This window comes from Schistocerca gregaria, unplaced genomic scaffold, assembly GCF_023897955.1.
Source record: "Schistocerca gregaria isolate iqSchGreg1 unplaced genomic scaffold, iqSchGreg1.2 ptg000520l, whole genome shotgun sequence".
Classification (NCBI taxonomy): Eukaryota; Metazoa; Arthropoda; class Insecta; order Orthoptera; family Acrididae; genus Schistocerca; species Schistocerca gregaria.
In genome coordinates, this window is record NW_026061920.1 from 174,772 (window position 1) to 751,487 (window position 576,716).

Consider the following 576,716-nt stretch of genomic DNA (forward strand, 5'->3'; position numbering starts at 1 on the left):
TGGTGGTTTTAGTGTCTCCGCTTACCGCAGCACACGTCATAGTATTGCAGACGATAAGTATAACCATTTCAGAGAGAAGAGCGACCAATGTGACGATCTGGCTTTAAGTCGATTCGATAACAAATGACGAATACGGACGGATTTCTCAGGTTTTTACTACATATGAACACTTTTCACATTCTCCCGTGCAACTCGGCTGCCAGTAATCCTTACATGCAGATTCTTAAGGTCCTAGCTCATGTCCAAGGCGCCAAAGCCAGCTAAAAAGTCCATAATCGATACCTAAAACTTGAATTGTACTACTTCTTACAGGCTATGACATTTAATTAGATGCTTCATCTGTGTTTTACTATGGTGGTTTTAGTGTCGCCACATACCGCAGCACACGTCTTAGCTTTGCAGACGATAAGTACAACCGTTTCAGAGAGAAGAGCGGCCAATGTGACGATCTGGCTTTAAGTCGATTCGGTAACAAATGTCGAAAACGGACGGATTTCTAGGATTTTACTACATATGAACACATTCCACAATCTCCCATGCAACTCGGCTGCTAGTCCTCCTTTCATGCAGAATCTTAAGGTCCTAGCTCATGTCCAAGGCACCAAAGCCAGTTAAAAAGTCAATAATCGAAACCTAAAACTTGCATTGTACTATATCTTACTGGCTATTACATCAACTTAGAAGCTTCATCTGTTTTCTACTATGGTGCTTTTAGTGTCTCCGCATACCGGAGCACGAGACATAGCTTTGCAGACGATAATTAGGACCGTTTCAGAGAGAAGAGCGGCCAATGTGAAGATCTGGCTTTAAGTCGAGTCGATAACAAATGACGGAAACGGACGGATTTCTCAGGTTTTTACTACATATGAACACTTTTCACATTCTCCCGTGCAACTCGGCAGCTAGTCCTCCTTTCATGCAGAATCTTAAGGTCCTAGCTCATGTCCAAGGAACCAAAGCCAGCTAAAAAGTCAATAATCGATACCTAAAACTTGAATTGGACTACTTCTTACTGGCTATTACATCAACTTAGAAGCTTCATCTGTGTTCTATTATGGTGCTTTTAGTGTCTCCACATACCGCAGCACGCTACATAGCTTTGCAGACGATAAGTACAACCGTTTCAGAGAGAAGAGCGGCCAGTGTAACGATCTGGCTTTAAGTCGATTCGGTAACAAATGACGAAAACGGACGGATTTCTAGGTTTTTACTACATATGAACACATTCCACATTCTCCCAGGCAACTCGGCTGCTAGTCCTCCTTTCATGCAGAATCTTAAGGTCCTAGCTCATATCCAAGGCACAAAAGCAAGCTAAAAAGTCAATTATCGATACCTAAAACTTGAGTTGTAATACTTCTTACTGGCTATTACATCAACTTAGAAGCTTCATCTGTTTTCTACTATGGTGCTTTTAGTGTCTGCGCATACCGCAGCACGCGACATAGCTTTGCAGACGATAAGTACAACCGTTTTAGACATAAATGCGGCCAATATGACGATCTGGCTTTAAGTCGATTCGATAACAAATGACGAAAACGGAAGGATTTCTAGTTTTTTACTACATATGAACACATTCCACATTCTCCCGTGCAACTCGGCTGCTAGTCCTCTTTTCATGCAGAATCTTAAGGTCCTAGCTCATGTCCAAGGCACCAAAGCCAGCTAAAAAGTCAATAATCTATACCTAAAACTTAAATTGTACTACTTCTTACTGGCTATTACATCAACTTAGAAGCTTCAGCTGTGTTCTGCTATAGTGCTTTTAGAGTCTCCGCATACCGCACCACGCGACATAGATTTGCAGACGATAAGTACAACCGTTTCAGAGAGAAGAGCGGCCAATGTGACGATCAGGCTTTTAAGTCGATTCGATAACTATTGACGAAAACGGACGGATTACTCAGGTTTTTACTACATATGAACCCTTTTCAAATTCTCCCGTGCAACTCGGCTGCTAGTTCTCCTTTCATGCAGAATCTTAACGTCCTAGCTCATGTCCAAGGCACCAAAGCCAGCTAAAAAGTCAATAATCAGTAACTAAAACTTGAATTGTACTACTTATTACTGGCAATTACATCATCTTAGAAGCTTCATCTGTGTTCTACTATGGTCCTTTTAGTGTCTCCGCATACCGCAGCACGCGACATAGCTTTGCAGACGATAAGTACAACCGTTTCAGAGAGAAGTGCGGCCAATGTGACGATCTGGCTTTAAGTCGATTCGGTAACAAATGACGAAAACGGACGGATTTCTAGGTTTTTACTACATATGTACACATTCCACATTCTCCCATGCAACTCGGCTGCTAGTCCTCTTTTCATGCAGAATCTTAAGGTCCCAGCTCATGTCCAAGTCACCAAAGCCAGCTAAAAAGTCAATAATCGAAACGTAAAACTTGAATTGTACGAGGGTCAGTCAAAAAGTAATGCCTCCTATTTTTTTTTCTACGTTTAATTGTCAGGAAATTTAAATGCAATTGCATAGGTTGAAAACCACAACATTGAGGATCATTTTGTCATTTTTCAATGTAATCTCCGCCCATCTCTACAGTTTTGGTCCATCTTTGAACAAGGGCATGTATCCCAGCACGGTAAAAATCACAGCTCTGCTTCCTAAGCCATTGACGCACGGATGTTTTGACGGCCTCCTCATCTTCAAAATGAATCCCACGATGAGCTTCTTTTAGTGGCCCGAACAGATGGAAGTCTGTTGCCGCCAGGTCAGGGCTGTATGGGGGATGAGGCAAAACTTCCCATCCAATTTTGACAATCTCGTCAGAGGTGTGACGACTGTTGTGTGGTCTTGCATTGTCATGCAAAAGAAGAACATCTGCCATTGATTTTGTTGGGCGAACTCGCTGAAGACGTGCTTTAAGTTTTTTGAGGGTTGTGACGTATTGAACAGAATTTATTGTGCATCCCTGCTCCAAAAAATCAACCAGAATCACACCCTCTGTATCCCAGAAAACTGTTGCCATATGGCCGATCGCACAGTTTTGAATTTTTTCTTCCTCGGCGAGCTTGTGTGACGCCACTCCATTGACTGCCTCTTTGATTCGGGTTCAAAAACATGCACCCATGTTTCGTCCCCGGTCACAATTTTTTTCAGAAACTCATCTCCCTCCAAACGGAAGCGCTGCAAGTGTTGGGAGGCTATTGTGATCGGTTAACATTCTTGGAACCCACCGTGCACAAACTTTTGAGTACCCCAATTGTTTAATAATCGTGATCACACTGCCTTTACTAAGAGAAATAATGCGACACACTTCATCTGCAGTCACCCGACGGTCACCACGAATGATGTCATCAACTTGCTGAATGTTGCGTGGAGTCACTGCACTCACCGGCCTGCCGCTCCGCTTTTCGTCAGTCAACGGTGTTTGCCCTTCAGCTTCCTTACAACGAACCCATCGTCTAACAGTGCTGACATCCACTGTCACAACACCATACACCTTCTTCAGTCTTTCATGAATGCGTATGGGCGTTTCACCTTCTGCATTCAAGAATTCAATCACACAACGCTGTCTCAAACGAACATCGATGTCGGCCATCTTACAAACTTCTGTTGTGCTGCCACCTGTTGACACAGAAAGTTACTACTGCAGTGGATTGCAGAAGAAGGTTTGAGGAATGGCGCCAAATTCAAATTTTTCACTTAACTTAATTTTTTTAAGTAGGAAAAAATGGGAGGCATTACTTTTTGACCGACCCTCGTACTATATCTTACTCGCTATTACATCAACTTAGAAGCTTCATCTGTTTTCTACTATGGTGCTTTTAGTGTCTCCGCATACCGGAGCACGAGACATAGCTTTGCAGACGATAATTAGGACCGTTTCAGAGAGAAGAGCGGCCAATGTGAAGATCTGGCTTTAAGTCGAGTCGATAACAAATGACGAAAACGGACTGATTTCTCAGGTTTTTACTACATATGAACACTTTTCACATTCTCCCGTGCAACTCGGCAGCTAGTCCTCCTTTCATGCAGAATCTTAAGGTCGTAGCTCATGTCCAAGGAACCAAAGCCAGCTAAAAAGTCAATAATCGATACCTAAAACTTGAATTGGTCTACTTCTTACTGGCTATTACATCAACTTAGAACCTTCATCTGTGTTCTACCTTGGTGCTTTTAGTGTCTCCGCATACCGCAGCACGCGACATAGCTTTGCAGACGATAAGTACAATCGTTTCAGAGAGAGGAGCGACCAATGTAACGATCTGGCTTTAAGTCGATTCGATAACAAATGACGAAAACGGACGGATTTCTAGGTTTTTACTACATATGAACACTTTTCACATTGTCCCGTGCAACTCTGCTGCTAGTCCTCCTTTCATGCAGAATCTTAAGGTCCTAGCTCATGTCCAAGACACCAAAGCCAGCTAAAAAGTCAATAATCGATACCTAAAACTTGAATTGGACTACTTCTTACTAGCTATTACATCAACTTAGAACCTTCATCTGTGTTCTACTATGGTGCTTTTAGTGCTCCGGATACCGCAGCACGCGACAGAGCTTTGCAGTCGATAAGTACAATCGTTTCAGAGAGAAGAGCGACCAATGTGACGATCTGGCTTTAAGTCGATTCGGTAACAAATGGCGAAAACGGACGGATTTCTAGGTTTTTACTACATATGAACACATTCCACATACTCCTGTGCAACTCGGCTGCTAGTCCTCCTTTCATGCAGAATCTTAAGGTCCTAGCTCATGTCCAAGGCACCAAAGATAGCTATAAAGTCAAAGATCGATACCTAAAACTTGAATTGTACTACTTCTCACTTGCTATTACATCAACTTAGAAGCTTCATCTGTGTTCTACTGTGGTGGTTTCCGTGTCTCCGCCTACCGCAGCATACGACATAGCTTTGCAGACGATAAGTACAACCGATTCAGAGAAAAGAGCGGACAATGTGACGATCTGGCTTTAAGTCGATTCGATAACAAATGACGAAAACGGACGGATTTCTAGGTTTTTACTACATATGAACACATTCTACATTCTTCCGTGCAACTCGGCTGCTAGTCCTCCTTTCATGCAGAATCTTAAGGTCCTAGCTCATGTCCAAGGCACCAAAGCCAGCTAAGAAGTCAATAATCGATACCTAAAACTTGAATTGTACTATATCTTACTGGCTATTACATCAACTTAGAAGCTTCATCTGTTTTCTACTATGGTGCTTTTAGTGTCTCCGCATACCGGAGCACGAGACATAGCTTTGCAGACGATAATTAGGACCGTTTCAGAGAGAAGAGCGGCCAATGTGAAGATCTGGCTTTAAGTCGAGTCGATAACAAATGACGAAAACGGACGGATTTCTCAGGTTTTTACTACATATGAACACTTTTCACATTCTCCCGTGCAAATTGGCAGCTAGTCCTCCTATCATGCAGAATCTTAAGTTCCTAGCTCATGTCCACGGAACCAAAGCCAGCTAAAAAGTCAATAATCGATACCTAAAACTTGAATTGTACTATTTCTTACTGGCTATTACATCAACTTAGAAGCTTCATCTGTGTTCTACTATGGTGCTTTTAGTGTCTCCGCATACCGCAGCACGCGACATAGCTTTGCAGACGATACGTACAATCGTTTCAGAGAGAAGAGCGACCAATGTGACGATCTGGCTTTAAGTCGATTCGATAACAAATGACAAAAACGGACGGATTTCTAGGTTTTTAATTCAACTGAACACTTTTCACATTCTCCCCTGCAACTCGGCTGCTAGTCCTCCTTTCATGCAGAATCATAAGGTCCTAGCTCTTGTCCAAGGCACCAAAGCCAGCTAAAAAGTCAATAATCGATAAATAAAACTTGAATTGGACTACTTCTTACTGGCTATTACATCAACTTAGAAGCTTCATCTGTGTTCTACTATGGATCTTTTAGTGTCTCCGCATACCGCAGCACGCGACGTAGCTTTGCAGACGATAAGTACAACCGTTTCAGAGAGAAGAGCGGCCAAAGTGATAATCTGGCTTTAAGTTGAGTCGATAACAAATGACGAAAACGGACGAATTTCTCAGGTTTTTACTACATATGAACACTTTTCACATTCTCCCGTGCAAATCAGCTGCTAGTCCTCCTTTCATGCAGAATCTTAAGGTCCTAGCTCATGTCCAAGGCACCAAAGATAGCTATAAAGTCAATAATCGATACCCAAAACTTGAATTGTACTACTTCTTACTGTCTATTACATCAACTTAGAAGCTTCATCTGTGTTCTACTATGGATCTTTTAGTGTCTCCGTATACCGCAGCACGCGACGTAGCTTTGCAGACGATAAGTACAACCGTTTCAGAGAGAAGAGCGGCCAATGTGACGATCTGGCTTTAAGTCGATTCGATAACAAATGACGAAAACGGACGGATTTCTAGGTTTTTACTACATATGAACACATTCCACATTCTTCCGTGCAACTCGGCTGCTAGTCCTCCTTTCATGCTGAATCTTAAGGTCCTAGCCCATGTCCAAGGCACCAATGCCAGCTAGAAAGTCAATAATCGATACCTAAAACTTGAATTGTACTATATCTTACTGGCTATTACATCAACTTAGAAGCTTCATCTGTTTTCTACTATGGTGCTTTTAGTGTCTCCGCATACCGGAGCACGAGACATAGCTTTGCAGACGATAATTAGGACCGTTTCAGAGAGAAGAGCGGCCAATGTGAAGATCTGGCTTTAAGTCGAGTCGATAACAAATGACGAAAACGGACGGATTTCTCAGGTTTTTACTACATATGAACACTTTTCACATTCTCCCGTGCAACTCGGCAGCTAGTCCTCCTTTCATGCAGAATCTTAAGTTCCTAGCTCATGTCCACGGAACCAAAGCCAGCTAAAAAGTCAATAATCGATACCTAAAACTTGAAATGGTCTACTTCTTACTGGCTATTACATCAACTTAGAACCTTCATCTGTGTTCTACTATGGTGCTTTTAGTGTCTCCGCATACCGCAGCACGCGACATAGCTTTGCAGACGATAAGTACAACCGTTTCAGAGAGAAGAGCGACCAATGTGACGATCTGGCTTTAAGTCGATTCGATAACAAATGGAAAAACGGACGGATTTCTAGGTTTTTACTACGAATGAACACTTTTCACATTCTCCCGTGCAACTCGGCTGCTAGTCCTCCTTTCATGCAGAATCTTAAGGTCCTAGCTCATGTCCAAGGCACCAAAGCCAGCTAAAAAGTCAATAATCGTTAAATAAAACTTGAATTGAACTACTTCTTACTGGCTATTACATCAACTTAGAACCTTCATCTGTGTTCTACTATGGTGCTTTTAGTGTCTCCACATACCGCAGCACGCGACATAGCTTTGCAGACGATAAGTACAACCGTTTTAGACTTAAATGCGGCCAATATGACGATCTTGCTTTAAGTGCATTCGATAACAAATGACGAAAACGGACGGATTTCTCAGGTTTTTACTACATATGAACACTTTTCACATTCTCCCGTGCAACTCTGCAGCTAGGCCTCCTTTCATGCAGAAACTTAAGGTCTTAGCTCATGTCCAAGGAACCAAAGCCAGCCAAAAAGTCAATAATCGATACATAAAACTTGAATTGTACTACTTCTTACTGGCTATTACATCAACTTAGAACCTTCATCTGTGTTCTACTATGGTGCTTTTAGTGTCTCCGCATACCGCAGCACGCGACATAGCTTTGCAGACGATAAGTACAACCGTTTCAGAGAGAAGAGCGGCCAGTGTGACATTCTGGCTTTAAGTCGATTCGATAACAAATGACGAAAACGGACGGATTTCTCAGGTTTTTACTACATATGAACACTTCTCACTTTCTCCCGTGCAACTCGGCTGCTAGTCCTCCTTTCATGCAGAATCTTAAGGTCCTAGCTCATGTCCAAGGCACCGAAGATAGCTAATAAGTCAATAATCGATACCTAAAACTAGAATTGTACTATATCTTACTGGGTATTACATCAACTTAGAAGCTTCATCTGTGTTCTACTATGGTGCTTTTAGTGTCTCCGCATACCGCAGCACACGTCATATCTTTGCAGACGATAAGTACAACCATTTCAAAGAGAAGAGCGGCCAATGTGACGATCTGGCCTTATGTCGATTCGATAAAAAAATGACGATAACGAAAGGATTTTTCGGGTTTTTACTGCATATGAACACTTTTCACATTCTCCCATGCAACTCAGCTGCTAGTCCTCCTTTCATGCAGAATCTTAAGGTCCTAGCTCAAGTCCAAGGCACCAAAGCCACCTAAAAAGTCAATAATCGATACCTAAAACTTGAATTGTACTACTTCTTACTGGCTATTACATCAACTCAGAAGCTTCATCTGTGTTCTACTATGGTACTTTTAGTGTCTCCGCATACCGCAGCACGCGACATAGCTTTGCAGACGATAAGTACAACCGTTTCAGAGAGAAGAGCGGCCAATGTGATGATCTGGCTTTAAGTCGAGTCGATAACAAATGACGAAAACGGACGGATTTCTCAGGTTTTTACTACTTATGAACACTTTTCATATACTCCCGTGCAACTCGGCTGCTAGTCCTCCTTTCGTGCAGAATCTTAAGGTGCTAGCTCATGTCCAAGGCACCAAAGCCCGCTAAAAAGTCAATAATCGATACCTAAAACTTGGATTGGACTACTTCTTACTGGCTATTACATCAACTTAGAACCTTCATCTGTGTTCTACTGTGGTGCTTTTTTGTGTCCCCGCATACCGCAGCACGCGACATAGATTAGTAGACGATAAGTACAATCGTTTCAGAGAGTAGAGCGGCCAATGTGAAGATCTGGCTTTAAGTCGAGTCGATAACAAATGACGAAAACGGACGTATTTCTCAGGTTTTTACTACATATGAACACTTTTCACATTCTCCCGTGCTAATCAGCTGCTAGTCCTCTTTTCATGCAGAAACTTAAGGTCCTAGCTCATGTCCAAGGCACCAAAGGTAGCTATAAAGTCAATAATCGATACCTAAAACTTGAATTGTACTACTTCTTACTGTCTATTACATCAACTTAGAAGCTTCATCTGTGTTCTACTATGATGCTTTTAGTGTCCCCGCATACCGCAGCACGCGACATAGCTTTGCAGTCGATAAGTACAACCGTTTTAGACATAAATGCGGCCAATATGACGATCTAGCTTTAGGTGGACTCGATAACAAATGACGAAAACGGACGGATTTCTAGGTTTTTACTACATAGGAACACATTCCACATTCTTCCGTGCAACTCGGCTGCTAGTCCTCCTTTCATGCAGAATCTTAAGGTCCTAGCTCATGTCCAAGGCACCAAAGCCAGCTAAAAAGTCAATAATCGATACCTAAAACTTGAATTGTACAATATCTTACTGGCTATTACATCAACTTTGAAGCTTCATCTGTTTTCTACTATGGTGCTTTTAGTGTCTCCGCATACCGCAGCACGCGACATAGCTTTGCAGTCGATAAGTACAATTGTTTCAGAGCGAAGAGCGACCAATGTGACGATCTGGCTTTAAGCCGATTCGGTAACAAATGACGAATACGGACGTATCTCTCAGGTTTTTACTACACATGAACACTTTTCACATTCTCCCGTGCAACACGGCTGCTAGTCCTACTTTCATGCAGATTCTTAAGGTCCTAGCTCATGTCCAAGTCACCAAAGCCAGCTAAGAAGTCCATAATCGATACCTAAAACTTTAATTGTACTACTTCTTACTGGCTATTACATTAAATTACATGCTTCATCTGTCTTTTACTATGGTGTTTTTAGTGTCTCCGCATACCTCAGCACGCGACATAGCTTTGCAGACGATAAGTCCAACCGTTTTAGACATAAATGCGGCCAATATGACGATCTGGCTTTAAGTGGATTCGATAACAAATGACGAAAACGGACGGATTTCTAGGTTTTTACTACATATGAACACTTTTCACATTCTCCCGTACAACTCGGCTGATTGTCCTCCTTTCATGCAGAATCTTAAGGTCCTAGCTCATGTCCAAGGCACCAAAGCCAGCTAAAAAGTCAATAATCGATACCTAAAACTTGAATTGTGCTACTTCTTACTGGCTATTACATCAACTTAGAAGCTTCATCTGTGTTCTACTATGGATCTTTTAGTGTCTCCGCATACCGCAGCACGCGACATAGCTTTGAAGACGATAAGTACAACTGTTTCAGAGAGAAGAGCGGCCAATGTGACGATCTGGCTTTAAGTCGATTCGATAACAAATGACGAAAACGGACGGATTTCTCAGGTTTTTACTACATATGAACACTTTTCACATTCTCCCGTGCAACTCGGCAGCTAGTCCTCCTTTCATGCAGAATCTTAAGTTCCTAGCTCATGTCCAAAGAACCAAAGCCAGCTAAAAAGTCAATAATCTATACCTAAAACTTGAATTGGTCTACTTCTTACTGGCTATTACATCAACTTAGAACCTTCATCTGTGTTCTACTATGGTGCTTTTAGTGTCTCCGCATACCGCAGCACGCGACATAGCTTTGCAGACGATAAGTACAATCGTTTCAGAGAGAAGAGCGACAAATGTGACGATCTGGCTTTAAGTCGATTCGATAACAAATGACGAAAACGGTCGGATTTCTAGGTTTTTACTACATATGAACACTTTTCACATTCTCCCGTGCAACTCGGCTGCTAGTCCTCCTTTCATGCAGAATCTTAAGGTCCTAGCTCATGGCCAAGGCACCAAAGCCAGCTAAAAAGTCCATAATCGATACCTAAAACTTGAATTGTACTACTTCTTACTGGCTATTACATTAAATTAGATGCTTCATCTGTGTTTTACTATGGTGGTTTTAGTGTCTCCGCATACCGCAGCACACGTCATAGCTTTGAAGACGATAAGTACAACCATTTCAGAGAGAAGAGCGGCCAATGTGACGATCTGGCTTTATGTCGATTCGATAAAAAAATGACGATAACGAACGGATTTTTCGGGTTTTTACTGCATATGAACACTTTTCACATTCTCCCGTGCAACTCAGCTGCTAGTCCTCCTTTCATGCAGAATCTTAAGGTCCTAGCTCATGTCCAAGGCACCAAAGCCCGCTAAAAAGTCAATTATCGATACCTAAAACTTGAATTGGACTACTTCTTACTGGCTATTACATCAACTTAGAACCTTCATCTGTGTTCTACTATGGAGCTTTTAGTGTCTCCGCATACCGCAGCACGCGACATAGCTTTGCAGACGATAAGTACAACCGTTTCAGAGAGAAGAGCGGCCAATATGACGATCTGGCTTTAAGTCGATTCTGTAACAAATGACGAAAACGGACGTATTTCTAGGTTTTTACAACATATGAACACATTCCACATTCTCCCGTGCAACTCGGCTGCTAGTCCTCCTTTCATGCAGAATCTTAAGGTCCTAGCTCATGTCCAAGGCTCCAGAGCCAGCTATAAAGTCAATAATCGATACTTGAAACTTGAATTGTACTATATATTACTGGCTATTACATCAACTTAGAAGCTTCATCTGTTTTCTACTATGGTGCTTTTAGTGTCTCAGCATTCCGGAGCACGAGACATAGCTTTGCAGACGATAATTACGACGATTTCAGAGAGAAGAGCGGCCAATGTGATGATCTGGCTTTAAGTCGAGTCGATAACAAATGACGAAAACGGACGGATTTCTCAAGTTTTTACTACATATGAACACTTTTCACATTCTCCCGTGCAACTCGGCTGCTAGTCCTCCTTTCATGCAGAATCTTAAGGTCCTAGCTCATGTCCAAGGCACCAAAGCCCGCTAAAAAGTCAATTATCGATACCTAAAACTTGAATTGGTCTACTTCTTACTGGCTATTACATTAACTTAGGACCTTCATCTGTGTTCTGCTATGGTGCTTTTAGTGTCTCCGCAGACCGCAGCACGCGACGTAGCTTTGCAGACGATAAGTACAACTGTTTCAGAGAGAAGAGCGGCCAATGTGACGATCTGGCTTTAAGTCGATTCGATAACAAATGACGAAAACGGACGGATTTCTAGGTTTTTACTACATATGAACACATTCCAAATTCTTCCGTGCAACTCGGCTGCTAGTCCTCCTTTCATGCAGAATCTTAAGGTCCTAGCTCATGTCCAAGGCACCAAAGCCAGCTAAAAAGTCAATAATCGATACCTTAAACTTGAATTGTACTATATTTTACTGGCTATTACATCAACTTAGAAGCTTCATCTGTTTTCTACTATGTGCTTTTAGTGTCTCCGCATACCGGAGCACGAGACATAGCTTTGCAGACGGTAATTAGGACCGTTTCAGAGAGAAGAGCGGCCAGTGTGACATTCTGGCTTTAAGTCAATTCGATAACAAATGACGAAAACAGACGGATTTCTCAGGTTTTTACTACATATGAACACTTTTCACATTCTCCCGTGCAACGCGGCTGCTAGTCCTCCTTTCATGCAGAATCTTAAGGTCCTAGCTCATGTCCAAGGAACCAAAGCCAGCTAAAAAGTCAATAATCGATACCTAAACTAGAATTGTACTATATCTTACTGGCTATTACATCAACTTAGAAGCTTCATCTGTGTTTTACTATCGTGGTTTTAGTGTCTCCGCATACCGCAGCACACGTCATAGCTTTGCAGACGATAAGTACAACCGTTTCAGAGAGAAGAGCGGCCAATGTGAAGATCTGGCTTTAAGTCGAGTCGATAACAAATGACGAAAACGGACGGATTTCTCAGGTTTTTACTACATATGAACACTTTTCACATTCTCCCGTGCTAATCAGCTGCTAGTCCTCTTTTCATGCAGAAACTTAAGGTCCTAGCTCATGTCCAAGGCACCAAAGGTAGATATAAAGTCAATAATCGATACCTAAAACTTGAATTGTACTATATCTTACTCGCTATTACGTCAACTTAGAAGCTTCATCTGTGTTTTACTATGGTGGTTTTAGTGTCTCCGCATACCGCAGCACGCGACGTAGCTTTGCAGACGATAAGTACAACTGTTTCAGAGAGAAGAGCGGCCAATGTGTCGATCTGGCTTTAAGTCGATTCTATAACAAATGACGAAAACGGACGGATTTCTAGGTTTTTACTACATATGAACACATTCCACATTCTTCCGTGCAAGTCGGCAGCTAGTCCTCCTTTCATGCAGAATATTAAGGTCCTAGCTCATGTCCAAGGCACCAAAGCCAGCTAAAAAGTCAATAATCGATACCTAAAAGTTGAATTGTACTATATCTTACTGGCTATTACATCAACTTAGAAGCTTCATCTGTTTTCTACTATGGTGCTTTTAGTGTCTCCGCATACCGGAGCACTTGACATAGCTTTGCAGACGATAATTAGGACCGTTTCAGAGAGAAGAGCGGCCAATGTGGAGATCTGGCTTTAAGTCGAGTCGATAACAAATGACGAAAACGGACGGATTTATCAGGTTTTTACTACATATGAACACTTTTCACATTCTCCCGTGCAACTCGGCTGCTAGTCCTCCTTTCATGCAGAATCTTAAGGTCCTAGCTCATGGCCAAGGCACCAAAGCCAGCTAAAAAGTCCATAATCGATACCTAAAACTTGAATTGTACTACTTCTTACTGGCTATTACATTAAATTAGATGCTTCATCTGTGTTTTACTATGGTGGTTTTAGTGTCTCCGCATACCGCAGCACACGTCATAGCTTTGAAGACGATAAGTACAACCATTTCAGAGAGAAGAGCGGCCAATGTGACGATCTGGCTTTATGTCGATTCGATAAAAAAATGACGATAACGGACGGATTTTTCGGGTTTTTTCTGCGTATGAACACTTTTCACATTCTCCCGTGCAACTCAGCTGCTAGTCCTCCTTTCATGCAGAATCTTAAGGTCCTAGCTCATGTCCAAGGCACCAAAGCCCGCTAAAAAGTCAATTATCGATACCTAAAACTTGAATTGGACTACTTCTTACTGGCTATTACATCAACTTAGAACCTTCATCTGTGTTCTACTATGGTGCTTTTAGTGTCTCCGCATACCGCAGCACGCGACATAGCTTTGCAGACGATAAGTACAACCGTTTCAGAGAGAAGAGCGGCCAATGTGACGATCTGGCTTTAAGTCGATTCTGTAACAAATGACGAAAACGGACGGATTTCTAGGTTTTTACTACATATGAACACATTCCACATTCTCCCGTGCAACTCGGCTGCTAGTCCTCCTTTCATGCAGAATCTTAAGGTCCTAGCTCATGTCCAAGGCTCCAGAGCCAGCTATAAAGTCAATAATCGATACCTGAAACTTGAATTGTACTATATATTACTGGCTATTACATCAACTTAGAAGCTTCATCTGTTTTCTACTATGGTGCTTTTAGTGTCTCCGCATTCCGGAGCACGAGACATAGCTTTGCAGACGATAAGTACAACCGTTCCAGAGAGAAGAGCGGCCAAGTGACGATCTGGCTTTAAGTCGATTCGATAACAAATGACGAAAACGGACGGATTTCTCAGGTTTTTACTCCATGTGAACACTTTTCACACTCTCTCGTGCAACTCGGCTGCTAGTCCTCCTTTCATGCAAAATCTTAAGGTCCTAGCTCATGTCCAAGGCACCAAAGCCAGCTAAAAATTCAATAATCGATACCTAAAACTTGAATTCTACTACTTCTTACTGGCAATTACATCATCTTAGAGGCTTCATCTGTGTTCTACTATGGTCCTTTTAGTGTCTCCGCATACCGCAGCACGCGACATAGCTTTGCAGACGATAAGTACAACCGTTTCAGAGAGAAGAACGGCCAATGTGACGATCTATCTTTAAGTCGATTCGATAACAAATGACGAAAACGGACGGATATCTCAGGTTTTTACTACATATGAACACTTTTCACATTGTCCCGTGCAACTCTGCTGCTAGTCCTCCTTTCATGCAGAATCTTAAGGTCGTAGCTCATGTCCAAGGCACCAAAGCCAGCTAAAAAGTCAATAATCAGTACCAAAACAAAGAATTGTACTACTTCTTACTTGCATTTACATCAACTTAGAAGCTTCATCTGTGTTCTACTATGGTGCTTTTTGTGTCTCCGCATACCGCAGCACGCGACATAGCTTTGCAGACGATAAGTACAACCGTTTCAGAGAGAAGAGCGGCCAATGTGACGATCTGGCTTTAAGTCGATTCGATAACAAATGACGAAAACGGACGGATTTCTCAGGTTTTTACTACATATGAACACTTTTCACATTCTGCCGTGGAACTCGGCTGCTAGTCCTCCTTTCATGCAGAATCTTAAGGTCCTAGCTCATGTCCAAGGCACCAAAGCCAGCTAAAAAGTCAATAATGGATACCTAAAACTTGATTTGGACTACTTCTTACTGGCTATTACATCAACTTAGAACCTTCATCTGTGTTCTACTATGGTACTTTTAGTGTCTCCGCATACCGCAGCATGCGACATAGCTTTGCAGACGATAAGTACAATCGTTTCAGAGAAAAGAGCGACCAATGTGACGATCTGGTTTTAAGTCGATTCGATAACAAATGACGAAAACAGACTAATTTCTCAGGTTTTTACTACATATGAACACTTTTCACTTTCTCCCGTGCAACTCGGCAACTAGTCCTCCTTTCATGCAGAATCTTAAGGTCCTAGCTCATGTCCAAGGCACCAAAGCCAGCTAAAAAATCAATAATCGATACCTAAAATTTGAATTCTACTACTTCTAACTGGCTATTACATCAACTTAGAAGCTTCATCTGTGTTCTACTATGGTGTTTTTAGTGTCTCCGCATACCGCAGCACGCAACATAGCTTCACAGACGATAAGTATAACCGTTTCAGAGAGAAGAATGGCCAATGTTACGATCTGGCTTTAAGTCGATTCGATAACAAATGACGAAAACGGGCGGATTTCTCAGGTTTTTACTACATAAGAACACTTTTTTCATTCTCCCGTGCAACTCGGCTGCTAGTCCTCCTTTCATGCAGATTCTTCAGGTCCTAGCTCATGTCCAAGTCACCAAAGCCAGCTAAAAAGTCAATAATCAATACCTAAAACTTGAATTGTACTACTTCTTACTGGCTATTACATCAACTTAGAAGCTTCATCTGTGTTCTACTGTGGTGGTTTTAGTGTCTCCGCATACCGCAGCATACGACATAGCTTTGCAAACGATAAGTACAAACGTTTCAGAGAGAAGAGCGGCCAATGTGACGATCGGGCTTTAAGTCGATTCGATAACAATTGACGAAAACGAACGGATTTCTCAGGTTTCTACTACATATGAACACATTTCACATTCTCCCGTGCAACGAGGCTGCTAGTCCTCCTTCTATGCAGAATCTTAAGGTCCTAGCTCATGTCCAAGGCACCAAAGCCAGCTAAACAGTCAATAATCGATACCTAAAACTTGAATTCTACTATTTCTTACTGGCTATTACATCAACTTAGAAGCTTCATCTGTGTTCTACTATGGTGCTTTTAGAGTCTCCGCGTACCGCAGCACGCGAAATAGCTTTGCAGACGATAAGTACAACCGTTTCAGAGAGAAGAGCGGCCAATGTAACCATCTGGCTTTAAGTCGATTCGATAACAAATGATGAAAACGGACGGATTTCTCAGGTTTTTACTACATATGAACACTTTTCACATTCTCCCGTGCAACTCGGCTGCTAGTCCTCCTTTCATGCAGAATCTTAAGGTCCTAGCTCATGTCCAAGGCACCAAAGCCAGCTAAAAAGTCAATAATCGATACCTAAAACTTGAATTGTACTACTTCTTACTGGCTATTACATCAACTTAGAAGCTTCATCTGTGTTCTACTATGGTGCTTTTAGTGTCTCCGCATACCGCAGCACGCGACATAGCTTTGAAGACGATAAGTACAACCGTTTCAGAGAGAAGAGCGGCCAATGTGACGATCTGGCTTTAAGTCGATTCGATAACAAATGACGAAAACGGACGGATTTCTCAGGTTTTTACTACATATGAACACTTTTCACATTCTCCCGTGCAACTCGGCTGCTAGTCCTCCTTTCATGCAGAACCTTATGGTCATAGCTCATGTCCAAGGCACCAAAGCCAGCTAAAAAGTCAATAATCGATACCTAAAACTTGAATTGTACTACTTCTTACTGGCTATTACATCGACTTAAAACTACATCTGTGTTCTACTATGGTGATTTTATTGTCTCCACATACCGCAGCACGCGACATAGCTTTGCAGACGATAAGTACAACCGTTTCAGAGAGAAGAGCGGCCAATGTGACGATCTATGTTTAAGTCGATTCGATAACAAATGACGAAAACGGACGGATATCTCAGGTTTTTACTACATATGAACACTTTTCACATTGTCCCGTGCAACTCTGCTGCTAGTCCTCCTTTCATGCAGAATCTTAAGGTCCTAGCTCATGTCCAAGGCACCAAAGCCAGCTAAAAAGTCAATAATCAGTACCAAAACAAAGAATTGTACTACTTCTTACTTGCTATTACATCAACTTAGAAGCTTCATCTGTGTTCTACTATGGTGCTTTTTGTGTCTCCGCATACCGCAGCACGCGACATAGCTTTGCAGACGATAAGTACAACCGTTTCAGAGAGAAGAGCGGCCAATGTGACGATCTGGCTTTAAGTCGATTCGATAACAAATGACGAAAACGGACGGATTTCTCAGGTTTTTACTACATATGAACACTTTCACATTCTCCCGTGCAACTCGGCTGCTAGTCCTCCTTTCATGCAGAATCTTAAGGTCCTAGCTCATGTCCAAGGCACCAAATCCAGCTAAAAAGTCAATAATCACTAATTAAAACTTGAGTTGTACTACTTCTTACTGGCTATTACATCAACTTAGAAGCTTCATCTGTGTTCTACTATGGTGCATTTAGTGCCTCCGCATACCGCAGCACGCGACATAGCTTTGCAGACGATAAGTACAACCGTACCAGAGAGAAGAGCGGCCAATGTGACGATCTGGCCTTAAGTCGATTCGATAACAAATGACGAAAACGGACGGATTTCTCAGGTTTTTACTACATATGAACACTTTTCACATTCTGCCGTGGAACTAGGCTGCTAGTCCTCCTTTCATGCAGAATCTTAAGGTCCTAGCTCATGTCCAAGGCACCAAAGCCAGCTAAAAAGTCAATAATGGATACCTAAAACTTGATTTGGACTACTTCTTACTGGCTATTACATCAACTTAGAACCTTCATCTGTGTTCTACTATGGTGCTTTTAGTGTCTCCGCATACCGCAGCATGCGACATAGCTTTGCAGACGATAAGTACAATCGTTTCAGAGAAAAGAGCGACCAATGTGACGATCTGGTTTTAAGTCGATTCGATAACAAATGACGAAAACAGACTAATTTCTCAGGTTTTTACTACATATGAACACTTTTCACTTTCTCCCGTGCAACTCGGCAACTAGTCCTCCTTTCATGCAGAATCTGAAGGTCCTAGCTCATGTCCAAGGCACCAAAGCCAGCTAAAAAGTCAATAATCGATAGCTAAAACTTGAATTGTACTACTTCTTACTGGCTATTACATCAACTTAGAAGCTTCATCTGTGTTCTACTATGGTGCTTTTAGTGTCTCCGCACACCGCAGCACGCGACATAGCTTTGCAGACGATAAGTACAACCGTTTCAGGGATAAGAGCGGCCAAGTGACGATCTGGCTTTAAGTCGATTCGATAACAAATGACGAAAACTGACGGATTTCTCAGGTTTTTACTACATATGAACACGTTTCACATTCTCGCGTGCAACTCGGCAGATAGTCCTCCTTTCATGGAGAATCTTAGGGTCCTTGATTATGTCCAAGGCACCAAAGCCAGCTAAACAGTCAATAATCGATACCTAAAACTTGAATTGTACTATTTCTTACTGGCTATTACATCAACTTAGAAGCTTCATCTGTGTTCTACTATGGTGCTTTTAGAGTCTCCGCGTACCGCAGCACGCGAAATAGCTTTGCAGACGATAAGTACAACCGTTTCAGAGAGAAGAGCGGCCAATGTAACGATCTGGCTTTAAGTCGATTCGATAACAAATGATGAAAACGGACGGATTTCTCAGGTTTTTACTACATATGAACACTTTTCACATTCTCCCGTGCAACTCGGCTGCTAGTCCTCCTTTCATGCAGAATCTTAAGGTCCTAGCTCATGTCCAAGGCACCAAAGCCAGCTAAAAAGTCAATAATCGATACCTAAAACTTGAATTGTACTACTTCTTACTGGCTATTACATCAACTTAGAAGCTTCATCTGTGTTCTACTATGGTGCTTTTAGTGTCTCCGCATACCGCAGCACGCGACATAGCTTTGAAGACGATAAGTACAACCGTTTCAGAGAGAAGGGCGGCCAATGTGACGATCTGGCTTTAAGTCGATTCGATAACAAATGACGAAAACGGACGGATTTCACAGGTTTTTACTACATATGAACACTTTTCACATTCTCCCGTGCAACTCGGCTGCTAGTCCTCCTTTCATGCAGAACCTTATGGTCATAGCTCATGTCCAAGGCACCAAAGACAGCTAAAAAGTCAATAATCGATACCTAAAACTTGAATTGTACTACTTCTTACTGGCTATTACATCGACTTAAAACTACATCTGTGTTCTACTATGGTGATTTTATTGTCTCCACATACCGCAGCACGCGACATAGCTTTGCAGACGATAAGTACAACCGTTTCAGAGAGAAGAGCTTCCAATGTGACGATCGGGCTTTAAGTCGATTCGATAACAAATGACGAAAACGGACGGATTTCTCAGGTTTCTACTACATATGAACACATTTCACATTCTCCCGTGCAACGCGGCTACTAGTCATCCTTTCATGCAGAATCTTAAGGTCCTAGCTCATGTCTATGGCACCAAAGCCAGCTAAAAAGTCAATAATCGATAACTAAAACTTGAATTGTACTACTTCTTACTGGCTATTACATCAACTTAGAAGCTTCATCTGTGTTCTACTATGGTAGTTTTAGTGCCTCCGCACACCGCAGCACGCGACATAGCTTTGCAGACGAAAAGTACTACCGTTTCAGAGAAAAGAGGGGCCAATGTGACGATCTGGCTTTAAGTCGATTCGATAACAAATGACGAAAACGGACGGATTTCTCAGGTTTTTACTACATATGAACACTTTTCACATTCTCCCGTGCAACTCGGCTGCTAGTCCTCCTTTTGATGCAGAATCTTAAGGTCCTAGCTCATGTCCAAGGCACCAAAGCCAGCTAAAAAATCAATAATCGATACCTAAAACTTGAATTGTACTACTTCTTACTGGCTATTACATCAACTTAGAAGCTTCATCTGTGTTCTACTATGGTGCTTTTAGTGTCTCCGCATACCGCAGCACGCGACATAGCTTTGAAGACTATACGTACTACCGTTTCAGAGAGAAGAGCGGCCAATGTGACGATCTGGCTTTAAGTCGATTCGATAACAAATGACGAAAACGGACGGATTTCTCAGGTTTTTACTACATATGAACACTTTTCACATTCTCCCGTGCAAGTCGGCTGCTAGTCCTCCTTTCATCTAGTATCTTAAGGTCCTAGCTCATGTCCAAGGCACGAAAGCCAGCTAAAAAGTCAATAATCGATACCTAAAACTTGTATTGTACTACTTCTTACTGGCTATTACATCAACTTAGAAGCTTCATCCGTGTTCTACTATGGTGCTTTTAGTGTCTCCGCATACCGCAGCACGCGACATAGCTTTGCAGACGATAAGTACAACCTTCCAGAGAGAAGAGCGGCCAATGTGACGATCTGGCTTTAAGTCGATACAATCACAAATGACGAAAACGGACGGATTTCTCAGGTTTTTACTACATATGAACACATTTCACATTCTCCCGTGCAACTCGGCTGCTAGTCCTCCTTTCATGCTGAATCTTAAGGTCATAGCTCATGTCCACCGCACCAAAGCCAGCTAAAAGGTCAATAATCGATACCTAAAACTTGAATTGTACTACTTCTTACTGGCTATTACATCGACTTAAAACTTCATCTGTGTTCCACTATGGTGATTTTATTGTCTCCACATACCGCAGCACGCGACATAGCTTTGCAGACGATAAGTACAACCGTTTCAGAGAAAAGAGGGACCAATGTGACGATCGGGCTTTAAGTCGATTCGATAACAAATGACGAAAACGTACGGATTTCTCAGGTTTCTACTACATATGAACACATTTCACATTCTCCCGTGCAACTCGGCTACTAGTCCTCCTTTCATGCAGAATCTTAAGGTCCTAGCTCATGTCCAAGGCACCAAAGCCAGCTAAAAAGTCAATAATCGATACCTAAAACTTGAATTGTACTACTTCTTACTGGCTATTACATCAACTTAGAAGCTTCATCTGTGTTCTACTATGGTGCTTTTAGAGTCTCCGCATACCGCAGCACGCGACATAGCTTTGCAGGCGATAAGTACAACCGTTTCAGAGAGAAGAGCGGCCAATGTGACGATCTGGCTTTAAGTCGATCCGATAACAAATGGCAAAAACGGACGGATTTCTCAGGTTTTTACTACATATGAACACTTTTCACATTCTTCCCTGCAACTCGGCTGCTAGTCCTCCTTTCATGCAGATTCTTAAGGTCCTAGCTCATGTCCAAGGCATCAAAGCCAGCTATAAAGTCAATAATCGATACCTAAAACTTGAATTGTACTGCTTCTTACTGGCTATTACATCAAATTAGAAGCTTCATCTGTGTTCTACTGTGGTGGTTTCAGTGTCTCCTCCTACCGCAGCATACGACATAGCTTTGCAGACGATAAGTACAACCGTTTCAGAGAGAAGAGCGGCCAATGTGACGATCTGGCCATAAGTCGATTCAATAACAGATGACGAAAACGGATGGATTTCTCAGGTTTTTGCTACTTATGAACACTTTTCACATTCTCCCGTGCAACTCGGCTGCTAGTCCTCCTTTCATGCAGAATCTTAAGGTCCTAGCTCATGTCCAAGGCACCAAAGCCAGCTAAAAAGTCAATAATCGATACCTAAAACTTGAATTGTACTACTTCTTACTGGCTATTTCATCAACTTAGAAGCTTCATCTGTGTTCTACTATGGTGCTTTTAGTGTCTCCGCATACCGCAGCACGCGACATAGCTTTGCAGACGATAAGTACAACCGTTTCAGAGAGAAGAGCGGCCAATGTGACGATCGGGCTTTAAGTCAATTCGATAACAAATGACGAAAACGGACGGATTTCTCAGGTTTCTACTACATATGAACACATTTCACATTCTCCCGTGCAACGCGGCTGCTAGTCCTCCTATCATGCAGAATCTTAAGGTCCTAGCTCATGTCCAAGGAACCAAAGCCAGCTAAAATTCAATAATCGATACCTAAAACTTCAGTTGTACTACTTCTTACTGGCTATTACATCAACTTAGAAGCTTCATCTGTTTTATACTATGGTGCTTTTAGTGTCTGCGCATACCGCAGCAATCGACATAGCTTTGCAGACGATAAGTACAACCGTTTCAGAGAGAAGAGCGGCCAATGTGACGATCTGGCTTTAAGTCAATTCGATAACAAATGACGAAAACGGACGGATTTCTCAGGTTTTTACTACATATGAACACTTTTCAGATTCTCCCGTGCAACTCGGCTGCTAGTCCTCCTTTCATGCAGAATCTTAAGGTCCTAGCTCATGCCCAAGGCACCAAAGCCAGCTAAAAAGTCAATAATCCATACCTAAAACTTGAATTGTACTACTTCATATTGTCTATTACATCATCTTAGAAGCTTCATCTGTGTTCTACTATGGTGATTTTAGTGTCTCCGCATACCGCAGCACGCGACATAGCTTTGAAGACGATAAGTACAACCGTTTCAGAGAGAAGAGCGGCCAATGTGACGATCGGGCTTTAAGTCGATTCGATAACAAATGACGAAAACGGACGGATTTCTCAGGTTTTTACTACATATGAACACATTTCACTTTCTCCCGTGCAACGCGGCTGCTAGTCCTACTTTCATGCAGAATCTTAATGTCCTAGCTCATGTCCAAGGCACCAAAGCCAGCTAAAAAGTAAATAATCAGTACCTAAATCTTGAATTGTACTACTTCTTACTGGCTATTACATCAACTTAGAAGCTTCATCTGTGTTCTACTATGGTGCTTTTAGAGTCTCCGCATACCGCAGCACGCGACATAGCTTTGCAGACGATAAGTACAACCGTTTCAGAGAGAAGAGCGGCCATGTGACGATCTGGCTTTAAGTCGATTCGATAACAAATGACGAAAACGGACGGATTTCTCAGGTTTTTACTACATATGAACACTTTTCACATTCTTCCCTGCAACTCGGCTGCTAGTCCTCCTTTCATGCAGATTCTTAAGGTCCTAGCTCATGTCCAAGGCATGAAAGCCAGCTAAAAAGTCAATAATCGATACCTAAAACTTGAATTGTACTATTTCTTACTGGCTATTACATCAACTTAGAAGCTTCATCTGTGTTCTACTGTGGTGGTTTCAGTGTCTCCGCCTACCGCGGCATACGACATAGCTTTGCAGACGATAAGTACAACCGTTTCAGAGAGAAGAGCGGCCAATGTGACGATCTGGCTTTAAGGCGATTCGATAACAAATGACGAAAACGGACGGATTTCTCAGGTTTAGACTACATATGAACACTTTTCATATTGTCCCGTGCAACTCGGCTGCTAGTCCTCCTTTCATGCAGAATCTTAAGGTCCTAGCTCATGTCCACGGCACCAAATCCATCTAAGAAGTCAATAATCGATACCTAAAACTTGAATTGTACTACTTCTTACTGGCTATTACATCGACTTAGAAGCTTCATCTGTGTTCTACTATGGTGATTTTATTGTCTCCGCATACCGCAGCACGCGACTTAGCTTTGCAGACGATAAGTACAACCGTTTCAGAGAGAAGAGCGGCCAATGTGACGATCGGGCTTTAAGTCGATTCGATAACAAATGACGAAAACGGACGGATTTCGCAGGTTTCTACTACATATGAACACATTTCACTCTCTCCCGTGCAACGCGGCTGCTAGTCCTCCTTTCATGCAGAATCTTAAGGTCCTAGCTCATGTCCAAGGCACCAAAGCCAGCTAAAAAGTCAATAATCGATACCTAAAACTTGAATTGTACTACTTCTTACTGGCTATTACATCAACTTAGAAGCTTCATCTGTGTTCTACTGTGGTGCTTTTAGTGTCTCCGCATACCGCAGCACGCGACATAGCTTTGCAGACGATAAGTACAACCGTTTCAGAGAGAAGAGCGGCCAATGTGACGATCGGGCTTTAAGTCGATTCGATAACAAATGACGAAAACGGACGGATTTCTCAGGTTTCTACTACATATGAACACATTTCACATTCTCCCGTGCAACGCGGCTGCTATTCCTCCTATCATGCAGAATCTTAAGGTCCTAGCTCATGTCCAAGGCACCAAAGCCAGCTAAAAAGTCAATAATCGATACCTAAAACTTGAATTGTACTACTTCTTACTGGCTATTACATCGACTTAGAAGCTTCATCTGTGTTCTACTATGGTGATTTTATTGTCTCCGCATACCGCAGCACGCGACATAGCTTTGCAGACGATAAGTACAACCGTTTCAGAGAGAAGAGCGGCCAATGTGACGATCTGGCTTTAAGTCGATTCGATAACAAATGACGAAAACGGACGGATTTCTCAGGTTTTTACTACATATGAACACTTTTCATATTGTCCCGTGCAACTCGGCTGCTAGGCCTCCTTTCATGCAGAATCTTAAGGTCCTAGCTCATGTCCAAGGCACCAAATCCATCTAAGAAGTCAATAATCGATACCTAAAACTTGAGTTGTACTACTTCTTACTGGCTATTACATCAACTTAGAAGCTTCATCTGTTTTATACTATGGTGCTTTTAGTGTCTGCGCATACCGCAGCACGCGACATAGCTTTGCAGACGATAAGTACAACCGTTTCAGAGAGAAGAGCGGCCAATGTGACGATCTGGCTTTAAGTCGATTCGATAACAAATGACGAAAACGGACGGATTTCTCAGGTTTTTACTACATATGAACACTTTTCACATTCTCCCGTGCAACTCGGCTGCTAGTCCTCCTTTCATGCAGAATCTTAAGGTCCTAGCTCATGCCCAAGGCACCAAAGCCAGCTAAAAAGTAAATAATCAGTACCTAATACTTGAATTGTACTACTTCTTACTGGCTATTACATCAACTTAGAAGTTTCATCTGTGTTCTACTATGGTGCTTTTAGTGTCTCCGCATACCGCAGCACGCGACACAGCTTTGCAGACGATAAGTAGAACCGTTTCAGAGAGAAGAGCGGCCAATGTGACGATCTGCCTTTAAGTCGATTCGATAACAATTGACGAAAACGGACGGATTTCTCAGGTTTTTACTACATATGAACACTTTTCACATTCTCCCGTGCAACTCGGCTGCTAGTCCTCCTTTCATGCAGAATCTTAAGGTCCTAGCTCATGTCCAAGGCACCAAAGCCAGCTAAAAAGTCAATAATCGATACCTAAAACTTGAATTGTACTACTTCTTACTGGCTATTACATCCACTTAGAAGCTTCATCTGTGTTCTACTATGGTGCTTTTAGTGTCTCCACATACCGCAGCACGCGACATAGCTTTGCAGACGATAAGTACAACCGTTTCAGAGAGAAGAGCGGCCAATGTGACGATCGGGCTTTAAGTCGATTCGAAAACAAATGACGAAAACGGACGGATTTCTCAGGTTTTTACTACATATGAACACATTTCACATTCTCCCGTGCAACGCGGCTGCTAGTCCTCCTTTCATGCAGAATCTTAATGTCCTAGCTCATGTCCAAGGTACCAAAGCCAGCTAAAAAGTAAATAATCAGTACCTAAAACTTGAATTGTACTACTTCTTACTGGCTATTACATCAACTTAGAAGCTTCATCTGTGTTCTACTATGGTGCTTTTAGAGTCTCCGCATACCGCAGCACGCGACATAGCTTTGCAGACGATAAGTTCAACCGTTTCAGAGAGAAGAGCGGCCAATGTGACGATCGGGCTTTAAGTCGATTCGATAACAAATGACGAAAACGGACGGATTTCTCAGGTTTTTACTACATATGAACACATTTCACTTTCTCCCGTGCAACGCGGCTGCTAGTCCTCCTTTCATGCAGAATCTTAATGTCCTAGCTCATGTCCAAGGCACCAAAGCCAGCTAAAAAGTAAATAATCAGTACCTAAATCTTGAATTGTACTACTTCTTACTGGCTATTACATCAACTTAGAAGCTTCATCTGTGTTCTACTATGGTGGTTTTAGAGTCTCCGCATACCGCTGCACGCGACATAGCTTTGCAGACGATAAGTACAACCGTTTCAGAGAGAAGAGCGGCCAATGTGACGATCGGGCTTTAAGTCGATTCGATAACAAATGACGAAAACGGACGGATTTCTCAGGTTTCTACTACATATGAACACATTTCACTCTCTCCCGTGCAACGCGGCTGCTAGTCCTCCTTTCATGCAGAATCTTAAGGTCCTAGCTCATGTCCAAGGCACCAAAGCCAGCTAAAAAGTCAATAATCGATACCTAAAACTTGAATTGTACTACTTCTTACTGGCTATTACATCAACTTAGAAGCTTCATCTGTGTTCTACTATGGTGCTTTTAGTGTCTCCGCATACCGCAGCACGCGACATAGCTTTGCAGACGATAAGTACAACCGTTTCAGAGAGAAGAGCGGCCAATGTGACGATCGGGCTTTAAGTCGATTCGATAACAAATGACGAAAACGGACGGATTTCTCAGGTTTTTACTACATATGAACACTTTTCACATTCTCCCGTGCAACTCGGCTGCTAGTCCTCCTTTCATGCAGAATCTTAAGGTCCTAGCTCATGCCCAAGGCACCAAAGCCAGCTAAAAAGTAAATAATCAGTACCTAATACTTGAATTGTACTACTTCTTACTGGCTATTACATCAACTTAGAAGTTTCATCTGTGTTCTACTATGGTGCTTTTAGTGTCTCCGCATACCGCAGCACGCGACACAGCTTTGCAGACGATAAGTAGAACCGTTTCAGAGAGAAGAGCGGCCAATGTGACGATCTGCCTTTAAGTCGATTCGATAACAATTGACGAAAACGGACGGATTTCTCAGGTTTTTACTACATATGAACACATTTCACATTCTCCCGTGCAACTCGGCTGCTAGTCCTCCTTTCATGCAGAATCTTAAGGTCCTAGCTCATGTCCAAGGCACCAAAGCCAGCTAAAAAGTCAATAATCGATACCTAAAACTTGAATTGTACTACTTCTTACTGGCTATTACATCCACTTAGAAGCTTCATCTGTGTTCTACTATGGTGCTTTTAGTGTCTCCACGTACCGCAGCACGCGACATAGCTTTGCAGACGATAAGTACAACCGTTTCAGAGAGAAGAGCGGCCAATGTGACGATCGGGCTTTAAGTCGATTCGAAAACAAATGACGAAAACGGACGGATTTCTCAGGTTTTTACTACATATGAACACATTTCACATTCTCCCGTGCAACGCGGCTGCTAGTCCTCCTTTCATGCAGAATCTTAATGTCCTAGCTCATGTCCAAGGTACCAAAGCCAGCTAAAAAGTAAATAATCAGTACCTAAAACTTGAATTGTACTACTTCTTACTGGCTATTACATCAACTTAGAAGCTTCATCTGTGTTCTACTATGGTGCTTTTAGAGTCTCCGCATACCGCAGCACGCGACATAGCTTTGCAGACGATAAGTTCAACCGTTTCAGAGAGAAGAGCGGCCAATGTGACGATCGGGCTTTAAGTCGATTCGATAACAAATGACGAAAACGGACGGATTTCTCAGGTTTTTACTACATATGAACACATTTCACTTTCTCCCGTGCAACGCGGCTGCTAGTCCTCCTTTCATGCAGAATCTTAATGTCCTAGCTCATGTCCAAGGCACCAAAGCCAGCTAAAAAGTAAATAATCAGTACCTAAATCTTGAATTGTACTACTTCTTACTGGCTATTACATCAACTTAGAAGCTTCATCTGTGTTCTACTATGGTGGTTTTAGAGTCTCCGCATACCGCTGCACGCGACATAGCTTTGCAGACGATAAGTACAACCGTTTCAGAGAGAAGAGCGGCCAATGTGACGATCGGGCTTTAAGTCGATTCGATAACAAATGACGAAAACGGACGGATTTCTCAGGTTTCTACTACATATGAACACATTTCACTCTCTCCCGTGCAACGCGGCTGCTAGTCCTCCTTTCATGCAGAATCTTAAGGTCCTAGCTCATGTCCAAGGCACCAAAGCCAGCTAAAAAGTCAATAATCGATACCTAAAACTTGAATTGTACTACTTCTTACTGGCTATTACATCAACTTAGAAGCTTCATCTGTGTTCTACTATGGTGCTTTTAGTGTCTCCGCATACCGCAGCACGCGACATAGCTTTGCAGACGATAAGTACAACCGTTTCAGAGAGAAGAGCGGCCAATGTGACGATCGGGCTTTAAGTCGATTCGATAACAAATGACGAAAACGGACGGATTTCTCAGGTTTCTACTACATATGAACACATTTCACATTCTCCCCTGCAACGCGGCTGCTATTCCTCCTATCATGCAGAATCTTAAGGTCCTAGCTCATGTCCAAGGCACCAAAGCCAGCTAAAAAGTCAATAATCGATACCTAAAACTTGAATTGTACTATTTCTTACTGGCTATTACATCAAATTAGAAGCTTCATCTGTGTTCTACTGTGGTGGTTTCAGTGTCTCCGCCTACCGCAGCACGCGACATAGCTTTGCAGACGATAAGTACAACCGTTTCAGAGAGAAGAGCGGCCAATGTGACGATCTGGCTTTAAGCCGATTCGATAACAAATGACGAAAACCGACGGATTTCTCAGGTTTTTACTACATATGAACACTTTTCACATTCTCCCGTGCAACCCGGCTGCTAGTCCTCCTTTCATGCAGAATCTTAAGGTCCTAGCTCATGTCCAAGGTACCAAAGCCAGCTAAAAAGTCAATAATCGATACCTAAAACTTGAATTGTACTACTTCTTACTGGCTATTACATCAACTTAGAAGCTTCATCTGTGTTCTACTATGGTGCTTTTAGTGTCTCCGCATACCGCATCACGCGACATAGCTTTGCAGGCGATAAGTACAACCGTTTCAGAGAGAAGAGCGGCCAATGTGACGATCTGGCTTTAAGTCGATTCGATAACAAATGACGAAAACGGACGGATGTCTCAGGTTTTTACTACATATGAACACTTTTCACATACTCCCCTGCAACTCGGCTGCTAGTCCTCCTTTCATGCAGAATCTTAAGGTCCTAGGTCATGTCCAAGGCACCAAAGCCAGCTAAAAAGTCAATAATCGATACCTAAAACTTTAATTGTACTACTTCTTACTGGCTATTACATCATCATAGAAGCTTCATCTGTGTTCTACTATGGTGCTTTTAGTGTCTCCGCATACCGCAGCACGCGACATAGCTTTGCAGACGATAAGTACAACCGTTTCAGAGAGAAGAGCGGCCAATGTGACGATCTGGCTTTAAGTCGATTCGATAACAAATGACGAAAACGGACGGATTTCTCAGGTTTTTACTACATATGAACACTTTTCACATTCTCCCGTGCAACTCGACTGCTAGTCCTCCTTTCATGCAGAATCTTAAGGTCCTAGCTCATGCCCAAGGCTCCAAAGCCAGCTAAAAAGTAAATAATCAGTACCTAATACTTGAATTGTACTACTTCTTACTGGCTATTACATCAACTTAGAAGCTTCATCTGTGTTCTACTATGGTGCTTTTAGTGTCTCCGCATACCGCAGCACGCGACACAGCTTTGCAGACGATAAGTAGAACCGTTTCAGAGAGAAGAGCGGCCAATGTGACGATCTGCCTTTAAGTCGATTCGATAACAATTGACGAAAACGGACGGATTTCTCAGGTTTTTACTACATATGAACACTTTTCACATTCTCCCGTGCAACTCGGCTGCTAGTCCTCCTTTCATGCAGAATCTTAAGGTCCTAGCTCATGTCCAAGGCACCAAAGCCAGCTAAAAATTCAATAATCGATACCTAAAACTTGAATTGTACTACTTCTTACTGGCTATTACATCCACTTGGAAGCTTCATCTGTGTTCTACTATGGTGCTTTTAGTGTCTCCACATACCGCAGCACGCGACATAGCTTTGCAGACGATAAGTACAACCGTTTCAGAGAGAAGAGCGGCCAATGTGACGATCGGGCTTTAAGTCGATTCGAAAACAAATGACGAAAACGGACGGATTTCTCAGGTTTTTACTACATATGAACACATTTCACATTCTCCCGTGCAACGCGGCTGCTAGTCCTCCTTTCATGCAGAATCTTAATGTCCTAGCTCATGTCCAAGGCACCAAAGCCAGCTAAAAAGTAAATAATCAGTACCTAAAACTTGAATTGTACTACTTCTTACTGGCTATTACATCAACTTAGAAGCTTCATCTGTGTTCTACTATGGTGCTTTTAGAGTCTCCGCATACCGCAGCACGCGACATAGCTTTGCAGACGATAAGTTCAACCGTTTCAGAGAGAAGAGCGGCCAATGTGACGATCGGGCTTTAAGTCGATTCGATAACAAATGACGAAAACGGACGGATTTCTCAGGTTTTTACTACATATGAACACATTTCACTTTCTCCCGTGCAACGCGGCTGCTAGTCCTCCTTTCATGCAGAATCTTAATGTCCTAGCTCATGTCCAAGGCACCAAAGCCAGCTAAAAAGTAAATAATCAGTACCTAAATCTTGAATTGTACTACTTCTTACTGGCTATTACATCAACTTAGAAGCTTCATCTGTGTTCTACTATGGTGTTTTTAGAGTCTCCGCATACCGCTGCACGCGACATAGCTTTGCAGACGATAAGTACAACCGTTTCAGAGAGAAGAGCGGCCAATGTGACGATCGGGCTTTAAGTCGATTCGATAACAAATGACGAAAACGGACGGATTTCTCAGGTTTCTACTACATATGAACACATTTCACTCTCTCCCGTGCAACGCGGCTGCTAGTCCTCCTTTCATGCAGAATCTTAAGGTCCTAGCTCATGTCCAAGGCACCAAAGCCAGCTAAAAAGTCAATAATCGATACCTAAAACTTGAATTGTACTACTTCTTACTGGCTATTACATCAACTTAGAAGCTTCATCTGTGTTCTACTATGGTGCTTTTAGTGTCTCCGCATACCGCAGCACGCGACATAGCTTTGCAGACGATAAGTACAACCGTTTCAGAGAGAAGAGCGGCCAATGTGACGATCGGGCTTTAAGTCGATTCGATAACAAATGACGAAAACGGACGGATTTCTCAGGTTTCTACTACATATGAACACATTTCACATTCTCCCGTGCAACGCGGCTGCTATTCCTCCTATCATGCAGAATCTTAAGGTCCTAGCTCATGTCCAAGGCACCAAATCCATCTAAGAAGTCAATAATCGATTCCTAAAACTTGAGTTGTACTACTTCTTACTGGCTATTACATCAACTTAGAAGCTTCATCTGTTTTATACTATGGTGCTTTTAGTGTCTGCGCATACCGCAGCACGCGACATAGCTTTGCAGACGATAAGTACAACCGTTTCAGAGAGAAGAGCGGCCAATGTGACGATCTGGCTTTAAGTCGATTCGATAACAAATGACGAAAACGGACGGATTTCTCAGGTTTTTACTACATATGAACACTTTTCACATTCTCCCGTGCAACTCGACTGCTAGTCCTCCTTTCATGCAGAATCTTAAGGTCCTAGCTCATGCCCAAGGCTCCAAAGCCAGCTAAAAAGTAAATAATCAGTACCTAATACTTGAATTGTACTACTTCTTACTGGCTATTACATCAACTTAGAAGCTTCATCTGTGTTCTACTATGGTGCTTTTAGTGTCTCCGCATACCGCAGCACGCGACACAGCATTGCAGACGATAAGTAGAACCGTTTCAGAGAGAAGAGCGGCCAATGTGACGATCTGCCTTTAAGTCGATTCGATAACAATTGACGAAAACGGACGGATTTCTCAGGTTTTTACTACATATGAACACTTTTCACATTCTCCCGTGCAACTCGGCTGCTAGTCCTCCTTTCATGCAGAATCTTAAGGTCCTAGCTCATGTCCAAGGCACCAAAGCCAGCTAAAAAGTCAATAATCGATACCTAAAACTTGAATTGTACTACTTCTTACTGGCTATTACATCCACTTAGAAGCTTCATCTGTGTTCTACTATGGTGCTTTTAGTGTCTCCACATACCGCAGCACGCGACATAGCTTTGCAGACGATAAGTACAACCGTTTCAGAGAGAAGAGCGGCCAATGTGACGATCGGGCTTTAAGTCGATTCGAAAACAAATGACGAAAACGGACGGATTTCTCAGGTTTTTACTACATATGAACACATTTCACATTCTCCCGTGCAACGCGGCTGCTAGTCCTCCTTTCATGCAGAATCTTAATGTCCTAGCTCATGTCCAAGGCACCAAAGCCAGCTAAAAAGTAAATAATCAGTACCTAAAACTTGAATTGTACTACTTCTTACTGGCTATTACATCAACTTAGAAGCTTCATCTGTGTTCTACTATGGTGCTTTTAGTGTCTCCGCATACCGCATCACGCGACATAGCTTTGCAGGCGATAAGTACAACCGTTTCAGAGAGAAGAGCGGCCAATGTGACGATCTGGCTTTAAGTCGATTCGATAACAAATGACGAAAACGGACGGATGTCTCAGGTTTTTACTACATATGAACACTTTTCACATTCTCCCCTGCAACTCGGCTGCTAGTCCTCCTTTCATGCAGAATCTTAAGGTCCTAGGTCATGTCCAAGGCACCAAAGCCAGCTAAAAAGTCAATAATCGATACCTAAAACTTTAATTGTACTACTTCTTACTGGCTATTACATCATCATAGAAGCTTCATCTGTGTTCTACTATGGTGCTTTTAGTGTCTCCGCATACCGCAGCACGCGACATAGCTTTGCAGACGATAAGTACAACCGTTTCAGAGAGAAGAGCGGCCAATGTGACGATCTGGCTTTAAGTCGATTCGATAACAAATGACGAAAACGGACGGATTTCTCAGGTTTTTACTACATATGAACACTTTTCATATTGTCCCGTGCAACTCGGCTGCTAGGCCTCCTTTCATGCAGAATCTTAAGGTCCTAGCTCATGTCCAAGGCACCAAATCCATCTAAGAAGTCAATAATCGATACCTAAAACTTGAGTTGTACTACTTCTTACTGGCTATTACATCAACTTAGAAGCTTCATCTGTGTTCTACTATGGTGCTTTTAGAGTCTCCGCATACCGCAGCACGCGACATAGCTTTGCAGACGATAAGTTCAACCGTTTCAGAGAGAAGAGCGGCCAATGTGACGATCGGGCTTTAAGTCGATTCGATAACAAATGACGAAAACGGACGGATTTCTCAGGTTTTTACTACATATGAACACATTTCACTTTCTCCCGTGCAACGCGGCTGCTAGTCCTCCTTTCATGCAGAATCTTAATGTCCTAGCTCATGTCCAAGGCACCAAAGCCAGCTAAAAAGTAAATAATCAGTACCTAAATCTTGAATTGTACTGCTTCTTACTGGCTATTACATCAACTTAGAAGCTTCATCTGTGTTCTACTATGGTGTTTTATAGAGTCTCCGCATACCGCTGCACGCGACATAGCTTTGCAGACGATAAGTACAACCGTTTCAGAGAGAAGAGCGGCCAATGTGACGATCGGGCTTTAAGTCGATTCGATAACAAATGACGAAAACGGACGGATTTCTCAGGTTTCTACTACATATGAACACATTTCACTCTCTCCCGTGCAACGCGGCTGCTAGTCCTCCTTTCATGCAGAATCTTAAGGTCCTAGCTCATGTCCAAGGCACCAAAGCCAGCTAAAAAGTCAATAATCGATACCTAAAACTTGAATTGTACTACTTCTTACTGGCTATTACATCAACTTAGAAGCTTCATCTGTGTTCTACTATGGTGCTTTTAGTGTCTCCGCATACCGCAGCACGCGACATAGCTTTGCAGACGATAAGTACAACCGTTTCAGAGAGAAGAGCGGCCAATGTGACGATCGGGCTTTAAGTCGATTCGATAACAAATGACGAAAACGGACGGATTTCTCAGGTTTCTACTACATATGAACACATTTCACATTCTCCCGTGCAACGCGGCTGCTATTCCTCCTATCATGCAGAATCTTAAGGTCCTAGCACATGTCCAAGGCACCAAATCCATCTAAGAAGTCAATAATCGATACCTAAAACTTGAGTTGTACTACTTCTTACTGGCTATTACATCAACTTAGAAGCTTCATCTGTTTTATACTATGGTGCTTTTAGTGTCTGCGCATACCGCAGCACGCGACATAGCTTTGCAGACGATAAGTACAACCGTTTCAGAGAGAAGAGCGGCCAATGTGACGATCTGGCTTTAAGTCGATTCGATAACAAATGACGAAAACGGACGGATGTCTCAGGTTTTTACTACATATGAACACTTTTCACATTCTCCCGTGCAACTCGACTGCTAGTCCTCCTTTCATGCAGAATCTTAAGGTCCTAGCTCATGCCCAAGGCTCCAAAGCCAGCTAAAAAGTAAATAATCAGTACCTAATACTTGAATTGTACTACTTCTTACTGGCTATTACATCAACTTAGAAGCTTCATCTGTGTTCTACTATGGTGCTTTTAGTGTCTCCGCATACCGCAGCACGCGACACAGCTTTGCAGACGATAAGTAGAACCGTTTCAGAGAGAAGAGCGGCCAATGTGACGATCTGCCTTTAAGTCGATTCGATAACAATTGACGAAAACGGACGGATTTCTCAGGTTTTTACTACATATGAACACTTTTCACATTCTCCCGTGCAACTCGGCTGCTAGTCCTCCTTTCATGCAGAATCTTAAGGTCCTAGCTCATGTCCAAGGCACCAAAGCCAGCTAAAAAGTCAATAATCGATACCTAAAACTTGAATTGTACTGCTTCTTACTGGCTATTACATCCACTTAGAAGCTTCATCTGTGTTCTACTATGGTGCTTTTAGTGTCTCCACATACCGCAGCACGCGACATAGCTTTGCAGACGATAAGTACAACCGTTTCAGAGAGAAGAGCGGCCAATGTGACGATCGGGCTTTAAGTCGATTCGAAAACAAATGACGAAAACGGACGGATTTCTCAGGTTTTTACTACATATGAACACATTTCACATTCTCCCGTGCAACGCGGCTGCTAGTCCTCCTTTCATGCAGAATCTTAATGTCCTAGCTCATGTCCAAGGCACCAAAGCCAGCTAAAAAGTAAATAATCAGTACCTAAAACTTGAATTGTACTACTTCTTACTGGCTATTACATCAACTTAGAAGCTTCATCTGTGTTCTACTATGGTGCTTTTAGAGTCTCCGCATACCGCAGCACGCGACATAGCTTTGCAGACGATAAGTTCAACCGTTTCAGAGAGAAGAGCGGCCAATGTGACGATCGGGCTTTAAGTCGATTCGATAACAAATGACGAAAACGGACGGATTTCTCAGGTTTTTACTACATATGAACACATTTCACTTTCTCCCGTGCAACGCGGCTGCTAGTCCTCCTTTCATGCAGAATCTTAATGTCCTAGCTCATGTCCAAGGCACCAAAGCCAGCTAAAAAGTAAATAATCAGTACCTAAATCTTGAATTGTACTACTTCTTACTGGCTATTACATCAACTTAGAAGCTTCATCTGTGTTCTACTATGGTGCTTTTAGAGTCTCCGCATACCGCTGCACGCGACATAGCTTTGCAGACGATAAGTACAACCGTTTCAGAGAGAAGAGCGGCCAATGTGACGATCGGGCTTTAAGTCGATTCGATAACAAATGACGAAAACGGACGGATTTCTCAGGTTTCTACTACATATGAACACATTTCACATTCTCCCGTGCAACGCGGCTGCTATTCCTCCTATCATGCAGAATCTTAAGGTCCTAGCTCATGTCCAAGGCACCAAAGCCAGCTAAAAAGTCAATAATCGATACCTAAAACTTGAATTGTACTATTTCTTACTGGCTATTACATCAAATTAGGAGCTTCATCTGTGTTCTACTGTGGTGGTTTCAGTGTCTCCGCCTACCGCAGCACGCGACATAGCTTTGCAGACGATAAGTACAACCGTTTCAGAGAGAAGAGCGGCCAATGTGACGATCTGGCTTTAAGCCGATTCGATAACAAATGACGAAAACCGACGGATTTCTCAGGTTTTTACTACATATGAACACTTTTCACATTCTCCCGTGCAACTCGGCTGCTAGTCCTCCTTTCATGCAGAATCTTAAGGTCCTAGCTCATGTCCAAGGTACCAAAGCCAGCTAAAAAGTCAATAATCGATACCTAAAACTTGAATTGTACTACTTCTTACTGGCTATTACATCAACTTAGAAGCTTCATCTGTGTTCTACTATGGTGCTTTTAGTGTCTCCGCATACCGCATCACGCGACATAGCTTTGCAGGCGATAAGTACAACCGTTTCAGAGAGAAGAGCGGCCAATGTGACGATCTGGCTTTAAGTCGATTCGATAACAAATGACGAAAACGGACGGATTTCTCAGGTTTTTACTACATATGAACACTTTTCACATTCTCCCCTGCAACTCGGCTGCTAGTCCTCCTTTCATGCAGAATCTTAAGGTCCTAGGTCATGTCCAAGGCACCAAAGCCAGCTAAAAAGTCAATAATCGATACCTAAAACTTTAATTGTACTACATCTTACTGGCTATTACATCATCATAGAAGCTTCATCTGTGTTGTACTATGGTGTTTTTAGTGTCTCCGCATACCGCAGCACGCGACATAGCTTTACAGACGATAAGTACAACCGTTTCAGAGAGAAGAGCGGCCAATGTGACGATCTGGCTTTAAGTCGATTCGATAACAAATGACGAAAACGGACGGATTTCTCAGGTTTTTACTACATATGAACACTTTTCATATTGTCCCGTGCAACTCGGCTGCTAGTCCTCCTTTCATGCAGAATCTTAAGGTCCTAGCTCATGTCCAAGGTACCAAAGCCAGCTAAAAAGTCAATAATCGATACCTAAAACTTGAATTGTACTACTTCTTACTGGCTATTACATCAACTTAGAAGCTTCATCTGTGTTCTACTATGGTGCTTTTAGTGTCTCCGCATACCGCATCACGCGACATAGCTTTGCAGGCGATAAGTACAACCGTTTCAGAGAGAAGAGCGGCCACTGTGACGATCTGGCTTTAAGTCGATTCGATAACAAATGACGTAAACGGACGGATTTCTCAGGTTTTTACTACATATGAACACTTTTCACATTCTCCCGTGCAACTCGGCTGCTAGTCCTCCTTTCATGCAGAATCTTAAGTTCCTAGCTCATGCCCAAGGCACCAAAGCCAGCTAAAAAGTAAATAATCAGTACCTAATACTTGAATTGTACTACTTCTTACTGGCTATTACATCAACTTAGAAGCTTCATCTGTGTTCTACTATGGTGCTTTTAGTGTCTCCGCATACCGCAGCACGCGACATAGCTTTGCAGACGATAAGTAGAACCGTTTCAGAGAGAAGAGCGGCCAATGTGACGATCTGCCTTTAAGTCGATTCGATAACAATTGACGAAAACGGACGGATTTCTCAGGTTTTTACTACATATGAACACTTTTCACATTCTCCCGTGCAACTCGGCTGCTAGTCCTCCTTTCATGCAGAATCTTAAGGTCCTAGCTCATGTCCAAGGCACCAAAGCCAGCTAAAAAGTCAATAGTCGATACCTAAAACTTGAATTGTACTACTTCTTACTGGCTATTACATCCACTTAGAAGCTTCATCTGTGTTCTACTATGGTGCTTTTAGTGTCTCCACATACCGCAGCACGCGACATAGCTTTGCAGACGATAAGTACAACCGTTTCAGAGAGAAGAGCGGCCAATGTGACGATCGGGCTTTAAGTCGATTCGATAACAAATGACGAAAACGGACGGATTTCTCAGGTTTCTACTACATATGAACACATTTCACGTTCTCCCGTGCAACGCGGCTGCTAGTCCTCCTATCATGCAGAATCTTAAGGTCCTAGCTCATGTCCAAGGCACCAAAGCCTGCTAAAAAGTCAATAATCGATACCTAAAACTTCAGTTGTACAACTTCTTACTGGCTATTACATCAACTTAGAAGCTTCATCTGTTTTATACTATGGTGCTTTTAGTGTCTGCGCATACCGCAGCACGCGACATAGCTTTGCAGACGATAAGTACAACCGTTTCAGAGAGAAGAGCGGCCAATGTGACGATTTGGCTTTAAGTCGATTCGATAACAAATGACGAAAACGGACGGATTTCTCAGGTTTTTACTACATATGAACACTTTTCAGATTCTCCCGTGCAACTCGGCTGCTAGTCCTCCTTTCATGCAGAATCTTAAGGTCCTAGCTCATGCCCAAGGCACCAAAGCCAGCTAAAAAGTCAGTAATCCATACCTAAAACTTGAATTGTACTACTTCTTATTGTCTATTACATCATCTTAGAAGCTTCATCTGTGTTCTACTATGGTGATTTTAGTGTCTCCGCATACCGCAGCACGCGACATAGCTTTGCAGACGATAAGTACAACCGTTTCAGAGAGAAGAGCGGCCAATGTGACGATCGGGCTTTAAGTCGATTCGAAAACAAATGACGAAAACGGACGGATTTCTCAGGTTTTTACTACATATGAACACATTTCACATTCTCCCGTGCAACGCGGCTGCTAGTCCTCCTTTCATGCAGAATCTTAATGTCCTAGCTCATGTCCAAGGCACCAAAGCCAGGTAAAAAGTAAATAATCAGTACCTAAAACTTGAATTGTACTACTTCTTACTGGCTATTACATCAACTTAGAAGCTTCATCTGTGTTCTACTATGGTGCTTTTAGAGTCTCCGCATACCGCAGCACGCGACATAGCTTTGCAGACGAAAGTACAACCGTTTCAGAGAGAAGAGCGTCCAATGTGACGATCTGGCTTTAAGTCGATTCGATAACAAATGACGAAAACGGACGGATTTCTCAGGTTTTTACTACATATGAACACTTTTCACACTCTTCCCTGCAACACGGCTGCTAGTCCTCATTTCATGCAGATTCTTAAGGTCCTAGCTCATGTCCAAGGCACCAAAGCCAGCTAAAAAGTCAATAATAGATACCTAAAACTTGAATTGTACTATTTCTTACTGGCTATTACATCAAATTAGAAGCTTCATCTGTGTTCTACTGTGGTGGTTTCAGTGTCTCCGCCTACCGCAGCATACGACATAGCTTTGCAGACGATAAGTACAACCGTTTCAGAGAGAAGAGCGGCCAATGTGACGATCTGGCTTTAAGTCGATTCGATAACAAATGACGAAAACGGACGGATTTCTCAGGTTTAGACTACATATGAACACTTTTCACATTCTCCCGTGCAACTCGGCTGCTCGTCCTCCTTTCATGCAGAATCTTAAGGTCCTAGCTCATGTCCAAGGCGCCAAAGCCGGCTAAAAAGTCAATAATCGATACCTAAAACTTGAATTGTACTACTTCTTACTGGCTATTACATCAACTTAGAAGCTTCTTCTGTGTTCTACTATGGTGCTTTTAGTGTCTCCGCATACCGCAGCACGCGACATAGCCTTGAAGACGATAAGTACAACCGTTTCAGAGAGAAGAGCGGCCAATGTGACGATCTGGCTTTAAGTCGATTCGATAACAAATGACGAAAACGGACGGATTTCTCAGGTTTTTACTACATATGAACACTTTTCACATTCTCCCCTGCAACTTGGCTGCTAGTCCTCCTTTCTTGCAGAATATTATGGTCCTAGCTCATGTCCAAGGCAACAAAGCCAGCTAAAAAATCAATAATCGATACCTTAAATTTGAATTGTACTACTTCTTACTGGCTATTACATCAACTTAGAAGCTTCATCTGTGTTCCACTATGGTGCTTTTAGTGTCTCCGCATATCGCAGCACGCGACATAGCTTTGAAGACGATAAGTACAACCGTTTCAGAGAGAAGAGCGGCCAATGTGACGATCTGGCTTTAAGTCGATTCGATAACAAATGACGAAAACGGACGGATTTCTCAGGTTTTTACTACATATGAACACTTTTCATATTGTCCCGTGCAACTCGGCTGCTAGTCCTCCTTTCATGCAGAATCTTAAGGTCCTAGCTCATGTCCAAGGCACCAAATCCATCTAAAAAGTCAATAATCGATACCTAAAACTTGAGTTGTACTACTTCTTACTGGCTATTACATCAACTTAGAAGCTTCATCTGTTTTATACTATGGTGCTTTTAGCGTCTGCGCATACCGCAGCACGCGACATAGCTTTGCAGACGATAAGTACAACCGTTTCAGAGAGAAGAGCGGCCAATGTGACGATCTGGCTTTAAGCCGATTCGATAACAAATGACGAAAACGGACGGATTTCTCAGGTTTAGACTACATATGAACACTTTTCATATTGTCCCGTGCAACTCGGCTGCTAGTCCTCCTTTCATGCAGAATCTTAAGGTCCTAGCTCATGTCCAAGGCACGAAATCCATCTAAGAAGTCAATAATCGATACCTAAAACTTGAATTGTACTACTTCTTACTGGCTATTACATCGACTTAGAAGCTTCATCTGTGTTCTACTATGGTGATTTTATTGTCTCGGCATACCGCAGCACGCGACTTAGCTTTGTAGACGATAAGTACAACCGTTTCAGAGAGAAGAGCGGCCAATGTGACGATCGGGCTTTAAGTCGATTCGATAACAAATGACGAAAACGGACGGATTTCTCAGGTTTCTACTACATATGAACACATTTCACTCTCTCCCGTGCAGCGCGGCTGCTAGTCCTCCTTTCATGCAGAATCTTAAGGTCCTAGCTCATGTCCAAGGCACCAAAGCCAGCTAAAAAGTCAATAATCGATACCTAAAACTTGAATTGTACTATTTCTTACTGGCTATTACATCAAATTAGAAGCTTCATCTGTGTTCTACTGTGGTGGTTTCAGTGTCTCCGCCTACCGCAGCACGCGACATAGCTTTGCAGACGATAAGTACAACCGTTTCAGAGAGAAGAGCGGCCAATGTGACGATCTGGCTTTAAGCCGATTCGATAACAAATGACGAAAACGGACGGATTTCTCAGGTTTTTACTACATATGAACACTTTTCACATTCTCCCGTGCAACTCGGCTGCTAGTCCTCCTTTCATGCAGAATCTTAAGGTCCTAGCTCATGCCCAAGGCACCAAAGCCAGCTAAAAAGTAAATAATCAGTACCTAATACTTGAATTGTACTACTTCTTACTGGCTATTACATCAACTTAGAAGCTTCATCTGTGTTCTACTATGGTGCTTTTAGTGTCTCCGCATACCGCAGCACGCGACATAGCTTTGCAGACGATAAGTAGAACCGTTTCAGAGAGAAGAGCGGCCAATGTGACGACCTGCCTTTAAGTCGATTCGATAACAATTGACGAAAACGAACGGATTTCTCAGGTTTTTACTACATATGAACACTTTTCACATTCTCCCGTGCAACTCGGCTGCTAGTCCTCCTTTCATGCAGAATCTTAAGGTCCTAGCTCATGTCCAAGGCACCAAAGCCAGCTAAAAAGTCAATAATCGATACCTAAAACTTGAATTGTACTACTTCTTACTGGCTATTACATCCACTTAGAAGCTTCATCTGTGTTCTACTATGGTGCTTTTAGTGTCTGCGCATACCGCAGCACGCGACATAGCTTTGCAGACGATAAGTACAACCGTTTCAGAGAGAAGAGCGGCCAATGTGACGATCTGGCTTTAAGTCGATTCGATAACAAATGACGAAAACGGACGGATTTCTCAGGTTTTTACTACATATGAACACTTTTCAGATTCTCCCGTGCAACTCGGCTGCTAGTCCTCCTTTCATGCAGAATCTTAAGGTTCTAGCTCATGCCCAAGGCACCAAAGCCAGCTAAAAAGTCAGTAATCCATACCTAAAACTTGAATTGTACTACTTCTTACTGGCTATTACATCAACTTAGAAGCTTCATCTGTTTTATACTATGGTGCTTTTAGTGTCTGCGCATACCGCAGCACGCGACATAGCTTTGCAGACGATAAGTACAACCGTTTCAGAGAGAAGAGCGGCCAATGTGACGATCTGGCTTTAAGTCGATTCGATAACAAATGACGAAAACGGACGGATTTCTCAGGTTTTTACTACATATGAACACTTTTCAGATTCTCCCGTGCAACTCGGCTGCTAGTCCTCCTTTCATGCAGAATCTTAAGGTTCTAGCTCATGCCCAAGGCACCAAAGCCAGCTAAAAAGTCAGTAATCCATACCTAAAACTTGAATTGTACTACTTCTTATTGTCTATTACATCATCTTAGAAGCTTCATCTGTGTTCTACTATGGTGATTTTAGTGTCTCCGCATACCGCAGCACGCGACATAGCTTTGCAGACGATAAGTACAACCGTTTCAGAGAGAAGAGCGGCCAATGTGACGATCGGGCTTTAAGTCGATTCGAAAACAAATGACGAAAACGGACGGATTTCTCAGGTTTTTACTACATATGAACACATTTCACATTCTCCCGTGCAACGCGGCTGCTAGTTCTCCTATCATGCAGAATCCTAATGTCCTAGCTCATGTCCAAGGCACCAAAGCCAGCTAAAAAGTAAATAATCAGTACCTAAAACTTGAATTGTACTACTTCTTACTGCCTATTACATCAACTTAGAAGCTTCATCTGTGTTCTACTATGGTGCTTTTAGAGTCTCCGCATACCGCAGCACGCGACATAGCTTTGCAGACGATAAGTACAACCGTTTCAGAGAGAAGAGCGGCCAATGTGACAATCTGGCTTTAAGTCGATTCGATAACAAATGACGAAAACGGACGGATTTCTCAGGTTTTTACTACATATGAACACTTTTCACACTCTTCCCTGCAACACGGCTGCTAGTCCTCCTTTCATGCAGATTCTTAAGGTCCTAGCTCATGTCCAAGGCATCAAAGCCAGCTAAAAAGTCAATAATCGATACCTAAAACTTGAATTGTACAATTTCTTACTGGCTATTACATCAAATTAGAAGCTTCATCTGTGTTCTACTGTGGTGGTTTCAGTGTCTCCGCCTACCGCAGCATACGACATAGCTTAGCAGACGATAAGTACAACCGTTTCAGAGAGAAGAGCGGCCAATGTGACGATCTGGCTTTAAGTCGATTCGATAACAAATGACGAAAACGGACGGATTTCTCAGGTTTTTACTACATATGAACACTTTTCACATTCTCCCGTGCAACTCGGCTGCTAGTCCTCCTTTCATGCAGAATGTTAAGGTCCTAGCTCATGTCCAAGGCACCAAAGCCAGCTAAAAAGTCAATAATCGATACGTAAAACTTGAATTGTACTACTTCTTACTGGCTATTACATCAACTTAGAAGCTTCATCTGTGTTCTACTATGGTGCTTTTAGTGTCTCCGCATACCGCAGCACGTGACATAGCTTTGAAGACGATAAGTACAACCGTTTCAGAGAGAAGAGCGGCCAATGTGACGATCTGGCTTTAAGTCGATTCGATAACAAATGACGAAAACGGACGGATTTCTCAGGTTTTTACTACATTTGAATACTTTTCATATTCTCCCGTGCAACTCGGTTGCTAGTCCTCCTTTCATGCAGAATCTTAAGGTCCTAGCTCATGTCCAAGGCACCAAAGCGAGCTAAAAAGTCAATAATCGATACCTAAAACTTGAATTGTAATACTTCTTACTGGCTATTACATCAACTTAGAAGCTTCATCTGTGTTCTACTATGGTGCTTTTAGTGTCTCCGCATACCGCATCACGCGACATAGCTTTGCAGGCGATAAGTACAACCGTTTCAGAGAGAAGAGCGGCTAATGTGACGATCTGGCTTTAAGTCGATTCGATAACAAATGACGAAAACGGACGGATTTCTCAGGTTCTTACTACATATGAACACGTTTCACATTCTCCCGTGCAACTCAAGTGCTAGTCCTCCTTTCATTCAGAATCTTAAGGTCCTAGCTCATGTCCAAGGCACCAAAGCCAGCTAAGAAGTCAATAATCGATACATAAAACTTGAATTGTACTACTTCTTACTGGCTATTACATCAACTTAGAAGCTTCATCTGTGATCTACTATGGTGCTTTTAGTGTCTCCGCATACCGCAGCACGCGACATAGCTTTGAAGACGATAAGTACAACCGTTTCAGAGAGAAGAGCGGCCAATGTGACGATCGGGCTTTAAGTCGATTCGAAAACAAATGACGAAAACGGACGGATTTCTCAGGTTTTTACTACATATGAACACATTTCACATTCTCCCGTGCAACGCGGCTGCTAGTCCTCCTTTCATGCAGAATCTTAATGTCCTAGCTCATGTCCAAGGCACCAAAGCCAGCTAAAAAGTCAATAATCCATACCTAAAACTTGAATTGTACTACTTCTTACTGGCTATTACATCAACTTAGAAGCTTCATCTGTGTTCTACTATGGTGCTTTTAGAGTCTCCGCATACCGCAGCACGCGACATAGCTTTGCAGACGATAAGTACAACCGTTTCAGAGAGAAGAGCGACCAATGTGACGATCTGGCTTTAAGTCGATTCGATAACAAATGACGAAAACGGACGGATTTCTCAGGTTTTTACTACATATGAACACTTTTCACACTCTTCCCTGCAACTCGGCTGCTAGTCCTCCTTTCATGCAGATTCTTAAAGTCCTAGCTCATGTCCAAGGCATCAAAGCCAGCTAAAAAGTCAATAATCGATACCTAAAACTTGAATTGTACTATTTCTTACTGGCTATTACATCAAATTAGAAGCTTCATCTGTGTTCTACTGTGGTGGTTTCAGTGTCTCCGCCTACCGCAGCATACGACATAGCTTTGCAGACGATAAATACAACCGTTTCAGAGAGAAGAGCGGCCAATGTGACGATCTGGCTTTAAGCCGATTCGATAAAAAATGACGAAAACGGACGGATTTCTCAGGTTTTTACCACATATGAACACTTTTCATATTGTCCCGTGCAACTCGGCTGCTAGTCCTCCTTTCATGCAGAATCTTAAGGTCCTAGCTCATGTCCAAGGCACCAAATCCATCTAAGAAGTCAATAATCGATAATTAAAACTTGAGTTGTACTACTTCTTACTGGCTATTACATCAACTTAGAAGCTTCATCTGTTTTATACTATGGTGCTTTAAGTGTCTGCGCATACCGCAGCACGCGACATAGCTTTGCAGACGATAAGTACAACCGTTTCAGAGAGAAGAGCGGCCAATGTGACGATCTCTCTTTAAGTCGATTCGATAACAAATGACGAAAACGGACGGATTTCAAGGTTTTTACTACATATGAACACTTTTCACATTCTCCCGTGCAACTCGGCTGCTAGTCCTCCTTTCATGCAGAATCTTAAGGTCCTAGCTCATGCCCAAGGCACCAAAGCCAGCTAAAAAGTAAATAATCAGTACCTAATACTTGAATTGTACTACTTCTTACTGGCTATTACATCAACTTAGAAGCTTCATCTGTGTTCTACTATGGTGCTTTTAGTGTCTCCGCATACCGCAGCACGCGACATAGCTTTCCAGACGATAAGTAGAACCGTTTCAGAGAGAAGAGCGGCCAATGTGACGATCTGCCTTTAAGTCGATTCGATAACAATTGACGAAAACGAACGGATTTCTCAGGTTTTTACTACATATGAACACTTTTCACATTCTCCCGTGCAACTCGGCTGCTAGTCCTCCTTTCATGCAGAATCTTAAGGTCCTAGCTCATGTCCAAGGCACCAAAGCCAGCTAAAAAGTCAATAATCGATACCTAAAACTTGAATTGTACTACTTCTTACTGGCTATTATATCAACTTAGAAGAACACTTTTCACATTCTCCCATCCAACGCGGCTGCTAGTCCTCCTTTCATGCAGAATCTTAAGGTCCTAGCCCATGTCCAAGGCACCAAAGCCAGCTAAAAAGTCAATAATCGATACCTAAAACTTGAATTCTACTACTTCTTACTGGCTATTACATCATAATAGAAGCTTCATCTGTGTTCTACTATGGTGCTTTTAGTGTCTCCGCATACCGCAGCACGCGACATAGCTTTGCAGACGATAAGTACAACCGTTTCAGAGAGAAGAGCGGCCAATGTGACGATCTGGCTTTAAGTCGATTCGATAACAAATGACGAAAACGGACGGATTTCTCAGGTTTTTACTACATATGAACACTTTTCAGATTCTCCCGTGCAACTCGGCTGCTAGTCCTCCTTTCATGCAGAATCTTAAGGTTCTAGCTCATGCCCAAGGCACCAAAGCCAGCTAAAAAGTCAGTAATCCATACCTAAAACTTGAATTGTACTACTTCTTATTGTCTATTACATCATCTTAGAAGCTTCATCTGTGTTCTACTATGGTGATTTTAGTGTCTCCGCATACCGCAGCACGCGACATAGCTTTGCAGACGATAAGTACAACCGTTTCAGAGAGAAGAGCGGCCAATGTGACGATCGGGCTTTAAGTCGATTCGAAAACAAATGACGAAAACGGACGGATTTCTCAGGTTTTTACTACATATGAACACATTTCACATTCCCCCGTGCAACGCGGCTGCTAGTCCTCCTTTCATGCAGAATCTTAATGTCCTAGCTCATGTCCAAGGCACCAAAGCCAGCTAAAAAGTAAATAATCAGTACCTAAAACTTGAATTGTACTACTTCTTACTGGCTATTACATCAACTTAGAAGCTTCATCTGTGTTCTACTATGGTGCTTTTAGAGTCTCCGCATACCGCAGCACGCGACATAGCTTTGCAGACGATAAGTACAACCGTTTCAGAGAGAAGAGCGGCCAATGTGACAATCTGGCTTTAAGTCGATTCGATAACAAATGACGAAAACGGACGGATTTCTGAGGTTTTTACTACATATGAACACTTTTCACACTCTTCCCTGCAACACGGCTGCTAGTCCTCCTTTCATGCAGATTCTTAAGGTCCTAGCTCATGTCCAAGGCATCAAAGCCAGCTAAAAAGTCAATAATCGATACCTAAAACTTGAATTGTACAATTTCTTACTGGCTATTACATCAAATTAGAAGCTTCATCTGTGTTCTACTGTGGTGGTTTCAGTGTCTCCGCCTACCGCAGCATACGACATAGCTTTGCAGACGATAAGTACAACCGTTTCAGAGAGAAGAGCGGCCAATGTGACGATCTGGCTTTAAGTCGATTCGATAACAAATGACGAAAACGGACGGATTTCTCAGGTTTTTACTACATATGAACACTTTTCACATTCTCCCGTGCAACTCGGCTGCTAGTCCTCCTTTCATGCAGAATGTTAAGGTCCTAGCTCATGTCCAAGGCACCAAAGCCAGCTAAAAAGTCAATAATCGATACCTAAAACTTGAATTGTACTACTTCTTACTGGCTATTACATCAACTTAGAAGCTTCATCTGTGTTCTACTATGGTGCTTTTAGTGTCTCCGCATACCGCAGCACGCGACATAGCTTTGAAGACGATAAGTACAACCGTTTCAGAGAGAAGAGCGGCCAATGTGACGATCTGGCTTTAAGTCGATTCGATAACAAATGACGAAAACGGACGGAATTCTCAGGTTTTTACTACATATGAACACTTTTCACATTCTCCCCTGCAACGTGGCTGCTAGTCTTCCTTTCTTGCAGAATCTTAAGGTCCTAGCTCATGTCCAAGGCAACAAAGCCAGCTAAAAAATCAATAATTGATACCTACAACTTGAATTGTACTACTTCTTACTGGCTATTACATCAACTTAGAAGCTTCATCTGTGTTCTACTATGGTGCTTTTAGTGTCTCCGCATACCGCAGCACGTGACATAGCTTTGAAGACGATAAGTACAACCGTTTCAGAGAGAAGAGCGGCCAATGTCACGATCTGGCTTTAAGTCGATTCGATAACAAATGACGAAAACGGACGGATTTCTCAGGTTTTTACTACATTTGAATACTTTTCATATTCTCCCGTGCAACTCGGCTGCTAGTCCTCCTTTCATGCAGAATCTTAAGGTCCTAGCTCATGTCCAAGGCACCAAAGCGAGCTAAAAAGTCAATAATCGATACCTAAAACTTGATTTGTAATACTTCTTACTGGCTATTACATCAACTTAGAAGCTTCATCTGTGTTCTACTATGGTGCTTTTAGTGTCTCCGCATACCGCATCACGCGACATAGCTTTGCAGGCGATAAGTACAACCGTTTCAGAGAGAAGAGCGGCTAATGTGACGATCTGGCTTTAAGTCGATTCGATAACAAATGACGAAAACGGACGGATTTCTCAGGTTCTTACTACATATGAACACGTTTCACATTCTCCCGTGCAACTCAAGTGCTAGTCCTCCTTTCATGCAGAATCTTAAGGTCCTAGCTCATGTCCAAGGCACCAAAGCCAGCTAAGAAGTCAATAATCGATACATAAAACTTGAATTGTACTACTTCTTACTGGCTATTACATCAACTTAGAAGCTTCATCTGTGATCTACTATGGTGCTTTTAGTGTCTCCGCATACCGCAGCACGCGACATAGCTTTGAAGACGATAAGTACAACTGTTTCAGAGAGAAGAGCGGCCAATGTGACGATCTGGCTTTAAGTCGATTCGATAACAAATGACGAAAACGGACGGATTTCTCAGGTTTTTACTACATATGAACACTTTTCACATTCTCCCGTGCAACTCGGCTGCTAGTCCTCCTTTCATGCAGAATCTTAAGGTCCTAGCTCATGTTCAAGGCACCAAAGCCAGCTAAAAAGTCAATAATCGATACCTAAAACTTGAATTGTACTACTTCTTACTGGCTATTACATCATCTTAGAAGCTTCATCTGTGTTCTACTATGGTGCTTTTAGAGTCTCCGCATACCGCAGCACGCGACATAGCTTTGCAGACGAAAGTACAACCGTTTCAGAGAGAAGAGCGTCCAATGTGACGATCTGGCTTTAAGTCGATTCGATAACAAATGACGAAAACGGACGGATTTCTCAGGTTTTTACTACATATGAACACTTTTCAGATTCTCCCGTGCAACTCGGCTGCTAGTCCTCATTTCATGCAGATTCTTAAGGTCCTAGCTCATGTCCAAGGCACCAAAGCCAGCTAAAAAGTCAATAATAGATACCTAAAACTTGAATTGTACTACTTCTTATTTTCTATTACATCATCTTAGAAGCTTCATCTGTGTTCTACTATGGTGATTTTAGTGTCTCCGCATACCGCAGCACGCGACATAGCTTTGCAGACGGTAAGTACAACCGTTTCAGAGAGAAGAGCGGCCAATGTGACGATCGGGCTTTAAGTCGATTCGAAAACAAATGACGAAAACGGACGGATTTCTCAGGTTTTTACTACATATGAACACATTTCACATTCTCCCGTGCAACTCGGCTGCTAGTCCTCCTTTCATGCAGAATTTTAAGGTCCTAGCTCATGTCCAAGGCACCAAATCCATCTAAGAAGTCAATAATCGATACCTAAAACTTGAGTTGTACTACTTCTTACTGGCTATTACATCAACTTAGAAGCTTCATCTGTTTTATACTATGGTGCTTTAAGTGTCTGCGCATACCGCAGCACGCGACATAGCTTTGCAGACGATAAGTACAACCGTTTCAGAGAGAAGAGCGGCCAATGTGACGATCTGGCTTTAAGTCGATTCGATAACAAATGACGAAAACGGACGGATTTCTCAGGTTTTTACTACATATGAACACTTTTCACACTCTTCCCTGCAACACGGCTGCTAGTCCTCCTTTCATGCAGATTCTTAAGGTCCTAGCTCATGTCCAAGGCATCAAAGCCAGCTAAAAAGTCAATAATCGATACCTAAAACTTGAATTGTACAATTTCTTACTGGCTATTACATCAAATTAGAAGCTTCATCTGTGTTCTACTGTGGTGGTTTCAGTGTCTCCGCCTACCGCAGCATACGACATAGCTTTGCAGACGATAAGTACAACCGTTTCAGAGAGAAGAGCGGCCAATGTGACGATCTGGCTTTAAGTCGATTCGATAACAAATGACGAAAACGGACGGATTTCTCAGGTTTTTACTACATATGAACACTTTTCACACTCTTCCCTGCAACACGGCTGCTAGTCCTCCTTTCATGCAGATTCTTAAGGTCCTAGCTCATGTCCAAGGCATCAAAGCCAGCTAAAAAGTCAATAATCGATACCTATAACTTGAATTGTACAATTTCTTACTGGCTATTACATCAAATTAGAAGCTTCATCTGTGTTCTACTGTGGTGGTTTCAGTGTCTCCGCCTACCGCAGCATACGACATAGCTTTGCAGACGATAAGTACAACCGTTTCAGAGAGAAGAGCGGCCAATGTGACGATCTGGCTTTAAGTCGATTCGATAACAAATGACGAAAACGGACGGATTTCTCAGGTTTTTACTACATATGAACACTTTTCACATTCTCCCGTGCAACTCGGCTGCTAGTCCTCCTTTCATGCAGAATGTTAAGGTCCTAGCTCATGTCCAAGGCACCAAAGCCAGCTAAAAAGTCAATAATCGATACCTAAAACTTGAATTGTACTACTTCTTACTGGCTATTACATCAACTTAGAAGCTTCATCTGTGTTCTACTATGGTGCTTTTAGTGTCTCCGCATACCGCAGCACGCGACATAGCTTTGAAGACGATAAGTACAACCGTTTCAGAGAGAAGAGCGGCCAATGTGACGATCTGGCTTTAAGTCGATTCGATAACAAATGACGAAAACGGACGGATTTCTCAGGTTTTTACTACATTTGAATACTTTTCATATTCTCCCGTGCAACTCGGCTGCTAGTCCTCCTTTCATGCAGAATCTTAAGGTCCTAGCTCATGTCCAAGGCACCAAAGCGAGCTAAAAAGTCAATAATCGATACCTAAAACTTGAATTGTAATACTTCTTACTGGCTATTACATCAACTTAGAAGCTTCATCTGTGTTCTACTATGGTGCTTTTAGTGTCCCCGCATACCGCATCACGCGACATAGCTTTGCAGGCGATAACTACAACCGTTTCAGAGAGAAGAGCGGCTAATGTGACGATCTGGCTTTAAGTCGATTCGATAACAAATGACGAAAACGGACGGATTTCTCAGGTTCTTACTACATATGAACACGTTTCACATTCTCCCGTGCAACTCAAGTGCTAGTCCTCCTTTCATGCAGAATCTTAAGGTCCTAGCTCATGTCCAAGGCACCATAGCCAGCTAAGAAGTCAATAATCGATACATAAAACTTGAATTGTACTACATCTTACTGGCTATTACATCAACTTAGAAGCTTCATCTGTGATCTACTATGGTGCTTTTAGTGTCTCCGCATACCGCAGCACGCGACATAGCTTTGAAGACGATAAGTACAACTGTTTCAGAGAGAAGAGCGGCCAATGTGACGATCTGGCTTTAAGTCGATTCGATAACAAATGACGAAAACGGACGGATTTCTCAGGTTTTTACTACATATGAACACTTTTCACATTCTCCCGTGCAACTCGGCTGCTAGTCCTCCTTTCATGCAGAATCTTAAGGTCCTAGCTCATGTTCAAGGCACCAAAGCCAGCTAAAAAGTCAATAATCGATACCTAAAACTTGAATTGTACTACTTCTTACTGGCTATTACATCATCTTAGAAGCTTCATCTGTGTTCTACTATGGTGCTTTTAGTGTCTGCGCATACCGCAGCACGCGACATAGCTTTGCAGACGATAAGTACAACCGTTTCAGAGAGAAGAGCGGCCAATGTGACGATCTGGCTTTAAGTCGATTCGATAACAAATGACGAAAAAGGACGGATTTGTCAGGTTTTTACTACATATGAACACTTTTCAGATTCTCCCGTGCAACTCGGCTGCTAGTCCTCCTTTCATGCAGAATCTTAAGGTCCTAGCTCATGCCCAATGCACCAAACCCAGCTAAAAAGACAATAATCCATACCTAAAACTTGAATTGTACTACTTCTTATTGTCTATTACATCATCTTAGAAGCTTCATCTGTGTTCTACTATGGTGATTTTAGTGTCTCCGCATACCGCAGCACGCGACATAGCTTTGCAGACGGTAAGTACAACCGTTTCAGAGAGAAGAGCGGCCAATGTGACGATCGGGCTTTAAGTCGATTCGAAAACAAATGACGAAAACGGACGGATTTCTCAGGTTTTTACTACATATGAACACATTTCACATTCTCCCGTGCAACTCGGCTGCTAGTCCTCCTTTCATGCAGAATCTTAAGGTCCTAGCTCATGTCCAAGGCACCAAATCCATCTAAGAAGTCAATAATCGATACCTAAAACTTGAGTTGTACTACTTCTTACTGGCTATTACATCAACTTGGAAGCTTCATCTGTTTTATACTATGGTGCTTTAAGTGTCTGCGCATACCGCAGCACGCGACATAGCTTTGCAGACGATAAGTACAACCGTTTCAGAGAGAAGAGCGGACGAATTTGACGACCTCTCTTTAAGTCGATTCGATAACAAATGACGAAAACGGACGGATTTCTCAGGTTTTTACTACATATGAACACTTTTCACATTCTCCCGTGCAACTCGGCTGCTAGTCCTCCTTTCATGCAGAATCTTAAGGTCCTAGCTCATGCCCAAGGCACCAAAGCCAGCTAAAAAGTAAATAATCAGTACCTAATACTTGAATTGTACTACTTCTTACTGGCTATTACACCAACTTAGAAGCTTCATCTGTGTTCTACTATGGTGCTTTTAGTGTCTCCGCATACCGCAGCACGCGACATAGCTTTCCAGACGATAAGTAGAACCGTTTCAGAGAGAAGAGCGGCCAATGTGACGATCTGCCTTTAAGTCGATTCGATAACAATTGACGAAAACGAACGGATTTCTCAGGTTTTTACTACATATGAACACTTTTCACATTCTCCCGTGCAACTCGGCTGCTAGTCCTCCTTTCATGCAGAATCTTAAGGTCCTAGCTCATGTCCAAGGCACCAAAGCCAGCTAAAAAGTCAATAATCGATACCTAAAACTTGAATTGTACTACTTCTTACTGGCTATTACATCAACTTAGAAGAACACTTTTCACATTCTCCCATCCAACGCGGCTGCTAGTCCTCCTTTCGTGCAGAATCTTAAGGTCCTAGCTCATGTCCAAGGCACCAAAGCCAGCTAAAAAGTCAATAATCGATACCTAAAACTTGAATTCTACTACTTCTTACTGGCTATTACATCATCATAGAAGCTTCATCTGTGTTCTACTATGGTGCTTTTAGTGTCTCCGCATACTGCAGCACGCGACATAGCTTTGCAGACGATAAGTACAACCGTTTCAGAGAGAAGAGCGGCCAATGTGACGATCTGGCTTTAAGTCGATTCGATATCAAATGACGAAAACGGACGGATTTCTCAGGTTTTTACTACATATGAACACTTTTCACATTCTCCCGTGCAACTCGGCTGCTAGTCCTCCTTTCATGCGGAATCTTAAGGTCCTAGCTCATGTCCAAGGCACCAAAGCCAGCTAAAAAGTCAATAATCGATACCTAAAACTTGAATTGTACTACTTCTTACTGGCTATTACATCAACTTAGAAGCTTCATCTGTGTTCTACTATGGTGCTTTTAGTGTCTCCGCATACCGCAGCACGCGACATAGCTTTGCAGACGATAAGTACAACCGTTTCAGAGAGAAGAGCGGCCAATGTGACGATCTGGCTTTAAGTCGATTCGATAACAAATGACGAAAACGGACGGATTTCTCAGGTTTTTACTACATATGATCACTTTTCACATTCTCCCCTGCAACTTGGCTGCTAGTCCTCCTTTCTTGCAGAATCTTAAGGTCCTAGCTCATGTCCAAGGCAACAAAGCCAGCTAAAAAATCAATAATCGATACCTAAAACTTGAATTGTACTACTTCTTACTGGCTATTACATCAACTTAGAAGCTTCATCTGTGTTCTACTATGGTGCTTTTAGTGTCTCCGCATACCACAGCACGCGACATAGCTTTGAAGACGATAAGTACAACCGTTTCAGAGAGAAGAGCGGCCAATGTGACGATCTGGCTTTAAGTCGATTCGATAACAAATGACGAAAACGGACGGATTTCTCACGTTTTTACTACATTTGAATACTTTTCATATTCTCCCGTGCAACTCGGCTGCTAGTCCTTCTTTCATGCAGAATCTTAAGGTCCTAGCTCATGTCCAAGGCACCAAAGCCAGCTAAAAAGTCAATAATCGATACCTAAAACTTGAATTGTAATACTTCTTACTGGATATTACATCAACTTAGAAGCTTCATCTGTGTTCTACTATGGTGCTTTTAGTGTCTCTGCATACCGCATCACGCGACATAGCTTTGCAGGCGATAAGTACAAACGTTTCAGAGAGAACAGCGGCCAATGTGACGATCTGGCTTTAAGTCGATTCGATAACAAATGACGAAAACGGACGGATTTCTCAGGTTTTTACTACATATGAACACTTTTAACATTCTCCCCTGCAACTCGGCTGCTAGTCCTCCTTTCATACAGAATCTTAAGGTCCTAGGTCATGTCCAAGGCACCAAAGCCAGCTAAAAAGTCAATAATCGATACCTAAAACTTTAATTGTACTACTTCTTACTGGCTATTACATCATCATAGAAGCTTCATCTGTGTTCTACTATGGTGCTTTTAGTGTCTCCGCATACCGCAGCACGCGACATAGCTTTGCAGACGATAAGTCGACCGTTTCAGAGAGAAGAGCGGCCAATGTGACGATCTGGCTTTAAGTCGATTCGATAACAAATGACGAAAACGGACGGATTTCCCAGGTTTTTACTACATATGAACACTTTTCATATTGTCCCGTGCAACTCGCCTGCTAGTCCTCAGTTCATGCAGAATCTTAAGGTCCTAGCTCATGTCCAAGGCACCAAATCCATCTAAGAAATCAATAATCGATACCTAAAACTTGAGTTGTACTACTTCTTACTGGCTATTACATCAACTTAGAAGCTTCATCTGTTTTATACTATGGTGCTTTAAGTGTCTGCGCATACCGCAGCACGCGACATAGCTTTGCAGACGACAAGTACAACCGTTTCAGAGAGAAGAGCGGCCAATGTGACGATCTCTCTTTAAGTCGATTCGATAACAAATGACGAAAACGGACGGATTTCTCAGGTTTTTACTACATATGAACACTTTTCACATTCTCCCGTGCAACTCGGCTGCTAGTCCTCCTTTCATGCAGAATCTTAAGGTCCTAGCTCATGCCCAAGGCACCAAAGCCAGCTAAAAAGTAAATAATCAGTACCTAATACTTGAATTGTACTACTTCTTACTGGCTATTACACCAACTTAGAAGCTTCATCTGTGTTCTACTATGGTGCTTTTAGTGTCTCCGCATACCGCAGCACGCGTCATAGCTTTGCAGACGATAAGTAGAACCGTTTCAGAGAGAAGAGCGGCCAATGTGACGATCTGCCTTTAAGTCGATTCGATAACAATTGACGAAAACGAACGGATTTCTCAGGTTTTTACTACATATGAACACTTTTCACATTCTCCCGTGCAACTCGGCTGCTAGTCCTCCTTTCATGCAGAATCTTAAGGTCCTAGCTCATGTCCAAGGCACCAAAGCCAGCTAAAAAGTCAATAATCGATACCTAAAACTTGATTTGTACTACTTCTTACTGGCTATTACATCCACTTAGAAGCTTCATCTGTGTTCTACTATGGTGCTTTTAGTGTCTCCACATACCGCAGCACGCGACATAGCTTTGCAGACGATAAGTACAATCGTTTCAGAGAGAAGAGCGGCCAATGTGACGATCGGGCTTTAAGTCGATTCGATAACAAATGACGAAAACGGACGGATTTCTCAGGTTTCTACTACATATGAACACATTTCACATTCTCCCGTGCAACGCGGCTGCTAGTCCTCCTATCATGCAGAATCTTAAGGTCCTAGCTCATGTCCAAGGCACCAAAGCCAGCTAAAAATCAATAATCGATACCTAAAACTTCAGTTGTACTACTTCTTACTGGCTATTACATCGACTTAGAAGCTTCATCTGTTTTATTATATGGTGCTTTTAGTGTCTGCGCATACCGCAGCACGCGACATAGCTTTGCAGACGATAAATGTAACCGTCTCAGAGAGAAATTCGGCCAATGTGACGATCTGGCTTTAAGTCGAATCGATAACAAATGACGAAAATGGACGGATTTCTCAGGTGTATACTGCATATGAACACTTTTCACATTCTCCCGTTCAACGCGGCTGCTAGACCTCCTTTCATGCAATATCTTAAGGTTCCACCTAATGTCAAAGCAACCAAAGCCGGCTAAAAAGTGAATAATCGACAAATAAAACTTGAATTGTACTACTTCCTACTGGCTATTACTTCAACTTAGAAGCTTCTTCTGTGTTCTACTATGGTGCTTTTATTGTTTCCGCATACCGCAGCACGCGACATAGATTTGCAGACGATAAATGTAACCGTTTCAGAGACAAGAGCGGCCAATGTGACGATCTGGCTTAAAGTCGATTCGATAACAAATGACGAAAGCGGACGAATTTCTCAGGTTTTTACTACATATGAACACTTTTCACATTCTCCCATGCAACGCGGCTGCTAGTCCTCCTTTCATGCAAAATCTTAAGGTCCTATGTCATGTCCAAGCCACCAAAGACGGCAAAAAAGTGAATAATCGATAACTAAAACTGGAATTGTACTACTTCTTAATGGCTATTACTTCAACTTAGGAACTTCTTCTGTGTTCTACTATGGTGCTTTTAGTGTCTCCGCATACCGCAGCACGCGACATAGCTTTGCAGACGATAAATGTAACCGTCTCAGAGAGAAAAGTGGCCAATGTGACGATCTGGCTTTAAGTCGATTCGATAAAAAATGACAAAAACAGACGGATTTCACAGGTTTTTACTACATTTGAACACTTTTCACATTATCCCATGCAACGCGGCTGCTAGTCCTCCTTTCATGCAAAATCTTAAGGTCCTAGGTCATGTCCAAGCCACCAAAGCCGGCTAAAAAGTGAATAATCGACAACTAAAACTTGAATTGTACTACTTCCTACTGGCTATTACTTCAACTTAGAAGCTTCTTCTGTGTTCTACTATGGTGCTTTTAGTGTCTCCGCATACCGCAGCACGCGACATAGCTTTGTAGACGATAAATGTAACCGTCTCAGAGAGAAATTCGGCCAATGTGACGATCTGGCTTTAAGTCGAATCGATAACAAATGACGAAAATGGACGGATTTCTCAGGTTTATACTGCATATGAACACTTTTCACATTCTCCCGTGCAACGCGGCTGCTAGTCCTCCTTTCATGCAAAATCTTAAGGTTCCATCTAATGTCAAAGCAACCAAAGCCGGCTAAAAAGTGTATAACCGACAACTAAAACTTGAGTTGTACTACTTCTTACTGGCTATTACTTCAAATTAGAAGCTTCTTCTGTGTTCTACTATGGTGCTTTTAGTGTTTCGGCATACCGCAGCACGCGACATAGCTTTGCAGACGATAAATGTAACCGTCTCAGAGAGAAATTCGGCCAATGTGACGAACTGGCTTTAAGTCGAATCGATAACAAATGACGAAAATCGACGGATTTCTCAGGTTTATACTGCATAAGAACACTTTTCACATTCTCCCGTGCAACGCGGCTGCTAGTCCTCCTTTCACGCAAAATCTTAAGGTTTCACCTAATGTCAAAGCAACCAAAGCCGGCTAAAAAGAGAATAACCGACAACTAAAACTTGAGTTGTACTACTTCTTACTGGCTATTACTTCAAATTAGAAGCTTCTTCTGTGTTCTACTATGGTGCTTTTAGTGTCTCCGCATACCGCAGCACGCGACATAGCTTTTCAGACGATAAATGTAACCGTCTCAGAGACAAAAGCGGCCAATGTGACGATCTGGCTTTAAGTCGATTCGATAACAAAGACGAAACCGGACGGATTTCTCAGGTTTTTACTACATATGAACACTTTTCACATACTCCCATGCAACGCGGCTGGTAGTCCTCCTTTCATGCAAAATCTTAAGGTCCTAGGTCATGTCCAAGCCACCAAAGCCGGCTAAAAAGTGAATAATCGACAACTAAAACTTGAATTGTACTACTTCTTATTGGCTATTACTTCAACTTAGAACCTTCTTCTGTGTTGTACTATGGTGCTTTTAGTGTTTCCGCTTACCGCAGCACGCGACATAGCTTTGCAGACGATAAATGTAACCGTCTCAGAGAGAAAAGCGGCCAATGTGACGATCTGGCTTTATGTCGATTCGATAAAAAATGACGAAAACGGATGGATTTCTCAGGTTTTTACTACATATGAACACATTTCACATTCTCCCGTGCAACGCGGCTGCAAATCCTCCTTCCATGGAAAATCTTAAGGTGCTAGGTCATGTCCAAGCCACCAAAGAAGGCTAAAAAGTTAATAATCGGCAACTAAAACTTGAATTGTACTACCTCTTACTGGGTATTACTTCAACTTAGAAGCTTCTTCTGTGTTCTACTATGGTGCTTTTAGTGTTTCAACATACCGCAGCACGCGACATAGCTTTGCAGACGATAAAGGTAAACGTCTCAGAGAGAAAAGCGGCCAAAGTGACGATGTGGCTTTAAGTCGATTCGATAACAAATGACGAAAACGGACGGATTTCTCAGGTTTTTACTACATATAAACACTTTTCACATTCTCCCATGCAACGCGGCTGCTAGTCCTCCTTTCATGCAAAATCTTAAGGTCCTAGGTCATGTCCAAGCCACCAAAGCCGGCTAAAAAGTGAATAATCGACAACTAAAACTTGAATTGTACTACTTCTTACTGGCTATTACTTCAACTTAGAACCTTCTTCTGTGTTGTACTATGGTGCTTTTAGTGTCTCCGCATACCGCAGTTCGCGACATAGCTTTGCAGACGACTAATGTAACCGTCTCAGAGAGAAAAGCGGCCAATATGACGATCTGGCTTTAAGTCGATTAGATAACAAATGACGAAAACGGACCGATTTCTCAGGTTTTTACTACATATGAACACATTTCACATTCTCCCATACAACGCGGCTGCTAGTCCTACTTTCATGCAAAATCTTAAGGTCCTAGTTCATGTCATAGCCACCAAAGCCGTCTAAAAGGTGAACAATCGACAACTAAATCTTGAATTGTACTACTTCTTACTGGCTATTACTTCAACTTAGAAGCTTCTTCTGTGTTCTACTATGGTGCTTTTAGTGTTTCCGCTTACCGCAGTACGCGACATAGCTTTGCAGACGATAAATGTAACCGTTTCAGAGAGAAGAGCGGCCAATGTGACGATCTGGCTTCAAATCGATTCGATAACAAATGACGAAAACGGACGGATTTCTCAGGTTTCTACTACATATGAACACTTTTCACATTCCCCCATGCAACGCGGCTGGTAGTCTTCCTTTCATGCAAAATCTTAAGGTCCTAGGTCATGTCCAAGCTACCAAAACCAGGTAAAAAGTGAATAATCGACAACTAAAACTTCAATTGTACTACTTCTTACTGGCTATTACTTCAGCTTAGAAGCTTCTTCTGTGTTCTAATATGGTGCTTTTAGTGTCTCCGCATACCGCAGCACGCGACATAGCTTTGCAGACGATAAATGTAACCGTCTCAGAGAGAAAAGCGGCCAATGTGACGATCTGGCTTTAAGTCGATTCGATAACAAATGACGAAAACGGACGGATTTCTCAGGTTTTTACTACATATGAACACCTTTCACATTCTCCCATGCAACGCGGCTGCTAGTCCTCCTTTCATGCAAAATCTTAAGGTCCTAGGTCATGTCCAAGCCACGAAAGCCGGCTACAAAGTGAATAATCGACAACTAAAACATGAATTGTACTACTTCCTACTGGCTATTACTTCAATATAGAAGCTTCTTCTGTGTTCTACTATGGTGCTTTTAGTGTCTCCGCATACCGCAGCACGCGACATAGCTTTGCAGACGATAAATGTAACCGTCTCAGAGAGAAAAGCGGCCAATGTGACGATCTGGCTTTAAGTCGATTCGATAACAAATGACGAAAACGGACGGATGTCTCAGGATTTACTACATATGAACACCATTCACATTCTCCCATGCAACGCGGCTGCTAGTCCTCCTTTCATGCAAAATCTTAAGGTCCTAGGTCATGTCCAAGCCACCAAAGACGGCTAAAAAGTGAATAATCGATAACTAAAACTTGAATTGTACTACATCTTACTGGGTACTACTTCAACTTAGAAGCTTCTTCTGTGTTCTAATATGGTGCTTTTAGTGTCTCCGCATACCGCAGCACGCGACATAGCTTTGCAGACGATAAATGTAACCGTCTCTGAGAGAAAAGCGGCCAATGTGACGATCTGGCTTTAAGTCGATTCGATAAAAAAATGACGAAAACGGACGGATTTCTCAGGTTTTTATTACATATGAACACTTTTCACATTCTCCCATGCAACGCGGCTGCTAGTCCTCCTTTCATGCAAAATCTTAAGGTCCTAGGTCATGTCCAAGCCACCAAAGCCGGCTAAAAAGTGAATAATCGACAACTAAAACTTGAATTGTACAACTTCCTACTGGCTATTACTTCAACATAGAAGCTTCTTCTGTGTTCTACTATGGTGCTTTTAGTGTCTCCGCATACCGCAGCACGCGACATAGCTTTGCAGACGATAAATGTAACCGTCTCAGAGAGAAATTCGGCCAATGTGACGATCTGGCTTTAAGTCGAATCGATAACAAATGACGAAAATGGACGGATTTCTCAGGTGTATACTGCATATGAACACTTTTCACATTCTCCCGTTCAACGCGGCTGCTAGACCTCCTTTCATGCAATATCTTAAGGTTCCACCTAATGTCAAAGCAACCAAAGCCGGCTAAAAAGTGAATAATCGACAAATAAAACTTGAATTGTACTACTTCCTACTGGCTATTACTTCAACTTAGAAGCTTCTTCTGTGTTCTACTATGGTGCTTTTATTGTTTCCGCATACCGCAGCACGCGACATAGATTTGCAGACGATAAATGTAACCGTTTCAGAGACAAGAGCGGCCAATGTGACGATCTGGCTTAAAGTCGATTCGATAACAAATGACGAAAGCGGACGAATTTCTCAGGTTTTTACTACATATGAACACTTTTCACATTCTCCCATGCAACGCGGCTGCTAGTCCTCCTTTCATGCAAAATCTTAAGGTCCTATGTCATGTCCAAGCCACCAAAGACGGCAAAAAAGTGAATAATCGATAACTAAAACTGGAATTGTACTACTTCTTACTGGCTATTACTTCAACTTAGGAACTTCTTCTGTGTTCTACTATGGTGATTTTAGTGTCTCCGCATACCGCAGCACGCGACATAGCTTTGCAGACGATAAATGTAACCGTCTCAGAGAGAAAAGCGGCCAATGTGACGATCTGGCTTTAAGTCGATTCGATAAAAAATGACAAAAACAGACGGATTTCACAGGTTTTTACTACATTTGAACACTTTTCACATTATCCCATGCAACGCGGCTGCTAGTCCTCCTTTCATGCAAAATCTTAAGGTCCTAGGTCATGTCCAAGCCACCAAAGCCGGCTAAAAAGTGAATAATCGACAACTAAAACTTGAATTGTACTACTTCCTACTGGCTATTACTTCAACTTAGAAGCTTCTTCTGTGTTCTACTATGGTGCTTTTAGTGTCTCCGCATACCGCAGCACGCGACATAGCTTTGCAGACGATAAATGTAACCGTCTCAGAGAGAAATTCGGCCAATGTGACGATCTGGCTTTAAGTCGAATCGATAACAAATGACGAAAATGGACGGATTTCTCAGGTTTATACTGCATATGAACACTTTTCACATTCTCCCGTGCAACGCGGCTGCTAGTCCTCCTTTCATGCAAAATCTTAAGGTTCCATCTAATGTCAAAGCAACCAAAGCCGGCTAAAAAGTGTATAAGCGACAACTAAAACTTGAGTTGTACTACTTCTTACTGGCTATTACTTCAAATTAGAAGCTTCTTCTGTGTTCTACTATGGTGCTTTTAGTGTTTCGGCATACCGCAGCACGCGACATAGCTTTGCAGACGATAAATGTAACCGTCTCAGAGAGAAATTCGGCCAATGTGACGAACTGGCTTTAAGTCGAATCGATAACAAATGACGAAAATCGACGGATTACTCAGGTTTATACTGCATAAGAACACTTTTCACATTCTCCCGTGCAACGCGGCTGCTAGTCCTCCTTTCACGCAAAATCTTAAGGTTTCACCTAATGTCAAAGCAACCAAAGCCGGCTAAAAAGTGAATAACCGACAACTAAAACTTGAGTTGTACTACTTCTTACTGGCTATTACTTCAAATTAGAAGCTTCTTCTGTGTTCTACTATGGTGCTTTTAGTGTCTCCGCATACCGCAGCACGCGACATAGCTTTTCAGACGATAAATGTAACCGTCTCAGAGACAAAAGCGGCCAATGTGACGATCTGGCTTTAAGTCGATTCGATAACAAAGACGAAACCGGACGGATTTCTCAGGTTTTTACTACATATGAACACTTTTCACATACTCCCATGCAACGCGGCTGGTAGTCCTCCTTTCATGCAAAATCTTAAGGTCCTAGGTCATGTCCAAGCCACCAAAGCCGGCTAAAAAGTGAATAATCGACAACTAAAACTTGAATTGTACTACTTCTTATTGGCTATTACTTCAACTTAGAACCTTCTTCTGTGTTGTACTATGGTGCTTTTAGTGTTTCCGCTTACCGCAGCACGCGACATAGCTTTGCAGACGATAAATGTAACCGTCTCAGAGAGAAAAGCGGCCAATGTGACGATCTGGCTTTAAGCCGATTCGATAACAAAGACGAAACCGGACGGATTTCTCAGGTTTTTACTACATATGAACACTTTTCACATACTCCCATGCAACGCGGCTGCTAGTCCTCCTTTCATGCAAAATCTTAAGGTCCTAGGTCATGTACAAGCCACCAAAGCCGGCTAAAAAGTGAATAATCGACAACTAAAACTTGAATTGTACTACTTCCTACTGGCTATTACTTCAACTTAGAAGCTTCTTCTGTGTTCTACTATGGTGCTTTTAGTGTCTCCGCATACCGCAGCACGCGACATAGCTTTGCAGACGATAAATGTAACCGTCTCAGAGAGAAATTCGGCCAATGTGACGATCTGGCTTTAAGTCGAATCGATAACAAATGACGAAAATGGACGGATTTCTCAGGTTTATACTGCATATGAACACTTTTCACATTCTCCCGTGCAACGCGGCTGCTAGTCCTCCTTTCATGCAAAATCTTAAGGTTCCATCTAATGTCAAAGCAACCAAAGCCGGCTAAAAAGTGTATAACCGACAACTAAAACTTGAGTTGTACTACTTCTTACTGGCTATTACTTCAAATTAGAAGCTTCTTCTGTGTTCTACTATGGTGCTTTTAGTGTTTCGGCATACCGCAGCACGCGACATAGCTTTGCAGACGATAAATGTAACCGTCTCAGAGAGAAATTCGGCCAATGTGACGAACTGGCTTTAAGTCGAATCGATAACAAATGACGAAAATCGACGGATTTCTCAGGCTTATACTGCATAAGAACACTTTTCACATTCTCCCGTGCAACGCGGCTGCTAGTCCTCCTTTCACGCAAAATCTTAAGGTTTCACCTAATGTCAAAGCAACCAAAGCCGGCTAAAAAGTGAATAACCGACAACTAAAACTTGAGTTGTACTACTTCTTACTGGCTATTACTTCAAATTAGAAGCTTCTTCTGTGTTCTACTATGGTGCTTTTAGTGTCTCCGCATACCGCAGCACGCGACATAGCTTTTCAGACGATAAATGTAACCGTCTCAGAGACAAAAGCGGCCAATGTGACGATCTGGCTTTAAGTCGATTCGATAACAAAGACGAAACCGGACGGATTTCTCAGGTTTTTACTACATATGAACACTTTTCACATACTCCCATGCAACGCGGCTGGTAGTCCTCCTTTCATGCAAAATCTTAAGGTCCTAGGTCATGTCCAAGCCACCAAAGCCGGCTAAAAAGTGAATAATCGACAACTAAAACTTGAATTGTACTACTTCTTATTGGCTATTACTTCAACTTAGAACCTTCTTCTGTGTTGTACTATGGTGCTTTTAGTGTTTCCGCTTACCGCAGCACGCGACATAGCTTTGCAGACGATAAATGTAACCGTCTCAGAGAGAAAAGCGGCCAATGTGACGATCTGGCTTTATGTCGATTCGATAAAAAATGACGAAAACGGATGGATTTCTCAGGTTTTTACTACATATGAACACATTTCACATTCTCCCGTGCAACGCGGCTGCAAATCCTCCTTCCATGGAAAATCTTAAGGTGCTAGGTCATGTCCAAGCCACCAAAGAAGGCTAAAAAGTTAATAATCGACAACTAAAACTTGAATTGTACTACCTCTTACTGGCTATTACTTCAACTTAGAAGCTTCTTCTGTGTTCTACTATGGTGCTTTTAGTGTTTCAACATACCGCAGCACGCGACATAGCTTTGCAGACGATAAAGGTAAACGTCTCAGAGAGAAAAGCGGCCAATGTGACGATGTGGCTTTAAGTCGATTCGATAACAAATGACGAAAACGGACGGATTTCTCAGGTTTTTACTACATATAAACACTTTTCACATTCTCCCATGCAACGCGGCTGCTAGTCCTCCTTTCATGCAAAATCTTAAGGTCCTAGGTCATGTCCAAGCCACCAAAGCCGGCTAAAAAGTGAATAATCGACAACTAAAACTTGAATTGTACTACTTCTTACTGGCTATTACTTCAACTTAGAATCTTCTTCTGTGTTGTACTATGGTGCTTTTAGTGTCTCCGCATACCGCAGTTCGCGACATAGCTTTGCAGACGACTAATGTAACCGTCTCAGAGAGAAAAGCGGCCAATATGACGATCTGGCTTTAAGTCGATTAGATAACAAATGACGAAAACGGACGGATTTCTCAGGTTTTTACTACATATGAACACATTTCACATTCTCCCATACAACGCGGCTGCTAGTCCTACTTTCATGCAAAATCTTAAGGTCCTAGTTCATGTCATAGCCACCAAAGCCGTCTAAAAGGTGAACAATCGACAACTAAATCTGGAATTGTACTACTTCTTACTGGCTATTACTTCAACTTAGAAGCTTCTTCTGTGTTCTACTATGGTGCTTTTAGTGTTTCCGCTTACCGCAGCACGCGACATAGCTTTGCAGACGATAAATGTAACCGTTTCAGAGAGAAGAGCGGCCAATGTGACGATCTGGCTTCAAATCGATTCGATAACAAATGACGAAAACGGACGGATTTCTCAGGTTTCTACTACATATGAACACTTTTCACATTCCCCCATGCAACGCGGCTGCTAGTCTTCCTTTCATGCAAAATCTTAAGGTCCTAGGTCATGTCCAAGCTACCAAAACCAGGTAAATAGTGAATAATCGACAACTAAAACTTCAATTGTACTACTTCTTACTGGCTATTACTTCAGCTTAGAAGCTTCTTCTGTGTTCTAATATGGTGCTTTTAGTGTCTCCGCATACCGCAGCACGCGACATAGCTTTGCAGACGATAAATGTAACCGTCTCAGAGAGAAAAGCGGCCAATGTGACGATCTGGCTTTAAGTCGATTCGATAACAAATGACGAAAACGGACGGATGTCTCAGGTTTTTACTACATATGAACACCTTTCACATTCGCCCATGCAACGCGGCTGCTAGTCCTCCTTTCATGCAAAATCTTAAGGTCCTAGGTCATGTCCAAGCCACGAAAGCCGGCTACAAAGTGAATAATCGACAACTAAAACATGAATTGTACTACTTCCTACTGGCTATTACTTCAATATAGAAGCTTCTTCTGTGTTCTACTATGGTGCTTTTAGTGTCTCCGCATACCGCAGCACGCGACATAGCTTTGCAGACGATAAATGTGACCGTCTCAGAGAGAAATTCGGCCAATGTGACGATCTGGCTTTAACTCGAATCGATAACAAATGACGAAAATGGACGGATTTCTCAGGTTTATACTGCATATGAACACTTTTCACATTCTCCCGTGCAACGCCGCTGCTATTCCTCCTTTCATGCAAAATCTTAAGGTTCCACCTCATGTCCAAGCCTCCAAAGCCGGCTAAAAAGTGAATAATCGATATCTAAAACTTGAATTGTACTACTTCTTACTGGCTATTACTTCAACTTAGAACCTTCTTCTGTGTTGTACTATGGTGCTTTTAGTGTCTCCGCATACCGCAGCACGCGACATAGCTTTGCAGACGATAAATGTAACCGTCTCAGAGAGAAAAGCGGCCAATGTGACGATCTGGCTTTAAGTCGATTCGATAACAAATGACGAAAATGGACGGATTTCTCAGGTTTTTACTACATATGAACACATTTCACATTCTCCCATGCAACGGGGCTGCTAGTCCTCCTTTCATGCAAAATCTTAAGGTCCTAGTTCATGTCATAGCAACCAAAGCCGGCTAAAAGGTGAACAATCGACAACTAAATCTTGAATTGTACTACTTCTTACTGGCTATTCCTTCAACTTAGAAGCTTCTTCTGTGTTCTACTATGGTGCTTTTAGTGTCTCCGCATACCGCAGCACGCGACATAGCTTTGCAGACGATAAATGTAACCGTCTCAGAGAGAAAAGCGGCCAATGTGACGATCTGGCTTTAAGCCGATTCGATAACAAAGACGAAACCGGACGGATTTCTCAGGTTTTTACTACATATGAACACTTTTCACATACTCCCATGCAACGCGGCTGCTAGTCCTCCTTTCATGCAAAATCTTAAGGTCCTAGGTCATGTACAAGCCACCAAAGCCGGCTAAAAAGTGAATAATCGACAACTAAAACTTGAATTGTACTACTTCCTACTGGCTATTACTTCAACTTAGAAGCTTCTTCTGTGTTCTACTATGGTGCTTTTAGTGTCTCCGCATACCGCAGCACGCGACATAGCTTTGCAGACGATAAATGTAACCGTCTCAGAGAGAAATTCGGCCAATGTGACGATCTGGCTTTAAGTCGAATCGATAACAAATGACGAAAATGGACGGATTTCTCAGGTTTATACTGCATATGAACACTTTTCACATTCTCCCGTGCAACGCGGCTGCTAGTCCTCCTTTCATGCAAAATCTTATGGTTCCATCTAATGTCAAAGCAACCAAAGCCGGCTAAAAAGTGTATAAGCGACAACTAAAACTTGAGTTGTACTACTTCTTACTGGCTATTACTTCAAATTAGAAGCTTCTTCTGTGTTCTACTATGGTGCTTTTAGTGTTTCGGCATACCGCAGCACGCGACATAGCTTTGCAGACGATAAATGTAACCGTCTCAGAGAGAAATTCGGCCAATGTGACGAACTGGCTTTAAGTCGAATCGATAACAAATGACGAAAATCGACGGATTTCTCAGGCTTATACTGCATAAGAACACTTTTCACATTCTCCCGTGCAACGCGGCTGCTAGTCCTCCTTTCACGCAAAATCTTAAGGTTTCACCTAATGTCAAAGCAACCAAAGCCGGCTAAAAAGTGAATAACCGACAACTAAAACTTGAGTTGTACTACTTCTTACTGGCTATTACTTCAAATTAGAAGCTTCTTCTGTGTTCTACTATGGTGCTTTTAGTGTCTCCGCATACCGCAGCACGCGACATAGCTTTTCAGACGATAAATGTAACCGTCTCAGAGACAAAAGCGGCCAATGTGACGATCTGGCTTTAAGTCGATTCGATAACAAAGACGAAACCGGACGGATTTCTCAGGTTTTTACTACATATGAACACTTTTCACATACTCCCATGCAACGCGGCTGGTAGTCCTCCTTTCATGCAAAATCTTAAGGTCCTAGGTCATGTCCAAGCCACCAAAGCCGGCTAAAAAGTGAATAATCGACAACTAAAACTTGAATTGTACTACTTCTTATTGGCTATTACTTCAACTTAGAACCTTCTTCTGTGTTGTACTATGGTGCTTTTAGTGTTTCCGCTTACCGCAGCACGCGACATAGCTTTGCAGACGATAAATGTAACCGTCTCAGAGAGAAAAGCGGCCAATGTGACGATCTGGCTTTATGTCGATTCGATAAAAAATGACGAAAACGGATGGATTTCTCAGGTTTTTACTACATATGAACACATTTCACATTCTCCCGTGCAACGCGGCTGCAAATCCTCCTTCCATGGAAAATCTTAAGGTGCTAGGTCATGTCCAAGCCACCAAAGAAGGCTAAAAAGTTAATAATCGACAACTAAAACTTGAATTGTACTACCTCTTACTGGCTATTACTTCAACTTAGAAGCTTCTTCTGTGTTCTACTATGGTGCTTTTAGTGTTTCAACATACCGCAGCACGCGACATAGCTTTGCAGACGATAAAGGTAAACGTCTCAGAGAGAAAAGCGGCCAATGTGACGATGTGGCTTTAAGTCGATTCGATAACAAATGACGAAAACGGACGGATTTCTCAGGTTTTTACTACATATAGACACTTTTCACATTCTCCCATGCAACGCGGCTGCTAGTCCTTCTTTCATGCAAAATCTTAAGGTCCTAGGTCATGTCCAAGCCACCAAAGCCGGCTAAAAAGTGAATAATCGACAACTAAAACTTGAATTGTACTACTTCTTACTGGCTATTACTTCAACTTAGAACCTTCTTCTGTGTTGTACTATGGTGCTTTTAGTGTCTCCGCATACCGCAGTTCGCGACATAGCTTTGCAGACGACTAATGTAACCGTCTCAGAGAGAAAAGCGGCCAATATGACGATCTGGCTTTAAGTCGATTAGATAACAAATGACGAAAACGGACGGATTTCTCAGGTTTTTACTACATATGAACACATTTCACATTCTCCCATACAACGCGGCTGCTAGTCCTACTTTCATGCAAAATCTTAAGGTCCTAGTTCATGTCATAGCCACCAAAGCCGTCTAAAAGGTGAACAATCGACAACTAAATCTTGAATTGTACTACTTCTTACTGGCTATTACTTCAACTTAGAAGCTTCTTCTGTGTTCTACTATGGTGCTTTTAGTGTTTCCGCTTACCGCAGCACGCGACATAGCTTTGCAGACGATAAATGTAACCGTTTCAGAGAGAAGAGCGGCCAATGTGACGATCTGGCTTCAAATCGATTCGATAACAAATGACGAAAACGGACGGATTTCTCAGGTTTCTACTACATATGAACACTTTTCACATTCCCCCATGCAACGCGGCTGCTAGTCTTCCTTTCATGCAAAATCTTAAGGTCCTAGGTCATGTCCAAGCTACCAAAACCAGGTAAAAAGTGAATAATCGACAACTAAAACTTCAATTGTACTACTTCTTACTGGCTATTACTTCAGCTTAGAAGCTTCTTCTGTGTTCTAATATGGTGCGTTTAGTGTCTCCGCATACCGCAGCACGCGACATAGCTTTGCAGACGATAAATGTAACCGTCTCAGAGAGAAAGGCGGCCAATGTGACGATCTGGCTTTAAGTCGATTCGATAACAAATGACGAAAACGGACGGATGTCTCAGGTTTTTACTACATGTGAACACCTTTCACATTCGCCCATGCAACGCGGCTGCTAGTCCTCCTTTCATGCAAAATCTTAAGGTCCTAGGTCATGTCCAAGCCACGAAAGCCGGCTACAAAGTGAATAATCGACAACTAAAACATGAATTGTACTACTTCCTACTGGCTATTACTTCAATATAGAAGCTTCTTCTGTGTTCTACTATGGTGCTTTTAGTGTTTCCGCTTACCGCAGCACGCGACATAGCTTTGCAGACGATAAATGTAACCGTCTCAGAGAGAAAAGCGGCCAATATGACGATCTGGCTTTAAGTCGATTAGATAACAAATGACGAAAACGGACGGATTTCTCAGGTTTTTACTACATATGAACACATTTCACATTCTCCCAAACAACGCGGCTGCTAGTCCTACTTTCATGCAAAATCTTAAGGTCCTAGTTCATGTCATAGCCACCAAAGCCGTCTAAAAGGTAAACAATCGACAACTAAATCTTGAATTGTACTACTTCTTACTGGCTATTACTTCAACTTAGAAGCTTCTTCTGTGTTCTACTATGGTGCTTTTAGTGTTTCCGCTTACCGCAGCACGCGACATAGCTTTGCAGACGATAAATGTAACCGTTTCAGAGAGAAGAGCGGCCAATGTGACGATCTGGCTTTAAGTCGATTCGATAACAAAGACGAAACAGGACGGATTTCTCAGGTTTTTACTACATATGAACACTTTTCACATACTCCCATGCAACGCGGCTGGTAGTCCTCCTTTCATGCAAAATCTTAAGGTCCTAGGTCATGTCCAAGCCACCAAAGACGGCTAAAAAGTGAATAATCGATAACTAAAACTTGAATTGTACTACATCTTACTGGCTATTACTTCAACTTAGAAGCTTCTTCTGTGTTCTACTATGGTGCTTTTAGTGTCTCCGCATACCGCAGCACGCGACATAGCTTTGCAGACGATAAATGTAACCGTCTCAGAGAGAAAAGCGGCCAATGTGACGATCTGGCTTTATGTCGATTCGATAAAAAATGACGAAAACGGACGGATTTCTCAGGTTTTTACTACATATGATCACATTTCACATTCTCCCGTGCAACGCGGCTGCAAATCCTCCTTCCATGGAAAATCTTAAGGTGCTAGGTCATGTCCAAGCCACCAAAGAAGGCTAAAAAGTTAATAATCGACAACTAAAACTTGAATTGTACTACCTCTTACTGGGTATTACTTCAACTTAGAAGCTTCTTCTGTGTTCTACTATGGTGCTTTTAGTGTTTCAACATACCGCAGCACGCGACATAGCTTTGCAGACGATAAAGGTAAACGTCTCAGAGAGGAAAGCGGCCAATGTGACGATGTGGCTTTAAGTCGATTCGATAACAAATGACGAAAACGGACGGATTTCTCAGGTTTTTACTACATATAAACACTTTTCACATTCTCCCATGCAACGCGGCTGCTAGTCCTCCTTTCATGCAAAATCTTAAGGACCTAGGTCATGTCCAAGCCACCAAAGCCGGCTAAAAAGTGAATAATCGACAACTAAAACTTGAATTGTACTACTTCTTACTGGCTATTACTTCAACTTGGAACCTTCTTCTGTGTTGTACTATGGTGCTTTTAGTGTCTCCGCATACCGCAGTGCGCGACATAGCTTTGCAGACGACTAATGTAACCGTCTCAGAGAGAAAAGCGGCCAATATGACGATCTGGCTTTAAGTCGATTAGATAACAAATGACGAAATGGACGGATTTCTCAGGTTTTTACTACATATGAACACATTTCACATTCTCCCATACAACGCGACTGCTAGTCCTACTTTCATGCAAAATCTTAAGGTCCTAGTTCATGTCATAGCCACCAAAGCCGTCTAAAAGGTGAACAATCGACAACTAAATCTTGAATTGTACTACTTCTTACTGGCTATTACTTCAACTTAGAAGCTTCTTCTGTGTTCTACTATGGTGCTTTTAGTGTTTCCGCTTACCGCAGCACGCGACATAGCTTTCCAGACGATAAATGTAACCGTTTCAGAGAGAAGAGCGGCCAATGTGACGATCTGGCTTTAAATCGATTCGATAACAAATGACGAAAACGGACGGATTTCTCAGGTTTCTACTACATATGAACACTTTTCACATTCCCCCATGCAACGCGGCAGCTAGTCTTCCTTTCATGCAAAATATTAAGGTCCTAGGTCATGTCCAAGCTACCAAAACCGGGTAAAAAGTGAATAATCGACAACTAAAACTTCAATTGTACTACTTCTTACTGGCTATTACTTCAGCTTAGAAGCTTCTTCTGTGTTCTAATATGGTGCTTTTAGTGTCTCCGCATATCGCAGCACGCGACATAGCTTTGCAGACGATAAATGTAACCGTCTCAGAGAGAAAAGCGGCCAATGTGACGATCTGGCTTTAAGTCGATTCGATAACAAATGACGAAAACGGACGGATGTCTCAGGTTTTTACTACATATGAACACCTTTCACATTCTCCCATGCAACGCGGCTGCTAGTCCTCCTTTCATGCAAAATCTTAAGGTCCTAGGTCATGTCCAAGCCACGAAAGCCGGCTACAAAGTGAATAATCGACAACTAAAACATGAATTGTACTACTTCCTACTGGCTATTACTTCAATATAGAAGCTTCTTCTGTGTTCTACTATGGTGCTTTTAGTGTCTCCGCATACCGCAGCACGCGACATAGCTTTGCAGACGATAAATGTAACGGTCTCAGAGAGAAAGGCGGCCAATGTGACGATCTGACTTTAAGTCGAATCGATAACAAATGATGAAAATGGACGGCTTTCTCAGGTTTATACTGCATATGAACACTTTTCACATTCTCCCGTGCAACGCCGCTGCTAATCCTCCTTTCATGCAAAATCTTAAGGTTCCACCTCATGTCCAAGCCTCCAAAGCCGGCTAAAAAGTGAATAATCGATAACTAAAACTTGAATTGTACTACTTCTTACTGGCTATTACTTCAACTTAGAAGCTTCTTCTGTGTTGTACTTTGGTGCTTTTAGTGTCTCCGCATACCACAGTTGGCGACATAGCTTTGCAGACGATTAAAGTAACAGTCTCAGAGAGAAAAGCGGCCAATGTGACGATCTGGCTTTAAGTCGATTCGATAACAAAGACGAAACCGGACGGATTTCTCAGGTTTTTACTACATATGAACACATTTCACATACTCCCATGCAACGCGGCTGGTAGTCCTCCTTTCATGCAAAATCTTAAGGTCCTAGGTCATGTCCAAGCCACCAAAGCCGGCTAAAAAGTGAATAATCGACAACTAAAACTTAAATTGTACTACTTCTTATTGGCTATTACTTCAACTTAGAACCTTCTTCTGTGTTGTACTATGGTGCTTTTAGTGTTTCCGCTTACCGCAGCACGCGACATAGCTTTGCAGACGATAAATGTAACCGTCTCAGAGAGAAAAGCGGCCAATGTGACGATCTGGCTTTATGTCGATTCGATAAAAAATGACGAAAACGGATGGATTTCTCAGGTTTTTACTACATATGAACACATTTCACATTCTCCCGTGCAACGCGGCTGCAAATCCTCCTTCCATGGAAAATCTTAAGGTGCTAGGTCATGTCCAAGCCACCAAAGAAGGCTAAAAAGTTAATAATCGACAACTAAAACTTGAATTGTACTACCTCTTACTGGGTATTACTTCAACTTAGAAGCTTCTTCTGTGTTCTACTATGGTGCTTTTAGTGTTTCAACATACCGCAGCACGCGACATAGCTTTGCAGACGATAAAGGTAAACGTCTCAGAGAGAAAAGCGGCCAATGTGACGATGTGGCTTTAAGTCGATTCGATAACAAATGACGAAAACGGACGGATTTCTCAGGTTTTTACTACATATAAACACTTTTCACATTCTCCCATGCAACGCGGCTGCTAGTCCTCCTTTCATGCAAAATCTTAAGGTCCTAGGTCATGTCCAAGCCACCAAAGCCGGCTAAAAAGTGAATAATCGACAACTAAAACTTGAATTGTACTACTTCTTACTGGCTATTACTTCAACTTAGAACCTTCTTCTGTGTTGTACTATGGTGCTTTTAGTGTCTCCGCATACCGCAGTTCGCGACATAGCTTTGCAGACGACTAATGTAACCGTCTCAGAGAGAAAAGCGGCCAATATGACGATCTGGCTTTAAGTCGATTAGATAACAAATGACGAAAACGGACGGATGTCTCAGGTTTTTACTACATATGAACACCTTTCACATTCGCCCATGCAACGCGGCTGCTAGTCCTCCTTTCATGCAAAATCTTAAGGTCCTAGGTCATGTCCAAGCCACGAAAGCCGGCTACAAAGTGAATAATCGACAACTAAAACATGAATTGTACTACTTCCTACTGGCTATTACTTCAATATAGAAGCTTCTTCTGTGTTCTACTATGGTGCTTTTAGTGTCTCCGCATACCGCAGCACGCGACATAGCTTTGCAGACGATAAATGTGACCGTCTCAGAGAGAAATTCGGCCAATGTGACGATCTGGCTTTAACTCGAATCGATAACAAATGACGAAAATGGACGGATTTCTCAGGTTTATACTGCATATGAACACTTTTCACATTCTCCCGTGCAACGCCGCTGCTATTCCTCCTTTCATGCAAAATCTTAAGGTTCCACCTCATGTCCAAGCCTCCAAAGCCGGCTAAAAAGTGAATAATCGATATCTAAAACTTGAATTGTACTACTTCTTACTGGCTTTTACTTCAACTTAGAACCTTCTTCTGTGTTGTACTATGCTGCTTTTAGTGTCTCCGCATACCGCAGTTCGCGACATAGCTTTGCAGACGACTAATGTAACCGTCTCAGAGAGAAAAGCGGCCAATATGACGATCTGGCTTTAAGTCGATTAGATAACAAATGACGAAAACGGACGGATTTCTCAGGTTTTTACTACATATGAACACATTTCACATTCTCCCATACAACTCGGCTGCTAGTCCTACTTTCATGCAAAATCTTAAGGTCCTAGTTCATGTCATAGCCACCAAAGCCGTCTAAAAGGTAAACAATCGACAACTAAATCTTGAATTGTACTACTTCTTACTGGCTATTACTTCAACTTAGAAGCTTCTTCTGTGTTCTACTATGGTGCTTTTAGTGTTTCCGCTTACCGCAGCACACGACATAGCTTTGCAGACGATAAATGTAACCGTTTCAGAGAGAAGAGCGGCCAATGTGACGATCTGGCTTTAAGTCGATTCGATAACAAAGACGAAACAGGACGGATTTCTCAGGTTTTTACTACATATGAACACTTTTCACATACTCCCATGCAACGCGGCTGGTAGTCCTCCTTTCATGCAAAATCTTAAGGTCCTAGGTCATGTCCAAGCCACCAAAGACGGCTAAAAAGTGAATAATCGATAACTAAAACTTGAATTGTACTACATCTTACTGGCTATTACTTCAACTTAGAAGCTTCTTCTGTGTTCTACTATGGTGCTTTTAGTGTCTCCGCATACCGCAGCACGCGACATAGCTTTGCAGACGATAAATGTAACCGTCTCAGAGAGAAAAGCGGCCAATGTGACGATCTGGCTTTATGTCGATTCGATAAAAAATGACGAAAACGGACGGATTTCTCAGGTTTTTACTACATATGAACACATTTCACATTCTCCCGTGCAACGCGGCTGCAAATCCTCCTTCCATGGAAAATCTTAAGGTGCTAGGTCATTTCCAAGCCACCAAAGAAGGCTAAAAAGTTAATAATCGACAACTAAAACTTGAATTGTACTACCTCTTACTGGGTATTACTTCAACTTAGAAGCTTCTTCTGTGTTCTACTATGGTGCTTTTAGTGTTTCAACATACCGCAGCACGCGACATAGCTTTGCAGACGATAAAGGTAAACGTCTCAGAGAGGAAAGCGGCCAATGTGACGATGTGGCTTTAAGTCGATTCGATAACAAATGACGAAAACGGACGGATTTCTCAGGTTTTTACTACATATAAACACTTTTCACATTCTCCCATGCAACGCGGCTGCTAGTCCTCCTTTCATGCAAAATCTTAAGGACCTAGGTCATGTCCAAGCCACCAAAGCCGGCTAAAAAGTGAATAATCGACAACTAAAACTTGAATTGTACTACTTCTTACTGGCTATTACTTCAACTTGGAACCTTCTTCTGTGTTGTACCATGGTGCTTTTAGTGTCTCCGCATACCGCAGTTCGCGACATAGCTTTGCAGACGACTAATGTAACCGTCTCAGAGAGAAAAGCGGCCAATATGACGATCTGGCCTTAAGTCGATTAGATAACAAATGACGAAATGGACGGATTTCTCAGGTTTTTACTACATATGAACACATTTCACATTCTCCCATACAACGCGGCTGCTAGTCCTACTTTCATGCAAAATCTTAAGGTCCTAGTTCATGTCATAGCCACCAAAGCCGTCTAAAAGGTGAACAATCGACAACTAAATCTTGAATTGTACTACTTCTTACTGGCTATTACTTCAACTTAGAAGCTTCTTCTGTGTTCTACTATGGTGCTTTTAGTGTTTCCGCTTACCGCAGCACGCGACATAGCTTTCCAGACGATAAATGTAACCGTTTCAGAGAGAAGAGCGGCCAATGTGACGATCTGGCTTCAAATCGATTCGATAACAAATGACGAAAACGGACGGATTTCTCAGGTTTCTACTACATATGAACACTTTTCACATTCCCCCATGCAACGCGGCAGCTAGTCTTCCTTTCATGCAAAATATTAAGGTCCTAGGTCATGTCCAAGCTACCAAAACCGGGTAAAAAGTGAATAATCGACAACTAAAACTTCAATTGTACTACTTCTTACTGGCTATTACTTCAGCTTAGAAGCTTCTTCTGTGTTCTAATATGGTGCTTTTAGTGTCTCCGCATACCGCAGCACGCGACATAGCTTTGCAGACGATAAATGTAACCGTCTCAGAGAGAAAAGCGGCCAATGTGACGATCTGGCTTTAAGTCGATTCGATAACAAATGACGAAAACGGACGGATGTCTCAGGTTTTTACTACATATGAACACCTTTCACATTCTCCCATGCAACGCGGCTGCTAGTCCTCCTTTCATGCAAAATCTTAAGGTCCTAGGTCATGTCCAAGCCACGAAAGCCGGCTACAAAGTGAATAATCGACAACTAAAACATGAATTGTACTACTTCCTACTGGCTATTACTTCAATATAGAAGCTTCTTCTGTGTTCTACTATGGTGCTTTTAGTGTCTCCGCATACCGCAGCACGCGACATAGCTTTGCAGACGATAAATGTAACGGTCTCAGAGAGAAAGGCGGCCAATGTGACGATCTGACTTTAAGTCGAATCGATAACAAATGATGAAAATGGACGGCTTTCTCAGGTTTATACTGCATATGAACACTTTTCACATTCTCCCGTGCAACGCCGCTGCTAATCCTCCTTTCATGCAAAATCTTAAGGTTCCACCTCATGTCCAAGCCTCCAAAGCCGGCTAAAAAGTGAATAATCGATAACTAAAACTTGAATTGTACTACTTCTTACTGGCTATTACTTCAACTTAGAAGCTTCTTCTGTGTTGTACTTTGGTGCTTTTAGTTTCTCCGCATACCACAGTTGGCGACATAGCTTTGCAGACGATTAAAGTAACAGTCTCAGAGAGAAAAGCGGCCAATGTGACGATCTGGCTTTAAGTCGATTCGATAACAAAGACGAAACCGGACGGATTTCTCAGGTTTTTACCACATATGAACACTTTTCACATACTCTCATGCAACGCGGCTGCTAGTCCTCCTTTCATGCAAAATCTTAAGGTCCTAGGCCATGTCCAAACCACCAAAGCCGGCTAAAAAGTGAATAATCGACAACTAAAACTTGAATTGTACTACTTCTTACTGGCTATTACTTCAACTTAGAAGCTCCTTCTGTGTTCTACTATGGTGCTTTTAGTGTCTCCGCATACCGCAGCACGCGACATAGCTTTGCAGACGATAAATGTAACCGTCTCAGAGAGAAAAGCGGCCAATGTGACGATCTGGCTTTAAGTCGAATCGATAACAAATGACGAAAATGGACGGATTTCTCAGGTTTTTACTACATATGAACACATTTCACATTCTCCCATGCAACGTGGCTGCTAGTCCTCCTTTCATGCAAAATCTTAAGGTCCTAGTTCATGTCATAGCCACCAAAGCTGGCTAAAAGGTGAACAATCGACAACTAAATCTTGAATTGTACTACTTCTTACTGGCTATTACTTCAACTTAGAAGTTTCTTCTGTGTTCTACTATGGTGCTTTTAGTGTCTCCGCATACCGCAGCACGCGACATAGCTTTGCAGACGATAAATGTAACCGTCTCAGAGAGAAAAGCGGCCAATGTGACGATCTGGCTTTAAGTCGATTCGATAACAAATGACGAAAACGGACGGATTTCTCAGGTTTCTACTACATATGAACACTTTTCACATTTCCCCATGCAACGCGGCTGCTAGTCTTCCTTTCATGCAAAATCTTAAGGTCCTAGGTCATGTCCAAGCTACCAAAACCGGGTAAAAAGTGAATAATCGGCAACTAAAACTTCAATTGTACTACTTCTTACTGGCTATTACTTCAGCTTAGAAGCTTCTTCTGTGTTCTAATATGGTGCTTTTAGTGTCTCCGCATACCGCAGCACGCGACATAGCTTTGCAGACGATAAATGTAACCGTCTCAGAGAGAAAAGCGGCCAATGTGACGATCTGGCTTTAAGTCGATTCGATAACAAATGACGAAAACGGACGGATGTCTCAGGTTTTTACTACATATGAACACTTTTCACATTCTCCCGTGCAACGCCGCTGCTAATCCTCCTTTCATGCAAAATCTTAAGGTTCCACCTCATGTCCAAGCCTCCAAAGCCGGCTAAAAAGTGAATAATCGATAACTAAAACTTGAATTGTACTACTTCTTACTGGCTATTACTTCAACTTAGAAACTTCTTCTGTGTTGTACTATGGTGCTTTTAGTGTCTCCGCATTCCACAGTTGGCGACATAGCTTTGCAGACGATTAATGTAACCGTCTCAGAGAGAAAAGCGGCCAATGTGATGATCTGGCTTTAAGTCGATTCGATAACAAAGACGAAACCGGACGGATTTCTCAGGTTTTTACTACATATGAACACTTTTCACATACTCCCATGCAACGCGGCTGCTAGTCCTCCTTTCATGCAAAATCTTAAGGTCCTAGGTCATGTCCAAGCCACCAAAGCCGGCTAAAAAGTGAATAATCGACAACTAAAACTTCAATTGTACTACTTCTTACTGGCTATTACTTCAACTTAGAAGCTCCTTCTGTGTTCTACTATGGTGCTTTTAGTGTCTCCGCATACCGCAGCACGCGACATAGCTTCGCAGACGATAAATGTAACGGTCTCAGAGAGAAAGGCGGATAATGTGACGATCTGACTTTAAGTCGAATCGATAACAAATGACGAAAATGGACGGCTTTCTCAGGTTTATACTGCATATGAACACTTCTCACATTCTCCCGTGCAACGCCGCTGCTAATCCTCCTTTCATGCAAAATCTTAAGGTTCCACCTCATGTCCAAGCCTCCAAAGCCGGCTAAAAAGTGAATAATCGATAACTAAAACTTGAATTGTACTACTTCTTACTGGCTATTACTTCAACTTAGAAACTTCTTCTGTGTTGTACTATGGTGCTTTTAGTGTCTCCGCATACCACTGTTGGCGACATAGCTTTGCAGACGATAAATGTAACCGTCTCAGAGAGAAAAGCGGCCAATGTGACGATCTGGCTTTAAGTCGATTCGATAACAAAGACGAAACCGGACGGATTTCTCAGGTTTTTGCTACATATGAACACTTTTCACATTCTCCCATGCAACGCGGCTGCTAGTTCTCCTTTCATGCAAAATCTTAAGGTCCTAGGTCATGTCCAAGCCACCAAAGACGGCTAAAAAGTGAATAATCGATAACTAAAACTTGAATTGTACTACATCTTATTGGCTATTACTTCAACTTAGAAGCTTCTTCTGTGTTATACTATAGTGCTTTTAGTGTCTCCGCATACCGCAGCACGCGACATAGCTTTGCAGACGATAAATGTAACCGTCTCAGAGAGAAAAGCGGCCAATGTGACGATCTGGCTTTAAGTCGATTCGATAAAAAATGACGAAAACTGACGGATTTCTCAGGTTTTTACTACATATGAACACATTTCACATTCTCCCGTGCAACGTGGCTGCAAGTCCTCCTTCCATGGAAAATCTTAAGGTGCTAGGTCATGTCCAAGACACCAAAGAAGGCTAAAAAGTTAATAATCGACAACTAAAACTTGAATTGTACTACCTCTTACTGGCTATTACTTCAACTTAGAAGTTTCTTCTGTGTTCTACTATGGTGCTTTTAGTGTCTCCGCATACCGCAGCACGCGACATAGCTTTGCAGACGATAAATGCAACGGTCTCAGAGAGAAAGGCGGCCAATGTGACGATCTGGCTTTAAGTCGAATCGATAACAAATGACGAAAATGGACGGATTTCTCAGGTTTATACTGCATATGAACACTTTTCACATTCTCCCGTGCAACGCGGCTGCTAGTCCTCCTTTCATTCAAAATCTTAAGGTCCTAGGTCATGTCCAAGCCACCAAAGCCGGCTAAAAAAGAATAATCGATAACTAAAACTTGAATTGTACTACTTCTTACTGGCTATTACTTCAAATTAGAAGCTCCTTCTGTGTTCTACTATGGTGCTTTTAGTGTCTCCGCATACCGCAGCACGCGACATAGCTTTGCAGACGATAAATGTAACCGTCTCAGAGAGAAAAGCGGCCAATGTGACGATCTGGCTTTAAGTCGATTCGATAACAAATGACGAAAATGGACAGATTTCGCAGGTTTTTACTACATATGAACACATTTCACATTCTTCCATGCAACGTGGCTGCTAGTCCTTCTTTCATGCAAAATCTTAAGGTCCTAGTTCATGTCATAGCCACCAAAGCAGGCTAAAAGGTGAACAATCGACAACTGAAACTTGAATTGTACTACTTCCTAATGGCTATTACTTCAACATAGAAGCTTCTTCTGTGTTCTACTATATTGCTTTTAGTGTCTCCGCATACCGCAGCACGCGACAGAGCTCTGCAGACGATAAATGTAACCGTCTCAGAGAGAAAAGCGGCCAATGTGACGATCTGGCTTTAAGTCTATTCGATAACAAATGACGAAAACGGACGGATTTCTCAGGTTTTTACTACATATGAACACTTTTCACATTCCCCCGTGCAACGCGGCTGCTAGTCTTCCTTTCATGCAAAATCTTAAGGTCCTAGGTCATGTCCAAGCCACCAAAGCCGGCAAAAAAGTGAATAATCGACAACTAAAACTTGAATTGTACTACTTCCTACTGGCTATTACTTCAACATAGAAGCTTCTTCTGTGTTCTACTATGGTGCTTTTAGTGTCTCCGCATACCGCAGCACGCGACATAGCTTTGCAGACGATAAATGTAACGGTCTCAGAGAGAAAGGCGGCCAATGTGACGATCTGGCCTTAAGTCGAATCGATAACAAATGACGAAAATGGACGGATTTCTCAGGTTTATACTGCATATGAACACTTTTCACATTCTCCCGTGCAACGCCACTGCTAATCCTCCTTTCATGCAAAATCTTAAGGTTCCACCTCATGTCCAAGCCTCCAAAGCCGGCAAAAAAGTGAATAATCGATAACTAAAACTTGAATTGTACTACTTCTTACTGGCTATTACTTCAACTTAGAAGCTTCTTCTGTGTTCTACTATGGTGCTTTTAGTGTCTCCGCATACCGCAGCACGCGACATAGCTTTGCAGACGATAAATGTAACCGTCTCAGAGAGAAAAGCGTCCAATGTGACGATCTGGCTTTAAGGCGATTCGATAACAAAGACGAAACCGGACGGATTTCTCAGGTTTTTACTACATATGAACACTTTTCACATTCTCCCGTGCAACGCGGCTGCTAGTCCTCCTTTCATGCAAAATCTTAAGGTCCTAGGTCATGTCCAACCCACCAAAGCCGGCTAAAAAGTGAATAATCGACAACTAAAACTTGAATTGTACAACTTCTTACTGGCTATTACTTCAACTTAGAAGCTTCTACTGTGTTCTACTATGGTGCTTTTAGTGTTTCCGCATACCGCAGCACGCGACATAGCTTTGCAGACGATAAATGTAACCGTTTCAGAGAGAAGAGCGGCCAATGTGACGATCTGGCTTTAAATCGATTCGATAACAAATGACGAAAACGGACGGATTTCTCAGGTTTTTCCTACATATGAACACTTTTCACATTCCCCCGTGCAACGCGGCTGCTAGTCTTCCTTTCATGCAAAATCTTAAGGTCCTAGGTCATGTCCAAGCCACCAAAGCCGGCTAAAAAGTGATTAATGGACAACTAAAACTTCAATTGTACTACTTCTTACTGGCTATTACTTCAGCTTAGAAGCTTCTTCTGTGTTCTAATATGGTGCTTTTGGTGTCTCCGCATACCGCAGCACGCGACATAGCTTTGCAGACGATAAATGTAACCGTCTCAGAGAGAAAAGCGGCCAATGTGACGATCAGGCTTTAAGTCGATTGGATAACAAATGACGAAAACGGACTGATTTCTCAGGTTTTTACTACATATGAACACTTTTCACATTCTCCCGTGCAACGCGGCTGCTAGTCCTCCTTTCATGCAAAATCTTTAGGTGCTAGGTCATGTCCAAGCCACCAAAGCCACCTAAAAAGTGAATAATCGACAACTAAAACTTGAATTGTACTACTTCTTACTGGCTATTACTTCAACTTAGAAGCTTCTTCTGTGTTATACTATAGTGCTTTTAGTGTCTCCGCATACCGCAGCACGCGACATAGCTTTGCAGACGATAAATGTAACCGTCTCAGAGAGAAAAGCGGCCAATGTGACGATCTGGCTTTAAGTCGATTCGATAAAAAATGACGAAAACTGACGGATTTCTCAGGTTTTTACTACATATGAACACATTTCACATTCTCCCGTGCAACGCGGCTGCAAGTCCTCCTTCCATGGAAAATCTTAAGGTGCTAGGTCATGTCCAAGACACCAAAGAAGGCTAAAAAGTTAATAATCGACAACTAAAACTTGAATTGTACTACCTCTTACTGGCTATTACTTCAACTTAGAAGTTTCTTCTGTGTTCTACTATGGTGCTTTTAGTGTCTCCGCATACCGCAGCACGCGACATAGCTTTGCAGACGATAAATGCAACGGTCTCAGAGAGAAAGGCGGCCAATGTGACGATCTGGCTTTAAGTCGAATCGATAACAAATGACGAAAATGGACGGATTTCTCAGGTTTATACTGCATATGAACACTTTTCACATTCTCCCGTGCAACGCGGCTGCTAGTCCTCCTTTCATGCAAAATCTTAAGGTCCTAGGTCATGTCCAAGCCACCAAAGCCGGCTAAAAAAGAATAATCGATAACTAAAACTTGAATTGTACTACTTCTTACTGGCTATTACTTCAAATTAGAAGCTCCTTCTGTGTTCTACTATGGTGCTTTTAGTGTCTCCGCATACCGCAGCACGCGACATAGCTTTGCAGACGATAAATGTAACCGTCTCAGAGAGAAAAGCGGCCAATGTGACGATCTGGCTTTAAGTCGATTCGATAACAAATGACGAAAATGGACAGATTTCGCAGGTTTTTACTACATATGAACACATTTCACATTCTTCCATGCAACGTGGCTGCTAGTCCTTCTTTCATGCAAAATCTTAAGGTCCTAGTTCATGTCATAGCCACCAAAGCAGGCTAAAAGGTGAACAATCGACAACTGAAACTTGAATTGTACTACTTCCTAATGGCTATTACTTCAACATAGAAGCTTCTTCTGTGTTCTACTATATTGCTTTTAGTGTCTCCGCATACCGCAGCACGCGACAGAGCTCTGCAGACGATAAATGTAACCGTCTCAGAGAGAAAAGCTGCCAATGTGACGATCTGGCTTTAAGTCTATTCGATAACAAAGACGAAACCGGACGGATTTCTCAGGTTTTTACTACATATGATCACTTTTCACATACTCCCATGCAACGCGGCTGCTAGTCCTCCTTTCATGCAAAATCTTAAGGTCCTAGGTCATGTCCAAGCCACCAAAGACGGCTAAAAAGTGAATAATCGATAACTAAAACTTGAATTGTACTACATCTTACTGGCTATTACTTCAACTTAGAAGCTTCTTCTGTGTTCTACTATGGTGCTTTTAGTGTCTCCGCATACCGCAGCACGCGACATAGCTTTGCAGACGATAAATGTAACCGTCTCAGAGAGAAAAGCGGCCAATGTGACGATCTGGCTTTAAGTCGATTCGATAAAAAATGACGAAAACAGACGGATGTCTCAGGTTTTTACTACATATGAACACTTTTCACATTCTCCCATGCATCGCGGCTGCTAGTCCCCCTTTCATGCAAAATCGTAAGGTCCTAGGTCATGTCCAAGCCACCAAAGCCGGCTAAAAAGTGAATAATCGACAACTAAAACTTCAATTGTACTACTTCCTGCTGGCTATTACTTCAACATAGAAGCTTCTTCTGTGTTCTACTATGGTGCTTTTAGTGTCTCCGCATACCGCAGCACGCGACATAGCTTTGCAGACAATAAATGTAACGGTCTCAGAGAGAAAGGCGGCCAATGTGACGATCTGACTTTAAGTCGAATCGATAACAAATGACGAAAATGGACGGCTTTCTCAGGTTTATACTGCATATGAACACTTTTCACATTCTCCCGTGCAACGCCGCAGCTAATCCTCCTTTCATGCAAAATCTTAAGGTTCCACCTCATGTCCAAGCCTCCAAAGCCGGCTAAAAAGTGAATGATCGATAACTAAAACTTGAATTGTACTACTTCTTACTGGCTATTACTTCAACTTAGAAGCTTCTTCTGTGTTGTACTATGGTGCTTTTAGTGTCTCCGCATACCACAGTTGGCGACATTGCTTTGCAGACGATTAATGTAACCGTCTCAGAGAGAAAAGCGGCCAATGTGACGATCTGGCTTTAAGTCCATTCGATAACAAAGACGAAACCGGACGGATTTCTCAGGTTTTTACTACATATGAACACTTTTCACATACTCCCATGCAACGCGGCTGCTAGTCCTCCTTTCATGCAAAATCTTAAGGTCCTAGGTCATGTCCAAGCCACCAAAGCCGGCTAAAAAGTGAATAATCGACAACTAAAACTTGAATTGTACTACTTCCTAATGGCTATTACTTCAACATAGAAGCTTTATCTGTGTTCTACTATATTGCTTTTAGTGTCTCCGCATACCGCAGCACGCGACATAGCTTTGCAGACGATAAATGTAACCGTCTCAGAGAGAAAAGCGGCCAATATGACGATCTGGCTTTAAGTCTATTCGATAACAAAGACGACACCGGACGGATTTCTTAGGTTTTTACTACATATGAACACTTTTCACATACTCCCATGCAACGCGGCTGCTAGTCCTCCTTTCATGCAAAATCTTAAGGTCCTAGGTCATGTCCAAGCCACCAAAGACGGCTAAAAAGTGAATAATCGATAACTAAAACTTGAATTGTACTACATCTTACTGGCTATTACTTCAACTTAGAAGCTTCTTCTGTGTTCTACTATGGTGCTTTTAGTGTCTCCGCATACCGCAGCACGCGACATAGCTTTGCAGACGATAAATGTAACGGTCTCAGAGAGAAAGGCGGCCAATGTGACGATCTGGCCTTAAGTCGAATCGATAACAAATGACGAAAATGGACGGATTTCTCAGGTTTATACTGCATATGAACACTTTTCACATTCTCCCGTGCAACGCCGCTGCTAATCCTCCTTTCATGCAAATTCTTAAGGTTCCACCTCTTGTCCAAGCCTCCAAAGCCGGCAAAAAAGTGAATAATCGATAACTAAAACTTGAATTGTACTACTTCTTACTGGCTATTACTTCAACTTAGAAGCTTCTACTGTGTTCTACTATGGTGCTTTTAGTGTTTCCAGATACCGCAGCACGCGACATAGCTTTGCAGACGATAAATGTAACCGTTTCAGAGAGAAGAGCGGCCAATGTGACGATCTGGCTTTAAATCGATTCGATAACAAATGACGAAAACGGACGGATTTCTCAGGTTTTTACTACATATGAACACTTTTCACATTCCCCCGTGCAACGCGGCTGCTAGTCTTCCTTTCATGCAAAATCTTAAGGTCCTAGGTCATGTCCAAGCCACCAAAGCCGGCAAAAAAGTGAATAATCGACAACTAAAACTTGAATTGTACTACTTCCTACTGGCTATTACTTCAACATAGAAGCTTCTTCTGTGTTCTACTATGGTGCTTTTAGTGTCTCCGCATACCGCAGCACGCGACATAGCTTTGCAGACGATAAATGTAACGGTCTCAGAGAGAAAGGCGGCCAATGTGACGATCTGGCCTTAAGTCGAATCGATAACAAATGACGAAAATGGACGGATTTCTCAGGTTTATACTGCATATGAACACTTTTCACATTCTCCCGTGCAACGCCACTGCTAATCCTCCTTTCATGCAAAATCTTAAGGTTCCACCTCATGTCCAAGCCTCCAAAGCCGGCAAAAAAGTGAATAATCGATAACTAAAACTTGAATTGTACTACTTCTTACTGGCTATTACTTCAACTTAGAAGCTTCTTCTGTGTTCTACTATGGTGCTTTTAGTGTCTCCGCATACCGCAGCACGCGACATAGCTTTGCAGACGATAAATGTAACCGTCTCAGAGAGAAAAGCGTCCAATGTGACGATCTGGCTTTAAGGCGATTCGATAACAAAGACGAAACCGGACGGATTTCTCAGGTTTTTACTACATATGAACACTTTTCACATTCTCCCGTGCAACGCGGCTGCTAGTCCTCCTTTCATGCAAAATCTTAAGGTCCTAGGTCATGTCCAACCCACCAAAGCCGGCTAAAAAGTGAATAATCGACAACTAAAACTTGAATTGTACAACTTCTTACTGGCTATTACTTCAACTTAGAAGCTTCTACTCTGTTCTACTATGGTGCTTTTAGTGTTTCCGCATACCGCAGCACGCGACATAGCTTTGCAGACGATAAATGTAACCGTTTCAGAGAGAAGAGCGGCCAATGTGACGATCTGGCTTTAAATCGATTCGATAACAAATGACGAAAACGGACGGATTTCTCAGGTTTTTCCTACATATGAACACTTTTCACATTCCCCCGTGCAACGCGGCTGCTAGTCTTCCTTTCATGCAAAATCTTAAGGTCCTAGGTCATGTCCAAGCCACCAAAGCCACCTAAAAAGTGAATAATCGACAACTAAAACTTGAATTGTACTACTTCTTACTGGCTATTACTTCAACTTAGAAGCTTCTTCTGTGTTCTACTATGGTGCTTTTAGTGTTTCCGCATACCGCAGCACGCGACATAGCTTTGCAGACGATAAATGTAACCGTTTCAGAGAGAAGAGCGGCCAATGTGACGATCTGGCTTTAACTCGATTCGATAACAAATGACGAAAACGGACGGATTTCTCAGGTTTTTACTACATATGAACACTTTTCACATTCCCCCGTGCAACGCGGCTGCTAGTCCTCCTTTCATGCAAAATCTTAAGGTCCTAGGTCATGTCCAAGCCACCACAGCCGGATAAAAAGTGATTAATCGACAACTAAAACTTCAATTGTACTACTTCTTACTGGCTATTACTTCAGCTTAGAAGCTTCTTCTGTGTTCTAATGTGGTGCTTTTAGTGTCTCCGCATACCGCAACACGCGACATAGCTTTGCAGACGATAAATGTAACCGTCTCAGAGAGAAAAGCGGCCAATGTGACGATCTGGCTTTAAGTCGATTCGATAACAAATGAAGAAAACGGACGGATGTCTCAGGTTTTTACTACAAATAAACACTTTTCACATTCTCCCATGCAACGCGGCTGCTAGTCCTCCTTTCATGCAAAATCTTAAGGTCCTATGTCATGTCCAAGCCACCAAAGACGGCTAAAAAGTGAATAATCGATAACTAAAACTTGAATTGTACTATTTCTTACTGGCTATTACTTCAACTTAGAAGCTTCTTCTGTGTTCTACTATGGTGCTTTTAGTGTCTCCGCATACCGCAGCACGCGACATAGCTTTGCAGACGATAAATGTAACCGTCTTAGAGAGAAAAGCGGTCAATGTGACGATCTGGCTTTAAGTCGATTCGATAACAAAGACGAATCCGGACGGATTTCTCAGGTTTTTACTACATATGAACACTTTTCACATTCTCCCGTGCAACGCGGCAGCTAGTCCTCCTTTCATGCAAAATCTTAAGGTCCTAGGTCATGTCCAAGCCACCAAAGCCGGCTAAAAAGTGAATAATCGACAACTAAAACTTGATTGTACTACTTCTTACTGGCTATTACTTCAACTTAGAAGCTCCTTCTGTGTTCTACTATGGTGCTTTTAGTGTCTCCGCATACCGCAGCACGCGACATAGCTTTGCAGACGATAAGTGTAACCGTCTCAGAGAGAAAAGCGGAGAATGTGACGATCTGGTTTTAAGTCGATTCGATAACAAATGACGAAAACGGACGGTTGTCTAAGGTTTTTACTACATATGAACACTTTTCACATTCTCCCATGCAACGCGGCTGCTAGTCCTCCTTTCATGTCCAAGCCACCAAAGACGGCTAAAAAGTGAATAATCGACAACTAAAACTTGAATTGTACTACTTCCTAATGGCTATTACTTCAACATAGAAGCTTCTTCTGTGTTCTACTATATTGCTTTTAGTGTCTCCGCATACCGCAGCACGCGACATAGCTTTGCAGACGATAAATGTAACCATCTCAGAGAGAAAAGCGGCCAATGTGACGATCTGGCTTTAAGTCGATTCGATAACAAAGACGAAACCGGACGGATTTCTCAGGTTTTTACTACATATGAACACTTTGTACATTCTCCCATGCAACGCGGCTGCTAGTCCTCCTTTCATGCAAAATCTTAAGGTCCTAGGTCATGTCCTAGCCACCGAAGCCGGGTAAAAGTGAATAATCGGCAACTGAAACTTCAATTGTACTACTTCTTACTTCCTATTACTTCAACGTAGAAGCTTCTTCTGTGTTCTACTATGTTGCTTTTAGTGTTTCCGCATACCGCAGCACATGACATACCTTTGTAGACGATAAATGTAACCGTTTCAGAGAGAAGAGCGGCCAATGTGACGAACTGGCTTTAAGTCGATTCGATAACAAATGACGAAAACGGACTGATTTCTCAGGTTTTTACTACATATGAACACTTTTCACATTCTCCCATGCAACGCGGCTGCTAGTCCTGCTTTCATGCAAAATCTTAAGGTCCTAGGTCATGTCCAAGCCACCAAAGCCGGCTAAAAAGTGAATAATCGACAACTACATCTTGAATTGTACTACTTCTTACTGGCTATTACTTCAACTTAGAAGCTTCTTCTGTGTTGTACTATGGTGCTTTTAGTGTCTCCGCACACCGCAGTTCGCGACATAGCTTTTTAGACGTTTAATGTAACCGTCTCAGAGAGAAAAGCGGCCAATATGACGATCTGGCTTTAAGTCGATTCGATAACAAATGACGAAAACGGACGGATTTCTCAGGTTTATACTGTATATGAACACTTTTCACATTCTCCCGTGCAACGCGGCTGCTAGTCCTCCTTTCATGCAAAATCTTAAGGTCCTAGGACATGTCCAAGCCACCGAAGCCGGCTAAGAAAAGAATAATCGATAAATAAAACTTGAATTGTACTACTTCTTACTGGCTATTACTTCAACTTAGAAGCTCCTTCTGTGTTCTACTATGGTGCTTTTAGTGTCTCCGCATACCGCAGCACGCGACATAGCTTTGCAGACGATAAATGTAACCGTCTCAGAGAGAAAAGCGGCCAATGTGACGATCTGGCTTTAAGTCGATTCGATAACAAATGACGAAAATGGACGGATTTCTCAGGTTTTTACTACATATGAACACATTTCACATTCTCCCATGCAACGCGGCTGCTAGTCCTCCTTTCATGCAAAATCTTAAGGTGCTATTTCATGTCATAGCCACCAAAGCCGGCTAAAAGGTGATCAATCGACAACTAAAACTTGAATTGTACTACTTCTTACTAGCTATTACTTCAACTTAGAAGCTTCTTCTGTGTTCTACTATGGTGCTTTTAGTGTTTCCGCATACCGCAGCACGCGACATAGCTTTGCAGACGATAAATGTAACCGTTTCAGAGAGAAGAGCGGCCAATGTGACGATCTGGCTTTAAATCGATTCGATAACAAATGACGAAAACGGACGGATTTCTCAGGTTTTTACTACATATGAGCACATTTCACATTCTCCCGTGCAACGCGGCTGCATGTACTCCTTGCATGCAAAATCTTAAGGTCGTAGGTCATGCACAAGCCACCAAAGCCGGCTAAAAAGTGAATAATCGACAGCTAAAACTCGAATAGTACTACTTCTTACTGGCTATTACTTCAACTTAGAAGCTTCTTCTGTGTTCTACTATGGTGTTTTTAGTGTCTCCGCATACCGCAGCACGCGACATAGCTTTGCAGACGACAAATGTAACCGTATCAGAGAGAAAAGCGGCCAATGTGACGATCTGGCTTTAAGTCGATTCGATAACAAATGACGAAAACGGACGGATTTCTCAGGTTTTTACTACATATGAACACTTTTCACATTCCCCCGTGCAACGCGTCTGCTAGTCCTCCTTTCATGCAAAATTTTATGGTCCTAGGTCATGTTATAGCCACCAAAGCCGGCTAAAAAGTGAACAATCGACAACTAAAACTTGAGTTGTACTACTTCTTACTAGCTTTTACTTCAACTTAGAAGCTTCTTCTGTGTTCTACTATGGTGCTTTTAGTGTCTCCGCATACCGCAGCACGCGACATAGCTTTGCAGACGACAAGTGTAACCGTATCAGAGAGAAAAGCGGCCAATGTGACGATCTGGCTTAAAGTCGATTCGATAACAAATGACGAAAATGGACGGATTTCTCAGGTTTTTACTACATATGAACACATTTCACATTCTCGCATGCAACGCGGCTGCTAGTCCTCCTTTCATGCAAAATCTTAAGGTGCTATTTCATGTCATAGCCACCAAAGCCGGCTAAAAGGTGAACAATCGACAACTAAAACTTGAATTGTACTACTTCTTACTAGCTATTACTTCAACTTAGAAGCTTCTTCTGTGTTCTACTATGGTGCTTTTAGTGTTTCCGCATACCGCAGCATCGACATAGCTTTGCAGACGATAAATGTAACCGTTTCAGAGAGAAGAGCGGCCAATGTGACGATCTGGCTTTAAATCGATTCGATAACAAATGACGAAAACGGACGGATTTCTCAGGTTTTTACTACATATGAACACATTTCACATTCCCCCGTGCAACGCGGCTGCTAGTCTTCCTTTCATGCAAAATCTTAAGGTCCTAGGTCATGTCCAAGCCACCAAAGCCGGCTAAAAAGTGATTAATCGCAACTAAACCTTCAATTGTACTACTTCTTACTGGCTATTACTTCAGCTTAGAAGCTTCTTCTGTGTTCTAATATGGTGCTTTTTGTGTCTCCGCATACCGCAGCACGCGACATAGCTTTGCAGACGATAAATGTAACCGTCTCAGAGAGAAAAGCGGCAAATGTGACGACCTGGCTTTAAGTCGATTCGATAACAAATGACGAAAACGGACGGATGTCTCAGGTTTTTACTACATATGAACTCTTTTCACATTCTCCCATGCAACGCGGGTCCTAGACCTCCTTTCATGCAAAATCTTAAGGTCCTAGGTCATGTCCAAGCCACCAAAGACGGCTAAAAAGTGAATATTCGATAACTAAAACTTGAATTGTACTACTTCTTACTGGCTATTACTTCAACTTAGAAGCTTCTTCTGTGTTCTACTATGGTGCTTTTAGTGTCTCCGCATACCGCAGCACGCGACATAGCTTTGCAGACGATAAATGTAACCGTCTCAGAGAGAAAAGCGGCCAATGTGACGATCTGGCTTTAAGTCGATTCGATAACAAATGACGAAAACGGACGGATGTCTCAGGTTTTTACTACATATGAACACTTTTCACATTCTCCCATGCAACGCGGCTGCTAGTCCTCCTTTCATGCTAAATCTTAAGGTCCTAGGTCATGTCCAAGCCAACAAAGACGGCTAAAAAGTGAATAATCGATAACTAAAACTTGAATTGTACTACTTCTTACTGGCTATTACTTCAACTTAGAAGCTCCTTCTGTGTTCTACTATGGTGCTTTTAGTGTCTGTGCAAACCGCAGCACGCGACATTGCTTTGCAGACGATAAATGTAACCGTCTCAGAGAGAAAAGCGGCCAATGTGACGATCTGGCTTAAAGTCGATTCGATAACAAATGACGAAAAAGGACGGATTTCTCAGGTTTTTACTACATATGAACACATTTCACATACTCCCATGCAACGCGGCTGCTAGTCCTCCTTTCATGCAAAATCTTAAGGTGCTATTTCATGTCATAGCCACCAAAGCCGGCTAAAAGGTGAACAATCGACAACTAAAACTTGAATTGTACTACTTCTTACTAGCTATTACTTCAACTTAGAAGCTTCTTCTGTGTTCTACTATGGTGCTTTTAGTGTTTCCGCATACCGCAGCACGCGACATAGCTTTGCAGACGATAAATGTAACCGTTTCAGAGAGAAAAGCGGCCAATGTGACGATCTGGCTTTAAGTCGATTCGATAACAAAGACGAATCCGTACGGATTTCTCAGGTTTTTACTACATTGAACACTTTTCACATTCTCCCGTGCAACGCGGCTGCTAGTCCTCCTTTCATGCAAAATCTTAAGGTCCTAGGTCATGTCCAAGCCACCAAAGCCGGCTAAAAAGTGAATAATCGACAACTAAAACTTGATTGTACTACTTCTTACTGGCTATTACTTCAACTTAGAAGCTCCTTCTGTGTTCTACTATGGTGCTTTTAGTGTCTCCGCATACCGCAGCACGCGACATAGCTTTGCAGACGATAAGTGTAACCGTCTCAGAGAGAAAAGCGGAGAATGTGACGATCTGGTTTTAAGTCGATTCGATAACAAATGACGAAAACGGACGGTTGTCTAAGGTTTTTACTACATATGAACACTTATCACATTCTCCCATGCAACGCGGCTGCTAGTCCTCCTTTCATGCAAAATCTTAAAGTCCTAGGTCATGTCCAAGCCACCAAAGACGGCTAAAAAGTGAATAATCGTCAACTAAAACTTGAATTGTACTACTTCCTAATGGCTATTACTTCAACATAGAAGCTTCTTCTGTGTTCTACTATATTGCTTTTAGTGTCTCCGCATACCGCAGCACGCGACATAGCTTTGCAGACGATAAATGTAACCATCTCAGAGAGAAAAGCGGCCAATGTGACGATCTGGCTTTAAGTCGATTCGATAACAAAGACGAAACCGGACGGATTTCTCAGGTTTTTACTACATATGAACACTTTTCACATTCTCCCATGCAACGCGGCTGCTAGTCCTCCTTTCATGCAAAATCTTAAGGTCCTAGGTCATGTCCTAGCCACCGAAGCCGGGTAAAAGTGAATAATCGGCAACTGAAACTTCAATTGTACTACTTCTTACTTCCTATTACTTCAACATAGAAGCTTCTTCTGTGTTCTACTGTGTTGCTTTTAGTGTTTCCGCATACCGCAGCACATGACATACCTTTGTAGACGATAAATGTAACCGTTTCAGAGAGAAGAGCGGCCAATGTGACGAACTGGCTTTAAGTCGATTCGATAACAAATGACGAAAACGGACGGCTTTCTCAGGTTTTTACTACATATGAACACTTTTCACATTCTCCCATGCAACGCGGCTGCTAGTCCTGCTTTCATGCAAAATCTTAAGGTCCTAGGTCATGTCCAAGCCACCAAAGCCGGCTAAAAAGTGAATAATCGACAACTACATCTTGAATTGTACTACTTCCTACTGGCTATTACTTCAACATAGAAGCTTCTTCTGTGTTCTACTATGGTGCTTTTAGTGTCTCCGCATACCGCAGCACGCGACATAGCTTTGCAGACGATAAATGTAACGGTCTCAGAGAGAAAGGCGGCCAATGTGACGATCTGGCTTTAAGTCGAATCGATAACAAATGACGAAAATGGACGGATTTCTCAGGATTATACTGCATATGAACACTTTTCACATTCTCCCGTGCAACGCCGCTGCTAATCCTCCTTTCATGCAAAATCTTAAGGTTCCACCTCATGTCCAAGCCTCCAAAGCCGGCTAAAAAGTGAATAATCGATAACTAAAACTTGAATTGTACTACTTCTTACTGGCTATTACTTCAACTTAGAAGCTTCTTCTGTGTTGTACTATGGTGCTTTTAGTGTCTCCGCACACCGCAGTTCGCGACATAGCTTTTTAGACGTTTAATGTAACCGTCTCAGAGAGAAAAGCGGCCAATATGACGATCTGGCTTTAAGTCGATTCGATAACAAATGACGAAAACGGACGGATTTCTCAGGTTTATACTGTATATGAACACTTTTCACATTCTCCCGTGCAACGCGGCTGCTAGTCCTCCTTTCATGCAAAATCTTAAGGTCCTAGGACATGTCCAAGCCACCGAAGCCGGCTAAAAAAAGAATAATCGATAAATAAAACTTGAATTGTACTACTTCTTACTGGCTATTACTTCAACTTAGAAACTCCTTCTGTGTTCTACTATGGTGCTTTTAGTGTCTCCGCATACCGCAGCACGCGACATAGCTTTGCAGACGATAAATGTAACCGTCTCAGAGAGAAAAGCGGCCAATGTGACGATCTGGCTTTAAGTCGATTCGATAACAAATGACGAAAATGGACGGATTTCTCAGGTTTTTACTACATATGAACACATTTCACATTCTCCCATGCAACGCGGCTGCTAGTCCTCCTTTCATGCAAAATCTTAAGTCCTAGTTCATGTCATAGCCACCAAAGCCGGCTAAAAGGTGAACAATCGACAAATAAACTTGAATTGTACTACTTCTTACTGGCTATTACTTCAACTTAGAAGCTTCTTCTGTGTTCTACTATGGTGCTTTTAGTGTCTCCGCATACCGCAGCACGCGACATAGCTTTGCAGACGATAAATGTAACCGTCTCAGAGAAAAAAGCGGCCAATGTGACGATCTGGCTTTAAGTCGATTCGATAACAAAGTCGAAACCGGACGGATTTCTCAGGTTTTTACTACATATGAACACTTTTCACATTCTCCCGTGCAACGCGGCTGCTAGTCCTCCTTTCATGAAAAATCTTAAGGTCCTAGGTCATGACCAAGCCACCAAAGCCGGCTAAAAAGTGATAATCGACAACTAAAGCTTGAATTGTACTACTTCTTACTAGCTATTACTTCAACTTAGAAGCTTCTGTGTTCTACTATGGTGCTTTTAGTGTTTCCGCATGCCGCAGCACGCGACATAGCTTTGCAGACGATAAATGTAACCGTCTGAGACAGAAAAGCCGAAAAAGTGACGATCTGGCTTTAAGTCGATTCGATAACAAATGACGAAAACGGACGGATTTCTCAGTTTTTTACTACATATGAACACCTTTCACATTCCCCCGTGCAACGCGGCTGCTAGTCTTCCTTTCATGCAAAATCTTAAGGTCCTAGGTCATGTCCAAGCCACCAAAGCCGGCTAAAAAGTGATTAATCGCAACTAAACCTTCAATTGTACTACTTCTTACTGGCTATTACTTCAGCTTAGAAGCTTCTTCTGTGTTCTAATATGGTGCTTTTAGTGTCTCCGCATACCGCAGCACGCGACATAGCTTTGCAGACGATAAATGTAACCGTCTCAGAGAGAAAAGCGGCCAATGTGACGATCTGGCTTTAAGTCGATTCGATAACAAATGACGAAAACGGACGGATGTGTCAGGTTTTTACTACATATGAACACTTTTCACATTCTCCCATGCAACGCGGCTCCTAGACCTCCTTTCATGCAAAATCTTAAGGTCCTAGGTCATGTCCAAGCCACCAAAGACGGCTAAAAAGTGAATAATCGATAACTAAAACTTGAATTGTACTACTTCTTACTGGCTATTACATCAACTTAGAAGCTCCTTCTGTGTTCTACTATGGTGCTTTTAGTGTCTCTGCATACCGCAGCACGCGACATTGCTTTGCAGACGATAAATGTAACCGTCTCAGAGAGAAAAGCGGCCAATGTGACGATCTGGCTTAAAGTCGATTCGATAGCAAATGACGAAAAAGGACGGATTTCTCAGGTTTTTACTACATATGAACACATTTCACATTCTCCCATGCAACGCGGCTGCTAGTCCTCCTTTCATGCAAAATCTTAAGGTGCTATTTCATGTCATAGCCACCAAAGCCGGCTAAAAGGTGAACAATCGACAACTAAAACTTGAATTGTACTACTTCTTACTAGCTATTACTTCAACTTAGAAGCTTCTTCTGTGTTCTACTATGGTGCTTTTAGTGTTTCCGCATACCGCAGCACGCGACATAGCTTTGCAGACGATAAATGTAACCGTTTCAGAGAGAAGAGCGGCCAATGTGACGATCTGGCTTTAAATCGATTCGATAACAAATGACGAAAACGGACGGATTTCTCAGGTTTTTACTACATATGAGCACATTTCACATTCTCCCGTGCAACGCGGCTGCATGTACTCCTTGCATGCAAAATCTTAAGGTCGTAGGTCATGCACAAGCCACCAAAGCCGGCTAAAAAGTGAATAATCGACAGCTAAAACTCGAATAGTACTACTTCTTACTGGCTATTACTTCAACTTAGAAGCTTCTTCTGTGATCTACTATGTTGTTTTTAGTGTCTCCGCATACCGCAGCACGCGACATAGCTTTGCAGACGACAAATGTAACCGTATCAGAGAGAAAAGCGGCCAATGTGACGATCTGGCTTTAAGTCGATTCGATAACAAATGACGAAAACGGACGGATTTCTCAGGTTTTTACTACATATGAACACTTTTCACATTCCCCCGTGCAACGCGTCTGCTAGTCCTCCTTTCATGCAAAATTTTATGGTCCTAGGTCATGTTATAGCCACCAAAGCCGGCTAAAAAGTGAACAATCGACAACTAAAACTTGAGTTGTACTACTTCTTACTAGCTTTTACTTCAACTTAGAAGCTTCTTCTGTGTTCTACTATGGTGCTTTTAGTGTCTCCGCATACCGCAGCACGCGACATAGCTTTGCAGACGACAAGTGTAACCGTATCAGAGAGAAAAGCGGCCAATGTGACGATCTGGCTTAAAGTCGATTAGATAACAAATGACGAGATGGACGGATTTCTCAGGTTTTTACTACATATGAACACATTTCACATTCTCGCATGCAACGCGGCTGCTAGTCCTCCTTTCATGCAAAATCTTAAGGTGCTATTTCATGTCATAGCCACCAAAGCCGGCTAAAAGGTGAACAATCGACAACTAAAACTTGAATTGTACTACTTCTTACTAGCTATTACTTCAACTTAGAAGCTTCTTCTGTGTTCTACTATGGTGCTTTTAGTGTTTCCGCATACCGCAGCACGCGACATAGCTTTGCAGACGATAAATGTAACCGTTTCAGAGAGAAGAGCGGCCAATGTGACGATCTGGCTTTAAATCGATTCGATAACAAATGACGAAAACGGACGGATTTCTCAGGTTTTTACTACATATGAACACATTTCACATTCCCCCGTGCAACGCGGCTGCTAGTCTTCCTTTCATGCAAAATCTTAAGGTCCTAGGTCATGTCCAAGCCACCAAAGCCGGCTAAAAAGTGATTAATCGCAACTAAACCTTCAATTGTACTACTTCTTACTGGCTATTACTTCAGCTTAGAAGCTTCTTCTGTGTTCTAATATGGTGCTTTTTGTGTCTCCGCATACCGCAGCACGCGACATAGCTTTGCAGACGATAAATGTAACCGTCTCAGAGAGAAAAGCGGCCAATGTGACGATCTGGCTTTAAGTCGATTCGATAACAAATGACGAAAACGGACGGATGTCTCAGGTTTTTACTACATATGAACACTTTTCACATTGTCCCATGCTACGCGGGTCCTAGACCTCCTTTCATGCAAAATCTTAAGGTCCTAGGTCATGTCCAAGCCACCAAAGACGGCTAAAAAGTGAATAATCGATAACTAAAACTTAAATTGTACTACTTCTTACTGGCTATTACTTCAACTTAGAAGCTTCTTCTGTGTTCTACTATGGTGCTTTTAGTGTCTCCGCATACCGCAGCACGCGACATAGCTTTGCAGACGATAAATGTAACCGTCTCAGAGAGAAAAGCGGCCAATGTGACGATCTGGCTTTAAGTCGATTCGATAACAAATGACGAAAACGGACGGATGTCTCAGGTTTTTACTACATATGAACACTTTTCACATTCTCCCATGCAACGCGGCTGCTAGTCCTCCTTTCATGCTAAATCTTAAGGTCCTAGGTCATGTCCAAGCCAACAAAGACGGCTAAAAAGTGAATAATCGATAACTAAAACTTGAATTGTACTACTTCTTACTGGCTATTACTTCAACTTAGAAGCTCCTTCTGTGTTCTACTATGGTGCTTTTAGTGTCTCTGCAAACCGCAGCACGCGACATTGCTTTGCAGACGATAAATGTAACCGTCTCAGAGAGAAAAGCGGCCAATGTGACGATCTGGCTTAAAGTCGATTCGATAACAAATGACGAAAAAGGACGGATTTCTCAGGTTTTTACTACATATGAACACATTTCACATTCTCCCATGCAACGCGGCTGCTAGTCCTCCTTTCATGCAAAATCTTAAGGTGCTATTTCATGTCATAGCCACCAAAGCCGGCTAAAAGGTGAACAATCGACAACTAAAACTTGAATTGTACTACTTCTTACTAGCTATTACTTCAACTTAGAAGCTTCTTCTGTGTTCTACTATGGTGCTTTTAGTGTTTCCGGATACCGCAGCACGCGACATAGCTTTGCAGACGATAAATGTAACCGTTTCAGAGAGAAGAGCGGCCAATGTGACGATCTGGCTTTAAATCGATTCGATAACAAATGACGAAAACGGACGGATTTCTCAGGTTTTTACTACATATGAACACATTTCACATTCTCCCGTGCAACGCGGCTGCATGTACTCCTTGCATGCAAAATCTTAAGGTCGTAGGTCATGCACAAGCCACCAAAGCCGGCTAAAAAGTGAATAATCGACAGCTAAAACTCGAATAGTACTACTTCTTAATGGCTATTACTTCAACTTAGAAGCTTCTTCTGTGTTCTACTATGGTGTTTTTAGTGTCTCCGCATACCGCAGCACGCGACATAGCTTTGCAGACGACAAATGTAACCGTATCAGAGAGAAAAGCGGCCAATGTGACGATCTGGCTTTAAGTCGATTCGATAACAAATGACGAAAACGGACGGATTTCTCAGGTTTATACTGTATATGAACACTTTTCACATTCTCCCGTGCAACGCGGCTGCTAGTCCTCCTTTCATGCAAAATCTTAAGGTCCTAGGACATGTCCAAGCCACCGAAGCCGGCTAAAAAAAGAATAATCGATAAATAAAACTTGAATTGTACTACTTCTTACTGGCTATTACTTCAACTTAGAAACTCCTTCTGTGTTCTACTATGGTGCTTTTAGTGTCTCCGCATACCGCAGCACGCGACATAGCTTTGCAGACGATAAATGTAACCGTCTCAGAGAGAAAAGCGGCCAATGTGACGATCTGGCTTTAAGTCGATTCGATAACAAATGACGAAAATGGACGGATTTCTCAGGTTTTTACTACATATGAACACATTTCACATTCTCCCATGCAACGCGGCTGCTAGTCCTCCTTTCATGCAAAATCTTAAGTCCTAGTTCATGTCATAGCCACCAAAGCCGGCTAAAAGGTGAACAATCGACAAATAAACTTGAATTGTACTACTTCTTACTGGCTATTACTTCAACTTAGAAGCTTCTTCTGTGTTCTACTATGGTGCTTTTAGTGTCTCCGCATACCGCAGCACGCGACATAGCTTTGCAGACGATAAATGTAACCGTCTCAGAGAAAAAAGCGGCCAATGTGACGATCTGGCTTTAAGTCGATTCGATAACAAAGTCGAAACCGGACGGATTTCTCAGGTTTTTACTACATATGAACACTTTTCACATTCTCCCGTGCAACGCGGCTGCTAGTCCTCCTTTCATGAAAAATCTTAAGGTCCTAGGTCATGACCAAGCCACCAAAGCCGGCTAAAAAGTGATAATCGACAACTAAAGCTTGAATTGTACTACTTCTTACTAGCTATTACTTCAACTTAGAAGCTTCTGTGTTCTACTATGGTGCTTTTAGTGTTTCCGCATGCCGCAGCACGCGACATAGCTTTGCAGACGATAAATGTAACCGTCTGAGACAGAAAAGCGGAAAAAGTGACGATCTGGCTTTAAGTCGATTCGATAACAAATGACGAAAACGGACGGATTTCTCAGTTTTTTACTACATATGAACACCTTTCACATTCCCCCGTGCAACGCGGCTGCTAGTCTTCCTTTCATGCAAAATCTTAAGGTCCTAGGTCATGTCCAAGCCACCAAAGCCGGCTAAAAAGTGATTAATCGCAACTAAACCTTCAATTGTACTACTTCTTACTGGCTATTACTTCAGCTTAGAAGCTTCTTCTGTGTTCTAATATGGTGCTTTTAGTGTCTCCGCATACCGCAGCACGCGACATAGCTTTGCAGACGATAAATGTAACCGTCTCAGAGAGAAAAGCGGCCAATGTGACGATCTGGCTTTAAGTCGATTCGATAACAAATGACGAAAACGGACGGATGTGTCAGGTTTTTACTACATATGAACACTTTTCACATTCTCCCATGCAACGCGGCTCCTAGACCTCCTTTCATGCAAAATCTTAAGGTCCTAGGTCATGTCCAAGCCACCAAAGACGGCTAAAAAGTGAATAATCGATAACTAAAACTTGAATTGTACTACTTCTTACTGGCTATTACATCAACTTAGAAGCTCCTTCTGTGTTCTACTATGGTGCTTTTAGTGTCTCTGCATACCGCAGCACGCGACATTGCTTTGCAGACGATAAATGTAACCGTCTCAGAGAGAAAAGCGGCCAATGTGACGATCTGGCTTAAAGTCGATTCGATAGCAAATGACGAAAAAGGACGGATTTCTCAGGTTTTTACTACATATGAACACATTTCACATTCTCCCATGCAACGCGGCTGCTAGTCCTCCTTTCATGCAAAATCTTAAGGTGCTATTTCATGTCATAGCCACCAAAGCCGGCTAAAAGGTGAACAATCGACAACTAAAACTTGAATTGTACTACTTCTTACTAGCTATTACTTCAACTTAGAAGCTTCTTCTGTGTTCTACTATGGTGCTTTTAGTGTTTCCGCATACCGCAGCACGCGACATAGCTTTGCAGACGATAAATGTAACCGTTTCAGAGAGAAGAGCGGCCAATGTGACGATCTGGCTTTAAATCGATTCGATAACAAATGACGAAAACGGACGGATTTCTCAGGTTTTTACTACATATGAGCACATTTCACATTCTCCCGTGCAACGCGGCTGCATGTACTCCTTGCATGCAAAATCTTAAGGTCGTAGGTCATGCACAAGCCACCAAAGCCGGCTAAAAAGTGAATAATCGACAGCTAAAACTCGAATAGTACTACTTCTTACTGGCTATTACTTCAACTTAGAAGCTTCTTCTGTGATCTACTATGTTGTTTTTAGTGTCTCCGCATACCGCAGCACGCGACATAGCTTTGCAGACGACAAATGTAACCGTATCAGAGAGAAAAGCGGCCAATGTGACGATCTGGCTTTAAGTCGATTCGATAACAAATGACGAAAACGGACGGATTTCTCAGGTTTTTACTACATATGAACACTTTTCACATTCCCCCGTGCAACGCGTCTGCTAGTCCTCCTTTCATGCAAAATTTTATGGTCCTAGGTCATGTTATAGCCACCAAAGCCGGCTAAAAAGTGAACAATCGACAACTAAAACTTGAGTTGTACTACTTCTTACTAGCTTTTACTTCAACTTAGAAGCTTCTTCTGTGTTCTACTATGGTGCTTTTAGTGTCTCCGCATACCGCAGCACGCGACATAGCTTTGCAGACGACAAGTGTAACCGTATCAGAGAGAAAAGCGGCCAATGTGACGATCTGGCTTAAAGTCGATTCGATAACAAATGACGAAAATGGACGGATTTCTCAGGTTTTTACTACATATGAACACATTTCACATTCTCGCATGCAACGCGGCTGCTAGTCCTCCTTTCATGCAAAATCTTAAGGTGCTATTTCATGTCATAGCCACCAAAGCCGGCTAAAAGGTGAACAATCGACAACTAAAACTTGAATTGTACTACTTCTTACTAGCTATTACTTCAACTTAGAAGCTTCTTCTGTGTTCTACTATGGTGCTTTTAGTGTTTCCGCATACCGCAGCACGCGACATAGCTTTGCAGACGATAAATGTAACCGTTTCAGAGAGAAGAGCGGCCAATGTGACGATCTGGCTTTAAATCGATTCGATAACAAATGACGAAAACGGACGGATTTCTCAGGTTTTTACTACATATGAACACATTTCACATTCCCCCGTGCAACGCGGCTGCTAGTCTTCCTTTCATGCAAAATCTTAAGGTCCTAGGTCATGTCCAAGCCACCAAAGCCGGCTAAAAAGTGATTAATCGCAACTAAACCTTCAATTGTACTACTTCTTACTGGCTATTACTTCAGCTTAGAAGCTTCTTCTGTGTTCTAATATGGTGCTTTTTGTGTCTCCGCATACCGCAGCACGCGACATAGCTTTGCAGACGATAAATGTAACCGTCTCAGAGAGAAAAGCGGCCAATGTGACGATCTGGCTTTAAGTCGATTCGATAACAAATGACGAAAACGGACGGATGTCTCAGGTTTTTACTACATATGAACACTTTTCACATTGTCCCATGCTACGCGGGTCCTAGACCTCCTTTCATGCAAAATCTTAAGGTCCTAGGTCATGTCCAAGCCACCAAAGACGGCTAAAAAGTGAATAATCGATAACTAAAACTTAAATTGTACTACTTGTTACTGGCTATTACTTCAACTTAGAAGCTTCTTCTGTGTTCTACTATGGTGCTTTTAGTGTCTCCGCATACCGCAGCACGCGACATAGCTTTGCAGACGATAAATGTAACCGTCTCAGAGAGAAAAGCGGCCAATGTGACGATCTGGCTTTAAGTCGATTCGATAACAAATGACGAAAACGGACGGATGTCTCAGGTTTTTACTACATATGAACACTTTTCACATTCTCCCATGCAACGCGGCTGCTAGTCCTCCTTTCATGCTAAATCTTAAGGTCCTAGGTCATGTCCAAGCCAACAAAGACGGCTAAAAAGTGAATAATCGATAACTAAAACTTGAATTGTACTACTTCTTACTGGCTATTACTTCAACTTAGAAGCTCCTTCTGTGTTCTACTATGGTGCTTTTAGTGTCTCTGCAAACCGCAGCACGCGACATTGCTTTGCAGACGATAAATGTAACCGTCTCAGAGAGAAAAGCGGCCAATGTGACGATCTGGCTTAAAGTCGATTCGATAACAAATGACGAAAAAGGACGGATTTCTCAGGTTTTTACTACATATGAACACATTTCACATTCTCCCATGCAACGCGGCTGCTAGTCCTCCTTTCATGCAAAATCTTAAGGTGCTATTTCATGTCATAGCCACCAAAGCCGGCTAAAAGGTGAACAATCGACAACTAAAACTTGAATTGTACTACTTCTTACTAGCTATTACTTCAACTTAGAAGCTTCTTCTGTGTTCTACTATGGTGCTTTTAGTGTTTCCGGATACCGCAGCACGCGACATAGCTTTGCAGACGATAAATGTAACCGTTTCAGAGAGAAGAGCGGCCAATGTGACGATCTGGCTTTAAATCGATTCGATAACAAATGACGAAAACGGACGGATTTCTCAGGTTTTTACTACATATGAACACATTTCACATTCTCCCGTGCAACGCGGCTGCATGTACTCCTTGCATGCAAAATCTTAAGGTCGTAGGTCATGCACAAGCCACCAAAGCCGGCTAAAAAGTGAATAATCGACAGCTAAAACTCGAATAGTACTACTTCTTAATGGCTATTACTTCAACTTAGAAGCTTCTTCTGTGTTCTACTATGGTGTTTTTAGTGTCTCCGCATACCGCAGCACGCGACATAGCTTTGCAGACGACAAATGTAACCGTATCAGAGAGAAAAGCGGCCAATGTGACGATCTGGCTTTAAGTCGATTCGATAACAAATGACGAAAACGGACGGATTTCTCAGGTTTTTACTACATATGAACACTTTTCACATTCTCCCGTGCAACGCGTCTGCTAGTCCTCCTTTCATGCAAAATTTTATGGTCCTAGGTCATGCTATAGCCACCAAAGCCGGCTAAAAAGTAAACAATCGACAACTAAAACTTGAGTTGTACTACTTCTTACTGGCTATTACTTCAACATAGAAGCTTTATCTGTGTTCTACTATATTGCTTTTAGTGTCTCCGCATACCGCAGCACGCGACATAGCTTTGCAGACGATAAATGTAACCGTCTCAGAGAGAAAAGCGGCCAATATGACGATCTGGCTTTAAGTCTATTCGATAACAAAGACGACACCGGACGGATTTCTTAGGTTTTTACTACATATGAACACTTTTCACATACTCCCATGCAACGCGGCTGCTAGTCCTCCTTTCATGCAAAATCTTAAGGTCCTAGGTCATGTCCAAGCCACCAAAGACGGCTAAAAAGTGAATAATCGATAACTAAAACTTGAATTGTACTACATCTTACTGGCTATTACTTCAACTTAGAAGCTTCTTCTGTGTTCTACTATGGTGCTTTTAGTGTCTCCGCATACCGCAGCACGCGACATAGCTTTGCAGACGATAAATGTAACGGTCTCAGAGAGAAAGGCGGCCAATGTGACGATCTGGCCTTAAGTCGAATCGATAACAAATGACGAAAATGGACGGATTTCTCAGGTTTATACTGCATATGAACACTTTTCACATTCTCCCGTGCAACGCGGCTGCTAGTCCTCCTTTCATGCAAAATCTTAAGGTTCCACCTCATGTCCAAGCCTCCAAAGCCGGCAAAAAAGTGAATAATCGATAACTAAAACTTGAATTGTACTACTTCTTACTGGCTATTACTTCAACTTAGAAGCTTCTACTGTGTTCTACTATGGTGCTTTTAGTGTTTCCGCATACCGCAGCACGCGACATAGCTTTGCAGACGATAAATGTAACCGTTTCAGAGAGAAGAGCGGCCAATGTGACGATCTGGCTTTAAATCGATTCGATAACAAATGACGAAAACGGACGGATTTCTCAGGTTTTTACTACATATGAACACTTTTCACATTCCCCCGTGCAACGCGGCTGCTAGTCTTCCTTTCATGCAAAATCTTAAGGTCCTAGGTCATGTCCAAGCCACCAAAGCCGGCAAAAAAGTGAATAATCGACAACTAAAACTTGAATTGTACTACTTCCTACTGGCTATTACTTCAACATAGAAGCTTCTTCTGTGTTCTACTATGGTGCTTTTAGTGTCTCCGCATACCGCAGCACGCGACATAGCTTTGCAGACGATAAATGTAACGGTCTCAGAGAGAAAGGCGGCCAATGTGACGATCTGGCCTTAAGTCGAATCGATAACAAATGACGAAAATGGACGGATTTCTCAGGTTTATACTGCATATGAACACTTTTCACATTCTCCCGTGCAACGCCGCTGCTAATCCTCCTTTCATGCAAAATCTTAAGGTTCCACCTCATGTCCAAGCCTCCAAAGCCGGCAAAAAAGTGAATAATCGATAACTAAAACTTGAATTGTACTACTTCTTACTGGCTATTACTTCAACTTAGAAGCTTCTTCTGTGTTCTACTATGGTGCGTTTAGTGTCTCCGCATACCGCAGCACGCGACATAGCTTTGCAGACGATAAATGTAACCGTCTCAGAGAGAAAAGCGTCCAATGTGACGATCTGGCTTTAAGGCGATTCGATAACAAAGACGAAACCGGACGGATTTCTCAGGTTTTTACTACATATGAACACTTTTCACATTCTCCCGTGCAACGCGGCTGCTAGTCCTCCTTTCATGCAAAATCTTAAGGTCCTAGGTCATGTCCAAGCCACCAAAGCCGGCTAAAAAGTGAATAATCGACAACTAAAACTTGAATTGTACAACTTCTTACTGGCTATTACTTCAACTTAGAAGCTTCTACTGTGTTCTACTATGGTGCGTTTAGTGTTTCCGCATACCGCAGCACGCGACATAGCTTTGCAGACGATAAATGTAACCGTTTCAGAGAGAAGAGCGGCCAATGTGACGATCTGGCTTTAAATCGATTCGATAACAAATGACGAAAACGGACGGATTTCTCAGGTTTTTCCTACATATGAACACTTTTCACATTCCCCCGTGCAACGCGGCTGCTAGTCTTCCTTTCATGCAAAATCTTAAGGTCCTAGGTCATGTCCAAGCCACCAAAGCCGGCTAAAAAGTGATTAATGGACAACTAAAACTTCAATTGTACTACTTCTTACTGGCTATTACTTCAGCTTAGAAGCTTCTTCTCTGTTCTAATATGGTGCTTTTAGTGTCTCCGCATACCGCAGCACGCGACATAGCTTTGCAGACGATAAATGTAACCGTCTCAGAGAGAAAAGCGGCCAATGTGACGATCAGGCTTTAAGTCGATTGGATAACAAATGACGAAAACGGACTGATTTCTCAGGTTTTTACTACATATGAACACTTTTCACATTCTCCCGTGCAACGCGTCTGCTAGTCCTCCTTTCATGCAAAATCTTTAGGTGCTAGGTCATGTCCAAGCCACCAAAGCCACCTAAATAGTGAATGATCGACAACTAAAACTTGAATTGTACTACTTCTTACTGGCTATTACTTCAACTTTGAAGCTTCTTCTGTGTTCTACTATGGTGCTTTTAGTGTTTCCGCATACCGCAGCACGCGACATAGCTTTGCAGACGATAAATGTAACCGTTTCAGAGAGAAGAGCGGCCAATGTGACGATCTGGCTTTAACTCGATTCGATAACAAATGACGAAAACGGACGGATTTCTCAGGTTTTTACTACATATGAACACTTTTCACATTCCCCCGTGCAACGCGGCTGCTAGTCTTCCTTTCATGCAAAATCTTAAGGTCCTAGGTCATGTCCAAGCCACCACAGCCGGCTAAAAAGTGATTAATCGACAACTAAAACTTCAATTGTACTACTTCTTACTGGCTATTACTTTAGCTTAGAAGCTTCTTCTGTGTTCTAATGTGGTGCTTTTAGTGTCTCCGCATACCGCAACACGCGACATAGCTTTGCAGACGATAAATGTAACCGTCTCAGAGAGAAAAGCGGCCAATGTGACGATCTGGCTTGAAGTCGATTCGATAACAAATGAAGAAAATGGACGGATGTCTCAGGTTTTTACTACAAATAAACACTTTTCACATTCTCCCATGCAACGCGGCTGCTAGTCCTCCTTTCATGCAAAATCTTAAGGTCCTATGTCATGTCCAAGCCACCAAAGACGGCTAAAAAGTGAATAATCGATAACTAAAACTTGAATTGTACTATTTCTTACTGGCTATTACTTCAACTTAGAAGCTTCTTCTGTGTTCTACTATGGTGCTTTTAGTGTCTCCGCATACCGCAGCACGCGACATAGCTTTGCAGACGATAAATGTAACCGTCTTAGAGAGAAAAGCGGTCAATGTGACGATCAGGCTTTAAGTCGATTCGATAACAAAGACGAATCCGGACGGATTTCTCAGGTTTTTACTACATATGAACACTTTTCACATTCTCCCGTGCAACGCGGCTGCTAGTCCTCCTTTCATGCAAAATCTTAAGGTCCTAGGTCATGTCCAAGCCACCAAAGCCGGCTAAAAAGTGAATAATCGACAACTAAAACTTGATTGTACTACTTCTTACTGGCTATTACTTCAACTTAGAAGCTCCTTCTGTGTTCTACTATGGTGCTTTTAGTGTCTCCGCATACCGCAGCACGCGACATAGCTTTGCAGACGATAAGTGTAACCGTCTCAGAGAGAAAAGCGGAGAATGTGACGATCTGGTTTTAAGTCGATTCGATAACAAATGACGAAAACGGACGGTTGTCTAAGGTTTTTACTACATATGAACACTTTTCACATTCTCCCATGCAACGCGGCTGCTAGTCCTCCTTTCATGCAAAATCTTAAAGTCCTAGGTCATGTCCAAGCCACCAAAGACGGCTAAAAAGTGAATAATCGACAACTAAAACTTGAATTGTACTACTTCCTAATGGCTATTACTTCAACATAGAAGCTTCTTCTGTGTTCTACTATATTGCGTTTAGTGTCTCCGCATACCTCAGCACGCGACATAGCTTTGCAGACGATAAATGTAACCATTTCAGAGAGAAAAGCGGCCAATGTGACGATCTGGCTCTAAGTCGATTCTATAACAAAGACGAAACCGGACGGATTTCTCAGGTTTTTACTACATATGAACACTTTTCACATTCTCCCATGCAACGCGGCTGCTAGTCCTCCTTTCATGCAAAATCTTAAGGTCCTAGGTCATGTCCTAGCCACCGAAGCCGGGTAAAAGTGAATAATCGGCAACTGAAACTTCAATTGTACTACTTCTTACTTCCTATTACTTCAACATAGAAGCTTCTTCTGTGTTCTACTATGTTGCTTTTAGTGTTTCCGCATACCGCAGCACATGACATACCTCTGTAGACGATAAATGTAACCGTTTCAGAGAGAAGAGCGGCCAATGTGACGAACTGGCTTTAAGTCGATTCGATAACAAATGACGAAAACGGACGGCTTTCTCAGGTTTTTACTACATATGAACACTTTTCACATTCTCCCATGCAACGCGGCTGCTAGTCCTGCTTTCATGCAAAATCTTAAGGTCCTAGGTCATGTCCAAGCCACCAAAGCCGGCTAAAAAGTGAATAATCGACAACTAAATCTTGAATTGTACTACTTCCTACTGGCTATTACTTCAACATAGAAGCTTCTTCTGTGTTCTACTATGGTGCTTTTAGTGTCTCCGCATACCGCAGCACGCGACATAGCTTTGCAGACGATAAATGTAATGGTCTCAGAGAGAAAGGCGGCCAATGTGACGATCTGGCTTTAAGTCGAATCGATAACAAATGACGAAACCGGACGGATTTCTCAGGTTTTTACTACATATGAACACTTTTCACATTCTCCCGTGCAACGCGGCTGCTAGTCCTCCTTTCATGCAAAATCTTAAGGTCCTAGGTCATGTCCAAGCCACCAAAGCCGGCTAAAAAGTGAATAATCGACAACTAAAACTTGAATTGTACAACTTCTTACTGGCTATTACTTCAACTTAGAAGCTTCTACTGTGTTCTACTATGGTGCGTTTAGTGTTTCCGCATACCGCAGCACGCGACATAGCTTTGCAGACGATAAATGTAACCGTTTCAGAGAGAAGAGCGGCCAATGTGACGATCTGGCTTTAAATCGATTCGATAACAAATGACGAAAACGGACGGATTTCTCAGGTTTTTCCTACATATGAACACTTTTCACATTCCCCCGTGCAACGCGGCTGCTAGTCTTCCTTTCATGCAAAATCTTAAGGTCCTAGGTCATGTCCAAGCCACCAAAGCCGGCTAAAAAGTGATTAATGGACAACTAAAACTTCAATTGTACTACTTCTTACTGGCTATTACTTCAGCTTAGAAGCTTCTTCTCTGTTCTAATATGGTGCTTTTAGTGTCTCCGCATACCGCAGCACGCGACATAGCTTTGCAGACGATAAATGTAACCGTCTCAGAGAGAAAAGCGGCCAATGTGACGATCAGGCTTTAAGTCGATTGGATAACAAATGACGAAAACGGACTGATTTCTCAGGTTTTTACTACATATGAACACTTTTCACATTCTCCCGTGCAACGCGTCTGCTAGTCCTCCTTTCATGCAAAATCTTTAGGTGCTAGGTCATGTCCAAGCCACCAAAGCCACCTAAATAGTGAATAATCGACAACTAAAACTTGAATTGTACTACTTCTTACTGGCTATTACTTCAACTTTGAAGCTTCTTCTGTGTTCTACTATGGTGCTTTTAGTGTTTCCGCATACCGCAGCACGCGACATAGCTTTGCAGACGATAAATGTAACCGTTTCAGAGAGAAGAGCGGCCAATGTGACGATCTGGCTTTAACTCGATTCGATAACAAATGACGAAAACGGACGGATTTCTCAGGTTTTTACTACATATGAACACTTTTCACATTCCCCCGTGCAACGCGGCTGCTAGTCTTCCTTTCATGCAAAATCTTAAGGTCCTAGGTCATGTCCAAGCCACCACAGCCGGCTAAAAAGTGATTAATCGACAACTAAAACTTCAATTGTACTACTTCTTACTGGCTATTACTTTAGCTTAGAAGCTTCTTCTGTGTTCTAATGTGGTGCTTTTAGTGTCTCCGCATACCGCAACACGCGACATAGCTTTGCAGACGATAAATGTAACCGTCTCAGAGAGAAAAGCGGCCAATGTGACGATCTGGCTTGAAGTCGATTCGATAACAAATGAAGAAAATGGACGGATGTCTCAGGTTTTTACTACAAATAAACACTTTTCACATTCTCCCATGCAACGCGGCTGCTAGTCCTCCTTTCATGCAAAATCTTAAGGTCCTATGTCATGTCCAAGCCACCAAAGACGGCTAAAAAGTGAATAATCGATAACTAAAACTTGAATTGTACTATTTCTTACTGGCTATTACTTCAACTTAGAAGCTTCTTCTGTGTTCTACTATGGTGCTTTTAGTGTCTCCGCATACCGCAGCACGCGACATAGCTTTGCAGACGATAAATGTAACCGTCTTAGAGAGAAAAGCGGTCAATGTGACGATCAGGCTTTAAGTCGATTCGATAACAAAGACGAATCCGGACGGATTTCTCAGGTTTTTACTACATATGAACACTTTTCACATTCTCCCGTGCAACGCGGCTGCTAGTCCTCCTTTCATGCAAAATCTTAAGGTCCTAGGTCATGTCCAAGCCACCAAAGCCGGCTAAAAAGTGAATAATCGACAACTAAAACTTGATTGTACTACTTCTTACTGGCTATTACTTCAACTTAGAAGCTCCTTCTGTGTTCTACTATGGTGCTTTTAGTCTCTCCGCATACCGCAGCACGCGACATAGCTTTGCAGACGATAAGTGTAACCGTCTCAGAGAGAAAAGCGGAGAATGTGACGATCTGGTTTTAAGTCGATTCGATAACAAATGACGAAAACGGACGGTTGTCTAAGGTTTTTACTACATATGAACACTTTTCACATTCTCCCATGCAACGCGGCTGCTAGTAATCCTTTCATGCAAAATCTTAAAGTCCTAGGTCATGTCCAAGCCACCAAAGACGGCTAAAAAGTGAATAATCGACAACTAAAACTTGAATTGTACTACTTCCTAATGGCTATTACTTCAACATAGAAGCTTCTTCTGTGTTCTACTATATTGCTTTTAGTGTCTCCGCATACCTCAGCACGCGACATAGCTTTGCAGACGATAAATGTAACCATTTCAGAGAGAAAAGCGGCCAATGTGACGATCTGGCTCTAAGTCGATTCTATAACAAAGACGAAACCGGACGGATTTCTCAGGTTTTTACTACATATGAACACTTTTCACATTCTCCCATGCAACGCGGCTGCTAGTCCTCCTTTCATGCAAAATCTTAAGGTCCTAGGTCATGTCCTAGCCACCGAAGCCGGGTAAAAGTGAATAATCGGCAACTGAAACTTCAATTGTACTACTTCTTACTTCCTATTACTTCAACATAGAAGCTTCTTCTGTGTTCTACTATGTTGCTTTTAGTGTTTCCGCATACCGCAGCACATGACATACCTCTGTAGACGATAAATGTAACCGTTTCAGAGAGAAGAGCGGCCAATGTGACGAACTGGCTTTAAGTCGATTCGATAACAAATGACGAAAACGGACGGCTTTCTCAGGTTTTTACTACATATGAACACTTTTCACATTCTCCCATGCAACGCGGCTGCTAGTCCTGCTTTCATGCAAAATCTTAAGGTCCTAGGTCATGTCCAAGCCACCAAAGCCGGCTAAAAAGTGAATAATCGACAACTAAATCTTGAATTGTACTACTTCCTACTGGCTATTACTTCAACATAGAAGCTTCTTCTGTGTTCTACTATGGTGCTTTTAGTGTCTCCGCATACCGCAGCACGCGACATAGCTTTGCAGACGATAAATGTAATGGTCTCAGAGAGAAAGGCGGCCAATGTGACGATCTGGCTTTAAGTCGAATCGATAACAAATGACGAAAATGGACGGATTTCTCAGGATTATACTGCATATGAACACTTTTCACATTCTCCCGTGCAACGCCGCTGCTAATCCTCCTTTCATGCAAAATCTTAAGGTTCCACCTCATGTCCAAGCCTCCAAAGCCGGCTAAAAAGTGAATAATCGATAACTAAAACTTGAATTGTACTACTTCTTACTGGCTATTACTTCAACTTAGAAGCTTCTTCTGTGTTGTACTATGGTGCTTTTAGTGTCTCCGCACACCGCAGTTCGCGACATAGCTTTTTAGACGTTTAATGTAACCGTCTCAGAGAGAAAAGCGGCCAATATGACGATCTGGCTTTAAGTCGATTCGATAACAAATGACGAAAACGGACGGATTTCTCAGGTTTATACTGTATATGAACACTTTTCACATTCTCCCGTGCAACGCGGCTGCTAGTCCTCCTTTCATGCAAAATCTTAAGGTCCTAGGACATGTCCAAGCCACCGAAGCCGGCTAAAAAAAGAATAATCGATAAATAAAACTTGAATTGTACTACTTCTTACTGGCTATTACTTCAACTTAGAAGCTCCTTCTGTGTTCTACTATGGTGCTTTTAGTGTCTCCGCATACCGCAGCACGCGACATATCTTTGCAGACGATAAATGTAACCGTCTCAGAGAGAAAAGCGGCCAATGTGACGATCTGGCTTTAAGTCGATTCGATAACAAATGACGAAAATGGACGGATTTCTCAGGTTTTTACTACATATGAACACATTTCACATTCTCCCATGCAACGCGGCTGCTAGTCCTCCTTTCATGCAAAATCTTAAGTCCTAGTTCATGTCATAGCCACCAAAGCCGGCTAAAAGGTGAACAATCGACAAATAAACTTGAATTGTACTACTTCTTACTGGCTATTACTTCAACTTAGAAGCTTCTTCTGTGTTCTACTATGGTGCTTTTAGTGTCTCCGCATACCGCAGCACGCGACATAGCTTTGCAGACGATAAATGTAACCGTCTCAGAGAGAAAAGCGGCCAATGTGACGATCTGGCTTTAAGTCGATTCGATAACAAAGTCGAAACCGGACAGATTTCTCAGGTTTTTACTACATATGAACACTTTTCACATTCTCCCGTGCAACGCGGCTGCTAGTCCTCCTTTCATGAAAAATCTTAAGGTCCTAGGTCATGTCCAAGCCACCAAAGCCGGCTAAAAAGTGATAATCGACAACTAATGCTTGAATTGTACTACTTCTTACTGGCTATTACTTCAACTTAGAAGCTTCTGTGTTCTACTATGGTGCTTTTAGTGTTTCCGCATGCCGCAGCACGCGACATAGCTTTGCAGACGATAAATGTAACCGTCTGAGACAGAAAAGCGGAAAAAGTGACGATCTGGCTTTAAGTCGATTCGATAACAAATGACGAAAACGGACGGATGTCTCAGGTTTTTACTACATATGAACTCTTTTCACATTCTCCCATGCAACGCGGGTCCTAGACCTCCTTTCATGCAAAATCTTAAGGTCCTAGGTCATGTCCAAGCCACCAAAGACGGCTAAAAAGTGAATAATCGATAACTAAAACTTGAATTGTACTACTTCTTACTGGCTATTACTTCAGCTTAGAAGCTTCTTCTGTGTTCTAATATGGTGCTTTTAGTGTCTCCGCATACCGCAGCACGCGACATAGCTTTGCAGACGATAAATGTAACCGTCTCAGAGAGAAAAGCGGCCAATGTGACGATCTGGCTTTAAGTCGATTCGATAACAAATGACGAAAACGGACGGATGTGTCAGGTTTTTACTACATATGAACACTTTTCACATTCTCCCATGCAACGCGGCTCCTAGACCTCCTTTCATGCAAAATCTTAAGGTCCTAGGTCATGTCCAAGCCACCAAAGACGGCTAAAAAGTGAATAATCGATAACTAAAACTTGAATTGTACTACTTCTTACTGGCTATTACTTCAACTTAGAAGCTCCTTCTGTGTTCTACTATGGTGCTTTTAGTGTCTCTGCATACCGCAGCACGCGACATTGCTTTGCAGACGATAAATGTAACCGTCTCAGAGAGAAAAGCGGCCAATGTGACAATCTGGCTTAAAGTCGATTCGATAGCAAATGACGAAAAAGGACGGATTTCTCAGGTTTTTACTACATATGAACACATTTCACATTCTCCCATGCAACGCGGCTGCTAGTCCTCCTTTCATGCAAAATCTTAAGGTGCTATTTCATGTCATAGCCACCAAAGCCGGCTAAAAGGTGAACAATCGACAACTAAAACTTGAATTGTACTACTTCTTACTAGCTATTACTTCAACTTAGAAGCTTCTTCTGTGTTCTACTATGGTGCTTTTAGTGTTTCCGCATACCGCAGCACGCGACATAGCTTTGCAGACGATAAATGTAACCGTTTCAGAGAGAAGAGCGGCCAATGTGACGATCTGGCTTTAAATCGATTCGATAACAAATGACGAAAACGGACGGATTTCTCAGGTTTTTACTACATATGAGCACATTTCACATTCTCCCGTGCAACGCGGCTGCATGTACTCCTTGCATGCAAAATCTTAAGGTCGTAGGTCATGCACAAGCCACCAAAGCCGGCTAAAAAGTGAATAATCGACAGCTAAAACTCGAATAGTACTACTTCTTACTGGCTATTACTTCAACTTAGAAGCTTCTTCTGTGTTCTACTATGGTGTTTTTAGTGTCTCCGCATACCGCAGCACGCGACATAGCTTTGCAGACGACAAATGTAACCGTATCAGAGAGAAAAGCGGCCAATGTGACGATCTGGCTTTAAGTCGATTCGATAACAAATGACGAAAACGGACGGATTTCTCAGGTTTTTACTACATATGAACACTTTTCACATTCCCCCGTGCAACGCGTCTGCTAGTCCTCCTTTCATGCAAAATTTTATGGTCCTAGGTCATGTTATAGCCACCAAAGCCGGCTAAAAAGTGAACAATCGACAACTAAAACTTGAGTTGTACTACTTCTTACTAGCTTTTACTTCAACTTAGAAGCTTCTTCTGTGTTCTACTATGGTGCTTTTAGTGTCTCCGCATACCGCAGCACGCGACATAGCTTTGCAGACGACAAGTGTAACCGTATCAGAGAGAAAAGCGGCCAATGTGACGATCTGGCTTAAAGTCGATTCGATAACAAATGACGAAAATGGACGGATTTCTCAGGTTTTTACTACATATGAACACATTTCACATTCTCGCATGCAACGCGTCTGCTAGTCCTCCTTTCATGCAAAATCTTAAGGTGCTATTTCATGTCATAGCCACCAAAGCCGGCTAAAAGGTGAACAATCGACAACTAAAACTTGAATTGTACTACTTCTTACTAGCTATTACTTCAACTTAGAAGCTTCTTCTGTGTTCTACTATGGTGCTTTTAGTGTTTCCGCATACCGCAGCACGCGACATAGCTTTGCAGACGATAAATGTAACCGTTTCAGAGAGAAGAGCGGCCAATGTGACGATCTGGCTTTAAATCGATTCGATAACAAATGACGAAAACGGACGGATTTCTCAGGTTTTTACTACATATGAACACATTTCACATTCCCCCGTGCAACGCGGCTGCTAGTCTTCCTTTCATGCAAAATCTTAAGGTCCTAGGTCATGTCCAAGCCACCAAAGCCGGCTAAAAAGTGATTAATCGCAACTAAACCTTCAATTGTACTACTTCTTACTGGCTATTACTTCAGCTTAGAAGCTTCTTCTGTGTTCTAATATGGTGCTTTTTGAGTCTCCGCATACCGCAGCACGCGACATAGCTTTGCAGACGATAAATGTAACCGTCTCAGAGAGAAAAGCGGCCAATGTGACGATCTGGCTTTAAGTCGATTCGATAACAAATGACGAAAACGGACGGATGTCTCAGGTTTTTACTACATATGAACACTTTTCACATTCTCCCATGCAACGCGGGTCCTAGACCTCCTTTCATGCAAAATCTTAAGGTCCTAGGTCATGTCCAAGCCACCAAAGACGGCTAAAAAGTGAATAATCGATAACTAAAACTTGAATTGTACTACTTCTTACTGGCTATTACTTCAACTTAGAAGCTTCTTCTGTGTTCTACTATGGTGCTTTTAGTGTCTCCGCATACCGCAGCACGCGACATAGCTTTGCAGACGATAAATGTAACCGTCTCAGAGAGAAAAGCGGCCAATGTGACGATCTGGCTTTAAGTCGATTCGATAACAAATGACGAAAACGGACGGATGTCTCAGGTTTTTACTACATATGAACACTTTTCACATTCTCCCATGCAACGCGGCTGCTAGTCCTCCTTTCATGCTAAATCTTAAGGTCCTAGGTCATGTCCAACCCAACAAAGACGGCTAAAAAGTGAATAATCGATAACTAAAACTTGAATTGTACTACTTCTTACTGGCTATTACTTCAACTTAGAAGCTCCTTCTGTGTTCTACTATGGTGCTTTTAGTGTCTCTGCATACCGCAGCACGCGACATTGCTTTGCAGACGATAAATGTAACCGTCTCAGAGAGAAAAGCGGCCAATGTGACGATCTGGCTTAAAGTCGATTCGATAACAAATGACGAAAAAGGACGGATTTCTCAGGTTTTTACTACATATGAACACATTTCACATACTCCCATGCAACGCGGCTGCTAGTCCTCCTTTCATGCAAAATCTTAAGGTGCTATTTCATGTCATAGCCACCAAAGCCGGCTAAAAGGTGAACAATCGACAACTAAAACTTGAATTGTACTACTTCTTACTAGCTATTACTTCAACTTAGAAGCTTCTTCTGTGTTCTACTATGGTGCTTTTAGTGTTTCCGCATACCGCAGCACGCGACATAGCTTTGCAGACGATAAATGTAACCGTTTCAGAGAGAAGAGCGGCCAATGTGACGATCTGGCTTTAAATCGATTCGATAACAAATGACGAAAACGGACGGATTTCTCAGGTTTTTACTACATATGAACACATTTCACATTCTCCCGTGCAACGCGGCTGCATGTACTCCTTGCATGCAAAATCTTAAGGTCGTAGGTCATGCACAAGCCACCAAAGCCGGCTAAAAAGTGAATAATCGACAGCTAAAACTCGAATAGTACTACTTCTTACTGGCTATTACTTCAACTTAGAAGCTTCTTCTGTGTTCTACTATGGTGTTTTTAGTGTGTCCGCATACCGCAGCACGCGACATAGCTTTGCAGACGACAAATGTAACCGTATCAGAGAGAAAAGCGGCCAATGTGACGATCTGGCTTTAAGTCGATTCGATAACAAATGACGAAAACGGACGGATTTCTCAGGTTTTTACTACATATGAACACTTTTCACATTCTCCCGTGCAACGCGTCTGCTAGTCCTCCTTTCATGCAAAATTTTATGGTCCCAGGTCATGCTATAGCCACCAAAGCCGGCTAAAAAGTGAACAATCGACAACTAAAACTTGAGTTGTACTACTTCTTACTGGCTTTTACTTCAACTTAGAAGCTTCTTCTGTATTCTACTATGGTGCTTTTAGTGTCTCCGCATACCGCAGCACGCGACATAGCTTTGCAGACGATAAATGTAACCGTTTCAGAGGGAAGAGCGGCCAATGTGACGAAATGGTTTTAAATCGATTCGATAACAAATGACGAAAACGGACGGATTTCTCAGGTTTTTACTACATATGAACACTTTTCACATTCTCCCGTGCAACGCGGCGGCTAGTCCTCCTTTCATGCAAAATCTTAAGGACCTAGGTCATGTCCAAGCCACCAAAGCCGACTAAAAAGTGAATAATCAAAAACTAAAACTTGAATTGTACTACTTCTTACTTCCTATTACTTACACTTAGAAGCTTCTTCTGTGTTCTACTATGGTGCTTTTAGTCTCTCCGCATACCGCAGCACGTGTCATAGCTTTGCAGACGATAAATGTAACTGTTTCTGAGAGAAAAGCGGCCAATGTGACGATCTGGCTTTAAGTCGATTCGATAACAAATGACGAAAACGGACGTATTTCTCAGTTTTTTACTACATATGAACACATTTCACATTCTCCCGTGCAACGCGCCTACAAGTACTCCTTTCATGCAAAATCTTAAGGTCCTAGGTCATGTCCAAGCCACCAAAGCCGGCTAAAAAGTGAACAATCGACAACTAAAACTTGAATTGTACTACTTCTCACTGGCATTTACTTCAACTTAGAAGCTTCTTCTGTGTTCTACTTCGGTGCTTTTAGTGTTTCCGCATACCGCAGAACGCGACATAGCTTTGCAGACGATAAATGTAACCGGTTCAGAGAGAAAAGCGGCCAATGTGACGATCTGGCTTTAAATCGATTCGATAACAAATGACGAAAACGGACGGATTGCTCAGGTTTTTACTACATATGAACACGTTTCACATTCTCCCGTGCAACGCGGCGGCTAGTCTTCCTTTCATGCAAAATCTTAAGGACCTAGGTTATGTCCAAGCCACCAAAGCCGGCAAAAAAGTGATTAATCGACAACTAAAACTTGAATAGTACTACTTCTTACTGGCTAATACTTCAACTTAGAAGCTTCTTCTGTGTTCTACTATGGTGCTCTTAGTGTCTCCGCATACCGCAGCACGCGACATAGCTTTGTAGACGATAAATGTAACCGTCTCAGAGAGAAAAGCGGCCAATGTGACGATCTGGCTTTAAGTCGATTCGATAACAGATGACGAAAACGGACAGATTTCTCAGGTTTTTACTACATATGAACACTTTTCACATACTCCTGTGCAACGCGGCTGCTAGTCCTCCTTTCATGCAAAATCTTATGGTCCTTAGTCATGTCATAGCCACCAAAGCCGGCTAAAAAGTGAATAATCGACAACTGAAACTTGAATTGTACTACTTCTTACTGGCTATTACTTCAACTTAGAAGCTTCTTCTGTGTTCTACTATGGTGCTTTTAGTGTCTCCGCATACCGCAGCACGCGACATAGCTTTGCAGACGATAAATGTAACCGTTTCAGAGAGAAGAACGGCCAATGTGACGATCTGGCTTTAAGTCGATTCGATAACAAATGACGAAAGCGGACGGATTTCTCAGGTTTTTACTACATATGAACACTTTTCACATTCTCGCGTGCAACGCGGCTGCTAGTCCTCCTTTCATGCAAAATCTTAAGGTTCCACCTCATGTCAAAGCCACCAAAGCCGGCTAAAAAGTGAATAATCGACAACTAAAACTTGAATTGTACTACTTCTTACTGGCTATTACTTCAACTTAGAAGCTTTTTCTGTGTTGTACTATGGTGCTTTTAGTGTCTCCGCATACCGCAGCACGCGACATAGCTTTGCAGACGATAAATGTAACCGTTTCAGAGGGAAGAGCGGCCAATGTGACGAAATGGTTTTAAATCGATTCGATAACAAATGACGAAAACGGACGGATTTCTCAGGTTTTTACTACATATGAACACTTTTCACATTCTCCCGTGCAACGCGGCGGCTAGTCCTCCTTTCATGCAAAATCTTAAGGACCTAGGTCATGTCCAAGCCACCAAAGCCGACTAAAAAGTGAATAATCAAAAACTAAAACTTGAATTGTACTACTTCTTACTTCCTATTACTTACACTTAGAAGCTTCTTCTGTGTTCCACTATGGTGCTTTTAGTCTCTCCGCATACCGCAGCACGTGTCATAGCTTTGCAGACGATAAATGTAACTGTTTCTGAGAGAAAAGCGGCCAATGTGACGATCTGGCTTTAAGTCGATTCGATAACAAATGACGAAAACGGACGTATTTCTCAGTTTTTTACTACATATGAACACATTTCACATTCTCCCGTGCAACGCGCCTACAAGTACTCCTTTCATGCAAAATCTTAAGGTCCTAGGTCATGTCCAAGCCACCAAAGCCGGCTAAAAAGTGAACAATCGACAACTAAAACTTGAATTGTACTACTTCCCACTGGCATTTACTTCAACTTAGAAGCTTCTTCTGTGTTCTACTTCGGTGCTTTTAGTGTTTCCGCATACCGCAGAACGCGACATAGCTTTGCAGACGATAAATGTAACCGGTTCAGAGAGAAAAGCGGCCAATGTGACGATCTGGCTTTAAATCGATTCGATAACAAATGACGAAAACGGACGGATTGCTCAGGTTTTTACTACATATGAACACGTTTCACATTCTCCCGTGCAACGCGGCGGCTAGTCTTCCTTTCATGCAAAATCTTAAGGACCTAGGTTATGTCCAAGCCACCAAAGCCGGCAAAAAAGTGATTAATCGACAACTAAAACTTGAATAGTACTACTTCTTACTGGCTAATACTTCAACTTAGAAGCTTCTTCTGTGTTCTACTATGGTGCTCTTAGTGTCTCCGCATACCGCAGCACGCGACATAGCTTTGTAGACGATAAATGTAACCGTCTCAGAGAGAAAAGCGGCCAATGTGACGATCTGGCTTTAAGTCGATTCGATAACAGATGACGAAAACGGACAGATTTCTCAGGTTTTTACTACATATGAACACTTTTCACATACTCCTGTGCAACGCGGCTGCTAGTCCTCCTTTCATGCAAAATCTTATGGTCCTTAGTTATGTCATAGCCACCAAAGCCGGCTAAAAAGTGAATAATCGACAACTGAAACTTGAATTGTACTACTTCTTACTGGCTATTACTTCAACTTAGAAGCTTCTTCTGTGTTCTACTATGGTGCTTTTAGTGTCTCCGCATACCGCAGCACGCGACATAGCTTTGCAGACGATAAATGTAACCGTTTCAGAGAGAAGAACGGCCAATGTGACGATCTGGCTTTAAGTCGATTCGATAACAAATGACGAAAGCGGACGGATTTCTCAGGTTTTTACTACATATGAACACTTTTCACATTCTCGCGTGCAACGCGGCTGCTAGTCCTCCTTTCATGCAAAATCTTAAGGTTCCACCTCATGTCAAAGCCACCAAAGCCGGCTAAAAAGTGAATAATCGACAACTAAAACTTGAATTGTACTACTTCTTACTGGCTATTACTTCAACTTAGAAGCTTTTTCTGTGTTGTACTATGGTGCTTTTAGTGTCTCCGCATACCGCAGCACGCGACATAGCTTTGCAGACGATAAATGTAACCGTCTCAGAGAGAAGAGCGGCCAATGTGACGATCAGGCTTTAAGTCGATTCGATAACAAATGACGAAAACGGACGGATTTCTCAGGTTTTTAGTACATATGAAGACTTTTCACATACTCCCATGCAACGCGGCTGCTATTCCTCCTTTCATGCAAAATCTTATGGTCCTAGGTCATGTCATAGACACCAAAGCCGGCTAAAAAGTGAATAATCGACAAATAAAACTTGAATTGTACCACTTCTTACTGGCTAGTACTTCAACTTAGAAGCTCCTTCTGTGTTCTACTATGGTGCTTTTAGTGTCTCCGCATACCGCAGCACGCGACATAGCTTTGCAGACGATAAATGTAACCGTTTCAGAGAGAAGAACGGCCAATGTGACGATCTGGCTTTAAGTCGATTCGATAACAAATGACGAAAGCGGACGGATTTCTCAGGTTTTTACTACATATGAACACTTTTCACATTCTCGCGTGCAACGCGGCTGCTAGTCCTCCTTTCATGCAAAATCTTAAGGTTCCACCTCATGTCAAAGCCACCAAAGCCGGCTAAAAAGTGAATAATAGACAACTAAAACTTGAATTGTACTACTTCTTACTTTCTATTACTTAGAAGCATTTTCTGTGTTGTACTATGGTGCTTTTAGTGTCTCCGCATACCGCAGCACGCGACATAGCTTTGCAGACGATAAATGTAACCGTTTCAGAGAGAAAAGCGACCAATGTGACGATCAGGCTTTAAGTCGATTCGATAACAAATGACGAAAACGGACGGATTTCTCAGGTTTTTAGTACATATGAAGACCTTTCACATACTCCCATGCAACGCGGCTGCTATTCCTCCTTTCATGCAAAATCTTATGGTCCTAGGTCATGTCATAGCCACCAAAGCCGGCTAAAAAGTGAATAATCGACAATTAAAACTTGAATTGTACCACTTCTTACTGGCTAGTACTTCAACTTAGAAGCTCCTTCTGTGTTCTACTATGGTGCTTTTAGTGTCTCCGCATACCGCAGCACGCGACATAGCTTTGCAGACGATAAATGTAACCGTTTCAGAGAGAAGAACGGCCAATGTGACGATCTGGCTTTAAGTCGATTCGATAAGAAATGACGAAAGCGGACGGATTTCTCAGGTTTTTACTACATATGAACACTTTTCACATTCTCGCGTGCAACGCGGCTGCTAGTCCTCCTTTCATGCAAAATCTTAAGGTTCCACCTCATGTCAAAGCCACCAAAGCCGGCTAAAAAGTGAATAACCGACAACTAAAACTTGAATTGTACTACTTCTTACTGGCTATTACTTCAACTTAGAAGCTTTTTCTGTGTTGTACTATGGTGCTTTTAGTGTCTCCGCATACCGCAGCACGCGACATAGCTTTGCAGACGATAAATGTAACCGTCTCAGAGAGAAAAGCGGCCAATGTGACGATCAGGCTTTAAGTCGATTCGATAACAAATGACGAAAACGGACGGATTTCTCAGGTTTTTAGTACATATGAAGACTTTTCACATACTCCCATGCAACTCGGCTGCTATTCCTCCTTTCATGCAAAATCTTATGGTCCTAGGTCATGTCATAGCCACCAAAGCCGGCTAAAAAGTGAATAATCGACAACTAAAACTTGAATTGTACCACTTCTTACTGGCTAGTACTTCAACTTAGAAGCTCCTTCTGTGTTCTACTATGGTGCTTTTAGTGTCTCCGCATACCGCAGCACGCGACATAGCTTTGCAGACGATAAATGTAACCGTTTCAGAGAGAAGAACGGCCAATGTGACGATCTGGCTTTAAGTCGATTCGATAACAAAAGAAGAAAACGGACGGATTTCTCAGGTTTTTACTACATATGAACACTTTTCACATTCTCGCGTGCAACGCGGCTGCTAGTCCTCCTTTCATGCAAAATCTTAAGGTTCCACCTCATGTCAAAGCCACCAAAGCCGGCTAAAAAGTGAATAATCGACAACTAAAACTTGAATTGTACTACTTCTTACTGGCTATTACTTCAACTTAGAAGCTTTTTCTGTGTTGTACTATGGTGCTTTTAGTGTCTCCGCATACCGCAGCACGCGACATAGCTTTGCAGACGATAAATGTAACCGTCTCAGAGAGAAAAGCGGCCAATGTGACGATCAGGCTTTAAGTCGATTCGATAACAAATGACGAAAACGGACGGATTTCTAATGTTTTTACTACATATGAACACTTTTCACATTCTCCCGTGCAACGCGGCTGCAATTGCTCCTTTCATCCAAAATCTTAAGGTCCTAGGTCATGTCCAAGCCACCAAAGCCGGCTATAAAGTGAATAATCGACAACTAAAACTTGAATTGTACTACTTCTTACTAGCTGTTTCTGCAACTTAGAAGCTTCTTCTGTGTTCTACTGTGGTGCTTTTAGTGCTTCCGCATACCACAGTTCGCACATAGCTTTGCAGACGATAAATGTAACCGTTTTAGAGAGAAGAGCGGCCAATGTGACGATGTGGCTTTAAGTCGATTCGTTAACAAATGACGAAAACGGTCGGATTTCTCAGGTTTTTACTGCATATGAACACATTTCACATTCTCCCGTGCAACGCGGCTGCTAGTCCTCCTTTCATGCAAAATCTTAATTTCCTAGGTCATGTCCAAGCCACCAAAGCCGGCTAAAAAGTGAATAATCGACAACTATAACTTGAATTGTACTACTTCTTACTGGCTATTACTTCAACTTAGAAGCTTCTTCTGTGTTCTACTATGGTGCTTGTAGTGTCTCCGCATACCGCAGCACGCGACATAGCTTTGCAGACGATAAATGTAACCCTCTCAGAGAGAAAAGCAGCCAATGTGACGATCTGGCTTTAAGTCGATTCGATAACAAATGACGAAAACGTAAGGATTTCTCAGGTTTTTACTAGATATGAACACTTTTCACATTCTCCCGTGCAACGCGGCTGCTAGTCCTCCTTTCATGCAAAATCTTAAGGTCCTAGGTCATGTCCAAGCCACCAAAGCCGGCCAAAAACTGAATAATCGACAACAAAACTTTAATTGTTCTACTTCTTACTGGATATTGCTTCAACTTTGAAGCTTCTTATGTGTTCTACTATGTTGCTTTTAGTGTTTCCGCATACCGCAGCACGCGACATAGCTTTGCAGACGATAAATGTAACCGTTTCAGAGAGAAGAGCGGCCAATGTGACGATCTGGCTTTAAGTCGATTCGTTAACAAATGACGAAAACGGACGGATTTTTCAGGTTTTTAGTGCATATGAACACTTTTCAAATTCTCCCGTGCAAAGCGGCTGCTAGTCCTCCTTTCATGTAAAACCTTAAGGTCCTAGGTCATGTCCAAGCCACCAAAGATGGCTAAAAAGTGAATAATCGACAACTAAAACTTCAATTGTACTACTTCTCACTGGCTATTACTTCAACTTAGAAGCTTCTTCTGCGTTCTACTATGGTGCTTTTAGTGTCTCCGCATACCGCAGCACGCGACATAGCTTTGCAGACGATAAATATAACCCTCTCAGAGAGAAAAGCAGCCAATGTGACGATCTGGCTTTAAGTCGATTCGATAACAAATGACGAAAACGGACGGATTTCTCAGGTTTTTAATACATATGAACACATTTCACATTCTCCCGTGCAACGCGGCTGCTAGTCCTCCTTTCCTGCAAAATCTAAAGGTCCTAGGCCATGTCCAAGCCACCAAAGCCGGCCAAAAACGGAATAATCGACAACTAAAACTTGAATTGTTCTACATCTTACTGGCTATTCCTTCAACTTAGAAGCTTCTTCTGTGTTCTACTATGGTGCTTTTAGTGTCTCCGCATCTCGCAGCACGCGACATAGCTTTGCAGACGATAAATGTAACCGTCTCAGAGAGAAAAGCTTCCAATGTGACGATCTGGCTTTAAGTCGATTCGATAACAAATGACGAAAACGGACGGATTTCTCAGGTTTTTACTACATATGAACACTTTTCACATTCTCCCGTGCCACGCGGCTGCTAGTCCTCCTTTCATGCAAAATCTTAGCGTCCTAGGTGATGTCCAAGCCCGCAAAGTCGGCGAAAAAGTGAATAATCGACAACTAAAACTTGAATTCTACTACCTCCTACTGGCTATTACTTCAGCTTAGAAGCTTCTTCTGTGTTCTTCTATGGTGCTTTTAGTGTCTCCGCATACCGCAGCACGCGACATAGCTTTGCAGACGATAAATGTAACCGTCTCAGAGAGAAGAGCGGCCAATGTGACGATCAGGCTTTAAGTCGATTCGATAACAAATGACGAAAACGGACAGATTTCTCAGGTTTTTAGTACATATGAAGACTTTTCACATACTCCCATGCAACGCGGCTGCTATTCCTCCTTTCATGCAAAATCTTATGGTCCTAGGTCATGTCATAGCCACCAAAGCCGGCTAAAAAGTGAATAATCGACAAATAAAACTTGAATTGTACCACTTCTTACTGGCTAGTACTTCAACTTAAAAGCTCCTTCTGTGTTCTACTATGGTGCTTTTAGTGTCTCCGCATACCGCAGCACGCGACATAGCTTTGCAGACGATAAATGTAACCGTTTCAGAGAGAAGAACGGCCAATGTGACGATCTGGCTTTAAGTCGATTCGATAACAAATGACGAAAGCGGACGGATTTCTCAGGTTTTTACTACATATGAACACTTTTCACATTCTCGCGTGCAACGCGGCTGCTAGTCCTCCTTTCATGCAAAATCTTAAGGTTCCACCTCATGTCAAAGCCACCAAAGCCGGCTAAAAAGTGAATAATAGACAACTAAAACTTGAATTGTACTACTTCTTACTTTCTATTACTTAGAAGCTTTTTCTGTGTTGTACTATGGTGCTTTTAGTGTCTCCGCATACCGCAGCACGCGACATAGCTTTGCAGACGATAAATGTAACCGTTTCAGAGAGAAAAGCGACCAATGTGACGATCAGGCTTTAAGTCGATTCGATAACAAATGACGAATACGGACGGATTTCTCAGGTTTTTAGTACATATGAAGACCTTTCACATACTCCCATGCAACGCGGCTGCTATTCCTCCTTTCATGCAAAATCTTATGGTCCTAGGTCATGTCATAGCCACCAAAGCCGGCTAAAAAGTGAATAATCGACAATTAAAACTTGAATTGTACCACTTCTTACTGGCTAGTACTTCAACTTAGAAGCTCCTTCTGTGTTCTACTATGGTGCTTGTAGTGTCTCCGCATACCGCAGCACGCGACATAGCTTTGCAGACGATAAATGTAACCGTTTCAGAGAGAAGAACGGCCAATGTGACGATCTGGCTTTAAGTCGATTCGATAACAAATGACGAAAGCGGACGGATTTCTCAGGTTTTTACTACATATGAACACTTTTCACATTCTCGCGTGCAACGCGGCTGCTAGTCCTCCTTTCATGCAAAATCTTAAGGTTCCACCTCATGTCAAAGCCACCAAAGCCGGCTAAAAAGTGAATAACCGACAACTAAAACTTGAATTGTACTACTTCTTACTGGCTATTACTTCAACTTAGAAGCTTTTTGGGTGTTGTACTATGGTGCTTTTAGTGTCTCCGCATACCGCAGCACGCGACATAGCTTTGCAGACGATAAATGTAACCGTCTCAGAGAGAAAAGCGGCCAATGTGACGATCAGGCTTTAAGTCGATTTGATAACAAATGACGAAAACGGACGGATTTCTCAGGTTTTTAGTACATATGAAGACTTTTCACATACTCCCATGCAACGCGGCTGCTATTCCTCCTTTCATGCAAAATCTTATGGTCCTAGGTCATGTCATAGCCACCAAAGCCGGCTAAAAAGTGAATAATCGACAACTAAAACTTGAATTGTACCACTTCTTACTGGCTAGTACTTCAACTTAGAAGCTCCTTCTGTGTTCTACTATGGTGCTTTTAGTGTCTCCGCATACCGCAGCACGCGACATAGCTTTGCAGACGATAAATGTAACCGTTTCAGAGAGAAGAACGGCCAATGTGACGATCTGGCTTTAAGTCGATTCGATAACAAAAGAAGAAAACGGACGGATTTCTCAGGTTTTTACTACATATGAACACTTTTCACATTCTCGCGTGCAACGCGGCTGCTAGTCCTCCTTTCATGCAAAATCTTAAGGTTCCACCTCATGTCAAAGCCACCAAAGCCGGCTAAAAAGTGAATAATCGACAACTAAAACTTGAATTGTACTACTTCTTACTGGCTATTACTTCAACTTAGAAGCTTTTTCTGTGTTGTACTATGGTGCTTTTAGTGTCTCCGCATACCGCAGCACGCGACATAGCTTTGCAGACGATAAATGTAACCGTCTCAGAGAGAAAAGCGGCCAATGTGACGATCAGGCTTTAAGTCGATTCGATAACAAATGACGAAAACGGACGGATTTCTAATGTTTTTACTACATATGAACACTTTTCACATTCTCCCGTGCAACGCGGCTGCAAATGCTCCTTTCATCCAAAATCTTAAGGTCCTAGGTCATGTCCAAGCCACCAAAGCCGGCTATAAAGTGAATAATCGACAACTAAAACTTGAATTGTACTGCTTCTTACTAGCTGTTTCTTCAACTTAGAAGCTTCTTCTGTGTTCTACTGTGGTGCTTTTAGTGCTTCCGCATACCACAGTTCGCACATAGCTTTGCAGACGATAAATGTAACCGTTTTAGAGAGAAGAGCGGCCAATGTGACGATGTGGCTTTAAGTCGATTCGTTAACAAATGACGAAAACGGTCGGATTTCTCAGGTTTTTACTGCATATGAACACTTTTCACATTCTCCCGTGCAACGCGGCTGCTAGTCCTCCTTTCATGCAAAATCTTAATTTCCTAGGTCATGTCCAAGCCACCAAAGCCGGCTAAAAAGTGAATAATCGACAACTATAACTTGAATTGTACTACTTCTTACTGGCTATTACTTCAACTTAGAAGCTTCTTCTGTGTTCTACTATGGTGCTTGTAGTGTCTCCGCATACCGCAGCACGCGACATAGCTTTGCAGACGATAAATGTAACCCTCTCAGAGAGAAAAGCAGCCAATGTGACGATCTGGCTTTAAGTCGATTCGATAACAAATGACGAAAACGTAAGGATTTCTCAGGTTTTTACTAGATATGAACACTTTTCACATTCTCCCGTGCAACGCGGCTGCTAGTCCTCCTTTCATGCAAAATCTTAAGGTCCTAGGTCATGTCCAAGCCACCAAAGCCGGCCAAAAACTGAATAATCGACAACAAAACATTAATTGTTCTACTTCTTACTGGATATTGCTTCAACTTTGAAGCTTCTTATGTGTTCTACTATGTTGCTTTTAGTGTTTCCGCATACCGCAGCACGCGACATAGCTTTGCAGACGATAAATGTAACCGTTTCAGAGAGAAGAGCGGCCAATGTGACGATCTGGCTTTAAGTCGATTCGTTAACAAATGACGAAAACGGACGGATTTTTCAGGTTTTTAGTGCATATGAACACTTTTCAAATTCTCCCGTGCAAAGCGGCTGCTAGTCCTCCTTTCATGTAAAATCTTAAGGTCCTAGGTCATGTCCAAGCCACCAAAGATGGCTAAAAAGTGAATAATCGACAACTAAAACTTCAATTGTACTACTTCTCACTGGCTATTACTTCAACTTAGAAGCTTCTTCTGCGTTCTACTATGGTGCTTTTAGTGTCTCCGCATACCGCAGCACGCGACATAGCTTTGCAGACGATAAATATAACCCTCTCAGAGAGAAAAGCAGCCAATGTGACGATCTGGCTTTAAGTCGATTCGATAACAAATGACGAAAACGGACGGATTTCTCAGGTTTTTAATACATATGAACACATTTCACATTCTCCCGTGCAACGCGGCTGCTAGTCCTCCTTTCCTGCAAAATCTAAAGGTCCTAGGCCATGTCCAAGCCACCAAAGCCGGCCAAAAACGGAATAATCGACAACTAAAACTTGAATTGTTCTACATCTTACTGGCTATTCCTTCAACTTAGAAGCTTCTTCTGTGTTCTACTATGGTGCTTTTAGTGTCTCCGCATCTCGCAGCACGCGACATAGCTTTGCAGACGATAAATGTAACCGTCTCAGAGAGAAAAGCTTCCAATGTGACGATCTGGCTTTAAGTCGATTCGATAACAAATGACGAAAACGGACGGATTTCTCAGGTTTTTACTACATATGAACACTTTTCACATTCTCCCGTGCCACGCGGCTGCTAGTCCTCCTTTCATGCAAAATCTTAGCGTCCTAGGTGATGTCCAAGCCACCAAAGCCGGCTAAAAAGTGAATAGTCGACAACTAAAACTTGAATTGTACTACTTCTTACTGGCTATTACTTCAACATAGAAGCTTCTTCTGTGTTCTACTATGGTGAATTTAGTGTTTCGGCATACCGCAGCACGCGACATAGCTTTGCAGACGAAAAATGTAACCGTTTCAGAAAAAAGAACGGCCAATGAGACGATCTGGCTTTAAGTCGATTCGATAACAAAAGTCGAAAACGGACGGATTTCTCAGGTTTTTACTACATATGAACACTTTTCACATTCTCCCGTGCAACGCGGCTGCAAGTCCTAATTTCATGCAAAATCTTAGGGTCCTAGGTCATGTCATAGCCACCAAAGCCGGCTAAAAAGTGAATAATCGACAACTAAAACTTGAATTGTACCACTTCTTACTGGCTAGTACTTCAACTTAGAAGCTCCTTCTGTGTTCTACTATGGTGCTTTTAGTGTCTCCGCATACCGCAGCACGCGACATAGCTTTGCAGACGATAAATGTGACCGTTTCAGAGAGAAGAACGGCCAATGTGACGATCTGGCTTTAAGTCGATTTGATAACAAAAGAAGAAAACGGACGGATTTCTCAGGTTTTTACTACATATGAACACTTTTCACATTCTCGCGTGCAACGCGGCTGCTAGTCCTCCTTTCATGCAAAATCTTAAGGTTCCACCTCATGTCAAAGCCACCAAAGCTTCTAAAAAGTGAATAATCGACAACTAAAATTTGAATTGTACTACTTCTTACTGGCTATTACTTCAACTTAGAAGCTTTTTCTGTGTTGTACTATGGTGCTTTTAGTGTCTCCGCATACCGCAGCACGCGACATAGCTTTGCAGACGATAAATGTAACCGTCTCAGAGAGAAAAGCGGCCAATGTGACGATCAGGCTTTAAGTCGATTCGATAACAAATGACGAAAACGGACGGATTTCTAATGTTTTTACTACATATGAACACTTTTCACATTCTCCCGTGCAACGCGGCTGCAATTGCTCCTTTCATCCAAAATCTTAAGGTCCTAGGTCATGTCCAAGCCACCAAAGCCGGCTATAAAGTGAATAATCGACAACTAAAACTTGAATTGTACTACTTCTTACTAGCTGTTTCTTCAACTTAGAAGCTTCTTCTGTGTTCTACTGTGGTGCTTTTAGTGCTTCCGCATACCGCAGTTCGCACATAGCTTTGCAGACGATAAATATAACCGTTTTAGAGAGAAGAGCGGCCAATGTGACGATGTGGCTTTAAGTCGATTCGTTAACAAATGACGAAAACGGTCGGATTTCTCAGGTTTTTACTGCATATGAACACTTTTCACATTCTCCCGTGCAACGCGGCTGCTAGTCCTCCTTTCATGCAAAATCTTAATTTCCTAGGTCATGTCCAAGCCACCAAAGCCGGCTAAAAAGTGAATAATCGACAACTATAACTTGAATTGTACTACTTCTTACTGGCTATTACTTCAACTTAGAAGCTTCTTCTGTGTTCTACTATGGTGCTTGTAGTGTCTCCGCATACCGCAGCACGCGACATAGCTTTGCAGACGATAAATGTAACCGTCTCAGAGAGAAAAGCGGCCAATGTGACGATCAGGCTTTAAGTCGATTCGATAACAAATGACGAAAACGGACGGATTTCTAATGTTTTTACTACATATGAACACTTATCACATTCTCCCGTGCAACGCGGCTGCAATTGCTCCTTTCATCCAAAATCTTAAGGTCCTAGGTCATGTCCAAGCCACCAAAGCCGGCTATAAAGTGAATAATCGACAACTAAAACTTGAATTGTACTACTTCTTACTAGCTGTTTCTTCAACTTAGAAGCTTCTTCTGTGTTCTACTGTGGTGCTTTTAGTGCTTCCGCATACCGCAGTTCGCACATAGCTTTGCAGACGATAAATATAACCGTTTTAGAGAGAAGAGCGGCCAATGTGACGATGTGGCTTTAAGTCGATTCGTTAACAAATGACGAAAACGGTCGGATTTCTCAGGTTTTTACTGCATATGAACACTTTTCACATTCTCCCGTGCAACGCGGCTGCTAGTCCTCCTTTCATGCAAAATCTTAATTTCCTAGGTCATGTCCAAGCCACCAAAGCCGGCCAAAAACTGAATAATCGACAACAAAACTTTAATTGTTCTACTTCTTACTGGATATTGCTTCAACTTTGAAGCTTCTTATGTGTTCTACTATGTTGCTTTTAGTGTTTCCGCATACCGCAGCACGCGACATAGCTTTGCAGACGATAAATGTAACCGTTTCAGAGAGAAGAGCGGCCAATGTGACGATCTGGCTTTAAGTCGATTCGTTAACAAATGACGAAAACGGACGGATTTTTCAGGTTTTTAGTGCATATGAACACTTTTCAAATTCTCCCGTGCAAAGCGGCTGCTAGTCCTCCTTTCATGTAAAATCTTAAGGTCCTAGGTCATGTCCAAGCCACCAAAGATGGCTAAAAAGTGAATAATCGACAACTAAAACTTCAATTGTACTACTTCTCACTGGCTATTACTTCAACTTAGAAGCTTCTTCTGCGTTCTACTATGGTGCTTTTAGTGTCTCCGCATACCGCAGCACGCGACATAGCTTTGCAGACGATAAATATAACCCTCTCAGAGAGAAAAGCAGCCAATGTGACGATCTGGCTTTAAGTCGATTCGATAACAAATGACGAAAACGGACGGATTTCTCAGGTTTTTAATACATATGAACACATTTCACATTCTCCCGTGCAACGCGGCTGCTAGTCCTCCTTTCCTGCAAAATCTAAAGGTCCTAGGCCATGTCCAAGCCACCAAAGACGGCCAAAAACTGAATAATCGACAAGTAAAACTTGAATTGTTCTACATCTTACTGGCTATTCCTTCAACTTAGAAGCTTCTTCTGTGTTCTACTATGGTGCTTTTAGTGTTTCGGCATACCGCAGCACGCGACATAGCTTTGCAGACGATAAGTGTAACCGTTTCAGAGAGAAGGGCGGCCAATGTGACGATCTGGCTATAAGTCGATTCGATAACAAATGACGACAGCGGACGGATTTCTCAGGTTTTTACTACATATGAACACTTTTCACATTCTCGCGTGCAACGCGGCTGCTAGTCCTCCTTTCATACAAAATCTTAAGGTCCTAGGTCATGTCCAAGCCAGCAAAGCCGGCATAAAGTGAATAATCGACAACCAAAACTTGAATTGTACTACTTCTTACTTGCTGTTTCTTCAACTTAGAAGCTTCTTCTGTGTTCTACTATGGTGCCTTTAGTGTTTCGGCATACCGCAGCACGCGACATAGCTTTGCAAACGACAAGTGTAACCGTTGCAGAGAGAAGAGCGGCCAATGTGACGATCTGGCTTTAAGTCGATTCGACAACAAATGACGAAAACGGACGGATTTCTCAGGTTTTTACTACATATGAACACTTTTCACATTCTCCATTGCAACGCGGCTGCCAGTCCTCCTTTCATGCAAAATCTTAGCGTCCTAGGTGATGTCCAAGCCCCCAAAGTCGGCGAAAAAGTGAATAATCGACAACTAAAACTTGAATTGTACTACCTCCTACTGGCTATTACTTCAGCTTAGAAGCTTCTTCTGTGTTCTTCTATGGTGCTTTTAGTGTCTCCGCATACCGCAGCACGCGACATAGCTTTGAAGACGATAAATGTAACCGTTTCAGAGAGAAGAACGGCCAATGTGACGATCTGGCTTTAAGTCGATTCGATAACAAAAGACGAAAACGGACGGATTTCTCAGGGTTTTACTACATATGAACACTTTTCACATTCTCCCGTGCAACGCCGCTACTAGGCCACCTTTCATGCAGAATCTTAAGGTCCTAGGGCATGTCCAAGCCACCAATGCCGGCTAAAAAGTGAATAAACGACAACAAAAACTTGAATTGTACTACTTCTTACTGGCTATTACTTCAACTTAGAAACTTCTTCTGTGTTCTACTTTGGTGCATTTAGTGTTTCGGCATACCGCAGCACGCGACATAGCTTTGCAGACGAAAAATGTAACCGTTTCAGTAAGAAGAACGGCCAATGAGACGATCTGGCATTAAGTCGATTCGATAACAAATGACGAAAACGGACGGATTTCTCAGGTTTTTACTACATATGAACACATTTCAGATTCTCCCGTGCAACGCGGCTGAAAGTCCTAATTTCATGCAAAATCTTAAGGTCCTAGGTCATGTCCAAGCCACCAAAGCCGGCTAAAAAGTGAATAATCGACAACTAAAACTTGAATTGTACTACTTCTTACTGGCTATTACTTCAACATAGAAGCTTCTTCTGTGTTCTACTATGGTGAATTTAGTGTCTCCGCATACCGCAGCACGCGACATAGCTTTGAAGACGATAAATGTAACCGTTTCAGAGAGAAGAACGGCCAATGTGACGATCTGGCTTTAAGTCGATTCGATAACAAAAGACGAAAACGGACGGATTTCTCAGGGTTTTACTACATATGAACACTTTTCACATTCTCCCGTGCAACGCCGCTACTAGGCCATCTTTCATGCAGAATCTTATGGTCCTAGGGCATGTCCAAGCCACCAATGCCGGCTAAAAAGTGAATAAACGACAACAAAAACTTGAATTGTACTACTTCTTACTGGCTATTACTTCAACTTAGAAACTTCTTCTGTGTTCTACTTTGGTGCATTTAGTGTTTCGGCATACCGCAGCACGCGACATAGCTTTGCAGACGAAAAATGTAACCGTTTCAGTAAGAAGAACGGTCAATGAGACGATCTGGCTTTAAGTCGATTCGATAACAAATGACGAAAACGGACGGGTTTCTCAGGTTTTTACTACATATGAACACTTTTCACATTCTCCCGTGCAACGCGGCTGCAAGTCCTAATTTCATGCAAAATCTTAAGGTCCTAGGTCATGTCCAAGCCACCAAAGCCGGCTAAAAAGTGAATAATCGACAACTAAAACTTGAATTGTACTACTTCTTACTGGCTATTACTTCAACATAGAAGCTTCTTCTGTGTTCTACTATGGTGAATTTAGTGTTTCGGCATACCGCAGCACGCGACATAGCTTTGCAGACGAAAAATGTAACCGTTTCAGAAAGAAGAACGGCCAATGAGACGATATGGCTTTAAGTCGATTCGATAACAAAAGTCGAAAACGGACGGATTTCTCAGGTTTTTACTACATATGAACACTTTTCACATTCTCCCGTGCAACGCGGCTGCAAGTCCTAATTTCATGCAAAATCTTAGGGTCCTAGGTCATGTCCAAGCCACCAAAGCCGGCTAAAAAGTGAATAATCGACAACTAAAACTTGAATTGTACTACTTCTTACTGGCTATTACCTCAACTTAGAAGCTTCTTCTGTGTTTTACTATGGTGCTTTTAGTGTTTCGGCATACCGCAGCACGCGACATAGCTTTGCAGACGATAAGTGTAACCGTTTCAGAGAGAAGGGCGGCCAATGAGACGATCTGGCTATAAGTCGATTCGATAACAAATGACGAAAGCGGACAGATTTCTCAGGTTTTTACTACATATGAACACTTTTCACATTCACGCGTGCAACGCGGCTGCTAGTCCTCCTTTCATACAAAATCTTAAGGTCCTAGGTCATGTCCCAGCCACCAAAGCCGGCATAAAGTGAATAATCGACAACCAAAACTTGAATTGTACTACTTCTTACTTGCTGTTTCTTCAACTTAGAAGCTTCTTCTGTTTTCTACTATGGTGCTTTTAGTGTCTCCGCATACCGCAGCACGCGACATAGCTTTGCAGACGATAAATGTAACCGTTTCAGAGAGAAGAGCGGCCAATGTGACGATCTGGCTTTAAGTCGATTCGATAACAAATGACGAAAGCGGACGGATTTCTCAGGTTTTTACTACATATGAACACTTTTCACATTCTCGCGTGCAACGCAACTGCTAGTCCTCCTTTCATGCAAAATCTTTGGGTTCCATATCATGTCAAAGCCACCAAAGCCGGCTAAAAAGTGAATAATCGATAACTAAAACTTGAATTGTACTACTTCTTACTGGCTACTACTTCAACTTAGAAGCTTCTTCTGTGTTCTACTATGGTGCTTTTAGTGTTTCGGCATAGCGCAGCACGCGACATAGCTTTGCAGACGATAAATGTAACCGTTTCAGAGAGAAGAACGGCCAATGTGACGATCTGGCTTTAAGTCGATCCGATAACAAATGACGAAAACGGACGGATTTCTCAGGTTTTTACTACATATGAACACTTTTCACATTCTCGCGTGCAACGCGGCTGCTAGTCCTCCTTTCATGCAAAATCTTAAGGTCCTAGGTCATGTCCAAGCCACCAAAGCCGGCTAAAAGGTGAAGAATCGACAACTAAAACTTGAATTGTACTACTTCCTACTGGCTATTACTTCAACATAGAAGCTTCTTCTGTGTTCTGCTATGGTGCTTTTAGTGTCTCCGCATACCGCAGCACGCGACATAGCTTTGCAGACGATAAATGTAACGGTCTCAGAGAGAAAGGCGGCCAATGTGACGATCTGGCTTTAAGTCGAATCGATAACAAATGACGAAAATGCACGGATTTCTCAGGTTTATACTGCATATGAACACTTTTCACATTCTCCCGTGCAACGCCGCCGCTAATCCTCCTTTCATGCAAAATCTTAAGGTTCAACCTCATGTCCAAGCCTCCAAAGCCGGCTAAAAAGTGAATAATCGATAACTAAATCTTGAATTGTACTACTTCTTACTGGCTATTACTTCAACTTAGAAGCTTCTTCTGTGTTGTACTATGGTGCATTTAGTGTCTCCGCATACCGCAGTTCGCGACATAGCTTTGCAGACGATTAATGTAACCGTCTCAGAGAGAAAAGCGGCCAATATGAGGATCTGGCTTTAAGTCGATTCGATAACAAATGACGAAAACGGACGGATTTCTCAGGTTTTTACTACATATGAACACTTTTCACATTCTCCCGTGCAACGCGGCTGCAAGTCCTCCTTTCTTGGAAAATCTTAAGGTCCTAGGTGATGTCCAAGCCACCAAAGCCGGCTAATAAGTGAATAATCGACAACTAAAACTTGAATTGTACTACTTCTTACTGGCTATTACTTCAACTTAGAAGCTTCTTCTGTGTTCCACTATGGTGCTTTTAGTGTTTCCGCATACCGCAGCACGCGACATAGCTTTGCAGACGATAAATGTAACCGTCTCAGAGAGAAAAGCGGCCAATGTGACGATCTGGCTTTAAGTCAATTCGATAACAAATGACGAAAACGGACGGATTTCTCAGGTTTTTACTACATATGAACACTTTTCACATTCTCCCATGCAACGCGGCTGCTAGTCCTCCTTTCATGCAAAATCTTAAGGTCCTAGGTCATGACCAAGCCACCAAAGACGGCTAAAAAGTGAATAATCGATAACTAAAACTTGAATTGTACTACTTCTTACTGGCTATTACTTCTACATAGAAGCTTCTTCTGTGTTCTATTATGGTGCTTTTAGTGTCTCCGCAAACCGCAGCACACGACATAGCTTTGCAGACGATAAATGTAACCGTCTCAGAGAGAAAAGCGGCCAATGTGACGATCTGTCTTTAAGTCGATTCGATAACAGATTTCTCAGGTTTTTACTACATATGAACACTTTTCACATTCTCCTATGCAACGCGGCTGCTAGTCCTCCTTTCATGCAAAATCTTAAGGTCCTAGGTCAAGTCCAAGCCACCAAAGCCGGCTAAAAAGTGAATAATCGACAACCAAAAACTTGAATTGTAATACTTCTTACTGGCTATTACTTCAACATAGAAGCTTCTTCTGTGTTCTACTATGGTGCTTTTAGTGTTTCCGCATACCGCAGCACGTGACATAGCTTTGCAGACGATAAATGTAACCGTTTCAGAGAGAAGAGCGGCCAATGTGACGATCTGGCTTTAAATCGATTCGATAACAAATGACGAAAACGGACGGATTTCACCGGTTTTTACTGCATATGAACACTTTTTACATTCTCCCGTGCAACGCGGCTGCTAGTCCTCCTTTCATGCAAAATCTTAAGGTCCTAGGTCATGTCCAAGCAACCAAAGCCAGCTAATAAGTGAATAATCGACAACTAAAACTTGAATTGTACTACTTCTTACTGGCTATTGCTTCAACTAAGAAGCTTCTTCTGTGTTCTACTATAGTGCTTTTAGTGTCTCCGCATACCGCAGCACAAGACATAGCTTTGCAGACGATAAATGTAACCGTCTCGGAGAGAAAAGCGGCCAATGTGACGATCTGGCTTTAAGTCGATTCGATAACAAATGACGAAAACGGACGGATTTCTCAGGTTTTTACTACATATGGACACTTTTCACATTCTCCCATGCAACGCGGCTGCTAGTCCTCCTTTCATGCAAAATCTTATGGTCCTAGGTCAAGTCCAAGCCACCAAAGCCGGCTTAAAAGTGAATAATCGATAACTAAAACTTGAATTGTAATACTTCTTACTGGCTATTACTTCAACATAGAAGCTTCTTCGGTGTTCTACTATGGTTCTTTTAGTGTTTCCGCACACCGCAGCACGCGACATAGCTTTGCAGACGATAAGTGTAACCGTTTCAGAGAGAAGAGCGGCCAATGTGACGATCTGGCTTTAAGTCGATTCGATAACAAATGACGAAAACGAACGCATTTCTCAGGTTTTTACTGCATATGAACACTTTTCACATTCTCCCGTGCAACGCGGCTGCTAGTCCTCCTTTCCTGCAAAATATTAAGGTCCTAGGTCATGTCCAAGCCACCAAAGCCGGCTAAAAAGTGAATAATCGACAACTAAAACTTGAATTGTACTACATCTTACTGGCTATTGCTTCAACTTAGAAGCTTCTTCTGTGTTCTACTATGGTGCTTTTAGTGTTTCGGCATACCGCAGCACGCGACATAGCTTTGCAGACGATTAATGTAACCGTTTCAGAGAGATGAACGGCCAATGTGACGATGTGGCTTTAAGTCGATTCGATAACAAATGACGAAAACGTACGGATTTCTCAGGTTTTTACTACATATGAACACATTTCACATTCTCCCGTGCAACGCGGCTCCAAGTCCTCCATTCATGGAATATCTTAAGGTCCTAGGTCATGTTCAAGCCACCAAAGCCGGCTAAAAAGTGAATAATCGACAACTAAAACTTGAATTGTTCTACTTCTTACTGGCTATTACTTCAACTTAGAAGCTTCTTCTGTGTTCTACTATGGTGCTTTTAGTGTTTCCGCATACCGCAGCACACGACATAGCTTTGCAGACGATAAATGTAACCGATTCAGAGAGAAGAGCGGCCAATGTGACGATCTGGCTTTAAGTCGATTCGTTAACAAATGAAGAAAACGGACGGATTACTCAGGTTTTTACTGCATATGAACACTTTTCACATTCTCCCGTGCAACGCGGCTGCTAGTCCTCCTTTCATGCAAAATCTTTAGGTCCTAGGTCATGTCCAAGCAACCAAAGCCGGCTAAAAAGTGAATAATCGACAACTAAAACTTGAATTGTACTACTTCTTACTGGCTATTGCTTCAACTTAGAAGCTTCTTCTGTGTTCTACTATAGTGCTTTTAGTGTCTCCGCATACCGCAGCACGCGACATAGCTTTGCAGACGATAAATGTAACCGTCTCAGAGAAAAAAGTGGCCAATGTGACGATCTGGCTTTAAGTCGATTAGATAACAAATGACGAAAATGGACGGATTTCTCAGGTTTTTACTACATATGAACACTTTTCACATTCTCCCATGCAACGCGGCTGCTAGTCCCCCTTTCATGCAAAATCTTAAGGTCCTAGGTCATGTCCAAGCCACCAAAGACGGCCAAACAGTGAATAATCGATAACTAAAACTTGAATTGTACTACTTCTTACTGGCTATTACTTCTACTTAGATGCTTCTTCTGTGTTCTACTATGGTGCTTTTAGTGTCTCCGCAAACCGCAGCACGCGACATGGCTTTGCAGACGATAAATGTAACCGTCTCAGAGAGAAAAGCGGCCAATGTGACGATCTGCCTTTAAGTCGGTTCGATAACAAATGACGAAAACGGACTGATTTCTCAGGTTTTTACTACATATGAACACTTTTCACATTCTCCCATGCAACGCGGCTGCTAGTCCTCCTTTCATGCAAAATCTTAAGGTCCTAGGTCAAGTCCAAGCCACCAAAGCCGGCTAAAAAGTGAATAATCGACAACTAAAACTTGAATTGTAATACTTCTTACTGGTTATTACTTCAACATAGAAGCTTCTTCTGTGTTCTACTATGGTGCTTTTAGTGTTTCCGCATACCGCAGCACGCGACATAGCTTTGCAGACAATAAATGTAACCGTTTCAGAGACAAGAGCGGCCCATGTGACGATCTGGCTTTAAGTCGATTCGATAACAAATGACGAAAACGGACGGATTTCTCAGGTTTTTACTGCATATGAACACTTTTCACATTCTCCCGTGCAACGCGGCTGCTAGTCCTCCTTTCCTGCAAAATATTAAGGTCCTAGGTCATGTCCAAGCCACCAAAGCCGGCTAAAAAGTGAATAATCGACAACTAAAACTTGAATTGTACTACTTCTTACTGGCTATTGCTTCAACTTAGAAGCTTCTTCTGTGTTCTACTATGGTGCTTTTAGTGTCTCCGCATACCGCAGCACGCGACATAGCTTTGCAGAAGATAAATGTAACCGTTTCAGAGAGAAGAACGGCCAATGTGACGATGTGGCTTTAAGTCGATTGGATAACAAATTACGAAAACGTACGGATTTCTCAGGTTTTTACTACATATGAACACATTTCACATTCTCCCGTGCAACGCGGCTGCAAGTCCTCCTTTCATGGAAAATCTTAAGCTCCTAGGTCATGTTCAAGCCACCAAAGCCGGCTAAAAAGTGAATAATCGACAACTAAAACTTGAATTGTACTACTTCTTACTGGCTATTAATTCAACTTAGAAGATTCTTCTGTGTTCTACTATGATGCTTTTAGTGTTTCCGCATACCGCAGCACGCGACATAGCTTTGCAGACGATAAATGTACCCGTTTCAGTAAGAAGAACGGCCAATGTGACGATCTGGCTTTAAGTCGCTTCGATAACAAATGAAGAAAACGGACGGATTTTTCAGGTTTTTACTACATATGAGCACTATTCATATTCTGCCGTGCAACGCGGCTGCAAGTCCTCCTTTCATTCAAAATCTTAAGGTCCTAGGTGATGTCAAAGCCACCAAATCCGGCTAAAAAGTGAATAATCGACAACTAAAACTTCCGTTGTACTACTTCTTACTGGCTATTACTTCAACTTAGAACCTTCTTCTTGTTGTACTATGGTGCTTTTAGTGTTTCCGCATACCGCAGCACGCTACATAGCTTTGCAGACGATAAATGTAACCCTTTCAGAGAGAAAAGCAGCCAATGTGACAATCTGGCTTTAAGTCGATTCGATAACAAATGACGAAAACGGACGGATTTCTCAGGTTTTTACTACCTATGAACACATTTCACATTCTCCCGTGCAACGCGGCTGCAAGTCCTCCTTTCATGGAAAATCTTAAGGTCCTAGGTCATGTCCAAGCCACCAAAGCCGGCTAAAAAGTGAATAATCGACAACTAAAGTTGAATTGTACTACTTCTCACTGGCTATTACTTCAACATAGAAGCTTCTTCTGTGTTCTACTATGGTGCTTTTAGTGTTTCCGCATACCGCAGCACGCGACATAGCTTTGCAGACGATAAGTGTAACCGTTTCAGAGACAAGAGCGGCCAATGTGACGATCTGGCTTTAAGTCGATTCGATAACAAATGACGAAAACGTACGGATTTCTCAGGTTTTTACTACATATGAACACATTTCACATTCTCCCGTGCAACGCGGCTGCTAGTCCTCCTTCCGTGCAAAATCTTATGATCGAAGGTCATGTCCAAGCCACCAAAGCCGGCTAAAAAGTGAATAATCGACAACTAAAACTTGAATTGTACTACTTCTTACTGGCTATTACTTCAACTTAGAAGCTTCTTCTGTGTTCTACTATGGTGCTTTTAGTGTTTCCGCATACCGCAGCACGCGACATAGCTTTGCAGACGATAAATGTAACAGTCTCAGAGAGAAAAGCGGCCAATGTGACGATCTGGCATTAAGTCGATTCGATAACAAATGACGAAAACAGACGTATTTCTCAGGTTTTTACTACATATGAACACTTTTCACATTCTCCCATGCACCGCGGCTGCTAGTCCTCCTTTCATGCAAGATCTTAAGGTCCTAGGTCATGTCTAAGCCACCAAAGCCGGCAAAAAAGTGAATAATCGACAACTAAAACTTGAATTGTACTACTTCTTACTGGCTATTACTTCAACATAGAAGCTTCTTCTGTGTTCTACTATGGTGCTTTTAGTGTTTCCGCATACCGCAGCACGCGAGATAGCTTTGCAGACGATAAATGTAACCCTTTCAGAGGGAAAAGCAGCCAATGTGACGATCTGGCTTTATGTCGATTCGATAACAAATGACGAAAAGGGACGGATTTCTCAGGTTTGTACTACATATGAACAATTTTCACATTCTCCCGTGCAACGGGGATGCTTGTCCTTCTTTCATGCAAAATCGTAAGGTCCTAGGTCATGTCCAAGCATTCAAAGCCAGCTAAAAAGTAAATAATCGACAACTAAAACTTCAATTGTACTACTTCTTACTGGCTATTACTTCAAATTAGAAGCTTCTTCTGTGTTCTACTATGGTGCTTTTAGTGTTTCCGCATACCGCAGCACGCGACATAGCTTTGCAGACGATAAATGCAACCGTTTCAGAGAGAGGAGCGGCCAATGTGACGATCAGGCATAAAGTCGATTCGATAACAAATGACGAAAACGGACGGATTTCTCAGGTGTTTACTACATATGAACACTTTTCACATTCTCCCATGCAACGCGGCTGCTAGTCCTCCTTTCATGCAAAATCTTAAGGTCCTAGGTCATGACCAAGCCACCAAAGACGGCTAAAAAGTGAGTAATCGATAACTAAAACTTGAATTGTACTACTTCTTACTGGCTATTACTTCTACATAGAAGCTTCTTCTGTGTTCTACTATGGTGCTTTTAGTGTTTCCCCATACCGCAGCACGTGACATAGCTTTGCAGACGATAAATGTAACCGTTTCAGAGAGAAGAGCGGCCAATGTGACGATCTGGCTTTAAGTCGATTCGATAACAAATGACAAAAACGGATGGATTTCTCCGGTTTTTACTGCATATGAACATTGTTCACATTCTCCCGTGCAACGCGGCTGCTAGTCCTCCTTTCATGCAAAATCTTTAGGTCCTAGGTCATGTCCAAGCAACCAAAGCCGGCTAAAAAGTGAATAATCGACAACTAAAACTTGAATTGTACTACTTCTTACTGGCTATTGCTTCAACTTAGAAGCTTCTTCTGTGTTCTACTATAGTGCTTTTAGTGTCTCCGCATACCGCAGCACGCGACATAGCTTTGCAGACGATAAATGTAACCGTCTCAGAGAAAAAAGTGGCCAATGTGACGATCTGGCTTTAAGTCGATTCGATAACAAATGACGAAAATGGACGGATTTCTCAGGTTTTTACTACATATGAACACTTTTCACATTCTCCCATGCAACGCGGCTGCTAGTCCCCCTTTCATGCAAAATCTTAAGGTCCTAGGTCATGTCCAAGCCACCAAAGACGGCCAAAAAGTGAATAATCGATAACTAAAACTTGAATTGTACTACTTCTTACCGGCTATTACTTCTACTTAGAAGCTTCTTCTGTGTTCTACTATGGTGCTTTTAGTGTCTCCGCAAACCGCAGCACGCGACATGGCTTTGCAGACGATAAATGTAACCGTCTCAGAGAGAAAAGCGGCCAATGTGACGATCTGCCTTTAAGTCGGTTCGATAACAAATGACGAAAACGGACTGATTTCTCAGGTTTTTACTACATATGAACACTTTTCACATTCCCCCATGCAACGCGGCTGCTAGTCCTCCTTTCATGCAAAATCTTAAGGTCCTAGGTCAAGTCCAAGCCACCAAAGCCGGCTAAAAAGTGAATAATCGACAACTAAAACTTGAATTGTAATACTTCTTACTGGTTATTACTTCAACATAGAAGCTTCTTCTGTGTTCTACTATGGTGCTTTTAGTGTTTCCGCATACCGAAGCACGCGACATAGCTTTGCAGACGATAAATGTAACCGTTTCAGAGAGAAGAGCGGCCCATGTGACGATCTGGCTTTAAGTCGATTCGATAACAAATGACGAAAACGGACGGATTTCTCAGGTTTTTACTGCATATGAACACTTTTCACATTCTCCCGTGCAACGCGGCTGCTAGTCCTCCTTTCCTGCAAAATATTAAGGTCCTAGGTCATGTCCAAGCCACCAAAGCCGGCTAAAAAGTGAATAATCGACAACTAAAACTTGAATTGTACTACTTCTTACTGGCTATTGCTTCAACTTAGAAGCTTCTGCTGTGTTCTACTATGGTGCTTTTAGTGTCTCCGCATACCGCAGCACGCGACATAGCTTTGCAGAAGATAAATGTAACCGTTTCAGAGAGAAGAACGGCCAATGTGACGATGTGGCTTTAAGTCGATTCGATAACAAATTACGAAAACGTACGGATTTCTCAGGTTTTTACTACATATGAACACATTTCACATTCTCCCGTGCAACGCGGCTGCAAGTCCTCCTTTCATGGAAAATCTTAAGCTCCTAGGTCATGTTCAAGCCACCAAAGCCGGCTAAAAAGTGAATAATCGACAACTAAAACTTGAATTGTACTACTTCTTACTGGCTATTAATTCAACTTAGAAGATTCTTCTGTGTTCTACTATGATGCTTTTAGTGTTTCCGCATACCGCAGCACGCGACATAGCTTTGCAGACGATAAATGTAACCGTTTCAGTAAGAAGAACGGCCAATGTGACGATCTGGCTTTAAGTCGCTTCGATAACAAATGAAGAAAACGGACGGATTCCTCAGGTTTTTACTACATATGAGCACTATTCATATTCTGCCGTGCAACGCGGCTGCAAGTCCTCCTTTCATTCAAAATCTTAAGGTCCTAGGTGATGTCAAAGCCACCAAATCCGGCTAAAAAGTGAATAATCGACAACTAAAACTTCCGTTGTACTACTTCTTACTGGCTATTACTTCAACTTAGAACCTTCTTCTTGTTGTACTATGGTGCTTTTAGTGTTTCCGCATACCGCAGCACGCGACATAGCTTTGCAGACGATAAGTGTAACCGTTTCAGAGACAAGAGCGGCCAATGTGACGATCTGGCTTTAAGTCGATTCGATAACAAATGACGAAAACGTACGGATTTCTCAGGTTTTTACTACATATGAACACATTTCACATTCTCCCGTGCAACGCGGCTGCTAGTCCTCCTTCCATGCAAAATCTTATGATCCAAGGTCATGTCCAAGCCACCAAAGCCGGCTAAAAAGTGAATAATCGACAACTAAAACTTGAATTGTACTACTTCTTACTGGCTATTACTTCAACTTAGAAGCTTCTTCTGTGTTCTACTATGGTGCTTTTAGTGTTTCCGCATACCGCAGCACGCGACATAGCTTTGCAGACGATAAATGTAACAGTCTCAGAGAGAAAAGCGGCCAATGTGACGATCTGGCATTAAGTCGATTCGATAACAAATGACGAAAACGGACGTATTTCTCAGGTTTTTACTACATATGAACACTTTTCACATTCTCCCATGCAACGCGGCTGCTAGTCCTCCTTTCATGCAAGATCTTAAGGTCCTAGGTCATGTCTAAGCCACCAAAGCCGGCAAAAAAGTGAATAATCGACAACTAAAACTTGAATTGTACTACTTCTTACTGGCTATTACTTCAACATAGAAGCTTCTTCTGTGTTCTACTATGGTGCTTTTAGTGTTTCCGCATACCGCAGCACGCGAGATAGCTTTGCAGACGATAAATGTAACCCTTTCAGAGGGAAAAGCAGCCAATGTGACGATCTGGCTTTAAGTCGATTCGATAACAAATGACGAAAAGGGACGGATTTCTCAGGTTTGTACTACATATGAACAATTTTCACATTCTCCCGTGCAACGGGGATGCTTGTCCTTCTTTCATGCAAAATCGTAAGGTCCTAGGTCATGTCCAAGCATTCAAAGCCAGCTAAAAAGTAAATAATCGACAACTAAAACTTCAATTGTACTACTTCTTACTGGCTATTACTTCAACTTAGAAGTTTCTTCTTGTTGTAAAATGGTGTTTTTAGTGTCCGCATACCGCAGCACGTGACATAGCTTTGCAGACGATAAGTGTAACCGTCTCAGAGACAAGAGCGGCCAATGTGACGATCTGGCTTTAAGTCGATTCGTTAACAAATGACGAAAACGGACGGATTTCTCAGGTTTTTACTGCATATGAACACTTTTCACATTCTCCCGTGCAACGCGGCTGCTAGTCCTCCTTTCATGCAAAATCTTAAGGTCCTAGGTCGTGTCCAAGCCACCAAAGCCGGCTAAAAAGTGAATAATCGTCAACTAAAATTGAATTGTACTACTTCTTACTGGCTATTGCTTCAACTTGGAAGCTTCTTCTGTGTTCTACTATGATGCTTTTAGTGTCTCCGCATACCGCAGCACGCGACATAGCTTTGCAGACGATAAATGTAACCGTCTCAGAGAGAAAAGCGGCCAATGTGACGATCTGGCTTTAAGTCGATTCGATAACAAATGACAAAAACGGACGGATTTCTCAGGTTTTTACTACATATGAACACTTTTCACATTCTCCCATGCAACGTGGCTGCTAGTCCTCCTTTCATGCTAAATCTTAAGGTCCTAGGTCAAGACCAAGCCACCAAAGCCGGCTAAAAAGTGAATAATCGATAACTAAAACTTGAATTGTACTACTACTTACTGGTTATTACTTCTACTTAGAAGCTTCTTCTGTGTTCTACTATGGTGCTTTTAGTGTCTCCGCAAACCGCAGCACGTGACACAGCTTTGCAGACGATAAATGTAACCGTTTCAGAGAGAAGAGCGGCCAATGTGACGATCTGGCTTTAAGTCGATTCGATAACAAATGACGAAAACGGACGGATTTCTCAGGTTTTTACTGCATATGAACACTTTTCACATTCTCCTGTGCAACGCGGCTGCTAATCCTCCTTTCATGCAAAATCTTAAGGTTCTAGCTCATGTACAAGCCACCAAAGCCGGCTAAAAAGTGAATAATCGACAACTAAAACTTGAATTGTACTACTTCTTAATGGCTATTGCTTCAACTTGGAAGCTTCTTCTGTGTTCTACTATGATGCTTTTAGTGTCTCCGCATACCGCAGCACGCGACATAGCTTTGCAGACGATAAATGTAACCGTCTCAGAGAGAAACGCGGCCAATGTGACGATCTGGCTTTAAGTCGATTCGATAACAAATGACGCAAACGGACTGATTTCTAAGGTTTTTACTACATATGAACACTTTTCACATTCTCCCATGCAACGCGGCTGCTAGTCCTCCTTTCATGCAAAATCTTAAGGTCCTAGGTCATGTCCAAGCCACCAAAGCCGGCAAAAAAGTGAATAATCGACAACTAAAACTTGAATTGTACTACTTCTTACTGGCTATTACTTCAACATAGAAGCTTCTTCTGTGTTCTACTATGGTGCTTTTAGTGTTTCCGCATACCGCAGCACGCGACATAGCTTTGCAGACGATAAATGTAAACGTTTCAGAGAGAAGAGCGGCCAATGTGACGTTCTGTCTTTAAGTCGATTCGATAACAAATGACGAAAACGGACGGATTTCTAAGGTTTTTACTGCATATGAACACTTTTCACATTCTCCGGTTCAACGCGGCTGCTAGTCCTCCTTTCATGCAAAATCTTAAGGTCCTAGGTCATGTCCAAGCCACCAAAGACGGCTAAAAAGTGAATAATCGATAACTAAAACTTGAATTGTACTACTTCTTACTGGCTATTACTTCTACTTAGAAGCTTCTTCTGTGTTCTACTATGGTGCTTTTAGTGTCTCCGCAAACCGCAGCACGCGACATAGCTTTGCAGACGATAAAAGTAACCGTCTCAGAGAGAAAAGCGGCCAATGTGACGATCTGGCTTTAAGTCGATTCGATAACAAATGACGAAAACGGACGGATTTCTCAGGTTTTTACTACATATGAACACTTTACACATTCTCGCGTGCAACGTGGCTGCTAGTCCTCCTTTCATGCAAAATCTTAAGGTTCCATCTCATGTCAAAGCCACCAAAGCCGGCTAAAAAATGAAAAATCGACAACTAAAACTTAAATTGTACTACTTCTTACTGGCTATTACTTCAAATTAGAAGCTTCTTCTGTGTTCTACTATGGTGCTTTTAGTGTCACCGCATACCGCAGCACGCGACATAGCTTTGCAGACGATAAATGCAACCGTCTCAGAGAGAAAAGCGGCCAATGTGACGATCTGGCTTTAAGTCGATTCGATAACAAATGACGAAAACGGACGGATTTCTCAGGTTTTTACTACATATGAACACTTTTCACATTCTCCCATGCAACGCGGCTGCTAGTCCTCCTTTCATGCAAAATCTTAAGGTCCTAGGTCATGTCGAAGCCACCAAAGCCGGCTAAAACGTGAATAATCGACAACTAAAACTTGAATTGTACTACTTCTTACTGGCTATTACTTCAACTTAGAAGCTTCTTCTGTGTTCTACTATGGTGCTTTTAGTGTCTCCGCATACCGCAGCACGCGACATAGCTTTGCAGACGATAAATGCAACCGTCTCAGAGAGAACAGCGGCCAATGTGACGATCTGGCTTGAAGTCGATTCGATAACAAATGACGAAAACGGACGGATTTCTCAGGTTTTTACTACATATGAACACTTTTCACATTCTCCCGTGCAACGCGGCTGCTAGTCCTCCTTTCATGCGAAATCGTAAGGTGCTAGGGCATGTCCAAGCCACCAAAGCCGGCGAAAAAGTAAATAATCGACAACTAAAACACAGTTGTACTACTTCTTACTGGCTATTACTTCAACTTAGAAGCTTCTTCTGTGTTGTACTATGGTGCTTTTAGTGTTTCCGCATACCGCAGCACACGACATAGCTTTGCAGACGGTAAGTGTAACCGTTTCAGAGAGACGAGCGGCCAATGTGACGATCTGGCTTTAAGTCGATTCGATAACAAATGACGAAAACGGACGGATTTCTCAGGTTTTTACTACATATGAACACTTTTCACATTCTCCCGTGCAACGCGGCTGCTAGTCCTCCTTTCATGTAAAATCTTAAGGTCCTAGGTCATGTCCAAGCCACCAAAGCCGGCTAAAACGTGAATAATCGACAACTAAAACTTGAATTGTACTACTTCTTACTGGCCATTACTTCAACTTAGAAGCTTCTTCTGTGTTCTACTATGGTGCTTTTAGTGTCTCCGCATACCGCAGCACGCGACATGGCTTTGCAGACGATAAATGTAACCGTCTCAGAGAGAAAAGCGGCCAATGTGACGATCTGGCTTTAAGTCGATTCGATAACAAAAGACGAAAACTGACAGATTTCTCAGGTTTGTACTACATATGAACACTTTTCACATTCTCCCGTGCAACACGGCTGCTAGTCCTCCTTTCATGCAAAATCTTATGGTCCTAGGTCATGTCCAAGCCACCAAAGCCGGCTAAAAAGTGCATAATCGACAACTAAAACTTGAATTGTACTACTTCTTACTGGCTATTACTTCAACGTAGAGGCTTCTTCTGTGTTCTACTATGGTGCTTTTAGTATCTCCGCATACCGCAGCACGCGACATAGCTTTGCAGACAATAAATGTAACCGTCTCAGAGAAAAGCGGCCAATGTGACGATCTGGCTTTAAGTCGATTCGATAACAAATGACGCAAACGGACTGATTTCTAAGGTTTTTACTACATATGAACACTTTTCACATTCTCCCATGCAACGCGGCTGCTAGTCCTCCTTTCATGCAAAATCTTAAGGTCCTAGGTCATGTCCAAGCCACCAAAGCCGGCAAAAAAGTGAATAATCGACAACTAAAACTTGAATTGTACTACTTCTTACTGGCTATTACTTCAACATAGAAGCTTCTTCTGTGTTCTACTATGGTGCTTTTAGTGTTTCCGCATACCGCAGCACGCGACATAGCTTTGCAGACGATAAATGTAAACGTTTCAGAGAGAAGAGCGGCCAATGTGACGTTCTGTCTTTAAGTCGATTCGATAACAAATGACGAAAACGGACGGATTTCTAAGGTTTTTACTGCATATGAACACTTTTCACATTCTCCGGTTCAACGCGGCTGCTAGTCCTCCTTTCATGCAAAATCTTAAGGTCCTAGGTCATGTCCAAGCCACCAAAGCCGGCAATAAAGTGAATAATCGACAACTAAAACTTGAATTGTACTACTTCTTACAGTCTGTTTCTTCAACTTAGAAGCTTCTTCTGTGTTCTACTATGGTGCTTTTAGTGTCTCCGCATACCGCAGCACGCGGCATACCTTTGCAGACGATAAATGTAACCGTTTCAGAGAGAAGAGCGGCCAATGTGACGATCGGGCTTTAAGTCGATTCGATAACAAATGACGAAAACGGACGGATTTCTCAGGTTTTTACTACATATGAACACTTTTCACATTCTCCCGTGCAACGCGGCTGCTAGTCCTCCTTTCATGCGAAAACGTAAGGTGCTAGGGCATGTCCAAGCCACCAAAGCCGGCGAAAAAATAAATAATCGACAACTAAAACTCAGTTGTACTACTTCTTACTGGCTATTACTTCAACTTAGAAGCTTCTTCTGTGTTGTACTATGGTGCTTTTAGTGTTTCCGCATACCGCATCACGCGACATAGCTTTGCAGACGATAAGTGTAACCGTTTCAGAGAGACGAGCGGCCAATGTGACGATCTGGCTTTAAGTCGATTCGATAACAAATGACGAAAACGGACGGATTTCTCAGGTTTTTACTACATATGAACACTTTTCACATTCTCCCGTGCAACGCGGCTGCTAGTCCTCCTTTCATGTAAAATCTTAAGGTCCTAGGTCATGTCCAAGCCACCAAAGCCGGCTAAAACGTGAATAATCGACAACTAAAACTTGAATTGTACTACTTCTTACTGGCCATTACTTCAACTTAGAAGCTTCTTCTGTGTTCTACTATGGTGCTTTTAGTGTCTCCGCATACCGCAGCACGCGACATGGCTTTGCAGACGATAAATGCAACCGTCTCAGAGAGAAAAGCGGCCAATGTGACGATCTGGCTTTAAGTCGATTCGATAACAAAAGACGAAAACTGACAGATTTCTCAGGTTTGTACTACATATGAACACTTTTCACATTCTCCCGTGCAACACGGCTGCTAGTCCTCCTTTCATGCAAAATCTTATTGTCCTAGGTCATGTCCAAGCCACCAAAGCCGGCTAAAAAGTGCATAATCGACAACTAAAACTTGAATTGTACTACTTCTTACTGGCTATTACTTCAACGTAGAGGCTTCTTCTGTGTTCTACTATGGTGCTTTTAGTATCTCCGCATACCGCAGCACGCGACATAGCTTTGCAGACAATAAATGTAACCGTCTCAGAGAAAAGCGGGCAATGTGACGATCTGGCTTTAAGTCGATTCGATAACAAATGACGCAAACGGACTGATTTCTAAGGTTTTTACTACATATGAACACTTTTCACATTCTCCCATGCAACGCGGCTGCTAGTCTTCCTTTCATGCAAAATCTTAAGGTCCTAGGTCATGTCCAAGCCGCCAAAGCCGTCAAAAAAGTGAATAATCGACAACTAAAACTTGAATTGTACTACTTCTTACTGGCTATTACTTCAACATAGAAGCTTCTTCTGTGTTCTACTATGGTGCTTTTAGTGTTTCCGCATACCGCAGCACGCGACATAGCTTTGCAGACGATAAATGTAAACGTTTCAGAGAGAAGAGCGGCCAATGTGACGTTCTGTCTTTAAGTCGATTCGATTACAAATGACGAAAACGGACGGATTTCTAAGGTTTTTACTGCATATGAACACTTTTCACATTCTCCGGTTCAACGCGGCTGCTAGTCCTCCTTTCATGCAAAATTTTAAGGTCCTAGGTCATGTCCAAGCCACCAAAGCCGGTAATAAAGTGAATAATCGACAACTAAAACTTGAATTGTACTACTTCTTACAGTCTGTTTCTTCAACTTAGAAGCTTCTTCTGTGTTCTACTATGGTGCTTTTAGTGTCTCCGCATACCGCAGCACGCGGCATACCTTTTCAGACGATAAATGTAACCGTTTCAGAGAGAAGAGCGGCCAATGTGACGATCGGGCTTTAAGTCGATTCGATAACAAATGACGAAAGCGGACGGATTTCTCAGGTTTTTACTACATATGAACACTTTTCACATTCTCCCGTGCAACGCGGCTGCTAGTCCTCCTTTCATGCAAAATCTTAAGGTCCTAGGTCATGTCCAAGCCACCAAAGCAGGCTAAAAAGTGAATAATCGACAACAAAAACTTGAATTGTACTACTTCTTACTGGCTATTACTTCAACTTAGAAGCTTCTTCTGTGTTCTACTATGGTGCTTTTAGTGTCTCCGCATACCGCAGCGCGCGACATAGCTTTCCAGACGATAAATGCAACCGTTTCAGAGAGAAGAGCGACCAATGTGACGATCTGGCTTTAAGTCGATTCGATAACAAATGACGGAAACGGACGGATTCCTCAAGTTTTTACTACATATGAACACTTTTCACATTCTCCCGTGCAACGCGGCTGCTAGTCCTCCTTTCATGCAACACCTTAAGTTCCTAGCTCATGTCCAAGGCACCAAAGAAGCGTAAAAAGTAAATAATCGATACCTAAAACTTGAATTGTACTACTTCTTACTGGCTATTACATCAACTTACAACCTTCATCTGTGTTCTACTATGGTGCTTTTAGTGTCTCTGCATACCGCAGCACGCGACATAGCTTTGCATGCGATAAATGTAATCGTTTCAGACAGAACTGCGGCCAATGTGACGATCTGGCTTTAAGTCGATTCGATAACAAATGACGAAAACGGACGGATTTCTCAGGTTTTTACTCCATATGAACACTTTTCACATTCTCGCGTGCAACGTGGCTGCTAGTCCTCCTTTCATGCAAAATCTTAAGGTTCCATCTCATGTCAAATCCACCAAAGCCGGCTAAAAAGTGGAAAATCGACAACTAAAACTTGAATTCTACTACTTCTTACTGGCTATTACTTCAACTTAGAAGCTTCTTCTGTGTTCTACTATGGTGCTTTTAGTGTCTCCGCATACCGCAGCACGCGACATAGCTTTGCAGACGATAAATGTAACCGTTTCAGAGAGAAGAACTGCCAATGTGACGATCTGGCTTTAAGTCGATTCGATAACAAATGACGAAAACGGACGGATTTCTTAGGTTTTTACTACATATGAACACTTTTCACATTCTCCCGTGCAACGCGGCTGCAAGTCCTCCTTTCATGGAAAATCTTAAGGTCCTAGGTCATGTCCAAGCTACCAAAGCCGGCTAAAAAGTGAATAATCGACAACTAAAACTTGAATTGTACTACTTCTTACTGGCTATTACTTCAACATAGAAGTTTCTTCTGTGTTCTACTATGGTGCTTTTAGTGTCTCCGCAAACCGCAGCATGCGACATAGCTTTGCAGACGATAAATGTAACCGTCTCAGAGAGAAAAGCGGCCAATGTGACGATCTGGCTTTAAGATGATTCGATAACAAATGACGAAAACTGACGGATTTCTCAGGTTTTTACTACATATGAACACTTTTCACATTCTCGCGTGCAACGTGGCTGCTAGTCCTCCTTTCATGCAAAATCTTAAGGTTCCATCTCATGTCAAAGCCACCAAAGCCGGCTAAAAAGTGAAAAATCGATAACTAAAACTTGAATTGTACTACTTCTTACTGGCTATTACTTCAAATTAGAAGCTTCTTCTGTGTTCTACTATGGTGCTTTTAGTGTTTCCGCATACCGCAGCACGCGACATAGCTTTGCAGACGATAAATGCAACCGTTTCAGAGAGAGGAGCGGCCAATGTGACGATCAGGCATAAAGTCGATTCGATAACAAATGACGAAAACGGACGGATTTCTCAGGTGTTTACTACATATGAACACTTTTCACATTCTCCCATGCAACGCGGCTGCTAGTCCTCCTTTCATGCAAAATCTTAAGGTCGTAGGTCATGTCCAAGCCACCAAAGACGGCTAAAAAGTGAATAATCGATAACTAAAACTTGAATTGTACTACTTCTTACTGGCTATTACTTCTACTTAGAAGCTTCTTCTGTGTTCTACTATGGTGCTTTTAGTGTCTCCGCAAACCGCAGCACGCGACATAGCTTTGCAGACGATAAAAGTAACCGTCTCAGAGAGAAAAGCGGCCAATGTGACGATCTGGCTTTAAGTCGATTCGATAACAAATGACGAAAACGGACGGATTTCTCAGGTTTTTACTACATATGAACACTTTACACATTGTCGCGTGCAACGTGGCTGCTAGTCCTCCTTTCATGCAAAATCTTAAGGTTCCATCTCATGTCAAAGCCACCAAAGCCGGCTAAAAAATGAAAAATCGACAACTAAAACTTAAATTGTACTACTTCTTACTGGCTATTACTTCAAATTAGAAGCTTCTTCTGTGTTCTACTATGGTGCTTTTAGTGTCACCGCATACCGCAGCACGCGACATAGCTTTGCAGACGATAAATGCAACCGTCTCAGAGAGAGAAGGGGCCAATGTGACGATCTGGCTTTAAGTCGATTCGATAACAAATGACGAAAACGGACGGATTCCTCAGGTTTTTACTACATATGAACACTTTTCACATTCTCCCGTGCAACGCGGCTGCTAGTCCTCCTTTCATGCATCATCTTAAGTTCCTAGCTCATGTCCAAGGCACCAAACAAGCGTAAAAAGTAAATAATCGATACCTAAAACTACAATTGTACTACTTCTTACTGGCTATTACATCAACTTACAACCTTCATCTGTGTTCTACTATGGTGCTTTTAGTGTCTCTGCATACCGCAGCACGCTACATAGCTTTGCATACGATAAATGTAATCGTTTCAGACAGAACTGCGGCCAATGTGACGATCTGGCTTTAAGTCGATTCGATAACAAATGACGAAAACGGACGGATTTCTCAGTTTTTTACTACATATGAACACTTTTCACATTCTCCCATGCAACGCGGCTGCTAGTCATCCTTTCATGCGAATTGTTAAGGTCCTAGGTCATGTCCAAGCCACCAAAGACGGCTAAAAAGTGAATAATCGATAACTAAAACTTGAATTGTACTACTTCTTACATGCTATTACTTCTACTTAGAAGCTTCTTCTGTGTTCTACTATGGTGCTTTTAGTGTCTCCGCAAACCGCAGCACGCGACATAGCTTTGCAGACTATAAATGTAACCGTCTCAGAGTGAAAAGTTTCCAATGTGACGATCTGGCTTTAAGTCGATTCGATAACAAATGACGAAAACGGACTGATTTCTCAGGTTTTTACTACATATGAACACTTTTCACATTCTCCCATGCAACGCGGCTGCTAGTCCTCCTTTCATGCAAAATCTTAAGGTCCTAGGTCATGTCGAAGCCACCAAAGCCGGCTAAAACGTGAATAATCGACAACTAAAACTTGAATTGTACTACTTCTTACTGGCTATTACTTCAACTTAGAAGCTTCTTCTGTGTTCTACTATGGTGCTTTTAGTGTCTCCGCATACCGCAGCACGCGACATAGCTTTGCAGACGATAAATGCAACCGTCTCAGAGAGAACAGCGGCCAATGTGACGATCTGGCTTTAAGTCGATTCGATAACAAATGACGAAAACGGACGGATTTCTCAGGTTTTTACTACATATGAACACTTTTCACATTCTCCCGTGCAACGCGGCTGCTAGTCCTCCTTTCATGCGAAAACGTAAGGTGCTAGGGCATGTCCAAGCCACCAAAGCCGGCTAAAAAGTGCATAATCGACAACTAAAACTTGAATTGTACTACTTCTTACTGGCTATTACTTCAACGTAGAGGCTTCTTCTGTGTTCTACTATGGTGCTTTTAGTGTTTCCGCATACCGCAGCACACGACATAGCTTTGCAGACGATAAGTGTAACCGTTTCAGAGAGACGAGCGGCCAATGTGACGATCTGGCTTTAAGTCGATTCGATAACAAATGACGAAAACGGACGGATTTCTCAGGTTTTTACTACATATGAACACTTTTCACATTCTCCCGTGCAACGCGGCTGCTAGTCCTCCTTTCATGTAAAATCTTAAGGTCCTAGGTCATGTCCAAGCCACCAAAGCCGGCTAAAACGTGAATAATCGACAACTAAAACTTGAATTGTACTACTTCTTACTGGCCATTACTACAACTTAGAAGCTTCTTCTGTGTTCTACTATGGTGCTTTTAGTGTCTCCGCATACCGCAGCACGCGACATGGCTTTGCAGACGATAAATGCAACCGTCTCAGAGAGAAAAGCGGCCAATGTGACGATCTGGCTTTAAGTCGATTCGATAACAAAAGACGAAAACTGACAGATTTCTCAGGTTTGTACTACATATGAACACTTTTCACATTCTCCCGTGCAACACGGCTGCTAGTCCTCCTTTCATGCAAAATCTTATGGTCCTAGGTCATGTCCAAGCCACCAAAGCCGGCTATAAAGTGCATAATCGTCAACTAAAACTTGAATTGTACTACTTCTTACTGGCTATTACTTCAACGTAGAGGCTTCTTCTGTGTTCTACTATGGTGCTTTTAGTATCTCCGCATACCGCAGCACGCGACATGGCTTTGCAGACGATAAATGCAACCGTCTCAGAGAGAAAAGCGGCCAATGTGACGATCTGGCTTTAAGTCGATTCGATAACAAATGACGAAAACGGACGGATTTCTCAGGTTTTTACTACATATGAACACTTTACACATTGTCGCGTGCAACGTGGCTGCTAGTCCTCCTTTCATGCAAAATCTTAAGGTTCCATCTCATGTCAAAGCCACCAAAGCCGGCTAAAAAATGAAAAATCGACAACTAAAACTTAAATTGTACTACTTCTTACTGGCTATTACTTCAAATTAGAAGCTTCTTCTGTGTTCTACTATGGTGCTTTTAGTGTCACCGCATACCGCAGCACGCGACATAGCTTTGCAGACGATAAATGCAACCGTCTCAGAGAGAGAAGGGGCCAATGTGACGATCTGGCTTTAAGTCGATTCGATAACAAATGACGAAAACGGACGGATTCCTCAGGTTTTTACTACATATGAACACTTTTCACATTCTCCCGTGCAACGCGGCTGCTAGTCCTCCTTTCATGCATCATCTTAAGTTCCTAGCTCATGTCCAAGGCACCAAACAAGCGTAAAAAGTAAATAATCGATACCTAAAACTACAATTGTACTACTTCTTACTGGCTATTACATCAACTTACAACCTTCATCTGTGTTCTACTATGGTGCTTTTAGTGTCTCTGCATACCGCAGCACGCTACATAGCTTTGCATACGATAAATGTAATCGTTTCAGACAGAACTGCGGCCAATGTGACGATCTGGCTTTAAGTCGATTCGATAACAAATGACGAAAACGGACGGATTTCTCAGTTTTTTACTACATATGAACACTTTTCACATTCTCCCATGCAACGCGGCTGCTAGTCATCCTTTCATGCGAATTGTTAAGGTCCTAGGTCATGTCCAAGCCACCAAAGACGGCTAAAAAGTGAATAATCGATAACTAAAACTTGAATTGTACTACTTCTTACATGCTATTACTTCTACTTAGAAGCTTCTTCTGTGTTCTACTATGGTGCTTTTAGTGTCTCCGCAAACCGCAGCACGCGACATAGCTTTGCAGACTATAAATGTAACCGTCTCAGAGTGAAAAGTTTCCAATGTGACGATCTGGCTTTAAGTCGATTCGATAACAAATGACGAAAACGGACTGATTTCTCAGGTTTTTACTACATATGAACACTTTTCACATTCTCCCATGCAACGCGGCTGCTAGTCCTCCTTTCATGCAAAATCTTAAGGTCCTAGGTCATGTCGAAGCCACCAAAGCCGGCTAAAACGTGAATAATCGACAACTAAAACTTGAATTGTACTACTTCTTACTGGCTATTACTTCAACTTAGAAGCTTCTTCTGTGTTCTACTATGGTGCTTTTAGTGTCTCCGCATACCGCAGCACGCGACATAGCTTTGCAGACGATAAATGCAACCGTCTCAGAGAGAACAGCGGCCAATGTGACGATCTGGCTTTAAGTCGATTCGATAACAAATGACGAAAACGGACGGATTTCTCAGGTTTTTACTACATATGAACACTTTTCACATTCTCCCGTGCAACGCGGCTGCTAGTCCTCCTTTCATGCGAAAACGTAAGGTGCTAGGGCATGTCCAAGCCACCAAAGCCGGCTAAAAAGTGCATAATCGACAACTAAAACTTGAATTGTACTACTTCTTACTGGCTATTACTTCAACGTAGAGGCTTCTTCTGTGTTCTACTATGGTGCTTTTAGTGTTTCCGCATACCGCAGCACACGACATAGCTTTGCAGACGATAAGTGTAACCGTTTCAGAGAGACGAGCGGCCAATGTGACGATCTGGCTTTAAGTCGATTCGATAACAAATGACGAAAACGGACGGATTTCTCAGGTTTTTACTACATATGAACACTTTTCACATTCTCCCGTGCAACGCGGCTGCTAGTCCTCCTTTCATGTAAAATCTTAAGGTCCTAGGTCATGTCCAAGCCACCAAAGCCGGCTAAAACGTGAATAATCGACAACTAAAACTTGAATTGTACTACTTCTTACTGGCCATTACTACAACTTAGAAGCTTCTTCTGTGTTCTACTATGGTGCTTTTAGTGTCTCCGCATACCGCAGCACGCGACATGGCTTTGCAGACGATAAATGCAACCGTCTCAGAGAGAAAAGCGGCCAATGTGACGATCTGGCTTTAAGTCGATTCGATAACAAAAGACGAAAACTGACAGATTTCTCAGGTTTGTACTACATATGAACACTTTTCACATTCTCCCGTGCAACACGGCTGCTAGTCCTCCTTTCATGCAAAATCTTATGGTCCTAGGTCATGTCCAAGCCACCAAAGCCGGCTATAAAGTGCATAATCGTCAACTAAAACTTGAATTGTACTACTTCTTACTGGCTATTACTTCAACGTAGAGGCTTCTTCTGTGTTCTACTATGGTGCTTTTAGTATCTCCGCATACCGCAGCACGCGACATAGCTTTGCAGACAATAAATGTAACCGTCTCAGAGAAAAGCGGCCAATGTGACGATCTGGCTTTAAGTCGATTCGATAACAAATGACGCAAACGGACTGATTTCTAAGGTTTTTACTACATATGAACACTTTTCACATTCTCCCATGCAACGCGGCTGCTAGTCCTCCTTTCATGCAAAATCTTAAGGTCCTAGGTCATGTCCAAGCCACCAAAGCCGGCAAAAAAGTGAATAATCGACAACTAAAACTTGAATTGTACTACTTCTTACTGGCTATTACTTCAACATAGAAGCTTCTTCTGTGTTCTACTATGGTGCTTTTAGTGTTTCCGCATACCGCAGCACGCGACATAGCTTTGCAGACGATAAATGTAAACGTTTCAGAGAGAAGAGCGGCCAATGTGGCGTTCTGTCTTTAAGTCGATTCGATAACAAATGACGAAAACGGACGGATTTCTAAGGTTTTTACTGCATATGAACACTTTTCACATTCTCCGGTTCAACGCGGCTGCTAGTCCTCCTTTCATGCAAAATTTTAAGGTCCTAGGTCATGTCCAAGGCACCAAAGCCGGCAATAAAGTGAATAATCGACAACTAAAACTTGAATTGTACTACTTCTTACAGTCTGTTTCTTCAACTTAGAAGCTTCTTCTGTGTTCTACTATGGTGCTTTTAGTGTCTCCGCATACCGCAGCACGCGGCATACCTTTGCAGACGATAAATGTAACCGTTTCAGAGAGAAGAGCGGCCAATGTGACGATCGGGCTTTAAGTCGATTCGATAACAAATGACGAAAACGGACGGATTTCTCAGGTTTTTACTACATATGAACACTTTTCACATTCTCCCGTGCAACGCGGCTGCTAGTCCTCCTTTCATGCGAAAACGTAAGGTGCTAGGGCATGTCCAAGCCACCAAAGCCGGCGAAAAAATAAATAATCGACAACTAAAACTCAGTTGTACTACTTCTTACTGGCTATTACTTCAACTTAGAAGCTTCTTCTGTGTTGTACTATGGTGCTTTTAGTGTTTCCGCATACCGCATCACGCGATATAGCTTTGCAGACGATAAGTGTAACCGTTTCAGAGAGACGAGCGGCCAATGTGACGATCTGGCTTTAAGTCGATTCGATAACAAATGACGAAAACGGACGGATTTCTCAGGTTTTTACTACATATGAACACTTTTCACATTCTCCCGTGCAACGCGGCTGCTAGTCCTCCTTTCATGTAAAATCTTAAGGTCCTAGGTCATGTCCAAGCCACCAAAGCCGGCTAAAACGTGAATAATCGACAACTAAAACTTGAATTGTACTACTTCTTACTGGCCATTACTTCAACTTAGAAGCTTCTTCTGTGTTCTACTATGGTGCTTTTAGTGTCTCCGCATACCGCAGCACGCGACATGGCTTTGCAGACGATAAATGCAACCGTCTCAGAGAGAAAAGCGGCCAATGTGACGATCTGGCTTTAAGTCGATTCGATAACAAAAGACGAAAACTGACAGATTTCTCAGGTTTGTACTACATATGAACACTTTTCACATTCTCCCGTGCAACACGGCTGCTAGTCCTCCTTTCATGCAAAATCTTATGGTCCTAGGTCATGTCCAAGCCACCAAAGCCGGCTAAAAAGTGCATAATCGACAACTAAAACTTGAATTGTACTACTTCTTACTGGCTATTACTTCAACGTAGAGGCTTCTTCTGTGTTCTACTATGGTGCTTTTAGTATCTCCGCATACCGCAGCACGCGACATAGCTTTGCAGACAATAAATGTAACCGTCTCAGAGAAAAGCGGGCAATGTGACGATCTGGCTTTAAGTCGATTCGATAACAAATGACGCAAACGGACTGATTTCTAAGGTTTTTACTACATATGAACTCTTTTCACATTCTCCCATGCAACGCGGCTGCTAGTCCTCCTTTCATGCAAAATCTTAAGGTCCTAGGTCATGTCCAAGCCGCCAAAGCCGTCAAAAAAGTGAATAATCGAGAACTAAAACTTGAATTGTACTACTTCTTACTGGCTATTACTTCAACATAGAAGCTTCTTCTGTGTTCTACTATGGTGCTTTTAGTGTCTCCGCATACCGCAGCACCCGACATAGCTTTGCAGACGATAAATGTAACAGTCTCAGAGAGAAAAGCGGCCAATGGGACGATCTGGCTTTAAGTCGATTCGATAACAAATGACGAAAACGGACGGATTTCTAAGGTTTTTACTGCATATGAACACTTTTCACATTCTCCGGTTCAACGCGGCTGCTAGTCCTCCTTTCATGCAAAATTTTAAGGTCCTAGGTCATGTCCAAGCCACCAAAGCCGGCAATAAAGTGAATAATCGACAACTAAAACTTGAATTGTACTACTTCTTACAGTCTGTTTCTTCAACTTAGAAGCTTCTTCTGTGTTCTACTATGGTGCTTTTAGTGTCTCCGCATACCGCAGCACGCGGCATACATTTTCAGACGATAAATGTAACCGTTTCAGAGAGAAGAGCGGCCAATGTGACGATCGGGCTTTAAGTCGATTCGATAACAAATGACGAAAGCGGACGGATTTCTCAGGTTTTTACTACATATGAACACTTTTCACATTCTCCCGTGCAACGCGGCTGCTAGTCCTCCTTTCATGCAAAATCTTAAGGTCCTAGGTCATGTCCAAGCCACCAAAGCAGGCTAAAAAGTGAATAATCGACAACAAAAACTTGAATTGTACTACTTCTTACTGGCTATTACTTCAACTTAGAAGCTTCTTCTGTGTTCTACTATGGTGCTTTTAGTGTCTCCGCATACCGCAGCGCGCGACATAGCTTTCCAGACGATAAATGCAACCGTTTCAGAGAGAAGAGCGACCAATGTGACGATCTGGCTTTAAGTCGATTCGATAACAAATGACGGAAACGGACGGATTCCTCAGGTTTTTACTACATATGAACACTTTTCACATTCTCCCGTGCAACGCGGCTGCTAGTCCCTCCTTTCATGCAACACCTTAAGTTCCTAGCTCATGTCCAAGGCACCAAAGAAGCGTAAAAAGTAAATAATCGATACCTAAAACTTGAATTGTACTACTTCTTACTGGCTATTCCATCAACTTACAACCTTCATCTGTGTTCTACTATGGTGCTTTTAGTGTCTCTGCATACCGCAGCACGCGACATAGCTTTGCATGCGATAAATGTAATCGTTTCAGACAGAACTGCGGCCAATGTGACGATCTGGCTTTAAGTCGATTTGATAACAAATGACGAAAACGGACGGATTTCTCAGGTTTTTACTACATATGAACACTTTTCACATTCTCCCATGCAACGCGGCTGCTAGTCCTCCTTTCATGCAAAATCTTAAGGTCCTAGGTCATGACCAAGCCACCAAAGACGGCTAAAAAGTGAAAAATCGACAACTAAAACTTGATTTGTACTACTTCTTACTGGCTATTACTTCAACATAGAAGCTTCTTCTGTGTTCTACTATGGTGCTTTTAGTGTTTCCCCATACCGCAGCACGCGACATAGCTTTGCAGACGATAAATGTAGCCGTCTCAGAGAGAAAAGCGCCCAATGTGACGATCTGGCTTTAAGTCGATTCGATAACAAATGACGAAAACGGACGGATTTCTCATGTTTTTACTACATATGAACCCTTTTCACATTCTCCCATGCAACGCGGCTGCTAGTCCTCCTTTCATGCAAAATCGTAAGGTCCTAGGTCATGACCAAGTCACCAAAGACGGCTAAGAAGTGAATAATCGATAACTAAAACTTGAATTGTACTACTTCTTACTGGGTATTACTTCTACTTAGAAGCTTCTTCTGTGTTCTACTATGGCGCTTTTAGTGTCTTCGCAAACCGCAGCACTCGACATAGCTTTGCAGACGATAAATGTAACCGTCTCAGAGAGAAAAGCGGCCAATGTGACGATCCGGCTTTAAGTCGATTCGATAACAAATGACGAAAACGGACGGATTTCTCATGTTTTTACTACATATGAACACTTTTCACATTCTCCCATGCAACGCGGCTGCTAGTCCTCCTTTCATGCAAAATCGTAAGGTCCTAGGTCATGACCAAGCCACCAAAGACGGCTAAGAAGTGAATAATCGATAAATAAAACTTGAATTGTACTACTTCTTACTGGGTATTACTTCTACTTAGAAGCTTCTTCTGTGTTCTACTATGGCGCTTTTAGTGTCTTCGCAAACCGCAGCACGCGACATAGCTTTGCAGACGATAAATGTAAACGTTTCAGAGAGAAGAGCGGCCAATGTGACGTTCTGTCTTTAAGTCGATTCGATAACAAATGACGAAAACGGACGGATTTCTAAGGTTTTTACTGCATATGAACACTTTTCACATTCTCCGGTTCAACGCGGCTGCTAGTCCTCCTTTCATGCAAAATCTTAAGGTCCTAGGTCATGTCCAAGCCACCAAAGCCGGCAATAAAGTGAATAATCGACAACTAAAACTTGAATTGTACTACTTCTTACAGTCTGTTTCTTCAACTTAGAAGCTTCTTCTGTGTTCTACTATGGTGCTTTTAGTGTCTCCGCATACCGCAGCACGCGGCATACCTTTTCAGACGATAAATGTAACCGTTTCAGAGAGAAGAGCGGCCAATGTGACGATCGGGCTTTAAGTCGATTCGATAACAAATGACGAAAGCGGACGGATTTCTCAAGTTTTTACTACATATGAACACTTTTCACATTCTCCCGTGCAACGCGGCTGCTAGTCCTCCTTTCATGCAACACCTTAAGTTCCTAGCTCATGTCCAAGGCACCAAAGAAGCGTAAAAAGTAAATAATCGATACCTAAAACTTGAATTGTACTACTTCTTACTGGCTATTACATCAACTTACAACCTTCATCTGTGTTCTACTATGGTGCTTTTAGTGTCTCTGCATACCGCAGCACGCGACATAGCTTTGCATGCGATAAATGTAATCGTTTCAGACAGAACTGCGGCCAATGTGACGATCTGGCTTTAAGTCGATTTGATAACAAATGACGAAAACGGACGGATTTCTCAGGTTTTTACTACATATGAACACTTTTCACATTCTCCGGTGCAACGCGGCTGCAAGTCCTCCTTTTCATGGAAAATCTTAAGGTCCTAGGTCATGTCCAATCCACCAAAGCCGGCTAAAAATTGAATAATCGACAACTAAAACTTGAATTGTACTACTTCTTACTGGCTATTGCTTCAACTTAGAAGCTTCTTCTGTGTTCTACTATGGTGCTTTTAGTGTCTCCGCATACCGCAGCACGCGACATAGCTTTGCAGACGATAAATGTAACCGTCTCAGAGAGAAAAGCGGCCAATGTGACGATCTGGCTTTAAGTCGATTCGATAACAAATGACGAAAACGGACGGATTTCTCAGGTTTTTACTACATATGAACACTTTTCACATTCTCGCGTGCAACGTGGCTGCTAGTCCTCCTTTCATGCAAAATCTTAGGGTTCCATCTCATGTCAGAGCCACCAAAGCCGGCTAAAAAGTGAAAAATCGACAACTAAAACTTGAATTGTACTACTTCTTACTGGCTATTACTTCAACTTAGAAGCTTCTTCTGTGTTCTACTATGGTGCTTTTAGTGTTTCCGCATACCGCAGCACGCGACATAGCTTTGCAGACGATAAATGTAACAGTCTCAGAGAGAAAAGCGGCCAATGTGACGATCTGGCTTTAAGTCGATTCGATAACAAATGACGAAAACGGACGTATTTCTCAGGTTTTTACTACATATGAACACTTTTCACATTCTCCCATGCAACGCGGCTGCTAGTCCTCCTTTCATGCAAAATCTTAAGGTCCTAGGTCATGTCTAAGCCACCAAAGCCGGCAAAAAAGTGAATAATCGACAACTAAAACTTGAATTGTACTACTTCTTACTGGCTATTACTTCAACATAGAAGCTTCTTCTGTGTTCTACTATGGTGCTTTTAGTGTTTCCGCATACCGCAGCACGCGACATAGCTTTGCAGACGATAAATGTAAACGTTTCAGACAGAAGAGCGGCCAATGTGACGTTCTGTCTTTAAGTCGATTCGATAACAAATGACGAAAACGGACGGATTTCTAAGGTTTTTACTGCATATGAACACTTTTCACATTCTCCCGTGCAACGCGGCTGCTAGTCCTCCTTTCATGCAAAATTTTAAGGTCCTAGGTCATGTCCAAGGCACCAAACAAGCGTAAAAAGTAAATAATCGATACCTAAAACTTCAATTGTACTACTTCTTACTATCTATTACATCAACTTACAACCTTCATCTGTGTTCTACTATGGTACTTTTAGTGTCTCCGCATACCGCAGCACGTGACATAGCTTTGCAGACGATAAATGTAACCGTCTCAGAGAGAAAAGCGGCCAATGTGACGATCTGGCCTTAAGTCGATTCGATAACAAATGACAAAAACGGACGGATTTCTCAGGTTTTTACTACATATGAACACTTTTCACATTCTCCCATGCAACGCGGCTGCTAGTCCTCCTTTCATGCAAAATCTTAAAGTCCTAGGTCATGACCAAGCCACCAAAGTCGGCTAAAAAGTGAATAATCGATAACTAAAACTTGAATTGTACTACTTCTTACTGGCTATTACTTCTACTTAGAAGCTTCTTCTGTGTTCTACTATGGTGCTTTTAGTGTCTCCGCAAACCGCAGCACGCGACATAGCATTGCAGACGATAAATGTAACCGTCTCAGAGAGAAAAGCGGCCAATGTGACGATCTGGCTTTAAGTCGATTCGATAACAAATGACGAAAACGGACTGATTTCTCAGGTTTTTACTACATATGATCACTTTTCACATTCTCCCATGCAACGCGGCTGCTAGTCCTCCTTTCATGAAAAATCTTAAGGTCCTAGGTCATGTCCAAGCCACCAAACACGGTTATAAAGTGAATAATCGATCACTAAAACGTGAATTGTACTACTTCTTACTGGCTATTACTTCAACATAGAAGCTTCTTCTGTGTTCTACTATGGTGCTTTTAGTGTCTCCGCAAACCGCAGCACGCGACATAGCTTTGCAGACGATAAATGTAACCGTCTCAGAGAGAAAAGTTGCCAATGTGACGATATGACTTTAAGTCGATTCGATAACAAATGACGAAAACGGACTGATTTCTCAGGTTTTTACAACATATGAACACTTTTCACATTCTCCCATGCAACGCGGCTGCTAGTCCTCCTTTCATGCGAAATCTTAAGGTCCTAGGTCATGTCCAAGCCACCAAAGCCGGCTAAAAAGTAAATAATCGATAATTAAAACTTGAATTGTACTACTTCTTACTGGCTATTACTTCAACTTAGAAGCTTCTTCTGTGTTCTACTATGGTGCTTTTAATGTTTCCGCATACCGCAGCACGCGACATAGCTTTGCAGACGATAAGTGTAACCGATTCAGAGAGAAGAGCGGCCAATGTGAGGATCTGGCTTTAAGTCGATTCGATAACAAATTACGAAAACGGTCGGATTTTTCAGGTTTTTACTACAAATGAACACTTTTCACATTCTCTCGTGCAACGCGGCTGCTAATCCTTTTTTAATGGAGAATCTTAAGGTCCTAGGTCATGTCCAAGCCACCAAAGCCGGCTAAAAAGTGAATAATCGACAACTAAAACTTGAATTGTACTACATCTTACTGGCTATTGCTTCCACTTAGAAGCTTCTTCTGTGTTCTACATTGGTGCTTTTAGTATCTCCGCATACCGCAGCACGCGACATAGCTTTGCAGACGATAAATGTAACCGTCTCAGAGAGAAAAGCGCCCAATGTGACGATCTGGCTTTAAGTCGAATCGATAACAAATGACGAAAACGGACGGATTTCTCAAGTTTGTACTACATATGAAAACTTTTCACATTCTCCCGTGCAACGCGGCTGCTAGTCCTCCTTTCATGCAAAATCTTAAGGTCCTAGGTCATGTCCAAGCCACCAAACCCGGCAAAAAAGTGAATAATCGACAACTAAAACTTGAATTGTATTACTTCTTACTGGCTATTACTTCAACTTAGAAGCTTCTTCTGTGCTCTACTATGGTGCTTTTAGTGTCTCCGCATACCGCAGCACGCGACATAACTTTGCAGACGATAATTGTAACCGTTTCAGAGAGAAGAGCGGCCAATGTGACGATCTGGCTTTAAGTCGAATCGATAACAAATGACGAAAACGGACGGATTTCTCAAGTTTGTACTACATATGAAAACTTTTCACATTCTCCCGTGCAACGCGGCTGCTAGTCCTCCTTTCATGCATAATCGTAAGGTCCTAGGTCATGTCTAAGCCACCAAAGCCGGCTAAAAAGTGAATAATCGGAAACTAAAACTTGAATTATACTACTTCTTACTGGCTATTACTTTAACTTAGAAGTTTCTTCTGTGTTCTACTACGGTACTTTTAGTGTCTACGCGTACCGCAGCACGCGACATAGTTTTGCAGACGATAAATGTAACCGTCTCAGAGAAAAGCGGCCAATGTGACGATCTGGCTTTAAGTCGATTCGATATCAAATGACGAAAACGGACGGATTTCTCAGGTTTTTACTACATATTAACACTTTTCACATTCTCCCGTGCAAAGCGGCTGCTAGTCCTCCTTTCACGCAAAATCTTGTGGTCCTAGGTGATGTCCAAGCCACCAAAGCCGGCTAAAAAGTGCATAATCGACAACTACAACTTGAATTGTACTACTTCTTACTGGCTATTACTTCAACGTAGAAGCTTCTTCTGTGTTCTACTATGGTGCTTTTGTATCTCCGCGTACCGCAGCACGCGACATAGCTTTGCAGACAATAAATGTAACCGTCTCAGAGAAAAGCGGCCAATGTGACGATCTGGCTTTAAGTCGATTCGATAACAAATGACGAAAACGGACTGATTTCTAAGGTTTTTATTACATATGAACATTTTTCACATTCTCCCATGCAACGCGGCTGCTAGTCCTCCTTTCATGCAAAATCTTAGGGTCCTACGTCATGTCCAAGCCACCAAAGCCGGCTAAAAAGTGCATAATCGACAACTAAAACTTGAATTGTACTACTTCTTACTGGCTATTACTTCAACATAGAAGCTTCTTCTGTGTTCTACTATGGTGCTTTTAGTGTTTCCGCATACCGCCGCACGCGACATAGCTTTGCAGACGATAAATGTAACCGTTTCAGAGAGATGAGCGGCCAATGTGACGATCTGTCTTTAAGTCGATTCGATAACAAATGACGAAAACGGACGGATTTCTCAGGTTTTTACTGCATATGAACACTTTTCACATTCTCCCGTGCAACGCGGCTGCTAGTCCTCCTTTCATGCATCATCTTAAGTTCCTAGCTCATGTCCAAGGCACCTTAACAAGCGTAAAAAGTAAGTAATCGATACCTAAAACTTCAATTGTACTACTTCTTACTGGCTATTACATCAACTTACAACATTCTTCTGTGTTCTACTATGGTGCTTTTAGTGTCTCTGCATACCGCAGCACGCGACATAGCTTTGCATACGATAAATGTAATCGTTTCAGACAGAACTGCGGCCAATGTGACGATCTGGCTTTAAGTCGATTTGATAACAAATGACGAAAACGGACGGATTTCTCAGGTTTTTACTACATATAAACACTTTTCACATTCTCCCGTGCAACGCGGCTGCTAGTCCTCCTTTCATGCAAAATCTTAAGGTCCTAGGACATGTCCAAGCCACCAAAGCCGGCTAAAACGTGAATAATCGACAACTAAAACTTGAATTGTACTACTTTTTACTGGCTATTACTTCAACTTAGAAGCTTTTTCTGTGTTCTACTATGTTGCTTTTAGTGTCTCCGCATACTGCAGCACGCGACATAGCTTTCCAGACGATAAATGCAACCGTTTCAGAGAGAAGAGCGGCCAATGTGACGATCTGGCTTTAAGTCGATTCGATAACAAATGACGAAAACGGACGGATTCCCCAGGTTTTTACTACATATAAACACTTTTCACATTCTCCCGTGCAACGCGGCTGCTAGTCGACCTTTCATACGTCATCTTAAGTTCCTAGCTCATGTCCAAGGCACCAAACAAGCGTAAAAAATAAGTAATCGATACCTAAAACTTCAATTGTACTACTTCTTACTATCTATTACATCAACTTACAACCTTCATCTGTGTTCTACTATGGTGCTTCTAGTGTCTCCGCATACCGCAGCATGCGACATAGCTTTGTAGACGATAAGTACAAGCGTTTCAGAGAGAAGAGCGGCCAATGTAACGATCTGGCTTTAAGTCGATTCGATAACAAATGACGAAAACGGACGGATTCCTAGGTTTTTACTACATATGAACACTTTTCACATTCTCCCGTGCAACGCGGCTGCTAGTCCTCCTTTCATGCAACATCTTAAGTTCCTAGCTCATGTCCAAGGCACCAAAGAAGCGTAAAAAGTAAATAATCGATAACAAAAACTTGAATTGTACTACTTCTTACTGGCTATTACATCAACTTACAACCTTCATCTGTGTTCTACTATGGTGCTTTTAGTGTCTCTGCATTCCGCAGCACGCGACATAGCTTTGCATACGATAAATGTAATCGTTTCAGACAGAACTGCGGCCAATGTGACGATCTGGCTTTAAGTCGATTTGATAACAAATGACGAAAACGGACGGATTTCTCAGGTTTTTACTACATATGAACACTTTTCACATTCTCCCGTGCAACGCGGCTGCAAGTCCTCCTTACATGCAAAATCGTAAGGTCCTAGGTCATGTCTAAGCCACCAAAGCCGGCTAAAAAGTGAATAATCGGAAACTAAAACTTGAATTATACTACTTCTTACTGGCTATTACTTCAACTTAGAAGTTTCTTCTGTGTTCTACTACGGTACTTTTAGTGTCTACGCGTACCGCAGCACGCGACATAGTTTTGCAGACGATAAATGTAACCGTCTCAGAGAAAAGCGGCCAATGTGACGATCTGGCTTTAAGTCGATTCGATATCAAATGACGAAAACGGACGGATTTCTCAGGTTTTTACTACATATTAACACTTTTCACATTCTCCCGTGCAAAGCGGCTGCTAGTCCTCCTTTCACGCAAAATCTTGTGGTCCTAGGTGATGTCCAAGCCACCAAAGCCGGCTAAAAAGTGCATAATCGACAACTACAACTTGAATTGTACTACTTCTTACTGGCTATTACTTCAACGTAGAAGCTTCTTCTGTGTTCTACTATGGTGCTTTTAGTATCTCCGCGTACCGCAGCACGCGACATAGCTTTGCAGACAATAAATGTAACCGTCTCAGAGAAAAGCGGCCAATGTGACGATCTGGCTTTATGTCGATTCGATAACAAATGACGAAAACGAACTGATTTCTAAGGTTTTTATTACATATGAACATTTTTCACATTCTCCCATGCAACGCGGCTGCTAGTCCTCCTTTCATGCAAAATCTTAGGGTCCTACGTCATGTCCAAGCCACCAAAGCCGGCTAAAAAGTGCATAATCGACAACTAAAACTTGAATTGTACTACTTCTTACTGGCTATTACTTCAACATAGAAGCTTCTTCTGTGTTCTACTATGGTGCTTTTAGTGTTTCCGCATACCGCCGCACGCGACATAGCTTTGCAGACGATAAATGTAACCGTTTCAGAGAGATGAGCGGCCAATGTGACGATCTGTCTTTAAGTCGATTCGATAACAAATGACGAAAACGGACGGATTTCTCAGGTTTTTACTGCATATGAACACTTTTCACATTCTCCCGTGCAACGCGGCTGCTAGTCCTCCTTTCATGCATCATCTTAAGTTCCTAGCTCATGTCCAAGGCACCTTAACAAGCGTAAAAAGTAAGTAATCGATACCTAAAACTTCAATTGTACTACTTCTTACTGGCTATTACATCAACTTACAACATTCTTCTGTGTTCTACTATGGTGCTTTTAGTGTCTCTGCATACCGCAGCACGCGACATAGCTTTGCATACGATAAATGTAATCGTTTCAGACAGAACTGCGGCCAATGTGACGATCTGGCTTTAAGTCGATTTGATAACAAATGACGAAAACGGACGGATTTCTCAGGTTTTTACTACATATAAACACTTTTCACATTCTCCCGTGCAACGCGGCTGCTAGTCCTCCTTTCATGCAAAATCTTAAGGTCCTAGGTCATGTCCAAGCCACCAAAGCCGGCTAAAACGTGAATAATCGACAACTAAAACTTGAATTGTACTACTTTTTACTGGCTATTACTTCAACTTAGAAGCTTTTTCTGTGTTCTACTATGTTGCTTTTAGTGTCTCCGCATACCGCAGCACGCGACATAGCTTTTTAGACGATAAATGCAACCGTTTCAGAGAGAAGAGCGGCCAATGTGACGATCTGGCTTTAAGTCGATTCGATAACAAATGACGAAAACGGACGGATTTCTAAGGTTTTTACTACATATAAACACTTTTCACATTCTCCCTTGCAACGCGGCTGCTAGTCGACCTTTCATGCGTCATCTTAAGTTCCTAGCTCATGTCCAAGGCACCAAACAAGCGTAAAAAATAAATAATCGATACCTAAAACTTCAATTGTACTACTTCTTACTATCTATTACATCAACTTACAACCTTCATCTGGTTTTATCTATGGTGCTTCTAGTGTCTCCGCATACCGCAGCATGCGACATAGCTTTGTAGACGATAAGTACAAGCGTTTCAGAGAGAAGAGCGGCCAATGTAACGATCTGGCTTTAAGTCGATTCGATAACAAATGACGAAAACGGACGGATTCCTCAGGTTTTTACTACATATGAACACTTTTCACATTCTCCCGTGCAACGCGGCTGCTAGTCCTCCTTTCATGCAACATCTTAAGTTCCTAGCTCATGTCCAAGGCACCAAAGAAGCGTAAAAAGTAAATAATCGATAACAAAAACTTGAATTGTACTACTTCTTACTGGCTATTAGTTCAACGTAGAAGCTTCTTCTGTGTTCTACTATGGTGCTTTTAGTGTCTCTGCATTCCGCAGCACGCGACATAGCTTTGCATACGATAAATGTAATCGTTTCAGACAGAACTGCGGCCAATGTGACGATCTGGCTTTAAGTCGATTTGATAACAAATGACGAAAACGGACGGATTTCTCAGGTTTTTACTACATATGAACACTTTTCACATTCTCCCGTGCAACGCGGCTGCAAGTCCTCCTTACATGCAAAATCGTAAGGTCCTAGGTCATGTCTAAGCCACCAAAGCCGGCTAAAAAGTGAATAATCGGAAACTAAAACTTGAATTATACTACTTCTTACTGGCTATTACTTCAACTTAGAAGTTTCTTCTGTGTTCTACTACGGTACTTTTAGTGTCTACGCATACCGCAGCACGCGACATAGCTTTGCAGACGATAAATCTAACCGTCTCAGAGAGAAAAGCAGCCAATGTGACGATCTGGCTTTAAGTCGAATCGATAACAAATGACGAAAAGGGACGGATTTCTCAGGTTTTTACTACATATGAACATTTTTCACATTCTCCCGTGCAAAGCGGCTCCTAGTCCTCCTTTCACGCAAAATCTTATGGTCCTAGGTGATGTCCAAGCCACCAAAGCCGGCTAAAAAGTGCTTAATCGACAACAAAAACTTGAATTGTACTACTTCTTACTGGCTATTACTTCAACGTAGAAGCTTCTTCTGTGTTCTACTATGGTGCTTTTAGTATCTCCGCGTACCGCAGCACGCGACATAGCTTTGCAGGCAATAAATGTAACCGTCTCAGAGAAAAGCGGCCAATGTGACGATCTGGCTTTAAGTCGATTCGATAACAAATGACGAAAACGGACTGATTTCTAAGGTTTTTACTACATATGAACATTTTTCACATTCTCCCATGCAACGCGGCTGCTAGTCCTCCTTTCATGCAAAATCTTAAGGTCCTAGGTCATGTCCAAGCCACCAAAGCCGGCAAAAAAGTGAATAATCGACAACTAAAACTTGAATTGTACTACTTGTTACTGGCTATTACTTCAACATAGAAGCTTCTTCTGTGTTGTACTATGGTGGTTTTAGTGTTTCCTCATACCGCAGCACGCGACATAGCTTTGCAGACGATAAATGTAACCGTTTCAGAGAGAAGAGCGGCCAATGTGACGATCTGTCTTTAAGTCGATTCCATAACAAATGACGAAAACGGACGGATTTCTCAGGTTTTTACTACATATGAACACGTTTCACATTCTCCCGTGCAACGCGGCTGCTAGTCCTCCTTTCATGCAAAATCTTAAGGTCCTAGGTCATGTCCAAGCCACCAAAGCCGGCTAAAACGTGAATAATCGACAACTAAAACTTGAATTGTACTACTTTTTACTGGCTATTACTTCAACTTAGAGGCTTCTTCTGTGTCCTACTATGTTGCTTTTAGTGTCTCCGCATACCGCAGCACGCGACATAGCTTTCCAGACGATAAAAATAACCGTTTCAGAGAGAAGAGCGGCCAATGTGACGATCTGGCTTTAAGTCGATTCGATAACAAATGACGAAAACGGACGGATTCCCCAGGTTTTTACTACATATAAACACTTTTCACATTCTCCCGTGCAACGCGGCTGCTAGTCGACCTTTCATACGTCATCTTAAGTTCCTAGCTCATGTCCAAGGCACCAAACAAGCGTAAAAAATAAATAATCGATACCTAAAACTTCAATTGTACTACTTCTTACTATCTATTACATCAACTTACAACCTTCATCTGTGTTCTACTATGGTGCTTCTAGTGTCTCCGCATACCGCAGCATGCGACATAGCTTTGTAGACGATAAGTACAAGCGTTTCAGAGAGAAGAGCGGCCAATGTAACGATCTGGCTTTAAGTCGATTCGATAACAAATGACGAAAACGGACGGATTCCTAGGTTTTTACTACATATGAACACTTTTCACATTCTCCCGTGCAACGCGGCTGCTAGTCCTTCTTTCATGCAACATCTTAAGTTCCTAGCTCATGTCCAAGGCACCAAAGAAGCGTAAAAAGTAAATAATCGATAACAAAAACTTGAATTGTACTACTTCTTACTGGCTATTACATCAACTTACAACCTTCATCTGTGTTCTACTATGGTGCTTTTAGTGTCTCTGCATTCCGCAGCACGCGACATAGCTTTGCATACGATAAATGTAATCGTTTCAGACAGAACTGCGGCCAATGTGACGATCTGGCTTTAAGTCGATTTGATAACAAATGACGAAAACGGACGGATTTCTCAGGTTTTTACTACATATGAACACTTTTCACATTCTCCCGTGCAACGCGGCTGCAAGTCCTCCTTACATGCAAAATCGTAAGGTCCTAGGTCATGTCTAAGCCACCAAAGCCGGCTAAAAAGTGAATAATCGGAAACTAAAACTTGAATTATACTACTTCTTACTGGCTATTACTTCAACTTAGAAGTTTCTTCTGTGTTCTACTACGGTACTTTTAGTGTCTACGCGTACCGCAGCACGCGACATAGTTTTGCAGACGATAAATGTAACCGTCTCAGAGAAAAGCGGCCAATGTGACGATCTGGCTTTAAGTCGATTCGATATCAAATGACGAAAACGGACGGATTTCTCAGGTTTTTACTACATATTAACACTTTTCACATTCTCCCGTGCAAAGCGGCTGCTAGTCCTCCTTTCACGCAAAATCTTGTGGTCCTAGGTGATGTCCAAGCCACCAAAGCCGGCTAAAAAGTGCATAATCGACAACTACAACTTGAATTGTACTACTTCTTACTGGCTATTACTTCAACGTAGAAGCTTCTTCTGTGTTCTACTATGGTGCTTTTAGTATCTCCGCGTACCGCAGCACGCGACATAGCTTTGCAGACAATAAATGTAACCGTCTCAGAGAAAAGCGGCCAATGTGACGATCTGGCTTTATGTCGATTCGATAACAAATGACGAAAACGGACTGATTTCTAAGGTTTTTATTACATATGAACATTTTTCACATTCTCCCATGCAACGCGGCTGCTAGTCCTCCTTTCATGCAAAATCTTAGGGTCCTACGTCATGTCCAAGCCACCAAAGCCGGCTAAAAAGTGCATAATCGACAACTAAAACTTGAATTGTACTACTTCTTACTGGCTATTACTTCAACATAGAAGCTTCTTCTGTGTTCTACTATGGTGCTTTTAGTGTTTCCGCATACCGCCGCACGCGACATAGCTTTGCAGACGATAAATGTAACCGTTTCAGAGAGATGAGCGGCCAATGTGACGATCTGTCTTTAAGGCGATTCGATAACAAATGACGAAAACGGACGGATTTCTCAGGTTTTTACTGCATATGAACACTTTTCACATTCTCCCGTGCAACGCGGCTGCTAGTCCTCCTTTCATGCATCATCTTAAGTTCCTAGCTCATGTCCAAGGCACCTTAACAAGCGTAAAAAGTAAGTAATCGATACCTAAAACTTCAATTGTACTACTTCTTACTGGCTATTACATCAACTTACAACATTCTTCTGTGTTCTACTATGGTGCTTTTAGTGTCTCTGCATACCGCAGCACGCGACATAGCTTTGCATACGATAAATGTAATCGTTTCAGACAGAACTGCGGCCAATGTGACGATCTGGCTTTAAGTCGATTTGATAACAAATGACGAAAACGGACGGATTTCTCAGGTTTTTACTACATATAAACACTTTTCACATTCTCCCGTGCAACGCGGCTGCTAGTCCTCCTTTCATGCAAAATCTTAAGGTCCTAGGTCATGTCCAAGCCACCAAAGCCGGCTAAAACGTGAATAATCGACAACTAAAACTTGAATTGTACTACTTTTTACTGGCTATTACTTCAACTTAGAAGCTTTTTCTGTGTTCTACTATGTTGCTTTTAGTGTCTCCGCATACCGCAGCAAGCGACATAGCTTTTTAGACGATAAATGCAACCGTTTCAGAGAGAAGAGCGGCCAATGTGACGATCTGGCTTTAAGTCGATTCGATAACAAATGACGAAATCGGACGGATTCCCCATGTTTTTACTACATATAAACACTTTTCACATTCTCCCTTGCAACGCGGCTGCTAGTCGACCTTTCATGCGTCATCTTAATTTCCTAGCTCATGTCCAAGGCACCAAACAAGCGTAAAAAATAAATAATCGATACCTAAAACTTCAATTGTACTACTTCTTACTATCTATTACATCAACTTACAACCTTCATCTGGTTTTATCTATGGTGCTTCTAGTGTCTCCGCATACCGCAGCATGCGACATAGCTTTGTAGACGATAAGTACAAGCGTTTCAGAGAGAAGAGCGGCCAATGTAACGATCTGGCTTTAAGTCGATTCGATAACAAATGACGAAAACGGACGGATTCCTCAGGTTTTTACTACATATGAACACTTTTCACATTCTCCCGTGCAACGCGGCTGCTAGTCCTCCTTTCATGCAACATCTTAAGTTCCTAGCTCATGTCCAAGGCACCAAAGAAGCGTAAAAAGTAAATAATCGATAACAAAAACTTGAATTGTACTACTTCTTACTGGCTATTACATCAACTTACAACCTTCATCTGTGTTCTACTATGGTGCTTTTAGTGTCTCTGCATTCCGCAGCACGCGACATAGCTTTGCATACGATAAATGTAATCGTTTCAGACAGAACTGCGGCCAATGTGACGATCTGGCTTTAAGTCGATTTGATAACAAATGACGAAAACGGACGGATTTCTCAGGTTTTTACTACATATGAACACTTTTCACATTCTCCCGTGCACCGCGGCTGCAAGTCCTCCTTACATGCAAAATCGTAAGGTCCTAGGTCATGTCTAAGCCACCAAAGCCGGCTAAAAAGTGAATAATCGGAAACTAAAACTTGAATTATACTACTTCTTACTGGCTATTACTGCAACTTAGAAGTTTCTTCTGTGTTCTACTACGGTACTTTTAGTGTCTACGCATACCGCAGCACGCGACATAGCTTTGCAGACGATAAATCTAACCGTCTCAGAGAGAAAAGCAGCCAATGTGACGATCTGGCTTTAAGTCGAATCGATAACAAATGACGAAAAGGGACGGATTTCTCAGGTTTTTACTACATATGAACATTTTTCACATTCTCCCGTGCAAAGCGGCTCCTAGTCCTCCTTTCACGCAAAATCTTATGGTCCTAGGTGATGTCCAAGCCACCAAAGCCGGCTAAAAAGTGCTTAATCGACAACAAAAACTTGAATTGTACTACTTCTTACTGGCTATTACTTCAACGTAGAAGCTTCTTCTGTGTTCTACTATGGTGCTTTTAGTATCTCCGCGTACCGCAGCACGCGACATAGCTTTGCAGGCAATAAATGTAACCGTCTCAGAGAAAAGCGGCCAATGTGACGATCTGGCTTTAAGTCGATTCGATAACAAATGACGAAAACGGACTGATTTCTAAGGTTTTTACTACATATGAACATTTTTCACATTCTCCCATGCAACGCGGCTGCTAGTCCTCCTTTCATGCAAAATCTTAAGGTCCTAGGTCATGTCCAAGCCACCAAAGCCGGCAAAAAAGTGAATAATCGACAACTAAAACTTGAATTGTACTACTTGTTACTGGCTATTACTTCAACATAGAAGCTTCTTCTGTGTTGTACTATGGTGGTTTTAGTGTTTCCTCATACCGCAGCACGCGACATAGCTTTGCAGACGATAAATGTAACCGTTTCAGAGAGAAGAGCGGCCAATGTGACGATCTGTCTTTAAGTCGATTCCATAACAAATGACGAAAACGGACGGATTTCTCAGGTTTTTACTACATATGAACACGTTTCACATTCTCCCGTGCAACGCGGCTGCTAGTCCTCCTTTCATGCATCATCTTAAGTTCCTAGCTCATGTCCAAGGCACCTTAACAAGCGTAAAAAGTAAGTAATCGATACCTAAAACTTCAATTGTACTACTTCTTACTGGCTATTACATCAACTTACAACATTCTTCTGTGTTCTACTATGGTGCTTTTAGTGTCTCTGCATACCGCAGCACGCGACATAGCTTTGCATACGATAAATGTAATCGTTTCAGACAGAACTGCGGCCAATGTGACGATCTGGCTTTAAGTCGATTTGATAACAAATGACGAAAACGGACGGATTTCTCAGGTTTTTACTACATATAAACACTTTTCACATTCTCCCGTGCAACGCGGCTGCTAGTCCTCCTTTCATGCAAAATCTTAAGGTCCTAGGACATGTCCAAGCCACCAAAGCCGGCTAAAACGTGAATAATCGACAACTAAAACTTGAATTGTACTACTTTTTACTGGCTATTACTTCAACTTAGAAGCTTTTTCTGTGTTCTACTATGTTGCTTTTAGTGTCTCCGCATACCGCAGCACGCGACATAGCTTTCCAGACGATAAATGCAACCGTTTCAGAGAGAAGAGCGGCCAATGTGACGATCTGGCTTTAAGTCGATTCGATAACAAATGACGAAAACGGACGGATTCCCCAGGTTTTTACTACATATAAACACTTTTCACATTCTCCCGTGCAACGCGGCTGCTAGTCGACCTTTCATACGTCATCTTAAGTTCCTAGCTCATGTCCAAGGCACCAAACAAGCGTAAAAAATAAGTAATCGATACCTAAAACTTCAATTGTACTACTTCTTACTATCTATTACATCAACTTACAACCTTCATCTGTGTTCTACTATGGTGCTTCTAGTGTCTCCGCATACCGCAGCATGCGACATAGCTTTGTAGACGATAAGTACAAGCGTTTCAGAGAGAAGAGCGGCCAATGTAACGATCTGGCTTTAAGTCGATTCGATAACAAATGACGAAAACGGACGGATTCCTAGGTTTTTACTACATATGAACACTTTTCACATTCTCCCGTGCAACGCGGCTGCTAGTCCTCCTTTCATGCAACATCTTAAGTTCCTAGCTCATGTCCAAGGCACCAAAGAAGCGTAAAAAGTAAATAATCGATAACAAAAACTTGAATTGTACTACTTCTTACTGGCTATTACATCAACTTACAACCTTCATCTGTGTTCTACTATGGTGCTTTTAGTGTCTCTGCATTCCGCAGCACGCGACATAGCTTTGCATACGATAAATGTAATCGTTTCAGACAGAACTGCGGCCAATGTGACGATCTGGCTTTAAGTCGATTTGATAACAAATGACGAAAACGGACGGATTTCTCAGGTTTTTACTACATATGAACACTTTTCACATTCTCCCGTGCAACGCGGCTGCAAGTCCTCCTTACATGCAAAATCGTAAGGTCCTAGGTCATGTCTAAGCCACCAAAGCCGGCTAAAAAGTGAATAATCGGAAACTAAAACTTGAATTATACTACTTCTTACTGGCTATTACTTCAACTTAGAAGTTTCTTCTGTGTTCTACTACGGTACTTTTAGTGTCTACGCGTACCGCAGCACGCGACATAGTTTTGCAGACGATAAATGTAACCGTCTCAGAGAAAAGCGGCCAATGTGACGATCTGGCTTTAAGTCGATTCGATATCAAATGACGAAAACGGACGGATTTCTCAGGTTTTTACTACATATTAACACTTTTCACATTCTCCCGTGCAAAGCGGCTGCTAGTCCTCCTTTCACGCAAAATCTTGTGGTCCTAGGTGATGTCCAAGCCACCAAAGCCGGCTAAAAAGTGCATAATCGACAACTACAACTTGAATTGTACTACTTCTTACTGGCTATTACTTCAACGTAGAAGCTTCTTCTGTGTTCTACTATGGTGCTTTTAGTATCTCCGCGTACCGCAGCACGCGACATAGCTTTGCAGACAATAAATGTAACCGTCTCAGAGAAAAGCGGCCAATGTGACGATCTGGCTTTATGTCGATTCGATAACAAATGACGAAAACGGACTGATTTCTAAGGTTTTTATTACATATGAACATTTTTCACATTCTCCCATGCAACGCGGCTGCTAGTCCTCCTTTCATGCAAAATCTTAGGGTCCTACGTCATGTCCAAGCCACCAAAGCCGGCTAAAAAGTGCATAATCGACAACTAAAACTTGAATTGTACTACTTCTTACTGGCTATTACTTCAACATAGAAGCTTCTTCTGTGTTCTACTATGGTGCTTTTAGTGTTTCCGCATACCGCCGCACGCGACATAGCTTTGCAGACGATAAATGTAACCGTTTCAGAGAGATGAGCGGCCAATGTGACGATCTGTCTTTAAGTCGATTCGATAACAAATGACGAAAACGGACGGATTTCTCAGGTTTTTACTGCATATGAACACTTTTCACATTCTCCCGTGCAACGCGGCTGCTAGTCCTCCTTTCATGCATCATCTTAAGTTCCTAGCTCATGTCCAAGGCACCTTAACAAGCGTAAAAAGTAAGTAATCGATACCTAAAACTTCAATTGTACTACTTCTTACTGGCTATTACATCAACTTACAACATTCTTCTGTGTTCTACTATGGTGCTTTTAGTGTCTCTGCATACCGCAGCACGCGACATAGCTTTGCATACGATAAATGTAATCGTTTCAGACAGAACTGCGGCCAATGTGACGATCTGGCTTTAAGTCGATTTGATAACAAATGACGAAAACGGACGGATTTCTCAGGTTTTTACTACATATAAACACTTTTCACATTCTCCCGTGCAACGCGGCTGCTAGTCCTCCTTTCATGCAAAATCTTAAGGTCCTAGGTCATGTCCAAGCCACCAAAGCCGGCTAAAACGTGAATAATCGACAACTAAAACTTGAATTGTACTACTTTTTACTGGCTATTACTTCAACTTAGAAGCTTTTTCTGTGTTCTACTATGTTGCTTTTAGTGTCTCCGCATACCGCAGCACGCGACATAGCTTTTTAGACGATAAATGCAACCGTTTCAGAGAGAAGAGCGGCCAATGTGACGATCTGGCTTTAAGTCGATTCGATAACAAATGACGAAAACGGACGGATTTCTAAGGTTTTTACTACATATAAACACTTTTCACATTCTCCCTTGCAACGCGGCTGCTAGTCGACCTTTCATGCGTCATCTTAAGTTCCTAGCTCATGTCCAAGGCACCAAACAAGCGTAAAAAATAAATAATCGATACCTAAAACTTCAATTGTACTACTTCTTACTATCTATTACATCAACTTACAACCTTCATCTGGTTTTATCTATGGTGCTTCTAGTGTCTCCGCATACCGCAGCATGCGACATAGCTTTGTAGACGATAAGTACAAGCGTTTCAGAGAGAAGAGCGGCCAATGTAACGATCTGGCTTTAAGTCGATTCGATAACAAATGACGAAAACGGACGGATTCCTCAGGTTTTTACTACATATGAACACTTTTCACATTCTCCCGTGCAACGCGGCTGCTAGTCCTCCTTTCATGCAACATCTTAAGTTCCTAGCTCATGTCCAAGGCACCAAAGAAGCGTAAAAAGTAAATAATCGATAACAAAAACTTGAATTGTACTACTTCTTACTGGCTATTAGTTCAACGTAGAAGCTTCTTCTGTGTTCTACTATGGTGCTTTTAGTGTCTCTGCATTCCGCAGCACGCGACATAGCTTTGCATACGATAAATGTAATCGTTTCAGACAGAACTGCGGCCAATGTGACGATCTGGCTTTAAGTCGATTTGATAACAAATGACGAAAACGGACGGATTTCTCAGGTTTTTACTACATATGAACACTTTTCACATTCTCCCGTGCAACGCGGCTGCAAGTCCTCCTTACATGCAAAATCGTAAGGTCCTAGGTCATGTCTAAGCCACCAAAGCCGGCTAAAAAGTGAATAATCGGAAACTAAAACTTGAATTATACTACTTCTTACTGGCTATTACTTCAACTTAGAAGTTTCTTCTGTGTTCTACTACGGTACTTTTAGTGTCTACGCATACCGCAGCACGCGACATAGCTTTGCAGACGATAAATCTAACCGTCTCAGAGAGAAAAGCAGCCAATGTGACGATCTGGCTTTAAGTCGAATCGATAACAAATGACGAAAAGGGACGGATTTCTCAGGTTTTTACTACATATGAACATTTTTCACATTCTCCCGTGCAAAGCGGCTCCTAGTCCTCCTTTCACGCAAAATCTTATGGTCCTAGGTGATGTCCAAGCCACCAAAGCCGGCTAAAAAGTGCTTAATCGACAACAAAAACTTGAATTGTACTACTTCTTACTGGCTATTACTTCAACGTAGAAGCTTCTTCTGTGTTCTACTATGGTGCTTTTAGTATCTCCGCGTACCGCAGCACGCGACATAGCTTTGCAGGCAATAAATGTAACCGTCTCAGAGAAAAGCGGCCAATGTGACGATCTGGCTTTAAGTCGATTCGATAACAAATGACGAAAACGGACTGATTTCTAAGGTTTTTACTACATATGAACATTTTTCACATTCTCCCATGCAACGCGGCTGCTAGTCCTCCTTTCATGCAAAATCTTAAGGTCCTAGGTCATGTCCAAGCCACCAAAGCCGGCAAAAAAGTGAATAATCGACAACTAAAACTTGAATTGTACTACTTGTTACTGGCTATTACTTCAACATAGAAGCTTCTTCTGTGTTGTACTATGGTGGTTTTAGTGTTTCCTCATACCGCAGCACGCGACATAGCTTTGCAGACGATAAATGTAACCGTTTCAGAGAGAAGAGCGGCCAATGTGACGATCTGTCTTTAAGTCGATTCCATAACAAATGACGAAAACGGACGGATTTCTCAGGTTTTTACTACATATGAACACGTTTCACATTCTCCCGTGCAACGCGGCTGCTAGTCCTCCTTTCATGCAAAATCTTAAGGTCCTAGGTCATGTCCAAGCCACCAAAGCCGGCTAAAACGTGAATAATCGACAACTAAAACTTGAATTGTACTACTTTTTACTGGCTATTACTTCAACTTAGAGGCTTCTTCTGTGTCCTACTATGTTGCTTTTAGTGTCTCCGCATACCGCAGCACGCGACATAGCTTTCCAGACGATAAAAATAACCGTTTCAGAGAGAAGAGCGGCCAATGTGACGATCTGGCTTTAAGTCGATTCGATAACAAATGACGAAAACGGACGGATTCCCCAGGTTTTTACTACATATAAACACTTTTCACATTCTCCCGTGCAACGCGGCTGCTAGTCGACCTTTCATACGTCATCTTAAGTTCCTAGCTCATGTCCAAGGCACCAAACAAGCGTAAAAAATAAATAATCGATACCTAAAACTTCAATTGTACTACTTCTTACTATCTATTACATCAACTTACAACCTTCATCTGGTTTTATCTATGGTGCTTCTAGTGTCTCCGCATACCGCAGCATGCGACATAGCTTTGTAGACGATAAGTACAAGCGTTTCAGAGAGAAGAGCGGCCAATGTAACGATCTGGCTTTAAGTCGATTCGATAACAAATGACGAAAACGGACGGATTCCTCAGGTTTTTACTACATATGAACACTTTTCACATTCTCCCGTGCAACGCGGCTGCTAGTCCTCCTTTCATGCAACATCTTAAGTTCCTAGCTCATGTCCAAGGCACCAAAGAAGCGTAAAAAGTAAATAATCGATAACAAAAACTTGAATTGTACTACTTCTTACTGGCTATTAGTTCAACGTAGAAGCTTCTTCTGTGTTCTACTATGGTGCTTTTAGTGTCTCTGCATTCCGCAGCACGCGACATAGCTTTGCATACGATAAATGTAATCGTTTCAGACAGAACTGCGGCCAATGTGACGATCTGGCTTTAAGTCGATTTGATAACAAATGACGAAAACGGACGGATTTCTCAGGTTTTTACTACATATGAACACTTTTCACATTCTCCCGTGCAACGCGGCTGCAAGTCCTCCTTACATGCAAAATCGTAAGGTCCTAGGTCATGTCTAAGCCACCAAAGCCGGCTAAAAAGTGAATAATCGGAAACTAAAACTTGAATTATACTACTTCTTACTGGCTATTACTTCAACTTAGAAGTTTCTTCTGTGTTCTACTACGGTACTTTTAGTGTCTACGCATACCGCAGCACGCGACATAGCTTTGCAGACGATAAATCTAACCGTCTCAGAGAGAAAAGCAGCCAATGTGACGATCTGGCTTTAAGTCGAATCGATAACAAATGACGAAAAGGGACGGATTTCTCAGGTTTTTACTACATATGAACATTTTTCACATTCTCCCGTGCAAAGCGGCTCCTAGTCCTCCTTTCACGCAAAATCTTATGGTCCTAGGTGATGTCCAAGCCACCAAAGCCGGCTAAAAAGTGCTTAATCGACAACAAAAACTTGAATTGTACTACTTCTTACTGGCTATTACTTCAACGTAGAAGCTTCTTCTGTGTTCTACTATGGTGCTTTTAGTATCTCCGCGTACCGCAGCACGCGACATAGCTTTGCAGGCAATAAATGTAACCGTCTCAGAGAAAAGCGGCCAATGTGACGATCTGGCTTTAAGTCGATTCGATAACAAATGACGAAAACGGACTGATTTCTAAGGTTTTTACTACATATGAACATTTTTCACATTCTCCCATGCAACGCGGCTGCTAGTCCTCCTTTCATGCAAAATCTTAAGGTCCTAGGTCATGTCCAAGCCACCAAAGCCGGCAAAAAAGTGAATAATCGACAACTAAAACTTGAATTGTACTACTTGTTACTGGCTATTACTTCAACATAGAAGCTTCTTCTGTGTTGTACTATGGTGGTTTTAGTGTTTCCTCATACCGCAGCACGCGACATAGCTTTGCAGACGATAAATGTAACCGTTTCAGAGAGAAGAGCGGCCAATGTGACGATCTGTCTTTAAGTCGATTCCATAACAAATGACGAAAACGGACGGATTTCTCAGGTTTTTACTACATATGAACACGTTTCACATTCTCCCGTGCAACGCGGCTGCTAGTCCTCCTTTCATGCAAAATCTTAAGGTCCTAGGTCATGTCCAAGCCACCAAAGCCGGCTAAAACGTGAATAATCGACAACTAAAACTTGAATTGTACTACTTTTTACTGGCTATTACTTCAACTTAGAGGCTTCTTCTGTGTCCTACTATGTTGCTTTTAGTGTCTCCGCATACCGCAGCACGCGACATAGCTTTCCAGACGATAAAAATAACCGTTTCAGAGAGAAGAGCGGCCAATGTGACGATCTGGCTTTAAGTCGATTCGATAACAAATGACGAAAACGGACGGATTCCCCAGGTTTTTACTACATATAAACACTTTTCACATTCTCCCGTGCAACGCGGCTGCTAGTCGACCTTTCATACGTCATCTTAAGTTCCTAGCTCATGTCCAAGGCACCAAACAAGCGTAAAAAATAAGTAATCGATACCTAAAACTTCAATTGTACTACTTCTTACTATCTATTACATCAACTTACAACCTTCATCTGTGTTCTACTATGGTGCTTCTAGTGTCTCCGCATACCGCAGCATGCGACATAGCTTTGTAGACGATAAGTACAAGCGTTTCAGAGAGAAGAGCGGCCAATGTAACGATCTGGCTTTAAGTCGATTCGATAACAAATGACGAAAACGGACGGATTCCTCAGGTTTTTACTACATATGAACACTTTTCACATTCTCCCGTGCAACGCGGCTGCTAGTCCTCCTTTCATGCAACATCTTAAGTTCCTAGCTCATGTCCAAGGCACCAAAGAAGCGTAAAAAGTAAATAATCGATAACAAAAACTTGAATTGTACTACTTCTTACTGGCTATTAGTTCAACGTAGAAGCTTCTTCTGTGTTCTACTATGGTGCTTTTAGTGTCTCTGCATTCCGCAGCACGCGACATAGCTTTGCATACGATAAATGTAATCGTTTCAGACAGAACTGCGGCCAATGTGACGATCTGGCTTTAAGTCGATTTGATAACAAATGACGAAAACGGACGGATTTCTCAGGTTTTTACTACATATGAACACTTTTCACATTCTCCCGTGCAACGCGGCTGCAAGTCCTCCTTACATGCAAAATCGTAAGGTCCTAGGTCATGTCTAAGCCACCAAAGCCGGCTAAAAAGTGAATAATCGGAAACTAAAACTTGAATTATACTACTTCTTACTGGCTATTACTTCAACTTAGAAGTTTCTTCTGTGTTCTACTACGGTACTTTTAGTGTCTACGCATACCGCAGCACGCGACATAGCTTTGCAGACGATAAATCTAACCGTCTCAGAGAGAAAAGCAGCCAATGTGACGATCTGGCTTTAAGTCGAATCGATAACAAATGACGAAAAGGGACGGATTTCTCAGGTTTTTACTACATATGAACATTTTTCACATTCTCCCGTGCAAAGCGGCTCCTAGTCCTCCTTTCACGCAAAATCTTATGGTCCTAGGTGATGTCCAAGCCACCAAAGCCGGCTAAAAAGTGCTTAATCGACAACAAAAACTTGAATTGTACTACTTCTTACTGGCTATTACTTCAACGTAGAAGCTTCTTCTGTGTTCTACTATGGTGCTTTTAGTATCTCCGCGTACCGCAGCACGCGACATAGCTTTGCAGGCAATAAATGTAACCGTCTCAGAGAAAAGCGGCCAATGTGACGATCTGGCTTTAAGTCGATTCGATAACAAATGACGAAAACGGACTGATTTCTAAGGTTTTTACTACATATGAACATTTTTCACATTCTCCCATGCAACGCGGCTGCTAGTCCTCCTTTCATGCAAAATCTTAAGGTCCTAGGTCATGTCCAAGCCACCAAAGCCGGCAAAAAAGTGAATAATCGACAACTAAAACTTGAATTGTACTACTTGTTACTGGCTATTACTTCAACATAGAAGCTTCTTCTGTGTTGTACTATGGTGGTTTTAGTGTTTCCTCATACCGCAGCACGCGACATAGCTTTGCAGACGATAAATGTAACCGTTTCAGAGAGAAGAGCGGCCAATGTGACGATCTGTCTTTAAGTCGATTCCATAACAAATGACGAAAACGGACGGATTTCTCAGGTTTTTACTACATATGAACACTTTTCACATTCTCCCGTGCAACGCGGCTGCTAGTCCTTCTTTCATGCAACATCTTAAGTTCCTAGCTCATGTCCAAGGCACCAAAGAAGCGTAAAAAGTAAATAATCGATAACAAAAACTTGAATTGTACTACTTCTTACTGGCTATTACATCAACTTACAACCTTCATCTGTGTTCTACTATGGTGCTTTTAGTGTCTCTGCATTCCGCAGCACGCGACATAGCTTTGCATACGATAAATGTAATCGTTTCAGACAGAACTGCGGCCAATGTGACGATCTGGCTTTAAGTCGATTTGATAACAAATGACGAAAACGGACGGATTTCTCAGGTTTTTACTACATATGAACACTTTTCACATTCTCCCGTGCAACGCGGCTGCAAGTCCTCCTTACATGCAAAATCGTAAGGTCCTAGGTCATGTCTAAGCCACCAAAGCCGGCTAAAAAGTGAATAATCGGAAACTAAAACTTGAATTATACTACTTCTTACTGGCTATTACTTCAACTTAGAAGTTTCTTCTGTGTTCTACTACGGTACTTTTAGTGTCTACGCGTACCGCAGCACGCGACATAGTTTTGCAGACGATAAATGTAACCGTCTCAGAGAAAAGCGGCCAATGTGACGATCTGGCTTTAAGTCGATTCGATATCAAATGACGAAAACGGACGGATTTCTCAGGTTTTTACTACATATTAACACTTTTCACATTCTCCCGTGCAAAGCGGCTGCTAGTCCTCCTTTCACGCAAAATCTTGTGGTCCTAGGTGATGTCCAAGCCACCAAAGCCGGCTAAAAAGTGCATAATCGACAACTACAACTTGAATTGTACTACTTCTTACTGGCTATTACTTCAACGTAGAAGCTTCTTCTGTGTTCTACTATGGTGCTTTTAGTATCTCCGCGTACCGCAGCACGCGACATAGCTTTGCAGACAATAAATGTAACCGTCTCAGAGAAAAGCGGCCAATGTGACGATCTGGCTTTATGTCGATTCGATAACAAATGACGAAAACGGACTGATTTCTAAGGTTTTTATTACATATGAACATTTTTCACATTCTCCCATGCAACGCGGCTGCTAGTCCTCCTTTCATGCAAAATCTTAGGGTCCTACGTCATGTCCAAGCCACCAAAGCCGGCTAAAAAGTGCATAATCGACAACTAAAACTTGAATTGTACTACTTCTTACTGGCTATTACTTCAACATAGAAGCTTCTTCTGTGTTCTACTATGGTGCTTTTAGTGTTTCCGCATACCGCCGCACGCGACATAGCTTTGCAGACGATAAATGTAACCGTTTCAGAGAGATGAGCGGCCAATGTGACGATCTGTCTTTAAGGCGATTCGATAACAAATGACGAAAACGGACGGATTTCTCAGGTTTTTACTGCATATGAACACTTTTCACATTCTCCCGTGCAACGCGGCTGCTAGTCCTCCTTTCATGCATCATCTTAAGTTCCTAGCTCATGTCCAAGGCACCTTAACAAGCGTAAAAAGTAAGTAATCGATACCTAAAACTTCAATTGTACTACTTCTTACTGGCTATTACATCAACTTACAACATTCTTCTGTGTTCTACTATGGTGCTTTTAGTGTCTCTGCATACCGCAGCACGCGACATAGCTTTGCATACGATAAATGTAATCGTTTCAGACAGAACTGCGGCCAATGTGACGATCTGGCTTTAAGTCGATTTGATAACAAATGACGAAAACGGACGGATTTCTCAGGTTTTTACTACATATAAACACTTTTCACATTCTCCCGTGCAACGCGGCTGCTAGTCCTCCTTTCATGCAAAATCTTAAGGTCCTAGGTCATGTCCAAGCCACCAAAGCCGGCTAAAACGTGAATAATCGACAACTAAAACTTGAATTGTACTACTTTTTACTGGCTATTACTTCAACTTAGAAGCTTTTTCTGTGTTCTACTATGTTGCTTTTAGTGTCTCCGCATACCGCAGCAAGCGACATAGCTTTTTAGACGATAAATGCAACCGTTTCAGAGAGAAGAGCGGCCAATGTGACGATCTGGCTTTAAGTCGATTCGATAACAAATGACGAAATCGGACGGATTCCCCATGTTTTTACTACATATAAACACTTTTCACATTCTCCCTTGCAACGCGGCTGCTAGTCGACCTTTCATGCGTCATCTTAATTTCCTAGCTCATGTCCAAGGCACCAAACAAGCGTAAAAAATAAATAATCGATACCTAAAACTTCAATTGTACTACTTCTTACTATCTATTACATCAACTTACAACCTTCATCTGGTTTTATCTATGGTGCTTCTAGTGTCTCCGCATACCGCAGCATGCGACATAGCTTTGTAGACGATAAGTACAAGCGTTTCAGAGAGAAGAGCGGCCAATGTAACGATCTGGCTTTAAGTCGATTCGATAACAAATGACGAAAACGGACGGATTCCTCAGGTTTTTACTACATATGAACACTTTTCACATTCTCCCGTGCAACGCGGCTGCTAGTCCTCCTTTCATGCAACATCTTAAGTTCCTAGCTCATGTCCAAGGCACCAAAGAAGCGTAAAAAGTAAATAATCGATAACAAAAACTTGAATTGTACTACTTCTTACTGGCTATTACATCAACTTACAACCTTCATCTGTGTTCTACTATGGTGCTTTTAGTGTCTCTGCATTCCGCAGCACGCGACATAGCTTTGCATACGATAAATGTAATCGTTTCAGACAGAACTGCGGCCAATGTGACGATCTGGCTTTAAGTCGATTTGATAACAAATGACGAAAACGGACGGATTTCTCAGGTTTTTACTACATATGAACACTTTTCACATTCTCCCGTGCACCGCGGCTGCAAGTCCTCCTTACATGCAAAATCGTAAGGTCCTAGGTCATGTCTAAGCCACCAAAGCCGGCTAAAAAGTGAATAATCGGAAACTAAAACTTGAATTATACTACTTCTTACTGGCTATTACTGCAACTTAGAAGTTTCTTCTGTGTTCTACTACGGTACTTTTAGTGTCTACGCATACCGCAGCACGCGACATAGCTTTGCAGACGATAAATCTAACCGTCTCAGAGAGAAAAGCAGCCAATGTGACGATCTGGCTTTAAGTCGAATCGATAACAAATGACGAAAAGGGACGGATTTCTCAGGTTTTTACTACATATGAACATTTTTCACATTCTCCCGTGCAAAGCGGCTCCTAGTCCTCCTTTCACGCAAAATCTTATGGTCCTAGGTGATGTCCAAGCCACCAAAGCCGGCTAAAAAGTGCTTAATCGACAACAAAAACTTGAATTGTACTACTTCTTACTGGCTATTACTTCAACGTAGAAGCTTCTTCTGTGTTCTACTATGGTGCTTTTAGTATCTCCGCGTACCGCAGCACGCGACATAGCTTTGCAGGCAATAAATGTAACCGTCTCAGAGAAAAGCGGCCAATGTGACGATCTGGCTTTAAGTCGATTCGATAACAAATGACGAAAACGGACTGATTTCTAAGGTTTTTACTACATATGAACATTTTTCACATTCTCCCATGCAACGCGGCTGCTAGTCCTCCTTTCATGCAAAATCTTAAGGTCCTAGGTCATGTCCAAGCCACCAAAGCCGGCAAAAAAGTGAATAATCGACAACTAAAACTTGAATTGTACTACTTGTTACTGGCTATTACTTCAACATAGAAGCTTCTTCTGTGTTGTACTATGGTGGTTTTAGTGTTTCCTCATACCGCAGCACGCGACATAGCTTTGCAGACGATAAATGTAACCGTTTCAGAGAGAAGAGCGGCCAATGTGACGATCTGTCTTTAAGTCGATTCCATAACAAATGACGAAAACGGACGGATTTCTCAGGTTTTTACTACATATGAACACGTTTCACATTCTCCCGTGCAACGCGGCTGCTAGTCCTCCTTTCATGCAAAATCTTAAGGTCCTAGGTCATGTCCAAGCCACCAAAGCCGGCTAAAACGTGAATAATCGACAGCTAAAACTTGAATTGTACTACTTTTTACTGGCTATTACTTCAACTTAGAGGCTTCTTCTGTGTCCTACTATGTTGCTTTTAGTGTCTCCGCATACCGCAGCACGCGACATAGCTTTCCAGACGATAAAAATAACCGTTTCAGAGAGAAGAGCGGCCAATGTGACGATCTGGCTTTAAGTCGATTCGATAACAAATGACGAAAACGGACGGATTCCTCAGGTTTTTACTACATATGAACACTTTTCACATTCTCCCGTGCAACGCGGCTGCTAGTCCTCCTTTCATGCAACATCTTAAGTTCCTATCTCATGTCCAAGGCACCAAAGAAGCGTAAAAAGTAAATAATCGATAACTAAAACTTGAATTGTACTACTTCTTACTGGCTATTACATCAACTTACAACCTTCATCTGTGTTCTACTATGGTGCTTTTAGTGTCCCTGCATACCGCAGCACGCGACATAGCTTTGCAGACGATAAATGTAACCGTTTCTGAGAGAAGAGCGGCCAATGTGACGATCTGGCTTTAAGTCGATTTGATAACAAATGACGAAAACGGACGGATTTCTCAGGTTTTTACTATATATGAACACTTTTCACATTCTCCCATGCAACGCGGCTGCTAGTCCTCCTTTCATGCAAAATCTTAAGGTCCTAGGTCATGACCAAGCCACCAAAGACGGCTAAAAAGTGAAAAATCGACAACTAAAACTTGATTTGTACTACTTGTTACTGGCTATTACTTCAACTTAGAAGCTTCTTCTGTGTTCTACTATGGTGCTTTGTTTCCGCATACCGCAGCACGCGACGTAGCTTTGCAGACGATAAATGTAACCGTCTCAGAGAGAAAAGCGGCCAATGTGACGATCTGGCTTTAAGTCGATTCGATAGCAAATGACGAAAACGGACGGATTTCTCAGGTTTTTACTACATATGAACACTTTTCACATTCTCCCATGCAACGCGGCTGCTAGTCCTCCTTTCATGCAAAATCTTAAGGTCTTAGGTCATGACCAAGCCACCAAAGACGGCTAAAAAGTGAATAATCGATAACTAAAACTTGAATTGTACTACTTCTTACTGGCTATTACTTCTACTTAGAAGCTTCTTCTGTGTTCTACTATGGTGCTTTTAGCGTCTCCGCAAACCGCAGCACGCGACATGGCTTTGCAGACGATAAATGTAACCGTCTCAGAGAGAAAAGCGGCCAATGTGACGATCTGGCTTTAAGTCGATTCGATAACAAATGACGAAAACGGACTGATTTCTCAGGTTTTTACTACATATGATCACTTTTCACATTCTCCCATGCAACGTGGCTGCTAGTCCTCCTTTCATGAAAAATCTTAAGGTCCTAGGTCATGTCCAAGCCACCAAACACGGCTAAAAAGTGAATAATCGATCACTAAAACTTGAATTGTACTACTTCTTACTGGCTATTACTTCTACTTAGAAGCTTCTTCTGTGTTCTACTATGGTGCTTTTAGTGTCTCCGCAAACCGCAGCACGCGACATAGCTTTGCAGACGATAAATGTAACCGTCTCAGAGAGAAAAGCGGCCAATGTGACGATCTGACTTTAAGTCGATTCGATAACAAATGACGAAAACGGACTGATTTCTCAGGTTTTTACAACATATGAACACTTTTCACATTCTCCCATGCAACGCGGCTGCTAGTCCTCCTTTCATGCGAAATCTTAAGGTCCTAGGTCATGTCCAAGCCACCAAAGCCGGCTAAAAAGTAAATAATCGATACTTAAAACTTGAATGGTACTACTTCTTACTGGCTATTACTTCAACTTAGAAGCTTCTTCTGAGTTCTACTATGGTGCTTTTAATGTTTCCGCATACCGCAGCACGCGACATAGCTTTGCAGACGATAAGTGTAACCGATTCAGAGAGAAGAGCGGCCAATGTGACGATCTGGCTTTAAGTCGATTCGATAACAAATTACGAAAACGGTCGGATTTTTCAGGTTTCTACTACAAATGAACACTTTTCACATTCTCCCGTGCAACGCGGCTGTTAATCCTTTTTTCATGGAAAATCTTAAGGTCCTAGGTCATGTCCAGGCCACCAAAGCCGGCTAAAATGTGAATAATCGACAACTAAAACTTGAATTGTACTACATCTTACTGGCTATTGCTTCCACTTAGAAGCTTCTTCTGTGTTCTACATTGGTGCTTTTAGTGTCTCCGCATACCGCAGCACGCGACATAGCTTTGCAGACGATAAATCTAACCGTCTCAGAGAGAAAAGCGCCCAATGTGACGATCTGGCTTTAAGTCGAATCGATAACAAAAGACGAAAACGGACGGATTTCTCAGGTTTGTACTACATATGAAAACTTTTCACATTCTCCCGTGCAACGCGGCTGCTAGTCCTCCTTTCATGCAAAATCTTAAGGTCCTAGGTCATGTCCAAGCCACCAAACCCGGCTAAAAAGTGCATAATCGACAACTAAAACTTGAATTGTACTACTTCTTACTGGCTATTACTTCAACTTAGAAACTTCTTCTGTGCTCTACTATGGTGCTTTTAGTGTCTCCGCATACCGCAGCACGCGACATAACTTTGCAGACGATAATTGTAACCGTTTCAGAGAGAAGAGCGGCCAATGTGACGATCTGGCTTTAAGTCGGTTCGATAACAAATGACGAAAACGGACGGATTTCTCAGGTTTGTACTACATATGAACACTTTTCACATTCTCCCGTGCAATGCGGCTGCTAGTCCTCCTTTCACGCAAAATCTTATGGTCCTAGGTGATGTCCAAGCCACCAAAGCCGGCTAAAAAGTGCTTAATCGACAACTAAAACTTGAATTGTACTACTTCTTACTGGCTATTACTTCAACGTAGAAGCTTCTTCTGTGTTCTACTATGGTGCTTTTAGTATCTCCGCGTACCGCAGCACGCGACATAGCTTTGCAGGCAATAAATGTAACCGTCTCAGAGAAAAGCGGCCAATGTGACGATCTGGCTTTAAGTCGATTCGATAACAAATGACGAAAACGGAGTGATTTCTAAGGTTTTTACTACATATGAACACTTTTCACATTCTCGCGTGCAACGTGGCTGCTAGGCCTCCTTTCATGCAAAATCTTAAGGTTTCATCTCATGTCAGAGCCACCAAAGCCGGCTAAAAAGTGAAAAATCGACAACTAAAACTTGAATTGTACTACTTCTTACTGGCTATTACTTCAACTTAGAAGCTTCTTCTGTGTTCTACTATGGTGGTTTTAGTGTTTCCGCATACCGCAGCACGCGACATAGCTTTGCAGACGATAAATGTAACCGTTTCAGAGAGAAGAGCGGCCAATGTGACGATTTGTCTTTAAGTCGATACGATAACAAATGACGAAAACGGACGGATTTCTCAGGTTTTTACTGCATATGAACACTTTTCACATTCTCCCGTGCAACGCGGCTGTTAGTCCTCCTTTCATGCAAAATCTTAAGGTCCTAGGTGTCCTAGGTCATGTCCAAGCCACGAAAGCCGGTTTAAACGTGAATAATCGACAACTAAAACTTGAATTGTACTACTTTTTACTGGCTATTACTTCAACTTAGAAGCTTCTTCTGTGTTCTACTATGTTGCTTTTAGTGTCTCCGCATACCGCAGCACGCGACGTAGCTTTCCAAACGATAAATGCAACCGTTTCAGAGAGAAGAGCGGCCAATGTGACGATCTGGCTTTACGTCGATTCGATAACAAATTACGAAAACGGTCGGATTTTTCAGGTTTTTACTACAAATGAACACTTTTCACATTCTCCCGTGCAACGCGGCTGCTAATCCTTTTTTCATGGAAAATCTTAAGGTCCTAGGTCATGTCCAAGCCACCAAAGCCGGCTAAAAAGTGAATAATCGACAACTAAAACTTGAATTGTACTACATCTTACTGGCTATTGCTTCCACTTAGAAGCTTCTTCTGTGTTCTACATTGGTGCTTTTAGTGTCTCCGCATACCGCAGCACGCGACATAGCTTTGCAGACGATAAATGTAACCGTCTCAGAGAGAAAAGCGCCCAATGTGACGATCTGGCTTTAAGTCGAATCGATAACAAAAGACGAAAACGGACGGATTTCTCAGGTTTGTACTACATATGAAAACTTTTCACATTCTCCCGTCCAACGCGGCTGCTAGTCCTCCTTTCATGCAAAATCTTAAGGTCCTAGGTCATGTCCAAGCCACCAAAGCCGGCTAAAAAGTGAATAATCGACAACTAAAACTTGAATTGTACTACTTCTTACTGGCTATTACTTCAACTTAGAAGCTTCTTCTGTGCTCTACTATGGTGCTTTTAGTGTCTCCGCATACCGCAGCACGCGACATAACTTTGCAGACGATAATTGTAACCGTTTCAGAGAGAAGAGCGGCCAATGTGACGATCTGGCTTTAAGTCGGTTCGATAACAAATGACGAAAACGGACGGATTTCTCAGGTTTGTACTACATATGAACACTTTTCACATTCTCCCGTGCAATGCGGCTGCTAGTCCTCCTTTCACGCAAAATCGTATGGTCCTAGGTGATGTCCAAGCCACCAAAGCCGGCTAAAAAGTGCTTAATCGACAACTAAAACTTGAATTGTACTACTTCTTACTGGCTATTACTTCAACGTAGAAGCTTCTTCTGTGTTCTACTATGGTGCTTTTAGTATCTCCGCGTACCGCAGCACGCGACATAGCTTTGCAGGCAATAAATGTAACCGTCTCAGAGAAAAGCGGCCAATGTGACGATCTGGCTTTAAGTCGATTCGATAACAAATGACGAAAACGGACTGATTTCTAAGGTTTTTACTACATATGAACACTTTTCACATTCTCGCGTGCAACGTGGCTGCTAGGCCTCCTTTCATGCAAAATCTTAAGGTTCCATCTCATGTCAGAGCCACCAAAGCCGGCTAAAAAGTGAAAAATCGACGACTAAAACTTGAATTGTACTACTTCTTACTGGATATTACTTCAACTTAGAAGCTTCTTCTGTGTTCTACTATGGTGGTTTTAGTGTTTCCGCATACCGCAGCAGGCGACATAGCTTTGCAGACGATAAATGTAACCGTTTCAGAGAGAAGAGCGGCCAATGTGACGATCTGTCTTTATGTCGATTCGATAACAAATGACGAAAACGGACGGATTTCTCAGGTTTTTACTGCATATGAACACTTTTCACATTCTCCCGTGCAACGCGGCTGTTAGTCCTCCTTTCATGCAAAATCTTAAGGTCCTAGGTCATGTCCAAGCCACGAAAGCCGGCTAAAACGTGAATAATCGACAACTAAAACTTGAATTGTACTACTTCTTACTGGCTATTACTTCAACTTAGAAGCTTCTTCTGTGTTGTAATATGGAGCTTTTAGTGTTTCCGCATACCGCAGCACGCGACATAGCTTTGCAGACGATAAGTGTAACCCTTTCAGAGAGACGAGCTGCCAATGTGACGATCCGGCTTTAAGTCGATTCGATAACAAATGACGAAAACGGACGGATTTCTCAGTTTTTTACTACATATGAACACTTTTCACATTCTCCCGTGCAACGCGGCTGCTAGTCCTCCTTTCATGCAAAATCTTAAGGTCCTAGGTCATGTCCAAGCCACCAAAGCCGGCTGAAACGTGAATAATCGACAACTAAAACTTGAATTGTACTACTTCTTACTGGCTATTACTTCAACTTAGAAGCTTCATCGGTGTTCTACTATGGTGCTTTTAGTGTCTCCGCATACCGCAGCATGCGACATAGCTTTGCAGACGATAAGTACAAGCGTTTCAGAGAGAAGAGCGGCCAATGTGACGATCTGGCTTTAAGTCGATACGATAACAAATGACGAAAACGGACGGATTTCTCAGGTTTTTACTACATATTAACACTTTTCACATTCTCCCGTGCAAAGCGGCTGCTAGTCCTCCTTTCACGCAAAATCTTATGGTCCTAGGTGATGTCCAAGCCACCAAAGCCGGCTAAAAAGTGCATAATCGACAACTACAACTTGAATTGTACTACTTCTTACTGGCTATTACTTCAACGTAGAAGCTTCTTCTGTGTTCTACTATGGTGCTTTTAGTATCTCCGCGTACCGCAGCACGCGACATAGCTTTGCAGACAATAAATGTAACCGTCTCAGAGAAAAGCGGCCAATGTGACGATCTGGCTTTAAGTCGATTCGATAACAAATGACGAAAACGGACTGATTTCTAAGGATTTTATTGCATATGAACACTTTTCACATTCTCCCGTGCAACGCGGCTGCTAGTCCTCCTTTCATGCAAAATCTTAAGGTCGTAGGTCATGCCCAAGCCACCAAAGCCGGCTATAAAGTGAATAATCGACAACTAAAACTTGAATTGTACTACTTCTTACTGGCTATTACTTCAACATAGAAGCTTCTTCTGTATTCTACTATGGTGCTTTTAGTGCCTCCGCATACCGCCGCACGCAACATAGCTTTGCAGACGATAAATGTAACCGTTTCAGAGAGATGATCGGCCAATGTGACGATCTGTCTTTAAGTCGATTAGATAACAAATGACGAAAACGGACGGATTTCTCAGGTTTTTATTGCATATGAACACTTTTCACATTCTCCCGTGCAACGCGGCTGCTAGTCCTCCTTTCATGCATCATCTTAAGTTCCTAGCTCATGTCCAAGGCACCAAACAAGCGTAAAAAGTAAGTAATCGATACCTAAAACTTCAATTGTACTACTTCTTACTGGGTATTACACCAACTTACAACCTTCATCTGTGTTCTACTATGGTGCTTTTAGTGTCTCTGCATACCGCAGCACGCGACATAGCTTTGCATACGATAAATGTAATCGTTTCAGACAGAACTGCGGCCAATGTGACGATCTGTCTTTAAGTCGATTCCATAACAAATGACGAAAACGGACGGATTTCTCAGGTTTTTACTACATATGAACACGTTTCACATTCTCCCGTGCAACGCGGCTGCTAGTCCTCCTTTCATGCAAAATCGTAAGGTCCTAGGTCATGACCAAGCCACCAAAGACGGCTAAAAAGTGAATAATCGATACCTAAAACTTGAATTGTACTACTTCTTACTGGCTATTACTTCTACTTAGAAGCTTCTTCTGTGTTCTACTATGGTGCTTTTAGTGTCTCCGCAAACCGCAGCACGCGACATGGCTTTGCAGACGATAAATGTAACCGTCTCAGAGAGAAAAGCGGCCAATGTGACGATCTGGCTTTAAGTCGATTCGATAACAAATGACGAAAACGGACTGATTTCTCAGGTTTTTACTACATATGATCACTTTTCACATTCTCCCGTGCAACGCGGCTGCTAGTCGACCTTTCATGCGTCATCTTAAGTTCCTAGCTCATGTCCAAGGCACCAAACAAGCGTAAAAAATAAATAATCGATACCTAAAACTTCAATTGTACTACTTCTTACTATCTATTACATCAACTTACAACCTTCATCTGTGTTCTACTATGGTGCTTCTAGTGTGTCCGCATACCGCAGCATGCGACATAGCTTTGTAGACGATAAGTTCAAGCGTTTCAGAGAGAAGAGCGGCCAATGTGACGATCTGGCTTTAAGTCGATTCGATAACAAATGACGAAAACGGACGGATTCCTCAGGTTTTTACTACATATGAACACTTTTCACATTCTCCCGTGCAACGCGGCTGCTAGTCCTCCTTTCATGCAACATCTTAAGTTCCTAGCTCATGTCCAAGGCACCTTAACAAGCGTAAAAAGTAAGTAATCGATACCTAAAACTTCAATTGTACTACTTCTTACTGGCTATTACATCAACTTACAACCTTCATCTGTGTTCTACTATGGTGCTTTTAGTGTCTCTGCATACCGCAGCACGCGACATAGCTTTGCAGACGATAAATGTAACCGTTTCTGAGAGAAGAGCGGCCAATGTGACGATCTGGCTTTAAGTCGATTCGATAACAAATGACGAAAACGGACGGATTTCTCAGGTTTTTACTACATATGAACACTTTTCACATTCTCCCATGCAACGCGGCTGCTAGTCCTCCTTTCATGCAAAATCTTAAGGTCCTAGGTCATGACCAAGCCACCAAAGACGGCTAAAAAGTGATAAATCGACAACTAAAACTTGAATTGTACTACTTCTTACTGGCTATTACTTCAACTTAGAAGCTTCTTCTGTGTTCTACTGTGGTGTTTTGTTTCCGCATACCGCAGCACGCGACATAGCTTTGCAGACGATAAATGTAACCGTCTCAGAGAGAAAAGCGGCCAATGTGACGATCTGGGCTTAAGTCGATTCGATAACAAATGACGAAAACGGACGGATTTCTCAGGTTTTTACTACATATGAACACTTTTCACATTCTCCCATGCAACGCGGCTGCTAGTCCTCCTTTCATGCAAAATCTTAAGGTCCTAGGTCATGACCAAGCCACCAAAGACGGCTAAAAAGTGAATAATCGATACCTAAAACTTGAATTGTACTACTTCTTACTGGCTATTACTTCTACTTAGAAGCTTCTTCTGTGTTCTACTATGGTGCTTTTAGTGTCTCCGCAAACCGCAGCACGCGACATGGCTTTGCAGACGATAAATGTAACCGTCTCAGAGAGAAAAGCGGCCAATGTGACGATCTGGCTTTAAGTCGATTCGATAACAAATGACGAAAACGGACTGATTTCTCAGGTTTTTACTACATATGATCACTTTTCACATTCTCCCGTGCAACGCGGCTGCTAGTCCTCCTTTCATGCAACATCTTAAGTTCCTAGCTCATGTCCAAGGCACCTTAACAAGCGTAAAAAGTAAGTAATCGATACCTAAAACTTCAATTGTACTACTTCTTACTGGCTATTACATCAACTTACAACCTTCATCTGTGTTCTACTATGGTGCTTTTAGTGTCTCTGCATACCGCAGCACGCGACATAGCTTTGCAGACGATAAATGTAACCGTTTCTGAGAGAAGAGCGGCCAATGTGACGATCTGGCTTTAAGTCGATTCGATAACAAATGACGAAAACGGACGGATTTCTCAGGTTTTTACTACATATGAACACTTTTCACATTCTCCCATGCAACGCGGCTGCTAGTCCTCCTTTCATGCAAAATCTTAAGGTCCTAGGTCATGACCAAGCCACCAAAGACGGCTAAAAAGTGATAAATCGACAACTAAAACTTGAATTGTACTACTTCTTACTGGCTATTACTTCAACTTAGAAGCTTCTTCTGTGTTCTACTGTGGTGTTTTGTTTCCGCATACCGCAGCACGCGACATAGCTTTGCAGACGATAAATGTAACCGTCTCAGAGAGAAAAGCGGCCAATGTGACGATCTGGGCTTAAGTCGATTCGATAACAAATGACGAAAACGGACGGATTTCTCAGGTTTTTACTACATATGAACACTTTTCACATTCTCCCATGCAACGCGGCTGCTAGTCCTCCTTTCATGCAAAATCTTAAGGTCCTAGGTCATGACCAAGCCACCAAAGACGGCTAAAAAGTGAATAATCGATACCTAAAACTTGAATTGTACTACTTCTTACTGGCTATTACTTCTACTTAGAAGCTTCTTCTGTGTTCTACTATGGTGCTTTTAGTGTCTCCGCAAACCGCAGCACGCGACATGGCTTTGCAGACGATAAATGTAACCGTCTCAGAGAGAAAAGCGGCCAATGTGACGATCTGGCTTTAAGTCGATTCGATAACAAATGACGAAAACGGACTGATTTCTCAGGTTTTTACTACATATGATCACTTTTCACATTCTCCCATGCAACGTGGCTGCTAGTCCTCCTTTCATGAAAAATCTTAAGGTCCTAGGTCATGTCCAAGCCACCAAACACGGCTAAAAAGTGAATAATCGATCACTAAAACTTGAATTGTACTACTTCTTACTGGCTATTACTTCTACTTAGAAGCTTCTTCTGTGTTCTACTATGGTGCTTTTAGTGTCTCCGCAAACCGCAGCACGCGACATAGCTTTGCAGACGATAAATGTAACCGTCTCAGAGAGAAAAGCGGCCAATGTGACGATCTGACTTTAAGTCGATTCGATAACAAATGACGAAAACGGACTGATTTCTCAGGTTTTTACAACATATGAACACTTTTCACATTCTCCCATGCAACGCGGCTGCTAGTCCTCCTTTCATGCGAAATCTTAAGGTCCTAGGTCATGTCCAAGCCACCAAAGCCGGCAAAAAAGTAAATAATCGACAACTAAAACTTGAATTGTACTACTTCTTACTGGCTATTACTTGAACTTAGAAGCTTCTTCTGTGTTCTACATTGGTGCTTTTAGTGTCTCCGCATACCGCAGCACGCGACATAGCTTTGCAGACGGTAAATGTAACCGTCTCAGAGAGAAAAGCGCCCAATGTGACGATCTGGCTTTAAGTCGAATCGATAACAAAGGACGAAAACGGACGGATTTCTCAGGTTTGTACTACATATGAAAACTTTTCACATTCTCCCGTGCAACTCGGCTGCTAGTCCTCCTTTCATGCAAAATCTTAAGGTCCTAGGTCATGTCCAAGCCACCAAACCCGGCTAAAAAGTGAATAATCGACAACTAAAACTTGAATTGTACTACTTCTTACTGGCTATTACTTCAACTTAGAAGCTTCTTCTGTGCTCTACTATGGTGCTTTTAGTGTCTCCGCATACCGCAGCACGCGACATAACTTTGCAGACGATAATTGTAACCGTTTCAGAGAGAAGAGCGGCCAATGTGACGATCTGGCTTTAAGTCGGTTCGATAACAAATGACGAAAACGGACGGATTTCTCAGGTTTGTACTACATATGAACACTTTTCACATTCTCCCGTGCAATGCGGCTGCTAGTCCTCCTTTCACGCAAAATCTTATGGTCCTAGGTAATGTCCAAGCCACCAAAGCCGGCTAAAAAGTGCTTAATCGACAACTAAAACTTGAATTGTACTACTTCTTACTGGCTATTACTTCTACGTAGAAGCTTCTTCTGTGTTCTACTATGGTGCTTTTAGTGTCTCCGCATACCGCAGCACGCGACATAACTTTGCAGACGATAATTGTAACCGTTTCAGAGAGAAGAGCGGCCATTGTGACGATCTGGCTTTAAGTCGATTCGATAACAAATGACGAAAACGGACGGATTCCTCAGGTTTTTACTACATATGAACACTTTTCACATTCTCGCGTGCAACGTGGCTGCTAGGCCTCCTTTCATGCAAAATCTTAAGGTTCCATCTCATGTCAAAGCCACCAAGGCCGGCTAAAAAGTGAAAAATCGACAACTAAAACTTGAATTGTACTACTCCTTACTGGCTATTACTTCAACTTAGAAGCTTCTTCTGTGTTCTACTATGGTGGTTTTAGTGTTTCCGCATACCGCACCACGCGACATAGCTTTGCAGACGATAAATGTAACCGTTTCAGAGAGAAGAGCGGCCAATGTGACGATCTGTCTTTAAGTCGATTCGATAACAAATGACGAAAACGGACGGATTTCTCAGGTTTTTACTGCATATGAACACTTTTCACATTCTCCCGTGCAACGCGGCTGTTAGTCCTCCTTTCATGCAAAATCTTAAGGTCCTAGGGCATGTCCAAGCCACCAAAGCCGGCTAAAACGTGAATAATCGACAACTAAAACTTGAATTGAACTACTATTTACTGGCTATTACTTCAACTTAGAAGCTTCTTCTGTGTTCTACTATGTTGCTTTTAGTGTCTCCGCATACCGCAGCACGCGACGTAGCTTTCCAGACGATAAATGCAACCGTTTCAGAGAGAAGAGCGGCCAATGTGACGATCTGGCTTTAAGTCGATTCGATAACAAATGACGAAAACGGACTGATTCCTCAGGTTTTTACTACAAATGAACACTTTTCACATTCTCCCGTGCAACGCGGCTGCTAGTCGTCCTTTCATGCGTCATCTTAAGTTCCTAGCTCATGTCCAAGGCACCAAACAAGCGTAAAAAGTAAATAATCGATACCTAAAACTTCAATTGTACTACTTCTTACTATCTATTACATCAACTTACAACCTTCATCTGTGTTCTACTATGGTGCTTTTAGTGTCTCTGCATACCGCAGCACGCGACATAGCTTTGCATACGATAAATGTAATCGTTTCAGACAGAACTGCGGCCAATGTGACGATCTGGCTTTAAGTCGATTTGATAACAAATGACGAAAACGGACGGATTTCTCAGGTTTGTACTACATATGATCACGTTTCACGCTCTCCCGTGCAACGCGGCTGCTAGTCCTCCTATCATGCAAAATCTTAAGGTCCTAGGTCATGTCCAAGCCACCAAAGCCGGCTAAAAAGTAAATAATCGACAACTAAAACTTGAATTGTACTACTTCTTACTGGCTATTACTTCAACTTAGAAGCTTCTTCTGTGTTGTAGTATGGAGCTTTTAGTGTTTCCGCATACCGCAGCACGCGACATAGCTTTGCAGACGATAAGTATAACCGTTTCAGAGAGACGAGCGGCCAATGTGACGATCTGGCTTTAAGTCGATTCGATAACAAATGACGAAAACGGACGGATTTCTCAGGTTTTTACTACATATTAACACTTTTCACATTCTCCCGTGCAAAGCGGCTGCTAGTCCTCCTTTCACGCAAAATCTTATGGTCCTAGGTGATGTCCAAGCCACCAAAGCCGGCTAAAAAGTGCATAATCGACAACTACAACTTGAATTGTACTACTTCTTTCTGGCTATTACTTCAACGTAGAAGCTTCTTCTGTGTTCTACTATGGTGCTTTTAGTATCTCCGCGTACCGCAGCACGCGACATAGCTTTGCAGACAATAAATGTAACCGTCTCAGAGAAAAGCGGCCAATGTGACGATCTGGCTTTAAGTCGATTCGATAACAAATGACGAAAACGGACTGATTTCCAAGGTTTTTACTACATATGAACATTTTTCACATTCTCCCATGCAACGCGGCTGCTAGTCGTCCTTTCATGCGTCATCTTAAGTTCCTAGCTCATGTCCAAGGCACCAAACATGCGTAAAAAATAAATAATCGATACCTAAAACTTCAATTGTACTACTTCTTACTATCTATTACATCAACTTACAACCTTCATCTGTGTTCTACTATGGTGCTTCTAGTGTCTCCGCACACCGCAGCATGCGACATAGCTTTGCAGACGATAAATATAACCGTCTCAGAGAGAAAAGCGGCCAATGTGACGATCTGACTTTAAGTCGATTCGATAACAAATGACGAAAACGGACTGATTTCTCAGGTTTTTACAACATATGAACACTTTTCACATTCTTCCATGCAACGCGGATGCTAGTCCTCCTTTCATGCAAAATCTCAAGGTCCTAGGTCAAGTCCAAGCCACCAAAGCCGGCTAAAAAGTGAATAATCGACAACTAAAACTTGAATTGCAATACTTCTTACTGGCTATTACTTCAACATAGAAGCTTCTTCTGTGTTGTACTATGGCGCTTTTAGTGTTTCCGCATACCGCAGCACGCGGCATAGCTTTGCAAACGATAAATGTAACCGTTTCAGAGAGAAGAGCGGCCAATGTGACGATCTGGCTTTAAGTCGATTCGATAACAAATGACGAAAACGGACGGATTTCTCAGGTTTTTACTGCATATGAACACTTTTCACATTCTCCCGTGCAACGCGGCTGCTAATCCTCCTTTCATGCAAAATCTTAAGGTCCTAGGTCAAGTCCAAGCCACCAAAGCAGGCTAAAAAGTGAATATCGACAACTAAAAGTTGAATTGTACTACTTCATACTGGCTATTGCTTCAACTTAGAAGCTTCTTCTGTGTTCTACTATGGTGCTTTTAGTGTTTCGGCATACCGCAGCACGCGACATAGCTTTGCAGACGATAAATGTAACCGTTTCAGAGAGAAGAACGGGCAATGTGACGATCTGGCTTTAAGTCGATTCGATAACAAATGACGAAAACGGACGGATTTCTCAGGTTTTTACTACATATGAAAACTTTTCATATTCTCGCGTGCAACGTGGCTGCTAGTCCTCCTTTCATGCAAAATCTTAAGGTTCCATCTCATGTCCAAGCCACCAAAGCCGGCTAAAAAGTGAAAAATCGACAACTAGACTTTAATTGTACTACTTCTTACTGGCTATTACTTCAAATTAGAAGCTTCTTCTGTGTTCTACTATGGTGTTTTTTGTGTTTCGGCATACCGCAGCACGCGACATAGCTTTGCAGACGATAAATGTAACCGTTTCAGAGAGAAGAACTGGCAATGTGACGATTTGGCTGTAAGTCGATTCGATAACAAATGACGAAAACGGACGGATTTTTCAGGTTTTCACTACATATGAACACTTTTCACATTCTCCCGTGCAACGCGGCTGCAAGTCCTCCTTTCATGGAATATCTTAAGGTCCTAGGTCATGTCCAAGCCACCAAAGCCGGCTAAAAGGTGAATAATCGATAACTAAAACTTGAATTGTACTACTTCTTACTGGCTATTACTTCTACTTAGAAGCTTCTTCTGTGTTCTACTATGGTGCTTTTAATGTCTCCGCAAACCGCAGCACGCGACATAGCTTTGCAGACGATAAATGTAACCGTCTCAGAGAGAAAAGCGGCCAATGTGACGATCTGGCTTTAAGTCGATTGGATAACAAATGACGAAAACGGACTGATTTCTCAGGTTTTTACTACATATGAACACTTTTCACATTCTCCCATGCAACGCGGCTGCTAGTCCTCCTTTCATGAAAAATCGTAAGGTCCTAGGTCATGTCCAAGCCACCAAACACAGCTAAAAAGTGAATAATCGATCACTAAATCTTGAATTGTACTACTTCTTACTGGCTATTACTTCTACTTAGAAGCTTCTTCTGTGTTCTACTATGGTGCTTTTAGTGTCTCCGCAAACCGCAGCACGCGACATAGCTTTGCAGACGATAAATGTAACCGTCTCAGAGAGAAAAGCGGCCAATGTGACGATCTGACTTTAAGTCGATTCGATAACAAATGACGAAAACGGACTGATTTCTCAGGTTTTTACAACATATGAACACTTTTCACATTCTCCCATGCAACGCGGCTGCTAGTCCTCCTTTCATGCGAAATCTTAAGGTCCTAGGTCATGTCCAAGCCCCCAAACCGGCTAAAAAGTAAATAATCGATAATTAAAACTTGAATTGTACTACTTCTTACTGGCTATTACTTCAACTTAGAAGCTTCTTCTGTGTTCTACTATGGTGCTTTTAATGTTTCCGCATACCGCAGCACGCGACATAGCTTTGCAGACGATAAGTGTAACCGATTCAGAGAGAAGAGCGGCCAATGTGACGATCTGGCTTTAAGTCGAATCGATAACAAAAGACGAAAACGGACGGATTTCTCAGGTTTGTGCTACATATGAAAACTTTTCACATTCTCCCGTGCAACGCGGCTGCTAATCCTTTTTTCATGGAAAATCTTAAGGTCCTAGGTCATGTCCAAGCCACCAAAGCCGGCTAAAAAGTGAATAATCGACAACTAAAACTTGAATTGTACTACATCTTACTGGCTATTGCTTCCACTTAGAAGCTTCTTCTGTGTTCTACATTGGTTCTTTTAGTGTCTCCACATACCGCAGCACGCGACATAGCTTTGCAGACGATAAATGTAACCGTCTCAGAGAGAAAAGCGCCCAATGTGACGATCTGGCTTTAAGTCGAATCGATAACAAAAGACGAAAACGGACGGATTTCTCAGGTTTGTGCTACATATGAAAACTTTTCACATTCTCCCGTGCAACGCGGCTGCTAGTCCTCCTTTCATGCAAAATCTTAAGGTCCTAGGTCATGTCCAAGCCACCAAAGCCGGCTAAAAAGTGAATAATCGACAACTAAAACTTGAATTGTACTACATCTTACTGGCTATTGCTTCCACTTAGAAGCTTCTTCTGTGTTCTACATTGGTTCTTTTAGTGTCTCCACATACCGCAGCACGCGACATAGCTTTGCAGACGATAAATGTAACCGTCTCAGAGAGAAAAGCGCCCAATGTGACGATCTGGCTTTAAGTCGAATCGATAACAAAAGACGAAAACGGACGGATTTCTCAGGTTTGTGCTACATATGAAAACTTTTCACATTCTCCCGTGCAACGCGGCTGCTAGTCCTCCTTTCATGCGAAATCTTAAGGTCCTAGGTCATGTCCAAGCCCCCAAACCGGCTAAAAAGTAAATAATCGATAATTAAAACTTGAATTGTACTACTTCTTACTGGCTATTACTTCAACTTAGAAGCTTCTTCTGTGTTCTACTATGGTGCTTTTAATGTTTCCGCATACCGCAGCACGCGACATAGCTTTGCAGACGATAAGTGTAACCGATTCAGAGAGAAGAGCGGCCAATGTGACGATCTGGCTTTAAGTCGATTCGATAACAAATGATGAAAACGGACGGATTTCTCAGGTTTTTACTACATAAGAGCACTTTGCACATTCTCCCGTGCAACGCGGCTGCTAGTCCTCCTTTCATGCAAAATCTTATGGTCCTAGGTCATGTCATAGCCACCAAAACCGGCTAAAAAGTAAGTAATCGACAACTAAAACTTGAATTGTAATACTTCTTACTGGCTATTACTTCAACTTAGAAGCTTCTTCTGTGTTCTACTATGGTGCTTTTAGTGTCTCCGCATACCGCAGCACGCGACATAGCTTACCAGACGATAAATGCAACCGTTTCAGAGAGAAGAGCGGCCAATGTGACGTTCTGGCTTTAAGTCGATTCGATAACAAATGACGAAAACGGACGGATTCCTCAGGTTTTTACTACATATGAACACTTTTCACATTCTCCCATGCAACGCGGCTGCAAGTCCCCCTTACATGGAAAATCTTAAGGTTCTAGGTCGTGTCCAAGCCACCAAAGCCGGCTAAAAAGTGAAAAATCGACAACTAAAACTTGAATTGTACTACTTCTTACTGGCTATTACTTCAACTTAGAAGCTTCTTCTGTGTTCTACTATGGTGCTTTAAGTGTTTCCGCAAACCGCAGCACACGACATAGCTTTGCAGACGATAAATGTAACCGTCTCAGAGAGAAAAGCGGCCAATGTGACGATCTGGCTTTAAGTCGATTCGATAACAAATGACGAAAACGGACTGATTTCTCAGGTTTTTACTACATATGATCACTTTTCACATTCTCCCATGCAACGCGGCTGCTAGTCCTCCTTTCATGAAAAATCGTAAGGTCCTAGGTCATGTCCAAGCCACCAAACACAGCTAAAAAGTGAATAATCGATCACTAAATCTTGAATTGTACTACTTCTTACTGGCTATTACTTCTACTTAGAAGCTTCTTCTGTGTTCTACTATGGTGCTTTTAGTGTCTCCGGAAACCGCAGCACGCGACATAGCTTTTCAGACGATAAATGTAACCGTCTCAGAGAGAAAAGCGGCCAATGTGACGATCTGACTTTAAGTCGATTCGATAACAAATGACGAAAACGGACTGATTTCTCAGGTTTTTACAACATATGAACACTTTTCACATTCTCCCATGCAACGCGGCTGCTAGTCCTCCTTTCATGCGAAATCTTAAGGTCCTAGGTCATGTCCAAGCCACCAAAGCCGGCTAAAAAGTAAATAATCGATAATTAAAACTTGAATTGTACTACTTCTTACTGGCTATTACTTCAACTTAGAAGCTTCTTCTGTGTTCTACTATGGTGCTTTTAATGTTTCCGCATACCGCAGCACGCGACATAGCTTTGCAGACGATAAGTGTAACCGATTCAGAGAGAAGAGCGGCCAATGTGACGATCTGGCTTTAAGTCGATTCGATAACAAATTACGAAAACGGTCGGATTTTTCAGGTTTTTACTACAAATGAACACTTTTCACATTCTCCCGTGCAACGCGGCTGCTAATCCTTTTTTCATGGAAAATCTTAAGGTCCTAGGTCATGTCCAAGCCACCAAAGCCGGCTAAAAAGTGAATAATCGACAACTAAAACTTGAATTGTACTACATCTTACTGGCTATTGCTTCCACTTAGAAGCTTCTTCTGTGTTCTACATTGGTTCTTTTAGTGTCTCCGCATACCGCAGCACGCGACATAGCTTTGCAGACGATAAATGTAACCGTCTCAGAGAGAAAAGCGCCCAATGTGACGATCTGGCTTTAAGTCGAATCGATAACAAAAGACGAAAACGGACGGATTTCTCAGGTTTGTGCTACATATGAAAACTTTTCACATTCTCCCGTGCAACGCGGCTGCTAGTCCTCCTGTCATGCAGGATATTAAGGTCCTAGCTCATGTCCAAGACACCAAAGAAGGGTAAAAAGTCAATAATCGATACCTAAAACTTGAATGGTACTACTTCTTGGTGGCTATTACATCAACTTAGAAGCTTCATCTGTGTTCTACTATGGTGCTTTTAGTGTTTCCGCATACCGCAGCACGCGACATAGCTTTGCAGACGATAAATGTAACCGTTTCAGAGAGAAGAGCGGCCAATGTGACGATCTGGCTTTAAGTCGATTCGATAACAAATGATGAAAACGGACGGATTTCTCAGGTTTTTACTACATAAGAGCACTTTTCACATTCTCCCGTGCAACGCGGCTGCTAGTCCTCCTTTCATGCAAAATCGTAAGGTCCTAGGTCATGTCCAAGCCACCAAAGCCGGCTAAAAAGTGAATAATCGGAAACTAAAACTTGAATTATACTACTTCTTACTGGCTATTACTTCAACTTAGAAGTTTCTTCTGTGTTCTACTACGGTACTTTTAGTGTCTACGCATACCGCAGCATGCGACATAGCTTTGCAGACGATAAATGTAACCGTCTCAGAGAGAAAAGCAGCCAATGTGACGATCTGGCTTTAAGTCGATTCGATAACAAATGACGAAAAGGGACGGATTTCTCACGTTTTTACTACATATGAACACTTTTCACATTCTCCGTGCAAAGCGGCTGCTAGTCCTCCTTTCACGCAAAATCTTATGGTCCTAGGTGATGTCCAAGCCACCAAAGCCGGCTAAAAAGTGCTTAATCGACAACTAAAACTTGAATTGTACTACTTCTTACTGGCTATTTCTTCAACATAGAAGCTTCTTCTGTGTTCTACTATGGTGGTTTTAGTGTTTCCGCATACCGCAGCACGCGACATAGCTTTGCAGACGATAAATGTAACCGTTTCAGAGAGAAGAGCGGCCAATGTGGCGATCTGTCTTTAAGTCGATTCGATAACAAATGACGAAAACGGACGGATTTCTCAGGTTTTTACTGCATATGAACACTTTTCACATTCTCCGGTTCAACGCGGCTGCTAGTCCTCCTTTCATGCAAAATCTTAAGGTCCTAGGGCATGTCCAAGCCACGAAAGCCGGCTAAAACGTGAATAATCGACAACTAAAACTTGAATTGTACTACTTTTTACTGGCTATTACTTCAACTTACAAGTTTCTTCTGTGTTCTACTATGTTGCTTTTAGTGTCTCCGCATACCGCAGCACGCGACATAGCTTTCCAGACGATAAATGCAACCGTTTCAGAGAGAAGAGCGGCCAATGTGACGATCTGGCTTTAAGTCGATTCGATAACAAATGACGAAAACGGACGGATTCCTCAGGTTTTTACTACATATGAACACTTTTCACATTCTCCCGTGCAAAGCGGCTGCTAGTCCTCCTTTCATGCAAAATCTTAAGGTCCTTGGTCATGTCCAAGCCACCAAAGACGGCTAAAAAATGAATAATCGATAACTAAAACTTGAATTGTACTACTTCTTACTGGCTATTACTTCTACTTAGAAGCTTCTTCTGTGTTCTACTATGGTGCTTTTAGTGTCTCCGCAAAATTCAGCACGCGACATAGCTTTGCAGATGATAAATATAACCGTCTCAGAGAGAAAAGCGGCCAATGTGACGATCTGACTTTAAGTCGATTCGATAACAAATGACGAAAACGGACTGATTTCTCAGGTTTTTACAACATATGAACACTTTTCACATTCTTCCATGCAACGCGGCTGCTAGTCCTCCTATCATGCAAAATCTCAAGGTCCTAGGTCAAGTCCAAGCCACCAAAGCCGGCTAAAAAGTGAATAATCGACAACTAAAACTTGAATTGTAATACTTCTTACTGGCTATTACTTCAACATAGAAGCTTCTTCTGTGTTGTACTATGGCGCTTTTAGTGTTTCCGCATACCGCAGCTCGCGGCATAGCTTTGCAAACGATAAATGTAACCGTTTCAGAGAGAAGAGCGGCCAATGTGACGATCTGGCTTTAAGTCGATTCGATAACAAATGACGAAAACGGACGGATTTCTCAGGTTTTTACTGCATATGAACACTTTTCACATTCTCCCGTGCAACGCGGCTGCTAATCCTCCTTTCATGCAAAATCTTAAGGTCCTAGGTCATGTCCAAGCCACCAAAGCAGGCTAAAAAGTGAATATCGACAACTAAAAGTTGAATTGTACTACTTCATACTGGCTATTGCTTCAACTTAGAAGCTTCTTCTGTGTTCTACTATGGTGCTTTTAGTGTTTCGGCATACCGCAGCACGCGACATAGCTTTGCAGACGATAAATGTAACCGTTTCAGAGAGAAGAACGGGCAATGTGACGATCTGGCTTTAAGTCGATTCGATAACAAATGACGAAAACGGACGGATTTCTCAGGTTTTTACTACATATGAAAACTTTTTATATTCTCGCGTGCAACGTGGCTGCTAGTCCTCCTTTCATGCAAAATCTTAAGGTTCCATCTCATGTCAAAGCCACCAAAGCCGGCTAAAAAGTGAAAAATCGACAACTAGACTTTAATTGTACTACTTCTTACTGGCTATTACTTCAAATTAGAAGCTTCTTCTGTGTTCTACTATGGTGTTTTTTGTGTTTCGGCATACCGCAGCACGCGACATAGCTTTGGAGACGTTAAATGTAACCGTTTCAGAGAGAAGAACTGGCAATGTGACGATTTGGCTGTAAGTCGATTCGATAACAAATGACGAAAACGGACGGATTTTTCAGGTTTTCACTACATATGAACACTTTTCACATTCTCCCGTGCAACGCGGCTGCAAGTCCTCCTTTCATGGAGTATCTTAAGGTCCTAGGTCATGTCCAAGCCACCAAAGCCGGCTAAAAGGTGAATAATCGATAACTAAAACTTGAATTGTACTACTTCTTACTGGCTATTACTTCTACTTAGAAGCTTCTTCTGTGTTCTACTATGGTGCTTTTAATGTCTCCGCAAACCGCAGCACGCGACATAGCTTTGCAGACGATAAATGTAACCGTCTCAGAGAGAAAAGCGGCCAATGTGACGATCTGGCTTTAAGTCGATTGGATAACAAATGACGAAAACGGACTGATTTCTCAGGTTTTTACTACATATGAACACTTTTCACATTCTCCCATGCAACGCGGCTGCTAGTCCTCCTTTCATGCGAAATCTTAAGGTCCTAGGTCATGTCCAAGCCACCAAAGCAGGCTAATAAGTGAATAATCGACAACTAAAACTTGAATTGTACTACTTCTTACTGGCTATTGCTTCAACTTTGAAGCTTCTTCTGTGTTCTACTATGGTGCTTTTAGTGTCTCCGCATACCGCAGCATGCGACATAGCTTTGCAGACGATAAATGTAATCGTCTCAGAGAGAAAAGCGGCCAGTGTGACGATCTGGCTTTAAGTCGAATCGATAACAAATGACGAAAACGGACGGATTTCTCAGGTTTTTACTACATATGAACACTTTTCACATTCTCCCGTGCAACGCGGCTGCTAGTCCTCCTTTCATGCAAAATCTTATGGTCCTAGGTCATGTCATAGCCACCAAAACCGGCTAAAAAGTAAGTAATCGACAACTAAAACTTGAATTGTAATACTTCTTACTGGCTATTACTTCAACATAGAAGCTTCTTCTGTGTTCTACTATGGTGCTTTTAGTGTCTCCGCATACCGCAGCACGCGACATAGCTTACCAGACGATAAATGCAACCGTTTCAGAGAGAAGAGCGGCCAATGTGACGATCTGGCTTTAAGTCGATTCGATAACAAATGACGAAAACGGACGGATTCCTCAGGTTTTTACTACATATGAACACTTTTCACATTCTCCCGTGCAACGCGGCTGCTAGTCCTCCTTTCATGCAACATCTTAAGTTCCTAGCTCATGTCCAAGGCACCAAAGAAGCGTAAAAAGTAAATAATCGATAACTAAATCTTGAATTGTACTACTTCTTACTGGCTATTACATCAACCTACAACCTTCATCTGTGTTCTACTATGGTGCTTTTAGTGTCTCTGCATACCGCAGCACGCGACATAGCTTTGCATACGATAAATGTAATCGTTTCAGACAGAACTGCGGCCAATGTGACGATCTGGCTTTAAGTCGATTTGATAACAAATGACGAAAACGGACGGATTTCTCAGGTTTTTACTACATATGAACACTTTTCACATTCTCCCATGCAACGCGGCTGCAAGTCCCCCTTACATGGAAAATCTTAAGGTCCTAGGCCGTGTCCAAGCCACCAAAGCCGGCTAAAAAGTGAAAAATCGACAACTAAAACTTGAATTGTACTACTTCTTACTGGCTATTACTTCAACTTAGAAGCTTCTTCTGTGTTCTACTATGGTGCTTTAAGTGTTTCCGCATACCGCAGCACGCGACATAGCTTTGCAGACGATAAATGTAACCGTCTCAGAGAGAAAAGCGGCCAATGTGTCGATCTGGCTTTAAGTCGATTCGATAACAAATGACGAAAAAGGACGGATTTCTCAGGTTTTTACTACATATGAACTATTTTCACATTCTCCCATGAAACGCGGCTGCTAGTCCTCCTTTCATGCAAAATCTTAAGGTCCTAGGTCATGACCAATCCACCAAAGACGGCTAAAAAGTGAATAATCGATAACTAAAACTTGAATTGTACTACTTCTTACTGGCTATTACTTCTACTTAGAAGCTTCTTCTGTGTTCTACTATGGTGCTTTTAGTGTCTCCGCAAACCGCAGCACACGACATAGCTTTGCAGACGATAAATGTAACCGTCTCAGAGAGAAAAGCGGCCAATGTGACGATCTGGCTTTAAGTCGATTCGACAACAAATGACGAAAACGGACTGATTTCTCAGGTTTTTACTACATATGATCACTTTTCACATTCTCCCATGCAACGCGGCTGCTAGTCCTCCTTTCATGAAAAATCTTAAGGTCCTAGGTCATGTCCAAGCCACCAAACACAGCTAAAAAGTGAATAATCGATCACTAAAACTTGAATTGTACTACTACTTACTGGCTATTACTTCTACTTAGAAGCTTCTTCTGTGTTCTACTATGGTGCTTTTAGTGTCTCCGCAAACCGCAGCACGCGACATAGCTTTGCAGACGATAAATGTAACCGTCTCAGAGAGAAAAGCGGCCAATGTGACGATCTGACTTTAAGTCGATTCGATAACAAATGACGAAAACGGACTGATTTCTCAGGTTTTTACAACATATGAACACTTTTCACATTCTCCCATGCAACGCGGCTGCTAGTCCTCCTTTCATGCGAAATCTTAAGGTCCTAGGTCATGTCCAAGCCACCAAAGCCGGCTAAAAAGTAAATAATCGATAATTAAAACTTGAATTGTACTACTTCTTACTGGCTATTACTTCAACTTAGAAGCTTCTTCTGTGTTCTACTATGGTGCTTTTAATGTTTCCGCATACCGCAGCACGCGACATAGCTTTGCAGACGATAAGTGTAACCGATTCAGAGAGAAGAGCGGCCAATGTGACGATCTGGCTTTAAGTCGAATCGATAACAAATTACGAAAACGGTCGGATTTTTCAGGTTTTTACTACAAATGAACACTTTTCACATTCTCCCGTGCAACGCGGCTGCTAATCCTTTTTTCATGGAAAATCTTAAGGTCCTAGGTCATGTCCAAGCCACCAAAGCCGGCTAAAAAGTGAATAATAAACAACTAAAACTTGAATTTTACTACATCTTACTGGCTATTGCTTCCACTTAGAAGCTTCTTCTGTGTTCTACATTGGTGCTTTTAGTGTCTCCGCATACCGCAGCACGCGACATAGCTTTGCAGACGATAAATGTAACCGTCTCAGAGAGAAAAGCGCCCAATGTGACGATCTGGCTTTAAGTCGAATCGATAACAAAAGACGAAAACGGACGGATTTCTCAGGTTTGTGCTACATATGAAAACTTTTCACATTCTCCCGTGCAACGCGGCTGCTAGTCCTCCTTTCATGCAAAATCTTAAGGTCCTAGGTCATGTCCAAGCCACCAAACCTGGCTAAAAAGTGAATAATCGACAACTAAAACTTGAATTGTACTACATCTTACTGGCTATTACTTCAACTTAGAAGCTTCTTCTGTGCTCTACTATGGTGCTTTTAGTGTCTCCGCATACCGCAGCACGCGACATAACTTTGCACACGATAATTGTAACCGTTTCAGAGAGAAGAGCGGCCAATGTGACGATCTGGCTTTAAGTCGGTTCGATAACAAATGACGGAAACGGACGGATTTCTCAGGTTTGTACTACATATGAACACTTTTCACATTCTCCCGTGCAATGCGGCTGCTAGTGCTCCTTTCATGCAGGATATTAAGGTCCTAGCTCATGTCCAAGACACCAAAGAAGGGTAAAAAGTCAATAATCGATACCTAAAACTTGAATGGTACTACTTCTTGGTGGCTATTACATCAACTTAGAAGCTTCATCTGTGTTCTACTATGGTGCTTTTAGTGTTTCCGCATACCGCAGCACGCGACATAGCTTTGCAGACGATAAATGTAACCTTTTGAGAGAGAAGAGCGGCCAATGTGACGATCTGGCTTTAAGTCGATTCGATAACAAATGATGAAAACGGACGGATTTCTCAGGTTTTTACTACATAAGAGCACTTTTCACATTCTCCCGTGCAACGCGGCTGCTAGTCCTCCTTTCATGCAAAATCGTAAGGTCCTAGGTCATGTCCAAGCCACCAAAGCCGGCAAAAAAGTGAATAATCGACAACTAAAACTTGAATTGTACTACTTCTTACTGGATATTTCTTCAACATAGAAGCTTCTTCTGTGTTCTACTATGGTGGTTTTAGTGTTTCCGCATACCGCAGCACGCGACATAGCTTTGCAGACGATAAATGTAACCGTTTCAGAGAGAAGAGCGGCCAATGTGGCGATCTGTCTTTAAGTCGATTCGATAACAAATGACGAAAACGGACGGATTTCTCGGGTTTTTACTGCATATGAACACTTTTCACATTCTCCCGTGCAACGCGGCTGTTAGTCCTCCTTTCATGCAAAATCTTAAGGTCCTAGGTCATGTCCAAGCCACGAAAGCCGGCTAAAACGTGAATAATCGACAACTAAAACTTGAATTGTACTACTTTTTACTGGCTATTACTTCAACTTACAAGCTTCTTCTGTGTTCTACTATGTTGCTTTTAGTGTCTCCGCATACCGCAGCACGCGACATAGCTTTCCAGACGATAAATGCAACCGTTTCAGAGAGAAGAGCGGCCAATGTGACGATCTGGCTTTAAGTCGATTCGATAACAAATGACGAAAACGGACGGATTCCTCAGGTTTTTACTACATATGAACACTTTTCACATTCTCCCGTGCAACGCGGCTGCTAGTCGTCCTTTCATGCGTCATCTTAAGTTCCTAGCTCATGTCCAAGGCACCAAACAAGCGTAAAAATTTAATAATCGATACCTAAAACTTCAATTGTACTACTTCTTACTATCTATTACATCAACTTACAACCTTCATCTGTGTTCTACTATGGTGCTTTTAGTGTCTCTGCATACCGCAGCACGCGACATAGCTTTGCATACGATAAATGTAATCGTTTCAGACAGAACTGCGGCCAATGTGACGATCTGGCTTTAAGTCGATTTGATAAAAATGACGAAAACGGACGGATTTCTCAGGTTTGTACTACATATGATCACGTTTCACGCTCTCCCGTGCAACGCGGCTGCTAGTCCTCCTATCATGCAAAATCTTAAGGTCCTAGGTCATGTCCAAGCCACCAAAGCCGGCGAAAAAGTAAATAATCGACAACTAAAACTTGAATTGTACTACTTCTTACTGGCTATTACTTCAACTTAGAAGCTTCTTCTGTGTTGTAGTATGGAGCTTTTAGTGTTTCCGCATACCGCAGCTCGCGACATAGCTTTGCAGACGATAAGTATAACCGTTTCAGAGAGACGAGCGGCCAATGTGACGATCTGGCTTTAAGTCGATTCGATAACAAATGACGAAAACGGACGGATTTCTCAGGTTTTTACTACATATTAACACTTTTCACATTCTCCCGTGCAAAGCGGCTGCTAGTCCTCCTTTCACGCAAAATCTTATGGTCCTAGGTGATGTCCAAGGCACCAAAGCCGGCTAAAAAGTGCATAATCGACAACTTCAACTTGAATTGTACTACTTCTTACTGGCTATTACTTCAACGTAGAAGCTTCTTCTGTGTTCTACTATGGTGCTTTTAGTATCTCCGCGTACCGCAGCACGCGACATAGCTTTGCAGACAATAAATGTAACCGTCTCAGAGAAAAGCGGCCAATGTGACGATCTGGCTTTAAGTCGATTCGATAACAAATGACGAAAACGGACTGATTTCCAAGGTTTTTACTACATATGAACATTTTTCACATTCTCCCATGCAACGCGGCTGCTAGTCGTCCTTTCATGCGTCATCTTAAGTTCCTAGCTCATGTCCAAGGCACCAAACATGCGTAAAAAATAAATAATCGATACCTAAAACTTCAATTGTACTACTTCTTACTATCTATTACATCAACTTACAACCTTCATCTGTGTTCTACTATGGTGCTTCTAGTGTCTCCGCATACCGCAGCATGCGACATAGCTTTGTATACGATAAGTACAAGCGTTTCAGAGAGAAGAGCGGCCAATGTGACGATCTGGCTTTAAGTCGGTTCGATAACAAATGACGAAAACGGACGGATTTCTCAGGTTTTTACTGCATATGAACACTTTTCACATTCTCCCGTGCAACGCGGCTGCTAATCCTCCTTTCATGCAAAATCTTAAGGTCCTAGGTCATGTCCAAGCCACCAAAGCAGGCTAAAAAGTGAATATCGACAACTAAAAGTTGAATTGTACTACTTCATACTCTCTATTGCTTCAACTTAGAAGCTTCTTCTGTGTTCTACTATGGTGCTTTTAGTGTTTCGGCATACCGCAGCACGCGACATAGCTTTGCAGACGATAATTGTAACCGTTTCAGAGAGAAGAGCGGCCAATGTGACGATCTGGCTTTAAGTCGATTCGATAACAAATGACGAAAACGGACGGATTTCTCAGGTTTTTACTACATATGAAAACTTTTTATATTCTCGCGTGCAACGTGGCTGCTAGTCCTCCTTTCATGCAAAATCTTAAGGTTCCATCTCATGTCAAAGCCACCAAAGCCGGCTAAAAAGTGAAAAATCGACAACTAGACTTTAATTGTACTACTTCTTACTGGCTATTACTTCAAATTAGAAGCTTCTTCTGTGTTCTACTATGGTGTTTTTTGTGTTTCGGCATACCGCAGCACGCGACATAGCTTTGCAGACGATAAATGTAACCGTTTCAGAGAGAAGAACTGGCAATGTGACGATTTGGCTGTAAGTCGATTCGATAACAAATGACGAAAACGGACGGATTTTTCAGGTTTTCACTACATATGAACACTTTTCACATTCTCCCGTGCAACGCGGCTGCAAGTCCTCCTTTCATGGAGTATCTTAAGGTCCTAGGTCATGTCCAAGCCACCAAAGCCGGCTAAAAGGTGAATAATCGATAACTAAAACTTGAATTGTACTACTTCTTACTGGCTATTACTTCTACTTAGAAGCTTCTTCTGTGTTCTACTATGGTGCTTTTAATGTCTCCGCAAACCGCAGCACGCGACATAGCTTTGCAGACGATAAATGTAACCGTCTCAGAGAGAAAAGCGGCCAATGTGACGATCTGGCTTTAAGTCGATTGGATAACAAATGACGAAAACGGACTGATTTCTCAGGTTTTTACTACATATGAACACTTTTCACATTCTCCCATGCAACGCGGCTGCTAGTCCTCCTTTCATGCGAAATCTTAAGGTCCTAGGTCATGTCCAAGCCACGAAAGCAGGCTAATAAGTGAATAATCGACAACTAAAACTTGAATTGTACTACTTCTTACTGGCTATTGCTTCAACTTTGAAGCTTCTTCTGTGTTCTACTATGGTGCTTTCAGTGTCTCCGCATACCGCAGCATGCGACATAGCTTTGCAGACGATAAATGTAATCGTCTCAGAGAGAAAAGCGGCCAGTGTGACGATCTGGCTTTAAGTCGAATCGATAACAAATGACGAAAACGGACGGATTTCTCAGGTTTTTACTACATATGAACACTTTTCACATTCTCCCGTGCAACGCGGCTGCTAGTCCTCCTTTCATGCAAAATCTTATGGTCCTAGGTCATGTCATAGCCACCAAAAGCGGCTAAAAAGTAAGTAATCGACAACTAAAACTTGAATTGTAATACTTCTTACTGGCTATTACTTCAACTTAGAAGCTTCTTCTGTGTTCTACTATGGTGCTTGTAGTGTCTCCGCATACCGCAGCACGCGACATAGCTTACCAGACGATAAATGCAACCGTTTCAGAGAGAAGAGCGGCCAATGTGACGATCTGGCTTTAAGTCGATTCGATAACAAATGACGAAAACGGACGGATTCCTCAGGTTTTTACTACATATGAACACTTTTCACATTCTCCCGTGCAACGCGGCTGCTAGTCCTCCTTTCATGCAACATCTTAAGTTCCTAGCTCATGTCCAAGGCACCAAAGAAGCGTAAAAAGTAAATAATCGATAACTAAATCTTGAATTGTACTACTTCTTACTGGCTATTACATCAACTTACAACCTTCATCTGTGTTCTACTATGGTGCTTTTAGTGTCTCTGCATACCGCAGCACGCGACATAGCTTTGCATACGATAAATGTAATCGATTCAGACAGAACTGCGGCCAATGTGACGATCTGGCTTTAAGTCGATTTGATAACAAATGACGAAAACGGACGGATTTCTCAGGTTTTTACTACATATGAACACTTTTCACATTCTCCCATGCAACGCGGCTGCAAGTCCCCCTTACATGGAAAATCTTAAGGTGCTAGGTCGTGTCCAAGCCACCAAAGCCGGCTAAAAAGTGAAAAATCGACAACTAAAACTTGAATTGTACTACTTCTTACTGGCTATTACTTCAACTTAGAAGCTTCTTCTGTGTTCTACTATGGTGCTTTAAGTGTTTCCGCATACCGCAGCACGCGACATAGCTTTGCAGACGATAAATGTAACCGTCTCAGAGAGAAAAGCGGCCAATGTGTCGATGTGGCTTTAAGTCGATTCGATAACAAATGACGAAAAAGGACGGATTTCTCAGGTTTTTACTACATATGAACAATTTTCACATTCTCCCATGCAACGCGGCTGCTAGTCCTCCTTTCATTCAAAATCTTAAGGTCCTAGGTCATGACCAAGCCACCAAAGACGGCTAAAAAGTGAATAATCGATAACTAAAACTTGAATTGTACTACTTCTTACTGGCTATTACTTCTACTTAGAAGCTTCTTCTGTGTTCTACTATGGTGCTTTTAGTGTCTCCGCAAACCGCAGCACACGACATAGCTTTGCAGACGATAAATGTAACCGTCTCAGAGAGAAAAGCGGCCAATGTGACGATCTGGCTTTAAGTCGATTCGACAACAAATGACGAAAACGGACTGATTTCTCAGGTTTTTACTACATATGATCACTTTTCACATTCTCCCGTGCAAAGCGGCTGCTAGTCCTCCTTTCATGAAAAATCTTAAGGACCTAGGTCATGTCCAAGCCACCAAAGCCGGCTAAAAAGTGAATAATCGATCACTAAAACTTGAATTGTACTACTTCTTACTGGCTATTACTTCTACTTAGAAGCTTCTTCTGTGTTCTACTATGGTGCTTTTAGTGTCTCCGCAAACCGCAGCACGCGACATTGCTTTGCAGACGATAAATGTAACCGTCTCAAAGAGAAAAGCGCCCAATGTGACGATCTGGCTTTAAGTCGAATCGATAACAAAAGACGAAAACGGACGGATTTCTCAGGTTTTTACAACATATGAACACTTTTCACATTCTCCCATGCAACGCGGCTGCTAGTCCTCCTTTCATGCGAAATCGTAAGGTCCTAGGTCATGTCCAAGCCACCAAAGCCGGCTAAAAAGTAAATAATCGATAATTAAAACTTGAATTGTACTACTTCTTACTGGCTATTACTTCTACTTAGAAGCTTCTTCCGTGTTCTACTATGGTGCTTTTAATGTTTCCGCGTACCGCAGCACGCGACATAGCTTTGCAGACGATAAGTGTAACCGATTCAGAGAGAAGAGCGGCCAATGTGACGATCTGGCTTTAAGTCGAATCGATAACAAATTACGAAAACGGTCGGATTTTTCAGGTTTTTACTACAAATGAACACTTTTCACATTCTCCCGTGCAACGCGGCTGCTAATCCTTTTTTCATGGAAAATCTTAAGGTCCTAGGTCATGTCCAAGCCACCAAAGCCGGCTAAAAAGTGAATAATCGACAACTAAAACTTGAATTGTACTACATCTTACTGGCTATTGCTTCCACTTAGAAGCTTCTTCTGTGTTCTACATTGGTGCTTTTAGTGTCTCCGCATACCGCAGCACGCGACATAGCTTTGCAGACGATAAATGTAACCGTCTCAGAGAGAAAAGCGCCCAATGTGACGATCTGGCTTTAAGTCTAATCGATAACAAAAGACGAAAACGGACGGATTTCTCAGGTTTGTGCTACATATGAAAACTTTTCACATTCTCCCGTGCAACGCGGCTGCTAGTCCTCCTTTCATGCAAAATCTTAAGGTCCGAGGTCATGTCCAAGCCACCAAACCCGGCTAAAAAGTGAATAATCGACAACTAAAACTTGAATTGTACTACTTCTTACTGGCTATTACTTCAACTTAGAAGCTTCTTCTGTGCTCTACTATGGTGCTTTTAGTGTCTCCGCATACCGCAGCACGCGACATAACTTTGCAGACGATAATTGTAACCGTTTCAGAGAGAAGAGCGGCCAATGTGACGATCTGGCTTTAAGTCGGTTCGATAACAAATGACGGAAACGGACGGATTTCTCAGGTTTGTACTACATATGAACACTTTTCACATTCTCCCGTGCAATGCGGCTGCTAGTCCTCCTTTCATGCAGGATATTAAGGTCCTAGCTCATGTCCAAGACACCAAAGAAGGGTAAAAAGTCAATAATCGATACCTAAAACTTGAATGGTACTACTTCTTGGTGGCTATTACATCAACTTAGAAGCTTCATCTGTGTTCTACTATGGTGCTTTTAGTGTTTCCGCATACCGCAGCACGCGACATAGCTTTGCAGACGATAAATGTAACCGTTTCAGAGAGAAGAGCGGCCAATGTGACGATCTGGCTTTAAGTCGATTCGATAACAAATGATGAAAACGGACGGATTTCTCAGGTTTTTACTACATAAGAGCACTTTTCACATTCTCCCGTGCAACGCGGCTGCTAGTCCTCTTTTCATGCAAAATCGTAAGGTCCTAGGTCATGTCCAAGCCACCAAAGCCGGCTAAAAAGTGAATAATCGGAAACTAAAACTTGAATTATACTACTTCTTACTGGCTATTACTTCAACTTAGAAGTTTCTTCTGTGTTCTACTACGGTACTTTTAGTGTCTACGCATGCCGCAGCACGCGACATAGCTTTGCAGACGATAAATGTAACCGTCTCAGAGAGAAAAGCAGCCAATGTGACGATCTGGCTTTAAGTCGATTCGATAACAAATGACGAAAAGGGACGGATTTCTCACGTTTTTACTACATATGAACACTTTTCACATTCTCCGTGCAAAGCGGCTGCTAGTCCTCCTTTCACGCAAAATCTTATGGTCCTAGGTGATGTCCAAGCCACCAAAGCCGGCTAACATGTGCTTAATCGACAACTAAAACTTGTATTGTATTACTTCTTACTGGCTATTACTTCAACGTAGAAGCTTCTTCTGTGTTCTACTATGGTGCTTTTAGTATCTCCGCGTACCGCAGCACGCGAAATAGCTTTGCAGGCAATAAATGTAACCGTCTCAGAGAAAAGCGGCCAATGTGACGATCTGGCTTTAAGTCGAATCAATAACAAATGACGAAAACGGACGGATTTCTAAGGTTTTTACTACATATGAACATTTTTCACATTCTCCCATGCAACGCGGCTGCTAGTCCTCCTTTCATGCAAAATCTTAAGGTCCTAGGTCATGTCCAAGAAACCAAAGCCGGCAAAGAAGTGAATAATCGACAACTAAAACTTGAATTGTACTACTTCTTACTGGCTATTTCTTCAACATAGAAGCTTCTTCTGTGTTCTACTATGGTGGTTTTAGTGTTTCCGCATACCGCAGCACGCGACATAGCTTTGCAGACGATAAATGTAACCGTTTCAGAGAGAAGAGCGGCCAATGTGGCGATCTGTCTTTAAGTCGATTCGATAACAAAAGACGAAAACGGACGGATTTCTCAGGTTTTTACTGCATATGAACACTTTTCACATTCTCCCGTGCAACGCGGCTGTTAGTCCTCCTTTCATGCAAAATCTTAAGGTCCTAGGTCATGTCCAAGCCACGAAAGCCGGCTAAAACGTGAATAATCGACAACTAAAACTTGAATTGTACTACTTCTTACTGGCTATTACTTCAACTTAGAAGCTTCTTCTGTGTTGTAGTATGGAGCTTTTAGTGTTTCCGCATACCGCAGCACGCGACATAGCTTTGCAGACGATAAGTGTAACCGTTTCAGAGAGACGAGCGGCCAATGTGACGATCTGGCTTTAAGTCGATTCGATAACAAATGACGAAAACGGACGGATTTCTCAGTTTTTTACTACATATGAACACTTTTCACATTCTCCCGTGCAACGCGGCTGCTAGTCCTCCTTTCATGCAAAATCTTAAGGTCCTAGGTCATGTCCAAGCCACCAAAGCCGGCTGAAACGTGAATAATCGACAACTAAATCTTGAATTGTACTACTTCTTACTGGCTATTACTTCAACTTAGAAGCTTCATGGATATTCTACTATGGTGCTTTTAGTGTCTCCGCATACCGCAGCATGCGACATAGCTTTGCAGACGATAAGTACAAGCGTTTCAGAGAGAAGAGCGGCCAATGTGACGATCTGGCTTTAAGTCGATTCGATAACAAATGACGAAAACGGACGGATTTCTCAGGTTTTTACTACATATTAACACTTTTCTCATTCTCCCGTGCAAAGCGGCTGCTAGTCCTCCTTTCACGCAAAATCTTATGGTTCTAGGTGATGTCCAAGCCACCAAAGCCGGCTAAAATGTGCATAATCGACAACTACAACTTGAATTGTACTACTTCTTACTGTCTATTACTTCAACGTAGAAGCTTCTTCTGTGTTCTACTATGGTGCTTTTAGTATCTCCGCGTACCGCAGCACGCGACATAGCTTTGCAGACAATAAATAAAACCGTCTCAGAGAAAAGCGGCCAATGTGACGATCTGGCTTTAAGTCGATTCGATAACAAATGACGAAAACGGACTGATTTCTAAGGTTTTTACTACGTATGAACATTTTTCACATTCTCCCATGCAACGCGGCTGCTAGTCTTCCTTTCATGCAAAATCTTAAGGTCCTAGGTCATGTCCAAGCCACCAAAGCCGGCTATAAAGTGAATAATCGACAGCTAAAACTTGAATTGTACTACTTCTTACTGGCTATTACTTCAACATAGAAGCTTCTTCTGTGTTCTACTATGGTGCTTTTAGTGTTTCCGCATACCGCCGCACGCGACATAGCTTTGCAGACGATAAATGTAACCGTTTCAGAGAGATGAGTGGCCAATGTGACGATCTGTCTTTAAGTCGATTCGATAACAAATGACGAAAACGGACGGATTTCTCAGGTTTTTACAACATATGAACACTTTTCACATTCTTCCATGCTACGCGGCTGCTAGTCCTCCTATCATGCAAAATCTCAAGGTCCTAGGTCAAGTCCAAGCCACCAAAGCCGGCTAAAAAGTGAATAATCGACAATTAAAACTTGAATTGTAATACTTCTTACTGGCTATTACTTCAACATAGAAGCTTCTTCTGTGTTGTACTATGGCGCTTTTAGTGTTTCCGCATACCGCAGCACGCGGCATAGCTTTGCAAACGATAAATGTAACCGTTTCAGAGAGAAGAGCGGCCAATGTGACGATCTGGCTTTAAGTCGATTCGATAACAAATGACGAAAACGGACGGATTTCTCAGGTTTTTACTGCATATGAACACTTTTCACATTCTCCCGTGCAACGCGGCTGCTAATCCTCCTTTCATGCAAAATCTTAAGGTCCTAGGTCATGTCCAAGCCACCAAAGCTGGCTAAAAAGTGAATATCGACAACTAAAAGTTGAATTGTACTACTTCATACTGGCTATTGCTTCAACTTAGAAGCTTCTTCTGTGTTCTACTATGGTGCTTTTAGTGTTTCGGCATACCGCAGCACGCGACATAGCTTTGCAGACGATAAATGTAACCGTTTCAGAGAGAAGAACGGGCAATGTGACGATCTGGCTTTAAGTCGATTCAATAACAAATGACGAAAACGGACTGTTTTCTAAGGTTTTTACTACATATGAACATTTTTCACATTCTCCCATGCAACGCGGCTGCTAGTCCTCCTTTCATGCAAAATCTCAAGGTCCTAGGTCATGTCCAAGCCCCCAAAGCCGGCAAAAAAGTGAATAATCGACAACTAAAACTTGAATTGTACTACTTCTTACTGGCTATTTCTTCAACATAGAAGCTTCTTCTGTGTTCTACTATGGTGGTTTTAGTGTTTCCGCATACCGCAGCACGCGACATAGCTTTGCAGACGATAAATGTAACCGTTTCAGAGAGAAGAGCGGCCAATGTGGCGATCTGTCTTTAAGTCGATTCGATAACAAATGACGAAAACGGACGGATTTCTCAGGTTTTTACTGCATATGAACACTTTTCACATTCTCCCGTGCAACGCGGCTGTTAGTCGTCCTTTCATGCAAAATCGTAAGGTCCTAGGTCATGTCCAAGCCACGAAAGCCGGCTAAAACGTGAGTAATCGACAACTAAAACTTGAATTGTACTACTTTTTACTGGCTATTACTTCAACTTACAAGCTTCTTCTGTTTTCTACTATGTTGCTTTTAGTGTCTCCGCATACCGCAGCACGCGACATAGCTTTCCAGACGATCAATGCAACCGTTTCAGAGAGAAGAGCGGCCAATGTGACGATCTTGCTTTAAGTCGATTCGATAACAAATGACGAAAACGGACGGATTCCTCAGGTTTTTACTACATATGAACACTTTTCACATTCTCCCGTGCAACGCGGCTGCTAGTCGTCCTTTCATGCGTCATCTTAAGTTCCTAGCTCATGTCCAAGGCACCAAACAAGCGTAAAAAGTAAATAATCGATACCTAAAACTTCAATTGTACTACATCTTACTATCTATTACATCTACTTACAACCTCCATCTGTGTTCTACTATGGTGCTTTTAGTGTCTCTGCATACCGCAGCACGCGACATAGCTTTGAATACGACAAATGTAATCGTTTCAGACAGAACTGCGGCCAATGTGACGATCTGGCTTTAAGTCGATTTGATAACAAATGACGAAAACGGACGGATTTCTCAGGTTTGTACTACATATGATCACGTTTCACATTCTCCCGTGCAACGCGGCGGCTAGTCCTCCTATCATGCAAAATCTTAAGGTCCTAGGTCATGTCCAAGCCACCAAAGCCGGCGAAAAAGTAAATAATCGATAACTAAAACTTGAATTGTACTACTTCTTACTGACTATTACTTCAACTTAGAAGCTTCTTCTGTGTTGTAGTATGGAGCTTTTAGTGTTTCCGCATACCGCAGCACGCGACATAGCTTTGCAGACGATAAGTGTAACCGTTTCAGAGAGACGAGCGGCCGATGTGACGATCTGGCTTTAAGTCGATTTGATAACAAATGACGAAAACGGACGGATTTCTCAGGTTTGTACTACATATGAACACGTATTACATTCTCCCGTGCAACGCGGCTGCTAGTCCTCCTTTCATGCTAAATCTTAAGGTCCTAGGTCATGTCCAAGCCACCAAAGCCGGCTAAAACGTGAATAATCGACAACTAAAACTTGAATTGTACTACTTTTTACTGGCTATTACTTCAACTTAGAAGCTTCTTCTGTGTTCTACTATGTTGCTTTTAGTGTCTCCGCATACCGCAGCACGCGAAATAGCTTTGCAGGCAATAAATGTAACCGTCTCAGAGAAAAGCGGCCAATGTGACGATCTGGCTTTAAGTCGATTCAATAACAAATGACGAAAACGGACTGATTTCTAAGGTTTTTACTACATATGAACATTTTTCACATTCTCCCATGCAACGCGGCTGCTAGTCCTCCTTTCATGCAAAATCTTAAGGTCCTAGGTCATGTCCAAGCCACCAAAGCCGGCAAAAAAGTGAATAATCGACAACTAAAACTTGAATTGTACTACTTCTTAGTGGCTATTTCTTCAACATAGAAGCTTCTTCTGTGTTCTACTATGGTGCTTTTAGTGTTTCCGCATACCGCAGCACGCGACATAGCTTTGCAGACGATAAATGTAACCGTTTCAGAGAGAAGAGCGGCCAATGTGGCGATCTGTCTTTAAGTCGATTCGATAACAAATGACGAAAACGGACGGATTTCTCAGGTTTTTACTGCATATGAACACTTTTCACATTCTCCCGTGCAACGCGGCTGTTAGTCCTCCTCTCATGCAAAATCTTAAGGTCCTAGGTCATGTCCAAGCCACCAAAGCCGGCGAAAAAGTAAATAATCGATAACTAAAACTTGAATTGTACTACTTCTTACTGGCTATTACTTCAACTTAGAAGCTTCTTCTGTGTTGTAGTATGGAGCTTTTAGTGTTTCCGCATACCGCAGCACGCGACATAGCTTTGCAGACAATAATTGTAACCGTCTCAGAGAAAAGCGGCCAATGTGACGATCTGGCTTTAAGTCGATTCGATAACAAATGACGAAAACGGACGGATTTCTCAGGTTTTTACTGCATATGAACACTTTTCACATTCTCCCGTGCAACGCGGCTGCTAGTCCTCCTTTCATGCATCATCTTAAGTTCCTAGCTCATGTCCAAGGCACCTTAACAAGCGTAAAAAGTAAGTAATCGATACCTAAAACTTCAATTGTACTACTTCTTACTGGCTATTACATCAACTTACAACCTTCATCTGTGTTCTACTATGGTGCTTTTAGTGTCTCTGCATACCGCAGCACGCGACATAGCTCTGCATACGATAAATGTAATCGTTTCAGACAGAACTGCGGCCAATGTGACGATCTGGCTTTAAGTCGATTTGATAACAAATGACGAAAACGGACGGATTTGTCAGGTTTGTACTGCATATGAACACGTATCACATTCTCCCGTGCAACGCGGCTGCTAGTCCTCCTTTCATCAAAATCTTAAGGTCGTAGGTCATGTTCAAGCCACCTAAGCCGGCTGAAACGTGAATAATCGACAACTAAAACTTGAAGTGTACTACTTCTTACTGGCTATTACTTCAACTTAGAAGCTTCATGGGTGTTCTACTATGGTGCTTTTAGTGTCTCCGCATACCGCAGCATGCGACATAGCTTTGCAGACGATAAGTACAAGCGTTTCAGAGAGAAGAGCGGCCAATGTGACGATCTGGCTTTAAGTCGATTCGATAACAAATGACGAAAACGGACTGATTTCTAAGGTTTTTACTACATATGAACATTTTTCACATTCTCCCATGCAACGCGGCTGCTAGTCCTCCTTTAATGCAAAATCTTAAGGTCCTAGGTCATGTCCAAGCCACCAAAGCCGGCTAAAAAGTGAATAATCGACAGCTAAAACTTGAATTGTACTACTTCTTACTGGCTATTACTTCAACATAGAAGCTTCTTCTGTGTTCTACTATGGTGCTTTTAGTGTTTCCGCATACCGCCGCACGCGACATAGCTTTGCAGACGATAAATGTAACCGTTTCAGAGAGACGAGCGGCCGATGTGACGATCTGGCTTTAAGTCGATTTGATAACAAATGACGAAAACGGACGGATTTCTCAGGTTTGTACTACATATGAACACGTATTACATTCTCCCGTGCAACGCGGCTGCTAGTCCTCCTTTCATGCTAAATCTTAAGGTCCTAGGTCATGTCCAAGCCACCAAAGCCGGCTAAAACGTGAATAATCGACAACTAAAACTTGAATTGTACTACTTTTTACTGGCTATTACTTCAACTTAGAAGCTTCTTCTGTGTTCTACTATGTTGCTTTTAGTGTCTCCGCATACCGCAGCACGCGAAATAGCTTTGCAGGCAATAAATGTAACCGTCTCAGAGAAAAGCGGCCAATGTGACGATCTGGCTTTAAGTCGATTCAATAACAAATGACGAAAACGGACTGATTTCTAAGGTTTTTACTACATATGAACATTTTTCACATTCTCCCATGCAACGCGGCTGCTAGTCCTCCTTTCATGCAAAATCTTAAGGTCCTAGGTCATGTCCAAGCCACCAAAGCCGGCAAAAAAGTGAATAATCGACAACTAAAACTTGAATTGTACTACTTCTTAGTGGCTATTTCTTCAACATAGAAGCTTCTTCTGTGTTCTACTATGGTGGTTTTAGTGTTTCCGCATACCGCAGCACGCGACATAGCTTTGCAGACGATAAATGTAACCGTTTCAGAGAGAAGAGCGGCCAATGTGGCGATCTGTCTTTAAGTCGATTCGATAACAAATGACGAAAACGGACGGATTTCTCAGGTTTTTACTGCATATGAACACTTTTCACATTCTCCCGTGCAACGCGGCTGTTAGTCCTCCTCTCATGCAAAATCTTAAGGTCCTAGGTCATGTCCAAGCCACCAAAGCCGGCGAAAAAGTAAATAATCGATAACTAAAACTTGAATTGTACTACTTCTTACTGGCTATTACTTCAACTTAGAAGCTTCTTCTGTGTTGTAGTATGGAGCTTTTAGTGTTTCCGCATACCGCAGCACGCGACATAGCTTTGCAGACAATAAATGTAACCGTCTCAGAGAAAAGCGGCCAATGTGACGATCTGGCTTTAAGTCGATTCGATAACAAATGACGAAAACGGACGGATTTCTCAGGTTTTTACTGCATATGAACACTTTTCACATTCTCCCGTGCAACGCGGCTGCTAGTCCTCCTTTCATGCATCATCTTAAGTTCCTAGCTCATGTCCAAGGCACCTTAACAAGCGTAAAAAGTAAGTAATCGATACCTAAAACTTCAATTGTACTACTTCTTACTGGCTATTACATCAACTTACAACCTTCATCTGTGTTCTACTATGGTGCTTTTAGTGTCTCTGCATACCGCAGCACGCGACATAGCTCTGCATACGATAAATGTAATCGTTTCAGACAGAACTGCGGCCAATGTGACGATCTGGCTTTAAGTCGATTTGATAACAAATGACGAAAACGGACGGATTTCTCAGGTTTGTACTGCATATGAACACGTATCACATTCTCCCGTGCAACGCGGCTGCTAGTCCTCCTTTCATCAAAATCTTAAGGTCGTAGGTCATGTCCAAGCCACCTAAGCCGGCTGAAACGTGAATAATCGACAACTAAAACTTGAAGTGTACTACTTCTTACTGGCTATTACTTCAACTTAGAAGCTTCATGGGTGTTCTACTATGGTGCTTTTAGTGTCTCCGCATACCGCAGCATGCGACATAGCTTTGCAGACGATAAGTACAAGCGTTTCAGAGAGAAGAGCGGCCAATGTGACGATCTGGCTTTAAGTCGATTCGATAACAAATGACGAAAACGGACTGATTTCTAAGGTTTTTACTACATATGAACATTTTTCACATTCTCCCATGCAACGCGGCTGCTAGTCCTCCTTTAATGCAAAATCTTAAGGTCCTAGGTCATGTCCAAGCCACCAAAGCCGGCAAAAAAGTGAATAATCGAAAGCTAAAACTTGAATTGTACTACTTCTTACTGGCTATTACTTCAACATAGAAGCTTCTTCTGTGTTCTACTATGGTGCTTTTAGTGTTTCCGCATACCGCCGCACGCGACATAGCTTTGCAGACGATAAATGTAACCGTTTCAGAGAGATGAGCGGCCAATGTGACGATCTGTCTTTAAGTCGATTCGATAACAAATGACGAAAACGGACGGATTTCTCAGGTTTTTACTGCATATGAACACTTTTCACATTCTCCCGTGCAACGCGGCTGCTAGTCCTCCTTTCATGCAAAATCTTAAGGTCCTAGGTCATGTCCAAGCCACCAAAGCCGGCTTAAACGTGAATAATCGACAACTAAACTTGAATTGTACTACTTTTTACTGGCTATTACTTCAACTTAGAAGCTTCTTCTGTGTTCTACTATGTTGATTTTAGTGTCTCCGCATACCGCAGCACGCGACATAGCTTTCCAGACGATAAATGCAACCGTTTCAGAGAGAAGAGCGGCCAATGTGACGATCTGGCTTTAAGTCGATTCGATAACAAATGACGAAAACGGACGGATTCCTCAGGTTTATACTACATATGAACACTTTTCACATTCTCCCGTGCAACGCGGCTGCTAGTCGTCCTTTCATGCGTCATCTTAAGTTCCTAGCTCATGTCCAAGGCACCAAACAAGCGTAAAAAATAAATAATCGATACCTAAAACTTCAATTGTACTACTTCTTACTATCTATTACATCAACTTACAACCTTCATCTGTGTTCTACTATGGTGCTTCTAGTGTCTCCGCATATCGCAGCATGCGACATAGCTTTGTAGATGATAAGTACAAGCGTTTCAGACAGAAGAGCGGCCAATGTGACGATCTGGCTTTAAGTCGATTCGATAACAAATGACGAAAACGGACGGATTTCTCAGGTTTTTACTACATATGAACACTTTTCACATTCTCCCGTGCAACGCGGCTGTTAGTCCTCCTTTCATGCAAAATCTTAAGGTCCTAGGTCATGTCCAAGCCACCAAAGCCGGCGAAAAAGTAAATAATCGATAACTAAAACTTGAATTGTACTACTTCTTACTGGCTATTACTTCAACTTAGAAGCTTCTTCTGTGTTGTAGTATGGAGCTTTTAGTGTTTCCGCATACCGCAGCGCGCGACATAGCTTTGCAGACGATAAGTGTAACCGTTTCAGAGAGACGAGCGGCCAATGTGACGATCTGGCTTAAAGTCGATTTGATAACAAATGACGAAAACGGACGGATTTGTCAGGTTTGTACTACATATGAACACGTATCACATTCTCCCGTGCAACGCGGCTGCTAGTCCTCCTTTCATGCAAAATCTTAAGGTCCTAGGTCATGTCCAAGCCACCAAAGCCGGCTGAAACGTGAATAATCGACAACTAAAACTTGAAGTGTACTACTTCTTACTGGCTATTACTTCAACTTAGAAGCTTCATGGGTGTTCTACTATGGTGCTTTTAGTGTCTCTGCATACCGCAGCACGCGACATAGCTCTGCATACGATAAATGTAATCGTTTCAGACAGAACTGCGGCCAATGTGACGATCTGGCTTTAAGTCGATTTGATAACAAATGACGAAAACGGACGGATTTCTCAGGTTTTTACTACATATTAACACTTTTCACATTCTCCCGTGCAAAGCGGCTGCTAGTCCTCCTTTCACGCAAAATCTTATGGTTCTAGGTGATGTCCAAGCCACCAAAGCCGGCTAAAAAGTGCATAATCGACAACTACAACTTGAATTGTACTACTTCTTACTGTCTATTACTTCAATGTAGAAGCTTCTTCTGTGTTCTACTATGGTGCTCTTAGTATCTCCGCGTACCGCAGCACGCGACATAGCTTTGCAGACAATAAATGTAACCGTCTCAGAGAAAAGCGGTCAATGTGACGATCTGGCTTTAAGTCGATTTGATAACAAATGACGAAAACGGACGGATTTGTCAGGTTTGTACTACATATGAACACGTATCACATTCTCCCGTGCAACGCGGCTGCTAGTCCTCCTTTCATGCAAAATCTTAAGGTCCTAGGTCATGTCCAAGCCACCAAAGCCGGCTGAAACGTGAATAATCGACAACTAAAACTTGAAGTGTACTACTTCTTACTGGCTATTACTTCAACTTAGAAGCTTCATGGGTGTTCTACTATGGTGCTTTTAGTGTCTCTGCATACCGCAGCACGCGACATAGCTCTGCATACGATAAATGTAATCGTTTCAGACAGAACTGCGGCCAATGTGACGATCTGGCTTTAAGTCGATTTGATAACAAATGACGAAAACGGACGGATTTCTCAGGTTTGTACTACATATGAACACGTATCACATTCTCCCGTGCAACGCGGCTGCTAGTCATCCTTTCATGCAAAATCTTAAGATCCTAGGTCATGTCCAAGCCCCCAAAGCCGGCTAAAACGTGAATAATCGACAACTAAAACTTGAATTGTACTACTTTTTACTGGCTATTACTTCAACTTAGAAGCTTCTTCTGTGTTCTACTATGTTGCTTTTAGTGTCTCCGCATACCGCAGCACGCGACATAGCTTTCCAGACGATAAATGCAACCGTTTCAGAGAGAAGAGCGGCCAATGTGACGATCTGGCTTTAAGTCGATTCGATAACAAATGACGAAAACGGACGGATTCCTCAGGTTTTTACTACATATGAACACTTTTCACATTCTCCCGTGCAACGCGGCTGCTAGTCGTCCTTTCATGCGTCATCTTAAGTTCCTAGCTCATGTCCAAGGCACCAAACAAGCGTAAAAAATAAATAATCGATACCTAAAACTTCAATTGTACTACTTCTTACTATCTATTACATCAACTTACAACCTTCATCTGTGTTCTACTATGGTGCTTCTAGTGTCTCCGCATACCGCAGCATGCGACATAGCTTTGTAGATGATAAGTACAAGCGTTTCAGACAGAAGAGCGGCCAATGTGACGATCTGGCTTTAAGTCGATTCGATAACAAATGACGAAAACGGACGGATTTCTCAGGTTTTTACTACATATGAACACTTTTCACATTCTCCCATGCAACGCGGCTGCTTGTCCTCCTTTCATGCAAAATCTCTAGGTCCTAGGTCAAGTCCAAGCCACCAAAGCCGGATAGAAAGTGAATAATCGACAACTAAAACTTGAATTGTAATACTTCTTACTGGCTATTACTTCAACATAGAAGCTTCTTCTGTGTTCTACTATGGTACTTTTAGTGTTTCGGCATACCGCAGCACGCGACATAGCTTTGCAGACGATAAATGTAACCGTTTCAGACAGAACTGCGGCCAATGTGACGATCTGGCTTTAAGTCGATTTGATAACAAATGACGAAAACGGACGGATTTCTCAGGTTTGTACTACATATGAACACGTATCACATTCTCCCGTGCAACGCGGCTGCTAGTCATCCTTTCATGCAAAATCTTAAGGTCCTAGGTCATGTCCAAGCCACCAAAGCAGGCTAAAAAGTGAATATCGACAACTAAAAGTTGAATTGTACTACTTGTTACTGGCTATTGCTTCAACTTAGAAGCTTCTTCTGTGTTCTACTATGGTGCTTTTAGTGTTTCGGCATACCGCAGCACGCGACATAGCTTTGCAGACGATAAATGTAACCGTTTCAGAGAGATGAGCGGCCAATGTGACGATCTGGCTTTAAGTCGATTCGATAACAAATGACGAAAACGGACGGATTCCTCAGGTTTTTACTACATATGAACACTTTTCACATTCTCCCGTGCAACGCGGCTGCTAGTCGTCCTTTCATGCGTCATCTTAAGTTCCTAGCTCATGTCCAAGGCACCAAACAAGCGTAAAAAATAAATAATCGATACCTAAAACTTCAATTGTACTACTTCTTACTATCTATTACATCAACTTACAACCTTCATCTGTGTTCTACTATGGTGCTTCTAGTGTCTCCGCATACCGCAGCATGCGACATAGCTTTGTATACGAGAAGTACAAGCGTTTCAGATAGAAGAGCGGCCAATGTGACGATCTGGCTTTAAGTCGATTCGATAACAAATGACGAAAACGGACGGATTTCTCAGGTTTTTACTACATATGAACACTTTTCACATTCTCCCATGCAACGCGGCTGCTAGTCCTCCTTTCATGCAAAATCTCTAGGTCCTAGGTCAAGTCCAAGCCACCAAAGCCGGATAGAAAGTGAATAATCGACAACTAAAACTTGAATTGTAATACTTCTTACTGGCTATTACTTCAACATAGAAGCTTCTTCTGTGTTGTACTATGGTGCTTTTAGTGTTTCCGCATACCGCAGCACGCGGCATAGCTTTGCAAACGATAAATGTAACCGTTTCAGAGAGAAGAGCGGCCAATGTGACGATCTGGCTTTAAGTCGATTCGATAACAAATGACGAAAACGGACGGATTTCTCAGGTTTTTACTGCATATTTACACTTTTCACATTCTCCCGTGCAACGCGGCTGCTAATCCTCCTTTCATGCAAAATCTTAAGGTCCTAGGTCATGTCCAAGCCACCAAAGCAGGCTAAAAAGTGAATATCGACAACTAAAAGTTGAATTGTACTACTTGTTACTGGCTATTGCTTCAACTTAGAAGCTTCTTCTGTGTTCTACTATGGTGCTTTTAGTGTTTCGGCATACCGCAGCACGCGACATAGCTTTGCAGACGATAAATGTAACCGTTTCAGAGAGATGAGCGGCCAATGTGACGATCTGGCTATAAGTCGATTCGATAACAAATGACGAAAACGGACGGATTCCTCAGGTTTTTACTACATATGAACACTTTTCACATTCTCCCGTGCAACGCGGCTGCTAGTCGTCCTTTCATGCGTCATCTTAAGTTCCTAGCTCATGTCCAAGGCACCAAACAAGCGTAAAAAATAAATAATCGATACCTAAAACTTCAATTGTACTACTTCTTACTATCTATTACATCAACTTACAACCTTCATCTGTGTTCTACTATGGTGCTTCTAGTGTCTCCGCATACCGCAGCATGCGACATAGCTTTGTATACGAGAAGTACAAGCGTTTCAGATAGAAGAGCGGCCAATGTGACGATCTGGCTTTAAGTCGATTCGATAACAAATGACGAAAACGGACGGATTTCTCAGGTTTTTACTACATATGAACACTTTTCACATTCTCCCATGCAACGCGGCTGCTAGTCCTCCTTTCATGCAAAATCTCTAGGTCCTAGGTCAAGTCCAAGCCACCAAAGCCGGATAGAAAGTGAATAATCGACAACTAAAACTTGAATTGTAATACTTCTTACTGGCTATTACTTCAACATAGAAGCTTCTTCTGTGTTGTACTATGGTGCTTTTAGTGTTTCCGCATACCGCAGCACGCGGCATAGCTTTGCAAACGATAAATGTAACCGTTTCAGAGAGAAGAGCGGCCAATGTGACGATCTGGCTTTAAGTCGATTCGATAACAAATGACGAAAACGGACGGATTTCTCAGGTTTTTACTACATATGAAAACTCTTCATATTCTCGCGTGCAACGTGGCTGCTAGTCCTCCTTTCATGCAAAATCTTAAGGTTCCATCTCATGTCAAAGCCACCAAAGCCGGCTAAAAGTGAAAAATCGACAACTAGACTTGAATTGTACTACTTCTTACTGGCTATTACTTCAAATTAGAAGCTTCTTCTGTGTTCTACTATGGTGTTTTTCGGCATACCGCAGCACGCGACATAGCTTTGCAGACGATAAATGTAACCGTATCAGAGAGAAGAGCGGCCAATGTGACGATCTGGCTTTAAGTCGATTTGATAACAAATGACGAAAACGGACGGATTTGTCAGGTTTGTACTACATATGAACACGTATCACATTCTCCCGTGCAACGCGGCTGCTAGTCCTCCTTTCATGCAAAATCTTAAGGTCCTAGGTCATGTCCAAGCCACCAAAGCCGGCTGAAACGTGAATAATCGACAACTAAAACTTGAAGTGTACTACTTCTTACTGGCTATTACTTCAACTTAGAAGCTTCATGGGTGTTCTACTATGGTGCTTTTAGTGTCTCTGCATACCGCAGCACGCGACATAGCTCTGCATACGATAAATGTAATCGTTTCAGACAGAACTGCGGCCAATGTGACGATCTGGCTTTAAGTCGATTTGATAACAAATGACGAAAACGGACGGATTTCTCAGGTTTGTACTACATATGAACACGTATCACATTCTCCCGTGCAACGCGGCTGCTAGTCCTCCTTTCATGCAAAATCTTAAGATCCTAGGTCATGTCCAAGCCCCCAAAGCCGGCTAAAACGTGAATAATCGACAACTAAAACTTGAATTGTACTACTTTTTACTGGCTATTACTTCAACTTAGAAGCTTCTTCTGTGTTCTACTATGTTGCTTTTAGTGTCTCCGCATACCGCAGCACGCGACATAGCTTTCCAGACGATAAATGCAACCGTTTCAGAGAGAAGAGCGGCCAATGTGACGATCTGGCTTTAAGTCGATTCGATAACAAATGACGAAAACGGACGGATTCCTCAGGTTTTTACTACATATGAACACTTTTCACATTCTCCCGTGCAACGCGGCTGCTAGTCGTCCTTTTATGCGTCATCTTAAGTTCCTAGCTCATGTCCAAGGCACCAAACAAGCGTAAAAAATAAATAATCGATACCTAAAACTTCAATTGTACTACTTCTTACTATCTATTACATCAACTTACAACCTTCATCTGTGTTCTACTATGGTGCTTCTAGTGTCTCCGCATACCGCAGCATGCGACATAGCTTTGTAGATGATAAGTACAAGCGTTTCAGACAGAAGAGCGGCCAATGTGACGATCTGGCTTTAAGTCGATTCGATAACAAATGACGAAAACGGACGGATTTCTCAGGTTTTTACTGCATATTTACACTTTTCACATTCTCCCGTGCAACGCGGCTGCTAATCCTCCTTTCATGCAAAATCTTAAGGTCCTAGGTCATGTCCAAGCCACCAAAGCAGGCTAAAAAGTGAATATCGACAACTAAAAGTTGAATTGTACTACTTGTTACTGGCTATTGCTTCAACTTAGAAGCTTCTTCTGTGTTCTACTATGGTGCTTTTAGTGTTTCGGCATACCGCAGCACGCGACATAGCTTTGCAGACGATAAATGTAACCGTTTCAGAGAGATGAGCGGCCAATGTGACGATTTGGCTTTAAGTCGATTCGATAACAAATGACGAAAACGGACGGATTCCTCAGGTTTTTACTACATATGAACACTTTTCACATTCTCCCGTGCAACGCGGCTGCTAGTCCTCCTTTCATGGAGTATCTTAAGGTCCTAGCTCATGTCCAAGGCACCAAACAAGCGTAAAAAATAAATAATCGATACCTAAAACTTCAATTGTACTACTTCTTACTATCTATTACATCAACTTACAACCTTCATCTGTGTTCTACTATGGTGCTTCTAGTGTCTCCGCATACCGCAGCATGCGACATAGCTTTGTATACGAGAAGTACAAGCGTTTCAGACAGAAGAGCGGCCAATGTGACGATCTGGCTTTAAGTCGATTCGAAAACAAATGACGAAAACGGACGGATTTCTCAGGTTTTTACTACATATGAACACTTTTCACATTCTCCCATGCAACGCGGCTGCTAGTCCTCCTTTCATGCAAAATCTCTAGGTCCTAGGTCAAGTCCAAGCCACCAAAGCCGGATAGAAAGTGAATAATCGACAACTAAAACTTGAATTGTAATACTTCTTACTGGCTATTACTTCAACATAGAAGCTTCTTCTGTGTTGTACTATGGTGCTTTTAGTGTTTCCGCATACCGCAGCACGCGGCATAGCTTTGCAAACGATAAATGTAACCGTTTCAGAGAGAAGAGCGGCCAATGTGACGATCTGGCTTTAAGTCGATTCGATAACAAATGACGAAAACGGACGGATTTCTCAGGTTTTTACTACATATGAAAACTCTTCATATTCTCGCGTGCAACGTGGCTTTTAGTCCTCCTTTCATGCAAAATCTTAAGGTTCCATCTCATGTCAAAGCCACCAAAGCCGGCTAAAAGTGAAAAATCGACAACTAGACTTGAATTGTACTACTTCTTACTGGCTATTACTTCAAATTAGAAGCTTCTTCTGTGTTCTACTATGGTGTTTTTCGGCATACCGCAGCACGCGACATAGCTTTGCAGACGATAAATGTAACCGTATCAGAGAGAAGAGCGGCCAATGTGACGATCTGGCATTAAGTCGATTCGATAACAAATGACGAAAACGGACGGATTTCTCAGGTTTTTACTACATATGAACACTTTTCACATTCTCCCGTGCAACGCGGCTGCTAGTCCTCCTTTCATGCGAAATCTTAAGGTCCTAGGTCATGTCCAAGCCACCAAAGCAGGCTAATAAGTGAATAATCGACAACTAAAACTTGAATTGTACTACTTCTTACTGGCTATTGCTTCAACTTAGAAGCTTCTTCTGTGTTCTACTATGGTGCTTTTAGTGTCTCCGCATACCGCAGCACGCGACATAGCTTTCCAGACGATAAATGCAACCGTTTCAGAGAGAAGAGCGGCCAATGTGACGATCTGGCTTTAAGTCGATTCGATAACAAATGACGAAAACGGACGGATTCCTCAGGTTTTTACTACATATGAACACTTTTCACATTCTCCCGTGCAACGCGGCTGCTAGTCCTCCTTTCATGCATCATCTTAAGTTCCTAGTTCATGTCCAAGGCACCAAACAAGCGTAAAAAGTAAATAATCGATACCTAAAACTTCAAGTGTACTACTTCTTACTGGCTATTACATCAACTTACAACCTTCATCTGTGTTCTACTATGGTGCTTTTAGTGTCTCTGCATACCGCAGCAGGCGACATAGCTTTGCATACGATAAATGTAATCGTTTCAGACAGAACTGCCACCAATGTGACGATCTGGCTTTAAGTCGATTTGATAACAAATGACGAAAGCGGACGGATTTCTCAGGTTTTTACTACATATGAACACTTTTCACACTCCCGCGTGCAACGCAGCTGCTAGTCCTCCTTTCACGCAAAATCTTACGGTTCCATTTCATGTCAAAGCCACCAAAGCAGGCTAAAAAGTGAATAATCGACAACTAAAACTTGAATTGTACTACTTCGTACTGGCTATTACTTCAAATTAGAAGCTTCTTCTGTTTTCTACTATGGTGATTTTAGTGTTTCGGCATACCGCAGCACTCGACATAGCTTTGCAGACGATAAATGTAACCGTTTAAGAGAGAATAACGGCCAATGTGACGATCTGGCTTTTAGTCGATTCGATCACAAATGACGAAAACGGACGGATTTCTCAGGTTTTTACTACATATGAACACTTTTCACATTCTCCCGTGCAACACGGCTGCTAGTCTTCCTTTCATGCAAAATCTTAAGGTCCTAGGTCATATCCAAGCCACCAAAGCCGGCTAAAAAGTGACTAATCGATAATTAAAACTTGAATTGTACTACTTCTTACTGGCTATTACTTCAACTTAGAAGCTTCTTCTGTGTTCTACCATGGTGCTTTTAGTGTCTCCGCATACCGCAGCACGCGACATAGCTTTGCAGACAATAAATGTAACCGTCTCAGAGAGATAAGCGGCCAATGTCACGATCTGGCTCTAAGTCGATTCGATAACAAATGACGAAAACGGACGGATTTCTCAGGTTTTTACTACATATGAACACTTTTCACATTCTCCCATGCAACGCGGCTGCTAGTCCTCCTTTCATGCAAATTCTTAAGGTTCCATCTCATGTCAAAGCCACCAAAGCCGGCTAAAAAGTGAATTATCGACAACTAAAACTTGAATTGTACTACTTCTTACTGGCTCTTGCTTCAACTTAGAAGCTTCTTTTGTGTTCTACTATGGTGCTTTTAGATCCTCCGCATACCGCAGCACGCGACATAGCTTTGCAGACAATAAATGTAACCGTCTCAGAGAGATAAGCGGCCAATGTCACGATCTGGCTCTAAGTCGATTCGATAACAAATGACGAAAACGGACGGATTTCTCAGTTTTTTACTACATATGAGCACTTTTCACATTCTCCCGTGCAACGCGGCTGCTAGTCCTCCTTTCATGCGAAATCTCAAGGTTCTGGGTCATGTCCAAGCCACCAAAGCCAGCTAAAAAGTAAATAATCGACAACTAAAACTTGAATTGTACTACTTCTTACTGGCTATTACTTCAACTTAGAAGCTTAATCTGTGTTGTACTATGGTGCTTTTAGTGTTTCCGCATACCGCAGCACGCGACATAGCTTTGCAGACGATAAGTGTAACCGTTTCAGAGAGAAGAGCGGCCAATGTGACGATCTGCCTTTAAGTCGATTCGATAACAAATGACGAAAACGGACGGATTTCTCAGGTTTTTACTACATATGAACACTTTTCACATTCTCCCGTGCAACGCGGCTGCTAGTCCGTTTTTCATGCAAAATCTTAAGGTCCTTGGTCATGTCCAAGCCACCAAAGCCGCCTAAAAAGTGAATAATCGACAACTAAAAGTTGAATTGTACTACTTCTTACTGGCTATTGCTTCCACTTAGAAGCTTCTTCTGTGTTCTACTATGGTGCTTTTAGTGTCTCCGCATACCGCAGCACGCGACATAGCTTTGCAGACGATAAATGTAACCGTCTCAGAGAGAAAAGCGGCCAATGTGACGATCTGGCTTTAAGTCGAATCATTAACAAATGACGAAAACGGACGGATTTCTCAGGTTTGTGCTACATATGAACACTTTTCACATTCTTCCGTGCAACGCGGCTGCAAGTCCTCCTTTCATGCAAAATCTTAAGGTCCTAGGTCATGTCCAAGCCACCAAAGCCGGCAATAAAGTAAATAATCGACAACTAAAACTTGAATTGTACTACTTCTTACTGGCTATTACTTCAACTTAGAAGCTTCTTCTGTGTTCTACTATGGTGCTTTTAGTGTTTCGGCATACCGCAGCACGCGACATAGCTTTGCAGACGATAAATGTAACCGTTTCAGAGAGAAGAGCGGCCAATGTGACGATCTGGCTTTAAGTCGATTCGATAACAAATGACGAAAACGGACGGATTTCTCAGGTTTTTACTACATATGAACACTTTTCACATTCTCCCGTGCAACGCTACTGCTAGTCCTTTTTTCATGCAAAATCTTAAGGTCCTAGGTCATGTCCAAGCCACCAAAGCCGGCTAAAAAGTGAATAATCGACAACTAAAACTTGAATTGTACTACTTCTTACTGGCTATTACTTCAACTTAGAAGCTTCTTCTGTGTTCTACTACTGTGCATTTAGTGTCTCCGCATACCGCAGTACGCGACATAGCTTTGCAGACGATAAATGTAACCGTTTCAGAGAGAAGAGCGGCCAATGTGACGATCTGGCTTTGAGTCGATTCGATAACAAATGACGAAAACGGTCGGATTTCTCAGGTTTTTACTGCATATGAACACTTTTCACATTCTCCCGTGCAACGCGGCTGGTAGTCCTCCTTTCATGCAAAATCTTAAGGTCCTAGGTCATGTCCAATGCACCAAAGCTGGCTAAAAAGTGAATAATCGACAACTAAAACTTGAATTGTACTACTTCTTACTGGCTATTACTTCAACTTAGAAGCTTCTTCTGTGTTCAACTACTGTGCTTTTAGTGTCTCCGCATACCGCAGCACGCGACATAGCTTTGCAGACGATAAATGTAACCGTTTCTGAGAGAAGAGCGGCCAATGTGACGACCTGGATTTAAGTCGATTCGATAACAAATGACGAAAACGGACGGATTTCTCAGGTTTTTACTACATATGAACACTTTTCACATTCTCCCGTGCAACGCGGCTGCTATTCCTCCTTTCATGCAGGATATTAAGGCCCTAGCTCATGTCCAAGGCACCAAAGAAGGGTAAAAAGTCAATAATCGATACCTAAAGCTTGAATTGTTCTACTTCATAGTGGCTATTACATCAACTTAGAAGCTTCTTCTGTGTTCTACTACGGTGCTTTTAGTGTCTCCGCATACCGCAGCACGCGACATAGCTTTGCAGACGATAAATGTAACCGTCTCAGAGAGAGAAGCGGCCAATGTGACGATCTGGCATTAAGTCGATTCGATAACAAATGACGAAAACGGACGGATTTCTCAGGTTTTTACTACATATGAACACTTTTCACATTCTCCCGTGCAACGCGGCTGCTAGTCCTCCTTTCATGCTAAATCTTAAGTTCGTAGGTCTTGTCCAAGCCACCAAAGCAGGCTAAAAAGTGAATAATCGTCAACTAAAACTTGAATTGTACTACTTCTTACTGGCTATTGCTTCAACTTTGAAGCTTCTTCTGTGTTCTACTATGGTGTTTTAGTGTCTCCGCATAACGCAGCACGAGACATAGCTTTGCAGATGATAAATGTAACCGTCTCAGAGAGAAAAGCGGCCAATGTGACGATCTGGCTTTAAGTATATTCGATAACAAATGACGAAAACGGACGGATTCCTCAGGTTTTTACTACATATGAACACTTTTCACATTCTCCCGTGCAACGCGGCTGCTAGTCTTCCTTTCATGCAAATCTTAAGGTCCTAGGTCATATCCAAGCCACCAAAGCCGGCTAAAAAGTGAATAATCGATAGTTAAAACTTGAATTGTACTACTTCTTACTGGCTATTACATCAACTTACAACCTTCATCTGTGTTCTACTATGGTGCTTTTAGTGTCTCTGCATACATCAGCACGCGACATAGCTTTGCAGACGATAAATGTAACCGTCTCAGAGAGAAAAGCGGCCAATGTGACGATCTGGCTTTAAGTCGATTCGATAACAAAGACGAACCGGACTGATTTCTCAGGTTTTTACTACATATGAACACTTTTCACATTCTCCCATGCAACGCGGCTGCTAGTCCTTCTTTCATGCAAAATCTTAAGGTCCTAGGTCATGTCCAATCCACCAAAGCTGGCTAAAAAGTGAATAATCGACAACTAAAACTTGAATTGTACTACTTCTTACTGGCTATTACATCAACTTACAACCTTCATCTGTGTTCTACTATGGTGCTTTTAGTGTCTCTGCATACATCAACACGCGACATAGCTTTGCATACGATAAATGTAATCGTTTTAGACAGAACTGCTACCTTTGTGACGATCTGGCTTTAAGTCGATTTGATAACAAATGACGAAAGCGGACGGCTTTCTCAGGTTTTTACTACATATGAACACTTTTCACACTACCGCGTGCAACGCGGCTGCTAGTCCTCCTTTCACGCAAAATCTTACGGTTCCATCTCATGTCAAAGCCACCAAAGCAGGCTAAAAAGTGAATAATCGACAACTAAAACTTGAATTGTACTACTTCTTACTGGCTATTACTTCAAATTAGAAGCTTCTTCTGTGTTCTACTATGGTGCTTTTAGTGTTTCGGCATACCGCAGCACGCGACATAGCTTTGCAGACGATAAATGTAACCGTTTAAGAGAGAATAACGGCCAATGTGACGATCTGGCTTTAAGTCGATTCGATCACAAATGACGAAAACGGACGGATTTCTCAGGTTTTTACTACATATGAACACTTTTCACATTCTCCCGTGCAACGCGGCTGCTAGTCTTCCTTTCATGCAAAATCTTAAGGTCCTAGGTCATATCCAAGCCACCAAAGCCGGCTAAAAAGTGAATAATCGATAATTAAAACTTGAATTGTACTACTTCTTACTGGCTATTACTTCAACTTAGAAGCTTCTTCTGTGTTCTACTATGGTGCTTTTAGTGTTTCGGCATACCGCAGCACGCGACATAGCTTTACAGACGATAAATGTAACCGTTTCAGAGAGAAGAGCGGCCACTGTGACGATCTGGCTTTAAGTCGATTCGATAACAAATGACGAAAACGGACGGATTTCTCAGGTTTTTACTACATATGAACAATGTTCACATTATCTCGTGCAACGCGGCTGCAAGTCCTCCTTTCATGCAAAATCTTAAGGTCCTAGGTGATGTCCAAGCCACCAAATCCGGCTAAAAAGTGAATAATCGACAACTACAACTTGAATTGTACTACTTCTTACTGGCTATTGCTTCAACTTAGAACCTTCTTCTGTGTTCTACTATGGTGTTTTAGTGTCTCCGCATAACGCAGCACGAGACATGGCTTTGCAGATGATAAATGTAACCGTCTCAGAGAGAAAAGCGGCCAATGTGACGATCTGGCTTTAATTCGAATCGATAACAAATGACGAAAACGGGCGGATTTCTCAGGTTTTTAGTACATATGAACACTTTTGACATTCTCCCATGCAACGCGTCTGCTATTCCTCCTGTCATGCAAAATCTTATGGTCCTTGGTCATGTCATAGCCACCAAAGCCGGTTAAAAAGTGAATAATCGACAACTAAAACTTGAATTGTACTACTTCTTACTGGCTATTACTTCAACTTAAAAGCTTCTTCTGTGTTCTACTATGGTGCTTTTAGTGTTTCGGCATACCGCAGCACGCGACATTGCTTTGCAGACGATAAATGTAACCGTTTCAGACAGAACTGCGGCCAATGTGACAATCTGGCTTTAAGTCGATTCGATAACAACATACGGAAACGGACGGATTTTTCGGGTTTTTACTACATATGAACACTTTTCACATTCTCCCATGCAATGCGGCTGCTAGCCCTCCTTTCATGCAATACCTTAAGGTCCTAGGTCATGTCCAAGCCACCAAAGCCGGCAATAAAGTGAATAATCGACAACTAAAACTTGAATTGTAGTATTTCTTACTGGCTCTTTCTTCAACTTAGAACCTTCTTCTGTGTTCTACTATGGTGCTTTTAGTATCTCCGCATACCGCAGCACGCGACATAGCTTTGCAGACGATAAATGCAACCGTTTCAGAGAGAAGAGCGGCCAATGTGACGATCTGGCTTTAAGTCGATTCGATAACAAGTGACGAAAACGTGCGGATTCCTCAGGTTTTTACTACATATGAACACTTTTCACATTCTCCCGTGCAACGCGGCTGCTAGTCCTCCTTTCATGCAACATCCTAAGTTCCTAGCTCATGTCCAAGGCACCAGAGAAGCGTAAAAAGTCAATAATCGATACCTAAAACTTGATTTGTACTACTTCTTACTGGCTATTACATCAACTTCGAACCTTCATCTGTGTTCTACTATGGTGCTTTTAGTGTCTCTGCATACCGCCGAACGCGACATAGCTTTGCAGACAATAATGTAACCGTTTCAGACAGAACTGCGGCCAATGTGACGATCTGGCTTTAACTCGATTCGATAACAAATGACGAAAACGGACGGATTTCTCAGGTTTTTACTACATATGAACACTTTTCACATTCTCTCGTGCAACGCGGCTGCTAGTCCTCCTTTCATGCTAAATCTTTAGGTCATAGGTCATGTCCAAGCCACCAAAGCAGGCTAAAAAGTGAATAATCGACAACTAAAACTTGAATTGTACTACTTCTTACTGGCTATTGCTTCAACTTTGAAGCTTCTTCTGTGTTCTACTATGGTGTTTTAGTGTCTCCGCATAACGCAGCACGAGACATAGCTTTGCAGATGATAAATGTAACCGTCACAGAGAGAAAAGCGGCAAATGTGACGATCTGGCTTTAAGTCGAATCGATAACAAATGACGAAAACGGATGGATTTCTCAGGTTTTTACTACATATGAACACTTTTGACATTCTCCCATGCAACGCGGCTGTTATTCCTCCTGTCATGCAAAATCTTATGGTCCTAGGTCATGTCATAGCCACCAAAGCCGGTTAAAAAGTGAATAATCGACAACTAAAACTTGAATTGTACTACTTCTTACTGGCTATTACTTCAACTTACAAGCTTCTTCTTTGTTCTACTATGGTGCTTTTAGTGTTTCGGCATACCGCAGCACGCGACATAGCTTTGCAGACGATAAATGTAACCGTTTCAGACAGAACTGCGGCCAATATGACGATCTGGCTTTAAGTCGATTCGATAACAACATACGGAAACGGACGGATTTTTCAGGTTTTTACTACATATGAACACGTTTCACATTCTCCCGTGCAACGCGGCTGCTAGTCCTCCTTTCATGCAACATCCTAAGTTCCTAGCTCATGTCCAAGGCACCAGAGAAGCGTAAAAAGTCAATAATCGATACCTAAAACTTGATTTGTACTACTTCTTACTGGCTATTACATCAACTTCGAACCTTCATCTGTGTTCTACTATGGTGCTTTTAGTGTCTCTGCATACCGCCGAACGCGACATAGCTTTGCAGACAATAATGTAACCGTTTCAGACAGAACTGCGGCCAATGTGACGATCTGGCTTTAACTCGATTTGATAACAAATGACGAAAATGGACGGAATTTTCAGGTTTGTACTACATATGAACACATTTCACATTTTCCCGTGCAACGCGGCTGCTAGTCCTCCTTTCATGCAGGATATTAAGGTCCTAGCTCATGTCCAAGACACCAAAGAAGGGTAAAAAGTCAATAATCGATACCTAAAGCTTGAATTGTTCTACTTCTTAGTGGCTATTACATCAACTTAGAAGCTTCTTCTGTGTTCTACTACGGTGCTTTTAGTGTCTCCGAATACCGCAGCACGCGACATAGCTTTGCAGACGATAAATGTAACCGTCTCAGAGAGAAAAGCGGCCAATGTGACGATCTGGCTTTAAGTCGATTCGATAACAAATGACGAAAACGGACGGATTTCTCAGGTTTTTACTACATATGAACACTTTTCACATTCTCCCGTGCAACGCGGCTGCTAGTCCTCCTTTCATGCAGGATATTAAGGTCCTAGCTCATGTCCAAGGCACCAAAGAAGGGTAAAAAGTCAATAATCGATACCTAAAGCTTGAATTGTTCTACTTCTTAGTGGCTATCACATCAACTTAGAAGCTTCTTCTGTGTTCTACTACTGTGCTTTTAGTGTCTCCGCATACCGCAGCACGCGACATAGCTTTGCAGACGATAAATGTAACCGTCTCAGAGAGAAAAGCGGCCAATGTGACGATCTGGCTTTAAGTCGATTCGATAACAAATGAAGAAAACGGACGGATTTCTCAGGTTTTTACTACATATGAACACTTTTCACATTCTCCTGTGCAACGCGGCTACTAGTCCTCCTTTCATGCTAAATCTTAAGGTCGTAGGTCATGCCCAAGCCACCAAAGCAGGCTAAAAAGTGAATAATCGACAACTAAAACTTGAATTGTACTACTTCTTACTGGCTATTGCTTCAACTTTGAAGCTTCTTCTGTGTTCTACTATGGTGTTTTAGTGTCTCCGCATAACGCAGCACGAGACATAGCTTTGCAGATGATAAATGTAACCGTCTCAGAGAGAAAAGCGGCCAATGTGACGATCTGGCTTTAAGTCGATCCGATAACAAATGACGGAAACGGACGGATTCCTCAGGTTTTTACTACATATGAACACTTTTCACGTTCTCCCGTACAACGCGGCTGCTAGTCCTCCTTTCATGCAAAATCTTAAGGTCCTAGGTCATGTCCAAGCCACCAAAGCCGGCTAAAAAGTGAATAATCGACAACTAAAACTTGAACTGTACTACTTCTTACTGGCTATTACTTCTACTTAGAAGCTTCTTCTCTGTTCTACTATGGTGCTTTTAGTGTTTCCGCAAACCGCAGCACGCGACATAGCTTTGCAGACGATAAATGTAACCGTCTCAGAGAGAAAAGCGGCCAATGTGACGATCTGGCTTTAAGTCGATTCGATAACAAAGACGAACCGGACTGATTTCTCAGGTTTTTACTACATATGAACACTTTTCACATTCTCCCATGCAACGCGGCTGCTAGTCCTTCTTTCATGCAAAATCTTAAGGTCCTAGGTCATGTCCAATCCACCAAAGCTGGCTAAAAAGTGAATAATCGACAACTAAAACTTGAATTGTACTACTTCTTACTGGCTATTACTTCAACTTAGAAGCTTCTTCTGTGTTCTACTACTGTGCTTTTAGGGTCTCCGCATACCGCAGCACGCGACATAGCTTTGCAGACGATAAATGTAACCGTTTCTGAGAGAAGAGCGGCCAATGTGACGATCTGGCTTTAAGTCGATTCGATAACAAATGACGGAAACGGACGGATTCCTCAGGTTTTTACTACATATGAACACTTTTCACATTCTCCCGTACAACGCGGCTGCTAGTCCTCCTTTCATGCAAAATCTTAAGGTCCTAGGTCATGTCCAAGCCACCAAAGCCTGCTAAAAAGTGAATAATCGACAACTAAAACTTGAATTGTACTACTTCTTACTGGCTATTACTTCTACTTAGAAGCTTCTTCTGTGTTCTACTATGGTGCTTTTAGTGTTTCCGCAAACCGCAGCACGCGACATAGCTTTGCAGACGATAAATGTAACCGTTTCTGAGAGAAGAGCGGCCAATGTGACGATCTGGCTTTAAGTCGATTCGATAACAAATGACGAAAACGGACGGATTTCTCAGGTTTTTACTACATATGAACACTTTTCACATTCTCCCGTGCAACGCGGCTGCTAGTCTTCCTTTCATGCAGGATATTAAGGTCCTAGCTCATGTCCAAGGCACCAAAGAAGGGTAAAAAGTCAATAATCGATACCTAAAGCTTGAATTGTTCTACTACTTAGTGGCTATCACATCAACTTAGAAGCTTCTTCTGTGTTCTACTGCTGTGCTTTTAGTGTCTCCGCATACCGCAGCACGCGACATAGCTTTGCAGTCGATAAATGTAACCGTTTCTGAGAGAAGAGCGGCCAATGTGACGATCTGGCTTTAAGTCGAATCGATAACAAATGACGAAAACGGACGGATTTCTCAGGTTTTTACTACATATGAACACTTTTCACATTCTCCCATGCAACGCGGCTGGTATTCCTCCTGTCATGCAAAATCTTATGGTCCTAGGTCATGTCATAGCCACCAAATCCGGTTAAAAAGTGAATAATCGACAACTAAAACTTGAATTGTACTACTTCTTACTGGCTATTACTTCAACTTAGAAGCTTCTTCTGTGTTCTACTATGGTGCTTTTAGTGTTTCGGCATACCGCAGAACGCGACATAGTTTTGCAGACGATAAATGTAACCGTTTCAGACAGAACTGCGGCCAATGTGACGATCTGGCTTTAAGTCGATTTGATAACAAATGACGAAAATGGACGGAATTCTCAGGTTTGTACTACATATGAACACTTTTCACATTCTCCCGTGCAACGCGTCTGCTAGTCCTCATTTCATGCAAAATCTTAAGGTTCCACCTCATGTCCAGGGCACCAAAGCCGGCTAAAAATCAATAATCGATAACCAAAACTTGAATTGTACTGCTTCTTACTGGCTATTGCTTCAACTTAGAAGCTACTTCTGTGTTCAACTAAGGTGCTTTTAGTGTCTCCGCAAACCGCAGCACGCGACATAGCTTTGCAGGCGATAAATGTAACCGTCTTAGTGAGAAAAGCGGCCAATGTGACGATCTGGCTTTAAGTATATTCGATAACAAATGACGAAAACGGACGGATTTCTCAGGTTTGTACTACATATGAACACTTTTCACTTTCTCCCATGCAACGCGGCTGCTAGTCCTCCTTTCATGCAAAATCTGAAGGTCCTAGGTCATGTCATAGCCACCAAAGCCGGCTAAAAAGTGAATAATCGACAACTAAAACTTGAATTGTACTACTTCTTACTGGCTATTACTTCAACTTAGAAGCTTCTTCTGTGTTCTACTATGGTGCTTTTAGTGTTTCCGCATACCGCAGCACGCGACATAGCTTTACAGACGATAAATGTAACCGTCTCAGAGAGAAAAGCGGCCAATGTGACGATCTGGCTTTAAGTCGATTCGATAACAAATGACGAAAACGGACGGATTCCTTAGGTTTTTACTACATATGAACACTTTTCACATTCTCCCGTGCAACGGGGCTGCTAGTCCTCCTATCATGCAAAATCTTAAGGTCCTAGGTCATGTCCAAGCCACCAAAGCCGGCGAAAAAGTAAATAATCGATAACTAAAACTTGAATTGTACTACTTCTTACTGGCTATTACTTCAACTTAGAAGCTTCTTCTCTGTTGTAGTATGGAGCTTTTAGTGTTTCCGCATACCGCAGATCGCGACATAGCTTTGCAGACGATAAATGTAACCGTCTCAGAGAGAAGAGCGGCCAATGTGACGATCTGGCTTTAAGTCGATTCGATAACAAATGACAAAAACGGACGGATTTCTCAGGTTTTTACTACATATGAACACTTTTCACATTCCCCCGCGCAACGCGGCTGCTAGTCCTCCTTTCATGCTAAATCTTAAGGTCGTAGGTCATGTCATAGCCACCAACGCAGGCTAAAAAGTGAATAATCGACAACTAAAACTTGAATTGTACTACTTCTTACTGGCTATTACTTCAACTTAGAAGTTTCTTCTGTGTTCTACTACGGTACTTTTAGTGTCTACGCATACCGCAGCACGCGACATAGCTTTGCAGACGATAAATGTAACCGTCTCAGAGAGAAAAGCGGCCAATGTGACGATCTGGCTTTAAGTCGATTCGATAACAAATGACGAAAACGGACGGATTCCTCAGGTTTTTACTACATATGAACACTTTTCACATTCTCCCGTGCAACGCGGCTGCTAGTCCTCCTGTCATGCAGGATATTAAGGTCCTAGCTCATGTCCAAGGCACCAAAGAAGGGTAAAAAGTCAATAATCGATACCTAAAGCTTGAATTGTTCTACTTCTTAGTGGCTATCACATCAACTTAGAAGCTTCTTCTGTGTTCTACTACGGTGCTTTTAGTGTCTCCGCATACCGCAGCACGCGACATAGCTTTACAGGCGATAAATGTAACCGTCTCAGAGAGAAAAGCGGCCAATGTGACGATCTGGCTTTAAGTCGATTCGATAACAAATGACGAAAACGGAGGGATTTCTCAGGTTTTTACTACATATGAACAACGTTCACATTCTCCCGTGCAACGCGGCTGCAAGTCCTCCTTTCATGCAAAATCTTTAGGTCCTAGGTCATGTCCAAGCCACCAAAGCCGGCTAAAAAGTGAATAATAGACAACTAAAACTTGAATTGTACTACTTCTTACTGGCTATTGCTTCAACTTTGAAGCTTCTTCTGTGTTCTACTATGGTGTTTTAGTGTCTCCGCATAACGCAGCACGAGACATAGCTTTGCAGATGATAAATGTAACCGTCTCAGAGAGAAAAGCGGCCAATGTGACGATCTGGCTTTAAGTCGAATCGATAACAAATGACGAAAACGGACGGATTTCTCAGGTTTTTACTACATATGAACACTTTTCACATTCTCCCATGCAACGCGGCTGCTATTCCTCCTGTCATGCAAAATCTTATGGTCCTAGGTCATGTCATAGCCACCAAAGCCGGTTAAAAAGTGAATAATCGACAACTAAAACTTGAATTGTACTACTTCTTACTGGCTATTACTTCAACTTACAAGCTTCTTCTGTGTTCTACTATGGTGCTTTTAGTGTTTCGGCATACCGCAGCACGCGACATAGCTTTGCAGACGATAAATGTAACCGTTTCAGACAGAACTGCGGCCAATGTGACGATCTGGCTTTAAGTCGATTCGATAACAACATACGGAAACGGACGGATTTTTCAAGTTTTTTCTACATATGAACACTTTTCACATTCTCCCGTGCAACGCGGCCGCTAGCCCTCCTTTCATGCAATACCTTAACGTCCTAGGTCATGTCCAAGCCCACAAAGCCGGCAATAAAGTGAATAATCGACAACTAAAACTTGAATTGTAGTACTTCTTACTGGCTCTTTCTTCAACTTAGAACCTTCTTCTGTGTTCCACTATGGTGCTTTTAGTATCTCCGCATACCGCAGCACGCGACATAGCTTGGCAGACGATAAATGCAACCGTTTCAGAGAGAAGAGCGGCCAATGTGACGATCTGGCTTTAAGTCGATTCGATAACAAATGACGAAAACGGACGGATTCCTCAGGTTTTTACTACATATGAACATTTTTCACATTCTCCCGTGCAACGCGGCTGCTAGTCCTCCTTTCATGCAACATCCTAAGTTCCTAGCTCATGTCCAAGGCACCAGAGAAGCGTAAAAAGTCAATAATCGATACCTAAAACGTGAATTGTACTACTTCTTACTGGCTATTACATCAACTTCGAACCTTCATCTGTGTTCTACTATGGTGCTTTTAGTGTCTCTGCATACCGCCGAAAGCGACATAGCTTTGCAGACGATAAATGTAACCGTTTCAGACAGTACTGCGGTCAATGTGACGATCTGGCTTTAAGTCGATTTGATAACAAATGACGAAAATGGACGGAATTCTCAGATTTGTACTACATATGAACACTTTTCACATTCTCCCGTGCAACGCGTCTGCTAGTCCTCCTTTCATGCAAAATCTTATGGTTCCACCTCATGTCCAGGGCACCAAAGCCGGCTAAAAATCAATAATCGATAACCAAAACTTGAATTGTACTGCTTCTTACTGGCTATTGCTTCAACTTAGTTGCTACTTCTGTGTTCAACTATGGTGCTTTTAGTGTCTCCGCAAGCCGCAGAACGCGACATAGCTTTGCAGGCGATAAATTTAACCGTCTCAGAGAGAAAAGCGGCCAATGTGACGATATGGCTTTAAGTCGATTCGATAACAAATGACGAAAACGGATGGATTTCTCACGTTTTTATTACATATGAACACTTTTCACATTCTCCCGTGCAACGCGGCTGCTAGTCCTCCTTTCATGCAGGATATTAAGGTCCTAGCTCATGTCCAAGGCACCAAAGAAGGGTAAAAAGTCAGTAATCGATACCTAAAGCTTGAATTGTTCTACTTCTTAGTGGCTATTACATCAACTTAGAAGCTTCTTCTGTGTTCTACTACGGTGCTTTTAGTGTCTCCGCATACCGCAGCACGCGACATAGCTTTGCAGACGATAAATGTAACCGTCTCAGAGAGAAAAGCGGCCAATGTGACGATCTGGCTTTAAGTCGATTCGATAACAAATGACGAAAACGGACGGATTTCTCAGATTTTTACTACATATGAACAATGTTCACATTCTCCCGTGCAACGCGGCTGCAGGTCCTCCTTTCATGCAAAATCTTAAGGTCCTAGGTCATGTCCAAGCCACCAAAGCCGGCTAAAAAGTGAATAATAGACAACTAAAACTTGAATTGTACTACTTCTTACTGGTTATTACTTCAACTTAGAAGCTTCTTCTGTGTTCTACTATGGTGCTTTTAGTGTCTCCGCATACCGCAGATCGCGACATAGCTTTGCAGACGATAAATGTAACCGTCTCATAGAGAAAAGCGGCCAATGTGACGATCTGGCTTTAAGTCGATTCGATAACAAATGACGAAAACGGACGGATTTCTCAGGTTTTTACTACATATGAACACTTTTCACATTCTCCCGTGCAACGCGGCTGCTAGTCCTCCTTTCATGCTAAATCTTAAGGTCGTAGGTCATGTCCAAGCCACCAAAGCAGGCTAAAAAGTGAATAATCGTCAACAAAAACTTGAATTGTACTACTTCTTACTGGCTATTGCTTCAACGTTGAAGCTTCTTCTGTGTTCTACTATGGTGTTTTAGTGTCTCCGCATAACGCAGCACGAGACATAGCTTTGCAGATGATAAATGTAACCGTCTCAGAGAGAAAAGCGGCCAATGTGACGATCTGGCTTTAAGTCGAATCGATAACAAATGACGAAAACGGACGGATTTCTCAGGTTTTTACTACATATGAACACTTTTCACATTCTCCCATGCAACGCGGCTGCTACTCCTCCTGTCATGCAAAATCTTATGGGCCTAGGTCATATCATAGCCACCAAAGCCGGTTAAAAAGTAAATAATCGACAACTAAAACTTGAATTGTATTACTTCTTACTGGCTATTACTTCAACTTACAAGCTTCTTCTGTGTTCTACTATGGTGCTTTTAGTGTTTCGGCATACCGCAGCAAGCGACATAGCTTTGCAGACGATAAATGTAACCGTTTCAGACAGAACTGAGGCCAATGTGACGATCTGGCTTTAAGTCGATTCGATAACAACATACGGAAACGGACGGATTTTTCAGGTTTTTACTACATATGAACACTTTTCACATTCTCCCATGCAACGCGGCTGCTAGCCCTCCTTTCATGCAATACCTTAACGTCCTAGGTTATGTCCAAGCCACCAAAGCCGGCAATAAAGTGAATAATCGACAACTAAAACTTGAATTGTAGTACTTCTTACTGGCTCTTTCTTCAACTTAGAACCTTCTTCTGTGTTCTACTATGGTGCTTTTAGTGTCTCCGCATACCGCAGCACGCGACATAGCTTTGCAGACGATAAATGCAACCGTTTCAGAGAGAAGAGCGGCCAATGTGACGATCTGGCTTTAAGTCGATTCGATAACAAATGACGAAAACGGACGGATTCCTCAGGTTTTTACTACATATGAACACTTTTCACATTCTCCCGTGCAACGCGGCTGCTAGTCCTCCTTTCATGCAACATCCTAAGTTCCTAGCTCATGTCCAAGGCACCAGAGAAGCGTAAAAAGTCAATAATCGATACCTAAAACTTGAATTGTACTACTTCTTACTGGCTATTACATCAACTTCGAACCTTCATCTGTGTTCTACTATGGTGCTTTTAGTGTCTCTGCATACCGCCGAACGCGACATAGCTTTGCAGACGATAAATGTAACCGTTTCAGACAGAACTGCGGCCAATGTGACGATCTGGCTTTAAGTCGATTTGATAACAAATGACGAAAATTAACGGAATTCTCAGGTTTGTATTACATATGAACACTTTTCACATTCTCCCGTGCAACGCGTCTGCTAGTCCTCCTTTCATGCAAAATCTTAAGGTTCCACCTCATGTCCAGGGCACCAAAGCCGGCTAAAAATCAATAATCGATAACCAAAACTTGAATTGTACTGCTTCTTACTGGCTATTGCTTCAACTTAGAAGCTACTTCTGTGTTCAACTATGGTGCTTTTAGTGTCTCCGCAAACCGCAACACGCGACATAGCTTTGCAGGCGATAAATGTAAGCGTCTCAGAGAGAAAAGCGGCCAATGTGACGATCTGGCTTTAAGTATATTCGATAACAAATGACGAAAACCGGACGGATTTCTCAGGTTTGTACTACATATGAACACTTTTCACTTTCTCCCATGCAACGCGGCTGCTAGTCCTCCTTACATGCAAAATCTTAAGGTCCTAGGTCATGTCATAGCCACCAAAGCCGGCTAAAAAGTGAATAATCGACAATTACAACTTGAATTGAACTACATGTTACTTTCTACTACTTCAACTTAGAAGCTTGTTCTGTGTTCTACTATGGTTCTTTTAGTGTCTCCGCATACTGCAGCACGCGACATTGCTTTGCAGACGATAAATGTAACCGTCTCAGAGAGAAAAGCGGCCAATGTGACGATCTTGCTTTAAGTCGATTCGATAACAAATGACGCAAACGGATGGATTTCTCACGTTTTTATTACATATGAACACTTTTCACATTCTCCCGTGCAACGCGGCTGCAAGTCCTCCTTTCATGCAGGATATTATGGTCCTAGCTCATGTCCAAGGCACCAAAGAAGGGTAAAAAGTCAATAAACGATACCTAAAGCTTGAATTGTTCTACTTCTTAGTGGCTATTACATCAACTTAGAAGCTTCTTCTGTGTTCTACTACGGTGCTTTTAGTGTCTCCGCATACCGCAGCACGCGACATAGCTTTGCAGACGATAAATGTAACCGTCTCAGAGAGAAAAGCGGCCAATGTGACGATCTGGCTTTAAGTCGATTCGATAACAAATGACGAAAACGGACGGATTTCTCAGATTTTTACTACATATGAACAATGTTCACATTCTCCCGTGCAACGCGGCTGCAAGTCCTCCTTTCATGCAAACTGTTAAGGTCCTAGATCATGTCCAAGCCACCAAAGCCGGCTAAAAAGTGAACAATTGAACTAAAACTTGAATTGTACTACTTCTTACTGGCTAGTACTTCAACTTAGAAGCTTCTTCTGTGTTCTGCTATGTTGCTTTTAGTGTTTCGGCTTACCGCAGCACGCGACATAGCTTTGCAGACGATAACTGTAACCGTTTTAGAGAGAACAACGGCCAATGTGACGATCTTCCTTTAAGTCGATTCGATAACAAATGACGAAAACGGACGGATTTCTCAGGTTTTTACTACATATGAACACTTTTCACATTTTCCCGTGCAACGCGGCTGCTAGTCCTCCTTTCATGCAAAATCTTAAGGTCCTAGGTCATGTCATAGCCACCAAAGCCGTCTAAAAGTTAATAATCGACATCTAAAACTTGAATTGTACTACTTCTTACAGGCTATTACTTCAACTTAGAAGCTTCTTCTGTGTTCTACTATGGTGCTTTTAGTGTTTCGGCATACCGCAGCACGCGACATAGCTTTACAGACGATAAATGTAACCGTTTCAGAGAGAAGAGCGGCCAATGTGACGATCTGGCTTTAAGTCGATTCGATAACAAATGAGGATAACGGACGGATTTCTCAGGTTTTTACTAAATGTGAACACTTTTCACATTCTCCCGTGCAACGCGGCTGCTAGTCCTCCTTTCATGCAAAATCTTAAGGTCGTAGGTCATGTCCAAGCCACCAAAGCCGGCCAAAAAGTGAATAATCGACAACTACAATTTGAATTGTACTACATGTTACTTTCTATTACTTCAACTTAGAAGCTTGTTCTGTGTTCTACTATGGTTCTTTTAGTGTCTCCGCATACTGCAGCACGCGACATAGCTTTGCAGACGATAAATGTAACCGTCTCAGAGAGAAAAGCGGCCAATGTGACGATCTGGCTTTAAGTCGATTCGATAACAAACGACGAAAACGGAAGGATTTCTCAGGTTTTTACTACATATGAACAGTGTTCACATTCTCCCGTGCAACGCGGCTGCAAGTCCTCCTTTCATGAAAAATCTTAAGGTTCCATCTCATGTCCAAGCCACCAAAGCCGGTTAAAAAGTGAATAATCGACAACTAAAATTTGAATTGTACTTCTTCTTACTGGCTATTACATCAACTTAGAAGCTTCATCTGTGTTCTATGGTGCTTTTAGTGTCTCCGCATGTTGCAGCACGCGAACTAGCTTTGCAAACGATAAATGTAACCGTTTTAGAGAGAAGAACGGCCAATGTGACGATCTTCCTTTAAGTCGATTCGATAACAAATGACGAAAACGGACGGATTTCTCAGGTTTTTACTACATATGAACACTTTTCACATTCTCCCGTGCAACGCGGCTGCAAGTCCTCCTTTCATGCAAAATCTTAAGGTCCTAGGTCATGTCCAAGCCACCAAAAGCGGCAAAAAAGTGAATAATCGACAACTAAAACTTGATTTGTACTTCTTCTTACTGGCTATTACTTCAACTTAGAAGCTTCTTCTGTGTTCTACTATGGTGCTTTTAGTGTCTCCGCATACCGCAGCACGCGACATAGCTTTGCAGACGATAAATGTAACCGTCTCAGAGAGAAAAGCGGCCAATGTGACGATCTGGCTTTAAGTCGATTCGATAACAAATGACGAAAACGGACGGATTCCTCAGGTTTTTACTACATATGAACACTTTTCACATTCTCCCGTGCAACGCGGCTGCTACTCCTCCTTTCATGCAAAATCTTAAGGTCCTAGGTCATGTCCAAGCCACCAAAGCCGGCTAAAAAGTGAATAATCGACAACTAAAACTTGAATTGTACTACTTCTTACTAGCTATTGCTTCAAATAAGAAGCTTCTTCTGTGGTCTACTATGGTGCTTTTAGTGTCTCTGCATACCGCAGCACGCGACATAGCTTTGCAGACGATAAAGTAACCGTCTCAGAGAGAAAAGCGGCCAATGTGACGATATGGCTTTAAGTCGATTCGATAACAAATGACGAAAACGGATGGATTTCTCACGTTTTTATTACATATGAACACTTTTCACATTCTCCCGTGCAACGCGGCTGCTAGTCCTCCTTTCATGCAAAATCTTAAGGTTCCACCCTATGTCCAAGGCACCAAAGAAGGCTAAAAATCAATAATCGATAACTAAACTTGAATTGTACTGCTTCTTACTGGCTATTACTTCAACTTAGAAGCTTCTTCTGTGTTCTACTATGGTGCTTTTAGTGTCTCCGCATACCGCAGCACGCGACATAGCTTTGCAGACGATAAATGTAACCGTCTCAGAGAGAAAAGGGGCCAATGTGACGATCTGGCTTTAAGTCGATTCGATAAAAAATGACGAAAACGGACGGATATCTCAGGTTTTTACTACATATGAACACTTTTACATTCTCCCGTGCAACGCGGCTGCTAGTCCTCCTTTCATGCAAACTGTTAAGGTCCTAGATCATGTCCAAGCCACCAGAGCCGGCTAAAAAGTGAATAATCGAACTAAAACTTGAATTGTACTACTCTTACTGGCTAGTACTTCAACTTAGAAGCTTCTTCTGTGTTCTACTATGGTGCTTTTAGTGTTTCGGCTTACCGCAGCACGCGACATAGCTTTGCAGACGATAACTGTAACCGTTTTAGAGAGAACAACGGCCAATGTGACGATCTTCCTTTAAGTCGATTCGATAACAAATGACGATAACGGACGGATTTGTCAGGTTTTTACTACATATGAACACTTTTCACAATCTCCCGTGCAACGCGGTTTCAAATCCTCCTTTCATGCAAAATCTTAAAGTCTTAGGTCATGTCCAAGCCACCAAAGCCGGGTAAAAAGTGAATAATCGACAACTAAAACTTGAATTGTACTACTTCTTACTGGCTATTACCTCAACTTAGAAGCTTCATCTGTGTTCTACTATGGTGCTTTTAGTGTCTCCGCATACCGCAGCACGCGACATAGCTTTGCAGACGATAAATGTAACCGTTTCAGAGGGAAGAGAGGCCAATGTGACGATCTGGCCCTAAGTCGACATGAAAACAAATGACGAAAACAGACGGATTTCTCAGGTTTTTACTACATATGAACCCTTTTCACATTCTCCCGTGCAACGCGGCTGTTAATCCTCCTTTCATGCAAAATCTTAAAGTTCCACCTCATGTCCAGGGCACCAAAGCCGGCTAAAAGTCAATAATCGATAACCAAAACTTGAATTGTACTGCTTCTTACTGGCTATTGCTTCAACTTAGAAGCTTCTTCTGTGTTCTACTATGGTGCTTTTAGTGTCTCCGCATACCGCAGCACGCGACATAGCTTTGCAGACGATAAATGTAACCGTCTCATAGAGAAATGCGGCCAATGTGACGATCTGGCTTTAAGTCGATTCGATAACAAATGACGAAAACGGACGGATTTCTCAGGTTTTTACTACATATGAACACTTTTCACATTCTCCCGTGCAACGCGGCTGCTAGTCCTCCATTCATGCAAAATCTTAAGGTCCTAGGTCATGTCCAAGCCACCAAAGCCGGCTAAAAAGTGAGTAATCGACAACTAAAACTTGAATTGTACTACTTCTTACTGGCTATCGCTTCATCTTAGAAGCTTCTTCTGTGTTCTTCTATGGTGCTTTTAGTGTCTCCGCATAACGCAGCACGCGACATAGCTTTGCAGACGATAAATGTAAACATCTCAGAGAGAAAAGCGGCCAATGTGACGATCTGGCTTTAAGTCGTTTCGATAACAAATGACGAAAACTAACGGATTTCAAGTTTTTACTACATATGAACACTTTTCACATTCTCCAGTGCAACGCGGCTGCAAGTCCTCCTTTCATGCAAAATCTTAAGGTTCCACCCTATGTCCAAGGCACCAATGAAGGCTAAAAATCAATAATCGATAACCAAACTTGAATTGTACCGCTTCTTACTGGCTATTACTTCAACTTAGAAGTAAGGCCGGCTAAAAATCAATAATCGATAACCAAAACTTGAAATGTACTTCTTCTTACTGGCTATTGCTTCAACTTAGAAGCTTCTTCTGTGTTCTACTATGGTGCTTTTAATGTCTCCGCACACCGCAGCACGCGACATAGCTTTGCAGACGATAAATGTAACCGTTTCAGAGAGAAGAGAGGCCAATGTGACGATCTGGCTTTAAGTCGATTCGATAACAAATGACGAAAACGGACGGATTTCTCAGGTTCTTACTACATATGAACCCTTTTCAAATTCTCCCGTGCAACGCAGCTGCTAGTCCCCCTTTCATGCAAAATCTTAAGGTCCTAGGTCATGTCCAAGCCACTAAAAGCCGGCTAAAAAGTGAATAATCGACAACTAAAACTTGAATTGTACTACTTCTTAGTGGCTATTACTTCAACTTAGAAGCTTCTTCTGTGTTCTACTATGGTGCTTTTAGTGTCTCCGCATACCACAACACGCGTCATAGCTTTGCAGACGATAAATGTAACCGTTTCAGAGAGAAGAGCGGCCAATTTGACGATCTGGCTTTAAGTCAATTCGATAACAAATGACGAAAACGGACGAATTTCTCAGGTTTTTACTACATATGAACACTTTTCACATTCTCCAGTGCAACGCGGCTGTAAGTCCTCGTTTCATGCTAAATCTTATGGTCCTAGGTCATGTCCAAGCCACCAAAGACGGCTAAAATGTGAATAATCGACAACTAAAACTAGAATTATACCACATCTTACTCTCTATTACTTCAACTTAGAAACTTCTTCTGTGTTCTGCTATGGTGCTTTCAGTGTCTAACCATACCGCAGCACGCGACATAGCTTTGCAGACGATAAATGTAACCGTCTCAGAGAGAAAAGCGGCCAATGTGACGATCTGGCTTTAAGTCGATTCGATAACAAATGACGAAAACGGGCGGATTTCTCAGGTTTTTACTACACATGAACCCTTTTCACATTCTCCCGTGCAACGCGGCTGCTAATCATTCTTTCATGCAAAATCTTAAAGTTCCACCTCATGTCCAGGGCACCAAAGCCGGCTAAAAATCAATAATCGATAACCAAAACTTGAATTGTACTGCTTCTTACTGGCTATTGCTTCAACTTAGAAGCTTCTTCTGTGTTCTACTATGGTGCTTTTAGTGTGTCCGCATACCGCAGCACGCGACATAGCTTTGCAGACGATAAATGTAACCGTCTCAGAGTGAAAAGCGGCCAATGTGACGATCTGGCTTTAAGTCGATTCGATAACAAATGAGGAAAACGGACGGATTTCTCAGGTTTTTACTAAATGTGAACACTTTTCACATTCTCCCGTGCAACGCGGCTGCTAGTCCTCCTTTCATGCAAAATCTTAAGGTCGTAGGTCATGTCCAAGCCACCAAAGCCGGCTAAAAAGTGAATAATCGACAGCTACAACTTGAATTGTACTACATGTTACTTTCTATTACTTCAACTTAGAAGCTTGTTCTGTGTTCTACTATGGTTCTTTTAGTGTCTCCGCATACTGCAGCACGCGACATAGCTTTGCAGACGATAAATGTAACCGTCTCAGAGAGAAAAGCGGCCAATGTGACGATCTGGCTTTAAGTCGATTCGATAACAAATGACGAAAACGGACGGATTTCTCAGGTTTTTACTACATATGAACAGTGTTCACATTCTCCCGTGCAACGCGGCTGCAAGTCCTCCTTTCATGAAAAATCTTAAAGGTTCCATCTCATGTCCAAGCCACCAAAGCCGGTTAAAAAGTGAATAATCGACAACTAAAATTTGAATTGTACTTCTTCTTACTGGCTATTACATCAACTTAGAAGCTTCATCTGTGTTCTATGGTGCTTTTAGTGTCTCCGCATGTTGCAGCACGCGAACTAGCTTTGCAAACGATAAATGTAACCGTTTTAGAGAGAAGAACGGCCAATGTGACGATCTTCCTTTAAGTCGATTCGATAACAAATGACGAAAACGGACGGATTTCTCAGGTTTTTACTACATATGAACACTTTTCACATTCTCCCGTGCAACGCGGCTGCAAGTCCTCCTTTCATGCAAAATCTTAAGGTCCTAGGTCATGTCCAAGCCACCAAAAGCGGCAAAAAGGTGAATAATCGACAACTAAAACTTGATTTGTACTTCTTCTTACTGGCTATTACTTCAACTTAGAAGCTTCTTCTGTGTTCTACTATGGTGCTTTTAGTGTCTCCGCATACCGCAGCACGCGACATAGCTTTGCAGACGATAAATGTATCCGTCTCAGAGAGAAAAGCGGCCAATGTGACGATCTGGCTTTAAGTCGATTCGATAACAAATGACGAAAACGGACGGATTCCTCAGGTTTTTACTACATATGAACACTTTTCACATTCTCCCGTGCAACGCGGCTGCTACTCCTCCTTTCATGCAAAATCTTAAGGTCCTAGCTCATGTCCAAGCCACCAAAGCCGGCTAAAAAGTGAATAATCGACAACTAAAACTTGAATTGTACTACTTCTTACTAGCTATTGCTTCAAATAAGAAGCTTCTTCTGTGGTCTACTATGGTGCTTTTAGTGTCTCCGCATACCGCAGCACGCGACATAGCTTTGCAGACGATAAAGTAACCGTCTCAGAGAGAAAAGCGGCCAATGTGACGATATGGCTTTAAGTCGATTCGATAACAAATGACGAAAACGGATGGATTTCTCACGTTTTTATTACATATGAACACTTTTCACATTCTCCCGTGCAACGCGGCTGCTAGTCCTCCTTTCATGCAAAATCTTAAGGTTCCACCCTATGTCCAAGGCACCAATGAAGGCTAAAAATCAATAATCGATAACCAAACTTGAATTGTACCGCTTCTTACTGGCTATTACTTCAACTTAGAAGTAAGGCCGGCTAAAAATCAATAATCGATAACCAAAACTTGAAATGTACTGCTTCTTACTGGCTATTGCTTCAACTTAGAAGCTTCTTCTGTGTTCTACTATGGTGCTTTTAATGTCTCCGCACACCGCAGCACGCGACATAGCTTTGCAGACGATAAATGTAACCGTTTCAGAGAGAAGAGAGGCCAATGTGACGATCTGGCTTTAAGTCGATTCGATAACAAATGACGAAAACGGACGGATTTCTCAGGTTCTTACTACATATGAACCCTTTTCAAATTCTCCCGTGCAACGCAGCTGCTAGTCCCCCTTTCATGCAAAATCTTAAGGTCCTAGGTCATGTCCAAGCCACTAAAAGCCGGCTAAAAAGTGAATAATCGACAACTAAAACTTGAATTGTACTACTTCTTAGTGGCTATTACTTCAACTTAGAAGCTTCTTCTGTGTTCTACTATGGTGCTTTTAGTGTCTCCGCATACCACAACACGCGTCATAGCTTTGCAGACGATAAATGTAACCGTTTCAGAGAGAAGAGCGGCCAATTTGACGATCTGGCTTTAAGTCAATTCGATAACAAATGACGAAAACGGACGAATTTCTAAGGTTTTTACTACATATGAACACTTTTCACATTCTCCAGTGCAACGCGGCTGTAAGTCCTCGTTTCATGCTAAATCTTATGGTCCTAGGTCATGTCCAAGCCACCAAAGACGGCTAAAATGTGAATAATCGACAACTAAAACTAGAATTATACCACATCTTACTCTCTATTACTTCAACTTAGAAACTTCTTCTGTGTTCTGCTATGGTGCTTTCAGTGTCTAACCATACCGCAGCACGCGACATAGCTTTGCAGACGATAAATGTAACCGTCTCAGAGAGAAAAGCGGCCAATGTGACGATCTGGCTTTAAGTCGATTCGATAACAAATGACGAAAACGGGCGGATTTCTCAGGTTTTTACTACACATGAACCCTTTTCACATTCTCCCGTGCAACGCGGCTGCTAATCATTCTTTCATGCAAAATCTTAAAGTTCCACCTCATGTCCAGGGCACCAAAGCCGGCTAAAAATCAATAATCGATAACCAAAACTTGAATTGTACTGCTTCTTACTGGCTATTGCTTCAACTTAGAAGCTTCTTCTGTGTTCTACTATGGTGCTTTTAGTGTGTCCGCATACCGCAGCACGCGACATAGCTTTGCAGACGATAAATGTAACCGTCTCAGAGTGAAAAGCGGCCAATGTGACGATCTGGCTTTAAGTCGATTCGATAACAAATGAGGAAAACGGACGGATTTCTCAGGTTTTTACTAAATGTGAACACTTTTCACATTCTCCCGTGCAACGCGGCTGCTAGTCCTCCTTTCATGCAAAATCTTAAGGTCGTAGGTCATGTCCAAGCCACCAAAGCCGGCTAAAAAGTGAATAATCGACAGCTACAACTTGAATTGTACTACATGTTACTTTCTATTACTTCAACTTAGAAGCTTGTTCTGTGTTCTACTATGGTTCTTTTAGTGTCTCCGCATACTGCAGCACGCGACATAGCTTTGCAGACGATAAATGTAACCGTCTCAGAGAGAAAAGCGGCCAATGTGACGATCTGGCTTTAAGTCGATTCGATAACAAATGACGAAAACGGACGGATTTCTCAGGTTTTTACTACATATGAACAGTGTTCACATTCTCCCGTGCAACGCGGCTGCAAGTCCTCCTTTCATGAAAAATCTTAAGGTTCCATCTCATGTCCAAGCCACCAAAGCCGGTTAAAAAGTGAATAATCGACAACTAAAATTTGAATTGTACTTCTTCTTACTGGCTATTACATCAACTTAGAAGCTTCATCTGTGTTCTATGGTGCTTTTAGTGTCTCCGCATGTTGCAGCACGCGAACTAGCTTTGCAAACGATAAATGTAACCGTTTTAGAGAGAAGAACGGCCAATGTGACGATCTTCCTTTAAGTCGATTCGATAACAAATGACGAAAACGGACGGATTTCTCAGGTTTTTACTACATATGAACACTTTTCACATTCTCCCGTGCAACGCGGCTGCAAGTCCTCCTTTCATGCAAAATCTTAAGGTCCTAGGTCATGTCCAAGCCACCAAAAGCGGCAAAAAAGTGAATAATCGACAACTAAAACTTGATTTGTACTTCTTCTTACTGGCTATTACTTCAACTTAGAAGCTTCTTCTGTGTTCTACTATGGTGCTTTTAGTGTCTCCGCATACCGCAGCACGCGACATAGCTTTGCAGACGATAAATGTAACCGTCTCAGAGAGAAAAGCGGCCAATGTGACGATCTGGCTTTAAGTCGATTCGATAACAAATGACGAAAACGGACGGATTCCTCAGGTTTTTACTACATATGAACACTTTTCACATTCTCCCGTGCAACGCGGCTGCTACTCCTCCTTTCATGCAAAATCTTAAGGTCCTAGGTCATGTCCAAGCCACCAAAGCCGGCTAAAAAGTGAATAATCGACAACTAAAACTTGAATTGTACTACTTCTTACTAGCTATTGCTTCAAATAAGAAGCTTCTTCTGTGGTCTACTATGGTGCTTTTAGTGTCTCCGCATACCGCAGCACGCGACATAGCTTTGCAGACGATAAAGTAACCGTCTCAGAGAGAAAAGCGGCCAATGTGACGATATGGCTTTAAGTCGATTCGATAACAAATGACGAAAACGGATGGATTTCTCACGTTTTTATTACATATGAACACTTTTCACATTCTCCCGTGCAACGCGGCTGCTAGTCCTCCTTTCATGCAAAATCTTAAGGTTCCACCCTATGTCCAAGGCACCAAAGAAGGCTAAAAATCAATAATCGATAACCAAACTTGAATTGTACTGCTTCTTACTGGCTATTACTTCAACTTAGAAGCTTCTTCTGTGTTCTACTATGGTGCTTTTAGTGTCTCCGCATACCGCAGCACGCGACATAGCTTTGCAGACGATAAATGTAACCGTCTCAGAGAGAAAAGGGGCCAATGTGACGATCTGGCTTTAAGTCGATTCGATAAAAAATGACGAAAACGGACGGATATCTCAGGATTTTACTACATATGAACACTTTTACATTCTCCCGTGCAACGCGGCTGCTAGTCCTCCTTTCATGCAAACTGTTAAGGTCCTAGATCATGTCCAAGCCACCAGAGCCGGCTATAAAGTGAATAATCGAACTTAAACTTGAATTGTACTACTCTTACTGGCTAGTACTTCAACTTAGAAGATTCTTCTGTGTTCTACTATGGTGCTTTTAGTGTTTCGGCTTACCGCAGCACGCGACATAGCTTTGCAGACGATAACTGTAACCGTTTTAGAGAGAACAACGGCCAATGTGACGATCTTCCTTTAAGTCGATTCGATAACAAATGACGATAACGGACGGATTTGTCAGGTTTTTACTACATATGAACAGTTTTCACAATCTCCCGTGCAACGCGGTTTCAAATCCTCCTTTCATGCAAAATCTTAAAGTCTTAGGTCATGTCCAAGCCACCAAAGCCGGGTAAAAAGTGAATAATCGACAACTATAACTTGAATTGTACTACTTCTTACTGGCTATTACCTCAACTTAGAAGCTTCATCTGTGTTCTACTATGGTGCTTTTAGTGTCTCCGCATACCGCAGCACGCGACATAGCTTTGCAGACGATAAATGTAACCGTTTCAGAGAGAAGAGAGGCCAATGTGACGATCTGGCTCTAAGTCGACATGAAAACAAATGACGAAAACAGACGGATTTCTCAGGTTTTTACTACATATGAACCCTTTTCACATTCTCCCGTGCAACGCGGCTGTTAATCCTCCTTTCATGCAAAATCTTAAAGTTCCACCTCATGTCCAGGGCACCAAAGCCGGCTAAAAATCAATAATCGATAACCAAAACTTGAATTGTACTGCTTCTTACTGGCTATTGCTTCAACGTAGAAGCTTCTTCTGTGTTCTACTATGGTGCTTTTAGTGTCTCCGCATACCGCAGCACGCGACATGGCTTTGCAGACGATAAATGTAACCGTCTCATAGAGAAATGCGGCCAATGTGACGATCTGGCTTTAAGTCGATTCGATAACGAATGACGAAAACGGACGGATTTCTCAGGTTTTTACTACATATGAACCCTTTTCACATTCTCCCGTGCAAGGCGGCAGCCAGTCCTCCTTTCATGCAAAATCTTAAGGTTTCACCTCATGTCCAGGGCACCAAAGGCGGCTAAAAATCAATAATCGATAACCAAAACTTGAATTGTACTGCTTCTTACTGGCTATTGCTTCAACTTAGAAGCTACTTCTGTGTTCTACTATGGTGCTTTTAGTGTCTCCGCATACCGCAGCACGCGACATAGCTTTGCAGACGATAAATTTAACCGTCTCAGAGAGAAAAGCGGCCAATGTGACGATCTGGCTTTAAGTCGATTCGATAACAAATGACGAATACGGACGGATTTCTCAGGTTTTTACTAAATATGAACACTTTTCACATTCTCCCGTGCAACGCGGCTGCTAGTCCTCCTTTCATGCAAAATCTTAAGGTCCTAGGTCATGTCCAAGCCACCAAAGCCGGCTAAAAAGTGAATAATCGACAACTAAAACTTGAATTGTACTACTTCTTACTGGCTATTGCTTCAACTTAGAAGCTTCTTCTGTGGTCTACCATGGTGCTTTTAGTGTCTCCGCATACCGCAGCATGCGACATAGAGTTGCAGACGATAAATGTAACCGTTTTAGAGAGAAGAACGGCCAATGTGTTGATCTCTCTTTAAGTCGATTGGATAACAAATGACGAAAACGGACTTATATCTCAGTTTTTTACTAAATATGAACACTTTTCACATTCTCCCGTGCAACGCGGCTGCTAGTCCTCTTTCATGCAAAATCTTAAGGTCCTAGGTCATGTCCAAGCCACCAAAGCCGGCTAAAAAGTGAACAATCGACAACTAAAACTTGAATTGTCCACATCTTACTGGCTATTGCTTCAACTTAGAAGCTTCTTCTGTGTTCTGCTATGGTGCGTTTAGTGTCTCCGCATACAACAGCACGAGACATAGCTTTGCAGACGATAAATGTAACTGTTTCAGAGAGAAAAGCGGCCAATGTCACGATCTGGCTTTAAGTCGATTCGATAACAAATGACGAAAACGGACGGATTTCTCAGGTTTTTACTACATATGAACACTTTTCACATTTTCCCGTGCAACGCGGCTGCTAGTCCTCCTTTCATGCAAAATCTTAAGGTCCTAGGTCATGTCCAAGCTACCAAAGCAGGCTAAAAAGTGAGTAATCGACAACTAAAACTTGAATTGTACTACTTCTTACTGGCTATCGCTTCATCTTAGAAGCTTCTTCTGTGTTCTACTATGGTGCTTTTAGTGTCTCCGCATACCGCAGCACGCGACATAGCTTTGCAGACGATAAATGTAAACATCTCAGAGAGAAAAGCGGCCAATGTGACGATCTGGCTTTAAGTCGATTCGATAACAAATGACGAAAACTAACGGATTTCAAGTTTTTACTACATATGAACACTTTTCACATTCTCCAGTGCAACGCGGCTGCAAGTCCTCCTTTCATGCAAAATCTTAAGGTTCCACCCTATGTCCAAGGCACCAATGAAGGCTAAAAATCAATAATCGATAACCAAACTTGAATTGTACTGCTTCTTACTGGCTATTACTTCAACTTAGAAGTAAGGCCGGCTAAAAATCAATAATCGATAACCAAAACTTGAAATGTACTGCTTCTTACTGGCTATTGCTTCAACTTAGAAGCTTCTTCTGTGTTCTACTATGGTGCTTTTAGTGTGTCCGCATACCGCAGCACGCGACATAGCTTTGCAGACGATAAATGTAACCGTCTCAGAGTGAAAAGCGGCCAATGTGACGATCTGGCTTTAAGTCGATTCGATAACAAATGACGAAAACGGACGGATTTCTCAGGTTTTTACTACATATGAACACTTTTCACATTCTCCCGTGAAACGCGGCTGCTAGTCCTCCTTTCATGCAAAATCTTAAGGTCCTAGGTCATGTCCAAGCCACCAAAGCCGGCTAAAAAGTGAATAATCGACAACTAAAACTTGAATTGTACTACTTCTTACTGGCTATTGCTTCAACTTAGAAGCTTCTTCTGTGGTCTACTATGGTGCTTTTAGTGTCTCCGCATACCGCAGCACCCGACATAGCATTGCAGACGATAAATGTAACCATTTCAGAGAGAAGAGCGGCCAATTTTACGATCTGGCTTTAAGTCGATTCGATAACAAAGGACGAATACGGACGGATTTCTCAGGTTTTTACTACATATGAACATTTTTCACATTCTCCCGTGGAACGCGGCTGCAAGTCCTCCTTTCATGCAAAATCTTAAGGTCCTAGGTCATGTCCAAGCCACCAAAGCCGGCTGTTGTTGTAGTTGTCTTCAGTCCTGAGACTGGTTTGATGCAGCTCTCCATGCTACTCTATCCTGTGCAAACTGCTTCATCTCCCAGTACCTACTGCAACCTACATCCTTCTGAATCCGCTTACTGTACTCATCTGTCGGTCTCCCTCTACGATTTTTTCCCTCCACGCTGCCCTCCAATGCTAAATTTGTGATCCCTTGATGCCTCAAAACATGTCCTACCAACCGATCCCTTCTTCTAGTCAAGTTGTGCCACAAACTTCTCTTCTCCCCAATCCTATTTAATACCTCTTCATTAGTTACGTGATCTATCCACCTTATCTTCAGTATTCTTCTGTAGCACCACATTTCGAAAGCTTCTATTCTCTTCTTGTCCAAACTAGTTGTCGTCCATGTTTCACTTCCATACATGGCTACACTCCAAACAAATACTTTCAGAAACGACTTCCTGATACATAAATCTATATTCGAAGTTAACAAATGTCTCTTCCTCAGAAACGCTTTCCTTGCCATTTCCAGTCTACATTTTATATCCTCTCTACTTCGACCATCATCAGTTATTTTACTTCCTAAATAGCAAAACTCCTTTACTACTTTAAGTGTCTCATTTCCTAATCTAATTCCCTCAGCATCACCCGATTTAATTTGATTACATTCCAGTATCCTCGTTTTGCTTTTATTAATGTTCAACTTATATCCTCCTTTCAAGACACTGTCCATTCCGTTCAACTGCTCTTCCAAGTCCTTTGCCGTCTCTGACAGAATTACAATGTCATCGGCGAACCTCAAAGTTTTTACTTCGTCTCCATGAATTTTAATACCTACTCCAAATTTTTCTTTTGTTTCCTTTACTGCTTGCTCAATACACAGATTGAATAACATCGGGGAGAGGCTACAACCCTGTCTCACTCCATTCCCAACCACTGCTTCCCTTTCATGCCCCTCGATTCTTATGACTGCCATCTGGTTTCTGTACAAATTATAAATAGCCTTTCGCTGCCTGTATTTTACCCCTGCCACCTTTAGAATTTGAAAAAGTGTATTCCAGGCAACATTGTCAAAAGCTTTCTCTAAGTCTACAAATGCTAGAAACGTAGGTTTGCCTTTTCTTAATCTTTCTTCTAAGATAAATCGTAAGGTCAGTATTGCCTCACGTGTTCCAACATTTCGACGGAATCCAAACTGATCCTCCCCGAGGTCTGCATCTACCAGTTTTTCTATTAGTCTGTAAAGAATTCGCGTTAGTATTTTGCAGCCGTGGCTTATTAAACTGATAGTTCGGTAATTTTCACATCTGTCAGCACCTGCTTTCTTTGGGATTGGAATTATTATATTCTTCTTGAAGTCTGAGGGTATTTCGCCTGTCTCAACATCAAAGCCGGCTACAAAGTGAACAATCGACAACTAGAACTTGAATTGTCCACATCTTACTGGCTATTGCTTCAACTTAGAAGCTTCTTCTGTGTTCTGCTATGATGCGTTTAGTGTCTCCGCATACCGCAGCACGAGACATAGCTTTGCAGACGATAAATGTAACTGTTTCAAAGAGAAAAGCGGCCAATGTCACGATCTGGCTTTAAGTCGATTCGATAACAAATGACGAAAACGGACGGATTTCTCAGGTTTTTAATACATATGAACACTTTTCACATTCTCCCGTGCAAAGCGGCTGCTAGTCCTCCTTTCATGCAAAATCTTAAGGTCCTAGCTCATGTCCAAGGCACCAAAGCCGTCTGAAAAGAAAATAATTGATAGGTCCAACTTGAATTGTACTGCTTTGTTTTGGCTATCACATCATCTTAGAAGCTTCTTCTGTGTTCTATTATGGTGCTTTTAGTGTCTCCGCATACCGCAGCACGCGACATAGCTTTGCAGACGATAAATGTAACTGCTTCAGAGAGAAGAGCGGCCAATTTGACGATCTGGCTTTAAGTCGATTCGATAACAAATGACGAATACGGACGGATTTCTCAGGTTTTTACTGTATATGAACACTTTGCACATTCTCCCGTGCAACGGGGGTGCAAGTCCTCATTTCATGCAAAATCTTAAGGTCCTAGGTCATGCCCAAGCCACCGAAGCCGGCTAAAAAGAGAATAATCGACAGCTAAAACTTGAATTCTACCACTTCTTACTGGCTATTACTTCAACTTAGAAGCTTCTTCTGTGTTCTACTATGGTGCTTTTAGTGTCTCCGCATACCGCAGCACGCGACATAGCTTTGCAAACGATAAATGTAACCGACTCAGAGATAAAAGCGGCGAATGTGACGATCTGGCTTTAAGTCGATTCGATAACAAATGACGAAAACGGACGGATTTCTCAGGTTTTTACTACATATGAACACTTTTCACATTTTCCCGTGCAACGCGGCTGCTAGTCCTACTTTCATGGAAAATCTTAAGGTTCTAGGTCATGTCCAAGCCACCAAAGCCGGCAAAAAAGTGAATAATCGACAACTAAAACTTGATTTGTACTACTTCTTACTCGCTATTACTTGAAATTAGAAGCTTCTTCTGTGTTCTACTAAGGTGCTTTTAGTGTCTCCGCATGCCGTAGCACGCGATATAGCTTTGCAGACGATAAATGTAACCGTCTCAGAGAGAAAAGCGGCCAATGTGACGATCTGGCTGTAAGTCGATTCGATAACAAATGACGAGAACGAAAGGATTTCTCAGGTTTTTACTACATATGAACACTTTCCACATTCTCCCGTGCAACGCGGCTGCAAGTCCTCCTTTCATGCAAAATCTTAAGGTTCCACCTCATGTCCAGGGCACCAAAGCCGGCTAAAAATCAACAATCGATAATCAAAACTTGAATTGTACTGCTTCTTACTGGCTATTGCTTCAACTTAGAAGCTTCTTCTGTGTTCTACTACGGTGCTTTTAGTGTCTCCGCATACCGCAGCACGCGACATAGCTTTGCAGACGATAAATCTAAACATCTGAGAGAGAAAAGCGGTTAATGTGACGATCTGGCTTTAAGTCGATTCGACAACAAATGACGAAAACTAACGGATTTCTCAGGTTTTTACTACATATGAACACTTTTCACATTCTCCAGTGCAACGCGGCTGCAAGTCCTCCTTTCATGCAAAATCTTAAGGTTCCACCCTATGTCCAAGGCACCAATGAAGGCTAAAAATCAATAATCGATAACCAAACTTGAATTGTACTGCTTCTTACTGGCTATTACTTCAACTTAGAAGCTTCTTCTGTGTTCTACTATGGTGCTTTTAGTGTCTCCGCATACCGCAGCACGCGACATAGCTTTGCAGACGATAAATGTAACCGTCTCAGAGAGAAAAGGGGCCAATGTGACGATCTGGCTTTAAGTCGATTCGATAAAAAATGACGAAAACAGATGGATATCTCAGGTTTTTACTACATATGAACACTTTTACATTCTCCCGTGCAACGCGGCTGCTAGTCCTCCTTTCATGCAAACTGTTAAGGTCCTAGATCATGTCCAAGCCACCAAAGCCGGCTAAAAAGTGAATAATCGAACTAAAACATGAATTGTACTACTTCTTACTGGCTATTGCTTCAACTTAGAAGCTTCTTCTGTGTTCTACTATGGTGCTTTTAGTGTGTCCGCATACCGCAGCACGCGACATAGCTTTGCAGACGATAACTGTAACCGTTTTAGAGAGAACAACGGCCAATGTGACGATCTGGCTTTAAGTCGATTCGATAACAAATGACGATAACGGACGGATTTGTCAGGTTTTTACTACATATGAACACTTTTCACATTCTCCCGTGCAACGCGGCTGCTAGCCCTCCTTTCATGCAAAATCTTAAGGTTCCACCTCATGTCCAAGGCACCAAAGCCGGCTAAAAATCAATAATCGATAACCAAAACTTGAATTGTACTGCTTCTTACTGGCTATTGCTTCAACTTAGAAGCTTCTTCTGTGTTCTACTATGGTGCTTTTAGTGTCTCCGCATACCGCAGCACGCGACATGGCTTTGCAGACGATAAATGTAACCGTCTCATAGAGAAATGCGGCCAATGTGACGATCTGGCTTTAAGTCGATTCGATAACGAATGACGAAAACGGACGGATTTCTCAGGTTTTTACTACATATGAACCCTTTTCACATTCTCCCGTGCAAGGCGGCAGCCAGTCCTCCTTTCATGCAAAATCTTAAGGTTTCACCTCATGTCCAGGGCACCAAAGGCGGCTAAAAATCAATAATCGATAACCAAAACTTGAATTGTACTGCTTCTTACTGGCTATTGCTTCAACTTAGAAGCTACTTCTGTGTTCTACTATGGTGCTTTTAGTGTCTCCGCATACCGCAGCACGCGACATAGCTTTGCAGACGATAAATTTAACCGTCTCAGAGAGAAAAGCGGCCAATGTGACGATCTGGCTTTAAGTCGATTCGATAACAAATGACGAATACGGACGGATTTCTCAGGTTTTTACTAAATATGAACACTTTTCACATTCTCCCGTGCAACGCGGCTGCTAGTCCTCCTTTCATGCAAAATCTTAAGGTCCTAGGTCATGTCCAAGCCACCAAAGCCGGCTAAAAAGTGAATAATCGACAACTAAAACTTGAATTGTACTACTTCTTACTGGCTATTGCTTCAACTTAGAAGCTTCTTCTGTGGTCTACCATGGTGCTTTTAGTGTCTCCGCATACCGCAGCATGCGACATAGAGTTGCAGACGATAAATGTAACCGTTTTAGAGAGAAGAACGGCCAATGTGTTGATCTCTCTTTAAGTCGATTGGATAACAAATGACGAAAACGGACTTATATCTCAGTTTTTTACTAAATATGAACACTTTTCACATTCTCCCGTGCAACGCGGCTGCTAGTCCTCCTTTCATGCAAAATCTTAAGGTCCTAGGTCATGTCCAAGCCACCAAAGCCGGCTAAAAAGTGAACAATCGACAACTAAAACTTGAATTGTCCACATCTTACTGGCTATTGCTTCAACTTAGAAGCTTCTTCTGTGTTCTGCTATGGTGCGTTTAGTGTCTCCGCATACAACAGCACGAGACATAGCTTTGCAGACGATAAATGTAACTGTTTCAGAGAGAAAAGCGGCCAATGTCACGATCTGGCTTTAAGTCGATTCGATAACAAATGACGAAAACGGACGGATTTCTCAGGTTTTTACTACATATGAACACTTTTCACATTTTCCCGTGCAACGCGGCTGCTAGTCCTCCTTTCATGCAAAATCTTAAGGTCCTAGGTCATGTCCAAGCTACCAAAGCAGGCTAAAAAGTGAGTAATCGACAACTAAAACTTGAATTGTACTACTTCTTACTGGCTATCGCTTCATCTTAGAAGCTTCTTCTGTGTTCTACTATGGTGCTTTTAGTGTCTCCGCATACCGCAGCACGCGACATAGCTTTGCAGACGATAAATGTAAACATCTCAGAGAGAAAAGCGGCCAATGTGACGATCTGGCTTTAAGTCGATTCGATAACAAATGACGAAAACTAACGGATTTCAAGTTTTTACTACATATGAACACTTTTCACATTCTCCAGTGCAACGCGGCTGCAAGTCCTCCTTTCATGCAAAATCTTAAGGTTCCACCCTATGTCCAAGGCACCAATGAAGGCTAAAAATCAATAATCGATAACCAAACTTGAATTGTACTGCTTCTTACTGGCTATTACTTCAACTTAGAAGTAAGGCCGGCTAAAAATCAATAATCGATAACCAAAACTTGAAATGTACTGCTTCTTACTGGCTATTGCTTCAACTTAGAAGCTTCTTCTGTGTTCTACTATGGTGCTTTTAGTGTGTCCGCATACCGCAGCACGCGACATAGCTTTGCAGACGATAAATGTAACCGTCTCAGAGTGAAAAGCGGCCAATGTGACGATCTGGCTTTAAGTCGATTCGATAACAAATGACGAAAACGGACGGATTTCTCAGGTTTTTACTACATATGAACACTTTTCACATTCTCCCGTGAAACGCGGCTGCTAGTCCTCCTTTCATGCAAAATCTTAAGGTCCTAGGTCATGTCCAAGCCACCAAAGCCGGCTAAAAAGTGAATAATCGACAACTAAAACTTGAATTGTACTACTTCTTACTGGCTATTGCTTCAACTTAGAAGCTTCTTCTGTGGTCTACTATGGTGCTTTTAGTGTCTCCGCATACCGCAGCACCCGACATAGCATTGCAGACGATAAATGTAACCATTTCAGAGAGAAGAGCGGCCAATTTTACGATCTGGCTTTAAGTCGATTCGATAACAAAGGACGAATACGGACGGATTTCTCAGGTTTTTACTACATATGAACATTTTTCACATTCTCCCGTGGAACGCGGCTGCAAGTCCTCCTTTCATGCAAAATCTTAAGGTCCTAGGTCATGTCCAAGCCACCAAAGCCGGCTGTTGTTGTAGTTGTCTTCAGTCCTGAGACTGGTTTGATGCAGCTCTCCATGCTACTCTATCCTGTGCAAACTGCTTCATCTCCCAGTACCTACTGCAACCTACATCCTTCTGAATCCGCTTACTGTACTCATCTGTCGGTCTCCCTCTACGATTTTTTCCCTCCACGCTGCCCTCCAATGCTAAATTTGTGATCCCTTGATGCCTCAAAACATGTCCTACCAACCGATCCCTTCTTCTAGTCAAGTTGTGCCACAAACTTCTCTTCTCCCCAATCCTATTTAATACCTCTTCATTAGTTACGTGATCTATCCACCTTATCTTCAGTATTCTTCTGTAGCACCACATTTCGAAAGCTTCTATTCTCTTCTTGTCCAAACTAGTTGTCGTCCATGTTTCACTTCCATACATGGCTACACTCCAAACAAATACTTTCAGAAACGACTTCCTGATACATAAATCTATATTCGAAGTTAACAAATGTCTCTTCCTCAGAAACGCTTTCCTTGCCATTTCCAGTCTACATTTTATATCCTCTCTACTTCGACCATCATCAGTTATTTTACTTCCTAAATAGCAAAACTCCTTTACTACTTTAAGTGTCTCATTTCCTAATCTAATTCCCTCAGCATCACCCGATTTAATTTGATTACATTCCAGTATCCTCGTTTTGCTTTTATTAATGTTCAACTTATATCCTCCTTTCAAGACACTGTCCATTCCGTTCAACTGCTCTTCCAAGTCCTTTGCCGTCTCTGACAGAATTACAATGTCATCGGCGAACCTCAAAGTTTTTACTTCGTCTCCATGAATTTTAATACCTACTCCAAATTTTTCTTTTGTTTCCTTTACTGCTTGCTCAATACACAGATTGAATAACATCGGGGAGAGGCTACAACCCTGTCTCACTCCATTCCCAACCACTGCTTCCCTTTCATGCCCCTCGATTCTTATGACTGCCATCTGGTTTCTGTACAAATTATAAATAGCCTTTCGCTGCCTGTATTTTACCCCTGCCACCTTTAGAATTTGAAAAAGTGTATTCCAGGCAACATTGTCAAAAGCTTTCTCTAAGTCTACAAATGCTAGAAACGTAGGTTTGCCTTTTCTTAATCTTTCTTCTAAGATAAATCGTAAGGTCAGTATTGCCTCACGTGTTCCAACATTTCGACGGAATCCAAACTGATCCTCCCCGAGGTCTGCATCTACCAGTTTTTCTATTAGTCTGTAAAGAATTCGCGTTAGTATTTTGCAGCCGTGGCTTATTAAACTGATAGTTCGGTAATTTTCACATCTGTCAGCACCTGCTTTCTTTGGGATTGGAATTATTATATTCTTCTTGAAGTCTGAGGGTATTTCGCCTGTCTCAACATCAAAGCCGGCTACAAAGTGAACAATCGACAACTAGAACTTGAATTGTCCACATCTTACTGGCTATTGCTTCAACTTAGAAGCTTCTTCTGTGTTCTGCTATGATGCGTTTAGTGTCTCCGCATACCGCAGCACGAGACATAGCTTTGCAGACGATAAATGTAACTGTTTCAAAGAGAAAAGCGGCCAATGTCACGATCTGGCTTTAAGTCGATTCGATAACAAATGACGAAAACGGACGGATTTCTCAGGTTTTTAATACATATGAACACTTTTCACATTCTCCCGTGCAAAGCGGCTGCTAGTCCTCCTTTCATGCAAAATCTTAAGGTCCTAGCTCATGTCCAAGGCACCAAAGCCGTCTGAAAAGAAAATAATTGATAGGTCCAACTTGAATTGTACTGCTTTGTTTTGGCTATCACATCATCTTAGAAGCTTCTTCTGTGTTCTATTATGGTGCTTTTAGTGTCTCCGCATACCGCAGCACGCGACATAGCTTTGCAGACGATAAATGTAACTGCTTCAGAGAGAAGAGCGGCCAATTTGACGATCTGGCTTTAAGTCGATTCGATAACAAATGACGAATACGGACGGATTTCTCAGGTTTTTACTGTATATGAACACTTTGCACATTCTCCCGTGCAACGGGGGTGCAAGTCCTCATTTCATGCAAAATCTTAAGGTCCTAGGTCATGCCCAAGCCACCGAAGCCGGCTAAAAAGAGAATAATCGACAGCTAAAACTTGAATTCTACCACTTCTTACTGGCTATTACTTCAACTTAGAAGCTTCTTCTGTGTTCTACTATGGTGCTTTTAGTGTCTCCGCATACCGCAGCACGCGACATAGCTTTGCAAACGATAAATGTAACCGACTCAGAGATAAAAGCGGCGAATGTGACGATCTGGCTTTAAGTCGATTCGATAACAAATGACGAAAACGGACGGATTTCTCAGGTTTTTACTACATATGAACACTTTTCACATTTTCCCGTGCAACGCGGCTGCTAGTCCTACTTTCATGGAAAATCTTAAGGTTCTAGGTCATGTCCAAGCCACCAAAGCCGGCAAAAAAGTGAATAATCGACAACTAAAACTTGATTTGTACTACTTCTTACTCGCTATTACTTGAAATTAGAAGCTTCTTCTGTGTTCTACTAAGGTGCTTTTAGTGTCTCCGCATGCCGTAGCACGCGACATAGCTTTGCAGACGATAAATGTAACCGTCTCAGAGAGAAAAGCGGCCAATGTGACGATCTGGCTGTAAGTCGATTCGATAACAAATGACGAGAACGAAAGGATTTCTCAGGTTTTTACTACATATGAACACTTTCCACATTCTCCCGTGCAACGCGGCTGCAAGTCCTCCTTTCATGCAAAATCTTAAGGTTCCACCTCATGTCCAGGGCACCAAAGCCGGCTAAAAATCAACAATCGATAATCAAAACTTGAATTGTACTGCTTCTTACTGGCTATTGCTTCAACTTAGAAGCTTCTTCTGTGTTCTACTACGGTGCTTTTAGTGTCTCCGCATACCGCAGCACGCGACATAGCTTTGCAGACGATAAATCTAAACATCTGAGAGAGAAAAGCGGTTAATGTGACGATCTGGCTTTAAGTCGATTCGACAACAAATGACGAAAACTAACGGATTTCTCAGGTTTTTACTACATATGAACACTTTTCACATTCTCCAGTGCAACGCGGCTGCAAGTCCTCCTTTCATGCAAAATCTTAAGGTTCCACCCTATGTCCAAGGCACCAATGAAGGCTAAAAATCAATAATCGATAACCAAACTTGAATTGTACTGCTTCTTACTGGCTATTACTTCAACTTAGAAGCTTCTTCTGTGTTCTACTATGGTGCTTTTAGTGTCTCCGCATACCGCAGCACGCGACATAGCTTTGCAGACGATAAATGTAACCGTCTCAGAGAGAAAAGGGGCCAATGTGACGATCTGGCTTTAAGTCGATTCGATAAAAAATGACGAAAACAGATGGATATCTCAGGTTTTTACTACATATGAACACTTTTACATTCTCCCGTGCAACGCGGCTGCTAGTCCTCCTTTCATGCAAACTGTTAAGGTCCTAGATCATGTCCAAGCCACCAAAGCCGGCTAAAAAGTGAATAATCGAACTAAAACATGAATTGTACTACTTCTTACTGGCTATTGCTTCAACTTAGAAGCTTCTTCTGTGTTCTACTATGGTGCTTTTAGTGTGTCCGCATACCGCAGCACGCGACATAGCTTTGCAGACGATAACTGTAACCGTTTTAGAGAGAACAACGGCCAATGTGACGATCTGGCTTTAAGTCGATTCGATAACAAATGACGATAACGGACGGATTTGTCAGGTTTTTACTACATATGAACACTTTTCACATTCTCCCGTGCAACGCGGCTGCTAGCCCTCCTTTCATGCAAAATCTTAAGGTTCCACCTCATGTCCAAGGCACCAAAGCCGGCTAAAAATCAATAATCGATAACCAAACCTTGAATTGTACTGCTTGTTACTGGCTATTACTTCAACTTAGAAGCTTCTTCTGTGTTCTACTATGGTGCTTTTAGTGTCTCCGCATACCGCAGCACGCGACATAGCTTTGCAGGCGATAAATGTAACCGTCTCATAGAGGAATGCGGCCAATGTGACGATCTGGCTTTAAGTCGATTCGATAACGAATGACGAAAACGGACGGATTTCTCAGGTTTTTACTACATATGAACCCTTTTCAAATTCTCCCGTGCAACGCGGCAGCTAGTCCTTCTTTCATGCAAAATCTTAAGGTTTCACCTCATGTCCAGGGCACCAAAGCCGGCTAAAAATCAATAATCGATAACCAAAACTTGAATTGTACTGCTTCTTACTGGCTATTGCTTCAACTTAGAAGCTACTTCTGTGTTCTACTATGGTGCTTTTAGTGTCTCCGCATACCGCAGCACGCGACATAGCTTTGCTGACGATAAATGTAACCGTCTCAGAGAGAAAAGCGGCCAATGTGACGATCTGGCTTTAAGTCGATTCGATAACAAATGACGAAAACGGACGGATTTCTCAGGTTTTTACTACATATGAACACTTTTCACATTCTCCCGTGCAACGCGGCTGCTAGTCCTCCTTTCATGCAAAATCTTAACGTCCTAGGTCATGTCCAAGCCACCAAAGCCGGCTAAAAGGTGAATAATCGACAACTAAAACTGGAATTGTACTACTTCCTACTGGCTATTACTTCAACTTAGCAGCTTCTTCTGTGTTCTACTATGGTGCTTTTAGTGTCTCCGCATACCGCAGCACGCGACATAGTTTTTCAGACGATAAATGTAACCATCTCAGAGAGAAAAGCGGCCAATGTGACGATCTGGCTTTAAGTTGATTCGATAACAAATGACGAAAACGGACGGATTTCTCAGGTTTTTACTACATGTGAACACTTTTCACATTCTCCCGCGCAACGCGGCTCCTAGTCCTTCTTTCATGCAAAATCTTATGTTCCTAGGTCATGTCCAAGCCAACAAAGCCGGCTAAAAAGTGAATAATCGACAACTAAAACTTGAATTGTACTACTTCATACTGGCTAACACTTCAACTTAGAAGCTTCTTCTGTGTTCTACTATGGTGCGTTTCGTGTCTCCGCATACCGCAGCATGCGACATAGCTTTGCAGACGATAAATGTAACCGTCTCAGAGAGAAAAGCGGCCAATGTGACGATCTGGCTTTAAGTCGATTCGATAACAAATGACGAAAACGGACGGATTTCTCAGGTTTTTACTACATATGAACACTTTTCACATTCTCCCGTGCAAAGCGGCTGCTAGTCCTCCTTTCATGCAAAATCTTAAGGTCCTAGGTCATGTCCAAGCCACCAAAGCCGGCTAAAAAGTGAGTAATCGACAACTAAAACTTGAATTGTACTACTTCTTACTGGCTATCGCTTCAACTTAGAAGCTTCTTCTGTGTTCTACTATGGTGCTTTTAGTGTCTCCGCATACCGCAGCACGCGACATAGCTTTGCAGACGATAAATGTAACCGTTTCAGAGAGAAGAGCGGCCAATTTGACGATCTGGCTTTAAGTCGATTCGATAACAAATGACGAAACCAAACGAATTACTCAGGTTTTTACTACATATGAACCCTTTTCACATTCTCCCGTGCATCGCGGCTGCTAGTCCTCCTTTCATCCAAAATCTTAAGGTTCCACCTGATATCCAAGGCACCAAGGCCGGCTAAAAATCAATAATCGATAAACAAAACTTGAAATGTACTGCTTCTTACTGGCTATTGCTTCAACTTAGAAGCTTCTTCTGTGTTCTACTATGGTGCTTTTAATGTCTCCGCACACCGCAGCACGCGACATAGCTTTGCAGACGATAAATGTAACCGTCTCAGAGAGAAAAGCGGCCAATGTGACGATCTGGCTTTAAGTCGATTCGATAACAAATGACCAAAACGGACGGATTTCTCAGGTTTTTACTACATATGAACACTTTGCACATTCTCCCATGCAACGCGGCTGCAAGTCCTCCTTTCATGCAAAATCTTACGGTCCTAGGTCATGTCCAAGCCACCAAAGCCGGCTGAAAAGTGTATAATAGACAACTAAAACTTGAATTGTACTACTTCTTACTGACTATTGCTTCAACTTAGAAGCTTCTTCTGTGGTCTACTATGGTGCTTTTAGTGTCTCCGCATACCGCAGCATGCGACATAGCCTTGCAGACAATAAATGTAACCGTTTTAGAGAGAAGAACGGCCAATGTGTTGATCTGTCTTTAAGTCGATTGGATAACAAATGACGAAAACGGGCGGATTTCTCAGGTTTTCATTTAATATGAACACTTTTCAAATTCCCCCGTGCAATGCTTCTGCTAGATCCTCCTTCATGCAAAATCTTAAGGTCCTAGCTCATGTCCAAGGCAGCAAAGCCGTCTGAAAAGACAATAATTGATAGCTCCAAATTGAATTGTACTGCTTTGTTTTGGCTATCACATCATCTTAGAAGCTTCTTCTGTGTTCTATTATGGTGCTTTTAGTGTCTCCGCATACCGCAGCACGCGACATAGCTTTGCAGACGATAAATGTAACCGTTTCAGAGAGAAGAGCGGCCAATTTGACGATCTGGCTTTAAGTCGATTCGATAACAAATGACGAATACGGACGGATTTCTCAGGTTTTTACTACATATGAACATTTTTCACATTCTCCCGTGGAACGCGACTGCAAGTCCTCCTTTCATGCAAAATCTTAAGGTCCTAGGTCATATCCAAGCCACCAAAGCCGGCTGTTGTTGTTGTTATCTTCTGTCCTGATACTGGTTTGATGCAGCTCTCCATGCTACTCTATCCTGTGCAAGCTGCTTCATCTCCCAGTACCTACTGCAACCTACATCCTTCTGAATCTGCTTAGTGTACTCATCTGTCGGTCTCCCTCTACGATTTTTTCCCTCCACGCTGCCCTCCAATGCTAAATTTGTGATCCCTTGATGCCTCAAAACATGTCCTACCAACCGATCCCTTCTTCTAGTCAAGGTGTGCCACAAACTTCTCTTCTCCCCAATCCTATTTAATACCTCCTCATTAGTTACGTGATCTATCCACCTTATCTTCAGTATTCTTCTGTAGCACCACATTTCGAAAGCTTCTATTCTCTTCTTGTCCAAACTAGTTGTCGTCCATGTTTCACTTCCATACATGGCTACACTCCAAACAAATACTTTCAGAAACGACTTCCTGATACATAAATCTATATTCGATGTTAACAAATTTCTCTTCCTCAGAAACGCTTTCCTTGCCATTTCCAGTCTACATTGTATATCCTCTCTACTTCGACCATCATCAGTTATTTTACTTCCTAAATAGCAAAACTCCTTTACTACTTTAAGTGTCTCATTTCCTAATCTAATTCCCTCAGCATCACCCGATTTAATTTGATTACATTCCATTATCCTCGTTTTGCTTTTATTAATGTTCAACTTATATCCTCCTTTCAAGACACTGTCCATTCCGTTCAACTGCTCTTCCAAGTCCTTTGCCGTCTCTGACAGAATTACAATGTCATCGGCGAACCTCAAAGTTTTTACTTCGTCTCCATGAATTTTAATACCTACTCCAAATTTTTCTTTTGTTTCCTTTACTGCTTGCTCAATACACAGATTGAATAACGTCGGGGAGAGGCTACAACCCTGTCTCACTCCATTCCCAACCACTGCTTCCCTTTCATGCCCCTCGATTCTTATGACTGCCATCTGGTTTCTGTACAAATTATAAATAGCCTTTCGCTCCCTGTATTTTACCCCTGCCACCTTTAGAATTTGAAAAAGAGTATTCCAGTCAACATTGTCAAAAGCTTTCTCTAAGTCTACAAATGCTAGAAACGTAGGTTTGCCTTTTCTTAATCTTTCTTCTAAGATAAATCGTAAGGTCAGTATTGCCTCACGTGTTCCAACATTTCGACGGAATCCAAACTGATCCTCCCCGAGGTCTGCATCTACCAGTTTTTCTATTAGTCTGTAAAGAATTCGCGTTAGTATTTTGCAGCCGTGACTTATTAAACTGATAGTTCGGTAATTTTCACATCTGTCAGCACCTGCTTTCTTTGGGATTGGAATTATTATATTCTTCTTGAAGTCTGAGGGTATTTCGCCTGTCTCAACATCAAAGCCGGCTACAAAGTGAACAATCGACAACTAGAACTTGAATTGTCCACATCTTACTGGCTATTGCTTCAACTTAGAAGCTTCTTCTGTGTTCTGCTATGGTGCGTTTAGTGTCTCCGCATACCGCAGCACGAGACATAGCTTTGCAGACGATAAATGTAACTGTTTCAGAGAGAAAAGCGGCCATTGTCACGATCTGGCTTTAAGTCGATTCGATAACAAATGACGAAAACGGACGGATTTCTCAGGTTTTTAATACATATGAACCCTTTTCACATTCTCCCGTGCAACGCGGCTGCTAGTCCTCCTTTCATCCAAAATCTTAAGGTTCCACCTAATGTCCAAGGCACCAAGGCCGGCTAAAAATCAATAATCGATAACCAAAACTTGAAATGTACTGCTTCTTACTGGCTATTGCTTCAACTTAGAAGCTTCTTCTGAGTTCTACTATGGTGCTTTTAATGTCTCCGCACACCGCAGCACGCGACATAGCTTTGCAGACGATAAATGTAACCGTCTCAGAGAGAAGAGCGGCCAATGTGACGATCTGGCTTTAAGTCGATTCGATAACAAATGACGAAAACGGACGGATTTCTCAGGTTTTTACTACATATGAACACTTTTCACATTCTCCAGTGCAACGCGGCTGTAAGTCCTCCTTTCATGCAAAATCTCAGGTCCTAGGTCATGTCCAAGCCACCAAAGACGGCTAAAATGTGAATAATCGACAACTAAAACTTGAATTATACCACATCTTACTCTCTATTACTTCAACTTAGAAACTTGTTCTGTGTTCTGCTATGGTGCTTTTAGTGTTTGGCATACCGCAGCACGCGACATAGCTTTGCAGACGATAAATGTAACCGTTTTAGAGAGAAGAACGGCCAATGTGACGATCTGGCTTTAAGTCGATTCGATAACAAATGACGAAAACGGACGAATTTCTCAGGTTTTTACTACATATGAAACCTTTTCACATTCTCCCGTGCAACGCGGCTGCTAGTCCTCCTTTCATGCAAAATCTTAAGGTCCTAGGTCATGTCCAAGCCACCAAAGCCGGCTAAAAAGTGAATAATCGACAACTAAAACCTGAATTGTACTACTTCTTACTGGCTATTACTTCAACTTAGAAGCTTCTTCTGTGTTCTACTATGGTGCTTTTAGTGTCTCCGCATACCGCAGCACGCGTCATAGCTTTGCTGACGATAAATGTAACCGTTTCAGAGAGAAGAGCGGCCAATTTGACGATCTGGCTTTAAGTCAATTCGATAACAAATGACGAAAACGGACGAATTTCTCAGGTTTTTACTACATATGAACACTTTGCACATTCTCCCGTGCAACGCGGCTGCAAGTCCTCCTTTCATGCAAAATCTTACGGTCCTAGGTCATGTCCAAGGCACCAAAGCCGTCTGAAAAGACAATAATTGATAGCTCCAACTTGAATTGTACTGCTTTGTTTTGGCTATCACATCATCTTAGAAGCTTCTTCTGTGTTCTATTATGGTGATTTTAGTGTCTCCGCATACCGCAGCACGCGACATAGCTTTGCAGACGATAAATGTAACCGCTTCAGAGAGAAGAGCGGCCAATTTGACGATCTGGCTTTAAGTCGATTCGATAACAAATGACGAATACGGAAGGATTTCTCAGGTTTTTACTACATATGAACACTTTGCACATTCTCCCGTGCAACGGGGCTGCAAGTCCTCCTTTCATGCAAAATCTTAAGGTCCTAGGTCATGCCCAAGCCACCGAAGCCGGCTAAAAAGAGAATAATCGACATTAAAACTTGAATTCTACTACTTCTTACTGGCTATTACTTCAACTTAGAAGCTTCTTCTGTGTTCTGCTATGGTGCTTTTAGTGTGTCCGCATACCGCAGTACGCGACATAGCTTTGCAAACGATAAATGTAACCGACTCAGAGATAAAAGCGGCCAATGTGACGATCTGGCTTTAAGTCGATTCGATAACAAATGACGAGAACGGACGGATTTCTCAGGTTTTTACTACATATGAACACTTTTCACATTCTCCCGTGCAACGCGGCTGCTAGTCCTCCTTTCATGCAAAATCTAAAGGTTCCACCTCATGTCCAGGGCACCAAAGCCGGCTAAAAATCAACAATCGATAATCAAAACTTGAATTGTACTGCTTCTTACTGGCTATTGCTTCAACTTAGAAGCTTCTTCTGTGTTCTACTACGATGCTTTTAGTGTCTCCGCATACCGCAGCACGCGACATAGCTTTGCAGACGATAAATGTAAACATCTCAGAGAGAAAAGCGGCCAATGTGACGATCTGGCTTTAAGTCGATTCGATAACAAATGACGAAAACGGACGGATTTCTCAGGTTTTTACTACATATGAACACTTTTCACATTTTCCCGTTGAACGCGGCTGCTAGTCCTACTTTCATGGAAAAACTTAAGGTTCTAGGTCATGTCCAAGCCACCAAAGCCGGCAAAAAAGTGAATAATCGACAACTAAAACTTGAATTGTACTACTTCTTACTGGCTATTACTTGAACTTAGAAGCTTCTTCTGTGTTCTACTACGGTGCTTTTAGTGTCTCCGCATACCGCAGCACGCGACATAGCTTTGCAGACGATAAATGTAACCGTCTCAGAGAGAAAAGCGGCCAATGTGACGATCTGCCTTTAAGTCGATTCGATAACAAATGACGAGAACGGACGGATTTCCCAGGTTTTTACTACATATGAACACTTTTCATATTCTCCCGTGCAACGCGGTTGCTAGTCCACCTCTCATGCAAAATCTTAAGGTCCTAGCCAATGTCCAAGCCACTAAAGCCGGTTAAAAAGTGAATAATAGAAAACTAAAACTTGAATTGTACTAATTCTTACTGGCTATTACTTCAGCTTAGATGCATCTTCTGTGTTCTACTATGGTGCTTTTAGTGTCTCCGCATACCGCATCACGTGACATAGCTTTGCAGACGATAATTGTAACCGTTTTAGAGAGAAGAACGGCCAATGTGACGATCTTCCTTTAAGTCGATTCGATAACAAATGACGAAAACGGACGGATTTCTCAGGTTTTTACTACATATGAACACTTTTCACATTCTCCAGTGCAACGCGGCTGCAAGTCCTCCTTTCATGCAAAATCTTAAGGTCCTAGGTCATGTCCAAGCCACCAAAGCCGGCTAAAAAGTGAATAATGGACAACTAAAACTTGAATTGTACTACTTCTTACTGGCTATTACTTTAACTTAGAAGCTTCTTCTGTGTTCTACTATGGTGCTTTTAGTGTCTCCGCATACCGCAGCACGCGACATAGCTTTGCAGACGATAAATGTAACTGTCTCAGAGAGAAAAGCGGCCAATGTGACGATCTGACTTTAAGTCGATTCGATTACGAATGAAGAAACGTGCGGATTTCTCAGGTTTTTACTACATATGAACCCTTTTCACATTTTCCCGTGCAACGCGGCTGCTAGTCCTCCTTTCATGCAAAATCTTAAGGTTCCACCTCATGTCCAAGGCACCAAAGCCGGCTAAAAATCAATAATCGATAACCAAAACTTAAAAATATACTGCTTCTTACTGGCTATTGCTTCAACTTAGAAGCTTCTTCTGTGTTCTACTATGGTGCTTTCAGTGTCTAAGCATACCGCAGCACGCGACATAGCTTTGTAGACGATAAATGTAACCGTCTCAGAGAGAAAAGCGGCCAATGTGACGATCTGGCTTTAAGTCGATTCGATAACAAATGACGAAAACGGACGGATTTCTCAGGTTTTTACTACATATGAACACTTTTCATATTCTCCCGTGCAACGCGGCTGCAAGTCCTCCTTTCATGCAAAATCTTAAGGTCCTAGGTCACACACAAGCCACCGAAGCCGGCTAAAAAGTGAATAATCGACATTAAAACTTGAATTCTACTACGTCTTACTGGCTATTACTTCAACTTAGAAGCTTCTTCTGTGTTCTACTATGGTGCTTTTAGTGTCTCCGCATACCGCAGTACGCGACATAGCTTTGCAAACGATAAATGTAACCGTCTCAGAGAAAAAAGCGGCCATTGTGACGATCTGGCTTTAAGTCGATTCGATAACAAATGACGAAAACGAAGGGATTTCTCAGGTTTTTACTAAATATGAACACTTTTCACATTCTCCCGTGCAACGCGGCTGCTAGTCCTCCTTTCATGCAAAATCGTAAGGTTCCATCTCATGTCCAAGGCACCAAAGCCGGCTAAAATTCAATAATCGATAACCAAAGCTTGAAATGTACTGCTTCTGACTGGCTATTGCTTCAACTTAGAAGCTTCTTCTGTAATCTACTATGGTGCTTTTACTGTCTATGCATACTGCAACACGCGACATAGCTTTGCAGACGATAAATGTAACCGTCTCAGAGAGAAAAGAGGCCAATGTGACGATCTGGCTTTAAGTCGATTCGATAAAAAATGTCGAAAACGGACGGATTTCTCAGGTTTTTACTAAATATGAACACTTTTCACATTCTCCCGTGCAACGCGGCTGCTAGTCCTCCTTTCATGCAAAATCTTAAGGTTCCACCTCATAACCAGGGCACCAGAGCCGGCTAAAAATCAATAATCGATAACCAAAACTTGAATTGGACTGCTTCTTACTGGCTATTGCTTCAACTTACAAGCTTCTTCTGTGTTCTACTATGGTGCTTTTAGTATTTCGGCATACCGCAGCACGCGACATAGCTTTGCAGACGATAAATGTAACCGTCTCAGAGAGAAAAGTGGCCAATGTGACGATCTCGCTTTAAGTCGATTCGATAACAAATGCCGAAAACGGACGGATTTCTCAGGTTTTTACTAAATATGAACACTTTTCACATTCTCCCGTGCAACGCGGCTGCTAGTCCTCCTTTCATGCAAAATCTTAAGGTCCTAGGTCATGTCCAAGCCACCAAAGCCGGCTAAAAAGTGAACAATCGACAACTAAAACTTGAATTGTACTATTTCTTACTGGCTATTGCTTCAACTTAGAAGCTTCTTCTGTGGTCTACTATGGTGCTTTTAGTGCCTCCGCATACCGCAGCACGCGACATAGCTTTGCAGAAAATAAATGTAACCGTCTCAGAGAGAAAATCGGCCAATGTGACGATCTGGCTTTAAGTCGATTCGATAACAAATGATGAAAACGGACGGATTTCTCAGGTTTTTACTACATATGAACCCTTTCCACATTCTCCCATCCAACGCGGCTGCTAGTCCTCCTTTCATGCAAAATCTTAAGGTTCCACCTTATGTCCAGGGCACCAAAGCCGGCTAAAAATCAACAATCGATAATCAAAACTTGAATTGTACTGCTTCTTACTGGCTATTACTTCAACTTAGAATCTTCTTCTGTGTTCTACTACGGTGCTTTTAGTGTCTCCGCATACCGCAGCACGTGACATAGCTTTGCAGACGATAACTGTAAACATCTCAGAGAGAAAAGCGGCCAATGTGACGATCTGGCTTTAAGTCCATTCGATAACAAATGACGAAAACGGACGGATTTCTCAGGTTTTTACTAAATATGAACACTTTTCACATTCTCCCGTGCAACGCGGCTGCTAGTCCTCCTCTCATGCAAAATCTTAAGGTCCTAGGCCATGTCCAAGCTACCAAAGCCGGCTAAAAAGTGAATAATCGACAACTAAAACTTGAATTGTACTACTTCATACTGGCTATTACTTCAACTTAGAAGCTTCTTCTGTGTTCTACTATGGTGCTTTAATGCCTCCGCATACCGCATCACGCGACATAGCTTTGCAGACGATAATTGTAACCGTTTCAGAGAGAAGAGCGGCCAATTTGACGATCTGGCTTTAAGTCAATTCGATAACAAATGACGAAAACGGACGATTTTCTCAGCTTTTTACTACATATGAACCCTTTTCACATTCTCCCGTGCTACGCGTTTGCTAGTCCTCCTTTCATGCAAAATCTTAAGGTTCCACCTCATAACCAGGGCACCAAAGCCGGCTAAAAATCAATAATCGATAACCAAAACTTGAATTGGACTGCTTCTTACTGGCTATTGCTTCAACTTAGAAGCTTCTTCTGTGTTCTACTATGGTGCTTTTAGTGTCTCCGCATACCGCAGCACGCGACATAGCTTTGCACACGATAAATGTAACCGTCTCAGAGAGAAAAGCGGCCAAATTGTCGATATGGCTATAAGTCGATTCGATAACAAATGACGAAATGGACGGATTTCTCAGGTTTTTACTACATATGATCCCTTTTCACATTCTCCCGTGCAACGCGGCTGCTAGTCCTCCTTTCATGCAAAATCTTAAGGTCCTAGGTCATGTCCAAGCCACCAAAGCCGGCTAAAAAGTGAATAATCGACATGTAAAACTTGAATTGCACTATTTCATACTGGCTATTGCTTCAACTTAGAAGCTTCTTCTGTGGTCTACTATGGTGCTTTTAGTGTCTCCGCATACCGCAGCACGCGACATAGCTTTGCAGAAAATAAATGTAACCGTCTCAGAGAGAAAATCGGCCAATGTGACGATCTGGCTTTAAGTCGATTCGATAACAAATGACGAAAACGGACCGATTTCTCAGGTTTTTACTACATATGATCCCTTTTCACATTCTCCCCTGCAACGCGGCTGCAAATCCTCCTTTCATGCAAAATCTTAAGTTCCTAGGTCATGTCCAAGCCACCAAAGCCGGCTAAAAAGTGAATAATCGACAACTAAAACTTGAATTGTCCTACATCTTACTGGCTATTGCTTCAACTTAGAAGCTTCTTCTGTGGTCTACTATGGTGCTTTTAGTGTCTCCGCATACCGCAGCATGCGACATAGCTTTGCAGACGATAAATGTAACCGTCTCAGAGAGAAAAGCGGCCAAATTGTCGATCTGGCTTTAAGTCGATTCGATAACAAATGACGAAATGGACGGATTTCTCAGGTTTTTACTACATATGATCCCTTTTCACATTCTCCCGTGCAACGCGGCTGCTAGTCCTCCTTTCATGCAAAATCTTAAGGTTCCACCTCATGTCCAAGGCACCAAATCGGCTAAATATCAATAATCGATAACCAAAACTTGAATTGTACTGCAGCTTACTGGCTATTGCTTCAGCTTAGAAGCTTCTTCTGTGTTCTACAATGGTGCTTTTAGTGTCTCCGCATACCGCAGCACGCGACATAGCTTTGCAGACGATAAATGTAACCGTCTCAGAGAGAAAAGTGGCCAATGTGACGATCTGGCTTTAAGTCGATTCGATTACGAATGACGAAAACGGGTGGATTTCTCAGGTTTTCATTTATTATGAACACTTTTCAAATTCCCCCGTGCAATACTTCTGCTAGATCCTCCTTCATGCAAAATCTTAAGGTCCTAGCTCATGTCCAAGGCACCAAAGCCGTCGGAAAAGACAATAATTGATAGCTCCAACTTGAATTGTACTGCTTCGTTTTGGCTATCACATCATCTTAGAAGCTTCTTCTGTGTTCTATTATGGTGCTTTTAGTGTCTCCGCATACCGCAGCACGCGACACAGCTTTGCACACGGTAAATGGAACCGATTTAGAGAGAAGAGCCGCCAATATGACGATCGGACAAATGTCGATTCGATAGCAAATGACGAAAACGGGTGGAGTTCCCAGGTTTTCACTACATATGAACACTTTTCACATTCTCCCGTGCAACGTTGCTGCAAGTCCTCCTTTCATGCAAAATCTTAAGTTCCTAGGTCATGTCCAAGCCACCAAAGCCGGCTAAAATGTGAATAATCGAAAACTAAAACTTGAATTGTCCTACATCTTACTGGCTATTGCTTCAACTTAGAAGCTTCTTCTGTGTTCTACTATGGTGCTTTTAGTGTCTCCGCATACCGCAGCACGCGACATAGCTTTGCAGACGATAAATGTAACCGTTTCAGAGAGATGAGCGGCCAATTTGACGATCTGGCTTTAAGTCGATTCGATAACAAATGACGAATACGGACGGATTTCTCAGGGTTTTACTACATACGAACACTTTGCACATTCTCCCGTGCAACGCGGCTGCAACTACTCCTTTCATGCAAAATCTTAAGGTCCTAGGTCATGCCCAAGCCACCGAAGCCGGCTAAAAAGTGAATAATCGACATTAAAATTTGAATTCTACTACGTCTTACTGGCTATTACTTCAACTTAGAAGCTTCTTCTGTGTTCTACTATGGTGCTTTAAGTGTCTCCGCATACCGCAGTACGCGACATAGCTTTGCAAACGATAAATGTAACCGTCTCAGAGAAAAAAGCGACCAATGTGACGATCTGGCTTTAAGTCGATTCGATAACAAATGACGAAAACGGACGGATTTCTCACGTTTTTACTAAATATGAAAACTTTTCACATTCTCCCGTGCAACGCGGCTGCTAGTCCTCCTTTCATGCAAAATCGTAAGGTTCCTTCTCATGTCCAAGGCACCAAAGCCGGCTAAAAATCAATAATCGATAACCAAAGCTTGAAATGTACTGCTTCTTACTGGCTATTGCTTCAACTTAGAAGGTTCTTCTGTAATCTACTATGGTGCTTTTACTGTCTATGCATACCGCAGCACGCGACATAGCTTTGCAGACGATAAATGTAACCGTCTCAGAGAGAAAAGAGGCCAATGTGACGATCTGGCTTTAAGTCGATTCGATAACAAATGTCGAAAACGGACGGATATCTCAGGTTTTTACTAAATATGAACACTTTTCACATTCTCCCGTGCAACGCGGCTGCTAGTCCTTCTCTCATACAAAATCTTAAGGTCCTAGGCCATGCCCAAGCCACCAAAGCCGGCTAAAAAGTGAATAATCGACAACTAAAACTTGAATTGTACTACTTCTTACTGGCTATTACTTCAACTTAGAAGGTTCTTCTGTGTTCTACTATGGTGCTATAATGCCTCCGCATACCGCATCACGCGACATAGCTTTGCAGACGATAATTGTAACCGTTTCAGAGAGAAGAGCGGCCAATTTGACGATCTGGCTTTAAGTCAATTCGATAACAAATGACGAAAACGGACGAATTTCTCAGCTTTTTACTACATATGATCCCTTTTCACATTCTCCCGTGCAACGCGGCTGCTAGTCCTCCTTTCATGCAAAATCTTAAGGTCCTAGCTCATGTCCAAGGCACCAAAGCCGTCTGAAAAGACAATAATTGATAGCTCCAACTTGAATTGTACTGCTTCGTTTTGGCTATCACATCATCTTAGAAGCTTCTTCTGTGTTCTATTATGGTGCTTTTAGTGTCTCCGCATACCGCAGCACGCGACATAGCTTTGCACACGGTAAATGTAACCGATTTAGAGACAAGAGCCGCCAATATGACGATCGGACAAATGTCGAATCGATAGCAAATGACGAAAACGGGTGGAGTTCCCAGGTTTTCACTACATATGAACACTTTTCACATTCTCCCGTGCAACGTTGCTGCAAGTCCTCCTTTCATGCAAAATCTTAAGGTTCTAGGTCATGTCCAAGCCACCAAAGCCGGCAAAAAAGTGAATAATCGACAACTAAAACTTGAATTGTACTACTTCTTACTGGCTATTACTTGAACTTAGAAGCTTCTTCTGTGTTCTACTACGGTGCTTTTAGTGTCTCCGCATACCGCAGCACGCGACATAGCTTTGCAGACGATAAATGTAACCGTTTCAGACGGAAGAGCGGCCAAAGTGACGATCTGGCTTTAAGTCGATTCGATAACAAATGACGAAAACGTACGGATTTCTCAGGTTTTTACGACATATGAACACTTTTCACATTCTCCCGTGCAACGCGGCTGCTAGTCCCCCTTTCATGCAAAATCGTAAGGTTCATTCTTATTTCCAAGGCACCAAAGCCGGCTAAAAATCAATAATCGATAACCAAAGCTTGAAATGTACTGCTTCTTACTGGCTATTGCTTCAACTTAGAAGCTTCTTGTGTAATCTACTTTGGTGCTTTTACAGTCTATGCATACCGCAGCACGCGACATAGCTTTGCAGACGATAAATGTAACCGTCTCAGAGAGAAAAGAGGCCAATGTGACGATCTGGCTTTAAGTCGATTCGATAACAAATGTCGAAAACGGACGGATATCTCAGGTTTTTACTAAATATGAACACTTTTCACATTCTCCCGTGCAACGCGGCTGCAAGTCCTCCTCTCATACAAAATCTTAAGGTCCTAGGCCATGTCCAAGCCACCAAAGCCGGCTAAAAAGTGAATAATCGACAACTAAAACTTGAATTGTACTACTTCTTACTGGCTATTACTTCAACTTAGAAGCTTCTTCTGTGTTCTACTATGGTGCTTTAATGCCTCCGCATACCGCATCATTCGACACAGCTTTGCAGACGATAATTGTAACCGTTTCAGAGAGAAGAGCGGCGAATTTGACGATCTGGCTTTAAGTCAACTCGATAACAAATGACGAAAACGGACGAATTTCTCAGCTTTTTACTACATATGAACCCTTTTCAAATTCTCCCGTGCAACGCGGATGCTAGTCCTCCTTTCATGCAAAATCTTAAGGTTCCACCTCATAACCAGGGCACCAAAGCCGGCTAAAAATCAATAATCGATAACCAAAACTTGAACTGGACTGCTTCTTACTGGCTATTGCTTCAACTTAGAAGCTTCTTCTGTGTTCTACTATGGTGCTTTTAGTGTCTCCGCATACCGCAGCACGCGACATAGCTTTGCACACGATAAATGTAACCGTCTCAAAGAGAAAAGTGGCCAATGTGGCGATCTGGCTTTAAGTCGATTCGATAACAATTGACGAATACGGACGGATTTCTCAGGTTTTTACTACATATGAACACTTTTCACATTTTCCCGTGCAACGCGGCTGCTAGTCCTACTTTCATGCAAAATCTTAGGGTTCTAGGTCATGTCCAAGCCACCAAAGCCGGCAAAAAAGTGAATAATCGACAACTAAAACTTGAATTGTAGTACTTCTTACTGGCTATTACTTCAACTTAGAAGCTTGTTCTGTGTTCTACTACGGTGCTTTTAGTGTCTCCGCATACCGCAGCACGCGACATAGCTTTGCAGACGATAAATGTAACCGTTTCAGACAGAACAGCGGCCAAAGTGACGATCTGGCTTTAAGTCGATTCGATAACAAATGACGAAAACGGACGGATTTCCCAGGTTTTTACGACATATGAACACTTTTCACATTCTCCCGTGCAACGCGGCTGCTAGTCCCCCTTTCATGCAAAATCGTAAGGTTACATCTTATTTCCAAGGCACCAAAGCCGGCTAAAAATCAATAATCGATAACCAAAGCTTGAAATGTACTGCTTCTTACCGGCTATTGCTTCAACTTAGAAGCTTCTTCTGTAATCTACTATGGTGCTTTTACAGTTTATGCATACCGCAGCACGCGACATAGCTTTGCAGACGATAAATGTAAACATCTCAGAGAGAAAAGCGGCCAATGTGACGATCTGGCTTTAAGTCGATTCGATAACAAATGACGAAAACGGACGGATTTCTCAGGTTTTTACTACATATGAACACATTTCACATTCTCCCGTGCAACGCGGCTGCAAATCCTCCTTTCATGCAAAATCTTCAGTTCCTAGGTCATGTCCAAGCCACCAAAGCCGGCTAAAGAGTGAATAATCGACAACTAAAACTTGAATTGTCCTACATCTTACTGGCTATTGCTTCAACTTAGAAGCTTCTTCTGTGTTCTACTATGGTGCTTTTAGTGTCGCCGCATACCGCAGCACGCGTCGTAGCTTTGCAGACGATAAATGTAATCGTCTCAGAGAGAAAAGCGGCCTATTTTACGATCTGGCTTTAAGTCAATTCGATAACAAATGACGAAAACGAACGGATTTCTCAGGTTTTTACTACATATGAACACTTTTGACGTTCTCCCGTGCAACGCGGCTGCTAGTCCTCCTTTCATGCAAAATCTTAAGGTTCCACCTCATGTATAAGGCACCAAAGCCGGCTAGAAATCAATAATCGATAACCAAAACTTAAAAATATGCTGCTTCTTACTGGCTATTGCTTCAACTTAGAAGCTTCTTCTGTGTTCTACTATGATGCATTCAGTGTCTAAGCATACCGCAGCACGCGACATAGCTTTGTAGACGATAAATGTAACCGTCTCAGAGAGAAAAGCGGCCAATGTGACGATCTGGCTTTAAGTCGATTCGATTACTAATGACGAAAACGGGCGGATTTCTCAGGTTTTCATTTAATATGAACACTTTTCAAATTCCCCCGTGCAATGCTTCTGCTAGATCCTCCTTCATGCAAAATCTTAAGGTCCTAGCTCATATCCAAGGCACCAAAGCCGTCTGAAAAGACAATAATTGATAGCTCCAACTTGAATTGTACTGCTTCGTTTTGGCTATCACATCATCTTAGAAGCTTCTTCTGTGTTCTATTATGTTGCTTTTAGTGTGTCCGCATACCGCAGCACGCGACATAGCTTTGCACACGGTAAATGTAACCGATTTAGATAGAAGAGCCGCCAATATGACGATCGGACAAATGTCGATTCGATAGCAAATGACGAAAACGGGTGGAGTTCCCAGGTTTTCACTACATATGAACACATTTCACATTCTCCCGTGCAACGCGGCTGCAAGTCCTCCTTTCATGCAAAATCTTAAGGTCCTAGGTCATGCCCAAGCCACCGAAGCCGGTTAAAAAGTGAATAATCGACAACTAAAACTTGAGTTGTACTACTTCTTACTGGCTATTACTTCAACTTAGAAGCTTCTTCTGTGTTCTACTATGGTGCTTTTAATGTCTCCGCACACCGCAGCACGCGACATAGCTTTGCAGACGATAAATGTAACCGTCTCAGAGAGAAAAGCGGCCAATGTGACGATCTGGCTTTAAGTCGATTCGATAACAAATGACGAAAACGGACGGATTTCTCAGGCTTTTACTGCACATGAACACTTTGCACATTCTCCCGTGCAACGCGGCTGTAAGTCCTCCTTTCATGCAAAGTCTTACGGTCCTACGTCATGTCCAAGCCACCAAAGCCGGCTAAAAAGTGAATAATCGACAACTAAAACTTGAGTTGTACTACTTCTTACTGGCTATTGCTTCAACTTAGAAGCTTCTTGTGTGTTCTACTATGGTGCTTTTAATGTCTCCGCACACCGCAGCACGCAACATAGCTTTGCAGACGATAAATGTAACCGTCTCAGAGAGAAAAGCGGCCAATGTGACGATCTGGCTTTAAGTCGATTCGATAACAAATGACGAAAACGGACGGATTTCTCAGGTTTTTACTACATATGAACACTTTTCACATTCTCCCGTGAAACGCGGCTGCATGTCCTCCTTTCATGCAAAATCTTATGGTCCTAGGTTATGTCCAAGCCACCAAAGCCGGCTAAAAAGTGAATATTTGACAACTAAAACTTGAATTTTACGACTTCTTACTGGCTACTACTTAAACATAGAAGCTTCTTCTGTGTTCTACTATGGTGCTTTTAGTATTTCGGCATACCGCAGCACGCGACATAGCTTTGCAGACGATAAATGTAACCGTTTCAGAGAGAAAAGCGGCCAATGTGACGATCTGTCTTTAAGCCTATTCGATAACAAATGACGAAAACGGACTGATTTCTCAGGTTTTTACTACATATGAACACATTTCACATTCTCCCGTGCAACGCGGCTGCAAATCCTCCTTTCATGCAAAATCTTAAGTTCCTAGGTCATGTCCAAGCCACCAAAGCCGGCTAAAAAGTGAATAATCGGCCACTAACACTTGAATTGTACTACTTCTTACTGGCTATTACTTCAACTTAGAAGCTTCTTCTGTGTTGTACTACGGTGCTTTTAGTGTCTCCGCATACCGCAGCACGCGACATAGCTTTGCAGACGATAAATGTAATCGTCTCAGAGAGAAAAGCGGCCAATTTGACGATCTGGCTTTAAGTCAATTCGATAACAAATGACGAAAACGGACGGATTTCTCAGGTTTTTACTACATATGAACACTTTTCACGTTCTCCCGTGCAACGCGGCTGCTAGTCCTCCTTTCATGCAAAATCTTAAGGTTCCACCTCATGTCCAAGGCACCAAAGCCGGCTAAAAATCAATAATCGATAACCAAAACTTGAAATGTACTGCTTCTTACTGGCTATTGCTTCAACTTAGAAGCTTCTTCTGTGTTCAATTATGGTGCTTTTAATGTCTCCGCACACCGCAGCACGCGACATAGCTTTGTAGACGATAAATGTAACCGTCTCAGAGAGAAAAGCGGCCAATGTGACGATCTGGCTTTAAGTCGATTCGATAACAAATGACGAAAACGGACGGATTTCTCAGGTTTTTACTACATATGATCCCTTTTCACATTCTCCCTTGCAACGCGGCTGCTAGTCCTCCTTTCATGCAAAATCTTAAGGTTCCACCTCATGTCCAAGGCACCAAAGCCGGCTAAATATCAATAATCGATAACCAAAACTTGAATTGTACTGCAGCTTACTGGCTATTGCTTCAACTTAGAAGCTTCTTCTGTGTTCTACTATGGTGCTTTTAGTGTCTCCGCATACCGCAGCACGCGACATAGCTTTGCAGACGATAAACGTAACCGTCTCAGAGAGAAAAGCGGCCAATGTGTCGATATGGCTTTAAGTCGATTCGATAACAAATGACGAAAACAGACGGATTTCTCAGGTTTTTACTACATATGAACACTTTTTCACATTCTCCCGTGAAACGCGGCTGCTACTCCTCTTTCATGCAAAATCTTATGGTCCTAGGTTATGTCCAAGCCACCAAAGCAGGCTAAAAAGTGAATATTTGACAACTAAAACTTGAATTGTACTACTTCTTACTGGCTATTACTTCAAGTTAGAAGCTTCTTCTGTGTTCTGATATGGAGCTTTTAGTTTCTCCGCATACCGCAGCACGCGACATAGCTCTGCAGACGATAAATGTAACCGTTTCAGAGAGAAGAGCGGCCAATGTGACGATCTGGCTTTAAGTCGATTCGATAACAAATGACGAAAACGGACGGATTTCTCAGGTTTTTACTACATATGAACACTTTTCACATTCTCCCGTGAAACGCGGCTGCAAGTCCTCCTTTCATGCAAAATCTTATGGTCCTAGGTTATGGCTAAGCCACCAAAGCCGGCTAAAAAGTGAATATTTGACAACTAAAACTTGAATTTTACTACTTCTTACTGGCTACTACTTCAACTTAGAAGCTTCTTCTGTGTTCTACTATGGTGCTTTTAGTATTTCGGCATACCGCAGCACGCGACATAGCTTTGCAGACGATAAATGTAACCGTTTCAGAGAGAAAAGCGGCCAATGTGACGATCTGTCTTTAAGCCTATTCGATAACAAATGACGAAAACGGACTGATTTCTCAGGTTTTTACTACATATGAACACATTTCACATTCTCCCGTGCAACGCGGCTGCAAATCCTCCTTTCTTGCAAAATCTTAAGTTCCTAGGTCATGTCCAAGCCACCAAAGCCGGCTAAAAAGTGAATAATCGGCCACTAATACTTGAATTGTACTACTTCTTACTGGCTATTACTTCAACTTAGAAGCATCTTCTGTGTTGTACTACGGTGCTTTTAGTGTCTCCGCATACCGCAGCACGCGACATAGCTCTGCAGACGATAAATGTAATCGTCTCAGAGAGAAAAGCGGCCAATTTGACGATCTGGCTTCAAGTCAATTCGATAAAAAATGACGAAAACGGACGGATTTCTCAGGTTTTTACTACATATGAACCCTTTTCACATTCTCCCGTGCAACGCGGCTGCTAGTCCTCCTTTCATGCAAAATCTTAAGGTCCTACGTCATGTCCAAGCCACCAAAGCCGGCTAAAAAGTGAATAATCGACAACTAAAACTTGAATTGTACTACTTCTTACTGGCTATTACTTCAACTTAGAAGCTTCTTCTGTGTTCTACTATGGTGCTTTTAGTGTCTCCGCATACCGCAGCACGCAACATAGCTTTGCAGACGATAAATGTAACCGTCTCAGAGAGAAGAGCGGCCAATTTGACGATCTGGCTTTAAGTCAATTCGATAACAAATGAAGAAAACGGACGAATTTCTCAGGTTTTTACTACATATGAACACTTTTCACGTTCTCCCGTGCAACGCGGCTGCTAGTCCTCCTTTCATGCAAAATCTTAAGGTTCCACCTCATGTCCAAGGCACCAAAGCCGGCTAAAAATCAATAATCGATAACCAAAACTTAAAAATATACTGCTTCTTACTGGCTATTGCTTCAACTTAGAAGCTTCTTCTGTGTTCTACTATGGTGCATTCAGTGTCTAAGCATACCGCAGCAAGTGACATAGCTTTGTAGACGATAAATGTAACCGTCTCAGAGAGAAAAGCGGCAATGTGACGATCTGGCTTTAAGTCGATTCGATAACAAATGACGAAAACGGACGGATTTTTCAGGTTTTTACTACATATGAACACTTTGCACATTCTCCCGTGCAACGCGGCTGCAAGTCCTCCTTTCATGCAAAATCTTAAGGTCCTATGTCATGCCCAAGCCACCGAAGCCGGCTAAAAAGTGATTAATCGACATTAAAACTTGAATTCTACTACGTCTTACTGGCTATTACTTCAACTTAGAAGCTTCTTCTGTGTTCTACTATGGTGCTTTTAGTGTCTCCGCATACCGCAGTACGCGACATAGCTTTGCAAACGATAAATGTAACCGTCTCAGAGAAAAAAGCGGCCAATGTGACGATCTTGCTTTAAGTCGATTCGATAACAAATGACGAAAACGGACGGATTTCTCAGGTTTTTACTACATATGAACACTTTTCACATTCTCCCGTGAAACGCGGCTGCATGTCCTCCTTTCATGCAAAATCTTATGGTCCTAGGTTATGTCCAAGCCACCAAAGCCGGCTAAAAAGTGAATATTTGACAACTAAAACTTGAATTTTACGACTTCTTACTGGCTACTACTTAAACATAGAAGCTTCTTCTGTGTTCTACTATGGTGCTTTTAGTATTTCGGCATACCGCAGCACGCGACATAGCTTTGCAGACGATAAATGTAACCGTTTCAGAGAGAAAAGCGGCCAATGTGACGATCTGTCTTTAAGCCTATTCGATAACAAATGACGAAAACGGACTGATTTCTCAGGTTTTTACTACATATGAACACATTTCACATTCTCCCGTGCAACGCGGCTGCAAATCCTCCTTTCATGCAAAATCTTAAGTTCCTAGGTCATGTCCAAGCCACCAAAGCCGGCTAAAAAGTGAATAATCGGCCACTAACACTTGAATTGTACTACTTCTTACTGGCTATTACTTCAACTTAGAAGCTTCTTCTGTGTTGTACTACGGTGCTTTTAGTGTCTCCGCATACCGCAGCACGCGACATAGCTTTGCAGACGATAAATGTAATCGTCTCAGAGAGAAAAGCGGCCAATTTGACGATCTGGCTTTAAGTCAATTCGATAACAAATGACGAAAACGGACGGATTTCTCAGGTTTTTACTACATATGAACACTTTTCACGTTCTCCCGTGCAACGCGGCTGCTAGTCCTCCTTTCATGCAAAATCTTAAGGTTCCACCTCATGTCCAAGGCACCAAAGCCGGCTAAAAATCAATAATCGATAACCAAAACTTGAAATGTACTGCTTCTTACTGGCTATTGCTTCAACTTAGAAGCTTCTTCTGTGTTCAATTATGGTGCTTTTAATGTCTCCGCACACCGCAGCACGCGACATAGCTTTGTAGACGATAAATGTAACCGTCTCAGAGAGAAAAGCGGCCAATGTGACGATCTGGCTTTAAGTCGATTCGATAACAAATGACGAAAACGGACGGATTTCTCAGGTTTTTACTACATATGATCCCTTTTCACATTCTCCCTTGCAACGCGGCTGCTAGTCCTCCTTTCATGCAAAATCTTAAGGTTCCACCTCATGTCCAAGGCACCAAAGCCGGCTAAATATCAATAATCGATAACCAAAACTTGAATTGTACTGCAGCTTACTGGCTATTGCTTCAACTTAGAAGCTTCTTCTGTGTTCTACTATGGTGCTTTTAGTGTCTCCGCATACCGCAGCACGCGACATAGCTTTGCAGACGATAAACGTAACCGTCTCAGAGAGAAAAGCGGCCAATGTGTCGATATGGCTTTAAGTCGATTCGATAACAAATGACGAAAACAGACGGATTTCTCAGGTTTTTACTACATATGAACACTTTTTCACATTCTCCCGTGAAACGCGGCTGCTACTCCTCTTTCATGCAAAATCTTATGGTCCTAGGTTATGTCCAAGCCACCAAAGCAGGCTAAAAAGTGAATATTTGACAACTAAAACTTGAATTGTACTACTTCTTACTGGCTATTACTTCAACTTAGAAGCTTCTTCTGTGTTCTGATATGGAGCTTTTAGTTTCTCCGCATACCGCAGCACGCGACATAGCTCTGCAGACGATAAATGTAACCGTTTCAGAGAGAAGAGCGGCCAATGTGACGATCTGGCTTTAAGTCGATTCGATAACAAATGACGAAAACGGACGGATTTCTCAGGTTTTTACTACATATGAACACTTTTCACATTCTCCCGTGAAACGCGGCTGCAAGTCCTCCTTTCATGCAAAATCTTATGGTCCTAGGTTATGGCTAAGCCACCAAAGCCGGCTAAAAAGTGAATATTTGACAACTAAAACTTGAATTTTACTACTTCTTACTGGCTACTACTTCAACTTAGAAGCTTCTTCTGTGTTCTACTATGGTGCTTTTAGTATTTCGGCATACCGCAGCACGCGACATAGCTTTGCAGACGATAAATGTAACCGTTTCAGAGAGAAAAGCGGCCAATGTGACGATCTGTCTTTAAGCCTATTCGATAACAAATGACGAAAACGGACTGATTTCTCAGGTTTTTACTACATATGAACACATTTCACATTCTCCCGTGCAACGCGGCTGCAAATCCTCCTTTCATGCAAAATCTTAAGTTCCTAGGTCATGTCCAAGCCACCAAAGCCGGCTAAAAAGTGAATAATCGGCCACTAATACTTGAATTGTACTACTTCTTACTGGCTATTACTTCAACTTAGAAGCATCTTCTGTGTTGTACTACGGTGCTTTTAGTGTCTCCGCATACCGCAGCACGCGACATAGCTCTGCAGACGATAAATGTAATCGTCTCAGAGAGAAAAGCGGCCAATTTGACGATCTGGCTTCAAGTCAATTCGATAAAAAATGACGAAAACGGACGGATTTCTCAGGTTTTTACTACATATGAACCCTTTTCACATTCTCCCGTGCAACGCGGCTGCTAGTCCTCCTTTCATGCAAAATCTTAAGGTCCTACGTCATGTCCAAGCCACCAAAGCCGGCTAAAAAGTGAATAATCGACAACTAACACTTGAATTGTACTACTTCTTACTGGCTATTACTTCAACTTAGAAGCTTCTTCTGTGTTCTACTATGGTGCTTTTAGTGTCTCCGCATACCGCAGCACGCAACATAGCTTTGCAGACGATAAATGTAACCGTCTCAGAGAGAAGAGCGGCCAATTTGACGATCTGGCTTTAAGTCAATTCGATAACAAATGAAGAAAACGGACGAATTTCTCAGGTTTTTACTACATATGAACACTTTTCACGTTCTCCCGTGCAACGCGGCTGCTAGTCCTCCTTTCATGCAAAATCTTAAGGTTCCACCTCATGTCCAAGGCACCAAAGCCGGCTAAAAATCAATAATCGATAACCAAAACTTAAAAATATACTGCTTCTTACTGGCTATTGCTTCAACTTAGAAGCTTCTTCTGTGTTCTACTATGGTGCATTCAGTGTCTAAGCATACCGCAGCAAGTGACATAGCTTTGTAGACGATAAATGTAACCGTCTCAGAGAGAAAAGCGGCAATGTGACGATCTGGCTTTAAGTCGATTCGATAACAAATGACGAAAACGGACGGATTTTTCAGGTTTTTACTACATATGAACACTTTGCACATTCTCCCGTGCAACGCTGCTGCAAGTCCTCCTTTCATGCAAAATCTTAAGGTCCTATGTCATGCCCAAGCCACCGAAGCCGGCTAAAAAGTGATTAATCGACATTAAAACTTGAATTCTACTACGTCTTACTGGCTATTACTTCAACTTAGAAGCTTCTTCTGTGTTCTACTATGGTGCTTTTAGTGTCTCCGCATACCGCAGTACGCGACATAGCTTTGCAAACGATAAATGTAACCGTCTCAGAGAAAAAAGCGGCCAATGTGACGATCTTGCTTTAAGTCGATTCGATAACAAATGACGAAAACGGACGGATTTCTCAGGTTTTAACTACATATGAACACTTTTCACATTTTCCCGTGCAACGCGGCTGCTAGTCCTCCTTTCATCCAAAATCTTAAGGTTCCACCTTATGTCCAAGGCACCAAAGCCGGCTAAAAAGTGAATAATCGACAACTAAAACTTGAATTGTACTACTTCTTACTGGCTATTACTTCAACTTAGAAGCTTCTTCTGTGTTCTACTATGGTGCTTTTAGTGTCTCCGCATACCGCAGCACGTGACATAGCTTTGTAGACGATAAATGTAACCGTCTCAGAGAGAAAAGCGGCCAATGTGACGATCTGGCTTTAAGTCGATTCGATAACAAATGACGAAAACGGACGGATTTCTCAGGCTTTTACTGCACATGAACACTTTGCACATTCTCCCGTGCAACGCGGCTGCAAGTCCTCCTTTCATGCAAAATCTTACGGTCCTAGGTAATGTCCAAGCCACCAAAGCCGGCTAAAAAGTGAATAATCGACAACTAAAACTTGAATTGTACTACTTCTTACTGGCTATTGCTTCAACTTAGAAGCTTCTTGTGTGTTCTACTATGGTGCTTTTAAGGTCTCCGCACACCGCAGCACGCGACATAGCTTTGCAGACGATAAATGTAACCGTCTCAGAGAGAAAAGCGGCCAATGTGACGATCTGGCTTTAAGTCGATTCGATAACAAAAGACGAAAACGGACGGATTTCTCAGGTTTTTACTACATATGAACACTTTTCACATTCTCCCGTGAAACGCGGCTGCTACTCCTCCTTTCATGCAAAACTTATGGTCCTAGGTTATGTCCAAGCCACCAAAGCCGGCTAAAAAGTGAATATTTGATAACTAAAACTTGAATTTTACTACTTCTTACTGGCTACTACTTCAACTTAGAAGCTTCTTCTGTGTTCTACTATGGTGCTTTTAGTATTTCAGCATACCGCAGCACGCGACATAGCTTTGCAGACGATAAATGTAACCGTTTCAGAGAGTAAAGCGGCCAATGTGACGATCTGTCTTTAAGCCTATTCGATAACAAATGACGAAAACGGACTGATTTCTCAGGTTTTTACTACATATGAACACATTTCACATTCTCCCGTGCAACGCTGCTGCAAATCCTCCTTTCATGCAAAATCTTAAGTTCCTAGGTCATGTCCAAGCCACCAAAGCCGGCTAAAAAGTGAATAATCGACAACAAAAACTCGAATTGTAATACTTCTTACTTTCTATTACTTCAACATAGAAGATTCTTATGTGTTCTACTATGGTGCTTTTAGTGTTTCCGCATACCGCAGCACGCGACATAGCTTTGCAGACGATAAATGCAACCGTTTCAGAGACAAGAGCGGCCAATGTGACGATCTGGCTTTAAGTCGATTCGATAACAAATGACGAAAACGGACGGATTTCTCAGGTTTTTACTACATATGATCCCTTTTCACATTCTGCCGGGCAACGCGGCTGCTAGTCCTCCTTTCATGCAAAATCTTAAGGTTCCACCTCATGTCCAAGGCACCAAAGCCGGCTAAATATCAATAATCGATAACCAAAACTTGAATTGTACTGCAGCTTACTGGCTATTGCTTCAACTTAGAAGCTTCTTCTGTGTTCTACTATGGTGCTTTTAGTGTCTCCGCATACCGCAGCACGTGACATAGCTTTGGAGACGATAAACGTAACCGTCTCAGAGAGAAAAGCGGCCAATGTGTCGATATGGCTTTAAGTCGATTCGATAACAAATGACGAAAACAGACGGATTTCTCAGGTTTTTACTACATATGAACACTTTTCACATTCTCCCGTGAAACGCGGCTGCTACTCCTCCTTTCATGCAAAATCTTATGGTCCTAGGTTATGTCCAAGCCACCAAAGCAGGCTAAAAAGTGAATATTTGACAACTAAAACTTGAATTGTACTACTTCTTACTGGCTACTACTTCAACTTAGAAGCTTCTTCTGTGTTCTGATATGGAGCTTTTAGTGCCTCCGCATACCGCAGCACGCGACATAGCTTTGCAGACAATAAATGTAACCGTCTCAGAGAGAAGAGCGGCCAATTTGACGATCTGGCTTTAAGTCAATTCGATAACAAATGACGAAAACGGACGAATTTCTCAGGTTTTTACTACATATGAACACTTTTCACATTCTCCCGTGCAACGCGGCTGCTAGTCCTCCTTTCATGCAAAATCTTAAGGTTCCACCTCATGCCCAAGGCACCAAAGCCGGCTAAAAATCAATAATCGATAACCAAAACTTAAAAATATACTGCTTCTTACTGGCTATTGCTTCAACTTAGAAGCTTCTTCAGTGTTCTACTATGGTGCATTCAGTGTCTAAGCATACCGCAGCACGTGACATAGCTTTGTAGACGATAAATGTAACCGTCTCAGAGAGAAAAGCGGCCAATGTGACGATCTGGCTTTAAGTCGATTCGATAACAAATGACGAAAACGGACGGATTTTTCAGGTTTTTACTACATATGAACACTTTGCACATTCTCCCGTGCAACGCGGCTGCAAGTCCTCCTTTCATGCAAAATCTTAAGGTCCTAGGTCATGCCCAAGCCACCGAAGCCGGCTAAAATGTGATTAATCGACATTAAAACTTGAATTCTACTACGTCTTACTGGCTATTACTTCAACTTAGAAGCTTCTTCTGTGTTCTACTATGGTGCTTTTAGTGTCTCCGCATACCGCAGTACGCGACATAGCTTTGCAAACGATAAATGTAACCGTCTCAGAGAAAAAAGCGGCCAATGTGACGATCTGGCTTTAAGTCGATTCGATAACAAATGACGAAAACGGACGGATTTCTCGGGTTTTTACTACATATGAACACTTTTCACATTCTCCCGTGAAACGCGGCTGCTACTCCTCCTTTCATGCAAAATCTTATGGTCCTAGGTTATGTCCAAGCCACCAAAGCAGGCTAAAAAGTGAATATTTGACAACTAAAACTTGAATTGTACTACTTCTTACTGGCTATTACTTCAACTTAGAAGCTTCTTCTGTGTTCTGATATGGAGCTTTTAGTGTCTCCGCATACCGCAGCACGCGACATAGCTTTGCAGACGATAAATGTAACCGTTTCAGAGAGAAGAGCGGCCAATGTGACGATCTGGCTTTAAGTCGATTCGATAACAAATGACGAAAACGGACGGATTTCTCAGGTTTTTACTACATATGAACCCTTTTCACATTCTCCCGTACAACGCGGCTGCTAGTCCTCCTTTCATGCAAAATCTTAAGGTCCTAGGTCATGTCCAAGCCACCAAAGCCGGCTAAAAAGTGAGTAATCGACAACTAAAACTTGAATTGTACTACTTCTTACTGGCTATTACTTCAACTTAGAAGCTTCTTCTGTGTTCTACTATGGTGCTTTTAGTGTCTCCGCATACCGCAGCACGCAACATTGCTTTGCAGACGATAAATGTAACCGTCTCAGAGAGAAGAGCGGCCAATTTGACGATCTGGCTTTAAGTCAATTCGATAACAAATGACGAAAACGGACGAATTTCTCAGGTTTTTACTACATATGAACACTTTTCACGTTCTCCCGTGCAACGCGGCTGCTAGTCCTCCTTTCATGCAAAATCTTAAGGTTCCACCTCATGTCCAAGGCACCAAAGCCGGCTAAAAATCAATAATCGATAACCAAAACTTAAAAATATACTGCTTCTTACTGGCTATTGCTTCAACTTAGAAGCTTCTTGTGTGTTCTACTATGGTGCTTTTAATGTCTCCGCACACCGCAGCACGCGACATAGCTTTGCAGACGATAAATGTAACCGTCTCAGAGAGAAAAGCGGCCAATGTGACGATCTGGCTTTAAGTCGATTCGATAACAAATGACGAAAACGGACGGATTTCTCAGGTTTTTACTACATATGAACACTTTGCACATTCGCCCGTGCAACGCGGCTGCAAGTCCTCCTTTCATGCAAAATCTTACGGTCCTAGGTCATGTCCAAGCCACCTAAGCCGGCTAAAAAGTGAATAATCAACAACTAAAACTTGAATTGTACTACTTCTTACTGGCTATTGCTTCAACTTAGAAGCTTCTTCTGTGTTCTACTATGGTGCTTTTAGTGTCTCCGCATACCGCAGAATGCGACATAGCCTTGCAGACGATAAATGTAACCGTTTTAGAGAGAAGAACGGCCAATGTGTTGATCTGTCTTTAAGTCGATTCGATAACAAATGAGGAAAACGGACTTATATCGCAGGTTTTTACTACATATGAACACATTTCACATTCTCCCGTGCAACGCGGCTGCAAGTCCTCCTTTCATGCAAAATCTTAAGGTCCTAGGTCATGCCCAAGCCACCGAAGCCGGCTAAAAAGTGATTAATCGACATTAAAACTTGAATTGTACTACTTCTTACTGGCTATTACTTCAACTTAGAAGCTTCTTCTGTGTTCTACTATGGTGCTTTTAGTGTCTCCGCATACCGCAGCACGCAACATAGCTTTGCAGACGATAAATGTAACCGTCTCAGAGAGAAGAGCGGCCAATTTGACGATCTGGCTTTAAGTCAATTCGATAACAAATGACGAAAACGGACGAATTTCTCAGGTTTTTACTACATATGAACACTTTTCACGTTCTCCCGTGCAACGCGGCTGCTAGTCCTCCTTTCATGCAAAATCTTAAGGTTCCACCTCATGTCCAAGGCACCAAAGCCGGCTAAAAATCAATAATCGATAACCAAAACTTAAAAATATACTGCTTCTTACTGGCTATTGCTTCAACTTAGAAGCTTCTTCTGTGTTCTACTATGGTGCATTCAGTGTCTAAGCATACCGCAGCACGTGACATAGCTTTGTAGACGATAAATGTAACCGTTTTAGAGAGAAGAACGGCCAATGTGTTGATCTGTCTTTAAGTCGATTCGATAACAAATGAGGAAAACGGACTTATATCGCAGGTTTTTACTACATATGAACACTTTTCACATTCTCCCGTGCAACGCGGCTGCTAGTCCTCCCTTCATGCAAAATCTTAAAGTCCTAGGTCATGTCCAAGCCACCAAAGCCGGCTAAAAAGTGAATAATCGGCCACTAAAACTTGAATTGTACTACTTCTTACTGGCTATTACTTCAACTTAGAAGCTTCTTCTGTGTTCTACTATGGTGCTTTTAATGTCTCCGCACACCGCAGCACGCGACATAGCTTTGCAGACGATAAATGTAACCGTCTCAGAGAGAAAAGCGGCGAATGTGACGATCTGGCTTTAAGTCGATTCGCTAACAAATGACGAAAACGGACGGATTTCTCAGGTTTTTACTACATATGAACACATTTCACATTCTCCCGTGCAACGCGGCTGCAAATCCTCCTTTCATGCAAATCTTAATTTCCTAGGTCATGTCCAAGCCACCAAAGCCTGCTAAAAAGTGAATAATCGGCCACTAAAACTTGAATTGTACTACTTCTTACTGGCTATTACTTCAACTTAGAAGCTTCTTCTGTGGTCTACTATGGTGCTTTTAGTGTCTCCGCATACCGCAGCACGCGTAATAGCTTTGCAGACGATAAATGTAATCGTCTCAGAGAGAAAAGCGGCCAATTTGACGATCTGGCTTTAAGTCATTTCGATAACAAATGACGAAAACGGACAGATTTCTCAGGCTTTTACTACATATGAACACTTTGCACATTCTCCCGTGCAACGCGGCTGCAAGTCCTCCTTTCATGCAAAATCTTACGTTCCTAGGTCATGTCCAAGCCACCAAAGCCGGCTAAAAAGTGAATAATCGACAACTAAAACTTGAGTTGTACTACTTCTTACTGGCTAATGCTTCAACTTAGAAGCTTCTTCTGTGGTCTACTATGGTGCTTTTAGTGTCTCCGCGTACCGCAGCATGCGACATTGCTTTGCAGACGATAAACGTAACCGTCTCAGAGAGAAAAGCGGCCAATGTGTCGATATGGCTTTAAGTCGATTCGATAACAAATGACGAAAACGGACGGATTTCTCAGGTTTTTACTACATATGATCCCTTTTCACATTCTCCCGTGCAACGCGGCTGCTAGTCCTCCTTTCATGCAAAATCTTAAGGTTCCACCTCATGTCCAAGGCACCAAAGCCGGCTAAATATCAATAATCGATAACCAAAACTTGAATTGTACTGCAGCTTACTGGCTATTGCTTCAACTTAGAAGCTTCTTCTGTGTTCTACTATGGTGCTTTTAGTGTCTCCGCATACCGCAGCACGCGACATAGCTTTGCAGACGATAAACGTAACCGTCTCAGAGAGAAAAGCGGCCAATGTGTCGATATGGCTTTAAGTCGATTCGGTAACAAATGACGAAAACAGACGGATTTCTCAGGTTTTTACTACATATGAACACTTTTCACATTCTCCCGTGAAACGCGGCTGCTACTCCTCCTTTCATGCATAATCTTAAGTTTGCACCTCATGTCCAAGGCACCAAAGCCGGCTAAAAATCAATAATCGATAACCAAAACTTGAAAAGTACTGCTTCATACTGGCTATTGCTTCAACTTAGAAGCTTCTTCTGTGTTCTACTATGGTGCTTTTAATGTCTCCGCACACCGTAGCACGCGACATAGCTTTGTAGACGATAAATGTAACCGTCTCAGAGAGAAAAGCGGCCAATGTGACGATCTGGCTTTAAGTCGATTCGATAACAAATGACGAAAACGGACAGATTTCTCAGGCTTTTACTACATATGAACACTTTGCACATTCTCCCGTGCAACGCGGCTGCAAGTCCTCCTTTCATGCAAAATCTTACGTTCCTAGGTCATGTCCAAGCCACCAAAGCCGGCTAAAAAGTGAATAATCGACAACTAAAACTTGAGTTGTACAACTTCTTACTGGCTATTGCTTCAACTTAGAAGCTTCTTCTGTGGTCTACTATGGTGCTTTTAGTGTCTCCGCATACCGCAGCATGCGACATTGCTTTGCAGACGATAAACGTAACCGTCTCAGAGAGAAAAGCGGCCAATGTTTCGATATGGCTTTAAGTCGATTCGATAACAAATGACGAAAACGGACGGATTACTCAGGTTTTTAATACATGTGAACACTTTTCACATTCTCCCGTGCAACGCGGCTGTAAGTCCTCCTTTCATGCAAAATCTTATGGTCCTAGGTCATGTCCAAGCCACCAAAGACGGCTAAAATGTGAATAATCGACAACTAAAACTTGAATTGTACTACTTCTTACTGGCTATTACTTCAACTTAGAAGCTTCTTCTGTGTTCTACTATGGTGCTTTTAGTGTCTCCGCATACCGCAGCACGCAACATAGCTTTGCAGACGATAAATGTAACCGTCTCAGAGAGAAGAGCGGCCAATGTGACGATCTGGCTTTAAGTCGATTCGATAACAAATGACGAAAACGCACGGATTTCTCAGGTTTTTACTACATATGAACACTTTGCACATTCTCCCGTGCAACGCAGCTTCAAGTCCTCCTTTCATGCAAAATCTTACGGTCCTAGGTCATGTCCAAGCCACCTAAGCCGGCTAAAAAGTGAATAATCGACAACTAAAACTTGAATTGTACTACTTCTTACTGGCTATTGCTTCAACTTAGAAGCTTCTTCTGTGTTCTACTATGGTGCTTTTAGTGTCTCCGCATACCGCAGAATGCGACATAGCCTTGCAGACGATAAATGTAACCGTTTTAGAGAGAAGAACAGCCAATGTGTTGATCTGTCTTTAAGTCGATTCGATAACAAATGACGAAAACGGACTTATATCGCAGGTTTTTACTACATATGAACACTTTTCACATTCTCCCGTGCAACGCGGCTGCTAGTCCTCCTTTCATGCAAAATCTTAAGGTCCTAGGCCATGTCCAAGCCACTAAAGCCGGCTAAAAAGTGAATAATCGAACACTAAAACTTGAATTGTACTACTTCTTACTGGCTATTGCTTCAACTTAGAAGCTTCTTCTGTGTTCTGCTATGGTGCTTTTAGTGTCTCCGCATACCGCAGCACGCGACATAGCTTTGCAGACGATAAATGTAACCGTTTCAGAGAGAAGAGGGGCCAATTTGACGATCTGGATTTAAGTCGATTCGATAACAAATGACGAATACGGAAGGATTTCTCAGATTTTTACTATATATGAACACTTTTCACATTCTCCCGTGAAACGCGGCTGCTACTCCTCCTTTCATGCAAAATCTTAAGGTCCTAGGTCATGTCCAAGCCACCAAAGCCGGCTAAAAAGTGAATAATCGACAACTAAAACTTGAGTTGTACTACTTCTTACTGGCTATTGCTTCAACTTAGAAGCTTCTTGTGTGTTCTACTATGGTGCTTTTAGTGTCTCTGCATACCGCAGCACGCGTCATTGCTTTGCAGACGATAAATGTAACCGTTTCAGAGAGAAGAGCGGCCAATTTGACGATCTGGCTTTAAGTCAATTCGATAACAAATGACGAAAACGGACGAATTTCTCAGGTTTTACTACATATGAACACTTTTCACGTTCTCCCGTGCAACGCGGCTGCTAGTCCTCCTTTCATGCAAAATCTTAAGGTTCCACCTCATGTCCAAGGCACCAAAGCCGGCTAAAAATCAATAATCGATAACCAAAACTTGAAATATACTGCTTCTTACTGGCTATTGCTTCAACTTAAAAGCTTCTTCTATGTTCTACTATGGTGCTTTCAGTGTCTAAGCATACCGCAGCACGCGACATAGCTTTGCAAACGATAAATGTAACCGTCTCAGAGATAAAAGCGGCCAATGTGACGATCTGGCTTTAAGTCGATTCGATAACAAATGACGAAAACGGACGGATTTCTCAGGTTTTTACTACATATGAACACTTTTCACATTTTCCCGTGCAACGCGGCTGCTAGTCCTACTTTCATGCAAAATCTTAAGGTTCTAGGTCATGTCCAAGCCACCAAAGCCGGCAAAAAAGTGAATAATCGACAACTAAATCTTGAATTGTACTACTTCTTACTGGCTATTACTTGAACTTAGAAGCTTCTTCTGTGTTCTACTACGGTGCTTTTAGTGTCTCCGCATACCGCAGCACGCGACATAGCTTTGCAGACGATAAATGTAACCGTCTCAGAGAGAAAAGCGGCCAATGTGACGATCTGGCTTTAAGTCGATTCGATAACAAATGACGAAAACGGACGGATTTCTCAGGTTTTTACTACATATGAACCCTTTTCACATTCTCTTGTGCAACGCGGCTGCTAGTCCTCCTTTCATGCAAAATCTTAAGGTCCTAGGTCATGTCCAAGCCACCAAAGCCGGCTAAAAAGTGAATAATCGACAACTAAAACTTGAATTGTACTACTTCTTACTGGCTATTACTTCAACTTAGAAGCTTCTTCTGTGTTCTACTATGGTGCTTTTAGTGTCTCCGCATACCGCAGCACGCAACATAGCTTTGCAGACGATAAATGTAACCGTCTCAGAGAGAAGAGCGGCCAATTTGACGATCTGGCTTTAAGTCAATTCGATAACAAATGACGAAAACGGACGAATTTCTCAGGTTTTTACTACATATGAACACTTTTCACGTTCTCCCGTGCAACGCGGCTGCTAGTCCTCCTTTCATGCAAAATCTTAAGGTTCCACCTCATGTCCAAGGCACCGAAGCCGGCTAAAAATCAATAATCGATAACCAAAACTTAAAAATATTCTGCTTCTTACTGGCTATTGCTTCAACTTAGAAGCTTCTTCTGTGTTCTACTATGGTGCATTCAGTGTCTAAGCATACCGCAGCACGTGACATAGCTTTGTAGACGATAAATGTAACCGTCTCAGAGAGAAAAGCGGCCAATGTGACGATCTGGCTTTAAGTCGATTCGATAACAAATGACGAAAACGGACGGATTTCTCAGGCTTTTACTACACATGAACACTTTGCAAATTCTCCCGTGCAACGCGGCTGCAAGTCCTCCTTTCATGCAAAATCTTACGGTCCTAGGTCATGTCCAAGCCACCAAACCCGGCTAAAAAGTGAATAATCGACAACTAAACCTTGAGTTGTACTACTTCTTACTGGCTATTGCTTCAACTTAGAAGCTTCTTGTGTGTTCTACTATGGTGTTTTTAATGTCTCCGCACACCGCAGCACGCGACATAGCTTTGCAGACGATAAATGTAACCGTCTCAGAGAGAAAAGCGGCCAATGTGACGATCTGGCTTTAAGTCGATTCGATAACAAATGACGAAAACGGACGGATTTCTCAGGTTTTTACTACATATGAACCCTTTTCACATTCTCCCGTGCAACGCGGCTGCTAGTCCTCCTTACATGCAAAATCTTAAGGTCCTAGGTCATGTCCAAGCCACCAAAGCCGGCTAAAAAGTGAATAATCGACAACTAAAACTTGAATTGTACTACTTCTTACTGGCTATTACTTCAACTTAGAAGCTTCTTCTGTGTTCTACTATGGTGCTTTTAGTGTCTCCGCATACCGCAGCACGCAACATAGCTTTGCAGACGATAAATGTAACCGTCTCAGAGAGAAGAGCGGCCAATGTGACGATCTGGCTTTAAGTCGATTCGATAACAAATGACGAAAACGCACGGATTTCTCAGGTTTTTACTACATATGAACACTTTGCACATTCTCCCGTGCAACGCAGCTTCAATTCCTCCTTTCATGCAAAATCTTACGGTCCTAGGTCATGTCCAAGCCACCTAAGCCGGCTAAAAAGTGAATAATCGACAACTAAAACTTGAATTGTACTACTTCTTACTGGCTATTGCTTCAACTTAGAAGCTTCTTCTGTGTTCTACTATGGTGCTTTTAGTGTCTCCGCATACCGCAGAATGCGACATAGCCTTGCAGACGATAAATGTAACCGTTTTAGAGAGAAGAACAGCCAATGTGTTGATCTGTCTTTAAGTCGATTCGATAACAAATGACGAAAACGGACTTATATCGCAGGTTTTTACTACATATGAACACTTTTCACATTCTCCCGTGCAACGCGGCTGCTAGTCCTCCTTTCATGCAAAATCTTAAGGTCCTAGGCCATGTCCAAGCCACCAAAGCCGGCTAAAAAGTGAATAATCGAACACTAAAACTTGAATTGTACTACTTCTTACTGGCTATTGCTTCAACTTAGAAGCTTCTTCTGTGTTCTGCTATGGTGCTTTTAGTGTCTCCGCATACCGCAGCACGCGACATAGCTTTGCAGACGATAAATGTAACCGTTTCAGAGAGAAGAGCGGCCAATTTGACGATCTGGATTTAAGTCGATTCGATAACAAATGACGAATACGGAAGGATTTCTCAGATTTTTACTATATATGAACACTTTTCACATTCTCCCGTGAAACGCGGCTGCTACTCCTCCTTTCATGCAAAATCTTAAGGTCCTAGGTCATGTCCAAGCCACCAAAGCCGGCTAAAAAGTGAATAATCGACAACTAAAACTTGAGTTGTACTACTTCTTACTGGCTATTGCTTCAACTTAGAAGCTTCTTGTGTGTTCTACTATGGTGCTTTTAGTGTCTCTGCATACCGCAGCACGCGTCATTGCTTTGCAGACGATAAATGTAACCGTTTCAGAGAGAAGAGCGGCCAATTTGACGATCTGGCTTTAAGTCAATTCGATAACAAATGACGAAAACGGACGAATTTCTCAGGTTTTACTACATATGAACACTTTTCACGTTCTCCCGTGCAACGCGGCTGCTAGTCCTCCTTTCATGCAAAATCTTAAGGTTCCACCTCATGTCCAAGGCACCAAAGCCGGCTAAAAATCAATAATCGATAACCAAAACTTGAAATATACTGCTTCTTACTGGCTATTGCTTCAACTTAAAAGCTTCTTCTATGTTCTACTATGGTGCTTTCAGTGTCTAAGCATACCGCAGCACGCGACATAGCTTTGCAAACGATAAATGTAACCGTCTCAGAGATAAAAGCGGCCAATGTGACGATCTGGCTTTAAGTCGATTCGATAACAAATGACGAAAACGGACGGATTTCTCAGGTTTTTACTACATATGAACACTTTTCACATTTTCCCGTGCAACGCGGCTGCTAGTCCTACTTTCATGCAAAATCTTAAGGTTCTAGGTCATGTCCAAGCCACCAAAGCCGGCAAAAAAGTGAATAATCGACAACTAAATCTTGAATTGTACTACTTCTTACTGGCTATTACTTGAACTTAGAAGCTTCTTCTGTGTTCTACTACGGTGCTTTTAGTGTCTCCGCATACCGCAGCACGCGACATAGCTTTGCAGACGATAAATGTAACCGTCTCAGAGAGAAAAGCGGCCAATGTGACGATCTGGCTTTAAGTCGATTCGATAACAAATGACGAAAACGGACGGATTTCTCAGGTTTTTACTACATATGAACCCTTTTCACATTCTCTTGTGCAACGCGGCTGCTAGTCCTCCTTTCATGCAAAATCTTAAGGTCCTAGGTCATGTCCAAGCCACCAAAGCCGGCTAAAAAGTGAATAATCGACAACTAAAACTTGAATTGTACTACTTCTTACTGGCTATTACTTCAACTTAGAAGCTTCTTCTGTGTTCTACTATGGTGCTTTTAGTGTCTCCGCATACCGCAGCACGCAACATAGCTTTGCAGACGATAAATGTAACCGTCTCAGAGAGAAGAGCGGCCAATTTGACGATCTGGCTTTAAGTCAATTCGATAACAAATGACGAAAACGGACGAATTTCTCAGGTTTTTACTACATATGAACACTTTTCACGTTCTCCCGTGCAACGCGGCTGCTAGTCCTCCTTTCATGCAAAATCTTAAGGTTCCACCTCATGTCCAAGGCACCGAAGCCGGCTAAAAATCCATAATCGATAACCAAAACTTAAAAATATACTGCTTCTTACTGGCTATTGCTTCAACTTAGAAGCTTCTTCTGTGTTCTACTATGGTGCATTCAGTGTCTAAGCATACCGCAGCACGTGACATAGCTTTGTAGACGATAAATATAACCGTCTCAGAGAGAAAAGCGGCCAATGTGACGATCTGGCTTTAAGTCGATTCGATAACAAATGACGAAAACGGACGGATTTCTCAGGCTTTTACTACACATGAACACTTTGCAAATTCTCCCGTGCAACGCGGCTGCAAGTCCTCCTTTCATGCAAAATCTTACGGTCCTAGGTCATGTCCAAGCCACCAAACCCGGCTAAAAAGTGAATAATCGACAACTAAACCTTGAGTTGTATTACTTCTTACTGGCTATTGCTTCAACTTAGAAGCTTCTTGTGTGTTCTACTATGGTGTTTTTAATGTCTCCGCACACCGCAGCACGCGACATAGCTTTGCAGACGATAAATGTAATCGTCTCAGAGAGAAAAGCGGCCAATGTGACGATCTGGCTTTAAGTCGATTCGATAACAAATGACGAAAACGGACGGATTTCTCAGGTTTTTACTACATATGAACACTTTGCACATTCTCCCGTGCAACGCGGCTGCAAATCCTCCTTTCATGCAAAATCTTAAGTTCCTAGGTCATGTCCAAGCCACCAAAGCCGGCTAAAAAGTGAATAATCGGCCACTAAAACTTGAATTGTACTACTTCTTACTGGCTATTACTTCAACTTAGAAGCTTCTTCTGTGTTCTACTATGGTGCTTTTAGTGTCTCCGCATACCGCAGCACGCGTCATAGCTTTGCAGACGATAAATGTAATCGTCTCAGAGAGAAAAGCGGCCAATTTGACGATCTGGCATTAAGTCAATTCGATAACAAATGACGAAAACGGACGGATTTCTCAGGTTTTTACTACATATGAACACTTTTCACGTTCTCCCGTGCAACGCGGCTGCTAGTCCTCCTTTCATGCAAAATCTTAAGGTTGCACCTCATGTCCAAGGCACCAAAGCCGGCTAAAATCAATAATCGATAACCAAAACTTGTAATGTACTGCAGCTTACTGGCTATTGCTTCAACTTAGAAGCTTCTTCTGTGTTCTACTATGGTGCTTTTAGTGTCTCCGCATACCGCAGAATGCGACATAGCCTTGCTGACGATAAATGTAACCGTTTTAGAGAGAAGAACAGCCAATGTGTTGATCTGTCTTTAAGTCGATTCGATAACAAATGACGAAAACGGACTTATATCGCAGGTTTTTACTACATATGAACACTTTTCACAATCTCCCGTGTACGCGGCTGCTAGTCGTCCTTTCATGCAAAATCTTAAGGTCCTAGGTCATGTCCAAGCCACCAAAGCCGGCTAAGAAGTGAATAATCGACCACTAAAACTTGAATTGTACTACTTCTTACTGGCTATTGCTTCAACTTAGAAGCTTCTTCTGTGGTCTACTATGGTGCTTTTAGTGTCTCCGCATACCGCAGCACGCGACATAGCTTTGCAGACGATAAATGTAACCGTTTCAGAGAGAAGAGCGGCCAATTTGACGATCTGGATTTAAGTCGATTCGATAACAAATGACGAATACGGAAGGATTTCTCAGGTTTTTACTATATATTAACACTTTTCACATTCTCCCGTGAAACGCGGCTGCTACTCCTCCTTTCATGCAAAATCTTAAGGTCCTAGGTCATGTCCAAGCCACCAAAGCCGGCTAAAAAGTGAATAATCGAAAACTAAAACTTGAATTGTACTACTTCTTACTGGCTATTACTTCAACTTAGAAGCTTCTTCTGTGTTCTACTATGGTGCTTTTAGTGTCTCTGCATACCGCAGCACGCGCCATAGCTTTGCAGACGATAAATGTAACCGTTTCAGAGAGAAGAGCGGCCAATTTGACGATCTGGCTTTAAGTCAATTCGATAACAAATGACGAAAACGGACGAATTTCTCAGGTTTTACTACATATGAACACTTTTCACGTTCTCCCGTGCAACGCGGCTGCTAGTCCTCCTTTCATGCAAAATCTTAAGGTTCCACCTCATGTCCAAGGCACCAAAGCCGGCTAAAAATCAATAATTGATAACCAAAACTTGAAATATACTGCTTCTTACTGGCTATTGCTTCAACTTAGAAGCTTCTTCTGTGTTCTACTATGGTGCTTTCAGTGTCTAAGCATACCGCAGCACGCGACATAGCTTTGCAAACGATAAATGTAACCGTCTCAGAGAGAAAAGCGGCCAATGTGACGATCTGGCTTTAAGTCGATTCGATAACAAATGACGAGAACGGTCGGATTTCTCAGGTTTTTACTGCATATGAACACTTTTCACATTATCCCGTGCAACGCGGCTGCTAGTCCTCCTTTCATGCAAAATCTTAAGGTCCTAGGTCATGTCTAAGCCACCAAAGCCGGCTAAAAAGTGAATAATCGACAACTAAAACTTGAATTGTACTACTTCTTACTGGCTATTACTTCAACTTAGAAGCTTCTTCTGTGTTCTACTATGGTGCTTTAATGTCTCCGCATACGGCAGCACGCGACATAGCTTTGCAGACGATAAATGTAACCGTTTTAGAGAGAAGACCGGACAATGTGACGATCTGGCTTTAAGTCGATTCGATAACAAATGACGAAAACGGACGGATTTCTCATGTTTTTACAAAATATGAACACTTTTCACATGCTCCAGTGCGACGCGGCTGCAAGTCCTCCTTTCATGCAAAATCTTAAGGTCCTAGGTCATGTCCAAGCCACCACAGCCGGCTAAAAAGTGAATAATCGACAGCTAAAACTTGAATTGTACTACTTCTTACTGGCTATTACTTCAACTTAGAAGCTTCTTCTGTGTTCAACTATGGTGCTTTTAGTGTCTCCGCATACCGCAGAACGCAACATAGCTTTGCAGACGATAAATGTAACCGTCTCAGAGAGAAGAGCGGCCAATTTGACGATCTGGCTTTAAGTCTATTCGATAACAAATGACGAAAACGGACGAATTTCTCAGGTTTTTACTACATATGAACACTTTTCACGTTCTCCCGTGCAACGCGGCTGCTAGACCTCCTTTCATGCAAAATCTTAAGGTTCCACCTCATGTCCAAGGCACCAAAGCCGGCTAAAAATCAATAATCGATCACCAAAACTTAAAAATATACTGCTTCTTACTGGCTATTGCTTCAACTTAGAAGCTTCTTCTGTGTTCTACTATGGTGCATTCAGTGTCTAAGCATACCGCAGCACGTGACATAGCTTTGTAGACGATAAATGTAACCGTCTCAGAGAGAAAAGCGGCCAATGTGACGATCTGGCTTTAAGTCGATTCGATAACAAATGACGAAAACGGACGGATTTCTCAGGCTTTTACTACACATGAACACTTTGCACATTCTCCCGTGCAACGCGGCTGCAAGTCCTCCTTTCATGCAAAATCTTACGGTCCTAGGTCATGTCCAAGCCACCAAAGCCGGCTAAAAAGTGAATAATCGACAACTAAAACTTGAGTTGTACTACTTCATACTGGCTATTGCTTCAACTTAGAAGCTTCTTGTGTGTTCTACTATGGTGCTTTTAATGTCCCCGCACACCGCAGCACGCGACATAGCTTTGCAGACGATAAATGTAACCGTCTCAGAGAAAAAAGCGGCCAATGTGACGATCTGGCTTTAAGTCGATTCGATAACAAATGACGAAAACGCACGGATTTCTCAGGTTTTTACTACATATGAACACTTTGCACATTCTTCCGTGCAACGCAGCTGCAAGTCCTCCTTTCATGCAAAATCTTACGGTCCTAGGTCATGTCCAAGCCACCTAAGCCGGCTAAAAAGTGAATAATCGACAACTAAAACTTGAATTGTACTACTTCTTACTGGCTATTGCTTCAACTTAGAAGCTTCTTCTGTGTTCTACTATGGTGCTTTTAGTGTCTCCGCATACCGCAGAATGCGACATAGCCTTGCTGACGATAAATGTAACCGTTTTAGAGAGAAGAACAGCCAATGTGTTGATCTGTCTTTAAGTCGATTCGATAACAAATGACGAAAACGGACTTATATCGCAGGTTTTTACTACATATGAACACTTTTCACAATCTCCCGTGTACGCGGCTGCTAGTCGTCCTTTCATGCAAAATCTTAAGGTCCTAGGTCATGTCCAAGCCACCAAAGCCGGCTAAAAAGTGAATAATCGACCACTAAAACTTGAATTGTACTACTTCTTACTGGCTATTGCTTCAACTTAGAAGCTTCTTCTGTGGTCTACTATGGTGCTTTTAGTGTCTCCGCATACCGCAGCACGCGACATAGCTTTGCAGACGATAAATGTAACCGTTTCAGAGAGAAGAGCGGCCAATTTGACGATCTGGATTTAAGTCGATTCGATAACAAATGACGAATACGGAAGGATTTCTCAGGTTTTTACTATATATTAACACTTTTCACATTCTCCCGTGAAACGCGGCTGCTACTCCTCCTTTCATGCAAAATCTTAAGGTCCTAGGTCATGTCCAAGCCACCAAAGCCGGCTAAAAAGTGAATAATCGAAAACTAAAACTTGAATTGTACTACTTCTTACTGGATATTACTTCAACTTAGAAGCTTCTTCTGTGTTCTACTATGGTGCTTTTAGTGTCTCTGCATACCGCAGCACGCGTCATAGCTTTGCAGACGATAAATGTAACCGTTTCAGAGAGAAGAGCGGCCAATTTGACGATCTGGCTTTAAGTCAATTCGATAACAAATGACGAAAACGGACGAATTTCTCAGGTTTTACTACATATGAACACTTTTCACGTTCTCCCGTGCAACGCGGCTGCTAGTCCTCCTTTCATGCAAAATCTTAAGGTTCCACCTCATGTCCAAGGCACCAAAGCCGGCTAAAAATCAATAATTGATAACCAAAACTTGAAATATACTGCTTCTTACTGGCTATTGCTTCAACTTAGAAGCTTCTTCTGTGTTCTACTATGGTGCTTTCAGTGTCTAAGCATACCGCAGCACGCGACATAGCTTTGCAAACGATAAATGTAACCGTCTCAGAGAGAAAAGCGGCCAATGTGACGATCTGGCTTTAAGTCGATTCGATAACAAATGACAAATACGGACGGATTTCTCAGGTTTTTACTGCATATGAACACTTTTCACATTATCCCGTGCAACGCGGCTGCTAGTCCTCCTTTCATGCAAAATCTTAAGGTCCTAGGTCATGTCTAAGCCACCAAAGCCGGCTAAAAAGTGAATAATCGACAACTAAAACTTGAATTGTACTACTTCTTACTGGCTATTACTTCAACTTAGAAGCTTCTTCTGTGTTCTACTATGGTGCTTTAATGTCTCCGCATTCGGCAGCACGCGACATAGCTTTGCAGACGATAAATGTAACCGTTTTAGAGAGAAGACCGGACAATGTGACGATCTGGCTTTAAGTCGATTCGATAACAAATGACGAAAACGGACGGATTTCACACACGCGAGACAGATATGAACACTTTTCACATGCTCCAGTGCGACGCGGCTGCAAGTCCTCCTTTCATGCAAAATCTTAAGGTCCTAGGTCATGTCCAAGCCACCACAGCCGGCTAAAAAGTGAATAATCGACAGCTAAAACTTGAATTGTACTACTTCTTACTGGCTATTACTTCAACTTAGAAGCTTCTTCTGTGTTCAACTATGGTGCTTTTAGTGTCTCCGCATACCGCAGCACGCGACATAGCTTTGCAGACGATAAATGTAACCGTCTCAGAGAGAAAAGCGGCGAATGTGACGATCTGGCTTGAAGTCGATTCGATAACAAATGACGAAGACGGACGGATATCTCAGGTTTTTACTACATATGAACACTTTTCACATTCTCCCGTGCAACGCGGCTGGTAGTCCTCCTTTCATGCAAAATATTAAGGTCCTAGGTCATGTCCAAGCCACCAAAGCCGGCTAAAAAGTGAATAATCGGCCACTAAAACTTGAGTTGTACTACTTCTTACTGGCTATTACTTCAACTTAGAAGCTTCTTCTGTGTTCTACTATGGTGCTTTTAATGTCTCCGCACACCGCAGCACGCGACATAGCTTTGCAGACGATAAATGTATCCGTCTCAGAGAGAAAAGCGGCCAATGTGACGATCTGGCTTTAAGTCGATTCGATAACAAATGACGAAAACGGACGGATTTCTCAGGTTTTTACTACATATGAACACTTTTCACATTCTCCCGTGCAACGCGGCTGCAAATCCTCCTTTCATGCAAAATCTTAAGTTCCTAGGTCATGTCCAAGCCACCAAAGCCGGCTGAAAAGTGAATAATCGGCCACTAAAACTTGAATTGTACTACTTCTTACTGGCTATTACTTCAACTTAGAAGCTTCTTCTGTGTTCTACTATGGTGCTTTTAGTGTCTCCGCATACCGCAGCACGCGTCATAGCTTTGCAGACGATAAATGTAATCGTCTCAGAGAGAAAAGCGGCCAATTTGACGATCTGGCATTAAGTCAATTCGATAACAAATGACGAAAACGGACGGATTTCTCAGGTTTTTACTACATATGAACACTTTTCACGTTCTCCCGTGCAACGCGGCTGCTAGTCCTCCTTTCATGCAAAATCTTAAGGTTGCACCTCATGTCCAAGGCACCAAAGCCGGCTAAAAATCAATAATCGATAACCAAAACTTGAAATGTACTGCAGCTTACTGGCTATTGCTTCAACTTAGAAGCTTCTTCTGTGTTCTACTATGGTGCTTTTAGTGTCTCCGCATACCGCAGAATGCGACATAGCCTTGCTGACGATAAATGTAACCGTTTTAGAGAGAAGAACAGCCAATGTGTTGATCTGTCTTTAAGTCGATTCGATAACAAATGACGAAAACGGACTTATATCGCAGGTTTTTACTACATATGAACACTTTTCACAATCTCCCGTGTACGCGGCTGCTAGTCGTCCTTTCATGCAAAATCTTAAGGTCCTAGGTCATGTCCAAGCCACCAAAGCCGACTAAAAAGTGAATAATCGACAACTACAACTTGAATTGTACTACTTCTTACTGGCTATTGCTTCAACGTAGAAGCTTCTTCTGTGGTCTACTATGGTACTTTTAGTGTCTCCGCATACCGCAGCACGCGACATAGCTTTGCAGACGATAAATGTAACCGTTTCAGAGAGAAGAGCGGCCAATTTGACGATCTGGATTTAAGTCGATTCGATAACAAATGACGAATACGGAAGGATTTCTCAGGTTTTTACTATATATTAACACTTTTCACATTCTCCCGTGAAACGCGGCTGCTACTCCTCCTTTCATGCAAAATCTTAAGGTCCTAGGTCATGTCCAAGCCACCAAAGCCGGCTAAAAAGTGAATAATCGAAAACTAAAACTTGAATTGTACTACTTCTTACTGGCTATTACTTCAACTTAGAAGCTTCTTCTGTGTTCTACTATGGTGCTTTTAGTGTCTCTGCATACCGCAGCACGCGTCATAGCTTTGCAGACGATAAATGTAACCGTTTCAGAGAGAAGAGCGGCCAATTTGACGATCTGGCTTTAAGTCAATTCGATAACAAATGACGAAAACGGACGAATTTCTCAGGTTTTACTACATATGAACACTTTTCACGTTCTCCCGTGCAACGCGGCTGCTAGTCCTCCTTTCATGCAAAATCTTAAGGTTCCACCTCATGTCCAAGGCACCAAAGCCGGCTAAAAATCAATAATTGATAACCAAAACTTGAAATATACTGCTTCTTACTGGCTATTGCTTCAACTTAGAAGCTTCTTCTGTGTTCTACTATGGTGCTTTCAGTGTCTAAGCATACCGCAGCACGCGACATAGCTTTGCAAACGATAAATGTAACCGTCTCAGAGAGAAAAGCGGCCAATGTGACGATCTGGCTTTAAGTCGATTCGATAACAAATGACGAAAACGGACGGATTTCTCATGTTTTTACAAAATATGAACACTTTTCACATGCTCCAGTGCGACGCGGCTGCAAGTCCTCCTTTCATGCAAAATCTTAAGGTCCTAGGTCATGTCCAAGCCACCACAGCCGGCTAAAAAGTGAATAATCGACAGCTAAAACTTGAATTGTACTACTTCTTACTGGCTATTACTTCAACTTAGAAGCTTCTTCTGTGTTCAACTATGGTGCTTTTAGTGTCTCCGCATACCGCAGAACGCAACATAGCTTTGCAGACGATAAATGTAACCGTCTCAGAGAGAAGAGCGGCCAATTTGACGATCTGGCTTTAATTCTATTCGATAACAAATGACGAAAACGGACGAATTTCTCAGGTTTTTACTACATATGAACACTTTTCACGTTCTCCCGTGCAACGCGGCTGCTAGACCTCCTTTCATGCAAAATCTTAAGGTTCCACCTCATGTCCAAGGCACCAAAGCCGGCTAAAAATCAATAATCGATCACCAAAACTTAAAAATATACTGCTTCTTACTGGCTATTGCTTCAACTTAGAAGCTTCTTCTGTGTTCTACTATGGTGCATTCAGTGTCTAAGCATACCGCAGCACGTGACATAGCTTTGTAGACGATAAATGTAACCGTCTCAGAGAGAAAAGCGGCCAATGTGACGATCTGGCTTTAAGTCGATTCGATAACAAATGACGAAAACGGACGGATTTCTCAGGCTTTTACTACACATGAACACTTTGCACATTCTCCCGTGCAACGCGGCTGCAAGTCCTCCTTTCATGCAAAATCTTACGGTCCTAGGTCATGTCCAAGCCACCAAAGCCGGCTAAAAAGTGAATAATCGACAACTAAAACTTGAGTTGTACTACTTCATACTGGCTATTGCTTCAACTTAGAAGCTTCTTGTGTGTTCTACTATGGTGCTTTTAATGTCCCCGCACACCGCAGCACGCGACATAGCTTTGCAGACGATAAATGTAACCGTCTCAGAGAAAAAAGCGGCCAATGTGACGATCTGGCTTTAAGTCGATTCGATAACAAATGACGAAAACGCACGGATTTCTCAGGTTTTTACTACATATGAACACTTTGCACATTCTTCCGTGCAACGCAGCTGCAAGTCCTCCTTTCATGCAAAATCTTACGGTCCTAGGTCATGTCCAAGCCACCTAAGCCGGCTAAAAAGTGAATAATCGACAACTAAAACTTGAATTGTACTACTTCTTACTGGCTATTGCTTCAACTTAGAAGCTTCTTCTGTGTTCTACTATGGTGCTTTTAGTGTCTCCGCATACCGCAGAATGCGACATAGCCTTGCTGACGATAAATGTAACCGTTTTAGAGAGAAGAACAGCCAATGTGTTGATCTGTCTTTAAGTCGATTCGATAACAAATGACGAAAACGGACTTATATCGCAGGTTTTTACTACATATGAACACTTTTCACAATCTCCCGTGTACGCGGCTGCTAGTCGTCCTTTCATGCAAAATCTTAAGGTCCTAGGTCATGTCCAAGCCACCAAAGCCGGCTAAAAAGTGAATAATCGACCACTAAAACTTGAATTGTACTACTTCTTACTGGCTATTGCTTCAACTTAGAAGCTTCTTCTGTGGTCTACTATGGTGCTTTTAGTGTCTCCGCATACCGCAGCACGCGACATAGCTTTGCAGACGATAAATGTAACCGTTTCAGAGAGAAGAGCGGCCAATTTGACGATCTGGATTTAAGTCGATTCGATAACAAATGACGAATACGGAAGGATTTCTCAGGTTTTTACTATATATTAACACTTTTCACATTCTCCCGTGAAACGCGGCTGCTACTCCTCCTTTCATGCAAAATCTTAAGGTCCTAGGTCATGTCCAAGCCACCAAAGCCGGCTAAAAAGTGAATAATCGAAAACTAAAACTTGAATTGTACTACTTCTTACTGGCTATTACTTCAACTTAGAAGCTTCTTCTGTGTTCTACTATGGTGCTTTTAGTGTCTCTGCATACCGCAGCACGCGTCATAGCTTTGCAGACGATAAATGTAACCGTTTCAGAGAGAAGAGCGGCCAATTTGACGATCTGGCTTTAAGTCAATTCGATAACAAATGACGAAAACGGACGAATTTCTCAGGTTTTACTACATATGAACACTTTTCACGTTCTCCCGTGCAACGCGGCTGCTAGTCCTCCTTTCATGCAAAATCTTAAGGTTCCACCTCATGTCCAAGGCACCAAAGCCGGCTAAAAATCAATAATTGATAACCAAATCTTGAAATATACTGCTTCTTACTGGCTATTGCTTCAACTTAGAAGCTTCTTCTGTGTTCTACTATGGTGCTTTCAGTGTCTAAGCATACCGCAGCACGCGACATAGCTTTGCAAACGATAAATGTAACCGTCTCAGAGAGAAAAGCGGCCAATGTGACGATCTGGCTTTAAGTCGATTCGATAACAAATGACAAATACGGACGGATTTCTCAGGTTTTTACTGCATATGAACACTTTTCACATTATCCCGTGCAACGCGGCTGCTAGTCCTCCTTTCATGCAAAATCTTAAGGTCCTAGGTCATGTCTAAGCCACCAAAGCCGGCTAAAAAGTGAATAATCGACAACTAAAACTTGAATTGTACTACTTCTTACTGGCTATTACTTCAACTTAGAAGCTTCTTCTGTGTTCTACTATGGTGCTTTAATGTCTCCGCATACGGCAGCACGCGACATAGCTTTGCAGACGATAAATGTAACCGTTTTAGAGAGAAGACCGGACAATGTGACGATCTGGCTTTAAGTCGATTCGATAACAAATGACGAAAACGGACGGATTTCTCAGGTTTTTACTAAATATGAACACTTTTCACATGCTCCAGTGCGACGCGGCTGCAAGTCCTCCTTTCATGCAAAATCTTAAGGTCCTAGGTCGTGTCCAAGCCACCACAGCCGGCTAAAAAGTGAATAATCGACAGCTAAAACTTGAATTGTACTACTTCTTACTGGCTATTACTTCAACTTAGAAGCTTCTTCTGTGTTCAACTATGGTGCTTTTAGTGTCTCCGCATACCGCAGCACGCGACATAGCTTTGCAGACGATAAATGTAACCGTCTCAGAGAGAAAAGCGGCGAATGTGACGATCTGGCTTGAAGTCGATTCGATAACAAATGACGAAGACGGACGGATATCTCAGGTTTTTACTACATATGAACACTTTTCACATTCTCCCGTGCAACGCGGCTGCAAGTCCCTCTTTCATGCAAAATCTTAAGGTCCTAGGTCATGTCCAAGCCACCAAAGCCGGCTAAAAAGTGAATAATCGACAACTACAACTTGAATTGTACAACTTCTTACTGGCTATTGCTTCAACTTAGAAGCTTCTTCTGTGGTCTACTATGGTACTTTTAGTGTCTCCGCATACCGCAGCACGTGACATAGCTTTGTAGACGATAAATGTAACCGTCTCAGAGAGAAAAGCGGCCAATGTGACGATCTGGCTTTAAGTCGATTCGATAACAAATGACGAAAACGGACGGATTTCTCAGGCTTGTACTACACATGAACACTTTGCACATTCTCCCGTGCAACGCGGCTGCAAGTCCTCCTTTCATGCAAAATCTTACGGTCCTAGGTCATGTCCAAGCCACCAAAGCCGGCTAAAAAGTGAATAATCGACAACTAAAACTTGAGTTGTACTACTTCATACTGGCTATTGCTTCAACTTAGAAGCTTCTTGTGTGTTCTACTATGGTGCTTTTAATGTCCCCGCACACCGCAGCACGCGACATAGCTTTGCAGACGATAAATGTAACCGTCTCAGAGAAAAAAGCGGCCAATGTGACGATCTGGCTTTAAGTCGATTCGATAACAAATGACGAAAACGCACGGATTTCTCAGGTTTTTACTACATATGAACACTTTGCACATTCTTCCGTGCAACGCAGCTGCAAGTCCTCCTTTCATGCAAAATCTTACGGTCCTAGGTCATGTCCAAGCCACCTAAGCCGGCTAAAAAGTGAATAATCGACAACTAAAACTTGAATTGTACTACTTCTTACTGGCTATTGCTTCAACTTAGAAGCTTCTTCTGTGTTCTACTATGGTGCTTTTAGTGTCTCCGCATACCGCAGAATGCGACATAGCCTTGCTGACGATAAATGTAACCGTTTTAGAGAGAAGAACAGCCAATGTGTTGATCTGTCTTTAAGTCGATTCGATAACAAATGACGAAAACGGACTTATATCGCAGGTTTTTACTACATATGAACACTTTTCACAATCTCCCGTGTACGCGGCTGCTAGTCGTCCTTTCATGCAAAATCTTAAGGTCCTAGGTCATGTCCAAGCCACCAAAGCCGGCTAAAAAGTGAATAATCGACCACTAAAACTTGAATTGTACTACTTCTTACTGGCTATTGCTTCAACTTAGAAGCTTCTTCTGTGGTCTACTATGGTGCTTTTAGTGTCTCCGCATACCGCAGCACGCGACATAGCTTTGCAGACGATAAATGTAACCGTTTCAGAGAGAAGAGCGGCCAATTTGACGATCTGGATTTAAGTCGATTCGATAACAAATGACGAATACGGAAGGATTTCTCAGGTTTTTACTATATATTAACACTTTTCACATTCTCCCGTGAAACGCGGCTGCTACTCCTCCTTTCATGCAAAATCTTAAGGTCCTAGGTCATGTCCAAGCCACCAAAGCCGGCTAAAAAGTGAATAATCGAAAACTAAAACTTGAATTGTACTACTTCTTACTGGCTATTACTTCAACTTAGAAGCTTCTTCTGTGTTCTACTATGGTGCTTTTAGTGTCTCTGCATACCGCAGCACGCGTCATAGCTTTGCAGACGATAAATGTAACCGTTTCAGAGAGAAGAGCGGCCAATTTGACGATCTGGCTTTAAGTCAATTCGATAACAAATGACGAAAACGGACGAATTTCTCAGGTTTTACTACATATGAACACTTTTCACGTTCTCCCGTGCAACGCGGCTGCTAGTCCTCCTTTCATGCAAAATCTTAAGGTTCCACCTCATGTCCAAGGCACCAAAGCCGGCTAAAAATCAATAATTGATAACCAAATCTTGAAATATACTGCTTCTTACTGGCTATTGCTTCAACTTAGAAGCTTCTTCTGTGTTCTACTATGGTGCTTTCAGTGTCTAAGCATACCGCAGCACGCGACATAGCTTTGCAAACGATAAATGTAACCGTCTCAGAGAGAAAAGCGGCCAATGTGACGATCTGGCTTTAAGTCGATTCGATAACAAATGACAAATATGGACGGATTTCTCAGGTTTTTACTGCATATGAACACTTTTCACATTATCCCGTGCAACGCGGCTGCTAGTCCTCCTTTCATGCAAAATCTTAAGGTCCTAGGTCATGTCTAAGCCACCAAAGCCGGCTAAAAAGTGAATAATCGACAACTAAAACTTGAATTGTACTACTTCTTACTGGCTATTACTTCAACTTAGAAGCTTCTTCTGTGTTCTACTATGGTGCTTTAATGTCTCCGCATACGGCAGCACGCGACATAGCTTTGCAGACGATAAATGTAACCGTTTTAGAGAGAAGACCGGACAATGTGACGATCTGGCTTTAAGTCGATTCGATAACAAATGACGAAAACGGACGGATTTCTCAGGTTTTTACTAAATATGAACACTTTTCACATGCTCCAGTGCGACGCGGCTGCAAGTCCTCCTTTCATGCAAAATCTTAAGGTCCTAGGTCATGTCCAAGCCACCACAGCCGGCTAAAAAGTGAATAATCGACAGCTAAAACTTGAATTGTACTACTTCTTACTGGCTATTACTTCAACTTAGAAGCTTCTTCTGTGTTCTACTATGGTGCTTTTAGTGTCTCTGCATACCGCAGCACGCGTCATAGCTTTGCAGACGATAAATGTAACCGTTTCAGAGAGAAGAGCGGCCAATTTGACGATCTGGCTTTAAGTCAATTCGATAACAAATGACGAAAACGGACGAATTTCTCAGGTTTTACTACATATGAACACTTTTCACGTTCTCCCGTGCAACGCGGCTGCTAGTCCTCCTTTCATGCAAAATCTTAAGGTTCCACCTCATGTCCAAGGCACCAAAGCCGGCTAAAAATCAATAATTGATAACCAAATCTTGAAATATACTGCTTCTTACTGGCTATTGCTTCAACTTAGAAGCTTCTTCTGTGTTCTACTATGGTGCTTTCAGTGTCTAAGCATACCGCAGCACGCGACATAGCTTTGCAAACGATAAATGTAACCGTCTCAGAGAGAAAAGCGGCCAATGTGACGATCTGGCTTTAAGTCGATTCGATAACAAATGACAAATACGGACGGATTTCTCAGGTTTTTACTGCATATGAACACTTTTCACATTATCCCGTGCAACGCGGCTGCTAGTCCTCCTTTCATGCAAAATCTTAAGGTCCTAGGTCATGTCTAAGCCACCAAAGCCGGCTAAAAAGTGAATAATCGACAACTAAAACTTGAATTGTACTACTTCTTACTGGCTATTACTTCAACTTAGAAGCTTCTTCTGTGTTCTACTATGGTGCTTTAATGTCTCCGCATACGGCAGCACGCGACATAGCTTTGCAGACGATAAATGTAACCGTTTTAGAGAGAAGACCGGACAATGTGACGATCTGGCTTTAAGTCGATTCGATAACAAATGACGAAAACGGACGGATTTCTCAGGTTTTTACTAAATATGAACACTTTTCACATGCTCCAGTGCGACGCGGCTGCAAGTCCTCCTTTCATGCAAAATCTTAAGGTCCTAGGTCATGTCCAAGCCACCACAGCCGGCTAAAAAGTGAATAATCGACAGCTAAAACTTGAATTGTACTACTTCTTACTGGCTATTACTTCAACTTAGAAGCTTCTTCTGTGTTCAACTATGGTGCTTTTAGTGTCTCCGCATACCGCAGCACGCGACATAGCTTTGCAGACGATAAATGTAACCGTCTCAGAGAGAAAAGCGGCGAATGTGACGATCTGGCTTGAAGTCGATTCGATAACAAATGACGAAGACGGACGGATATCTCAGGTTTTTACTACATATGAACACTTTTCACATTCTCCCGTGCAACGCGGCTGCAAGTCCCTCTTTCATGCAAAATCTTAAGGTCCTAGGTCATGTCCAAGCCACCAAAGCCGGCTAAAAAGTGAATAATCGACAACTACAACTTGAATTGTACAACTTCTTACTGGCTATTGCTTCAACTTAGAAGCTTCTTCTGTGGTCTACTATGGTACTTTTAGTGTCTCCGCATACCGCAGCACGCGACATAGTTTTGCAGACGATAAATGTAACCGTCTCAGAGATAAAAGCGGCCAATGTGACGATCTGGCTTTAAGTCGATTCGATAACAAATGACGAAAACGGACGTATTTCTCAGGTTTTTACTACATATGAACACTTTTCGCATTTTCCCGTGCAACGCGGCTGCTAGTCCTACTTTCATGCAAAATCTTAAGAATCTAGGTCATGTCCAAACCACCAAAGCCGGCAAAAAAGTGAATAATCGACAACTAAAACTTGAATTGTACTACTTCTTACTGGCTATTACTTGAACTTAGAAGCTTCTTCTGTGTTCTACTATGGTGCTTTAATGTCTCCGCATACGGCAGCACGCGACATAGCTTTGCAGACGATAAATGTAACCGTTTTAGAGAGAAGACCGGACAATGTGACGATCTGGCTTTAAGTCGATTCGATAACAAATGACGAAAACGGACGGATTTCTCAGGTTTTTACTAAATATGAACACTTTTCACATGCTCCAGTGCGACGCGGCTGCAAGTCCTCCTTTCATGCAAAATCTTAAGGTCCTAGGTCATGTCCAAGCCACCAAAGCCGGCTAAAAAGTGAATAATCGACAGCTAAAACTTGAATTGTACTACTTCTTACTGGCTATTACTTCAACTTAGAAGCTTCTTCTGTGTTCAACTATGGTGCTTTTAGTGTCTCCGCATACCGCAGCACGCGACATAGCTTTGCAGACGATAAATGTAACCGTCTCAGAGAGAAAAGCGGCGAATGTGACGATCTGGCTTGAAGTCGATTCGATAACAAATGACGAAGACGGACGGATATCTCAGGTTTTTACTACATATGAACACTTTTCACATTCTCCCGTGCAACGCGGCTGCAAGTCCCTCTTTCATGCAAAATCTTAAGGTCCTAGGTCATGTCCAAGCCACCAAAGCCGGCTAAAAAGTGAATAATCGACAACTACAACTTGAATTGTACTACTTCTTACTGGCTATTGCTTCAACGTAGAAGCTTCTTCTGTGGTCTACTATGGTACTTTTAGTGTCTCCGCATACCGCAGCACGCGACATAGTTTTGCAGACGATAAATGTAATCGTCTCAGAGATAAAAGCGGCCAATGTGACGATCTGGCTTTAAGTCGATTCGATAACAAATGACGAAAACGGACGGATTTCTCAGGTTTTTACTACATATGAACACTTTTCGCATTTTCCCGTGCAACGCGGCTGCTAGTCCTACTTTCATGCAAAATCTTAAGAATCTAGGTCATGTCCAAACCACCAAAGCCGGCAAAAAAGTGAATAATCGACAACTAAAACTTGAATTGTACTACTTCTTACTGGCTATTACTTGAACTTAGAAGCTTCTTCTGTGTTCTACTATGGTGCTTGTAGTGTCTCCGCATACCGCAGCACGCGACATAGCTTTGCAGACGATAAATGTAACCGTCTCAGAGAGAAAACCGGCCAATGTGACGATCTGGCTTTAAGTCGATTCGATAACAAATGACGAAGACGGACGGATTTCTCAGGTTTTTACTACATATGAACACTCTTCACATGCTCCAGTGCAACGCGGCTGCAAGTCCTCCTTTCATGCAAAATCTTAAGGTCCTAGGTCATGTCCAAGCCACCAAAGCCGGCTAAAAAGTGAATAATCGACAGCTAAAACTTGAATTGTACTACTTCTTACTGGCTATTACTTCAACTTAGAAGCTTCTTCTGTGTTCTACTATGGTGCTTGTAGTGTCTCCGCATACCGCAGCACGCGACATAGCTTTGCAGACGATAAATGTAACCGTCTCAGAGAGAAAAGCGGCGAATGTGACGATCTGGCTTTAAGTCGATTCGCTAACAAATGACGAATACGGACGGATTTCTCAGGTTTTTACTACATATGAACACTTTTCACATTCTCCCGTGCACCGCGGCTGCAAGTCCTTCTTTCATGCAAAATCTTAAGGTCCTAGGTCATGTCCAAGCCACCAAAGCCGGCTAAAAAGTGAATAATCGACAACTACAACTTGAATTGTACTACTTCTCACTGGCTATTGCTTCAACTTAGAAGCTTCTTCTGTGGTCTACTATGGTACTTTTAGTGTCTCCGCATACCGCAGCACGCGACATAGCTTTGCAGACGATAAATGTAACCGTCTCAGAGAGAAGAACGGCCAATGTGTTGATCTGTCTTTAAGTCGATTCGATAACAAATGACAAATACGGACGGATTTCTCAGGTTTTTACTACATATGAACACTTTGCACATTCTCCCGTGCAACGCGGCTGCAGGTCCTCCTTTCATGCAAAATCTTATGTTCCTAGGTCATGCCCAAGCCACCGAAGCCGGCTAAAAAGTGAATAATCGACATTAAAACTTGAATTCTACTACGTCTTACTGGCTATTCCTTCAACTTAGAAGCTTCTTCTGTGTTCTACTATGGTGTTTTTAGTGTCTCCGCATACCGCAGTACGCGACATACCTTTGCAAACGATAAATGTAACCGTCTCAGAGATAAAAGCGGCCAATGTGACGATCTGGCTTTAAGTCGATTCGATAACAAATGACGAAAACGGACGGATTTCTCAGGTTTTTACTACATATGAACACTTTTCACATTTTCCCGTGCAACGCGGCTGCAGGTCCTACTTTCATGCAAAATCTTAAGGTTCTAGGTCATGTTCAAGCCACTAAAGCCGGCAAAAAAGTGAATAATCGACAACTAAAACTTGAATTGTACTACTTCTTACTGGCTATTACTTGAACTTAGAAGCTTCTTCTGTGTTCTACTACGTTGCTTTTAGTGTCTCCGCATACCGCAGCACGCGACATAGCTTTGCAGACGATAAATGTAACCGTCTCAGAGAGAAAAGCGGCCAATGTGACGATCTGTTTTTAAGTCGATTCGATAACAAATGACGAGAACGGACGGATTTCTCAGGTTTTTACTACATATGAACACTTTTCACATTCTCCCGTGCAACGCGGCTGCTAGTCCTCCTTTCATGCAAAATCTTAAGGTCCTAGGTCATGTGTAAGCCACCAAAGCCGGCTAAAAAGTGAATAATCGACAACTAAATCTTGAATTGTACTACTTCTTACTGGCTATTACTTCAACTTAGAAGCTTCTTCTGTGTTCTACTATGGTGCTTTTAGTGTCTCCGCATACCGCAGCACGCGACATAGCTTTGCAGACGATAAATGTAACCGTTTCGGAGAAAAAGCGGCCAATGTAACGATCTGGCTTTGAGACGATTCGATAACAAATGTCGAAAACGGACGGATTTCTCAGGTTTTTACTAAATATGAACACTTTTCACATTCTCCCGTGCAACACGGCTGCTAGTCCTCCTTTCATGCAAGATCTTAAGGTCCTAGGCCATGTCCAAGCCACCAAAGCCGGCTAAAAAGTGAATAATCGACAACTAAAACTTGAATTGTACTACTTCTTATTGGCTATTACTTCAACTTAGAAGCTTCTTCTGTGTTCTACTATGGTGCTTTAATGTCTCCACATACCGCAGCACGCGACATAGCTTTGCAGACGATAAATGTAACCGTTTTAGAGAGACGAACGCCCAATGTGACGATCTGGCTTTAAGTCGATTCGATAACAAATGACGAAAACGGACGGATTTCTCAGGTTTTTACTACATATGAACACTTTTCACATTCTCCCGTGCAACGCGGCTGCAAGTCCTCCTTTCATGCAAAATCTTAAGGTACTAGGTCATGTCCAAGCCACCAAAGCCGGCTAAAAAGTGAATAATCGACAACTACAACTTGAATTTTACTACTTCTTACTGGCTATTACTTGAACTTAGAAGCTTCTTCTGTGTTCTACTACGGTGCTTTTAGTGTCTCCGCATACCGCAGCACGCGACATAGCTTTGCAGACGATAAATGTAACCGTTTCAGACAGAAGAGGGGCCAAAGTGACGATCTGGCTTTAAGTCGATTCGATAACAAATGACGAAAACGGACGGATTTCTCAGGTTTTTACGACATATGAACACTTTTCACATTCTCCCGTGCAACGCGGCTGCTAGTCCCCCTTTCATGCAAAATCGTAAGGTTCCATCATATTTCCAAGGCACCAAAGCCGGCTAAAAATCAATAATCGATAACCAAAGCTTGAAATGTACTGCTTCTTACTGGCTACTGCTTCAACTTAGAAGCTTCTTCTGTGTTCTACTATGGTGCTTTTAGTGTCTCCGCATACCGCAGCACGCGACATAGCTTTGCAGACGATAAATGTAACCGTCTCAGAGAGAAAAGCGGCGAATGTGACGATCTGGCTTTAAGTCGATTCGCTAACAAATGACGAAAACGGACGGATTTCTCAGGTTTTTACTACATATGAACACTTTTCACATTCTCCCGTGCAACGCGGCTGCAAGTCCTTCTTTCATACAAAATCTTAAGGTCCTAGGTCATGTCCAAGCCACCAAAGCCGGCAAAAAAGTGAATAATCGACAACTAAAACTTGAATTGTACTACTTCTTACTGGCTATTACTTGAACTTAGAAGCTTCTTCTGTGTTCTACTACGGTGCTTTTAGTGTCTCCGCATACCGCAGCACGCGACATAGCTTCGCAGACGATAAATGTAACCGTCTCAGAGATAAAAGCGGCCAATGTGTCGATCTGGCTTTAAGTCGATTCGATAACAAGTGACGAAAACGGACGGATTTCTCAGGTTTTTACGACATATGAACACTTTTCACATTCTCCCGTGCAACGCGGCTGCTAGTCCCCCTTTCATGCAAAATCGTAAGGTTCCATCTTATTTCCAAGGCACCAAAGGAGGCTAAAAATCAATAATCGATAACCAAAGCTTGAAATGTACTGCTTCTTACTGGCTACTGCTTCAACTTAGAAGCTTCTTCTGTGTTCTACTATGGTGCTTTTAGTGTCTCCGCATACCGCAGCACGCGACATAGCTTTGCAGACGATAAATGTAACCGTCTCAGAGAGAAAAGCGGCGAATGTGACGATCTGGCTTGAAGTCGATTCGATAACAAATGACGAAGACGGACGGATTTCTCAGGTTTTTAATACATATGAATACTTTTCACATTCTCCCGTGCAACGCGGCTGCAAGTCCTTCTTTCATGCAAAATCTTAAGGTCCTAGGTCATGTCCAAGCCACCAAAGCCGGCTAAAAAGTGAATAATCGACAACTACAACTTGAATTGTACTACTTCTTACTGGCTATTGCTTCAACTTAGAAGCTTCTTCTGTGGTCTACTATGGTACTTTTAGTGTCTCCGCATACCGCAGCACGCGACATAGCTTTGCAGACGATAAATGTAACCGTCTCAGAGATAAAAGCGACCAATGTGTCGATCTGGCTTTAAGTCGATTCGATAACAAATGACGAAAACGGACGGATTTCTCAGGTTTTTATTACATATAAACACTTTTCACATTTTCCCGTGCAACGCGGCTGCTAGTCCTACTTTCATGCAAAATCTTAAGAATCTAGGTCATGTCCAAACCACCAAAGCCGGCAAAAAAGTGAATAATCGACAACTAAAACTTGAATTGTACTACTTCTTACTGGCTATTACTTGAACTTAGAAGCTTCTTCTGTGTTCTACTATGGTGCTTGTAGTGTCTCCGCATACCGCAGCACGCGACATAGCTTTGCAGACGATAAATGTAACCGTCTCAGAGAGAAAACCGGCCAATGTGACGATCTGGCTTTAAGTCGATTCGATAACAAATGACGAAGACGGGCGGATTTCTCAGGTTTTTACTACATATGAACACTCTTCACATGCTCCAGTACAACGCGGCTGCAAGTCCTCCTTTCATGCAAAATCTTAAGGTCCTAGGTCATGTCCAAGCCACCAAAGCCGGCTAAAAAGTGAATAATCGACAGCTAAAACTTGAATTGTACTACTTCTTACTGGCTATTACTTCAACTTAGAAGCTTCTTCTGTGTTCTACTATGGTGCTTGTAGTGTCTCCGCATACCGCAGCACGCGACATAGCTTTGCAGACGATAAATGTAACCGTCTCAGAGAGAAAAGCGGCGAATGTGACGATCTGGCTTTAAGTCGATTCGCTAACAAATGACGAATACGGACGGATTTCTCAGGTTTTTACTACATATGAACACTTTTCACATTCTCCCGTGCACCGCGGCTGCAAGTCCTTCTTTCATGCAAAATCTTAAGGTCCTAGGTCATGTCCAAGCCACCAAAGCCGGCTAAAAAGTGAATAATCGACAACTACAACTTGAATTGTACTACTTCTCACTGGCTATTGCTTCAACTTAGAAGCTTCTTCTGTGGTCTACTATGGTACTTTTAGTGTCTCCGCATACCGCAGCACGCGACATAGCTTTGCAGACGATAAATGTAACCGTCTCAGAGAGAAGAACGGCCAATGTGTTGATCTGTCTTTAAGTCGATTCGATAACAAATGACAAATACGGACGGATTTCTCAGGTTTTTACTACATATGAACACTTTGCACATTCTCCCGTGCAACGCGGCTGCAGGTCCTCCTTTCATGCAAAATCTTATGTTCCTAGGTCATGCCCAAGCCACCGAAGCCGGCTAAAAAGTGAATAATCGACATTAAAACTTGAATTCTACTACGTCTTACTGGCTATTCCTTCAACTTAGAAGCTTCTTCTGTGTTCTACTATGGTGTTTTTAGTGTCTCCGCATACCGCAGTACGCGACATACCTTTGCAAACGATAAATGTAACCGTCTCAGAGATAAAAGCGGCCAATGTGACGATCTGGCTTTAAGTCGATTCGATAACAAATGACGAAAACGGACGGATTTCTCAGGTTTTTACTACATATGAACACTTTTCACATTTTGCCGTGCAACGCGGCTGTAGGTCCTACTTTCATGCAAAATCTTAAGGTTCTAGGTCATGTCCAAGCCACTAAAGCCGGCAAAAAAGTGAATAATCGACAACTAAAACTTGAATTGTACTACTTCTTACTGGCTATTACTTGAACTTAGAAGCTTCTTCTGTGTTCTACTACGTTGCTTTTAGTGTCTCCGCATACCGCAGCATGCGACATAGCTTTGCAGACGATAAATGTAACCGTCTCAGAGAGAAAAGCGGCCAATGTGACGATCTGTTTTTAAGTCGATTCGATAACAAATGACGAGAACGGACGGATTTCTCAGGTTTTTACTACATATGAACACTTTTCACATTCTCCCGTGCAACGCGGCTGCTAGTCCTCCTTTCATGCAAAATCTTAAGGTCCTAGGTCATGTGTAAGCCACCAAATCCGGCTAAAAAGTGAATAATCGACAACTAAATCTTGAATTGTACTACTTCTTACTGGCTATTACTTCAACTTAGAAGCTTCTTCTGTGTTCTACTATGGTGCTTTTAGTGTCTCCGCATACCGCAGCACGCGACATAGCTTTGCAGACGATAAATGTAACCGTTTCGGAGAAAAAGCGGCCAATGTAACGATCTGGCTTTAAGACGATTCGATAACAAATGTCGAAAACGGACGGATTTCTCAGGTTTTTACTAAATATGAACACTTTTCACATTCTCCCGTGCAACACGGCTGCTAGTCCTCCTTTCATGCAAGATTTTAAGGTCCTAGGCCATGTCCAAGCCACCAAAGCCGGCTAAAAAGTGAATAATCGACAACTAAAACTTGAATTGTACTACTTCTTATTGGCTATTACTTCAACTTAGAAGCTTCTTCTGTGTTCTACTATGGTGCTTTAATGTCTCCGCATACCGCAGCACGCGACATAGCTTTGCAGACGATAAATGTAACCGTTTTAGAGAGAAGAACGCCCAATGTGACGATCTGGCTTTAAGTCGATTCGATAACAAATGACGAAAACGGACGGATTTCTCAGGTTTTTACTACATATGAACACTTTTCACATTCTCCCGTGCAACGCGGCTGCAAGTCCTCCTTTCATGCAAAATCTTAAGGTACTAGGTCATGTCCAAGCCACCAAAGCCGGCTAAAAAGTGAATAATCGACAACTACAACTTGAATTTTACTACTTCTTACTGGCTATTACTTGAACTTAGAAGCTTCTTCTGTGTTCTACTACGGTGCTTTTAGTGTCTCCGCATACCGCAGCACGCGACATAGCTTTGCAGACGATAAATGTAACCGTTTCAGACAGAAGAGGGGCCAAAGTGACGATCTGGCTTTAAGTCGATTCGATAACAAATGACGAAAACGGACGGATTTCTCAGGTTTTTACGACATATGAACACTTTTCACATTCTCCCGTGCAACGCGGCTGCGAGTCCCCCTTTCATGCAAAATCGTAAGGTTCCATCATATTTCCAAGGCACCAAAGCCGGCTAAAAATCAATAATCGATAACCAAAGCTTGAAATGTACTGCTTCTTACTGGCTACTGCTTCAACTTAGAAGCTTCTTCTGTGTTCAACTATGGTGCTTTTAGTGTCTCCGCATACCGCAGCACGCGACATAGCTTTGCAGACGATAAATGTAACCGTCTCAGAGAGAAAAGCTGCGAATGTGACGATCTGGCTTTAAGTCGATTCGCTAACAAATGACGAAAACGGACGGATTACTCAGGTTTTTACTACATATGAACACTTTTCACATTCTCCCGTGCAACGCGGCTGCAAGTCCTTCTTTCATACAAAATCTTAAGGTCCTAGGTCATGTCCAAGCCACCAAAGCCGGCAAAAAAGTGAATAATCGACAACTAAAACTTGAATTGTACTACTTCTTACTGGCTATTACTTGAACTTAGAAGCTTCTTCTGTGTTCTACTACGGTGCTTTTAGTGTCTCCGCATACCGCAGCACGCGACATAGCTTTGCAGACGATAAATGTAACCGTCTCAGAGATAAAAGCGGCCAATGTGTCGATCTGGCTTTAAGTCGATTCGATAACAAATGACGAAAACGGACGGATTTCTCAGGTTTTTACGACATATGAACACTTTTCACATTCTCCCGTGCAACGCGGCTGCTAGTCCCCCTTTCATGCAAAATCGTAAGGTTCCATCTTATTTCCAAGGCACCAAAGGAGGCTAAAAATCAATAATCGATAACCAAAGCTTGAAATGTACTGCTTCTTACTGGCTACTGCTTCAACTTAGAAGCTTCTTCTCTGTTCTACTATGGTGCTTTTAGTGTCTCCGCATACCGCAGCACGCGACATAGCTTTGCAGACGATAAATGTAACCGTCTCAGAGAGAAAAGCGGCGAATGTGACGATCTGGCTTGAAGTCGATTCGATAACAAATGACGAAGACGGACGGATTTCTCAGGTTTTTAATACATATGAACACTTTTCACATTCTCCCGTGCAACGCGGCTGCAAGTCCTTCTTTCATGCAAAATCTTAAGGTCCTAGGTCATGTCCAAGCCACCAAAGCCGGCTAAAAAGTGAATAATCGACAACTACAACTTGAATTGTACTACATCTTACTGGCTATTGCTTCAACTTAGAAGCTTCTTCTGTGGTCTACTATGGTACTTTTAGTGTCTCCGCATACCGCAGCACGCGACATAGCTTTGCAGACGATAAATGTAACCGTCTCAGAGATAAAAGCGGCCAATGTGTCGATCTGGCTTTAAGTCGATTCGATAACAAATGACGAAAACGGACGGATTTCTCAGGTTTTTATTACATATGAACACTTTTCACATTTTCCCGTGCAACGCGGCTGCTAGTCCTACTTTCATGCAAAATCTTAAGGTCCTAGGTCATGTCCAAGCCACCAAAGCCGGATAAAAAGTGAATAATCGACAGCTAAAACTTGAATTGTACTACCTCTTACTGGCTATTACTTCAACTTAGAAGCTTCTTCTGTGTTCTACTATGGTGCTTTTAGTGTCTCCGCATACCGCAGCACGCGACATAGCTTTGCAGACGATAAATGTAACCGTCTCAGAGAGAAAAGCGGCGAATGTGACGATCTGGCTTTAAGTCGATTCGCTAACAAATGACGAAAACGGACGGATTTCTCAGGTTTTTACTACATATGAACACTTTTCACATTCTCCCGTGCAACGCGGCTGCAAGTCCTTCTTTCATACAAAATCTTAAGGTCCTAGGTCATGTCTAAGCCACCAAAGCCGGCTAAAAAGTGAATAATCGACAACTAAAACTTGAATTGTACTACTTCTTACTGGCTATTGCTTCAACTTAGAAGCTTCTTCTGTGTTCTACTATGGTGCTTTTAGTGTCTCCGCATACCGCAGCACGCGACATAGCTTTGCAGACAATAAATGTAACCGTCTCAGAGATAAAAGCGGCCAATGTGACGATCTGGCTTTAAGTCGATTCGATAACAAATGACGAAAACGGACGGATTTCTCAGGTTTTTACTACATATGAACACTTTTCACATTTTCCCGTGCAACGCGGCTGCTAGTCCTACTTTCATGCAAAATCTTAAGTTTCTAGGTCATGTCCAAGCCACCAAAGCCGGCTAAAAAGTGAATAATCGACAACTAAAACTTGAATTGTACTACTTCTTACTGGCTATTACTTGAACTTAGAAGCTTCTTCTGTGTTCTACTACGGTGCTTTTAGTGTCTCCGCATACCGCAGCACGCGACATAGCTTTGCAGACGATAAATGTAACCGTTTCAGACAGAAGAGGGGCCAAAGTGACGATCTGGCTTGAAGTCGATTCGATAACAAATGACGAAAACGGACGGATTTCTCAGGTTTTTACTACATATGAACACTTTTCACATTCTCCCGTGCAACGCGGCTGCAAGTCCTTCTTTCATGCAAAATCTTAAGGTCCTAGGTCATGTCCAAGCCACCAAAGCCGGCTAAAAAGTGAATAATCGACAACTACAACTTGAATTGTACTACTTCTTACTGGCTATTGCTTCAACTTAGAAGCTTCTTCTGTGGTCTACTATGGTACTTTTAGTGTCTCCGCATACCGCAGCACGCGACATAGCTTTGCAGACGATAAATGTAACCGTCTCAGAGATAAAAGCGACCAATGTGTCGATCTGGCTTTAAATCGATTCGATAACAAATGACGAAAACGGACGGATTTCTCAGGTTTTTATTACATATAAACACTTTTCACATTTTCCCGTGCAACGCGGCTGCTAGTCCTACTTTCATGCAAAATCTTAAGAATCTAGGTCATGTCCAAACCACCAAAGCCGGCAAAAAAGTGAATAATCGACAACTAAAACTTGAATTGTACTACTTCTTACTGGTTATTACTTGAACTTAGAAGCTTCTTCTGTGTTCTACTATGGTGCTTGTAGTGTCTCCGCATACCGCAGCACGCGACATAGCTTTGCAGACGATAAATGTAACCGTCTCAGAGAGAAAACCGGCCAATGTGACGATCTGGCTTTAAGTCGATTCGATAACAAATGACGAAGACGGACGGATTTCTCAGGTTTTTACTACATATGAACACTCTTCACATGCTCCAGTGCAACGCGGCTGCAAGTCCTCCTTTCATGCAAAATCTTAAGGTCCTAGGTCATGTCCAAGCCACCAAAGCCGGCTAAAAAGTGAATAATCGACAGCTAAAACTTGAATTGTACTACTTCTTACTGGCTATTACTTCAACTTAGAAGCTTCTTCTGTGTTCTACTATGGTGCTTGTAGTGTCTCCGCATACCGCAGCACGCGACATAGCTTTGCAGACGATAAATGTAACCGTCTCAGAGAGAAAAGCGGCGAATGTGACGATCTGGCTTTAAGTCGATTCGCTAACAAATGACGAATACGGACGGATTTCTCAGGTTTTTACTACATATGAACACTTTTCACATTCTCCCGTGCACCGCGGCTGCAAGTCCTTCTTTCATGCAAAATCTTAAGGTCCTAGGTCATGTCCAAGCCACCAAAGCCGGCTAAAAAGTGAATAATCGACAACTACAACTTGAATTGTACTACTTCTCACTGGCTATTGCTTCAACTTAGAAGCTTCTTCTGTGGTCTACTATGGTACTTTTAGTGTCTCCGCATACCGCAGCACGCGACATAGCTTTGCAGACGATAAATGTAACCGTCTCAGAGAGAAGAACGGCCAATGTGTTGATCTGTCTTTAAGTCGATTCGATAACAAATGACAAATACGGACGGATTTCTCAGGTTTTTACTACATATGAACACTTTGCACATTCTCCCGTGCAACGCGGCTGCAGGTCCTGCTTTCATGCAAAATCTTATGTTCCTAGGTCATGCCCAAGCCACCGAAGCCGGCTAAAAAGTGAATAATCGACATTAAAACTTGAATTCTACTACGTCTTACTGGCTATTCCTTCAACTTAGAAGCTTCCTCTGTGTTCTACTATGGTGTTTTTAGTGTCTCCGCATACCGCAGTACGCGACATACCTTTGCAAACGATAAATGTAACCGTCTCAGAGATAAAAGCGGCCAATGTGACGATCTGGCTTTAAGTCGATTCGATAACAAATGACGAAAACGGACGGATTTCTCAGGTTTTTACTACATATGAACACTTTTCACATTTTCCCGTGCAACGCGGCTGTAGGTCCTACTTTCATGCAAAATCTTAAGGTTCTAGGTCCTGTCCAAGCCACTAAAGCCGGCAAAAAAGTGAATAATCGACAACTAAAACTTGAATTGTACTACTTCTTACTGGCTATTACTTGAACTTAGAAGCTTCTTCTGTGTTCTACTACGTTGCTTTTAGTGTCTCCGCATACCGCAGCATGCGACATAGCTTTGCAGACGATAAATGTAACCGTCTCAGAGAGAAAAGCGGCCAATGTGACGATCTGTTTTTAAGTCGATTCGATAACAAATGACGAGAACGGACGGATTTCTCAGGTTTTTACTACATATGAACACTTTTCACATTCTCCCGTGCAACGCGGCTGCTAGTCCTCCTTTCATGCAAAATCTTAAGGTCCTAGGTCATGTGTAAGCCACCAAAGCCGGCTAAAAAGTGAATAATCGACAACTAAATCTTGAATTGTACTACTTCTTACTGGCTATTACTTCAACTTAGAAGCTTCTTCTGTGTTCTACTATGGTGCTTTTAGTGTCTCCGCATACCGCAGCACGCGACATAGCTTTGCAGACGATAAATGTAACCGTTTCGGAGAAAAAGCGGCCAATGTAACGATCTGGCTTTAAGACGATTCGATAACAAATGTCGAAAACGGACGGATTTCTCAGGTTTTTACTAAATATGAACACTTTTCACATTCTCCCGTGCAACACGGCTGCTAGTCCTCCTTTCATGCAAGATCTTAAGGTCCTAGGCCATGTCCAAGCCACCAAAGCCGGCTAAAAAGTGAATAATCGACAACTAAAACTTGAATTGTACTACTTCTTATTGGCTATTACTTCAACTTAGAAGCTTCTTCTGTGTTCTACTATGGTGCTTTAATGTCTCCGCATACCGCAGCACGCGACATAGCTTTGCAGACGATAAATGTAACCGTTTTAGAGAGAAGAACGCCCAATGTGACGATCTGGCTTTAAGTCGATTCGATAACAAATGACGAAAACGGACGGATTTCTCAGGTTTTTACTACATATGAACACTTTTCACATTCTCCCGTGCAACGCGGCTGCAAGTCCTCCTTTCATGCAAAATCTTAAGGTACTAGGTCATGTCCAAGCCACCAAAGCCGGCTAAAAAGTGAATAATCGACAACTACAACTTGAATTTTACTACTTCTTACTGGCTATTACTTGAACTTAGAAGCTTCTTCTGTGTTCTACTACGGTGCTTTTAGTGTCTCCGCATACCGCAGCACGCGACATAGCTTTGCAGACGATAAATGTAACCGTTTCAGACAGAAGAGGGGCCAAAGTGACGATCTGGCTTTAAGTCGATTCGATAACAAATGACGAAAACGGACGGATTTCTCAGGTTTTTACGACATATGAACACTTTTCACATTCTCCCGTGCAACGCGGCTGCGAGTCCCCCTTTCATGCAAAATCGTAAGGTTCCATCATATTTCCAAGGCACCAAAGCCGGCTAAAAATCAATAATCGATAACCAAAGCTTGAAATGTACTGCTTCCTACTGGCTACTGCTTCAACTTAGAAGCTTCTTCTGTGTTCAACTATGGTGCTTTTAGTGTCTCCGCATACCGCAGCACGCGACATAGCTTTGCAGACGATAAATGTAACCGTCTCAGAGAGAAAAGCGGCGAATGTGACGATCTGGCTTTAAGTCGATTCGCTAACAAATGACGAAAACGGACGGATTACTCAGGTTTTTACTACATATGAACACTTTTCACATTCTCCCGTGCAACGCGGCTGCAAGTCCTTCTTTCATACAAAATCTTAAGGTCCTAGGTCATGTCCAAGCCACCAAAGCCGGCAAAAAAGTGAATAATCGACAACTAAAACTTGAATTGTACTACTTCTTACTGGCTATTACTTGAACTTAGAAGCTTCTTCTGTGTTCTACTACGGTGCTTTTAGTGTCTCCGCATACCGCAGCACGCGACATAGCTTTGCAGACGATAAATGTAACCGTCTCAGAGATAAAAGCGGCCAATGTGTCGATCTGGCTTTAAGTCGATTCGATAACAAATGACGAAAACGGACGGATTTCTCAGGTTTTTACGACATATGAACACTTTTCACATTCTCCCGTGCAACGCGGCTGCTAGTCCCCCTTTCATGCAAAATCGTAAGGTTCCATCTTATTTCCAAGGCACCAAAGGAGGCTAAAAATCAATAATCGATAACCAAAGCTTGAAATGTACTGCTTCTTACTGGCTACTGCTTCAACGTAGAAGCTTCTTCTCTGTTCTACTATGGTGCTTTTAGTGTCTCCGCATACCGCAGCACGCGACATAGCTTTGCAGACGATAAATGTAACCGTCTCAGAGAGAAAAGCGGCGAATGTGACGATCTGGCTTGAAGTCGATTCGATAACAAATGACGAAGACGGACGGATTTCTCAGGTTTTTATTACATATGAACACTTTTCACATTTTCCCGTGCAACGCGGCTGCTAGTCCTACTTTCATGCAAAATCTTAAGGTCCTAGGTCATGTCCAAGCCACCAAAGCCGGCTAAAAAGTGAATAATCGACAGCTAAAACTTGAATTGTACTACCTCTTACTGGCTATTACTTCAACTTAGAAGCTTCTTCTGTGTTCTACTATGGTGCTTTTAGTGTCTCCGCATACCGCAGCACGCGACATAGCTTTGCAGACGATAAATGTAACCGTCTCAGAGAGAAAAGCGGCGAATGTGACGATCTGGCTTTAAGTCGATTCGCTAACAAATGACGAAAACGGACGGATTTCTCAGGTTTTTACTACATATGAACACTTTTCACATTCTCCCGTGCAACGCGGCTGCAAGTCCTTCTTTCATACAAAATCTTAAGGTCCTAGGTCATGTCTAAGCCACCAAAGCCGGCTAAAAAGTGAATAATCGACAACTAAAACTTGAATTGTACTACTTCTTACTGGCTATTGCTTCAACTTAGAAGCTTCTTCTGTGTTCTACTATGGTGCTTTTAGTGTCTCCGCATACCGCAGCACGCGACATAGCTTTGCAGACAATAAATGTAACCGTCTCAGAGATAAAAGCGGCCAATGTGACGATCTGGCTTTAAGTCGATTCGATAACAAATGACGAAAACGGACGGATTTCTCAGGTTTTTACTACATATGAACACTTTTCACATTTTCCCGTGCAACGCGGCTGCTAGTCCTACTTTCATGCAAAATCTTAAGTTTCTAGGTCATGTCCAAGCCACCAAAGCCGGCTAAAAAGTGAATAATCGACAACTAAAACTTGAATTGTACTACTTCTTACTGGCTATTACTTGAACTTAGAAGCTTCTTCTGTGTTCTACTACGGTGCTTTTAGTGTCTCCGCATACCGCAGCACGCGACATAGCTTTGCAGATGATAAATGTAGCCGTCTCAGAGAGAAAAGCGACGAATGTGTCGATCTGGCTTGAAGTCGATTCGCTAACAAATGACGAAAACGGACGGATTTCTCAGGTTTTTACTACATATGAACACTTTTCACATTCTCCCGTGCAACGCGGCTGCAAGTCCTTCTTTCATACAAAATCTTAAGGTCCTAGGTCATGTCCAAGCCACCAAAGCCGGCTAAAATGTAAATAATCGACAACTACAAGTTGAATTGTACTACTTCTTACTGGCTATTGCTTCAACTTAGAAGCTTCTTCTGTGGTCTACTATGGTACTTTTAGTGTCTCCGCATACGGCAGCACGCGACATAGCTTTGCAGACGATAAATGTAACCGTCTCAGAGAGAAAAGCGGCGAATGTGACGATCTGGCTTTAAGTCGATTCGCTAACAAATGACGAAAACGGACGGATTTCTCAGGTTTTTACGACATATGAACACTTTTCACATTCTCCCGTGCAACGCTGCTGCTAGTTCCCCTTTCATGCAAAATCGTAAGGTTCCATCTTATTTCCAAGGCACCAAAGCCGGCTAAAAATCAATAATCGATAACCAAAGCTTGAAATGTACTGCTTCTTACTGGCTACTGCTTCAACTTAGAAGCTTCTTCTGTGTTCTACTATGGTGCTTTTAGTGTCTCCGCATACCGCAGCACGCGACATAGCTTTGCAGACGATAAATGTAACCGTCTCAGAGATAAAAGCGGCCAATGTGTCGATCTGGCTTTAAGTCGATTCGATAACAAATGACGAAAACGGACGGATTTCTCAGGTTTTTATTACATATGAACACTTTTCACATTTTCCCGTGCAACGCGGCTGCTAGTCCTACTTTCATGCAAAATCTTAAGGTCCTAGGTCATGTCCAAGCCACCAAAGCCGGCTAAAAAGTGAATAATCGACAGCTAAAACTTGAATTGTACTACCTCTTACTGGCTATTACTTCAACTTAGAAGCTTCTTCTGTGTTCTACTATGGTGCTTTTAGTGTCTCCGCATACCGCAGCACGCGACATAGCTTTGCAGACGATAAATGTAACCGTCTCAGAGAGAAAAGCGGCGAATGTGACGATCTGGCTTTAAGTCGATTCGCTAACAAATGACGAAAACGGACGGATTTCTCAGGTTTTTACTACATATGAACACTTTTCACATTCTCCCGTGCAACGCGGCTGCAAGTCCTTCTTTCATACAAAATCTTAAGGTCCTAGGTCATGTCTAAGCCACCAAAGCCGGCTAAAAAGTGAATAATCGACAACTAAAACTTGAATTGTACTACTTCTTACTGGCTATTGCTTCAACTTAGAAGCTTCTTCTGTGTTCTACTATGGTGCTTTTAGTGTCTCCGCATACCGCAGCACGCGACATAGCTTTGCAGACAATAAATGTAACCGTCTCAGAGATAAAAGCGGCCAATGTGACGATCTGGCTTTAAGTCGATTCGATAACAAATGACGAAAACGGACGGATTTCTCAGGTTTTTACTACATATGAACACTTTTCACATTTTCCCGTGCAACGCGGCTGCTAGTCCTACTTTCATGCAAAATCTTAAGTTTCTAGGTCATGTCCAAGCCACCAAAGCCGGCAAAAAAGTGAATAATCGACAACTAAAACTTGAATTGTACTACTTCTTACTGGCTATTACTTGAACTTAGAAGCTTCTTCTGTGTTCTACTACGGTGCTTTTAGTGTCTCCGCATACCGCAGCACGCGACATAGCTTTGCAGACGATAAATGTAACCGTTTCAGACAGAAGAGGGGCCAAAGTGACGATCTGGCTTTAAGTCGATTCGATAACAAATGACGAAAACGGACGGATTTCTCAGGTTTTTACTACATATGAACACTTTTCACATTCTCCCGTGCAACGCGGCTGCAAGTCCTTCTTTCATGCAAAATCTTAAGGTCCTAGGTCATGTCCAAGCCACCAAAGCCGGCTAAAAAGTGAATAATCGACAACTACAAGTTGAATTGTACTACTTCTTACTGGCTATTGCTTCAACTTAGAAGCTTCTTCTGTGGTCTACTATGGTACTTTTAGTGTCTCCGCATACCGCAGCACGCGACATAGCTTTGCAGACGATAAATGTAACCGTCTCAGAGAGAAAAGCGGCGAATGTGACGATCTGGCTTGAAGTCGATTCGATAACAAATGACGAAGACGGACGGATTTCTCAGGTTTTTACTACATATGAACACTTTTCACATTCTCCCGTGCAACGCGGCTGCAAGTCCTTCTTTCATGCAAAATCTTAAGGTCCTAGGTCATGTCCAAGCCACCAAAGCCGGCTAAAAAGTGAATAATCGACAGCTAAAACTTGAATTGTACTACCTCTTACTGGCTATTACTTCAACTTAGAAGCTTCTTCTGTGTTCTACTATGGTGCTTTTAGTGTCTCCGCATACCGCAGCACGCGACATAGCTTTGCAAACGATAAATGTAACCGTCTCAGAGAGAAAAGCGGCGAATGTGACGATCTGGCTTTAAGTCGATTCGCTAACAAATGACGAAAACGGACGGATTTCTCAGGTTTTTACTACATATGAACACTTTTCACATTCTCCCGTGCAACGCGGCTGCAAGTCCTTCTTTCATACAAAATCTTAAGGTCCTAGGTCATGTCTAAGCCACCAAAGCCGGCTAAAAAGTGAATAATCGACAACTAAAACTTGAATTTTACTACTTCTTACTGGATATTGCTTCAACTTAGAAGCTTCTTCTGTGTTCTACTATGGTGCTTTTAGTGTCTCCGCATACCGCAGCACGCGACATAGCTTTGCAGACGATAAATGTAACCGTCTCAGAGAGAAAAGCGGCGAATGTGACGATCTGGCTTTAAGTCGATTCGCTAACAAATGACGAAAACGGACGGATTTACACACGCGAGACAGATTATGAACACTTTTCACATTCTCCCGTGCAACGCGGCTGCAAGTCCTTCTTTCATACAAAATCTTAAGGTCCTAGGTCATGTCCAAGCCACCAAAGCCGGCAAAAAAGGTGAATAATCGACAACTAAAACTTGAATTGTACTACTTCTTACTGGCTATTACTTGAACTTAGAAGCTTCTTCTGTGTTCTACTACGGTGCTTTTAGTGTCTCCGCATACCGCAGCACGCGACATAGCTTTGCAGACGATAAATGTAACCGTCTCAGAGATAAAAGCGGCCAATGTGTCGATCTGGCTTTAAGTCGATTCGATAACAAATGACGAAAACGGACGGATTTCTCAGGTTTTTACGACATATGAACACTTTTCACATTCTCCCGTGCAACGCGGCTGCTAGTCCCCCTTTCATGCAAAATCGTAAGGTTCCATCTTATTTCCAAGGCACCAAAGGAGGCTAAAAATCAATAATCGATAACCAAAGCTTGAAATGTACTGCTTCTTACTGGCTACTGCTTCAACTTAGAAGCTTCTTCTGTGTTCTACTATGGTGCTTTTAGTGTCTCCGCATACCGCAGCACGCGACATAGCTTTGCAGACGATAAATGTAACCGTCTCAGAGAGAAAAGCGGCGAATGTGACGATCTGGCTTGAAGTCGATTCGATAACAAATGACGAAGACGGACGGATTTCTCAGGTTTTTAATACATATGAACACTTTTCACATTCTCCCGTGCAACGCGGCTGCAAGTCCTTCTTTCATGCAAAATCTTAAGGTCCTAGGTCATGTCCAAGCCACCAAAGCCGGCTAAAAAGTGAATAATCGACAACTACAACTTGAATTGTACTACTTCTTACTGGCTATTGCTTCAACTTAGAAGCTTCTTCTGTGGTCTACTATGGTACTTTTAGTGTCTCCGCATACCGCAGCACGCGACATAGCTTTGCAGACGATAAATGTAACCGTCTCAGAGATAAAAGCGGCCAATGTGTCGATCTGGCTTTAAGTCGATTCGATAACAAATGACGAAAACGGACGTATTTCTCAGGTTTTTATTACATATGAACACTTTTCACATTTTTCCGTGCAACGCGGCTGCTAGTCCTACTTTCATGCAAAATCTTAAGGTCCTAGGTCATGTCCAAGCCACCAAAGCCGGCTAAAAAGTGAATAATCGACAGCTAAAACTTGAATTGTACTACCTCTTACTGGCTATTACTTCAACTTAGAAGCTTCTTCTGTGTTCTACTATGGTGCTTTTAGTGTCTCCGCATACCGCAGCACGCGACATAGCTTTGCAGACGATAAATGTAACCGTCTCAGAGAGAAAAGCGGCGAATGTGACGATCTGGCTTTAAGTCGATTCGCTAACAAATGACGAAAACGGACGGATTTCTCAGGTTTTTACTACATATGAACACTTTTCACATTCTCCCGTGCAACGCGGCTGCAAGTCCTTCTTTCATACAAAATCTTAAGGTCCTAGGTCATGTCTAAGCCACCAAAGCCGGCTAAAAAGTGAATAATCGACAACTAAAACTTGAATTGTACTACTTCTTACTGGCTATTGCTTCAACTTAGAAGCTTCTTCTGTGTTCTACTATGGTGCTTTTAGTGTCTCCGCATACCGCAGCACGCGACATAGCTTTGCAGACAATAAATGTAACCGTCTCAGAGATAAAAGCGGCCAATGTGACGATCTGGCTAAGTCGATTCGATAACAAATGACGAAAACGGACGGATTTCTCAGGTTTTTACTACATATGAACACTTTTCACATTTTCCCGTGCAACGCGGCTGCTAGTCCTACTTTCATGCAAAATCTTAAGTTTCTAGGTCATGTCCAAGCCACCAAAGCCGGCAAAAAAGTGAATAATCGACAACTAAAACTTGAATTGTACTACTTCTTACTGGCTATTACTTGAACTTAGAAGCTTCTTCTGTGTTCTACTACGGTGCTTTTAGTGTCTCCGCATAGCGCAGCACGCGACATAGCTTTGCAGACGATAAATGTAACCGTCTCAGAGATAAAAGCGGCCAATGTGTCGATCTGGCTTTAAGTCGATTCGATAACAAATGACGAAAACGGACGGATTTCTCAGGTTTTTACGACATATGAACACTTTTCACATTCTCCCGTGCAACGCGGCTGCTAGTCCCCCTTTCATGCAAAATCGTAAGGTTCCATCTTATTTCCAAGGCACCAAAGGAGGCTAAAAATCAATAATCGATAACCAAAGCTTGAAATGTACTGCTTCTTACTGGCTACTGCTTCAACTTAGAAGCTTCTTCTGTGTTCTACTATGGTGCTTTTAGTGTCTCCGCATACCGCAGCACGCGACATAGCTTTGCAGACGATAAATGTAACCGTCTCAGAGAGAAAAGCGGCGAATGTGACGATCTGGCTTGAAGTCGATTCGATAACAAATGACGAAGACGGACGGATTTCTCAGGTTTTTAATACATATGAACACTTTTCACATTCTCCCGTGCAACGCGGCTGCAAGTCCTTCTTTCATGCAAAATCTTAAGGTCCTAGGTCATGTCCAAGCCACCAAAGCCGGCTAAAAAGTGAATAATCGACAACTACAACTTGAATTGTACTACTTCTTACTGGCTATTGCTTCAACTTAGAAGCTTCTTCTGTGGTCTACTATGGTACTTTTAGTGTCTCCGCATACCGCAGCACGCGACATAGCTTTGCAGACGATAAATGTAACCGTCTCAGAGATAAAAGCGGCCAATGTGTCGATCTGGCTTTAAGTCGATTCGATAACAAATGACGAAAACGGACGTATTTCTCAGGTTTTTATTACATATGAACACTTTTCACATTTTCCCGTGCAACGCGGCTGCTAGTCCTACTTTCATGCAAAATCTTAAGGTCCTAGGTCATGTCCAAGCCACCAAAGCCGGCTAAAAAGTGAATAATCGACAGCTAAAACTTGAATTGTACTACCTCTTACTGGCTATTACTTCAACTTAGAAGCTTCTTCTGTGTTCTACTATGGTGCTTTTAGTGTCTCCGCATACCGCAGCACGCGACATAGCTTTGCAGACGATAAATGTAACCGTCTCAGAGAGAAAAGCGGCGAATGTGACGATCTGGCTTTAAGTCGATTCGCTAACAAATGACGAAAACGGACGGATTTCTCAGGTTTTTACTACATATGAACACTTTTCACATTCTCCCGTGCAACGCGGCTGCAAGTCCTTCTTTCATACAAAATCTTAAGGTCCTAGGTCATGTCTAAGCCACCAAAGCCGGCTAAAAAGTGAATAATCGACAACTAAAACTTGAATTGTACTACTTCTTACTGGCTATTGCTTCAACTTAGAAGCTTCTTCTGTGTTCTACTATGGTGCTTTTAGTGTCTCCGCATACCGCAGCACGCGACATAGCTTTGCAGACAATAAATGTAACCGTCTCAGAGATAAAAGCGGCCAATGTGACGATCTGGCTAAGTCGATTCGATAACAAATGACGAAAACGGACGGATTTCTCAGGTTTTTACTACATATGAACACTTTTCACATTTTCCCGTGCAACGCGGCTGCTAGTCCTACTTTCATGCAAAATCTTAAGTTTCTAGGTCATGTCCAAGCCACCAAAGCCGGCAAAAAAGTGAATAATCGACAACTAAAACTTGAATTGTACTACTTCTTACTGGCTATTGCTTCAACTTAGAAGCTTCTTCTGTGGTCTACTATGGTACTTTTAGTGTCTCCGCATACGGCAGCACGCGACATAGCTTTGCAGACGATAAATGTAACCGTCTCAGAGAGAAAAGCGGCCAATGTGACGATCTGGCTTTAAGTCGATTCGATAACAAATGACGAAAACGGACGGATTTCTCAGGTTTTTACGACATATGAACACTTTTCACATTCTCCCGTGCAACGCGGCTGCTAGTTCCCCTTTCATGCAAAATCGTAAGGTTCCATCTTATTTCCAAGGCACCAAAGCCGGCTAAAAATCAATAATCGATAACCAAAGCTTGAAATGTACTGCTTCTTACTGGCTACTGCTTCAACTTAGAAGCTTCTTCTGTGTTCTACTATGGTGCGTTTAGTGTCTCCGCATACCGCAGCACGCGACATAGCTTTGCAGACGATAAATGTAACCGTCTCAGAGAGAAAAGCGGCGAATGTGACGATCTGGCTTGAAGTCGATTCGATAACAAATGACGAAGACGGACGGATTTCTCAGGTTTTTACTACATATGAACACTTTTCACATTCTCCCGTGCAACGCGGCTGCAAGTCCTTCTTTCATGCAAAATCTTAAGGTCCTAGGTCATGTCCAAGCCACCAAAGCCGGCTAAAAAGTGAATAATCGACAGCTAAAACTTGAATTGTACTACCTCTTACTGGCTATTACTTCAACTTAAAAGCTTCTTCTGTGTTCTACTATGGTGCTTTTAGTGTCTCCGCATACCGCAGCACGCGACATAGCTTTGCAGACGATAAATGTAACCGTCTCAGAGAGAAAAGCGGCGAATGTGACGATCTGGCTTTAAGTCGATTCGCTAACAAATGACGAAAACGGACGGATTTCTCAGGTTTTTACTACATATGAACACTTTTCACATTCTCCCGTGCAACGCGGCTGCAAGTCCTTCTTTCATACAAAATCTTAAGGTCCTAGGTCATGTCTAAGCCACCAAAGCCGGCTAAAAAGTGAATAATCGACAACTAAAACTTGAATTTTACTACTTCTTACTGGATATTGCTTCAACTTAGAAGCTTCTTCTGTGTTCTACTATGGTGCATTTAGTGTCTCCGCATACCGCAGCACGCGACATAGCTTTGCAGACGATAAATGTAACCGTCTCAGAGATAAAAGCGGCCAATGTGACGATCTGGCTTTAAGTCGATTCGATAACAAATGACGAAAACGGACGGATTTCTCAGGTTTTTACTACATATGAACACTTTTCACATTTTCCCGTGCAACGCGGCTGCTAGTCCTACTTTCATGCAAAATCTTAAGTTTCTAGGTCATGTCCAAGCCACCAAAGCCGGCATAAAAGTGAATAATCGACAACTAAAACTTGAATTGTACTACTTCTTACTGGCTATTACTTGAACTTAGAAGCTTCTTCTGTGTTCTACTACGGTGCTTTTAGTGTCTCTGCATACCGCAGCACGCGACATAGCTTTGCAGACGATAAATGTAACCGTCTCAGAGATAAAAGCGGCCAATGTGTCGATCTGGCTTTAAGTCGATTCGATAACAAATGACGAAAACGGACGGATTTCTCAGGTTTTTACGACATATGAACACTTTTCACATTCTCCCGTGCAACGCGGCTGCTAGTCCCCCTTTCATGCAAAATCGTAAGGTTCCATCTTATTTCCAAGGCACCAAAGGAGGCTAAAAATCAATAATCGATAACCAAAGCTTGAAATGTACTGCTTCTTACTGGCTACTGCTTCAACTTAGAAGCTTCTTCTGTGTTCTACTATGGTGCATTTAGTGTCTCCGCATACCGCAGCACGCGACATAGCTTTGCAGACGATAAATGTAACCGTCTCAGAGAGAAAAGCGGCGAATGTGACGATCTGGCTTGAAGTCGATTCGATAACAAATGACGAAGACGGACGGATTTCTCAGGTTTTTACTACATATGAACACTTTTCACATTCTCCCGTGCAACGCGGCTGCAAGTCCTTCTTTCATGCAAAATCTTAAGGTCCTAGGTCATGTCCAAGCCACCAAAGCCGGCTAAAAAGTGAATAATCGACAACTACAACTTGAATTGTACTACTTCTTACTGGCTATTGCTTCAACTTAGAAGCTTCTTCTGTGGTCTACTATGGTACTTTTAGTGTCTCCGCATACCGCAGCACGCGACATAGCTTTGCAGACGATAAATGTAACCGTCTCAGAGATAAAAGCGGCCAATGTGTCGATCTGGCTTTAAGTCGATTCGATAACAAATGACGAAAACGGACGTATTTCTCAGGTTTTTATTACATATGAACACTTTTCACATTTTCCCGTGCAACGCGGCTGCTAGTCCTACTTTCATGCAAAATCTTAAGGTCCTAGGTCATATCCAAGCCACCAAAGCCGGCTAAAAAGTGAATAATCGACAGCTAAAACTTGAATTGTACTACCTCTTACTGGCTATTACTTCAACTTAGAAGCTTCTTCTGTGTTCTACTATGGTGCTTTTAGTGTCTCCGCATACCGCAGCACGCGACATAGCTTTGCAGACGATAAATGTAACCGTCTCAGAGAGAAAAGCGGCGAATGTGACGATCTGGCTTTAAGTCGATTCGCTAACAAATGACGAAAACGGACGGATTTCTCAGGTTTTTACTACATATGAACACTTTTCACATTCTCCCGTGCAACGCGGCTGCAAGTCCTTCTTTCATACAAAATCTTAAGGTCCTAGGTCATGTCTAAGCCACCAAAGCCGGCCAAAAAGTGAATAATCGACAACTAAAACTTGAATTGTACTACTTCTTACTGGCTATTGCTTCAACTTAGAAGCTTCTTCTGTGTTCTACTATGGTGCTTTTAGTGTCTCCGCATACCGCAGCACGCGACATAGCTTTGCAGACAATAAATGTAACCGTCTCAGAGATAAAAGCGGCCAATGTGACGATCTGGCTTTAAGTCGATTCGATAACAAATGACGAAAACGGACGGATTTCTCAGGTTTTTACTACATATGAACACTTTTCACATTTTCCCGTGCAACGCGGCTGCTAGTCCTACTTTCATGCAAAATCTTAAGTTTCTAGGTCATGTCCAAGCCACCAAAGCCGGCAAAAAAGTGAATAATCGACAACTAAAACTTGAATTGTACTACTTCTTACTGGCTATTACTTGAACTTAGAAGCTTCTTCTGTGTTCTACTACGGTGCTTTTAGTGTCTCCGCATACCGCAGCACGCGACATAGCATTGCAGACGGTAAATGTAACCGTTTCAGACAGAAGAGGGGCCAAAGTGACGATCTGGCTTTAAGTCGATTCGATAACAAATGACGAAAACGGACGGATTTCTCAGGTTTTTACGACATATGAACACTTTTCACATTCTCCCGTGCAACGCGGCTGCTAGTCCCCCTTTCATGCGAAATCGTAAGGTTCCATCTTATCTCCAAGGCACCAAAGCCGGCTAAAAATCAATAATCGATAACCAAAGCTTGAAATGTACTGCTTCTTACTGGCTACTGCTTCAACTTAGAAGCTTCTTCTGTGTTCTACTATGGTGCTTTTAGTGTCTCCGCATACCGCAGCACGCGACATAGCTTTGCAGACGATAAATGTAACCGTCTCAGAGAGAAAAGCGGCCAATGTGACGATCTGGCTTGAAGTCGATTCGATAACAAATGACGAAGACGGACGGATTTCTCAGGTTTTTACTACATATGAACACTTTTCACATTCTCCCGTGCAACGCGGCTGCAAGTCCTTCTTTCATGCAAAATCTTAAGGTCCTAGGTCATGTCCAAGCCACCAAAGCCGGCTAAAAAGTGAATAATCGACAACTACAACTTGAATTGTACTACTTCTTACTGGCTATTGCTTCAACTTAGAAGCTTCTTCTGTGGTCTACTATGGTACTTTTAGTGTCTCCGCATACCGCAGCACGCGACATAGCTTTGCAGACGATAAATGTAACCGTCTCAGAGATAAAAGCGGCCAATGTGTCGATCTGGCTTTAAGTCGATTCGATAACAAATGACGAAAACGGACGGATTTCTCAAGTTTTTATTACATATGAACACTTTTCACATTTTCCCGTGCAACGCGGCTGCTAGTCCTACTTTCATGCAAAATCTTAAGGTCCTAGGTCATGTCCAAGCCACCAAAGCCGGCTAAAAAGTGAATAATCGACAGCTAAAACTTGAATTGTACTACCTCTTACTGGCTATTACTTCAACTTAGAAGCTTCTTCTGTGTTCTACTATGGTGCTTTTAGTGTCTCCGCATACCGCAGCACGCGACATAGCTTTGCAGACGATAAATGTAACCGTCTCAGAGAGAAAAGCGGCGAATGTGACGATCTGGCTTGAAGTCGATTCGATAACAAATGACGTAAACGGACGGATTTCTCAGGTTTTTACTACATATGAACACTTTGCACATTCTCCCGTGCAACGCGGCTGCAAGTCCTTCTTTCATGCAAAATCTTAAGGTCCTAGGTCATGTCCAAGCCACCAAAGCCGGCTAAAAAGTGAATAATCGACAACTACAACTTGAATTGTACTACTTCTTACTGGCTATTACTTCAACTTAGAAGCTTCTTCTGTGGTCTACTATGGTACTTTTAGTGTCTCCGCACACCGCAGCACGCGACATAGTTTTGCAGACGATAAATGTAACCGTCTCAGAGATAAAAGCGGCCAATGTGTCGATCTGGCCTTATGTCGATTCGATAACAAATGACGAAAACGGACGGATTTCTCAGGTTTTTATTACATATGAACACTTTTCACATTTTCCCGTGCAACGCGGCTGCTAGTCCTACTTTCATGCAAAATCTTAAGGTCCTAGGTCATGTCCAAGCCACCAAAGCCGGCTAAAAAGTGAATAATCGACAGCTAAAACTTGAATTGTACTACCCCTTACTGGCTATTACTTCAACTTAGAAGCTTCTTCTGTGTTCTACTATGGTGCTTTTAGTGTCTCCGCATACCGCAGCACGCGACATAGCTTTGCAGACGATAAATGTAACCGTCTCAGAGAGAAAAGCGGCGAATGTGACGATCTGGCTTTAAGTCGATTCGCTAACAAATGACGAAGACGGACGGATTTCTCAGGTTTTTACTACATATGGACACTTTTCACATTCTCCCGTGCAACGCGGCTGCAAGTCCTTCTTTCATACAAAATCTTAAGGTCCTAGGTCATGTCCAAGCCACCAAAGCCGGCTAAAAAGTGAATAATCGACAACTACAAGTTGAATTGTACTACTTCTTACTGGCTATTGCTTCAACTTAGAAGCTTCTTCTGTGGTCTACTATGGTACTTTTAGTGTCTCCGCATAGCGCAGCACGCGACATAGCTTTGCAGACGATAAATGTAACCGTCTCAGAGAGAAAAGCGGCCAATGTGACGATCTGGCTTTAAGTCGGTCCGATAACAAATGACGAAAACGGACGGATTTCTCAAGTTTTTACGACATATGAACACTTTTCACATTCTCCCGTGCAACGCGGCTGCTAGTCCTTCTCTCATGCAAAATCTTAAGGTTCTAGGCCATGTGCAAGCCACCAAAGCCGGCTAAATAGTGAATAATCGACAACTAAAACTTGAATTGTACTAATTCTTACTGGCTATTACTTCAACTTAGAAGCTTCTTCTGTGTTCTACTATGCTGCTTTAATGCCTCCGCATACCGCATCACGCGACGTAGCTTTGCAGACGATAATTGTAACCCTTTTAGAGAGAAGAACGGCCAATGTGACGATCATCCTTTAAGTCGATTCGATAACAAATGACGAAAACGGACGGATTTCTTAGGTTTTTACTACATATGAACACTTTTCACATTCTCCAGTGCAACGTGGCTGCAAGTCCTCCTTTCATGCAAAATCTTAAGGTCCTAGGTCATGTCCAAGCCACCAAAGCCGGCTAAAAAGTGAATAATGGACAACTAAAACTTAAATTGTACTACTTCTTACTGGCTATTACTTCAACTTAGAAGCTTCTTCTGTGTTCTACTATGGTGCTTTTAGTGTCTCCGCATACCGCAGTACGCGACATAGCTTTGCAAACGATAAATGTAACCGTCTCAGAGATAAAAGCGGCCAATGTGACGATCTGGCTTTAAGTCGATTCGATAACAAATGACGAAAACGGACGGATTTCTCAGGTTTTTACAACATATGAACACTTTTCACATTTTCCCGTGCAACGCGGCTGCAGGTCCTACTTTCATGCAAAATCTTAAGGTTCTAGGTCATGTCCAAGCCACTAAAGCCGGCAAAAAAGTGAATAATCGACAACTAAAACTTGAATTGTACTACCTCTTACTGGCTATTACTTGAACTTAGAAGCTTCTTCTGTGTTCTACTACGGTGCTTTTAGTGTCTCCGCATACCGCAGCACGCGACATAGCTTTGCAGACGATAAATGTAACCGTCTCAGAGAGAAAAGCGGCCAATGTGACGATCTGGCTTTAAGTCGATTCGCTAACAAATGACGAAAACGGACGGATTTCTCAGGTTTTTACTACATATGAACACTTTTCACATTCTCCCGTGCAACGCGGCTGCAAGTCCTTCTTTCATGCAAAATCTTAAGGTCCTAGGTCATGTCCAAGCCACCAAAGCCGGCTAAAAAGTGAATAATCGACAACTACAACTTGAATTGTACTACTTCTTACTGGCTATTGCTTCAACTTAGAAGCTTCTTCTGTGGTCTACTATGGTACTTTTAGTGTCTCCGCATACCGCAGCACGCGACATAGCTTTGCAGACGATAAATGTAACCGTCTCAGAGATAAAAGCGGCCAATGTGTCGATCTGGCTTTAAGTCGATTCGATAACAAATGACGAAAACGGACGTATTTCTCAGGTTTTTATTACATATGAACACTTTTCACATTTTCCCGTGCAACGCGGCTGCTAGTCCTACTTTCATGCAAAATCTTAAGGTCCTAGGTCATATCCAAGCCACCAAAGCCGGCTAAAAAGTGAATAATCGACAGCTAAAACTTGAATTGTACTACCAATTACTGGCTATTACTTCAACTTAGAAGCTTCTTCTGTGTTCTACTATGGTGCTTTTAGTGTCTCCGCATACCGCAGCACGCGACATAGCTTTGCAGACGATAAATGTAACCGTCTCAGAGAGAAAAGCGGCGAATGTGACGATCTGGCTTTAAGTCGATTCGCTAACAAATGACGAAAACGGACGGATTTCTCAGGTTTTTACTACATATGAACACTTTTCACATTCTCCCGTGCAACGCGGCTGCAAGTCCTTCTTTCATACAAAATCTTAAGGTCCTAGGTCATGTCTAAGCCACCAAAGCCGGCCAAAAAGTGAATAATCGACAACTAAAACTTGAATTGTACTACTTCTTACTGGCTATTGCTTCAACTTAGAAGCTTCTTCTGTGTTCTACTATGGTGCTTTTAGTGTCTCCGCATACCGCAGCACGCGACATAGCTTTGCAGACAATAAATGTAACCGTCTCAGAGATAAAAGCGGCCAATGTGACGATCTGGCTTTAAGTCGATTCGATAACAAATGACGAAAACGGACGGATTTCTCAGGTTTTTACTACATATGAACACTTTTCACATTTTCCCGTGCAACGCGGCTGCTAGTCCTACTTTCATGCAAAATCTTAAGTTTCTAGGTCATGTCCAAGCCACCAAAGCCGGCAAAAAAGTGAATAATCGACAACTAAAACTTGAATTGTACTACTTCTTACTGGCTATTACTTGAACTTAGAAGCTTCTTCTGTGTTCTACTACGGTGCTTTTAGTGTCTCCGCATACCGCAGCACGCGACATAGCATTGCAGACGGTAAATGTAACCGTTTCAGACAGAAGAGGGGCCAAAGTGACGATCTGGCTTTAAGTCGATTCGATAACAAATGACGAAAACGGACGGATTTCTCAGGTTTTTACGACATATGAACACTTTTCACATTCTCCCGTGCAACGCGGCTGCTAGTCCCCCTTTCATGCGAAATCGTAAGGTTCCATCTTATCTCCAAGGCACCAAAGCCGGCTAAAAATCAATAATCGATAACCAAAGCTTGAAATGTACTGCTTCTTACTGGCTACTGCTTCAACTTAGAAGCTTCTTCTGTGTTCTACTATGGTGCTTTTAGTGTCTCCGCATACCGCAGCACGCGACATAGCTTTGCAGACGATAAATGTAACCGTCTCAGAGAGAAAAGCGGCCAATGTGACGATCTGGCTTGAAGTCGATTCGATAACAAATGACGAAGACGGACGGATTTCTCAGGTTTTTACTACATATGAACACTTTTCACATTCTCCCGTGCAACGCGGCTGCAAGTCCTTCTTTCATGCAAAATCTTAAGGTCCTAGGTCATGTCCAAGCCACCAAAGCCGGCTAAAAAGTGAATAATCGACAACTACAACTTGAATTGTACTACTTCTTACTGGCTATTGCTTCAACTTAGAAGCTTCTTCTGTGGTCTACTATGGTACTTTTAGTGTCTCCGCATACCGCAGCACGCGACATAGCTTTGCAGACGATAAATGTAACCGTCTCAGAGATAAAAGCGGCCAATGTGTCGATCTGGCTTTAAGTCGATTCGATAACAAATGACGAAAACGGACGGATTTCTCAGGTTTTTATTACATATGAACACTTTTCACATTTTCCCGTGCAACGCGGCTGCTAGTCCTACTTTCATGCAAAATCTTAAGGTCCTAGGTCATGTCCAAGCCACCAAAGCCGGCTAAAAAGTGAATAATCGACAGCTAAAACTTGAATTGTACTACCTCTTACTGGCTATTACTTCAACTTAGAAGCTTCTTCTGTGTTCTACTATGGTGCTTTTAGTGTCTCCGCATACCGCAGCACGCGACATAGCTTTGCAGACGATAAATGTAACCGTCTCAGAGAGAAAAGCGGCGAATGTGACGATCTGGCTTGAAGTCGATTCGATAACAAATGACGTAAACGGACGGATTTCTCAGGTTTTTACTACATATGAACACTTTGCACATTCTCCCGTGCAACGCGGCTGCAAGTCCTTCTTTCATGCAAAATCTTAAGGTCCTAGGTCATGTCCAAGCCACCAAAGCCGGCTAAAAAGTGAATAATCGACAACTACAACTTGAATTGTACTACTTCTTACTGGCTATTACTTCAACTTAGAAGCTTCTTCTGTGGTCTACTATGGTACTTTTAGTGTCTCCGCACACCGCAGCACGCGACATAGTTTTGCAGACGATAAATGTAACCGTCTCAGAGATAAAAGCGGCCAATGTGTCGATCTGGCCTTATGTCGATTCGATAACAAATGACGAAAACGGACGGATTTCTCAGGTTTTTATTACATATGAACACTTTTCACATTTTCCCGTGCAACGCGGCTGCTAGTCCTACTTTCATGCAAAATCTTAAGGTCCTAGGTCATGTCCAAGCCACCAAAGCCGGCTAAAAAGTGAATAATCGACAGCTAAAACTTGAATTGTACTACCCCTTACTGGCTATTACTTCAACTTAGAAGCTTCTTCTGTGTTCTACTATGGTGCTTTTAGTGTCTCCGCATACCGCAGCACGCGACATAGCTTTGCAGACGATAAATGTAACCGTCTCAGAGAGAAAAGCGGCGAATGTGACGATCTGGCTTTAAGTCGATTCGCTAACAAATGACGAAAACGGACGGATTTCTCAGGTTTTTACTACATATGGACACTTTTCACATTCTCCCGTGCAACGCGGCTGCAAGTCCTTCTTTCATACAAAATCTTAAGGTCCTAGGTCATGTCCAAGCCACCAAAGCCGGCTAAAAAGTGAATAATCGACAACTACAAGTTGAATTGTACTACTTCTTACTGGCTATTGCTTCAACTTAGAAGCTTCTTCTGTGGTCTACTATGGTACTTTTAGTGTCTCCGCATAGCGCAGCACGCGACATAGCTTTGCAGACGATAAATGTAACCGTCTCAGAGAGAAAAGCGGCCAATGTGACGATCTGGCTTTAAGTCGGTCCGATAACAAATGACGAAAACGGACGGATTTCTCAAGTTTTTACGACATATGAACACTTTTCACATTCTCCCGTGCAACGCGGCTGCTAGTCCTTCTCTCATGCAAAATCTTAAGGTTCTAGGCCATGTGCATGCCACCAAAGCCGGCTAAATAGTGAATAATCGACAACTAAAACTTGAATTGTACTAATTCTTACTGGCTATTACTTCAACTTAGAAGCTTCTTCTGTGTTCTACTATGCTGCTTTAATGCCTCCGCATACCGCATCACGCGACGTAGCTTTGCAGACGATAATTGTAACCCTTTTAGAGAGAAGAACGGCCAATGTGACGATCATCCTTTAAGTCGATTCGATAACAAATGACGAAAACGGACGGATTTCTTAGGTTTTTACTACATATGAACACTTTTCACATTCTCCAGTGCAACGTGGCTGCAAGTCCTCCTTTCATGCAAAATCTTAAGGTCCTAGGTCATGTCCAAGCCACCAAAGCCGGCTAAAAAGTGAATAATGGACAACTAAAACTTAAATTGTACTACTTCTTACTGGCTATTACTTCAACTTAGAAGCTTCTTCTGTGTTCTACTATGGTGCTTTTAGTGTCTCCGCATACCGCAGTACGCGACATAGCTTTGCAAACGATAAATGTAACCGTCTCAGAGATAAAAGCGGCCAATGTGACGATCTGGCTTTAAGTCGATTCGATAACAAATGACGAAAACGGACGGATTTCTCAGGTTTTTACAACATATGAACACTTTTCACATTTTCCCGTGCAACGCGGCTGCAGGTCCTACTTTCATGCAAAATCTTAAGGTTCTAGGTCATGTCCAAGCCACTAAAGCCGGCAAAAAAGTGAATAATCGACAACTAAAACTTGAATTGTACTACCTCTTACTGGCTATTACTTGAACTTAGAAGCTTCTTCTGTGTTCTACTACGGTGCTTTTAGTGTCTCCGCATACCGCAGCACGCGACATAGCTTTGCAGACGATAAAAGTAACCGTCTCAGAGAGAAAAGCGGCCAATGTGACGATCTGGCTTTAAGTCGATTCGATAACAAATGACGAGAACGGACGGATTTCTCAGGTTTTTACTACATATGAACACTTTTTACATTCTCCCGTGTAACGCGGCTGCTACTCCTCCTTTCATGCAAAATCTTAAGGTCCTAGGTCATGTCTAAGCCACCAAAGCCGGCTAAAAAGTGTATAATCGACAACTAAAACTTGAATTGTACTACTTGTTACTGGCTATTACTTCAACTTAGAAGCTTCTTCTGTGTTCTACTATGGTGCTTTTAGTGTCTCCGCATACCGCAGCACGCGACATAGCTTTGCAGACGATAAATGTAACCGTTTCAGAGAAAAAGCGGCCAATGTGACGATCTGGCTTGAAGTCGATTCGATAACAAATGTCGAAAACGGACGGATTTCTCAGGTTTTTACTACATATGAACACTTTTCACATTCTGCCGTGCCACGCGGCTGCTAGTCCTCCTTTCATGCAAAATCGTAAGGTTCCATCTCATGTCCAAGGCACCAAAGCCGGCTAAAAATCAATAATCGATAACCAAAGCTTGAAATGTACTGCTTCTTACTGGCTATTGCTTCAACTTAGAAGCTTCTTCTGTGTTCTACTATGGTGCTTTAATGTCTCCGCATACCGCATCAATCGACATAGCTTTGCAGACGATAATTGTAACCGTTTTAGAGAGAAGAACGCCCAATGTGACGATCTGGCTTTAAGACGAATCGATAACAAATGTCGAAAACGGACGGATTTCTCAGGTTTTTACTAAATATGAACACTTTTCACATTCTCCCGTCGCAACACGGCTGCTAGTCCTCCTTTCATGCAAGATCTTAAGGTCCTAGGCCATGTCCAAGCCACCAAAGCCGGCTAAAAAGTGAATAATCGACAACTAAAACTTGAATTGTACTACTTCTTACTGGCTATTACTTCAACTTAGAAGCTTCTTCTGTGTTCTACTATGGTGCTTTAATGTCTCCGCATACCGCAGCACGCGACATAGCTTTGCAGACGATAAATGTAACCGTCTCAGAGAGAAGAACGCCCAATGTGACGATCTGGCTTTAAGACGATTCGATAACAAATGACGAAAACGGACGGATTTCTCAGGTTTTTACTACATATGAACACTTTTCACATTCTCCCGTGCAACGCGGCTGCAAGTCCTCCTTTCATGCAAAATCTTAAGGTACTAGGTCATGTCCAAGCCACCAAAGCCGGCTAAAAAGTGAATAATCGACAACTACAACTTGAATTTTACTACTTCTTACTGGCTATTGCTTCAACTTAGAAGCTTCTTCTGTGGTCTACTATGGTACTTTTAGTGTCTCCGCATACCGCAGCACGCGACATAGCTTTGCAGACGATAAATGTAACCGTCTCAGAGAGAAAAGCGGCCAATGTGACGATCTTCCTTTAAGTCGATTCGATAACAAATGACGAAAACGGACGGATTTCTCAGCTTTTTACTACACATGAACACTTTTCACATTCTCCAGTGCAACGCGGCTGCATGTCCTCATTTCATGCAAAATCTTAAGGTCCTAGGTCATGTCCAAGCCACCGAAGCCGGCTAAAAAGTGAATAATCGACAACTACAACTTGAATTGTACTACTTCTTACTGGCTATTGCTTCAACTTAGAAGCTTCTTCTGTGGTCTACTATGGTACTTTTAGTGTCTCCGCATTCCGCAGCACGCGACATAGCTTTGCAGACGATAAATGTAACCGTCTCAGAGAGAAAAGCGGCCAATGTGACGATCTGGCTTTAAGTCGATTCGATAACAAATGACGAAAACGGACGGATTTCTCAGGTTTTTACGACATATGAACACTTTTCACATTCTCCCGTGCAACGCGGCTGCTAGTCCTCCTTTCATGCAAAATCGTAAGATTCCATCTCATGTCCAAGGCACCAAAGCCGGCTAAAAATCAATAATCGATAAACAAAACTTGAATTGGACTGCTTCTTACTGGCTATTGCTTCAACTTAGAAGCTTCTTCTGTGTTGTACTATGGTGCTTTTAGTGTCTCCGCATACCGCAGCACGCAACATAGCTTTGCACACGATAAATGTAACCGTCTCAGAGAGAAAAGTGGCCAATGTGACGATCTGGCTTTAAGTCGATTCGATAACAAATGACGAAAACGGACGGATTTCTCAGGTTTTTTACTACATATGAACACTTTTCACATTCTCCCGTGCAACGCGGCTGCACGTCCTCCTTTCATGCAAAATCTTAAGGTCCTAGGTCATGTCCAAGTCACCAAAGCCGGGAAAAAGAGAATAATCGACAACTAAAACTGGAATTGTACTACTTCTTACTGGCTATAGATTCAACTTAGAAGCTTCTTCTGTGTTCTACTATGGTGCTTTTAGTGTCTCCGCATACCGCAGGACGCGACATAGGTTTGCAGACGATAAATGTAACCGTCTCAGAGCGAAAAGCGGCCATTGGGACGATCTGGCTTTAAGTCGATTCGATAACAAATGACGAAAAAGGACGGATTTCTCAGGTTTTTACTACATATGAACACTTTTCACATTCTCCCGTGCAACGCGGCTGCTAGTCCTCCTTTCATGCAAAACCTTAAGGTCCTAGGTCATGTCCAAGCCACCAAAGCCGGCTAAAAAGTGAATAATGGACATTTAAAACTTGAATTGTACTACTTCTTACTGGCTATTGTTTCAACTTACAAGCTTCTTCTGTGTACTACTATCGTGCTTATAGTGTCTCCGCACACCGCAGCACGCGACATAGCTTTTAAGACGATAAATGTAACCGTTTCAGAGAGAAGAGAGGCCAATGTGACGATCTTTCTCTAAGTCGACATGATAACAAATGACGAAAACAGACGGATTTCTCAGGTTTTTACTACATATGAACACTTATCACACTCTCCCGTGCAACGCGGCTGCTAGTCCTCCTTTCATGCAAAATCTTAAGGTCCTAGCTCATGTCCAAGCCACCAAACCCGGCTAAAAAATGAATAATCGACAACTAAAACTTGATTTGTACTACTTCTTACTGGCTATTACTTCAACTTAGAAGCTTCTTCTGTTTCCTACTACGGTGCTTTTAGTGTCTCCGCATACCGCAGCACGCAACATAGCTTTGCAGACGATAAATGTAACCGTCTCAGAGAGAAAAGCGGCCAATGTGACGATCTGGCTTTAAGTCGATTCGATAACAAATGACGAAAAGGGACGGATTTCACAGGTTTTTACTTCATATGAACACATTTCACATTCTCCCGTGCACTTCGGCTGCTAGGCCTCCTTTCATGCAAAATCTTAAGGTCCTAGCTCATGTCCAAGCCACCAAACCCGGCTAAAAAATGAATAATCGACAACTAAAACTTGATTTGTACTACTTCTTACTGGCTATTACTTCAACTTAGAAGCTTCTTCTGTTTCCTACTACGGTGCTTTTAGTGTCTCCGCATACCGCAGCACGCAACATAGCTTTGCAGACGATAAATGTAACCGTCTCAGAGAGAAAAGCGGCCAATGTGACGATCTGGCTTTAAGTCGATTCGATAACAAATGACGAAAAGGGACGGATTTCTCAGGATTTTACTACATATGAACAGTTTTCACATTCTCCCGTGCAACGCGCTGCAAGTCCTCCTTTCATGCAAAATCTTAAGGTCCTAGGTCATGTCCAAGTCACCAAAGCCGGGTAAAAACAGAATAATCGACAACTAAAACTGGAATTGTACTACTTCTTACTGGCTATAGATTCAACTTAGAAGCTTCTTCTGTGTTCTACTATGGTGCTTTTAGTGTCTCCGCATACCGCAGCACGCGACATAGCTTTGCAGACGATAAATGTAACCGTCTCAGAGAGAAAAGCGGCCAATGGGACGATCTGGCTTTAAGTCGATTCGATAACAAATGACGAAAACGGACGGATTTCTCAGGTTTTTACTACATATGAACACTTTTCACATTCTCCCGTGCAACGCGGCTGCTAGTCCTCCTTTCATGCAAAACCTTAAGGTCCTAGGTCATGTCCAAGCCACCAAAGCCGGCTAAAAAGTGAATAATGGACATTTAAAACTTGAATTGTACTACTTCTTACTGACTATTGGTTCAACTTAGAAGCTTCTTCTGTGTACTACTATGGTGCTTATAGTGTCTCCGCATACCGCAGCACGCGACATAGCTTTTCAGACGATAAATGTAACCGTTTCAGAGAGAAGAGAGGCCAATGTGACGATCTGGCTCTAAGTCGACATGATAACAAATGACGAAAACAGACGGATTTCTCAGGCTTTTACTACATATGAACACTTTTCACATTCTCCCGGCAACGCGGCTGCTAGTTCTCCTTTCATGCAAAATCTTAAGGTCCTAGGTCATGTCCAAGCCACCAAAGCCGGCTAAAAAGTGAGTAATCGACAAAAAAACTTGAATTGTACTACTTCTTACTGGCTATTGCTTCAACTTAGAAGCTTCTCCTGTGTTCTACTATGGTGCTTTTAGTGTCTCCGCATACCGCAGCACGCGACATAGCTTTGCAGACGATAAATGTAACCGTTTCAGACAGAAGAGCGGCCCATGTGACGATCTGGCTTTAAGTTGATTCAATAACAAATGACGAAAACGGACGGATTTCTCAGGTTTTTACTACGTATGAGCCCTTTTCACATTCTCCCGTGCAACGCGGCTGCTAGTCCTCCTTTCATGCAAAATCTTAAGGTCCTAGGTCATGTCCAAGCCACCAAAGCCGGCTAAAAAGTGAATAATGGACAACTAAAACTTGAATTGTACTACATCTTACTGGCTATTACTTCAACTTAGAAGCTTCTTCTGTGTTCTCCTATGGTGCTTTTAGTGTCTCCGCATACCGCAGTACGCGACATAGCATTGCAGACGATAAATGTAACCGTCTCAGAGAGAAAAGCGGCCATTGTGACGATCTGGCTTTAAGTCGATTCGATAACAAATGACGAAAACGGACGGATTTCTCAGGTTTTTACTAAATATGAACACTTTTCACATTCTCCCGTGCAACGCGGCTGCTAGTCCCCTTTTCATGCAAAATCGTAAGGTTCCACCACATAACCAGGGCACCAAAGCCGGCTAAAAATCAATAATCGATAACCAAAACTTGAATTGGACTGCTTCTTACTGGCTATTGCTTCAACTTAGAAGCTTCTTCTGTGTTCTACTATGGTGCTTTTAGTGTCTCCGCATACCGCAGCACGCGACATAGCTTTGCACACGATAAATGTAACCGTCTCAGAGAGAAAAGTGGCAGATGTGACGATCTGGCTTTAAGTCGATTCGATAACAAATGACGAAAACGGACGGATTTCTCAGGTTTTTACTACATATGAACACTTTTCACACTCTCCCGTGCAACGCGGCTGCTAGTCCTCCTTTCATGCAAAATCTTAAGGTCCTAGCTCATGTCCAAGCCACCAAACCCGGCTAAAAAGTGAATAATCGACAACTAAAACTTGATTTGTACTACTTCTTACTGGCTATTACTTCAACTTAGAAGCTTCTTCTGTTTTCTACTACGGTGCTTTTAGTGTCTCCGCATACCGCAGCACGCAACATAGCTTTGCAGACGATAAATGTAACCGTCTCAGAGAGAAAAGCGGCCAATGTGACGATCTGGCTTTAAGTCGATTCGATAACAAATGACGAAAAGGGACGGATTTCTCAGGTTTTTACTACATATGAACACATTTCACATTCTCCCGTGCACTTCGGCTGCTAGGCCTCCTTTCATGCAAAATGTTAATTTCCTAGCTCATGGCCAAGGCACCAAAGCCAGCTAAAAAGTCAATAATCGATAACTAAAACTTGAATTGTACTACTTCTTACTGGCTATTACATCAACTTATAAGTTTCATCTGTGTTCTACTATGATGCGTTTAGTGTCTCCGCATACCGCAGTACGCGACATAGCTTTGCAGACGATAATTGTAACCGTTTCAGACAGAAGAGCGGCCAATGTGACGATGTGGCTTTAAGCCGATTCCATAACAAATGACGAAAACGGACGGATTTCTCAGGTTCTTACAACATATGAACACTTTTCACATTCTCCCGTGCAACGCGGCTGCAGGTCCTCCTTTCATGCAAAATCTTAAGGACCTAGGTAATGTCCAAGCCACCAAAGCCGGCTAAAAAGTGAATAATCGACAACGTAAACTTGAATTGTACTACTTCTTACTGGCTATTGCTTCAAATTAGAAGCTTCTTCTGTGTTCTACTATGGTGCTTTTAGTGTCACCGCATACCGCAGCACGCGACATTGCTTTGCAGACGATAAATGTAACCGTTTCAGACAGAAGAGCGGCCAATGAGACGATCGGGCTTTAAGTCGATTCAATAACAAATGACGAAAACGGACGGATTTCTCAGGAATTTACTACATATGAACAGTTTTCACATTCTCCCGTGCAACGCGGCTGCAAGTCCTCCTTTCATGCAAAATCTTAAGGTCCTAGGTCATGTCCAAGCCACCAAAGCCGGGTAAAAAGTGAATAATCGACAACTAAAACTGGAATTGTACTACTTCTTACTGGCTATAGATTCAACTTAGAAGCTTCTTCTGTGTTCTACTATGGTGCTTTTAGTGTCTCCGCATACCGCAGCACGCGACATAGCTTTGCAGACGATAAATGTAACCGTCTCAGAGAGAAAAGCGGCCAATGGGACGATCTGGCTTTAAGTCGATTCGATAACAAATGACGAAAACGGACGGATTTCTCAGGATTTTACTACATATGAACAGTTTTCACATTCTCCCGTGCAACGCGGCTGCAAGTCCTCCTTTCATGCAAAATCTTAAGGTCCTAGGTCATGTCCAAGTCACCAAAGCCGGGTAAAAACAGAATAATCGACAACTAAAACTGGAATTGTACTACTTCTTACTGGCTATTGCTTCAACTTAGAAGCTTCTCCTGTGTTCTACTATGGTGCTTTTAGTGTCTCCGCATACCGCAGCACGCGACATAGCTTTGCAGACGATAAATGTAACCGTTTCAGACAGAAGAGCGGCCCATGTGACGATCTGGCTTTAAGTCGATTCAATAACAAATGACGAAAACGGACGGATTTCTCAGGTTTTTACTACGTATGAGCCCTTTTCACATTCTCCCGTGCAACGCGGCTGCTAGTCCTCCTTTCATGCAAAATCTTAAGGTCCTAGGTCATGTCCAAGCCACCAAAGCCGGCTAAAAAGTGAATAATGGACAACTAAAACTTGAATTGTACTACATCTTACTGGCTATTACTTCAACTTAGAAGCTTCTTCTGTGTTCTCCTATGGTGCTTTTAGTGTCTCCGCATACCGCAGTACGCGACATAGCATTGCAGACGATAAATGTAACCGTCTCAGAGAGAAAAGCGGCCATTGTGACGATCTGGCTTTAAGTCGATTCGATAACAAATGACGAAAACGGACGGATTTCTCAGGTTTTTACTAAATATGAACACTTTTCACATTCTCCCGTGCAACGCGGCTGCTAGTCCCCTTTTCATGCAAAATCGTAAGGTTCCACCACATAACCAGGGCACCAAAGCCGGCTAAAAATCAATAATCGATAACCAAAACTTGAATTGGACTGCTTCTTACTGGCTATTGCTTCAACTTAGAAGCTTCTTCTGTGTTCTACTATGGTACTTTTAGTGTCTCCGCATACCGCAGCACGCGACATAGCTTTGCACACGATAAATGTAACCGTCTCAGAGAGAAAAGTGGCCTATGTGACGATCTGGCTTTAAGTCGATTCGATAACAAATGACGAAAACGGACGGATTTCTCAGGTTTTTACTACATATGAACACTTTTCACACTCTCCCGTGCAACGCGGCTGCTAGTCCTCCTTTCATGCAAAATCTTAAGGTCCTAGCTCATGTCCAAGCCACCAAACCCGGCTAAAAAGTGAATAATCGACAACTAAAACTTGATTTGTACTACTTCTTACTGGCTATTACTTCAACTTAGAAGCTTCTTCTGTTTTCTACTACGGTGCTTTTAGTGTCTCCGCATACCGCAGCACGCAACATAGCTTTGCAGACGATAAATGTAACCGTCTCAGAGAGAAAAGCGGCCAATGTGACGATCTGGCTTTAAGTCGATTCGATAACAAATGACGAAAAGGGACGGATTTCTCAGGTTTTTACTACATATGAACACATTTCACATTCTCCCGTGCACTTCGGCTGCTAGGCCTCCTTTCATGCAAAATGTTAATTTCCTAGCTCATGGCCAAGGCACCAAAGCCAGCTAAAAAGTCAATAATCGATAACTAAAACTTGAATTGTACTACTTCTTACTGGCTATTACATCAACTTATAAGTTTCATCTGTGTTCTACTATGATGCGTTTAGTGTCTCCGCATACCGCAGTACGCGACATAGCTTTGCAGACGATAATTGTAACCGTTTCAGACAGAAGAGCGGCCAATGTGACGATGTGGCTTTAAGCCGATTCCATAACAAATGACGAAAACGGACGGATTTCTCAGGTTCTTACAACATATGAACACTTTTCACATTCTCCCGTGCAACGCGGCTGCAGGTCCTCCTTTCATGCAAAATCTTAAGGTCCTAGGTAATGTCCAAGCCACCAAAGCCGGCTAAAAAGTGAATAATCGACAACGTAAACTTGAATTGTACTACTTCTTACTGGCTATTGCTTCAAATTAGAAGCTTCTTCTGTGTTCTACTATGGTGCTTTTAGTGTCACCGCATACCGCAGCACGCGACATTGCTTTGCAGACGATAAATGTAACCGTTTCAGACAGAAGAGCGGCCAATGAGACGATCGGGCTTTAAGTCGATTCAATAACAAATGACGAAAACGGACGGATTTCTCAGGAATTTACTACATATGAACAGTTTTCACATTCTCCCGTGCAACGCGGCTGCAAGTCCTCCTTTCATGCAAAATCTTAAGGTCCTAGGTCATGTCCAAGCCACCAAAGCCGGGTAAAAAGTGAATAATCGACAACTAAAACTGGAATTGTACTACTTCTTACTGGCTATAGATTCAACTTAGAAGCTTCTTCTGTGTTCTACTATGGTGCTTTTAGTGTCTCCGCATACCGCAGCACGCGACATAGCTTTGCAGACGATAAATGTAACCGTCTCAGAGAGAAAAGCGGCCAATGGGACGATCTGGCTTTAAGTCGATTCGATAACAAATGACGAAAACGGACGGATTTCTCAGGATTTTACTACATATGAACAGTTTTCACATTCTCCCGTGCAACGCGGCTGCAAGTCCTCCTTTCATGCAAAATCTTAAGGTCCTAGGTCATGTCCAAGTCACCAAAGCCGGGTAAAAACAGAATAATCGACAACTAAAACTGGAATTGTACTACTTCTTACTGGCTATTGCTTCAACTTAGAAGCTTCTCCTGTGTTCTACTATGGTGCTTTTAGTGTCTCCGCATACCGCAGCACGCGACATAGCTTTGCAGACGATAAATGTAACCGTTTCAGACAGAAGAGCGGCCCATGTGACGATCTGGCTTTAAGTCGATTCAATAACAAATGACGAAAACGGACGGATTTCTCAGGTTTTTACTACGTATGAGCCCTTTTCACATTCTCCCGTGCAACGCGGCTGCTAGTCCTCCTTTCATGCAAAATCTTAAGGTCCTAGGTCATGTCCAAGCCACCAAAGCCGGCTAAAAAGTGAATAATGGACAACTAAAACTTGAATTGTACTACATCTTACTGGCTATTACTTCAACTTAGAAGCTTCTTCTGTGTTCTCCTATGGTGCTTTTAGTGTCTCCGCATACCGCAGTACGCGACATAGCATTGCAGACGATAAATGTAACCGTCTCAGAGAGAAAAGCGGCCATTGTGACGATCTGGCTTTAAGTCGATTCGATAACAAATGACGAAAACGGACGGATTTCTCAGGTTTTTACTAAATATGAACACTTTTCACATTCTCCCGTGCAACGCGGCTGCTAGTCCCCTTTTCATGCAAAATCGTAAGGTTCCACCACATAACCAGGGCACCAAAGCCGGCTAAAAATCAATAATCGATAACCAAAACTTGAATTGGACTGCTTCTTACTGGCTATTGCTTCAACTTAGAAGCTTCTTCTGTGTTCTACTATGGTGCTTTTAGTGTCTCCGCATACCGCAGCACGCGACATAGCTTTGCACACGATAAATGTAACCGTCTCAGAGAGAAAAGTGGCCTATGTGACGATCTGGCTTTAAGTCGATTCGATAACAAATGACGAAAACGGACGGATTTCTCAGGTTTTTACTACATATGAACAGTTTTCACACTCTCCCGTGCAACGCGGCTGCTAGTCCTCCTTTCATGCAAAATCTTAAGGTCCTAGCTCATGTCCAAGCCACCAAACCCGGCTAAAAAGTGAATAATCGACAACTAAAACTTGATTTGTACTACTTCTTACTGGCTATTACTTCAACTTAGAAGCTTCTTCTGTTTTCTACTACGGTGCTTTTAGTGTCTCCGCATACCGCAGCACGCAACATAGCTTTGCAGACGATAAATGTAACCGTCTCAGAGAGAAAAGCGGCCAATGTGACGATCTGGCTTTAAGTCGATTCGATAACAAATGACGAAAAGGGACGGATTTCTCAGGTTTTTACTACATATGAACACATTTCACATTCTCCCGTGCACTTCGGCTGCTAGGCCTCCTTTCATGCAAAATGTTAATTTCCTAGCTCATGGCCAAGGCACCAAAGCCAGCTAAAAAGTCAATAATCGATAACTAAAACTTGAATTGTACTACTTCTTACTGGCTATTACATCAACTTATAAGTTTCATCTGTGTTCTACTATGATGCGTTTAGTGTCTCCGCATACCGCAGTACGCGACATAGCTTTGCAGACGATAATTGTAACCGTTTCAGACAGAAGAGCGGCCAATGTGACGATGTGGCTTTAAGCCGATTCCATAACAAATGACGAAAACGGACGGATTTCTCAGGTTCTTACAACATATGAACACTTTTCACATTCTCCCGTGCAACGCGGCTGCAGGTCCTCCTTTCATGCAAAATCTTAAGGTCCTAGGTAATGTCCAAGCCACCAAAGCCGGCTAAAAATTGAATAATCGACAACGTAAACTTGAATTGTACTACTTCTTACTGGCTATTGCTTCAAATTAGAAGCTTCTTCTGTGTTCTACTATGGTGCTTTTAGTGTCACCGCATACCGCAGCACGCGACATTGCTTTGCAGACGATAAATGTAACCGTTTCAGACAGAAGAGCGGCCAATGAGACGATCGGGCTTTAAGTCGATTCAATAACAAATGACGAAAACGGACGGATTTCTCAGGAATTTACTACATATGAACAGTTTTCACATTCTCCCGTGCAACGCGGCTGCAAGTCCTTCTTTCATGCAAAATCTTAAGGTCCTAGGTCATGTCCAAGCCACCAAAGCCGGGTAAAAAGTGAATAATCGACAACTAAAACTGGAATTGTACTACTTCTTACTGGCTATAGATTCAACTTAGAAGCTTCTTCTGTGTTCTACTATGGTGCTTTTAGTGTCTCCGCATACCGCAGCACGCGACATAGCTTTGCAGACGATAAATGTAACCGTCTCAGAGAGAAAAGCGGCCAATGGGACGATCTGGCTTTAAGTCGATTCGATAACAAATGACGAAAACGGACGGATTTCTCAGGTTTTTACTACATATGAACACTTTTCACATTCTCCCGTGCAACGCGGCTGCTAGTCCTCCTTTCATGCAAAACCTTAAGGTCCTAGGTCATGTCCAAGCCACCAAAGCCGGCTAAAAAGTGAATAATGGACATTTAAAACTTGAATTGTACTACTTCTTACTGACTATTGGTTCAACTTAGAAGCTTCTTCTAAGTACTACTATGGTGCTTATAGTGTCTCCGCATACCGCAGCACGTGACATAGCTTTTCAGACGATAAATGTAACCGTTTCAGAGAGAAGAGAGGCCAATGTGACGATCTGGCTCTAAGTAGACATGATAACAAATGACGAAAACAGACGGATTTCTCAGGTTTTTACTACATATGAACACTTTTTACATTCTCCCGGCAACGCGGCTGCTAGTTCTCCTTTCATGCAAAATCTTAAGGACCTAGGTCATGTCCAAGCCACCAAAGCCGGCTAAAAAGTGAGTAATCGACAAAAAACTTGAGTTGTACTACTTCTTACTGGCTATTGCTTCAACTTAGAAGCTTCTCCTGTGTTCTACTATGGTGCTTTTAGTGTCTCCGCATACCGCAGCACGCGACATAGCTTTGCAGACGATAAATGTAACCGTTTCAGACAGAAGAGCGGCCCATGTGATGATCTGGCTTTAAGTCGATTCAATAACAAATGACGAAAACGGACGGATTTCTCAGGTTTGTACTACATATGAGCCCTTTTCACATTCTCCCGTGCAACGCGGCTGCAAGTCCTCCTTTCATGCAAAATCTTAAGGTCCTAGGTCATGTCCGAGCCACCAAAGCCGGCTAAAAAGTGAATAATGGACAACGAAAACTTGAATTGTACTACTTCTTACTGGCTATTACTTCAACTTAGAAGCTTCTTCTGTGTTCTACTATGGTGCTTTTAGTGTCTCCGCATACCGCAGCACGCGACATAGCTTTGCAGACGATAAATGTAACCGTCTCAGAGAGAAAAGCGGCCAATGTGACGATCTGGCTTTAAATCTATTCGATAACAAATTATGTAAACAGACGGATTTCTCAGGTTTTTACGACATATGAACACTTTTCACATTCTCCCGTGCAACGCGGCTGCTAGTACTCCTTTCATGCAAAATCGTAAGGATCCATCTCATGTCCAAGGCGCCAATGCCGGCTAAAAATCAATAATCGATAACCAAAGCTTGAAAAGAACTCTTTCTTACTGGCTATTGCTTCAAATTAGAAGCTTCTTCTGTAATCAACCATGGTGCTTTTAGTGTCTTAGCATGCCGCAGCACGCGACATAGCTTTGCAGACGATAAATGTAACCGTCTCAGAGAGAAAAGCGGCCAATGTGACCATCTGGCTTTAAGTCGATTCGATAACAAATGACGAAAACGGACGGATTTCTCAGCTTTTTACTACATATGAACCCTTTTCACATTCTCCCGTGCAACGCGGCTGCAAGTCCTCCTTTCATGCAAAATCTTAAGGTTCCATCTCATAACCAGGGCACCAAAGCCGGCTAAAAATCAATAATCGATAACCAAAACTTGAATTGGACTGCTTCTTACTTGCTATTGCTTCAACTTAGAAGCTTCTTCTGTGTTCTACTATGGTGCTTTTAGTGTCTCCGCATACCGCAGCACGCGACATAGCTTTGCAGACGATAAATGTAACCGTCTCAGAGAGAAAAGTGGCCAATGTGACGATCTGGCTTTAAGTCGATTCGATAACAAATGACGAAAACTGACGGATTTCTCAGGTTTTTACTACGTATGAACACTTTTCACATTCTCCCGTGGAACGTGGCTGCTAGTCCTCCTTTCATGCAAAATCTTAAGGTAATAGGTCATGTCCAAGCCACCAAAGCCGGCTAAAAAGTGAATAATCGACAACTAAAACTTGAATTGTACTACTTCTTACTGGCTATTACTTCAACTTAGAAGCTTCTTCTGTGTTCTACTATGGTGCTTTTAGTGTCTCAGCATACCGCAGCACGCGACATAGCTTTGCAGACGATAAATGTAACCGTCTCAGAGAGAAAAGCGGCCAATGTGACGATCGGGCTTTAAGTCGATTCGATAACAAATGACGAAAACGGACGGATTTCTCAGGTTTTTACTACATACGAACACTTTTCACATTCTCCCGTGCAACGCGGCTGTTAGTCCTCCTTTCATGCAAAATTTTAAGGTCCTAGGTCATGTCCAAGCCACCAAAGCCGGCTAAAAAGTGAATAATCGACAACTAAAACTTGAATTGTACTACTTCTTACTGGCTATTACTTCAACTTAGAAGCTTCTTCTGTGTTCTACTACGGTGCTTTTAGTGTCTCCGCATACCCCACCACGCGACATAGCTTTGCAGACGATAAATGTAACCGTCTCAGAGAGAAAAGCGGCCAATGCGACGTTCTGGCTTTAAGTCGATTCGATAACAAATGACGAAAACAGACGGATTTCTCAGGGTTTTACTGTATATGAACACTTTTCACATTCTCCCGTGCAACGCGGCTGCAAGTCCTCCTTTCATGCAAAATCTTAAGGTCCTAGGTCTTGTCAAAGCCACCAAAGCCGGCTAAAAAGTGAATAATGGACAACTAAAACTTGAATTGTACTACTTCTTACTGGCTATTGCTTCAACTTAGAAGCTTCTTCTGTGTTCTACTATGGTGCTTTTAGTGTCTCCGCATACCGCAGCACGCGACATAGCTTTGCAGACGATAAATGTAACCGTCTCAGAGAGAAAAGCGGCCAATGTGACGATCTGGCTTTAAGTCGATTCGATAACAAATGACGAAAACAGACGGATTTCTCAGGTTTTTACTACATATGAACACTTTTCACATTCTCCCGTGCAACGCGGCTGCAAGTCCTCCTTTCATGCAAAATCTTAAGGTCGTAGGTCATGTCCAAGCTACCAAAGCCGGCTAAAAAGTGAATAATGGACAACTAAAACTTGAATTGTACTACGTCTTACTGGCTATTACTTCAACTTAGAAGCTTCTTCTGTGTTCTACTATGGTGCTTTTAGTGTCTCCGCATACCGCAGCACGCGACATAGCTTTGCAGACGATAAATGTAACCATCTCAGAGAGAAAAGCGGCCAATGTGACGATCTGGCTTTAAGTCGATTCGATAACAAATGACGAAAACTGACGGATTTCTCAGGTTTGTACTACATATGAACACTTTTCACATTCTCCCGTGCAACGCGGCTGCAAGTCCTCCTTTCATGCAAACTTTTAAGGTCCTAGGTCATGTCCAAGCCACCAAACCGGGTAAAAAGTGAAAAATCGACAACTAAAACTGGAATTTTACTACTTCTTACTGGCTATAGATTCAACTTAGAAGCTTCTTCTGTGTTCTACTATGGTGCTTTTAGTGTCTCCGCATACCGCAGCGCGCGACATAGTTTTGCAGACGATAAATTTAACCGTTTCAGACAGAAGAGCGGCCAATGTGACGATCGGGCTTTAAGTCGATTCAATAACAAATGACGAAAACGGACGAATTTCTCAGGTTTTTACTACATATGAACACTTTTCACATTCTCCCGTGCAACGCGGCTGCAGGTCCTCCTTTCATGCAAAATCTTAAGGTCCTAGGTCATGTCAAAGCCACGAAAGCCGGCTAAAAAGTGAATAATGGACAACTAAAACTTGAATTGTACTACATCTTACTGGCTATTGCTTCAACTTAGAAGCTGCTTCTGTGTTCTACTATGGTGCTTTTAGTGTCTCCGCATACCGCAGCACGCGACATAGCTTTGCAGACGATAAATGTAACCATCTCAGAGAGAAAAGCGGCCAATGTGACGATCTGGCTTTAAGTCGATTCGATAACAAATGACGAAAACTGACGGATTTCTCAGGTTTGTACTACATATGAACACTTTTCACATTCTCCCGTGCAACGCGGCTGCAGGTCCTCCTTTCATGCAAAATCTTAAGGTGCGAGGTAATGTCCAAGCCACCAAAGCCGGCTAAAAAGTGAATAATCGACAACGAAAACTTGAATTGTACTACTTCTTACTGGCTATTGCTTCAACTTAGATGCTTCGTCTGTGTTCTACTATGGTGCTTTTAGTGTCTCCGCATACCGCAGCACGCGACATAGCTTTGCAGACGATAAATGTAACCGTCTCAGAGAGGAAAGCGGCCAATTTGACGATCTGGCTTTAAGTCGATTCGATAACAAATGACGAAAAGGGACGGATTTCTCAGGTTTTTACTACATATGAACACATTTCACATTCTCCCGTGCACTTCGGCTGCTAGGCCTCCTTTCATGCAAAATGTTAAGGTCCTAGCTCATGTCCAAGACACCAAAGCCAGCTAAAAAGTCAATAATCGATAACTAAAACTTGAATTGTACTACTTCTTACTGGCTATTACATCAACTTATAAGTTTCATCTGTGTTCTACTATGATGCTTTTAGTGTCTCCGCATACCGCAGCACGCGACATAGCTTTGCAGACGATAAATGTAACCGTTTCAGACAGAGGAGCGGCCAATGTGACGATGTGGCTTTAAGCCGATTCGATAACAAATGACGAAAACGGACGGATTTCTCAGGTTTTTATAACATATGAAAACTTTTCACATTCTCCCGTGCAACGCGGCTGCAGGTCCTCCTTTCATGCAAAATCGTAAGGATCCATCTCATGTCCAAGGCGCCAAAGCCGGCTAAAAATCAATAATCAATAACCAAAGCTTGAAATGAACACTTTCTTACTGGCTATTGCTTCAACTTAGAAGCTTCTTCTGTAATCTACTATGGTGCTTTTAGTGTCTTAGCATACCGCAGCACGCGACATAGCTTTGCAGACGATAAATGTAACCGTCTCAGAGAGAAAAGCGGCCAATGTGACGATCTGGCTTTAAGTCGATTCGATAACAAATGACGAAAAGGGACGGATTTCTCAGGTTTTTACTACATATGAACACATTTCACATTCTCCCTTGCACTTCGGCTTCTAGGCCTCCTTTCATGCAAAATGTTAAGGTCCTAGCTCATGTCCAAGGCACCAAAGCCAGCTAAAAAGTCAATAATCGATAACTAAAACTTGAATTGTACTACGTCTTACTGGCTATTACATCAACTTATAAGTTTCATCTGTGTTCTACTATGATGCTTTTAGTGTCTCCGCATACCGCAGCACGCGACATAGCTTTGCAGACGATAAATGTAACCGTTTCAGACAAAAGAGCGGCCAATGTGACGATCTGGCTTTAAGTCGATTCGATAACAAATGACGAAAACAGACGGATTTCTCAGGTTTGTACTACATATGAACACTTTTCACATTCTCCCGTGCAACGCGGCTGCAGGTCCTCCTTTCATGCAAAATCTTAAGGTCCTAGGTAATGTCCAAGCCACCAAAGCCGGCTAAAAAGTGAATAATCGACAACTAAAACTTGAATTGTACTACTTCTTACTGGCTATTGCTTCAACTTAGAAGCTTCTTCTGTGTTCTACTATGGTGCTTTTAGTGTCTCCGCATACCGCAGCACGCGACATAGCTTTTCAGACGATAAATGTAACCGTTTCAGAGAGAAGAGCCTCCAATGTGACGATCTGGCTCTAAGTCGACATGATAACAAATGACGAAAACAGACGGATTTCTCCGGATTTTACTACATATGAACACTTTTCACATTCTCCCGTGCAACGCGGCTGCAAGTCCTCCTTTCATGCAAAATCTTAAGGTCCTAGGCCATGTCAAAGCCACCAAAGCCGGCTCAAAAGTTAATAATCGACAACTAAAACTTGAATTGTACTACTTCTTACTGGCTATTACTTCAACTTAGAAGCTTCTTCTGTGTTCTACTATGGTGCTTTTAGTGTCTCCGCATACCGCAGCACGCGACATAGCTTTGCAGACGATAAATGTAACCGTCTCAGAGAGAAAAGCGGCCAATGTGACGATCGGGCTTTAAGTCGATTCGATAACAAATGACGAAAACGGACGGATTTCTCAGGTTTTTAGTACATATGAACACTTTTCACATTCTCCCGTGCAACGCGGCTGTTAGTCCTCCTTTCATGCAAAATTTTAAGGTCCTAGGTCATGTCCAAGCCACCAAAGCCGGCGAAAAAGTGAATAATCGACAACTAAAACTTGAATTGTACTACTTCTTACTGGCTATTACTTCAACTTAGAAGCTTCTTCTGTGTTCTACTACGGTGCTTTTAGTGTCTCCGCATACCCCAGCACGCGACACAGCTTTGCAGACGATAAATGTAACCGTCTCAGAGAGAAAAGCGGCCAATGTGACGATCTGGCTTTAAGTCGATTCGATAACAAATGACGAAAACGGACGGATTTCTCAGGTTTTTACTACATATGAACACTTTTCACATTCTCCCGTGCAACGCGGCTGCAAGTCGTCCTTTCATGCAAAATCTTAAGGTCCTAGGTAATGTCCAAGCCACCAAAGCCGGCTAAAAAGTGAATAATCGACAACTAAATTTTGAATTGTACTACTTCTTACTGGCTATTACTTCAACTTAGAAGCTTCCTCTGTGTTCTACTATGGTGCGGCCGCGGTGGTCTCGCGGTTCTAGGCGCGCAGTCCGGAGCCGTGCGACTGCTACGGTCGCAGGTTCGAATCCTGCCTCGGGCATGGATGTGTGTGATGTCCTTAGGTTAGTTAGGTTTAAGTAGTTCTAAGTTCTAGGGGACTGATGACCACAGCAGTTGAGTCCCATAGTGCTCAGAGCCATTAGAACCATTTTACTATGGTGCTTTTAGTGTCTCCGCATACCGCAGCGCGCGACATAGTTTTGCAGACGATAAATTTAACCGTTTCAGACAGAAAAGCGGCCAATGTGACGATCTGGCTTTAAGTCGATTCGATAACAAATGACGAAAACGGACGAATTTCTCAGGTTTTTACTACATATGAACACTTTTCACATTCTCCCGTGGAACGTGGCTGCTAGTCCTCCTTTCATGCAAAATCTTAAGGTCCTAGGTCATGTCCAAGCCACCAAAGCCGGCTGAAAAGTGAATAATGGACAATTAAAACTTGAATTGTACTACTTCTTGCTGGCTATTACTTCAACTTAGAAGCTTCTTCTGTGTTCTGCTATGGTGCTTTTAGTGTCTCCGCATACCGCAGCACGCGACATAGCTTTGCAGACGATAAATGTAACCGTCTCAGAGAGAAACGCGGCCAATGTGACGACCTGGCTTTTAGTCGATTCGATAACAAATGACGAAAACAGACGGATTTCTCAGGATTTTACTACATATGAACACTTTTCACATTCTCCCGTGCAACGCGGCTGCAGGTCCTCCTTTCATGCAAAATCTTAAGGTCCTAGGTCATGTCCAAGCCACCAAAGCCGGCTAAAAAGTGAACAATGGACAACTAAAACTTGAATTGTACTACTTCTTACTGGATATTGCTTCAACTTAGAAGCTTCTTCTGTGTTCTACTATGGTGCTTTTAGTGTCTCCGCATACCGCAGCACGCGACATAGCTTTGCAGACGAAAAGTGTAACCATCTCAGAGAAAAGCGGCCAATGTGACGATCTGGCTTTAAGTCGATTCGATAACAAATGACGAAAACTGACGGATTTCTCAGGTTTGTACTACATATGAACACTTTTCACATTCTCCCGTGGAACGCGGCTGCAGGTCCTCCTTTGATGAAAAATCTTAAGGTCCTAGGTAATGTCCAAGCCACCAAAGCCGGCTAAAAAGTGAATAATCGACAACGAAAACTTGAATTCTACTACTTCTTACTGGCTATTGCTTCAACTTAGATGCTTCGTCTGTGTTCTACTATGGTGCTTTTAGTGTCTCCGAATACCGCAGCACGCGACATTGCTTTGCAGACGATAAATGTAACCGTCTCAGAGAGAAAAGCGGCCAATGTGACGATCTTGCTTTAAGTCGATTCGATAACAAATGACGAAAACAGACGGATTTCTCAGGTTTTTACTACATATGAACACTTTTCACATTCTACCGTGCAACGCGGCTGCAAGTCCTCCTTTCATGCAAAATCTTAAGGTCCTAGGTCATGTCAAAGCCACCAAAGCCGGTTAAAAAGTGAATAATGGACAACTAAAACTTGAATTGTACTACTTCTTACTGGCTATTGCTTCAACTTAGAAGCTTCTTCTGTGTTCTACTAAGGTGCTTTTAGTGTCTCCGCATACCGCAGCACGCGACATAGCTTTGCAGACGATAAATGTAACCATCTCAGAGAGAAAAGCGGCCAATGTGACGATCTGGCTTTAAGTCGATTCAATAGCAAATGACGAAAACTGACGGATTTCTCAGGTTTGTACTACATATGAACACTTTTCACATTCTCCCGTGCATCGCGGCTGCTAGGCCAACTTTCATGCAAAATGTTAAGGTCCTAGCTCATGTCCAAGGCACCAAAGCCAGCTAAAAAGTCAATAATCGATAACTAAATCTTGAATTGTACTACTTCTTACTGGCTATTACATCAACTTATAAGTTTCATCTGTGTTCTACTATGATGCTTTTAGTGTCTCCGCATACCGCAGCACGCGACATAGCTTTGCAGACGATAAATGTAACCGTTTCAGACAGAAGAGCGGCCAATGTGACGATGTGGCTTCAAACCGATTCGATAACAAATGACGAAAACGGACGGATTTCTCAGGTTTTTACTACATATGAACACTTTTCACATTCTACCGTGCAACGCGGCTGCAAGTCCTCCTTTCATGCAAAATCTTAAGGTCCTAGGTCATGTCAAAGCCAACAAAGCCGGTTAAAAAGTGAATAATGGACAACTAAAACTTGAATCGTACTACTTCTTACTGGCTATTGCTTCAACTTAGAAGCTTCTTCTGTGTTCTACTATGGTGCTTTTAGTGTCTCCGCATACCGCAGCACGCGACATAGCTTTGCAGACGATAAATGTAACCGTTTCAGACAGAAGAGCGGCCAATGAGACGATCTGGCTTTAAGTCGATTCAATAACAAATGACGAAAACGGACGGATTTCTCAGGATTTTACTACATATGAACAGTTTTCACATTCTCCCGTGCAACGCGGCTGCAAGTCCTCCTTTCATGCAAAATCTTAAGGTCGTAGGTCATGTCAAAGCCACCAAAGCCGGCTCAAAAGTGAATAATCGACAACTAAAACTTGAAATGTACTACTTCTTACTGGCTATTACTTCAACGTAGAAGCTTCTTCTGTGTTCTACTACGGTGCTTTTAGTGTCTCCGCATACCGCAGCACGCAACATAGCTTTGCAGACGATAAATGTAACCGTCTCAGAGAGAAAAGCGGCCAATGTGACGATCTGGCTTTAAGTCGATTCGATAACAAATGACGAAAAGGGACGGATTTCTCAGGTTTTTACTACATATGAACACATTTCACATTCTCCCGTGCACTTCGGCTGCTAGGCCTCCTTTCATGGAAAATGTTAAGGTCCTAGCTCATGTCCAAGGCACCAAAGCCAGCTAAAAAGTCAATAATCGATAACTAAAACTTGAATTGTACTACTTCTTACTGGCTATTACATCAACTTATAAGTTTCATCTGTGTTCTACTATGATGCTTTTAGTGTCTCCGCATACCGCAGCACGCGACATAGCTTTGCAGACGATAAATGTAACCGTTTCAGACAGAAGAGCGGCCAATGTGACGATGTGGCTTTAAGCCGATTCGATAACAAATGACGAAAACGGACGGATTTCTCAGGTTTTTACAACATATGAAAACTTTTCACATTCTCCCGTGCAACGCGGCTGCAGGTCCTCCTTTCATGCAAAATCTTAAGGTCCTAAGTAATGTCCAAGCCACCAAAGCCGGCTAAAAAGTGAATAATCGACAACGAAAACTTGAATTGTACTACTCCTTACTGGCTATTGCTTCAACTTAGAAGCTTCTTCTGTGTTCTACTATGGTGCTTTTAGTGTCTCCGCATACCGCAGCACCCGACATAGCTTTGCAGACGATAAATGTAACAGTCTCAGAGAGAAAAGCGGCCAATGGGACGATCTGGCTTTAAGTCGATTCGATAACAAATGACAAAAACGGACGGATTTCTCAGGTTTTTACTACATATGAACACTTTTCACATTCTCCCGTGCAACGCGGCTGCAAGTGCTCCTTTCATGCAAAATCTTAAGGTCCTAGGTCATGTCCAAGCCACCAAAGCCGGCTAAAAAGTGAATAATCGACAACTAAATTTTGAATTGTACTACTTGTTACTGGCTATTACTTCAACTTAGAAGCTTCCTCTGTGTTCTACTATGGTGCTTTTAGTGTCTCCGCATACCGCAGCGCGCGACATAGTTTTGCAGACGATAAATTTAACCGTTTCAGACAGAAGAGCGGCCAATGTGACGATCTGGCATTAAGTCGATTCGATAACAATTGACGAAAACGGACGAATTTCTCAGGTTTTTACTACATATGAACACTTTTCACATTCTCCCGTGGAACGTGGCTGCTAGTCCTCCTTTCATGCAAAATCTTAAGGTCCTAGGTCATGTCCAAGCCACGAAAGCCGGCTAAAAAGTGAATAATGGACAACTAAAACTTGAATTGTACCACTTCTTACTGGCTATTACTTCAACTTAGAAGCTTCTTCTGTGTTCTACTATGGTGCTTTTAGTGTCTCCGCATACCGCAGCACGCGACATAGCTTTGCAGACGATAAATGTAACCGTCTCAGAGAGAAAAGCGGCCAATGTGACGATCGGGCTTCAAGTCGATTCGATAACAAATGACGAAAACGGACGGATTTCTCAGGTTTTTACTACATATGAACACTTTTCACATTCTCCCGTGCAACGCGGCTGTTAGTCCTCCTTTCATGCATAATTTTAAGGTCCTAGGTCATGTCCAAGCCACCAAAGCCGGCTAAAAAGTGAATAATCGACAACTAAAACTTGAATTGTACTACTTCTTACTGGCTATTACTTCAACTTAGAAGCTTCTTCTGTGTTCTACTACGGTGCTTTTAGTGTCTCCGCATACCCCAGCAGGCGACATAGCTTTGCAGACGATAAATGTAACCGTCTCAGAGAGAAAAGCGGCCAATGTGACGATCTGGCTTTAAGTCGATTCGATAACAAATGACGAAAACAGACGGATTTCTCAGGTTTTTACTACATATGAAAACTTTTCACATTCTCCCGTGCAACGCGGCTGCAAGTCCTCCTTTCATGCAAAATCTTAAGGTCCTAGGTCATGTCAAAGCCACCAAAGCCGGTTAAAAAGTGAATAATGGACAACTAAAACTTGAATTGTAATACTTCTTACTGGCTATTGCTTCAACTTAGAAGCTTCTTCTGTGTTCTACTATGGTGCTTTTAGTGTCTCCGCATACCGCAGCACGCGACATAGCTTTGCAGACGATAAATGTAACCATCTCAGAGAGAAAAGCGGCCAATGTGACGATCTGGCTTTAAGTCGATTCGATAACAAATGACGAAAACGGACGGATTTCTCAGGTTTTTACAACATATGAAAACTTTTCACATTCTCCCGTGCAACGCGGCTGCAGGTCCTCCTTTCATGCAAAATCTTAAGGTCCTAAGTAATGTCCAAGCCACCAAAGCCGGCTAAAAAGTGAATAATCGACAACGAAAACTTGAATTGTACTACTTCTTACTGGCTATTGCTTCAACTTAGAAGCTTCTTCTGTGTTCTACTATGGTGCTTTTAGTGTCTCCGCATACCGCAGCACCCGACATAGCTTTGCAGACGATAAATGTAACAGTCTCAGAGAGAAAAGCGGCCAATGGGACGATCTGGCTTTAAGTCGATTCGATAACAAATGACGAAAACAGACGGATTTCTCAGGTTTTTACTACATATGAACACTTTTCACATTCTCCCGTGCAACGCGGCTGCAAGTGCTCCTTTCATGCAAAATCTTAAGGTCCTAGGTCATGTCCAAGCCACCAAAGCCGGCTAAAAAGTGAATAATCGACAACTAAATTTTGAATTGTACTACTTGTTACTGGCTATTACTTCAACTTAGAAGCTTCCTCTGTGTTCTACTATGGTGCTTTTAGTGTCTCCGCATACCGCAGCGCGCGACATAGTTTTGCAGACGATAAATTTAACCGTTTCAGACAGAAGAGCGGCCAATGTGACGATCTGGCATTAAGTCGATTCGATTGACGAAAACGGACGAATTTCTCAGGTTTTTACTACATATGAACACTTTTCACATTCTCCCGTGGAACGTGGCTGCTAGTCCTCCTTTCATGCAAAATCTTAAGGTCCTAGGTCATGTCCAAGCCACGAAAGCCGGCTAAAAAGTGAATAATGGACAACTAAAACTTGAATTGTACTACTTCTTACTGGCTATTACTTCAACTTAGAAGCTTCTTCTGTGTTCTACTATGGTGCTTTTAGTGTCTCCGCATACCGCAGCACGCGACATAGCTTTGCAGACGATAAATGTAACCGTCTCAGAGAGAAAAGCGGCCAATGTGACGATCGGGCTTCAAGTCGATTCGATAACAAATGACGAAAACGGACGGATTTCTCAGGTTTTTACTACATATGAACACTTTTCACATTCTCCCGTGCAACGCGGCTGTTAGTCCTCCTTTCATGCAAAATTTTAAGGTCCTAGGTCATGTCCAAGCCACCAAAGCCGGCTAAAAAGTGAATAATCGACAACTAAAACTTGAATTGTACTACTTCTTACTGGCTATAACTTCAACTTAGAAGCTTCTTCTGTGTTCTACTACGGTGCTTTTAGTGTCTCCGCATACCCCAGCACGCGACATAGCTTTGCAGACGATAAATGTAACCGTCTCAGAGAGAAAAGCGGCCAATGTGACGATCTGGCTTTAAGTCGATTCGATAACAAATGACGAAAACAGACGGATTTCTCAGGTTTTTACTACATATGAACACTTTTCACATTCTCCCGTGCAACGCGGCTGCAAGTCCTCCTTTCATGCAAAATCTTAAGGTCCTAGGTCATGTCAAAGCCACCAAAGCCGGTTAAAAAGTGAATAATGGACAACTAAAACTTGAATTGTACTACTTCTTACTGGCTATTGCTTCAACTTAGAAGCTTCTTCTGTGTTCTACTATGGTGCTTTTAGTGTCTCCGCATACCGCAGCACGCGACATAGCTTTGCAGACGATAAATGTAACCATCTCAGAGAGAAAAGCGGCCAATGTGACGATCTGGCTTTAAGTCGATTCGATAACAAATGACGAAAACTGACGGATTTCTCAGGTTTGTACTACATATGAACACTTTTCACATTCTCCCGTGGAACGTGGCTGCTAGTCCTCCTTTCATGCAAAATCTTAAGGTTCCATCTCATGTCAAAGCCACCAAAGCCGGCTAAAAAGTGAAAAATCGACAACTAAAACTTGAATTGTACTACTTCTTACTGGCTATTACTTCAAATTAGAAGCTTCTTCTGTGTTCTACTATGGTGCTTTTAGTGTTTCCGCATACCGCAGCACGCGACATAGCTTTGCAGACGATAAATGTAACCGTCTCAGAGAGAAAAGCGGCCAATGTGACGATCTGGCTTTAAGTCGATTCGATAACAAATGACGAAAACAGACGGATTTCTCAGGTTTTTACTACATATGAACACATTTCACATTCTCCCATGCACTTCGGCTGCTAGGCCTAATTTCATGCAAAATGTTAAGGTCCTAGCTCATGTCCAAGGCACCAAAGCCAGCTAAAAAGTCAATAATCGGTAACTAAATCTTGAATTGTACTACTTCTTACTGGCTATTACATCAACTTATAAGTTTCATCTGTGTTCTACTATGATCCTTTTAGTGTCTCCGCATACCGCAGCACGCGACATAGCTTTGCAGACGATAAATGTAACCGTCTCAGAGAGAAAAGCGGCCAATGGGACGATCTGGCTTTAAGTCGATTCGATAACAAATGACGAAAACGGACGGATTTCTCAGGTTTTTACTACATATGAACGCTTTTCACATTCTCCCGTGCAACGCGGCTGCTAGTCCTTTTTTCATGCAAAATCTTAAGGTCCTAAGTCATGTCCAAGCCACCAAAGCCGGCTAAAATGTGAATAATCGACAACTAAATCTTGAATTGTACTACTTCTTACTAGCTATTACTTCAACTTAGAAGCTTCCTCTGTGTTCTACTATGGTGCTTTTAGTGTCTCCGCATACCGCAGCGCGCGACATAGTTTTGCAGACGATAAATTTAACCGTTTCAGACAGAAGAGCGGCCAATGTGACGATCTGGCTTTAAGTCGATTCGATAACAAACGACGAAAACAGACGAATTTCTCAGGTTTTTACTACATATGAACACTTTTCACATTCTCCCGTGCAACTCTGCTGCTAGTCCTCCATTCATGCAAAATGTTAAGGTCCTAGTTCATGTCCACGGCACCAAAGCCAGCTAAAAAGTCAATAATCGGTAACTAAAACTTGAATTGTACTACTTCTTACTGGCTTTTACATCAACTTAGAAGCTTCATCTGTGTTCTAATATGGTGCTTTTAATGTCACCGCATACTGCAGCACGCGACATAGCTTTGCAGACGATAAGTACAACCGATTCAGAGAGATGAGATGCAAATGTGACGATCTGGCTTTAAGTCGATTCGATAACAAATGACGAAAACTGACGGATTTCTCAGGTTTGTACTACATATGAACACTTTTCACATTCTCCCGTGGAACGTGGCTGCTAGTCCGCCTTTCATGCAAAATCTTAAGGTCCTAGGTCATGTCCAAGCCACCAAAGCCGGCTAAAAAGTGAATAATGGACAACTAAAACTTGAATTGTACTACTTCTTACTGGCTATTACTTCAACTTAGAAGCTTCTTCTGTGTTCTACTATGGTGCTTTTAGTGTCTCCGCATACCGCAGCACGCGACATAGCTTTGCAGACGATAAATGTAACCGTCTCAGAGAGAGAAGCGGCCAATGTGACGATCGGGCTTTAAGTCGATTCGATAACAAATGACGAAAACGGACGGATTTCTCAGGTTTTTACTACATATGAACACTTTTCACATTCTCCCGTCTAACGCGGCTGCAAGTCCTCCTTTCATGCAAAATCTTAAGGTCCTAGGTCATGTCAAAGCCACCAAAGCCGGTTAAAAAGTGAATAATGGACAACTAAAACTTGAATTGTACTACTTCTTACTGGCTATTGCTTCAACTTAGAAGCTTCTTCTGTGTTCTACTATGGTGCTTTTAGTGTCTCCGCATACCGCAGCACGCGACATAGCTTTGTAGACGATAAATGTAACCATCTCAGAGAGAAAAGCGGCCAATGTGACGATCTGGCTTTAAGTCGATTCGATAACAAATGACGGAAAGGGACGGATTTCTCAGGTTTTTACTACATATGAACACATTTCACATTCTCCCGTGCACTTCGGCTGCTAGGCCTCCTTTCATGCAAAATGTTAAGGTCCTAGCTCATGTCCAAGGCACCAAAGCCGGGTAAAAAGTGAATAATCGACAACTAAAACTGGAATTGTACTACTTCTTACTGGCTATAGATTCAACTTAGAAGCTTCTTCTGTGTTCTACTATGGTGCTTTTAGTGTCTCCGCATACCGCAGCACGCGACATAGCTTTGCAGACGATAAATGTAACCGTCTCAGAGAGAAAAGCGGCCAATGGGACGATCTGGCTTTAAGTCGATTCGATAACAAATGACGAAAACGGACGGATTTCTCAGGTTTTTACTACATATGAACACTTTCCACATTCTCCCGTGCAACGCGGCTGCTAGTCCTCCTTTCATGCAAAACCTTAAGGTCCTAGGTCATGTCCAAGCCACCAAAGCAAGCTAAAAAGTGAATAATGGACATTTAAAACTTGAATTGTACTACTTCTTACTGGCTATTGGTTCAACTTAGATGCTTCTCCTGTGTACTACTATAGTGCTTATAGTGTCTCCGCATACCGCAGCACGCGACATAGCTTTTCAGACGATAAATGTAACCGTTTCAGAGAGAAGAGAGGCCAATGTGACGATCTGGCTCTAAGTCGATTCGATAACAAATGACGAAAACAGACGGATTTCTCAGGTTTTTACTACATATGAACACTTTTCACTTTCTCCCGGCAACGCTGGTGCTAGTCCTCCTTTCATGCAAAATCTTAAGGTCCTATGTCATGTCCAAGCCACCAAAGCCGGCTAAAAAGTGAGTAATCGACAAAAAAACTTGAATTGTATTACTTCTTACTGGCTATTGCTTCAACTTAGAAGCTTCTCCTGTGTTCTACTATGGTGCTTTTAGTGTCTCCGCATACCGCAGCACGCGACATAGCTTTGCAGACGATAAATGTAACCGTTTCAGACAGAAGAGCGGCCAATGTGACGAACTGGCTTTAAGTCGATTCAATAACAAATGACGAAAACGGACGGATTTCTCAGATTTTTACTACATATGAACACTTTTCACATTCTCCAGTGCAACGCGGCTGCAAGTGCTCCTTTCATGCAAAATCTTAAGGTCCTAGGTCATGTCCAAGCCACCAAAGCCGGCTAAAAAGTGAATAATCGACAACTAAATTTTGAATTGTACTACTTGTTACTGGCTATTACTTCAACTTAAAAGCTTCTTCTGTGTTCTACTATGGTGCTTTTAGTGTCTCCGCATACCGCAGCGCGGGACATAGTTTTGCAGACGATGAATTTAACCGTTTCAGACAGAAGAGAGGCCAATGTGACGATCTGGCTTTAAGTCGATTCGATAACAAATGACGAAAACGGACGAATTTCTCAGGTTTTTACTACATATGAACACTTTTCACATTCTCCCGTGCAACGCGGCTGCAAGTGCTCCTTTCATGCAAAATCTTAAGGTCCTAGGTCATGTCCAAGCCACCAAAGCCGGCTAAAAAGTGAATAATCGACAACTAAATTTTGAATTGTACTACTTGTTACTGGCTATTACTTCAACTTAAAGGTTCTTCTGTGTTCTACTATGGTGCTTTTAGTGTCTCCGCATACCGCAGCGCGCGACATAGTTTTGCAGACGATAAATTTAACCGTTTCAGACAGAAGAGAGGCCAATGTGACGATCTGGCTTTAAGTCGATTCGATAACAAATGACGAAAACGGACGAATTTCTCAGGTTTTTACTACATATGAACACTTTTCACATTCTCCCGTGGAACGTGGCTGCTAGTCCTCCTTTCATGCAAAATCGTAAGGTCCTAGGTCATGTCCAAGCCACCAAAGCCGGCTAAAAAGTGAATAATGGACAACTAAAACTTGAATTGTACTACTTCTTACTGGCTATTACTTCAACTTAGAAGATTCTTCTGTGTTCTACTATGGTGCTTTTAGTGTCTCCGCATACCGCAGCACGCGACATAGCTTTGCAGACGATAAATGTAACCGTCTCAGAGAGAAAAGCGGCCAATGTGACGATCGGGCTTTAAGTCGATTCGATAACAAAAGAAGAAAATGGACGGATTTCTCAGGTTTTTACTACATATGAACACTTTTCACATTCTCCCGTGCAACGCGGCTGTTAGTCCTCCTTTCATGCAAAATTTTAAGGTCCTAGGTCATGTCCAAGCCACCAAAGCCGGCTAAAAAGTGAATAATCGACAACTAAAACTTGAATTGTACTACTTCTTACTGGCTATTACTTCAACTTAGAAGCTTCTTCTGTGTTCTACTACGGTGCTTTTAGTGTCTCCGCATACCCCAGCACGCGACATAGCTTTGCAGACGATAAATGTAACCGTCTCAGAGAGAAAAGCGGCCAATGTGACGATCTGGCTTTAAGTCGATTCGATAACAAATGACGAAAACAGACGGATTTCTCAGGTTTTTACTACATATGAACACTTTTCACATTCTCCCGTGCAACGCGGCTGCAAGTCCTCCTTTCATGCAAAATCTTAAGGTCCTAGGTCATGTCAAAGCCACCAAAGCCGGTTAAAAAGTGAATAATGGACAACTAAAACTTGAATTGTACTACTTCTTACTGGCTATTGCTTCAACTTAGAAGCTTCTTCTGTGTTCTACTATGGTGCTTTTAGTGTCTCCGCATACCGCAGCACGCGACATAGCTTTGCAGACGATAAATGTAACCATCTCAGAGAGAAAAGCGGCCAATGTGACGATCTGGCTTTAAGTCGATTCGATAACAAATGACGAAAACTGACGGATTTCTCAGGTTTGTACTACATATGAACACTTTTCACATTCTCCCGTGCAACGCGGCTGCAGGTCCTCTTTTCATGCAAAATCTTAAGGTCCTAGGTAATGTCCAAGCCACCAAAGCCGGCTAAAAAGTGAATAATCGACAACTAAATTTTGAATTGTACTACTTCTTACTGGCTATTACTTCAACTTAGAAGCTTCCTCTGTGTTCTACTATGGTGCTTTTAGTGTCTCCGCATACCGCAGCGCGCGACATAGTTTTGCAGACGATAAATTTAACCGTTTCAGACAGAAGAGCGGCCAATGTGACGATCTTGCTTTAAGTCGATTCGATAACAAATGACGAAAACGGACGAATTTCTCAGGTTTTTACTACATATGAACACTTTTCACATTCTCCCGTGGAACGTGGCTGCTAGTCCTCCTTTCATGCAAAATCTTAAGGTCCTAGGTCATGTCCAAGCCACCAAAGCCGGCTAAAAAGTGAATAATCGACAACTAAAACTTGAATTGTACTACTTCTTACTGGCTATTACTTCAACTTAGAAGCTTCTTCTGTGTTCTACTATGGTGCTTTTAGTGTCTCCGCATACCGCAGCACGCGACATAGCTTTGCAGACGATAAATGTAACCGTCTCAGAGAGAAAAGCGGCCAATGGGACGATTTGGCTTTAAGTCGATTCGATAACAAATGACGAAAACGGACGGATTTCTCAGGTTTTTACTACATATGAACACTTTTCACATTCTCCCGTGCAACGCGGCTGTTAGTCCTCCTTTCATGCAAAATTTTAAGGTCCTAGGTCATGTCCAAGATACCAAAGCCAGCTAAAAAGTGAATAATCGACAACTAAAACTTGAATTGTACTACTTCTTACTGGCTATTACTTCAACTTAGAAGCTTCTTCTGTGTTCTACTACGGTGCTTTTAGTGTCTCCGCATACCCCAGCACGCGACATAGCTTTGCAGACGATAAATGTAACCGTTTCAGAGAGAAGAGCGGCCAATGTGACGATCTGGCTTTAAGTCGATTCGATAACAAATGACGAAAACGGACGGATTTCTCAGGTTTTTACTACATATGAACACTTTTCACATTCTCCCGTGCAACGCGGCTGCAGGTCCTCCTTTCATGCAAAATCTTAAGGTCCTAGGTAATGTCCAAGCCACCAAAGCCGGCTAAAAAGTGAATAATCGACAACTAAATTTTGAATTGTACTACTTCTTACTGGCTATTACTTCAACTTAGAAGCTTCCTCTGTGTTCTACTATGGTGCTTTTAGTGTCTCCGCATACCGCAGCGCGCGACATAGTTTTGCAGACGATAAATTTAACCGTTTCAGACAGAAGAGCGGCCAATGTGACGATCTGGCTTTAAGTCGATTCGACAACAAATGACGAAAACGGACGGATTTCTCAGGTTTTTACTACATATGAACACTTTTCACATTCCCCCGTGGAACGTGGCTGCTAGTCCTCCTATCATGCAAACTCTTAAGGTCCTAGGTCATGTCCAAGCCACCAAAGCCGGTTAAAAAGTGAATAATCGACAACTAAAACTTGAATTGTACTACTTCTTACTGGCTATTACTTCAACTTAGAAGCTTCTTCTGTGTTCTACTATGGTGCTTTTAGTATCTCCGCATACCGCAGCACGCGACATAGCTTTGCAGACGTTAAATGTAACCGTCTCAGAGAGAAAAGCGGCCAATGTGACGATCGGGCTTTAAGTCGATTCGATAACAAATGACGAAAACGGACGGATTTCTCAGGTTTTTACTACATATGAACACTTTTCACATTCTCCCGTGCAACGCGGCTATTAGTCCTCCTTTCATGCAAAATTTTAAGGTCCTAGGTCATGTCCAAGCCACCAAAGCCGGCTAAAAAGTGAATAATCGGCAACTAAAACTTGAATTGTACTACTTCTTACTGGCTATTACTTCAACTTAGAAGCTTCTTCTGTGTTCTACTTCGGTGCTTTTAGTGTCTCCGCATACCCCAGCACGCGACATAGCTTTGCAGACGATAAATGTAACCGTCTCAGAGAGAAAAGCGGCCAATGTGACGATCTGGCTTTAAGTCGATTCGATAACAAATGACGAAAACAGACGGATTTCTCAGGTTTTTACTACATATGAACACTTTTCACATTCTCCCGTGCAACGCGGCTGCAAGTCCTCCGTTCATGCAAAATCTTAAGGTCCTAGGTCATGTCAAAGCTACCAAAGCCGGCTAAAAAGTGAATAATGGACAACTAAAACTTGAATTGTACTACTTCTTACTGGCTATTGCTTCAACTTAGAAGCTTCTTCTGTGTTCTACTATGGTGCTTTAAGTGTCTCCGCATACCGCAGCACGCGACATAGCTTTGCAGACGATAAATGTAACCATCTCAGAGAGAAAAGCGGCCAATGGGACGATTTGGCTTTAAGTCGATTCGATAACAAATGACGGAAAGGGACGGATTTCTCAGGTTTTTACTACATATGAACACATTTCACATTCTCCCGTGCACTTCGGCTGCTAGGCCTCCTTTCATGCAAAATCTTAAGGTCCTAGCTCATGTCCAAGGCACCAAAGCCGGGTAAAAAGTGAATAATCGACAACTAAAACTGGAATTGTACTACTTCTTACTGGCTATAGATTCAACTTAGAAGCTTCTTCTGTGTTCTACTATGGTGCTTTTAGTGTCTCCGCATACCGCAGCACGCGACATAGCTTTGCAGACGATAAATGTAACCGTCTCAGAGAGAAAAGCGGCCAATGGGACGATTTGGCTTTAAGTCGATTCGATAACAAATGACGAAAACGGACGGATTTCTCAGGTTTTTACTACATATGAACACTTTTCACATTCTCCCGTGCAACGCGGCTGCTAGTCCTCGTTTCATGCAAAACCTTAAGGTCCTAGGTCATGTCCAAGCCACCAAAGCCAGCTAAAAAGTGAATAATGGACATTTAAAACTTGAATTGTACTACTTCTTACTGGCTATTGGTTCAACTTAGAAGCTTCTTCTGTGTACTACTATGGTGCTTATAGTGTCTCCGCATACCGCAGCACGCGACATAGCTTTTCAGACGATAAATGTAACCGTTTCAGAGAGAAGAGAGGCCAATGTGACGATCTGGCTCTAAGTCGATTCGATAACAAATGACGAAAACAGACGGATTTCTCAGGTTTTTACTACATATGAACACTTTTCACTTTCTCCCGGCAACGCGGCTGCTAGTCCTCCTTTCATGCAAAATCTTAAGGTCCTATGTCATGTCCAAGCCACCAAAGCCGGCTAAAAAGTGAGTAATCGACAAAAAAACTTGAATTGTATTACTTCTTACTGGCTATTGCTTCAACTTAGAAGCTTCTCCTGTGTTCTACTATGGTGCTTTTAGTGTCTCCGCATACCGCAGCACGCGACATAGCTTTGCAGACGATAAATGTAACCGTTTCAGACAGAAGAGCGGCCAATGTGACGAACTGGCTTTAAGTCGATTCAATAACAAATGACGAAAACGGACGGATTTCTCAGGTTTTTACTACATATGAACACTTTTCACATTCTCCCGTGCAACGCGGCTGCAAGTGCTCATTTCATGCAAAATCTTAAGGTCCTAGGTCATGTCCAAGCCACCAAAGCCGGCTAAAAAGTGAATAATCGACAACTAAAACTTGAATTGTACTACTTCTTACTGGCTATTACTTCAACTTAGAAGCTTCTTCTGTGTTCTACTACGGTGCTTTTAGTGTCTCCGCATACCCCAGCACGCGACATAGCTTTGCAGACGATAAATGTAACCGTCTCAGAGAGAAAAGCGGCCAATGTGACGATCTGGCTTTAAGTCGATTCGATAACAAATGACGAAAACAGACGGATTTCTCAGGTTTTTACTACATATGAACACTTTTCACATTCTCCCGTGCAACGCGGCTGCAAGTCCTCCTTTCATGCAAAATCTTAAGGTCCTAGGTCATGTCAAAGCCACCAAAGCCGGTTAAAAAGTGAATAATGGACAACTAAAACTTGAATTGTACTACTTCTTACTGGCTATTGCTTCAACTTAGAAGCTTCTTCTGTGTTCTACTATGGTGCTTTTAGTGTCTCCGCATACCGCAGCACGCGACATAGCTTTGCAGACGATAAATGTAACCATCTCAGAGAGAAAAGCGGCCAATGTGACGATCTGGCTTTAAGTCGATTCGATAACAAATGACGAAAACTGACGGATTTCTCAGGTTTGTACTACATATGAACACTTTTCACATTCTCCCGTGCAACGCGGCTGCAGGTCCTCTTTTCATGCAAAATCTTAAGGTCCTAGGTAATGTCCAAGCCACCAAAGCCGGCTAAAAAGTGAATAATCGACAACTAAATTTTGAATTGTACTACTTCTTACTGGCTATTACTTCAACTTAGAAGCTTCCTCTGTGTTCTACTATGGTGCTTTTAGTGTCTCCGCATACCGCAGCGCGCGACATAGTTTTGCAGACGATAAATTTAACCGTTTCAGACAGAAGAGCGGCCAATGTGACGATCTTGCTTTAAGTCGATTCGATAACAAATGACGAAAACGGACGAATTTCTCAGGTTTTTACTACATATGAACACTTTTCACATTCTCCCGTGGAACTTGGCTGCTAGTCCTCCTTTCATGCAAAATCTTAAGGTCCTAGGTCATGTCCAAGCCACCAAAGCCGGCTAAAAAGTGAATAATCGACAACTAAAACTTGAATTGCACTACTTCTTACTGGCTATTACTTCAACTTAGAAGCTTCTTCTGTGTTCTACTATGGTGCTTTTAGTGTCTCCGCATACCGCAGCACGCGACATAGCTTTGCAGACGATAAATGTAACCGTCTCAGAGAGAAAAGCGGCCAATGTGACGATCGGGCTTTAAGTCGATTCGATAACAAATGACGAAAACGGACGGATTTCTCAGGTTTTTACTACATATGAACATTTTCACATTCTCCCGTGCAACGCGGCTGTTAGTCCTCCTTTCATGCAAAATTTTAAGGTCCTAGGTCATGTCCAAGCCACCAAAGCCGGCTAAAAAGTGAATAATCGACAACTAAAACTTGAATTGTACTACTTCTTACTGGCTATTACTTCAACTTAGAAGCTTCTTCTGTGTTCTACTACGGTGCTTTTAGTGTCTCCGCATACCCCAGCACGCGACATAGCTTTGCAGACGATAAATGTAACCGTCTCAGAGAGAAAAGCGGCCAATGTGACGATCTGGCTTTAATTCGATTCGATAACAAATGACGAAAACGGACGGATTTCTCAGGTTTTTACTACATATGAACACTTTTCACATTCTCCCGTGCAACGCGGCTGCAAGTCCTCCTTTCATGCAAAATCTTAAGGTCCTAGGTAATGTCCATGCCACCAAAGCCGGCTAAAAAGTGAATAATCGACAACTAAATTTTGAATTGTACTACTTCTTACTGGCTATTACTTCAACTTAGAAGCTTCCTCTGTGTTCTACTATGGTGCTTTTAGTGTCTCCGCATACCGCAGCGCGCGACATAGTTTTGCAGACGATAAATTTAACCGTTTCAGACAGAAGAGCGGCCAATGTGACGATCTGGCTTTAAGTCGATTCGACAACAAATGACGAAAACGGACGGATTTCTCAGGTTTTTACAACATATGAACACTTTTCACATTCCCCCGTGGAACGTGGCTGCTAGTCCTCCTATCATGCAAAATCTTAAGGTCCTAGGTCATGTCCAAGCCACCAAAGCCGGTTAAAAAGTGAATAATCGGCAACTAAAACTTGAATTGTACTACTTCTTACTGGCTATTACTTCAACTTAGAAGCTTCTTCTGTGTTCTACTACGGTGCTTTTAGTGTCTCCGCATACCCCAGCACGCGACATAGCTTTGCAGACGAGAAATGTAACCGTCTCAGAGAGAAAAGCGGCCAATGTGACGATCTGGCTTTAAGTCGATTCGATAACAAATGACGAAAACAGACGGATTTCTCAGGTTTTTACTACATATGAACACTTTTCACATTCTCCCGTGCAACGCGGCTGCAAGTCCTCCGTTCATGCAAAATCTTAAGGTCCTAGGTCATGTCAAAGCTACCGAAGCCGGCTAAAAAGTGAATAATGGACAACTAAAACTTGAATTGTACTACTTCTTACTGGCTATTGCTTCAACTTAGAAGCTTCTTCTGTGTTCTACTATGGTGCTTTAAGTGTCTCCGCATACCGCAGCACGCGACATAGCTTTGCAGACGATAAATGTAACCATCTCAGAGAGAAAAGCGGCCAATGTGACGATCTGGCTTTAAGACGATTCGATAACAAAATTCGAAAAAGGACGGATTTCTCAGGTTTTTACTAAATATGAACACTTTTCACATTCTCCCGTGCAACGCGGCTGCTAGTCCTCCTTTCATGCAAAATCTTAAGGTCCTAGGCAATGTCCAAGCCACCAAAGTCGGCTAAAAAGTGAATATTCGACAACTAAAACTTGAATTGTACTACTTCTTACTGGCTATTACTTCAACTTAGAAGCTTCTTCTGTGTTCTACTATGGTGCTTTAATGTCTCCGCATACCGCAGCACGCGACATAGCTTTGCAGACGATAAATGTAACCGTCTCAGAGAGAAAAGCGGCCAATGTGACGATCTAGCTTGAAGTCGATTGGATAACAAATGACGAAAACGGACAGATTTCTCAGGTTTTTACTACATATGAACACTTTTCACATTCTCCCGTGCAACGCGGCTGCAAGTCCTCCTTTCATGCAAAATCTTAAGGTCCTAGGTCATGTCCAAGCCAACAAAGCCGGCTAAAAAGTGAATAATCGACAACTACAACTTGAATTGTACTACTTCTTACTGGCTATTGCTTCAACTTAGAAGCTTCTTCTGTGGTCTACTATGGTACTTTTAGTGTCTCCGCATACCGCAGCACGCGACATAGCTTTGCAGACGATAAATGTAACCGTTTCAGACAGAAGAGCGGCCAATGTGACGATGTGGCTTTAAGTCGATTCGATAACAAATGACGAAAACGGATGGATTTCTCAAGTTTTTACTACATATGAACACTTTTCACATTCTCCCGTGCAACGCGGCTGCTAGTCCTCCTTTCATGCAAAATCGTAGGGATCCATCTCATGTCCAAGGCACCAAAGCCGGCTAAAAATCAATAATCGATAACCAAAGCTTGAAATGTACTGTTTCTTACTGGCTATTGCATCAATTTAGAAGCTTCTTCTGTAATCTACTATGGTGCTTTTAGTGTCTATGCATACCGCAGCACGCGACATAGCTGTGCAGACGATAAATATAACCGTCTCAGAGAGAAAAGCGGCCAATGTGACGATCTGGCTTTAAGTCGATTCGATAACAAATGTCGAAAACGGACGGATTTCTCAGGTTTTTACTACATATGAACACTTTTCACATTCTCCCGTCCAACGCGGCTGCTAGTCCTCCTCTCATGCAAAATCTTAAGGTCCTAGGCCATGTCCAAGCCACCAAAGCCGGCTAAAAAGTGAATAATCGACAACTAAGACTTGAATTTTATTACTTCTTACTGGCTATTACTTCAACTTAGAAGCTTCTTCTGTGTACTACTATGGTGCTTATAGTGTCTCCGCATACCGCAGCACGCGACATAGCTTTTCAGACAATAAATGTAACCGTTTCAGAGAGAAGAGCGTCCAATGTGACGATCTGGCTCTAAGTCGACATGATAACAAATGACGAAAACAGACGGATTTCTCAGGTTTTTACTATATATGAACACTTTTCACATTCTCCCGGCAACGCGGCTGCTAGTCCTCCTTTCATGCAAAATCTTACGGTCCTAGGTCATGTCCAAGCCACCTAAGCCGGCTAAAAAGTGAATAATCGACAATTAAAACTTGAATTGTACTACTTCTTACTGGCTATTGCTTCAACTTAGAAGCTTCTTCTGTGGTCTACTATGGTGCCTTTAGTGTCTCCCCATACCGCAGCATGCGACATAGCCTTGCAGACGATAAATGTAACCGTTTTAGAGAGAAGAACGGCCAATGTGTTGATCTGTCTTTAAGTCAATTCGATAACAAATGACGAAAATGGACCTATATCTCAGGTTTTTACTAAATATGAACACTTTTCACATTCTCCCGTGCAACGCGGCTGCTAGTCCTCCTTTCATGCAAAATCTTAAGGTCCTAGGTCATGTCCAAGCCACCAAAGCCGTCTAAAAAGTGAATAATCGACAAGTAAAACTTGAATTGTACTACTTCTTACTGGCTTTGCTTCAACTTAGAAGCTTCTTCTGTGGTCTACTATGATGCTTTTAGTGTCTCCGCATACCGCAGCACGCGACATAGCTTTGCAGACGATAAATGTAACTGTTTCAGAGAGAAGATCGGCCAATGTGACGATCTGGCTTTAAGTCGATTCGATAACAAATGACGAATACGGACGGATTTCTCAGGTTTTTACTACATATGAACACTTTGCACAGTCTCCCGTGCAACGCGGCTGCAAGACCTCCTTTCATGCAAAATCTTAAGGTCCTAGGTCATGCCCAAGCCACCGAAGCCGGCTAAAAAGTGAATAATCGACATTAAAACTTGAATTCTACTACGTCTTACTGGCTATTACTTCAACTTAGAAGCTTCTTCTGTGGTCTACTATGATGCTTTTAGTGTCTCCGCATACCGCAGCACGCGACATAGCTTTGAAGACGATAAATGTAACCGTTTCAGAGAGAAAAGCGGCCAATGTGACGATCTGGCTTTAAGACGATTCGATAACAAAATTCGAAAAAGGACGGATTTCTCAGGTTTTTACTAAATATGAACACTTTTCACATTCTCCCGTGCAACGCGGCTGCTAGTCCTCCTTTCATGCAAAATCTTAAGGTCCTAGGCAATGTCCAAGCCACCAAAGTCGGCTAAAAAGTGAATATTCGACAACTAAAACTTGAATTGTACTACTTCTTAATGGCTATTACTTCAACTTAGAAGCTTCTTCTGTGTTCTACTATGGTGCTTTAATGTCTCCGCATACCGCAGCACGCGACATAGCTTTGCAGACGATAAATGTAACCGTCTCAGAGAGAAAAGCGGCCAATGTGACGATCTAGCTTGAAGTCGATTGGATAACAAATGACGAAAACGGACAGATTTCTCAGGTTTTTACTACATATGAACACTTTTCACATTCTCCCGTGCAACGCGGCTGCAAGTCCTCCTTTCATGCAAAATCTTAAGGTCCTAGGTCATGTCCAAGCCAACAAAGCCGGCTAAAAAGTGAATAATCGACAACTACAACTTGAATTGTACTACTTCTTACTGGCTATTGCTTCAACTTAGAAGCTTCTTCTGTGGTCTACTATGGTACTTTTAGTGTCTCCGCATACCGCAGCACGCGACATAGCTTTGCAGACGATAAATGTAACCGTTTCAGACAGAAGAGCGGCCAATGTGACGATGTGGCTTTAAGTCGATTCGATAACAAATGACGAAAACGGACGGATTTCTCAGGTTTTTACTACATATGAACACTTTTCACATTCTCCCGTGCAACGCGGCTGCTAGTCCTCCTTTCATGCAAAATCGTAAGGATCCATCTCATGTCCAAGGCACCAAAGCCGGCTAAAAATCAATAATCGATAACCAAAGCTTGAAATGTACTGTTTCTTACTGGCTATTGCATCAATTTAGAAGCTTCTTCTGTAATCTACTATGGTGCTTTTAGTGTCTATGCATACCGCAGCACGCGACATAGCTGTGCAGACGATAAATATAACCGTCTCAGAGAGAAAAGCAGCCAATGTGACGATCTGGCTTTAAGTCGATTCGATAACAAATGTCGAAAACGGACGGATTTCTCAGGTTTTTACTACATATGAACACTTTTCACATTCTCCCGTCCAACGCGGCTGCTAGTCCTCCTCTCATGCAAAATTTTAAGGTCCTAGGCCATGTCCAAGCCACCAAAGCCGGCTAAAAAGTGAATAATCGACAACTAAGACTTGAATTTTATTACTTCTTACTGGCTATTACTTCAACTTAGAAGCTTCTTCTGTGTACTACTATGGTGCTTATAGTGTCTCCGCATACCGCAGCACGCGACATAGCTTTTCAGACAATAAATGTAACCGTTTCAGAGAGAAGAGCGGCCAATGTGACGATCTGGCTCTAAGTCGACATGATAACAAATGACGAAAACAGACGGATTTCTCAGGTTTTTACTATATATGAACACTTTTCACATTCTCCCGGCAACGCGGCTGCTAGTCCTCCTTTCATGCAAAATCTTACGGTCCTAGGTCATGTCCAAGCCACCAAAGCCGGCTAAAAAGTGAATAATGGACAACTAAAACTTGAATTGTAATACTTCTTACTGGCTATTGCTTCAACTTAGAAGCTTCTCCTGTGTTCTACTATGGTGCTTTTAGTGTCTCCGCATACCGTAGCACGCGACATAGCTTTGCAGACGATAAACGTAACCGTTTCAGACAGAAGAGCGGCCAATGTGACGATCTGGCCTTAAGTCGATTCGATAACAAATGACGAAAACGGACGGATTTCTCAGGTTTTTACTACATATGAACACTTTTCACATTCTCCCGTGCAACGCGGCTGCTAGTGCTCCTTTCCTGCAAAATCTTAAGGTCTTAGGTCATGTCCAAGCCACCAAAGCCGGCTAAAATTGAATAATCGACAACTAAATTTTGAATTGTACTACTTCTTACTGGCTATTACTTCAACTTAGACGCTTCCTCGGTGTTCTACTATGGTGCTTTTAGTGTCTCCGCATACCGCAGCACGCGACATAGTTTTGCAGACGATAAATTTAACCGTTTCAGACAGAAGAGCGGCCAATGTGACGATCTGGCTTTAAGTCGATTCGATAACAAATGACGAAAACGGACGGATTTCTCAGGTTTTTACTACATATGAACACTTTTCACATTCTCCCGTGGAACGCGGCTGCTAGTCCTCCTTTCATGCAAAATCTTAAGGTCCTAGGTCATGTCCAAGCCACCAAAGCCGGCTAAAAAGTGAATAATGGACAACTAAAACTTGAATTGTACTACTTCTTACTGGCTATTACTTCAACTTAGAAGCTTCTTCTGTGTTCTACTATGGTGCTTTAAGTGTCTCCGCAAACCGCAGCACGCGACATAGCTTTGCAGACGATAAATGTAACCGTCTCAGAGAGAAAAGCGGCCAATGTGACGATGTGGCTTTAAGTCGATTCGATAACAAATGACGAAAACGGACGGATTTCTCAGGTTTTTACTACATTTGAACACTTTTCACATTCTCCCGTGCAACGCGGCTGTTAGTCCTCCTTTCATGCATAATTTTAAGGTCCTAGTTCATGTCCAAGCCACCAAAGCCGGCTAAAAAATGAATAATCGACAACTAAAACTTGAATTGTACTACTTCTTACTGGCTATTGCTTCAACTTAGAAGCTTCTTCTGTGTTCTACTATGGTGCTTTTAGTGTCTCCGCATACCGCAGCACGCGACATAACTTTGCAGACGATAAATGTAACCATCTCAGAAAGAAAAGCGGCCAATGTGACGATCTGGCTCTAAGTCGACATGATAACAAATGATGAAAACAGACGGATTTCTCAGGTTTTTACTACATATGAACACTTTTCACATTCTCCCGGCAACGCGGCTGCTAGTCCTCCTTTCATGCAAAATCTTAAGGTCCTACGTCATGTCCAAGCCACCAAAGCCGGCTAAAAAGTGAAAAATCGACAACTAAAACTTGAATTGTACTACTTATTACTGGCTATTGCTTCAACTTAGAAGCTTCTCCGGAGTTCTACTATGGTGCTTTTAGTGTCTCCGTATACCGCAGCATGCGACATTGCTTTGCAGACGATAAATGTAACCGTCTCAGAGAGAAAAGCGACCAATGTGACGATCTGGCTTTAAGTCGATTCGATAACAAATGACGAAAACGGACGGCTTTCTCAGGTTTTTACTACATATGAAAAGTTTTCACAATCTCCCGTGCAACGCGGCTGCTAGTCCTCCTTTCATGCAAAATCATAAGGTAATAGGTCATGTCAAAGCCACCAAAGCCGGCTAAAAAGTGAATAATGGACAACTAAAACTTGAATTGTACTACTTCTTACTGGCTATTGCTTCAACTTAGAAGCTTCTTATGTGTTCTACTATGATGCTTTTAGTGTCTGCGCATACCGCAGCACGCGACATAGCTTTGCAGACGATAAATGTAACCATCTCAGAGAGAAAAGCGGCCAATGTGACGATCTGGCTTTAAGTCGATTCGATAACAAATGACGAAAACTGACGGATTTCTCAGGTTTGTACTACATATGAACACTTTTCACAATCTCCCGTGCAACGCGGCTGCTAGTCCTCCTTTCATGCAAAATCTTAAGGTAATAGGTCATGTCAAAGCCACCAAAGCCGGCTAAAAAGTGAATAATGGACAACTAAAACTTGAATTGTACTACTTCTTACTGGCTATTGCTTCAACTTAGAAGCTTCTTCTGTGTTCTACTATGATGCTTTTAGTGTCTGCGCATACCGCAGCACGCGACATAGCTTTGCAGACGATAAATGTAACCATCTCAGAGAGAAAAGCGGCCAATGTGACGATCTGTCTTTAAGTCGATTCGATAACAAATGACGAAAACTGACGGATTTCTCAGTTTTGTACTACATATGAACACTTTTCACATTCTCCCGTGGAACGCGGCTGCTAGTCCTCCTTTCATGCAAAATCTTAAGGTCCTAGGTCATGTCAAAGCCACCAAAGCCGGCTAAAAAGTGAATAATCGACAACTAAAACTTGAATTGTACTACTTCTTACTGGCTATTACTTCAACTTAGAAGCTTCTTCTGTGTTCTACTACGGTGCTTTTAGTGCCTCCGTATACCCCAGCACGCGACATAGCTTTGCAGACGATAAATGTAACCGTCTCAGAGAGAAAAGCGGCCAATGTGACGATCTGGCTTTCAGTCGATTCGATAACAAATGACGAAAACGGACGGATTTCTCAGGTTTTTACTACATATGAACACTTTGCACATTCTCCCGTGCAACGCGGCTGCAAGTCCTCCTTTCATGCAAAATCTTAAGGTCCTAGGTCATGTCAAAGCCACCAAAGCCGGCTAAAAAGTGAATAATCGACAACTAAAACTTGAATTGTACTACTACTTACTGGCTATTGCTTCAACTTAGAAGCTTCTTCTGTGTTCTACTATGATGCTTTTAGTGTCTGCGCATACCGCAGCACGCGACATAGCTTTGCAGACGATAAATGTAACCATCTCAGAGAGAAAAGCGGCCAATGTGACGATCTGGCTTTAGGTCGATTCGATAACAAATGACGAAAACTGACGGATTTCTCAGGTTTGTACTACATATTAACACTTTTCACATTCTCCCGTGCAACGCGGCAGCTAGTCCTCCTTTCATGCAAAATCTTAAGGTCCTAGGTCATGTCCAAGCCACCAAAGCCGGCTAAGAAGTGAATAATGGACAACTAAAACTTGAATTGTACTACTTCTTACTGGCTTTTGCTTCAACTTAGAAGCTTCTTCTGTGTTCTACTATGATGTTTTTAGTGTCTGCGCATACCGCAGCACGCGACATAGCTTTGCAGACGATAAATGTAACCATCTCAGAGAGAAAAGCGGCCAATGTGACGATCTGGCTTTAAGTCGATTCGATAACAAATGACGAAAACTGACGGATTTCTCAGGTTTGTACTACATATGAACACTTTTCACAATCTCCCGTGCAACGCGGCTGCTAGTCCTCCTTTCATGCAAAATCTTAAGGTAATAGGTCATGTCAAAGCCACCAAAGCCGGCTAAAAAGTGAATAATGGACAACTAAAACTTGAATTGTACTACTTCTTACTGGCTATTGCTTCAACTTAGAAGCTTCTTCTGTGTTCTACTATGATGCTTTTAGTGTCTGCGCATACCGCAGCACGCGACATAGCTTTGCAGACGATAAATGTAACCATCTCAGAGAGAAAAGCGGCCAATGTGACGATCTGTCTTTAAGTCGATTCGATAACAAATGACGAAAACTGACGGATTTCTCAGTTTTGTACTACATATGAACACTTTTCACATTCTCCCGTGGAACGCGGCTGCTAGTCCTCCTTTCATGCAAAATCTTAAGGTCCTAGGTCATGTCAAAGACACCAAAGCCGGCTAAAAAGTGAATAATCGACAACTAAAACTTGAATTGTACTACTTTTTACTGGCTATTACTTCAACTTAGAAGCTTCTTCTGTGTTCTACTACGGTGCTCTTAGTGTCTCCGTATACCCCAGCACGCGACATAGCTTTGCAGACGATAAATGTAACCGTCTCAGAGAGAAAAGCGGCCAATGTGACGATCTGGCTTTCAGTCGATTCGATAACAAATGACGAAAACGGACGGATTTCTCAGGTTTTTACTACATATGAACACTTTTCACATTCTCCCGTGCAACGCGGCTGCAAGTCCTCCTTTCATGCAAAATCTTAAGGTCCTAGGTCATGTCAAAGCCACCAAAGCCGGCTAAAAAGTGAATAATCGACAACTAAAACTTGAATTGTACTACTACTTACTGGCTATTGCTTCAACTTAGAAGCTTCTTCTGTGTTCTACTATGATGCTTTTAGTGTCTGCGCATACCGCAGCACACGACATAGCTTTGCAGACGATAAATGTAACCATCTCAGAGAGAAAAGCGGCCAATGTGACGATCTGGCTTTACGTCGATTCGATAACAAATGACGAAAACTGACGGATTTCTCAGGTTTGTACTACATATTAACACTTTTCACATTCTCCCGTGCAACGCGGCAGCTAGTCCTCCTTTCATGCAAAATCTTAAGGTCCTAGGTCATGTCCAAGCCACCAAAGCCGGCTAAGAAGTGAATAATCGACAACTAAAACTTGAATTGTACTACTTCGTACTGGCTATTACTTCAACTTAGAAGCTTCTTCTGTGTTCTACTACGGTGCTTTTAATGTCTCCGCATACCGCAGCACGCGACATAGCTTTTCAGACGATAAATGTAACCGTCTCAGAGAGAAAAGCGGCCAATGTGACGATCCGGCTTTAAGTCGAATCGATAACAAATGACGAAAACGGACGGATTTCTCAGGTTTTTACTACATATGAACACATTTCACATTCTCCCTTGCACTTCGGCTGCTAGTCCTCCTTTCATACAAAATGTTAAGGTCCTAGCTCATGTCCAAGGTACCAAAGCCAGGTAAAAAGTCAATAATCGATAACAAAAACTTGAATTGTACTACTTCTTACTGGCTATTACATCAACTTAGAAGCTACTTCTGTGTTCTACTATGGTGCTTTTAGTGTCTCCGTATACCGCAGCACGCGACATAGCTTTGCAGACGATACATGTAACCGTTTCAGACAGAAGAGCGGCCAATGTGACGATCTGGCTTTAAGTCGATTCGATATCAAATGACGAAAACGGACGGATTTCTCAGGTTTGTACTACATATGCACACTTTCCGCATTCTCCCGTGCAACGCGGCTGCAGGTCCTCCTTTCATGCAAAATCTTACGGTCCTAAGTAATGTTTAAGCCACCAAAGCCGGCTAAAAATTGAATAATCGACAACTAAAACTTGAATTGTACTACTTCTTACTGGCTATTGCTTCAACTTAGAAGCTTCTTCTGTGTTCTACTATGGTGCTTTTAGTGTCTCTGCATACCGCAGCACGCGACATAGCTTTGCAGACGATAAATGTAACCATCTCAGAGAGAAAAGCGGCCAATGTGACGATCTGGCTTTAAGTCGATTCGATAACAAATGACGAAAACTGACGGATTTCTCAGGTTTGTACTACATATGAACACTTTTCACATTCTCCCGTGCAACGCGGCTTCTAGTCCTCTTTTCATGCAAAATCTTAAGGTCCTAGGTCAAGTCCAAGCCACCAAAGCCGGCTAAAAAGTGAATAATCGACAACTTAAACTTGAATTGTACTACTTCTTTCTGGCTATTACTTCAACTTAGAAGCTTCTTCTGTGTTCTACTACGGTGCTTTTAATGTCTCCGCATACCGCAGCACGCGCCATAGCTTTGCAGACGATAAATGTAACCGTCTCAGAGAGAAAAGCGGCGAATGTAAGATCTGGCTTTAAGTCGATTCGATAACAAATGACGAAAACGGACGGATTTCTCAGGTTTTTACTACATATGAACACTTTTCACATTCTCCCGTGCAACGCGGCTGCAAGTCCTCCTTTCATGCAAAATCGTAAAGTCCTAGGTCATGTCCAAGCCACCAAAGCCGGCTAAAAAGTGAATAATGGACAACTAAAACTTGAATTGTACTACTTCTTACTGGCTATTGCTTCAACTTAGAAGCTTCTTCTGTGTTCTACTATGGTACTTTTAGTGTCTCTGCATACCGCAGCACGCGACATAGCTTTGCAGACGATAAATGTAACCATCTCAGAGAGAAAAGCGGCCAATGTGACGATCTGGCTTTAAGTCGATTCGATAACAAATGACGAAAACTGACGGATTTCTCAGGTTTGTACAACATATGAACACTTTTCACATTCTCCCGTGCAACGCGGCTGCTAGTCCTCCTTTCATGCAAAATCTTAAGGTCCTAGGTCATGTCCAAGCCACCAAAGCCGGCTAAAAAGTGAATAATCGACAACTAAAACTTGAATTGTACTACTTCTTACTGGCTATTACTTCAACTTAGAAGCTTCTTCTGTGTTCTACTACGGTGCTTTTAATGTCTCCGCATACCGCAGCACGCGACATAGCTTTGCAGACGATAAATGTAACCGTCTCAGAGAGAAAAGCGACCAATGTGACGATCTGGCTTTAAGTCGATTCGATAACAAATGACGAAAACGGACGGATTTCTCAGGTTTTTACTACATATGAAAACTTTTCACAACCTCCCGTGCAACGCGGCTGCTAGTCCTTCTTTCATGCAAAATCTTATGGTCCTAGGTCATGTCCAAGCCACCAAAGCCGGCTAAAAAGTGAATATGCGACAACTAAAACTTGAATTGTACTACTTCTTACTGGCTATTACTTCAACTTAGAAGCTTCTTCTGTGTTCTACTACGGTGCTTTTAATGTCTCCGCATACCGCAGCACGCGACATGGCTTTGCAGACGATAAATGTAACCGTCTCAGAGAGAAAAGCGACCAATGTGACGATCTGGCTTTAAGTCGATTCGATAACAAATGACGAAAAAGGACGGATTTCTCAGGTTTTTACTACATATGAACACATTTCACATTCTCCCGTGCACTTTGGCTGCTAGTCCTCCTTTCATGCAAAATGTTAAGGTCCTAGCTCATGTGCAAGGCACCAAAGCCAGCTAAGAAGTCAATAATCGATAACCAAAACTTGAATTGTACTACTTCTTACTGGCTATTACATCAACTTAGAAGCTTCTTCTGTGTTCTACTATGCTGCTTTTAGTGTCTCCCCATACCGCAGCACGCGACATAGCTTTGCAGACGATAAATGTAACCGTTTCAGAGAGAAGAGCCTCCAATGTGACGATTTGGCTCTAAGTCGACATGATAAAAAATGACGAAAACAGACGGAATTCTCAGGTTTTTACTACATATGAACACTTTTCACATTCTCCCGTGCAACGCGGCTGCTAGTAATCCTTTCATGCAAAATCTTAAGGTCCTAGGTCATGTCCAAGCCACCAAAGCCGGCTAAAAAGTGAATAATCGACAACTAAAACTTGAATAGTACTACTTCTTACTGGCTATTGCTTCAACTTAGAAGCTTCTTCTGTGTTCTACTATGGTGCTTTTAGTGTCTCCATATACCGCAGCACGCGACATAGCTTTGCAGACGATAAGTGTAACCGTCTCAGAGAGAAAAGCGACCAATGTGACGATCTGGCTTTAAGTCGATTCGATAACAAATTACGAAAACGGACGGATTTCTCAGGTTTTTACTAGATATGACCACTTTTCACAATCTCCCGTGCAACGCGGCTGCTAGTCCTCCTTTCATGCAAAATCTTAAGGTCCTAGGTCATGTCCAAGCCACCAAAGCCGCGAAAAAGTGAATAATCGACAACTAAAACTTGAATTGTACTACTTCTTACTGGCTATTGCTTCAACTTAGAAGCTTCTTCTGTGTTCTACTATGGTGCTTTTAGTGTCTCTGCATACCGCAGCACGCGACATAGCTTTGCAGACGATAAATGTAACTGTCTCAGACAGAAGAGCGGCCAATGTGACGATCTGGCTTTAAGTCGATTCGATAACAAATGACGTAAACGGACGGATTTCTCAGGTTTTTACTACATATGAACACTTTGCACATTCTCCCGTGCAACGCGGCTGCAAGTCGTCCTTTCATGCAAAATCTTAGGGTCCTAGGTCATGTCCAAGCCACCAAAGCCGGCTAAATAGTGAATAATCGTCAACTAAAACTTGAATTGTACTACTTCTTACTGGCTATTGCTTCAACTTAGAAGCTTCTTCTGTGTTCTACTGTGGTGCTTTTAGTGTCTCCGCATACCGCAGCACGCGACATAGCTTTTCAGACGATAAATGTAACCGTTTCAGGCAGAAGAGCGGCCAATGTGACAATCTGGCTTTAAGTCGATTCGATAACAAATGACGTAAACGGACGGATTCCTCAGGTTTTAACTACATATGAACACTTTTCACATTCTCCCGTGCAACGCGGCTGTAAGTCCTCCTTTCATGCAAAATCTTAAGGTCCTAGGTCATGTCCTAGCCACCAAAGCCGGCTAAATAGTGAATAATCGACAACTAAAACTTGAATTGTACTACATCTTACTGGATATAGCTTCAACTTAGAAGCTTCTTCTGTGTACTACTATGGTGCTTTTAGTGTCTCCGCATACCGCAGCACGCGACATAGCTTTGCAGACGATAAATGTAACCGTTTCAGAGAGAAGAGCCTCCAATGTGACGATCTGGCTCTAAGTCGACATGATAACAAATGACGAAAACAGACGGAATTCTCAGATTTTTACTACATATGAACACTTTTCACATTCTCCCGTGCAACGCGGCAGCTAGTCCTCCTTTCATGCAAAATCTTAAGGTCCTAGGTCATGTCCAAGCAACCAAAGCCGGCTCAAAAGTGAATAATCGACAACTAACACTTGAATTATACTACTTCTTACTGGCTATTGTTTCAACTTAGAAGCTTCTCCTGTATTCTACTATGGTGCTTTTAGCGTCTCCGCATACCGCAGCACGCGACATAGCTTTGCAGACGATAAATGTAACCGTTTCAGACAGAAGAGCGGCCAAAGTGACGATCTGGCTTTAAGTCGATTCAATAACTAATGACAAAAACGGCCGGATTTCTCAGGTTTTTACTACATATGAACACTTTTCACATTCTCCCGTGCAACGCGGCTGCAAGTCCTCCTTTCATGCAAAATCTTAAGGTCCTAGGTTATGTCCAAGCCACCAAAGCCGGCTAACTAGTGAATAATCGACAACTAAAACTTGAATTGTACTACTTCTTACTGGCTATTGCTTCAACTTAGAAGCTTCTTCTGTGTTCTACTATGGTGCTTTTAGTGTCTCCGCATACCGCAGCACGCGACATAGCTTTGCAGACGATAAATGTAACCGTTTCAGACAGAAGAGCGGCCAATGTGACGATCTGGCTTTAAGTCGATTCGATAACAAATGACGTAAATGGACGGATTTCTCAGGTTTTTACTACATATGAACACTTTGCACATTCTCCCGTGCAACGCGGCTGCAAGCCCTCCTTTCATGCAAAATCTTATGGTCCTAGGTCATGTCCAAGCCACCAAAGCCGGCTAAATAGTGAATAATCGACAACTAAAACTTGAATTGTACTACTTCTTACTGGCTATTGCTTCAACTTAGAAGCTTCTTCTGTGTTCTACTATGGTGCTTTTAGTGTCTCCGCATACCGCAGCACGCGACATAGCTTTGCAGACAATAAATGTAAATGTCTCAGCCAGAAGAGCGGCCAATGTGACGATCTGGCTTTAAGTCGATTCGATAACAAATGACGTAAACGGACGGATTTCTCAGGTTTTTACTACATATGAACACTTTGCACATTCTCCCGTGCAACGCGGCTGCAAGTCCTCCTTTCATGCAAAATCTTAAGGTCCTAGGTCATGTCCAAGCCACCAAAGCCGGCTAAATAGTGAATAATCGACAACTAAAACTTGAATTGTACTACTTCTTACTGGCTATTGCTTCAACTTAGAAGCTTCTTCTGTGTTCTACTATGGTGCTTTTAGTGTCTCCGCATACCGCAGCACGCGACATAGCTTTGCAGACGATAAATGTAACCGTTTCAGACAGAAGAGCGGCCAATGTGACGATCTGGCTTTAAGTCGATTCGATAACAAATGACGTAAACGGACGGATTTCTCAGGTTTTTACTACATATGAACACTTTTCACATTCTCCCGTGCAACGCGGCTGCTAGTCCTCCTTTCATGCAAAATCTTAAGGTCGTAGGTAATGTCTAAGCCACCAAAGCCGGCTAAAAAGTGAATAATCGACAACTAAAACTTGAATTGTACTGCTTCTTACTGGCTATCGCTTGAACGTAGAAGCTTCTTCTGTGTTCTACTATGGTGCTTTTAGCGTCTCCGCATACCGCAGCACGCGAAATAGCTTTGCAGACAATAAATGTAACCGTCTCAGAGAGAAAAGCGGCCAATGTGACGATCTGGCTTTAAGTCGATTCGATAACAAATGACGAAAACGGACGGATTTCTCAGTTTTTACTACATATGAACACTTTTCACATTCTCCCGTGCAACGAGGCTGCTAGTCCTCCTTTCATGCAAAATATTTAGATCCTACGTCATGTCCAAGCCACCAAAGCCGGCTAAAAAGTAAATAATCGACAACTACAACTTGTATTGTAGTCCTTCTTACTGGCTATTGCTTCAACTTAGAAGCTTCTTCTGTGTTCTACCATGTTGCTTTTAGTGTCTCCGCATACCGCAGCACGCGACATAGCTATTCAGACGATAAATGTAACCGTGTCAGACAGAAGAGCGGCCAAAGTGACGATCTGGCTTTAAGTCGATTCAATAACAAATGACGAAAACGGACGGATTTCTCATGTTTTTACTACATATGAACACTTTTCACATTCTCCCGTGCAATGCGGCTGCAAGTCCTCCTTTCATGCAAAATCTTAAGGTCCTAGGTCATGTCCAAGCCCCAAAGCCGGCTAAATAGTGAATAATCGACAACTAAAACTTGAATTGTACTACTTCTTACTGGCTATTGCTTCAACTTAGAAGCTTCTTCTGTGTTCTACTATGGTGCTTTAAGTGTCTCCGCATACCGCAGCACGCGACATAGCTTTGCAGACGATAAAAGTAACCGTTTCAGACAGAAGAGCGGCCAATGTGACGATGTGGCTTTAAGTCGATTCGATAACAAATGACAAAAACGGACGGATTTCTCAGGTTTTTACTACATATGAACACTTTGCACATTCTCCCGTGCAACGCGGCTGCAAGTCCTCCTTTCATGCAAAATCTTAAGGTCCTAGGTCATGTCCAAGCCACCAAAGCCGGCTAAATAGTGAATAATCGACAACTAAAACTTGAATTGTACTACTTCTTACTGGCTATTGCTTCAACTTAGAAGCTTCTTCTGTGTTCTACTATGATGCTTTTAGTGTCTCCGCATACCGCAGCACGCGACATAGCTTTGCAGACGATAAATGTAACCGTCTCAGAGAGAAAAACGGCCAATGTGACGATCTGGCTTTAAGTCGATTTGATAACAAATGACGAAAACGGACGGATCTCTCAGGTTTTTACTACATATGAACACATTTCACATTCTCCCGTGCAACGCGGCTGCTAGTCCTCCTTTCATGCAAAATCTTAAGGTCCTAGGTCATGTCCAAGCCACCAAAGCCGGCTAAAAAGTGAATAATCGACAACTAAAACTTGAATTATACTACTTCTTACTGGCTATTGCTTCAACTTAGAAGCTTCTTCTGTGTTCTACTATGGTGCTTTTAGTGTCTCCGCATACCGCAGCACGCGACATAGCTTTGCAGACGATAAATGTAACCGTTCCAGACAGAAGAGCGGCCAATGTGACGATCTGTCTTTAAGTCGATTCGATAACAAATGACGTAAACGGACGGATTTCTCAGGTTTTTACTACATATGAACACTTTGCACATTCTCCCGTGCAACGCGGCTACAAGTCCTCCTTTCATGCAAAATCTTAAGGTCCTAGGTCATGTCCAAGCCACCAAAGCCGGCTAAATAGTGAATAATCGACAACTAAAACTTGAATTGTTCTACTTCTTACTGGCTATTGCTTCAACTTAGAAGCTTCTTCTGTGTTCTACTATGGTGCTTTTAGTGTCTCCGCATACCGCAGCACGCGACATAGCTTTGCAGACGATAAATGTAAGCGTTCCAGAAAGAAGAGCGGCCAATGGGACGATCTGGCTTTAAGTCGATTCGATAACAAATGACGTAAACGGACGGATTTCTCAGGTTTTTACTACATATGAACACTTTTCACATTCTCCCGTGCAACGCGGCTGCTAGTCCTCTTTTCATGCAAAATCTTTAGGTCCTAGGTCATGTCCAAGCCACCAAAGCAGGAAAACAGTGAATAATCGACAACTAATACTTGAATTGTAGTACTTCTTACTGGCTATTGCTTCAACTTAGCTTATTCTGTGTACTACTATTGTGCTTTTAGTGTCTCCGCATACCGCAGCACGCGTCATAGCTTTGCAGACGATAAATCTAAATGTCTCAGACAGAAGAGCGGCCAATGTGACGATCTGGCTTTAAGTCGATTCGATAACAAATGACGTAAACGGACGGATTTCTCAGGTTTTTACTACATATGAACACTTTGCACCTTCTCCCGTGTAACGCGGCTGCAAGTCCTCCTTTCATGCAAAATCTTAAGGTCCTAGGTCATGTCCAAGCCACCAAAGCCGGCTAAATAGTGAATAATCGACAACTAAAACTTGAATTGTACTACTTCTTACTGGCTATTGCTTCAACTTAGAAGCTTCTTCTGTGTTCTACTATGGTGCTTTTAGTGTCTCCGCATACCGCAGCACGCGACATAGCTTTGCAGACGATAAATGTAACTGTTTCAGGCAGAAGAGCGGCCAATGTGACAATCTGGCTTTAAGTCGATGCCATAACAAATGACGTAAACGGACGGATTCCTCAGGTTTTTGCTACATATGAACACTTTCCACAATCTCCCGTGCAACGCGGCTGCAGGTCCTCCCTTCATGCAAGATCTTAAGGTCGTAGGTAATGTCCAAGCCACCAAAGCCGGCTAAAAAGTGAATAATCGACAACTAAAACTTGAATTGTACTGCTTCTTACTGGCTATCGCTTGAACGTAGAAGCTTCTTCTGTGTTCTACTATGGTGCTTTTAGTGTCTCCGCATACCGCAGCACGCGACATAGCTTTGCAGACGATAAATGTAACCGTTCCAGACAGAAGAGCGGCCAATGTGATGATCTGGCTTTAAGTCGATTCGATAACAAATGACGTAAACGGACGGATTTCTCAGGTTTTTACTACATATGAACACTTTTCACATTCTCCCGTGCAACGCGGCAGCTAGTCCTCCTTTCATGCAAAATCTTATGGTCCTAGGTCATCTCCAAGCCACCAAATCCGGCTAAAAAGTGAATAATCGACAACTAAAACTTGAATTGTACTACTTTTTACTGGCTATTGCTTCAAATTAGAAGCTTCTCCTGTGTTCTACTATGGTGCTTTTAGTGTCTCCGCATACCGCAGCACGCGACATAGCTTTGCACACGGTAAATGTAACCGTTTCAGACAGAAGAGCGGCAAATGTGACGATCTGGCTTTAAGTCGATTCGATAACAAATGACGAAAACGGACGGAATTCTCAGGTTTGTACTACATATGAACACTTTTCACATTCTCCCGTGCAACGCGTCTGCTAGTCCTCTTTTCATGCAAAATCTTAAGGTCCTAGGTCATGTCCAAGCCACCAAAGCCGGAAAATAGTGAATAATCGACAACTAAAACTTGAATTGTACTACTTCTTACTGGCTATTGCTTCAACTTAGGAGCTTCTTCTGTGTACTACTATGGTGCTTTTAGTGTCTCCCCATACCGCAGCACGCAACATAGCTTTGCACACGGTAAATGTAACCGTTTCAGAGAGAAAAGCGACCAATGTGACGATCTGGCTTTAAGTCGATTCGATAACAAGTTACGAAAACGGACGGATTTCTCAGGTTTTTACTACATATGAACACTTTTCACAATCTCCCGTGCAACGCGGCTGCTAGTCCTCCTTTCATGCAAAATCTTAAGGTCCTAGGTCATGTCCAAGCCACCAAAGCCGGCTAATAAGTGAATTTTCGACAACAAAAACTTGAATTGTACTACTTCTTACTGGCTATTGCTTCAACTTAGAAACTTCTTCTGTGTTCTACTATGGTGCTTTTAGTGTCTCCGCATACCGCAGCACGCGACATAGCTTTGCAGACGATAAATGTAAATGTCTCAGACAGAAGAGCGGCCAATGTGACGATCTGGCTTTAAGTCGATTCGATAACAAATGACGTAAACGGACGGATTTCTCAGGTTTTTACTACATATGAACACTTTGCACATTCTCCCGTGCAACGCGGCTGCAAGTCCTCCTTTCATGCAAAATCTTAAGGTCCTAGGTCATGTCCAAGCCACCAAAGCCGGCTAAAGAGTGAATAATCGACAACTAAAACTTGAATTGTACTACGTCTTACTGGCTATTGCTTCAACTTAGAAGCTTCTTCTGTGTTCTACTATGGTGCTTTTAGTGTCTCCGCATACCGCAGCCCGCGACATAGCTTTGCAGACGATAAATGTAACCGTTTCAGGCAGAAAAGCGGCCAATGTGACAATCTGGCTTTAAGTCGATTCGATAACAAATGACGTAAACGGACGGATTCCTCAGGTTTTTACTACATATGAACACTTTTCACATTCTCCCGTGCAACGCGGCTGTAAGTCCTCCTTTCATGCAAAATCTTAAGGTCCTAGGTCATGTCCTAGCCACCAAAGCCGGCTAAATAGTGAATAATCGACAACTAAAACTTGAATTGTAATACTTCTTACTGGATATTGCTTCAACTTAGAAGCTTCTTCTGTGTACTACTATGGTGCTTTTAGTGTCTCCGCATACCGCAGCACGCGACATAGCTTTTCAGACGATAAATGTAACCGTTTCAGAGAGAAGAGCCTCCAATGTGACGATCTGGCTCTAAGTCGACATGATAACAAATGACGAAAACAGACGGAATTCTCAGGTTTTTACTACATATGAACACTTTTCACATTCTCCCGTGCAACGCGGCAGCTAGTCCTCCTTTCATGCAGAATCTTAAGGTCCTAGGTCATGTCCAAGCCACCAAATCCGGCTAAAAAGTGAATAATCGACAACTAAAACTTGAATTGTACTACTTCTTACTGGCTATTGCTTCAACTTAGAAGCTTCTCTTGTGTTCTACTATGGTGCTTTTAGTGTCTCCGCATACCGCAGCACGCGACATAGCTTTGCAGACGATAAATGTAACCGTTTCAGACAGAAGAGCGGCCAATGTGACAATCTGGCTTTAAGTCGATTCGATAACAAATGACGAAAACGGACGGATTTCTCAGGTTTGTACTACATATGAACACTTTTCACATTCTCGCGTGCAACGCGGCTGCTAGTCCTCTTTTCATGCAAAATCTTAAGGTCCTAGGTCATGTCCAAGCCACCAAAGCCGGAAAAAAGTGAATAATCGACAACTAAAACTTGAATTATACTACTTCTTACTGGCTATTGCTTCAACTTAGGAGCTTCTTCTGTGTACTACTATGGTGCTTTTAGTGTCTCCGCATACCGCAGCACGCGACATAGCTTTGCAGACGATAAATGTAACCGTTTCAGACAGAAGAGCGGGCAAAGTGACGATCTGGCTTTAAGTCGATTCAATAACAAATGACGAAAACGGACGGATTTCTCATGTTTGTACTACATATGAACACTTTTCACATTCTCCCGTGCAATGCGGCTGCAAGTCCTCCTTTCATGCAAAATCTTAAGGTCCTAGGTCATGTCAAAAGCCACCAAAGCCGGCTAAATAGTGAATAATCGACAACTAAAACTTGAATTGTACTACTTCTTACTGGCTATTGCTTCAACTTAGAAGCTTCTTCTGTGTTCTACTATGGTGCTTTTAGTGTCTCCGCATACCGCAGCACGCGACATAGCTTTGCAGACGATAAATGTAACCGTTTCAGACAGAAGAGCGGCGAATGTGACGATCTGGCTTTAAGTCGATTCGATAACAAATGACGAAAACGGACGGATTTCTCAGGTTTTTACTACTCATGAACACATTTCACATTCTCCCGTGCAACGCGGCTGCTAGTCCTCCTTTCATGCAAAATCTTAAGGTCCTAGGTCATGTCCAACCCACCAAAGCCGGCTAAATAGTGAATAATCGACAACTAAAACTTGAATTGTACTACTTCTTACTGGCTATTGCTTCAACTTAGAAGCTTCTTCTGTGTTCTACTATGGTGCTATTAGTGTCTCCGCATACCGCAGCACGCGACATAGCTTTGCAGACGATAAATGTAACCGTTTCAGACAGAAGAGCTGCCAATGTGGCGATCTGGCTTTAAGTCGATTCGATAACAAATGACGTAAACGGACGGATTTCTCAGGTTTTTACTACATATGAACACTTTGCACATTCTCCCGTGCAACGCGGCTGCAAGTCCTCCTTTCATGCAAAATCTTAAGGTCCTAGGTCATGTCCAAGCCACCAAAGCCGGCTAAATAGTGAATAACCGACAACTAAAACTTGAATTGTACTACTTCTTACTGGCTATTACTTCAACTTAGAAGCTTCTTCTGTGTTCTACTATGGTGCTTTTACTGTCTCCGCATACCGCAGCACGCGACATTGCTTTGCAGACGATAAATGTAACCGACTCAGACAGAAGAGCGGCCAATGTGACGATCTGGCTTTAAGTCGATTCGATAACAAATGACGTAAACGGACGGATTTCTCAGGTTTTTACTACATATGAACACTTTGCACATTCTCCCGTGCAACGCGGCTGCAAGTCCTCCTTTCATGCAAAATCTTAAGGTCCTAGGTCATGTCCAAGCCATCAAAGCCGGCTAAAAAGTGAATAATCGACAACTAAAACTTGAATTGTACTACTTCTTACTGGCTATTGCTTCAACTTAGAAGCTTCTCCTGTGTTCTACTATGGTGCTTTTAGTGTCTCCGCATACCGCAGCACGCGACATAGCTTTGCAGACGATAAATGTAACCGTCTCAGAGAGAAAAGCGACCAATGTGACGATCTGGCTTTAAGTCGATTCGATAACAAATTACGAAAACGGACGGATTTCTCAGGTTTTTACTACATATGAACACTTTGCACATTCTCCCGTGCAACGCGGCTGCAAGTCCTCCTTTCATGCAAAATCTTAAGGTCCTAGGTCATGTCCAAGCCACCAAAGCCGGCTAAAAAGTGAATAATCGACAACTAAAACTTGAATTGTACTACTTCTTACTGGCTATTGCTTCAACTTAGAAGCTTCTTCTGTGTTCTACTATGGTGCTTTTAGTATCTCCGCATACTGCAGCACGCGACATAGCTTTGCAGACGATAAATGTAACCGTTTCAGAGAGAAGAGCCTCCAATGTGACGATCTGGCTCTAAGTCGACATGATAACAAATGACGAAAACAGACGGAATTCTCAGGTTTTTACTACATATGAACACTTTTCACATTCTCCCGTGCAACGCGGCAGCTAGTCCTCCTTTCATGCAAAATCTTAAGGTCCTAGGTCATGTCCAAGCCACCAAAGCTGGAAAAAAGTGAATAATCGACAACTAAAACTTGAATTGTACTACTTCTTACTGGCTATTGCTTCAACTTAGGAGCTTCTTCTGTGTACTACTATGGTGCTTTTAGTGTCTCCGCATACCGCAGGGCGCGACATAGCTTTGCAGACGGTAAATGTAACCGTTTCAGAGAGAAGAGCGGCCAATGTGACGATCTGGCTCTAAGTCGACATGATAACAAATGTTGAAAACAGACGGATTTCTCAGGTTTTTACGACATATGAACACTTTTCACATTCTCCCGTGCAACGCGGCTGTTAGTCCTCCTTTCATGCAAATTCTTGAGGTCCTAGGTCATGTCCAAGCCACCAAAGCCTGCTAAAATGTGAATAACCGACAACTAAAACTTGAATTGTACTACTTCTTACTGGCTATTGCTTCAACTTAGAAGCTTCTCCTGTGTTCTACTATGGTGCTTTTAGTGTCTCGGCATACCGCAGCACACGACATAGCTTTGCAGACGATAAATGTAACCGTTTCAGACAGAAGAGCGGCGAATGTGACGATCTGGCTTTAAGTCGATTCGATAACAAATGACGAAAACGGACGGATTTCTCAGGTTTTTACTACACATGAACACATTTCACATTCTCCCGTGCAACGCGGCTGCTAGTCCTCCTTTCATGCAAAATCTTAAGGTCCTAGGTCATGTCCAAGCCACCAAAGCCGGCTAAAAAGTGAATAATCGGCAACTAAAACTTGAATTATACTACTTCTTACTAGCTATTGCTTCAACTTAGAAGCTTCTCCTGTATTCTACTATGGTGCAGCACGCGACATAGCTTTGCAGACGATAAATGTAACCGTTTCAGACAGAAGAGCGGCCAAAGTGACGATCTGGCTTTAAGCCGATTCAATAACTAATGACGAAAACGGACGGATTTCTCATGTTTGTACTACATATGAACACTTTTCACATTCTCCCGTGCAATGCGGCTGCAAGTCCTCCTTTCATGCAAAATCTTAAGGTCCTAGGTCATGTCCAAGCCACCAAAGCCGGCTAAATAGTGAATAATCGACAACTAAAACTTGAATTGTACTACTTCTTACTGGCTATTGCTTCAACTTAGAAGCTTCTTCTGTGTTCTACTATGGTGCTTTTAGTGTCTCCGCATACCGCAGCACGCGACATAGCTTTGCAGACGATAAATGTAACCGTTTCAGACAGAAGAGCGGCGAATGTGACGATCTGGCTTTAAGTCGATTCGATAACAAATGACGAAAACGGACGGATTTCTCAGGTTTTTACTACTCATGAACACATTTCACATTCTCCCGTGCAACGCGGCTGCTAGTCCTCCTTTCATGCAAAATCTTAAGGTCCTAGGTCATGTCCAAGCCACCAAAGCCGGCTAAATAGTGAATAATCGACAACTAAAACTTGAATTGTACTACTTCCTACTGGCTATTGCTTCAACTTAGAAGCTTCTTCTGTGTTCTACTATGGTGCTATTAGTGTCTCCGCATACCGCAGCACGCGACATAGCTTTGCAGACGATAAATGTAACCGTTTCAGACAGAAGAGCGGCCAATGTGGCGATCTGGCTTTAAGTCGATTCGACAACAAATGACGTAAACGGACGGATTTCTCAGGTTTTTACTACACATGAACACTTTGCACATTATCCCGTGCAACGCGGCTGCAAGTCCTCCTTTCATGCAAAATCTTAAGGTCCTAGGTCATGTCCAAGCCACCAAGGCCGGCTAAATAGTGAATAACCGACAACTAAAACTCAAATTGTACTACTTCTTAATGGCTATTACTTCAACTTAGAAGCTTCTTCTGTGTTCTACTATGGTGCTTTTACTGTCTCCGCATACCGCAGCACGCGACATTGCTTTGCAGACGATAAATGTAACCGTTTCAGAGAGAAGACCCTCCAATGTGACGATCTGGCTCTAAGTCGACATGATAACAAATGACGAAAACAGACGGAATTCTCAGGTTTTTACTACATATGAACACTTTTCACATTCTCCCGTGCAACGCGGCAGCTAGTCCTCCTTTCATGCAAAATCTTAAGGTCCTAGGTCATGTCCAAGCCACCAAAGCCGGCTAAATAGTGAATAATCGATAACTAAAACTTGAATTGTACTACTTCTTACTGGCTATTGCTTCAACTTAGAAGCTTCTTCTGTGTTCTACTATGGTGCTTTTAGTGTCTCCGCATACCGCAGCACGCGACATAGCTTTGCAGACGATAAATGTAACCGTTTTAGACAGAAGAGCGGCGAATGTGACGATCTGGCTTTAAGTCGATTCGATAACAAATGACGAAAACGGACGGATTTCTCAGGTTTTTACTACTCATGAACACATTTCACATTCTCCCGTGCAACGCGGCTGCTAGTCCTCCTTTCATGCAAAATCTTAAGGTCCTAGGTCATGTCCAAGCCACCAAAGCCGGCTAAATAGTGAATAATCGACAACTAAAACTTGAATTGTACTACTTCTTACTGGCTATTGCTTCAACTTAGAAGCTTCTTCTGTGTTCTACTATGGTGCTATTAGTGTCTCCGCATACCGCAGCACGCGACATAGCTTTGCAGACGATAAATGTAACCGTTTCAGACAGAAGAGCGGCCAATGTGGCGATCTGGCTTTAAGTCGATTCGATAACAAATGACGTAAACGGACGGATTTCTCAGGTTTTTACTACATATGAACACTTTGCACATTCTCCCGTGCAACGCGGCTGCAAGTCCTCCTTTCATGCAAAATCTTAAGGTCCTAGGTCATGTCCAAGCCACTAAAGCCGGCTAAATAGTGAATAACCGACAACTAAAACTTAAATTGTACTACTTCTTACTGGCTATTACTTCAACTTAGAAGCTTCTTCTGTGTTCTACTATGGTGCTTTTACTGTCTCCGCATACCGCAGCACGCGACATTGCTTTGCAGACGATAAATGTAACCGACTCAGACAGAAGAGCGGCCAATGTGACGATCTGGCTTTAAGTCGATTCGATAACAAATGACGTAAACGGACGAATTTCTCAGGTTTTTACTACATATGAACACTTTGCACATTCTCCCGTGCAACGCGGCTGCAAGTCCTCCATTCATGCAAAATCTTAAGGTCCTAGGTCATGTCCAAGCCATCAAAGCCGGCTAAAAAGTGAATAATCGACAACTAAAACTTGAATTGTACTACTTCTTACTGGCTATTGCTTCAACTTAGAAGCATCTTCTGTGTTCTACTAAGGTGCTTTTAGTGTCTTCGCCTACCGCAGCACGCGACATAGCTTTGCAGACGATAAATGTAACCGTCTCAGAGAGAAAAGCGGCCAATGTGACGATCTGGCTTTAAGTCGATTCGATAACAAATGACGAAAACGGACGGATTTCTCAGGTTTCTACTACATATGAACACTTTTCACATTCTCCCGTGCAACGCGGCTGCTAGTCCTCCTTTCATGCAAATTCTTAAGGTCCTAGGGCATGTCCAAGCCACCAAAGCCGGCTAAAATGTGAATAACCGACAACTAAAACTTGTATTGTACTACTTCTTACTGGTTATTGCTTCAACTTAGAAGCTTCTCCTGTGTTCTACTATGGTGCTTTTAGTGTCTCCGCGTACCGCAGCACGCGACATAGCTTTGCAGACGATAAATGTAACCGTTTCAGACAGAGGAGCGGCCAATGTGACGATGTGGCTTTAAGGCGATTCGATAACAAACGACGAAAACGGACGGATTTCTCAGGTTTTTACTACATATGAACACTTTCCACAATCTCCCGTGCAACGCGGCTGCAGGTCCTCCCTTCATGCAAAATCTTAAGGTCGTAGGTAATGTCTAAGCCACCAAAGCCGGCTAAAAAGTGAATAATCGGCAACTAAAACTTGAATTGTACTGCTTCTTACTGGCTATCGCTTGAACGTAGAAGCTTCTTCTGTGTTCTACTATGGTGCTTTTAGTGTCTCCGTATACCGCAGCACGCGACATAGCTTTGCAGACGATAAATGTAACCGTTTCAGGCAGAAGAGCGGCCAATGTGACAATCTGGCTTTAAGTCGATTCGATAACAAATGACGTAAACGGACGGATTCCTCAGGTTTTTACTACATATGAACACTTTTCACATTCTCCCGTGCAACGCGGCTGTAAGTCCTCCTTTCATGCAAAATCTTAAGGTCCTAGGTCATGTCCTATCCACCAAAGCCGGCTAAATAGTGAATAATCGACAACTAAAACTTGAATTGTAATACTTCTTACTGGATATTGCTTCAACTTAGAAGCTTCTTCTGTGTACTACTATGGTGCTTTTAGTGTCTCCGCATACCGCAGCACGCGACATAGTTTTTCAGACGATAAATGTAACCGTTTCAGAGAGAAGAGCCTCCAATGTGACGATCTGGATCTAAGTCGACATGATAACAAATGACGAAAACAGACGGAATTCTCAGGTTTTTACTACATATGAACACTTTTCACATTCTCCCGTGCAACGCGGCAGCTAGTCCTCCTTTCATGCAAAATCTTAAGGTCCTAGGTCATGTCCAAGCCACCAAATCCGGCTAAAAAGTGAATAATCGACAACTAAAACTTGAATTGTACTACTTCTTACTGGCTATTGCTTAAACTTAGAAGCTTCTCTTGTGTTCTACTATGGTGCTTTTAGTGTCTCCGCATACCGCAGCACGCGACATAGCTTTGCAGACGATAAATGTAACCGTTTCAGACAGAAGAGCGGCCAATGTGACGATCTGGCTTTAAGTCGATTCGATAACAAATGACGAAAACGGACGGATTTCTCAGGTTTGTACTACATATGAACACTTTTCACATTCTCGCGTGCAACGCGGCTGCTAGTCCTCTTTTCTGCAAAATCTTAAGGTCCTAGGTCATGTCCAAGCCACCAAAGCCGGAAAAAAGTGAATAATCGACAACTAAAACTTGAATTATACTACTTCTTACTGGCTATTGCTTCAACTTAGGAGCTTCTTCTGTGTACTACTATGGTGCTTTTAGTGTCTTCGCATACCGCAGCACGCGACATAGCTTTGCAGACGATAAATGTAACCGTTTCAGACAGAAGAGCGGCGAATGTGACGATCTGGCTTTAAGTCGATTCGATAACAAATGACGAAAACGGACGCATTTCTCAGGTTTTTACTACTCATGAACACATTTCACATTCTCCCGTGCAACGCGGCTGCTAGTCCTCCTTTCATGCAAAATCTTAAGGTCCTAGGTCATGTCCAAGCCACCAAAGCCGGCTAAATAGTGAATAATCGACAACTAAAACTTGAATTGTACTACTTCTTACTGGCTATTGCTTCAACTTAGAAGCTTCTTCTGTGTTCTACTATGGTGCTATTAGTGTCTCCGCATACCGCAGCACGCGACATAGCTTTGCAGACGATAAATGTAACCGTTTCAGACAGAAGAGCGGCCAATGTGGCGATCTGGCTTTAAGTCGATTCGATAACAAATGACGTAAACGGACGGATTTCTCAGGTTTTTACTACATATGAACACTTTGCACATTCTCCCGTGCAACGCGGCTGCAAGTCCTCCTTTCATGCAAAATCTTAAGGTCCTAGGTCATGTCCAAGCCACCAAAGCCGGCTAAATAGTGAATAACCGACAACTAAAACTTGAATTGTACTACTTCTTACTGGCTATTGCTTCAACTTAGAAGCTTCTTCTGTGTTCTACTATGGTGCTTTTAGTATCTCCGCATACTGCAGCACGCGACATAGCTTTGCAGACGATAAATGTAACCGTTTCAGAGAGAAGAGCCTCCAATGTGACGATCTGGCTCTAAGTCGACATGATAACAAATGACGAAAACAGACGGAATTCTCAGGTTTTTACTACATATGAACACTTTTCACATTCTCCCGTGCAACGCGGCAGCTAGTCCTCCTTTCATGCAAAATCTTAAGGTCCTAGGTCATGTCCAAGCCACCAAAGCCGGAAAAAAGTGAATAATCGACAACTAAAACTTGAATTGTACTACTTCTTACTGGCTATTGCTTCAACTTAGGAGCTTCTTCTGTGTACTACTATGGTGCTTTTAGTGTCTCCGCATACCGCAGGACGCGACATAGCTTTGCACACGGTAAATGTAACCGTTTCAGAGAGAAGAGCGGCCTATATGACGATCTGGCTCTAAGTCGACATGATAACAAATGTTGAAAACAGACGGATTTCTCAGGTTTTTACAACATATGAACACTTTTCACATTCTCCCGTGCAACGCGGCTGTTAGTCCTCCTTTCATGCAAATTCTTGAGGTCCTAGGTCATGTCCAAGCCACCAAAGCCTGCTAAAATGTGAATAACCGACAACTAAAACTTGAATTGTACTACTTCTTACTGGCTATTGCTTCAACTTAGAAGCTTCTCCTGTGTTCTACTATGGTGCTTTTAGTGTCTCGGCATACCGCAGCACACGACATAGCTTTGCAGACGATAAATGTAACCGTTTCAGACAGAAGAGCGGCGAATGTGACGATCTGGCTTTAAGTCGATTCGATAACAAATGACGAAAACGGATGGATTTCTCAGGTTTTTACTACACATGAACACATTTCACATTCTCCCGTGCAACGCGGCTGCTAGTCCTCCTTTCATGCAAAATCTTAAGGTCCTAGGTCATGTCCAAGCCACCAAAGCCGGCTAAAAAGTGAATAATCGGCAACTAAAACTTGAATTATACTACTTCTTACTAGCTAATGCTTCAACTTAGAAGCTTCTCCTGTATTCTACTATGGTGCAGCACGCGACATAGCTTTGCAGACGATAAATGTAACCGTTTCAGACAGAAGAGCGGCCAAAGTGACGATCTGGCTTTAAGCCGATTCAATAACTAATGACGAAAACGGACGGATTTCTCATGTTTGTACTACATATGAACACTTTTCACATTCTCCCGTGCAATGCGGCTGCAAGTCCTCCTTTCATGCAAAATCTTAAGGTCCTAGGTCATGTCCAAGCCACCAAAGCCGGCTAAATAGTGAATAATCGACAACTAAAACTTGAATTGTACTACTTCTTACTGGCTATTGCTTCAACTTAGAAGCTTCTTCTGTGTTCTACTATGGTGCTTTTAGTGTCTCCGCATACCGCAGCACGCGACATAGCTTTGCAGACGATAAATGTAACCGTTTCAGACAGAAGAGCGGCGAATGTGACGATCTGGCTTTAAGTCGATTCGATAACAAATGACGAAAACGGACGGATTTCTCAGGTTTTTACTACTCATGAACACATTTCACATTCTCCCGTGCAACGCGGCTGCTAGTCCTCCTTTCATGCAAAATCTTAAGGTCCTAGGTCATGTCCAAGCCACCAAAGCCGGCTAAATAGTGAATAATCGACAACTAAAACTTGAATTGTACTACTTCCTACTGGCTATTGCTTCAACTTAGAAGCTTCTTCTGTGTTCTACTATGGTGCTATTAGTGTCTCCGCATACCGCAGCACGCGACATAGCTTTGCAGACGATAAATGTAACCGTTTCAGACAGAAGAGCGGCCAATGTGGCGATCTGGCTTTAAGTCGATTCGATAACAAATGACGTAAACGGACGGATTTCTCAGGTTTTTACTACATATGAACACTTTGCACATTCTCCCGTGCAACGCGGCTGCAAGTCCTCCTTTCATGCAAAATCTTAAGGTCCTAGGTCATGTCCAAGCCACCAAGGCCGGCTAAATAGTGAATAACCGACAACTAAAACTCAAATTGTACTACTTCTTAATGGCTATTACTTCAACTTAGAAGCTTCTTCTGTGTTCTACTATGGTGCTTTTACTGTCTCCGCATACCGCAGCACGCGACATTGCTTTGCAGACGATAAATGTAACCGTTTCAGAGAGAAGACCCTCCAATGTGACGATCTGGCTCTAAGTCGACATGATAACAAATGACGAAAACAGACGGAATTCTCAGGTTTTTACTACATATGAACACTTTTCACATTCTCCCGTGCAACGCGGCAGCTAGTCCTCCTTTCATGCAAAATCTTAAGGTCCTAGGTCATGTCCAAGCCACCAAAGCCGGCTAAATAGTGAATAATCGACAACTAAAACTTGAATTGTACTACTTCTTACTGGCTATTGCTTCAACTTAGAAGCTTCTTCTGTGTTCTACTATGGTGTTATTAGTGTCTCCGCATACCGCAGCACGCGACATAGCTTTGCAGACGATAAATGTAACCGTTTCAGACAGAAGAGCGGCCAATGTGGCGATCTGGCTTTAAGTCGATTCGATAACAAATGACGTAAACGGACGGATTTCTCAGGTTTTTACTACATATGAACACTTTGCACATTCTCCCGTGCAACGCGGCTGCAAGTCCTCCTTTCATGCAAAATCTTAAGGTCCTAGGTCATGTCCAAGCCACCAAAGCCGGCTAAATAGTGAATAACCGACAACTAAAACTTAAATTGTACTACTTCTTACTGGCTATTACTTCAACTTAGAAGCTTCTTCTGTGTTCTACTATGGTGCTTTTACTGTCTCCGCATACCGCAGCACGCGACATTGCTTTGCAGACGATAAATGTAACCGACTCAGACAGAAGAGCGGCCAATGTGACGATCTGGCTTTAAGTCGATTCGATAACAAATGACGTAAACGGACGGATTTCTCAGGTTTTTACTACATATGAACATTTTGCACATTCTCCCGTGCAACGCGGCTGCAAGTCCTCCTTTCATGCAAAATCTTAAGGTCCTAGGTCATGTCCAAGCCATCAAAGCCGGCTAAAAAGTGAATAATCGACAACTAAAACTTGAATTGTACTACTTCTTACTGGCTATTGCTTCAACTTAGAAGCATCTTCTGTGTTCTACTAAGGTGCTTTTAGTGTCTTCGCCTACCGCAGCTCGCGACATAGCTTTGCAGACGATAAATGTAACCGTCTCAGAGAGAAAAGCGGCCAATGTGACGATCTGGCTTTAAGTCGATTCGATAACAAATGACGAAAACGGACGGATTTCTCAGGTTTCTACTACATATGAACACTTTTCACATTCTCCCGTGCAACGCGGCTGCTAGTCCTCCTTTCATGCAAATTCTTAAGGTCCTAGGGCATGTCCAAGCCACCAAATCCGGCTAAAAAGTGAATAATCGACAACTAAAACTTGAATTGTACTACTTCTTACTGGCTATTGCTTCAACTTAGAAGCTTCTTCTGTGTTCTACTATGGTGCTTTTAGTGTCTCCGCATACCGCAGCACGCGACATAGCTTTGCAGACGATAAATGTAACCGTTTCAGACAGAAGAGCGGCCAATGTGACGATCTGGCTTTAAGTCGATTCGATAACAAATGACGAAAACGGACGGATTTCTCAGGTTTGTACTACATATGAACACTTTTCACATTCTCGCGTGCAACGCGGCTGCTAGTCCTCTTTTCTGCAAAATCTTAAGGTCCTAGGTCATGTCCAAGCCACCAAAGCCGGAAAAAAGTGAATAATCGACAACTAAAACTTGAATTATACTACTTCTTACTGGCTATTGCTTCAACTTAGGAGCTTCTTCTGTGTACTACTATGGTGCTTTTAGTGTCTCCGCATACCGCAGCACGCGACATAGCTTTGCAGACGATAAATGTAACCGTTTCAGACAGAAGAGCGGCGAATGTGACGATCTGGCTTTAAGTCGATTCAATAACAAATGACGAAAACGGACGGATTTCTCAGGTTTTTACTACTCATGAACACATTTCACATTCTCCCGTGCAACGCGGCTGCTAGTCCTCCTTTCATGCAAAATCTTAAGGTCCTAGGTCATGTCCAAGCCACCAAAGCCGGCTAAATAGTGAATAATCGACAACTAAAACTTGAATTGTACTACTTCTTACTGGCTATTGCTTCAACTTAGAAGCTTCTTCTGTGTTCTACTATGGTGCTATTAGTGTCTCCGCATACCGCAGCACGCGACATAGCTTTGCAGACGATAAATGTAACCGTTTCAGACAGAAGAGCGGCCAATGTGGCGATCTGGCTTTAAGTCGATTCGATAACAAATGACGTAAACGGACGGATTTCTCAGGTTTTTACTACTTATGAACACTTTGCACATTCTCCCGTGCAACGCGGCTGCAAGTCCTCCTTTCATGCAAAATCTTAAGGTCCTAGGTCATGTCCAAGCCACCAAAGCCGGCTAAATAGTGAATAACCGACAACTAAAACTTGAATTGTACTACTTCTTACTGGCTATTACTTCAACTTAGAAGCTTCTTCTGTGTTCTACTATGGTGCTTTTACTGTCTCCGCATACCGCAGCACGCGACATTGCTTCGCAGACGATAAATGTAACCGACTCAGACAGAAGAGCGGCCAATGTGACGATCTGGCTTTAAGTCAATTCGATAACAAATGACGTAAACGGACGGATTTCTCAGGTTTTTACTACATATGAACACTTTGCACATTCTCCCGTGCAACGTGGCTGCAAGTCCTCCTTTCATGCTAAATCTTAAGGTCCTAGGTCATGTCCAAGCCATCAAAGCCGGCTAAAAAGTGAATAATCGACAACTAAAACTTGAATTGTACTACTTCTTACTGGCTATTGCTTCAACTTAGAAGCTTCTCCTGTGTTCTACTATGGTGCTTTTAGTATCTCCGCATACCGCAGCACTCGACATAGCTTTGCAGACGATAAATGTAACCGTTTCAGACAGAAGAGCGGCCAATGTGACGATGTGGCTTTAAGCCGATTCGATAACAAACGACGAAAACGGACGGATTTCTCAGGTTTTTACTACATATGAACACTTTCCACAATCTCTCGTGCAACGCGGCTGCAGGTCCTCCCTTCATGCAAAATCTTAAGGTCGTAGGTAATGTCTAAGCCACCAAAGCCGGCTAAAAAGTGAATAATCGGCAACTAAAACTTGAATTGTACTGCTTCTCACTGGCTATCGCTTGAACGTGGAAGCTTCTTCTGTGTTCTACTATGGTGCTTTAGGTGTCTCCGTATACCGCAGCACGCGACATAGCTTTGCAGACGATAAATGTAACCGTCTCAGAGAGAAAAGCGACCAATGTGACGATCTGGCTTTAAGTCGATTCGATAACAAATTACGAAAACGGACGGATTTCTCAGGTTTTTACTACATATGACCACTTTTCACAATATCCCGTGCAACGCGGCTGCTAGTCCTCCGTTCATCCAAAATCTTAAGGTCCTAGGTCATTTCCAAGCCACCAAAGCCGGCTAAAAAGTGAATAATCGGCAACTAAAACTTGAATTGTACTGCTTCTTACTGGCTATCGCTTGAACGTAGAAGCTTCTTCTGTGTTCTACTATGGTGCTTTTAGTGTCTCCGTATACCGCAGCACGCGACATAGCTTTGCAGACGATAAATGTAACCGTTTCAGGCAGAAGAGCGGCCAATGTGACAATCTGGCTTTAAGTCGATTCGATAACAAATGACGTAAACGACGGATTCCTCAGGTTTTTACTACATATGAACACTTTTCACATTCTCCCGTGCAACGCGGCTGTAAGTCCTCCTTTCATGCAAAATCTTAAGGTCCTAGGTCATGTCCTAGCCACCAAAGCCGGCTAAATAGTGAATAATCGACAACTAAAACTTGAATTGTAATACTTCTTACTGGATATTGCTTCAACTTAGAAGCTTCTTCTGTGTACTACTATGGTGCTTTTAGTGTCTCCGCATACCGCAGCACGCGACATAGTTTTTCAGACGATAAATGTAACCGTTTCAGAGAGAAGAGCCTCCAATGTGACGATCTGGATCTAAGTCGACATGATAACAAATGACGAAAACAGACGGAATTCTCAGGTTTTTACTACATATGAACACTTTTCACATTCTCCCGTGCAACGCGGCAGCTAGTCCTCCTTTCATGCAAAATCTTAAGGTCCTAGGTCATGTCCAAGCCACCAAATCCGGCTAAAAAGTGAATAATCGACAACTAATACTTGAATTGTACTACTTCTTACTGGCTATTGCTTCAACTTAGAAGCTTCTCTTGTGTTCTACTATGGTGCTTTTAGTGTCTCCGCATACCGCAGCACGCGACATAGCTTTGCAGACGATAAATGTAACCGTTTCAGACAGAAGAGCGGCCAATGTGACGATCTGGCTTTAAGTCGATTCGATAACAAATGACGAAAACGGACGGATTTCTCAGGTTTGTACTACATATGAACACATTTCACATTCTCCCGTGCAACGCGGCTGCTAGTCCTCCTTTCATGCAAAATCTTAACGTCCTAGGTCATGTCCAAGCCACCAAAGCCGGCTAAATAGTGAATAATCGACAACTAAAACTTGAATTGTACTACTTCTTACTGGCTATTGCTTCAACTTAGAAGCTTCTTCTGTGTTCTACTATGGTGCTATTAGTGTCTCCGCATACCGCAGCACGCGACATAGCTTTGCAGACGATAAATGTAACCGTTTCAGACAGAAGAGCGGCCAATGTGGCGATCTGGCTTTAAGTCGATTCGATAACAAATGACGTAAACGGACGGATTTCTCAGGTTTTTACTACATATGAACACTTTGCACATTCTCCCGTGCAACGCGGCTGCAAGTCCTCCTTTCATGCAAAATCTTAAGGTCCTAGGTCATGTCCAAGCCACCAAAGCCGGCTAAATAGTGAATAACCGACAACTAAAACTTGAATTGTACTACTTCTTACTGGCTATTACTTCAACTTAGAAGCTTCTTCTGTGTTCTACTATGGTGCTTTTACTGTCTCCGCATACCGCAGCACGCGACATTGCTTTGCAGACGATAAATGTAACCGACTCAGACAGAAGAGCGGCCAATGTGACGATGTGGCTTTAAGCCGATTCGATAACAAACGACGAAAACGGACGGATTTCTCAGGCTTTTACTACATATGAACACTTTCCACAATCTCTCGTGCAACGCGGCTGCAGGTCCTCCCTTCATGCAAAATCTTAAGGTCGTAGGTAATGTCTAAGCCACCAAAGCCGGCTAAAAAGTGAATAATCGGCAACTAAAACTTGAATTGTACTGCTTCTCACTGGCTATCGCTTGAACGTGGAAGCTTCTTCTGTGTTCTACTATGGTGCTTTAGGTGTCTCCGTATACCGCAGCACGCGACATAGCTTTGCAGACGATAAATGTAACCGTCTCAGAGAGAAAAGCGACCAATGTGACGATCTGGCTTTAAGTCGATTCGATAACAAATTACGAAAACGGACGGATTTCTCAGGTTTATACTACATATGACCACTTTTCACAATATCCCGTGCAACGCGGCTGCTAGTCCTCCGTTCATCCAAAATCTTAAGGTCCTAGGTCATTTCCAAGCCACCAAAGCCGGCTAAAAAGTGAATAATCGACAACTAAAACTTGAATTGTACTACTTCTTACTGGCTATTGCTTCAACTTAGAAGCTTCTTCTGTGTTCTACTATGGTTCTTTTAGTGTCTCCGCATACCGCAGCACGCGACATAGCTTTGCAGACGATAAATGTAAATGTCTCAGACAGAAGAGCGGCCAATGTGACGATCTGGCTTTAAGTCGATTCGATAACAAATGACGTAAACGGACGGATTTCTCAGGTTTTTACTACATATGAACACTGTGCACATTCTCCCGTGCAACGCGGCTGCAAGTCCTCCTTTCATGCAAAATCTTAAGGTCCTAGGTCATGTCCTAGCCACCAAAGCCGGCTAAACAGTGAATAATCGACAACTAAAACTTGAATTGTACTACTTCTTACTGGATATTGCTTCAACTTAGAAGTTTCTTCTGTGTACTACTATCGTGCTTTTAGTGTCTCCGCATACCGCAGCACGCGACATAGCTTTTCAGACGATAAATGTAACCGTTTCAGAGAGAAGAGCCTCCAATGTGACGATCTGGCTCTAAGTCGACATGATAACAAATGACGAAAACAGACGGAATTCTCAGGTTTTTACTACATATGAACACTTTTCACATTCTCCCGTGCAACGCGGCAGCTAGTCCTCCTTTCATGCAAAATCTTAAGGTCCTAGGTCATGTCCAAGCCACCAAAGCCGGAAAAAAGTGAATAATCGACAACTAAAACTTGAATTGTACTACTTCTTACTGGCTATTGCTTCAACTTAGGAGCTTCTTCTGTGTACTACTATGGTGCTTTTAGTGTCTCCGCATACCGCAGGACGCGACATAGCTTTGCACACGGTAAATGTAACCGTTTCAGAGAGAAGAGCGGCCTATATGACGATCTGGCTCTAAGTCGACATGATAACAAATGTTCAAAACAGACGGAATTCTCAGGTTTTTACAACATATGAACACTTTTCACATTCTCCCGTGCAACGCGGCTGTTAGTCCTCCTTTCATGCAAATTCTTGAGGTCCTAGGTGATGTCCAAGCCACCAAAGCCTGCTAAAATGTGAATAACCGACAACTAAAACTTGAATTGTACTACTTCTTACTGGCTATTGCTTCAACTTAGAAGCTTCTCCTGTGTTCTACTATGGTGCTTTTAGTGTCTCGGCATACCGCAGCACACGACATAGCTTTGCAGACGATAAATGTAACCGTTTCAGACAGAAGAGCGGCGAATGTGACGATCTGGCTTTAAGTCGATTCGATAACAAATGAGGAAAACGGACGGATTTCTCAGGTTTTTACTACATATGAACCCTTTTCACATTCTCCCGTGCAACGCGGCTGCTAGTCCTCCTTTCATGCAAAATCTTAAGGTACTATTTCATGTCCAAGCCAATAAAGCCGGCTAAAAAGTGAATAATCGACAACTAAAACTTGAATTGTACTACTTCTTACTGGCTATTGCTTCAACTTAGGAGCTTCTTCTGTGTTCTACTATGGTGCTTTTAGTGTCTCCGCATACCGCAGCACGCGACATAGCTTTGCAGACGATAAATGTAACCGTCTCAGAGAAAAAAGCGGCCAATGTGACGATCTGGCTTTAAGTCGATTCGATATCAAATGACGAAAACGGACGGATTTCTCAGGTTTTTACTACATATGAACACTTTTCACATTCTACCGTGCAACGCAGCTGCTAGTCCTCCTTTCATGCAAAATCTTAAGGTCCCACCTCATGTCCAAGGCACCAAAGCCGGCTAAAAATCAATAATCGATAACCAAAACTTGAATTGTACTGCTTCTTATGCCTATTGCTTCAACTTAGAAGCTTCTTCTGTGTTCTCCTATGGTGCTTTTAGTGTCTCCGCATACCGCAGCACGCGACATAGCTTTTTAGACGATAAATGTAACCGTCTCAGAGAGAAAAGCGGCCAATGTGACGATCTGGCTTTAAGTCGATTCGATAACAAATTACGAAAACGGACGGATTTCTTAGGTTTTTACTACATATGAACACTTTTCACATTCTCCCGTGCACGGCGGCTGCTAGTCCTCCTTTCATTCAAAATATTAAGGTCCTAGGTCATGTCCAAGCCACCAAAGCCGGCTAAAATTTGAATAATCGACAACTACAACTTGAATTGTACTACTTCTTACTGGCTATTGCTTCAACTTAGAATCTTCTTCTGTGTTCTACTATGGTGCTTTTAGTGTCTCCGCATACCGCAGCACGCGACATAGCTTTTTAGACGATAAATGTAACCGTTTCAGAGAGAAGAGCGGCCAATGTGACGATCTGGCTCTAAGTCGACATGATAACAAATGACGAAAACAGACAGATTTCTCACGTTTTTACTACATATGAACACTTTTCACATTCTCCCGTGCAACGCGGCTGCTAGTCCTCGTTTCATGCAAAATCTTAAGGTCCTAGGTCATGTCCAAGCCACCAAAGCCGGCTAAAAAGTGAATAATCGACAACTAAAGCTTGAATTGTACTACTTCTTACTGGCTATTGCTTCAACTTAGAATCTTCTTCTGTGTTCTGCTATGGTGCTTTTAGTGTCTCCGCATACCGCAGCACGCGACATAGCTTTGCAGACGATAAATGTAACCGTCTCAGAGAGAAAAGCAACCAATTTGACAATCTGGCTTTAAGTCGATTCGATAACAAATGATGAAAACGGACGGATTTCTCAGGTTTTTACTACATATGAAAACTTTTCACATTCTCCCGTGCAACGCGGCTGCTAGTCCTTCTTTCATGCAAAATCTTAAGGTCAAAGGTCATGTGCAAGCTACCACAGACGGCTAAAAAGTGAATAATCGACAACTAAAACTTGAATTGTACTACTTCTTACTGACTATTACTTCAACTTAGAAGCTTCTTCTGTGTTCTACTATGGTGCTATTAGTGTCTCCGCATACCGCAGCGCGTGACATAGTTTTGCAGACAATAAATGTAACCGTTTCAGACAGAAGAGCGGCCAATGTGACGATCTGGCTTTAAGTCGATTCGATAACAAATGACGAAAACGGACGGATTTCTCAGGTTTTTACTACATGTGAACAATTTTCACATTCTCCCGTGCAACGCGGCAGCTAGACCTCCTTTCAGGCAAAATCTTAAGGTCCTAGGTCATGTCCAAGCCACCAAAGCCGGCTAAAAAGTGAATAATGGACAACAAAAACTTGAATTGTACTACTTCTTACTGGCTATTGCTTCAACTTAGAAGCTTCTTCTGTGTTCTACTATGGTGCTTTTAGTGTCTCCGCATACCGCAGCACGCGACATAGCTTTGCAGACGATAAATGTAACCGTCTCAGAGAGAAAAGCGGCCAATGTGACGATCTGGCTTTAAGTCGATTCGATAACAAATGACGAAAACGGACGGATTTCTCAGGTTTTTACTACATATGAACACTTTTCACATTCTCCCGTGCAACGCGGCTGCTAGTCCTCCTTTCATGCACAATATTTAGGTCCTACGTCATGTCCAAGCTACCAAAGCCGGCTAAAAATGAATAATCGACAAATTCAACTTGAATTGTACTACTTCTTACTGGCTATTGCTTCAACTTAGAAGCTTCTTCTGTGTTCTACTATGGTGCTTCTAGTGTCTCCGCATACCGCAGCACGCGACATAGCTTTGCAGACGATAAATGTAACCGATTCAGTGAGAAGAGCGGCCAATGTGACGATCTGGCTTGAAGTCGATTCGATAACAAATGAGGAAAACGGACGGATTTCTCAGGATTTTGCTACATATGAGCCCTTTTCACATTCTCCCGTGCAACGCGGCTGCTAGTCCTCCTTTCATGCAAAATCTTAAGGTACTAGGTCATGTCCAAGCCAATAAAGCCGGCTAAAAAGTGAATAATCGACAACTAAAACTTGAATTGTACTACTTCTTACTGGCTATTGCTTCAACTTAGAAGCTTCTTCTGTGTTCTACTATGGTGCTTTTAGTGTCTCCGCATAACGCAGCACGTGACATAGCTTTGCAGACGATAATTGTAACTGTTTCAGAAAGAAAAGCGGCCAATGTGACGATCTGGCTTTAAGTCGATTCGATAACAAATGACGTAAACGGACGGATTTCTCAGGTTTTTACTACATATGAACACTTTTCACATTCTCCCGTGCAACGCGGCTGCTAGTCCTCCTTTCATGCAAAATCTTAAGGTCCTAGGTCATGTGCAAGCCACCAAAGCCGGATAATAAGTGAATAATCGACAACTACAACTTGAATTGTACTACTTCTTACTGACTATTACTTCAACTTAGAAGCTTCTTCATTTTTCTACTATGGTGCTATTAGTGTCTCCGCATACCGCAGCACGCGACATAGCTTTGCAGACAATAAATGTAACCGTCTCAGAGAGAAAAGCGGCCAATGTGACGATCTGGCTTTAAGTCGATTCGATAACAAATGAGGAAAACGGACGAGTTTCTTAGGTTTTCACTACATATGAACACTTTTCTCATTCTCCCGTGCACCGCGGCTGCTAGTCCTCCTTTCATTCAAAATATTAAGGTCCTAGGTCATGTCCAAGCCACCAAAGCCGGCTAAAATGTGAATAATCGACAACTAAAACTTGAATTGTACTACATCTTACTGGCTATTGCTTCAACTTAGAAGCTTCTTCTGTGTTCTACTATGGTGCTTTTAGTGTCTCCGCATACCGCAGCACGCGACATATCTTTGCAGACGATAAATGTAACCGATTCAGTGAGAAAAGCGGCCAATGTGACGATCTGGCTTTAGGTCGATTCGATAACAAATGAGGAAGACGGACGGATTTCTCAGGTTTTTACTACATATGAACCCTTTTCACATTCTCCCGTGCAACGCGGCTGCTAGTCCTCCTTTCATGCAAAATCTTAAGGTCCTAGGTCATGTGCAAGGCACCAAAGCCGGCTAGAAATCAATAATCGATAACCAAAACTTGAATTGTACTACTTCTTACTGGTTATTGCTTCAACTTAGAAGCTTCATCTGTGTTCTCCTATGGTGCTTTTAGTGTCTCCGCATACCGCAGCACGTGTCATAGCTTTGCAGACGATAAAAGTAACCGTTTCATAGAGAAGAGCGGACAATCTGACGAACTGGCTTTAAGTCGATTCGATAAAAAATGACGGAAACGGACGGATTTCTCAGGTTTTTACTACATATGAACACTTTTCACATTCTCCCGTGCAACGCAGCTGCTAGTCCTCTCTTCATGCAAAATCTTAAGGTTCCACCTCATGTCCAAGGCACCAAAGCCGGCTAAAAATCAATAATCGATAACCAAAACTTGAATTGTACTGCTTCTTATGCCTATTGCTTCAACTTAGAAGCTTCTTCTGTAATCTACTATGGTGCTTTTAGTGTCTCCGCATACCGCAGCACGCGACATAGCTTTGCAGACGATAAATTAACCGTTTCATAGAGAAGAGAGGCCAATCTGGCGATCTGGCTTTAAGTCGATTCGATAACAAATGACGAAACAGGACGGATTTCTCAGGTTTTTAGTACATATGAATACTTTTCACATTCTCCCTTGCAACGCGGCTGCTAGTCCTCCTTTCATGCAAAATCTTAAGGTACTAGGTGATGTCCAAGCCATTAAAGCCGGCTAAAAAGTGAATAATCGACAACTAAAACTTGAATTGTAATACTTCTTACTGGCTATTGCTTCAACTTAGAAGCTTCTTCTGTGTTCTACTATGGTGCTTCTAGTGTCTCCGCATACCGCAGCACGCGGCATAGCTTTGCAGACGATAAATGTAACCGTCTCAGAGAGAAAAGCGGCGAATGTGACGATCTGGCTTTAAGTCGATTCGATAACAAATGACGAAAACGGACGGATTTCTCAGGTTTTTACTACATATGAACACTTTTCACATTCTACCGTGCAACGCAGCTGCTAGTCCTCCTTTCATGAAAAATCTTAAGGTCCCACCTCATGTCCAAGGTACCAAAGCCGGCTAAAAATCAATAATCGATAACCAAAACTTGAATTGTACTACTTCTTACTGGCCATTGCTTCAACTTAGAAGCTTCTTCTGTGTTCTACTATGGTGCTTCTAGTGTCTCCGCATACCGCAGCACGCGGCATAGATTTGCAGACGATAAATGTAACCGTCTCAGAGAGAAAAGCGGCGAATGTGACGATCTGGCTTTAAGTCGATTCGATAACAAATGAAGAAAACGGACGGATTTCTCAGGTTTTTACTACGTATGAACACTTTTCACATTCTCCCGTGCAACGCGGCTGCTAGTCCTCCTTTCATGCAAAATCTTAAGGTCCTAGGTCATGTCCAAGCCACCAAAGCCGGCTAAAAGTGAATAATCGACGCCTAAAAATTGAATTGTACTACTTCTTACTGGCTATTACTTCAACTTAGAAGCTTCTTCTGTGTTCTCCTATTGTGCTTTTAGGTTCTCCGCATACCGCAGCACGCGACATAGCGTTGCAGACGATAAAAGTAACCGTTTCATAGAGAAGAGCGGCCAATGTGACGATCTGGCTTTAAGTCGATTCGATAACAAATGACGAAAACGGACGGATTTCTCAGATTTTTAGTTCATATGAACACTTTTCACATTCTCCCGTGCAACTCGGCTTCTAGTCCTCCTTTCATGCAGAATCTTAAGGTCCTAGCTCATGTCCAAGGCACCAAAGCCAGCTAAAAAGTCAATAATCGATACCTAAAACTTTAATTGTACTACTTCTTACTGGCTATTACATCAACTTAGAAGTTTCATCTGTGTTCTATTATGGTGCTTTTTGTGTCTCCTCATACCGCAGCACGGGACATAGCTTTGCAGACGATAAGTACAACCGTTTCAGACAGAAGAGCGGCCAATGCGGCGATCTGACTTTAAGTCGATTCGATAACAAATGACGAAAACGGACGGATTTCTCAGGTTTTTACTACATATGAACACTTTTCACATTCTCCCTTGCAACTCGGCTGCTAATCCTCCTTTCATGCAGAATCTTAAGGTCCTAGCTCATGTCCAAGGCACCAAAGCTAGCTAAAAAGTCAATAATCGATACCTAAAACTTTAAATGTACTACTTCTTACTAGCTATTACATCAACTTAGAAGTTTCATTTGTGTTTTACTATGGTGCTTTTAGTGTCTCCTCATACCGCAGCACGCGACATAGCTTTGCAGACGATAAGTACAACCGTTTCAGGGAGAAGAGCGTCCAATGTGACGATCTGGCTTTAAGTCGATTCGATAACAAATGACGAAAACGGACGGATTTCTCAGGTTTTTACTACATATGAACACTTTTCACATTCTCCCGTGCAACTCGGCTGCTAGTCCTCCTTTCACGCAGAATCTTAAGGTCCTAGCTCATGTCCAAGGCACCAAAGCCAGCTAAAAAATCAATAATCGATACCTAAAACTTGAATCGTACTACTTCTTACTGGCTATTACATCTACTTAGAGGCTTCATCTTTGTTCTACTATGGTGCTTTTAGTGTCTCCACATACCGCAGCACGCGACATAGCTTTGCAGACGATAAGTACGACCGGACCGTTTCAGAGAGAAGAGCGGCCAATGTGACGATCTGGCTTTAAGTCGATTCGATAACAAATGACGAAAACGGACAGATTTCTCAGGTTTTTACTACATATGAACACTTTTCACATTCTCCCGTGAAACTCGGCTGCTAGTCCTCCTTTCATGCAGAATCTTAAGGTCCTAGCTCATGTCCAAGGCACCAAAGCCAGCTAAAAAGTCAATAATCGATACCTAAAACTTGAATTATACTACTTCTTACTTGCTATTACATCAACTTAGAAGCTTCATCTGTGTCCTACTATGGTGCTTTTAGTTTCTCCGAATACCGCAGCACGCGACATAGCTTTGCAGACGATAAGTACAACCGTTTCAGACAGAAGAGCGGCCAATATGACGATCTGGCTTTGAGTCGATTCGATAACAAATGACGAAAACGGACGGATTTCTCAGGTTTTTGATACATATGAACACTTTTCACATTCTCCCGTGCAACTCGGCTGCTAGTCCTCCTTTCATGCAGAATCTTAAGGTCCTAGCTCATGTTTAAGGCACCAAAGCCAGCTAAAAAGTCAATAATCTATACCTAAAACTTGAATTGTACTACTTCTTACTGGCTATTACATCAACTTAAAAGCTTCATCTGTGTTCTACTATGGTGCTTTTAGTGTCTCCGCATACCGCAACACGCGACATATCTTTGCAGACGATAAGGACAACCGTTTCAGAGAGAAGAGCGGCCAATGTGACGATCTGGCTTTGTGTCGATTCTTTAACAAAAGACCAAAACGGACGGATTTCTCAGGTTTTTACTACATATGAACTCTTTTCACATTCTCCCATCTAACTCGGCTGCTAGTCCTCCTGTCATGCAGAATCTTAAGGTCCTAGCTCATGTCAAAGGCACCAAAGCCAGCTAAAATGTCAATAATCGATACCTAAAACGTGAATTGTACTACTTCTTACTGGCTATTACATCAACTTAGAAGCTTCATGTGTGTTCTACTATGGTGCTTTTAGTGTCTCCGCATACCGCAGCACGCGACATAGCTTTGCAGACGATAAGTACAACCGTTTCAGAGAGAAGAGCGGCCAATATGACGATCTGGCTTTAAGTCGATTCGAAAACAAATGACGAAAGCGGACGGATTTCTCAGGTTTTTACTACATATGAACACTTTTCACATTCTCCCATGCAACTCGGCTGCTAGTCCTCCTTTCATGCAGAGTCTTACGGTCCTAGCTCATGTCCAAGGCACCAAAGCCAGCTAAAAGGTCAATAATCGATAACTAAAACTTGTATTGTACTACTTCTTACTGGCTATTACATCAACTTAGAAGGTTCATCTGTGTATTACTATGGTGCTTTTAGTGTCTCCGGATACCGCAACACGCGACATAGCTTAGCAGACGATAAGTACAACCGTTTCAGACAGAAGAGCGGCCAATACGGCGATCTGACTTTAACTCGATTCGATAACAAAAGACGAAAACGGACGGATTTCTCAGGTTTTTACTACATATGAACACTTTTCACATTCTCCCGTGCAACTCGGCTGCTAATCCTCCTTTCATGCAGAATCTTAAGGTCCTAGCTCATGTCCAAGGCACCAAATCCAGCTAAAAAGTCAATAATCGATACCTAAAACTTTAATTGTACTACTTCTTACTGGCTATTACATCAACTTAGAAGTTTCATCTGTGTTCTACTATGGTGCTTTTAGTGTCTCCTCATACCGCAGCACGCGACATAGCTTTGCAGACGATAAGTACAACCGTTTCAGACAGAAGAGCGGCCAATGTGACGATCTGGCTTTAAGTCGATTCGATAACAAATGACGAAAACGGACGGATTTCTCAGGTTTTTACTACATATGAACACTTTCACATTCTCTCATGCAACGCGGCTGCTAGTCCTTCTTTCATGTAGAATCTTACGGTCCTAGCTCATGTCCAAGGCACCAAAGCCAGCTAAAAAGTCAATAATCGATAACTAAAACTTGTATTGTACTACTTCTTACTGGCTATTACATCAACTTAGAAGGTTCATCTGTGTATTACTATGGTGCTTTTAGTGTCTCCGGATACCGCAACACGCGACATAGCTTAGCAGACGATAAGTACAACCGTTTCAGACAGAAGAGCGTCCAATGCGGCGATCTGACTTTAAGTCGATTCGATAACAAATGACGAAAACGGACGGATTTCTCAGGTTTTTACTACATATGAACACTTTTCAAAATCTCCCGTGAAACTCGGCTGCTAATCCTCCTTTCATGCAGAATCTTAAGGTCCTAGCTCATGTCCAAGGCACCAAAGCCAGCTAAAAAGTCAATAATCGATACCTAAAACTTTAATTGTACTACTTCTTACTGGCTATTACATCAACTTAGAAGTTTCATCTGTGTTCTACTATGGTGCTTTTAGTGTCTCCTCATACCGCAGCACGCGACATAGCTTTGCAGACGATAAGTACAACCGTTTCAGGGAGAAGAGCGTCCAATGTGACGATCTGGCTTTAAGTCGATTCGATAACAAATGACGAAAACGGACGGATTTCTCAGGTTTTTACTACATATGAACACTTTTCACATTCTCCCGTGCAACTCGGCTGCTAGTCCTCCTTTCACGCAGAATCTTAAGGTCCTAGCTCATGTCCAAGGCACCAAAGCGAGCTAAAAATTCAATAATCGATACCTAAAACTTGAATTGTACTACTTCTTACTGGCTATTACATCAACTTAGAGGCTTCATCTGTGTTCTACTATGGTGATTTTGGCGTCTCCGCATTCCGCAGCACGCGATATAGCTTTGCACACGATAAATGTAACCGTTTCAAAGAGAAGAGCGGCCAATGTGTCCATCTGACATTGTCGATTCGATAGCAAATGACGAAAACAGGCAGATTTCTTAGGTTTTTACTACATTTGAACACATTTCACATATTCCCGTGCAACGAGGCTGCTAGTCCTCACTTCATGCAAAATCTTAAGGTCCTAGCACATGTCCAAGGCACCAAAGCCGGCTACAAAGTCAAAAATCGTTAACTAAAACTGGAATTGTACTGCTTCTTATTGGCTATTACATCAACTTAGAAGCGTCGTCTGTGGTCTACTATGGTGCTTTTAGTGTCTCCGCATTCCGCAGCACGCGACAGAGCTTTGCACACGATAAATGTAACCGTTTCAGAGAGAAGAGCGGCCAATGTGACGATCTGACATTAAGTCGAATCGATAGCAAATGACGAAAACGGGCGGATTTCTTAGGTTTTTATTACGTACGAACACTTTTCACATTCTCACGTGCAACGTGGCTGCTAGTCCTCGATTCATGAAAAATATTAATGGCCTAGCACATGTCCAAGGCACCAAAGCCGACTAAAAAGTCAAAAATCGATAACTAAACTTGAGTTGTACTGCTTCTTACTGACTATCACATCAACTTAGAATCTTCTTCTGTGTTCTACTATGGTGCTTTTAGCGTCTCCGCATTCCGCAGCAAGCGATATAGCTTTGCACACGATAAATGTAACCGTTTGAGAGAGAAGAGCAGCCAATGTGACGATCTGACATTAAATCGATTCGATAGCAAATGACGAAAACGGGCAGATTTCTTAGGTTTTTACAATATAAGAACACATGTCACACTCTCCCGTGCAACGTGGCTGCTAGTCGTCCCTTCATGCAAAATCTTAAGGTCCTAGCTCATGTACAAGGCATCAAAGCCGGCTAAAAAGTCAAAAACCGATAACTAAACTTGAATTGTACTGGTTCTTACTGGCTATTACATCAACTTAGAAGCTTCTTCTCTGTTCTACTATGGTGCTTTTAGTGTCTCCGCATTCCGCAGCACGCGACATAGCTTTGCACACGATCAATGTAACCGTTTCTGTGAGAAGAGCGGCCTATGTGACGATCTGGCTTTAAGTCGATTCGATAGCAAATGACGAAAACGGGCGGATTGCTTAGGTTTTTAGTACATATGAACACTTTTCACATTCTCCAGTGCAACGTGGCTGCTAATCCTCCATTCGTAGAAATTCTTAAGGTCCTACCTCATGTCCAAGGCATCAAAGCCGACTAAAAAGTCAATAATCGATAGCTAAAACTATTATTTTACTGCTTCTTACTGCCTATTACGTTAACTTAGAAGCGTCTTCTGTGTTCTACTGTGCTGCTTTTAGTTTCTCCGCATTCCACAGCACGTGACATAGCGTTGCACACGATAAATGTAACCGTTTCAGAGAGAAGATCGGTCAACGTGACCATATGACATTGAGTCGATTCGATAGCAAATGACGAAAACGGGCGGATTTCTTGGGTTTTTACTACATATGAACACTTTTCACATTCTCCCGTGCAACGTGGCTGCTAGACCTCCCTTCATGCCAAATCGTAAGGTCGTAGCTGATGTTCAAGGCACCAAAGCCGGCTAAGAAGTCAATAATCGATAACTAAACATTAATTGTACTGTTTCTTACTGGTTAATTACATCAACTTACAAGCTTCTTCTGTGTTCTGCTATGCTGCAATTAGTGCTTCTGCATACCGCAGCACGCAACGTAAGTTTGCAGACGATAAATTCTATCGTTTCAGAGAGAAAAGCGGCCATTGTGGCGATCTGACATTTCGTCGATTCGATAGCAGATGCCGAAAACGGGCGGATTTCTTAAGTTTTTACTACATATGATCAGTTTTCACATATTCTCGTGTAACGTTTCTCCCAGACCTCGTTTCATGCGAAATCGTAACGTCGTCAGTCATGTCCCTGGCGCCAAAGGCGGCTAATAAGTCAATAATCGATAGCAAAAACTTGAATTGTACTGCTTCTTACTGGCCGATTACATCAACTTAGAGCCGGCCGCGGTGGTCTAGAAGTTCAGGGGTTCAGTCCGGAACCGCTGGACTGCTACGCTCGCAGGTTCGAATCCTGCCTCGGGCATGGTTGTGTTTGATGTCCTGAGGTTAGTTAGGTTTAAGAAGTTCTACGCTCTAGGGGACTGATGACAACAGATGTTAAGTCCCATAGTGCTCAGAGCCATTTGAACCAATAACTTAGAAGCTTCTTCTGTGTTCTATGGTGTTGCTATTAGTGCCTCCGCATGCCGCAGCCCGCGACATAAGTTTCCAGACGATAAATGTAACTGTTTTATAGAGAAAAGCGTCCAATGTGACGATCTGTCGTTACGTCGATTCGACGGCAATTGACGAAAACGGGACGATTTCTTAGGTTTTTACAACACATGAACACTTTTCCAATTCTCTCGTGTAACGTGTCTTCCAGACTTCGTTTCATGCCAAATCTTAAGGTCGTCGGACATGTCTGAGGCACCAAAGCCGGATAATAAGTCAATAATCGATTACTAAAACTTGAATTTTACTGCTTCTTACTGGCTGATTACATCAACCTATAAGCTTCTTCTGTGTTTTACTGTGTTGCTATTAGTGCCTCCGCATACCCCAGCACACAACATAAGTTTGCAGACGATGAAGGTAACCGCTTCACAGAGAAATTTCAAATTCTGTGTCTGTGTCTATTGCCTGATCATATTGTTAAAAGCAGGTTGCTCTAAATGCCCAGTAGATCTGATTCCCTTGATACCCATTCAAAACAAACTCGGAATGGGAAAGACCAAGCTCTGCTTGTACTTATAGCCTGGGAAGTTGACATATCTTAGACAGTAAAATATGATGGTTAAAGATGTCCACTGAGTATTCCCATATACACTGAAGTTAGCTTTGAACAACAAATTATTAATTGACCACCAACTCTTGACTCAATAGCTACTAAGATCTTTCACTGGTGAAGGAGGTGACGACGTTGTTATGTCTATTAGAGGCTTCTGTAGTTTGCTGAAAATGATGTGATATAATTGTGCCTTGTGATTTTCTGTGGAGTTCCAGAGTAAGTTCTATACTGGTGCAGGACATTCATTCCTGCTGTTCTCATTCGAGGCAATCCTGGATTCTGAATCTCAAGCACCAGAGGATTATAAACAGCAATGCAACCTCTGTCTTCCTGGCTGTGCACTATTTCAAAGTGCTCTGGTTGTCAGTCTCTTCTCATTGTGCAGTGCTTATAGATTATTGTAAATGGATTATCTGTAATATTTAGAACATCTCATTCTAAACTTTCTAAAGAACGAGACTTTTCTGTCAAGACCACTTTTTGTGTGAGGTGATAAATACCAGGAATTTTGTTGCATTTTGAGAACCTAATGGTGACCGACATTAGTGTCTGTGTAAATTAATGGAACTGGATTTTTCCTCAGGTCGGCAGTTTTCCGAAGGTCGGCGTTTTTCCTGAGGTCGTCGTTTTTCCCAAGGTCGGCGTTTTTCCCCGAGGTCGGCGTTTTTCCCCGAGGTCGGCGTTTTTTCCCAATGGCGGTGTTTTTCCCCGACGTCGGCGTTTTTCCACGATGACGGTGTTTTTCGCCAAGGTCGGTGTTTTACCCCGAGGCCGGCGTTTTTCCCTGAGGTCGGCGTATTTTCCCAACAGCGGCGTTTTTCTCCGATGTCGGCGTTTTTCCACGATGTCGTCGTTTTTCCCCGAGGTCGGCGTTTTTCCCCGAGGTCGGCGTTTTTTCCCGAGGTCTGCGTTTTTGCCCCGAGGTCGGATTAGACAATTTTTTCCCAAGGTCTAGAAATCTATCGATATATTGAAAATCCAAAGTATTTTCATGTATGTACACTATACTGATATGTCATGTCATCTTGAAACATATATCCGACCACTAGATAACGGTATTTATCAAGATAGCGATATATTTCGTTATATCTATTTATTTCGAGAATCGTTTTCTTAGGGGTACAGATTTATTTCCAGACGTCCATACATTTCCCATTATCGATTCAATTCGATATATCGACTTACGTAGATGCGCACATTATATCATGATGTCGATTTATTTCGAGATATCTATCTATATTGAGGAGTCTATTTATTTCGAGGTATCGATTGATTTCGAGTATCCGTTTATATGAGATATCGATTTATTTTGATACACCGACACAATTCAGGTTCTCTATATATTTCGAGGTATAGACATATTTCCAAGTATTGGTGTACTTCAGATATCGATTCTTTTCGAGATATCGATATATTTCAAGATACCTCTATATCTCAAGTAATCCATAAATTTCTAGATATCGCTATTTTTAGAGATATCTTTATATTACTAGGTACCAATATATTTCAGGAAATCGATATATTCCTATACCTCGATTTATCTCGATATGTCGACTAGCTTCGAGATTTCGATCTAATTGTAAGTAGAAATGTGTCCAGATGTCGATATATTTCGGGATATCGACTCATTTCGATGTAGCGGTTTCTCGGAGGTGTCGATTTATTTCGAGGTTTCGATTTATTTCGCGGTGTCGATTTATTTCGAGGTAGCGATTTATTTCGAGGTGGCGATTTATTTCGAGGTGTGGATTTATTTCGAGGTGTCGATGTATTTCTTGGTGACGATATATTTCGATGTTACTTGTCGACTGCATCAGCTTAGAACCTTTTTCATACAGAGTGGTGCGACTGCATACCTCAGCAGGCGACATTGATATCCAGACGATGAATTTTACCGTTTCCGAGAGAAAAGCGTGCGATGTGACGAATTGGCACTACTTCATTATGAAAACAAATGACGAAAACGTGAGGTTTTCTTCGGTTTTTCTGCCACTGCTGCCAACTTTCAGCCCACCCCCTCCTCCACTTCCCCAGTCGTGGCGATCAGCTGGTGTGATGGAAATGGACACAGGAAAGTAATAACGTTCCATGAAATCCCATTCTAGGGACGTTCAAGGGTAAATGTTCCAGACGGTTTATTTGCATTAAGACACGCATACTGGACATCTACAATGTCACATCTGCCAGATCGTTTCTATTGTCAACAGTGGAAAACAAAACAGCGTACTGAAGAAGCCATAGTGAGACACGGTTTTTGGTAGACGAAATAATAGGAATACTCTAGCCACTGATAATGATGATCTAATGAGAATTCTGTTATTGTTTTGAAAGATGCATTTAAATATCGATTCAACGTAGATCCAAATTATTTTGAGAATTATAATTGCGGTATTATGAATCTACATTGGAGATTTTGTAATGCAAAACATTTCGATCTGAGAATACTTTACGTGATAGTACGGTATTGACCTTGTGTGTCATTAGGGTAAAGTTAATTTGCCGCCATTAACACAAAATTTATCCGCCATTAACGTAAAATCTATTTTTCAGCGTACTGCAATAAGGACTCACTTCAGATGATTGGACAATTAAAGAGAACTCAAACCGTTATTTTAATAGTATTCGTAGGACCAATGCAGCATTTACCGTAGACAGTCCCTGAGCCTAGACTGTCAGTTTTATGTAGGGAGTACTACTTTAAAAAAGCACTCCGTGTTCAGGTCACAAGTGGCCAATCAGGACCATCCGACCGCCACGTCATTCTCACTGAGGGTGGAGGAGGAGCTCGCTCTCCCACTCGTTGTGGTAGTTTCCTTTGACTGGAGCCGCTACTATTCGGACGAGTAGTTCCTCAATTGGCATCGGAAGGCTGAGTGCAACCCGAAAAATGCCAACAGCGCATAGCGGCCCCGATGGTCACCCATCCAAGTGCCGACCAAGCCCGGAAGTGCTAAACTTCAGTTATCTGACGGAACCGGTGTATCCACTGCGGCAAGGCCATTGCCCCTACCACTTTTACATGATGTTTTTGATCGTAGTTCAGGTCAGATGGCTGGAAAGAATGGACGTTTACCATGTTATGCACATTTATATTTTCACTACGTCGACACAGCTGGTCCAATTACGACCACAGGTGATGGTAGCCATAATGATCGTGCCAAGCATCCTGTGTACATTAGTTACACCCTAGTGTGTGGGCATCACAGCATTCGTGACATTTAAGTTTGTTACTTCTTTGCTACAATATTCGCAATAAATTTTGCAGACAGTATCCGCATATGACGCTCAATGTACCTACAAAATTATATCATTGTACGACACATGTTTCAGGAGATACGTCATAAAAACTCAGGACAAGGCCAGACGCTGCATAGTACGGACGTGGACGCACAGCTGTAAATAAATGCCTGGTCAACACCAAGCTTTTCCGCTAGTCATCTATAAAGATAAAAAATCCCCAATATTGTCTACCAGCGTATTTTTGAAAAACCTTTATTTTGTCATCCATTTTTTCCTGAAAAAATCGTAAAAGCCGTGCATCATTGTGTTTTCAAAAATCGTTTCTTATTGTCATCTCTTTTTATGTATTTTAAACCATCTATCGCTTGTGTAACCTGTGGCTACAAGTCCATTCCGTTTATGGGGTAATCGAAATAATAAACAACGGAAAATGTGTGGGTCAATTTCTTCCTCATTTTTCGGAACTTCTGATAATAGTAAATCGTTGGCTCTTTGAGGGTGTGATAGGTACATACAAGAGATTAGTGTAAGATTAGAATTTGTGTTAGATACAGTGCCAGGAGGTTCTGTTTCTATTTGGCTAGCTTCAGAGTACTTCACCATCTACTAAGTGATGCGTTTCATTGTGAATGGTGTGTTCTGTGCTAGGTTTTCCCCTTTACTGCACAATGCTGTTCCTTCGATGCTATTAAAACCAGGATGTTATCAAAATATATGCACAGTGGCAGACTGGAGTCTGCATAAATATTTCCAGTGGTGGGGAGGGGGAAAGGCGCGTTGGGGCTGGAGTGCATGATTCTGAAACTGGCACTCTATCTACAAATCAGCTGGTCAGTTACGAGGTGCATCAAGCTACAAGACCCTAACTCTATAAGCGCTACAACTGGTCAAAGCTAAGGTTTAGCAGTATTGTGGAGAATTCTTATCTGGAAGAGTATGAGTATACTGTAACGAATAAAAACTCTTTACTCCAGATTCCAGGGAGGGTTGGGGGCGATGGGTGAAAGTGCCCTTTTGCCTATCCTCCCCTCCCCACCTCCTCCCCTCCCCCTCCCCTCCCCCTCCCCTCCCCCTCCCCTCCCCCTCCCCTCCGTCTCCCCTCCCCCTCCCCTCCTCCTCGCGGACGCCAATGGCTGGCCCGTTCATTTTGAGAACATCAGAGCTGCAGTAACCTTACTGAGAAACTGTTCTTCATGTCCTTGTCTGTCAATCTTACCACTCAGAACACCAGTGGGAATGTTGGTTACCGCTGAAACAACTGGTTTTCGGCTGTTATCAGTTTCCCAGACTCACTTTAAGCTAATTGTTAAAACCTGTCACAATACCAGTTTTTGTAATAACCGATTTTCAGTCTTTTATTTACATTATTTCCTCTAGTAAACGTAGAAATCAAACAAAGATTAAAAAAATTTTACTTTCTCAGTTTCTTGATAAATGGAATCAAAATGTCAAATTAAATACCTATATGATGACCTGCAGCCGTTCAGAACGAAATTAGAATTATATTAATACCGTCAGCTGCTCACGTGTGTCGATATATATCAACGGGGACAGGTGACAATGTGTGCAAGTCTGGGACTCGAACCCGGGATCTCCTGCTTACATGGCAGGCGCTCTGCCCATCTGAGCCACCGAGGGCACAGACGATTGTGTGACTGCAGGTACTATCTCGCGCACGCCTCCCGCGAGACTCACATTCTCACCTTGCATGTCCACACACTACATTCGTAGTGTCCCACACCAACACACTCATTACTCGTGGAACACATTCGTACCAAGTCCCGTAACAGTTCCGGGAATACGTGTACATCTTCACAGAAGAAGGTCATGGCTGGTATTGCCAGAACCATATACTTATATGGATATGGACATGTCTTCCACGAGGAATGAGTGTGTTGGAGGGGGACTCTACGACTGTAGTGTATGGACATTCAAGGTGAGAATGTGAGTCTCTCAAGATGCGTGCGCGAGATAGTCCCTGCAGTCGAACCATACACTGTGTCCTCGGTGCCTCAGATGGATAGAGCGTCTGTCATTTTAGCAAGAGATCCCGGGTTCGAGTCCCGGTCGCGGCACATATTTTCACTTGTCCACGTTGATATTTATTAACGCCCGCGAGCACTGACTGTATTAATATAATTCTAATTTCTTTAAATTAAATAGTCAAATGTGTCCGATCTTCGCTTCTGGCGAGTGCTCCTATACTACAGAAAACTGCCAGTATTATCCTACTGATTTTAGTTTTTAGAAGCTCTGCTCAAAAATTATATTGTAATCGGTTATCACAGCAGTATGCGGGCATTACGTATAGTCCAGCGATATAGAGTGAAAACTGCGGCAGGAGAACTCTCTTTTTCGTTTTAATTTCTCCGTTTTTAAGGGCTAAAAGCAGATAACGGCATACTACGTAGACACAGGCAGCAGATCAGGCACTTTCTATTTTTATCCCGAACTATGAATGATTTGTAAAATTTTAACTTTTTTCCTTGTATGATGTCGCAAGTGACCAAATCGACCATTGTGCTTCACTCGTACTGCATATCGTAAAATACTTCCAGGCTTCCAGATGGTGCCATTCTGTGTTACAACTGACGTTCGACAACAGCGAGAAACTGCGTCCATTCTCGCGCACTGCTTGTATAACAGGCACAGTATTGTCTCGGCAATGTTGGACCAATTCACTTGTTGCTCGTTTCTATCAGCAGTGTTATTAAAGTGGCATACATCACTTTTCCCATTTTTTCTGTAATAACGCAGTATCTCAGAGCTATGGCAATCTTACGAATAAAAATTACTCGTCTTTTTTAAAAAAGGTTTATTTGAAAACTAAAAATTTTACTACGACAACTGTGGCTAATTGGTATATCTGTTTTTACGTGGTTATCAGGAAAATATAAAAAGATACTTGTTATAACCGAGAGCAAACAAATACCGAAAGACATCGGTTATTCAGAACTAAAATACCCATGTCGTTTTAACTGATCGGTTTTTCTATCTCTAAACTGCAGTGTGGCCACAGAAAAGTGTGTCGTTCCATCAATGTACATAGCAACGTTGAGATATGTATGTGTTTATGCGCAATATCGGCAAATGGAAACACGAAGAGGTAATAAGCACATGAGCGATAGAATTTATTTCACAGTCAGAAAAGTCGAGTGACAGACAAGACTGAATCACTGTAATAGAAATTATATGGAAAGCTGTGTAAAGGAAAATTTCCAGTTCTTTCGTGGATTCCAAAATTGAAGCAAATTCCGGGACATCAAGGTGACATAGTCTTATACGGATAGTATTCCATGACTAACGTAATTGGCCCACATACTGTACTGGTATACGGATAATATTACACGACTAACGTAATTTACCTGAAATAATTTACAAACATGTTACTGTAACATTCGCTACTACTCATTACGCTAATTGACCTTCAGCCATTAAGCGCAAGCGCAGATCTCAGTTATGATACGTGCGCCATCCAAAAATTTATCAAGGTGGTAACTCAACACAACTACAAACGATCATTGTGTGTAAAATAAATAGAACACCTCATAAGAAGAACATGACGGGTTTGAATCATTCCCACCGCAAAGGATGAAAAATTCAGGCTCGCACACAAGACAACTTGATAACTAACCAGAAATTCAGATTAGTTGTAGCTTCGGTGACAATCGCCTTTTTTTACATTTTCCCCGTAAACTAGGTAATTATGAAACGTAAGCAACTACTATAAAATATCTGCGGCAACGGCGTTGCCGCGGAGGTTGCATCGGTTCACGTGAGATCACCGAAGTTACGTGCGTTGTCGGGCGTTGAAGGCACTTGGATGGGTGATCATCCAGGCCGCCATGCACTCTTGCCATTTCTCGGGGTGCACTCAGCCTCATGATGTCAATCGAGGAGCTACTCGACCGAATAGTAACGGCTCCGGTCAAAGAATACCAACATAACGACTGGGAGAGCAGTGTGCTGACCCCCGCCCCTCCTGTTCGCATCCTCCACGGATGATGACACGGCGGTCGGATGGTCCCGTCCAGTAGGCCACTCGTGGCCTGAAGACGGAGTGCTTACAAAGCAACTACTCTCCAGTGCATGGCCGTACTACTGAGACCTTGATGCCTGGCATCAACAACAGATGGCAGCACAAGAGGTTGGCTTACGCCTACTGCCGAATTTTGCGATCTGTCGTAAGCCTGCGTAAGCACGTAGGGCCTTCCGTCTTAAGTGCAAGCATATCCATTGCGTTTTCTGTCACGCGACTTGAGTGGAATGTTTCATTATTTCTGAAATTTTATAGAAATATTTTTCGTTGTATATCCTCTTATCGGTACTGAATTTACTGTAAAATTATTTGCTCACTTTTCGGAACTTCCGTTCATAGTAAATCGATACTATTTGAAGCCGTGGTAGACACGAGTCTAGTGTGCTTCACCTTCAGCACCTTCTGTGTCAGTCTCGGTTAATATGTCGCTGATTTCACAACGAACAGTTCGTTGTCTACTGAGTATACTGTTTGTTGCACGACACTATCCCTCCCACGCTGCTAAATGTAGGTCGTCGGCAAAATATGACTGCAGTGGAACAAGGGCGTCTGCAGAAATTTCCCCAGGAGGTGGTGGTGGCATTGGTAGTGGTGTGTGTGTGTGTGTGTGTGTGTGTGTGTGTGTGTGTGTGTGTGTGTGTGTGGAGGCCATTACTATGAAATTCACACAGTCCAGACCGCCAAGGAAAATAAACCTTGAGATTTGGAAAGGGTGTTGATCTTATACCGCTTATACTGCATATTTCGAAATTCCACCTCTAAGGGGGAGACACAGGAAATGAAAGGATTTTTGAAACATGTAGCTATTAAGGTAATTTGTATCTGGTTTCTAGGTCAGAAATAAAGAAATATGTGTTCCAGTATTATTGGGAATTTAACCTCTATGAGGTGAAATAGTGGGTGAACATTTTATTTTGAGATAAATAATTATGGAAGAACTATGAAAGTATTTTTAAGGATACATCTACGAAAATTGGTATTTGACTTCGAAGTTACAAATAAGAAAATACGTGTTTCGGTGTTTTTAGAAGTTCAACCCCTAAGGGGATGAAATAGAGTGAGCTGCTGCGTTTCTGGCGCCAGTTTCCGTCGATCGTTGTTTCGATCTTTGAGTCGCGGCCCAGAGGACACTGCTCCCTAAGCGACTGTAGTAGTTCTCTGTGCGGCCCCACATCGGACTTACCGCGCTTACACTGGACACAGTTGCCAACAAATCGCCTGCCATCGCCATATAGGTTGGGCCAAAACATATGTTCCCGAACTCGGTTCAAGGTCTTGTAGAACCACAAATTGTCCCCTACCGCCGAATCGTGGAAATATCTGAGTGCCATGCTAACTCGTTCCTGTGGAATACAGACCTTCCCTTCACCACGGTTGTCTTCCCCTTTACACAAGACCCCCCCCACCCCACCCCCCGAAGACCTCGCCATCCGCCAACTGCTGCCGTATCGGTCCCCACCCGGGGTCCTCGGCCTTTTGCCGGCTAAGTCGCAGAAGAAGCCGAGTGTCTCGGAGAGAAGGAAATTCACCCCAAGATCCGGCTCCACGTGGCCCTTGCTTTCCCCAGACTCTGCCGCGAACATACGGCTGAGAGCGTAACCAATTCATTGTCTCTGCCACTAATATTCCGTACCTGGAGATAAGTCTTCTCATCTTAACTTCGGTATGATTTTTAGCGATCTTATTAATCAAAGTTTAATGGCTGGCACTGGCCAAGTAACTCACGGAGGCTCATTGGTTTCATTCCAGTTGTATTGCTCACCTGTCCTCCATATAAGGTTGTGTAGTTTATGTCTCAGAAAAGTGTCTGCCCTTGATGTGTGTTGTGTTAGAGATAATTGGCAGCGGTCGACGCTAGCATACTGGGAGCACAGCACCACGGGGGCAGAGAGATATTTAAGGCCATGTCCTCTCCTTTACATCTTGGGTTATGTTGTCACTTTTGCGTGATTCCATCTTTCCGGTGGAGAACTATAGCATCCAAAGTTCAATTGCATTGCCAAGTTGAGTATATTTCTATGTCATTCTCTGCCTCGTGGATCTCTTGTATTGATTTGAATCCTTGGTCTGCTCGCGTCTATCGCCCATTCATACGAAATTTTGAAGCAACCTTATTTTAAGGGTATTGTCACATAGTCATGTTCTAGTTGTAGTCATTCTAAGAATATTGTTGATTAATCAACTGAGTAACTAAATTAGAAGGTCCGTTTGGTCAAAATTAAAGGACCCCCTTAATTGTTTTAGTCATTTTATATATAGTTTTGTTTAGGAAAGTTGGCTAGCCGAACTTTAAATATCTGTATTCTTACGCTTAATCTGTTTCTCCCCTGATTGCAAGTAGTGAGAGTTCTGCTATGAATTTTATGGACATTTGTGCTATTTAAGTAAAGCTTTACCTAAGTATATTTACCTAGTCATATTCAAATTTCACGTTTTACAGGTCTCGTTCAGCTTAACGAAATTTATTTATTATTTGTCCAACTGATCTGGCCTTGTAAGGCAGTCTCCTCTATTATTGTGATTGTGATTTTATAATGTTTTTGATTGTAATAAAATATGTAGCAACTACAACGGATTACTATTGTGATTTTGGTGTGTCACTACCATACCCCATTTCATAGAGGATGAAATGTTTCATGAAATATATGAAAACCTGTTTTTGATACATTCAACCATTAAGGGGGGTGGAATATAGGATGCAATGTTTTATGAAAGTATTTCAGTGCGAAAGAATTTTTAAAGCGAAATCTATGAAAATTGTGTTATTGAAAAATACGTGTTTCACTGTTTTTGGAACTACAACCTCCAAGAAGGTGCAATAGTGGCACATGTTTCACTGACCCATAGCCTTCCACCCAACCTGCAAAGTATACGGACTTGCTGAAAGCATCGTTTAAGAAGAGATTGTTCGAAATTTCACTCCTAAGGGGGTGAAAAATGGGTTGAAAGTTTTTTTTAAATATTTCCCTATGTCCCTATTGAAGCTATAACTACAAAACTACGAAAATTGATATTTGGTGTCTCAGTCAGAAACAAAAAAGAAACAGGTTTTTAGCATTTTCCGAAATTCTTCCATTGGGGGATAAAATAATTAGTGAAGGTTTTTGAAAATAAATCATTATTAAAGAACTACTGAAGCATATTTAAAGCTACATCTATGAAAATAGGTATTTGACATCTCGGTTCGATGTAAAAAAAAGTGTGTTTCGTTACTTTTGGAAAATTAACTCACTAATAGAGTGAAATAAGGGATGAAAAGTTTTATGAAATATTTCACTATGAAAGCATTTTTAGAATTAAATGGATGAAGATTTGAATTTGGCTCCTCGGTTCTAAATAGAAGAATACGTGTTTAATTGTTGTTGAAAACCCAACCCCTAAAGGGTGTGAGATGTTTCAGAAAATGGTTCATTATGAAAGCATTAATAAATATATCTGACAATTCGTATTCGGCTAATCTTTTACAATTTTTAAAAACTACGTGTTTCAATGGTTTTGGAACTTCGAGCATAAGGGGATGAAAATTTTAATGAAATATTTATTGCGTTATATTAAAATATTTTAAATTTGCATCTATGAAAACCGGTATTTCACTTCTCAATTAGATATAAAGAAATATGCGTTAGGGAATGAAAGACTCTACGGAGATATCACCACAAAAATACAAACGGCTTGATTAACAAAAACCTTGGACTCCAGCTGTCAGTAGTGCTTTTTGGTCCTTCAGTAAAAGACCATGCTTCAATTGCCTTAAGTTTAGAAAGTTTAGAAAGTGTTGCAGTTTATAAAAGACATAAAAAAACGATTAAAGAAAAAAAATTCTTTGCAGACCATGAAAGGTCTACGCAAGTAAAGAAGCGAATTATAAGCTAGCTCTTTATGCAAATGAGTTGGTCAGTTTAAGTTCCGAGACATGTCATGCAGCAGGAACGGAATCCTATAGTTGCTACGATTGGCTAAAGGAAAAGTTTTGCAAAATCACGCCAAATCACTTCTGCAAGTGGCTGAGAATCTCGTAATGAATAAAAATTCTGTACTGAGAATTTGAAGGTGGGAGATGCAAGATTCCCCCCCCCCCCCCCCTTCCCCCTCCTCACAATGCTATCCTTCTTTCCCTACAGCAAAATAAATAATTAAATAAATAAATAAAACTAGAGAAATTTCTACTGTGAAACTATTTGCATACAAGAGAACGGCCCTTGAAATTTAACGCTTCAAAGTTTTAAGCCCTGCTCATTCCGGATATTGATTAGAAAGTGTTAATCCACATGTGAAACCTGAGTACATAATCCCTGTGACATTTGATCAACGGTGTTCCATAAGGACAGGTTCTCATTCAAAACGTTCGAAAATTCTATTTCTTTGTAGTTGCATTTTTAAAGGTGTACTTGTCTAGACTCTAGGAACGGAAAGTTTTTTTTTTTTAGTCCGTGCTTTACAAAAGTTTCTGCAGCCCATTGTTTGAAGCAGTGTCACGGCTGCCGTGAGCCGCGCGGGCTACCCGCCATGTCTCCAACGCCTTGTCACGGTTCGCGCGGCTCCCCCCGTTGGAGGTTCGAGTCCTCCCTCGGGCATGGCTGTGTATGTGTTGTCCTTAGCATAAGTTACTGTAAGTAGTGTGTAAACATATGGCTCTGAGCACTTTGGGACTTAACATCTGAGGTCATCAGTTTCCTAGAACTTAGAACGACTTAAACCTAACTAACCTGAGGACATCACACACATCCATGCTCGAGGCAGGATTTGAAGCTGCGACCGTAGCGGTCGCGTGGCTCCCGACTGAAGCGCCTAGAACCGCTGGGCCACATCGGCCGGTCTATCATGTATTCTAGAAGAGCTGCACGGTCGTCAGTGGCGCCTGTTCTTTCGAGAACAGTTACTATCTTCATATCTATGGTTAAACGTTACCCAGCCATTGACCTTCGTCTGTGCGAATGCGCATAGGTTGCTCGAACTCTTACGGGAATCGTCACCTTAGTGCGAGCCAGTAATGAGTGGATGGACAAGTACCTATTAAGTACATTACGTATGCGGATTGTGGACGGTTGGGGATGTAAGTCTCACGGGAAACGTGCGAGGGATAAATTCCTGCTGTCGTGCTGTTCATTTGTGTCCTCGATGGCTCAGATGGATTGAGCGTCTGCAATGTAAGCAGGAGATCCTGGGTTCGAGTCCCAGTAGGGGCACACATTTTCAGCTGTCCCCATCGAAGTATATCAACAACACCTGTCGGCAGTTGAGGGTTTCAATTAATTATCAGTTGTGAAGGTGATTCGATGAACCCTTTGCCAGGCACTTAAATGTGTTTTGCAGGGTATCCATATAGATGTAGATGAAAACTCGTCCCGTGTCGCACGTGCTCAAAACGATTCATACTGCAGAATGCATGCAAACATACTCACCGAAAATACGGACGAATATCAAGTGCAGGCTGCCGAGTGCTGCATATCCAGCTTAGACAGATCGGCTTTTCCTGCCAAGAAGAACAGGAAGTTGCTGTCTAGGAACAATCAGAGCTCGAGGAAGGGTTGATAAATACTTCTTGAATTGCAGACTAAAAGTAAATAACGAAAATACATTTTTGGTAAAAATTGGTCAAAACATAATCGTTTGCCCTCCGCATTGGATTAGCTGTTTTGAATATTGAAAATCTGACTTCAGATTCGTTTTCACTGACATTGAAAATATATATGTATCACTCAGTTCATGCAAGTCGAAGTAATAATGTAACTAAATGTTTTCCCTAAACTTTGAACACTTTTTTTTCGAGTAACGATTTTCTCAGAACGGCATGGAGCATAAATTAAAAGTGGTTCGATCTCTTAACTTCTACCTCTGACCCCTAAAAGTACACTTTTCTTAGGAGCTTATAGCTATAATATGACATTTGTTAATATTAACTAATTTTTGTGTAGGCATAAGGAGTGAAACAAACCCACAAAAATTGAACTCAAAGTTCGAATTAGCACTGTATTGTTAAATTTAAGGTTGTTTCATTGCGGTTAGGTATGCGCTCCCATAAATTTTATGTATTATCGACTGATGTAATCCATTTTCAATTTCAGAGAAATAATGTAGTATCAACTGATGTTACCCATTTTTGAATTCAGGTAACATCTGAGGTGCAACACTGCACGCACTCTGCGTACTCCAGTCTCGCAGGCCCTTGATCAAATCATAATTACCGGCGCCATTTTTTTATTGAAAATCTAAAATTAAGCTCATAGTATGATCACTCGTAATTCATAAACAGATCCTTCGAATGTATTTTCATTGTCTCAAAAAAAAATTTCAAATGTACCCTTTTTTGCTCATTTGTATGAGAACCTGGCCGTAACGCCGGAATATAGTCACAAGATTTTTTTTCAGAGACGCTGTACGTTCGCGAGAAGAATTTCGTTCTGCGCGTGTCGAAGGACATTCCTCAGATATTACTGTGTGTGTGCTACTCAGTCGTACCATTCGAGTGTACATCTTTGCATAGTTTTCCTTTCAAGATGTAAACAGTGCTCGGCTCAGTTGCTAACTGGCCAGAGAGTGGTTCCGAAGGTGGATGTGCGGTGCGTTCGGTCTGCTAGGACAACAGCAGACTGGCGTGGTGCGATGGCAGAAGCAGACACTGAGGGAGCTAGCTGCTGGGACGCCAGCGAACAATTTATGCCAAGTAAGACGAAGAGGACTATTCTAAAATTATGAGCCGTCTCAAAAGTGTTTATCATTAGTAAATCTTGAAGTTAAGACTGACAATAAGTCTACAATAACTGACAGTTTTGTCTAGAGAGAGAGATACAGGAAATCCCCCCACCCCCCTCAATGAAATTTTGGTTGTGATGACAGGCCGATTGGTAGTGTAGCCCGAGATCTAAGTTAGGTTGGAAGTGGGTAATTTGATTGAGAGTTGTTTACGCCAACGATTATGAATGCCGACTAAACGTTGTGCGAGCAGATTGCCCTGTAGCGTAGCCTAGTGTTTCCGTCCGCGCCACATTCAACATTCTTTCTCTAGCTGTGTACAAAAGTCTCACAACAGCCACGATAACTACGTTTCTGGTGGGGGGATGGTAGAGTCCACTATGTAACTTTCACTGCAAATTTTAGTAACCGCCGAAACTAACCGAAATAGAAGCGTAATTTTAACTATATTTCCTTTTATGGGAAAGAATGGTTCCCCTCTTTCGGCAGCAACTGTAATATGTAGGCGACTTATTAGTTTTTTTTAACTCTGAATCATGATCTCAATAGACGCAGTGCTTTTTTTACGTTACTTGATTTGTGGTCTATACTAAACAATGCAACGAATTGGTAAATTCTTTGAAGTTTCACGTGTGTTACATAGACGACGTCTGCAATGTTCGTAAGGCCAAGTTTGCATATATTCGGTGTCTGTTTTTTTGGCCATGTACTGTATAATTAAGGGGAGGAGGATTATGTTCAAGGAGCAGTGCAGTAGCAGTCTATGGAGAAATTGAGAATTTGGATCTTGCGAACGGCATGCTCGGGCTGTTCGTGCTATTCTGTTGACCACTGTGTAATTCGGACACAGTGATCATTGCCTCTCCCTAGTAACCAGGGGACTCGGGTGCTAATCCTGGTCTGGCACAAATTTTCAACAGTGCCCATTGACTAAAGTCTGTGCCCATTGTCAGCTAATATCATTGTTTCGGTGTTAAATTGTATTTTGTTCACGATACGTCGTTTAGCTTTTTCATGGATAACAGCTTTGAAGCGTACAGGTTATATTGATATTCGCTCGTCGTTACTCCAAGGCAACTATAGCGATTTATAAATACAGTTGTAGTTTGTATTAAGCCTACATACGTAATTGTGTCCTGTGTTTCTTTACCAAGAACTACTTCGTAAGTAATTCCCCTGTAGTGGTATTTTGTTTTAGTATTTTGTTTAAATATTTATAGACTGCAGGCTTGGATGAAATATGAAACACATGTCCGAAGTTCCTGTTGATACTGAGGATACTGTTTCATCCGTACTAGGGGCCAAAAAATTTCATCTAATACAGAAGGACACAATTTGTCTCGAGATTTAGCACTTTTTCGTAATAGAGGCCTTGCTTCGATACATTTTTCTCTAATTCTTGTTTGGATTTAATCTTAAAACACACTAACTCTTCCACCAGTTATTCGATATGTGGTTTCATTCCTTTCGTAGCCTAGAGTTCTTAAACGGTCGATAATATTAATAATTTCCTTTCTCAATTTTATTTTCTGTAAAATCTCCTGCTTATGGTTATTGCTAACATGTTTCATGTTCTCACTTTTATTATTTTTCTTTTTCTAGTTTTGTGACTGGTAGCCAAATTTTCTTTGAATCTTGTTTCTAATTCTGAAATAGTAACAGATGAAGGTCAAGAGAAGATTGCGATCTATTTGAGGAGAGTGGCTTGGAGATTTTTTATAATAGACGTACACAGGTCATGGGGATCCTTACCTATATAAATTTACTTCGAGTGTGATGTAGCCCATTCTCTTGTCATGATCTCGGCTGTATCGTAGCGCATTGTCTCGGTTAGGTTGGAGATTTTTCTTGAGAGTTGCCGAAGTCAACGAAAGTGATTACAAAGTAAAGACTGTGCTAACAGAACGATCTGTAGCGTAGTCCAACACGTTCTTTCTGTCCTTTTAAAGCCTCTTTGAATTAAAAATAACTAAAGCTGCAAGATACAATCACAAAAACTGTGTTACGTAATAGAGTAATCCCAGACTATTGTGGTGTAAGTTGTGTGCATACACCATTTTTTTTTCAATGAGTATACATTATTTTACTCATTTGCTGGGTTTCAGTTTTCCGCGTTTTCCGGCGAAAAACCTTTTCCTGTGAAGGGCCCATTAGCTTGTCGGTTATATTCGTGACTTTCTCGACGGTCAGTAATTTCGTGACAGTTCATCCACCGGCGTCATTGTTAACATCGAATGTAGATTTAAGTATTAGGAAGGCTAATATGAAGCTAATGTATGAGTGGGTCTAATAATTAATAAAAATAAGAATGCGGGTTAAGCTACTACAAACAGCCTAGTGAACGCATTGTTGTGGCCAAGATAGCCACGAATCCCATGCCTACCAAAGTGGTAAAAGAAGTCCGCAGACGATGAAGAAATTGATGGAATGTGTGATGAGATAAAAGAAATCATTCAGATAGTGATGGGAGATGAAAATTTAATATTAATGGGTGACTGGAATTCGACAGTAGGAAATCGAAGAAAAGGAAACGTAGTAGGTGAATATGGAATGGGGGTAAAAAATGAAAGAGGAAGCCGCCTGGTAGGTTTTTGCACAGAGCATAACTTAATCATAGCTAACACTTGGTTCAAGAATCATGGAAGAAGGTTGTATACGTGGAAGACACCTGGAGATACTGCAATATTTCAGATAGATTATATAATGGTAAGACAGATTTTTAGGAACCAGATTTTAAATTGTAAGACATTTCCATGGCCAATGTGGACTCTGATCCCAATATATTGATTATGAACTGTAGATTAAAACTGGAAAAAGGTGGGAATTTAAGGAGATGGGACCTGAAAGAACTGACAGAATTAGAAGTTGTAGAGTGTTTCAGGAAGAGCATTAGGGAACGATCTACAGGAATGGAGGGAAAGTAATACAGTGTGATGGAGGATCTGAGTGGTTTACTGTCAAGGGGGAGGGGGTTCCTCAGGGATCAGTGTTGGGGCCGCTCCAGTTCCTTATTTATATAAATGATATGCCCTCAAGTATTATGGGTAACTCTAAAATATTTCTGTTTGCTGATGACACTAGCTTGGTCGTAAAGGATGTTGTGTGCAACATTGACTCTGTTTCAAGTAGTGCAGTACATGACCTCAGTTCATGGCTTGTAGAAAATAAATTAACGTTAAATCACAGTAAGATTCAGTTTTTACAGTTTCTAACACACAATTCAACAAAACCTGACGTTTTAATCTCACAGCATGGGCATATGATTAGTGAAACTGAACGGTTCAAATTCCTAGGTGTTCAAATAAATAGTAAGATGTCGTGGAAAGCCCACGTTCAGGATCTTGTTCAAAGACTTAATACTGCCATTTTCACTATTCGAATGGTACCGAAAGTGAGTGATACTTCGACAAGTAAATTAGTCTACTTTGCTTATTTCCATTCACTTATGTCGTATGGTATTATGTTTTTGGGTAACTCTTCCCATTCTAGAAGGATATTTTTGGCTCAGAAACGGGAGGTTCGGGCAAAAAGTGGTGTGAGTTCACGATCCTCTTGTCGACCTCTGTTCAGGGAGTCTGGGTATTTTGACATTGGCCTCTCAATATGTATATTCCTTATTGTCGTTTCTTGTTACCAATATTAGTTTATTTCCAACAATAAGCAGCTTTCACTCGGTTAATACTCGGCAGAAATCAAACCTCCATTTGGATCGGACTTCCTTAACTCATGTGCAAAAATGTGTGCAGTATACTGCTGCATCAATTTTCAATAAGCTGCCACTCGAATTCAAAACTCTTAGCAGTAATCCACGCGCTTTCAAATCGAAACTGGAGTGTTTCCTCATGGGTCACTCCTTCTATTCTGTCGAGGAGTTAATTGAAAAATTAAGCTGATTCTCATTGTACTGCTGATAGCGTTTGCTTAAACTTATCCACTGATTTTCTCTCAGGTTCATGAATATGTATTTTTATCTGTTATTACTTTTATGTTGTAAGTTCATGTGTCGCCCTAACCGCCGTCTGCTTCACGTCTGCTGTGCAGCGAGCTACCTTAATTTAAGTATTAACTGTATTTATCTTACTTGTCACTTCTTCTTCCGTGTGTTTTTGCTTTTAGGAAGCTTTAATTGTCGAGTGCTAGTAATAGAGTTACATAGATTTCGTGTTTGTTTTGGATACAGTCAGAGAGAGTCCCTGTAGTCAGCCATAGTGCCAGTAGTGCTTGTGTTTGTTTTGAATACAGTCCAGAGACAGGTAGTGCTATTTTCATTGTTTTCTACAAGAAGTGGTTAGCAATCACAGTTTAGTCAGTAATCAGCCGCCTTTAGTGAATTAGCAGTCTAGTTAAATGTTGATTAAGTCTCTCCAGTAAATTGATTCCTTAGGATGGATAGGATGTGTGACTGCTGTGTACGGACGCAGGAGGAGCTGGCCACTCTTCGCGAACAGCTGAGCGTGTTGATGGCCGCGGTCAGCCGTCTTCAGGCTGCTGCCTCGGAGTGTAGCGGCAGTGGGGAGCCTGTTGCGTCGCATGGTGCATCCCAGGTGTTAGGTGCTTCACCCACTGTCCCTGCTGTCGAGACACCTTCGCGGGTACCAGACGCGGTTGGGCCACCCTCTCCCCAAGGGGAGTGGCGGGTTCAGCGGCGTGGAGGCTGGCCGTGTGGCATCGCCCGCTCTGCCTGTGAATGGACATGTGGCTGCTCCTTCAGCAAGGTCCGAGCAGGCACACGGGGGGAGGGCTTTATTAGTTACTGGGAGCTCCAACGTTAGGCGGGTGATGGAGCCCCTTAGGGATATAGCGGAAAGGTTGGGGAAGAAGGCCAGTGTTCACTCTGTCTGCTTGCCGGGGGGTCTCATCCGAGATGTGGAGGAGGCCCTACCGGCGGCGATAGAGAGCACTGGGTGCACCCGACTGCAAATTGTTGCTGATGTCTGCACCAATGACTCCTGCCGTCTGGCTTCAGAGGTCATCCTCAGTTCGTACAGGCGGTTGGCCGAGTTGGTGAACGCGGAAAGCCTCGCTCGCGGGGTGGAATGAGAGCTAACTATTTGTAGTATCGTTCCTAGAACCGATCGCGGTCCTCTGGTTTGGAGCCGAGTGGAAGGCTTAAACCAGAGGCTCAGACGATTCTGCGGAGAGCTGGGGTGCAAATTTCTCGACCTCCGCTATCGGGTGGAGAAATGCAGGGTCCCCCTGAATAGGTCAGGCGTGCACTGCACGCCGGAAGCGGCTACGAGGGTAGCGGAGTACGTGTGGAGTGCACATGGTTTTTTTTTAGGTTAGAGAATTCCCTCCCTAGGCCCGACAAGACGACTCCTGAGGCGCGGCAAGGCAGGAGTAGGCAAAATGCAACAGGGAATAACAATATTAATGTGCTAATAGTAAACTGTAGGAGCGTCTATAGAAAGGTGCCAGAACTGCTTTCATTAATAAACGGTCACAACGCCCATATAGTACTAGGGACAGAAAGTTGGCTGAAACCACAAGTAAACAGTAATGAAATCCTAAACTCTGATTGGAATGTATATCGCAGAGAAAGGCTAGACAGTGAAGGGGGATTCGTGTTTATAACGATAAGAAGTGCAATAGTATCGAAGGAAATTGACGGAGATTGTAATTGTGAAATGATTTGGGTGAAGGTCACGGTTAAAGCAGGCTCAGACATGGTAATTGGATGTCTCTATAGGCCCCCGGGCGCAGCAGCTGTTGTGGCTCAGCACCTGAAGAATAATTTCGAAAATATTTCGAGTAGATTTCCCCACCATGTTATAGTTCTGGGTGGAGATTTTAATTTGCCCGATAATGACTGGGAGGCTCAAACGTTCATAACGGGTGGCAGGGACAAAGAATCGAGTGAAATATTTTTAAGTGCTTTATTCGAAAACTATCTTGAGCAGTTAAACAAAAAACCGACTCGTGGCAATAACATATTAGACCTTCTGGTGACAAACAGACCCGAACTATTTGAATCAGTTAATGCAAAACAGGGAATCAGCGATCATAATGCGGTTACTTCGTCGATGATTTCAGCCGTAAATAGAAACATTAAAAAAGGTAGGAAGATTTTTGTGTTTAGCAAAAGTGACAAAAAGCAGATTACAGAGTACCTGACGGCTCAACACAAAATTTTGTCTCAAGTACAGATAGTGTTGAGGATCAGTGGACAAAGTTCAAACCACCGTACAATATGCGTTAGACGAGTATGTGCCAAGCAAGATCGTAAGAAATGGAAAAGAGCCACCGTGTTTCAACAACCGAGTTAGAAAACTGCTGCGGAAGCAAAAGGAACTTCACAGCAAACATAAACATAGCCAAAGCCTTGCAGACAAACAAAAATTACGCGAAGCGAAATGTAGTGTAAGGAGGGCTATGCGAGAGGCTTTCAATGAATTCGAAAGTAAAGTTCTATGTACTGACTTGGCAGAAAATCCTAAGAAATTTTGGTCCTATGTCAAAGCGGTAGGTGGATCAAAACAAAATGTCCAGACACTCTGTGACCAAAATGGTACTGAAACAGAGGATGACAGACTAAAGGCCGAAATACTAAATGTCTTCTTCCAAAGCTGTTTCACAGAGGAAGACTGCACTGTGCTTCCTTCTCTTGAAGTCGCACAGTTGACAAAATGGTAGATATCGAAATAGAAAACAGAGGGATAGAGAACAATTAAAATCGCTCAAAAGAGGAAAGGCCTCTGGTCCTGATGGCATACCAGTTCGATTTTACACAGAGTACACGAAGGAACTTGCCCCCCTTCTTGCAGCGGTGTACCGTAGGTCTCTAAAAGAGCGAAGCGTTCCAAAGGATTGGAAAAGGGCACAGGTCATCCCCGTTTTCAAGAAGGGACGTCGAACAGATGTGCATCTCTAACGTCGATCAGTTGTAGAATTTTGGAACACGTACTATGTTCGAGTATAATGTCTTTTTTGGAGACTAGAAATCTACTCTGTAGGAATCAGCATGGGTTTCGAAAAAGACTGTCGTGTGAAACCCAGCTCGCGCTATTCGCCCACGAGACTCAGAGGGCCTTAGACACTGGTTCACAGGTAGATGCCGTGTTTCTTGACTTCCGCAAGGCGTTTGACACAGTTCCCCACAGTCGTTTAATGAACAAAGTAAGAGCATACGGACTATCAGATCAATTGTGTGATTGGATTGAGGAGTTCCTAGATAACAGAACGCAGCATGTCATTCTCAATGGAGAAAAGTTTTCCGAAGTAAGAGTGATTTCAGGTGTGCCGCAGGGGAGTGTCATAGGACCGTTGCTATTCACAATATTCATAAATGACCTGGTGGATGACATCGGAAAGTCTCTGAGGCTTTTTGCAGATGATGTTGTGGTGTATCGAGAGGTTGCAACTATGGAAAATTGTACTGATATGCAGGAGGATCTGCAGCGAATTGACGCATGGTGCACGGAATGGCAATTGAATCTCAATGTAGACAAGTGTAAAGTGATGCGAATACATAGAGAGATAGGTCCCTTATCATTTAGCTACGAAATAGCAGGTCAGCAACTGGAAGCAGTTAATTCCATAAATTATCTGGGAGTACGCATTAGGAGTGATTTAAAATGGAATGATCATATAAAGTTGATCATCGGTAAAGCAGATGCCAGACTGAGATTCATTGGAAGAATCCTAAGGAAAGGCAATCCGACAACAAAGGAAGTAGGTTACAGTACGCTTGTTCGCCCACTGCTTGAATACTGCTCAGCAGTGTGGGATCCGCACCAGACAGGGTTGATTGAAGAGATAGAGTAGATCCAACGGAGAGCAGCGCGCTTCGTTGCAGGATCATTTAGTAATCACGAAAGCGTTACGGAGATGATAGATAAACTCCAGTGGAAGACTCTGCAGAAGAGAAGCTTCGTAGCTCGGTACGGGCTTTTGTTGAAGTTTCGAGAAATTTCCTTCACCGAAGAGTCAAGCAGTGTATTGCTCCCTCCTACGTATATCTCGCGAAGAGACCATGAGGATAAAATCAGAGAGATTAGAGCCCACACAGAAGCATACCGACAATCCTTCTTACCACGTACAATACGAGACTGGAATAGAAGGGAGAACCGATAGAGGTACTCAGGGTACCCTGCGCCACACACCGTCAGGTGGCTTGCGGAGTACGGATGTAGATGTAGATACTGACACGTTCCATGTCCTTGAAGATTTGCTCCTCAATTTGGGCCTACGGAACTTGACATGCGCAAAAAAAAGAGGGTAACAGAAGATATATTGATTTTAATTTGCGAAAGGAGAAAATACAAAAATGCAGTAAATTAAGCCGGCAAAAAGAAATGCAAACGTCTCAAAAATGAGATCGACAGGAAGTGCAAAATGGCTAAGCAGGGATATCTAGAGGACAAACGTAAGGATGTAGAGGCGCATACCACTAGGGGCAAGATAGTTACTGCCTACAGGAAAATTAAAGAGACCTTTAGACAAAAGAGATTCACTTGTATGCATATCAAGAACTCAAATGGAAACCCTGTTATCAGCAAAGAAGGGAATGCAGAATGGTGGAAGGTGGATATAGAGGATCTGTACAAGGGCAATGTACTTGAGGACAATATAATGGAAATGGAAGAGGATGTAGATGAAGATGAAATGGGAGATGACGTACTGCGTGAAGAGTTTGACAGAGCACTGAAACACCTTAGTCGAAACAAGGTTCCGGGAGTAGGCAACATTCCATTAGAACTACTGACAGCCTTGGGAGACCCAGCTCTGACAGAACGTTACCGTCTGACGAGCAAGATGCATGAGACAGCCGAAATACCGTCAGACTTCAAGAAGAATGAAATAATTCCAATTTCAGAGAAAGCAGGTGTTGACAGATGTGAAAATTACCGAACTATCAGTTTAATAAGTCACAGCTGCAAAATACTAATGCCATTTCTTTAGAGACGAATGGAAAAAAATGGTAGAAGCCGACCTCAGGGAATTTCAGTTTGGATTCCGTAGAAATACTATAACATGTGAGGCAATACTGACCCTACGACTTACCTTATAAAGTAGATTAAGGAAAGGAAAACCTACGTTTCTAGCATTTGTAGACTTAGAGAAATCTTTTCGCAATGTTGACTGGAATACTCTCTTTCAAATTTAGAAGGTGGCAGGGGTAAAATACAGGGAGCGAAAGGCAATTTACAATTTGTACAGAAAGCAGATGGCAGTTATAAGAGTCGAAGGATATGAAAGGGAAGCAGTGGTTGGGAAGGGAATGAGACAAAAAAAATGGCTCTGAGCACTATGGGACTCAACTGCTGTGGCCATCAGTCCCCTAGAACTTAGAACTACTTAAACCTAACTAAGCTAAGGACATCACACGCATCCATGCCCGAGGCAGGATTCGAACCTGCGACCGTAGCAGTCTCACAGTTCCGGACTGCACGCCTAGAACCGCGAGACCACCGCGGCCGGCGGGAATGAGACAGGGTTGTAGACTATCCCCAATGTTATTCAATCTGTTTATTGAGCAAGCAGTAAAGGAAATAAATGAAAAATTCTGAGTAGAAATTAAAATCCATGGATAAGAAACTAAAACCTTGAGGTCTGCCGATGACGTAATTCTGTCAGAGACAGCAAAGATTCTAGAAGAGTAGCTGAACAGAATGGAGTGTCCTGAAAGGATGATATAAGATCAGCATCAATAAAAGCAAAACGAGGATAATGGAATGTAGTCGAATTAAGGTGGGTGATAATGAGGGAATTAGATTTGGAAATGAGACATTTAAAGTAGTAAAGGAGTTTTGCTATTTAGGGAGCAAAATAACTGATGACGGTCGAAGTAAAGAGAATATAAAATGTAGACTGTCAATGGTAAGGAAAGTGTTTCTAAAGAAGAAAAATTTGTTAACATCGAGTATAGCTTTAGGTATCAGGAAGTCTTTTCTCAGAGTATTTGTATGGAGTGTAGCCGCGTATTGAAGTGAATAATGAACAATAAATAGTTTGGACAAGAAGAGAATAGAAGCTTTCGAAATGTGGTGCTACAGAAGAATGCTGAAGATTAGATGGGTAGATCACATAACTAATGTGGAGGTATTGAATAGGATACGGGAGAAGAGAACTTTGTGGCACAACTTGACTAGAAGATGGGGTCGGATGGTAGGACACGTTCTTAGGCATCAAGGGATCACCAGTTTAATATTGGAGGGCAGCGTGGAGGATACAAATCGAGGACGGAGACCAGGAGATGAATACACTAAGCAGATTCACAAGGATGTAGGTTGCAGTGGGTACTGGGAGATGAAGCTTCCACACGATACAGTAGCATGGAGAACTGCATCAAACCAGTCTCTGGACTGAAGACCACAACAACAACAACATTAAGGTATTTGTCTGGTGTGTAACCTCCAACAGAAGTGGGACAGACAAGAGGGTAAGATTATATTACATGTACTTTCCATTGAAATTAATCCATAATGGGGAGATACTCAATGGGAAAATGATATGCTAATTTACTTTCCACAGATCGCCAGTGGACTGATCATGAACGAGGAATGAAAATTTAGTCACACTTCTGATTGTACTCGTATTATTTGACCCCCCCCCCCCCTCTCTCTCTCTCTCTCTCTCTCTCTCTCTCTCTCTCTCTCTCTCTCTCTCTCTCTCTCTCTCTCTCTCACACACACACACAATTACCCACTCTCAATCGCGCGCGCTAGTTCTACTAAAAAATTCAATTCATTAATGGTGTCTGAAGAGATCGTTAGCAAGAAATCCTTTAGGCCCCTCGTAAACTGAAATCTGTCAGTAGTAAAGCTTTTTATGGCTGCCGGCAAGTTATTGAAAACATCGTTCTCTTTAATGATGGAGACTTTCTTCCACCAAAGTAATTAACTTACCAATTTTTGTGGAGATTATTCACGTTTCTAGTAATGACTTCATGAAATGAGAAGTTGATTTGGAAATATTCATTTGTTTTTAACACAATTTTCACGGGGAGAACGTATCTTCTATCTCCACCATGTTAAACTGATCTATTTATATGATCCTTATCCTAAGTCGTGTTATATTAACTTTAAAACACAAAACATTTTTACATGCATTTTCACTATTTTCCAACAAGCTGAAAATTTTTCATGAATAATATATTAATAGTGAAATTTTTAGAAAAATTTTGAAAGACAGGTTTTGCGGGCAAATTTAAAAATGAAAAGACGATAGTGTTCTTTATAATACAACTTCTCCATGGTTTTTAATTCCTACTCCGAAGTTTTCTTTTGTTTCCTTTACTGCTTGCTCAGCAAACAGATTGAATAACATCGGGGATAGGCTACAACCCTGTCTCACTCTCTTCCCAACCACTGCTTCCCTTTCATATCCCTCGACTCTTCATGCCCTCGAGTAAGAAAACTGACCGTTAGATTTCCATGGTTCTTGGATAAATGGTTTGAGAGGAAAGGTACAGTTAGTTAGAAAAGTTGTATTGCACTTAACGTCGTACATGCACTCATTTAAATTCATAGTTTCTTTCACTTTCCAGTAGTACGCATGCTGTACATAAACATAAAATTTGTTTCATGATATTTACTTTTTTAATTTTTTGCAAGTCTTCTAGAACTTCTCTCGAAAACTTTGTGGGTAGATCTTGGCATTTGTTTTGTTCAGAAACGTTATTACTCTAGCAAACAACTGACTACGAGAGAAGAAAAAATGTATTCAATATGTGAAAGCTCAAAGCTACGGGTAAAATGTCCCTAGGCTTATCATCTCAAAGAAGAGCTGGCACAGAGAAACAAGTGGGCATGTCTTACATAGCAAGCTGCCATTTAAACCGACATTTAGGACCTTCAAATAAGGATTTGGACTAAAATACTTTCATATTCGCACTAAGTGTAAATCAAACTGGTACAATCACCAATAAACAAAATTATTTTCATTGTTTTCGGGGATCCTTTTGCCTTTCGGAATAAATATATTGCGAATCAGTAGTTAACATGCCTGGTTCCCCAAAGAGGAGACGATTCGAAACTTCCGAAATGTGGTGATGTAGAAGAATGCTAAAAAAGTTTTGATCGAATAGCTGATGGGGAGATACGAAATCAGATTAGGGAGCAGAGAAATTAATGGCACAAATTGACAAAAAGAAGCGATCGTGGGTAAAAGACATATTTCGATTCCACCCATCCGCTGTGACCCACGACGTTCTGCATGACGGTGATTAGTTTGCATTTCGAAGGATACCAGCGGCCTTATTAAATGTTAACTGTGATTGCCTTCGTTTCTAGATCAATTTATAATGTTCGTTAACTATGATTTTTTTTCGGAATATATCGTGATGAACTCTGGGTGGAACCACAGAACACAGCTTAAATTGTCGTTGAAGAAACGAGTAGTGATTGTATTTTTATCTTTCTTATCCGACACGTTGCGGTATCCAAGGTATAATGGGGCACACAGTTGAAAACTTTGATTAAATGTACAAAATTGATAAATAAGAGAGTTACAAATCTTTATATGAACACATCATAATGTATTAATCACAAAAATACAAGAACATTGCCATAAAATAAAACAACAATATTTTCTCACTCAAAAACAGAAATTTATATCATTTGCACGCGGCAGAATGGGGTGGTAAATACAAGTGATTACAAAAACGTATAAAATTATCGGAAATGCAGAAAATATTGGCTTGCTCGGTATATTTTTTAGTTTAAAGTGAGTATTAATGTCAAACTACAGTTTTCATGTATCGTATCCTTTTCTTGAGGCTGTTTACAAAATTCACACACGGGGAGACACTCATCATCTTCGCTATCTATTCCTGCACTAGAATCGTGTGTCCATTTTTTGCACGTGGAACAAGCGACCCAACCTTCAACTGATTTTGAATATAACCCACCACAATATACACATTGACAGTCAGAACTTACCTCATAATCACTCTCGTTAGTATAGTATTATTTCTCCTTTTTTCCATTTATCTTCAGGCTCTTTCTCTCGTTTTTGAGTTCTTAATTTTATTCTCTTTCGCAAAAAGTTTTCTTTTTGCTCTTTCCTCTTTGTCAAATTTCTTCTTCTGTTTCTCCCATTAATGTCTTTTAACTCTTTTTTTTTTTGTACGGCGAATCAGTTAAAACAACGTTGTTCCCCCTTTTCAGTCTCGCTCTTTTCTTGCTTTCGTTAACTTTTGACAAGAAAATCAGAATCTCAGGTGAAATATGAATTGAGGAGGTTGTGTTGTCAGTTGTCATCCAAGAGCACCCAAGATTAGAACAATTAGCCCCTATAACTTTGTTATTCTTAGGCGGCAGTTCATTGTAACAATTCGCTGAAACCTCGTCCCCTTGATTATCCAGCCAGTTTGAGTCGTCTTTTTCAGCTGGTGTGCTAGGTGAAGGCAATTCCAATTGTTCAGATGTAATAACCTCTTTATCTGACGGCCTATCACGTCCGCTGTCAGTTGTGTCTGCCGGGAGGAAGTGTGCGTCGTGAATATGGATGGGTCCGTGGGCCATATTGCAGTAGCTTCGAAACCTTTAATAGCGGTTTTCATTGTTGCGCTTTAGACGAAAGCTGAACCAAAAAGCGTTGAAATTTGAAAGGTAGTTACGACTTTTCCTGCGTGGCTCCACAGCCATTTTCGAAACTGATCACTATAACGAGGATTTATAAAACAAACATCAAGCGGCTGAAGTCTGTGAGAGCAATGTGGTGGTGAAGAAACGCCACTCTCCTTCGCGTAGTCCATAACGTCAGTGTTCGTAGTATGAGCTGAGTGGCCATCTGATATAAGGAGAAATGGGACGTGCTTTGATGCCTTAGAAAATACCACATATTGTGAAAACCATACAAAGAATGACTCTGTGGCCATCCATGCGGTGCTGTGGACCTTAGCGCAACCTCCTGCTGCCAGTCCTAACTCAAATTCTTTCTGCTTCTTCTTTCGTGGAAAAATAATCGTAGGAGGAATGTCAGCTCCGCTTGCTGACGTACTAATGAGAATGGTTGCAGTTTCGCCCGTTTCTGCAGATGTTAACGATCACACTGGACGGTTCCCTTTGCAAGCTGAGATGTTCGATTGGTTTTTAGGATTAACCGACACGCCTGTTTCATCACAATTAGTTATTTGAGAAGTCATTAGTTTGTGATTGTCACATTTGTTAGCAACGAAAAAAACCTATCGACAGCTACTTTATTAAAATCCTTGATTCTTGTACCAGATGTTGCTTCGGGCTTGAGAACAAACCCTCATTTGCTTCTTCATTGTTTCATGATGTAATAAAGATTTCGATTTGTTTTGCTCGAAATTTTCGAAAAGGTATCTGCGAAACATGCAAAAATTGAAATGGCAAAACTGTGCACCTGCCGAAATACAAGTACGTATACTCATTTGAAAAAATGTTCCTAAACTGCTTCTGATACGCTAGAGGTTACCGCACAGTAAACAGCAATTGTAGTTGACCGTTTACCAGCACCGTATAAAGTACGGCCAATTAAAAATTTTTGTAGGGAGGACACATCATCTCATCCTGAATGGAGAGTTCATCTATACGTGTAAAAGTAACCACTTGTGCCAGAGGGAAGTGTGTTGGGAGCCTTACTGTTCATGTTGTATATTAACATTACAGATAATATAAGTAAGCTCACATATTTCGAAAATGATGCCGATATCGACATTGAGGTAACAAAGGTCGTGTGAAGCGATATGCACGTACAGGGGAAATGAAAAATGTGACCACCTATACTTGCATCTACATGGATACTCTGCAAATCACATTTAAGTGCCTGGCAGATTGTTCATGGAACCACCTTCACAAGTCTCTATTATTCCAATCTCGCACAGCACACGGAAAGAATGATCACCTGTGTCTTTCCATACGAGCTCTGACTTCCCTTATTTTATCGTTGTGGTCGTTTCTACCTACGTAGGTCGGTGTCAACAAAATATTTTCGCATTCGGAGGAAAAAGTTGGTGATTGGGATTTCGTGAGAAGATTCCGTCGCAACGAAAAACGCTTTCCTTTTAATGATGTCCAGCCCAAATCCTGTATCATTTGTGTGACACACTCTCTCATATTTCGCGATAATAGAAAACGTGCTGCCTTTCTTTGGACTTTTTCGATCTACTCCGTCAGTCCTATCTTGTAAGGATCCCACATCTTCCAGCAGTATTATAAAAGAGGACGGACAAGCGTAGTGTAGGCAGTCTCCTTTGTAGGTCTGTTACGTTTTCTAAGTGTCGTGAAAATAAAACGCAGTCTTTGGTTAGCCTTAACCGCAACATTTTCTATGTGTTCTTTCCAATTTAAGTTGTTCGTTATTGTATAATAATAATGGCGTGTGACGAGGGCCTCCCATCGGGTAGACCGATCGCCTGGTGCAAGTCTTTCGATTTGACGCCACTTCGGCGACTTGCGCGTCGATGGGGATGAAATGATGATTAGTACAACACAACACCCAGTCCCTGAGCGGAGAAAATCTGCGACCCAGCCGGGAATCTAACCCGGTCTTTTAGGATTGACAGTCTGTCGTGCTGACCACTCAGCTACCGCGGGCGGACGTTAGTTATTGTAACACCTAGTTATTTAGTTGACTTTACGGCTTTTAGATTAGACTGCAACTTCTCTGATAGTGATTCGTCCATTCTGCTTCACCAGCAATATTGCGGGATCAGTAATGACCTGATTTGCGGATATTGCGGGCGTACCTTAACTGGCTTCTGTCTTCATTGATTAGCGGCTACCACTCCTTTAGCCCTGCAGTACCCATTACTTTGTCCACAAACACACGATGGTTTCAACTTGAGAATCGCCAAGCTTGGAGCCAAATGTGATGTAAAGACGTCATTTTGCTCAGAATACTAAATCCAACGTGTACGACTTGCAAGTGTTCCGAAGTAGTGGAGAAAATCAGGTATGTGTGCTAAATATGCCTGAAAACATGAACGCATGCGGGCCCTGACACCATTGTTGATTTCAACAATTAAAAAAGGTCGGATATGTTTTGAACAGCTTATGTATATAAGCCATCGCCAGTGATGTCGAAAGAGCAAGATAACCCTAACTACGCCAGTTGATTAGGTAGTTCGAATGGAGCGGTCTATTGTCTGACGTATCTCCATAACAGCTCCGAACCGAATACCCCAAAGTTCGACGAATGGTTCAAATGGCTCTGAGCACTATGGGTCTTAACATCTATGGTCATCAGTCCCCTAGAACTTAGAACTACTTAAACCTAACTAACCTAAGGACATCACACAACACCCAGCCATCACGAGGCAGACAAAATCCCTGACCCCGCCGTGAATCGAACCCGGGAACCCAGACGCGGAAAGCGAGAACGCTACCTTCACGTCAGGAATCAAGCTGAGCTCAGTAGGGCGCAAGTCCGGGGCTGTCTCAGGCCGATACTGATCTTCGGCCTGACGTGGCTGCTTGTCCTGTTCCAGGTGTTGCCCCTCAGTCTGCAAGATCCGAGCAGTCGCAGAGGGTGGTCTTACTGGTAGTTGGGACCTCCAACGTCAGGCGCGTAATGGGGCCCCTTAGGGATATGGCAGCAAGAGAGGGGAAGAAAACCAATGTGCAATCCGTGTGCATACCGGGGTGAGTCATTCCAGATGTGGAAAGGGTCCTTCTGGATGCCATGAAGGGTACAGGTTGCACCCATTTGCAGGTGGTCGCTCATGTCGGCACCAATGATGTGTGTCGCTATGGATCGGAGGAAACCCTCCCTGGCTATCTGATTTGGTGAAGACTGCCAGTCTCGCTAGCCGGATGAAAGCTTAGCTCACCGCTCACCATTTGCAGCATCGTCGACAGGACTGACTGCGGACCTTTGGTAAAGAGCTGAGTAAAGGGTCTGAATCAGAGGCTGAGATTGTTCTGCGACCGTGTGGGCTGCAGATTCCTCGACTTGAGCCATAGGGTGGTGGGGTTTCGGGTTCCGCTGGATAGGTCAGGAGTCCACTACACGCAACAAGCGGCTACAAGGGTAGCAGGGATTGTGTGGCGTGGGCTGGGCGGTTTTTTAGGTTAGATGGCATTGGGCAAGTACAGAAAGGGCGGCAGCTTCAATGAGTTCGGGGCAAAGCAGGACATGCGGGGACCAAGCAGCAATCGGTATTGTAATGGTAAACTGTCGAAGCTGCGTTGGTAAAGTACCGGAACTTCAAGCACTGATAGAAAGTACCGAAGCTGAGATCGTTATAGGTACAGAAAGCTGGCTGAAACCAGAGAGGAATTCTGCCGAAATTTTTACAAAGGTACAGACAGGTAGAAAGGATAGATTGCATGCAACCGGTGGTGGAGAGTTAGTCGCTGTTAGTAGAAGTTTATCCTGTAGTGAAGTAGAAGTGGATAGTTCCTGTGAATTATTATGGGTGGAGGTTACACGCAACAGCCGAGCTAGGTTAATAATTGGCTCCTTTTACCGACCTCCCGACCCAGCAGCATTAGTGGCAGAACAACTGAGAGAAAATTTGGAATACATTTCACATCAATTTTCTCAGCATGTTATAGTCTTAGGTAGAGATTACAATTTACCAGATACAGACTGGGACACTCAGATGTTTAGGATGTGTCGTAGGCACAGAGCGTCGAGTGACATTATACTGAGTGCGCTATCCGAAAATTACCTCAGGCAATTAAACACAGAACCGACTCGTGGAGATAACATTTTGGACCTACTGATAACAAACAGACCCGAACTTTTCGACTCTGTATGTGCAGAACAGGGATTAGTGATCATAAGGCTGTTGCAACATCCCTGAATATGGAAGTTAATAGGAATATAAAAAGAGGGAGGAAGGCTTACGTGTTTAGCAAGGGTAATAGAAGGCAGATTTCAGTCTACCTAACAGATCAAAACGAAAATTTCTGTTCTGACACTGACAATGTTGAGTATTTTTGGAAAAAGTTCAAGGCAATCGTAAAATGCGTTTTAGACAGGTACGTGTAGAGTAAAACTGTGAGGGACGGGATAAACCCACCGTGGTTCAACAACAAAGTTAGGAAACTACTGCGAAAGCAAAGACAGCTTCACTCCAAGTATAAACGCAGCCAAAACCTCTCAGACAAACAGAAGCTAAACGATGTCAAAGTTAGCGTAAGGAGGGCTATGCGTGAAGCGTTCAGTGAATTCGAAAGTAAAATTCTATGTACCGACTTGACAGAATATCCTAGAAAGTTCTGGTCTCACGTTAAATCAGTAAGTGGTTCGAAACAGCATATCCAGACACTCCGGGGTGGTGATGGCATTGAAACAGAGGATGACACGCGTAAAGCTGAAACACTAAACACCTTTTTCCAAAGATGTTTCATAGAAGAAGACCGCACTGCAGTTCCTTCTCTAAATCCTAGCACAAACTAGAAAATGGCTGACATCGAAATAAGTGTCCAAGGAGTAGAAAAGCAACTGGAATCACTCAACAGAGGAAAGTCCACTGGACCTGACGGGGTACCAATTCGATTCTACACAGTACGCGAAAGAACTTGCGCTCCCTTCTAACAGCCGTGTACCGCAAGTCTCTAGGGGAACGGAAGGCTCCAAATGATTGGAAAAGAGCACAGGTAGTCCCAGTCTTCAAGAAGGGTCGTCGAGCAGATGCGCAAAACTATAGACCTATACCTCTGACGTTGATCTGTTGTAGAATTTTAGAACAGGTTTTTTGCTCGAGTATCATGTAGTTTTTGGAAACCCAGAATCTACTCTGTAGGAATCAACATGGATTCCGGAAACATCCATCGTGTGAGACCCAACTCACTTTATTTGTTCATGAGACCCAGAAAATATTAGATACAGGCTCCCAGGTAGATGCTATTTTTCTCGACTTCCGGAAGGCGTTCGATACAGTTCCGCACTGTCGCCTGATAAATAAAGTAAGAGCCCACGGAATATCAGACCAGCTCTGTGGCTGGATTGAAGAGTTTTAACAAACAGAACACAGCATGTTGTTATCACTGGAGAGACGTCTACAGACGTTAAAATAATCTCTGGCGTGCCACAGGGGAGTGTTATGGGACCATTACTTTTCACAATATATATAAATGAGGTAGTAGATAGTGTCGGAAGTTCCATGCGGTTTTTCGCGGATGATTCTGTAGCATACACAGAAGTTGCAGCATTAGAAAATTGTAGCGAAATGCCGGAAGATCTGCAGCGGATAGGCCCTTGGTGCAGGGAGTGGCAACTGACCCTTAACATAGACAAATGTAATGTATTGCGAATACATAGAAAGAAGGATCCTTTATTGTATGATTATATGATAGCGGATCAAACATTGGTAGCAGATACTTCTGTAAAATATCTCGGAGTATGCGTGCGGAACTTTTTGAAGTGGAATGATCATATAAAATTAACTGTTGGTAAGGCGCGTACCAGGTTGAGATCCATTGGGAGAGTCCTTAGAAACTGTAGTTCGTCAACAAAGGAGGTGGCTTACAAAACACTCGTTCGACCTATACTTGAGTATTGCTCATCAGTGTGGGATCCGTACCAGATCGGGTTTGCGGAGGAGATAGAGAAGATCCAAAGAAGAGCGGCGCGTTTTGTCACAGGGTTATTTGGTAACCGTGATAGCGTTACGGAGATGTTTGACAAACTCAAGTGCCAGACTCTGCAAGAGAGCCGCTCTACATCGCGGTGTAGCTTGCTCGCCAGATTTCGAGAGGGTGTGTTTCTGGATGAGGTATCGAATATATTGCTTCCCCCTACTTATACCTCTCGAGGAGATCACGAATGTAAAATTAGAGAGATTAGAGAGCGCACGGAGGCTTTCAGACAGTCTTTCCTCCCGCGAACCATACGCGACTGGAACAGGAAAGGGAGGTAATGACAGTGGCACGTAAAGTGCCCTCCGCCACACACCGTTGGGTGGCTTGCGTAGTATAAATGTAGATGTAGATGAGTGTGGTGCGTGATGCGGCGCTCCCCATCCCCATATACCGATCAAATCAGTCACGACTTGAACTGAGCGTGCCCGAACATTGTCCTACAAAATGATGGCCGCCTCCTGCAGAAACCGACGCCGCTTCTTTCTCTCAGTTGCTTTTCTACTTTGTAACACAGTCTGTTTCGTTTTAGAGTCCAAACCGCTTAACAGATATTGTTCCATGGAGACAGTTTGAACCCTGAGAAAGAACATAGCCCACTTTAAAAAGCAAGAAATATATTTTTTTTGCATCAGTGAACGTAAACTACATTAAAACTTACTATTTTGGTTGCATAACTTAAGAATTCTATAATGTATAAGTACTTCAGTAGTCGCCGCGCGGGATAGTCTCTCAAACGAAATTGCTCCCACGTCCGAGGCCTTTCAATATCACGTCTTCCATTCCGCTTGTAGTTCAGAATATTTTGGGGAAGTCTGGGACGTAGCATTCTCACCAGTCTTCACGATATTTTTGTATTTTTTAGTTTCTGTTGAAAATACTTAACTTTTCTCTAGTATCTTCATTCCTAATCATTTCTTGTTGTGCATCTCTTCGAATTTCTTAGGAACCTCATCTCTGCCGTGTGATTTTTTTTTTGCTTTTTTTTAACCATGTTTTCGCTTTCATAGCATAATACAGGAACCGCGACCACGTTATAGAATTTCGGGACAATCTTTTTGTACTTTATTGCCCAATATTCAGATAATAGTGTCACAGACAGCTTAGAATTTGTGTAATTTATTTTAAGTATCAGAGTAAAAATCAGATCTTACAGCGTAGCCTAAATGAAAGATTAAGAGACCAGTTCTAATGCAGGATTATCCAAAACTAGTTTTAAACTGACTGAGTATTTTCCTCGGAGTGCACTTATTTTCGTTTTATTACTAGAAATTTTAAAGTTGTATTCATTGCATGTTTCGTTCAGGTGGTATATAGATCTTTGGAGGTCATTTCGTGAACGTGAATCATGTCATCTACAAGCAGAAGCAGAATCAGGTATTTCTCATTCGTTATCCCAATTCCTTTGTCTTGTCATAGTTCCTTCTTTCATTTATGAAGAACGAAGTCAATGTAAATACTAAAAATGCTGACTTAATCTGCTCATTTAAATGTATACCGAACGAGCTGCCGCAGTGGTTAGTACATGGTATGATGATGGTGATGATGTTTGGTTTGTGGGGCGCTCAACTGCACGTTTATCAGCGCCTGTACAAAGCCCCAACCTTTACACAGTCCAGTTTCGCCACCTTCACGAATGATGATGAAATGATGGCACCACAGAGACCTACTTCCCGGGCGGAGAAAGCAACCCAGCCGTGAATCGAACCCGGAATCCCATCACCAGCAACGCTAGCTTCTACACGACGAGCTGTCAACTAGTACACTAGACTCGCATTCGGGAGAATGACGTTTAAATCCGCATCCGGCCATCTTGATACGTTTTCCGTAACTTTCCTGAATCGCTCCACGCAAATGCTGGGATGGTTCCTTTGAAAGGGAACGGCGGACTTCTTTTACCCTTCCCTGACGCAGTGCCAACTCCTGCTCCGTCTCTATTGACCTCGACATTGATAGCACATTAAATGCAATCCTCCTTCCGTCCTTCATTTAAAGGCATAGGTTTACGCAATAAGTCGGGCGTTAAAAGTTAAAAACTGCGTACTCGTCTAAGGCAGCATAATTTCATGGCGCGCAAATTATCGAGACTATATTCACCGAGCATTTGTGAAAGGCAGCACGTGGCGACTTCCAACAAACTTCACACATAATTTCGAAACTTGGCGAAACTTTTTTTCCCTCTGACATCCCTGACAGAATGATGAAAGGAAAAAGACTTTTATCACTTCTACATTTTCGCTGTTCGTGCAGTAAAGTGTCAGCATCAGGCTTGATGTTTCACTTTATTACTTCTTTACTACTCACTTTATTCGCAACACATTTGTCAGACAGTATCCACATACGTCGCCGAATGCACCTGAAAATTATAGAATTGTACAACACCTAGTTCAGTACATAAATATTGAGACGTTTTCGAAAAACTAGCTTCTCTTACAACAGAGCGTCTTCAACTGCAAAGGGTTATGTTTCTTCAGGTCAAGTTTTTAACACATTAACTGATACGGAAAGTGAACGAACTTCTGAAGGTGGTTTACATATGGGACTTTCCGTTTTCAGACAGCAATTTGGAGAGGAGAAGGGGGCGGTGGTTACGCGGTCTATTTGGAACTTCAGTGTTTCCGCAAATGATGCTGTTGCCTGTAATAAAGTTCTGTTTGAAAGAAGCCACGCCCTCATAAGATTTCAGTGTAATGCAAAGCATGACAACTTAGTTTAAATGTTCCCGAAATGTAAAATTGTTCGGTTCACAAAACGATATAACCTTATCCTACGAGTATAGTGCAGCGAGTCAAATTCGCTATCGCTCAACCCACATGAATACCTGGGTGTAAAAATTTCTAGAGATTTGAAATGGAACCGTCACATAGTCGCAGTCTTAGGGAAATACGGTGGATGGCTGCAATTCGTTGGTAGAATTCTAGGAAAATACAATCAGTGTACAAAAGAAATTGCTTACAAATCACGCTTGCGACCCATCCCCCAATATTGCTCGAGATTCTTGGATCCTAATCAGATACAACTGCCAGGCGATACTGAATGTATACAGAGAAGGGCGGCACGAATGGTCACAGGTTTTTTGACCCGTTGGAAAATGTCACACAGTTTCTGATCAAATTGAACAGGCAGGCGCTTGGAAACAAACGTAAAATATCCAGAGAAAGTCTACTTGGAATATTTCCGGAGGAATCCTTAACTGTTGAATATAGGCGAATGGTAGTCAATGGAGGTAATGACTGCGAATGCTCGTTCGATTTGCGTTCTCTTCCGTAGGCTGCGATGCAAACTAATCCTGGTAATATTCCCGGTGTGAGATGTAGTTGGCAGCTCTGTAAATGCTGACCGGTGAGTCGCTTAATGCCCAGGTGAAATTAATCTCGGAGGGACACATCACGCTCTCAACCGATGAAGCATATCCCCTAAGGATCGCCCAGTGCCTGTGACTAGTGCATTGAATGTAAATACGGAAAACTGCAAAAACTCACTTTTTGAAGTATTTGTAATTCCATTAACTAGTTTTGTAACCTTTACAGACTCATCTTCAAATGTGGCACACAGAATTTCCGTCTCTCTGACGTGGAGACAGAGCGACAGTTACATGGCGACATGTGCCGGAAAACCAGTTATTCCACTTACTGACTAACGGACAGTTCATGGTAGACACAGACTATCCCGTGGAAGAGTAAAGTATCTCGAGGAGACCTAATTAGAAAGTTTCTAGAACTGACGTTACATGATGAAAGTAGGAATGGAATATACTGAAACCGCCTACGTATTGTAACTGTAGGAAGCGTGAAGACCAGAAGAGACTAAGCACAGCACGCACAGAGGCTTTTAAGCAGCCACAGATCGCACGCTCCATACGTCAGTGGAGTGGGAATAAGTCCTAATAACTGGTATACTGGCAAGTTCCATCTGTCACGCAATTCACGGTCGTTTATAGACTACAAATTATAAGCTGCCTATGTTTTGTTTAAATTTGGATTACAAGAAAATGGGCGTTTTGCAAAATGTCCTACATAAGTCTCCTCTTCATCAACACCACCACCATGAGTGTTCTGCCCTAAGGCAGGTCTTCACATGTAGCTCTCCATGCAGTCCCATCATTTGTTACCCTCTTGTTTTCTCACAATTATTTTCTGTTCTTACGCTGTCCGCCAGCTGGTATGTTCTGCGTCTTCTTCTTCTTCTTCTTCTTCTTCTTCTTTTCACCATTTCCTCCATACCATCAATAAACAATCTCTTCTCATTCAGTGTCCACGCCAATTGTATTTGCTCATCCTGCTACGTTTAAAATTTCTCTCTGTTCTCCCACTCAACACCACCTCATTTCTCACTGTGCCTGCCTATTTTATCCCCTATCAACGGACCCACATAAAAGCCTCCTGTTATGAAGCGTCTCATTGGCAATCGCTATACGTATTTTCACCTCCTTATTACTTCCAATGTCGTCCATAATAGCACGTCGCAGTTATCTAAAAACACTAAATTGTTGTGTATCGTCCTGCCTAACATTATAGTTGTTCTTGCTTTTCTTGCACCTATCACCGGACATTTTGCGTTTTTCTTATTATTACTCATTCCAATTTACTCACGTCTCTTGTTGAATTCTTTTAACATGTCATTGCTACTTCTTTCGCTCTCTGCCAATAACACCACATGATCCGCGAGTCTAATACATTCTGCTCTCCTAACAACAACCCGCTCCAGTCTATGTCGTTTCAAACGTTTTTGAATGACATGCTCCAAATATATTTACACACTAAGGAGAATAAACGTATCCCGGAGGACTTACACCAGCGCGATGGAAATCGATACACGTGATTTTCATTCATGCCCAATAGTACCGAACGACCTGAATTGAATTTCGCCTGATTCACATGCAACGCACATAACGCAACTGTCTAGCAGGTCTCCTTATCGCTCCTTGGTACAGTCGTTTGACTATTGAAAGTGGTTCCAACAAGTCACCACGAGAAAAAACTGTTCTGTATCGCAATAACTCAAGATGCAAAGTAATACCACGATACTACAAATATCACGGAACACCTTATCACAGATAAGACTGCCCTTAAGGCTTGTAGCTCACATTTATTACAATAAATGACATACCTGACATTTTACCACTCTCATTATTATTACGTCAGATAGGTAATGCACATTGTAAATTCGTCGAATTCATGATTTACTCTTCAAAGTAACATACCGTACTTATTATTTAACACAAAATAAGATTAAAAATTAAAGGTGTTCACGAGCAGCTAATTGAGAATATTTATGAACTTCAAATGACACGACGAACCGTCTCGTTCTGCATATGGATGCAAACTCAGGTCATGCAGACTAAGCAAAGATTTCGTGCCTGACGGAAACTAACAGTCACTCGTGATTAGGCATACAGAGAGTGATATACCTCGATTTTAGACTGAGAAAGTTTGCAAATACCAACTTTAAATTACATAGCGCAAGTATTTTTGCCGGACGCGAATTCCTACCCAGCACCTATTGTCCCTGTTAACGAACGACGAGAGATGTTGAATCTTGGTTCTTAACAAGTAACTTACTTGAATTGCCGTGAGGTAAGGCTTTGTACTGGGCAGGGATTCGAACTCAGAACTTAATCGAATAGATATCGACGCACAATCGTGACATTTCGGATTTTCTCGGCAGTAGCTAGATGTTTTAACTGAAATGACGAGACGAAACATACATTTTTTTCCTTCCCAAGACTCCAACCCGGCATCTGTCGCTGTTATATTCTAGAGAAAAAGAACGTTAAATATGGGTTTGTTGCACCAGCAGCGACATGTGAGCGTATTTGATCTAGAAATAATATGACGAAGAGTTCAGTGCTCACTGGGAATACAGCTCCACACATCATATCGCTTTTTACTACATACAAAGATACGTCAGCTTCCGAATTTTTGTACAGCTCGGACTAACATCTTGAACTTACAGTGATCTCGCAAATAGTTCTGTGTCTCACTGGGTGTCTAAAACGTCACATACATTAAACATTAAAATAATTATCCACCAGCAGATAGGTGTTCTCATGCTAGAGCTTGATAATACATAATGAAATCTATAGTGCCGGGCCAGGATTCGAATCCATTCACGCGCAGTATGTGGAGATGTTGAGGAATCTGCAGTTCTGAACAAACAACAAATAGTAGCCGTGCTGTATTCTCACGAAGGGATCAAATTGAGCGTTAAGTACGGACTAAGTTGCATTCCAAGATCAGAACCGATTTTACCGACATACAGAAGCTCAGATAAAATATGGACTAAATGTCCTGTGAGCCTACATAGCATTTGTTTCGTCACTAGAAATAAATAACAAGTATAAGAAAGGTTTGTACGTGTCGCCGCTCCAGTCTAATTGTGATTCATCCTAACGTCTACTTTGTAGAAAAGGAATATCATTTTTCATATTAATTTCAGACCACAATGTCATTATATCTTCTTCACTTGGTGTAGCCAGAAGAGAATGGAATCTCCTTATCTAAAATCATTGACAGAAGTTGGAATCGAACCCAGTCCATAGATATACAAGCATATCATAAGTATGTGGCTCATTTTTCTATCGTAACGCCGTTGCACCACACTGGATGAGAATTCTGACACACAGGCTTCCTGTAGTAATTTGCAGCAGGTTCAGTAAATTCATTTACTTGGTTGAACGAATCACAATGAACTAGCTGCCTCGACTACCCAGTGCATACATTCGACTTTATTTTGTAATCACCGAAATAAAATCACGTACCTGCCACCTACACAGAACAGCCAACAGTCTAGGATGCGCAAATTTAAATAGGAAGTGTTTCTTTCCACTTGAACTACTGTATTGCGCCATCTCTTTGTTGAAAACGTCGTGCAGTGCAAATGTCGCATTTCATAAGTAAAGTTTTGTATTCCTAGAAACCCAAAATTTTCTTGTCAGCGGCGGGAAGAGGAGTTACAGTCAGTGAGACTGGAAGTGCGAACCAAAACAAATGCTATTTCTCAGGTCAGCGCATTACCATAGAGCTGGCGTAGAAGTAGGTGTCTTAGCTTACTCTTACGAGTTCGATAATGTCTAGCACTCTTAACCGCTTTTTGAAGGACGAGATTAGTTGCGATTTCCACGTGCAACGACTTTCCTGGGCTGAAAACCGTAAATTTACAATCTTTTGTTACACCTAACGTGGCTAAACAGGGATGGCTAGAGGACAAATGTAAGGATGTAGAAGCTTATCTCACTAGGGGTAAGATAGATACTGCCTACAGGAAAATTAAAGAGACCTTTGGAGAGAAGAGAACCACGTGTATGAATATCAAGAGCTCAGATGGCAGCCCAGTTCTAAGCAAAGAAGGGAAGGCAGAAAGGTGGAAGGAGTATATAGAAGGTTTATACAAGGGCGATGTACTTGAGGACAATATTATGGAAATAGAAGAGGATGTAGATGAAGACGAAATGGGAGATACGATACTGCGTGAAGAGTTTGACAGAGCACTGAAAGACCTGAGTTGAAACAAGGCCCCCGGAGTAGACAACATTCCATTAGAACTACTGACGGCCTTGGGAGAGCCAGTCATGACAAAACTCTACCAGCTGGTGAGCAAGATGTATGAGACAGGCGAAATACCCTCAGACTTCAAGAAGAATATAATAATTCCAATCCCAAAGAAAGCAGGTGCTGACAGATGTGAAAATTACCGAACTATCAGTTTAATAAGCCACGGCTGCAAAATACTAACGCGAATTCTTTACAGACGAATGGAAAAACTGGTAGATGCAGACCTCGGGGAGGATCAGTTTGGATTCCGTCGAAATGTTGGAACACGTGAGGCAATACTGACCTTACGACTTATCTTAGAAGAAAGATTAAGAAAAGGCAAACCTACGTTTCTAGCATTTGTAGACTTAGAGAAAGCTTTTGACAATATTGACTGGAATACTCTTTTTCAAATTCTAAAGGTGGCAGGGGTAAAATACAGGGAGCGAAAGGCTATTTATAATTTGTACAGAAACCAGATGGCAGTAATAAGAGTCGAGGGGCATGAAACAGAAGCAGTGGTTGGGAAAGGAGTGAGACAGGGCTGTAGCCTCTCCCCGATGTTATTCAATCTGTATATTGAGCATGCAGTAAAGGAAACAAAAGAAAAATTTGGAGTAGGTATTAAAATTCATGGAGACGAAGTAAAAACTTTGAGGTTCGCCGATGACATTGTAATTCTGTCAGAGACGGCAAAGGACTTGGAAGAGCAGTTGAACGGACTGGACAGTGTTTTGAAAGGAGGATATAAGATGAACATTAACAAAAGCAAAACGAGGATAATGGAATGTAGTCAAATTAAATCGGGTGATGCTGAGGGAATTAGATTAGGAAATGAGACACTTAAAGTAGTAAAGGAGTTTTGCTATTTAGGAAGTAAAATAACTGATGATGGTCGAAGTAGAGAGGATATAAAATGTAGACTGGCAATGGCAAGGAAAGCGTTTCTGAAGAAGAGAAATTTGTTAACTTCGAATATAGATTTATGTATCAGGAAGTCGTTTCTGAAAGTATTTGTTTGGAGTGTAGCCATGTATGGAAGTGAAACATGGACGATAACTAGTTTGGACAAGAAGAAAATAGAAGCTTTCGAAATGTGGTGCTACAGAAGAATACTGAAGATATGGTGGATAGATCACGTAACTAATGAGGAGGTATTGAATAGGATTGGGGAGAAGAGAAGTTTGTGGCACAACTTGACTAGAAGAAGGGATCGGTTGGTAGGACATGTTTTGAGGCATCAAGGGATCACAAATTTAGCATTGGAGGGCAGCGTGGAGGGTAAAAATCGTAGAGGGAGACCGAGAGATGAGTACACTAAGCAGATTCAGAAGGATGTAGGTTGCAGTAGGTACTGGGAGATGAAGCAGCTTGCACAGGATAGAGTAGCATGGAGAGCTGCATCAAACCAGTCTCAGGACTGAAGACAACAACAACAACAACGTGATAATAAATCAGATTATTCAATGGAAATGACAGGTAAAATCAAGTGAACTTTGAGGATAAATTCCGTGCGCACCAGGAAGGAACTCGTCGATCACAGAGTTGCCAAACATACGTTGCCTTGTTGTCAAATCTCAGTTACAGTACCAGCAGAAAGAAGACGAACCGATGTGATCGTACAGCGGGCTGGGAAGTGACCATAGCTGGTGTCTCCAAGTCGCGGCTGCTACGGCCTGGAATACGTAATGCGTCTGATTCGCATTTCTGTAACTAGGTTTAGGGACTGGAGCGTGGTTACTAATAATACTCGGAACTGACTGAAAACTAAGCATCATATATCAGTAACTCTCACAGTTGTTTTTATATTTATTTCGTATTTGTACTAAAAACTAAGAACCTCATTCAGAGACGTTTTCATGCCTCGCCGATAGTCGAACAAAACAAACAAATAAAGAAAAAAAGAATGTGTGTGTGTATGAGAGAGAGAGAGAGAGAGAGAGAGAGAGAGAGAAGAGAGAGAGAGAGAGAGAGAGAGAGAGAGAGAGAGAGAGAAAGAAATTGTTGTCATTAAAATGACACGTTACACATCATTACGAAATATCGTATTCATGATCTATGAAACAAGAATTGATCTAATGTAATCTAATCATATCATATTGATGGCTATCCATGAAGAGTCATGAATTACCAAAATTTTTGCCAATACCAGTAATGAAATCTAAACTTGAAAATAAAAGAGGACAATTTTTGTAATAAACCGGGACTCCTAACAAGACCCTTTCGTCCCTGTTAACTAACCACGAAAGATGTCTGATATACCTCCATGCTCAAGTAACAAAGAGCGCATGCATTTAAAGATTAAGTGCATGATGTGAAGTTATATGACGGAGATACGAACCCAACACGTAATCGTATTGTTAATTAAGTAAAATCAAATGTTACGTATCGGTTTTCCTTACCAGCTGCTAGGTGTTTGAATCTAAACTAAGGATACAAACTTTTGTACCTAAGCGACAATCTAACTGCACGCCTACCGTGCATCCACAAATATAACTTAAATATCAGTTGCTTACTCACCAACGGTAAGGTGTGTGCGTGTTTGACCAGAAATAATGACAACTATTGCGATTGCTGGCAACACATGAATAGACATTAAAAGCGTACGTTGGTTTTCACTAGCGGGACGGTGTGCACGTTATAGGGCTTGAACTGAAACTATGAATATTTTGGTATTGGATCAGGATTCGGACCCACATACTTACCTTTGGAGGAGACCTAGAGAAGGTTGCAGTCTTGCGAAAAGGAACGAAATAGTTGAACTATAATGTTCCGAGAGATTCAGATCCTCGAAAGAGGAGAAACGAATTCGAATCACAGTCCAGCACCAAATTTTTCAACGTCTCTAGTTCAATAAATTACAAGTAAAATAAGAGCCCCATCCTTTAAATGGCTATCGGTTCATAAAATAAAATAAAATTTTCTAATGTAAGTAAGTTTACTGGCGACTGTATTTCTGTTTACGATGACTTCCGCTATGTCATTTCCCAACGTAACCTGGCTCTGCCCAGTTGGTAATGATGGAACGTGATTTGTATTGCGAATTCTGGATTATAACGTCTTTCTCTTGAGGTTACCAGACGCAAAGTAAATCTGTTTGTGCTTCTTAAAAGTAAATGTATGAACCCACGCATTGCTCCTGTGATAGTTCCACCAGACCATTGTGCCCACATTTCCCAGACCCAGGAGTATTCTGCAACGGATGATGTGCTGAGCTTACAAAAGTAGTCACGGTGGAAAAAACGCGAGTCTATTAAATGGTTAAGTAGAAACAAGTTTCTGATGCGGAGATTATGCTATTCTCATGTCAGCAGGATGTAAAGACCCTTGTAGGCATCATAGGCTCGATGTGAAGCCATTTTGAAATGTTCACAAATTCAGATATTTTCTTAGTTCGTGAAGATCCACTGGGAAGTGTGAAGTTACCGGATAATTGGATTGTTACCGTCATTATTACTATCATTTTCTTCTTGCCGCTGCTGGAACACTGTACTTGAATATCAGTTCGTGCCTTTTGGTCACTATACAAGTAGTTTCCCAAGAAGAGGTTCTTTCTCTGTCTACAGAATTCTTTTCATGTTAATATCAAACATCAGTAATTACTCATAGATTACATTAAAACTAAAGCAATCGATGAAGACGTTACTTGATAACAAAAACGCGCTGCCTTTCTTCTATTACTTGCGCCTAGAAATGGCTGTCGAGTACTGCCAAACCAAAAGCCAAGAGATCTTACTGTTTGCCGATATACGACGCTGTCAATTTTTCCATTAGATTTGGTCGACGTGACCTATTTCAAGTTGTGTATGACAGAGAATGTTTTAGAAAATCAATTGTTTTCCTTTGCAATAAAGAAAAAGATTTTCATTCTAAGCTATCCAAGTTCAAAATTTTTGGAATATTAGTTCCAGTTAAATATTCGGTTCTATAATGTAGGAAAGTATTTCGCACATGCAAAACTCGGATCCGGCCCACTGACCTTACACTCAGCCGCCGGCCATAAATTCTGGCTCAGAGTGACACCAGATTAAGTAACCTAATATAGCGAAGACTATTTGCCAGTGCTCTCTCTCACCGGAAAATACGCAGTTCACTCATTAATTGGGCTCCATTAGTACACTGTAACAGTAATTTCTGTGTGTCTGCAATGCATACGGATTGTAGAATTTAGCGGTGCTCTCTCTCCCACTTCTGTATACAATATGACTGACCTAAACGGGCCCTTTATCGTTACAGGCCCTGGACAGTGCTACATCATACTGACAACAGTAATGTTCTTATACTGACAATCTGACTGGTCGTTTTACCTGATTTTGTAATCATTTAAATAAGACAACATGACCTTCCAGTGGGAGACATTTCGTTCTCCCTTTTCCTTCTGTGACATTTTTCCGTAATCTATTTGCCTTCCAATCAGCGAAATGCGGTAGAGTACGGCCGGTAAACGATTTACAAATCACGATTTAGTCCCGTTAAGACGGTTTCTTCAAACATTGTCGTTGCTAAAGGAATTTACTTTCGTCTTAAATCGTCTCAAGCAGCAACGTTCACAGACATCCCAAATACGTAAAAGCTCATTATCCTGGTACGAAGTTTGTAAAACAAACTTCCCACAGTTTGTGTCAGGTTGATCTTTTCGTCTGAGAGCACTGCCTAAGTATCACAAGTAGTGTCCCTGTAGCTTTGGGAATCATTGGTTAATAACGAGTTTAACACCAATGGGTATAGTATTGCTAAATATTCAAATTAATTATCAACCTAAGTCTGAGTTCATCCGCCGACTGTAGCGAATTTATAATACTGAAGCTAGACTTTGTATCCTTGTCCTCCTTGAGTGGGCATTGGAAGGCTTTTGCACACACGTACACAACACTATGAATACTTCGAACGCCATAGTTAACGTTGCTCTCATAAACTACTTTTGTTTTTTTAATTCTTCTAGGTGTTCAGGATGCAATATGTGTTGTAGATACAGCCTTAGAGCAAAACATTGACCGCCGAGCCGTCCACATAAGGTGGACAACACAGTCGTGCTCCTCTCAGGATCCTGTGTCCGGCAGTAAGCTCGATCTGCAACATTGTAGACTGCGGCACTTCCCAGAGGAAGTCTTGAGTTCAGTCTTAGTACATTATTCTTGACTAAGGCCGTAGTCTTGAGGTAAAACGTGAGACTAGCTAATATGACGTCTGGCGACCGGAAGCAGACAACGACAAAATTTTTATCGCCCCTTTCCTCTCGGTGCTGAAGCTATGCGTGTAATTCAAGCGAATCTACAATATATTTCGCTTTGTGTCACACTGGTAATATTAGTTTGGTTCAACAATGTTTTAGCGAAAGATTTATTTACCGAGCATCTGCCTCTGAACACCGCATGCGTCTGAGTTCTCTGGGACCCGTTTGCTGCCTACCGGCGGGGGCTGAGGCACTGCGCTGCCTTCTGCCGACAACATCTGCTCCACTCCACACTCTCAACCATGTAAAATGCTTTAATGTTGTTGAGTAGTGACCCATAAAATCTGCCTACGATTTGTGTTTCACTCTTCATAGAAAAAGGAGGCACAAAACCGTTTTTATTTGATGATTACTTTATTACATTAGAATGCAGTACATCAATGTGACACAGAATTAATTTCATTGTTTCTGATCCAGTGCGCTATAATTAAAGCGTCCCATTCTGTTCTTTTCCTTGCACAGGAGATTCTTCAAATAATTTATTATTGTCATGGATTCATGTGTGTTACTCAAGGCACAGGGAGTAAATGCAATGTAATGTGTTTGGTTTCTTTCTTTGATTTTCTATGGTAAATGGATGAAAAAGATTGCGTCAATACCTATCAGAACCTGCTCTATAGCTACTAAGGCAAATTGATTGTTTTGAGGTCCATAAATTAATTAATGGAGAAGTGAACGCTGTTCACAAATGATATTAAGAATATTCCATTGGATTTAAGGCGAAAAAATTGCCCATATTTGAAGCTACCCAGAGAAAAAGTAAGTTGCTAGAGACACTGTCAGCACATGTCTGCAGGGAAGTTTAGCATAGAGTAATCAAGAGGCTCATTTCCTTCATACTTATCACCCTGGCATGTGAGTCTTAAGTGAAGAACAATATTGAAATTCGTATCGTTGATGGTCGATTCGAATTTCTTCAGAGACGCTGGTATTGCGAAGCAGCTTGGAAGTCAGAACGCCATGATCTATGACGATTAACACAACTTACTGAGTCGAGCTACCAAGAAGATTTGATGTGTAAAGGTTTTCTTCCGATTTCGATACAGAATTTTTTCTGGAAATTCGCAGCTCCTTAAAAAAAAAAAGCTCGCACACGATGGTCCCTACCTCAGTTGGAACTGACTACTGATTGAGCCGTTCTGACACGAGACATGGGCGGTACCACCGGGTTACAGACACACTGCTACCTTTGCACCACTCTCATCATGGTATTGGTCGCTCAGCCTCATAACGCATCGTGAAAGATAATAAAAGTTGCCACTTATGTGAAGAATAGCATTTCTTTAGCCAAAAAATTGAATTTTCTGCCTCAGTATCTTAGTTTACGTAACGATTATACAGCATGAGCCATTCAAATGGAAAGGTAATATCAAGTAAATTTAGTGAGCCAATTCAGTACCATAGGCGGAAGTGATTGCACTGTCACAGTGTTGCCTAATGTTTGTGACGATGTTGCCAAATCTCAGGTGTGCTAGGAACAGCTGTGTAGCGGTATGCGTGGAGAATCCCCTGCTCGTGTCTTACGGGGATATGGAGAGGAACCGCAGGGTTTGGTTAGGATGCAGCGTTTTCTCCTAGCAGTTGTTTCAAACATTAAGGTGTATAATCTTCCATCACGATTACAGTTTCCTACAAAATATATACAAATAAAACACTTACCTTGTTTCTTTCCGACAAAAGATTATTCAGTACTATAAAAAGTTTTTGGAAATCTCTTATGCCCACCTGTCACCAAAGTAAGATAAACACTTTGCACCTCGAAATCGATTGCATGTATGTGCAGTCTTGTGATGCTTAAATAACGCTCAAAGGACATTAAGTCCATATTTTATCTGAGCTTCTGTATGTCGATAAAATCGGTTCTAAACTGGGAATGCAACTTAGACCGTACTTAACGCTGAATTTGATCCCTTCGTGAGAATACAGCACGGCTACTATTTGTTGTTTGTTCAGAACTGCAGATTCCTCAACATCTCCACATACTGCGCGTGAATGGGTTCGAATCCTGGCCCGGCACTATAGATTTCATTATGTATTATCAAGCTCTAGCATGAGAACACCTATCTGCTGGTGGATAATTATTTTAATGTTTAATGTTTAATGTAATTTCATTCGTTGTCAACACTAACGATATGTGACGTTTTGACACCCAGTGAGACACAGGACTATTTGCGAGATCACTGTAAGTTCAAGATGTTAGTCCGAGCTGGACAAAAATTCGGAAGCTGACGTATCTTTGTGTGTAGTCAAAAGCGATATGATGTGTGGAGCTGTATTCCCAGTGAGCACTGAACTCTTCGTCATATTATTTCTAGTTCAAACACGCTCACATGTCGCTGCTGCTGCAACAAACCCATATTTAACGTTCGTTTTCTCTAGAATATAACAGCGATAGATGCCGGGTAGGAGTCTTGGGAAGGAAAAAAAATGTATGTTTCGTCTCGTCATTTCAGTTAAAACATCTAGCTACTGCCGAGAAAATCCGAAATGTCACAGTTGATTGTGCGTCGATATCTATCCGATTAAGTTCTGAGTTCGAACCCCTGTCCAACACAAAGCCTTACCTCACGGCAATTCAAGTAAGTTACTTGTCAAGAACCAAGATTCAACATCTCTCGTCGTTCGTTAACAGGGACAAGAGGTGCTTGGTAGGAATTCGCGTCCGGCAAAAATGCTTGCGCTTTGTAATTTAAAGTTGGTATTTGCAAACTGGCTCTCTCTAAAATCGAGGTATTTTCACTCTCTGTATGCCTAATCAGGAGTGATTGTTATTTTTTGTCAGGCACGAAATCTTTGCTTAGTCTGCATGACCTGGGTTTGAATCCATATGCAAAACGAGACGGTTCGTCGTGTCATTTGAAGTTCATACATATTCCCAACTGGTTGCCCGTGAATAACTTCAATTTTTAATCTCATTTTGTGTTCAATGATAAGTACGGTATGTTACTTTGAAGAGTAAATCATGAATACGACGAATTTACTGCGTGTATTACCTATCTGACGTAATAATGAGAGTGGTAAAATGTCAGGTATGTCATTTATTGTAATAAATGTGAGCTACAAGCCTTAAGGGCAGTCTTATCTGTGATAAGGTGTTCCGTGATATTTGTAGTATCGTGGTATTACTTTACATCTTGAGTTATTGCGATACAGAACAGTGTTTTCTGGTGGTGATTTGTTGGAACCATTTTCAATAGTCAAACGACTGTACCAAGGAGCGATAAGGGGACCTGCTAGACAGTTGCGTTATGTGGGTTGCATGTGAATCAGGCGAAATTCAATTCGGGCGTTAGGATAGTTTTGAGCATGACTGTACGTGTAGGGGCAAATGAATGATTAGAGTTGAAGAAAAACTGGATGATAAATTCAAGACAAAGAGCTTCACAAATTGATAAGTCGATAACGTGTTGGGCCACCTCTGGCCTTTCCGCGCGCAGTTACTAGCTTGACATTCACTGATAAAGTTAGTGGATACCCTTCTGACGGATATCGTACCAAATTCAGTTCAGTTGGTTCGTTACATCCTCAAAATCGCGACCTGCTTTAAAGAACCTGCCCATTGTGCTCCAGATGTTGAAAATTGGTGAGAGATATGGCGATCTTGCTGAGCAATGTATTGCCTTGCGTGTACAAACACGTAGGTACGATATCCGTGTGTGGTGCGTAAATTGTCGGTAGGCACCTCACTTAGTGTCCCGAGCAGAGTTCAAGCCGCCATAAAGACAAAGGGTGGACGCACTGCATATTAATGTCCACTAACAGGTGTCTGTACACTCACTGATAGGATAGTGTATTTCGAAATGTTAGCAGAGGCCAGAAGTTGGAGCATTTGGTCTTCCTGTTAAAGCTTACGTGGGGCGAGTCGTAGAATCTCTAAAAAGAGACACCTCTGGCAACACTAGTTCAAAGTGGCCTTCAAACTAGCCGTCAGAACTGCCGTAGCCGAGACGCCCCCTGGGTAAACGCTACGGACTTCTGCAGTCGCGCCTCGCGATCTGTCACGAATTATGGAATGTATTCGCAGATACCAATTGTAATACGACAACGGCTATACAGTTTGCTGGAAACGTACAGGATGTTCTGAAATTCCCATCACTACCTGCTACAACTTGTAGAGGGGACTGAATACATAATACTCATATTTTAAATTGTAACCTGTCTCCCGAGACGTACCGTATACTAGAATCACTTGAAAACATGTTGGTAACGCTGTCACTTTGACAAGTAATTTGTTACATTGAGGAGCCAAAGAAATATCGTTTATGGTCCCCGCGAGCACGCAGAAGTGCCTCAACACGCCGTGGCATGGACTCTACTGATGGCTGAAGTCGCGCTGCAGGGAACTGACACCATGAAACCTGCAGAGCTGCCCATAAATCCGTAACGGTAAGAGGGAGCAGAGATCTCTTCTGATCAACACGTTGCAAGGCATTCCAGATATGCTAGTTAATGCTATAAAATTTACTAGAAACGTACAGTATGTTTGGGGAGTTTTGGTGGCCAGCGAAAGTGTTTAGGCTCGGAAGAGTGTTCCTGCAGCCACTCTGTAGCAACTGTGGTTGTGTGGGCCTCTCCATTGTCCTGCTGGAATTACCCACTTCCGTCGGAATCCACAATGGACACGAATGGATGCAGGTGATCAGACAGGATGTATCTAGACGTATCAGGGATCCCACATCACTCCGAATGCGCACGCTCTACAACGTCACAGAGCCTCCACCAGATTGAACAGTCCGCAGTTGACATGCGGGGTCCATGGAGTCATGATGTTGTCTTCATACCCATACACGTCCATACTGTATATACATTTTGAAATGAGACACGTCCAACCAGGGATTATGTTTCGAGTCATCAACAGTCCAATGTTCGTACCGATGGGCCCAAATGAGGCGTAAAGCTTTGTGCTGTGCAGCCAGCAAGGGTACACGAGTGGGCCTTCGGCTCTGAAAGCCCATGTAGATGATGTTTCCATGAATGGTTCGCATGCTGATACTTGTTGATGGTCAAGCATTGAAATTTTCAGTTATTTTCGGAAGGGTTGCACTATCGCCACTCTGAACGATTCTCTTCAGATTTTTTTCTGGCCACAGAGATGTTGGAGATTTATTGTTTTACTGGATTGCTGATATTCAGGGTGCCCTCGTGAAATGGTCGTACAGGAAAATCCCCACTTCATCGCTACCTCGTAGATGCTGTGTCCCATCGGTCTTGCGCCAAGTATAAAACCACGTTCAAAGTCACTTAAATCTTGATAACCTGCCATTGTAGCAGCAGTAACCGATCTAACAACTACGGTAGACACATGTCTTACATAGGCGTTGCCGGCGGCAGCACCATATTAAGCCTGTTTACATATCTCTGTATTTGAATACGCATTATTATAATAGTTTCTTTGGCATTTCAGTGTAGATGTAGCCGAGTACATCTATTGTTCTACAGTTTCACTCTTTAATAACCAAAGAATCAAAAAAATCGGTCTTCAGAGACACTGGTTTTACAGGAGGGCGTTTTCCAATTTGAAATTAGAATGATATTATTTCCTTCAGCTGCTGATGGGCGTTGATAGATATCAACGAAGACAGGTGAAAATGTGTGCCCCGACCGGAACTTGAACCAGGTATCTCCTGCTTACATGGCATTCGCTCTATCCATCTGAGCCACCGACGGCACAGAGGATAGTGAGACTACAGGGACTGTCTCGCGCACGCCTCCCGCGAGACCCACATTCTCACCTTTGTATGTCCACACACTACATTCGTAGCGTCCTTTCGCACATGCCCGGAAGAACAGACACAATATCCATATAAATATATTTTCCAATTCGCGTGCGCTGCGTCTCCACGGGGCACCACAGACGCACCTGCTGACGGTGAAGGCACCCTTACTCGAAGACGTTGCGCAATGCTAACGAAAAGCGTGTGGGGAGGAGTCAGACGTTGTGGACAACGATCTTGATAAAGGCGACCAGCAGCTCTTCCAGTACTGTGCGCTTTGGCCACACAGGATACTCGTGTCGGTGTATTCGGCAAAAGTGTGCTCAGAAATGTTGCTCTAACACTCACAGACACATGAACGAGACTCGATCCAGGTCAGAGAGGAGACAGCCGTCAAATGACATCATAGGATCAGACGTAAGTAACCCCCCCCCCCCCCCCCCCTCCAGTGATTATAACCCTGTTGCATACCACATTAGCGAAGGTGTATTTATACGGCTGTAGCACGGATATACCTTTCCATACATGGGCTCCTCTTCAAAATATCGTCACTCAGTTCCCTAGAAGTTTTTAACGGGAATTTTGCAACATCCTGTATCTCTCCACTAACTATACAGTTCTTTCCAGAATTAGATCCCTCTGCAGTGGAGTGTGCGCCGATATGAAACTTCCCGGCAGATTAAAACTGTGTGCGGGACCGAGACTCGAATTCGGGACCTTTGCCTTTCGTGGGCGAGTGCTCTACCATCTGAGCTACCCAAACACGACTCACGCCCCGTCTAAACAGCTTTACTTCTGCAGTACCCCGTCTCCTACCTACAGCTGTTGTACGACATTCGAAATATACGGATGTATTTCAGAATTTCGGCGTAATGCAACTTCGCAGAAACATGGCTGAATTTTCCTGTATATTGTTATCATTAAAACCAAGCACCGTCTCAGTACCTAATACTTTTTGATATGGAGACAATTTTCATCATTTCAAGCACTATTAAAGTTGGTAGGTGTAGGGAAAAAAATACCAGTACCATACTGAAAATATCGGTGAGAAGCGATAGAATTCCTACAAACAACTTGGAGAAAATCATTTTGGGTTCTAGGCCATGTCATTATAAAACAGTGAAACAACTAAAATAACTACATTCCGACCATCGTTTAAACGATCCTCTTCAGAGCGAATAAATGCCACGAAATTTCAAATCAGCAGCAGCGAAATGAAAGGTCGATTTGGAAACAGTTTCTATTTCTTCTTTCTTATCTTCGATTAATTTCCCAAATATCTCGTTGGTTTCGTATGTTGCTTTCTTTATACAAGGTGTTCAACATTTCTAGAGCTTGCAATTTTACCTAGTAACTCATGCATGCAAACGTCATCTAACGAGGCTACAGAGCATCAAAATACAGGCGCCAGCTCCGGCAAATGTATGTAAGTAGAGTGTGATGCCGTGATCATGTATCATTTTGATCATGTATCATGATCCGGAAACGAATGAGTCGAAAGTTACATACCTCTGACGGCGGAATACAAGTACTGGTACTGTTGTTGCTAACTTTCAAAGGTGGTAGTATGGATCAAAGTAAGAAAAAATGTCCGGTAAACATGGGCTACAAAATGCATACCTTAGGAGCTATGAGCACTTGTTCAGCAGTGGAGATATGTTTTATGCTAGTGAACAAGTCCTCACAGCTCTTAAGGTATGCATTTTACAGCCCATGTGTACTGGACATTCGGTCCATACTACCACCTCTGAAAGTTTCCTGCCCTGCATCTCAGCTACAACACTACCGGTAGATCCTGTCACACGTAACAGGAATGTCTTCTCTTCCAATTTTCCGTTATAGGGACATAACCTCAAATTTATAGATTTATCCATCTCCATCATCATAGAAAATTGGTAACATCTTCATTGAATCTTTCTGTGTACACATATTTTACAGACTCCAGCGCCTGTAACTTCGATACCCTGTAGCGTCGCTGGATGACGTTTCCAGACATCGATTCCTATGTAAAACTTCATCTGGTAGGTCCCCTCTACAGACGCGATAAGTGTGTAGCACGACGTGTGAAACATTCTGTATGCAAAGTGAATAACATGGGTGAATGGGCTAGAACCGAAGCCCCCCCCCCCCTCCCATTATCTCTCTCTCTCTCTCTCTCTCTCTCTCTCTCTCTCTCTCTCTCTCTCTCTCTCTCTCTCTCTCTCTCTCATTCTCTCACTTTCATTCTCTCACTCTCTCTTCTCAACTATCAACTGCCAGCTTTCCTTTATGTCTTTTAAGTCTTAAAACTGCTGACTGATTTCTGGCAGAGCTCTAGATAACATGCCGCTCACTGTATTTTATCGCTGGTTGCATCATCTTAAATTCAAACTGTATATTTTGCTCAAAATTGTCAGAAGTTATTTTGTAACATCTATAGATGTTATAAATATGGGTTGAATTTCTTCAACCGATCTCTAGCGGCTAGTGTGTTCTCTCAAAATCGATTTTCCTCTAGCTCGTCTCCTCTAATTCCTGTGTAAATATTTTGGATCAGTATTTTCAGCCAGGACGTATGAAAGTGATGGTTCGATAGTATCCGCAATTATCACTATTTGACTTATTTGGTGTTGGTGTTATTTTTTTCGTTTAGTCTGAAAATTTAGCAGTCACGTCAGTTAGCATAGATGTTGAGGAGTGAAGCAGCAAACGTCGATAGAATGAGTCCTCGCCGGTGCTGATAGAGCCTTCTGGTGGCGAAGCCCTGCACTACAGACAACTGAGTGTGTGAGGAACTAGTAGCGACATCTAGCAGCGAAGTGATGAACAGCAAAATGGCCGCGAAAATTGAGTGACTTAAATGTCTAGTTGCTGTTTATTTCTTCCTTTACACTATTATTACAAAACAGATTACGGCATCACTGCTCGGTTAGTCTGTTACCGTATTTTTGTGTATTTCACACATTACAAAATAATTCTGTTCTGGTAACATATAATGCAAACTACATCTCGAGCGACATTAACGTACGCAGCATGTTACATTCATCATTCCCTCTTCGTAATTTAGTATTACTAATAGTTTTGTCCACACTTTTAAGCATTAAAAATGGATATGTGGCTCGAAACAGGACTACTGTTACATTAAATGTTAACAACATAATCGCACGGTATAGTGAGTTAAAGAATATTGAACAGCAACGAGAACTGTAAGTAAGTTTATGCAATGCAACGTTAGTGATATAATAGTACAACAGTAATAGGCGTTTGTCAGCCCTTTTTTCTATTTTACAGTTTCACTCATTACTGATGGCAAATGCCTTGCAGAGAACGTAATATTCTGCATCTTCGGTACGGCCTTCAAAAACTCTTTCATTGAACTGCACTTAACCTGGAGAGGTAGTAATACAATTTTTTCTCTGATCTACAAGATACTTTTACAAAAAGTAGAGGCAGAGAGGTAGTCATGTAACTATTAATCGAAATATTATATGAACTATATGGGCGTGTTAGTAAAATCACCAAGAAATTCCTCTTATTAATTTTAAGTGTTATCTGTTTGATTCAGCATTCAGCTCACAAAAACCACGAGAAATATCGTTTTTATAAAAAAAAACAGTTTATGTCATTAGTGACCTGTGTAATATCAAACATCTCATTTTGACACTAGAATAATTTGAGAAAAAAGGCCTGTTTTAGTTTTTGAAAATGCAATAAGTGAAAACAATGTATTTTTAAAAGGTATTGTCAATTGTTACGAAAAGATTTATTATACAGAATTTATTAATCGCATAGTAAATCATGATACTAAAAAGAACACCTTGTTGGCTTGTGATACAATATTTTGCATTTTTTTATGACTTTGAAATAATTACTGCTTTTTCAACACTGAGAATGAGTAAAATACATTATGTAATTTATGAATCAGTATGGTAAACTTTTTTTCGAATATTCATTGTTAACTACAAGAAAATGGCAGATGTTTGGGTACCTCAGAAGTATTCAGCACACGAAGGATAACAAAAATCATTTTTTTGGTAAGGTTTTTGTTTCATAGTTTCCTACAAATATTACTGATACCACAGTGAGATATATTAAGTACCTTAAAACATATGTAGATGTGGTCTGGTGAAGAAAGTGTGTGAATTAAAATTTAAAATGCTTGCACCAGCATAATCAGGTTTAGTTTGTAGTGTGGGAGTGAGCTCCACGTGGGACCCGAAGCACGGACCCCACGGGGGTGCCCGGCATGCGCCACATGCCAGGGCAGAGGTGGAGGCTAGTGTTCGGAAGTCTGAAAATTCCAGCGCCGGCCGGGGATTGAACCCCGGCCCGGCTGGGGCGAATAGCCCCAGCCGAGGCGCTGGAACGTTCCAGACCCCCTTACCACTAGACCACCGGGGACCCCGGCTGTTTCTTGCTCCATAGTCCAGCTAGTGGTCGTAGAGCACTTCCTGTTGTCCTCCGTGTTTACACCGAGGCAGCAGTGGCGTGGTGTAACAGGAAGTGTTTACTTGCGTCCGCTGGATGTCCACTTAGTGTACGACTTATTTACCCGGCTGACGTTCGTGTCGCTATAATCTCCTTAGTTGCGTTACAATTATATGCAGGGAATGAAAATCTGCCTATGCAGTTGCACGCAGTCGCAACTCACTATTTGAACCTCTGTAATTCGATCGTGTTGTCAAGACCCATGTCAGAACTGTTTATCGAAGAAAGCTCATGTGTTCGGTACATTTCATAAACGGAAGCGACTGGGATAACAGACAGCCCGTAAACATTTTGTAATGAAGCGTCAGCCGGTACGTAATACTCGATATCTGGAGTTGTTTTATCGGTTATTAAGATAAACGTTTCACCCCTACACACTTAAAAAAATTCCCGTGTTTTCTCAATAAAGCATAAGCACAGTACATAAATCCCTCACGAAAATGACATAGGAGAAGTACAAGTGTTCGAGTTCCACAGAAAACAAGTGGGTCCATGAAGGTGTGGAACGGAGAGCAGAACTAAAATAAGATGTAACGTTTCGGGATTCCCTTATAGTCGCGTAGACACTCCAGAAGCAGGAAGATCCGTTTGATGACGTCTCTTGAGGAGCGAGGAAAAAATTCACTCTCAAATAACTATTGTACAAGATGCCTCGCCGCCTCTTGAAGGGTGTCATGGGATTCTGCAGCCGTGGACTCGGCGACCCGTGAGCCAACGCGGTGTTTCTGACCACATACATTTTAGCTGCGGGTTCTCCGACGTGCAAAGGAAGCCGCGACAATGGGGAGGCTCTGCGTGCCGTTTTGTAATAAGAACGCCTCTCCACATTTTATCGTAGGAATGATATAAATTTTAAACTTCTTAGATCCACCGAGTCATTATGTATTCTTAAAATATCTTTTAACTCTTTTTCAGCACATATGTATCTTTTACCTCTTTCACTGAAGAAGCTGACCAACAGATTTTTTTTCAATTTCAGGTATTGGTTTTATTGCATTCTCCTTTAGCGTATTGATCAGAAATTGTAGGTTAAGATACCTTTGCCTTATTGAGTATCGTTTGCTATGCCAAACTTCGACAGCATTCATTGTCCTGTGCATCGAATTGATGACGGTAGATAGCTGACCGAAATCACTTTGAAATAAATTCTCTGAACGCAGATAACTTTGATACAGTAGTGTTAGGTATCGAGGTATTATCTAACGCAACTGAAGTCAACCTAAGAGTGAATTTATTTCGAAATAATTTCGGTCGACTGTCTGTCTTCACCAATTCCACATTTCAGGTTGTGTACTAGCATTTTCCATCTATTGACTGATTAAATAGTCTACGCCACTGGGCACTTGCTACGCTGTTACTCTCCATGCTTCATCAAGGCAGTCCGGTGGAAGATGGACTCTACAGCACACGTGCGGCAAGACAAACGAACTACTTCTTCATCCCTGTATTGCTCCACTAATCGCAGTTCTTGTATGTCTTCCACAGGCATTGCTTGAAATGAAAATTACAACTGGAAAATAAATGCCTCGGATAACACTGTTTTCATAGCTTAATTTGCAGCCATTTCGAAGTAAAGCAATGCAGTTTTAAATGACAACCAAGTTATGACATTTCTCGGTTGAGAAAAAATATTTCACAATTATTTTGACTTTCCTCTGGTAAAAAAGCTAGTCTTCCGTGCTTCAGGTATCAACAAGTTGTTTCGAACACCTCTGAAATGTCCGCCCATAAGAAGAGCTTTATTTTCAAACATTTTCTCCCATTCTTCGTAACTGATCACCAGGATTCATTTGTCAGGAACAGGGCTATTATCAGTCTCCTTAAAAACTTCAGTCACTTTCAAAATATCTTCGTGCTGCCGAATCCCTGAACTACTGCCGTCTTTCTCACAATTCGTTATACTTGCGACGTAATCTAAACCTTTATCTCGCAAATCTTGAAATTGCTCTTTAAACCCTCCGAAAAAAGGCACTGTCTACTCACCGCAGACTGTTTCCCAGCAGTTATGCATTCGTTTCTTAATATCCACATCTGTTTCGTCAGGTTGGGCGAGAAACTTACTGTTGAGCCGTGATTCTACCATTTACAATTTTTAAACTGCCGCTGCTCCTATTCCGTTCGGAGTTCCTGTACAAGCAATTCGTATAATTACCACATTTCCGGTGCTCCTGGCACCGCTTACCATCCTTTCCCCTTTCTGTTTCCTTTTCCTTTCCTTTTTCTAACCACAGGCTCCAGTCACATTAACGTGATCACCGCCTGTGTCCGACGCTAATGAGTAGGGTATGCGTAACGCGGAAACTCAGCCACTTATGTGACATCCAAAAGGACGTGATCATTGCCTTTCGGGCCACAGGTGGATGCATTTTCGAAACGGCAGAGTTCGTAAAATGTTGGCGTGTTGCCATATTTAAAGCACTCCGCGCATGGCGCTGTCGAGAGCCGACGCTGAGGCCGTTGTGGTGCCCCACGGTCCACAGAGGACAGGAGTTAAAGGAGACCGCAGGTGAATAACGTGCAACTGCTGAGCAACTGACCATGCACGTGAACCGAAGAGCCTACCGACAGTGTCTCCTCTAAGACCACTCAGCGAAAAATGCTATGTGTGGGTCTCCACAGCAGACTCCTGGTCCACACACCTATGCTGACTGCTGTTCGTCCGCGACGAAGGCTGGAATTTTCACGCCAGTTCTGCGACTGGGCGTCCACTGAACGGTGACCTGCGGGCTTTCCAAGTGACAGACAGACGTTGGCGTGTAGGGCGCAATTCACCTGAAAGTGAACACCCTGCAACAGTCGGCGGCAGGGTTAGGACAGGAGGAAGGATCGTTACGATCTCACAAACGTTATCGTGACACTCCCGTCGTTCTGGAAGGCACAGTGGATGAGCAGAAATATCGGTCGGAACCGTTGCCACACCTACATCGATTCTTTTTTCCCTCGGAATCTACCAGCAGAACAACTAAATCTGTGACACAGCTTGCAGTGTGAAAAGCACCAGGATGAGTTTGCTGTACTCCGCCGACCACCAGGCTTCCCGGGCTTAACGGAATCGAGAATATGTGGGACCACCTCGATGAAGCTCTTCGTATCCTGGGTCCTCAACCGAAAAACGTAGCGCAGCTAACTAAGGCACCGGCGTCGGCATGGCTCAGTACCTCACTGACTCCTACGCGTTTCTCAGTTGTCCGCGCTTCCCGTTAATCTTATCCCCCTACAGTGACTCAATAACGACACTCTCCCGTACACGACAGCATTATCAACAGCCGCAGACTGCTGTTCACTCTGCCTGTCACCTCATTTGTGTCTATACAGTATAACAGCTGTCTGTTACACTTCCTGGGACACTCCTGACGATGCCCTTGTGTCTGATCAACGCTCGCTGTCGAGAACGTACTGGTATCTGTTGTAGACTTTAAGCCGCTCTCATATCTGGGAACCGACTCCGTATGCTCATACGAGGCCCTTGGTTAACAGTGTGCAGTGGAGCACCGTGCCAAAGGCTTTTCTCAAATATAGGAGAGTGCAATGTGCTTGGGACCCTTCATCCGTGGTTCGCAGTATATAATGTGCGAAAAGGGCAAGCTGCGTTTCACACGAGCTTTCTAAAACCGTGCTGATTTCTGGACGTAAGCTTTTCGGTGTCTAGGAAATTTATTATAATCATATTCAGAATACGTTCTAGGATTCTGCAGAAAATCGATGTCTGTAATTTTGCACATCCTTTCTTTTACTCTTCTTGTACACGAGTGTCACCTGCGATTTTTTAAACTGCCTTAGGTTGGACCCATTACAGGTGTAATATTCAGAAGGCAAATGTATATTGATCTCGTTATATACGGCTGCAACTTGCGCTTTTGCCAGTCCTTTGCGAAATACTGCTGGGCAAGAGAAAGGCGATAAATGCGAATGAAGTAAGTAAAACTGAAATTGTTTTAACTTCTTCGCTGTCGCCGAATCCTTTCCAAGCGATGCGTCCTTGAGCGGGTCAAACAGGTAGCAATAAATGCTCTACAAGTGAGGTTGACTTTTGAAGTTTTTCTTACCAGTCAAGTACAATGCAGACAGCTTCCATTCTGAATAATATCAGCAATATGAAAATGAAAATTCACGAAAGTCAAATCTGGACTGTAGCGATAATGACGCAGAGTCTCCCAACCCATTACTGTTTCTTTTCCCTTCCAGTGGTTTCTTGGATCAGCTGCGCTATGTTTGGGCGAGCGTTGTTGTGTAATAGTATCACGTCTTTTCTTTGACATTGGCGACCCTTTCCTCTCGTTTTCGGCTTTACTTTGCTCATCAATATGTGTGAGTGGTCAGCGCTGCATCCTGTACGCAGATCTTCCAAATAATCACCAAAATACAACTACTTTGGCATCCAAATGATGGTCAGCATCACTTTCCTCGCTGATGCTCGAGTTTGAATTCCTTTCGGACAGGTGAACTAGTGTGCTTCCATTTCACTCCTTGTCTTTTCGAGTCGGGTTCCCCATTTTGAACGAAAGTTTAATCACACGTTAAAATCTCGTTCGAAAAAGGTTCACCTTCACGTTCATAGCACTCTTTGTTTCCTTGTGTTGTGTGAATTCTCTCGGGACCCACGTTGGACTTGTTTCGCTGTACTTGAGCATGTCAATGACGACGTTATGGACTGTGCCACTACCTGTTGCAGCTATTTTGCTATTCAGTTCTACTGCAACACGTCGGCCATCAGGAGTAATGTCAGAGCCGGCTTTAAGCGAAGGAGGAGACAGTTCAATTGGCCGGCCACGGTGTTTTTTTATTAGTCACTGAAGTTAGATTGTTTTTGAACTGTCCTACGTATTTATCAAAAATTTCCGTCTTTCGCACAGCTTTGACCATACTGAAAAAACGTTAGAGAAAATATTTCGGCCGTTTTCTGCCTTCTGAAAGGGAAAACGCATCGTTGAACGTTGCTCAGTTAATGTGGAAACTTCAACCAGACACGCCATTCTCAATTGCAACATTAAGGTTATAAATAAAACAATTATTTTTTGTCAGCCGCTCTTAGCTCATCACAGTCATGCCATCCTAAAGTCATGAAACTACAAAAATTCTTCCTACGGACTATTCGACTTCATTAATTTGCTTTGCAGGGGAAACTCACGAAGGAGTATGTGCTTAGTATTTAGTCGGTCATTTCTAGTTGATGAGAAAGTTAAAACAAACAAGTAGCAAACCATTGCTCATTTATTTAGGAACAACATTTATCAGATACAGCTGAGTAACGTTTAACCCAAACCTTAAATGCCATATATATGACACTGCTCGTAGCTGCATCATCTGGCAAGGTACGCACTAACACCAATAACAAGAAAATGCACCATGACCTTCGTAAACTGTGCATTCTTCATGCCACTGTTGGGAGCAGACATCACACTCAATACAGTCTTGCGTGACAGACTCGTTTTAGTCTTCACCACACCTTGGGCAGTTCAAAACATGAAGTTGGAATAATAGACAATTGTGAAGGTGATTCGATAAACCCTATGCCTGGCACTTAGATATGATTTGCACAATATCCATGTGGGTGTAGATCCCTCCTTGGATTGTGCCCTGGTTGTTGCTGAAGATGATGGAGCAGTTTAATCCAGATTAACCACAGAGATTCTACGTTGTTCGTTACTGATATTTTGTCCCTCCTTGGTTTAGTTTGTTTTCCTAACAATGCATTTTTGTACGTAGAATCAAACAGAACTCCGGATGTTTTTGCAGCTTGCTTTAGATGTTCGAAAACCTAAAATTGTGCAGTTCACAAAACGAAAAATCATAGTATCCTATGACTACAGCATCAATAACTCTCATTTTCAATCGGTCAGCTTACACAAATACCTCGGTGTAACACATTGTAAGGATACGGAATGGAAGCAGGACTGAATAAAACTCAAGACGCGTTCATACGATTTCTACACCTGGATAAGCGTTCGACAATGTAAAATGGTGCAAGATCGAAGTTGTGAAGAAAATAGCTCTAGGCAGAGACGGGTATATATTAGTACAAGACCCAAGAGGAAATAAGAGTGGAAGACCAAGAACGAAGTGCAAGGATTAAAAAGAGAGTAAGACTTTGATATAGTTATTCGCCTATACTGTTTAATGTTTGCATCAAAGAAGCAATGAAGAAAATAAGAGAGAGGTTCAAGATTCGCACTGAAATACGGGTTGAAAGGATACCAGTGACAATGTTTGCTGATAATATTATCGTTGTCAGTGAAAGTGAATTACTACAGGATCTGATGAATGAAATATACAATATAATGAGTGTAGAAGTAGGGGTCAGAGTAAATCAAAGACAATAGTGATGAGATGAAGCATAAACGGGAAAAGCGAGAGTCTTAACATTGGTGATAACGAAGTAAGAAATGGAACCATCACATCGTGTCAGTCAAAGATAAAGGTGGTGGCGAACTGTAATGTATTGTTAGAATTAAAGAGAAATATAATCAGTGCACAAAGATGATCTTTTTTGAACTATTGGTGCGACCCATACTCTAATATTGCTCCATGGTGTGGGACCTGTCCCATATACGAGTAGCAGGGGATATTGAACTGTTCATAATAAAGTCAGCACAGGTTTGTTTGGCTCACAGGAGAATGTAACAGAGATGCTGAAGAAATTGGGAGATGCCTGAAAATACATATAAGCTATCCCGAGAAAGCTTACTTGCCAAATTTCTAGAACATACCGTAAATTTTGAATATACGAGGTGTGTTAAAAAAAATTGGGAACGTTCGTAATTTCGCGCCAATGGCGTGTTGGGGCGAAATGCAGTTGACATCCCTGCACGCGCGTGTGCTTAATGTGTAACTGCGGGAAGTTTCACTGTTGCATGTCTGTTAGCTTATTGTTCAGTGCTGTATTGACTAGAACGTTGTGTCGCACAGTTGGCGAACTTCGAGAGGGTATAGTTAGAGGAGCAAAGCGCCTGCAATAAATTTTGCGTGAAACTCAAGAAAACCGCCGCTCGGGGTAGCTGCGCAGTCTAGGGGCCTTGCCACGGTTCGTGTGGCTCCCCTCTGTCGGAGGTTAGAGTCCTCCCTCGGGCGTGGGTGTGTGTAAGTGGTGCAAGCCTAGGGACTGATGACATCAGCAGTTGGTCCCATAGGAACATAAGAGCTAAACTCAAGAACACCTCTACAGAGACACGCCAAATGATGCAGGAAGCCTACGGTGATGAGTGCTTAAGCCGCACTCGGTGTTACGGATGGTTCACACGGTTTAAGAACGGCCGGACGGAAGCTAAAGACGACGCTCGTCCTCCGACTTCTGCCAGCAACGCTTGTGTCAGGAACGTCAACGATCCTGTGCGTGCTGAACGAAGACTGACTGTCCGAGAGATTGCAGAAGAATGTAACATTGCAGTTGGATCGTGAAATCCTAATACAGCGTCTTGCAATGTATCGTGTTGCCGCCAAGTTCGTGCCACGGCTCACGAGTCAAGAGCAGAAAGACCTCCACCTCCCAATCTGAGAAGAGCCTTAGGATCACCCAAATGAGAACGAGATGTTCCTTAAGAAAATTATAACTGGTGATGGGTCTGCAGTTATGACGTTGTCATGAAGGTTCAATCTTCACAATGTGTAGGGAAATGTTCTGAACGATCAACATATAAAATAGCTTGTCAGGTCAGCTTGGCCCTTGCAGACATTTATTTTCAAAGTTGAAAACCAAGTTGAGAGGACGAAGATTTGTAACGATAGACGCACGGTCCAGCGAAAGGCGAACCAAGTCTGCTCCCAGAAGTGGAAACGGTTTATCAGTCGTGGGGGTGATCATATACAAATATGTGAAGGTAAGCGTAGAAAATTTTTGTGGACAAAGTTCCGGAATTTTTTAAACAGACCTCTTAGACGAAAGGTAATGAATACAGGCAAGTGGTCTGCAAATGTTCGTACGCTTGAGTTCGCTTCCATTCGCTGCTGTTCAAACTGGGCTTAATAATAATATTCCCTGTGTGAGATGTAATTGGAAAACTATGTAAACGCTGAGCTGTGCGCCGCTTACAGCCCACGCGAAATTATTCTCGGAGGGACACATCATTATCCCCTTCGTGCCTAAAGTTGCTTCGGCCAAACTCAAACTCAATTGCCAGGCCGATAGCTCGTTATCCTACTGCTCTGCAAGTAACACTTGGTCTGAAACCATCTGTACGGTTATGTAGGTTAAGACACTGCAGCCACTCAAAATGGTGGCTCCACGTTTGCGAGTAACTGACGAGAAAAGAAATTCTGAATTTTCTGTGACACTCCGTAGCATTAAGAAAGCTGAGTGACGTTAGTTGGTTGTGAGGTGTAATGGAAAGGATAATAGCTTCACATGTTGTGTTCGGATACCAAAATTTAAAAGCCTGAAGTCTTATATTTCAGAAGCAAGGAGCGTAACAATCAAGTGATTTATGAACAGTACGTGCACACATTTTTGCTCGGTTGATTTTAATTGAGGTTGCAACGTGCAGATCAAGCAAGTACCGTACTGTAGAGAGGTTGAGCAAGAGAAGCGTTTGGAACATGTGTTTACCCTTATTTTGGATAGTTAGCTTTCTTATCTGAGAAGTAATTGTGGCTAGCCCTTGACATGCATCACGAATTCCTTCGTCGTTCAGTCTAATATCGCCTTCCCCCCCCCCCCCCCCCCCCCCCCACACACAATACCCTCCACCTCTCATGATTTTGAAAATAAAAGTGTTCCTAGAAAAGTTGTTCACTGTACAGTTTATTTATGTGCCAAAGTTAGTGATAATGTGGGGGAGGGAAGGCCACAGACCTCAGGGAGGGGGGTGGGGTAGGACAGGGGGTACTGGAAAATGTCTGATGACAGTCAGGAGCAACGGTCTACGAAAGGCTGGGAACCACTGTTCAACTGCCTGTGAATGTATACTGAACATAAATGTGGAAAACTGACACAACCCACTTTTTGAATTTTTTTTAATTCGGGTTAACTAGTTTTGGAACCGTTTGAGGGACATCTGAAAATGTGGCGCACAGAATTCGCGTCTTTATTTCTTTAGATTGAATCTGGGTACTGGCTCTTTGACAATAAGACAGAGCACTCTTTAATGTATCGCCACGAGCGGCAGTTAAACGGCGACATGTATCGCGAAACCAAAACACCTACTTACCGTGGCAGCGTGGGCGCTATTGCAGTTAATATCCATCTAGCAACTTGCGTTTTAGTTGTCTGTTGGCCACTGGTCAATCTCTTTCCATTGTAAATATAAATACGAATTGTCTCCATATATCACAAGCATAACGTTTACTACAGATGTACGTTACAAAGATCTTTACTTAAAAATACAGCATACTTTGCTCTGAAACAATTTTTTGGATTTTTGTGCTTATAACACGACGGCGTGCTGAGAAGATAATGACTCGGTCTGTTTTATTTGAAGTCAGTAACATTCTACATCTTTACTATGGATATCTGCAGCCCTCTGCTTCGTACCGCGTTACATAGCGGTGTGTGACGTGACTATGTTGGGGGTGAGAAAGAGCTCACAACACTAAAAGCACGAATTCGAAGACTTCGTCCGCATGTGGAGCACACTCTCCTTGAGCACGGCAGTGCCAAACTACACACGATCGCTGCGGCATCTGCAGCAAGCCGACGTCCTTGGTTCACTGCCGTCGATCATCCTACACACAGTCTCGATTTTCGTCTATGTGCAAAACTAAGAAAACCTTCGAGCACTTCAATTATTTCAAGCGGTGCAAGCAGAGGTAAGGTTGTGGCTCTGTTAACATAGTCAAACAATATACTGTGACGGTGTCAACAAAATAGTATCTAGTTGGGGAAATTGTGCTGGTTCCGAGGGTGAGTGTGTTGAAAACTAAATTTATTGACGTGAAGAATACCGATGCAGAATGTTCATGAAGTTTGTTTTATTTAAAAATCTTTGTGACTTTTCACTCAAAACATGTCAACATTACTTTTCTGTACGTCCTCGTACAATGGATGTCGCAAAAAATACGTACATTGATCAAAATAAGTGTTAACATGAATGCTTTTAACAGCACTAGGTTCAAAAAATTTTAACTGTATGCCAATTGCAGATTAATTTTAATGGCAGCTAGCGCGATTATATGAGTGGACTATTAGATTTAATGGTGAGCATTTATGTAATTTTTAAACATTCTCTGCCTTGTCATTCTTCCTCTCTTAAGTGCCTCGTCTTCCAGTAACACTGTCGATCGATAGCATGATCTGTTGTCCGTCCATGGTTTTTCAGACCATTGATTCAGTGCTGAACCCAAACTGCTGGTCTGAGTTATTTAGCCTGGATAATCCTGTGCGTCGTGGGTCACGTATGCCATTAATCTTTCAAAGAAATGGTTCAAATGGCTCTGAGCACTATGGGACTTAACATCTGAGGTCATCAGTCCCTTAGAACTTAGGTTTAAGTAGTTCTAACTAACCTAAGGACATCTCACACACACACACACACACACACACACACACACACACACACACACACACACACACACACACACGCCCGAGTCTGTATTCGAACCTGCGACCGTAGCGGTCGCGCGGTTCGAGACTGAAGCGCCTAGAACAGCTCGTCCACAATGGCCGGCCATTAATGTTTCATTGAATTATTAATTTCAACAAGTTTTATTTATTGTTGCGAAATTGCGCTACCAAAACAATCGAGTTTTGCTATGTTGATGCTGTTGAGAATTTCTGCATTTTCGTACCGCTATATTTTTGACTATATCTGTCGATGGTGTTGTTGTTGTCTTCAGTCCTGAGACTGGTGTGATGCAGCTCTCCATGCTACTCTATCCTGTGCAAGCTGCTTTATCTCTCAGTACCTACTGCAACCTACATCCTTCTGAATCTGCTTAGTGTATTCATCTCTTGGTCTCCCTCTACGATTTTTACCCTGCACGCTGCCCTCCAATGCTAAATTTGTGATCCCTTGATGCCTCAAAACATGTCCTACCAACCGATCCCTTCTTCTAGTCAAGTTGTGCCACAAACTTCTATTCTCTCCAATCCTATTCAATACCTCCTCATTAGTTACGTGATCTACCCATCTAATCTTCAGCATTCTTCTGTAGCATCACATTTCGAAAGCTTCTATTCTCTTCTTGTCCAAACTAGTTGTCGTCCATGTTTCACTTTCATACATGGTTACACTCCAAACAAATACTCGGAGAAACGACTTCCTGATACATAAATCTATATTCGATATTAACAAATTTCTCTTCTTCAGAAACGCTTTCCTTGCCATTGCCAGTCTACATTTTATATCCTCTCTACTTCGACCATCATCAGTTATTTTACTTCCTAAATAGCAAAACTCCTTTACTACTTTAAGTGTCTCATTTCCTAATCTAATCCCCTCAGCATCACCCGATTTAATTTGACTACATTCCATTATCCTCGTTTTGCTTTTGTTGATGTTCATCTTATATCCTCTTTTCAAGACACTGTCCATTCCGTTCAACTGCTCTTCCAAGTCCTTTGCCGTCTCTGACAGAATTACTATTTCATCGGCGAACCTCAAAGTTTTTACTTCTTCTCCATGAATTTTAATACCTACTCCAAATTTTTCTTTTGTTTCCTTCACTGCTTGCTCAATATACAGATTGAATAACATCGGGAGAGGCTACAACACTGTCTCACTCCTTTTCCAACCACTGCTTCCCTTTCATGCCCCTCGACTCTAATAATTGCCATCTGGTTTCTGTACAAATTGTAAATATCCTTTCGCTCCCTGTATTTTACCCCTCTGTCGATGGTATCCTTAATATTTTTCGATACGATCGCATTTCAAATGCCTAATACAGTCCATGACTCAGCTCCATAGAGTAGGACACCGAACGTGTAACATCGAAGTAGTCGAGTGCGAATCCTAATGACTGCTCTGAAGGTTCTCAGCAGTCGCCGCGGACTAAATGACTGCAGGGGACTCGATGCATTGGCCATAAGTTTTCTAGTAATTCTGGAGATTTTCCTTTGGACTAAGTATGAAGTCGTTCCTTGTTGCTTAGATCGTGCAGGTTTCAGACCGATTGTGTTAGTATTGCTACACTACTAAATGTGTATCCACCACCATATCAGGGTATATAATGAAACGGCGGCCCTCTTTCTTCATGCCTTACAAGGAGATATCTCCAGCGGTAGGATCGACTTTTTGGAACCATCTATACGGTTATGTAGGTTAAGCACCCAAGTATCGCACACTGCAGCCATTCATCCTGGTGAGTCGACGTTAGCGAGGAAGTGACGAGAAAAGAAATTCGGAATTTTGTGTGAGACTCGATAGTATGAAGAAAGCCGAATGACATAAGTTGGTTATGAGGATAATTGAAAGGATACTAGCTTCACATGCATGAGGTTGTGGGTTCGAATCTCACCAGAGAAATAAATCTATTTTAGGTCTTTATCGAAGTGACATTGATAATCATATTCCTTCAACTGATGTAAAAATATATATATATATTTTTTTAGTTCCACTCCTGGGTCACGTGATTCAATAGTGATATGAACTTCTTCATTTGGTCTAGTTTTCTTATCATCCCTTCTCCACTGGAAATATTTGTTTGTGAACTTTTAATTATCTTCATGTATCAATTCCGATTTAATGCCTCCTGTTTTTATTACCCTGTATTTTCGTCTACGTTATTGTGTACATTATATCGATTTCTCACTTTGCTTGAATTTTATTTTACTTAGAAAACATTCTCTCATTTATGTCCTCATCTACACTATAATTTCCATAGTGCACAAAGATTTTATGTTATGTTTTAAATATTTGTATGTCGATTACCATGCAAAAAAAGGCACGTCTCCCAAAGAAAAACGTTTTTCACATTAATGCACAGTCAATATAAATAGATTATTTCGTCTTTTATTTTTTAATTCATTTATCGGAGTTTTGAAGTAATTCAATAGTCAAACAGATAGGTATAATAAATTACACATTCACAAAAATTCCGATTGGAAGAAAAATTAAACAAATGGAAAAGTTCATACGGTGACTAAAACGATGTGACGAAAGAATAGAACGAAAGAAATTACATTTAAACCAATAAATAGAGTACAAATAAACATCAAAGTCATTTCGATAAAGATTTTTAAAAAAATTTACTGCACCTGACGAGGCATGGTTAAGCTTCTATCGTAACCATTATGACACGTAACCAGACTGTGGAATACGACTTTCTTCACGCTATGTAGCATCAGGCAAAATTTTGAAATCTTTTCCGTCAGTTACTTTCAATCCGAGGGCCACCTGGATGCAGGGATCTTAAGTTGCACTACGGCTTATTTGGATTCAAAAAGTCGATCCCACCGCTGGGGGCTCTCCTTGTTAGTTTTAAGAGTAACAAACGGCACATTTTGAAATAACAGTAATATCGCAGTCCAGTAGCGCCGGACCCTGCAAACTTGAAAGACAACTCCAGCAAAGGCAAAGAAAATGTTACTGTAGCAAGTAAATTACTGTAGGCAACTGAACAACAACGAAATAATAACAATAATTGGTTCGCAGGAGAGCTTCTGTAAAGTTTGCAAGGTAGGAGACGAGGCATTGGTAAAGCTGTGAGGACAGGGCGTGAGTCGTGCTGGGGTGGCTCAGTTGGTAGAGCACTTGCCAGCGAAAGGCAAGGGTCCCGAGTTCGAGTCTCGGTGCGGCACCCATTTTCAATCTGCCAGGAAGTTTCAATAATAATAATAATAGATCCAGTCATATTAATATGACCAACTCCTATTTTCGAGGTCAACGTGTAATAACCCATAGACTCCAGGAGATAGCATTAGTAGGTGATGAATGGGGGTGGGGGGAGGAGGCTGGAAACAGTGAAGTCGTTGTCATAATGCGTAAAAGGGGCGATTTATGTGACGTCCAACAGGGCAAAATCGTTGGCTTTCTTCCCAAGGGTGGAAGCATTTCCGAAACGGCAAAATCTGTAATCTTTTCACATGCCACTGTATGTAAAGTAAACCGTGAGTGGCAAAATCTCGGTATTCTAATCCGGCTCCAAGGCAAGTGTGTTGGACTACGGGCAGTAGGCGACACAGGTGAACGATAGCTGCAGATGTGTGTGCTGGCGAGAAGACGTGCAACTTTTGTGCAGCTGACAGCCCAGGCGAACCGAGGGCTGCCACCAATGTTTCCTCAACAACTTATGGGCTTCCGCAGTGGGCACCTGGTCCCTGCACCCACGCTGACTGCTCTTCATTGGCGTTGAAAGCTTGCATTTGCACGCCGGTACCACAACTGAAAGTCCACTGAGTGCTACAGGTGGCCTCTCCATATTCATCACATTTTGTGCTCCATCGGACAGATTGAAAGCAAACGCCCTGCAACCCTGAGGGAGTGTTATGGTGTGGGCAATGTTTTCGTGGCACTCCCTGGGTGATCTCGTTGTTCTGAAAGGCACAATGGATCAACCCTAGTACGCACCTATCCTTGGGGACCAAATCCACCCCTAGATGCACGTGTAACATAGCTCGCAGTGTATGTGCGTGGTTCTGAAAGCTCTAGGATGAATTTACCGTACTGCCCTCACCACCAAATTTTCCGCCTTTAAACCCAATCGAGAATCTGAAAGGTCACCTCGATCGAGTAGTTTGTGCCACGGATCCTCAATCGATAGAATTCTATCGCAGCATGACAAGTACTGGGGTAGGAATGGCTTCTTATGACTGTCGTTACATCATTGACTCTATTCCTGTACGTCTCGTGCTGCAGAAGGTGTTTATTCGGTATTTTAACACGTGGTCAGATTACTGCGACTGGACAGTCTAATAATAATAATAAATTTCGCTTATTTCAGTGCCCTCGTTTAAGTCTTTCAATTGGACGGCACTTTGAAGACATGCTTATCATTAACGTACTCCAGTTGTCCAACCGGGGAAAGGGAATCGGCAGTTTAACGTGGAATCCGCACCACATGTTGTTTCTACCGACTCCTCATATCATTGAGAGGTGAAGGCTGTATTAAAAGCAGACAGAAAAATTTATTTGTTCATCTGGGATTCGATCCCGAGATTCTCGATTTGCAGGCACGCGCTGTGCCGGTAGACCACCAGGTCCAACAGTTACGAGACGGTAATCGAACTGTATTGGCAGAGTATTTCGTCGTATTTTGCGTCAAGTAAATGTGCTGTGGTGCAAGCCAAAGTACATTCACGCTAAGGGCATCAGTTCCGATCCCAGAAAAATGTGCAGCCAGAGCAGTATTGTAAGTAAAAATCAAACTCTTCCATTTTTCTTACCGAATTGCTATACATCTAGAAAACAAACCAAAATTGTGAAAACATTTCATACAAGATTACTGACAAATTTTTATGAGTAAAAATAAACGGGTATGGTAATATACATGGAGGTGAATGAAAAGTAGTGGCAGTTTGGCTATAATTCATGTCAGTCTTCATTGACTAAAATTCACTTTATCACATTTCCGTCTCGCGTCTCGATCACTTTCCACACCCACATGAAAGATGTCATACACTGTCTGTGCATCCATCTGTGATGATGTCTCGCTAGGACCGCCATATGGTGTCTTATCATTTGCTGTAAGACGTGCCACGAAATACTTCGTTCATTTGGGTGATCAGGCCATAATTGGGGGGACTCTACCGGATGAATACGGTGGATGTCCCAGTATGTCCCGCTGCCACGTATGCGGTGCTCCTGCACAGGGCTCGTCCTTTGGCGTCGTGTAAGTTGGTAGAATGCAGCACTGGAGGGAAAGATTGTTGCGCGCTCCGACCACGTGCCCTTCCAGTCTGCACCCAAGCACGTTTTTCGTGTTTCCCAAACATACTATTAAGGCACTCGAGCTAGCCTCTCCAACTCTGAGAGAGTACACACTGCAACTGACTCAAACACGACTTGTGCTGCTGACTTTACTACTTCAGCCCACCATCTGTCAGCAACAGAAAGTGTGCGTACCGAATGACTCACATCCGTCATATTATGGCATTGTGCTACCACTTTTTATCCAACACATGCAAAGACGCATGTGTGACTACTTGTTGTCTCCCATCTTGGTAGTGGCCTAATTATTGGGAGGTTTTGAAGTGCATTATCTATACGTGGTGTATCAAAAACAATCATCCGACCTGGGCCGTCTATATTTCTGGAACTAAGAAACATATACAATGAATACAATGAATTTTGTCCTTTGATGTACGAAAACTAAAAAAGTTATTTTCATCCTTTTCATTGGTGTTCAATATGCATCGTTGAGATGCACGGAACATGTCAATGCGGTGTTCAAATTGTACCAACACTGCAGCAAGCATGTCTGGAGTTACAGTTTCCACAGGTGCTGTTATGCGATGTCTCAGTTCATTTATTGCTGTTGGTAATGTAGGTACATAAAGAGTCTCTTACAAAACCATACATATATAATCACATATAGTCGGGTGCGGTGACCTTGGAGTCTAGTAGTCTAAGGGTGAGTGATTTACTCCAGTGTGAACGATCCATCGTTCAGCAATCGTTTGATTTAGAAATTCCCACACTTCCAGATGCCACTGTCGCGGTGCCCCATCGCATTGGAAAATGAAGTCGTTCGAATCAAACTGTGGGAAGAGAAAGTTTTCAGGCATATCGAGATATATGCTTACTGTAACAGTGTTTCCGGCAAAGAAATATGAATCATACACATTTTCCCTCTAAACTGTACAAAATACATTAAATTTAGGAGAGTCTATTTTATGTTGTACACCTTCATGTGGTTGTCCCGTACCTCATATTGTCACATTATGACAGTTCACCTCTCTGTGTAAATGGAGTGTTGCCTCGTCACTAAACACTAACTGTGGGAGAAAACGGCCATCCTCCACCTTGACAAGAGTGAAATTATGGAACTTCACACGATGTATCGCCCTCACGAACAGCTCGCATTAGCTAAATTTAATATTGTTTGATGCATAAACGTCGACGCAGAGACGCCAGACGGACATCGGGGACGTGCTGAGCTCTCGAGCTGCACGGCGAACGGATTTCTGCGGACCCCTCGTGAAACTGTGGCGGATGCGTTTGACGTCTGTGTCAGGCATTCGGGGACGGCCCGGCGAATCGCCTTTCCGCAAACCTTCTCTTTCTCTTAATCGTTGATGCCATCATCTAATGCTCTGTGCTGTAGGAGGATCATCATCGTACCTTGTACGAAAGTCACGTCGAACACTTATTACTGCCCACACTGCGCAAAATGCAGAACACAAAACGCTTCCTGACGCCGCGACACCATTTTTACTAGGACTGAAATGGTCGGACAGTGCTGCTGCCAAGCGGTAACCATGTAAAGCCGTAGGGTTTGCTCTTTCCAGCAGTACGCTATTCACGCACATATGTCGAATAACATAATAGTTACTTTTTTTAAAAAAATCGGTTGATCCTTTTTGATACACCCTGCATATTTACACTCTAAACAGTACCACCAATAAATTATCCCAGTGTGAAGGAAATCGTTAGATGTGATGTACGTGTAAAGGCAAACAAATGATAACAATTGCTGTTAAATTGGGTGACTCATTCAGGAGAAAGTCATAACGCGTTGGGCCACCTCTGGCCCTTAAGGAAGTAGCTATTCGACTTGATCTTCATTGATAAAGTTGGTGGATGTCCTCCTAACGGATGTAGTACCATATTCAGTTCAATTGATTTGTTACATCGTCAAAATCTCGACCTGGTTGCAAGGAGAATCCCATATAGCTCCAAAATTGGGGAGAGAGGTGGAGATCTTGTTGGCCAGTGTATTGTCACGTACGTACACACAGATGAAACTCTCAACATGTGTGATGCATAAAATATCGTCTACACTGAAAGCGTTCCCAGCAGAGGTTAACCCCTCGTAATGGCAAAAGGTGGTCATACCGCATATTGAAGTCCACTACCAGGTGTCTGGATACTTTTGATCCGATAGTGTATTTCAGAATGTTAGCAGTGGCCAGAATTTGGGACATTCGGCTTTGAGCTTAAAGCTGGTGCGAGGCGGTTCAAGATACCTCTAAAAATAGACACATCTGGCAGCATTAGAGTGAAATGTCCATCAAAGAAGCTGTGTTGCGCTCTCTACCTACAGTTGTTCTCGTGGGCGTCAGAGCCCCCGTACGCAAGAGGCCCCCTGGGTTTTATACTGCGGACACGGTAGTCGCGCCTGATGAGCTCTCAGAAATTATGAAATGTATTCGAAATTTCTATTATGGTGGAACAACAACTGTAAAATATACCGGAAACATGCACGATGTTCCGAAATTTCCGTTACAAACTCCTAGTGTAGATGGGGAATGAGTACACAATACTCGTATTCTGAATTGGAACCCATCTCCTGTAACGCACCGTTTCCTCGCTACAGCCGTCGGAAAACATGTTAGTAACGCGACCACTTGTACAAGTAAGTCATTAGCTGTGACCCAGTACATCGATAGTTCCACAATTCCACTCATTGAAAGGAAACTTGATAAGTTTTCAGAAACACTCTTCTTTACAATACGGCCTTTTGAAACTTAGGTGCGCTGCGTCTCTTTGTAGCACTGCAGTCACCCGTGCTGACGGTGAACGCACCATTATCTCAAAGTCGTTGCGCAGTTGTGGCGAAAAGCGTATGCCGTGAAGTAGGACGCTGCTGAGAACGAGCTTGATAAAGGCGACGAACTTCGCCATACAGTAGGATCATATCGGTGTATTCGGCAAAAGTGCACTCCGCAATATTTCTCTAATACTGAGAGACACTTGAGTGACGCACGAACCTTGTCAGAGTGGCAGGGCTGACGGTGAATGACATCCGACGTAAGCATCTTCCCCCACCCCTTCCGCCATCCCACGATGGCTACCCTGTTGCCTACCCACGTAGCAAACATGTATTCAAACGGCTGTAGCACGGAAAGTATACGTTTCCGTACGGGGGTTCAAATTAAAAATATTGTCGCTTAGTTCCCTCTAAAAGTGCTAGAATTTCGGAAAACTCTCTATCTGTCCAGTAAACTGTACAGCTGGTGTACCACATTCGAAATATCCGATTATATTTCAGGATTTGGGTGTTATGGCATTTTGCAGAAACATTACTGAATTTTGCTGTATATTGTTATCATTAAAGTGAACTACCGTTTCTGTCTCCATACCATAAATCATAAGTACCATTTATATCGTTTCAAGCACTATTCAGCTGCTAGGTTTTAGGAAAAAATAATTGTATCATTCTCAAAATATCGGACAGAAGCGATATAGTTCCTACAAAGAACGCTAGCGAAGATGAACAAGTGCTCATGGTTCCTGATGTATGCATGTAACAGCCTATGTGTACTGCACATTGTTTTCTTCTCTCGTTCCGTACCACCACACCTGAAAGTTTCCTGTCCTACATCTTAGCAACAACGATAATGGTACATACTGAGGTAACAGAAAGGTTCTCTGTTATAATTTTCCGGTACAAGGACATAATCTCAAATTTATGCATTTTTCCATCTGCATCATCTTAGAAAGGTTGTAACATCTTCGTGGGATCCCTCTATTTTTGTAGGCACCGGTATCTGTAACTTTGACGCTCTGTAGCGTCGCTGGCTGACGTTTTCAGAAGTAGATTCCTATGTAAAACTTCATCAGTTACGTCCCCTGAACAGCCCTGAGTAGTGTGAAGCATGATTTGTGAAACACCCTGTATAAAGAATGAATAACATCAGGGAATGGACTAGAATCCTGTCTCACTCACTTGTCACGTATTTCCTTTCTTTCATGTCCTTCAACTCGTACAGCTGCTGTCTCGTTTCTGGTGGAGTTCTAAGTAATGCTTCGCTCGCTATATTTTATTCCTGGTTGCATCTTAAATTCAAACTGTATATTCTGGTCAACATCGTCAAAAGTTTTTTCTGTATCGAAAGATGTTATGAATATGGGTGCTGTACCCTCCAAATTGATTTTCCTCTAAATCAGCTTCTGTAAGGTGCTCCATTCCTCTGCAAATAGTTTGTATCAGTATTTTCAGCTAGGAGTTATCATAGTGGTGGTTTGAAAATATTCGCACTGACCACGAGTTGCCTTATTTGGTATTGGTGCTATTACGCTTCTCGTTAAGTGTGAGGATTTAGCGGGTATTTCAGCCGGCGTACTCGTTCAGGAATGAAGCAGCAAATCCCGGCAGAGTGAGTCCACTGGTAGCGAAGCCCTGCGCTACAGACAACTGACTGTGTGAGGGACCAGTAGCGACACCTAGCAGCGATGTGGTGAAAAGGAAATAGTATTGCTAAAAGTTTTATCCACGATTTTTAGCATTTAGAATGGAGATATGGCACGGAATTTAATAGAAAAAGAAAACAGCTATAGTAGCAGTCTCTCTCTCGCAATGCAACAATAGTACAACAACAATACACCAACTGAATCTGTAGAGGTAGTAATAAAATTTATTTTCTGACCTGCAAGATACTTTCATATAAAGCTGAGCCTGAGAGGATGTCAGCTAACTACCGTCAGAAATATAATATGAAACATGTAGACCTGTCAGTAAAATCGTCAAGAAATTCGTTTTTTAAATGTTAAATGTTATCTGTTTAATTTAACATTTAGCTCACATAAAACCAGGATAATTATCCTCTTTCATACAAAGAAAGAGAGTACCTCATTAGTGACCTGTGTCATATCATAATCTCATTTTGACTCTTGAATAATTAAAAACAATTTGATATAATATTTTGCATTTCTTTTGACATTGAAACAATTTATCCTGTTCCTGCACTGAGAATGTACTAAGTAAATATGTAATATATGTATCAGTATTATAGCCAAATTTATTTTTCTAATTACTGATTATTAAATACCAAAACAGCTTCCAATTTCTTGTAGTTATCTTAGCAGCATTTAGAACAAAAACGAAAATAAAACGTATTAGTTTTTTTAGTAAGGATATTATTTCATTGTTGCAATCCTACAAATGTTCATGATACTATGCAGTTTCTTGCGACAGTGAGATGTCTTATGTAGAAAGTACCTGGAAAATATATGCAGATGTGGTCTGGTGAAGAAAGTGTGCGTATTAAAATTTAAAATAAGTGATTGCAGCAGCATAATGAGGTATATTTTGTAGTGTGGGAGTGAGCTCCACGTGGGACCCGAAGCACGGACCCCACGGGGGTGCCCGGCATGCGCCACATGCCAGGGCAGAGGTGGAGGCTAGTGTTCGGAAATCTGAAAATTCCAGCGCCGGCCGGGGATTGAACCCCGGCCCGGCTGGGGCGAATAGCCCCAGCCGAGGCGCTGGAACGTTCCAGACCCCCTTACCACTAGACCACCGGGGACCCCGGCCGTTTCCTGCTCTGAACTCGGTCTGGTAGTCCTGTCACACTTCCTGTTGTCGGCTGTGTTTACATCGGACGCTGAGTGGCATAGTGTAGCCGGCAACATTAGAACGCTGTGAGGGGGAAGTGTTTACCTCCGACTAGTAGCTGTCCCCCCTACCCAGGTGAAGTAGCTTTACAGTTACCAAAGACATTTGAAATCAGCCTTTGCGACTGTATGCAGTCGACGGTTGTTAATCGTTTGTTTCAACCTGTTCCCAAATGCCTCGAGAAAACCGAAGCAACTTCTTCACTAATCGAGGCGACTGTCATATCAAAACGACCCGCAGACATTCTATAATTACAAGTCAACGCCTAGCTTACACCAGATAATTCTGTCTGTTTCATCAGTTGTTTTAACAGTGCACGAAATACCACAGCATATTATTAATACGTTGCAAATAAATTTCTGTGTGTGCAGTTCAGGTCTGGACCGTAGAGTTTTCGTGAAAACGTCGGGATAAAATCGTAACATGTGTTTCATGTTAATATGAAATTTAGTTAACAATATCTTTATTACAGTGGTCACACTCACAATTTTGGACTTTTCAGTGGCTGGGGTACGATATAGCCTTTGAGTACGTTATCGCGTTGCGCAATTTCTTCCTTTTTTTCCGACTCTGAGGGAGCTGTCACCTTCTCTCAGCGCTGCCCTATTTAGGCTTCTGGGAGGGCTTTTCTCACGTTTTCTGTAATTTAGAGCATATTTACAAGTCCTGAGACGAACTCTTCCTATGTGTCGTAGGTTTAAACTCAATATAGATTTTCGTTTATATTCCAGCGAATATTTTTATTTTCTGTTACTCCTAGCGGCGCTCCCTAAGCTGTTCATCGCAATGACACACAAATGAGAATCCTAGCTAACAGCTTCACCAGTTTATAATTTTACATAAAGATGATTCCTAACAATGACCCGCATATGCCAATACAGGCAATAAGTGACAACCACGTGGACTTAACCTTTGTTTGCGCACTGTCAGTCTCGTAATTAATAGTGATTCAAATCTGACGCCATTTTGTCACACAAGGAACTTCGACCACGGAGAAAGTAGACGTTTTTCACTTTAGGATATTTTCCAGGAAGTTTCCGACATCGTAAAACAGAAACGAGTTTCGACGCTGTGGAATGCAACGAGAAGTAGCAGGTAACGAATTGTTTCGGGATTCCACCATCCAAGCTGCAAACGATCATCGAGCGGAAAGATAATGTTGCTCATAAGTATTAAAAAGCGGGAGCAAGCAGACCGGGCGAGGCGAAAGTTTATAGTATTGCCTTACTCAATGCAGGGTACAAAAGGTATTTGTCGGAGGTTATAGCTTAACGGAACGCTAAACCATTAACGGTTAGTCTGGGAACCGAAGTCTCAGATACAAATAAGAAGTGACACGCTAAAGCCAAAGGCATAAGGTGGTTTATAAGAAATTTAGTTCACAAAATGCATCCATTCGTAACAGTTTGTTCAGTATTGAAAAATGAATGAACTGAATGTATGTATTTTCGAACATTTGTGTGTACCTTCCATTTCAAATACTAAAGCAAATAACATGTAAGAAAACTGGAAATACGTTAGTAAAAAGAAAATAAAAATTTTATTTCGATTTTTCCTGATTTCATCTAAAGTCGAGTTAAATAGAATTAATTATTCGAACTTCGAATTGTGCAGACTCGATTGTAACGGTCCCTTGCGCTTCGAATTTTCTAGTCAGGAGTAATGTCTAAAAAGTAAAAACAAATCTTTTCGTACTACTATCCACGTTGCAGTGGATGCTGGTTTGGTTGTCCTTTTTAGTATATCAGTATGATCATAGAGTCATAATCAACGTACACAACGCTGTTACGGTATAAAAGTACTTTGGTAAAAATAAAAGTCGCGTAAGAATGCGCTTTTGCCATGCATCCCAACTCCCTAAATCCGCCATCAGGCAAAAGAGAGTGAATACTCTTTCCTTTGTTTTCACCCTTCATCGATGACAATTGATAATGACTTGGCAGCAGAGACCTGTTTAGCTTGAGTGAGTGCTTAAACGGAAGGCATTGACGAATAAAAATACAAAACAGATATATACGTAACGTCAGGTAACCATGAAGAAAAGCAGACTTGGTTTATTTTACCATATAAGTTAATTCTTTTAAAACATCGTAAGTAGAATTAACAATTTCGGTCGCTTTCAACATCTAGGAATGTTCTTTATAATAGATAAGTTTCTGATATTTACTTATAGCATTCTTGTGTCTTTTCCCCTTGCATTTGGAGTTGTCTTCTCTGACTGCAGATTTTTGAGCAGCAGTGATGTCATTATCCTACATTTATGTTGGTCTGCAGCACTGAGGTTGATCCCTCACCTGTGGTCGAGTGAGAGATCATTCCAAAGTATGACAGGCAGCGAAAGACTTTGCGAGGGGCCGATCGTAGGGCCTCCAGAGGAACCTTCTTGGAACGCAAATTCGTGGTGTTCACAGAAGGTGAGTTTGCTGGTGGTTCGGAACTCCAATAATAGGCGCGTAATTGGGCCCCCTTAGTAACATGGCTGCCAAGGTGTGGAAGGATGGCAGTGTGCACAAGGTGGGGGAGTCAGTCCTGATTTCTAAAGAGTGCTTCCGGATGCCATGAAGAGTACAGGGTGCACCCAACTGCAGGTGGTGGCCCCAGTCGGTGCCAATGGCTTGTGTCGCTTTGGATTGGAGGAGATTCTCTCTCCTTTTGTTTAGCGGAAATGGTAAAGACTGCCAGTCTTGCTTGCGAGATTAAAGCGGAGCTCACCATCTGCAGCATCATCGACAGAACCGACTGTGGTCTTCGGTGCAGAGCCGAGTGGAAGGTATGAATCATAGGCTCAGGCGGTTATGTGACTGTGTAGGCCTCAGAGTCCTTGACTTGTGCCATAGGGTAGTGGGTTTCTGGATTCCGCTTAATAGGTCAGGAGTCCACTACACGGGTAGTGGGGGCGGCTGGGGTGCATTTTTAGGTTAGAGGGTCTCAGGAAAACATAGAAATGGCGTCTGTCTAAAAGGGGGCAGGTAACACACAGTAAGGAGGTTGTAGAAACGATCGGTGTTGTAAATTATCGTAGCTGTGTTGGGAAAGAACCAGAGCTCCAGGCCCTAATAGAAAGCACTGAAGCTCAAACAGTTATAGGTACGGAAACCTGGCTAAAGCCGGAAATATGTTAAGCCGAAATTTTTTCAAACGACCTAACAACGTTCAGAAGGGATAGATTAAACATAGTTGGTGCTGGAGTATTTATTGCTGTCAGAAGTAGTTTACCTTGTAGTGAAACTGAAGTAGATAGTTCCTGCGAAATAGTTTGGGTAGAGGCTGTACTTGTCAATCGGACTAAACTGGATCGTTTTACCGACCCCCGAGTGAGAGGATATAGTTGCTGAACAGTTCAAAGAAAACGTGAGTCTCATTTCAAAAGGTACCCCACTCACACAATTATAGTCGGTGGTGATTTCAATGCATCCTCGATATGGTGGAAAATTTACACGTTTAAAGCCGGCGGCAGGCTTAAAACGTCACCTGAAATAGTACTGAATGCTTTCTAAAAAAAGTATTTTGAACAATTAGTTCGTGAGCCCACTCGAAGCATAAATGGTTACGAAAGCGTACTTGACCTCATAGCAGCAAATATTCCTGGATGAATAGGTAGTATCATGACGAATACAGGGATTAGAGACCACAAGTCAGTTGCCTGTACACTGAATAGTGTAACACCTACAACCATCAAAAAGAAACTTAAAATACATCTGTTTAAAAAAAAGCTGACAATGCTCTTAACGATTTTTAAGGAAACAGCCTCCACTCCTTCCGATCTGATCATGTAAGCGTAGAAAAGGTGTGGAATGATTTCAGAGAAATAGTATCGATTGCAATTGAGAGATATATATACCACATAGATTAATAAGTGATGGTACTGATCCCCCATGGACAAAACGGGTGAAATCGCTGTTGCAGAAGTAACGAAAAAGCATGCCAAATCTAAAAGAATCCAAAATCCGGAAGACTGGCAATGTTTTGCAGAAGTTCTAAATATAGCGGTTACTACAGTGCGAGATGCTCTTGATAATTTCCGCAACAAAACTCTGTTTCGAAATCTGGCGAAAAACCCAAAGAGATTCTGGTCATGCATGAAGTACACCAGTGTCAAGACGCCATCAGTACCTTCACTGCGCGAAAGTAACAGTGGAGTCACTGATGACAGTGCCACTAAAGTAGAGTTAAGAAACGTGGTTTTCCGAAACTCCTTCAGCAAAGAATACGATGTAAGCATTCCCGAAGCCCAGTCAACAGAAAGTGCCAAAATGAGAAGCATATATCCTCGGTGTAGCAAAGCAGCTTAAATCACTTATTAAAGGCAAGGTTTCCGTTCCAGATTGTATACCAGTCAAGTTCCTCTGAGTGTGCTGATACAATAGGTCCATGTTTAGTAATTATATACAACCGCTCACAGAAAGATCCGTACCTAAAGACTGGAAAATTGCTCAGGTCACACCAATTTCTTAAAGTACTGCCTTTTGTGATGTTTAACAAAACTGTTGGCAAGCGTACTTGTTATACAAATGGGCACGGCAAAGGCTTAAGGTCATAAAAAAAAATTTCAGCGTTAAACTGGGAATAGTTGTAGGAGAGTATCAGAAGTAATAACCTAATGACATCTTTAATTTCTTGTACATTAGGTTTTTGTGCTGGAGAAGATTCTCATCAGTAATTTTAATAGTCTCATAAATGTGAATGTTAGCAAGTAAATTAACTACGTTAAAGGATACGGAATTACCATCATCAGAAAGGGAAAAGTTTTTAATTTTAGCTGTTAGTTAAAGGGAATTTTTGACAGTGTAGTTTTCTGCAAAGACATAATACTCTTTAAATGGTGTACGAGATTTTTTGCCGATTTCGTAGAAGCGCCGTCTGTATAGTTAACACTGTGGACAGGAAGCGAAGGCGGCGTGCAGTCGGAGGCGATGCTGGGTTCGTAGCGGTGGGCACCAATTGTCGGCTACGACGGGACTGCCCGGGAGGCACACTCACACTCCAGTGGCCGCACGTGTCACGGTGAATGCAGCAGTGACCCTGTCGCGGATGCGTGCACCACCTGTTCTAGTGTCTCGTGTACACGAAGGACCTCTGCGGACCGAGCTGCAACTTTCTTAGCTCGCTGGACTGTGCAGTTACTGATTTACAGGGGCTATGCTCTATGCAGCCTGCCTGGCAGAGGTATGTTGCAGGGTGGCATCAGAGCCTGACGGCTTCCGCGACTGGACAAATGAACTGGCGATAAAAAAAAAAATCACAGCAACAAACGAACAAAAAATCATGTAGAGTAATGAAATTTCGGGAATACGTCTGTCTATGTAGGATATTTAAGTAATTAACATTGCAGCATCACAGGGCAACGTAAGCGCGAAATAAGCCGTTGCAAAAGTGACATGCTGGTAAGTTAATAACAGATGTAACGATCAGAATGTTGAATGCAAACATTGAAACGGGCACGCATTGTGTTGTAATGGTGTACGATGTCAGTTTTGTGTCGCAAATGCCGGTGGTTTGTGGCTCAGTGAAATGCATGCTACTGGGCGCCTTGGCTCGGGGCTGTCCCTGAAGTAATCGATTATTATTTCGTTATGTCGTCGACTGCTGTTCGAATTGCTACTGCAGAAGAAATGTGATGTGCCAGAGACGTACGCCAGACACGACTGCCTTCCCTCTTGGTAGCGCCACGTGACCGGTCGGAGCCCGAGCTTTTTGCAACCGTACATTCTCGCGGTCACCGCTGCCAGTATACAGTGCTACATTTTTGCCAAGTCTCCTGCGAAATCGCTGGAGGAACATCCAGCTTCTCGTGTCCCTATTACACGACCTCGTTCAAACTCGTTAAGATGATCATAATGGCGTCTCTGTCTCCTCAAAGGCATTCTTGGCTAAGATCAAACCACCACGTCCAATCTAGAAGGTAACTAACGCTCACAACCGCCACGGCGTGTATTTACAGCAGACCTGATCTGCACCCTCACAGTGCCCCCCCCCCCCCCCCTACTAACACCATTCTTATGCGACTGGCGCGAAATTTAAATCGACACTATTTTTCAATTGTAGAAACACGCCTACCAACTTTCGTTTATCTCTCACAACTGCTTGTGGTGTTGCGATTTTTTCCGTCGTAGCACATCTGCAATGTAACGTCCACTGTTCAAAGTGCCGCCAATGCGGACAAGAGGTGACCGAGACCTGTAACCAATTGCTCCCCATACCATCACGCGGGGTGATACAGCAGTATGGCGATGACGAATACACGCTTTCGTGATGCTGTAAACAGAACCTGCATTCATCCGAAAAAATGACGTTTTGCCATTCGTGCAGCCAGGTTCGTCGTTGAGTACACCATCGCAGGCGCTCTTGTCTGTGATGCAGCGTCAAGAGTAACAGAGCTCATAGTCCATGCTGCTGCAAACGTCGTCAAACTGTTCGTGCAGATGGTTGTTGTCTTGGAAACGTCCCCACCTGTTGACTCAGGGATCGAGACGTGGCTGCACGGTCCGTTACAGCCATGCGGATAAGATGTCTGTCACCTAGACTGCTAGTGATACGAGGTCGCTGGGATCCTGCACGGCATTCCGTATTACGCTCCTGAACCCACCGATTCCATATTCTGCTAACAGTCATTGGATCTCGACCAAGCAGCAGTGTCGCGCTCCGATAAACCGCAATCGCGATAGGCTAGAATCCGACATTTATCAAAGTCGGAAACGTGATGGCACGCATTTCTCCTCCTTACACGAGGCATGACCACAGCGTTTCACCAGACAACGCCGGTCAACTGCTGTTTGTGTATGAGAAATCGGTTGAAAACTTTCCTCATGCCAGCACGTTGTAGGTGTCGCCAATGTTGTGTGAATGCTCTGGAAAGCTAATTATTTGCATATCACAGCATCTTCTTCCTGTCGGTTATATTTCGCGCGTGTAGCAGGTCATCTTCGTAGTATAGCAATCTTAATGGCCATTAGTGTACATAGGAGTCACTTTTTTCCAGTCACTTGGGACTTTGCGTTATGCGAGAGATTCACGATAAATGCAATCTAAGTAAGGGGCCAATGCCGTAGAGTACTGTTTGTGAAACCGAATCGGTATTCGGTCAGGACCTGGCGACTTATTTGCTACCAAATGTTCCAGCTGCTTCTCTAGGCTAGGAATGTCCATTACCGTGGTGTCGACACGAGAGTGTAACGACTGCATGTTTCTACGATTCTGCTGCGTGAAATATTCCTTAAACATGAAATTTAAAACTTGAGCATTCCTTTTGTTATTTTCTACTAGCACACCAGGCTGAAGCTTCGCCCCCCACTCAGCGGTTTTACGCAGGACCAGAATAGTCTCGCGATCTCTTCAAGATAATTTGTTGAGGTATGACGGCGGCAGCTTTATGCTCGAGCTTCGATCTTTCCACAGACGCACGAATCTCTACTAACCTTGAATTGTTGTTAGCGTGCTCTCTGTTGAACTGAGTGTGCAACAGTCTCTGCTTCATCATTATTTTCCGCAATGTATCTTCTCCATCCTTCATTCGCTTATTAGGCACATACTTTTCCACAGCACGATTTAGGATCTGTTCAAACTTGGCTTATAATTACTCTACACCCATCATACTGGAACTAAATAATGTCCATTCACTGTTTGAAATTCTAACAGCCGCTTTTCTGCTCAACTACTCTCCTAGCTTTCTTGATTGATTTAATAACTTAAGTAACCATCGTCGCTACGGCAACGTCATTATCACTAACGCCTGTCTCTGTAGTGACACCCTCGGTGAGTCCAGGCATCTTTGTAGCTACATGCTCTAAAATACTTACATCAAAAAAAGTTTAGCATCACTTCGGTTGGTTCCGGAAACTATTCCAATTTTTTGTACAGAGATCGATATAAACATCGTTTCCGCCCTTATTATTGCTCATAAAAATGGCACATGGCATGTTGTACCACCGTATAGCGAGACCTTCAGAGTCGGTGGCCCAGATTGGTGTACACACCGGAACCTGTTATACCCACTACCACGTCCTCTTGAATTAATGCACGCCTGTATTCGTCGTGGAATACGATCCACAAGTTCATCAAGGCAGATTGTCCCATTCCTAACGGTGATTCGGCGTAGATCACTCAGTGTGGTTGGAGGGTCACGTCGGCCATAAACAGCCCTCTTCAGTCTGTCCCAGGTATGTTCGATAGGGTACATGTCTGGAGAAAAATGGTTCAAATGGCTCTGAGCACTATGCAAATTGACTTACGAGGTCATGAGTCGCCTAGAACTTAGAACTAATTAAACCTAACTAGCCTAAGGACATCACACACATCCATGCCCATGGCAGCATTCGAACCTGAGACCGTAGCTGTCGCCCGGCTCCAGACTGTAGCGCCTAGAACCGCTCTGCCACTCCGGCCGGCACATGTCTGGAGAATATGCTGGCCACACTAGTCGGGCGATATCGTTATCCTGAAGGAAGTCAGCCACAAGATGTGCACGATGGGGCCGCGAATTGTCGTCCATGAAGACGAATGCCTCGGCCATATACTGTATACTGCCGATCTCGTTGCACTAAAAACGAAATTAAAAAATCGGTCAGAGGATGGCATTCACGTATTGTACAGCCGTTGCGGCGCCTTCCATGACCACGAGAGAGTACATCGGCCCCACATAATGCTACCCCAAAACAGCAGGGAACCTCTATGTTGCTGCACTCGCTGGACAGTGTATTTAAAGCTTTCAGCCTGACCGGGTTGCCTCCAAGCACGTCTCCGACGATTGTCTGGTTGAAGGTATATATGAGACTCATCGGTGCAGAGAACGTGATGCCAATGCTGAGAGGTCCATCCGGCATGTTGTTGGGCCCATCGGTACCGCGCTGCACTGTGTCGTAGTTGCGAAGATGGACCTCGCCACGGACGTCGGGAGTGAAGACGTGCATCGTGCAGGTTACTGTGCACTGTTTGAGTCTTAACACGACGTCCTGTGGCTGCACGAAAGGCATTATTCAACATGTTGGCTTTGCTGTCGGGGTACCTCCGAGCCATAATCCGCAAGCAGCGGTCATCGATTGCCGTAGTCGCCCCCGGGCATCCTGAGCGAGACATGTCATCGACATCGCTTTCGTTTACTCCGACTCGCCTTGACAATTCACTTGTTGAGAGCCCTTCCTGGCACAAACGAACAATGCGGACCGCTGTATTGACGGTGTAGGCACGGTTGAACTACAGACAACACGAGCCGTGTACCTCCTTCGTGGTGGAATGACTGGAACGGATCGGCTGTCGGAGCCCGTCTGTCTAATAGGCGCTGCTCATACACGGTTGCTCACATCTGTGGTCGGGCTTAGTGACATCTTTAAAAAGTCAAAGGGACTGTGTATCTGATACGATATCCACAGCCAGCGTTTATCTTCCCGAGTTCTGGTAACCGGGGTCACGCAATTTTTTTTTATGTGTGTATTTCCATTGTATGTGCTCTCTCGAACTAGGTGCTCAAGACAGTTTTCGAAAAAACATGTTCAACAGTACTCTGCAAGGCTACTTATGTGGAAACCTTGTAATGAATCCATCGGTGTCCTTGTCTATGCTCGGAACTAATACTGCACGATTTGGGTACTTCCGCACTACTGAGCGTAGACTTTCTTTGAATAACTCTGTCTCGACGGAATCGGGAGGCCGTTAATAACATCCAACAATTACCTTCTTTTCACCTAGACCTGTTGTGCGTTACCAGATAACTTCACAGCCACACTGAAATCCGACTTGAGTAGAAACAACATTTTTGTCGCCCTCGGTAAACGCTTCCCCATCAGTGGCGTTTAACATGTCTTTTCGTTACACGTTTCACGAATCGCTAAACATTTCAGAGCTTTATACAGCTCTCGGTCCCGAGAATAATTTGTGTGTGACGAATTTCAGAGAGGGCAGTAAAGGCGAAATATTAGGGATACGCAATGTCTGTTCTTTGTGACATGTTTGAATAAACGGACAGCACGCTTTCATATAACTGATTCGCCTCTACGAGCAATGAATCATGTAGCAGCGGACCCCGGGTTCGAGTTCCAGGGATGCATACATTTTTTCTCATTGCCGCTGATTCCGCGCAAGGTCTCAGTGCAGCTTACCTTAATAGTTCCTTCCGTTTCCTTTCTCCTCGCTACAGTCTACATAAAAAGGAAAAATAGCCGGCGGCGAAGATGAGGCGGAAGACACAGATGACCCCCTCATACAGGTTGCACGAGAAATATTAGGCATTGACATAGGTAAGGTAGACACTGGACGGTACGTGGATTATAAGGTGCTTCGAAATCTCATCCAATAATTGTCAAATTTGTCTCACACCGAAAAAGGACGCAGATCTTCAGCCACGAGAAAAAATAGTTAGCAAGGGCAGGGCTTACAATAAGACAAGATCTTACACTCCTGGAAATTGAAATAAGAACACCGTGAATTCATTGTCCCAGGAAGGGGAAACTTTATTGACACATTCCTGGGGTCAGATACATCACATGATCACACTGACAGAACCACAGGCACATAGACACAGGCAACAGAGCATGCACAATGTCGGCACTAGTACAGTGTATATCCACCTTTCGCAGCAATGCAGGCTGCTATTCTCCCATGGAGACGATCGTAGAGATGCTGGATGTAGTCCTGTGGAACGGCTTGCCATGCCATTTCCACCTGGCGCCTCAGTTGGACCAGCGTTCGTGCTGGACGTGCAGACTGCGTGAGACGACGCTTCATCCAGTCCCAAACATGCTCAATGGGGGACAGATCCAGAGATCTTGCTGGCCAGGGTAGTTGATTTACACCTTCTAGAGCACGTGATACATGCGGACGTGCATTGTTCTGTTGGAACAGCAAGTTCCCTTGCCGGTCTAGGAATGGTAGAACGATGGGTTCGATGACGGTTTGGATGTACCATGCACTATTCAGTGTCCCCTCGACGATCACCAGAGGTGTACGACGAGTGTAGGAGATCGCTCCCCACACCATGATGCTGGGTGTTGGCCCTGTGTGCCTCGGTCGTATGCAGACCTGATTGTGGCGCTCACCTGCACGGCGCCAAACACGCATACGACCATCATTGGCACCAAGGCAGAAGCGACTCTCATCGCTGAAGACGACACGTCTCCATTCGTCCCTCCATTCACGCCTGTCGCGACACCACTGGAGGCGGGCTGCACGATGTTGGGGCGTGAGCGGAAGACGGCCTAACGGTGTGCGGGACCGTAGCCCAGCTTCATGGAGACGGTTGCGAATGGTCCTCGCCGATACCCCAGGAGCAACAGTGTCCCTAATTTGCTGGGAAGTGGCGGTGCGGTCCCCTACGGCACTGCGTAGGATCCTACGGTCTTGGCGTGCATCTGTGCGTCGCTGCGGTCCGGTCCCAGGTCGACGGGCACGTGCATCTTCCGCCGACCACTGGCGACAACATCGATGTACTGTGGAGACCTCACGCCCCACGTGTTGAGCAATTTGGCGGTACGTCCACCCGGCCTCCCGCATGCCCACTATACGCCCTCGCTCAAAGTCCGTCAACTGCACATACGGTTCACGTCCACGCTGTCGCGGCATGCTACCAGTGTTAAAGACTGCGATGGAGCTCCGTATCCCACGGCAAACTGACTGACACTGAAGGCGGCGGTGCACAAATGCTGCGCAGCTAGCGCCATTCGATGGCCAACACCGCGGTTCCTGGTGTGTCCACTGTGCCGTGCATGTCATCATTGCTTGTACAGCCCTCTCGCTGTGTCCGGAGCAAGTATGGTGGGTCTGACACACCGGTGTCAATGTGTTTTTTTTTCCATTTCCAGGAGTGTACAAAGGACCATCTAAGGATTTAAAACAACGCCACACCCCATTTCGGCCTTCAGAATGTATTTACTCTGGGCGGCAGCATAATTAAGACCGCCCCCCCCCCCCCTGAAAAGAATGCGTTTAGAAACGTGTCAGAACTGAACAGCATCAAGAGAAACTATGCGAGCCAAAGCGAAAACCTAGCACCTCTCACCTTAATTTAATACTAATCTGTTGCAACATCTCTCCTTCTCTGAATGCTATCTTGAAATTGCATCTACTCTCCAACTATCTCTGTTTCTGTGCCTTTACCTATTGTTCTTGTAACTGTAACTCCGTAATTATCTTCCTGCTAGTGTCTTCGACTGTTACCGTTAACTGTAGTATTACTTGATCTGAAACTATTTGCCTGAAATTCTTTACATTGTATGCTATAGCATACAACTGTAGCTATTGTTATTTTCCTGGTTACCTTACTCGCTCACCTACTCGGTTTAAACTGCCGAGAGAAATATCGCAATCACTATTATTGTAGTAATTCCTAACTTGTTGGCATTCTTCGTTAATTTTATAGCGAACTGCTTTTCGTCCCCTGACACATCGTATCTATTCTCGACGGCACCCCTTCACAACGAATACTCTCCGCTCCTCTCTACTCCGTACTGTAACTGGGTTTTCTCTGTTTGTGATGGTCATCTGTCAGGATGAGCACTACTGCAAAGGGCATTTGATTCTAAAGCATTATGTCAGGGTGAAAAACACTAAATAAATTACTTTTTCTCTCTTAACAACATTTTTGCAGGGTGGGTTCATCCTTGGCTCAGGTATGAGGTAGAATGAAACAGCAGTTTTACATAAGATAACTTTTATTGAAAGTTTTGTACAAGGGTTTCTGGCTGGGATACTGGCAACTGTGTCGTTTGCGAAGCCTTCTGCTTGCGTGAGCGGCGGCGTCTGATTACGCACGGCGGTGTGTATCTCGTGTCGCCGTTTCGCCCAGTTGACTGGAGACGCGCATCGCGAGGTGCCCCCCTGTGGGTTCGGGGGTAAGAATAGGCCCACGGTATTCCTGCCTGTCGTAAGAGGCGACTAAAAGGAGTCTCAAACGTTTCGGCCTTATGTGATGGTCCCCTACCGGGTTTGACCTCCATCTTCTAAATTCTTCCGAAGAGCGAGCTGATTGGGGAAGGGCGCCTTATAAGGTGCAATGTGTCCATCGCTCACTACCATCTCTAGCTTGGTTGGTCGTCGTCGCATAGCTGTCCCGCCCACTCACCATCTCTAGGGCGTGGCTTTGTTCTTGGGTGCGGTTTTTGCGGTCTGCTCTGCTGTGCCGCTTTATGCGCCAATGACGATCGTGGGCTACATTTCACCTGAAATCCAGCACGGTAGCCAGTCCGTTGTGGTGGGGCCGCCATGTACCCTGTCGGTTGTAGCCCCCTGACAACACAGGGATCGCTCTACTGATGCCTGCGCCGTTAACTCCCCGCGTATGCCAAGGAGTAGATGCCTGTCTCCTTGGGGCATCGGGACTCCCGGCAATGGCCATCCCGCCAGGTGGTCGTTGCTGAGGCTGGGTGGCGCCCGTGGGGAGGGCCCTTGGTCGGAGTAGGTGGCATCAGGGCGGATGACCCGCGATGAAGCGTGGTACATCATCTCTTGCTGGCGGCCAGCCGCCAGCAGTCTCTAAGCGTTCTCGGCCTCAATACAACGCTCAGGCATATGATCCACAATCGTTCCCCTCCCTGGCCACACCATGGGAGGAACGAAAGGCTACGGTTGGCAGCGAACCTTATTCACCTCGCTATTTAGTCTGTACACGAGTCGATGGGGAATCGTTTATGACGACCAAGCCTCAGTTTTTTGTCGAGCACTTGGAGGACAAGTTTGGGGAGGTGGAGGGCTTGTCCAAAATGCGCTCTGGGGCAGTATTGATCAAAACGGCATCCTCTGCACAGTCACGGCGGTTACTCGCTTGTGACAAGTTGGGGGATGTTTCCGTCACGATCACACCCCATAAGAGTCTCAACATGGTCCAGGGCATTATATTCCATAGGGACCTACTCTTGCAGTCAGACGACGAGCTACGCGCCAATTTAGAACGGCGGGGTGTTCACTTCGTCCGGCGCGTCCATCGGGGTCCGAGGGATAATCAGGTAGCCACCGGTGCCTTCATCTTGGCCTTCGAGGGTGACGTCCTACCCGAAAAGGTCAAGGTGATGGTCTACCGATGTGATGTGAAGCCCTATATCCCTCCCCCGATGAGGTGTTTCAAATGCTGGAAGTTCGGCCACATGTCATCTCGGTGTACTTCCAGCATGACATGCAGAGATTGTGGACGCCCTTCACATCCTAATACTGCATGTGCGCCGCCTCCCATCTGTGTGAACTGCGGCGAACACCATTCCCCTTGCTCGCCAGACTGCAAGGTTCTCCTGAAAGAACGAAGGATCATGGAATATAAGGTCCTGGACCGCATGACCTATACTGAGGCTAAGCGGAAATACGAGAGGCTACATCCTGTGGCTCTGACCAGCTCCTATGCCACCGCTGCCAAAACAGTAGTTTTGTCATCTGCTGCACCGATTCCACTGAACACTCTGAGCCGGAATGCTACACCTGCCCCCTTGATGGTGGGGGGCACTTCCCCATCTGTTGCTCCTGCACCACCTACCTCAGGAGCAACGACCCCCCAACCATCGGGGACACAAGTCCCCAACTCTAAGCCGGAGAAGCGTCCGACTTCTTCGGCGACTCTCTCTCGCAAGGGATCCCTCGGGTCCCTCCCTTCCCAGGTTTCCACCTCTGGGAAGGGTGACGTCAGCCAATGGCTGAAAAGCAGGCCAGCGGCTGGTCGCAGGGCTTCCCGCTCCTCCTCCGTCCCGGAGACTGACTCGGTGGAGCCCCCCCAGCCAGTAAAGCCCAAGGAGCAGAGAGAGAAGACGAAGAAGAAGAAGGCCTCTAAGGCCAAGGAACGCGTGGTGGCATCCACCCCACCGCTCCATACAGGCTCTGCGTCTGGGGATGAGGTGGAGATCCTGGCGTCCGCTGAGGACCTGGATCTCGCCATACCCTCAGACGCCGGGGACGCCGATTGTACTGGTCCTCGATCGGTGACAGCAGGTGACCCAGTGACGTGATCCGCCTCCTCGGTCCCTTCACGCCTATTTCGCCCATGGACAAAGAGATTCTCCAGTGGAACTGCAGCGGTTTTTTCCACCACCTTGCTGAGCTCCGCCAACTCGTCAGCAGTCACCCTTTCTTCTGCATTGCCCTCCAGGAAACGTGGTTTCCGGCAATGCGGACCCCTGCCCTACGAGGGTATCGGGGTTATTATAAGAACCGGGCAGCTTATGAGAGGGTGTCTGGTGGAGTCTGCGTCTACGTCCTTAACTCTGTCTACAGCGAGTGTGTGCCTCTTCATACACCCTTAGAGGCTGTCGCTGTAAGGATGTGGACGCCTCAGCCTATTACTGTCTGCAGTTTGTACCTTCCGCCGGATGGTGATGTCTCTCGTCATGTGTTGGCTGCATTGATAGGACAACTGCCGCCTCCCTTTGTGTTGCTGGGCGACTTTAACGCCCATAACCCCTTGTGGGGTAGCGCCGCGATTACTGGCCGGGGCAGAGATGTCGACACTCTTCTGTCACAGCTTGACCTCTGCCTTTTAAACACGGGAGAGGCGACCCACTTTAGTGCGGTCCATGGCTCGTTTTCGGCCATTGACCTTTCTATTTGCAGCCCCGGACTTTCACCATCCATCCACTGGAGGGTCCATGACGACTTATGTGGTAGTGACCATTTCCCCATCTTTCTGTCACTGCCACAGCGTCACTCTTCTGAACTCCCCTCCAGATGGGCTCTGAATAAGGCTGATTGGGACTTATTTACATCTGTCGCAGTGATCGCACCTCCTTCCACTGATCCGATTGATGCGGTGGTTCAGTCGGTCACCACCAGCATCGTTTCTGCGGCGGCATCTGCGATTCCCTGTACATCCGGGTCACCTCGGCGGAGGACTGTGCCGTGGTGGTCGCCCGAGATCGCAGAGGCGATTCGAGATCGCCGGCGGGCTCTTCAGCGCCATAAGCGGCACCTGTCGTTGGAGACCCTCATTGCTTTTAAACAGTTCCGCGCCCGAGCCCGACGCCTTATTCGCCAACGGAAGCAGGAGTGCTGGGAACGTTATGTTTCCACCATTGGCGTCCGTACCTCCGCATCGCAGGTTTGGGCCAAGATTCGGCGACTCCAAGGCTATCGGCCACCTGTCTCTGTCCCTGGGCTTTCGCTGAATGGAGCAGTGTGCACCGACTCCGACACGATTGCGGACTGGTTAGCAGAGCATTTTGCTCAGTGTTCCGCGTCAACGAACTACCCGTTGGCCTTCCACTCCCGGAAAGAGTGGTTGGAAAGTTGGAGGCTTTCCTTTCACACGCGCCACGCGGAGTCGTACAATGCTCCTTTCAGCGAATGGGAATTCCAGAGCGCACTTTCTGCTTGCCCTGATACGGCTTCTGGACCAGACCGCATTCACAGCCAGATGCTGAAACACCTCTCAGTGCCTTGCCAGCGACGCCTCCTAGATCTTTTCAATCGAGTCTGGGTCGAGGGTGTTTTCCCGTCTCAATGGCGGGAAAGCATAGTCCTCCCCGTATTGAAACCTGGCAAGAACCCGCTGGAGGTGGACAGCTATCGCCCCATAAGCCTCACCAACGTTCCTTGCAAGTTGCTGGAACGTATGGTGAGCCGGAGGTTGAGTTGGCTCCTCGTGTCTCGGGGCCTTCTGGCTCCGTCTCAGGGTGGGTTCCGTAAAGGCCGCTCTGCCGTCGATAATCTGGTCTCCCTGGAGTCTGCCATCCGTACAGCCTTTGCGCGCCGCCAACATCTGGTTGCCGTCTTCTTCGACATGCGGAAGGCATACGATACGACTTGGCGCCATCACATCCTGGCCACACTTCATGGGTGGGGCCTTAGGGGCCCGCTCCCGATTTTTATTCAGAATTTTCTTTCGTATCGTTCCTTCCGCGTGCAAGTAGCTGCGTCGCATAGTTCCTCCCGGGTCCAGGAGAACGGTGTCCCACAGGGGTCTGTCCTCAGTGTGTCCCTGTTTTTAATTGCCATCAATGGGCTCGTTGAGGCGGTGGGGTCGTCCGTCGCGGCTTCTTTATATGCGGACGACTTCTACCTATATTACAGCTCCAGTGGCATCGCCGCTGCTGAACGGCAGCTGCAAGGTGCCATCCGCAAGGCGCAGTCATGGGCTGTAGCGCACGGCTTCCAGTTTTCGGCCACGAAGACCTGCGTTATGCATTTCTGCCGGCGTCGCACGGTTCACCCTGAGCCGCGCCTTTACCTTGACGGTGAACCTCTTGCTGTGGTCGCGACGCATCGGTTCTTGGGACTGGTGTTCGATACCCGGTTGACTTGGCTGCCCCGTATTAGGCAGCTGAAGCAAACATGCTGGCGGCACTTAAACGCTCTCCGTTGCTTAAGCCACACCAGGTGGGGTGCCGACCGGTCCACCCTCCTCCACCTATATCAAGCGCTGATCCAGTCCCGCCTTGATTATGGGTGTGTGGCGTACGGTTCTGCCTCGCCTTCAGCATTGCGATTGCTGGATCCCATACACCACTGCGGGATCCGCCTCGCCACGGGAGCGTTCCGGACAAGCCCCGTCGACAGCATACTTGTGGAGGCTGGTGTCCCTCCATTGCGGTTCCGGCGTCACCGCCTTCTGGCCGCCTATGCCGCGCACGTTTATAGCATGCCAGGGCATCCAAACTACCGTCTCCTGTTCCCGCGCTCGATCGTCCATGTTCCAGACAGGCGGCCCCGGTCAGGGTGTCCCATTGCGGTTCGCCTCCGGGACCTTGACTTTTTTCCTCTGCCACCTGTTTTCCGGGCCAATCTCCGTCTGCCCCCGTGGAGTGTGCCCCGACCGTGCCTTCGGCTCGACTTGGCACAGGGTCCGAAGGTCTCAGTGCCTCCGGAGGCCCTCCGCCGCCGCTTTCTTTCCATCCTGGCCGAGTTTCCGAACGCGGCGGTGGCCTACACCGACGGTTCGGTGGTCTCTGGTCACACTGGTTACGCTCTCACTCTACGGGATTATTGTGAGCAACGGTCATTGGCAGCTGGCTCCAGTGTATACACTGCCGAGTTGGTTGCCATCTATCGTGCCCTAGAGTTTCTCCGCTCCCGCTCAGGTGAGTCCTTTGTCATCTGTAGTGACTCCCTGAGCGGTTTACGAGCTCTTGACTAGTGTTTCCCTCGTTCCCGTCTGGTGATGGCCATCCAGGAGTCCCTCCATACTCTCGTCCGTTGCGGCCGCTCTGTCACCTTTGTTTGGTCCCCGGGTCACGTCGGCATCCTGGGTAACGAGCGGGTTGACGAACTGGCGAAACAGGCGGTCAGTTCCCCGGCCATGGAGATCGGTCTTTTAGAGAGTGACGTCCGATCCGTATTGCGGCAGAAGGTCCTTGCTGCTTGGCGTGATGAGTGGCGCACCCTGCCCTTTCCCAACAAACTTCGGGCAGTCAAGGAGACAACCAGTGTGTGGCGCTCCTCCATGCGGGGGTCTCGCAAGGACGCTGTCGTCCTCTGCCGGCTCCGCATAGGACATACCCGGCTCACGCACGCGTATCTCTTGTGCCGTGACGACCCGCCTCTCTGTCGCTGCGGATTGGCCCTGACCGTGGTACACGTCTTACTAGACTGCCGACTTTTAACTGCCCTCAGGCAGACGTTCGCGCTGCCTGATACACTCCCTGCTCTTTTAACCGATGACTCTGCTATGGCTGACTTAGTTCTCCGTCTTATTCGAGCAGGGGGTTTTTATCATTCAATATGAGAGTCCCTTTTTATTTTTTTTTTTTAGTGTCGACTGTGGCTTTTGGCCTGGGGTTTTAGTTTGTGGTGTTTTAATGTGTCCCTTGGTTGTTGGCCTTTCCAGTTTTATTTTCATGGTTGGCCAATGACCGTCGCACTCTGTGTGTCTTTTAATCTCTTTTCTCTGGTCTTCGTCTATGTCTTTCTTGTACTGTGTCGTCCCTTGTCGTCTCCGTTATGTGTTTATTGCTTGTTGGACTTTTCTTCGTGTATTGTTATGGTCGTGGAACAAGGGACCGATGACCTAAGTAGTCTGGTCCCTTTAACCCCCACAAACCAACCAACCATCGCGAGGTGGTCCGTTTAATTATTGAGGAAGAAGTCGTGAATCGGACGGTGACGACTCGGATGTGCGCTGTCTCCTTCCCGTCCTCACGAGTCACTCGGGTACATAAAAATCTGGCCTCAAATACCTTCTGTCTTCTGGCGCCGAGGCTGCTGCTTGCTATTCCATTACAGCGGCGGACTCGGTGCTTCTGTGTACGATGTAGTATCTTCCTGCATGACGGTCTTGAGCACCGACTGTACCGGAACTGAACTGAAAGCTACTCCTGTCGGGCCCACTGCGTCTCCCGTACTTATTCACTTCACTTCACTGGAGGTGAACAACATCGCTGTCGTTGCCTCTTTTGTCACGTCGAAAAGCTTCGCGAAGAATCTTCTTAACGTCGGTCATTGGCTCTCGGAATGTAGGCGAGAGCCTTTGATCACGTGTGACAATTGAGAAACACGTGAGCCGGACGGGCGATGCCCTGACGGCTGAATCGACAGCTTCTGCTTACGTGGGGGAGGACGATAGCTTCTCCTGAATGTGCTGACTTCGCGGTCATTGCCTCTTCTGCTCTGCCCGTTGTTTGCCAGAGTGTAACTCTTCTAAGCTAAACGAAGTTTCTCATTAATTTTTAATTTCTACTTCACTTCACCTTGATTTCACTAATTTATTTCCCTATCTTAAGTACCACTCAACAGTATTTGCGCCGATCTCCGTGCACTGTTTTAGGAAAGTGTAATGCCGTCACTACACGGACGGTGTTGTGAACATCAGTCTTGAGCGTGCCAAGTTGAAAGTGCTGCCGAACGCTCTGACTTGTGCATAAAGCATGTGCGTGTCAACGTGGTACACGCGACCGCAGCGGCAGCATCTGGGTCACACATCACCCGGTTGTCCGCCCCGGTAGCTGAGTGGTCAGCGTGACAGACGGGTTCGATTCCTGGCTGGGTTGGAGATTTTCTCTGCTCAGGGACTGGGTGACGTGTTGTCCTAATCGTCATCATTTCATCTCCAAGGACGCGCAAGTGGCGTCAAGTCGAAAGACCTGCACCAGGCGAGCGGTCGGGAGGCCCTCGTCACACGTTTCTCTCTATCACCCACTTTACAAAATGCATGGGCGTAAAATTCTTAAGCTAGCGCTATTAAAACGCGCCTTTCCTCTCTTGTCCACGTGAGAGTCACGTTGTTCTGCGTGTAGTGTCCACGGACATGTTATAAGGCAGAAAGAGAAGCTCCGTAACAAATAGCGCGATTCAAAGTCTTACTTTATATTTGTTCCTATTCAGCAGCAGAATCTTCACAACATGTGAAATAAAAAAGAATTGTTTTACACTTTCTTGTTATATCTTACTGCATGTAGTGCAATCTGTCTTGTAAATTAAACCATTCGAACAAACTCCATCCTCAGATGGAACGTACATATGTAACATCGAATATTAGAGAATATACTTTTATTGCACTGAAAAGAAAGTATCAGATCCTAACAGAAAAAGCGAAGACTAGTAATAAAAATATTCGGATCCACTGAGGCGCAAACAAGAATCACATTACCAGCTACCTCATCATTTCGCTCTACCGACTGTGACTGTCGAATGGCCATACATTGAATCTGACCTACTGAAAGTTTTAATGGTAGATACGTTATTAACTGACACTGAAATATGACAGATTGTATCAACGACAATGCGTTTCTTATGGATCCTCACTGTGCCCGTTTACAGTCTGTCCCCACTCTGGCTACCCAGCCACGTCACCGGGCGCCTCCACAGGCTGTCTCACGACGCAGTACCGCCCTGCCGCGGCGCGCGCTTTAAGTCGGCGTCGACGCCGTCTGCATACACGGCCCGGCAGCGTTAATTTTTAGACGAGTGTTTTAGTACCGTAAAGAATACAAAAGACGATAGCTTCTTCCGAAACATAACGCTATAGAGTAAATAATATTAACATATGAACGTAAGTCGGGATTTTACTACAAACATGGAACCGAATGCCTGTTCATGTGAATGTACGTTCCTCTACTTCTACCCCATAAAGCGCAATGAAACTGTAGAATTTAAGAATTATTCTCACTTTGTGTTTCTACTAAAGGATAGAAGTTTTCTTTGAAGGATTGCGTTGAAACTTAACAGGTCTTGCAACACGATGAGTGTTTAAAAAGTAACAAGAAATTTACAATTTCTTGTGTTGTACTAGTCCGATTTGCACTACATTTTTTGTCACTGCCTTCGTAAACGTACGTGAAAAGTATGTGGACAATGTTATATCCATTGGCTATTTGCTCTATTGTCAGCTGTCAAAAAGGATACATGTGTTTTGGTAGCATCAACGATTATTTGTTTTGTGTAAAAACAGATTAGAGAATCTTTCTTACATAAAGAGTATGGAATTTTAGAAAAGTTAAATATTCCTTTTGGCGAGCCTGTTACGAGTAAAACTGGAGTTTTTTGTTTCACGACAATTTGTAGTTTCCGTAATGTCGGCACTATTTTTTGGTTTAAGTAAAAGTCGTCCATCGTTTGTGGAAGGATCGATTTTATGAAATTGTCTACGACGACGGGTTTCCTCCCAAAATTACTAGTTTTCCTTCGTGGCGATCCCTGTAAACCACGCGGTTTATTTTTGCGTTCCTTCCTTAGGCGTGACAGACGTTTGCATAAATTGGAGCCCTTTGCTTGGAACGGGTAACAGTTCTTTTAGTGTCACCTCCTTAACACACGCTGTAACGTAACAGACGATCGAACGCTCGTTACATCTACATCCATTATCTGCAAGCTACCTGACGGTGTGTGGCGGAGGGTACCTTGAGAATCTCTATCAGTTGTCCCTTCTATTCCAGTCTCGTATTGTTCGTGGAAAGAAGGATTGTCGGTATGCCTCTGTGTGACCTCTAATCTCTCTGATTTTATCCTCATGTCTCTTCGCGAGACATACGTAGGAGGGAGCAATATACTGCTTGACTCCTCGGTGAACGTATGTTCTCGAAACTTCAACAGAAGCCCATACAGAGCTACTGAGCGTCTCTCCTGCAGAGTCTTCGAGTTTATCTGTCATCTCTGTAACGCTTTCGCGATTACTAAATCGTCCTGTAACGAAGCGCGCGGCTCTCCGTTGGATCTTCTATCAACCCTATCTGGTGCGGATCCCACACTGCTGAGCAGTATTGAAGCAGTGGGCGAACAAGGGTACTGTAACCTACTTCCTTTGTTGTCGGATTGCATTTCCTTAGGATTCTTCCAATGAATTTCAGTCTGGCATCTGCTTTACCGACGATCAACTTCATATGATCATTCCATTTTAAATCAATCCTAATGCGTACTCCCAGATAATTTATGGAATTAACTGCTTCCAGTTGCTGACCTGCTATTTTGTAGCTAAATGATAAGGGACCTATCTTTCTATACATTCGCATCACATTACACTTGTCTACATTGAGATTCAATTGCCATTCCGTGCACCATGCGTCAGTTCGCTGCAGATCCTCCTGCATATCAGTACAATTTTCCATTGTTGCAACCTCTCGATACACCACAGCATCATCTGCAAAAAGCCTCAGAGACTTTCCGATGTCATCCACCAGGTCATTTATGAATATTGTGAATAGCAACGGTCCTATGACACTCCCCTGCGGCACACCTGAAATCACTCTTACTTCGGAAGACTTCTCTCCATTGAGAATGACATGCTGCGTTCTGTTATCTAGGAACTCCTCGATCCAAGCACACAACTGATCTGATAGTCTGTATTCTCTTACTTTGTTCATTAAACGACTGTGGGGAACTGTGTCAAACGCCTTGCGGAAGTCAAGAAACACGGCATCTACTTGTGAACCCGTGTCTAAGGCCCTCTTAGTCTCGTGGACGAATAGCGCGAGCTGGGTTTCACACGGCCGTCTTTTCCGAAACCCGTGCTGATTCCTACAGAGTAGATTTCTAGTCTCCAGAAAAGTCATTATACTCGAACATAATACGTGTTCCAAAATTCTACAACTGATTGACGTTAGAGATATAGGTCTATAGTTCTGCACATTTGTTTGAAGTCCCTTCTTGAAAACGTGGATGACCTGTGCCCTTTTCCAATCGTTCGGAACGCTACACCGCTTCAAGAAGGGGGCAAGTTCCTTCGCGTACTCTGTGTAAAATCGAACTGGTATCCCATAAGGTCCAGCGGCCTTTCCTCTTTTATGCGATTTTAATTGTTTCTCTATCCCTCTGCCGTCTCTTGCGACATCTACTATTTTGTCATATGTGCGACAGTGTAGAGAAGGAACTACAGTGCAGTCTTCCTCTGTGAATTAGCCATTTAGTAGTTCGGCCTTCAGACTGTTTCGTACCATTTTGGTCACAGAGTGTCTGAACATTTCGTTTTGCTCCACCTACTGCTTTGACATAAGACCAAAATTTCTTTGGGTTTTCTGCCAATCAGTACATAGAGCTTTACTTTTGAATTCATTGAATGCCTCTCGCATAGCCCTCCTCACATTACATTTCGCTTCGCGTAATTTTTGTTTGTCTGCAAGGCTTTGGCTATGTTTATGTTTGCTGTGAAGTTCCCTTTGCTTCCGCAGCAGTTTTCTAACTCGGTTGTTGTACCACGGTGGCTCTTTTCCATTTCTTACGATGTTGCTTGGCACATACTCATCTAACGCATATTGTACGATGGTTTTGAACTTTGTCCACTGATCCTCAACACTATCTGTACTTGAGACAAAACTTTTGTGTTGAGCCGTCAGGTACTCTGTAATCTGCTTTTTGTCACTTTTGCTAAACAGAAAAATCTTCCTACCTTCTTTAATATTTCTACTTACGGCTGAAATCAGTGATGCAGTAACCGCTTTATGATCGCTAATTCCGTGTTCTGCGTTAACTGTTTCGGGTCTGTTTGTCGCCAGAAGGTCCAATATGTTATCGCCACGAGTCGGTTCTCTGTTTAACTGCTCAAGGTAGTTTTTCAGATAAAGCACTTTAAAAAAATTTCACTGGATTCTTTGTCCCTGCCACCCGTTATAAACGTTTGAGTCTCCCAGTCTAACGGGTGATAAAAAGTCAGTATAAATTGGAAAAAGTGATAAACCATGGAATAATGTTGATAGAGAGGTAAAAATTGAGACACATGCTTGGAATGACATGGGGATTTATTAGAAAAAACAAATTCACAAAATGTCTGATAGATCTCATATGCGCGTCGTTTGGTGATGATCGTGTGCTCAGCCGCCACTTTCATCACGCTTGGCCTCCTAGGTCCCCAGACCTCAGTCCGAGCTATTATTGGCTTTGGGGTTACCTGAAGTCGCAAGTGTATCGTGATCGAGCGACATCTCTAGGGATGCTGAAAGACAACATCCAACGCCAATGCCTCACCACATACTCCGGACATGCTTTACAGTGCTTTTCACAACATTATTCCTCGATTACAATTACTGTTGAGGAATGATGGTGGACATATTGAGCATTTCCTGTGAAGAACATCATTTTTGCTTTGTCATGCTATTCTGATCTGATGAAGCGCCACCTGTTGGACATTTTTTGAGCTTTTGTATTTTTTTTTTTTTTTGTTCTAATCAAATCCCATGTCATTCCAAGCATGTGTGTCAATTTGTACCTCCCTATCTACATTATTCCGTGATTTATTCAGTTTTCAAATTTATACTGACTTCTTGGTCACCTGGTGTATCTGGCAAATTAAAATCTCCACCCAAAACTAGAACATGGTGGGGAAATGTACTCCGCAAATAGCTCCTCTTCGTCTTCTGCAATTTTCTTGCAATGCGACGCTGTTATCCAGCACTTCCAGATACCGAAGTATGTCAGTGACTGATGCTGGCAACAAGGATCTCACGAACAGAAACGACGTATTGTACACCACTGCACGCCGATCTACGCCGCTAGACAAGTAACAGGCAACTGATTTTGGGTGCCCCTGTAGGCCGCTTCCCCCACCAAAAGCGCTGCTCGCTCTTGAGTTTACAGACAGACTATACCTTGAAACCAACACCAACTGAAAGCCAGTATGGTGTATGGCGAGTCTGTACTGAAGAAAGATGGCGTGCATATGGCGTACAAGGCGTTCTTCCATCTCTTTGGTCAATGTTCGAACACACTTTCAGAATATCTGTCTTGCTTGATATTGCGCTGCACGTTTGGAAAGACTCCCCAGCGTGCGTTTTCCATGCTATGACGATATAAACTCGGCATTCTCAAAGCTCTACGTTCGAATGAACAGTCCGGGTGCCGATGGCATAACCGACACGTGCCCTTAGCGCCAGGATGTCACCCAGAACAAGTCCGGCCCAAAGGGCCTCCCCTAAACAGCCGCCAGTTCCGCAAACTGGAAGCTGTATCAAAGTTGTTACCGTATCGTCACAGTCCAACACATGTTACACTGTGCTGAAATTCAAGTTTTTCAGGATATTAATATAATATGAATGTGCTTGAAGGTCTCTCGGGCATGCAGCTGTAGGCAGTATCTATCTTACCCCTGGTGAGACAAGACACTACATCCTTACATTTGTCCTCTATCCATCCCTGCTTAGCCATTTTGTACTTCCTGTCGATTTCATTTTTGAGACGTTTGTATTCCTTTTTGCCTGCTTCACTTACTGTATTTTCATATTTTCTCCTTTCTTCAGTTAGATTCAATATCTCTTCTGTTACCCAAGGATTTCTACTAGCCCTCGTCTTTTTACCTACTTGATCCTCTGCTGCCTTCACTATTTCATCTCTGAAAGCTACCCATTCTTCTTCTACTGTATATCTTTCCCCCATTACTGTCAATTGTTCCTTTATGCTCTCACTGAAACTCTGTACAACCTCTTGTTCTTTCTCTTTATCCAGGTCCCATCTCCTTAAATTCCCACCTGTTTGCAATTTTAATCTACTGGTCATAACCAATAGATTGTGGTCAGAGTCCACATTTGCCCCTGGAAATGTCTTACAATTTAAAACCTGGTTCCTTAATCTCTGCCTTACCATTATATAATCTATCTGATACCTTTTAGTATCTCCAGGGTTCTTCCATGTATACAACCTCCTTTCATGATTCTGAAACCAAGTGTTAGCTACGATTAAGTTGTGCTGTGTGCAAAATTCTACCAGGCAGCTTCCTCTTTCATTTCTTAACCCCAATCCATATTCACCTACTACGTTTCCTTCTCTTCCTTTTCCCACTATCGTGTTCCAGTCACGGCGTAGCGTGCCATCATCATCAGATTACTCCTGTTGACTGACGTCCTATGCCGGCGGGCGGTGTGGTATATATACCTGTCGCCTCTCCCCTCCACTGACTCCGCGTATGGACCGAGGGATGTGCAGGCCGTGGAGGTCTTTCAAATTTCAACGCTTTTTTCATCAAAAGTGCAACAATGCTATTTGCTATTAAAGGTTTGAAAGCTACTGGAGTATGGCCCACGGACCAGTCCGTATTCACCGATGCAGATTTCCTCCTGGAAGACAAAACTGACATCGGACTTGAGAGGCCGTCAGATAAAGAGGTTATTGTATCTGGAGCTGAACGATTGGAGTTTCCTTCACCTAGCACACCAGGTAAAAAAGACGACGCCAACAGGTTGGGTGACCAAGCTGGCAGGTTTCAGCGAATTGTAACTATGAACTGCCGCCCAAGAATGACGAAGTTATTGAGGCTAATTGTTCTAGTCCTGCAACTGCTAGATCGTACATTTATGGGTGCACTTAAGACTCACTACAGCGAGAATATTTGGCAGTGGATGCTCCATGAAAGCAAACTTGTTGGATCCTATGATATAGTGTGTTTCTTTGGCAAGGGAAGGAAATACAGTAGAAGGATGAAGTAGTGAAGGCAGCAGAGGATCAAATAGGTAAAAAGACGAGGGCTATTAGAAATCCTTGGATAACAGAAGAGATATTGAATTTAATTGATGAAGGGAGAAAATATAAAAATACAATAAATGAAGCAGCCAACAAGGTACACAGACGTCTCAAAAATGAGATCGACAGGAAGCGCAAAATGGCTAAGCAGACATGGATGGCTAGAGGACAAATGTAAGGATGTAGAAGCTTATCTCACTAGGGGGTCTTTGGCAAAGTTCTTTTCCTCTCTTTTCTTTAATAATGACTTCTAACTCTTTTTTGTACAGCAAATCAGTTGAAACAATGGTCTTTCCCCTCATCCATTCTCGGGAATACGAACATCAGGGCAACATAAGAACCTCCTGCACTCAGCAAACAGATGACCATTACTAGAGACCCACACTCAGCAGCAGTCAGAGAACAAATTTGGCGTTTACCTCTGCTTGCAGTATCAGTCTGAACTACACTAAGGCCTGTTTCCTCAACGTTCCATACACGATCTTCTGGATATTTATGTTTCCAGAATTCAGCTTATAGCAAGTCGTAGAATGAGTTAACTCTCTCATGCGAAAAGCGTTTTGCTCGAGCATATGATGTTCCAGTTGGCTTTCTAATTGAAAGCTTATCTTGATGATATAGAAGAAAATGGTCAAGACAAGGCCTTCCAGCAATTTCATTTCTGAAGTTTGTTGCAATTCCATTCCCAACTGCAAGTTGGTAGGCCATTTTTCTAACATCCATACTAGTAAAAGCATAGAATTTGGCCTCCATATAGTGTATGTAAACCACTAGTTCTCTTTCTAGGGCAGCTGGTTTTCTTCCAAACTTTTTAGTTTCAACATCTGTCAGGTATTAGCCTCATACACATACTGGCACAGAGTTGTTTTTGGGACAGTGCAATGTTTGCTTTTTTAACTCCCATGATTTTTACTACAACAGCAGACACTGCCTCTTGCATTTTGTTTTTATCCCACACCTGCCTTTTACGGGTTCATTTAGGTGCCAGATTAGTCCTAGGCATCTGAAAACAGAAATAAAAACATTTTACGGTCTGCTTATAATATGGACCCTGAGGTCCACATTACAGTCACTTACACCTTGTAAACTAGTGTAGACAGCTTAAAAATGCAATAATACCATACTTTTAATCTATTTGAAACTGTTGCCAATACTTAGATGCAACCTACTAAGTATTAACCAATAATGGTATGTTAATACACTACTAGAGTTCAGCTAAATATTATTAAGATATTAAGGGGGGGGGGTGTGCATATTACCACCACTTGCTCTACATGGTAATGCAAAGCAGGTGAAACATTTGGATAAAGGTGTACTTGCATTCACGTTGCTTGTAACAGCAAATCTGTTTGACAGGCTCATTGTCATTGTGAAAGAAAAACTAACAAGCAAAATGAAAACATCCACCATAAGCACGAATCCAGTATTTTGATGAATAAGGACTCAACTAGAAAGGTAGGCAGAGGTTGGAAAGTACCAGCCACAAAATCACTTGAAGTTTACCTTGTGGAAGAAAATATTATCCACTGTAACTCCAAATTAGTGTGCACTGACTGTAAAGTAAGAATTCATAGATATTACTATGCATGTATTGATTATAGCATTAAGTTAAATACGTGCAAGCATATACATAATGTTTATGAAGTAGAGAGTATAGAAGAAAAACCGTTTGAAATTTCTGAATTACCAGATGTACTACTTATGAATGTTGGAGAGGAAAATTCTGAAGCCAGTTTGTTCCTGTGACACAGAGGTACTGGCAGAAATTGTTTCTGGTATTTCAGTTACTGAAGTTTAGCTGGCCAACAAAATGGTAACTTCACTGAAGGCTAGTGTAGGTGCTGTTCATGCCAGTAGTGGCGTCTCTTTCAATAGCCCACAAAGGAGTCACAAGAGAAAACTTGCAGTACAGAGGAGACTGTTTTGAGCAAAGAAAACAAATTCCTCAAGCTGCATACTCATGGCAGTTCCTGATACAGAAGAAACTGTGAACACTTCTGGATGAAGGTTTACACCACATTAGCTAGTGTGTTGATCTCACATTCAGGAACATGATGGCTTTATTCCGTGTCCTGCCATCCAGTTTTAGGTTTTCCATTATTTCCCTAGATCAATCAAGGCAAATTCTGGGATGGTTCCTTTGAAAGGCCAAGGCCAATTTTCTCCCCCATCCTTGAAACAGTCAGAGCTTATGCTCTGTCTCTGACGGCCTCACTGTTGACAGAATGTCAGATGTCGATATTCCTTCCTTCTTCACTGGCCTCTGGTGCGGCAGTTCTGCTGACACGTGGGACCACCAGAAACTGCTGCGGCTTGTGCCAGCAGCCTAGAATGCTGGCATCACTGGGTCAGCCCCCTCCCAAGCCGTGCTGGGCAGTGATGACTGTGACTGAGGCTCAGCGCACTGCTGGTGATGGCCACACATTTGACAACTGTCCCAACGTGACAACAGAGTGAGTTGCAATCGTCAACTTGTAATATATATTTATTTTTGATCTAGCTAGATGGGTAACACTAGTGCAACTGTTAAACAGATTAAATATTTTCATATTCTAGCAAAGAATACACTAACATCTGATTGTTCACAATCAATTTTCCTGATAATGTAACTCATTTACCAAAAAAAATAAATTTGGTGAATAAATAATAATTTCAGTATCAGTACAAACACATGCAGTTGGAATTAGGAATGAGTAATTATGAATTAGCAATATAACCCAACTGAAAGCCTTTCAGGTTCCAATTTGCAGTATAATTTTACTTTTTTAAAAAAAATTCCCCTTTTTGAAAAGTTATCTGTAACCAAATAACTCATATTCCAGAATTTTCTGTTTTTAGCGGGCCATTATTTCCTAAATTTAAGCATATAATTTTGTATTTCTAATTTACCAGGGCACAAAAGTGGCTGTTTTTATTTGTAAACAAGCAATAATTTCAAACTTGTCATTAATGCTAGTAACACCCTGACACAGATGCTAAGAGAGCAGATACCAAGTCTCACTGCTTGCCTGCTGGCTGCAGATGTTGATTGATTGTCTGAATGAGGAGAGGAACGAAACAGTGACATCATTTGTCCCAAGATCCAAAGTGGCAGAGACTGTGGGAGCAGCAAACCAACAGCACAATCTATTTGATGGCGAAGCAAAACAGGCAAATGAAGATGGAACACTGGGGTGGCAGGAAGATTAAAGAACTGGAGGGAGGAAGGGGGAGATCATAAGACACCCCAATGGTGCTATGTGTGACATGGTGCTGGAATCACTGCTAACCCACCCCAGTTCCCACTTCATACCATGATTGCGACACAATGGGGGATGACACAAGAAGAGGGGGTGGTGATGAAACAGCACAAAATGGAGAGGAAAACCTGACCAGCATGAAAGCAATGATGAAAGCCTTCAATTGTGGAAGAGAATTCAGGTACTTAAATCTAGGGAACAAACCACTTTTATGATGAAAACCAAAGACAGATGTAACTATGTAAGGTTGTATGCTACCATCTGTGATAATGGAGAATGGAAGAGTGTGTTTAGTGCAAAAGGCCAAATGGTAGGGAAGTCTCATAAAATGTGGGGGTTACAGATCATTATGGAGTAAGAGGCTTAGATTCAACCTTGTATGACCAATACGAAGTTCGCAGAGGATGGTAGATCCCCAGTGGGCCATGTGGCAAGAGTCCCCTTATCGCAATAAGTTTATTAGGCAGGGGGTTGGCCTCCAAGAGTCAGCTCAAGGCTGAGCAAAAAGGAATTGCACATGAGGCTGCAAACCCAGCAGAAGAGAGGTCACACAAAAGGGGCACACCCTCCAGCCACAGGATCAGCAGTTCATTACCTGGGATACCCACATGAGTGGGAACCCAAAGAAAACCACAGGCGGTTGGCGGAGTTGGTGAAGGTGGAAAGCCTCGCTCGCGGGGTGGAATCAGAGCTAACTATTTGTAGTATCATTCCGAGAACCGATCGCGGTCCTCTGGTTTGGAGCCGAGTGGAAGGCTTAAACCAGAGGCTCAGACGATTCTGCGGAGAGCTGGGGTGCAAATTTCTCGACCTCCGCTATCGGGTGGAGAAATGTAGGTTCCCCCTGAATAGGTCAGGCGTGCACTACACGCCGGAAGCGGCTACGAGGGTAGCGGAGCACGTGTGGAGTGCACATGGGGTTTTTTTAGGTTAGAGAATTCCCTCCCTAGGCCCGACAAGACGCCTCCTGAGACGCGGCAAGGCAGGAGTAGGCAAAATGCAACAAGGAATAACAATATTAATGTGCTAATAGTAAACTGCAGGAGCGTCTATAGAAAGGTCCCAGAACTGCTCTCATTAATAAACGGTCACAACGCCCATATAGTACTAGGAACAGAAAGTTGGCTGAAACCAGACGTAAACAGTAATGAAATCCTAAACTCTGATTGGAATGTATACCGCAGAGATAGACTGGACAGTGAAGGGGGAGGCGTGTTTATAGCTATAAGAAGTGCAATAGTATCGAAGGAAATTGACGGAGATTCGAATTGTGAAATGATTTGGGTGAAGGTCACGGTTAAAGCAGGCTCAGACATGGTAATTGGATGTCTCTATAGGCCCCCGGGCTCAGCAGCTGTTGTGGCTCAGCACCTGAAGAATAATTTGGAAAATACTTCGAGTAGATTTCCCCACCATGTTATAGTTCTGGGTGGAGATTTTAATTTGCCGGATATAGACTGGGAGACTCAAACGTTCATAACGGGTGGCAGAGACAAAGAATCCAGTGAAATATTTTTAAGTGCTTTATCTGAAAACTACCTTGAGCAGTTAAACAGAAAACCGACTCGTGGCGATAATATATTAGACGTTCTGGTGACAAACAGACCCGAACTATTTGAATCAGTTAATGCAGAACAGGGAATCAGCGATCATAAAGCGGTTACTGCAACGACGATTTCAGCCGTAAATAGAAATATTAAAAGAGGTAATAAGATTTTTCTGTTTAGCAAAAGTGACAAAAAGCAGATTACAGAGTACCTGACGGCTCAACACAAAAGTTTTGTCTCAAGTACAGATAGTGTTGAGGATCAGTGGACAAAGTTCAAAACCATGGTACAATATGCGTTAGATGAGTATGTGCCAAGCAAGATCGTAAGAGATGGAAAAGAGCCACCGTGGTACAACAACCGAGTTAGAAAACTGCTGCGGAAGCAAAGGGAACTTCACAGCAAACATAAACATATCCAAAGCCTTGCAGACAAACAAAAATTACGCGAAGCGAAATGTAGTGTGAGGAGGGCTATGCGAGAGGCTTTCAATGAATTCGAAAGTAAAGCTCTACGTACTGATTGGCAGAAAATCGTAAGAAATTTTGGTCCTATGTCAAAGCGGTAGGTGGATCAAAACAAAATGTCCAGACACTCTGTGACCAAAATGGTACTGAAACAGAGGATGACAGACTAAAGGCCGAATTACTAAGTGTCTTCTTCCAAAGCTGTTTCACAGAGGAAGACTGCACTGTGCTTCCTTCTCTAGATTGTCGCACAGTTGACAAAATGGTAGATATCGAAGTAGACGACAGAGGGATAGAGAAACAATTAAAATCGCTCAAAAGAGGAAAGGCCGCTGGTCCTGATGGGATAGCAGTTCGATTTTACACAGAGTACGCGAAGGAACTTGCCCCCCTTCTTGCAGCGGTGTACCGTAGGTCTCTAGAAGAGCGAAGCGTTCCAAAGGATTGGAAAAGGGCACAGGTCATCCCCGTTCTCAAGAAGGGACGTCGAACAGATGTGCAGAACTATAGACCTATATCTCTAACGTCGATCAGTTGTAGAATTTTGGAACACGTATTATGTTCGAGTATAATGTCTTTTCTGGAGACTAGAAATCTACTCTGTAGGAATCAGCATAGGTTTCGAAAAAGACGATCGTGTGATACCCAGCTCGCGCTATTCGTCCACGAGACTCAGAGGGCCTTAGACACGGGTTCACAGGTAGATGCCGTGTTTCTTGACTTCCGCAAGGCGTTTGACACAGTTCCCCACAGTCGTTTAATGAACAAAGTAAGAGCATACGGACTATCAGATCAATTGTGTGATTGGATTGAGGAGTTCCTAGATAACAGAACGCAGCACGTCATTCTCAATGGAGAGAAATCTTCCGAAGTAAGAGTGATTTCAGGTGTGCCGCAGGGGAGTGTCATAGGACCGTTGCTATTCACAATATACATAAATGACCTAGTGGATGACATCGGAAGTTCACTGAGGCTTTTTGCAGATGATGCTGTGGTGTATCGAGAGGTTGCAACAATGGAAAATTGTACTGAAATGCAGGAGGATCTGCAGCGAATTGACGCATGGTGCACGGAATGGCTATTGAATCTCAATGTAGACAAGTGTAATGGGATGCGAATACATAGACAGATAGGTCCCTTATCATTTAGCTACAAAATAGCAGGTCAGCAACTGGAAGCAGTTAATCCCATAAATTATCTGGGAGTACGCATTAGGAGTGATTTAAAATGGAATGATCATATGAAGTTGATCGTCGGTAAAGCAGATGCCAGACTGAGATTCATTGGAAGAATCCAAAGAAATGCAAATAGACAACAAAGGAAGTAGGTTACAGTACGCTTGTTCGCCCACTGCTTGAATACTGCTCAGCTGTGTGGGATCCACACCAGATAGGTTTGATAGAAGAGATAGAGAAGATCCAACGGAGAGCAGCGCGCTTAGTTACAGGATCATTTAGTAATTGCGAAAGCGTTACGGAGATGATAGATAAACTCCAGTGGAAGACTCTGCAGGAGAGACGCTCAGTAGCTCGGTACGGGCTTTTGTTAAAGTTTCGAGAACATACCTTCACCGAAGGTGACCATGAGGATAAAATCAGAGAGATTAGAGCCCACACAGAAGCATACCGACAATCCTTCTTTCCACGTACAATACGAGACTGGAATAGAAGGGAGAACCGATAGAGGTACTCAGGGTACCCTCCGCCACACACCGTCAGGTGGCTTGCGGAGTACGGATGTAGATGTAGTAGATGTAGAAAGTCAACTGAACAACCAGCATGGTCAAGATTGGTAAGGTGGTCTTAGATGTCATAGACCAAGAAGAGGGAGGGAAAACCACTGTCTGATAGCCTCAAGGGCAGTTATCGAGTCTGCACATAACGTGGGTGGGAGAGGACTGTTAAACATACTAAAGAACCTGGTAAATGGCCATTAGCTATGCAGTACACATGCTATATGGGGCAGGTAAGAGATGGTGTTACTTGCCAGCAGAAGGCACATTCCTTGTAATTAGCAGATTTAGAGCCTAGAGCCATTCCATTAAAACACAACAGCAGCCTGAAACTCCCATAAAAGCTGGCAGAACAAGCAATGAAACACAGACCCCTCTGAAACTGGAATCAAGGAACTAACCAAGGGGGAGGAGGTTTTTGGAGAGAATGGGGAACAGGACAAAGAGGGAAGATAAAAATCATGGCAAAGGACTGCAAGCTGGAGCCCAACTGTTAAACTCACCTGAAGAGTGAGCAATTTCCTGCTGCTAAAGTATAAAATATAAGGGATGTGTGGGGAAAGAGAAGATGGTGATGGCATAGGAAACAAGAAGCTTAGACTGTTGAACCAGAAGGGCAGTGAGTGGGGGACAATCCCAGCTTCAACCAGGAAACAATACGGTTAGTGCAAAAGGTACTGATGATCAGACAGATACCACAATGGTGGACCTGCTCCAAGAGGATCAGTATGGAAGGAGCAACTGAGCCCTAAATTTGGCTACCATGCCCCCCCCCCTCACCCCCCCCCCCCCCCACACACAAGTAAATGTCATAAGACGACCCAAGAAATGGAAGTGGTGGACCACAATCAGAAATTGGGTCTCGAGATAGAGCTCCAGTAGGTATCGTACACAATATGGTGACAGAAATGCACCACCCACAATTTAAGAGGAGAAAACTGAAAACTGTGTGAGAAGGTCCATGCAGAAGCATACCACATGGCACCCTGGAACTATCACTTCACAAAAGCCACCAAGTGTAAAATAACTCAGACACAGAAGTCATCCACATGCAGAGCAGGGGTGACCAACAACAGTTTGACGGAGGTCACAAGTCCTTTAATAGTGATGAGGAAAAGGATACTTCACTGAACCCTATGGAATGCCATCCTCCTCAGCAATGGAGTGTCCTCATCCCAGGACTTATGTTCCTTCTTCTCTTTCATAAGTAGAGGAGGACACACGCTAGATGCCAGAGAGGTAAGGGGGGAGAGAGGCTTCTGCTAGTTCTATAAAGAGAGACCAGGCAACCTTGGGGATGCTAGAGCTGACGGTTCCATGGCCAATGTGTACCAGCAGACTCTTGGACTGAGAGGAGGCCCTAATGGCAGCAGACACCAGAGAAGAGGCACTTCTCTGGTGGATGAAAGGAGCAACAGTTGGAGGGGAGGAAGATGTAAGTTCAGGGGAGAGGGAGAGAAGAGTGAGGCATCACTGGGATAAGGTGGGGGAAAGGATGTAACAGAGTCAATAGTAGATTTTTGTAGACACAAGGCAAAGCTGATCGTATACCCCAATATATTCTTTCCTTCTTACAATCCAGCGACAGTTGTGACAATGAATACATGTGGTCAGTAGAACAAAGGCACACCTGGGCATCCTCATTCATTGCATACAGGATTAATACATGTGTACAAATCATAAACACCAAAAACATTTTAGCAGTGGCAGGACATACATCACAGTGCACAGTGATAAGCCATAACCTTGACCTTGTCTTGGGGGTATCCCCTTCAAAGACCAGAATAAAGTGGTCATTATCAGTGTGGTTGTCCTTAGTGCCTTTCTGAATATGATGAACAAAATGAATGCCTTGCCACTCCAGACTGGCCCATGCTTCACCAGTTTGGAAGATGAGGTCTCTATGAAAAAGACACCCTGAAGCATATTCAAAGGCTAGTGAGGAGTAATGGTTTGCCAAACTTGTCTTTGATAGTTTCTACCAAAATAATGGGTTCATGGTGGGAAGGTGTCCTTGTCAGTCTTGATGCAGACCAGGTAATGGGAAAAAGATTTGACCCCAAGCAAGCGAGTCTGACCCTCCTCCCATGAGGGGATAGTTGTAAGTTGAAAAGGGGTACCATGAAAAGTCGTTCCTGACTAAAGGTCAGCCAAAGACGGCCGGTTTTTTTAAGTCTGATACGTTTGATACAAAGTGTAGACCCTAATAGCACCAAAACCAATCAGGGGCTCTCCCCTTGTGCACTACTCAGCCACACCAAGGGCCAATGCCATAGGGGCTGTTGCTGGGAGTTCCAATGCTTCAGAATGACAAGCCACTATTCCTAGGCATACACAGGGAGGTAGCAGCTCGTGTATCAGAACTGTCATCCCTGTTTTCAGAGGACTCCATCAAAAGAGTACATAACACCCAAGCACACGAAATGACTACTGTGCTAGCTGTACAGCACAAAAGGGGCAATGGCTTCCGGTAAAAAATGGAAGAGATGGTAAGCCCACATGCCAAAGACTTCATGTATGGTGTTGTTCCACAGCTGGCTCACACCATGGAGACAAAATTTAGAGTAGTTCAATCCCCAAAGAGGGACCAAAATTTCCAAAAAGGGAATTGTAAAGCAAGAGGAATAATACTGTAAGGGATATCAACAAAAAAAAAGATAGCCAGGCCAATGTAAGCAAGGGAAAGGATTGAGGACAGGGATGGATGAGCACGGGAAAGTTAATGCAATTTTGAAAAGTAGAAAGGATCCAATTACTAGCAGCCTCATGTGCACAAAATAATTGTGACACCCTTCCACTGGGGAATGGGGATGGAGCAGATATAGAAACATGATTCTGTGATGTTAAAGATAAACGAATCTTCATATGTGAGTATTACTGGATTTGCTCCAAGTATCCACTGGCCAACATGCAAACATGTAGTACTGAGGTCAGACTGGCCATCGTGACAGCTCTATTTCTCATGCAGTGAAGTAGACAACACTACCCAGTGCTGTTGGCACTGTTGCAGTCACATGTTGTATTGCCATGCTAGGTGACACGACAACTCACCATAGTGCACACAACTACACACTGCTTACTCTAGAGCCCTTCAAATTAATATTAAACCGACTGAGCATATACAAATTAAGAGATGACTCACAATTCAATAATGTGCATATCAGAGAATCAGTTTCATACGTAGCGTGAAATGAAATGACAGTATGGCATTTCTGGCCGGGAGATCGTATGCAGGAGAAATCGGCTGCCTACTGCAAGTCTACATCAGTTGATACTGCTTATTTTTGCATCTAAAGAAATGGTAAAATGGTGATAAGCACAACACAACACCCAAACTCTGAGAGGATAAATTCTCAAATTGGCCAGGAATTGCACCTGGAGCCCCTGCATAGCTGTTGGTCTCTCTATCCGACAGCCACAGTGATGGACAGAGCTGGCCTCCAACACACTCATTTACTGACAGTCCTGTAAGGCATTGTGTATCGGAAGAGGAAAGCAACATTGGGCATATGAATATAGGGATGACTCACAAGGCATTTCAGTATTGTGCTTACACACAATCAGTTGCATATATGGTGTGCTGTTTGGATGCTCTTGCTGCCATGGTATGCCAAAAGCTTATCCCTCACACCCAATGACAGGTCCTGTAAGCAAATAAGTAAACACTAAATCAGAATGCAGGCATTGTGTATTGAAACAGGAAAGTAACATTGAGCATATTTGAATTTATAGACGTCTCACAAGGCATTTCAGTATAGTGCATATTACATAATTAATCTCATACCTAGTGTGCTGTGTGGAATCTCCAGCTACCTTTCTTAAGCCAAAAGCTTACCCTTTACGCCCAGTAAGTAAACAAACAGGAAGACAAGATGTCCAGCGAGTGAGATCACAGGTGTTTTCTTCGTCCATTAAAAGAACTTATTTGAGAGGAAATATTGTCAAATTTAAATTTCCTTTGTTTTGTATATTTGCTGTAGTGTCCATTCTTGTCACAAAACTGAATATTTGCGTCCCCATAGAGATTATTCTTGAAAAAAAAAAAAAAAACTTTGTGTAATCTGAAGTCACGATAATTGTGACATAATGCGAAATTTTGCATTCCAAAACACAAAAAATTGTATTAAAATTTTCTTGATAGCGGAAAATTCGTTTAAGAAAGGCAGCTACTAGTTTCATCAGTGCCTATTGTTACAATAAAAGTATAATTAAAAGTTTTTTAAATTGTATTTAACTAACACATTTCATATTGTTCACTAGTTAGAGGCGATCTAGGCATAAATTTAAAACCTGACCAAACACTAAAGTAAATTCTCTAAAAGCAAAGTAATTACTAATTCACTCTCCTGTCATTGTATCTCCAAATCAGTACAAAAACAACAACAATGGCATGTAAGACCTCCATGTCATTTTTGCATACATATAGCCAATCTTGTGTCCTGGACAAATTTAAAACTTAATTATTCTTTTGAAACTGATCATGAGTGGGAAATGTGGAAGCTGTTATAGCATTGTGAGTAGAGGGATTTGTTGCTAACCTTGTAGGAAATATTTTCACTGGGGGAGGGAGAGGTGGGGGGAGAATCTTGGGAGAACAGAAGAGGCTCTCTCCTGGAACTGCAGAGTATATAGTAGGAACATTTTGGTTGGGGTACAGGAAAGGAAAATCTGTGCCCTTGGGGCACAGTTGAAGGAAGGAACTGATAAGGATCAAGAGAGATAGGGAGGTTGTGAACTGGCAGCTTGTAGGAGGGTAGGAAGAAAGAGAACATGATCTGATGTTTTTGGGGTTGATGATAAAACTGTGTGTCTACCACTGCCAGAGCCTCTGGTAGAACACGGAGCAAGAAATGTGCAGCACACTTCAACTGAGGCCAAGAAGCTTAGAAATATACAAAATGTTAGGAAGAAGGAAGTGCTGCTGCTAGGTATTAGGCATGGGTGAGTTGTAGGCCCCGAGTTACAGGAATGTTTAGGGGCAACATACCAGGCCACCAGTATGTTCCAGCCAAAAGCGGAGCTAAGTCATGTGATAGAGTACTTAAGGTCTTTACAAAAGAAGACCATGTAGTGATAGTGGGTGGGGCAGGAAACAGTTTGCACAGGGATAGGGCACATGACATAGGTGGTGACCTGGGCAAGATAGCTTCCCTGACTTGTGGCAGTACACTTTGTTGAGCTGTTCCGGTGTCACGATTGGCCAAACCTTGATGGAGATGTGAGGCGAATCAATTTGGGGTTAGGGAAGCCAACTTTGCTCACATGCCCGTCGGGACTATCGACAGATGGGGTTTCACTGGGTGTGACCTATACCTAAACAGGACTGGCAAAGGAAGATTGGTACAGCTGATTCGTGAAAGTATAGGGGGTGGATCTCGGGCCACACATGGTCAAATACCTGTTGTCATCAGTATGAGAAGTAGGTCTTTTTTAGGATAAATCCAGAAAACAGGTTCCCCTGCCTAAAGAGTGTCTCCAGGAGTTTGAATTAACAGGGCTTGATATCACCAAGATATTAATAATTTTGTGTTTTTATGGATCTCCCAGAGATAGTGTGGACACTGTTTTTCAATAAATTAACAGAATTTCTATATAAAGTCTCAAGTACAAAGCTCAGCACAATTCTGTGTGGGGACATTAAAATCAACATGAATATCATAAATGAATCCAGCAGCACCTTCATAAATATACTTCAAAGTTTTGGCCTCTCCCTATTGGTCAATAGTGCAACAAGGGTTGCTACAATGACTTCATCAGTAATTGACCATGTTGCCACAAATATGGGCAGGGAAAAATGTGATGTAGCTGTAAAAGATCTCGGATTATCAGACCATCTCTGTCAAACAACAACAGTAATATGAGACATGAAATCATCCCATAAACTACAAGCCTACAAATGACATCCATTGGAAATGAAAATAAAAGATTTTTCAAAGGAACTAGCAAAAAAAAAAAAAAAAACGCTGGGATGAAGTGTATAGGGAAACCAATGTGAATAAGAATCCACATTATTTAAATTGAACTTTGAAAAGGCATTTCCAAAAGTATGCATGTCTGTATCAACGTCACACAAAAGTAGATGGATAACAGCAGGTACTAAGAAGTCCTCCCAAACAATTAAATACCTCACTTCCATGGAAAAGAGTCACAATGATCCATAGGAAGGTGCTGATAGCTGCAACAAAATCGTTTAATGACACAGTAATATATAATGCACGGAATAAAAGCAAAGCAGTCTGGGATGTTATAAAAACGGGAACGGGAACAGGGAGAGGCAAAGAAAGACAGACAGAATAACATATTCCTAAGGGAGGAGGATAAGGTAATAAATAAGCCACAACACTTATCAAAGTATGTAAATGAGCATTTTTCAAGTATTTTAGGGAAGTTACGGCAAGAATTCCCCAAAACAAATATAACCCCTGTAAAAAATGTTGCACTAAATACAATGATGTTACTTCAAATCACAGATAATGAAGCCAGTAAAACTGTTGAAAAACTAAAAAGCCAGTAGGCTTATATGAAGTATCAATGTGTGTACTAAAACAATGCATAGAGGTTGTACAAGGTCCCTTATCACACATAATAAATGAATCCTTTACACCAGGGACATTTCCACAGCAGTTAAAACAGGCAAGAGTTGTGCCTTTGTTTAAGAAAGGTAATGCAGAAAATTACAAGCTGTCACCATTCTCAAAAATAATAGAAGCAATTATGAAAAACAGATTAATGAATTACCTGAATAAATACAATCTTTTAAGTGAATCACAGTTTTGTTTGTGATGTGGCAAAAATACGGAGTCAGCTGTCGTAGAATGCACAAAAGTTGTACTTGATGCTCTTGATAAAGAAGAGTCTGTCAGAGGGTTCCTTTATGATCTTTCTAAGCCCTTTGATGCAGTCGACCACAAGATTCAATTAAATCAATTAGAAGCATTAGGAGAAAGAGTGGTAGCTAAGGACTGGTTTTGATCATACCTAGCAGATAGGGTACAAAGAATAGTGATAACACATACTTCAAATAGAGCTTAACATTTAGTAAAACACTTACCCGAACAAATGTAAGCACATTACACACATCCATGCCCGAGGCAGGATTTCAACCTGCGACTGTAGCAGTCGTGCGGTTCTGGACTGAACTGCTCGGCCACCACGGCCGGCGAAAAATACATTAATATGGGGTTTCCGCAAGGTATCAAATGAGGACCAATAGTATTCCTGATGTACATCAATGACTTTCCCAGTAGTGTTACTCATGGTGAAAAAATTCTTTTCACTGATGACAGCAATATTATAGTCAGTGAGAAAACAAGAGAACTCCTCTAAGAGGAAGCAAATGAAACTCTCAAGGAAGTCTACAATTGATTGATTTTTATTGTTGTAGAGACCTCAGAGGCATTACAAAACAGAGAAACTTCTGGTACAAATTGATATTGCATAGTAAATTTAGCCAATTACAGACGTACTCATATATAGAAGCATGTAAAAACTGATCACAAAGTGTGGTCATACCATATTCTTTGCCTCCCTTCAAAATTCATCCGTTTCATAAATGTTGAGTTCAAGAAGAAATTCTTTTACTTTTTTTTTATTGGAAGATCTGTGATATGTTGGGGTATGGCATTAAAAAATTTTATGGGCTTGTATAAAGAGCACTTTTGTGTTTTTTTATAGTTACATCAGAAAGAAACTAGGTCTTGCTTGTTTCTTGTGTTATAATTATGCCGCATGTCATACTGTTGATACTTCGGATAGATTTCCTTGGTATGCATTACACACTATGGTATAAATATTGACAACAGGGTCATAATCTGTAATTTTTTAAAGCTTGGTCTACAGTGAGCTCTGGGTGCCAAGCTACATATCAGTCTTATTGCCTTATTTTGTAGTTTGAAGACATTAGCTGCCTTGCTTTGATGTCCCCACAGTAAATGTGACTGTGGTTTCTTTTGCTTTAAGTACTGGCACATTTAGACAAAGACACAGCTTCCTTGGAGAAAATATTCCTTTGCTAATGCTGCTTCCCACCTTTTTGAATCAATTGAGATTCCTAGGAAATCAACAGCATTTGAGCTCTGCTCAAGTTCAGTGTTATTATTCCACGATACATACAGGTCTTGATTTTTTTTTTTTTTTTTTTTTTTTGACACAAAGGGAATTAGCTTTACACCAGTTTTCAACTTTGACAGTGCACTGGTCTGCTTAATATTTGACCTTCTGTGCTGTTTCTGCAGTTATACAGACTGCAAGATCATCTGCAAATAAGTAACTCCTAGCTGATGGCCCAACTATGTTACATGATAAGTCATTTATATAAATAATAAATAGAATTGGGCCAAGAACAGAACATGCCCACAAGTAAGTAATCTGATTCTGTACCATTAAAAACCACCTTCTGCACTCTATTACTTAGATAGGATTTTATCAATTCCCGAGCACTTCGTGTAAAGCCATAGAATTGCACTTTGTTCAATAAGATTTCATGAGACACAGTGTCAAAAGCTTTTCATAAATCACAGAGTTTACTCTGAACCATGAGCTTGCTTTCTAGTTGCTTCACACACTGTGTTAAAAGTGATAAGGCAGATTTAACAGTTCCTAACCCTGATCTGAAGCCAAATTGTCTATCACTGAAGATATAGTTTCCTTCAAAGTATTTTACTATTTAATATAGCTTCTATCACTTTAGACAAGACTGGCACAATTGAAACAGGCCTAAAATTATCACAACTTTGGAGGCTGCCTTTTTTGTGTTTTCGAGTGACTTTACTGCCCTGGGGAACTGAGCCTCCAAAATACATGTATTTACTACATGTGTTATCAATTCTGGCAGCTGAACTGAATCACATTTAACATGGCTGAACTTAAACCATAAACGTCATCAGTAAAACTGTTCTTCATTTCCCTCAGTATATAGGTAACATCCTGTACCTTGACAAATTTAAAGCTAAATGTACTTCCAGGTTTTGTGGTGTTTCTCAGGCAGTATTTATGGTCAGTGACTATATTGTAAGTGCCAATCACCTTCTCAGTGAAGGATGTATTTAACTGTGCAGCATTCAGATTGCTGCCTTCAGCCTGTGAAGTCATTTTCCTGTTGCATTGACTGTTAATGATATTATTTTCTGATGTTAGTATTATATCTTCATTTTTTCATACACCTAGCTTCCTTTAAGGCCTGTCTTAATCTTTCCTTTTTCACTGTGAGCATGTCTTTAAATACTTGAGAACCTGTACTTTTGTACAGGCATAATATTGATCACACTCCCTCTTGATCTCCAACACCTTTTCACCCTTGACCTTATTTACTCTTAGTGCCTTTTTATTAATTGGTACGTTAATGGGAAACGACATCTTAGCATATACAGAAAGAGTAGATATGAGTTCTTCCACCTTTCTACCTATTGCATGTTCTCGATAAACTTGCAACCAATAACTTTTATCAATATTAGACTTAAACATATTTAGATTATCATAATTGACCACACATACACTCTTTCCTGCCATGTGCACTGAGTCAGTGGCCAGATACCCAGGTCTTAATTACGTCTGACTTCAGATGCACTAACTCATTTGATACAAATATATTGTCAATACATGTACCAGTACCTTTATAATGAAGCCTTGTTATTTCAGTGGTTGTAATATAAAGACCAAATGAATTTAATAAATTATTTGCATATGAGTTACAGATAGTGGACAACTGAAAATTCAAATTGAAATCTCCACAGACTGTCAGTATTGCCTCACGTGTTCCAATATTTCTACGGAATCCAAACTGACCTTCCCCAAGGTCGGATTCAACTAGTTTTTCCATTTGTCTGTAAAGAATTCACATTAGTATTTTGCAGCAGTGACTTATTAAACTGATAGTTTGGTAATTTTCTCATCTGTCAACGCTTGCTCTCTTTGGGATTGGAATTATTATACTCTTCTTGAGGTCTGAGGGTATTTCGCCTGTCTCATACACCTTGCTCACCAGATGGTAGAGTTCTGTCAGGACTGGCTCTGCCAAGGCCGTCAGTAGTTCTAATGTAATGTTGTCTACTCCTGGGGCTTTGGTTCGACTCAGGTCTTTCAGTGCTCTGTCAAACTCTTCACACAGTATCATATCTCCCACTTCATTTTCATCTACATTCTCTTCCATTTCCATAATATTGTCCTCAAGTACATTGGCCTTGTATAGACCCTCTATATACTCCTTCCACCTTTCTGCTTAGAACTGGGTTTCCATCTGAGCTCTTGATGTTCATACAAGTGGTTCTCTTTTCTTCAAAGGTCTCTCAAATTTTCCTGTAGGCAGTATCTATCTTACCCCTAGTGAGATCAGCCCCTACAGCCTTACATTTGTCCTCTAGCCATCTTGCACTTCCTGTCAATCACATTTTTGAGACGTTTGTATTCCTTTTTGCCTGCATTTTTATGTTTTTTCCTTTCATCAATTAAATTCAATATTTCTTCTGTTACCCAACGGTTTCTACTAGACCTCTTCTTTTTACATATTTGATCTTCTGCTGCCTTTACTGTTTCATCCCTCAATGCTACCCATTCTTCTTCTACTGTATTTCCTTCCCCCATTGGTTCCCTTATGCTCTCCATGAAACTCTGTACCACCTCTGGTTCTTTCAGTTTATCCAGGTCCCATCTCCTTAAATTCCCACCTTTTTGCAGTTTCTTCAGTTTTAATCTACAGGTCCTAACCAATAGATTGTGGTCAGAGTCCACATCTGACCCTGGAAATGTCTTACAATGTTTCCTTTCCTCCCTACCGAATTCCATTCACCCATGACTATTAAATTTTCGTCTCCCTTCACCACCTGAATAATTTCTTTTACCTCATCATACATTTTATCAATTTCTTCATCATGTGCAGAGCTAGTTGGCATATAAACTTGTACTACTGTAGTAGCGTTCACTATGCAGTTTGTAGTAGCTTACCTGCATTCCTATTTTCCTATTCATTCTTAAACCTACTCCTGCATTACCCCTATTTGATTTTGTGTTTATAACCCTGTATTCAACTCACCAAAAGTCTTGTTCCTTTTGCCACCGAACTTTACTAATTCTCACTATATCTAACTTTAGCCTATCCATTTCTCTTTTTAAATTTTCTTACATATCTGCCCGATTAAGGGATCTGACATTACACGCTGCGATCCGTAGAATGCTAGTTTTCTTTCTCCTGATAACGACATCCTCGAGTAGGCCCCTCCTGGAGATTATAATGGGGGACTATTTTACCCAAGAAGACACCATCATTTAACCATACAGTAAAGCTGCATGCCCTCAGGAAAAATTATGGCTGTAGTTTCCCCTTGCTTTCAACTGTTCGCAGTACCAAGACAGCAGGGCCATTTTGATTAGTGTTTCAAGGCCAGATCATTCAATCATCCAGACTGTTGCTCCTGCAACTACTGAAAAGGCTGCTGCCCCTCTTCAGGAACCACACGTTTGTCGGGCCTCTCAACAGATACCCCTCCGTTGTGGTTGCTCCTACAGTACGGCTATCTGTATCGCTGAGGCACGCAAGCCTCCGCACCAATGGCAAGGTCCATGTTTCTTGGGGTGGGGGGGGGGGGGGTGTACTTTTCATTAATAATCCAAATTATTAGCATTGAGATTGTTGTGTCTTAACGTATTATTATAATACATTATTAATGTTAGTGTTATTATTATTTTGTTTTCTGTGTAATATAGTTCCTGGTCATGTGTAAGTTAGCGCCTGAAGCATCTAATCTAGTCAGGGTAAATAAGCCATAAATAAATAAGTTTGGGAATTTTGTTGCAAAAACTACAACAGTTAACTGATAAAATTTGTCAAAGTTTCTTCACTCTGAATGCTGTCTCATTTTGTTATCTGTATGTCAACTGCTTTGTGTTCATCAGAGTATCTCAAACCACCATGTGCACCCCGCAAGTACTTACCTAACTGAGTAGCTGCTTCCTTTGTGTAGTGTACCCTGACCTGTCTAGGAGAGTCCTACAATTATCCACCCAATAATGGAGGTCCAGCCAAGACTGTCAGACTCAACAAAGCCTCTGGCCGAGATTGTCCACTCGGCTCCAGACCTTAGGACCCCAGTCAACTCTGGAAACTGTGCTGCAAATCGTGAGCTGTTCTTGCACTCCATATGAGAGGCCAGCAGCCTCCACCAGTCATCTGAATGAACTGAGGATGACCTCGGAACCCTCGCAAAAGGCACTGTCAGAACTGATGCCACTCCTCGGAGATGACTGCACCCTGCAAGCTCGATAGCCACAGGCAAAGATGCCCCATCTCGGATGAGGCTCCCTGACAGACCTACTGAGTGCATATTGGCTATCTTTCTGGCTCTGAACAATATTTCCCTAATGTGTCCAACACTTGTGAACCCCTCCTCCAGTGAGCTCGCTCAGATGCCGTCGGAGGAGTGACTCACAGACGAGTGGGCGTGGCCGGACAGCCAGCCTCCACATGCCTAACCTAGTAGTGTAGTTAGTCGTTCAAGAGAAATGACGACTGTGCTACACACTACTTGAATTTCCACTTTAAAGTTACAAAAATGTGAGACTACACCTCTTAAATACAAGAAAACTCATGGAATTTAAGAATTAATCTATGAAGAAAACAGAAAAATCTAAAGACATAACTAGCTGTTGTCCACATCTGGAACCAGTGTGTAACTCAGCTTTACTTGTTTCTTGTCAAGACAAGATTTAAAAAAGATTGTGCTCTGGGTTGATCTATATTTATTTTTGTCGTTATGAAATTTTGAACTTTATTTATAAGCCAGTCAGTGCCCCATTGTGAATTTACGGAAAAGCTGAATAATGCAGCAATACTGAGCATTAGCTGAAGTTTAGATATATTAGGAACCTGTGCATACTGTCAGTCTTTTAGCCTCCTTCTTTTAGAGAGTCTTTGTACATATGATGGACTACAAGCACACTTTTATAACAACAGCTTAATAATCATATATTTTACTCTTCCATAAAAAAAAAAATTTAAATAACAATCAGTACTTTTCAGCCATGACTAGAACCCCCCCCCCCCCCCCCCCAAAAAGATATATGCGAAGAGGCATCGGACGTCTCAACAGTGATGACTGACAACTGTGTCATCCTCAGCTAACCAAATTAATTGGAGCGGCACGTGGTCAGCACACCTCTGTCCCGGACCTTGCCAGTTTTTGGCAACGGCGATGCTACTTCTCAGTCGAGTAGCTCCTCAGTTGGCCTTACAAGGGCTGCGTGCACCCTTATTGAACCTTGCCCACACAGCACAGTACAGAGAGCTTCACTCACAATGTTTCATCGAGATGTGCGTCGGTTAAAATCACACGTGGTTTCTTACAGGGCTCAGAATTTTGCTGCCAAGCTGGATAACAGACATGTCTAATCCCACAACCATAGTTTTTTATTACAGTCCCAATGTATTTGACTACATTGCTCGCTAACAAATGAATACTTCACTTACCAACATTTACAGGCTTTGTGAAAATTGGCTACTTCTTTCAACAGAACTTTGCCCACTTCATCATAGCTTGATGTGAGGAGTAAGAATATTGTGGTCAAAATTTTGTGTTTGCTTCCAATAACAGTATGCTATTAATCACTTAACTTAAACCATATGCTAGTACATTTGTATGTCATCCTGATACCAAGTTCCCACCATATATTTCATTCCCTTGAGAATCAGCTAGCAAATCTCCTTACACTCTATTCGTGCATGGTACGACGTATGACCAGCTGTCTGCTATCCTGAATGGACTCTTCCAAACTGTGACCAACAACCACCTAAACTGACTCGTGTGATGGAATGGGGCATTTACACAACATTTTAAAATATTTCACATTCCAAGCTAAAATTTCAATTGAAACAGGAACTTTCTTTCTGTGGCCATAAAATGATGTAGACCTAACTATGAAGCTATTATATTCGTTACAGGACAACTTTTCAACACTGTCATACAACATACACAAGTTCTTGTGAGTTCATAGTAGAGGTCCACCTTGAGCCGTGCAATTAATTACGAATGAAGCACGGTATTGATATTAAATGTCTGAGTGATAGTCAGTTTAGAGAGTAATTTAAAACAGATTTGTACATTAGCTGGGAATAAGGGGATCTGGCTGAGCTCGTCTGGAAAGCGGCGGTGAGGGGAAACTTTCACTGTGGCAGCCTGGCCCAGTAAGTGTCTTTGTGATCCCTAATGGCACCACCGTGTGGATGGACAAGAGTCAAGACATTCTGCATTGTTCACTCACACAAATATTTTACGTGTTGGAGTGAGAAGTAATGTTTGTGAAAGATGCAATTGACTGCCAAATGCAGAAAATCTGGCTTTGGGATGTGTGCCAGAGATTGCTGTCTTACAGGTGAACTCCCAGCTAGGCCTTTTAAATGCCACCAAACACATAAATCCCTAAACAAAATTTTTGTAAGATTTAAGACCTTTGGACAGTGGTTCATCTTGATGTTTTTCAGAGTGACAGAGAGCTAAAAGGAAGCTGCCTCACTGACACGGGAGAGAGATACGAATAGTGAGGCATGACTTTTTCCAAGGGGTATAGCAGAAATGGAAGCAATGGTTGCCCGAGTAAAACATAGCCCAGGGAAGGGGAGTTGTGCTCTCTGAGGAGCATTTTTCCCAGTCAGAGCTTGGAAGATCCAGAGCACAGCCAGTAAAATTAAGCACATATAGAAAAATTTGGCAATTTGAGGTTTCTCTCCTCACAGTTGCTACACT